Source organism: Aotus nancymaae, unplaced genomic scaffold (assembly GCF_030222135.1).
Source record: "Aotus nancymaae isolate 86718 unplaced genomic scaffold, 86718_ANA_hifiasm-v0.15.2.pri h1tg000049l, whole genome shotgun sequence".
In the NCBI taxonomy this organism is placed as follows: domain Eukaryota; kingdom Metazoa; phylum Chordata; class Mammalia; order Primates; family Aotidae; genus Aotus; species Aotus nancymaae.
The window spans coordinates 35,011,020-35,508,488 of record NW_026988463.1 but is presented as its reverse complement, the minus strand read 5'-3'; the positions used below and the strand labels follow the sequence as shown (position 1 = coordinate 35,508,488).

The window sequence follows — 497,469 nt, the reverse complement described above, 5'->3', positions numbered from 1 at the left end:
TAACCATTTATCTGTGAGATACTGCAAATATACTTTCCCAGTTTTTTGTTTTTAAATGCTACTTATGATGGTTTTTTGGCTGTGCAAAACATTTTAACATTTTTTTAAGTAAAAGGATTTTTTTTTTTTTTTTTTGAGACAGAGTCTCACTCTGGAGTGCAGTGGCACGATCTTGGCTCCTACCTCCCAGGTTCAAGCGATTCTCCTGCCTAAGCCCCCCGAGTACTGGGATTATAGGCGCTTGCCACCACACCTGGCTAATTTTTTGTATTTTTAGTAGAGACAGGGTTTCACCACCTTGGCCAGGATGGTCTTGATCTCTTGACCTCGTGGTCTGCCTGCCTCAGGCTTCCAAAGAGCTGGGATTACAGGTGTGTGCCACTGCACCTGCCCAGGATTTTTTATTTTTGAGATTTTAATTTTAATGTAGTCAAATCAATCAAGTCTTTGTTTTACTATTTCAGATTTAAAATCATAGTTAGAAAACCTTGGACTTTATATTTGATACAGTGTGAAATAGGTGTCAGCATTTATTTTTGCCCCCTTTGTATATACATTTGACGTAGCACCATTTGCTGGAGAACTCTTGTTTTCTGCATTGCTACTTTGGTTATAAATCAAGTGTCTATAAATAGGCAGCTTCTTTATGGACTCTGTTTCATGAGCCAGCCGGGGGCCCATGGAGAATCAGCTATTAAGCCAGGGACAAGGGCAGGTCAGTGGGCAGAGTGCCAGAGTGTGGGAGTCTGTCCGGGTGGTTGCTGACCAAAAACATCACTTTTGGGTTTTGTGACTCAGAAATGAGCTCAGCCTGTACACCCGCAGATGTGATGAGCCCCAGGCCAAGTCCTCTGTGGGGGTCATTAATGGCGTGTGCACGAGCATTTTCTTCTGGCATTTTTACAGAGACCGTGTGCAGCTGGACTCTCCGGAGATAGCGAACAGAAGTTCTGTTATGTGTCCTATCAGCTAATGAAGGAGGGGAGCTTGCCTTGAGTTGTGTTTTTCTGCAACCCTGTGTGTTTGATCCGTGTCTGCACCCAGTTTGGCCACCCTGACCTCTGTTGCTCCCAAATCTGAGGAACCAGTGGCTATGTGAATATGAAGTTGTTTGCTTGATCTGTTTATTTATATCTGGGCCCTGGGGTGGCCCCATGTGTTGAATAAGTGTATTCTACAGATGGTCCCTGGGTTCTGGGTGGTCAGTGGTGTGAGGAGGAACCGGACTCCAGCCTGTCCTAAGGAGCTTATGAGAAGTTTTGAGGGGACTGGTGCCTGGATGTGGGCTGTAGCGTAGGTGGAGTGTCAAGGAGGACCCTATACACGGTGAGTGGGAGAAAGCACCAGGGAGAATGTCCCCCAGCCTAGGAGGGTGACCAGGTTAAGTGACAGCAGGGATGGGGCTATCAGAATGGTGGGCTGTAAAGAGCTGGGAGGGCTAAGACCCAGGGAGGCCATCTGGATGGGGAAGGTATGAGCTGAGGCTCAGAATGGAGCACCCAGGGCACCTGGGCTGATGAGGTCTCAGTGAGCACGAGGGGCTGTGCGAAGCGATGAGCTTCAGACTCCCCAGTCGTGGGCCCTGATGTGGGGGTGTGTGTGTGAGCCGGAGCCATGGGACCAGGGCCGAGCCCACGTGCTGGACAGGCTTTGGGCCCCAGACACCCAGAGCCACCGGGAGCCTGTAGGAAAGTTGGGGAGTGGAGGGGCATGGGTTGTGTGAACAGAGCCCTACCATGCTCAGAGGAGTCAGTCAGTCGAGGTCAGGCTCCTCCCCCGACTGTGGCTGCACACGGTCCCTCATACTCTTGAGAAACCAGAGTGGACTGGAGACTATGACCCAGTTCTCATTTATTTTACCTCTTGGGTCTTCTCCAGGTTCTGTGTTTTTTTTTGTTGTTGTTGGTTTTTTTTGAGACAGTGTCTCGCTCTGTCACCCAGGCTGGAGTGTAGTGGCATGATCTTTGCTCACTGCAACCTTCACCTCCTGGGTTCAAGCAATTCTCCTGCCTCAGCCTCCCAGGTAGCTAGGATTACCAGTGTCCGCCTCCACACTCGGCTAATTTTTGTGTTTTTAGTAGAGACTGAGTTTTAGCATGTTGTCCAGGCTGGTCTCCAGCTCCTGACCTCAAATGATGTGCCTGCCTTGGCCTCCCAGAGAGCTGGGATTACAGGTGTGATCCACAGCACCCGGCCTTCTCCAGGTTCTGAATTCCCTGAAAGCAGCTGTGCTATTGCCCTGCCCTCTGGGACAGAATGTTAGGAGGAAGCGGCTAAATGCCTCCCTGATTAAAGGAAAGATGTGTATTTCCACTGGGCCACTGGGTGGGAAGGACATAGATGTCCAGGCCCATGTGTTCCACAGTGTAACATGGGGACTGCAGAGAGAGGAAGGGACATGTTTATGTCCCATGTGAGTCATGGGAACTTGGAATATAAGGGTGTGCATGTCACATTTTTTTCACGGAGGGGTGTCTTAGTCACTTCAGGCTGCTATAACAAAAATACCGTAAACTGGGTAGTTTAAACAACAAACATTTACTCCTCACAGTGCTGGAGGCAGGAGTCCAGTGTCTGCCAAGGGCCTGCCTTCTGGTTCATAGCCCTCTTCTTGCTGTGTTCTCACCTGGTGTGGAAAGGATGGGGCTGTCTCTGGGGTTTGAAAAGGGTACTAATCCCATTTACAAGGGTTCCATCCTCCTGACCTAATTACCTCTCCAAGGCCCTACCCCTAAATACCATCACATTAGGGGTTAGATTTCAACATAGGAATTTTGGGGGGATGCAAAGATTCATTCTATGTGGTGTAAGGGGCATCCCAGAGTGCCACCCCCACATCCCCAAAGCTGCTGGACCTTGCGGGTGGCAGCTGACTCTGCTGGGGCTGGTGGGACTGGTGGCTGGAGGCCTGGTTTGTTAACCCACCTCTGAGGTCTTCTGGATGCCACCTCCCTCACACCAGCCAGCCAGGTGGCCTCCAGGTAGTTTCTGTTCCATGGAGAAGAGCTGCTGCTTTCTTAACATAGGTTCCTCAAACCCATGGCATCTGGTCCCAGGTGACTCAGCATCTCATGGCTGCCTTCTCCCTGCCTGCACCCTCATCTCCACCCTGCTGCACTCTGTGGCTGAGCAGCATTGGGCACCATGGGATGTTTGTCTGCCCTGCTGCTGTGTTGTTGACTCATGAGGCCTCTTTGGAAGAGGCTTGACAGGTGAGAGAGACTGGTGTGGATCTAGTCGCCCTAATAGACCAGCCCAAACTTCTGAACATCCCAGGCTTTCCTGGTACAGTCCCCACTTGCCAACCAAGAGGAAAGCATAGCTCAGGTGGTATTCAGGCAAGAACAGGGCAATGCACACAGACTAGCCAAGTTACAAAGCACTTAATCCAGGGAGGAGCCACACGGGCAGAGTCCAGCTTGTTAGCGGGTCTGGGTTCCCCTCATGAGAACCGAGAAGGGGCTGACACCTGTTAGATGCCTGCTATGTGTCTGATGCTGGCCTGATGTGGGATGTGACTGAGTGTCTACTGCTCTCCTTTGCAGGGGGGCTGGTGATGCCTGCCCTGGAGGTAAAGAGGCTTGGACAGCGACCTTAGGCAGCCAGCTGGGGTCTGTCTGTTAAGCTAGGAGCAGGAAATAGCCTCGTTCTCTACTGGCCTGTCTGGGAAGTCTGAGCAGATTCTGTGTCTTGAATAGTATCCGAATCAGCCCTGGCATGGGGTAGCCGTGGAGGCAAGAGTGTTGGGCAGGGTGACCTGATTGAGCCAAGCTGTTATTGTACCACCTGAGGATTTTCCAGGAGAAGTGCCAGGCTCAGAGCCGGTGTCAGATACCTCTGAGAGCCTTTCTAGTTCCACAGCTCTCCCAGGATCGTGGAGTTCTGGAAGGCCTTTTCCTGGCGTGTTTGCGGTGGCATGGTGATGTGTCCATGCTGCCCGTTTGTGAGCTGAATCTCTGCAGAACTTACTTTTTTCAGAAGGAGGTTTCAGAATGCAGCGTATCACATTCCTCATCAGGACCTGCTCATTTGGCTGGGCTGGCAGGTGGCTGAGTTGGCTCCCTGAGCCGGTGTCTAACAGCTATGCCCACGGGGGCAGGCCGGGCATGTGAATCTCGCCTCCTCCCACACCCTCCGGGGAAGCAGGTTAGGAGCTGGGCCTGGTTCCCGAGCCTGGATTGGGAGTAACCGGTGGGATCTGCACCAGGTTGTCATACCCGCAGCGACAGCTGGGATTGTCGCCATGGGTGGTAATTCCCAATGACAGTTTCAGGTCAAGAGCCGGGTCCTCTGTCTCCTCTTCCATCTGGACAGAGAGCTCCTCCCCGGCTGGTTTTCTGGCTCGTTCCTCAGCTGTTTTCTGTGGCCTGCAGAGTTTGCAGCCTCAGGGGAGTGAGGAAAGCTCTGCTGTGGCCTGATTTTTGCTGGAGAAGAGAAATGTGGAAGACAGGGCAGTGGCCTTTGCAGTGGGTTCACTTTGGGCTGCTGAGATGGGCAGCATGAAGGCCGGCATCCAGAGCCCTGGCTGGCCTCTGCAGTGGACGAGATGGACCAGATTGTCGTGCCAGGGTCACCCGTGGACCTGCAGTGGTCTGAGCAGACACATGGGCTCTGCCTTATTTCCTGAAGTGGAGCCCTCAGCCTCACATGGCATCCCCCAGAAGCCAGGCAAGAGGAGGTCATATGGTTTACTGGAAAGGAGCAAAAGAGCGTGCTGTGAAATGTTGCTGGTGGGAGCGCGGGACTAGATGAGGCTTCCTGTAATTATGTTAAGTGATGCTTGTTAAAAGCTTCTTCGTGCTGTTTCCTCCCTCTGATGGGGCCTGCTTGGCACCTCGTAGGGAGCGTGGGTGGAGAGTGTCATTATCCCCATTTCATTGGTGGGAACATTGAGAGACGAAGTGAAGAGTTTCACCTGTAGTCCTTCCGGGCCCTCTGGTTATCCCAGTCATCCTGCTTTGTTTTCTGTCTTGCTTTTTTAGGGGGATGATTGAAGAAGGCCTTGGAGGTAGGGTGGGGGAAACTGGGAACAGAGGGAGCTCGATTTCATTTTCCAAATACTTAGTTTAAGAATGAGAGAGTTCCTGGCCACATAAACCGCATGCACAGATTTTCCAGGGGAAAATCCATTTGGGTTTAGACTTAGAGACTGTGCCACCTCCCGGTCTGTTCCTCAGCCTTTTGACATTTGCCCACACCTGGAACATCTTAAATTCTGGTGCAGAATACAAAATGTCAATCCCCTGCCCCAGCTCACCCCTAGTTCAGTCCACCAGGATACCTGAAGTTGGGGATCGCCCTTCTTAGCTGTGGAATTCAGGGTATGTTGGTTCTACATCCAAACCTTCAACCTTCATCTGTAAAATGAGGTAGTGAGAGCTCCCTTGCAGAGGCGTGGGGATTCGAGGCAGCACTTCTGACCCATACCTGTTGCCATTGCTGGTGTTATCCCCCTGGCCCTGACCCAGGCTGGCATCCTGGGCATATGCGCATCCACAACTCCGTAAGTCTCCCAGGAGCACTATAGATCAGGGTGACCTAGTATTAGGACAAGGGTGGGAATTGCAGACCAGTCCTCAGGACTGACCTAGGGCTAGACCCCTCCAGGGCTGGTGGGAACACAGTTGCTTCTTGTGTGTGTATGTGGCTTGGGGAGGTCTCAAACTGTTCCCTGGGCCGTCTCCTTTCCCTCAATAGAAAGAACTCAGGTTGTAGAATCATTTGAGGGCCCAGAAGGGTTCATATACACCTTGTCAATCTGTCTCCAGCATTGGACTTTTCTGGTCCTGCCCAGCTTGTTGCTTTAGTACCTCAATTTCCTTACCTGCATGGAAGTCCCCCCCACTGCCCACCTTTCAGCTTGGATGAGGGGAGGAAAGCAAAGCCCCTGAGGCCCTGTGTAGGAAGGAGAGTCCGAAGGTGCAGGGGCTGCGCTCAGGAAGGGCTGGTTGGCTGGCAGTGTTGTGTAGGACATTCAGAATGTGACTGGATTTCTATAATTTCTGACTTGTACAAGCACAAGATACTCAGGTGGCTCTGGTTTGTTGTCTAGCAGGAGAGTCTGGGGTCAATCTGTAACAATTTAGCTTCTGAGCAAGTGCCCAAGAGAGCACAGATATGCTGCGTGGCTGAAGGGGGCGAGGCCCTGGGCTGCCTCCTACTCTGACCTTGTGCGCCTTGGTGTCTGCTCTTCCCCTCTGCCACTCTGAGTCTAGAACGTGGCATGTGGACAGCTCCTCAAAGCTGGTGTCTGAGCTCCACAGTGATTTCATTCACGTAATAGTGTGCTATGGCTGCGTAATAAAGAACCACGAACTCTGTAGCTCAAATCATAGAAATGTATCATCTCACAGTTCTGAAGCCTAGAAGTATGAGATTGAGATGTTGGCTGGGTTGGATCCTTATAGGTAACAGTCTTCAAGTTCACATGACATTCTCCCAATATGCCAATCTCTCTCCAAATTCCGCCGTCCCACCCCACCCACCCCCTTTTTTTTTTTTTAAGAGACAGGATCTCCCTCTGGCTCCAGTTCCAGGCTGGAGTGCAGTGGCTCAATCATAGCTCACTATAGCCTCAGCCTCCTGGGCTCAGTGATCAATCCTCCTGCCTCAGCCTCCCAAGTAGCTGAGAACTACAGGCATGACCACCACACCTGGCTAATTTTTGTATTTTTTTTTTTTTTGTAGAGACAGGGTCTCATGTTGTCCAGGCTAGTCTCGAACTCCCTGCCTGAAGTGATTCTCCTCTCTCGCAAAGTGCTGGGATTACAGGCATGAGCCACCACGCCTGGCCACCCCTTTTTTAAAGGACACAGTCATATTGGGTTAGGACCTAACCTAATGACCTTGTTTTAACTTGGTAAAGACCCTATTTTCAAATAAGTTTAGGGGTTAGGACTTCAGCATATGAATTTGGCAGGGAACACAATTTAGCCCCTAACGCTGTACTTCTTTTCTTTTGTTTTAAATTTGAAAACCTGGCTGATCCTGTGTGTGTGTGTGTGTGTGTGTGTGTGTGTGTGTGTGTGTGTGTGTGTGTATAAATATACATAACATAAAATTGACTATGTTAGGCATTTTTAAGTGTTCAGTTCGGTGGTATTAAGTACATCCACATTGTCATACAGGGCTCACCACTGTCCGTCTTGAGAACTTTTTCATCTTCTCCAAACTGAAACTCCACTAAACACTAACTCCCTCTCCAGCACCTGACAGCCCCCATTCTACTTTCTGTCTCTGAATTTGACTACTCTAGGAACCTTATATACATGGAAGCATACAGTATTTGACTCTTTGTGTCTGGCTGATTTCACTTAGCATAATGTTCTCAAGGCTTATCCAAGTCAGCATGTCTCAGAGTTTCCTTCCTTTTTGAGTCTGAGTGATACTCCTTTACATGTATATAGCACGTTTTGGTCTTCCACTCACGCGTGAATGGACACGGGGGTTGCTGCCACCTCTTGGCCATTGTGGATGGTGCTGCTGTGAATGTGGTGAATGTGCGTCTCCTCTCCTCTCCTCTCCTGCTCCAGGCATCCTTCAGGAAGGGTAGCCCAAGACCAGGTTGGGGAATAAGGTGGTTCTCTTGCCCTCCCAGGCTTGTTGGGTGTCTGCCCGTAGCTGGGCCCTGGCCCCAGGCTCAGGGTGGTGACTGCCAGCAGGGGGAAGCCCCTCTTCCTGCCATTTTTTTCCCCTTCTTAACCCTCTGTGTTTCCTCTTTGGAGGAGCAGTGAGTGGGAGAGGAGGACCTGCAAGTGTGCAGCGGCCACAGCCCACCTCCTGGCTGAGCACCTTTGCTGACGTGGAGGGACCCCCATCAATCACTCTCAGACCTCGCTCCCCATACTACTCCCATGCCAGGGCACTGTTCCCGTGCCATCCTCTTTTGAAGGGCACTGCTCCACCTTCCCTACCTTGCCCCCTCCCACTGTCTTCCCAGGGAGTCTTCTGACCAGTTCCCTGCTGCCACATCTGCACCTCGGGGACTAGAAAGCTCAGCGTCCCCTCTACTCTTCCTCCTCTTGTCTTTGTCCTCTTAGCCAGACCCATAATCACTTTGTGTCAGTGCCCCCTGCCTGTGTTTTTCAACCAACACCAGGCCCACCTGGAGTGACCATTGCAGAAGACCCCAGCCCTGCCACACCTCCTGTGCCACACTCAGATGTGCTGCTAGAATGTCACCTGTCCCCCTGTGGGCCCTAGGCTCCCCTCTTGTTCCAGACCCAGACACCTCCTAAATCGAGCCCAGGTCCTGGGCCTGCAGCCCGAGGCTCCCCACAGAATTACCCCCTACCTCCCTCTCCTCTCACTGCCAGCCTGTATCTTCTTTCCCAGCAGTATCTCCTTTCTCAGAGATTGCTTCCAGTCCCCTTTAGCTCTTAGTGGGCTCTGGCTGGATCTAGAAACCAAAGTGACACCAGGCACATTAACAAGAGAAAAACACAGATGTCATTAGTTTTACAGGGACATGGGATTCTTCTCCAGAGTCAAGTCCAGAGAAGTGGCCAAAGCAAGATCCTTTTTAGATAACAGTAAGTTTAAGAAGTGGCAGGACAAGGGGGAACTGGCTACGGGCAGTAAACTCTGGGGAGTCACTGGAAGATACATGAGGGGAAACCTGGTGGGAGATAAGGGTGACTTTGTTAAGTATATTCATTCAGGTCCACTGCAGCCCCTAATTCCCAGTCTCAGGTGATAAGGGCTATTTTCTCTCTTGGTACAGGGAGGGCACCTCTCCCAGAGGAATTTTTATGGCTTGCCACGTACAAGAAGAAGCAGGCAGAGCCATCAGGGCTGGGTGTACGGGTTGGACTTTCTCCTCCAAGAAAGCTCAGAGATGGAAATACCTGTTTCTCGTTCTCGGTGTCTAGGGTTGCCTGGGGAGCCAAGGCGTCAGGGAGCGGGGCAGGCTCAGGCCCTTCCCGACTGACATTTTCCAGCCTATGGAAAATGGGGACAGACTGGGGAGGGTCCTTTAACAGTGTTCACAGAATGCTTCTGTGAACATTCTGGTACAAGTTTTTGTTTGAACACCAGTTTTCAGTTCTTTTGATTATACACCTAGGAAGGGAGTTGCTAGGTGGTAAGGTTATCGGTGCCGCATCTTAGAAATGCCTTCTCTTTGGAATGTGTTTGAAAGTTGACCCAGTAGGCAGGTCACATAGGTGCACCTGGGCACAGTCAAGCTCTGCCTGAGGCTCGGTTTTTCCTGTCTAAAAAATAGCAATCTAAAAGTTCATGCCCACTCAGTTGCATATTCCAGATGATACGTGGGTTTTCAGCACCATGTGTGACCTAGAGGAAGTGCCTCGTAAAGGGTGGCAGGTTATTTTTTGCCTGCTACTTTAAAGATTTGGGTCTTTTTTGCTGTTAGAGGAACTTAATTCCCTGAAGCACTGCAGGTATTCCCTGACCTTACCTGAGGTTCTGCTGCAAGAGCCAGTGTCGGAGCCCCCAAGATCCATGGCCCTTCTCGAGGGTGGAGTCTGCTCTTGGTGGGTGCATGGCAGTAGGAAGAAGGTGTCAGGCTGTGGATGAGCGTGGGGTGCAGAGGCAGCTCTGACTGTGGACTCTGCACCCTTCAGTGAGACCCGAACCTTTTCTAAACCTCTCCAGGAAGACAGTGCCTGCCTGACAGTGCCTCCAAAGGACGTGAGCTGCTGTTCGTAGAAGTCCCCACACCATGCTGCTGTGGCTTGCTTGGGACCTGGGAAAAGATGAGAGGCCCAGAGGAGGGCAGCTGCAGCCATGACAGGGTTGGGGCTCGATGCCTGCCTTTGTGAAAACCTTTCCACCACAGCTGGCCGAGCCACGGATGTTTGATTTGCGTTTACCTTTGTAAATAAATACTGCCTAGTCTCTGGCTGCCAGTGTAAACAAGGATGGAGACCACTCTGCTGATGATCGCTGTGGAGTTCCTGCCTCCTCCACCCAATTCCTCGCAGGGCCCCTTTGTTCTCCTGACTCCCGTACATGTTGATCGGAGGCCCCTTTATAGCTGCTCCCAGTGTTCTGGGTAGGGAGGGTCCAGAGCATGACCTCTGATCCGCTGAGGACTTGCTCCAGTCTCACTCTTGGGTACATTGGCAAAGGGTGGGGCAGGGGCTGGGCTCCTGGAATCCCAACCTCTGGTGGCAGCCATGCCACTGAAGGAGGATCTGGGGCCTCTCTGGGCATGTCTGGTCTGGGAGAGCCTCCCCTGCTTGGCTGCACCCAGGCATCACGTGGCTGGTGTTCCGAGCTCAGTTCTGTATGCGTTTCCTGGGAGCCCACCGTTCTGCCTTCTGCCTCTATGAATCGGACTGCTCTAGGTACCTCATATGAGTGGAATCATAACGATATTTGTCCTTCTGTGTCTGGCTTATTCCACTAAGCAGAATGTCAAGGTTTATCCATGAGATTGCATGTGTCAAAATGTCCTTCCGTTCGAAGGCTGAATGATACTCCATTGCATATATACGTTACATTGTGCTTATCCATTCGTCTGTCAATGGACATTGGGTTCTTTCTACCACTTCCTTCACGTGTTGTGATGAACATGAGTTTGCAAATATCTCTTCCCTGCTTTCAATTCTTTTGGAGGCCGGGCACAGTGGCTCGTGCCTGTAATCCCAGCACTTTGGGAGGCTAAGGCTGGTAGATCACTTGAGGTCAGGAGTTCAAGACCACCCTGGGCAACATGGTAAATCCCTGTCTATACTTAAAATACGAAAGTTAGCTGGGGATGGTGGCGCACGCTTGTTATCACAGCTACTCGGGAGGCCGAGTCAGGAGAATCACTTGAACCCGGGAGGCGGAGGTTGCAGTGAGGGAGATCCTGGCACTGCACACCAGCAGTGTCCCGGCGACAGAGTGAGACTCCATCTAAAAAAAAAAAAAAAAAGCCAGGCACGGTGGCTCATGCTTGTAATCCCAGCACTTTGGGAGGCCGAGGTGGGTGGATCACGATTTCAAAAGATTGAGGTTATTCTGGCCAACGTGGTGAAACCCCATCTCTACTGAAAATACAAAAATTAGCTGGTTGTGGTGGTGCACACCTGTGGTCCCAGCTACTTAGAGGCTGAGGCAGGAGAATTGCTTGAATCGGGGAGGCCTGGCAACAGAGCGAGACTCCGTCTCCAAAAAAAAAAAATCAGTTCTTTTGGGTATATAACTAGGAGTAGAATTGCTGGATCATATGGTAATTCTGTTTATTTTTTTGAAAGTTTTTTTTTTGAACCAATGTAGTCGAGCAGATATGACCTCAGCACCTACTTGGGCCTGGGCTGACTGGGACCTACCCAGGCATTATTCTTCTCGCTATATTATTTTTATTTTTTGGCTGCTCTTTTGTCTTTCATGAAAGAGTAGATTTGCGGAGTTCCGGGGTGGGTTGCTAAGCAAACTGCCTGGAGAGGAGAGGGTTTCAGATTTCACTAGGCCCTCCTCTTCCACACCAACCCTGGGCTGTTTGCAGTGCTCTGGGCCAGCACTGGCCTTCCTCTCCCCAACCGCACTCCTAGTCTGGTTCCTGGTTCAGGTGAGCAGCAGCCAGATTCCAAGCCCCCACCTTCTACCTTCTAGTGTTTGGGTTCTGCTTTGGATAGAGCTTTGCAGGAAGGATGGGGCTGATGAGACCACCAATTCCTCAGTCCTGCCAAGGGTGAGGAGGCCCAGAGAGGTTTTTCCACTGGGTATTCCTGGTATGGGGCCAGGGAGCCAGGCCTCCCAATGGGTTCTGGCTCTTGGGAGATGGTGGCTTATAAAATGCCAAATAATGTACTTTATCCTCAAGAGGAAAGGGCCTTGGCTGGGCATGGTGGCTCAAGCCTATAATCCTAGCACTTTGGGAGGCTGAGACAGGAGGATTGCTTGAGGCCAGAGTTTAAGATCAGCCTGGGGAATATAACAAGACTTTGTCTCAAAAAAGATTTTTTTTATTAGCTGGACCTGGTGGTGCTCCGGAGTTTGAGACCAACTTGGGCAACATAGCAAGGCCCAGTCTCTGCAGAAAGTTTTAAAAATTAGCTGGACATAGAGGCATGTGCCTGTAGTCCCAGCTACTTGGAAAGATCCCTTGAGCCCAGGAGTTTTGAGGCTGCAATGAGAAGATATGATCACAGCACTGCACTTCAGCCTGGGTGACAGCGAGACCATGTCTGAAAATAAAATAACAGGTGGGTGGTGGTGCTTTGTGTACTTCGGGGATCTCAGGTGTGAAGAACTGCTTTGTGAAAAAGCAGGTTCCTATGTGGTGGTTAGAATGGGGGGATGAGGAAATTGAGGGACTGTCCTCCCACCCCATCATTTGCCTTGGAGCAGACTGGAAGAGTCAGCAGAATGAGGGGCAGCAAGTCTGGATTGTAGGGCTCTGGGTTGGCTGAAACAGGGACTGAAGCCCTCATATGAAATGCGGCAGGGATGAGCAGGCCATCTGGAATCCAGATTTAAAAGCAGCAGCCACCCAGACGTTGATTTGAGATCTCTGCAGATGGGGAAATGACTGGGGTTTTAGCTGTCTGGAGCGTCCTAATTCCCCAGCAGAGTCTGGCCGTGAGACCTGGTCTCACTGGACGTGGGCAGGTAAACCCTCACTGGGCACTTGATTCTTGCACCAGGTTTTGGCGTGGACGTTGCTAAGCCAGCCTGTGGCTTCGCAGATGTGGAGTCGTACAGTTCGTCTGGAGCGAGCCCTGGGTCCCCGAGTCTGACCCTGAAGTTCTTGCTGGGTTGACTTGACCTTGCATGGGAGTCAGTGTAGTCACGGGCGTGGAAAGAGCTCAGATAAAAGGTGCTGCACTAGGTGAAGAGGAATGTGTTGATGTCCTAAGATCATCTTTAGATAAACAGCAAAACCCTGGGTTAAAAGCTTGTCTAACCCGCCTTATTTTGTTTTTGTTTGTTTTGTTTGAGGCTTTCTCAGTCTGAAGCAGTGGTTTTAGTTTCTTTCTCTAGTGATAAGCAGAAAAGGGGAATCAGGAAGGGGCTTTACTGGCCCAATGTAAAACAAATTGAGAACTAATGAGTGTATTGTCTCCCTTGGACACTTGGACACCCCTGCTAGAACATTTAGTAGATGCTGACAATTCTGAGCTAATGTAAAAGCCAAGTCTGTCAGATTTCATGAGAACCAACGTAAAAAAAAAAAAAAAAGCCAAGTCTGGAGGGGCCATAGAGTGGGGGACTAGGGTGAGGAAGTTGTTGAAGGAGGCCAGGGGGATGGCAGGACCTTCATCTAATAGTGACAGTAGCATTTTAGAGCTAGAGGGTCTTTATCGATTGTCTAGTTCACATGCCTGATTTTAAAAGAAGGAAGCTGAGGCAGGGGGATTGCTTGAGCCCAGGAGTTGGAGACCAGCCTAGGCACCATAGTGAATCAATGTCTCTGTTAAATTAATTAATGAAGTCAAGAAAGGCAAGGCGTGGATGGCTTCAGTGACCTGGACTAATACAGAGAGGTGGCAATGGGGAGGGTCAGAGCCTTGCTTCTGAGGGATTACACCACAGCTCACTTCCCCCACCCAAAGGCCAAAGAAACTGAGCATTGACAATCAACATAGTGATCTTGATACCTGGAGCCCACTCGATGTCCCGTGGATTAAGGAGACCATACTCCTCCATACAGCTTGTTGAAGGACTCGGTGGGTGCTCCAGGCTCTTGGAGTCTTCCTGCTTTGACTGCTATGCTCAACCCAAAACTACCCTCTTCCTGGAATTCTCCTTTGGACATGCACAGAGGCAGAACCTGGCCTTGCCTTTGCAGCCAGTAGCTGTGTGCAGTCACCTGGGACAGTGCTGCAGGTCAGCAGCTGGTATAGTGCCGGACACTGGGTTGGGGTCGCTCAGCAGGTCTCAGCCCTGACTGCCAGCTAGATTCCCCCAGGAAGCCCCTACAGCTTCGGACTCGGCAGGTCAGTGTGGATCCCGGTGAAATTGTTTTCAGAGCCCCCCAAGGTGTTGCCAATGTGGAGCTAGGGCTGGGGACACCTGTTAGAGGGCGCTGAGTCCTGTGGGACAGGAAGTGGAGAACCTGGGAGAGGGAGAGGCAGAGGCACACAGGGGAGCCGGGCCTTCGGCCGCCTGCACCCACAGCCAGTGGCAGATCACTCCAGACACATGGCTCTCCCCAACCCCGCCCCCACCACCCAAGTGGGAAGGACCAACAACAGTCCCCAGTTCAGGATTGCTGGGTCAGCCGCTCTGAATGCCTGAGTGCCGCCCTGTGCCCACCTGGCCTGGGTGTGTTTGTTGTCAGTTGTAAACTCGTGAATGAACACCAAGGTCACCTCTGCTGGTAACCTTTGGGCAGGGCTGCTTACAGGTGACTCATGTTGAGAGTGACATCACCCCATCAGGGTGAGGTCTCAGAAGTCCCATGGGCCTCAAAGGCCCCCCTTGGAAGGAGTGGAGAAGGGACCCTCACGTGTCACGGATCGGGCAACGTCCTTGCGGGTTGACATTGGTCGTGAGGAGTCCACTGGCTTAGAAAATTCAGACTTAGAACAGGCCATCAGGGAGCTCCAGATGGCTAAGGCCTTGGAAATGTGTATTGGGCTTTGTCATTCAGCCTGGGAGGAAGGGAGTGATTGTCCAGTTACTCTGTGTAACTAGTTAGTTCCAACAGGCCGGGAGCCTCTTGTAGGATAAGCCATTCTGTCCTCCTAGGGGTACTCACATTGGGGTAAGGGTGGTCTGGGATTTTGACAGACCATCTGGGAGGTGGGCTATGCCTCAGCCAGAAGGTGGGCTGGAGTGGGGGGTAGGAGAGCCTGTAGCCCCAGTTTCCTGGTTGGGATGGGAAGAGCATGATAGGACTCGCCGCTCATGGTGGCCAGGAGTTGCACCCCAGCCAGCATGTGCTCCTCACCCTGTCAGACCCCACAGGCAGATGCCCAAAGACTGTTCCTGGCAGCAAGACGGTAGCATTTTGGGTCCCCTTTTCTTTTTTCTTTTTCTGTCTTTCTTTCTTTCTTTTCTTTACTTTTTTTTTTTTTTTTTTTTGAGAAAGAGTCGTGCTCTGTCACCTAGGGTGGAGTGCAGTGGAGCAATCTCGGTTCATTGCAACTCCACCTCCCGGGTTCAAGCGATTCTCCTGCCTCAGTCTCCCAAGTAGCTGGGATTACTACAAGCACCTGCCACCACGCCCGGCTAATTTTTTGTATTTTTAGTAGAGATGGGGTTTCACCATGTTGGTCAGGCTGGTCTTGAACTCCTGACCTCAAGTGATCCACCCGCCTCGGCCTCCCAAAGTGCTGGGATTACAGGCATGAGCCACTGTGCCAGGCCAGGGGTCCCCCTTTCTGTAGCAACCCAACCCGCCTGTATGGGAGAGAACAAACTGTTTTCTCTGTACACAAGCTCAACACAGAACACTTATGTGACCAAATGCGGGGACTTTTTCCGACACCAAGCAGTTCTCTGCAGACACCAGGTGGGTGTCCTACAATTTCAACTCAGTTCTGACCCTGTCTACCTGGAGTTAGCGTCGGATCCCACAGTTAAGGGCTCAGCTCTGGAAGACTGCCCCTAACTTCGCGTGTCAGTAGCAAGTCTAGGTTGTCTGGAGTAAATTGGAGATTCTAGCAGCCCCCTTTTTGCGTTTGATCCTTTGCTGGAATGGCTTACAGAACTCGAAAATAACTTACTATATGACCGTTTTTTAATAAAAAGACACAACTCGGGAACAGCCAGACAGAAGAGGTACATAGAGCAAGGTCTGTGGGAAGGGGCGCAGAGCTTCCTGCCCTCCCCTGGCACTGCCATGTTTTCAACCCCAGAAGCTCTCCCAACCCTGTCCTTTTGGACAGCCTTCATTGTGTAGGCATGATTAACTATATCACCGGCCACTGGTGATCAACCTTCAGCTGTGGGTCTTCCCCAGAGAGTTGGGGGTGCCAACTCTCTAATCATGTGGTTGGTTCTTCTGGCAACCAGCCCCCTTCCTGAGGCCGTCCAGGAGCCCCAGCCACCTGTCATTCATTAGCATACATAAAGACATTTATTACTTTGGAGATTCCAAGGTTTTTAGGAACTGTGTGCCAGGAAAGTAGGGAGTGGGGTATGCAAAGATCAAATACATAGTTCTTATGTCACAACCCCCACCAAGGGGCAGACATGTCTCAGAAAGTCCCTTGTATTGTCTGAGGAGTGAGCCCACGTTCATCCCCCCCACCCTTGTGATCTTTGATCAGTCCGTCGTGAAGGTGACATCAGCATACCCGAGGTCCTTGTGAGATGCTTGTTGGGGACAGAGATAGTGTCAGCTGGGTACGTGCTGGGACAGGTTGGGTATGGATGCTCCCTTCTCTGTCTCTAACACAGGATGCTTCTTTGCACACGCAGATGGCTCGTTCGGAACACCACCTGGGTATGGCTGCGCTGCAGACCGGGCAGAGGAGCAGCGCCGGCACCAAGACGGGCTGCCCTACATCGATGGCTCACCCTCCTCATCGCCCCACCTTAGCAGCAAGGGCAGGGACAGCCGAGATGCGCTGGTCTCGGGAGCCCTGGAGTCCACTAAAGCGGTGAGTCCCCACGGCGCATGTGTGGCAGGTGGGCCAGGTGTGGCTCCCTGAAGCGCAGCCCCGTGCTCAGGGGTACCTAGCAGGTAGGTGGTGGAGCAGCCAATGGTTTAGAAGCCGAATGGGTCTTGAAAAACTCCTTCCTCATCTCTACATGTGGTACACAGACAGCTTGCCAGGCGTGTTGAGCCGGGAGATCGGGGGATGCTTTGGTGGAGGAGGAGGCAGCACGTGGTCTTGAGGCTGAGAACGTCAGCACCAGAGACCACCTGCATGAAACAAGCAAGACCTGTATGGTGGCCCCGGCAATGCTGCTGAGCTGGGTGGTGTCCGGGCTCGGGTCCCTTTGCTTCATGAAGTTCTCTTGCTCCCTTTTACCAAAGTGTGTGCTGAGGATGGCTCCATCCATGTGACCAGAGCCTTTCCTGTGAGTTTTCACTTGACCCTCGTTAATAATTCTTGGCCTTGCTGTCACTTTCACTTTACAAATGTGGAACTGAAGTCCTGTGGTGGATTCCCCAAGGTTGCGTGGCTAGAGAATAGTGGCACATTCAGGAGATGCTCTGCCGTGCCCACTGAGAAAGCAGTGGACCTGCCCCCACCCACCATGAGAACATAGCCTGGGGTGGCCGCAGGCTGGGTGGTGCTGGGCCAGCTCGGCCCTGCATGGAGGCCTGACTCCTCTCGCTGGTCCCACAGCTCGGGGGCTGCTTCAGCCGTGCTCTGGGCCCAGATGCACACCCCTTGCCGTTGCTGCGTGTCCGGCCACTTGACCTCTTGGGCTGAGAAAATCGCTGCCCAGGGCAGTTGCTTCTTTTTGTCTTTTTGGTCCCTGATGACAGATACCTTTCCCGTTCTGCTTAGCTTATTTCTAGATGGTTTCCACCCCGATAACAGCATAGCCTGGCACAGTGGCTCACACCTGTAATCCAAGCTACTCAGGAAGCTGAGGTGGGAAGGTTGCTTGAGTCCAGGAGTTTGAGACTGCAGTGAGCTGTGATCTTCTCACTGCACTCCAGTCTGGGCAACAAAACAAGACCCCATCTTTAAAAAATAATAATATTAATAAAAAGAATGAAAAGAAAAAATAATAATAAAATAAAAAGAGCAAGAGAGGAGTGGGCTTTACCCCATTTCTGTAAGGATGCTCCAGAAGTGTATCTTCTCACTGAGCTGCTTTTCTCTGGGGCTGATGCATTAGCTGCAGGCCCGGGACTGCAGCTTATGTATATGCTTTTGTGATTTCTGAAGGCCTTGGTGCTGGGCAGCCTTCTCGTTCTGCACCGAGAGGATGGGAGAGGAAGCCAGTGGGTAACATGTACCTGCTCCATGCAGCACACACAGGCTGCTGACTTAGGCAACTCTTCCTACCCCACGTCAAGTGTCAGCTTTTTACCGACCAGGAGGCCGAGGTTCAAAGAGGTGAAGTAACTTGCTTGGGCCGCACAGCTCCAGGGTTTGAAGCCTTCCTGATTCTTCAGTGGACACACTTTCCCTCCCTCAGCTGTCTTGTCTTTCTTGGTGCATCCCCTCTCTTGCTGCTTCGTGAGCATGGTTTGGTACAGAGAAGGACCAAGTTCAGGTAGACTAAGTGCTGAACTTGAGAAAGGCTATTTCTTTCCATCATCCTTGAGGGCTGTCTTCACCCAGCCAGTCCTTGGTGCACCTCCTGGCCCTGAAAGGAAGCTGATCTGCCCACTTGGTGCCCCTGGTTCCTGTCTAGTGGTGGGGCCTCTCACTCACACTCGGCTCTGACTTGGAGTATAATCCTCACCTTTCCGTGCGGGGCTCCTCTTCTGTGAAGCCACGATGCATCCTGGTCCCCTGGCTCCTGCTCCCTGCTTCTGCACTTAACAGCAGTTGTAGGCATTTTTCACAGTGTACGTCCTGCAGGAGGTTGCTTGTCTGTGCCTGCCAGGTCAGAGTTTCCAGTCCCAAGCACACCCCCTGGCCCAGAGCCGGTCTGAAGAGGAAGGAATTGGATTGGAGGAGAACTGTGTGTAGCTCCTTTCCAGAAACCTTCGGGTGCTCCTCCCAGTGGTTGGGACCCCAGGACGGGTGCCCTTCACTGCTGTGGAGACAAGCATAGCCTTGACTTCCTGGTTTCCCTGCCAGCCATGCAACAAGCCATGCACATGTCATCTTTCATTTTTGATCTTTAGTTTGAAGACATGGCTGTTGCTTCCTAGGACACCCCACTTCCCCCAGGGAGAATGGTGCTCTTTTTTTCTTTTTTCTTTTTTTTTCTCTTTTTTTTTTTTTGAGACAGAGTTTTGCTCTCGTTGCCCAGGTTGGAGTGCAATGGCGTGATTTCGGCTCACTGCAACCTCTGCCTCCTGGATTCAAGTGATTCTCCTGCCTCAGCCTACTGAGTAGCTGGGATTACAGGCATGCACCACCATACCTGGCTAGGTAGAGATGGGGTTTCTCTCTGCTGGTCAGGCTGGTCTCAAACTCCCAACCTCAGGTGATCCACCCACCTCAGCCTCCCAAAGTGTTGGGATTACAGGCGTGAGCCACCGCACCTGGTTGAGAGCATGGTGATCTTGAGGCCAGAGGCACCCTGATCCTAACCAGCTGGTGGGGCATGGGCATCAGCCTGCTCATCTCTCTCCTCCTGCACATCCCCACCCACCCCGCATTTGGTCCCAGATGCTGATATTGAGTCTTCTGGGCCGTGCGGCCATCAGGAAACCCTCAGGCAACTCTTTGGCAGTTCAGGGTCTCAGTGGACTCCTGTGGCACGGGTCTTCTGTGTGAATACTCATTCATGGTGTAGGCAGAGGTTGGACAGAGGCCAGGCACCCCTTGCCCAAGGTGCTGTGGGAAGGATTCACATAGGCTGGCCTATTGCGACAACCTTCAGCCCCAGGATCCTGCACAGACGTCATCCCCTCGCCCTCTCTGTGCCGTGAGGACCAGGTTTTTGGGGTGCTCGCTGGGCTGGGCTGCAGGGCAATGTCCAGCCTGTTGCATGAAAACCTGCCCTTACCCAGAGCAGAAGAGTGTCCTTTCTCCAGCAGCTGTGCTGGCTGCACACTCCCAGCCCGGAGCAGCCTGTCCCTCTCAGTCAGGATTCTGCACCCTGATCATCACTGGGCTCCCTCAGATTAGGGGGACCGGGAGGAGGATTAGAAGGGGCCTCCTTGCTCTCTGCCCTGTCCTGAAACTCAGTTCCAGCTCCCGCCCTTGTGTGAGCCTGGCAGCCAGCTGACAACGGTTTTGTTCACCTTGTTCCGTGTTGGCTTTTCCTGCTTGGTTGTCACAAGCCCAGTTGGTTTTGTGGGTTCTTTGTTGGCTTTTATTTAGCCTCAGGTTTTGTGTTTGCACCCGCCCGGAGAGGGTCGTGGTAGGAGGGCCTTCCTTCCATGTCACTGACTTCTTTTTCCAACTTCCCTTTACCTCTGGCTTCCTCCCCGCCCCAGCCTCCTTGCCTGACTGCACGGCCCTCCCTGCATTCACGTCCTTTCCCATAACTGGCACGTGCACAGCCCTGAGTTATAAATAGCCCCAGGCCTGGCCCTGCCGTTTGCTCTCTCATTTTCTCTCCATGGACTTGGCTGGTTTCTGAGCCATTCCTGTCTGATGCCACCAGCACTAGACTCTAGAAGACTCTAGAAGATTCTTAGTCTGAGGAGAAGTGCCCTCATCCTGTGTCTTGTCTCCACCCCACCCAGTCCATGGCCTGGGCCAGATGTTCCCTGAGCAGCCCCGTCCTTCAGAACAGGATGGGAGAGCTGGACCGTGTGCCTTCCTGCCTGCGCTGTTTTTCCTCCTGGCTCTCCAAACCATGTGGACAGAAGGAGACACCGTGGTCCCACCCACGCAGGCACCAGCATCTCACACTGGGTGGGGTCGTCATGGGCCCTGCTGCCCTGGCAGCTTCCCTGGGCCCTGCAGGCCCCCTGGTACTCACAGTAGCAAGATTGTCCTCAGAACATGAGCAGGACTGGCAGGCTGGGTGGGTGGGTGGCGCTGCCCCAGGGGCCTGCCATTCCCTTCACCTCTTCCCCTCTTGCGGGGCAGGGAGCAGCATGTGCACACGGTGGGAGACACCTGTACAGGCAGCCGGGGGCTGCTTTCGCCGACTCCACCATTCATGATGGGCGGGGGGGTGTCATGGGCCACCCCACCCTATGTGTACATGCACCGTGGGCAGCAGACTTGCTGCACTTTGGTGGCATTTCAGGGCACCGAGGCAGGCTCAACTGGCACACTCTCATGTGGAAACCCTGAAGGAGCCCTCATAAAAACGCTGCCAAAACTAGGACCCAGCCAGGTCTTTGAGATCCACTCATTGATTTAGTAAATGAATTTTAATTGAGCACCTAGGTGTTCTGGGCACCGTGTTAGGCAAGGAAGTTCTTAGCTCAGGCACAGCCATGGCCTGGAAGCTCCCGCCCATAGAGTCATTGCCTACCCTGCCCTGGGGGGACAAGTGTGCCTGGGACATGCTTGTCCTTTTCCTGCAGCTGCTCTCAGCCCAGATCTTGATGGCTGTCCCCTCCACACATAGGCTCATGTGTATAAATGCATATATATGCACACATATACACAGGCACCTGGGCAGGCTCACAGTTCATGCACACATTCTCACAGGTATGCACACACTTAGGAGATTCCCAGGACAAAATGGAGGCCCAGGAAGGCTTTTTAGATGGTCCCAGCAGGCAGTTGAGGCTTTGTGGTCTAAGCCCCAGGGACTCAAGTGGGGCACAGGGTAGAGCTCCCTCCCCAGCCAGTGGAGGCTCAGGGCAGGAGGACTTTTGCCTGAGACCATGGGGCAGCCCAGGCCCTAGGCCTTTCCTGTTGAACCTGCTGTCTATACCATGACTTGGCTCCCTCCTAGCGGGCCAGGGAAATAGGACAGCAGGGTTGGGTGTAGGCAGGCGCTGTGCTGGGACCCTGATTCCACATCCAAATTCTACAGATACCATGAGGCCTGAGCTGGCCTCAGTCAGATCCTTCTTGAAACCCATCAGTTTTCACTGGGGGTGATTCTGCTCCCAGGGCATACGTGGCACCATCTGGAGACATTTTTGGCTACCACAGCTTAGGGGAGAGGGTGTTACTCACATATGGTAGGTGGAGGCCAGGGATGCTGCACTGAATTTTGCAAGGCACAGGACGCCCTCCAGTCCCTGACAGAGCCCCTCCAGAATGTCAGTGGGGCTGAAGAGGAGCCTGCCCGCAGCCAGTGATTTTCTCCGAAAGTGGAAAACTGAGTGATCAGGGACCACCACCCCAGTTCCACACCCGTGAGCCCAGCAACCAGTGGAGAGGTAGGTGGGGCTGTCACAGACACAGACCCCACCCCCCCGCACATGCACGCGCGCGCGCACACACACACACACACTCACTCACTGGCACTTCTCTCTGACTGCTGGCAGAGCCGGTGGGCACAGGCAGGCAGAGGGAGCACAGCCTCAGCCCGGTGGAGCACTGAGGTTGCTGCCATGGGCATGGCCAGCCTCCAACATTGCCGATAGCCAGGGAGCAGGTGGGAGTGGCCAGGAAGTCACGCGGCAGGTTCCATGGCCTTTGGCGTCATCTTTGATGTCATGCCTTTGCTAGGGCTGCTGTAAGTGAACATCACAGACAGGGGAGTTTATTTTCTTGTAGCTCTGGAGGCCTGAAGTCCAAGGTCAAGAGGTTGGCAGGGTTGGTTTCTTCTCAGGCCCCTCTCCCGGGCTTGTCTTCTCTATGTGTCTTCACATAATGTTCCCTCCATTTGAGTCTGTGTCCTGATCTCTTCTTCTTTTACAAGTCCTGGTGGGATGCTATGGCTCATGCCTATAATCTCAGCACTCAGGGAGGCCATGGTGGAAGGATTGTTTGAGCTGAGGAGTTCAAGACCAGCCTGGGCAATGTGGCTTTTTTTTTTTTGAGTTGCAGTTTTGCTCTTATTTCTCAGGCTGGAGCGCAATGGCGTGATCTCAGCTCGCTGCAACCTCCACCTCCTGGGTTCAGCGGTTCTCCTGCCTCTGCCTCCCCAGTAGCTGGGATTACAGTTACCCGCCACCACTCCTGGCTAATTTTTGTATTTTTGGTAGAGATGGGGTTTTACCATTACAGTTACCCGCCACCACTCCTGGCTAATTTTTGTATTTTTGGTAGAGATGGGGTTTTACCATGTTGGCCAAGCTGGTGGTCTCGAACTCCTGACCTCAGGTGATCTGCCCTCCTCGGCCTCCCAAAGTGCTGGGATTACAGGTGTGAGCCACCATGCCTCCCCTCAGAAAGATTTTTTTTAAGTTAGTAGAGCATGGTCAGGGGGTGCCTGTGGTGCCAGCTACTTGGGAGGATTAGGTGCGAGGATTGCTTCAGCCTGGGCTCTGGAGGCTGCAGTAAGCTGTGACTGTGCCACAGCACTCCAGTCTGAGTGACAGAGGGAGACCTCGTCTCAAAAAAAAGAACTACACATATGGAACCTTTTGGCTTTGGTTTAGCTTAATTACCTCCTTAAAGCCCTGCCTTCAAATACAGTAACATTCTAAGGTACTGGGGGTTAAGGCTTCAACATGAATTTGGGTGGGGGGCGGGGAGATGTTATCATAACTCAGAAGGCAGTCTCCCGGGGCCATGGGCTCTGTCGCCTACATTAACATCCAACAGTGTGCCAGCTCCATTTTTTGGAGACAAAAACAGTAGAGAATCCCTGAACTTTCAGCAGGGACGCTGATGGGAAGGGTACTTTGTCATAGCCCACATGTAAGAGGGTCCCTGCCAATGATGTCAGGGTCTACAAAGCAGGGTCAGGAGACACAGGCCTTGATCCCAAGGGACGAGGTTCTTCTGGAGTAGGTGTTAACAGTCCCCGTGTTTGGGAGGGAGGTGCTGCGTAGGTCCCGTCAGTCAAAGGGTCATGTGGCAGCAGGAGTCAGAGAATCCAGGTGAGGGAGCCCCATGTGAGCAGTGGGGAGGGGAGCTTGGCTGCAGCAGGAGCCAGGTAGCCATGCCATGGGCTCCGTCGCCCCCTCGGGTCAGATTCTCCTTCTCCTTCCTTGACCGTGTCAGGCAGCTACTCCTGGGTTGCATGCAGAAGGCGTGGAGAGAGGACTGGCCCAGCCTGCTCCGCACCACACTTTCTGTTTCGTGGTCTGGCAAGACTAAAGGTGGCTCCAGGTATTGCCCCTGGGATTCTCTGTGGCCGCAACCGTGTGGCTGAGTATGTGTTGAGGGTCCGCTGCCTCCCTTTAATTCCATGTGGAGCCTTCATGGGGGTAGGGGTTTGTCCAGAGGTCAACAAGCTGACCCTCCTCTCTCAGAAGGCCCTGATGCAAGCATCCCCCTTCCACCCTTCCAGTCTGACGTCTGTCTGTTTCTCCTGCAGAGTGAGCTGGACTTGGAAAAGGGCTTGGAGATGAGAAAATGGGTCCTGTCTGGAATCCTGGCCAGCAAGGAGACCTACCTGAGCCACTTGGAGGCACTGCTGCTGGTGAGGAGGGTGTAGGAAGCTGAGCAGGGTGGGGCGGGGCAGGGTGACAGAGTTGGGGAACCTCTTTGCCCATAAGTCCCAGGTCAGCTGTCAGAGCCTGGGTGCAGCTCGCTGTCCCTGGTGTGGATACCAGTGGAAGACTGAGTTGCCAAACAAAGCTGGTTTTAAAATTGTATTTGTTATGTGATTTAAAAATAAAAGTGCATATGTCAAGTAACCGTGACTGTCTACTGTCATGCCGTGCACCTGACAGATGGCAGCCCATCTCACCTTCTAGCCCATGAAGCCTGTGAAAGCTGCTGCCACCACCTCTTAGCCGGTGCTGACGAGTCAGCAGATCGAGACCATCTTCTTCAAAGTGCCTGAGCTCTACGAGATCCACAAGTTCTATGATGGGCTCTTCCCCGGCGTGCAGCAGTGGAGCCACCAGCGGCAGGTGGGCATCTCTTCCAGAAGCTGGTGAGTGACCCAGAGCCAGTGCTGGCTACAGGCGTGTACCACCACGCCCAGCTAATTTTTTGTATTTTTACTGTGTTGGCCAGGCTGGTCTCGAACTCCCAGCCTCAAGTGATCCACCCACCTCAGCCTTCCAAAGTGCTGGGATTACAGGTGTGAGCCACCTCGCACAGCCTTTTTGAAAAAATTTATTTATATAGGTTTTGTTTGTTTGTTTTTTTTGAGACGGAATCTCCCTCTGTCGCCCAGGCTGGAGTGTAGTGGTGCAATCTCGGCTCACTAGCAGTTCTCCTGCCTCAGCCTCCTGAGTAGCTAGGATTACAGGCGAGTACCAACACGCCCAATTAATTTTTGTATTTTTAGTAGAGATGGGGTTTCATCTTTTTGGCCAGGCTGGTCTCGAACTCCTGACCTCGTGATCTGCCCGCCTCAGCCTCCCAAACTGCTGGGATGTGAGCCACTGTGCCCAGCCTTATGTAGGTACTTATAAAAAGAGACAGGGACTCACTATGTTGTCCAGGCTGGAGTGCAGTGGTTATTCACAGGCACGATTCCACTGCTAATCAGCACAGGAGTTTTGACCTCCTTTGTTTCCAGTCTTGGCTGTTTCACTTCTTAGGCAAACTGGTGGTTCCCAACTCCTGGGAGGTCACCATATTGATGCCAAACTTAGTGTGTAGTGTACTACAGCCCAGAACTGGCTGAAGCCATCCTCCAGCCTCAGCCTTCAGTGTAGCTGGGACCACAGGTACGCACACCACCACACCCTGTGTGCACACGCTTTACCTGAAGCAGATTTCCTCCACAGGGAAACAAGTCCTCTAGGGGCAGGTGTGGGCTGAGGCCAGACCCCCTCTAAGTGTGAAGAGCATGTGATTCCTTAAAAGCCCCGTCCCCAGCACTCCTGGACTACCCAGACACTCAGCTCTAGCCTCAGGCTTCTCTTTGGCTGGTGCTGGGGACTGAGTTTTCTGCTCTGAGGTGTGGCTTTCCTGTAGGCAGACCCCTCCCTCTGCTACCCTGTGCTGCAGACCCCCCCCCCCCACCCCCGCCCCGAGACTCCAGGCCAGAGCTAAGACTTGAGAAACACACAAGGCACTTACTTTGTTCCAATTCTTGCTTCTTGGGGCTCTTTCCCCTACGGCCAGAGAGCAGAAGGCTGTATTTTGATGTATGCTGCGCCCTCCATCTTTGAAGCCCCCCATTTCTCCCTGTGTGTGGCAGCAGTTTTAAAAGTAGTGGACATAACTTGGCCTGCCGCCCTCCTGAGAAAGGAAGAATCGTGGTGTTGGGGGAAGAAAAACATCCAGAGCTCTTCCTAAATAATACTCAAAATTGTTCAGAGACTTTTAAAACATGTTAATATCTGATGAACACTGGAATTTAACTTTGGAAAGTTTCTGCTGGCTTCCCTGAAGGCCTTGAACTAGGTAGCCTTCATGAGTCAGATGATGCAGCTGGAAGACTCGGGGGAGAGGCTGGGGCTGCAGTGGGAAGCTGTTCGCCGTAACCACAAGCTGAGTACTCACGTGTGCCCAACCTGGACTGGGTGTTGGGGCCTCTGCAAGAACAGATAAGCCGGGTGCCTGCCCTTGTCCCTGCAGACCAGCTCAGTAGGGTTGGCCCAGCACTGCTCCGTCAGGCTTCCTGGTTGGACAAGTCTTAGGACCAAAGGAGCTCACAGTGCCCTGCCCAACTCTGGTGCTGCCTCCAAGCCCAGGAACTCATCATCCAAGTCCAGTGGTTCAGAAAGCCAGACCCAGATGCGGCTTCTGCCACCTCCTCCTGTGGGGCTCCACGGGCTGACTTCCCCACTCCGGGTTTTGTTTCTGGCTGCAGTTTTATCAACTCAGAATTTTTATTTTTCTAATTATTTCGGACTTACAGGAGAACTATAAGAACGGGACAAAGTATAGCCTTCACCCAGATACACTGATTGTAACTTTTTGCCACATTTGCTTTATGTCTTTTTGTGCACACACAAACACACATGCACACATACACACAAGCACAGGATTTTTTTCCCCTCTGAATAACTTCATTGTGTATTTACTGTGAACAAGGACATTCTCTTCTGTAACCCACAGTACAATTTGTTAAATTCAGGAAATTTCACACTGATGAGCTACTATGATTTAATATGTAGTTCATATACATTTCCTCCAAATTAACAGTCGCATTCTTCACAGCTGTTTTCATTCTCTGATTCGGGTCCCGGTTTAAGATCATGTTACGAACTTGGTTGTCACCTCTCTTTAGTCTCCTTCAATATGCACATGTTCCTTAGACTTTGCTTGTCTTCGGTGACCTTGACTTTGTTTTTTTTGGAGGCGGAGTCTCTATCACCCAGGCTGGAGTGCAGTGGCATGATCTCGGCTCACTGCAGCCTCTGCCTCCTGGATTCAAGCAATTCTCCTGCCTCAGCCTCCCACATAGCTGGGATTACAGGTGCACGCCTCCACACCTGGCTAATTTTTGTATTTTCAGTAGAGATGAGGTTTCACTGTGTTGGCCAGGCTGGTCTCACACTCCTGACCTCAAGTGATCTGCCTGCCTCAGCGTCCCCCAGAGTGCTAGGATTATACAGGCGTGAGCTGCTGTGCCCAGCTGACCTTGACATTTTTTGAAGGGCACAGGCCCGCCCAGGTTTGCCAGTTTCCTCAGGAATAGCTTCATGTTCTGCACAATAGCACCACGGCAACGAGGCCGTGTGCTTCTCAGTGCATCAGATCCAGAGGTGTCTTTTTGATTAGTGAAAAATGTGGAAAGGAATTGCTTAGAACGTCTCACAAGCCACTTGGAAGATGTGAGCTCCTGGAGCAGGAGGGAGGAAAAGTCCTAAAAGGAGTCTTCCTCCCATAACCCCACCCAGCTGTCACTTCTTCTGAGAGGCTGTCCTGGCCCTGACCACATTCTCCAAAGCAGCCCCGTTGCTCTCGGTCCCCATCCCAGTTGTAACCATCTGCCATCACATTGCCCGTGTGTGTTCACACATGTGTTTATCAGGTGCTCTCCTGTTAGTACACCAGCTTCAGAGGGCATGCCTCGTCTGAATTATTCACCACTGTGGTGACAAGGCCTAAAGCAGGCCCTTAGTTTGGTGGGGAGATACTCAGTGACTTGCAGAGGAGGAAGGAGGGAAAGGAAGAGCTCTGGGCCTCATCACTGCACTGACAAGGAAGAACCTAGCATTGGAGGATACAAGGTTTCCTCAGTGTGGCAGGGGCTGGTGGGTGTCTTCGGGCTGTTACCCTTTCCTTGTACACTCTAAGACCCTTCACACAGCCTCCATAGGGAGCAGGGCCAGAAGATCAGATAATACCAAGGGTGCCTGGTTTATCCAGCATCCAGAATTGTCATCTGTAGAAACATAAAATTCAATATAAATGCAAATGCACGTGGAAATGAAATTAGGTTTGATGCAAAACAAACTCCAGGAGCCATGAATGCCTTGGGCTTCCAGTTTGCAATCAGCTTCAGGGGGAGTCTCCAGCCCTGACCAGTGCATCTCCTGGGTCTGCCCTTCCACTCCCCAGGCCTGGGTTTGCTGATTTTCCCTCGCTGCCCCTAAAGCTGTTGTGAGGCCCAGAGATGGCTGTGTCTGCTGTACTCACACACAGGGGAAGTTGTTGCTGAATCGAGTGTGTGTCTGAGCTGGAGGTGCAGTAAGGAGATCTGTTATAGCCTTTGGTTTAATAGAGAACAAACAAAACACCTCTCACCTTACAGCCAGTCAGTCTCTCCCCTGGCAGGTGTGCAGTGTGACACTGGGGCACCCTCATCAGGCCTGGGATGGGCTCGTGCCTGTGCAGCGGGAGGCTCTCTTCTGCAGAGGCAGCTGGACTCTGTGTGTCTTATGTGTCTGAAGGGACTGGACAGGAGTGGACACTGGGTGGGATGAGGGGTGACCTCTGTGTCCAGGATACACTCCTGCAGCCAGAATGAGAAGATGCTGCGTGCAGACACTTGTCCAGATTCACTGACAACCTCGAACTTTAGCTGCCGCTCGTGGCACCATTTCAGCGAGTGGGGTGGGAGGAATGAGTAGCTCTAAAAGGGAACTGTTACCTGCCTGGCGTCGTGAGTCACTTCTCAGCATGTCATTTTGGGAGTGGGAAGTGTGCTGGGTGCGTGGGGAGGGGAGCAGGTGGGAGGGAGCAGCACGGAAGAGCCGAGGCCCCTGGAGTTCCTGATGAGCTGTTGGAGGGAGCCCACTCCTCGGAAAGGCAGGGGAGCTGCAGCACCTGTCGACTCTCTCTTCCTTCCTCCCTGCAGGCCAGCCAGCTGGGTGTGTACCGGGCCTTTGTGGATAACTACGGAGTTGGCATGGAAATGGCAGAGAAGCGCTGTCAGGCCTATGCTCAGTTTGCAGAAATCTCTGAGGTAATGCCTTGACGCCGTTCAGCCAGGTGTGCCCTGACTCCCATCTGTACCCTCCACCTCCCTGGGAGAACAGAGTGTGCCAGATCAAGATCTGGTCGTGAACCCCAGCTGTTTCCAGATTCTGTCGGGTTTGCTGCATCAGCCCCATGCTGGGGATGCTATTGTGCTCAGACAGGAGGAGCAGCTGACAGGATGTCCTGCCTCCCCAGGGGCGAGGGCCTGATTCTGGGGGTTGGCCGGGTTCTGGGGACACTCTTTGCACCTTCTGTCTGCAGTGAGGAGTGTTTGTAGTTCTGCCCGTTAACAGCTCTCACCACAAGTGTCCTGTGGCTGACTTTGTACCTGGCACTGGAGGCATGGCCGGAGGTGACCCACTCTTCCTTTTCCGGCCCGTCACAGACTTTGAGAGCGGGAAGCATTGAGGGGCTAGTGCCGCGGGGCGAGGGCTCATGTCACCTGTGCTCTCTAGACCCATGTGAGGAGCAAAGCAGCAGGTTGGAGCTGCACTGCCTGCCCCAGGCCCCACGTTTGAGAGGCTACTGACTCCCTGCCTGCATTTAGCCCCAGGAAGCTGAAACCTCAAACCATGCAGTGTTAGCACCCTGGGCCTCGAAAGAGTCATTCAGAAACAGAGACCATGAAAGGGCCATTCAGGAGGCTGGTGGCCAAGTCAGGACCAGAACCTAGCCGCACCCCTGGTCTGCACTCTCCAGACTGGGGTTCTTCCTGCCCTTCCCCACCCTGTGTCTGCCTGGTGGCCACTCTGCGACATTTTCCTCTTCAGGGGCCTTTGCTTCTTGATGATCCCACCAACTCGCTGTAGCTTTGCCTTCTGACTTGGCTTTCCCACACCCAGCAAGGGTTCTGAGCAGAAAGTAGGGGTTCTGCATTCACACCCTACTTCTAGTGCCCATGTCTCTTTCTAACCCCGTGGTTCTCGCATGGAGCAGAATGTGAGAACCACAGGGTTAGAAAGAGACATGGGCACTAGAAGTAGGGAGTGAATGCAGTCACCCTTGCTGAGACACACCCTCAGCTGTCACCCCTGGGCTTTTGTTCTCTAGACTTTATGCCGTCGTCCTGTTCATCACAGGACGGCGTATCATGGTCCCCGCTCTGATGTTTCCAGTAGTAACAGTACCTGCCGCCCTGTTCCTCCAGAGCCCGCGGGGCACCCCGCTCCACCGGGTGCTTCTGGTAACAGGCTCTGCATGCATCCAGGGCTCCAACTTCCCTCCCTGCTGCCAGACTTCCTCTGGACCATTCAATCTGTTCTCTCTTCCTTTTTCTTTAAATAAGCAACTGTCCTCCCCAGTAGCTGGAATGGTGACACTGAATTTTCAAGTGACCTTCACAAATCAGGGACCTGAGCTTTTAAAGAGCAGGTTATAGTTAGACGGGCAAGTTCAAGTCCACCCGGACAGGTTTCTGCAGAGGAGGGAGGAGACACCATGGGATGCCACCTGGGGATCACGTGGTCCCACCAGCGATGCACCAGTGGATTCTGAGCTATGGCTGGGATGCAGGAAGTAGAATGGGGCTCACGGTCAGCCGCAAGCTGGCCCACTGTGAAGGTTTGTGGCACTTGCACCGTCAGAGCGACATGCACTTCGGTTCTCTGTGTTTCAAAAAAGATCCAGAGAAATTGGAGTCACCCAAAGAGAGCAGAGTCAAACTCAAGGAAGAGAAAGTGGCAAGCCCTATGGAAGTGGGAGGGGGTCAGTGCTCAGGCATGGGAATTTGAGGATCATCCTCAAGTACAGGAAGGAGTGGAATAGCGTCCATCTTCTCCTGGGACAGTCCTGAGAGATGGGCAGCGTCCAGTTAGATCTGCTTTCATGGAACGCCAGCTCTCCAGAGAGTAGGTAATAGGAATTAGATGAAAAGGGCTTTGGGAGTCAGGCTGGTTTGGGAGGTGCAGGGTTAAGCCAAACTCACACGTTTTCTTTTCTTTTCTTCTTTTTTTTAAGATGGGGTTTCACCATGATGGCCAGGCTGGTCTTGAACTCCTGACCTCGGGTGATCCACCCACCTCGGGCTCCCAGAGTCCTAGGATTACAGGCGTGAGCCACCGTGCCCGGCCAACTCGTACGTTTTCTTGAGTCAGGTGTTCCCGGAACTTGCAGATAACTCCCAAGCATCGCACTTTCCAAGGCACGTGGGCTGCCTCCCAGGCTCATGTGAGCCCAGCACCTGTTTTTGCAGTCTTTCATTTGGCTCTCCCACCCCCTCACACCCTTTGGGAACTGCTGAGTCGTATGTACAGAGGAACAGTCACTGCAAGGGCTGTTAAACTCTCAGGAAAGGTACCAAAGCTCATGGCAGTGTTTGGCCCCAGTGAGCTGGAAAACACTTTCTTTTGGTCTTGAGATGTTTTCTACAGCACAAGAGGTTGGCAGAGTAACCTCAGAATCTCTTCCGTCTCTGCTGCTTATGCCTTTATTCAGAAGCTTAGGACCAGGAATTAATCTCAGCTCTTTCCCAGTGGATCTGAGGCACACAGGAATCTTTTATACTGCATTTCTCCAGTGATGCGTTCAGTGCACTTGTATCAAAACATGCTAGGCTCTTCACTTACAAGCCCTGCTCTTGCCCTGGAAATCTCATTAACACCTCATTTTTTAGCAAGTACACTTGCAAATCTAGAGAGGTCGGGTGGAGGGAGAATCCAGTGTCAGTCTGCAGTGGTGGGCCTGCCCTGGCCGTCTCCAAAGGCGATTGCTCTTCCAAACTGCCAGCCCCGTGCATGCCATCTAATTACCCCAGGGAAACAGTGATGTGTGCTTAGGAGCATGCTCCTGTTGGCCTCCATTTGCAGGATTCTTATGTCAGAGGATCTCAGCCAGGCATGATTTCGTTCACAGGGGACAGGCACTTGGCAATGCCTGGAGACACTTTTGTTTGTCACAACAGTGGGAAGGCAGGTGCACTCCTGTGCCTATAGGTAGAGGCCAGGGCAGCCGCTTAGCACCCTGCAGTGTACAGGACAGCTGCTCAGAGAATCTCCAGCCCAAAATGTCAACAGTCCTTGGCTGAGAAGGCCTGTCCCACGTGGACCGCAGCCTCCAGGGCATCCTGCGTGCTCAGCTTGCCCATGGGTCCCTGCGCACCCTGTGATTTCATTATCAGCTCAGAATGCGCCTGGGTTCATTGCAGTGAGGGAAAGCCCAGATTGCTGCCAAAGGTGGAACTTTCTGCTGCATTGAAGTTAGTGGCAGCATTCTTTTTCTCCAAGGCCTTACCATGTTGAGGGTAGAGCACAGCCCCCTTCACCCTGTCTCGCTGTCCCACCGCCAAACCAGTTGGTACAGCTTATTTTATGTAAAGGGAAGATAAATCTGGAGTGCTCAAGCACAGTTTAGGTAGAATATTCAGTAAAGCCATTGGAGTGAGCCTTTTCCAAAAGGCTATTCTCTTTTTATTCATGTATAGAAATCCTCATAAAATAGAACAACCTCGGCCGGGTGACTCATGCCTGTAATCCCAGCACTTTGGGAGGCGGAGGCGGGTAGATCATCTGAGATCAGCAGTTTAAGACCTTCCTGGCCAGCATGGTGAAATCCTGTCTCTACTAAAAATACAAAAATTAGCCAGGCAGCAGTGGCTCACGCCTGTAATCCCAGCACTTTGGGAGGCTGAGACGGGTGGATCACGAAGTCAGGAGAAACCCCGTCTTTACTAAAAAGCGAAGAATTAGCCGGGCGTGGTGGCACACACGCCTTTAGTTCCAGCTACTCAGGAGGCTGAGGCAGAAGAATTGCTTAAACCTGGGAGACAGAGGCTGTAGTGAGCCGAGATCTCTAGTTGGGAGGCTGAGGCAGGAGAATCACTTGAACCCAGGAGGCGGAGGTTGTGGTAAGCCGAATTCACTCCGTTGCACTCCAGCTGGGCACCAAGAGCGAAACTAAGTCTCAAAAAAAAAAAAAAGACCAACCTCTTTTATGCTCAGTATGGTTTATCTGAGTCATCATACATAAATCTTACATTCAGAAGAGGCTCTCATTTTTGATAATTTTATTATTCTACCCAAAGTGATCCAAGGAATCTTTCTAAACATTATTATAGAGACTGTTTTTTCTGGCTCAGTTAACAAATGTATATTTAAAAGCTTATCTGGCTTCAGCTTTGTGTGTTGCCAGTGTTATTCAAGTCTTCTTAGCTGTGAAAGCAAGTATGTACCACTTAGGTGGAAGATTTATTACCATATTCTTTATAGGTATATAGAATGGTTTTGTTTTCTGAACCAATATTGGGGCTAATGTTTTGCAAAAGAATTTCTGGCCAGGCACACTGGCTCATGCCAGTAGTCCCCAGCACTTCGGGAGGCCAAGGCAGGAGGATCACTTGAGCCCAGGAGTTCGAGACCAGCCTGTGCAAAATGGCAAAACCCTGTCTCTACAAAAAATTAGCCAGGCTGGTGGTTCTTTCATGTAATCCCAGCTACTTGGGAGGCTGAGGTGGAGAAGCAACTGAGTCCAGAAAGTCGAGGCTGCAGTGAGCTCTGATCGCACCACTTGCACTCCAGCCTGAAGTAAGGCTGTCTCAAAAAAGAAAAAAAAACGTCCCTGCTGCCTCTTGATGAGAGAGGTATGCTTGGAAATAGGTTTAGATCCTGAGTGTTGGGGTTTCTGAGATAGTCTACTGACTTATATAGGATATCGCAGCAAATATTTGAAAGTAGGACTTTACTGGTTAATTTGGAAAGTGTGATCACTTTTAGATACCTGCAAATGGCTAATTCCCAAATGCCGGGATGATTATTGCTTTATCAAATGCTGAAGATAATGTACACTGTGTTATATTTAACCATTTCTGTTAGAGATCTAGGACATTCTTTTTACTAAATGAGCTAGAATGTACAAAATAATTTCAAAATAGTAATATTGAAGGAGGAAGCCTTAAATAAGGTGTGTTCTGATTTGTACATTCTGATTTGTACGTCTAAGAATTTTTCAGCTTTGCTCTAGTGACATCTAGCTTTCAAACAGTTTTATCACATGCTAAAATTCTTCAAAAGCAAATTTCTAAAGAGCTTTCTTCCAGTTAGGTTCTCAGTGTAATGCCGTTTCTTTCCACAGATTTGCTTGTAAATGTATCAGGAAGAGGCAGCCCAGAATGAAGAAAGCAAGCAGGAGTGTTGGCTTGGTGCCTAAAGTGTCTGGGATAAGTAAAACGCAAACAGCAGAAAAAATTAAACCTGAAAACAGCTCTTCAGCATCTACAGGAGGCAAACCTGTAAAACCTGGAACAGCAGCATCATTGTCAAAGGTATTCATGTGGTGATGTTTGAATACATGGTGGATTTTTGGAGGAGTGAGTTTAAATATGATGTTTAATATATTAAATGAGCATCCTTACAGGTGTGCCCTCTTCTGGTGCTGGGAACACTTGGCCTTTGAAGAGACCTTACAGTAGGGTAGACCTAATTGGTGTTTTTGGTCTGTCTTTTTGAATGAAACCAAACAATAGGCTTGTTCATGAAACAAATAATTGAGCACCTGCCTTGTGTAGGATGCTGTGATTGTGTGAACTGGAGGTACACTCTGCCTTCAGGGAGCTTGTGGAGTAAAGGATGGAGGCAAGGCACAAACATAAATAAGGAAAATACTCAGGGAGAATGTCAGATATCCAGGGAGAGCAGTAAAGCACTGTGAACAGTTTCAGGTAGGTAAATATTGTTTCTAGCCTGGGAAGGTTTTATGAAAAGAGCATGTGAGCCAAGTCTTACAGTCCTGTGACCTCCAGACAGGTCTTTTTATCTGCTATCTCCCTCACCTTCGTCACCACAAATTGCTGTTCTTCTTCTGGCAGCTGGTTCATTATTATTATTATTATTATTATCATCGTCATCACTTTTTTTAATTCCTTTTTTTTTTTTTTTTGAGATCTGTGTTGCCCAGGCTGGTCTCCTGGTTCAGTGGATCCTCCTGCCTCAGCCTCTTGAGTAGCTGGCTCTACCGGTGTGTGTCCACATGTACAACCGGAAACATGATTTGTTCAAAATCCTTTTTTCCAGGCAGGGCCCCGATAGATCATGGCTTAATTATTTTAAGAATGACCTCAGGAACAGCTGAGGAACTTCCTTATATGTGTTGAAAGATCTAACAGGAAATGCTAGTTTTTCTATTCTAAGGTTGTTGGAACTGAACCCAGACTTATTTCATTGGCTTGGAGATGCACATAGATTTTCTCCTGGCTATGACCCTGATGAATTGCTAGGTATCATCCTGTGGCCTATGTACCAGGAATAGACCCTTGCCCAGCTTCTGTTAGTCTCAGTGAACACACTGAATCATTTTGTTGGTAGCAGTGCTGCCGCTCTTTGGTGTACAATAAGCTGCGTTTTCTGACCTAACTGGTTACTCAGTTGCTGGGGCTTTCTTTGGCGTGGAGTGCCTGTGTGACTAGGTGACCTGTTATTTATGCGACTGGAAGAACAGGTTGAAATGTTGGCATTGGATATGCACTGCTACCTTCCTTCTGTGGCCTCTTCATCAGTGGCAGGCAGTGTCTTTGGAGGTTTACTATGGAATGTGCACTGAACAGGCATGTTACATCTTCGAAAGCTTGGATCTGGAATTGCTGGGAGTTTGGTCTTGGACAGTGAGTACTTTTCCACTGTAAAGCAAACCTGTACACTTGCTCTTGCCAGCACATGCCAGCTGTCCATAGCTTTGGCTTTGCTGTGTTGACAAGTTTGTTTAAGGTGTGTGTGTGTGTGTGTGTGTGTGTGTGTGTGTGTGTGTGTGTGTGTAGCAGGAAGGTCAGGGCAGAGGTAAAGCTTTTTTGGCAATACTTTTCCTGGAGTGGATTAATTGCCTTCACTTAAGAGAGGAGAAGGAAAAAGTAATGAAGTGGAGATTAAAGTAAAAAGAGACAGAAGGAAAGAAGAAAATCGTGAAAAAGAACAATGGAAACATTGAAGGGCTTTGAGACCCCACAGACTAAACTGTTATTTTATTTTTCTAATTTTCCTTATTTTACTGTGTTTCTCTGGCACATAGATACTTCTTACAACGTGAATTCCTGTAACTGTCATGAAGCATTGATGATTAACCTGGTGAATGAAGTGTTTGGCTTAATTATTGACATAGCATGTGCACACACCCATTCATTTATGGACACCCACACCTGTGTGTCTGTCACTGCACAATATTCTCATGACTCTCTTCTTGTAGTGACAGGGTACAGGATATGCATTTTTTCACCTCTCTCATTTTAAGTATTGTTTGAGGCTAAATGTAGTTGAGGGTTAAGGGAAGGACTCTTTTGATCCAGAACACTTCACTGCTGGTGCAGCTTTCATAAATACAAAACACTACTGCTGCCCGCAGTGAGTTTTGGGGACATTATTCCCACTTTTGTCAGGAGCTGTGTTATTGGGCTTTCAGGCTTTGTATACTTAATTCTCCTTTGTCACAGTCAGTGGAGAGGATTATTTTCCATGTAGAGAGGGTCTCCTGCATGCCAGCACTTTGTAGCGTTCGCTTATACTGTTGAGGTGTTCATGATTAGTTCTTTTGCATTAATATGCTATTCCATTGTACTGCTGATAATTTTTTCTAAAAATTATGAATTAATAAGCTTCAGTTAGAATTTAGGATTGATAACTCTCCATGATTATTTGTGGTCATACAGTGTAAAAGTTAGTTAACAGTATGAACAATCTACCTCTGAAACTTGAAAGGTAAAATTTGAAAACAAATCTTCAAATTTGAGAGAGAGATGCAGACTGTGAAACTTGGACTTGACCTTGAGAAGTATATGTACCTGGTTGTAGTATTTCATTATTTGTTTCTGGAATGTTTTTACCAAATTATTTGCATTTTGCAGCAGTTATAAAAAAGTAGGCTGAACATTTGTTCCTTCATCAATTTCATGTTTTTACACTTGCTGATGGGGGATGTTTATGTGTGGGAATGCACATGCCCTTACATAATTTTGTTGCAAAAATTAAAAGAAATAGGGAAAAACAGCAGAGAGCCTGCTAGTAGCTTAGGGTAAAAGGTAAGTTGGAAAATGCAGAGGTTTTTGTTTTTGTTTTTTCCTTTTTTGTTGTTGTTGAAGTAAAGCATACGTATAGCAAAGTCCACAGAGCATAGGTGTTGAGCTTAGTGAATCATCACAAAATGAAACATACCCTGCAACCACCACCTAGAAACAACATACGTGCCCCTCAGAAGCTTCCCTTGTGCCTCTGCTTAATCATTGTCCTTCCTGTCCTTCCCCAAAGTAACTACCTTTCTGACTTCTAGCACCAGGGACTAATTTTGCCAGTTTTTGATCTTTACAGGAACATAGTCATATACCATGTTGTTTTTTTATGTGTGTCTGGTTTCTTATCTGTACTGTTGCATCTAGCAGTGGTCACTTCCTTTTCGTTACTGGTTAGTAATCCATCGGATGAATATACCACAGTTTGTTCATCTCTTCTACTATTGGAAGTCTTTTGGAGTTTCTGCTCTGTGGCTAAGAGTAGTGTTGTTATGAACATTTGTATACATGTGTATTAATGCACATGTGCCCCCATTTGTGTTGGTTCTAGAACAAGGAGTGAAATTACTGAACCATAGTGTATACCTATGTTCAGCTTTAGTATTATAGATAGAAGAAAATCATTTTTTAAGGTGGTTACCAGTTTACATTCCTGGTTACTTCATATCCTCTCTTGCACTTAAATTGTTACTCCTTTTATGTTAAGCACTCAGGAATGTATAAAGGGGTGGAGGAGTGGCACTAATTTGCATCATTGCCAGTAAGATTGAATACCTTTTTATACATTATTTTTATGTGCTCAGTGGTCATTTGGATCCTTTTTTGTGAAGTGCCTGTTCAAGTCACTTGCCCATTTTTCTGTTGGCTTTTTTTTCCAACTTTTTTTTTTATTTATTGTGGAAAACTGCATATAGCATTCATCACCTTGGCCTTTTTATTTTCCATTTTATTTATTTTTATATTTTTAAGAGATGGAGTCTCACTCTGTTGCTTGCCCAGGCTGGAGTGCAGTAACATGATCCTAGTTTACTGTAGCCTTGAACTCCTGGACTCAAGCCATCTTCTGGCTTCAGCCTCCTAAATAGCTGGGGTTATAGGTGCACACCACCATACCTGGCTAATTAAAACTAATTTTTTTTTTTTTTTTTAAGAGACAGGGTCTTGCTTTGTTACCCAGGCTGGTCTCTAACTCTGTGGCCTCAAGTAATTCTCCTGTGAAGGTGAGGTTTCAGGTGTGAGCCACCGTGCCCAGCCATCTTAACCATTTTTGAGTGTGCAGTTCAGCGCCATTAAATACATTCACATCGTTGTGCAGCCATCATCACCATCCATCTCCAGAATTTTTCATCTTGCTAAACGGAGGCTCTGTACCTATTATATAACTCCCCATTCCCTCTTCTCTCCAACACCTGACAACCACCATTCTACTTTCTGTCTCTATGAATTTCACTGCTCTAGCTATCTCATATAAATGGAATCATAGGCCACTTGTTTTGTGACTGCCTTATTTAACTTGGCATCGTGTCCTCAAGGTTCATCTGTGTTGTAGCATGCGTCAGAATTCCTTCCATTTTTAAGGCTCAGTGGTATTCCATTGTATTTATATGCTGTGTTTTGTTTATCCATTTGCCTGTCAGTGAACACTTGGGTTGCTTCCACCTTTTGTCTACTACTATGAATATGAGTGGAGTGTGCAAATATCTCTTCAAGACCTCACTTTCAGTTTTTTTTTTTTTTTTTTTTTTTTGATGGAGTTTCTCTCTTGTTTCCCAGGCTGGAGTGCAATGGCGCGATCTCGGCTAACTGCAACCTCTGCCTCCTGGGTTCAGGCAATTCTCCTGCCTCAGCCTCCTGAGTAGCTGGGATTACAGGCACCAGCCACCATGCCCAGCTAATTTTTTGTATTTTTTTAGTAGAGACGGGGTTTCACCATGTTGACCAGGATGGTCTCGATCTCTTGACCTCGTGATCCACCTGCCTCGGCCTCCCAAAGTGCTGGGATTACAGGCGTGAGCCACCGCACCCGACGTTGCTTTCAGTTTTGAGGGGGTATATGTCCATAGTTGGAGTTGCTACATTATATGATAACTCCATTTTTAATTCTTTGAGGAATTAAAGAGAGCGCTTCAAGGTGCGGGTTCCCGGCTGCTGCCCATGAAGGACCGCAGGTTTGGGCTGGGCGGTGGCTGCAGCGGTAACAGGGAGTTTCAGTACTGGGCTGGGACCACAGACCCTTCATCCTGCCGGGCTGCTGGTGTCCTTTCCTGAGGCTGTGCTGTGCCTGAGGGGCATCAGATGGGCCTGAGGAGATTGGAGGAAGCTGACACTGGAGCCAGCAGGAGGCCCCAGAAAGAGAGGCTGGGAAAAGGGACAGGTATCTAAGGGGGTAACCTCAGAGTCACTTGCCGCCTTGGGTGCCAGGTTAGCAGATGTGCTGGCTGCAGAACTGGAACCAGATCCAGATACAGCGATCTGCAGACCAGGAGAGAGAGGGTCAGTGGAAACAAGGGGTCCCTGTGTGAAGGGGACAGGGAAATGCACACACGTTGGGGTTGGGGATTTCATCCTTTTGCTGCCGGGAGAGGCAGGAAAGGCGGACCGGGCACCTGCTGCAGCTGTGGCTGAGGCCCAGGGATGTGAGGGGCCTCTTTGCCCTCCATTCGGTGGGGCCCCCCACATGGGGTCCCAAGTAGAAGGGGTAAGGGCCCCTGCGGCTGCTGCAGCAGCAGCAGAAGTGCCAGGCCTTGGGCTTCTCAGGCTGCAGTCCACACTTGGAGCTGGGAAGGGGGCAGGAATCAGCGAGGTGACCTGGGCTGTGTCCCGGGAGTGTGAAGAGGTGTCAGGAAGGGGATCTTAGGAGGCGCGGCGCTTCCTCCCAGACACGGCAGGTGTAGAGGGGGCCCCTGCAGCAGATGCTAGGAGGGACACGCGGCCCAGGTACTGTTGGGACATGTGAGTCCCCGGATGTGCATCCATGCTGGGTGCTTTAGGGACAGCAGGCGGAGAAGTCGTCCCTGTTGCAGGTGAGGGCAAAGCTTGGGAAGGCCGTGGGGCTCTACAGTCTGAGACGGCCTTGGCCTCACCCTGCAGTGCACTATTAATGCGCCGGAGTGCCGCCTCCTTCTCCAGGTCCAGGTCTTCAGCAGTGACCCGGAACCCCAGCCGTAAGGGAGATGGCAGCTTCAGAGGCGCCCCTCGCCTGCGTGGCAGCAGAGGAAACTTTCTTCTACGAGGCCTAGACTCCTGAGATGTGGGGGAGCCATTCCTGGGGGCCAATTTCTCCCCTGGTGGTGCCTCTGCTGCCTTTGCACCCTGGGTGTGAATGACAGCCTGAGAGACAGCCTGAGAGTTGTCCTCACTCACTGTCTCTGAGGAACTGAGGGTCACATGGCAGTGGGATGAGTCTGGCCCCCTCCTCCTCTTTAGCCACGGGAAGCCTCCCGTGGAGCTGTAGGAGCTGGAAATGGCATTTCTTTTTGGGCCAGGGCTCATCCCAGAAGGCTGGGATGTCTTGTGACATGTGACTCCTGACACGGTCACATGGCAGTGGGTTGAGTCTGGCCCCCTCTTCCTCTTTAGCCACGGGAAGCCTCCCGTGGAGCTGTAGGAGCTGGAAATGGCATTCCTTTTGGGACAGGGGCTCATCCTGCAAGGCTGGGATCTCTGGTCCTGTCTGCCTTCTGACCTCTGGGCATGGAGGTCTCTCTGCCGAGGCCCGGGCCTGGGCACTAAGGGCAAGGGGTCTCCATTATCCGGTACGGGCCTAAATGCAGACCGTGAATCCCCGGTGCCCTCGGGGCCCCTTTGGACATGGTCAGTATTCTGTTGGACTCTGGGGTCCTCGCCCTGCTCAGGCATCGCTGCCTCACTCTCCCTTTGTGCTCTCAACATGATCTCCTCCGGACAGGAGTCTGGGCCACAGCTGGGTGTTGTGGGCCCCAAAGGGGTGACTCCCTGCTCCTGGGCCCCACAGAGAGTTTTGGGTGGAATTGGACTCTCGCTATGGTACCTGTGCATCCAAATTGAAGGCAGAGGCAGGATCGCTGGAAAACCTTCTTGAAGTTGTTTGGACACACTGCTGATTCCAAGTGTCCGGGCCCTTGTAGGATGACCTGCCACTCCACCCAGGGGCAGGAGCAAGGAGGAGATCCCACAAGCAAAGTCAACGGAGGGATGGGGAGAGCGGGCTCAAGGCAACTGAGCCCTACTGGCAGGTCCCCGACACTCGGGCCGGGACAGGGATAAGGGGCACAGAGTGCCCAGGTAGCCCCTTCTGGGAGCAGCGGGGAAATTTCCGATTCTTAAACTCTCGAGAGCCAGGCTCTGAGCGTCGTCCTCTAGCTGCCAACGCGGCTAAAGACTAAGCGAGCGGTTTCTCCTGTTGCCGGGCAACGCATCCTTCTAACGTGCGCGAGTGGGGGCGCGTGCAAAAACGGGCGCAAGTGAGAGATCCGCGCCAGAAGGGCGACCTTCACGGATTCGCGGGACAAGGTATGCGCGCCAGGCACCTGCTGACAATGCGGTGGGGGGAGAGGTGCAAACTATGCGCGCGAGGCACGGGCTGGCAACCGTGGGAAAATGGAGAGGCCGGCGCACAAGGCGCCTGCTGGCAACCGTGGGAAAATGGAGGGGCCGGCGCAAAAGGCGCCTGCTGGCAACCGTGGGAAAATCGAGGGACTGGCGCACCAGGCGCCTGCTGGCAACCGTGGGAAAATGGAGGGGCCGACGCACAAGGCGCCTGCTGGCAACCGTGGGAAAATGGAGGGCCCGGGGCGGGGCGCGCGAAATAGGTACTGGAGGGAGAGGCACGCGCACAAAGCACGCGAGACATAACCGTTAGGTGCGGCAAGGTATGCGCACAAGGCACCTGCTGGCAACGGCGGGGAGGGGTCAAGGTGTGCGCGCGAGGCACCTGCTGGCAATGGCGGGGGAGGGGGCAACGTATGCGCACAAGACGCCTGCTGGCAACGGCGGGGAGGGGGGTGAAAGTGTGCGCGCGAGGCACCTGCTGGCAATGGCGGCGGAGGGGGCAATGTATGGGCACAAAGCACCTGCTGGCCATGGCGGGGAGGGGACAAGGTGTGCGCGCGTGGCGCCCGCTGGCAATGGCGGCGGAGGGGGCGATGTACGGGCACGAGGCACCTGCTGGCACCTGCGGGACAGGGGGCGCGGTGGTAGGGTGGGGGGCAGCGCAGGTATAGGTACTGGATGAGAGGCCAGCAAAAAAGGCCCGGAACCCTAACGAACTGGCATGGCAAGACACGGGCACAAGGCACCTGCTGGCAACCGTGGGAAAATGGAGGCGCCGGCGCACAAGGCGCCTGCTGGCAACCGTGGGAAAATAAGGGGGACCGGCGCACGAGGCACCTGCTGGCAACCGCAGGAAACTGGAGGGGCCGGGGCGGGGCGCGCGAAATAGATACTGGAGGGAGAGGCACGCGCACAAAGCACGCGAGACATTAACGGTTCGGTGCGGCAAGGCATGTGCACAAGGCATCTGCTGGCAATGGCGGGGAGGGGTCAAGGTGTGTCATGATTATCATTTCCCTGTATATACACATGTATACACACATAGTATTTTTTTAGCTGTTTGATCATGAACTGTAGACATAATGCTCCTTTACTGCTTGAATATTTTAGTGCATATTTCCAGAAAAACAAGGGCATTCTTTTTTATAACCATAGTAAATTGCAAAATCAGGAAATTAACATTGATATGATGCTAGTATCTAATGTATTGCCTTTCATTAAATTTCACCACTTGCACTAATGTCAGATATAGCAAAAGAGAAAAAAAATTTGTTTTCTGGTCTAGGATCCAATCCAGGATCATGTATTGCGTTCAGTTGTTATGCTTTTCGTTTTCTTTAAATTTGGAATAGTTTCTTACTCTGTCTTTTATGACCTTGACATTTCTAAAGAGTAAAAGGCAGTTATTTGATAGAGTGTCCTCCAGATTTGGGTTTGGTAGTATGTCCTTAATGATTAGATTTGGGTTATGCATTTTAGGCAGGAATATCACAGAAGTATAGAAATACATGACTTCCATCTTTGCCGTTGTGGGGCATGTTAACTTCCTTTGGTTAGGGTAGTGAAGGCTAGATTTCTCCACTGTTAGGATACTGTGCTTCCTCTTGTAATTAATAAGTAAGTGTCTTGTCAGAGGTACTTTGAAACTTTGTAAACATGTCTATCCTCTTTTCCCCAGACTTTTCACCCTGGTTTTAGCACTTGTTGATAGTTCTTTCCCAAATCAGTTATTACTGTGATTTTTGCCACACGACAATTTTCTAATTCTGTCATTCCGTCTACATGTATTAGTTGGCATTCTGCCACAAGGAAGAGTTTTTTTCTCCTATTGTAATTCATAGATTCTTATTCAGTGGGCTGTAAATTATTAGGATCAGTTAGTTTTATGCCTAGATTATCCCTTATTTGGCCACTGGGAGCCCCTTCAGGCTGGCTCCTGTGTCCTTTTGACATTTTCCTATTACTCTTGGAGCACTTCCTTAATTTCTGGCACAATAACTTTTGTACCTTTCCAGCTCAGCCCTAGAATCAGCCATTTCTTCAAGGAGACCTTGTTCCTTTTAGTGGAGGATAGTACTTAAAATCAAGACCTAGAAGTTAGATGTGTTCATTGCTTTTGGGACAGACAGACACACAGATACACACACACACACACACACACACACACACACACACACTCTCTCTCTCTCTCTCTCTCTCTCTCTCTCTCTCTCTCCTATGTCAGTTTCTCCACCTGTTTCTCCATATATTTAAATGTATGAGTTCACACTGATACTTCCAATTCTATTGACTTAAAAGGTTCATAACAGCCTTTCCACATTCTATAATTGTAATTCATTTATCCAACACTGAAAAACCTGGCCTCTACCACCTACATTTACTTATTTTCTCCACCCTATAATATACAGAAAATAGTTTTAGAATTACCTGTACCACTGTGAGAAACAAATTTCTCAATTGAAGTTTAATATTTGCATACGCTTTGTCTTTGGCTTGAGAGTCTGAGGATTTATGGTCAAAATACTACTGTGTTGAAAAAATACTTGGGTTATGTTATTCATTTGAAATATAGTTAGGTCTGTTTGTTCCTATCCTATTCCATTTTAGGCTTCTCCTATCTTTATTTAAATTTTATTTATTTGTTTATTTTCAGCATATGAAACACTAACATGGCTCCATGAGTCAGAACCATATGAAAAGATATATATATTCAGAAAAGTGCGCCTCCCTTCCCCCGTTCTCTCTTACTGGGTACCCACCCACCGCAGAAGTTTAGTTTTTGTTTATTCTTTTCATGTTTCTTTTTGCATAAATGAGCAAATACATTTTTTTTACCTCTCCTTTCTTACGCAAAAGGTGGCAGAATACATTCTTTTGCACTCTGAATCTTTTCACTTAATGTACTCCAGAAATTTCTCTCCATACCTATTTGTAGCAGTCTTTCTTATTTTTTATTGTTGTTTAATACCTGATTGTATTCACTGAAGTGTACTGCATATGCTTTCCTGTGTATATAGGTGTGTAAGGCAGACCAGTATTTTGCAATAGGAAGCAATGCTGCAATGAATAATTCGCCTTGTGCATATGTATTTGTCTTATTGGAGGTGTATCTTAAGGTTAAATTCCTAAAAGTGAAGTTGCTGAGCAAAAGGTAAATACATGTGTAGCTTTGTTAGATATTGCATGGGTCCTTTCATAACGCTTAAGTTAAGGTGCATTCCCATCAACAACTAAGGAGGGTGCCTGTTTCCCCATATTCTTCCCAAAAGAGTGTGTTTACCAATCTGATAAGTGACAAGTGCTGCTTAATTTGCATTTCTCTCATTATGAGTTAGGTTAATCATTTTCTCTGTGTGTTTGTGTGTGTGTGTGCGCGCGCGCGTGTGTGTAAATTGTGTGATTCATTCATTTTGCTCATTTTTCTGTTTCTGGTCTTCTCCACCTCAATTTTAAAAAAGCATTCTGCACATATTAGGGACCTTAACCATTTATCTGTGAGATACTGCAAATATACTTTCCCAGTTTTTTGTTTTTAAATGCTACTTATGATGGTTTTTTGGCTGTGCAAAACATTTTAACATTTTTTTAAGTAAAAGGATTTTTTTTTTTTTTTTTTGAGACAGAGTCTCACTCTGGAGTGCAGTGGCACGATCTTGGCTCCTACCTCCCAGGTTCAAGCGATTCTCCTGCCTAAGCCCCCCGAGTACTGGGATTATAGGCGCTTGCCACCACACCTGGCTAATTTTTTGTATTTTTAGTAGAGACAGGGTTTCACCACCTTGGCCAGGATGGTCTTGATCTCTTGACCTCGTGGTCTGCCTGCCTCAGGCTTCCAAAGAGCTGGGATTACAGGTGTGTGCCACTGCACCTGCCCAGGATTTTTTATTTTTGAGATTTTAATTTTAATGTAGTCAAATCAATCAAGTCTTTGTTTTACTATTTCAGATTTAAAATCATAGTTAGAAAACCTTGGACTTTATATTTGATACAGTGTGAAATAGGTGTCAGCATTTATTTTTGCCCCCTTTGTATATACATTTGACGTAGCACCATTTGCTGGAGAACTCTTGTTTTCTGCATTGCTACTTTGGTTATAAATCAAGTGTCTATAAATAGGCAGCTTCTTTATGGACTCTGTTTCATGAGCCAGCCGGGGGCCCATGGAGAATCAGCTATTAAGCCAGGGACAAGGGCAGGTCAGTGGGCAGAGTGCCAGAGTGTGGGAGTCTGTCCGGGTGGTTGCTGACCAAAAACATCACTTTTGGGTTTTGTGACTCAGAAATGAGCTCAGCCTGTACACCCGCAGATGTGATGAGCCCCAGGCCAAGTCCTCTGTGGGGGTCATTAATGGCGTGTGCACGAGCATTTTCTTCTGGCATTTTTACAGAGACCGTGTGCAGCTGGACTCTCCGGAGATAGCGAACAGAAGTTCTGTTATGTGTCCTATCAGCTAATGAAGGAGGGGAGCTTGCCTTGAGTTGTGTTTTTCTGCAACCCTGTGTGTTTGATCCGTGTCTGCACCCAGTTTGGCCACCCTGACCTCTGTTGCTCCCAAATCTGAGGAACCAGTGGCTATGTGAATATGAAGTTGTTTGCTTGATCTGTTTATTTATATCTGGGCCCTGGGGTGGCCCCATGTGTTGAATAAGTGTATTCTACAGATGGTCCCTGGGTTCTGGGTGGTCAGTGGTGTGAGGAGGAACCGGACTCCAGCCTGTCCTAAGGAGCTTATGAGAAGTTTTGAGGGGACTGGTGCCTGGATGTGGGCTGTAGCGTAGGTGGAGTGTCAAGGAGGACCCTATACACGGTGAGTGGGAGAAAGCACCAGGGAGAATGTCCCCCAGCCTAGGAGGGTGACCAGGTTAAGTGACAGCAGGGATGGGGCTATCAGAATGGTGGGCTGTAAAGAGCTGGGAGGGCTAAGACCCAGGGAGGCCATCTGGATGGGGAAGGTATGAGCTGAGGCTCAGAATGGAGCACCCAGGGCACCTGGGCTGATGAGGTCTCAGTGAGCACGAGGGGCTGTGCGAAGCGATGAGCTTCAGACTCCCCAGTCGTGGGCCCTGATGTGGGGGTGTGTGTGTGAGCCGGAGCCATGGGACCAGGGCCGAGCCCACGTGCTGGACAGGCTTTGGGCCCCAGACACCCAGAGCCACCGGGAGCCTGTAGGAAAGTTGGGGAGTGGAGGGGCATGGGTTGTGTGAACAGAGCCCTACCATGCTCAGAGGAGTCAGTCAGTCGAGGTCAGGCTCCTCCCCCGACTGTGGCTGCACACGGTCCCTCATACTCTTGAGAAACCAGAGTGGACTGGAGACTATGACCCAGTTCTCATTTATTTTACCTCTTGGGTCTTCTCCAGGTTCTGTGTTTTTTTTTGTTGTTGTTGGTTTTTTTTGAGACAGTGTCTCGCTCTGTCACCCAGGCTGGAGTGTAGTGGCATGATCTTTGCTCACTGCAACCTTCACCTCCTGGGTTCAAGCAATTCTCCTGCCTCAGCCTCCCAGGTAGCTAGGATTACCAGTGTCCGCCTCCACACTCGGCTAATTTTTGTGTTTTTAGTAGAGACTGAGTTTTAGCATGTTGTCCAGGCTGGTCTCCAGCTCCTGACCTCAAATGATGTGCCTGCCTTGGCCTCCCAGAGAGCTGGGATTACAGGTGTGATCCACAGCACCCGGCCTTCTCCAGGTTCTGAATTCCCTGAAAGCAGCTGTGCTATTGCCCTGCCCTCTGGGACAGAATGTTAGGAGGAAGCGGCTAAATGCCTCCCTGATTAAAGGAAAGATGTGTATTTCCACTGGGCCACTGGGTGGGAAGGACATAGATGTCCAGGCCCATGTGTTCCACAGTGTAACATGGGGACTGCAGAGAGAGGAAGGGACATGTTTATGTCCCATGTGAGTCATGGGAACTTGGAATATAAGGGTGTGCATGTCACATTTTTTTCACGGAGGGGTGTCTTAGTCACTTCAGGCTGCTATAACAAAAATACCGTAAACTGGGTAGTTTAAACAACAAACATTTACTCCTCACAGTGCTGGAGGCAGGAGTCCAGTGTCTGCCAAGGGCCTGCCTTCTGGTTCATAGCCCTCTTCTTGCTGTGTTCTCACCTGGTGTGGAAAGGATGGGGCTGTCTCTGGGGTTTGAAAAGGGTACTAATCCCATTTACAAGGGTTCCATCCTCCTGACCTAATTACCTCTCCAAGGCCCTACCCCTAAATACCATCACATTAGGGGTTAGATTTCAACATAGGAATTTTGGGGGGATGCAAAGATTCATTCTATGTGGTGTAAGGGGCATCCCAGAGTGCCACCCCCACATCCCCAAAGCTGCTGGACCTTGCGGGTGGCAGCTGACTCTGCTGGGGCTGGTGGGACTGGTGGCTGGAGGCCTGGTTTGTTAACCCACCTCTGAGGTCTTCTGGATGCCACCTCCCTCACACCAGCCAGCCAGGTGGCCTCCAGGTAGTTTCTGTTCCATGGAGAAGAGCTGCTGCTTTCTTAACATAGGTTCCTCAAACCCATGGCATCTGGTCCCAGGTGACTCAGCATCTCATGGCTGCCTTCTCCCTGCCTGCACCCTCATCTCCACCCTGCTGCACTCTGTGGCTGAGCAGCATTGGGCACCATGGGATGTTTGTCTGCCCTGCTGCTGTGTTGTTGACTCATGAGGCCTCTTTGGAAGAGGCTTGACAGGTGAGAGAGACTGGTGTGGATCTAGTCGCCCTAATAGACCAGCCCAAACTTCTGAACATCCCAGGCTTTCCTGGTACAGTCCCCACTTGCCAACCAAGAGGAAAGCATAGCTCAGGTGGTATTCAGGCAAGAACAGGGCAATGCACACAGACTAGCCAAGTTACAAAGCACTTAATCCAGGGAGGAGCCACACGGGCAGAGTCCAGCTTGTTAGCGGGTCTGGGTTCCCCTCATGAGAACCGAGAAGGGGCTGACACCTGTTAGATGCCTGCTATGTGTCTGATGCTGGCCTGATGTGGGATGTGACTGAGTGTCTACTGCTCTCCTTTGCAGGGGGGCTGGTGATGCCTGCCCTGGAGGTAAAGAGGCTTGGACAGCGACCTTAGGCAGCCAGCTGGGGTCTGTCTGTTAAGCTAGGAGCAGGAAATAGCCTCGTTCTCTACTGGCCTGTCTGGGAAGTCTGAGCAGATTCTGTGTCTTGAATAGTATCCGAATCAGCCCTGGCATGGGGTAGCCGTGGAGGCAAGAGTGTTGGGCAGGGTGACCTGATTGAGCCAAGCTGTTATTGTACCACCTGAGGATTTTCCAGGAGAAGTGCCAGGCTCAGAGCCGGTGTCAGATACCTCTGAGAGCCTTTCTAGTTCCACAGCTCTCCCAGGATCGTGGAGTTCTGGAAGGCCTTTTCCTGGCGTGTTTGCGGTGGCATGGTGATGTGTCCATGCTGCCCGTTTGTGAGCTGAATCTCTGCAGAACTTACTTTTTTCAGAAGGAGGTTTCAGAATGCAGCGTATCACATTCCTCATCAGGACCTGCTCATTTGGCTGGGCTGGCAGGTGGCTGAGTTGGCTCCCTGAGCCGGTGTCTAACAGCTATGCCCACGGGGGCAGGCCGGGCATGTGAATCTCGCCTCCTCCCACACCCTCCGGGGAAGCAGGTTAGGAGCTGGGCCTGGTTCCCGAGCCTGGATTGGGAGTAACCGGTGGGATCTGCACCAGGTTGTCATACCCGCAGCGACAGCTGGGATTGTCGCCATGGGTGGTAATTCCCAATGACAGTTTCAGGTCAAGAGCCGGGTCCTCTGTCTCCTCTTCCATCTGGACAGAGAGCTCCTCCCCGGCTGGTTTTCTGGCTCGTTCCTCAGCTGTTTTCTGTGGCCTGCAGAGTTTGCAGCCTCAGGGGAGTGAGGAAAGCTCTGCTGTGGCCTGATTTTTGCTGGAGAAGAGAAATGTGGAAGACAGGGCAGTGGCCTTTGCAGTGGGTTCACTTTGGGCTGCTGAGATGGGCAGCATGAAGGCCGGCATCCAGAGCCCTGGCTGGCCTCTGCAGTGGACGAGATGGACCAGATTGTCGTGCCAGGGTCACCCGTGGACCTGCAGTGGTCTGAGCAGACACATGGGCTCTGCCTTATTTCCTGAAGTGGAGCCCTCAGCCTCACATGGCATCCCCCAGAAGCCAGGCAAGAGGAGGTCATATGGTTTACTGGAAAGGAGCAAAAGAGCGTGCTGTGAAATGTTGCTGGTGGGAGCGCGGGACTAGATGAGGCTTCCTGTAATTATGTTAAGTGATGCTTGTTAAAAGCTTCTTCGTGCTGTTTCCTCCCTCTGATGGGGCCTGCTTGGCACCTCGTAGGGAGCGTGGGTGGAGAGTGTCATTATCCCCATTTCATTGGTGGGAACATTGAGAGACGAAGTGAAGAGTTTCACCTGTAGTCCTTCCGGGCCCTCTGGTTATCCCAGTCATCCTGCTTTGTTTTCTGTCTTGCTTTTTTAGGGGGATGATTGAAGAAGGCCTTGGAGGTAGGGTGGGGGAAACTGGGAACAGAGGGAGCTCGATTTCATTTTCCAAATACTTAGTTTAAGAATGAGAGAGTTCCTGGCCACATAAACCGCATGCACAGATTTTCCAGGGGAAAATCCATTTGGGTTTAGACTTAGAGACTGTGCCACCTCCCGGTCTGTTCCTCAGCCTTTTGACATTTGCCCACACCTGGAACATCTTAAATTCTGGTGCAGAATACAAAATGTCAATCCCCTGCCCCAGCTCACCCCTAGTTCAGTCCACCAGGATACCTGAAGTTGGGGATCGCCCTTCTTAGCTGTGGAATTCAGGGTATGTTGGTTCTACATCCAAACCTTCAACCTTCATCTGTAAAATGAGGTAGTGAGAGCTCCCTTGCAGAGGCGTGGGGATTCGAGGCAGCACTTCTGACCCATACCTGTTGCCATTGCTGGTGTTATCCCCCTGGCCCTGACCCAGGCTGGCATCCTGGGCATATGCGCATCCACAACTCCGTAAGTCTCCCAGGAGCACTATAGATCAGGGTGACCTAGTATTAGGACAAGGGTGGGAATTGCAGACCAGTCCTCAGGACTGACCTAGGGCTAGACCCCTCCAGGGCTGGTGGGAACACAGTTGCTTCTTGTGTGTGTATGTGGCTTGGGGAGGTCTCAAACTGTTCCCTGGGCCGTCTCCTTTCCCTCAATAGAAAGAACTCAGGTTGTAGAATCATTTGAGGGCCCAGAAGGGTTCATATACACCTTGTCAATCTGTCTCCAGCATTGGACTTTTCTGGTCCTGCCCAGCTTGTTGCTTTAGTACCTCAATTTCCTTACCTGCATGGAAGTCCCCCCCACTGCCCACCTTTCAGCTTGGATGAGGGGAGGAAAGCAAAGCCCCTGAGGCCCTGTGTAGGAAGGAGAGTCCGAAGGTGCAGGGGCTGCGCTCAGGAAGGGCTGGTTGGCTGGCAGTGTTGTGTAGGACATTCAGAATGTGACTGGATTTCTATAATTTCTGACTTGTACAAGCACAAGATACTCAGGTGGCTCTGGTTTGTTGTCTAGCAGGAGAGTCTGGGGTCAATCTGTAACAATTTAGCTTCTGAGCAAGTGCCCAAGAGAGCACAGATATGCTGCGTGGCTGAAGGGGGCGAGGCCCTGGGCTGCCTCCTACTCTGACCTTGTGCGCCTTGGTGTCTGCTCTTCCCCTCTGCCACTCTGAGTCTAGAACGTGGCATGTGGACAGCTCCTCAAAGCTGGTGTCTGAGCTCCACAGTGATTTCATTCACGTAATAGTGTGCTATGGCTGCGTAATAAAGAACCACGAACTCTGTAGCTCAAATCATAGAAATGTATCATCTCACAGTTCTGAAGCCTAGAAGTATGAGATTGAGATGTTGGCTGGGTTGGATCCTTATAGGTAACAGTCTTCAAGTTCACATGACATTCTCCCAATATGCCAATCTCTCTCCAAATTCCGCCGTCCCACCCCACCCACCCCCATTTTTTTTTTTTAAGAGACAGGATCTCCCTCTGGCTCCAGTTCCAGGCTGGAGTGCAGTGGCTCAATCATAGCTCACTATAGCCTCAGCCTCCTGGGCTCAGTGATCAATCCTCCTGCCTCAGCCTCCCAAGTAGCTGAGAACTACAGGCATGACCACCACACCTGGCTAATTTTTGTATTTTTTTTTTTTTTGTAGAGACAGGGTCTCATGTTGTCCAGGCTAGTCTCGAACTCCCTGCCTGAAGTGATTCTCCTCTCTCGCAAAGTGCTGGGATTACAGGCATGAGCCACCACGCCTGGCCACCCCTTTTTTAAAGGACACAGTCATATTGGGTTAGGACCTAACCTAATGACCTTGTTTTAACTTGGTAAAGACCCTATTTTCAAATAAGTTTAGGGGTTAGGACTTCAGCATATGAATTTGGCAGGGAACACAATTTAGCCCCTAACGCTGTACTTCTTTTCTTTTGTTTTAAATTTGAAAACCTGGCTGATCCTGTGTGTGTGTGTGTGTGTGTGTGTGTGTGTGTGTGTGTGTGTGTGTATAAATATACATAACATAAAATTGACTATGTTAGGCATTTTTAAGTGTTCAGTTCGGTGGTATTAAGTACATCCACATTGTCATACAGGGCTCACCACTGTCCGTCTTGAGAACTTTTTCATCTTCTCCAAACTGAAACTCCACTAAACACTAACTCCCTCTCCAGCACCTGACAGCCCCCATTCTACTTTCTGTCTCTGAATTTGACTACTCTAGGAACCTTATATACATGGAAGCATACAGTATTTGACTCTTTGTGTCTGGCTGATTTCACTTAGCATAATGTTCTCAAGGCTTATCCAAGTCAGCATGTCTCAGAGTTTCCTTCCTTTTTGAGTCTGAGTGATACTCCTTTACATGTATATAGCACGTTTTGGTCTTCCACTCACGCGTGAATGGACACGGGGGTTGCTGCCACCTCTTGGCCATTGTGGATGGTGCTGCTGTGAATGTGGTGAATGTGCGTCTCCTCTCCTCTCCTCTCCTGCTCCAGGCATCCTTCAGGAAGGGTAGCCCAAGACCAGGTTGGGGAATAAGGTGGTTCTCTTGCCCTCCCAGGCTTGTTGGGTGTCTGCCCGTAGCTGGGCCCTGGCCCCAGGCTCAGGGTGGTGACTGCCAGCAGGGGGAAGCCCCTCTTCCTGCCATTTTTTTCCCCTTCTTAACCCTCTGTGTTTCCTCTTTGGAGGAGCAGTGAGTGGGAGAGGAGGACCTGCAAGTGTGCAGCGGCCACAGCCCACCTCCTGGCTGAGCACCTTTGCTGACGTGGAGGGACCCCCATCAATCACTCTCAGACCTCGCTCCCCATACTACTCCCATGCCAGGGCACTGTTCCCGTGCCATCCTCTTTTGAAGGGCACTGCTCCACCTTCCCTACCTTGCCCCCTCCCACTGTCTTCCCAGGGAGTCTTCTGACCAGTTCCCTGCTGCCACATCTGCACCTCGGGGACTAGAAAGCTCAGCGTCCCCTCTACTCTTCCTCCTCTTGTCTTTGTCCTCTTAGCCAGACCCATAATCACTTTGTGTCAGTGCCCCCTGCCTGTGTTTTTCAACCAACACCAGGCCCACCTGGAGTGACCATTGCAGAAGACCCCAGCCCTGCCACACCTCCTGTGCCACACTCAGATGTGCTGCTAGAATGTCACCTGTCCCCCTGTGGGCCCTAGGCTCCCCTCTTGTTCCAGACCCAGACACCTCCTAAATCGAGCCCAGGTCCTGGGCCTGCAGCCCGAGGCTCCCCACAGAATTACCCCCTACCTCCCTCTCCTCTCACTGCCAGCCTGTATCTTCTTTCCCAGCAGTATCTCCTTTCTCAGAGATTGCTTCCAGTCCCCTTTAGCTCTTAGTGGGCTCTGGCTGGATCTAGAAACCAAAGTGACACCAGGCACATTAACAAGAGAAAAACACAGATGTCATTAGTTTTACAGGGACATGGGATTCTTCTCCAGAGTCAAGTCCAGAGAAGTGGCCAAAGCAAGATCCTTTTTAGATAACAGTAAGTTTAAGAAGTGGCAGGACAAGGGGGAACTGGCTACGGGCAGTAAACTCTGGGGAGTCACTGGAAGATACATGAGGGGAAACCTGGTGGGAGATAAGGGTGACTTTGTTAAGTATATTCATTCAGGTCCACTGCAGCCCCTAATTCCCAGTCTCAGGTGATAAGGGCTATTTTCTCTCTTGGTACAGGGAGGGCACCTCTCCCAGAGGAATTTTTATGGCTTGCCACGTACAAGAAGAAGCAGGCAGAGCCATCAGGGCTGGGTGTACGGGTTGGACTTTCTCCTCCAAGAAAGCTCAGAGATGGAAATACCTGTTTCTCGTTCTCGGTGTCTAGGGTTGCCTGGGGAGCCAAGGCGTCAGGGAGCGGGGCAGGCTCAGGCCCTTCCCGACTGACATTTTCCAGCCTATGGAAAATGGGGACAGACTGGGGAGGGTCCTTTAACAGTGTTCACAGAATGCTTCTGTGAACATTCTGGTACAAGTTTTTGTTTGAACACCAGTTTTCAGTTCTTTTGATTATACACCTAGGAAGGGAGTTGCTAGGTGGTAAGGTTATCGGTGCCGCATCTTAGAAATGCCTTCTCTTTGGAATGTGTTTGAAAGTTGACCCAGTAGGCAGGTCACATAGGTGCACCTGGGCACAGTCAAGCTCTGCCTGAGGCTCGGTTTTTCCTGTCTAAAAAATAGCAATCTAAAAGTTCATGCCCACTCAGTTGCATATTCCAGGAGATGATAACGTGGGTTTTCAGCACCATGTGTGACCTAGAGGAAGTGCCTCGTAAAGGGTGGCAGGTTATTTTTTGCCTGCTACTTTAAAGATTTGGGTCTTTTTTGCTGTTAGAGGAACTTAATTCCCTGAAGCACTGCAGGTATTCCCTGACCTTACCTGAGGTTCTGCTGCAAGAGCCAGTGTCGGAGCCCCCAAGATCCATGGCCCTTCTCGAGGGTGGAGTCTGCTCTTGGTGGGTGCATGGCAGTAGGAAGAAGGTGTCAGGCTGTGGATGAGCGTGGGGTGCAGAGGCAGCTCTGACTGTGGACTCTGCACCCTTCAGTGAGACCCGAACCTTTTCTAAACCTCTCCAGGAAGACAGTGCCTGCCTGACAGTGCCTCCAAAGGACGTGAGCTGCTGTTCGTAGAAGTCCCCACACCATGCTGCTGTGGCTTGCTTGGGACCTGGGAAAAGATGAGAGGCCCAGAGGAGGGCAGCTGCAGCCATGACAGGGTGGGGGCTCGATGCCTGCCTTTGTGAAAACCTTTCCACCACAGCTGGCCGAGCCACGGATGTTTGATTTGCGTTTACCTTTGTAAATAAATACTGCCTAGTCTCTGGCTGCCAGTGTAAACAAGGATGGAGACCACTCTGCTGATGATCGCTGTGGAGTTCCTGCCTCCTCCACCCAATTCCTCGCAGGGCCCCTTTGTTCTCCTGACTCCCGTACATGTTGATCGGAGGCCCCTTTATAGCTAGCTGCTCCCAGTGTTCTGGGTAGGGAGGGTCCAGAGCATGACCTCTGATCCGCTGAGGACTTGCTCCAATCTCACTCTTGGGTACATTGGCAAAGGGTGGGGCAGGGGCTGGGCTCCTGGAATCCCAACCTCTGGTGGCAGCCATGCCACTGAAGGAGGATCTGGGGCCTCTCTGGGCATGTCTGGTCTGGGAGAGCCTCCCCTGCTTGGCTGCACCCAGGCATCACGTGGCTGGTGTTCCGAGCTCAGTTCTGTATGCGTTTCCTGGGAGCCCACCGTTCTGCCTTCTGCCTCTATGAATCGGACTGCTCTAGGTACCTCATATGAGTGGAATCATAACGATATTTGTCCTTCTGTGTCTGGCTTATTCCACTAAGCAGAATGTCAAGGTTTATCCATGAGATTGCATGTGTCAAAATGTCCTTCCGTTCGAAGGCTGAATGATACTCCATTGCATATATACGTTACATTGTGCTTATCCATTCGTCTGTCAATGGACATTGGGTTCTTTCTACCACTTCCTTCACGTGTTGTGATGAACATGAGTTTGCAAATATCTCTTCCCTGCTTTCAATTCTTTTGGAGGCCGGGCACAGTGGCTCATGCCTGTAATCCCAGCACTTTGGGAGGCTAAGGCTGGTAGATCACTTGAGGTCAGGAGTTCAAGACCACCCTGGGCAACATGGTAAATCCCTGTCTATACTTAAAATACGAAAGTTAGCTGGGGATGGTGGCGCACGCTTGTTATCACAGCTACTCGGGAGGCCGAGTCAGGAGAATCACTTGAACCCGGGAGGCGGAGGTTGCAGTGAGGGAGATCCTGGCACTGCACACCAGCAGTGTCCCGGCGACAGAGTGAGACTCCATCTAAAAAAAAAAAAAAAAAGCCAGGCACGGTGGCTCATGCTTGTAATCCCAGCACTTTGGGAGGCCGAGGTGGGTGGATCACGATTTCAAAAGATTGAGGTTATTCTGGCCAACGTGGTGAAACCCCATCTCTACTGAAAATACAAAAATTAGCTGGTTGTGGTGGTGCACACCTGTGGTCCCAGCTACTTAGAGGCTGAGGCAGGAGAATTGCTTGAATCGGGGAGGCCTGGCAACAGAGCGAGACTCCGTCTCCAAAAAAAAAAAATCAGTTCTTTTGGGTATATAACTAGGAGTAGAATTGCTGGATCATATGGTAATTCTGTTTATTTTTTTGAAAGTTTTTTTTTTGAACCAATGTAGTCGAGCAGATATGACCTCAGCACCTACTTGGGCCTGGGCTGACTGGGACCTACCCAGGCATTATTCTTCTCGCTATATTATTTTTATTTTTTGGCTGCTCTTTTGTCTTTCATGAAAGAGTAGATTTGCGGAGTTCCGGGGTGGGTTGCTAAGCAAACTGCCTGGAGAGGAGAGGGTTTCAGATTTCACTAGGCCCTCCTCTTCCACACCAACCCTGGGCTGTTTGCAGTGCTCTGGGCCAGCACTGGCCTTCCTCTCCCCAACCGCACTCCTAGTCTGGTTCCTGGTTCAGGTGAGCAGCAGCCAGATTCCAAGCCCCCACCTTCTACCTTCTAGTGTTTGGGTTCTGCTTTGGATAGAGCTTTGCAGGAAGGATGGGGCTGATGAGACCACCAATTCCTCAGTCCTGCCAAGGGTGAGGAGGCCCAGAGAGGTTTTTCCACTGGGTATTCCTGGTATGGGGCCAGGGAGCCAGGCCTCCCAATGGGTTCTGGCTCTTGGGAGATGGTGGCTTATAAAATGCCAAATAATGTACTTTATCCTCAAGAGGAAAGGGCCTTGGCTGGGCATGGTGGCTCAAGCCTATAATCCTAGCACTTTGGGAGGCTGAGACAGGAGGATTGCTTGAGGCCAGAGTTTAAGATCAGCCTGGGGAATATAACAAGACTTTGTCTCAAAAAAGATTTTTTTTATTAGCTGGACCTGGTGGTGCTCCGGAGTTTGAGACCAACTTGGGCAACATAGCAAGGCCCAGTCTCTGCAGAAAGTTTTAAAAATTAGCTGGACATAGAGGCATGTGCCTGTAGTCCCAGCTACTTGGAAAGATCCCTTGAGCCCAGGAGTTTTGAGGCTGCAATGAGAAGATATGATCACAGCACTGCACTTCAGCCTGGGTGACAGCGAGACCATGTCTGAAAATAAAATAACAGGTGGGTGGTGGTGCTTTGTGTACTTCGGGGATCTCAGGTGTGAAGAACTGCTTTGTGAAAAAGCAGGTTCCTATGTGGTGGTTAGAATGGGGGGATGAGGAAATTGAGGGACTGTCCTCCCACCCCATCATTTGCCTTGGAGCAGACTGGAAGAGTCAGCAGAATGAGGGGCAGCAAGTCTGGATTGTAGGGCTCTGGGTTGGCTGAAACAGGGACTGAAGCCCTCATATGAAATGCGGCAGGGATGAGCAGGCCATCTGGAATCCAGATTTAAAAGCAGCAGCCACCCAGACGTTGATTTGAGATCTCTGCAGATGGGGAAATGACTGGGGTTTTAGCTGTCTGGAGCGTCCTAATTCCCCAGCAGAGTCTGGCCGTGAGACCTGGTCTCACTGGACGTGGGCAGGTAAACCCTCACTGGGCACTTGATTCTTGCACCAGGTTTTGGCGTGGACGTTGCTAAGCCAGCCTGTGGCTTCGCAGATGTGGAGTCGTACAGTTCGTCTGGAGCGAGCCCTGGGTCCCCGAGTCTGACCCTGAAGTTCTTGCTGGGTTGACTTGACCTTGCATGGGAGTCAGTGTAGTCACGGGCGTGGAAAGAGCTCAGATAAAAGGTGCTGCACTAGGTGAAGAGGAATGTGTTGATGTCCTAAGATCATCTTTAGATAAACAGCAAAACCCTGGGTTAAAAGCTTGTCTAACCCGCCTTATTTTGTTTTTGTTTGTTTTGTTTGAGGCTTTCTCAGTCTGAAGCAGTGGTTTTAGTTTCTTTCTCTAGTGATAAGCAGAAAAGGGGAATCAGGAAGGGGCTTTACTGGCCCAATGTAAAACAAATTGAGAACTAATGAGTGTATTGTCTCCCTTGGACACTTGGACACCCCTGCTAGAACATTTAGTAGATGCTGACAATTCTGAGCTAATGTAAAAGCCAAGTCTGTCAGATTTCATGAGAACCAACGTAAAAAAAAAAAAAAAAGCCAAGTCTGGAGGGGCCATAGAGTGGGGGACTAGGGTGAGGAAGTTGTTGAAGGAGGCCAGGGGGATGGCAGGACCTTCATCTAATAGTGACAGTAGCATTTTAGAGCTAGAGGGTCTTTATCGATTGTCTAGTTCACATGCCTGATTTTAAAAGAAGGAAGCTGAGGCAGGGGGATTGCTTGAGCCCAGGAGTTGGAGACCAGCCTAGGCACCATAGTGAATCAATGTCTCTGTTAAATTAATTAATGAAGTCAAGAAAGGCAAGGCGTGGATGGCTTCAGTGACCTGGACTAATACAGAGAGGTGGCAATGGGGAGGGTCAGAGCCTTGCTTCTGAGGGATTACACCACAGCTCACTTCCCCCACCCAAAGGCCAAAGAAACTGAGCATTGACAATCAACATAGTGATCTTGATACCTGGAGCCCACTCGATGTCCCGTGGATTAAGGAGACCATACTCCTCCATACAGCTTGTTGAAGGACTCGGTGGGTGCTCCAGGCTCTTGGAGTCTTCCTGCTTTGACTGCTATGCTCAACCCAAAACTACCCTCTTCCTGGAATTCTCCTTTGGACATGCACAGAGGCAGAACCTGGCCTTGCCTTTGCAGCCAGTAGCTGTGTGCAGTCACCTGGGACAGTGCTGCAGGTCAGCAGCTGGTATAGTGCCGGACACTGGGTTGGGGTCGCTCAGCAGGTCTCAGCCCTGACTGCCAGCTAGATTCCCCCAGGAAGCCCCTACAGCTTCGGACTCGGCAGGTCAGTGTGGATCCCGGTGAAATTGTTTTCAGAGCCCCCCAAGGTGTTGCCAATGTGGAGCTAGGGCTGGGGACACCTGTTAGAGGGCGCTGAGTCCTGTGGGACAGGAAGTGGAGAACCTGGGAGAGGGAGAGGCAGAGGCACACAGGGAAGCCGGGCCTTCGGCCGCCTGCACCCACAGCCAGTGGCAGATCACTCCAGACACATGGCTCTCCCCAACCCCGCCCCCACCACCCAAGTGGGAAGGACCAACAACAGTCCCCAGTTCAGGATTGCTGGGTCAGCCGCTCTGAATGCCTGAGTGCCGCCCTGTGCCCACCTGGCCTGGGTGTGTTTGTTGTCAGTTGTAAACTCGTGAATGAACACCAAGGTCACCTCTGCTGGTAACCTTTGGGCAGGGCTGCTTACAGGTGACTCATGTTGAGAGTGACATCACCCCATCAGGGTGAGGTCTCAGAAGTCCCATGGGCCTCAAAGGCCCCCCTTGGAAGGAGTGGAGAAGGGACCCTCACGTGTCACGGATCGGGCAACGTCCTTGCGGGTTGACATTGGTCGTGAGGAGTCCACTGGCTTAGAAAATTCAGACTTAGAACAGGCCATCAGGGAGCTCCAGATGGCTAAGGCCTTGGAAATGTGTATTGGGCTTTGTCATTCAGCCTGGGAGGAAGGGAGTGATTGTCCAGTTACTCTGTGTAACTAGTTAGTTCCAACAGGCCGGGAGCCTCTTGTAGGATAAGCCATTCTGTCCTCCTAGGGGTACTCACATTGGGGTAAGGGTGGTCTGGGATTTTGACAGACCATCTGGGAGGTGGGCTATGCCTCAGCCAGAAGGTGGGCTGGAGTGGGGGGTAGGAGAGCCTGTAGCCCCAGTTTCCTGGTTGGGATGGGAAGAGCATGATAGGACTCGCCGCTCATGGTGGCCAGGAGTTGCACCCCAGCCAGCATGTGCTCCTCACCCTGTCAGACCCCACAGGCAGATGCCCAAAGACTGTTCCTGGCAGCAAGACGGTAGCATTTTGGGTCCCCTTTTCTTTTTTCTTTTTCTGTCTTTCTTTCTTTCTTTTCTTTACTTTTTTTTTTTTTTTTTTTTGAGAAAGAGTCGTGCTCTGTCACCTAGGGTGGAGTGCAGTGGAGCAATCTCGGTTCATTGCAACTCCACCTCCCGGGTTCAAGCGATTCTCCTGCCTCAGTCTCCCAAGTAGCTGGGATTACTACAAGCACCTGCCACCACGCCCGGCTAATTTTTTGTATTTTTAGTAGAGATGGGGTTTCACCATGTTGGTCAGGCTGGTCTTGAACTCCTGACCTCAAGTGATCCACCCGCCTCGGCCTCCCAAAGTGCTGGGATTACAGGCATGAGCCACTGTGCCAGGCCAGGGGTCCCCCTTTCTGTAGCAACCCAACCCGCCTGTATGGGAGAGAACAAACTGTTTTCTCTGTACACAAGCTCAACACAGAACACTTATGTGACCAAATGCGGGGACTTTTTCCGACACCAAGCAGTTCTCTGCAGACACCAGGTGGGTGTCCTACAATTTCAACTCAGTTCTGACCCTGTCTACCTGGAGTTAGCGTCGGATCCCACAGTTAAGGGCTCAGCTCTGGAAGACTGCCCCTAACTTCGCGTGTCAGTAGCAAGTCTAGGTTGTCTGGAGTAAATTGGAGATTCTAGCAGCCCCCTTTTTGCGTTTGATCCTTTGCTGGAATGGCTTACAGAACTCGAAAATAACTTACTATATGACCGTTTTTTAATAAAAAGACACAACTCGGGAACAGCCAGACAGAAGAGGTACATAGAGCAAGGTCTGTGGGAAGGGGCGCAGAGCTTCCTGCCCTCCCCTGGCACTGCCATGTTTTCAACCCCAGAAGCTCTCCCAACCCTGTCCTTTTGGACAGCCTTCATTGTGTAGGCATGATTAACTATATCACCGGCCACTGGTGATCAACCTTCAGCTGTGGGTCTTCCCCAGAGAGTTGGGGGTGCCAACTCTCTAATCATGTGGTTGGTTCTTCTGGCAACCAGCCCCCTTCCTGAGGCCGTCCAGGAGCCCCAGCCACCTGTCATTCATTAGCATACATAAAGACATTTATTACTTTGGAGATTCCAAGGTTTTTAGGAACTGTGTGCCAGGAAAGTAGGGAGTGGGGTATGCAAAGATCAAATACATAGTTCTTATGTCACAACCCCCACCAAGGGGCAGACATGTCTCAGAAAGTCCCTTGTATTGTCTGAGGAGTGAGCCCACGTTCATCCCCCCCACCCTTGTGATCTTTGATCAGTCCGTCGTGAAGGTGACATCAGCATACCCGAGGTCCTTGTGAGATGCTTGTTGGGGACAGAGATAGTGTCAGCTGGGTACGTGCTGGGACAGGTTGGGTATGGATGCTCCCTTCTCTGTCTCTAACACAGGATGCTTCTTTGCACACACAGATGGCTCGTTCGGAACACCACCTGGGTATGGCTGCGCTGCAGACCGGGCAGAGGAGCAGCGCCGGCACCAAGACGGGCTGCCCTACATCGATGGCTCACCCTCCTCATCGCCCCACCTTAGCAGCAAGGGCAGGGACAGCCGAGATGCGCTGGTCTCGGGAGCCCTGGAGTCCACTAAAGCGGTGAGTCCCCACGGCGCATGTGTGGCAGGTGGGCCAGGTGTGGCTCCCTGAAGCGCAGCCCCGTGCTCAGGGGTACCTAGCAGGTAGGTGGTGGAGCAGCCAATGGTTTGGAAGCCGAATGGGTCTTGAAAAACTCCTTCCTCATCTCTACATGTGGTACACAGACAGCTTGCCAGGCGTGTTGAGCCGGGAGATCGGGGGATGCTTTGGTGGAGGAGGAGGCAGCACGTGGTCTTGAGGCTGAGAACGTCAGCACCAGAGACCACCTGCATGAAACAAGCAAGACCTGTATGGTGGCCCCGGCAATGCTGCTGAGCTGGGTGGTGTCCGGGCTCGGGTCCCTTTGCTTCATGAAGTTCTCTTGCTCCCTTTTACCAAAGTGTGTGCTGAGGATGGCTCCATCCATGTGACCAGAGCCTTTCCTGTGAGTTTTCACTTGACCCTCGTTAATAATTCTTGGCCTTGCTGTCACTTTCACTTTACAAATGTGGAACTGAAGTCCTGTGGTGGATTCCCCAAGGTCGCGTGGCTAGAGAATAGTGGCACATTCAGGAGATGCTCTGCCGTGCCCACTGAGAAAGCAGTGGACCTGCCCCCACCCACCATGAGAACATAGCCTGGGGTGGCCGCAGGCTGGGTGGTGCTGGGCCAGCTCGGCCCTGCATGGAGGCCTGACTCCTCTCGCTGGTCCCACAGCTCGGGGGCTGCTTCAGCCGTGCTCTGGGCCCAGATGCACACCCCTTGCCGTTGCTGCGTGTCCGGCCACTTGACCTCTTGGGCTGAGAAAATCGCTGCCCAGGGCAGTTGCTTCTTTTTGTCTTTTTGGTCCCTGATGACAGATACCTTTCCCGTTCTGCTTAGCTTATTTCTAGATGGTTTCCACCCCGATAACAGCATAGCCTGGCACAGTGGCTCACACCTGTAATCCAAGCTACTCAGGAAGCTGAGGTGGGAAGGTTGCTTGAGTCCAGGAGTTTGAGACTGCAGTGAGCTGTGATCTTCTCACTGCACTCCAGTCTGGGCAACAAAACAAGACCCCATCTTTAAAAAATAATAATATTAATAAAAAGAATGAAAAGAAAAAATAATAATAAAATAAAAAGAGCAAGAGAGGAGTGGGCTTTACCCCATTTCTGTAAGGATGCTCCAGAAGTGTATCTTCTCACTGAGCTGCTTTTCTCTGGGGCTGATGCATTAGCTGCAGGCCCGGGACTGCAGCTTATGTATATGCTTTTGTGATTTCTGAAGGCCTTGGTGCTGGGCAGCCTTCTCGTTCTGCACCGAGAGGATGGGAGAGGAAGCCAGTGGGTAACATGTACCTGCTCCATGCAGCACACACAGGCTGCTGACTTAGGCAACTCTTCCTACCCCACGTCAAGTGTCAGCTTTTTACCGACCAGGAGGCCGAGGTTCAAAGAGGTGAAGTAACTTGCTTGGGCCGCACAGCTCCAGGGTTTGAAGCCTTCCTGATTCTTCAGTGGACACACTTTCCCTCCCTCAGCTGTCTTGTCTTTCTTGGTGCATCCCCTCTCTTGCTGCTTCGTGAGCATGGTTTGGTACAGAGAAGGACCAAGTTCAGGTAGACTAAGTGCTGAACTTGAGAAAGGCTATTTCTTTCCATCATCCTTGAGGGCTGTCTTCACCCAGCCAGTCCTTGGTGCACCTCCTGGCCCTGAAAGGAAGCTGATCTGCCCACTTGGTGCCCCTGGTTCCTGTCTAGTGGTGGGGCCTCTCACTCACACTCGGCTCTGACTTGGAGTATAATCCTCACCTTTCCGTGCGGGGCTCCTCTTCTGTGAAGCCACGATGCATCCTGGTCCCCTGGCTCCTGCTCCCTGCTTCTGCACTTAACAGCAGTTGTAGGCATTTTTCACAGTGTACGTCCTGCAGGAGGTTGCTTGTCTGTGCCTGCCAGGTCAGAGTTTCCAGTCCCAAGCACACCCCCTGGCCCAGAGCCGGTCTGAAGAGGAAGGAATTGGATTGGAGGAGAACTGTGTGTAGCTCCTTTCCAGAAACCTTCGGGTGCTCCTCCCAGTGGTTGGGACCCCAGGACGGGTGCCCTTCACTGCTGTGGAGACAAGCATAGCCTTGACTTCCTGGTTTCCCTGCCAGCCATGCAACAAGCCATGCACATGTCATCTTTCATTTTTGATCTTTAGTTTGAAGACATGGCTGTTGCTTCCTAGGACACCCCACTTCCCCCAGGGAGAATGGTGCTCTTTTTTTCTTTTTTCTTTTTTTTTCTCTTTTTTTTTTTTTGAGACAGAGTTTTGCTCTCGTTGCCCAGGTTGGAGTGCAATGGCGTGATTTCGGCTCACTGCAACCTCTGCCTCCTGGATTCAAGTGATTCTCCTGCCTCAGCCTACTGAGTAGCTGGGATTACAGGCATGCACCACCATACCTGGCTAGGTAGAGATGGGGTTTCTCTCTGCTGGTCAGGCTGGTCTCAAACTCCCAACCTCAGGTGATCCACCCACCTCAGCCTCCCAAAGTGTTGGGATTACAGGCGTGAGCCACCGCACCTGGTTGAGAGCATGGTGATCTTGAGGCCAGAGGCACCCTGATCCTAACCAGCTGGTGGGGCATGGGCATCAGCCTGCTCATCTCTCTCCTCCTGCACATCCCCACCCACCCCGCATTTGGTCCCAGATGCTGATATTGAGTCTTCTGGGCCGTGCGGCCATCAGGAAACCCTCAGGCAACTCTTTGGCAGTTCAGGGTCTCAGTGGACTCCTGTGGCACGGGTCTTCTGTGTGAATACTCATTCATGGTGTAGGCAGAGGTTGGACAGAGGCCAGGCACCCCTTGCCCAAGGTGCTGTGGGAAGGATTCACATAGGCTGGCCTATTGCGACAACCTTCAGCCCCAGGATCCTGCACAGACGTCATCCCCTCGCCCTCTCTGTGCCGTGAGGACCAGGTTTTTGGGGTGCTCGCTGGGCTGGGCTGCAGGGCAATGTCCAGCCTGTTGCATGAAAACCTGCCCTTACCCAGAGCAGAAGAGTGTCCTTTCTCCAGCAGCTGTGCTGGCTGCACACTCCCAGCCCGGAGCAGCCTGTCCCTCTCAGTCAGGATTCTGCACCCTGATCATCACTGGGCTCCCTCAGATTAGGGGGACCGGGAGGAGGATTAGAAGGGGCCTCCTTGCTCTCTGCCCTGTCCTGAAACTCAGTTCCAGCTCCCGCCCTTGTGTGAGCCTGGCAGCCAGCTGACAACGGTTTTGTTCACCTTGTTCCGTGTTGGCTTTTCCTGCTTGGTTGTCACAAGCCCAGTTGGTTTTGTGGGTTCTTTGTTGGCTTTTATTTAGCCTCAGGTTTTGTGTTTGCACCCGCCCGGAGAGGGTCGTGGTAGGAGGGCCTTCCTTCCATGTCACTGACTTCTTTTTCCAACTTCCCTTTACCTCTGGCTTCCTCCCCGCCCCAGCCTCCTTGCCTGACTGCACGGCCCTCCCTGCATTCACGTCCTTTCCCATAACTGGCACGTGCACAGCCCTGAGTTATAAATAGCCCCAGGCCTGGCCCTGCCGTTTGCTCTCTCATTTTCTCTCCATGGACTTGGCTGGTTTCTGAGCCATTCCTGTCTGATGCCACCAGCACTAGACTCTAGAAGACTCTAGAAGATTCTTAGTCTGAGGAGAAGTGCCCTCATCCTGTGTCTTGTCTCCACCCCACCCAGTCCATGGCCTGGGCCAGATGTTCCCTGAGCAGCCCCGTCCTTCAGAACAGGATGGGAGAGCTGGACCGTGTGCCTTCCTGCCTGCGCTGTTTTTCCTCCTGGCTCTCCAAACCATGTGGACAGAAGGAGACACCGTGGTCCCACCCACGCAGGCACCAGCATCTCACACTGGGTGGGGTCGTCATGGGCCCTGCTGCCCTGGCAGCTTCCCTGGGCCCTGCAGGCCCCCTGGTACTCACAGTAGCAAGATTGTCCTCAGAACATGAGCAGGACTGGCAGGCTGGGTGGGTGGGTGGCGCTGCCCCAGGGGCCTGCCATTCCCTTCACCTCTTCCCCTCTTGCGGGGCAGGGAGCAGCATGTGCACACGGTGGGAGACACCTGTACAGGCAGCCGGGGGCTGCTTTCGCCGACTCCACCATTCATGATGGGCGGGGGGGTGTCATGGGCCACCCCACCCTATGTGTACATGCACCGTGGGCAGCAGACTTGCTGCACTTTGGTGGCATTTCAGGGCACCGAGGCAGGCTCAACTGGCACACTCTCATGTGGAAACCCTGAAGGAGCCCTCATAAAAACGCTGCCAAAACTAGGACCCAGCCAGGTCTTTGAGATCCACTCATTGATTTAGTAAATGAATTTTAATTGAGCACCTAGGTGTTCTGGGCACCGTGTTAGGCAAGGAAGTTCTTAGCTCAGGCACAGCCATGGCCTGGAAGCTCCCGCCCATAGAGTCATTGCCTACCCTGCCCTGGGGGGACAAGTGTGCCTGGGACATGCTTGTCCTTTTCCTGCAGCTGCTCTCAGCCCAGATCTTGATGGCTGTCCCCTCCACACATAGGCTCATGTGTATAAATGCATATATATGCACACATATACACAGGCACCTGGGCAGGCTCACAGTTCATGCACACATTCTCACAGGTATGCACACACTTAGGAGATTCCCAGGACAAAATGGAGGCCCAGGAAGGCTTTTTAGATGGTCCCAGCAGGCAGTTGAGGCTTTGTGGTCTAAGCCCCAGGGACTCAAGTGGGGCACAGGGTAGAGCTCCCTCCCCAGCCAGTGGAGGCTCAGGGCAGGAGGACTTTTGCCTGAGACCATGGGGCAGCCCAGGCCCTAGGCCTTTCCTGTTGAACCTGCTGTCTATACCATGACTTGGCTCCCTCCTAGCGGGCCAGGGAAATAGGACAGCAGGGTTGGGTGTAGGCAGGCGCTGTGCTGGGACCCTGATTCCACATCCAAATTCTACAGATACCATGAGGCCTGAGCTGGCCTCAGTCAGATCCTTCTTGAAACCCATCAGTTTTCACTGGGGGTGATTCTGCTCCCAGGGCATACGTGGCACCATCTGGAGACATTTTTGGCTACCACAGCTTAGGGGAGAGGGTGTTACTCACATATGGTAGGTGGAGGCCAGGGATGCTGCACTGAATTTTGCAAGGCACAGGACGCCCTCCAGTCCCTGACAGAGCCCCTCCAGAATGTCAGTGGGGCTGAAGAGGAGCCTGCCCGCAGCCAGTGATTTTCTCCGAAAGTGGAAAACTGAGTGATCAGGGACCACCACCCCAGTTCCACACCCGTGAGCCCAGCAACCAGTGGAGAGGTAGGTGGGGCTGTCACAGACACAGACCCCACCCCCCCGCACATGCACGCGCGCGCGCACACACACACACACACTCACTCACTGGCACTTCTCTCTGACTGCTGGCAGAGCCGGTGGGCACAGGCAGGCAGAGGGAGCACAGCCTCAGCCCGGTGGAGCACTGAGGTTGCTGCCATGGGCATGGCCAGCCTCCAACATTGCCGATAGCCAGGGAGCAGGTGGGAGTGGCCAGGAAGTCACGCGGCAGGTTCCATGGCCTTTGGCGTCATCTTTGATGTCATGCCTTTGCTAGGGCTGCTGTAAGTGAACATCACAGACAGGGGAGTTTATTTTCTTGTAGCTCTGGAGGCCTGAAGTCCAAGGTCAAGAGGTTGGCAGGGTTGGTTTCTTCTCAGGCCCCTCTCCCGGGCTTGTCTTCTCTATGTGTCTTCACATAATGTTCCCTCCATTTGAGTCTGTGTCCTGATCTCTTCTTCTTTTACAAGTCCTGGTGGGATGCTATGGCTCATGCCTATAATCTCAGCACTCAGGGAGGCCATGGTGGAAGGATTGTTTGAGCTGAGGAGTTCAAGACCAGCCTGGGCAATGTGGCTTTTTTTTTTTTGAGTTGCAGTTTCGCTCTTATTTCTCAGGCTGGAGCGCAATGGCGTGATCTCAGCTCGCTGCAACCTCCACCTCCTGGGTTCAGCGGTTCTCCTGCCTCTGCCTCCCCAGTAGCTGGGATTACAGTTACCCGCCACCACTCCTGGCTAATTTTTGTATTTTTGGTAGAGATGGGGTTTTACCATTACAGTTACCCGCCACCACTCCTGGCTAATTTTTGTATTTTTGGTAGAGATGGGGTTTTACCATGTTGGCCAAGCTGGTGGTCTCGAACTCCTGACCTCAGGTGATCTGCCCTCCTCGGCCTCCCAAAGTGCTGGGATTACAGGTGTGAGCCACCATGCCTCCCCTCAGAAAGATTTTTTTTAAGTTAGTAGAGCATGGTCAGGGGGTGCCTGTGGTGCCAGCTACTTGGGAGGATTAGGTGCGAGGATTGCTTCAGCCTGGGCTCTGGAGGCTGCAGTAAGCTGTGACTGTGCCACAGCACTCCAGTCTGAGTGACAGAGGGAGACCTCGTCTCAAAAAAAAGAACTACACATATGGAACCTTTTGGCTTTGGTTTAGCTTAATTACCTCCTTAAAGCCCTGCCTTCAAATACAGTAACATTCTAAGGTACTGGGGGTTAAGGCTTCAACATGAATTTGGGTGGGGGGCGGGGAGATGTTATCATAACTCAGAAGGCAGTCTCCCGGGGCCATGGGCTCTGTCGCCTACATTAACATCCAACAGTGTGCCAGCTCCATTTTTTGGAGACAAAAACAGTAGAGAATCCCTGAACTTTCAGCAGGGACGCTGATGGGAAGGGTACTTTGTCATAGCCCACATGTAAGAGGGTCCCTGCCAATGATGTCAGGGTCTACAAAGCAGGGTCAGGAGACACAGGCCTTGATCCCAAGGGACGAGGTTCTTCTGGAGTAGGTGTTAACAGTCCCCGTGTTTGGGAGGGAGGTGCTGCGTAGGTCCCGTCAGTCAAAGGGTCATGTGGCAGCAGGAGTCAGAGAATCCAGGTGAGGGAGCCCCATGTGAGCAGTGGGGAGGGGAGCTTGGCTGCAGCAGGAGCCAGGTAGCCATGCCATGGGCTCCGTCGCCCCCTCGGGTCAGATTCTCCTTCTCCTTCCTTGACCGTGTCAGGCAGCTACTCCTGGGTTGCATGCAGAAGGCGTGGAGAGAGGACTGGCCCAGCCTGCTCCGCACCACACTTTCTGTTTCGTGGTCTGGCAAGACTAAAGGTGGCTCCAGGTATTGCCCCTGGGATTCTCTGTGGCCGCAACCGTGTGGCTGAGTATGTGTTGAGGGTCCGCTGCCTCCCTTTAATTCCATGTGGAGCCTTCATGGGGGTAGGGGTTTGTCCAGAGGTCAACAAGCTGACCCTCCTCTCTCAGAAGGCCCTGATGCAAGCATCCCCCTTCCACCCTTCCAGTCTGACGTCTGTCTGTTTCTCCTGCAGAGTGAGCTGGACTTGGAAAAGGGCTTGGAGATGAGAAAATGGGTCCTGTCTGGAATCCTGGCCAGCAAGGAGACCTACCTGAGCCACTTGGAGGCACTGCTGCTGGTGAGGAGGGTGTAGGAAGCTGAGCAGGGTGGGGCGGGGCAGGGTGACAGAGTTGGGGAACCTCTTTGCCCATAAGTCCCAGGTCAGCTGTCAGAGCCTGGGTGCAGCTCGCTGTCCCTGGTGTGGATACCAGTGGAAGACTGAGTTGCCAAACAAAGCTGGTTTTAAAATTGTATTTGTTATGTGATTTAAAAATAAAAGTGCATATGTCAAGTAACCGTGACTGTCTACTGTCATGCCGTGCACCTGACAGATGGCAGCCCATCTCACCTTCTAGCCCATGAAGCCTGTGAAAGCTGCTGCCACCACCTCTTAGCCGGTGCTGACGAGTCAGCAGATCGAGACCATCTTCTTCAAAGTGCCTGAGCTCTACGAGATCCACAAGTTCTATGATGGGCTCTTCCCCGGCGTGCAGCAGTGGAGCCACCAGCGGCAGGTGGGCATCTCTTCCAGAAGCTGGTGAGTGACCCAGAGCCAGTGCTGGCTACAGGCGTGTACCACCACGCCCAGCTAATTTTTTGTATTTTTACTGTGTTGGCCAGGCTGGTCTCGAACTCCCAGCCTCAAGTGATCCACCCACCTCAGCCTTCCAAAGTGCTGGGATTACAGGTGTGAGCCACCTCGCACAGCCTTTTTGAAAAAATTTATTTATATAGGTTTTGTTTGTTTGTTTTTTTTGAGACGGAATCTCCCTCTGTCGCCCAGGCTGGAGTGTAGTGGTGCAATCTCGGCTCACTAGCAGTTCTCCTGCCTCAGCCTCCTGAGTAGCTAGGATTACAGGCGAGTACCAACACGCCCAATTAATTTTTGTATTTTTAGTAGAGATGGGGTTTCATCTTTTTGGCCAGGCTGGTCTCGAACTCCTGACCTCGTGATCTGCCCGCCTCAGCCTCCCAAACTGCTGGGATGTGAGCCACTGTGCCCAGCCTTATGTAGGTACTTATAAAAAGAGACAGGGACTCACTATGTTGTCCAGGCTGGAGTGCAGTGGTTATTCACAGGCACGATTCCACTGCTAATCAGCACAGGAGTTTTGACCTCCTTTGTTTCCAGTCTTGGCTGTTTCACTTCTTAGGCAAACTGGTGGTTCCCAACTCCTGGGAGGTCACCATATTGATGCCAAACTTAGTGTGTAGTGTACTACAGCCCAGAACTGGCTGAAGCCATCCTCCAGCCTCAGCCTTCAGTGTAGCTGGGACCACAGGTACGCACACCACCACACCCTGTGTGCACACGCTTTACCTGAAGCAGATTTCCTCCACAGGGAAACAAGTCCTCTAGGGGCAGGTGTGGGCTGAGGCCAGACCCCCTCTAAGTGTGAAGAGCATGTGATTCCTTAAAAGCCCCGTCCCCAGCACTCCTGGACTACCCAGACACTCAGCTCTAGCCTCAGGCTTCTCTTTGGCTGGTGCTGGGGACTGAGTTTTCTGCTCTGAGGTGTGGCTTTCCTGTAGGCAGACCCCTCCCTCTGCTACCCTGTGCTGCAGACCCCCCCCCCCCACCCCCGCCCCGAGACTCCAGGCCAGAGCTAAGACTTGAGAAACACACAAGGCACTTACTTTGTTCCAATTCTTGCTTCTTGGGGCTCTTTCCCCTACGGCCAGAGAGCAGAAGGCTGTATTTTGATGTATGCTGCGCCCTCCATCTTTGAAGCCCCCCATTTCTCCCTGTGTGTGGCAGCAGTTTTAAAAGTAGTGGACATAACTTGGCCTGCCGCCCTCCTGAGAAAGGAAGAATCGTGGTGTTGGGGGAAGAAAAACATCCAGAGCTCTTCCTAAATAATACTCAAAATTGTTCAGAGACTTTTAAAACATGTTAATATCTGATGAACACTGGAATTTAACTTTGGAAAGTTTCTGCTGGCTTCCCTGAAGGCCTTGAACTAGGTAGCCTTCATGAGTCAGATGATGCAGCTGGAAGACTCGGGGGAGAGGCTGGGGCTGCAGTGGGAAGCTGTTCGCCGTAACCACAAGCTGAGTACTCACGTGTGCCCAACCTGGACTGGGTGTTGGGGCCTCTGCAAGAACAGATAAGCCGGGTGCCTGCCCTTGTCCCTGCAGACCAGCTCAGTAGGGTTGGCCCAGCACTGCTCCGTCAGGCTTCCTGGTTGGACAAGTCTTAGGACCAAAGGAGCTCACAGTGCCCTGCCCAACTCTGGTGCTGCCTCCAAGCCCAGGAACTCATCATCCAAGTCCAGTGGTTCAGAAAGCCAGACCCAGATGCGGCTTCTGCCACCTCCTCCTGTGGGGCTCCACGGGCTGACTTCCCCACTCCGGGTTTTGTTTCTGGCTGCAGTTTTATCAACTCAGAATTTTTATTTTTCTAATTATTTCGGACTTACAGGAGAACTATAAGAACGGGACAAAGTATAGCCTTCACCCAGATACACTGATTGTAACTTTTTGCCACATTTGCTTTATGTCTTTTTGTGCACACACAAACACACATGCACACATACACACAAGCACAGGATTTTTTTCCCCTCTGAATACTTCATTGTGTATTTACTGTGAACAAGGACATTCTCTTCTGTAACCCACAGTACAATTTGTTAAATTCAGGAAATTTCACACTGATGAGCTACTATGATTTAATATGTAGTTCATATACATTTCCTCCAAATTAACAGTCGCATTCTTCACAGCTGTTTTCATTCTCTGATTCGGGTCCCGGTTTAAGATCATGTTACGAACTTGGTTGTCACCTCTCTTTAGTCTCCTTCAATATGCACATGTTCCTTAGACTTTGCTTGTCTTCGGTGACCTTGACTTTGTTTTTTTTGGAGGCGGAGTCTCTATCACCCAGGCTGGAGTGCAGTGGCATGATCTCGGCTCACTGCAGCCTCTGCCTCCTGGATTCAAGCAATTCTCCTGCCTCAGCCTCCCACATAGCTGGGATTACAGGTGCACGCCTCCACACCTGGCTAATTTTTGTATTTTCAGTAGAGATGAGGTTTCACTGTGTTGGCCAGGCTGGTCTCACACTCCTGACCTCAAGTGATCTGCCTGCCTCAGCGTCCCCCAGAGTGCTAGGATTATACAGGCGTGAGCTGCTGTGCCCAGCTGACCTTGACATTTTTTGAAGGGCACAGGCCCGCCCAGGTTTGCCAGTTTCCTCAGGAATAGCTTCATGTTCTGCACAATAGCACCACGGCAACGAGGCCGTGTGCTTCTCAGTGCATCAGATCCAGAGGTGTCTTTTTGATTAGTGAAAAATGTGGAAAGGAATTGCTTAGAACGTCTCACAAGCCACTTGGAAGATGTGAGCTCCTGGAGCAGGAGGGAGGAAAAGTCCTAAAAGGAGTCTTCCTCCCATAACCCCACCCAGCTGTCACTTCTTCTGAGAGGCTGTCCTGGCCCTGACCACATTCTCCGAAGCAGCCCCGTTGCTCTCGGTCCCCATCCCAGTTGTAACCATCTGCCATCACATTGCCCGTGTGTGTTCACACATGTGTTTATCAGGTGCTCTCCTGTTAGTACACCAGCTTCAGAGGGCATGCCTCGTCTGAATTATTCACCACTGTGGTGACAAGGCCTAAAGCAGGCCCTTAGTTTGGTGGGGAGATACTCAGTGACTTGCAGAGGAGGAAGGAGGGAAAGGAAGAGCTCTGGGCCTCATCACTGCACTGACAAGGAAGAACCTAGCATTGGAGGATACAAGGTTTCCTCAGTGTGGCAGGGGCTGGTGGGTGTCTTCGGGCTGTTACCCTTTCCTTGTACACTCTAAGACCCTTCACACAGCCTCCATAGGGAGCAGGGCCAGAAGATCAGATAATACCAAGGGTGCCTGGTTTATCCAGCATCCAGAATTGTCATCTGTAGAAACATAAAATTCAATATAAATGCAAATGCACGTGGAAATGAAATTAGGTTTGATGCAAAACAAACTCCAGGAGCCATGAATGCCTTGGGCTTCCAGTTTGCAATCAGCTTCAGGGGGAGTCTCCAGCCCTGACCAGTGCATCTCCTGGGTCTGCCCTTCCACTCCCCAGGCCTGGGTTTGCTGATTTTCCCTCGCTGCCCCTAAAGCTGTTGTGAGGCCCAGAGATGGCTGTGTCTGCTGTACTCACACACAGGGGAAGTTGTTGCTGAATCGAGTGTGTGTCTGAGCTGGAGGTGCAGTAAGGAGATCTGTTATAGCCTTTGGTTTAATAGAGAACAAACAAAACACCTCTCACCTTACAGCCAGTCAGTCTCTCCCCTGGCAGGTGTGCAGTGTGACACTGGGGCACCCTCATCAGGCCTGGGATGGGCTCGTGCCTGTGCAGCGGGAGGCTCTCTTCTGCAGAGGCAGCTGGACTCTGTGTGTCTTATGTGTCTGAAGGGACTGGACAGGAGTGGACACTGGGTGGGATGAGGGGTGACCTCTGTGTCCAGGATACACTCCTGCAGCCAGAATGAGAAGATGCTGCGTGCAGACACTTGTCCAGATTCACTGACAACCTCGAACTTTAGCTGCCGCTCGTGGCACCATTTCAGCGAGTGGGGTGGGAGGAATGAGTAGCTCTAAAAGGGAACTGTTACCTGCCTGGCGTCGTGAGTCACTTCTCAGCATGTCATTTTGGGAGTGGGAAGTGTGCTGGGTGCGTGGGGAGGGGAGCAGGTGGGAGGGAGCAGCACGGAAGAGCCGAGGCCCCTGGAGTTCCTGATGAGCTGTTGGAGGGAGCCCACTCCTCGGAAAGGCAGGGGAGCTGCAGCACCTGTCGACTCTCTCTTCCTTCCTCCCTGCAGGCCAGCCAGCTGGGTGTGTACCGGGCCTTTGTGGATAACTACGGAGTTGGCATGGAAATGGCAGAGAAGCGCTGTCAGGCCTATGCTCAGTTTGCAGAAATCTCTGAGGTAATGCCTTGACGCCGTTCAGCCAGGTGTGCCCTGACTCCCATCTGTACCCTCCACCTCCCTGGGAGAACAGAGTGTGCCAGATCAAGATCTGGTCGTGAACCCCAGCTGTTTCCAGATTCTGTCGGGTTTGCTGCATCAGCCCCATGCTGGGGATGCTATTGTGCTCAGACAGGAGGAGCAGCTGACAGGATGTCCTGCCTCCCCAGGGGCGAGGGCCTGATTCTGGGGGTTGGCCGGGTTCTGGGGACACTCTTTGCACCTTCTGTCTGCAGTGAGGAGTGTTTGTAGTTCTGCCCGTTAACAGCTCTCACCACAAGTGTCCTGTGGCTGACTTTGTACCTGGCACTGGAGGCATGGCCGGAGGTGACCCACTCTTCCTTTTCCGGCCCGTCACAGACTTTGAGAGCGGGAAGCATTGAGGGGCTAGTGCCGCGGGGCGAGGGCTCATGTCACCTGTGCTCTCTAGACCCATGTGAGGAGCAAAGCAGCAGGTTGGAGCTGCACTGCCTGCCCCAGGCCCCACGTTTGAGAGGCTACTGACTCCCTGCCTGCATTTAGCCCCAGGAAGCTGAAACCTCAAACCATGCAGTGTTAGCACCCTGGGCCTCGAAAGAGTCATTCAGAAACAGAGACCATGAAAGGGCCATTCAGGAGGCTGGTGGCCAAGTCAGGACCAGAACCTAGCCGCACCCCTGGTCTGCACTCTCCAGACTGGGGTTCTTCCTGCCCTTCCCCACCCTGTGTCTGCCTGGTGGCCACTCTGCGACATTTTCCTCTTCAGGGGCCTTTGCTTCTTGATGATCCCACCAACTCGCTGTAGCTTTGCCTTCTGACTTGGCTTTCCCACACCCAGCAAGGGTTCTGAGCAGAAAGTAGGGGTTCTGCATTCACACCCTACTTCTAGTGCCCATGTCTCTTTCTAACCCCGTGGTTCTCGCATGGAGCAGAATGTGAGAACCACAGGGTTAGAAAGAGACATGGGCACTAGAAGTAGGGAGTGAATGCAGTCACCCTTGCTGAGACACACCCTCAGCTGTCACCCCTGGGCTTTTGTTCTCTAGACTTTATGCCGTCGTCCTGTTCATCACAGGACGGCGTATCATGGTCCCCGCTCTGATGTTTCCAGTAGTAACAGTACCTGCCGCCCTGTTCCTCCAGAGCCCGCGGGGCACCCCGCTCCACCGGGTGCTTCTGGTAACAGGCTCTGCATGCATCCAGGGCTCCAACTTCCCTCCCTGCTGCCAGACTTCCTCTGGACCATTCAATCTGTTCTCTCTTCCTTTTTCTTTAAATAAGCAACTGTCCTCCCCAGTAGCTGGAATGGTGACACTGAATTTTCAAGTGACCTTCACAAATCAGGGACCTGAGCTTTTAAAGAGCAGGTTATAGTTAGACGGGCAAGTTCAAGTCCACCCGGACAGGTTTCTGCAGAGGAGGGAGGAGACACCATGGGATGCCACCTGGGGATCACGTGGTCCCACCAGCGATGCACCAGTGGATTCTGAGCTATGGCTGGGATGCAGGAAGTAGAATGGGGCTCACGGTCAGCCGCAAGCTGGCCCACTGTGAAGGTTTGTGGCACTTGCACCGTCAGAGCGACATGCACTTCGGTTCTCTGTGTTTCAAAAAAGATCCAGAGAAATTGGAGTCACCCAAAGAGAGCAGAGTCAAACTCAAGGAAGAGAAAGTGGCAAGCCCTATGGAAGTGGGAGGGGGTCAGTGCTCAGGCATGGGAATTTGAGGATCATCCTCAAGTACAGGAAGGAGTGGAATAGCGTCCATCTTCTCCTGGGACAGTCCTGAGAGATGGGCAGCGTCCAGTTAGATCTGCTTTCCTGGAACGCCAGCTCTCCAGAGAGTAGGTAATAGGAATTAGATGAAAAGGGCTTTGGGAGTCAGGCTGGTTTGGGAGGTGCAGGGTTAAGCCAAACTCACACGTTTTCTTTTCTTTTCTTCTTTTTTTTAAGATGGGGTTTCACCATGATGGCCAGGCTGGTCTTGAACTCCTGACCTCGGGTGATCCACCCACCTCGGGCTCCCAGAGTCCTAGGATTACAGGCGTGAGCCACCGTGCCCGGCCAACTCGTACGTTTTCTTGAGTCAGGTGTTCCCGGAACTTGCAGATAACTCCCAAGCATCGCACTTTCCAAGGCACGTGGGCTGCCTCCCAGGCTCATGTGAGCCCAGCACCTGTTTTTGCAGTCTTTCATTTGGCTCTCCCACCCCCTCACACCCTTTGGGAACTGCTGAGTCGTATGTACAGAGGAACAGTCAGGAAAGGTACCAAAGCTCATGGCAGTGTTTGGCCCCAGTGAGCTGGAAAACACTTTCTTTTGGTCTTGAGATGTTTTCTACAGCACAAGAGGTTGGCAGAGTAACCTCAGAATCTCTTCCGTCTCTGCTGCTTATGCCTTTATTCAGAAGCTTAGGACCAGGAATTAATCTCAGCTCTTTCCCAGTGGATCTGAGGCACACAGGAATCTTTTATACTGCATTTCTCCAGTGATGCGTTCAGTGCACTTGTATCAAAACATGCTAGGCTCTTCACTTACAAGCCCTGCTCTTGCCCTGGAAATCTCATTAACACCTCATTTTTTAGCAAGTACACTTGCAAATCTAGAGAGGTCGGGTGGAGGGAGAATCCAGTGTCAGTCTGCAGTGGTGGGCCTGCCCTGGCCGTCTCCAAAGGCGATTGCTCTTCCAAACTGCCAGCCCCGTGCATGCCATCTAATTACCCCAGGGAAACAGTGATGTGTGCTTAGGAGCATGCTCCTGTTGGCCTCCATTTGCAGGATTCTTATGTCAGAGGATCTCAGCCAGGCATGATTTCGTTCACAGGGGACAGGCACTTGGCAATGCCTGGAGACACTTTTGTTTGTCACAACAGTGGGAAGGCAGGTGCACTCCTGTGCCTATAGGTAGAGGCCAGGGCAGCCGCTTAGCACCCTGCAGTGTACAGGACAGCTGCTCAGAGAATCTCCAGCCCAAAATGTCAACAGTCCTTGGCTGAGAAGGCCTGTCCCACGTGGACCGCAGCCTCCAGGGCATCCTGCGTGCTCAGCTTGCCCGTGGGTCCCTGCGCACCCTGTGATTTCATTATCAGCTCAGAATGCGCCTGGGTTCATTGCAGTGAGGGAAAGCCCAGATTGCTGCCAAAGGTGGAACTTTCTGCTGCATTGAAGTTAGTGGCAGCATTCTTTTTCTCCAAGGCCTTACCATGTTGAGGGTAGAGCACAGCCCCCTTCACCCTGTCTCGCTGTCCCACCGCCAAACCAGTTGGTACAGCTTATTTTATGTAAAGGGAAGATAAATCTGGAGTGCTCAAGCACAGTTTAGGTAGAATATTCAGTAAAGCCATTGGAGTGAGCCTTTTCCAAAAGGCTATTCTCTTTTTATTCATGTATAGAAATCCTCATAAAATAGAACAACCTCGGCCGGGTGACTCATGCCTGTAATCCCAGCACTTTGGGAGGCGGAGGCGGGTAGATCATCTGAGATCAGCAGTTTAAGACCTTCCTGGCCAGCATGGTGAAATCCTGTCTCTACTAAAAATACAAAAATTAGCCAGGCAGCAGTGGCTCACGCCTGTAATCCCAGCACTTTGGGAGGCTGAGACGGGTGGATCACGAAGTCAGGAGAAACCCCGTCTTTACTAAAAAGCGAAGAATTAGCCGGGCGTGGTGGCACACACGCCTTTAGTTCCAGCTACTCGGGAGGCTGAGGCAGAAGAATTGCTTAAACCTGGGAGACAGAGGCTGTAGTGAGCCGAGATCTCTAGTTGGGAGGCTGAGGCAGGAGAATCACTTGAACCCAGGAGGCGGAGGTTGTGGTAAGCCGAATTCACTCCGTTGCACTCCAGCTGGGCACCAAGAGCGAAACTAAGTCTCAAAAAAAAAAAAAAGACCAACCTCTTTTATGCTCAGTATGGTTTATCTGAGTCATCATACATAAATCTTACATTCAGAAGAGGCTCTCATTTTTGATAATTTTATTATTCTACCCAAAGTGATCCAAGGAATCTTTCTAAACATTATTATAGAGACTGTTTTTTCTGGCTCAGTTAACAAATGTATATTTAAAAGCTTATCTGGCTTCAGCTTTGTGTGTTGCCAGTGTTATTCAAGTCTTCTTAGCTGTGAAAGCAAGTATGTACCACTTAGGTGGAAGATTTATTACCATATTCTTTATAGGTATATAGAATGGTTTTGTTTTCTGAACCAATATTGGGGCTAATGTTTTGCAAAAGAATTTCTGGCCAGGCACACTGGCTCATGCCAGTAGTCCCCAGCACTTCGGGAGGCCAAGGCAGGAGGATCACTTGAGCCCAGGAGTTCGAGACCAGCCTGTGCAAAATGGCAAAACCCTGTCTCTACAAAAAATTAGCCAGGCTGGTGGTTCTTTCATGTAATCCCAGCTACTTGGGAGGCTGAGGTGGAGAAGCAACTGAGTCCAGAAAGTCGAGGCTGCAGTGAGCTCTGATCGCACCACTTGCACTCCAGCCTGAAGTAAGGCTGTCTCAAAAAAGAAAAAAAAACGTCCCTGCTGCCTCTTGATGAGAGAGGTATGCTTGGAAATAGGTTTAGATCCTGAGTGTTGGGGTTTCTGAGATAGTCTACTGACTTATATAGGATATCGCAGCAAATATTTGAAAGTAGGACTTTACTGGTTAATTTGGAAAGTGTGATCACTTTTAGATACCTGCAAATGGCTAATTCCCAAATGCCGGGATGATTATTGCTTTATCAAATGCTGAAGATAATGTACACTGTGTTATATTTAACCATTTCTGTTAGAGATCTAGGACATTCTTTTTACTAAATGAGCTAGAATGTACAAAATAATTTCAAAATAGTAATATTGAAGGAGGAAGCCTTAAATAAGGTGTGTTCTGATTTGTACATTCTGATTTGTACGTCTAAGAATTTTTCAGCTTTGCTCTAGTGACATCTAGCTTTCAAACAGTTTTATCACATGCTAAAATTCTTCAAAAGCAAATTTCTAAAGAGCTTTCTTCCAGTTAGGTTCTCAGTGTAATGCCGTTTCTTTCCACAGATTTGCTTGTAAATGTATCAGGAAGAGGCAGCCCAGAATGAAGAAAGCAAGCAGGAGTGTTGGCTTGGTGCCTAAAGTGTCTGGGATAAGTAAAACGCAAACAGCAGAAAAAATTAAACCTGAAAACAGCTCTTCAGCATCTACAGGAGGCAAACCTGTAAAACCTGGAACAGCAGCATCATTGTCAAAGGTATTCATGTGGTGATGTTTGAATACATGGTGGATTTTTGGAGGAGTGAGTTTAAATATGATGTTTAATATATTAAATGAGCATCCTTACAGGTGTGCCCTCTTCTGGTGCTGGGAACACTTGGCCTTTGAAGAGACCTTACAGTAGGGTAGACCTAATTGGTGTTTTTGGTCTGTCTTTTTGAATGAAACCAAACAATAGGCTTGTTCATGAAACAAATAATTGAGCACCTGCCTTGTGTAGGATGCTGTGATTGTGTGAACTGGAGGTACACTCTGCCTTCAGGGAGCTTGTGGAGTAAAGGATGGAGGCAAGGCACAAACATAAATAAGGAAAATACTCAGGGAGAATGTCAGATATCCAGGGAGAGCAGTAAAGCACTGTGAACAGTTTCAGGTAGGTAAATATTGTTTCTAGCCTGGGAAGGTTTTATGAAAAGAGCATGTGAGCCAAGTCTTACAGTCCTGTGACCTCCAGACAGGTCTTTTTATCTGCTATCTCCCTCACCTTCGTCACCACAAATTGCTGTTCTTCTTCTGGCAGCTGGTTCATTATTATTATTATTATTATTATCATCGTCATCACTTTTTTTAATTCCTTTTTTTTTTTTTTTTGAGATCTGTGTTGCCCAGGCTGGTCTCCTGGTTCAGTGGATCCTCCTGCCTCAGCCTCTTGAGTAGCTGGCTCTACCGGTGTGTGTCCACATGTACAACCGGAAACATGATTTGTTCAAAATCCTTTTTTCCAGGCAGGGCCCCGATAGATCATGGCTTAATTATTTTAAGAATGACCTCAGGAACAGCTGAGGAACTTCCTTATATGTGTTGAAAGATCTAACAGGAAATGCTAGTTTTTCTATTCTAAGGTTGTTGGAACTGAACCCAGACTTATTTCATTGGCTTGGAGATGCACATAGATTTTCTCCTGGCTATGACCCTGATGAATTGCTAGGTATCATCCTGTGGCCTATGTACCAGGAATAGACCCTTGCCCAGCTTCTGTTAGTCTCAGTGAACACACTGAATCATTTTGTTGGTAGCAGTGCTGCCGCTCTTTGGTGTACAATAAGCTGCGTTTTCTGACCTAACTGGTTACTCAGTTGCTGGGGCTTTCTTTGGCGTGGAGTGCCTGTGTGACTAGGTGACCTGTTATTTATGTGACTGGAAGAACAGGTTGAAATGTTGGCATTGGATATGCACTGCTACCTTCCTTCTGTGGCCTCTTCATCAGTGGCAGGCAGTGTCTTTGGAGGTTTACTATGGAATGTGCACTGAACAGGCATGTTACATCTTCGAAAGCTTGGATCTGGAATTGCTGGGAGTTTGGTCTTGGACAGTGAGTACTTTTCCACTGTAAAGCAAACCTGTACACTTGCTCTTGCCAGCACATGCCAGCTGTCCATAGCTTTGGCTTTGCTGTGTTGACAAGTTTGTTTAAGGTGTGTGTGTGTGTGTGTGTGTGTGTGTGTGTGTGTGTGTGTGTGTAGCAGGAAGGTCAGGGCAGAGGTAAAGCTTTTTTGGCAATACTTTTCCTGGAGTGGATTAATTGCCTTCACTTAAGAGAGGAGAAGGAAAAAGTAATGAAGTGGAGATTAAAGTAAAAAGAGACAGAAGGAAAGAAGAAAATCGTGAAAAAGAACAATGGAAACATTGAAGGGCTTTGAGACCCCACAGACTAAACTGTTATTTTATTTTTCTAATTTTCCTTATTTTACTGTGTTTCTCTGGCACATAGATACTTCTTACAACGTGAATTCCTGTAACTGTCATGAAGCATTGATGATTAACCTGGTGAATGAAGTGTTTGGCTTAATTATTGACATAGCATGTGCACACACCCATTCATTTATGGACACCCACACCTGTGTGTCTGTCACTGCACAATATTCTCATGACTCTCTTCTTGTAGTGACAGGGTACAGGATATGCATTTTTTCACCTCTCTCATTTTAAGTATTGTTTGAGGCTAAATGTAGTTGAGGGTTAAGGGAAGGACTCTTTTGATCCAGAACACTTCACTGCTGGTGCAGCTTTCATAAATACAAAACACTACTGCTGCCCGCAGTGAGTTTTGGGGACATTATTCCCACTTTTGTCAGGAGCTGTGTTATTGGGCTTTCAGGCTTTGTATACTTAATTCTCCTTTGTCACAGTCAGTGGAGAGGATTATTTTCCATGTAGAGAGGGTCTCCTGCATGCCAGCACTTTGTAGCGTTCGCTTATACTGTTGAGGTGTTCATGATTAGTTCTTTTGCATTAATATGCTATTCCATTGTACTGCTGATAATTTTTTCTAAAAATTATGAATTAATAAGCTTCAGTTAGAATTTAGGATTGATAACTCTCCATGATTATTTGTGGTCATACAGTGTAAAAGTTAGTTAACAGTATGAACAATCTACCTCTGAAACTTGAAAGGTAAAATTTGAAAACAAATCTTCAAATTTGAGAGAGAGATGCAGACTGTGAAACTTGGACTTGACCTTGAGAAGTATATGTACCTGGTTGTAGTATTTCATTATTTGTTTCTGGAATGTTTTTACCAAATTATTTGCATTTTGCAGCAGTTATAAAAAAGTAGGCTGAACATTTGTTCCTTCATCAATTTCATGTTTTTACACTTGCTGATGGGGGATGTTTATGTGTGGGAATGCACATGCCCTTACATAATTTTGTTGCAAAAATTAAAAGAAATAGGGAAAAACAGCAGAGAGCCTGCTAGTAGCTTAGGGTAAAAGGTAAGTTGGAAAATGCAGAGGTTTTTGTTTTTGTTTTTTCCTTTTTTGTTGTTGTTGAAGTAAAGCATACGTATAGCAAAGTCCACAGAGCATAGGTGTTGAGCTTAGTGAATCATCACAAAATGAAACATACCCTGCAACCACCACCTAGAAACAACATACGTGCCCCTCAGAAGCTTCCCTTGTGCCTCTGCTTAATCATTGTCCTTCCTGTCCTTCCCCAAAGTAACTACCTTTCTGACTTCTAGCACCAGGGACTAATTTTGCCAGTTTTTGATCTTTACAGGAACATAGTCATATACCATGTTGTTTTTTTATGTGTGTCTGGTTTCTTATCTGTACTGTTGCATCTAGCAGTGGTCACTTCCTTTTCGTTACTGGTTAGTAATCCATCGGATGAATATACCACAGTTTGTTCATCTCTTCTACTATTGGAAGTCTTTTGGAGTTTCTGCTCTGTGGCTAAGAGTAGTGTTGTTATGAACATTTGTATACATGTGTATTAATGCACATGTGCCCCCATTTGTGTTGGTTCTAGAACAAGGAGTGAAATTACTGAACCATAGTGTATACCTATGTTCAGCTTTAGTATTATAGATAGAAGAAAATCATTTTTTAAGGTGGTTACCAGTTTACATTCCTGGTTACTTCATATCCTCTCTTGCACTTAAATTGTTACTCCTTTTATGTTAAGCACTCAGGAATGTATAAAGGGGTGGAGGAGTGGCACTAATTTGCATCATTGCCAGTAAGATTGAATACCTTTTTATACATTATTTTTATGTGCTCAGTGGTCATTTGGATCCTTTTTTGTGAAGTGCCTGTTCAAGTCACTTGCCCATTTTTCTGTTGGCTTTTTTTTCCAACTTTTTTTTTTATTTATTGTGGAAAACTGCATATAGCATTCATCACCTTGGCCTTTTTATTTTCCATTTTATTTATTTTTATATTTTTAAGAGATGGAGTCTCACTCTGTTGCTTGCCCAGGCTGGAGTGCAGTAACATGATCCTAGTTTACTGTAGCCTTGAACTCCTGGACTCAAGCCATCTTCTGGCTTCAGCCTCCTAAATAGCTGGGGTTATAGGTGCACACCACCATACCTGGCTAATTAAAACTAATTTTTTTTTTTTTTTAAGAGACAGGGTCTTGCTTTGTTACCCAGGCTGGTCTCTAACTCTGTGGCCTCAAGTAATTCTCCTGTGAAGGTGAGGTTTCAGGTGTGAGCCACCGTGCCCAGCCATCTTAACCATTTTTGAGTGTGCAGTTCAGCGCCATTAAATACATTCACATCGTTGTGCAGCCATCATCACCATCCATCTCCAGAATTTTTCATCTTGCTAAACGGAGGCTCTGTACCTATTATATAACTCCCCATTCCCTCTTCTCTCCAACACCTGACAACCACCATTCTACTTTCTGTCTCTATGAATTTCACTGCTCTAGCTATCTCATATAAATGGAATCATAGGCCACTTGTTTTGTGACTGCCTTATTTAACTTGGCATCGTGTCCTCAAGGTTCATCTGTGTTGTAGCATGCGTCAGAATTCCTTCCATTTTTAAGGCTCAGTGGTATTCCATTGTATTTATATGCTGTGTTTTGTTTATCCATTTGCCTGTCAGTGAACACTTGGGTTGCTTCCACCTTTTGTCTACTACTATGAATATGAGTGGAGTGTGCAAATATCTCTTCAAGACCTCACTTTCAGTTTTTTTTTTTTTTTTTTTTTGATGGAGTTTCTCTCTTGTTTCCCAGGCTGGAGTGCAATGGCGCGATCTCGGCTAACTGCAACCTCTGCCTCCTGGGTTCAGGCAATTCTCCTGCCTCAGCCTCCTGAGTAGCTGGGATTACAGGCACCAGCCACCATGCCCAGCTAATTTTTTGTATTTTTTTAGTAGAGACGGGGTTTCACCATGTTGACCAGGATGGTCTCGATCTCTTGACCTCGTGATCCACCTGCCTCGGCCTCCCAAAGTGCTGGGATTACAGGCGTGAGCCACCGCACCCGACGTTGCTTTCAGTTTTGAGGGGGTATATGTCCATAGTTGGAGTTGCTACATTATATGATAACTCCATTTTTAATTCTTTGAGGAATTAAAGAGAGCGCTTCAAGGTGCGGGTTCCCGGCTGCTGCCCATGAAGGACCGCAGGTTTGGGCTGGGCGGTGGCTGCAGCGGTAACAGGGAGTTTCAGTACTGGGCTGGGACCACAGACCCTTCATCCTGCCGGGCTGCTGGTGTCCTTTCCTGAGGCTGTGCTGTGCCTGAGGGGCATCAGATGGGCCTGAGGAGATTGGAGGAAGCTGACACTGGAGCCAGCAGGAGGCCCCAGAAAGAGAGGCTGGGAAAAGGGACAGGTATCTAAGGGGGTAACCTCAGAGTCACTTGCCGCCTTGGGTGCCAGGTTAGCAGATGTGCTGGCTGCAGAACTGGAACCAGATCCAGATACAGCGATCTGCAGACCAGGAGAGAGAGGGTCAGTGGAAACAAGGGGTCCCTGTGTGAAGGGGACAGGGAAATGCACACACGTTGGGGTTGGGGATTTCATCCTTTTGCTGCCGGGAGAGGCAGGAAAGGCGGACCGGGCACCTGCTGCAGCTGTGGCTGAGGCCCAGGGATGTGAGGGGCCTCTTTGCCCTCCATTCGGTGGGGCCCCCCACATGGGGTCCCAAGTAGAAGGGGTAAGGGCCCCTGCGGCTGCTGCAGCAGCAGCAGAAGTGCCAGGCCTTGGGCTTCTCAGGCTGCAGTCCACACTTGGAGCTGGGAAGGGGGCAGGAATCAGCGAGGTGACCTGGGCTGTGTCCCGGGAGTGTGAAGAGGTGTCAGGAAGGGGATCTTAGGAGGCGCGGCGCTTCCTCCCAGACACGGCAGGTGTAGAGGGGGCCCCTGCAGCAGATGCTAGGAGGGACACGCGGCCCAGGTACTGTTGGGACATGTGAGTCCCCGGATGTGCATCCATGCTGGGTGCTTTAGGGACAGCAGGCGGAGAAGAAGTCCCTGTTGCAGGTGAGGGCAAAGCTTGGGAAGGCCGTGGGGCTCTACAGTCTGAGACGGCCTTGGCCTCACCCTGCAGTGCACTATTAATGCGCCGGAGTGCCGCCTCCTTCTCCAGGTCCAGGTCTTCAGCAGTGACCCGGAACCCCAGCCGTAAGGGAGATGGCAGCTTCAGAGGCGCCCCTCGCCTGCGTGGCAGCAGAGGAAACTTTCTTCTACGAGGCCTAGACTCCTGAGATGTGGGGGAGCCATTCCTGGGGGCCAATTTCTCCCCTGGTGGTGCCTCTGCTGCCTTTTCACCCTGGGTGTGAATGACAGCCTGAGAGACAGCCTGAGAGTTGTCCTCACTCACTGTCTCTGAGGAACTGAGGGTCACATGGCAGTGGGATGAGTCTGGCCCCCTCCTCCTCTTTAGCCACGGGAAGCCTCCCGTGGAGCTGTAGGAGCTGGAAAGGGCATTTCTTTTTGGGCCAGGGCTCATCCCAGAAGGCTGGGATGTCTTGTGACATGTGACTCCTGACACGGTCACATGGCAGTGGGATGAGTCTGGCCCCCTCTTCCTCTTTAGCCACGGGAAGCCTCCCGTGGAGCTGTAGGAGCTGGAAATGGCATTCCTTTTGGGACAGGGGCTCATCCTGCAAGGCTGGGATCTCTGGTCCTGTCTGCCTTCTGACCTCTGGGCATGGAGGTCTCTCTGCCGAGGCCCGGGCCTGGGCACTAAGGGCAAGGGGTCTCCATTATCCGGTACGGGCCTAAATGCAGACCGTGAATCCCCGGTGCCCTCGGGGCCCCTTTGGACATGGTCAGTATTCTGTTGGACTCTGGGGTCCTCGCCCTGCTCAGGCATCGCTGCCTCACTCTCCCTTTGTGCTCTCAACATGATCTCCTCCGGACAGGAGTCTGGGCCACAGCTGGGTGTTGTGGGCCCCAAAGGGGTGACTCCCTGCTCCTGGGCCCCACAGAGAGTTTTGGGTGGAATTGGACTCTCGCTATGGTACCTGTGCATCCAAATTGAAGGCAGAGGCAGGATCGCTGGAAAACCTTCTTGAAGTTGTTTGGACACACTGCTGATTCCAAGTGTCCGGGCCCTTGTAGGATGACCTGCCACTCCACCCAGGGGCAGGAGCAAGGAGGAGATCCCACAAGCAAAGTCAACGGAGGGATGGGGAGAGCGGGCTCAAGGCAACTGAGCCCTACTGGCAGGTCCCCGACACTCGGGCCGGGACAGGGATAAGGGGCACAGAGTGCCCAGGTAGCCCCTTCTGGGAGCAGCGGGGAAATTTCCGATTCTTAAACTCTCGAGAGCCAGGCTCTGAGCGTCGTCCTCTAGCTGCCAACGCGGCTAAAGACTAAGCGAGCGGTTTCTCCTGTTGCCGGGCAACGCATCCTTCTAACGTGCGCGAGTGGGGGCGCGTGCAAAAACGGGCGCAAGTGAGAGATCCGCGCCAGAAGGGCGACCTTCACGGATTCGCGGGACAAGGTATGCGCGCCAGGCACCTGCTGACAATGCGGTGGGGGGAGAGGTGCAAACTATGCGCGCGAGGCACGGGCTGGCAACCGTGGGAAAATGGAGAGGCCGGCGCACAAGGCGCCTGCTGGCAACCGTGGGAAAATGGAGGGGCCGGCGCAAAAGGCGCCTGCTGGCAACCGTGGGAAAATCGAGGGACTGGCGCACCAGGCGCCTGCTGGCAACCGTGGGAAAATGGAGGGGCCGACGCACAAGGCGCCTGCTGGCAACCGTGGGAAAATGGAGGGCCCGGGGCGGGGCGCGCGAAATAGGTACTGGAGGGAGAGGCACGCGCACAAAGCACGCGAGACATAACCGTTAGGTGCGGCAAGGTATGCGCACAAGGCACCTGCTGGCAACGGCGGGGAGGGGTCAAGGTGTGCGCGCGAGGCACCTGCTGGCAATGGCGGGGGAGGGGGCAACGTACGCGCACAAGACGCCTGCTGGCAATGGCGGGGAGGGGTGAAAGTGTGCGCGCGAGGCACCTGCTGGCAATGGCGGCGGAGGGGGCAATGTATGGGCACAAAGCACCTGCTGGCCATGGCGGGGAGGGGACAAGGTGTGCGCGCGTGGCGCCCGCTGGCAATGGCGGCGGAGGGGGCGATGTACGGGCACGAGGCACCTGCTGGCACCTGCGGGACAGGGGGCGCGGTGGTAGGGTGGGGGGCAGCGCAGGTATAGGTACTGGATGAGAGGCCAGCAAAAAAGGCCCGGAACCCTAACGAACTGGCATGGCAAGACACGGGCACAAGGCACCTGCTGGCAACCGTGGGAAAATGGAGGCGCCGGCGCACAAGGCGCCTGCTGGCAACCGTGGGAAAATAAGGGGGACCGGCGCACGAGGCACCTGCTGGCAACCGCAGGAAACTGGAGGGGCCGGGGCGGGGCGCGCGAAATAGATACTGGAGGGAGAGGCACGCGCACAAAGCACGCGAGACATTAACGGTTCGGTGCGGCAAGGCATGTGCACAAGGCATCTGCTGGCAATGGCGGGGAGGGGTCAAGGTGTGTCATGATTATCATTTCCCTGTATATACACATGTATACACACATAGTATTTTTTTAGCTGTTTGATCATGAACTGTAGACATAATGCTCCTTTACTGCTTGAATATTTTAGTGCATATTTCCAGAAAAACAAGGGCATTCTTTTTTATAACCATAGTAAATTGCAAAATCAGGAAATTAACATTGATATGATGCTAGTATCTAATGTATTGCCTTTCATTAAATTTCACCACTTGCACTAATGTCAGATATAGCAAAAGAGAAAAAAAATTTGTTTTCTGGTCTAGGATCCAATCCAGGATCATGTATTGCGTTCAGTTGTTATGCTTTTCGTTTTCTTTAAATTTGGAATAGTTTCTTACTCTGTCTTTTATGACCTTGACATTTCTAAAGAGTAAAAGGCAGTTATTTGATAGAGTGTCCTCCAGATTTGGGTTTGGTAGTATGTCCTTAATGATTAGATTTGGGTTATGCATTTTAGGCAGGAATATCACAGAAGTATAGAAATACATGACTTCCATCTTTGCCGTTGTGGGGCATGTTAACTTCCTTTGGTTAGGGTAGTGAAGGCTAGATTTCTCCACTGTTAGGATACTGTGCTTCCTCTTGTAATTAATAAGTAAGTGTCTTGTCAGAGGTACTTTGAAACTTTGTAAACATGTCTATCCTCTTTTCCCCAGACTTTTCACCCTGGTTTTAGCACTTGTTGATAGTTCTTTCCCAAATCAGTTATTACTGTGATTTTTGCCACACGACAATTTTCTAATTCTGTCATTCCGTCTACATGTATTAGTTGGCATTCTGCCACAAGGAAGAGTTTTTTTCTCCTATTGTAATTCATAGATTCTTATTCAGTGGGCTGTAAATTATTAGGATCAGTTAGTTTTATGCCTAGATTATCCCTTATTTGGCCACTGGGAGCCCCTTCAGGCTGGCTCCTGTGTCCTTTTGACATTTTCCTATTACTCTTGGAGCACTTCCTTAATTTCTGGCACAATAACTTTTGTACCTTTCCAGCTCAGCCCTAGAATCAGCCATTTCTTCAAGGAGACCTTGTTCCTTTTAGTGGAGGATAGTACTTAAAATCAAGACCTAGAAGTTAGATGTGTTCATTGCTTTTGGGACAGACAGACACACAGATACACACACACACACACACACACACACACACACACTCTCTCTCTCTCTCTCTCTCTCTCTCTCTCTCTCCTATGTCAATTTCTCCACCTGTTTCTCCATATATTTAAATGTATGAGTTCACACTGATACTTCCAATTCTATTGACTTAAAAGGTTCATAACAGCCTTTCCACATTCTATAATTGTAATTCATTTATCCAACACTGAAAAACCTGGCCTCTACCACCTACATTTACTTATTTTCTCCACCCTATAATATACAGAAAATAGTTTTAGAATTACCTGTACCACTGTGAGAAACAAATTTCTCAATTGAAGTTTAATATTTGCATACGCTTTGTCTTTGGCTTGAGAGTCTGAGGATTTATGGTCAAAATACTACTGTGTTGAAAAAATACTTGGGTTATGTTATTCATTTGAAATATAGTTAGGTCTGTTTGTTCCTATCCTATTCCATTTTAGGCTTCTCCTATCTTTATTTAAATTTTATTTATTTGTTTATTTTCAGCATATGAAACACTAACATGGCTCCATGAGTCAGAACCATATGAAAAGATATATATATTCAGAAAAGTGCGCCTCCCTTCCCCCGTTCTCTCTTACTGGGTACCCACCCACCGCAGAAGTTTAGTTTTTGTTTATTCTTTTCATGTTTCTTTTTGCATAAATGAGCAAATACATTTTTTTTACCTCTCCTTTCTTACGCAAAAGGTGGCAGAATACATTCTTTTGCACTCTGAATCTTTTCACTTAATGTACTCCAGAAATTTCTCTCCATACCTATTTGTAGCAGTCTTTCTTATTTTTTATTGTTGTTTAATACCTGATTGTATTCACTGAAGTGTACTGCATATGCTTTCCTGTGTATATAGGTGTGTAAGGCAGACCAGTATTTTGCAATAGGAAGCAATGCTGCAATGAATAATTCGCCTTGTGCATATGTATTTGTCTTATTGGAGGTGTATCTTAAGGTTAAATTCCTAAAAGTGAAGTTGCTGAGCAAAAGGTAAATACATGTGTAGCTTTGTTAGATATTGCATGGGTCCTTTCATAACGCTTAAGTTAAGGTGCATTCCCATCAACAACTAAGGAGGGTGCCTGTTTCCCCATATTCTTCCCAAAAGAGTGTGTTTACCAATCTGATAAGTGACAAGTGCTGCTTAATTTGCATTTCTCTCATTATGAGTTAGGTTAATCATTTTCTCTGTGTGTTTGTGTGTGTGTGTGCGCGCGCGCGTGTGTGTAAATTGTGTGATTCATTCATTTTGCTCATTTTTCTGTTTCTGGTCTTCTCCACCTCAATTTTAAAAAAGCATTCTGCACATATTAGGGACCTTAACCATTTATCTGTGAGATACTGCAAATATACTTTCCCAGTTTTTTGTTTTTAAATGCTACTTATGATGGTTTTTTGGCTGTGCAAAACATTTTAACATTTTTTTAAGTAAAAGGATTTTTTTTTTTTTTTTTGAGACAGAGTCTCACTCTGGAGTGCAGTGGCACGATCTTGGCTCCTACCTCCCAGGTTCAAGCGATTCTCCTGCCTAAGCCCCCCGAGTACTGGGATTATAGGCGCTTGCCACCACACCTGGCTAATTTTTTGTATTTTTAGTAGAGACAGGGTTTCACCACCTTGGCCAGGATGGTCTTGATCTCTTGACCTCGTGGTCTGCCTGCCTCAGGCTTCCAAAGAGCTGGGATTACAGGTGTGTGCCACTGCACCTGCCCAGGATTTTTTATTTTTGAGATTTTAATTTTAATGTAGTCAAATCAATCAAGTCTTTGTTTTACTATTTCAGATTTAAAATCATAGTTAGAAAACCTTGGACTTTATATTTGATACAGTGTGAAATAGGTGTCAGCATTTATTTTTGCCCCCTTTGTATATACATTTGACGTAGCACCATTTGCTGGAGAACTCTTGTTTTCTGCATTGCTACTTTGGTTATAAATCAAGTGTCTATAAATAGGCAGCTTCTTTATGGACTCTGTTTCATGAGCCAGCCGGGGGCCCATGGAGAATCAGCTATTAAGCCAGGGACAAGGGCAGGTCAGTGGGCAGAGTGCCAGAGTGTGGGAGTCTGTCCGGGTGGTTGCTGACCAAAAACATCACTTTTGGGTTTTGTGACTCAGAAATGAGCTCAGCCTGTACACCCGCAGATGTGATGAGCCCCAGGCCAAGTCCTCTGTGGGGGTCATTAATGGCGTGTGCACGAGCATTTTCTTCTGGCATTTTTACAGAGACCGTGTGCAGCTGGACTCTCCGGAGATAGCGAACAGAAGTTCTGTTATGTGTCCTATCAGCTAATGAAGGAGGGGAGCTTGCCTTGAGTTGTGTTTTTCTGCAACCCTGTGTGTTTGATCCGTGTCTGCACCCAGTTTGGCCACCCTGACCTCTGTTGCTCCCAAATCTGAGGAACCAGTGGCTATGTGAATATGAAGTTGTTTGCTTGATCTGTTTATTTATATCTGGGCCCTGGGGTGGCCCCATGTGTTGAATAAGTGTATTCTACAGATGGTCCCTGGGTTCTGGGTGGTCAGTGGTGTGAGGAGGAACCGGACTCCAGCCTGTCCTAAGGAGCTTATGAGAAGTTTTGAGGGGACTGGTGCCTGGATGTGGGCTGTAGCGTAGGTGGAGTGTCAAGGAGGACCCTATACACGGTGAGTGGGAGAAAGCACCAGGGAGAATGTCCCCCAGCCTAGGAGGGTGACCAGGTTAAGTGACAGCAGGGATGGGGCTATCAGAATGGTGGGCTGTAAAGAGCTGGGAGGGCTAAGACCCAGGGAGGCCATCTGGATGGGGAAGGTATGAGCTGAGGCTCAGAATGGAGCACCCAGGGCACCTGGGCTGATGAGGTCTCAGTGAGCACGAGGGGCTGTGCGAAGCGATGAGCTTCAGACTCCCCAGTCGTGGGCCCTGATGTGGGGGTGTGTGTGTGAGCCGGAGCCATGGGACCAGGGCCGAGCCCACGTGCTGGACAGGCTTTGGGCCCCAGACACCCAGAGCCACCGGGAGCCTGTAGGAAAGTTGGGGAGTGGAGGGGCATGGGTTGTGTGAACAGAGCCCTACCATGCTCAGAGGAGTCAGTCAGTCGAGGTCAGGCTCCTCCCCCGACTGTGGCTGCACACGGTCCCTCATACTCTTGAGAAACCAGAGTGGACTGGAGACTATGACCCAGTTCTCATTTATTTTACCTCTTGGGTCTTCTCCAGGTTCTGTGTTTTTTTTTGTTGTTGTTGGTTTTTTTTGAGACAGTGTCTCGCTCTGTCACCCAGGCTGGAGTGTAGTGGCATGATCTTTGCTCACTGCAACCTTCACCTCCTGGGTTCAAGCAATTCTCCTGCCTCAGCCTCCCAGGTAGCTAGGATTACCAGTGTCCGCCTCCACACTCGGCTAATTTTTGTGTTTTTAGTAGAGACTGAGTTTTAGCATGTTGTCCAGGCTGGTCTCCAGCTCCTGACCTCAAATGATGTGCCTGCCTTGGCCTCCCAGAGAGCTGGGATTACAGGTGTGATCCACAGCACCCGGCCTTCTCCAGGTTCTGAATTCCCTGAAAGCAGCTGTGCTATTGCCCTGCCCTCTGGGACAGAATGTTAGGAGGAAGCGGCTAAATGCCTCCCTGATTAAAGGAAAGATGTGTATTTCCACTGGGCCACTGGGTGGGAAGGACATAGATGTCCAGGCCCATGTGTTCCACAGTGTAACATGGGGACTGCAGAGAGAGGAAGGGACATGTTTATGTCCCATGTGAGTCATGGGAACTTGGAATATAAGGGTGTGCATGTCACATTTTTTTCACGGAGGGGTGTCTTAGTCACTTCAGGCTGCTATAACAAAAATACCGTAAACTGGGTAGTTTAAACAACAAACATTTACTCCTCACAGTGCTGGAGGCAGGAGTCCAGTGTCTGCCAAGGGCCTGCCTTCTGGTTCATAGCCCTCTTCTTGCTGTGTTCTCACCTGGTGTGGAAAGGATGGGGCTGTCTCTGGGGTTTGAAAAGGGTACTAATCCCATTTACAAGGGTTCCATCCTCCTGACCTAATTACCTCTCCAAGGCCCTACCCCTAAATACCATCACATTAGGGGTTAGATTTCAACATAGGAATTTTGGGGGGATGCAAAGATTCATTCTATGTGGTGTAAGGGGCATCCCAGAGTGCCACCCCCACATCCCCAAAGCTGCTGGACCTTGCGGGTGGCAGCTGACTCTGCTGGGGCTGGTGGGACTGGTGGCTGGAGGCCTGGTTTGTTAACCCACCTCTGAGGTCTTCTGGATGCCACCTCCCTCACACCAGCCAGCCAGGTGGCCTCCAGGTAGTTTCTGTTCCATGGAGAAGAGCTGCTGCTTTCTTAACATAGGTTCCTCAAACCCATGGCATCTGGTCCCAGGTGACTCAGCATCTCATGGCTGCCTTCTCCCTGCCTGCACCCTCATCTCCACCCTGCTGCACTCTGTGGCTGAGCAGCATTGGGCACCATGGGATGTTTGTCTGCCCTGCTGCTGTGTTGTTGACTCATGAGGCCTCTTTGGAAGAGGCTTGACAGGTGAGAGAGACTGGTGTGGATCTAGTCGCCCTAATAGACCAGCCCAAACTTCTGAACATCCCAGGCTTTCCTGGTACAGTCCCCACTTGCCAACCAAGAGGAAAGCATAGCTCAGGTGGTATTCAGGCAAGAACAGGGCAATGCACACAGACTAGCCAAGTTACAAAGCACTTAATCCAGGGAGGAGCCACACGGGCAGAGTCCAGCTTGTTAGCGGGTCTGGGTTCCCCTCATGAGAACCGAGAAGGGGCTGACACCTGTTAGATGCCTGCTATGTGTCTGATGCTGGCCTGATGTGGGATGTGACTGAGTGTCTACTGCTCTCCTTTGCAGGGGGGCTGGTGATGCCTGCCCTGGAGGTAAAGAGGCTTGGACAGCGACCTTAGGCAGCCAGCTGGGGTCTGTCTGTTAAGCTAGGAGCAGGAAATAGCCTCGTTCTCTACTGGCCTGTCTGGGAAGTCTGAGCAGATTCTGTGTCTTGAATAGTATCCGAATCAGCCCTGGCATGGGGTAGCCGTGGAGGCAAGAGTGTTGGGCAGGGTGACCTGATTGAGCCAAGCTGTTATTGTACCACCTGAGGATTTTCCAGGAGAAGTGCCAGGCTCAGAGCCGGTGTCAGATACCTCTGAGAGCCTTTCTAGTTCCACAGCTCTCCCAGGATCGTGGAGTTCTGGAAGGCCTTTTCCTGGCGTGTTTGCGGTGGCATGGTGATGTGTCCATGCTGCCCGTTTGTGAGCTGAATCTCTGCAGAACTTACTTTTTTCAGAAGGAGGTTTCAGAATGCAGCGTATCACATTCCTCATCAGGACCTGCTCATTTGGCTGGGCTGGCAGGTGGCTGAGTTGGCTCCCTGAGCCGGTGTCTAACAGCTATGCCCACGGGGGCAGGCCGGGCATGTGAATCTCGCCTCCTCCCACACCCTCCGGGGAAGCAGGTTAGGAGCTGGGCCTGGTTCCCGAGCCTGGATTGGGAGTAACCGGTGGGATCTGCACCAGGTTGTCATACCCGCAGCGACAGCTGGGATTGTCGCCATGGGTGGTAATTCCCAATGACAGTTTCAGGTCAAGAGCCGGGTCCTCTGTCTCCTCTTCCATCTGGACAGAGAGCTCCTCCCCGGCTGGTTTTCTGGCTCGTTCCTCAGCTGTTTTCTGTGGCCTGCAGAGTTTGCAGCCTCAGGGGAGTGAGGAAAGCTCTGCTGTGGCCTGATTTTTGCTGGAGAAGAGAAATGTGGAAGACAGGGCAGTGGCCTTTGCAGTGGGTTCACTTTGGGCTGCTGAGATGGGCAGCATGAAGGCCGGCATCCAGAGCCCTGGCTGGCCTCTGCAGTGGACGAGATGGACCAGATTGTCGTGCCAGGGTCACCCGTGGACCTGCAGTGGTCTGAGCAGACACATGGGCTCTGCCTTATTTCCTGAAGTGGAGCCCTCAGCCTCACATGGCATCCCCCAGAAGCCAGGCAAGAGGAGGTCATATGGTTTACTGGAAAGGAGCAAAAGAGCGTGCTGTGAAATGTTGCTGGTGGGAGCGCGGGACTAGATGAGGCTTCCTGTAATTATGTTAAGTGATGCTTGTTAAAAGCTTCTTCGTGCTGTTTCCTCCCTCTGATGGGGCCTGCTTGGCACCTCGTAGGGAGCGTGGGTGGAGAGTGTCATTATCCCCATTTCATTGGTGGGAACATTGAGAGACGAAGTGAAGAGTTTCACCTGTAGTCCTTCCGGGCCCTCTGGTTATCCCAGTCATCCTGCTTTGTTTTCTGTCTTGCTTTTTTAGGGGGATGATTGAAGAAGGCCTTGGAGGTAGGGTGGGGGAAACTGGGAACAGAGGGAGCTCGATTTCATTTTCCAAATACTTAGTTTAAGAATGAGAGAGTTCCTGGCCACATAAACCGCATGCACAGATTTTCCAGGGGAAAATCCATTTGGGTTTAGACTTAGAGACTGTGCCACCTCCCGGTCTGTTCCTCAGCCTTTTGACATTTGCCCACACCTGGAACATCTTAAATTCTGGTGCAGAATACAAAATGTCAATCCCCTGCCCCAGCTCACCCCTAGTTCAGTCCACCAGGATACCTGAAGTTGGGGATCGCCCTTCTTAGCTGTGGAATTCAGGGTATGTTGGTTCTACATCCAAACCTTCAACCTTCATCTGTAAAATGAGGTAGTGAGAGCTCCCTTGCAGAGGCGTGGGGATTCGAGGCAGCACTTCTGACCCATACCTGTTGCCATTGCTGGTGTTATCCCCCTGGCCCTGACCCAGGCTGGCATCCTGGGCATATGCGCATCCACAACTCCGTAAGTCTCCCAGGAGCACTATAGATCAGGGTGACCTAGTATTAGGACAAGGGTGGGAATTGCAGACCAGTCCTCAGGACTGACCTAGGGCTAGACCCCTCCAGGGCTGGTGGGAACACAGTTGCTTCTTGTGTGTGTATGTGGCTTGGGGAGGTCTCAAACTGTTCCCTGGGCCGTCTCCTTTCCCTCAATAGAAAGAACTCAGGTTGTAGAATCATTTGAGGGCCCAGAAGGGTTCATATACACCTTGTCAATCTGTCTCCAGCATTGGACTTTTCTGGTCCTGCCCAGCTTGTTGCTTTAGTACCTCAATTTCCTTACCTGCATGGAAGTCCCCCCCACTGCCCACCTTTCAGCTTGGATGAGGGGAGGAAAGCAAAGCCCCTGAGGCCCTGTGTAGGAAGGAGAGTCCGAAGGTGCAGGGGCTGCGCTCAGGAAGGGCTGGTTGGCTGGCAGTGTTGTGTAGGACATTCAGAATGTGACTGGATTTCTATAATTTCTGACTTGTACAAGCACAAGATACTCAGGTGGCTCTGGTTTGTTGTCTAGCAGGAGAGTCTGGGGTCAATCTGTAACAATTTAGCTTCTGAGCAAGTGCCCAAGAGAGCACAGATATGCTGCGTGGCTGAAGGGGGCGAGGCCCTGGGCTGCCTCCTACTCTGACCTTGTGCGCCTTGGTGTCTGCTCTTCCCCTCTGCCACTCTGAGTCTAGAACGTGGCATGTGGACAGCTCCTCAAAGCTGGTGTCTGAGCTCCACAGTGATTTCATTCACGTAATAGTGTGCTATGGCTGCGTAATAAAGAACCACGAACTCTGTAGCTCAAATCATAGAAATGTATCATCTCACAGTTCTGAAGCCTAGAAGTATGAGATTGAGATGTTGGCTGGGTTGGATCCTTATAGGTAACAGTCTTCAAGTTCACATGACATTCTCCCAATATGCCAATCTCTCTCCAAATTCCGCCGTCCCACCCCACCCACCCCCATTTTTTTTTTTTAAGAGACAGGATCTCCCTCTGGCTCCAGTTCCAGGCTGGAGTGCAGTGGCTCAATCATAGCTCACTATAGCCTCAGCCTCCTGGGCTCAGTGATCAATCCTCCTGCCTCAGCCTCCCAAGTAGCTGAGAACTACAGGCATGACCACCACACCTGGCTAATTTTTGTATTTTTTTTTTTTTTGTAGAGACAGGGTCTCATGTTGTCCAGGCTAGTCTCGAACTCCCTGCCTGAAGTGATTCTCCTCTCTCGCAAAGTGCTGGGATTACAGGCATGAGCCACCACGCCTGGCCACCCCTTTTTTAAAGGACACAGTCATATTGGGTTAGGACCTAACCTAATGACCTTGTTTTAACTTGGTAAAGACCCTATTTTCAAATAAGTTTAGGGGTTAGGACTTCAGCATATGAATTTGGCAGGGAACACAATTTAGCCCCTAACGCTGTACTTCTTTTCTTTTGTTTTAAATTTGAAAACCTGGCTGATCCTGTGTGTGTGTGTGTGTGTGTGTGTGTGTGTGTGTGTGTGTGTGTGTATAAATATACATAACATAAAATTGACTATGTTAGGCATTTTTAAGTGTTCAGTTCGGTGGTATTAAGTACATCCACATTGTCATACAGGGCTCACCACTGTCCGTCTTGAGAACTTTTTCATCTTCTCCAAACTGAAACTCCACTAAACACTAACTCCCTCTCCAGCACCTGACAGCCCCCATTCTACTTTCTGTCTCTGAATTTGACTACTCTAGGAACCTTATATACATGGAAGCATACAGTATTTGACTCTTTGTGTCTGGCTGATTTCACTTAGCATAATGTTCTCAAGGCTTATCCAAGTCAGCATGTCTCAGAGTTTCCTTCCTTTTTGAGTCTGAGTGATACTCCTTTACATGTATATAGCACGTTTTGGTCTTCCACTCACGCGTGAATGGACACGGGGGTTGCTGCCACCTCTTGGCCATTGTGGATGGTGCTGCTGTGAATGTGGTGAATGTGCGTCTCCTCTCCTCTCCTCTCCTGCTCCAGGCATCCTTCAGGAAGGGTAGCCCAAGACCAGGTTGGGGAATAAGGTGGTTCTCTTGCCCTCCCAGGCTTGTTGGGTGTCTGCCCGTAGCTGGGCCCTGGCCCCAGGCTCAGGGTGGTGACTGCCAGCAGGGGGAAGCCCCTCTTCCTGCCATTTTTTTCCCCTTCTTAACCCTCTGTGTTTCCTCTTTGGAGGAGCAGTGAGTGGGAGAGGAGGACCTGCAAGTGTGCAGCGGCCACAGCCCACCTCCTGGCTGAGCACCTTTGCTGACGTGGAGGGACCCCCATCAATCACTCTCAGACCTCGCTCCCCATACTACTCCCATGCCAGGGCACTGTTCCCGTGCCATCCTCTTTTGAAGGGCACTGCTCCACCTTCCCTACCTTGCCCCCTCCCACTGTCTTCCCAGGGAGTCTTCTGACCAGTTCCCTGCTGCCACATCTGCACCTCGGGGACTAGAAAGCTCAGCGTCCCCTCTACTCTTCCTCCTCTTGTCTTTGTCCTCTTAGCCAGACCCATAATCACTTTGTGTCAGTGCCCCCTGCCTGTGTTTTTCAACCAACACCAGGCCCACCTGGAGTGACCATTGCAGAAGACCCCAGCCCTGCCACACCTCCTGTGCCACACTCAGATGTGCTGCTAGAATGTCACCTGTCCCCCTGTGGGCCCTAGGCTCCCCTCTTGTTCCAGACCCAGACACCTCCTAAATCGAGCCCAGGTCCTGGGCCTGCAGCCCGAGGCTCCCCACAGAATTACCCCCTACCTCCCTCTCCTCTCACTGCCAGCCTGTATCTTCTTTCCCAGCAGTATCTCCTTTCTCAGAGATTGCTTCCAGTCCCCTTTAGCTCTTAGTGGGCTCTGGCTGGATCTAGAAACCAAAGTGACACCAGGCACATTAACAAGAGAAAAACACAGATGTCATTAGTTTTACAGGGACATGGGATTCTTCTCCAGAGTCAAGTCCAGAGAAGTGGCCAAAGCAAGATCCTTTTTAGATAACAGTAAGTTTAAGAAGTGGCAGGACAAGGGGGAACTGGCTACGGGCAGTAAACTCTGGGGAGTCACTGGAAGATACATGAGGGGAAACCTGGTGGGAGATAAGGGTGACTTTGTTAAGTATATTCATTCAGGTCCACTGCAGCCCCTAATTCCCAGTCTCAGGTGATAAGGGCTATTTTCTCTCTTGGTACAGGGAGGGCACCTCTCCCAGAGGAATTTTTATGGCTTGCCACATACAAGAAGAAGCAGGCAGAGCCATCAGGGCTGGGTGTACGGGTTGGACTTTCTCCTCCAAGAAAGCTCAGAGATGGAAATACCTGTTTCTCGTTCTCGGTGTCTAGGGTTGCCTGGGGAGCCAAGGCGTCAGGGAGCGGGGCAGGCTCAGGCCCTTCCCGACTGACATTTTCCAGCCTATGGAAAATGGGGACAGACTGGGGAGGGTCCTTTAACAGTGTTCACAGAATGCTTCTGTGAACATTCTGGTACAAGTTTTTGTTTGAACACCAGTTTTCAGTTCTTTTGATTATACACCTAGGAAGGGAGTTGCTAGGTGGTAAGGTTATCGGTGCCGCATCTTAGAAATGCCTTCTCTTTGGAATGTGTTTGAAAGTTGACCCAGTAGGCAGGTCACATAGGTGCACCTGGGCACAGTCAAGCTCTGCCTGAGGCTCGGTTTTTCCTGTCTAAAAAATAGCAATCTAAAAGTTCATGCCCACTCAGTTGCATATTCCAGGAGATGATACGTGGGTTTTCAGCACCATGTGTGACCTAGAGGAAGTGCCTCGTAAAGGGTGGCAGGTTATTTTTTGCCTGCTACTTTAAAGATTTGGGTCTTTTTTGCTGTTAGAGGAACTTAATTCCCTGAAGCACTGCAGGTATTCCCTGACCTTACCTGAGGTTCTGCTGCAAGAGCCAGTGTCGGAGCCCCCAAGATCCATGGCCCTTCTCGAGGGTGGAGTCTGCTCTTGGTGGGTGCATGGCAGTAGGAAGAAGGTGTCAGGCTGTGGATGAGCGTGGGGTGCAGAGGCAGCTCTGACTGTGGACTCTGCACCCTTCAGTGAGACCCGAACCTTTTCTAAACCTCTCCAGGAAGACAGTGCCTGCCTGACAGTGCCTCCAAAGGACGTGAGCTGCTGTTCGTAGAAGTCCCCACACCATGCTGCTGTGGCTTGCTTGGGACCTGGGAAAAGATGAGAGGCCCAGAGGAGGGCAGCTGCAGCCATGACAGGGTGGGGGCTCGATGCCTGCCTTTGTGAAAACCTTTCCACCACAGCTGGCCGAGCCACGGATGTTTGATTTGCGTTTACCTTTGTAAATAAATACTGCCTAGTCTCTGGCTGCCAGTGTAAACAAGGATGGAGACCACTCTGCTGATGATCGCTGTGGAGTTCCTGCCTCCTCCACCCAATTCCTCGCAGGGCCCCTTTGTTCTCCTGACTCCCGTACATGTTGATTGGAGGCCCCTTTATAGCTAGCTGCTCCCAGTGTTCTGGGTAGGGAGGGTCCAGAGCATGACCTCTGATCCGCTGAGGACTTGCTCCAATCTCACTCTTGGGTACATTGGCAAAGGGTGGGGCAGGGGCTGGGCTCCTGGAATCCCAACCTCTGGTGGCAGCCATGCCACTGAAGGAGGATCTGGGGCCTCTCTGGGCATGTCTGGTCTGGGAGAGCCTCCCCTGCTTGGCTGCACCCAGGCATCACGTGGCTGGTGTTCCGAGCTCAGTTCTGTATGCGTTTCCTGGGAGCCCACCGTTCTGCCTTCTGCCTCTATGAATCGGACTGCTCTAGGTACCTCATATGAGTGGAATCATAACGATATTTGTCCTTCTGTGTCTGGCTTATTCCACTAAGCAGAATGTCAAGGTTTATCCATGAGATTGCATGTGTCAAAATGTCCTTCCGTTCGAAGGCTGAATGATACTCCATTGCATATATACGTTACATTGTGCTTATCCATTCGTCTGTCAATGGACATTGGGTTCTTTCTACCACTTCCTTCACGTGTTGTGATGAACATGAGTTTGCAAATATCTCTTCCCTGCTTTCAATTCTTTTGGAGGCCGGGCACAGTGGCTCATGCCTGTAATCCCAGCACTTTGGGAGGCTAAGGCTGGTAGATCACTTGAGGTCAGGAGTTCAAGACCACCCTGGGCAACATGGTAAATCCCTGTCTATACTTAAAATACGAAAGTTAGCTGGGGATGGTGGCGCACGCTTGTTATCACAGCTACTCGGGAGGCCGAGTCAGGAGAATCACTTGAACCCGGGAGGCGGAGGTTGCAGTGAGGGAGATCCTGGCACTGCACACCAGCAGTGTCCCGGCGACAGAGTGAGACTCCATCTAAAAAAAAAAAAAAAAGCCAGGCACGGTGGCTCATGCTTGTAATCCCAGCACTTTGGGAGGCCGAGGTGGGTGGATCACGATTTCAAAAGATTGAGGTTATTCTGGCCAACGTGGTGAAACCCCATCTCTACTGAAAATACAAAAATTAGCTGGTTGTGGTGGTGCACACCTGTGGTCCCAGCTACTTAGAGGCTGAGGCAGGAGAATTGCTTGAATCGGGGAGGCCTGGCAACAGAGCGAGACTCCGTCTCCAAAAAAAAAAAATCAGTTCTTTTGGGTATATAACTAGGAGTAGAATTGCTGGATCATATGGTAATTCTGTTTATTTTTTTGAAAGTTTTTTTTTTGAACCAATGTAGTCGAGCAGATATGACCTCAGCACCTACTTGGGCCTGGGCTGACTGGGACCTACCCAGGCATTATTCTTCTCGCTATATTATTTTTATTTTTTGGCTGCTCTTTTGTCTTTCATGAAAGAGTAGATTTGCGGAGTTCCGGGGTGGGTTGCTAAGCAAACTGCCTGGAGAGGAGAGGGTTTCAGATTTCACTAGGCCCTCCTCTTCCACACCAACCCTGGGCTGTTTGCAGTGCTCTGGGCCAGCACTGGCCTTCCTCTCCCCAACCGCACTCCTAGTCTGGTTCCTGGTTCAGGTGAGCAGCAGCCAGATTCCAAGCCCCCACCTTCTACCTTCTAGTGTTTGGGTTCTGCTTTGGATAGAGCTTTGCAGGAAGGATGGGGCTGATGAGACCACCAATTCCTCAGTCCTGCCAAGGGTGAGGAGGCCCAGAGAGGTTTTTCCACTGGGTATTCCTGGTATGGGGCCAGGGAGCCAGGCCTCCCAATGGGTTCTGGCTCTTGGGAGATGGTGGCTTATAAAATGCCAAATAATGTACTTTATCCTCAAGAGGAAAGGGCCTTGGCTGGGCATGGTGGCTCAAGCCTATAATCCTAGCACTTTGGGAGGCTGAGACAGGAGGATTGCTTGAGGCCAGAGTTTAAGATCAGCCTGGGGAATATAACAAGACTTTGTCTCAAAAAAGATTTTTTTTATTAGCTGGACCTGGTGGTGCTCCGGAGTTTGAGACCAACTTGGGCAACATAGCAAGGCCCAGTCTCTGCAGAAAGTTTTAAAAATTAGCTGGACATAGAGGCATGTGCCTGTAGTCCCAGCTACTTGGAAAGATCCCTTGAGCCCAGGAGTTTTGAGGCTGCAATGAGAAGATATGATCACAGCACTGCACTTCAGCCTGGGTGACAGCGAGACCATGTCTGAAAATAAAATAACAGGTGGGTGGTGGTGCTTTGTGTACTTCGGGGATCTCAGGTGTGAAGAACTGCTTTGTGAAAAAGCAGGTTCCTATGTGGTGGTTAGAATGGGGGGATGAGGAAATTGAGGGACTGTCCTCCCACCCCATCATTTGCCTTGGAGCAGACTGGAAGAGTCAGCAGAATGAGGGGCAGCAAGTCTGGATTGTAGGGCTCTGGGTTGGCTGAAACAGGGACTGAAGCCCTCATATGAAATGCGGCAGGGATGAGCAGGCCATCTGGAATCCAGATTTAAAAGCAGCAGCCACCCAGACGTTGATTTGAGATCTCTGCAGATGGGGAAATGACTGGGGTTTTAGCTGTCTGGAGCGTCCTAATTCCCCAGCAGAGTCTGGCCGTGAGACCTGGTCTCACTGGACGTGGGCAGGTAAACCCTCACTGGGCACTTGATTCTTGCACCAGGTTTTGGCGTGGACGTTGCTAAGCCAGCCTGTGGCTTCGCAGATGTGGAGTCGTACAGTTCGTCTGGAGCGAGCCCTGGGTCCCCGAGTCTGACCCTGAAGTTCTTGCTGGGTTGACTTGACCTTGCATGGGAGTCAGTGTAGTCACGGGCGTGGAAAGAGCTCAGATAAAAGGTGCTGCACTAGGTGAAGAGGAATGTGTTGATGTCCTAAGATCATCTTTAGATAAACAGCAAAACCCTGGGTTAAAAGCTTGTCTAACCCGCCTTATTTTGTTTTTGTTTGTTTTGTTTGAGGCTTTCTCAGTCTGAAGCAGTGGTTTTAGTTTCTTTCTCTAGTGATAAGCAGAAAAGGGGAATCAGGAAGGGGCTTTACTGGCCCAATGTAAAACAAATTGAGAACTAATGAGTGTATTGTCTCCCTTGGACACTTGGACACCCCTGCTAGAACATTTAGTAGATGCTGACAATTCTGAGCTAATGTAAAAGCCAAGTCTGTCAGATTTCATGAGAACCAACGTAAAAAAAAAAAAAAAAGCCAAGTCTGGAGGGGCCATAGAGTGGGGGACTAGGGTGAGGAAGTTGTTGAAGGAGGCCAGGGGGATGGCAGGACCTTCATCTAATAGTGACAGTAGCATTTTAGAGCTAGAGGGTCTTTATCGATTGTCTAGTTCACATGCCTGATTTTAAAAGAAGGAAGCTGAGGCAGGGGGATTGCTTGAGCCCAGGAGTTGGAGACCAGCCTAGGCACCATAGTGAATCAATGTCTCTGTTAAATTAATTAATGAAGTCAAGAAAGGCAAGGCGTGGATGGCTTCAGTGACCTGGACTAATACAGAGAGGTGGCAATGGGGAGGGTCAGAGCCTTGCTTCTGAGGGATTACACCACAGCTCACTTCCCCCACCCAAAGGCCAAAGAAACTGAGCATTGACAATCAACATAGTGATCTTGATACCTGGAGCCCACTCGATGTCCCGTGGATTAAGGAGACCATACTCCTCCATACAGCTTGTTGAAGGACTCGGTGGGTGCTCCAGGCTCTTGGAGTCTTCCTGCTTTGACTGCTATGCTCAACCCAAAACTACCCTCTTCCTGGAATTCTCCTTTGGACATGCACAGAGGCAGAACCTGGCCTTGCCTTTGCAGCCAGTAGCTGTGTGCAGTCACCTGGGACAGTGCTGCAGGTCAGCAGCTGGTATAGTGCCGGACACTGGGTTGGGGTCGCTCAGCAGGTCTCAGCCCTGACTGCCAGCTAGATTCCCCCAGGAAGCCCCTACAGCTTCGGACTCGGCAGGTCAGTGTGGATCCCGGTGAAATTGTTTTCAGAGCCCCCCAAGGTGTTGCCAATGTGGAGCTAGGGCTGGGGACACCTGTTAGAGGGCGCTGAGTCCTGTGGGACAGGAAGTGGAGAACCTGGGAGAGGGAGAGGCAGAGGCACACAGGGGAGCCGGGCCTTCGGCCGCCTGCACCCACAGCCAGTGGCAGATCACTCCAGACACATGGCTCTCCCCAACCCCGCCCCCACCACCCAAGTGGGAAGGACCAACAACAGTCCCCAGTTCAGGATTGCTGGGTCAGCCGCTCTGAATGCCTGAGTGCCGCCCTGTGCCCACCTGGCCTGGGTGTGTTTGTTGTCAGTTGTAAACTCGTGAATGAACACCAAGGTCACCTCTGCTGGTAACCTTTGGGCAGGGCTGCTTACAGGTGACTCATGTTGAGAGTGACATCACCCCATCAGGGTGAGGTCTCAGAAGTCCCATGGGCCTCAAAGGCCCCCCTTGGAAGGAGTGGAGAAGGGACCCTCACGTGTCACGGATCGGGCAACGTCCTTGCGGGTTGACTTTGGTCGTGAGGAGTCCACTGGCTTAGAAAATTCAGACTTAGAACAGGCCATCAGGGAGCTCCAGATGGCTAAGGCCTTGGAAATGTGTATTGGGCTTTGTCATTCAGCCTGGGAGGAAGGGAGTGATTGTCCAGTTACTCTGTGTAACTAGTTAGTTCCAACAGGCCGGGAGCCTCTTGTAGGATAAGCCATTCTGTCCTCCTAGGGGTACTCACATTGGGGTAAGGGTGGTCTGGGATTTTGACAGACCATCTGGGAGGTGGGCTATGCCTCAGCCAGAAGGTGGGCTGGAGTGGGGGGTAGGAGAGCCTGTAGCCCCAGTTTCCTGGTTGGGATGGGAAGAGCATGATAGGACTCGCCGCTCATGGTGGCCAGGAGTTGCACCCCAGCCAGCATGTGCTCCTCACCCTGTCAGACCCCACAGGCAGATGCCCAAAGACTGTTCCTGGCAGCAAGACGGTAGCATTTTGGGTCCCCTTTTCTTTTTTCTTTTTCTGTCTTTCTTTCTTTCTTTTCTTTACTTTTTTTTTTTTTTTTTTTTGAGAAAGAGTCGTGCTCTGTCACCTAGGGTGGAGTGCAGTGGAGCAATCTCGGTTCATTGCAACTCCACCTCCCGGGTTCAAGCGATTCTCCTGCCTCAGTCTCCCAAGTAGCTGGGATTACTACAAGCACCTGCCACCACGCCCGGCTAATTTTTTGTATTTTTAGTAGAGATGGGGTTTCACCATGTTGGTCAGGCTGGTCTTGAACTCCTGACCTCAAGTGATCCACCCGCCTCGGCCTCCCAAAGTGCTGGGATTACAGGCATGAGCCACTGTGCCAGGCCAGGGGTCCCCCTTTCTGTAGCAACCCAACCCGCCTGTATGGGAGAGAACAAACTGTTTTCTCTGTACACAAGCTCAACACAGAACACTTATGTGACCAAATGCGGGGACTTTTTCCGACACCAAGCAGTTCTCTGCAGACACCAGGTGGGTGTCCTACAATTTCAACTCAGTTCTGACCCTGTCTACCTGGAGTTAGCGTCGGATCCCACAGTTAAGGGCTCAGCTCTGGAAGACTGCCCCTAACTTCGCGTGTCAGTAGCAAGTCTAGGTTGTCTGGAGTAAATTGGAGATTCTAGCAGCCCCCTTTTTGCGTTTGATCCTTTGCTGGAATGGCTTACAGAACTCGAAAATAACTTACTATATGACCGTTTTTTAATAAAAAGACACAACTCGGGAACAGCCAGACAGAAGAGGTACATAGAGCAAGGTCTGTGGGAAGGGGCGCAGAGCTTCCTGCCCTCCCCTGGCACTGCCATGTTTTCAACCCCAGAAGCTCTCCCAACCCTGTCCTTTTGGACAGCCTTCATTGTGTAGGCATGATTAACTATATCACCGGCCACTGGTGATCAACCTTCAGCTGTGGGTCTTCCCCAGAGAGTTGGGGGTGCCAACTCTCTAATCATGTGGTTGGTTCTTCTGGCAACCAGCCCCCTTCCTGAGGCCGTCCAGGAGCCCCAGCCACCTGTCATTCATTAGCATACATAAAGACATTTATTACTTTGGAGATTCCAAGGTTTTTAGGAACTGTGTGCCAGGAAAGTAGGGAGTGGGGTATGCAAAGATCAAATACATAGTTCTTATGTCACAACCCCCACCAAGGGGCAGACATGTCTCAGAAAGTCCCTTGTATTGTCTGAGGAGTGAGCCCACGTTCATCCCCCCCACCCTTGTGATCTTTGATCAGTCCGTCGTGAAGGTGACATCAGCATACCCGAGGTCCTTGTGAGATGCTTGTTGGGGACAGAGATAGTGTCAGCTGGGTACGTGCTGGGACAGGTTGGGTATGGATGCTCCCTTCTCTGTCTCTAACACAGGATGCTTCTTTGCACACGCAGATGGCTCGTTCGGAACACCACCTGGGTATGGCTGCGCTGCAGACCGGGCAGAGGAGCAGCGCCGGCACCAAGACGGGCTGCCCTACATCGATGGCTCACCCTCCTCATCGCCCCACCTTAGCAGCAAGGGCAGGGACAGCCGAGATGCGCTGGTCTCGGGAGCCCTGGAGTCCACTAAAGCGGTGAGTCCCCACGGCGCATGTGTGGCAGGTGGGCCAGGTGTGGCTCCCTGAAGCGCAGCCCCGTGCTCAGGGGTACCTAGCAGGTAGGTGGTGGAGCAGCCAATGGTTTAGAAGCCGAATGGGTCTTGAAAAACTCCTTCCTCATCTCTACATGTGGTACACAGACAGCTTGCCAGGCGTGTTGAGCCGGGAGATCGGGGGATGCTTTGGTGGAGGAGGAGGCAGCACGTGGTCTTGAGGCTGAGAACGTCAGCACCAGAGACCACCTGCATGAAACAAGCAAGACCTGTATGGTGGCCCCGGCAATGCTGCTGAGCTGGGTGGTGTCCGGGCTCGGGTCCCTTTGCTTCATGAAGTTCTCTTGCTCCCTTTTACCAAAGTGTGTGCTGAGGATGGCTCCATCCATGTGACCAGAGCCTTTCCTGTGAGTTTTCACTTGACCCTCGTTAATAATTCTTGGCCTTGCTGTCACTTTCACTTTACAAATGTGGAACTGAAGTCCTGTGGTGGATTCCCCAAGGTTGCGTGGCTAGAGAATAGTGGCACATTCAGGAGATGCTCTGCCGTGCCCACTGAGAAAGCAGTGGACCTGCCCCCACCCACCATGAGAACATAGCCTGGGGTGGCCGCAGGCTGGGTGGTGCTGGGCCAGCTCGGCCCTGCATGGAGGCCTGACTCCTCTCGCTGGTCCCACAGCTCGGGGGCTGCTTCAGCCGTGCTCTGGGCCCAGATGCACACCCCTTGCCGTTGCTGCGTGTCCGGCCACTTGACCTCTTGGGCTGAGAAAATCGCTGCCCAGGGCAGTTGCTTCTTTTTGTCTTTTTGGTCCCTGATGACAGATACCTTTCCCGTTCTGCTTAGCTTATTTCTAGATGGTTTCCACCCCGATAACAGCATAGCCTGGCACAGTGGCTCACACCTGTAATCCAAGCTACTCAGGAAGCTGAGGTGGGAAGGTTGCTTGAGTCCAGGAGTTTGAGACTGCAGTGAGCTGTGATCTTCTCACTGCACTCCAGTCTGGGCAACAAAACAAGACCCCATCTTTAAAAAATAATAATATTAATAAAAAGAATGAAAAGAAAAAATAATAATAAAATAAAAAGAGCAAGAGAGGAGTGGGCTTTACCCCATTTCTGTAAGGATGCTCCAGAAGTGTATCTTCTCACTGAGCTGCTTTTCTCTGGGGCTGATGCATTAGCTGCAGGCCCGGGACTGCAGCTTATGTATATGCTTTTGTGATTTCTGAAGGCCTTGGTGCTGGGCAGCCTTCTCGTTCTGCACCGAGAGGATGGGAGAGGAAGCCAGTGGGTAACATGTACCTGCTCCATGCAGCACACACAGGCTGCTGACTTAGGCAACTCTTCCTACCCCACGTCAAGTGTCAGCTTTTTACCGACCAGGAGGCCGAGGTTCAAAGAGGTGAAGTAACTTGCTTGGGCCGCACAGCTCCAGGGTTTGAAGCCTTCCTGATTCTTCAGTGGACACACTTTCCCTCCCTCAGCTGTCTTGTCTTTCTTGGTGCATCCCCTCTCTTGCTGCTTCGTGAGCATGGTTTGGTACAGAGAAGGACCAAGTTCAGGTAGACTAAGTGCTGAACTTGAGAAAGGCTATTTCTTTCCATCATCCTTGAGGGCTGTCTTCACCCAGCCAGTCCTTGGTGCACCTCCTGGCCCTGAAAGGAAGCTGATCTGCCCACTTGGTGCCCCTGGTTCCTGTCTAGTGGTGGGGCCTCTCACTCACACTCGGCTCTGACTTGGAGTATAATCCTCACCTTTCCGTGCGGGGCTCCTCTTCTGTGAAGCCACGATGCATCCTGGTCCCCTGGCTCCTGCTCCCTGCTTCTGCACTTAACAGCAGTTGTAGGCATTTTTCACAGTGTACGTCCTGCAGGAGGTTGCTTGTCTGTGCCTGCCAGGTCAGAGTTTCCAGTCCCAAGCACACCCCCTGGCCCAGAGCCGGTCTGAAGAGGAAGGAATTGGATTGGAGGAGAACTGTGTGTAGCTCCTTTCCAGAAACCTTCGGGTGCTCCTCCCAGTGGTTGGGACCCCAGGACGGGTGCCCTTCACTGCTGTGGAGACAAGCATAGCCTTGACTTCCTGGTTTCCCTGCCAGCCATGCAACAAGCCATGCACATGTCATCTTTCATTTTTGATCTTTAGTTTGAAGACATGGCTGTTGCTTCCTAGGACACCCCACTTCCCCCAGGGAGAATGGTGCTCTTTTTTTCTTTTTTCTTTTTTTTTCTCTTTTTTTTTTTTTGAGACAGAGTTTTGCTCTCGTTGCCCAGGTTGGAGTGCAATGGCGTGATTTCGGCTCACTGCAACCTCTGCCTCCTGGATTCAAGTGATTCTCCTGCCTCAGCCTACTGAGTAGCTGGGATTACAGGCATGCACCACCATACCTGGCTAGGTAGAGATGGGGTTTCTCTCTGCTGGTCAGGCTGGTCTCAAACTCCCAACCTCAGGTGATCCACCCACCTCAGCCTCCCAAAGTGTTGGGATTACAGGCGTGAGCCACCGCACCTGGTTGAGAGCATGGTGATCTTGAGGCCAGAGGCACCCTGATCCTAACCAGCTGGTGGGGCATGGGCATCAGCCTGCTCATCTCTCTCCTCCTGCACATCCCCACCCACCCCGCATTTGGTCCCAGATGCTGATATTGAGTCTTCTGGGCCGTGCGGCCATCAGGAAACCCTCAGGCAACTCTTTGGCAGTTCAGGGTCTCAGTGGACTCCTGTGGCACGGGTCTTCTGTGTGAATACTCATTCATGGTGTAGGCAGAGGTTGGACAGAGGCCAGGCACCCCTTGCCCAAGGTGCTGTGGGAAGGATTCACATAGGCTGGCCTATTGCGACAACCTTCAGCCCCAGGATCCTGCACAGACGTCATCCCCTCGCCCTCTCTGTGCCGTGAGGACCAGGTTTTTGGGGTGCTCGCTGGGCTGGGCTGCAGGGCAATGTCCAGCCTGTTGCATGAAAACCTGCCCTTACCCAGAGCAGAAGAGTGTCCTTTCTCCAGCAGCTGTGCTGGCTGCACACTCCCAGCCCGGAGCAGCCTGTCCCTCTCAGTCAGGATTCTGCACCCTGATCATCACTGGGCTCCCTCAGATTAGGGGGACCGGGAGGAGGATTAGAAGGGGCCTCCTTGCTCTCTGCCCTGTCCTGAAACTCAGTTCCAGCTCCCGCCCTTGTGTGAGCCTGGCAGCCAGCTGACAACGGTTTTGTTCACCTTGTTCCGTGTTGGCTTTTCCTGCTTGGTTGTCACAAGCCCAGTTGGTTTTGTGGGTTCTTTGTTGGCTTTTATTTAGCCTCAGGTTTTGTGTTTGCACCCGCCCGGAGAGGGTCGTGGTAGGAGGGCCTTCCTTCCATGTCACTGACTTCTTTTTCCAACTTCCCTTTACCTCTGGCTTCCTCCCCGCCCCAGCCTCCTTGCCTGACTGCACGGCCCTCCCTGCATTCACGTCCTTTCCCATAACTGGCACGTGCACAGCCCTGAGTTATAAATAGCCCCAGGCCTGGCCCTGCCGTTTGCTCTCTCATTTTCTCTCCATGGACTTGGCTGGTTTCTGAGCCATTCCTGTCTGATGCCACCAGCACTAGACTCTAGAAGACTCTAGAAGATTCTTAGTCTGAGGAGAAGTGCCCTCATCCTGTGTCTTGTCTCCACCCCACCCAGTCCATGGCCTGGGCCAGATGTTCCCTGAGCAGCCCCGTCCTTCAGAACAGGATGGGAGAGCTGGACCGTGTGCCTTCCTGCCTGCGCTGTTTTTCCTCCTGGCTCTCCAAACCATGTGGACAGAAGGAGACACCGTGGTCCCACCCACGCAGGCACCAGCATCTCACACTGGGTGGGGTCGTCATGGGCCCTGCTGCCCTGGCAGCTTCCCTGGGCCCTGCAGGCCCCCTGGTACTCACAGTAGCAAGATTGTCCTCAGAACATGAGCAGGACTGGCAGGCTGGGTGGGTGGGTGGCGCTGCCCCAGGGGCCTGCCATTCCCTTCACCTCTTCCCCTCTTGCGGGGCAGGGAGCAGCATGTGCACACGGTGGGAGACACCTGTACAGGCAGCCGGGGGCTGCTTTCGCCGACTCCACCATTCATGATGGGCGGGGGGGTGTCATGGGCCACCCCACCCTATGTGTACATGCACCGTGGGCAGCAGACTTGCTGCACTTTGGTGGCATTTCAGGGCACCGAGGCAGGCTCAACTGGCACACTCTCATGTGGAAACCCTGAAGGAGCCCTCATAAAAACGCTGCCAAAACTAGGACCCAGCCAGGTCTTTGAGATCCACTCATTGATTTAGTAAATGAATTTTAATTGAGCACCTAGGTGTTCTGGGCACCGTGTTAGGCAAGGAAGTTCTTAGCTCAGGCACAGCCATGGCCTGGAAGCTCCCGCCCATAGAGTCATTGCCTACCCTGCCCTGGGGGGACAAGTGTGCCTGGGACATGCTTGTCCTTTTCCTGCAGCTGCTCTCAGCCCAGATCTTGATGGCTGTCCCCTCCACACATAGGCTCATGTGTATAAATGCATATATATGCACACATATACACAGGCACCTGGGCAGGCTCACAGTTCATGCACACATTCTCACAGGTATGCACACACTTAGGAGATTCCCAGGACAAAATGGAGGCCCAGGAAGGCTTTTTAGATGGTCCCAGCAGGCAGTTGAGGCTTTGTGGTCTAAGCCCCAGGGACTCAAGTGGGGCACAGGGTAGAGCTCCCTCCCCAGCCAGTGGAGGCTCAGGGCAGGAGGACTTTTGCCTGAGACCATGGGGCAGCCCAGGCCCTAGGCCTTTCCTGTTGAACCTGCTGTCTATACCATGACTTGGCTCCCTCCTAGCGGGCCAGGGAAATAGGACAGCAGGGTTGGGTGTAGGCAGGCGCTGTGCTGGGACCCTGATTCCACATCCAAATTCTACAGATACCATGAGGCCTGAGCTGGCCTCAGTCAGATCCTTCTTGAAACCCATCAGTTTTCACTGGGGGTGATTCTGCTCCCAGGGCATACGTGGCACCATCTGGAGACATTTTTGGCTACCACAGCTTAGGGGAGAGGGTGTTACTCACATATGGTAGGTGGAGGCCAGGGATGCTGCACTGAATTTTGCAAGGCACAGGACGCCCTCCAGTCCCTGACAGAGCCCCTCCAGAATGTCAGTGGGGCTGAAGAGGAGCCTGCCCGCAGCCAGTGATTTTCTCCGAAAGTGGAAAACTGAGTGATCAGGGACCACCACCCCAGTTCCACACCCGTGAGCCCAGCAACCAGTGGAGAGGTAGGTGGGGCTGTCACAGACACAGACCCCACCCCCCCGCACATGCACGCGCGCGCGCACACACACACACACACTCACTCACTGGCACTTCTCTCTGACTGCTGGCAGAGCCGGTGGGCACAGGCAGGCAGAGGGAGCACAGCCTCAGCCCGGTGGAGCACTGAGGTTGCTGCCATGGGCATGGCCAGCCTCCAACATTGCCGATAGCCAGGGAGCAGGTGGGAGTGGCCAGGAAGTCACGCGGCAGGTTCCATGGCCTTTGGCGTCATCTTTGATGTCATGCCTTTGCTAGGGCTGCTGTAAGTGAACATCACAGACAGGGGAGTTTATTTTCTTGTAGCTCTGGAGGCCTGAAGTCCAAGGTCAAGAGGTTGGCAGGGTTGGTTTCTTCTCAGGCCCCTCTCCCGGGCTTGTCTTCTCTATGTGTCTTCACATAATGTTCCCTCCATTTGAGTCTGTGTCCTGATCTCTTCTTCTTTTACAAGTCCTGGTGGGATGCTATGGCTCATGCCTATAATCTCAGCACTCAGGGAGGCCATGGTGGAAGGATTGTTTGAGCTGAGGAGTTCAAGACCAGCCTGGGCAATGTGGCTTTTTTTTTTTTGAGTTGCAGTTTCGCTCTTATTTCTCAGGCTGGAGCGCAATGGCGTGATCTCAGCTCGCTGCAACCTCCACCTCCTGGGTTCAGCGGTTCTCCTGCCTCTGCCTCCCCAGTAGCTGGGATTACAGTTACCCGCCACCACTCCTGGCTAATTTTTGTATTTTTGGTAGAGATGGGGTTTTACCATTACAGTTACCCGCCACCACTCCTGGCTAATTTTTGTATTTTTGGTAGAGATGGGGTTTTACCATGTTGGCCAAGCTGGTGGTCTCGAACTCCTGACCTCAGGTGATCTGCCCTCCTCGGCCTCCCAAAGTGCTGGGATTACAGGTGTGAGCCACCATGCCTCCCCTCAGAAAGATTTTTTTTAAGTTAGTAGAGCATGGTCAGGGGGTGCCTGTGGTGCCAGCTACTTGGGAGGATTAGGTGCGAGGATTGCTTCAGCCTGGGCTCTGGAGGCTGCAGTAAGCTGTGACTGTGCCACAGCACTCCAGTCTGAGTGACAGAGGGAGACCTCGTCTCAAAAAAAAGAACTACACATATGGAACCTTTTGGCTTTGGTTTAGCTTAATTACCTCCTTAAAGCCCTGCCTTCAAATACAGTAACATTCTAAGGTACTGGGGGTTAAGGCTTCAACATGAATTTGGGTGGGGGGCGGGGAGATGTTATCATAACTCAGAAGGCAGTCTCCCGGGGCCATGGGCTCTGTCGCCTACATTAACATCCAACAGTGTGCCAGCTCCATTTTTTGGAGACAAAAACAGTAGAGAATCCCTGAACTTTCAGCAGGGACGCTGATGGGAAGGGTACTTTGTCATAGCCCACATGTAAGAGGGTCCCTGCCAATGATGTCAGGGTCTACAAAGCAGGGTCAGGAGACACAGGCCTTGATCCCAAGGGACGAGGTTCTTCTGGAGTAGGTGTTAACAGTCCCCGTGTTTGGGAGGGAGGTGCTGCGTAGGTCCCGTCAGTCAAAGGGTCATGTGGCAGCAGGAGTCAGAGAATCCAGGTGAGGGAGCCCCATGTGAGCAGTGGGGAGGGGAGCTTGGCTGCAGCAGGAGCCAGGTAGCCATGCCATGGGCTCCGTCGCCCCCTCGGGTCAGATTCTCCTTCTCCTTCCTTGACCGTGTCAGGCAGCTACTCCTGGGTTGCATGCAGAAGGCGTGGAGAGAGGACTGGCCCAGCCTGCTCCGCACCACACTTTCTGTTTCGTGGTCTGGCAAGACTAAAGGTGGCTCCAGGTATTGCCCCTGGGATTCTCTGTGGCCGCAACCGTGTGGCTGAGTATGTGTTGAGGGTCCGCTGCCTCCCTTTAATTCCATGTGGAGCCTTCATGGGGGTAGGGGTTTGTCCAGAGGTCAACAAGCTGACCCTCCTCTCTCAGAAGGCCCTGATGCAAGCATCCCCCTTCCACCCTTCCAGTCTGACGTCTGTCTGTTTCTCCTGCAGAGTGAGCTGGACTTGGAAAAGGGCTTGGAGATGAGAAAATGGGTCCTGTCTGGAATCCTGGCCAGCAAGGAGACCTACCTGAGCCACTTGGAGGCACTGCTGCTGGTGAGGAGGGTGTAGGAAGCTGAGCAGGGTGGGGCGGGGCAGGGTGACAGAGTTGGGGAACCTCTTTGCCCATAAGTCCCAGGTCAGCTGTCAGAGCCTGGGTGCAGCTCGCTGTCCCTGGTGTGGATACCAGTGGAAGACTGAGTTGCCAAACAAAGCTGGTTTTAAAATTGTATTTGTTATGTGATTTAAAAATAAAAGTGCATATGTCAAGTAACCGTGACTGTCTACTGTCATGCCGTGCACCTGACAGATGGCAGCCCATCTCACCTTCTAGCCCATGAAGCCTGTGAAAGCTGCTGCCACCACCTCTTAGCCGGTGCTGACGAGTCAGCAGATCGAGACCATCTTCTTCAAAGTGCCTGAGCTCTACGAGATCCACAAGTTCTATGATGGGCTCTTCCCCGGCGTGCAGCAGTGGAGCCACCAGCGGCAGGTGGGCATCTCTTCCAGAAGCTGGTGAGTGACCCAGAGCCAGTGCTGGCTACAGGCGTGTACCACCACGCCCAGCTAATTTTTTGTATTTTTACTGTGTTGGCCAGGCTGGTCTCGAACTCCCAGCCTCAAGTGATCCACCCACCTCAGCCTTCCAAAGTGCTGGGATTACAGGTGTGAGCCACCTCGCACAGCCTTTTTGAAAAAATTTATTTATATAGGTTTTGTTTGTTTGTTTTTTTTGAGACGGAATCTCCCTCTGTCGCCCAGGCTGGAGTGTAGTGGTGCAATCTCGGCTCACTAGCAGTTCTCCTGCCTCAGCCTCCTGAGTAGCTAGGATTACAGGCGAGTACCAACACGCCCAATTAATTTTTGTATTTTTAGTAGAGATGGGGTTTCATCTTTTTGGCCAGGCTGGTCTCGAACTCCTGACCTCGTGATCTGCCCGCCTCAGCCTCCCAAACTGCTGGGATGTGAGCCACTGTGCCCAGCCTTATGTAGGTACTTATAAAAAGAGACAGGGACTCACTATGTTGTCCAGGCTGGAGTGCAGTGGTTATTCACAGGCACGATTCCACTGCTAATCAGCACAGGAGTTTTGACCTCCTTTGTTTCCAGTCTTGGCTGTTTCACTTCTTAGGCAAACTGGTGGTTCCCAACTCCTGGGAGGTCACCATATTGATGCCAAACTTAGTGTGTAGTGTACTACAGCCCAGAACTGGCTGAAGCCATCCTCCAGCCTCAGCCTTCAGTGTAGCTGGGACCACAGGTACGCACACCACCACACCCTGTGTGCACACGCTTTACCTGAAGCAGATTTCCTCCACAGGGAAACAAGTCCTCTAGGGGCAGGTGTGGGCTGAGGCCAGACCCCCTCTAAGTGTGAAGAGCATGTGATTCCTTAAAAGCCCCGTCCCCAGCACTCCTGGACTACCCAGACACTCAGCTCTAGCCTCAGGCTTCTCTTTGGCTGGTGCTGGGGACTGAGTTTTCTGCTCTGAGGTGTGGCTTTCCTGTAGGCAGACCCCTCCCTCTGCTACCCTGTGCTGCAGACCCCCCCCCCCCCACCCCCGCCCCGAGACTCCAGGCCAGAGCTAAGACTTGAGAAACACACAAGGCACTTACTTTGTTCCAATTCTTGCTTCTTGGGGCTCTTTCCCCTACGGCCAGAGAGCAGAAGGCTGTATTTTGATGTATGCTGCGCCCTCCATCTTTGAAGCCCCCCATTTCTCCCTGTGTGTGGCAGCAGTTTTAAAAGTAGTGGACATAACTTGGCCTGCCGCCCTCCTGAGAAAGGAAGAATCGTGGTGTTGGGGGAAGAAAAACATCCAGAGCTCTTCCTAAATAATACTCAAAATTGTTCAGAGACTTTTAAAACATGTTAATATCTGATGAACACTGGAATTTAACTTTGGAAAGTTTCTGCTGGCTTCCCTGAAGGCCTTGAACTAGGTAGCCTTCATGAGTCAGATGATGCAGCTGGAAGACTCGGGGGAGAGGCTGGGGCTGCAGTGGGAAGCTGTTCGCCGTAACCACAAGCTGAGTACTCACGTGTGCCCAACCTGGACTGGGTGTTGGGGCCTCTGCAAGAACAGATAAGCCGGGTGCCTGCCCTTGTCCCTGCAGACCAGCTCAGTAGGGTTGGCCCAGCACTGCTCCGTCAGGCTTCCTGGTTGGACAAGTCTTAGGACCAAAGGAGCTCACAGTGCCCTGCCCAACTCTGGTGCTGCCTCCAAGCCCAGGAACTCATCATCCAAGTCCAGTGGTTCAGAAAGCCAGACCCAGATGCGGCTTCTGCCACCTCCTCCTGTGGGGCTCCACGGGCTGACTTCCCCACTCCGGGTTTTGTTTCTGGCTGCAGTTTTATCAACTCAGAATTTTTATTTTTCTAATTATTTCGGACTTACAGGAGAACTATAAGAACGGGACAAAGTATAGCCTTCACCCAGATACACTGATTGTAACTTTTTGCCACATTTGCTTTATGTCTTTTTGTGCACACACAAACACACATGCACACATACACACAAGCACAGGATTTTTTTCCCCTCTGAATAACTTCATTGTGTATTTACTGTGAACAAGGACATTCTCTTCTGTAACCCACAGTACAATTTGTTAAATTCAGGAAATTTCACACTGATGAGCTACTATGATTTAATATGTAGTTCATATACATTTCCTCCAAATTAACAGTCGCATTCTTCACAGCTGTTTTCATTCTCTGATTCGGGTCCCGGTTTAAGATCATGTTACGAACTTGGTTGTCACCTCTCTTTAGTCTCCTTCAATATGCACATGTTCCTTAGACTTTGCTTGTCTTCGGTGACCTTGACTTTGTTTTTTTTGGAGGCGGAGTCTCTATCACCCAGGCTGGAGTGCAGTGGCATGATCTCGGCTCACTGCAGCCTCTGCCTCCTGGATTCAAGCAATTCTCCTGCCTCAGCCTCCCACATAGCTGGGATTACAGGTGCACGCCTCCACACCTGGCTAATTTTTGTATTTTCAGTAGAGATGAGGTTTCACTGTGTTGGCCAGGCTGGTCTCACACTCCTGACCTCAAGTGATCTGCCTGCCTCAGCGTCCCCCAGAGTGCTAGGATTATACAGGCGTGAGCTGCTGTGCCCAGCTGACCTTGACATTTTTTGAAGGGCACAGGCCCGCCCAGGTTTGCCAGTTTCCTCAGGAATAGCTTCATGTTCTGCACAATAGCACCACGGCAACGAGGCCGTGTGCTTCTCAGTGCATCAGATCCAGAGGTGTCTTTTTGATTAGTGAAAAATGTGGAAAGGAATTGCTTAGAACGTCTCACAAGCCACTTGGAAGATGTGAGCTCCTGGAGCAGGAGGGAGGAAAAGTCCTAAAAGGAGTCTTCCTCCCATAACCCCACCCAGCTGTCACTTCTTCTGAGAGGCTGTCCTGGCCCTGACCACATTCTCCAAAGCAGCCCCGTTGCTCTCGGTCCCCATCCCAGTTGTAACCATCTGCCATCACATTGCCCGTGTGTGTTCACACATGTGTTTATCAGGTGCTCTCCTGTTAGTACACCAGCTTCAGAGGGCATGCCTCGTCTGAATTATTCACCACTGTGGTGACAAGGCCTAAAGCAGGCCCTTAGTTTGGTGGGGAGATACTCAGTGACTTGCAGAGGAGGAAGGAGGGAAAGGAAGAGCTCTGGGCCTCATCACTGCACTGACAAGGAAGAACCTAGCATTGGAGGATACAAGGTTTCCTCAGTGTGGCAGGGGCTGGTGGGTGTCTTCGGGCTGTTACCCTTTCCTTGTACACTCTAAGACCCTTCACACAGCCTCCATAGGGAGCAGGGCCAGAAGATCAGATAATACCAAGGGTGCCTGGTTTATCCAGCATCCAGAATTGTCAGCTGTAGAAACATAAAATTCAATATAAATGCAAATGCACGTGGAAATGAAATTAGGTTTGATGCAAAACAAACTCCAGGAGCCATGAATGCCTTGGGCTTCCAGTTTGCAATCAGCTTCAGGGGGAGTCTCCAGCCCTGACCAGTGCATCTCCTGGGTCTGCCCTTCCACTCCCCAGGCCTGGGTTTGCTGATTTTCCCTCGCTGCCCCTAAAGCTGTTGTGAGGCCCAGAGATGGCTGTGTCTGCTGTACTCACACACAGGGGAAGTTGTTGCTGAATCGAGTGTGTGTCTGAGCTGGAGGTGCAGTAAGGAGATCTGTTATAGCCTTTGGTTTAATAGAGAACAAACAAAACACCTCTCACCTTACAGCCAGTCAGTCTCTCCCCTGGCAGGTGTGCAGTGTGACACTGGGGCACCCTCATCAGGCCTGGGATGGGCTCGTGCCTGTGCAGCGGGAGGCTCTCTTCTGCAGAGGCAGCTGGACTCTGTGTGTCTTATGTGTCTGAAGGGACTGGACAGGAGTGGACACTGGGTGGGATGAGGGGTGACCTCTGTGTCCAGGATACACTCCTGCAGCCAGAATGAGAAGATGCTGCGTGCAGACACTTGTCCAGATTCACTGACAACCTCGAACTTTAGCTGCCGCTCGTGGCACCATTTCAGCGAGTGGGGTGGGAGGAATGAGTAGCTCTAAAAGGGAACTGTTACCTGCCTGGCGTCGTGAGTCACTTCTCAGCATGTCATTTTGGGAGTGGGAAGTGTGCTGGGTGCGTGGGGAGGGGAGCAGGTGGGAGGGAGCAGCACGGAAGAGCCGAGGCCCCTGGAGTTCCTGATGAGCTGTTGGAGGGAGCCCACTCCTCGGAAAGGCAGGGGAGCTGCAGCACCTGTCGACTCTCTCTTCCTTCCTCCCTGCAGGCCAGCCAGCTGGGTGTGTACCGGGCCTTTGTGGATAACTACGGAGTTGGCATGGAAATGGCAGAGAAGCGCTGTCAGGCCTATGCTCAGTTTGCAGAAATCTCTGAGGTAATGCCTTGACGCCGTTCAGCCAGGTGTGCCCTGACTCCCATCTGTACCCTCCACCTCCCTGGGAGAACAGAGTGTGCCAGATCAAGATCTGGTCGTGAACCCCAGCTGTTTCCAGATTCTGTCGGGTTTGCTGCATCAGCCCCATGCTGGGGATGCTATTGTGCTCAGACAGGAGGAGCAGCTGACAGGATGTCCTGCCTCCCCAGGGGCGAGGGCCTGATTCTGGGGGTTGGCCGGGTTCTGGGGACACTCTTTGCACCTTCTGTCTGCAGTGAGGAGTGTTTGTAGTTCTGCCCGTTAACAGCTCTCACCACAAGTGTCCTGTGGCTGACTTTGTACCTGGCACTGGAGGCATGGCCGGAGGTGACCCACTCTTCCTTTTCCGGCCCGTCACAGACTTTGAGAGCGGGAAGCATTGAGGGGCTAGTGCCGCGGGGCGAGGGCTCATGTCACCTGTGCTCTCTAGACCCATGTGAGGAGCAAAGCAGCAGGTTGGAGCTGCACTGCCTGCCCCAGGCCCCACGTTTGAGAGGCTACTGACTCCCTGCCTGCATTTAGCCCCAGGAAGCTGAAACCTCAAACCATGCAGTGTTAGCACCCTGGGCCTCGAAAGAGTCATTCAGAAACAGAGACCATGAAAGGGCCATTCAGGAGGCTGGTGGCCAAGTCAGGACCAGAACCTAGCCGCACCCCTGGTCTGCACTCTCCAGACTGGGGTTCTTCCTGCCCTTCCCCACCCTGTGTCTGCCTGGTGGCCACTCTGCGACATTTTCCTCTTCAGGGGCCTTTGCTTCTTGATGATCCCACCAACTCGCTGTAGCTTTGCCTTCTGACTTGGCTTTCCCACACCCAGCAAGGGTTCTGAGCAGAAAGTAGGGGTTCTGCATTCACACCCTACTTCTAGTGCCCATGTCTCTTTCTAACCCCGTGGTTCTCGCATGGAGCAGAATGTGAGAACCACAGGGTTAGAAAGAGACATGGGCACTAGAAGTAGGGAGTGAATGCAGTCACCCTTGCTGAGACACACCCTCAGCTGTCACCCCTGGGCTTTTGTTCTCTAGACTTTATGCCGTCGTCCTGTTCATCACAGGACGGCGTATCATGGTCCCCGCTCTGATGTTTCCAGTAGTAACAGTACCTGCCGCCCTGTTCCTCCAGAGCCCGCGGGGCACCCCGCTCCACCGGGTGCTTCTGGTAACAGGCTCTGCATGCATCCAGGGCTCCAACTTCCCTCCCTGCTGCCAGACTTCCTCTGGACCATTCAATCTGTTCTCTCTTCCTTTTTCTTTAAATAAGCAACTGTCCTCCCCAGTAGCTGGAATGGTGACACTGAATTTTCAAGTGACCTTCACAAATCAGGGACCTGAGCTTTTAAAGAGCAGGTTATAGTTAGACGGGCAAGTTCAAGTCCACCCGGACAGGTTTCTGCAGAGGAGGGAGGAGACACCATGGGATGCCACCTGGGGATCACGTGGTCCCACCAGCGATGCACCAGTGGATTCTGAGCTATGGCTGGGATGCAGGAAGTAGAATGGGGCTCACGGTCAGCCGCAAGCTGGCCCACTGTGAAGGTTTGTGGCACTTGCACCGTCAGAGCGACATGCACTTCGGTTCTCTGTGTTTCAAAAAAGATCCAGAGAAATTGGAGTCACCCAAAGAGAGCAGAGTCAAACTCAAGGAAGAGAAAGTGGCAAGCCCTATGGAAGTGGGAGGGGGTCAGTGCTCAGGCATGGGAATTTGAGGATCATCCTCAAGTACAGGAAGGAGTGGAATAGCGTCCATCTTCTCCTGGGACAGTCCTGAGAGATGGGCAGCGTCCAGTTAGATCTGCTTTCCTGGAACGCCAGCTCTCCAGAGAGTAGGTAATAGGAATTAGATGAAAAGGGCTTTGGGAGTCAGGCTGGTTTGGGAGGTGCAGGGTTAAGCCAAACTCACACGTTTTCTTTTCTTTTCTTCTTTTTTTTAAGATGGGGTTTCACCATGATGGCCAGGCTGGTCTTGAACTCCTGACCTCGGGTGATCCACCCACCTCGGGCTCCCAGAGTCCTAGGATTACAGGCGTGAGCCACCGTGCCCGGCCAACTCGTACGTTTTCTTGAGTCAGGTGTTCCCGGAACTTGCAGATAACTCCCAAGCATCGCACTTTCCAAGGCACGTGGGCTGCCTCCCAGGCTCATGTGAGCCCAGCACCTGTTTTTGCAGTCTTTCATTTGGCTCTCCCACCCCCTCACACCCTTTGGGAACTGCTGAGTCGTATGTACAGAGGAACAGTCAGGAAAGGTACCAAAGCTCATGGCAGTGTTTGGCCCCAGTGAGCTGGAAAACACTTTCTTTTGGTCTTGAGATGTTTTCTACAGCACAAGAGGTTGGCAGAGTAACCTCAGAATCTCTTCCGTCTCTGCTGCTTATGCCTTTATTCAGAAGCTTAGGACCAGGAATTAATCTCAGCTCTTTCCCAGTGGATCTGAGGCACACAGGAATCTTTTATACTGCATTTCTCCAGTGATGCGTTCAGTGCACTTGTATCAAAACATGCTAGGCTCTTCACTTACAAGCCCTGCTCTTGCCCTGGAAATCTCATTAACACCTCATTTTTTAGCAAGTACACTTGCAAATCTAGAGAGGTCGGGTGGAGGGAGAATCCAGTGTCAGTCTGCAGTGGTGGGCCTGCCCTGGCCGTCTCCAAAGGCGATTGCTCTTCCAAACTGCCAGCCCCGTGCATGCCATCTAATTACCCCAGGGAAACAGTGATGTGTGCTTAGGAGCATGCTCCTGTTGGCCTCCATTTGCAGGATTCTTATGTCAGAGGATCTCAGCCAGGCATGATTTCGTTCACAGGGGACAGGCACTTGGCAATGCCTGGAGACACTTTTGTTTGTCACAACAGTGGGAAGGCAGGTGCACTCCTGTGCCTATAGGTAGAGGCCAGGGCAGCCGCTTAGCACCCTGCAGTGTACAGGACAGCTGCTCAGAGAATCTCCAGCCCAAAATGTCAACAGTCCTTGGCTGAGAAGGCCTGTCCCACGTGGACCACAGCCTCCAGGGCATCCTGCGTGCTCAGCTTGCCCGTGGGTCCCTGCGCACCCTGTGATTTCATTATCAGCTCAGAATGCGCCTGGGTTCATTGCAGTGAGGGAAAGCCCAGATTGCTGCCAAAGGTGGAACTTTCTGCTGCATTGAAGTTAGTGGCAGCATTCTTTTTCTCCAAGGCCTTACCATGTTGAGGGTAGAGCACAGCCCCCTTCACCCTGTCTCGCTGTCCCACCGCCAAACCAGTTGGTACAGCTTATTTTATGTAAAGGGAAGATAAATCTGGAGTGCTCAAGCACAGTTTAGGTAGAATATTCAGTAAAGCCATTGGAGTGAGCCTTTTCCAAAAGGCTATTCTCTTTTTATTCATGTATAGAAATCCTCATAAAATAGAACAACCTCGGCCGGGTGACTCATGCCTGTAATCCCAGCACTTTGGGAGGCGGAGGCGGGTAGATCATCTGAGATCAGCAGTTTAAGACCTTCCTGGCCAGCATGGTGAAATCCTGTCTCTACTAAAAATACAAAAATTAGCCAGGCAGCAGTGGCTCACGCCTGTAATCCCAGCACTTTGGGAGGCTGAGACGGGTGGATCACGAAGTCAGGAGAAACCCCGTCTTTACTAAAAAGCGAAGAATTAGCCGGGCGTGGTGGCACACACGCCTTTAGTTCCAGCTACTCGGGAGGCTGAGGCAGAAGAATTGCTTAAACCTGGGAGACAGAGGCTGTAGTGAGCCGAGATCTCTAGTTGGGAGGCTGAGGCAGGAGAATCACTTGAACCCAGGAGGCGGAGGTTGTGGTAAGCCGAATTCACTCCGTTGCACTCCAGCTGGGCACCAAGAGCGAAACTAAGTCTCAAAAAAAAAAAAAAGACCAACCTCTTTTATGCTCAGTATGGTTTATCTGAGTCATCATACATAAATCTTACATTCAGAAGAGGCTCTCATTTTTGATAATTTTATTATTCTACCCAAAGTGATCCAAGGAATCTTTCTAAACATTATTATAGAGACTGTTTTTTCTGGCTCAGTTAACAAATGTATATTTAAAAGCTTATCTGGCTTCAGCTTTGTGTGTTGCCAGTGTTATTCAAGTCTTCTTAGCTGTGAAAGCAAGTATGTACCACTTAGGTGGAAGATTTATTACCATATTCTTTATAGGTATATAGAATGGTTTTGTTTTCTGAACCAATATTGGGGCTAATGTTTTGCAAAAGAATTTCTGGCCAGGCACACTGGCTCATGCCAGTAGTCCCCAGCACTTCGGGAGGCCAAGGCAGGAGGATCACTTGAGCCCAGGAGTTCGAGACCAGCCTGTGCAAAATGGCAAAACCCTGTCTCTACAAAAAATTAGCCAGGCTGGTGGTTCTTTCATGTAATCCCAGCTACTTGGGAGGCTGAGGTGGAGAAGCAACTGAGTCCAGAAAGTCGAGGCTGCAGTGAGCTCTGATCGCACCACTTGCACTCCAGCCTGAAGTAAGGCTGTCTCAAAAAAGAAAAAAAAACGTCCCTGCTGCCTCTTGATGAGAGAGGTATGCTTGGAAATAGGTTTAGATCCTGAGTGTTGGGGTTTCTGAGATAGTCTACTGACTTATATAGGATATCGCAGCAAATATTTGAAAGTAGGACTTTACTGGTTAATTTGGAAAGTGTGATCACTTTTAGATACCTGCAAATGGCTAATTCCCAAATGCCGGGATGATTATTGCTTTATCAAATGCTGAAGATAATGTACACTGTGTTATATTTAACCATTTCTGTTAGAGATCTAGGACATTCTTTTTACTAAATGAGCTAGAATGTACAAAATAATTTCAAAATAGTAATATTGAAGGAGGAAGCCTTAAATAAGGTGTGTTCTGATTTGTACATTCTGATTTGTACGTCTAAGAATTTTTCAGCTTTGCTCTAGTGACATCTAGCTTTCAAACAGTTTTATCACATGCTAAAATTCTTCAAAAGCAAATTTCTAAAGAGCTTTCTTCCAGTTAGGTTCTCAGTGTAATGCCGTTTCTTTCCACAGATTTGCTTGTAAATGTATCAGGAAGAGGCAGCCCAGAATGAAGAAAGCAAGCAGGAGTGTTGGCTTGGTGCCTAAAGTGTCTGGGATAAGTAAAACGCAAACAGCAGAAAAAATTAAACCTGAAAACAGCTCTTCAGCATCTACAGGAGGCAAACCTGTAAAACCTGGAACAGCAGCATCATTGTCAAAGGTATTCATGTGGTGATGTTTGAATACATGGTGGATTTTTGGAGGAGTGAGTTTAAATATGATGTTTAATATATTAAATGAGCATCCTTACAGGTGTGCCCTCTTCTGGTGCTGGGAACACTTGGCCTTTGAAGAGACCTTACAGTAGGGTAGACCTAATTGGTGTTTTTGGTCTGTCTTTTTGAATGAAACCAAACAATAGGCTTGTTCATGAAACAAATAATTGAGCACCTGCCTTGTGTAGGATGCTGTGATTGTGTGAACTGGAGGTACACTCTGCCTTCAGGGAGCTTGTGGAGTAAAGGATGGAGGCAAGGCACAAACATAAATAAGGAAAATACTCAGGGAGAATGTCAGATATCCAGGGAGAGCAGTAAAGCACTGTGAACAGTTTCAGGTAGGTAAATATTGTTTCTAGCCTGGGAAGGTTTTATGAAAAGAGCATGTGAGCCAAGTCTTACAGTCCTGTGACCTCCAGACAGGTCTTTTTATCTGCTATCTCCCTCACCTTCGTCACCACAAATTGCTGTTCTTCTTCTGGCAGCTGGTTCATTATTATTATTATTATTATTATCATCGTCATCACTTTTTTTAATTCCTTTTTTTTTTTTTTTTGAGATCTGTGTTGCCCAGGCTGGTCTCCTGGTTCAGTGGATCCTCCTGCCTCAGCCTCTTGAGTAGCTGGCTCTACCGGTGTGTGTCCACATGTACAACCGGAAACATGATTTGTTCAAAATCCTTTTTTCCAGGCAGGGCCCCGATAGATCATGGCTTAATTATTTTAAGAATGACCTCAGGAACAGCTGAGGAACTTCCTTATATGTGTTGAAAGATCTAACAGGAAATGCTAGTTTTTCTATTCTAAGGTTGTTGGAACTGAACCCAGACTTATTTCATTGGCTTGGAGATGCACATAGATTTTCTCCTGGCTATGACCCTGATGAATTGCTAGGTATCATCCTGTGGCCTATGTACCAGGAATAGACCCTTGCCCAGCTTCTGTTAGTCTCAGTGAACACACTGAATCATTTTGTTGGTAGCAGTGCTGCCGCTCTTTGGTGTACAATAAGCTGCGTTTTCTGACCTAACTGGTTACTCAGTTGCTGGGGCTTTCTTTGGCGTGGAGTGCCTGTGTGACTAGGTGACCTGTTATTTATGCGACTGGAAGAACAGGTTGAAATGTTGGCATTGGATATGCACTGCTACCTTCCTTCTGTGGCCTCTTCATCAGTGGCAGGCAGTGTCTTTGGAGGTTTACTATGGAATGTGCACTGAACAGGCATGTTACATCTTCGAAAGCTTGGATCTGGAATTGCTGGGAGTTTGGTCTTGGACAGTGAGTACTTTTCCACTGTAAAGCAAACCTGTACACTTGCTCTTGCCAGCACATGCCAGCTGTCCATAGCTTTGGCTTTGCTGTGTTGACAAGTTTGTTTAAGAGGTGTGTGTGTGTGTGTGTGTGTGTGTGTGTGTGTAGCAGGAAGGTCAGGGCAGAGGTAAAGCTTTTTTGGCAATACTTTTCCTGGAGTGGATTAATTGCCTTCACTTAAGAGAGGAGAAGGAAAAAGTAATGAAGTGGAGATTAAAGTAAAAAGAGACAGAAGGAAAGAAGAAAATCGTGAAAAAGAACAATGGAAACATTGAAGGGCTTTGAGACCCCACAGACTAAACTGTTATTTTATTTTTCTAATTTTCCTTATTTTACTGTGTTTCTCTGGCACATAGATACTTCTTACAACGTGAATTCCTGTAACTGTCATGAAGCATTGATGATTAACCTGGTGAATGAAGTGTTTGGCTTAATTATTGACATAGCATGTGCACACACCCATTCATTTATGGACACCCACACCTGTGTGTCTGTCACTGCACAATATTCTCATGACTCTCTTCTTGTAGTGACAGGGTACAGGATATGCATTTTTTCACCTCTCTCATTTTAAGTATTGTTTGAGGCTAAATGTAGTTGAGGGTTAAGGGAAGGACTCTTTTGATCCAGAACACTTCACTGCTGGTGCAGCTTTCATAAATACAAAACACTACTGCTGCCCGCAGTGAGTTTTGGGGACATTATTCCCACTTTTGTCAGGAGCTGTGTTATTGGGCTTTCAGGCTTTGTATACTTAATTCTCCTTTGTCACAGTCAGTGGAGAGGATTATTTTCCATGTAGAGAGGGTCTCCTGCATGCCAGCACTTTGTAGCGTTCGCTTATACTGTTGAGGTGTTCATGATTAGTTCTTTTGCATTAATATGCTATTCCATTGTACTGCTGATAATTTTTTCTAAAAATTATGAATTAATAAGCTTCAGTTAGAATTTAGGATTGATAACTCTCCATGATTATTTGTGGTCATACAGTGTAAAAGTTAGTTAACAGTATGAACAATCTACCTCTGAAACTTGAAAGGTAAAATTTGAAAACAAATCTTCAAATTTGAGAGAGAGATGCAGACTGTGAAACTTGGACTTGACCTTGAGAAGTATATGTACCTGGTTGTAGTATTTCATTATTTGTTTCTGGAATGTTTTTACCAAATTATTTGCATTTTGCAGCAGTTATAAAAAAGTAGGCTGAACATTTGTTCCTTCATCAATTTCATGTTTTTACACTTGCTGATGGGGGATGTTTATGTGTGGGAATGCACATGCCCTTACATAATTTTGTTGCAAAAATTAAAAGAAATAGGGAAAAACAGCAGAGAGCCTGCTAGTAGCTTAGGGTAAAAGGTAAGTTGGAAAATGCAGAGGTTTTTGTTTTTGTTTTTTCCTTTTTTGTTGTTGTTGAAGTAAAGCATACGTATAGCAAAGTCCACAGAGCATAGGTGTTGAGCTTAGTGAATCATCACAAAATGAAACATACCCTGCAACCACCACCTAGAAACAACATACGTGCCCCTCAGAAGCTTCCCTTGTGCCTCTGCTTAATCATTGTCCTTCCTGTCCTTCCCCAAAGTAACTACCTTTCTGACTTCTAGCACCAGGGACTAATTTTGCCAGTTTTTGATCTTTACAGGAACATAGTCATATACCATGTTGTTTTTTTATGTGTGTCTGGTTTCTTATCTGTACTGTTGCATCTAGCAGTGGTCACTTCCTTTTCGTTACTGGTTAGTAATCCATCGGATGAATATACCACAGTTTGTTCATCTCTTCTACTATTGGAAGTCTTTTGGAGTTTCTGCTCTGTGGCTAAGAGTAGTGTTGTTATGAACATTTGTATACATGTGTATTAATGCACATGTGCCCCCATTTGTGTTGGTTCTAGAACAAGGAGTGAAATTACTGAACCATAGTGTATACCTATGTTCAGCTTTAGTATTATAGATAGAAGAAAATCATTTTTTAAGGTGGTTACCAGTTTACATTCCTGGTTACTTCATATCCTCTCTTGCACTTAAATTGTTACTCCTTTTATGTTAAGCACTCAGGAATGTATAAAGGGGTGGAGGAGTGGCACTAATTTGCATCATTGCCAGTAAGATTGAATACCTTTTTATACATTATTTTTATGTGCTCAGTGGTCATTTGGATCCTTTTTTGTGAAGTGCCTGTTCAAGTCACTTGCCCATTTTTCTGTTGGCTTTTTTTTCCAACTTTTTTTTTTATTTATTGTGGAAAACTGCATATAGCATTCATCACCTTGGCCTTTTTATTTTCCATTTTATTTATTTTTATATTTTTAAGAGATGGAGTCTCACTCTGTTGCTTGCCCAGGCTGGAGTGCAGTAACATGATCCTAGTTTACTGTAGCCTTGAACTCCTGGACTCAAGCCATCTTCTGGCTTCAGCCTCCTAAATAGCTGGGGTTATAGGTGCACACCACCATACCTGGCTAATTAAAACTAATTTTTTTTTTTTTTTAAGAGACAGGGTCTTGCTTTGTTACCCAGGCTGGTCTCTAACTCTGTGGCCTCAAGTAATTCTCCTGTGAAGGTGAGGTTTCAGGTGTGAGCCACCGTGCCCAGCCATCTTAACCATTTTTGAGTGTGCAGTTCAGCGCCATTAAATACATTCACATCGTTGTGCAGCCATCATCACCATCCATCTCCAGAATTTTTCATCTTGCTAAACGGAGGCTCTGTACCTATTATATAACTCCCCATTCCCTCTTCTCTCCAACACCTGACAACCACCATTCTACTTTCTGTCTCTATGAATTTCACTGCTCTAGCTATCTCATATAAATGGAATCATAGGCCACTTGTTTTGTGACTGCCTTATTTAACTTGGCATCATGTCCTCAAGGTTCATCTGTGTTGTAGCATGCGTCAGAATTCCTTCCATTTTTAAGGCTCAGTGGTATTCCATTGTATTTATATGCTGTGTTTTGTTTATCCATTTGCCTGTCAGTGAACACTTGGGTTGCTTCCACCTTTTGTCTACTACTATGAATATGAGTGGAGTGTGCAAATATCTCTTCAAGACCTCACTTTCAGTTTTTTTTTTTTTTTTTTTTTTGATGGAGTTTCTCTCTTGTTTCCCAGGCTGGAGTGCAATGGCGCGATCTCGGCTAACTGCAACCTCTGCCTCCTGGGTTCAGGCAATTCTCCTGCCTCAGCCTCCTGAGTAGCTGGGATTACAGGCACCAGCCACCATGCCCAGCTAATTTTTTGTATTTTTTTAGTAGAGACGGGGTTTCACCATGTTGACCAGGATGGTCTCGATCTCTTGACCTCGTGATCCACCTGCCTCGGCCTCCCAAAGTGCTGGGATTACAGGCGTGAGCCACCGCACCCGACGTTGCTTTCAGTTTTGAGGGGGTATATGTCCATAGTTGGAGTTGCTACATTATATGATAACTCCATTTTTAATTCTTTGAGGAATTAAAGAGAGCGCTTCAAGGTGCGGGTTCCCGGCTGCTGCCCATGAAGGACCGCAGGTTTGGGCTGGGCGGTGGCTGCAGCGGTAACAGGGAGTTTCAGTACTGGGCTGGGACCACAGACCCTTCATCCTGCCGGGCTGCTGGTGTCCTTTCCTGAGGCTGTGCTGTGCCTGAGGGGCATCAGATGGGCCTGAGGAGATTGGAGGAAGCTGACACTGGAGCCAGCAGGAGGCCCCAGAAAGAGAGGCTGGGAAAAGGGACAGGTATCTAAGGGGGTAACCTCAGAGTCACTTGCCGCCTTGGGTGCCAGGTTAGCAGATGTGCTGGCTGCAGAACTGGAACCAGATCCAGATACAGCGATCTGCAGACCAGGAGAGAGAGGGTCAGTGGAAACAAGGGGTCCCTGTGTGAAGGGGACAGGGAAATGCACACACGTTGGGGTTGGGGATTTCATCCTTTTGCTGCCGGGAGAGGCAGGAAAGGCGGACCGGGCACCTGCTGCAGCTGTGGCTGAGGCCCAGGGATGTGAGGGGCCTCTTTGCCCTCCATTCGGTGGGGCCCCCCACATGGGGTCCCAAGTAGAAGGGGTAAGGGCCCCTGCGGCTGCTGCAGCAGCAGCAGAAGTGCCAGGCCTTGGGCTTCTCAGGCTGCAGTCCACACTTGGAGCTGGGAAGGGGGCAGGAATCAGCGAGGTGACCTGGGCTGTGTCCCGGGAGTGTGAAGAGGTGTCAGGAAGGGGATCTTAGGAGGCGCGGCGCTTCCTCCCAGACACGGCAGGTGTAGAGGGGGCCCCTGCAGCAGATGCTAGGAGGGACACGCGGCCCAGGTACTGTTGGGACATGTGAGTCCCCGGATGTGCATCCATGCTGGGTGCTTTAGGGACAGCAGGCGGAGAAGAAGTCCCTGTTGCAGGTGAGGGCAAAGCTTGGGAAGGCCGTGGGGCTCTACAGTCTGAGACGGCCTTGGCCTCACCCTGCAGTGCACTATTAATGCGCCGGAGTGCCGCCTCCTTCTCCAGGTCCAGGTCTTCAGCAGTGACCCGGAACCCCAGCCGTAAGGGAGATGGCAGCTTCAGAGGCGCCCCTCGCCTGCGTGGCAGCAGAGGAAACTTTCTTCTACGAGGCCTAGACTCCTGAGATGTGGGGGAGCCATTCCTGGGGGCCAATTTCTCCCCTGGTGGTGCCTCTGCTGCCTTTTCACCCTGGGTGTGAATGACAGCCTGAGAGACAGCCTGAGAGTTGTCCTCACTCACTGTCTCTGAGGAACTGAGGGTCACATGGCAGTGGGATGAGTCTGGCCCCCTCCTCCTCTTTAGCCACGGGAAGCCTCCCGTGGAGCTGTAGGAGCTGGAAAGGGCATTTCTTTTTGGGCCAGGGCTCATCCCAGAAGGCTGGGATGTCTTGTGACATGTGACTCCTGACACGGTCACATGGCAGTGGGATGAGTCTGGCCCCCTCTTCCTCTTTAGCCACGGGAAGCCTCCCGTGGAGCTGTAGGAGCTGGAAATGGCATTCCTTTTGGGACAGGGGCTCATCCTGCAAGGCTGGGATCTCTGGTCCTGTCTGCCTTCTGACCTCTGGGCATGGAGGTCTCTCTGCCGAGGCCCGGGCCTGGGCACTAAGGGCAAGGGGTCTCCATTATCCGGTACGGGCCTAAATGCAGACCGTGAATCCCCGGTGCCCTCGGGGCCCCTTTGGACATGGTCAGTATTCTGTTGGACTCTGGGGTCCTCGCCCTGCTCAGGCATCGCTGCCTCACTCTCCCTTTGTGCTCTCAACATGATCTCCTCCGGACAGGAGTCTGGGCCACAGCTGGGTGTTGTGGGCCCCAAAGGGGTGACTCCCTGCTCCTGGGCCCCACAGAGAGTTTTGGGTGGAATTGGACTCTCGCTATGGTACCTGTGCATCCAAATTGAAGGCAGAGGCAGGATCGCTGGAAAACCTTCTTGAAGTTGTTTGGACACACTGCTGATTCCAAGTGTCCGGGCCCTTGTAGGATGACCTGCCACTCCACCCAGGGGCAGGAGCAAGGAGGAGATCCCACAAGCAAAGTCAACGGAGGGATGGGGAGAGCGGGCTCAAGGCAACTGAGCCCTACTGGCAGGTCCCCGACACTCGGGCCGGGACAGGGATAAGGGGCACAGAGTGCCCAGGTAGCCCCTTCTGGGAGCAGCGGGGAAATTTCCGATTCTTAAACTCTCGAGAGCCAGGCTCTGAGCGTCGTCCTCTAGCTGCCAACGCGGCTAAAGACTAAGCGAGCGGTTTCTCCTGTTGCCGGGCAACGCATCCTTCTAACGTGCGCGAGTGGGGGCGCGTGCAAAAACGGGCGCAAGTGAGAGATCCGCGCCAGAAGGGCGACCTTCACGGATTCGCGGGACAAGGTATGCGCGCCAGGCACCTGCTGACAATGCGGTGGGGGGAGAGGTGCAAACTATGCGCGCGAGGCACGGGCTGGCAACCGTGGGAAAATGGAGAGGCCGGCGCACAAGGCGCCTGCTGGCAACCGTGGGAAAATGGAGGGGCCGGCGCAAAAGGCGCCTGCTGGCAACCGTGGGAAAATCGAGGGACTGGCGCACCAGGCGCCTGCTGGCAACCGTGGGAAAATGGAGGGGCCGACGCACAAGGCGCCTGCTGGCAACCGTGGGAAAATGGAGGGCCCGGGGCGGGGCGCGCGAAATAGGTACTGGAGGGAGAGGCACGCGCACAAAGCACGCGAGACATAACCGTTAGGTGCGGCAAGGTATGCGCACAAGGCACCTGCTGGCAACGGCGGGGAGGGGTCAAGGTGTGCGCGCGAGGCACCTGCTGGCAATGGCGGGGGAGGGGGCAACGTACGCGCACAAGACGCCTGCTGGCAATGGCGGGGAGGGGTGAAAGTGTGCGCGCGAGGCACCTGCTGGCAATGGCGGCGGAGGGGGCAATGTATGGGCACAAAGCACCTGCTGGCCATGGCGGGGAGGGGACAAGGTGTGCGCGCGTGGCGCCCGCTGGCAATGGCGGCGGAGGGGGCGATGTACGGGCACGAGGCACCTGCTGGCAACTGCGGGACAGGGGGCGCGGTGGTAGGGTGGGGGGCAGCGCAGGTATAGGTACTGGATGAGAGGCCAGCAAAAAAGGCCCGGAACCCTAACGAACTGGCATGGCAAGACACGGGCACAAGGCACCTGCTGGCAACCGTGGGAAAATGGAGGCGCCGGCGCACAAGGCGCCTGCTGGCAACCGTGGGAAAATAAGGGGGACCGGCGCACGAGGCACCTGCTGGCAACCGCAGGAAACTGGAGGGGCCGGGGCGGGGCGCGCGAAATAGATACTGGAGGGAGAGGCACGCGCACAAAGCACGCGAGACATTAACGGTTCGGTGCGGCAAGGCATGTGCACAAGGCATCTGCTGGCAATGGCGGGGAGGGGTCAAGGTGTGTCATGATTATCATTTCCCTGTATATACACATGTATACACACATAGTATTTTTTTAGCTGTTTGATCATGAACTGTAGACATAATGCTCCTTTACTGCTTGAATATTTTAGTGCATATTTCCAGAAAAACAAGGGCATTCTTTTTTATAACCATAGTAAATTGCAAAATCAGGAAATTAACATTGATATGATGCTAGTATCTAATGTATTGCCTTTCATTAAATTTCACCACTTGCACTAATGTCAGATATAGCAAAAGAGAAAAAAAATTTGTTTTCTGGTCTAGGATCCAATCCAGGATCATGTATTGCGTTCAGTTGTTATGCTTTTCGTTTTCTTTAAATTTGGAATAGTTTCTTACTCTGTCTTTTATGACCTTGACATTTCTAAAGAGTAAAAGGCAGTTATTTGATAGAGTGTCCTCCAGATTTGGGTTTGGTAGTATGTCCTTAATGATTAGATTTGGGTTATGCATTTTAGGCAGGAATATCACAGAAGTATAGAAATACATGACTTCCATCTTTGCCGTTGTGGGGCATGTTAACTTCCTTTGGTTAGGGTAGTGAAGGCTAGATTTCTCCACTGTTAGGATACTGTGCTTCCTCTTGTAATTAATAAGTAAGTGTCTTGTCAGAGGTACTTTGAAACTTTGTAAACATGTCTATCCTCTTTTCCCCAGACTTTTCACCCTGGTTTTAGCACTTGTTGATAGTTCTTTCCCAAATCAGTTATTACTGTGATTTTTGCCACACGACAATTTTCTAATTCTGTCATTCCGTCTACATGTATTAGTTGGCATTCTGCCACAAGGAAGAGTTTTTTTCTCCTATTGTAATTCATAGATTCTTATTCAGTGGGCTGTAAATTATTAGGATCAGTTAGTTTTATGCCTAGATTATCCCTTATTTGGCCACTGGGAGCCCCTTCAGGCTGGCTCCTGTGTCCTTTTGACATTTTCCTATTACTCTTGGAGCACTTCCTTAATTTCTGGCACAATAACTTTTGTACCTTTCCAGCTCAGCCCTAGAATCAGCCATTTCTTCAAGGAGACCTTGTTCCTTTTAGTGGAGGATAGTACTTAAAATCAAGACCTAGAAGTTAGATGTGTTCATTGCTTTTGGGACAGACAGACACACAGATACACACACACACACACACACACACACACTCTCTCTCTCTCTCTCTCTCTCTCTCTCTCTCTTTCTCTCCTATGTCAATTTCTCCACCTGTTTCTCCATATATTTAAATGTATGAGTTCACACTGATACTTCCAATTCTATTGACTTAAAAGGTTCATAACAGCCTTTCCACATTCTATAATTGTAATTCATTTATCCAACACTGAAAAACCTGGCCTCTACCACCTACATTTACTTATTTTCTCCACCCTATAATATACAGAAAATAGTTTTAGAATTACCTGTACCACTGTGAGAAACAAATTTCTCAATTGAAGTTTAATATTTGCATACGCTTTGTCTTTGGCTTGAGAGTCTGAGGATTTATGGTCAAAATACTACTGTGTTGAAAAAATACTTGGGTTATGTTATTCATTTGAAATATAGTTAGGTCTGTTTGTTCCTATCCTATTCCATTTTAGGCTTCTCCTATCTTTATTTAAATTTTATTTATTTGTTTATTTTCAGCATATGAAACACTAACATGGCTCCATGAGTCAGAACCATATGAAAAGATATATATATTCAGAAAAGTGCGCCTCCCTTCCCCCGTTCTCTCTTACTGGGTACCCACCCACCGCAGAAGTTTAGTTTTTGTTTATTCTTTTCATGTTTCTTTTTGCATAAATGAGCAAATACATTTTTTTTACCTCTCCTTTCTTACGCAAAAGGTGGCAGAATACATTCTTTTGCACTCTGAATCTTTTCACTTAATGTACTCCAGAAATTTCTCTCCATACCTATTTGTAGCAGTCTTTCTTATTTTTTATTGTTGTTTAATACCTGATTGTATTCACTGAAGTGTACTGCATATGCTTTCCTGTGTATATAGGTGTGTAAGGCAGACCAGTATTTTGCAATAGGAAGCAATGCTGCAATGAATAATTCGCCTTGTGCATATGTATTTGTCTTATTGGAGGTGTATCTTAAGGTTAAATTCCTAAAAGTGAAGTTGCTGAGCAAAAGGTAAATACATGTGTAGCTTTGTTAGATATTGCATGGGTCCTTTCATAACGCTTAAGTTAAGGTGCATTCCCATCAACAACTAAGGAGGGTGCCTGTTTCCCCATATTCTTCCCAAAAGAGTGTGTTTACCAATCTGATAAGTGACAAGTGCTGCTTAATTTGCATTTCTCTCATTATGAGTTAGGTTAATCATTTTCTCTGTGTGTTTGTGTGTGTGTGTGCGCGCGCGCGTGTGTGTAAATTGTGTGATTCATTCATTTTGCTCATTTTTCTGTTTCTGGTCTTCTCCACCTCAATTTTAAAAAAGCATTCTGCACATATTAGGGACCTTAACCATTTATCTGTGAGATACTGCAAATATACTTTCCCAGTTTTTTGTTTTTAAATGCTACTTATGATGGTTTTTTGGCTGTGCAAAACATTTTAACATTTTTTTAAGTAAAAGGATTTTTTTTTTTTTTTTTTGAGACAGAGTCTCACTCTGGAGTGCAGTGGCACGATCTTGGCTCCTACCTCCCAGGTTCAAGCGATTCTCCTGCCTAAGCCCCCCGAGTACTGGGATTATAGGCGCTTGCCACCACACCTGGCTAATTTTTTGTATTTTTAGTAGAGACAGGGTTTCACCACCTTGGCCAGGATGGTCTTGATCTCTTGACCTCGTGGTCTGCCTGCCTCAGGCTTCCAAAGAGCTGGGATTACAGGTGTGTGCCACTGCACCTGCCCAGGATTTTTTATTTTTGAGATTTTAATTTTAATGTAGTCAAATCAATCAAGTCTTTGTTTTACTATTTCAGATTTAAAATCATAGTTAGAAAACCTTGGACTTTATATTTGATACAGTGTGAAATAGGTGTCAGCATTTATTTTTGCCCCCTTTGTATATACATTTGACGTAGCACCATTTGCTGGAGAACTCTTGTTTTCTGCATTGCTACTTTGGTTATAAATCAAGTGTCTATAAATAGGCAGCTTCTTTATGGACTCTGTTTCATGAGCCAGCCGGGGGCCCATGGAGAATCAGCTATTAAGCCAGGGACAAGGGCAGGTCAGTGGGCAGAGTGCCAGAGTGTGGGAGTCTGTCCGGGTGGTTGCTGACCAAAAACATCACTTTTGGGTTTTGTGACTCAGAAATGAGCTCAGCCTGTACACCCGCAGATGTGATGAGCCCCAGGCCAAGTCCTCTGTGGGGGTCATTAATGGCGTGTGCACGAGCATTTTCTTCTGGCATTTTTACAGAGACCGTGTGCAGCTGGACTCTCCGGAGATAGCGAACAGAAGTTCTGTTATGTGTCCTATCAGCTAATGAAGGAGGGGAGCTTGCCTTGAGTTGTGTTTTTCTGCAACCCTGTGTGTTTGATCCGTGTCTGCACCCAGTTTGGCCACCCTGACCTCTGTTGCTCCCAAATCTGAGGAACCAGTGGCTATGTGAATATGAAGTTGTTTGCTTGATCTGTTTATTTATATCTGGGCCCTGGGGTGGCCCCATGTGTTGAATAAGTGTATTCTACAGATGGTCCCTGGGTTCTGGGTGGTCAGTGGTGTGAGGAGGAACCGGACTCCAGCCTGTCCTAAGGAGCTTATGAGAAGTTTTGAGGGGACTGGTGCCTGGATGTGGGCTGTAGCGTAGGTGGAGTGTCAAGGAGGACCCTATACACGGTGAGTGGGAGAAAGCACCAGGGAGAATGTCCCCCAGCCTAGGAGGGTGACCAGGTTAAGTGACAGCAGGGATGGGGCTATCAGAATGGTGGGCTGTAAAGAGCTGGGAGGGCTAAGACCCAGGGAGGCCATCTGGATGGGGAAGGTATGAGCTGAGGCTCAGAATGGAGCACCCAGGGCACCTGGGCTGATGAGGTCTCAGTGAGCACGAGGGGCTGTGCGAAGCGATGAGCTTCAGACTCCCCAGTCGTGGGCCCTGATGTGGGGGTGTGTGTGTGAGCCGGAGCCATGGGACCAGGGCCGAGCCCACGTGCTGGACAGGCTTTGGGCCCCAGACACCCAGAGCCACCGGGAGCCTGTAGGAAAGTTGGGGAGTGGAGGGGCATGGGTTGTGTGAACAGAGCCCTACCATGCTCAGAGGAGTCAGTCAGTCGAGGTCAGGCTCCTCCCCCGACTGTGGCTGCACACGGTCCCTCATACTCTTGAGAAACCAGAGTGGACTGGAGACTATGACCCAGTTCTCATTTATTTTACCTCTTGGGTCTTCTCCAGGTTCTGTGTTTTTTTTTGTTGTTGTTGGTTTTTTTTGAGACAGTGTCTCGCTCTGTCACCCAGGCTGGAGTGTAGTGGCATGATCTTTGCTCACTGCAACCTTCACCTCCTGGGTTCAAGCAATTCTCCTGCCTCAGCCTCCCAGGTAGCTAGGATTACCAGTGTCCGCCTCCACACTCGGCTAATTTTTGTGTTTTTAGTAGAGACTGAGTTTTAGCATGTTGTCCAGGCTGGTCTCCAGCTCCTGACCTCAAATGATGTGCCTGCCTTGGCCTCCCAGAGAGCTGGGATTACAGGTGTGATCCACAGCACCCGGCCTTCTCCAGGTTCTGAATTCCCTGAAAGCAGCTGTGCTATTGCCCTGCCCTCTGGGACAGAATGTTAGGAGGAAGCGGCTAAATGCCTCCCTGATTAAAGGAAAGATGTGTATTTCCACTGGGCCACTGGGTGGGAAGGACATAGATGTCCAGGCCCATGTGTTCCACAGTGTAACATGGGGACTGCAGAGAGAGGAAGGGACATGTTTATGTCCCATGTGAGTCATGGGAACTTGGAATATAAGGGTGTGCATGTCACATTTTTTTCACGGAGGGGTGTCTTAGTCACTTCAGGCTGCTATAACAAAAATACCGTAAACTGGGTAGTTTAAACAACAAACATTTACTCCTCACAGTGCTGGAGGCAGGAGTCCAGTGTCTGCCAAGGGCCTGCCTTCTGGTTCATAGCCCTCTTCTTGCTGTGTTCTCACCTGGTGTGGAAAGGATGGGGCTGTCTCTGGGGTTTGAAAAGGGTACTAATCCCATTTACAAGGGTTCCATCCTCCTGACCTAATTACCTCTCCAAGGCCCTACCCCTAAATACCATCACATTAGGGGTTAGATTTCAACATAGGAATTTTGGGGGGATGCAAAGATTCATTCTATGTGGTGTAAGGGGCATCCCAGAGTGCCACCCCCACATCCCCAAAGCTGCTGGACCTTGCGGGTGGCAGCTGACTCTGCTGGGGCTGGTGGGACTGGTGGCTGGAGGCCTGGTTTGTTAACCCACCTCTGAGGTCTTCTGGATGCCACCTCCCTCACACCAGCCAGCCAGGTGGCCTCCAGGTAGTTTCTGTTCCATGGAGAAGAGCTGCTGCTTTCTTAACATAGGTTCCTCAAACCCATGGCATCTGGTCCCAGGTGACTCAGCATCTCATGGCTGCCTTCTCCCTGCCTGCACCCTCATCTCCACCCTGCTGCACTCTGTGGCTGAGCAGCATTGGGCACCATGGGATGTTTGTCTGCCCTGCTGCTGTGTTGTTGACTCATGAGGCCTCTTTGGAAGAGGCTTGACAGGTGAGAGAGACTGGTGTGGATCTAGTCGCCCTAATAGACCAGCCCAAACTTCTGAACATCCCAGGCTTTCCTGGTACAGTCCCCACTTGCCAACCAAGAGGAAAGCATAGCTCAGGTGGTATTCAGGCAAGAACAGGGCAATGCACACAGACTAGCCAAGTTACAAAGCACTTAATCCAGGGAGGAGCCACACGGGCAGAGTCCAGCTTGTTAGCGGGTCTGGGTTCCCCTCATGAGAACCGAGAAGGGGCTGACACCTGTTAGATGCCTGCTATGTGTCTGATGCTGGCCTGATGTGGGATGTGACTGAGTGTCTACTGCTCTCCTTTGCAGGGGGGCTGGTGATGCCTGCCCTGGAGGTAAAGAGGCTTGGACAGCGACCTTAGGCAGCCAGCTGGGGTCTGTCTGTTAAGCTAGGAGCAGGAAATAGCCTCGTTCTCTACTGGCCTGTCTGGGAAGTCTGAGCAGATTCTGTGTCTTGAATAGTATCCGAATCAGCCCTGGCATGGGGTAGCCGTGGAGGCAAGAGTGTTGGGCAGGGTGACCTGATTGAGCCAAGCTGTTATTGTACCACCTGAGGATTTTCCAGGAGAAGTGCCAGGCTCAGAGCCGGTGTCAGATACCTCTGAGAGCCTTTCTAGTTCCACAGCTCTCCCAGGATCGTGGAGTTCTGGAAGGCCTTTTCCTGGCGTGTTTGCGGTGGCATGGTGATGTGTCCATGCTGCCCGTTTGTGAGCTGAATCTCTGCAGAACTTACTTTTTTCAGAAGGAGGTTTCAGAATGCAGCGTATCACATTCCTCATCAGGACCTGCTCATTTGGCTGGGCTGGCAGGTGGCTGAGTTGGCTCCCTGAGCCGGTGTCTAACAGCTATGCCCACGGGGGCAGGCCGGGCATGTGAATCTCGCCTCCTCCCACACCCTCCGGGGAAGCAGGTTAGGAGCTGGGCCTGGTTCCCGAGCCTGGATTGGGAGTAACCGGTGGGATCTGCACCAGGTTGTCATACCCGCAGCGACAGCTGGGATTGTCGCCATGGGTGGTAATTCCCAATGACAGTTTCAGGTCAAGAGCCGGGTCCTCTGTCTCCTCTTCCATCTGGACAGAGAGCTCCTCCCCGGCTGGTTTTCTGGCTCGTTCCTCAGCTGTTTTCTGTGGCCTGCAGAGTTTGCAGCCTCAGGGGAGTGAGGAAAGCTCTGCTGTGGCCTGATTTTTGCTGGAGAAGAGAAATGTGGAAGACAGGGCAGTGGCCTTTGCAGTGGGTTCACTTTGGGCTGCTGAGATGGGCAGCATGAAGGCCGGCATCCAGAGCCCTGGCTGGCCTCTGCAGTGGACGAGATGGACCAGATTGTCGTGCCAGGGTCACCCGTGGACCTGCAGTGGTCTGAGCAGACACATGGGCTCTGCCTTATTTCCTGAAGTGGAGCCCTCAGCCTCACATGGCATCCCCCAGAAGCCAGGCAAGAGGAGGTCATATGGTTTACTGGAAAGGAGCAAAAGAGCGTGCTGTGAAATGTTGCTGGTGGGAGCGCGGGACTAGATGAGGCTTCCTGTAATTATGTTAAGTGATGCTTGTTAAAAGCTTCTTCGTGCTGTTTCCTCCCTCTGATGGGGCCTGCTTGGCACCTCGTAGGGAGCGTGGGTGGAGAGTGTCATTATCCCCATTTCATTGGTGGGAACATTGAGAGACGAAGTGAAGAGTTTCACCTGTAGTCCTTCCGGGCCCTCTGGTTATCCCAGTCATCCTGCTTTGTTTTCTGTCTTGCTTTTTTAGGGGGATGATTGAAGAAGGCCTTGGAGGTAGGGTGGGGGAAACTGGGAACAGAGGGAGCTCGATTTCATTTTCCAAATACTTAGTTTAAGAATGAGAGAGTTCCTGGCCACATAAACCGCATGCACAGATTTTCCAGGGGAAAATCCATTTGGGTTTAGACTTAGAGACTGTGCCACCTCCCGGTCTGTTCCTCAGCCTTTTGACATTTGCCCACACCTGGAACATCTTAAATTCTGGTGCAGAATACAAAATGTCAATCCCCTGCCCCAGCTCACCCCTAGTTCAGTCCACCAGGATACCTGAAGTTGGGGATCGCCCTTCTTAGCTGTGGAATTCAGGGTATGTTGGTTCTACATCCAAACCTTCAACCTTCATCTGTAAAATGAGGTAGTGAGAGCTCCCTTGCAGAGGCGTGGGGATTCGAGGCAGCACTTCTGACCCATACCTGTTGCCATTGCTGGTGTTATCCCCCTGGCCCTGACCCAGGCTGGCATCCTGGGCATATGCGCATCCACAACTCCGTAAGTCTCCCAGGAGCACTATAGATCAGGGTGACCTAGTATTAGGACAAGGGTGGGAATTGCAGACCAGTCCTCAGGACTGACCTAGGGCTAGACCCCTCCAGGGCTGGTGGGAACACAGTTGCTTCTTGTGTGTGTATGTGGCTTGGGGAGGTCTCAAACTGTTCCCTGGGCCGTCTCCTTTCCCTCAATAGAAAGAACTCAGGTTGTAGAATCATTTGAGGGCCCAGAAGGGTTCATATACACCTTGTCAGTCTGTCTCCAGCATTGGACTTTTCTGGTCCTGCCCAGCTTGTTGCTTTAGTACCTCAATTTCCTTACCTGCATGGAAGTCCCCCCGACTGCCCACCTTTCAGCTTGGATGAGGGGAGGAAAGCAAAGCCCCTGAGGCCCTGTGTAGGAAGGAGAGTCCGAAGGTGCAGGGGCTGCGCTCAGGAAGGGCTGGTTGGCTGGCAGTGTTGTGTAGGACATTCAGAATGTGACTGGATTTCTATAATTTCTGACTTGTACAAGCACAAGATACTCAGGTGGCTCTGGTTTGTTGTCTAGCAGGAGAGTCTGGGGTCAATCTGTAACAATTTAGCTTCTGAGCAAGTGCCCAAGAGAGCACAGATATGCTGCGTGGCTGAAGGGGGCGAGGCCCTGGGCTGCCTCCTACTCTGACCTTGTGCGCCTTGGTGTCTGCTCTTCCCCTCTGCCACTCTGAGTCTAGAACGTGGCATGTGGACAGCTCCTCAAAGCTGGTGTCTGAGCTCCACAGTGATTTCATTCACGTAATAGTGTGCTATGGCTGCGTAATAAAGAACCACGAACTCTGTAGCTCAAATCATAGAAATGTATCATCTCACAGTTCTGAAGCCTAGAAGTATGAGATTGAGATGTTGGCTGGGTTGGATCCTTATAGGTAACAGTCTTCAAGTTCACATGACATTCTCCCAATATGCCAATCTCTCTCCAAATTCCGCCGTCCCACCCCACCCACCCCCATTTTTTTTTTTTAAGAGACAGGATCTCCCTCTGGCTCCAGTTCCAGGCTGGAGTGCAGTGGCTCAATCATAGCTCACTATAGCCTCAGCCTCCTGGGCTCAGTGATCAATCCTCCTGCCTCAGCCTCCCAAGTAGCTGAGAACTACAGGCATGACCACCACACCTGGCTAATTTTTGTATTTTTTTTTTTTTTGTAGAGACAGGGTCTCATGTTGTCCAGGCTAGTCTCGAACTCCCTGCCTGAAGTGATTCTCCTCTCTCGCAAAGTGCTGGGATTACAGGCATGAGCCACCACGCCTGGCCACCCCTTTTTTAAAGGACACAGTCATATTGGGTTAGGACCTAACCTAATGACCTTGTTTTAACTTGGTAAAGACCCTATTTTCAAATAAGTTTAGGGGTTAGGACTTCAGCATATGAATTTGGCAGGGAACACAATTTAGCCCCTAACGCTGTACTTCTTTTCTTTTGTTTTAAATTTGAAAACCTGGCTGATCCTGTGTGTGTGTGTGTGTGTGTGTGTGTGTGTGTGTGTGTGTGTATAAATATACATAACATAAAATTGACTATGTTAGGCATTTTTAAGTGTTCAGTTCGGTGGTATTAAGTACATCCACATTGTCATACAGGGCTCACCACTGTCCGTCTTGAGAACTTTTTCATCTTCTCCAAACTGAAACTCCACTAAACACTAACTCCCTCTCCAGCACCTGACAGCCCCCATTCTACTTTCTGTCTCTGAATTTGACTACTCTAGGAACCTTATATACATGGAAGCATACAGTATTTGACTCTTTGTGTCTGGCTGATTTCACTTAGCATAATGTTCTCAAGGCTTATCCAAGTCAGCATGTCTCAGAGTTTCCTTCCTTTTTGAGTCTGAGTGATACTCCTTTACATGTATATAGCACGTTTTGGTCTTCCACTCACGCGTGAATGGACACGGGGGTTGCTGCCACCTCTTGGCCATTGTGGATGGTGCTGCTGTGAATGTGGTGAATGTGCGTCTCCTCTCCTCTCCTCTCCTGCTCCAGGCATCCTTCAGGAAGGGTAGCCCAAGACCAGGTTGGGGAATAAGGTGGTTCTCTTGCCCTCCCAGGCTTGTTGGGTGTCTGCCCGTAGCTGGGCCCTGGCCCCAGGCTCAGGGTGGTGACTGCCAGCAGGGGGAAGCCCCTCTTCCTGCCATTTTTTTCCCCTTCTTAACCCTCTGTGTTTCCTCTTTGGAGGAGCAGTGAGTGGGAGAGGAGGACCTGCAAGTGTGCAGCGGCCACAGCCCACCTCCTGGCTGAGCACCTTTGCTGACGTGGAGGGACCCCCATCAATCACTCTCAGACCTCGCTCCCCATACTACTCCCATGCCAGGGCACTGTTCCCGTGCCATCCTCTTTTGAAGGGCACTGCTCCACCTTCCCTACCTTGCCCCCTCCCACTGTCTTCCCAGGGAGTCTTCTGACCAGTTCCCTGCTGCCACATCTGCACCTCGGGGACTAGAAAGCTCAGCGTCCCCTCTACTCTTCCTCCTCTTGTCTTTGTCCTCTTAGCCAGACCCATGATCACTTTGTGTCAGTGCCCCCTGCCTGTGTTTTTCAACCAACACCAGGCCCACCTGGAGTGACCATTGCAGAAGACCCCAGCCCTGCCACACCTCCTGTGCCACACTCAGATGTGCTGCTAGAATGTCACCTGTCCCCCTGTGGGCCCTAGGCTCCCCTCTTGTTCCAGACCCAGACACCTCCTAAATCGAGCCCAGGTCCTGGGCCTGCAGCCCGAGGCTCCCCACAGAATTACCCCCTACCTCCCTCTCCTCTCACTGCCAGCCTGTATCTTCTTTCCCAGCAGTATCTCCTTTCTCAGAGATTGCTTCCAGTCCCCTTTAGCTCTTAGTGGGCTCTGGCTGGATCTAGAAACCAAAGTGACACCAGGCACATTAACAAGAGAAAAACACAGATGTCATTAGTTTTACAGGGACATGGGATTCTTCTCCAGAGTCAAGTCCAGAGAAGTGGCCAAAGCAAGATCCTTTTTAGATAACAGTAAGTTTAAGAAGTGGCAGGACAAGGGGGAACTGGCTACGGGCAGTAAACTCTGGGGAGTCACTGGAAGATACATGAGGGGAAACCTGGTGGGAGATAAGGGTGACTTTGTTAAGTATATTCATTCAGGTCCACTGCAGCCCCTAATTCCCAGTCTCAGGTGATAAGGGCTATTTTCTCTCTTGGTACAGGGAGGGCACCTCTCCCAGAGGAATTTTTATGGCTTGCCACGTACAAGAAGAAGCAGGCAGAGCCATCAGGGCTGGGTGTACGGGTTGGACTTTCTCCTCCAAGAAAGCTCAGAGATGGAAATACCTGTTTCTCGTTCTCGGTGTCTAGGGTTGCCTGGGGAGCCAAGGCGTCAGGGAGCGGGGCAGGCTCAGGCCCTTCCCGACTGACATTTTCCAGCCTATGGAAAATGGGGACAGACTGGGGAGGGTCCTTTAACAGTGTTCACAGAATGCTTCTGTGAACATTCTGGTACAAGTTTTTGTTTGAACACCAGTTTTCAGTTCTTTTGATTATACACCTAGGAAGGGAGTTGCTAGGTGGTAAGGTTATCGGTGCCGCATCTTAGAAATGCCTTCTCTTTGGAATGTGTTTGAAAGTTGACCCAGTAGGCAGGTCACATAGGTGCACCTGGGCACAGTCAAGCTCTGCCTGAGGCTCGGTTTTTCCTGTCTAAAAAATAGCAATCTAAAAGTTCATGCCCACTCAGTTGCATATTCCAGGAGATGATACGTGGGTTTTCAGCACCATGTGTGACCTAGAGGAAGTGCCTCGTAAAGGGTGGCAGGTTATTTTTTGCCTGCTACTTTAAAGATTTGGGTCTTTTTTGCTGTTAGAGGAACTTAATTCCCTGAAGCACTGCAGGTATTCCCTGACCTTACCTGAGGTTCTGCTGCAAGAGCCAGTGTCGGAGCCCCCAAGATCCATGGCCCTTCTCGAGGGTGGAGTCTGCTCTTGGTGGGTGCATGGCAGTAGGAAGAAGGTGTCAGGCTGTGGATGAGCGTGGGGTGCAGAGGCAGCTCTGACTGTGGACTCTGCACCCTTCAGTGAGACCCGAACCTTTTCTAAACCTCTCCAGGAAGACAGTGCCTGCCTGACAGTGCCTCCAAAGGACGTGAGCTGCTGTTCGTAGAAGTCCCCACACCATGCTGCTGTGGCTTGCTTGGGACCTGGGAAAAGATGAGAGGCCCAGAGGAGGGCAGCTGCAGCCATGACAGGGTGGGGGCTCGATGCCTGCCTTTGTGAAAACCTTTCCACCACAGCTGGCCGAGCCACGGATGTTTGATTTGCGTTTACCTTTGTAAATAAATACTGCCTAGTCTCTGGCTGCCAGTGTAAACAAGGATGGAGACCACTCTGCTGATGATCGCTGTGGAGTTCCTGCCTCCTCCACCCAATTCCTCGCAGGGCCCCTTTGTTCTCCTGACTCCCGTACATGTTGATCGGAGGCCCCTTTATAGCTAGCTGCTCCCAGTGTTCTGGGTAGGGAGGGTCCAGAGCATGACCTCTGATCCGCTGAGGACTTGCTCCAATCTCACTCTTGGGTACATTGGCAAAGGGTGGGGCAGGGGCTGGGCTCCTGGAATCCCAACCTCTGGTGGCAGCCATGCCACTGAAGGAGGATCTGGGGCCTCTCTGGGCATGTCTGGTCTGGGAGAGCCTCCCCTGCTTGGCTGCACCCAGGCATCACGTGGCTGGTGTTCCGAGCTCAGTTCTGTATGCGTTTCCTGGGAGCCCACCGTTCTGCCTTCTGCCTCTATGAATCGGACTGCTCTAGGTACCTCATATGAGTGGAATCATAACGATATTTGTCCTTCTGTGTCTGGCTTATTCCACTAAGCAGAATGTCAAGGTTTATCCATGAGATTGCATGTGTCAAAATGTCCTTCCGTTCGAAGGCTGAATGATACTCCATTGCATATATACGTTACATTGTGCTTATCCATTCGTCTGTCAATGGACATTGGGTTCTTTCTACCACTTCCTTCACGTGTTGTGATGAACATGAGTTTGCAAATATCTCTTCCCTGCTTTCAATTCTTTTGGAGGCCGGGCACAGTGGCTCGTGCCTGTAATCCCAGCACTTTGGGAGGCTAAGGCTGGTAGATCACTTGAGGTCAGGAGTTCAAGACCACCCTGGGCAACATGGTAAATCCCTGTCTATACTTAAAATACGAAAGTTAGCTGGGGATGGTGGCGCACGCTTGTTATCACAGCTACTCGGGAGGCCGAGTCAGGAGAATCACTTGAACCCGGGAGGCGGAGGTTGCAGTGAGGGAGATCCTGGCACTGCACACCAGCAGTGTCCCGGCGACAGAGTGAGACTCCATCTAAAAAAAAAAAAAAAAAGCCAGGCACGGTGGCTCATGCTTGTAATCCCAGCACTTTGGGAGGCCGAGGTGGGTGGATCACGATTTCAAAAGATTGAGGTTATTCTGGCCAACGTGGTGAAACCCCATCTCTACTGAAAATACAAAAATTAGCTGGTTGTGGTGGTGCACACCTGTGGTCCCAGCTACTTAGAGGCTGAGGCAGGAGAATTGCTTGAATCGGGGAGGCCTGGCAACAGAGCGAGACTCCGTCTCCAAAAAAAAAAAATCAGTTCTTTTGGGTATATAACTAGGAGTAGAATTGCTGGATCATATGGTAATTCTGTTTATTTTTTTGAAAGTTTTTTTTTTGAACCAATGTAGTCGAGCAGATATGACCTCAGCACCTACTTGGGCCTGGGCTGACTGGGACCTACCCAGGCATTATTCTTCTCGCTATATTATTTTTATTTTTTGGCTGCTCTTTTGTCTTTCATGAAAGAGTAGATTTGCGGAGTTCCGGGGTGGGTTGCTAAGCAAACTGCCTGGAGAGGAGAGGGTTTCAGATTTCACTAGGCCCTCCTCTTCCACACCAACCCTGGGCTGTTTGCAGTGCTCTGGGCCAGCACTGGCCTTCCTCTCCCCAACCGCACTCCTAGTCTGGTTCCTGGTTCAGGTGAGCAGCAGCCAGATTCCAAGCCCCCACCTTCTACCTTCTAGTGTTTGGGTTCTGCTTTGGATAGAGCTTTGCAGGAAGGATGGGGCTGATGAGACCACCAATTCCTCAGTCCTGCCAAGGGTGAGGAGGCCCAGAGAGGTTTTTCCACTGGGTATTCCTGGTATGGGGCCAGGGAGCCAGGCCTCCCAATGGGTTCTGGCTCTTGGGAGATGGTGGCTTATAAAATGCCAAATAATGTACTTTATCCTCAAGAGGAAAGGGCCTTGGCTGGGCATGGTGGCTCAAGCCTATAATCCTAGCACTTTGGGAGGCTGAGACAGGAGGATTGCTTGAGGCCAGAGTTTAAGATCAGCCTGGGGAATATAACAAGACTTTGTCTCAAAAAAGATTTTTTTTATTAGCTGGACCTGGTGGTGCTCCGGAGTTTGAGACCAACTTGGGCAACATAGCAAGGCCCAGTCTCTGCAGAAAGTTTTAAAAATTAGCTGGACATAGAGGCATGTGCCTGTAGTCCCAGCTACTTGGAAAGATCCCTTGAGCCCAGGAGTTTTGAGGCTGCAATGAGAAGATATGATCACAGCACTGCACTTCAGCCTGGGTGACAGCGAGACCATGTCTGAAAATAAAATAACAGGTGGGTGGTGGTGCTTTGTGTACTTCGGGGATCTCAGGTGTGAAGAACTGCTTTGTGAAAAAGCAGGTTCCTATGTGGTGGTTAGAATGGGGGGATGAGGAAATTGAGGGACTGTCCTCCCACCCCATCATTTGCCTTGGAGCAGACTGGAAGAGTCAGCAGAATGAGGGGCAGCAAGTCTGGATTGTAGGGCTCTGGGTTGGCTGAAACAGGGACTGAAGCCCTCATATGAAATGCGGCAGGGATGAGCAGGCCATCTGGAATCCAGATTTAAAAGCAGCAGCCACCCAGACGTTGATTTGAGATCTCTGCAGATGGGGAAATGACTGGGGTTTTAGCTGTCTGGAGCATCCTAATTCCCCAGCAGAGTCTGGCCGTGAGACCTGGTCTCACTGGACGTGGGCAGGTAAACCCTCACTGGGCACTTGATTCTTGCACCAGGTTTTGGCGTGGACGTTGCTAAGCCAGCCTGTGGCTTCGCAGATGTGGAGTCGTACAGTTCGTCTGGAGCGAGCCCTGGGTCCCCGAGTCTGATCCTGAAGTTCTTGCTGGGTTGACTTGACCTTGCATGGGAGTCAGTGTAGTCACGGGCGTGGAAAGAGCTCAGATAAAAGGTGCTGCACTAGGTGAAGAGGAATGTGTTGATGTCCTAAGATCATCTTTAGATAAACAGCAAAACCCTGGGTTAAAAGCTTGTCTAACCCGCCTTATTTTGTTTTTGTTTGTTTTGTTTGAGGCTTTCTCAGTCTGAAGCAGTGGTTTTAGTTTCTTTCTCTAGTGATAAGCAGAAAAGGGGAATCAGGAAGGGGCTTTATTGGCCCAATGTAAAACAAATTGAGAACTAATGAGTGTATTGTCTCCCTTGGACACTTGGACACCCCTGCTAGAACATTTAGTAGATGCTGACAATTCTGAGCTAATGTAAAAGCCAAGTCTGTCAGATTTCATGAGAACCAACGTAAAAAAAAAAAAAAAAAGTCAAGTCTGGAGGGGCCATAGAGTGGGGGACTAGGGTGAGGAAGTTGTTGAAGGAGGCCAGGGGGATGGCAGGACCTTCATCTAATAGTGACAGTAGCATTTTAGAGCTAGAGGGTCTTTATCGATTGTCTAGTTCACATGCCTGATTTTAAAAGAAGGAAGCTGAGGCAGGGGGATTGCTTGAGCCCAGGAGTTGGAGACCAGCCTAGGCACCATAGTGAATCAATGTCTCTGTTAAATTAATTAATGAAGTCAAGAAAGGCAAGGCGTGGATGGCTTCAGTGACCTGGACTAATACAGAGAGGTGGCAATGGGGAGGGTCAGAGCCTTGCTTCTGAGGGATTACACCACAGCTCACTTCCCCCACCCAAAGGCCAAAGAAACTGAGCATTGACAATCAACATAGTGATCTTGATACCTGGAGCCCACTCGATGTCCCGTGGATTAAGGAGACCATACTCCTCCATACAGCTTGTTGAAGGACTCGGTGGGTGCTCCAGGCTCTTGGAGTCTTCCTGCTTTGACTGCTATGCTCAACCCAAAACTACCCTCTTCCTGGAATTCTCCTTTGGACATGCACAGAGGCAGAACCTGGCCTTGCCTTTGCAGCCAGTAGCTGTGTGCAGTCACCTGGGACAGTGCTGCAGGTCAGCAGCTGGTATAGTGCCGGACACTGGGTTGGGGTCGCTCAGCAGGTCTCAGCCCTGACTGCCAGCTAGATTCCCCCAGGAAGCCCCTACAGCTTCGGACTCGGCAGGTCAGTGTGGATCCCGGTGAAATTGTTTTCAGAGCCCCCCAAGGTGTTGCCAATGTGGAGCTAGGGCTGGGGACACCTGTTAGAGGGCGCTGAGTCCTGTGGGACAGGAAGTGGAGAACCTGGGAGAGGGAGAGGCAGAGGCACACAGGGAAGCCGGGCCTTCGGCCGCCTGCACCCACAGCCAGTGGCAGATCACTCCAGACACATGGCTCTCCCCAACCCCGCCCCCACCACCCAAGTGGGAAGGACCAACAACAGTCCCCAGTTCAGGATTGCTGGGTCAGCCGCTCTGAATGCCTGAGTGCCGCCCTGTGCCCACCTGGCCTGGGTGTGTTTGTTGTCAGTTGTAAACTCGTGAATGAACACCAAGGTCACCTCTGCTGGTAACCTTTGGGCAGGGCTGCTTACAGGTGACTCATGTTGAGAGTGACATCACCCCATCAGGGTGAGGTCTCAGAAGTCCCATGGGCCTCAAAGGCCCCCCTTGGAAGGAGTGGAGAAGGGACCCTCACGTGTCACGGATCGGGCAACGTCCTTGCGGGTTGACATTGGTCGTGAGGAGTCCACTGGCTTAGAAAATTCAGACTTAGAACAGGCCATCAGGGAGCTCCAGATGGCTAAGGCCTTGGAAATGTGTATTGGGCTTTGTCATTCAGCCTGGGAGGAAGGGAGTGATTGTCCAGTTACTCTGTGTAACTAGTTAGTTCCAACAGGACGGGAGCCTCTTGTAGGATAAGCCATTCTGTCCTCCTAGGGGTACTCACATTGGGGTAAGGGTGGTCTGGGATTTTGACAGACCATCTGGGAGGTGGGCTATGCCTCAGCCAGAAGGTGGGCTGGAGTGGGGGGTAGGAGAGCCTGTAGCCCCAGTTTCCTGGTTGGGATGGGAAGAGCATGATAGGACTCGCCGCTCATGGTGGCCAGGAGTTGCACCCCAGCCAGCATGTGCTCCTCACCCTGTCAGACCCCACAGGCAGATGCCCAAAGACTGTTCCTGGCAGCAAGACGGTAGCATTTTGGGTCCCCTTTTCTTTTTTCTTTTTCTGTCTTTCTTTCTTTCTTTTCTTTACTTTTTTTTTTTTTTTTTTTTGAGAAAGAGTCGTGCTCTGTCACCTAGGGTGGAGTGCAGTGGAGCAATCTCGGTTCATTGCAACTCCACCTCCCGGGTTCAAGCGATTCTCCTGCCTCAGTCTCCCAAGTAGCTGGGATTACTACAAGCACCTGCCACCACGCCCGGCTAATTTTTTGTATTTTTAGTAGAGATGGGGTTTCACCATGTTGGTCAGGCTGGTCTTGAACTCCTGACCTCAAGTGATCCACCCGCCTCGGCCTCCCAAAGTGCTGGGATTACAGGCATGAGCCACTGTGCCAGGCCAGGGGTCCCCCTTTCTGTAGCAACCCAACCCGCCTGTATGGGAGAGAACAAACTGTTTTCTCTGTACACAAGCTCAACACAGAACACTTATGTGACCAAATGCGGGGACTTTTTCCGACACCAAGCAGTTCTCTGCAGACACCAGGTGGGTGTCCTACAATTTCAACTCAGTTCTGACCCTGTCTACCTGGAGTTAGCGTCGGATCCCACAGTTAAGGGCTCAGCTCTGGAAGACTGCCCCTAACTTCGCGTGTCAGTAGCAAGTCTAGGTTGTCTGGAGTAAATTGGAGATTCTAGCAGCCCCCTTTTTGCGTTTGATCCTTTGCTGGAATGGCTTACAGAACTCGAAAATAACTTACTATATGACCGTTTTTTAATAAAAAGACACAACTCGGGAACAGCCAGACAGAAGAGGTACATAGAGCAAGGTCTGTGGGAAGGGGCGCAGAGCTTCCTGCCCTCCCCTGGCACTGCCATGTTTTCAACCCCAGAAGCTCTCCCAACCCTGTCCTTTTGGACAGCCTTCATTGTGTAGGCATGATTAACTATATCACCGGCCACTGGTGATCAACCTTCAGCTGTGGGTCTTCCCCAGAGAGTTGGGGGTGCCAACTCTCTAATCATGTGGTTGGTTCTTCTGGCAACCAGCCCCCTTCCTGAGGCCGTCCAGGAGCCCCAGCCACCTGTCATTCATTAGCATACATAAAGACATTTATTACTTTGGAGATTCCAAGGTTTTTAGGAACTGTGTGCCAGGAAAGTAGGGAGTGGGGTATGCAAAGATCAAATACATAGTTCTTATGTCACAACCCCCACCAAGGGGCAGACATGTCTCAGAAAGTCCCTTGTATTGTCTGAGGAGTGAGCCCACGTTCATCCCCCCCACCCTTGTGATCTTTGATCAGTCCGTCGTGAAGGTGACATCAGCATACCCGAGGTCCTTGTGAGATGCTTGTTGGGGACAGAGATAGTGTCAGCTGGGTACGTGCTGGGACAGGTTGGGTATGGATGCTCCCTTCTCTGTCTCTAACACAGGATGCTTCTTTGCACACGCAGATGGCTCGTTCGGAACACCACCTGGGTATGGCTGCGCTGCAGACCGGGCAGAGGAGCAGCGCCGGCACCAAGACGGGCTGCCCTACATCGATGGCTCACCCTCCTCATCGCCCCACCTTAGCAGCAAGGGCAGGGACAGCCGAGATGCGCTGGTCTCGGGAGCCCTGGAGTCCACTAAAGCGGTGAGTCCCCACGGCGCATGTGTGGCAGGTGGGCCAGGTGTGGCTCCCTGAAGCGCAGCCCCGTGCTCAGGGGTACCTAGCAGGTAGGTGGTGGAGCAGCCAATGGTTTGGAAGCCGAATGGGTCTTGAAAAACTCCTTCCTCATCTCTACATGTGGTACACAGACAGCTTGCCAGGCGTGTTGAGCCGGGAGATCGGGGGATGCTTTGGTGGAGGAGGAGGCAGCACGTGGTCTTGAGGCTGAGAACGTCAGCACCAGAGACCACCTGCATGAAACAAGCAAGACCTGTATGGTGGCCCCGGCAATGCTGCTGAGCTGGGTGGTGTCCGGGCTCGGGTCCCTTTGCTTCATGAAGTTCTCTTGCTCCCTTTTACCAAAGTGTGTGCTGAGGATGGCTCCATCCATGTGACCAGAGCCTTTCCTGTGAGTTTTCACTTGACCCTCGTTAATAATTCTTGGCCTTGCTGTCACTTTCACTTTACAAATGTGGAACTGAAGTCCTGTGGTGGATTCCCCAAGGTTGCGTGGCTAGAGAATAGTGGCACATTCAGGAGATGCTCTGCCGTGCCCACTGAGAAAGCAGTGGACCTGCCCCCACCCACCATGAGAACATAGCCTGGGGTGGCCGCAGGCTGGGTGGTGCTGGGCCAGCTCGGCCCTGCATGGAGGCCTGACTCCTCTCGCTGGTCCCACAGCTCGGGGGCTGCTTCAGCCGTGCTCTGGGCCCAGATGCACACCCCTTGCCGTTGCTGCGTGTCCGGCCACTTGACCTCTTGGGCTGAGAAAATCGCTGCCCAGGGCAGTTGCTTCTTTTTGTCTTTTTGGTCCCTGATGACAGATACCTTTCCCGTTCTGCTTAGCTTATTTCTAGATGGTTTCCACCCCGATAACAGCATAGCCTGGCACAGTGGCTCACACCTGTAATCCAAGCTACTCAGGAAGCTGAGGTGGGAAGGTTGCTTGAGTCCAGGAGTTTGAGACTGCAGTGAGCTGTGATCTTCTCACTGCACTCCAGTCTGGGCAACAAAACAAGACCCCATCTTTAAAAAATAATAATATTAATAAAAAGAATGAAAAGAAAAAATAATAATAAAATAAAAAGAGCAAGAGAGGAGTGGGCTTTACCCCATTTCTGTAAGGATGCTCCAGAAGTGTATCTTCTCACTGAGCTGCTTTTCTCTGGGGCTGATGCATTAGCTGCAGGCCCGGGACTGCAGCTTATGTATATGCTTTTGTGATTTCTGAAGGCCTTGGTGCTGGGCAGCCTTCTCGTTCTGCACCGAGAGGATGGGAGAGGAAGCCAGTGGGTAACATGTACCTGCTCCATGCAGCACACACAGGCTGCTGACTTAGGCAACTCTTCCTACCCCACGTCAAGTGTCAGCTTTTTACCGACCAGGAGGCCGAGGTTCAAAGAGGTGAAGTAACTTGCTTGGGCCGCACAGCTCCAGGGTTTGAAGCCTTCCTGATTCTTCAGTGGACACACTTTCCCTCCCTCAGCTGTCTTGTCTTTCTTGGTGCATCCCCTCTCTTGCTGCTTCGTGAGCATGGTTTGGTACAGAGAAGGACCAAGTTCAGGTAGACTAAGTGCTGAACTTGAGAAAGGCTATTTCTTTCCATCATCCTTGAGGGCTGTCTTCACCCAGCCAGTCCTTGGTGCACCTCCTGGCCCTGAAAGGAAGCTGATCTGCCCACTTGGTGCCCCTGGTTCCTGTCTAGTGGTGGGGCCTCTCACTCACACTCGGCTCTGACTTGGAGTATAATCCTCACCTTTCCGTGCGGGGCTCCTCTTCTGTGAAGCCACGATGCATCCTGGTCCCCTGGCTCCTGCTCCCTGCTTCTGCACTTAACAGCAGTTGTAGGCATTTTTCACAGTGTACGTCCTGCAGGAGGTTGCTTGTCTGTGCCTGCCAGGTCAGAGTTTCCAGTCCCAAGCACACCCCCTGGCCCAGAGCCGGTCTGAAGAGGAAGGAATTGGATTGGAGGAGAACTGTGTGTAGCTCCTTTCCAGAAACCTTCGGGTGCTCCTCCCAGTGGTTGGGACCCCAGGACGGGTGCCCTTCACTGCTGTGGAGACAAGCATAGCCTTGACTTCCTGGTTTCCCTGCCAGCCATGCAACAAGCCATGCACATGTCATCTTTCATTTTTGATCTTTAGTTTGAAGACATGGCTGTTGCTTCCTAGGACACCCCACTTCCCCCAGGGAGAATGGTGCTCTTTTTTTCTTTTTTCTTTTTTTTTCTCTTTTTTTTTTTTTGAGACAGAGTTTTGCTCTCGTTGCCCAGGTTGGAGTGCAATGGCGTGATTTCGGCTCACTGCAACCTCTGCCTCCTGGATTCAAGTGATTCTCCTGCCTCAGCCTACTGAGTAGCTGGGATTACAGGCATGCACCACCATACCTGGCTAGGTAGAGATGGGGTTTCTCTCTGCTGGTCAGGCTGGTCTCAAACTCCCAACCTCAGGTGATCCACCCACCTCAGCCTCCCAAAGTGTTGGGATTACAGGCGTGAGCCACCGCACCTGGTTGAGAGCATGGTGATCTTGAGGCCAGAGGCACCCTGATCCTAACCAGCTGGTGGGGCATGGGCATCAGCCTGCTCATCTCTCTCCTCCTGCACATCCCCACCCACCCCGCATTTGGTCCCAGATGCTGATATTGAGTCTTCTGGGCCGTGCGGCCATCAGGAAACCCTCAGGCAACTCTTTGGCAGTTCAGGGTCTCAGTGGACTCCTGTGGCACGGGTCTTCTGTGTGAATACTCATTCATGGTGTAGGCAGAGGTTGGACAGAGGCCAGGCACCCCTTGCCCAAGGTGCTGTGGGAAGGATTCACATAGGCTGGCCTATTGCGACAACCTTCAGCCCCAGGATCCTGCACAGACGTCATCCCCTCGCCCTCTCTGTGCCGTGAGGACCAGGTTTTTGGGGTGCTCGCTGGGCTGGGCTGCAGGGCAATGTCCAGCCTGTTGCATGAAAACCTGCCCTTACCCAGAGCAGAAGAGTGTCCTTTCTCCAGCAGCTGTGCTGGCTGCACACTCCCAGCCCGGAGCAGCCTGTCCCTCTCAGTCAGGATTCTGCACCCTGATCATCACTGGGCTCCCTCAGATTAGGGGGACCGGGAGGAGGATTAGAAGGGGCCTCCTTGCTCTCTGCCCTGTCCTGAAACTCAGTTCCAGCTCCCGCCCTTGTGTGAGCCTGGCAGCCAGCTGACAACGGTTTTGTTCACCTTGTTCCGTGTTGGCTTTTCCTGCTTGGTTGTCACAAGCCCAGTTGGTTTTGTGGGTTCTTTGTTGGCTTTTATTTAGCCTCAGGTTTTGTGTTTGCACCCGCCCGGAGAGGGTCGTGGTAGGAGGGCCTTCCTTCCATGTCACTGACTTCTTTTTCCAACTTCCCTTTACCTCTGGCTTCCTCCCCGCCCCAGCCTCCTTGCCTGACTGCACGGCCCTCCCTGCATTCACGTCCTTTCCCATAACTGGCACGTGCACAGCCCTGAGTTATAAATAGCCCCAGGCCTGGCCCTGCCGTTTGCTCTCTCATTTTCTCTCCATGGACTTGGCTGGTTTCTGAGCCATTCCTGTCTGATGCCACCAGCACTAGACTCTAGAAGACTCTAGAAGATTCTTAGTCTGAGGAGAAGTGCCCTCATCCTGTGTCTTGTCTCCACCCCACCCAGTCCATGGCCTGGGCCAGATGTTCCCTGAGCAGCCCCGTCCTTCAGAACAGGATGGGAGAGCTGGACCGTGTGCCTTCCTGCCTGCGCTGTTTTTCCTCCTGGCTCTCCAAACCATGTGGACAGAAGGAGACACCGTGGTCCCACCCACGCAGGCACCAGCATCTCACACTGGGTGGGGTCGTCATGGGCCCTGCTGCCCTGGCAGCTTCCCTGGGCCCTGCAGGCCCCCTGGTACTCACAGTAGCAAGATTGTCCTCAGAACATGAGCAGGACTGGCAGGCTGGGTGGGTGGGTGGCGCTGCCCCAGGGGCCTGCCATTCCCTTCACCTCTTCCCCTCTTGCGGGGCAGGGAGCAGCATGTGCACACGGTGGGAGACACCTGTACAGGCAGCCGGGGGCTGCTTTCGCCGACTCCACCATTCATGATGGGCGGGGGGGTGTCATGGGCCACCCCACCCTATGTGTACATGCACCGTGGGCAGCAGACTTGCTGCACTTTGGTGGCATTTCAGGGCACCGAGGCAGGCTCAACTGGCACACTCTCATGTGGAAACCCTGAAGGAGCCCTCATAAAAACGCTGCCAAAACTAGGACCCAGCCAGGTCTTTGAGATCCACTCATTGATTTAGTAAATGAATTTTAATTGAGCACCTAGGTGTTCTGGGCACCGTGTTAGGCAAGGAAGTTCTTAGCTCAGGCACAGCCATGGCCTGGAAGCTCCCGCCCATAGAGTCATTGCCTACCCTGCCCTGGGGGGACAAGTGTGCCTGGGACATGCTTGTCCTTTTCCTGCAGCTGCTCTCAGCCCAGATCTTGATGGCTGTCCCCTCCACACATAGGCTCATGTGTATAAATGCATATATATGCACACATATACACAGGCACCTGGGCAGGCTCACAGTTCATGCACACATTCTCACAGGTATGCACACACTTAGGAGATTCCCAGGACAAAATGGAGGCCCAGGAAGGCTTTTTAGATGGTCCCAGCAGGCAGTTGAGGCTTTGTGGTCTAAGCCCCAGGGACTCAAGTGGGGCACAGGGTAGAGCTCCCTCCCCAGCCAGTGGAGGCTCAGGGCAGGAGGACTTTTGCCTGAGACCATGGGGCAGCCCAGGCCCTAGGCCTTTCCTGTTGAACCTGCTGTCTATACCATGACTTGGCTCCCTCCTAGCGGGCCAGGGAAATAGGACAGCAGGGTTGGGTGTAGGCAGGCGCTGTGCTGGGACCCTGATTCCACATCCAAATTCTACAGATACCATGAGGCCTGAGCTGGCCTCAGTCAGATCCTTCTTGAAACCCATCAGTTTTCACTGGGGGTGATTCTGCTCCCAGGGCATACGTGGCACCATCTGGAGACATTTTTGGCTACCACAGCTTAGGGGAGAGGGTGTTACTCACATATGGTAGGTGGAGGCCAGGGATGCTGCACTGAATTTTGCAAGGCACAGGACGCCCTCCAGTCCCTGACAGAGCCCCTCCAGAATGTCAGTGGGGCTGAAGAGGAGCCTGCCCGCAGCCAGTGATTTTCTCCGAAAGTGGAAAACTGAGTGATCAGGGACCACCACCCCAGTTCCACACCCGTGAGCCCAGCAACCAGTGGAGAGGTAGGTGGGGCTGTCACAGACACAGACCCCACCCCCCCGCACATGCACGCGCGCGCGCACACACACACACACACTCACTCACTGGCACTTCTCTCTGACTGCTGGCAGAGCCGGTGGGCACAGGCAGGCAGAGGGAGCACAGCCTCAGCCCGGTGGAGCACTGAGGTTGCTGCCATGGGCATGGCCAGCCTCCAACATTGCCGATAGCCAGGGAGCAGGTGGGAGTGGCCAGGAAGTCACGCGGCAGGTTCCATGGCCTTTGGCGTCATCTTTGATGTCATGCCTTTGCTAGGGCTGCTGTAAGTGAACATCACAGACAGGGGAGTTTATTTTCTTGTAGCTCTGGAGGCCTGAAGTCCAAGGTCAAGAGGTTGGCAGGGTTGGTTTCTTCTCAGGCCCCTCTCCCGGGCTTGTCTTCTCTATGTGTCTTCACATAATGTTCCCTCCATTTGAGTCTGTGTCCTGATCTCTTCTTCTTTTACAAGTCCTGGTGGGATGCTATGGCTCATGCCTATAATCTCAGCACTCAGGGAGGCCATGGTGGAAGGATTGTTTGAGCTGAGGAGTTCAAGACCAGCCTGGGCAATGTGGCTTTTTTTTTTTTGAGTTGCAGTTTCGCTCTTATTTCTCAGGCTGGAGCGCAATGGCGTGATCTCAGCTCGCTGCAACCTCCACCTCCTGGGTTCAGCGGTTCTCCTGCCTCTGCCTCCCCAGTAGCTGGGATTACAGTTACCCGCCACCACTCCTGGCTAATTTTTGTATTTTTGGTAGAGATGGGGTTTTACCATTACAGTTACCCGCCACCACTCCTGGCTAATTTTTGTATTTTTGGTAGAGATGGGGTTTTACCATGTTGGCCAAGCTGGTGGTCTCGAACTCCTGACCTCAGGTGATCTGCCCTCCTCGGCCTCCCAAAGTGCTGGGATTACAGGTGTGAGCCACCATGCCTCCCCTCAGAAAGATTTTTTTTAAGTTAGTAGAGCATGGTCAGGGGGTGCCTGTGGTGCCAGCTACTTGGGAGGATTAGGTGCGAGGATTGCTTCAGCCTGGGCTCTGGAGGCTGCAGTAAGCTGTGACTGTGCCACAGCACTCCAGTCTGAGTGACAGAGGGAGACCTCGTCTCAAAAAAAAGAACTACACATATGGAACCTTTTGGCTTTGGTTTAGCTTAATTACCTCCTTAAAGCCCTGCCTTCAAATACAGTAACATTCTAAGGTACTGGGGGTTAAGGCTTCAACATGAATTTGGGTGGGGGGCGGGGAGATGTTATCATAACTCAGAAGGCAGTCTCCCGGGGCCATGGGCTCTGTCGCCTACATTAACATCCAACAGTGTGCCAGCTCCATTTTTTGGAGACAAAAACAGTAGAGAATCCCTGAACTTTCAGCAGGGACGCTGATGGGAAGGGTACTTTGTCATAGCCCACATGTAAGAGGGTCCCTGCCAATGATGTCAGGGTCTACAAAGCAGGGTCAGGAGACACAGGCCTTGATCCCAAGGGACGAGGTTCTTCTGGAGTAGGTGTTAACAGTCCCCGTGTTTGGGAGGGAGGTGCTGCGTAGGTCCCGTCAGTCAAAGGGTCATGTGGCAGCAGGAGTCAGAGAATCCAGGTGAGGGAGCCCCATGTGAGCAGTGGGGAGGGGAGCTTGGCTGCAGCAGGAGCCAGGTAGCCATGCCATGGGCTCCGTCGCCCCCTCGGGTCAGATTCTCCTTCTCCTTCCTTGACCGTGTCAGGCAGCTACTCCTGGGTTGCATGCAGAAGGCGTGGAGAGAGGACTGGCCCAGCCTGCTCCGCACCACACTTTCTGTTTCGTGGTCTGGCAAGACTAAAGGTGGCTCCAGGTATTGCCCCTGGGATTCTCTGTGGCCGCAACCGTGTGGCTGAGTATGTGTTGAGGGTCCGCTGCCTCCCTTTAATTCCATGTGGAGCCTTCATGGGGGTAGGGGTTTGTCCAGAGGTCAACAAGCTGACCCTCCTCTCTCAGAAGGCCCTGATGCAAGCATCCCCCTTCCACCCTTCCAGTCTGACGTCTGTCTGTTTCTCCTGCAGAGTGAGCTGGACTTGGAAAAGGGCTTGGAGATGAGAAAATGGGTCCTGTCTGGAATCCTGGCCAGCAAGGAGACCTACCTGAGCCACTTGGAGGCACTGCTGCTGGTGAGGAGGGTGTAGGAAGCTGAGCAGGGTGGGGCGGGGCAGGGTGACAGAGTTGGGGAACCTCTTTGCCCATAAGTCCCAGGTCAGCTGTCAGAGCCTGGGTGCAGCTCGCTGTCCCTGGTGTGGATACCAGTGGAAGACTGAGTTGCCAAACAAAGCTGGTTTTAAAATTGTATTTGTTATGTGATTTAAAAATAAAAGTGCATATGTCAAGTAACCGTGACTGTCTACTGTCATGCCGTGCACCTGACAGATGGCAGCCCATCTCACCTTCTAGCCCATGAAGCCTGTGAAAGCTGCTGCCACCACCTCTTAGCCGGTGCTGACGAGTCAGCAGATCGAGACCATCTTCTTCAAAGTGCCTGAGCTCTACGAGATCCACAAGTTCTATGATGGGCTCTTCCCCGGCGTGCAGCAGTGGAGCCACCAGCGGCAGGTGGGCATCTCTTCCAGAAGCTGGTGAGTGACCCAGAGCCAGTGCTGGCTACAGGCGTGTACCACCACGCCCAGCTAATTTTTTGTATTTTTACTGTGTTGGCCAGGCTGGTCTCGAACTCCCAGCCTCAAGTGATCCACCCACCTCAGCCTTCCAAAGTGCTGGGATTACAGGTGTGAGCCACCTCGCACAGCCTTTTTGAAAAAATTTATTTATATAGGTTTTGTTTGTTTGTTTTTTTTGAGACGGAATCTCCCTCTGTCGCCCAGGCTGGAGTGTAGTGGTGCAATCTCGGCTCACTAGCAGTTCTCCTGCCTCAGCCTCCTGAGTAGCTAGGATTACAGGCGAGTACCAACACGCCCAATTAATTTTTGTATTTTTAGTAGAGATGGGGTTTCATCTTTTTGGCCAGGCTGGTCTCGAACTCCTGACCTCGTGATCTGCCCGCCTCAGCCTCCCAAACTGCTGGGATGTGAGCCACTGTGCCCAGCCTTATGTAGGTACTTATAAAAAGAGACAGGGACTCACTATGTTGTCCAGGCTGGAGTGCAGTGGTTATTCACAGGCACGATTCCACTGCTAATCAGCACAGGAGTTTTGACCTCCTTTGTTTCCAGTCTTGGCTGTTTCACTTCTTAGGCAAACTGGTGGTTCCCAACTCCTGGGAGGTCACCATATTGATGCCAAACTTAGTGTGTAGTGTACTACAGCCCAGAACTGGCTGAAGCCATCCTCCAGCCTCAGCCTTCAGTGTAGCTGGGACCACAGGTACGCACACCACCACACCCTGTGTGCACACGCTTTACCTGAAGCAGATTTCCTCCACAGGGAAACAAGTCCTCTAGGGGCAGGTGTGGGCTGAGGCCAGACCCCCTCTAAGTGTGAAGAGCATGTGATTCCTTAAAAGCCCCGTCCCCAGCACTCCTGGACTACCCAGACACTCAGCTCTAGCCTCAGGCTTCTCTTTGGCTGGTGCTGGGGACTGAGTTTTCTGCTCTGAGGTGTGGCTTTCCTGTAGGCAGACCCCTCCCTCTGCTACCCTGTGCTGCAGACCCCCCCCCCCCACCCCCGCCCCGAGACTCCAGGCCAGAGCTAAGACTTGAGAAACACACAAGGCACTTACTTTGTTCCAATTCTTGCTTCTTGGGGCTCTTTCCCCTACGGCCAGAGAGCAGAAGGCTGTATTTTGATGTATGCTGCGCCCTCCATCTTTGAAGCCCCCCATTTCTCCCTGTGTGTGGCAGCAGTTTTAAAAGTAGTGGACATAACTTGGCCTGCCGCCCTCCTGAGAAAGGAAGAATCGTGGTGTTGGGGGAAGAAAAACATCCAGAGCTCTTCCTAAATAATACTCAAAATTGTTCAGAGACTTTTAAAACATGTTAATATCTGATGAACACTGGAATTTAACTTTGGAAAGTTTCTGCTGGCTTCCCTGAAGGCCTTGAACTAGGTAGCCTTCATGAGTCAGATGATGCAGCTGGAAGACTCGGGGGAGAGGCTGGGGCTGCAGTGGGAAGCTGTTCGCCGTAACCACAAGCTGAGTACTCACGTGTGCCCAACCTGGACTGGGTGTTGGGGCCTCTGCAAGAACAGATAAGCCGGGTGCCTGCCCTTGTCCCTGCAGACCAGCTCAGTAGGGTTGGCCCAGCACTGCTCCGTCAGGCTTCCTGGTTGGACAAGTCTTAGGACCAAAGGAGCTCACAGTGCCCTGCCCAACTCTGGTGCTGCCTCCAAGCCCAGGAACTCATCATCCAAGTCCAGTGGTTCAGAAAGCCAGACCCAGATGCGGCTTCTGCCACCTCCTCCTGTGGGGCTCCACGGGCTGACTTCCCCACTCCGGGTTTTGTTTCTGGCTGCAGTTTTATCAACTCAGAATTTTTATTTTTCTAATTATTTCGGACTTACAGGAGAACTATAAGAACGGGACAAAGTATAGCCTTCACCCAGATACACTGATTGTAACTTTTTGCCACATTTGCTTTATGTCTTTTTGTGCACACACAAACACACATGCACACATACACACAAGCACAGGATTTTTTTCCCCTCTGAATACTTCATTGTGTATTTACTGTGAACAAGGACATTCTCTTCTGTAACCCACAGTACAATTTGTTAAATTCAGGAAATTTCACACTGATGAGCTACTATGATTTAATATGTAGTTCATATACATTTCCTCCAAATTAACAGTCGCATTCTTCACAGCTGTTTTCATTCTCTGATTCGGGTCCCGGTTTAAGATCATGTTACGAACTTGGTTGTCACCTCTCTTTAGTCTCCTTCAATATGCACATGTTCCTTAGACTTTGCTTGTCTTCGGTGACCTTGACTTTGTTTTTTTTGGAGGCGGAGTCTCTATCACCCAGGCTGGAGTGCAGTGGCATGATCTCGGCTCACTGCAGCCTCTGCCTCCTGGATTCAAGCAATTCTCCTGCCTCAGCCTCCCACATAGCTGGGATTACAGGTGCACGCCTCCACACCTGGCTAATTTTTGTATTTTCAGTAGAGATGAGGTTTCACTGTGTTGGCCAGGCTGGTCTCACACTCCTGACCTCAAGTGATCTGCCTGCCTCAGCGTCCCCCAGAGTGCTAGGATTATACAGGCGTGAGCTGCTGTGCCCAGCTGACCTTGACATTTTTTGAAGGGCACAGGCCCGCCCAGGTTTGCCAGTTTCCTCAGGAATAGCTTCATGTTCTGCACAATAGCACCACGGCAACGAGGCCGTGTGCTTCTCAGTGCATCAGATCCAGAGGTGTCTTTTTGATTAGTGAAAAATGTGGAAAGGAATTGCTTAGAACGTCTCACAAGCCACTTGGAAGATGTGAGCTCCTGGAGCAGGAGGGAGGAAAAGTCCTAAAAGGAGTCTTCCTCCCATAACCCCACCCAGCTGTCACTTCTTCTGAGAGGCTGTCCTGGCCCTGACCACATTCTCCGAAGCAGCCCCGTTGCTCTCGGTCCCCATCCCAGTTGTAACCATCTGCCATCACATTGCCCGTGTGTGTTCACACATGTGTTTATCAGGTGCTCTCCTGTTAGTACACCAGCTTCAGAGGGCATGCCTCGTCTGAATTATTCACCACTGTGGTGACAAGGCCTAAAGCAGGCCCTTAGTTTGGTGGGGAGATACTCAGTGACTTGCAGAGGAGGAAGGAGGGAAAGGAAGAGCTCTGGGCCTCATCACTGCACTGACAAGGAAGAACCTAGCATTGGAGGATACAAGGTTTCCTCAGTGTGGCAGGGGCTGGTGGGTGTCTTCGGGCTGTTACCCTTTCCTTGTACACTCTAAGACCCTTCACACAGCCTCCATAGGGAGCAAGGCCAGAAGATCAGATAATACCAAGGGTGCCTGGTTTATCCAGCATCCAGAATTGTCAGCTGTAGAAACATAAAATTCAATATAAATGCAAATGCACGTGGAAATGAAATTAGGTTTGATGCAAAACAAACTCCAGGAGCCATGAATGCCTTGGGCTTCCAGTTTGCAATCAGCTTCAGGGGGAGTCTCCAGCCCTGACCAGTGCATCTCCTGGGTCTGCCCTTCCACTCCCCAGGCCTGGGTTTGCTGATTTTCCCTCGCTGCCCCTAAAGCTGTTGTGAGGCCCAGAGATGGCTGTGTCTGCTGTACTCACACACAGGGGAAGTTGTTGCTGAATCGAGTGTGTGTCTGAGCTGGAGGTGCAGTAAGGAGATCTGTTATAGCCTTTGGTTTAATAGAGAACAAACAAAACACCTCTCACCTTACAGCCAGTCAGTCTCTCCCCTGGCAGGTGTGCAGTGTGACACTGGGGCACCCTCATCAGGCCTGGGATGGGCTCGTGCCTGTGCAGCGGGAGGCTCTCTTCTGCAGAGGCAGCTGGACTCTGTGTGTCTTATGTGTCTGAAGGGACTGGACAGGAGTGGACACTGGGTGGGATGAGGGGTGACCTCTGTGTCCAGGATACACTCCTGCAGCCAGAATGAGAAGATGCTGCGTGCAGACACTTGTCCAGATTCACTGACAACCTCGAACTTTAGCTGCCGCTCGTGGCACCATTTCAGCGAGTGGGGTGGGAGGAATGAGTAGCTCTAAAAGGGAACTGTTACCTGCCTGGCGTCGTGAGTCACTTCTCAGCATGTCATTTTGGGAGTGGGAAGTGTGCTGGGTGCGTGGGGAGGGGAGCAGGTGGGAGGGAGCAGCACGGAAGAGCCGAGGCCCCTGGAGTTCCTGATGAGCTGTTGGAGGGAGCCCACTCCTCGGAAAGGCAGGGGAGCTGCAGCACCTGTCGACTCTCTCTTCCTTCCTCCCTGCAGGCCAGCCAGCTGGGTGTGTACCGGGCCTTTGTGGATAACTACGGAGTTGGCATGGAAATGGCAGAGAAGCGCTGTCAGGCCTATGCTCAGTTTGCAGAAATCTCTGAGGTAATGCCTTGACGCCGTTCAGCCAGGTGTGCCCTGACTCCCATCTGTACCCTCCACCTCCCTGGGAGAACAGAGTGTGCCAGATCAAGATCTGGTCGTGAACCCCAGCTGTTTCCAGATTCTGTCGGGTTTGCTGCATCAGCCCCATGCTGGGGATGCTATTGTGCTCAGACAGGAGGAGCAGCTGACAGGATGTCCTGCCTCCCCAGGGGCGAGGGCCTGATTCTGGGGGTTGGCCGGGTTCTGGGGACACTCTTTGCACCTTCTGTCTGCAGTGAGGAGTGTTTGTAGTTCTGCCCGTTAACAGCTCTCACCACAAGTGTCCTGTGGCTGACTTTGTACCTGGCACTGGAGGCATGGCCGGAGGTGACCCACTCTTCCTTTTCCGGCCCGTCACAGACTTTGAGAGCGGGAAGCATTGAGGGGCTAGTGCCGCGGGGCGAGGGCTCATGTCACCTGTGCTCTCTAGACCCATGTGAGGAGCAAAGCAGCAGGTTGGAGCTGCACTGCCTGCCCCAGGCCCCACGTTTGAGAGGCTACTGACTCCCTGCCTGCATTTAGCCCCAGGAAGCTGAAACCTCAAACCATGCAGTGTTAGCACCCTGGGCCTCGAAAGAGTCATTCAGAAACAGAGACCATGAAAGGGCCATTCAGGAGGCTGGTGGCCAAGTCAGGACCAGAACCTAGCCGCACCCCTGGTCTGCACTCTCCAGACTGGGGTTCTTCCTGCCCTTCCCCACCCTGTGTCTGCCTGGTGGCCACTCTGCGACATTTTCCTCTTCAGGGGCCTTTGCTTCTTGATGATCCCACCAACTCGCTGTAGCTTTGCCTTCTGACTTGGCTTTCCCACACCCAGCAAGGGTTCTGAGCAGAAAGTAGGGGTTCTGCATTCACACCCTACTTCTAGTGCCCATGTCTCTTTCTAACCCCGTGGTTCTCGCATGGAGCAGAATGTGAGAACCACAGGGTTAGAAAGAGACATGGGCACTAGAAGTAGGGAGTGAATGCAGTCACCCTTGCTGAGACACACCCTCAGCTGTCACCCCTGGGCTTTTGTTCTCTAGACTTTATGCCGTCGTCCTGTTCATCACAGGACGGCGTATCATGGTCCCCGCTCTGATGTTTCCAGTAGTAACAGTACCTGCCGCCCTGTTCCTCCAGAGCCCGCGGGGCACCCCGCTCCACCGGGTGCTTCTGGTAACAGGCTCTGCATGCATCCAGGGCTCCAACTTCCCTCCCTGCTGCCAGACTTCCTCTGGACCATTCAATCTGTTCTCTCTTCCTTTTTCTTTAAATAAGCAACTGTCCTCCCCAGTAGCTGGAATGGTGACACTGAATTTTCAAGTGACCTTCACAAATCAGGGACCTGAGCTTTTAAAGAGCAGGTTATAGTTAGACGGGCAAGTTCAAGTCCACCCGGACAGGTTTCTGCAGAGGAGGGAGGAGACACCATGGGATGCCACCTGGGGATCACGTGGTCCCACCAGCGATGCACCAGTGGATTCTGAGCTATGGCTGGGATGCAGGAAGTAGAATGGGGCTCACGGTCAGCCGCAAGCTGGCCCACTGTGAAGGTTTGTGGCACTTGCACCGTCAGAGCGACATGCACTTCGGTTCTCTGTGTTTCAAAAAAGATCCAGAGAAATTGGAGTCACCCAAAGAGAGCAGAGTCAAACTCAAGGAAGAGAAAGTGGCAAGCCCTATGGAAGTGGGAGGGGGTCAGTGCTCAGGCATGGGAATTTGAGGATCATCCTCAAGTACAGGAAGGAGTGGAATAGCGTCCATCTTCTCCTGGGACAGTCCTGAGAGATGGGCAGCGTCCAGTTAGATCTGCTTTCCTGGAACGCCAGCTCTCCAGAGAGTAGGTAATAGGAATTAGATGAAAAGGGCTTTGGGAGTCAGGCTGGTTTGGGAGGTGCAGGGTTAAGCCAAACTCACACGTTTTCTTTTCTTTTCTTCTTTTTTTTAAGATGGGGTTTCACCATGATGGCCAGGCTGGTCTTGAACTCCTGACCTCGGGTGATCCACCCACCTCGGGCTCCCAGAGTCCTAGGATTACAGGCGTGAGCCACCGTGCCCGGCCAACTCGTACGTTTTCTTGAGTCAGGTGTTCCCGGAACTTGCAGATAACTCCCAAGCATCGCACTTTCCAAGGCACGTGGGCTGCCTCCCAGGCTCATGTGAGCCCAGCACCTGTTTTTGCAGTCTTTCATTTGGCTCTCCCACCCCCTCACACCCTTTGGGAACTGCTGAGTCGTATGTACAGAGGAACAGTCACTGCAAGGGCTGTTAAACTCTCAGGAAAGGTACCAAAGCTCATGGCAGTGTTTGGCCCCAGTGAGCTGGAAAACACTTTCTTTTGGTCTTGAGATGTTTTCTACAGCACAAGAGGTTGGCAGAGTAACCTCAGAATCTCTTCCGTCTCTGCTGCTTATGCCTTTATTCAGAAGCTTAGGACCAGGAATTAATCTCAGCTCTTTCCCAGTGGATCTGAGGCACACAGGAATCTTTTATACTGCATTTCTCCAGTGATGCGTTCAGTGCACTTGTATCAAAACATGCTAGGCTCTTCACTTACAAGCCCTGCTCTTGCCCTGGAAATCTCATTAACACCTCATTTTTTAGCAAGTACACTTGCAAATCTAGAGAGGTCGGGTGGAGGGAGAATCCAGTGTCAGTCTGCAGTGGTGGGCCTGCCCTGGCCGTCTCCAAAGGCGATTGCTCTTCCAAACTGCCAGCCCCGTGCATGCCATCTAATTACCCCAGGGAAACAGTGATGTGTGCTTAGGAGCATGCTCCTGTTGGCCTCCATTTGCAGGATTCTTATGTCAGAGGATCTCAGCCAGGCATGATTTCGTTCACAGGGGACAGGCACTTGGCAATGCCTGGAGACACTTTTGTTTGTCACAACAGTGGGAAGGCAGGTGCACTCCTGTGCCTATAGGTAGAGGCCAGGGCAGCCGCTTAGCACCCTGCAGTGTACAGGACAGCTGCTCAGAGAATCTCCAGCCCAAAATGTCAACAGTCCTTGGCTGAGAAGGCCTGTCCCACGTGGACCGCAGCCTCCAGGGCATCCTGCGTGCTCAGCTTGCCCGTGGGTCCCTGCGCACCCTGTGATTTCATTATCAGCTCAGAATGCGCCTGGGTTCATTGCAGTGAGGGAAAGCCCAGATTGCTGCCAAAGGTGGAACTTTCTGCTGCATTGAAGCTGCTTCTGCTATCTGTGTGAACATGTGCTTTTCTCTCTGCAGAACCTGAGAGCCAGAAGCAACAAAGATGCCAAGGATCCTACGACCAAGAACTCTCTGGAAAGTGAGTTCTGCATGCTGGGGCCTCTGTGTGCCTTTGTAGGGGTGCTGCTGCCCTTAGAGGTGGCGGTGTGGAAAAGCAGACACAGTGCCCACTTGGGTCGCCCCTGGGCGCCTTCCCTGTTCTACTCTTAAAATAGAGTGGGGACGGGGGAAAAACAGCTCAGGGAGGGCCGGGAAGGACACGGTCAGGACCAGTTTGCCAACAACAGTAGCAACAAGGTGCTGCTTGGCCGGGCGCGGTGGCTCAAGCCTGTAATCCCAGCACTTTGGGAGGCCGAGGCGGGTGGATCACGAGGTCAAGAGATCGAGACCATCCTGGTCAATATTGTGAAACCCCGTCTGTACTAATACAAAAAAATTAGCTGGGCATGGTGGCGCGTGCCTGTAATCCCAGCTACTCAAGAGGCTGAGGCAGGAGAATTGCCTGAACCCAGGAGGCGGAGGTTGCGGTGAGCCGAGATCGGGCCATTGCACTCCAGCCTGGGTAACGAGAGCGAAACTCCTTCTCAAAAAAAAAAAAAAAAAAGGTGCTGCTTAAATTGACTTAAATGTCATCGTGTTCTCCTCAGTGGCCTTGTAAGGAGGACTTTTTTTTTTTTGAATTGGATTTTTGCTCTTGTGGCCCAGGCTGGAGTGCAGTGGCACAATCTCAGTTCACTGCAACCTCCACCTCCGGGTTCAAGTGATTCTCCTGCTTCGGCTTCTGTAGCTGGGATTACAGGCATACGCCACCACACCCAGCTAATTTTTGTGTTTTTAATAGAGATGGGGTTTCCCTATATTGTTCAGGCTGGTCTTGAACTCCTGACCTCAAGTGATCGGCCTGCCGTGACCTCCCAAAGTGCTGGGATTACAAGCGTGAGCTACTGCACCCGGCTGTAAAGAGGATTTTATTTTCGGTTTTTGCCAGTGACAAGTTTAGTCATGAAGTAACCTGTGCAGGGCACAGGTTCTAAGTGGCTGGGCGGGGACTGAGTCCAGAGTTGCTGGGAAAGTGGTATCAGGAGTTATCACTCAGTTCTTTCTTTCAGTTGTTAGGGTGTTGTGAATAGTTACAATTACAAAGAAAAGCCCCCAGAGCTTTGTGCTGGGAGCCTCAGTTTCCCCACCTGCAAAATGAAAGTAGCGATGTGTGCCTTACGCTGGTCGCGGGAGTGTCGTGAGGAAACACACCTGGCATGTCTCAGAACACACCTAAGCGTCCATGCCTGAGATGGGCCACACTCACTGTCGTCACGGAGAAGCACAGGCGGCTGAGGTCGGCCAGGGGGCTGCTCCCATTGCAGTGGGGCTCGTGTGCCTCTGGAGTCCAGGTGTCCTCAGGCAGGTCACCAGAGAACCTGTCAAACCAAAAGTTGTTTCGGCATCTGAATAGGTTCCTGCCTGTCTTGGAGTCAGACATCTGAAACGTCCCGGGATTGATGGTAAGGGCAGCCAAGAGGTCTGCTCTCAGTGTGCCCCCTGGGCTGGAGAGCAGGTCTCCCTCCAGAGTTGGGGCCCTTCCTAGCCCATACTTGCCAGGGTGGGCTCCCTGACCCCAGGAGTGGCAATGCTGAGCCTTTTTAGTTGTTGTCACTGAGCCAGCCTTGCAGGCCCGGGTCTGACGAGCTGCTCTGAACTCCACGTGCAATGAATGTCGAGGGCTTAAAGCTCAAAGTGTTCCAGGCGGGTGCTGTAGCCTTGCCCTTGTCACTGCACAGAGGGGAGATGGAGCCTGTGGAGGCTGGGGCAGCCCCCTCCCCACTCACCCTTGCACTGAGGGCATTCAGGCAGCTAGTGTGCGTCTGCACGTGTGGCCTCTCTCACCACTCCTCTCTCTCCTCAGCTCTGCTCTACAAGCCTGTGGACCATGTGACGAGGAGCACACTGGTCCTCCATGTGAGTCATAGCACCCTTCCTGACTGGGACCAAAACTGCCCCCTAGGGCGCATGCAGCACCAGTGCTCTGTAGGGCGCACGCAGCACCAGGGCTCTGTAGGGCGCACGCAGCACCAGGGCTCTGTAGGGCGCATGCAGCGCCAGTGTTCTGCAGCATTTCTTTTGGTTGTCATAGCTGCAGCTGAGGGGGCGCTGCTGACATCTAATGGGTAGAGGCCTGGGGTGGTGTTGGACATTCTGTAGTGCAAGGGACAGCTCTCTCTTGCCTCCCAACAAAGAATTACTCCATGCAAATGTCAGCCAGTGCTGAGGTCGAGAAACCCTACCCTAGAGCCTTACAGAGGAGCCCCTCTTGGCCGTGTGTATGCGGCTGGGTTTGCTGGAGCACATCCAGAACCTGCTTGCGGGATGTTGCTCACACAAGTGCGGCCCAGGTGAGAGATTCCTGCACAGCCCGGCCCAAGTGAGAGAGGCGGTGCTGACACGAGGCAGTGGTGACACGAGGCAGTGGTGACAGCGCGGGAGCTAGCACTCTGGGCTCCGTCTGCACCTCGTGTCTGCACTTTGCACATAGTGGCGGGTGCCAAGGCCCCTCTGTGTCTAACTCGTCTGTCTTCCCGGGGCAGGACTTGCTGAAGCACACTCCTACCAGCCATCCCGACCACCCCTTGCTGCAGGACACCCTCCGCATCTCACAGAACTTCCTATCCAGCATCAATGAGATCACACCCCGACGGCAGTCCGTGACGGTGAAGAAGGGGGAGGTGAGTGTGGCGGGGGATGGCTTGGGTTTGCCCAGCCTGCTGAGCTGGAGGCAGGCAGGGCACCCTTGATCTGAGGCCTAGAGCCCCTCCTGGTCCTCGGCAGACCTTGCCTTTTGGGATTGGTGAACTTGGCAGCACACCCAGTCCTGTGTGGAAGGTGTTGGGGTGCAGTTGCAGGGGTGACTTGCACGCACCATGCCCTCCAGGTGGCGTCCGTCACCGTGCCTCGCTCAGCCACCTTTTTCCTTCTCTGTCATGGTGGGTTATGTCCAGGGAACCCTTTTTTATCCCCCCACACTCTTGCCAGCTTAGGGTCCCCAGCCAAGGAGACCTGTGTGAAGGAGGTGAGTAGGAAGGTGGCATTTTGTCTGCCTGGAATCCTCCTACTTCCTCCTGAGTGCTTTCATTAAAAAACAGTTAAGATCGGATTTAAGGATTTGAGAGGGGGAAGAAAGAGGGGTTCACAGTTTGTGTCTGTGACGTGAGACTTCACATCTGCCTCCAGGAAGGCGCTCCTTCTTCCCCGCCGTCACTGACGTACTCTGTGTGCACGTCATCAGTGGGCAGGCATGGCCTGTGTCTGTGCCGCTCTGAGCCTTCCTGGGTGGGGCCTGGCACATAGCGAGGCAGGTGCTTTCCCAGGCGGGCAGCAGCTACTGAGAACAGCTGAGGCCTGCAAGCCGGGCAGCCGGTGTCCAGTGGGAACAGCTTTTGTCAGAGGCAGCACTGAGGCGAGGGGAGCCGACCCATGGCCTAAGGGGTCTCATGCAGGGACAGGAACTGTCTGGCCCAGGCAGGACACAGGCTGGGCATGAACCGACTGTAGTTGCCTCTGAGAACCACCTCCTCCTCTTTCTTCTGGTTTATGTGCGAGGTGGTTGGCAGTGTGCCAGGGACATAGGCCCTGTCCTCAGAGTACCCCCAGGATGGATCTATCCAGCACATGGGTTTTTTTTTTTCCTTTTACTGCCCTGAGCCATCAGGCAGGCAGCTTTCAGCCTCGTCCACCACACACTTATTTGGGAATGGTACCCTGAGTGCCCAGAGTCTTGACCTTGAGTGAGGGGCTTGGTCAAGTTTCTCCTGGTGGGCCTGGCCCAAGAAGGGCATGGAGAAGGAGGGAGCTGTCCTCTCCATTCCACTCTTCAGGCTTGTCCAAGCCCTGGAGCTAGGCAGACACAGGGTCCATGCCAGCGTCATGAGGACCGACCCACTGGGTGGCCTAGAGCTTCTCCCAGCTGGGCCCATTCCTCGTCTTTGCAGCAGGATGGGAACATGGCCCCACCTCATTGGGCACCTGGGCTCTCAAATGGACATGATTTAGCGGCAGTCCTGGCCATCCGTGATGGCTCCTTGGCAGTCTGAGCTCATTGAAGGCAGAAGTGGGTCCCTGGCGCCTTCCAGGGGAGGTGTTGAGCAGTGCAGGTGTTCCCCAGCTGATCAGCCCATGGCTGGGGCCTGGGAGAGGTAGGGGATCAGACGTTGCTTCTTGAAGCATCAGCGGGGCCCTGTCCCTGGTTCTCTTCCCTGGCTCAGGGCCACAGAAGGAGAGCAAGCCTGTGACAAACCCGTGGGCAGCCGCACAGATCTAAGTGGATGTTGGATTTGCTTCTCCTAACCCTCCATCTGCTGGGTGGCTTCCTCCCGGGCTTGCTCTTCCCTCCTGAGACGCCTGCTCTTTCCCTTTTGATATTCTTCTATGAGCACTCTGACCTCCTGGGAGGTGAGTGTGGGGTCCTTTTTACCATGACTTCTCCTGTGCCGAGTCTGCTCCCTGCATCTCCAGCTGCCATTTATCATTGCTAGAGAGAAGGAAGGACCTTCTCACCACTCAGATCATTGGAATCCACTGCCTTGGGGAATTGAGGAAAATGGTGATGTTGCCTAGAAATTGGCAGCCAGGCCCTTGTTCCTGCATAGGTCCGCATTGCGGCCTCCTTCCACGATGACTCATGGCCAGGTCTCGGGACCACCAAGGAGGAAGTGTAATTTAAGAAGGGCTGGGAGCTTCACAAAGGGAGGGGCCTGGATCTGCATCCTCTTCAGCACCTCGCCCTGGTGGAGGGGCATTTGCTCATTGAGGAGGGGTCACCTGGGTGCCTCAACTGCAAAGCAAGGTGGAGGACTAACGACGCTAGGAAACATCACTGTGAGTCTGACCAGCACCCCCTTGTTTAGGGCTTTCTATCTGAGGCCCGTCAAGGGAGGTGGCTTGATAGTGGCTAAGCCAGGATGATAGACAGATGCCTTGCTGTGCCCCGCCCCTGCCATTCCTGAGGCAGATGCTGCTAATCAGTTGGCCACTCCAAACCTGGACGTCCTCCTCAGTATCCCCTGGCACTGCCCAGCGAGTTTGCAGTCCTTTATGCAGAAAGAAGGATGCCAGATGGGCAAAGCCCTGCCAGGTTCCACTCTCCCTTACTGCTTACCAGTGTACTGATTTGGGGACACCCTTTTGCTTCCCTGGGTGTCCCTGCTCTCTGAGGGCAATGATACATGGTCCGTGGCCCCTCCACTGGGTGTTGAGACTGAACAGGTTTCACAGCCTTCGAGGGACTTTATGGAATTCAGGGGTGGTGACCTGCCTGCATGGCGCCATCTGTGTCAGAGGTGACAGGAGAGCTCCCCTGACGTCACCAGCCAGGAAAGAGGGGCAGGAGCTGCAGGCTGCTTCCTCTTAGAATTTGCAGCCAGGGCGGGGCCTGAGCTTTTCTCTTCTGCGCATCTCTCACTTTGGTACATGACACGGAGTGTCAAGTTCCCAAAGGGAGAAAGAAACTGTGCCTCATAACAACTCTGTGGGATCAGAGGCGATCTCCCGTTTACAGATGAGGAAACTGCAACTCAGAGAGGTTGAGTGTCTTGCCCACAGTCACACAGCCACTAAGTAGCTAAGCCAGGATGCAAGTGAGGCCAGGGGTCCCCTGTGTGCACCTCGGGTGTGTTACTCTTTGGTTCCCTTCCTCCTTTGTGAGCCGATAGGACATGTCCATGCCTCCTCTTGTCCCTGCAATACCTGGAGGTAGGAAGAGTCACAAGGAGGAGGAGATGTCCCTTTCAGCTCTGCATACCACCCCATCCCCTGCCGCTCCTGCTGGGAGTATGTCAAGGGGGTGGAGCTGTTTCTGGCTTCCCTGGCATTTGGTGTCAAGAGGAAAGCTGCCTCTGTCGGCCTGGGTCACTGCTGGGCCTCCTGGGAGGTGGCCCATTGCTACCTGCTCAGCCTGGGCAAGTCTGACATCGAGGAGAGGCACGGGTGTGAGCCCTGATCAAGGTCAGCTGCCCCAGCCCCCCACTGTGGCTCCTGTAATCTCATCACCCTTTTCAGCTACATCCCACGGCTCTAGGGCTGTGTTCTTTGGGCAAGAGTGACTTTGGGCTACATTCCTGGTGGCCCTCTGATGCTGAATGGTGGCCGGCAGATGCCCCGTCTTCCCAGTGTCCTGGCCCAAGCACATCTGGGGGCCATGAGCCGCAGGTGCTGCCCAGGAGAACGCCCTCCTCAGCCTCCCCAAAATAACCGGATCAAAGGATCCTGCAGGCACTGTTTCTTTCCAGGCCTGGGTTCTGAGGGCTGGTGGGTGACGCTCATTTGTTTAGCTGAATTAACTTCACAGTTAGATCACCGATCCTCACTGCTGGCTGACTCCCCACGTGGTTGCCTGTCCGTCTCCTTGGAGCCTTGCACCATGCGCTGCTCAGCACCCCCTCGGCTCAGGCTCAGAAACGTAGTGGATGATCCAGTTGGGATGTTTTGTTTCCCAAGAGCCAGCCAGGCACTGACCTCCAATACCCATTCTCTGCCTAGGATCCCAGAGGCCCCTCCGTAGGAAGAACGCAGGCAGCAGTCCAAACAGGAGCTGCAGAAAGGCTTTGTAGCAGGGAGGCACCACCGGTGCAGGCTGGAGGCTGAGAGGTGGTGAGGCTCAGGCAGAGGAGAACCAAGGTCTTTTAATCAGTTGATGATTAATGAGTTGGAGAACAGGCTGGGTGTAGTGGCTCGCGCCTGTAATCCCAGCACTTTCGGAGGCCAAGGCAGGTGGATCACTTAAGGTCAGGAGTTCGAGACCAGCCTGGCCAACATGGTGAAACCCCGTCTCCACTAAAAATACAAAAATTAGCCTGTCATGGTGGCACATGCCTGTAATCCCAGCTACTCGGGAGGCTGAGGCAGGAGAATTGCTTGAACCTGGGAGGCAGAGGTTGCAGTGAGCAGAGATCTGCCGTTGCACTCTGCACTCCAGCCTGGGCAACAGATCGAAACTCCGTCTCAAAAAATAAAAAAATAAATGGCTGGAGAACAGTTGGAGAGACCAGACCCTGTTGGCATAGTTTGCAAGGGGTGCTATGGAGAGGGAGGTGCCCAGCCCACGGGTGAAGACAGGATGGGTGGGGTTCTCAGCTCCACTGGACACCAGACAGAAGCTGCAAGGGCAAGGCTAGTGCCCACGTCGAGGGCTAGGCCTTTCTGGGCCCTTCATAAACATTTGCAAACAAAACTTGGGTTCTCAGCTTGTCTGGGCCAAGTTCTAATTCCTTCCTGGAGTGTGGGCATGTTGCTTACCTCTGAGCTGCTCCTTTTCCAGGAAGTGGTGGAGCTGGAGCCTGCTGCATGGGAGGGTTCTGTGGATTGAGAGGAGATGTTTTACGTCACGCTCTTTTCACACCTTCTTGGCACCCAGAAAGAGCTCAGCAAACATTAGCTGCCACCAGCCACCCTGACTGTGGCTCTCAGCCGGCATAGTTCTTCCCAGGCCCCGCCCTACCCTCCTCCTGGTACAGTGTCTCTTGGGGCATAGGAAACTCTGGGCCAGCTTGGCCATGGGAGGGTTTCTTGGGGACCAGAGAGTAGAGATTTGCTCTGCAAGGAGGGCAGGTCGAGAGCAGGTGAGAGGGAGGGAAGGGCGAGGAGGACCCTTGGCCTCATTTTCGGCTGCAGTGTGTATTGGGCTGCCTGGCGACTCTCATTGCTCCTGGTCCCACTACCGAACCACTGGAGCCTGCTATATCCCTGCATAGACAGGGTCACTGACAGGCAGTGTCAGCCAGGTTTCCAGGGGTGCGCACTTTGCTCTGGGGGCACAGTAGTGAAGGCTGTGGCTCCTCCAGGGCCCCCCACCAGCCAGCAGCTGACAGCTCCCCCTTGGTCTTCACCTGGGTCCTGTTCTGTCTCCACTTCCTTAGCTGCTACATGGGGTTCTTTGGCAACTTTTCCTGGTTCCACCAGTCAAGGCGCTGCTGATTTGTTGATGATAAAACTGCAGTTCTTGTACCTGGGGCAGTGTTCCAGCATCTCCGTGGAACCATGGTCTCTGGTTCCTGGGGCATGTTGTAGTCGGTTTGAGCTGCTTTGTTAAGTACGGACTTCTGGGAGGCCCACACACAGACCTTTACCTCTCACACTTTTGGAGGCTGGAGATCCAGGGCCAGGGTGCCAGCATGGTCAGATTCTAATGAGGACAGTGAGAAGCATGACCGCCCTTCCATTGTGCCCTCACATGGCCTGCCTGGAATTAGACATGGAGAGAGAAAAGGACCTCTCTTTCTTCCTCTTCTAATCCCATCACATAGGTTCCACCCTCATGACGTTCCTTACCTCTCAAAGTCCCCACCTCCAGATACCATTCCACAGGAGTTAGGGCATCAGTGTGAATTTTGAGCGGGGGCAGAAACTTTCAGCCCTAACAGTGTGCTTCTTCCTTCCAGACTGGCCATCCCAGGAAGGCCCTGGATAGGCTGTGCCCTGGGCGGTGGGTGATGCTGCACTGGTGACAGCTGGAGGAGGTGGCTGGCCAGAGGGACGTCCCCTTAGGAAGGAGGTGCCCCTCCTCATGCCCACAGGCCTGACACGACCCCCTCCTCAGAAGACAGAGGGCACACATGTGACCTCACAGGACCTCAGTTTCCTTGTCTGTAGAAATGGAGGTGATGGTGCCTGCCTTGTAGAGTCCTCACGAGGATTGAGTGGTATGATTCACGGGAAGCTGTGACTGTCACGCTCCCACCTGCAGAGGGCATGGCAAAGGGTGACAGCCCCGTGTGAGGCCCTGCAGGTCGCAGTTTAATTTAATCCTCAGAACATGCGACTAGACCAGTCTTTCTCACCCCATCATGTTTAAGGAAACAGAGGCTCCAAGAAATGGAGGAGTATAGCCAACATCATCGTCACAGAGAAGAAGGGTGGGCTCAGAAGAAGGATGGGCTTGGGATAGTGAAGGTTCAGGCTGCCCTTGCTTTCTGGGGGCTCCTGGGGGGATGATGATTTCAGTCGTTGAAGAAGGCAGTTGGCATTTCTTCCAGCTGATGTTACCCACCTGGGATGTGGGGAGGGGGCTCCCCAAAGGAAGTGTTGCCCTGCCAGTGGGGGCCTGCTCTCCCACTGCCCCGCCCTGCAGCACACACAGAGATGACGCCCACACGGGGTTACTTACACCAGGATACACACAGGCCTGACACACACAGGGACATACCCTCACACAGGAACACACACACAGAAACATGGAGACGCACACAGTGACACACACAGGCACACATACCTCCCCAGGCCACAGACCCGTGTGGGGTTCCATGCACAAGGACACACAGGCACTCACACGAGAGTGAATACACCCGGAGACGTGGAGACGCACACAGGGACACACAGAGAGGCAGACACAGAACACATGGGATCTTCCAATGCGCCCTTTTCACACACAGGCCCCCATGGCCTGGCTAGCCAGCTCTCCAAACCATGGTGCCGTCCCAGGTCCCAGTGAGGCCCCAGCCCTCTCTGTCCCCCCGCTCCAGCTGGGGGCGTTTGCCCTGGAGAGACGCTGAGCCATAGGGACAGTGGTTTCCAGCCACGTGGCCTTATGCTGGCTTTGGGATGCAGTCAGGACTGTGGCCCTGGCCCACCTTTGCCATGTGCCCTGGAGGATGTGACTCCGATGGACTGTGTGGAGAAGCCTGGGCTGATTTCAAGACTGAGCATCCTGTACTCTGGGCTGGGGACCAGGCTGCTGAGCACTTCTGAGAGGGATGTCTCCTGGGCAGGCAGTGACCTATGCCACATGGCCTCCCAGCTCCGTGCTGGTGCTGTGTGGGCTGGGAGGGCAGGGGCTGGGTGATGGGGACTGCAGAGCAGGGCCTGAGATGCTGCGACATGCTGGGGTGCCTACGGATTAGGGTTTCTCTCAGGTGAGAGCTGCACAGGTGGGTGGGGGTTTGGAGGCTGTGGTGGCATCAAAAGAGTAGCCCAGAATCATCTGAATCCACTGTCCAAGCCTCCTGGGCCTGCAGTCCACACCCCAGAGGGGCCACGTCCTCCCCACAGTCAGGCCTGGGTCCTCTCAGTGTGGCAGGCCGGCATGTGGGTGCTACAGGCGTCCAGTGTGACACTCAGTGGCCTTGCTGAAGGCCGAGGGTGCCCCTGAGGTGGGCTGTGGGGAACCTGTGCTGGAGAGGCAGCTGCATTTCTGGCACACAGGCAGAGTGGGCCGGGTCTGCGGCTTCTGAGCTAAGCATGGGGCACCCTTTGCTGGTGATGGCGAGAAGCTCAGCGCCTTTGTATGAAGAGGGTTGCTGGCCGTCCAGCCCCATCAGTGCCCCACAGGGAAGGTGCCTGAGACCCCTCTTCCTTGGCAGGGAGGCCCTTTCTTGTGTCCCTGCCAAGCAGACATCCTGCAGTCCTTCCCTAAGGACCTCAGCGTCCTAGGATCCTACCCAGACCTGGTCCCCGCTGCAGACCCAGCAGTGGGGATTACCCGGCTTCAGCGCTCCAGCTCTGCCTGACGTTTCTCCAGGTGCACATGCTGTTTCTTGCTTCCTGTGGGTGCCATCACCAGGCGGCCGTCTGCCCTCGGCAGGCGGGGTGTGGGTGAGTGCCTATGAGTCACGGCCTTGGCACGCCGGCAACCTTCCTAGCCTTCCACTTAGGCGCACCAGAGGCCCCTGCATAAGTCGTCGTTCCCCCTCACCAGAGCCAACTGGCTGTCGTGAGCCAAGCTGCTTATGATGGTGACATGCAGCTTCCACCCCTGAGAGTGTCGGAGGCCTGGCCCAGACTGTACATGCTAATGGGGAGCTCTGCTGCCTCCGGCCCCAGAGTGCGGGAGAGTTCAGAGAGACAGAGGCTCCCTGAGAAGAACCTCAGGCTGCAGGTGACAGCAGGGTGAGGCGCCTGGTCTGGCCCCAGAACCAGCCTGGCTCACCCAGAGCACAGGACCTCATCACTTCTCGAGATGGGGACAGGTGCAGTTCTTGTGGGGAGACACTGAATTTTCACACCCTCTGTTGTCTGTGACTCCCCTGCAGACCTCTGGCTCTCAGCACAGGGCGGGGTCCTCCCTGTGAGCCTTCCCTGAGACCAGGGGGGCTGGGTGCCCGCTAAACACTTGGTCTTTCTCCCATGAGGTTGTGGGCTCCTGAGTGTAGAGACCTGTGAATGTTGCCGCTTGCTCTCTGCTGCCTGGGACAGAGTGTGGGCCTCGCTGAAGCTCAGTTTTCTCATTAAGGACCTGCCTCCAGGCTGTTGCAGGGATTGGATCAAATAATTCAGGCGATGTCCTCATGCGGTGCTCTGGTCCCGGCATGGGAAAGGCTGCTGCGACAGCCTCTCATCCTGTCCCCATGCCCTCCGCACAGTGCCCAACCCTGTGAGGTACCAGGCAGGGGGTCTTAACCTAGACATGCCCATTCAGCAGCCTCTCGAGCGAGAAGGACCAACCCTTGCCTTTCAGATACAGACCAAGAGGCAGAAAGACGCGTGGCTTATTAGGAGCCTGTGCCCCTGTCCTGCACTCCCCACCTGCGCTCCACTTTAACCCTGCTCTCAGGCTGCGGGTATCCAGGCAGGTGTCAGAGGTGTGGCCCCTGCACACCGGGGACCCTGCCCATCCTGTCTAGTTGGGAGGACTAGGAGTTCCAGGCATGGGGCCCCCAGTTCCTGCTGCCCTCAGAACCAGGCCCAACCCTTTGCCGTGACCTCGAGGGCTGCCACTTCCAGAGTGCACTGGGCCCATCTCCACCCACAGACCACACTAAACCTCCAGCACCAAGCTCTTCCCACCACAGGGCCTGTGCCTGACATGGTCCCTCTACAGAAATACTTGCTCCTGGCATGGCTGGCTTCTTGCCAGTTCTAGACCTCCACCTGCCACCCCAGAGAGGCACTGGCTGCCCTGTTTAAAGCGGGTCCTCCCATCACCCATCTTCACAGAAAACTGTTTGCTTGGCTCTGTGCCCCTACAGACCCACAGCCGTTACCTCCCTCCTCCCTCCTCCCCCATCCTCCCACCCTCTTCCAAAGGCTGAGCACACAGGAGGGATTGGGAAATTTGTTGAACAGAGAAGTTCAACTTACTTCAAAAAGAAGTTCATCTTACTTCAAAAAGTAAGTCCTGATCTGTCAGCAGGACTGTGGGATGAACAAAACATTCTGCAAAGTGAATGTGAGGGTCAGATGTGGAAGGAGTGAAATCTTCCCGGAGAGAACGTCTCTGGGTCAACCTGCTCCTGCTGGGCTGGGAGGGCCAAACACGCCCCACCCATCACCCCAGGCTGGCCCTGACCCCAGCCTTCCCTGTGCCCGCAGCACCGGCAGCTGCTGAAGGACAGCTTCATGGTGGAGCTGGTGGAGGGGGCCCGCAAGCTGTGCCATGTCTTCCTCTTCACTGACCTGCTTCTCTGCACCAAGCTCAAGAAGCAGAGCGGAGGGTGAGTAACGATGTGGTCCCATCCCGGCGGTGACCCCGTCCGTGCTCATGCTCCAGGGCGTGGAGGGTCCGTCATGGCGGAGGCCACCTGTGATGTAGCTAGGTGCTCTTTTTACATTCCATTGCTCCTTGGGCACAATGCCAGGCTCCAGGTTAAAGACTGTCACTAGCAGGAGACGTCATGGGGCATCCTGGGGACCAGCTTTGACTTCTGTAGTGAGGGGTAAACCAGACCATGACTTCCAGGACCATTGCAGAAAGGCCACCTCAGGACCATTTGAGGTCAGGGGCTGCAGGCAGTGCTGGGTGGTGGCTTCTGAGTTATTCTCGGCGTAGCCCTGCACACACTCCCCTCCTCCCTCCAAGGATTGGGTTCACCCAGATCACACCAGGTTGGAGTGGAGCAAAGAAGGCCACACTGGGAAGACCAGCACAGGCTCTTCCCCATATCCTGCCCTGCTGAGTGGGTTTAATCAGTCAACTCAGAGGAGAGCCTTAGTTCCCCCATCTGTCAGGTGAGGGGATGACGCCCAGCTTTATCTACAGTCATTGAAACTCTTAGAGCCCTGGGGGTGGACTTCAGTCCTGTCCTGTCGTTGTGCAGCCTTAATGTACTCCCCACATGAGCCCTCCACCTTAGGTTCAGCATAGAATAAGATGCATCTAGACTCCTGAGATGCCTGGGGCCTGGGGTCACGTGTTCAGAATGTCTGTTCCCAGGAATCACTGAGGCTGGGGCCGGGGCCACCAGCGCCTGCCAGTGGCTTCATCCCAGTCGGTTACATGGAACACGTGCTGGGTTTAGGTCGGGTAAACCATGCGTGGTCAGGAACACGGGCTCTTGGGTTCTTGACAGCAGTGACATCAGCCGTGGAAGGTAGTTGGTGCATGTCAGTGTTCTTCTCTTCCCCACCCCCAGCAAAACCCAGCAGTACGACTGCAAATGGTACATTCTGCTCACGGATCTGAGCTTCCAGATGGTAGACGAATCGGAGGCAGTGCCCAACATCCCCCTGGTGCCGGACGAGGAGCTGGACGCTCTGAAGATCAAGATCTCCCAGATCAAGAGTGACATTCAGAGAGAGAAGGTGCGTGGCGGGGGGCAGGTGGGGGAAGCAAGGGCCGGGCTCCGTGTGGTCTTATTGGGCAGCAGCCCCCACACATGGCCAGTGGGTGCTCTCTCTGTCAGGCCTCTGAGCCCCAGGTCTGGTCTCTGGGACATATATGAGTTCTCAGGTCTTAGAGGACTGGGCATCTGGGCACAGCTAGGTGCCCGATTGTTCTGAGAACACCCAGCTTAATGCGGAGCACCATACCAGAGGGGCTGCCAACCCGACCTTCCAGAAAAACAAAGGGAACTGGCCATGGTCTCTACAGTGCCTTTCATGGGATACTTCTTATACCTGGTGGATGGCCACATGCTTAGTTATCTCATCTGTGACCAGGGGTCCCTCATGAGGGAAACTTGTTTACACTGGCAAGTTTAAACTGTGTCCAGTTTATGCCTGCCTGGCCATTGCTGTGGCACTGGGAGCCTGATCTTCTGTTTTCGCCAGCATTCCTAGGAAAACCTGACCTAGGAAAACACCGCCTAGCTTTTCGGAAACACACCACCACCATGGGAAACTAGGTCTGAGATTTTTTACCTACAGGTTTTGGACAAGGAGGTGCCATGAGGAGGGAGGGCAGTCCTCTGTCCCTGGGTCACACGAGGCACAAGTGAAGAGTCAGAGAGATAGAGACAGCACGCATGACAGCTAACAGTATTTCTAAGGGAACAGGGTGTGGACACTTTTAAGTTCACAGGCAAATGCCTGGATGGTCCTTTTAAGGAAGCAGCAGGAATGCAGGAGCTCAGTCAGCCAGGCGGGAGAGAGGCTTCTGGGTTCTCACCTCTGGCCACTGGCTTGAGTTCAAGTGTGTGGTCTCCTGATGCCCAGGCAGCGTCCTTTGCTGTGTGGTTCCATTTTGCGGTTGAAGTACCAAGTCACCGGAGAAAGTCACAGCCAGATGCTGGAGGGCTTGGAATGGTTCAGGATGCGGGGCCTAGGGGAGGGGCTGGTTGTCCCCTGTTCAGCTACCCTGATGGGGGCCAGGCCCAGGTGGGGGTGCCACCCCTCCAGGTGTTTGGGACTACAGGCACTTAGTTTTCTCCAGAGATGTTTGAAGACTGTAAAAATGGTGAGGACAGCCCCTCAATCTGGTTAGCTAGGCCAGAGGAGGTGGGTGGCAAAAAGTTTGGGTCTGGGCCCAGGGATGCCCAGGTAGGGTGGACACAGCGGGACAGGAGTCCTCAGCCCTTGTCCAGCTGCCCAGCCTGCTGCACCCAAACCCAGCACACTTAGGAGCACAGGGGAGCTTCAAGACTGGGGTGAACATTGTATTGTTCATCCTTGTGGGACCGTGACCTCCGTGGTAGGCTGTCCCCATGCAGAGTAGGAGCCAGTGCCATGCCCTGAGGGCAACTGAGGCCTGTTGAGTGTGACTGTTGCACTCTCCATGTTCAGCTCTTTGGGGGATGGTATGGGGCCCTATCTGGTGACGGGCAGCACATTTTCTCCCCAGGGATAGTGGCTTCTAGAGGGATCCACTCAGCTCAGCATAGCAAGGGCTCACCTGTCCAGGTTCTGTTGAGAGTTGTCTGCCCTTCTGCTGGGACCTCCACAAATATGCCCAGGGGGCCCAATGTGGAAATCTAACTGGATTAGGAAGTGGGTGAGGGACCCTCTAGGTCGCAACAGCCCCCTGGACATTGTCTGAATTGGGGAGAAAATGAAAGGCAGGGTTGTTTGTAAGTCTCTTCTCTCCACCCTTTTGAGAGGAAAGACCTCGTTCCTCCAGGAAAGGTCCCAAGCATGTACCGCAGCGTGTACTGTGCCTTGACCCTGTAAAAAGGCTGTTTTGTCCTCCAAAGGCCACCACCAGCAGCAGTCTGGGGCCCTGGACTGTGCTGAGTGGAGACACGAGATTCTCGCTCTCTGCAGGCTGAACACCGCTGGTGGTGGGGATGGATGGAGCGGGAGTGAGTTGTATGGGGCGCTGGAATGGGAAGGTGAGGTTGTGGTATCTCCCCGCAGAGGGCAAACAAGGGCAGCAAGGCCACGGAGAGGCTGAATAAGAAGCTGTCAGAGCAGGAGTCGCTGCTGCTGCTCATGTCTCCCAGCATGGCCTTCAGGGTGCACAGCCATAACGGCAAGGTGAGCGCCCGCCATGCTGGCCCCACCTGCTCTTCTGGCCTGGGATGGGCTCTTGACTGTCTAATGGCAGCGCATTTTCACTTGGATGCACCCCGCCCCGAGAGGCTTGTCCAGCATGGTGCATGCAAGCACAGTCATTTCTTTTTCTGGGGTTTTGGGCCATAGCCCTCAGGTTGAGTGGCAGCTGGCTCAGCTCCCACAGCTGGGAGTGGGCTGGGTGTCCAAGGAGGGTATAAGACAGGGCGCCTAGCAGGTTTGTGCAGACCTGGTCCTTGGTATAGGGATGCTGTCCCGGGGCCTTGAGGGCCAGAGATGCACCTTCTGTCCTGAGTCTGGCTCCTGGTGCCATCTGTAGCCTGGGCCTCTCCTTCCAGGGGCATGACACGCACCTGTCAACGTGCAGAATGGCTTGTTTTCTAGGCTGGCCAGGAGAGGCAGCTGGTGGGCTCTGCAGAAGCCTCATCTCTGGGCTAGTGTGGGGCTTGTGGGTTGAATGCAGGAGGTCAGGTCTAGATCAACCTTCACCTCTGCTGTTCCCACCTGGTCACCTCCATGTCCCTTAGCTGTGCCCCTCTGCTGGCATCACACCCTGACACGCGCAGTTCAGGCGAGAGCTTGTGTCAGAGGTGCTGTGACACCCAGCTGGCAAGAAGGGCAGGGAGTGCCAGAAGCGACATGCCGGGCTGTGAGCACACCTGGCCACTGGGCTACAGCCAGCTGGAGGTGTGGGTTGCATGCTCCAAGGTGCCCCAGGCCGGCCGGGCATTCGCAGAGCCAGGGTGGAGATAACTGGGTTTGTTCTTCTCGCCCACCCGAGAGTTACACGTTCCTGATCTCTGACTATGAGCGTGCAGAGTGGAGGGAGAACATCGGGAGCAGCAGAAGAAGTGTGAGTGTCCTCTGTCCTGAGAGGGCTGGGCTTCGAAACACCAGAGCCAGGCTGGCAGCTCCTGTGGTTTGAAACCTTTTTTGTTTTGAGGGGTTTTATCAAGTGAAGTGTTAGGTGGAGGGCTCATTTAGAAAACAAGTTGGAGACAGCCATCCCCATAGGCCTCCCAGCCGTCTTGTCTCTGTGCTCCTGACCATCTGATGGCGCCGCGTTTTCACTTGGACACACCCCGCACCTATCCTGCCCCCATCCCCTGGGCATTCATTTCCCCAGCCTGCTGCACATACACCCCACCCCCGGCCTGCCCCTTAGGCCTTTCCAGAACCCTGCCACCACCCCATTTTCTTGGCCGCCTCCATTTCCCCTCATCTGCCCCATGCTCCCCCAGGCCTTCCCTGCCCCAGTAGGTGCTGATACTAAAGGGGCCCTTGGCTGGGCCCACTTGGGTAGCCACACTGTGCTGGCCCCACTGCCCTGTCCACATGGCCCAGCTGCCTGCTGTCAGCACAGGGATGCTCCCTTCCTCTGGGGCAGCCCCTTCTCTGGGCACTTCCCTCTGTCAGGGTGCTCCTTCCTTCTGTCCTGTGTTTGGCAGGGGCCGGGGGGGTGGGAAGGCACACCCAGTTTCCTCCTTGGAGGTTTGGGATTCATGTGCCATCCTTACCTAGATGTTCCCAGTGGCACTCTGTACACCACTGTCCCTCTTGCAGGGGGAGCTGGGCTGAGCACCATATCCAGGTAGCCTGGTCCTCCCACAGCTGTGGGCCATTACTTGCAAAGCATCATTTTTCACAGGGATGCTGGGCAGGAGCTCTGTACACCTCTAACCTGGCCTGACCTCCCATCCCCTCAGGCTCATCCGTCTCACCTATACAGAGCCACGTCTCAGCCCTCATTGCCCCCGTGGTCTGGGGCAATGAGGAGCTCCGAGCAGCCCTGCCAGTGCTTCTGGCCCCAGGTTTCCTGTCATAACATGGGAGCCCCAGCCATTTCTAGAGAGGCAGCATCTGTTCCCCATTCAGCATTATGCCCAGAAATAAGCCCCTTTTCCTCACCCAGTGGAGAAATGGGGTCAGAGCTGTGGCTGCTGTCTGTCTGGGGAGACCTCACAGGGAGGTGCTATCCGACCAGCCGCTTATTCTCAGACCTGCCTTGTGGCTGAGCATAGGTAGTGCGTGACATGTGTGTTTGTGAGTCTCACGCCAACACTCCTCCAGGCCTGGGCCTTCCAGAGCCACACCTTGCTCTGCTGCCGGACCAGCACTGCACTTGGGTGCCAAGTGCCCTCTCCTGAGCCTCCAAGTCCTGGCACTAGTTCTTGCCATGCCCCTTCCCCAGGATGTGGTGTGGGTCCAGGGGGTGGGGCCGGAGGGCCAAGGAGCGCACTGACCAATTGGTTTACCTCTCTTCCAACCTCCCAGGTTTCAAAAGCTTCTCCCTGACATCCATGGAGCCGCAGGTGCTGACCAACTCGTGTGCCAAACTGCAGATGGTCCACAGCATTCCACTGACCAACAACAAGGAAGGTGTGTCCGTCCTCCTGTGCACAGGGCACCTGCAGGGAGGGCAGGCAGCTGGCCCGGGGGCTGACCCCCACTTTTCCTGTTAGCACTTTTGTTGGGACTAATGGACTTTGGTTCGGAAGGAAGAGGTGTGCTTGTTAGGGCCTCTTGTCTCCTCCCAGGAGTGAATGAGATGGGTTAGGAGCGGTTTCTCCCTGAGTAGCTGCTGCTGGGTGGTTGAGGAGACGCTCGGTTAATCACGTTCCTAGTCACGAGGCCTACAGCAGACGCTCCTCCGATGTTCCAAGCCTTGATCCGGCCCCACTCCCATCCTCCCAGCCCTCCCTCCTCCAGCTACTTGCTGGTTGGCACTTTGGGTCAAGCCAAGTTTTGCGTTCACTGTTGCACGTATACTCAGTCACACACACAGCACATGCTATGCACACCTGTCCACACACACCTCATCCATGTCCACATCATCCCGACCCCTTCTGCTGTCTTTGGAACATGATTACACTTTGGGTCCCTGGTTTGCCTGTGTCGTGAACCCAACTGGACCCTGAGATCCCCAAGACAGAAATCATGATGGGTATGTTTTTGGCCCGTGACACTGGCTTGCCTTGTGCTAGGCGGATGGCAGCTACGCCGTGTCTCCGGGATGGTTGATTCTGAAGCAGAGTTAGCCTGTCACCTGCCTCCCTTTCCCGGTACAACAGACGCTCACCTCTTTGGTCTCTTGTACAGATGATGAGTGTCCAGGGCTCTATGGGTTTCTGAATGTCATCGTCCACTCAGCCACTGGATTTAAGCAGAGTTCACGTAAGTACTGGTGTGAGGAGGAAGGTTCCACGGATTGAGCCAGGTTCTCCACCCAGGAAGGACTAATCAGCCAGGGTGTGGGGAAGCAGGGAGGTTGTTCAAATCACCACGGGACACCTTTGATCACTGGCCGCGGTGGAGCGTTGGTGCTGGTTGATGCCTTCTGGGTGTGGAATTGTTTTTCCTGGAGTGGCCTTTGCCGTCTCCTGAGTCTGTCTCAGATCCTGGGAGCTGGTGAGCTGACCCTTGCAGGTGGATCGTGTGATCACAGGGGTTTGACGAGGAGTTTGACAGGCAGCAGCTGGAGTGTCCAGGAGTCTTGGGTCCAAGCCAGGAGGGCAGTCAGCAGTACACTTTCACCCCACAGCAGAGCAGATTTGGCTGCTCTGTCAAGCTGGATGAATAATATTCCTTTTTCTTCTATTTTTCTGAGATGAGGTCTCGTCCTGTCACCCAGGCTGGAGTGCAACAGTGCTATCTCGGCTCACTGCAACCTCCACCTCCCAGGTTCAAGCAACTCTGCCTCAGCCTGCCAAGTAGCTGGGATTACAGGCACGTGCCACCACACCTGGCTAATTTTTTGTATCTTTAGTAGAGATGAGGTTTCAGCATGCTGGCCAGGCTTGGTCTTGAACTCCTGACCTTGTGATCCACCTGCCTCAGACTCCCAAAGTGCTGGGATTACAGGCGTGGGCCATTGTGCCAGGCCCCCAATACTCTTTTTTACCTTGCCCTCTAAGTGGGGTTCTCCCCCAGCTGCTGGAGCCCTCAGAACAGTGAAGACCTGGTAACACATCAGTTACACTATATAAGTTTCTAGAGGCCAGGAGCAGTGGCTTATGCCTGTAATCCCAGCACTTTGGGAGGCTGAGGCAGGTGGATCACTTGAGCTCAGGAATTTGAGACCAGCCTGACCCAACATGGTGAAATCCTGTGTCTATTAAAAATACAAAGATAGCTAGGTGAGGTGGTGGGCACTTGTAATCCCAGCTACTTGAGAGGCTGAGACGGGATAATCACTTGAACCCACAAGGCGGAGGTTATAGTGAACCAAGATTGTGCCACTGCATTCCAGCTTGGGTGACAGAGCAAGACTCCATCTCAAAAAAAAAAAGTTTCTAGAAACAGCAAAATGTGGAGACAGAAAGCTTACCAGTGATTGTTGAGGGATGGGGTTGGGAGAAGGAACTTACTGCCGATGAACCCAAGGGGACGTTTTAGCTGAGAGCAGTGTCGTGAAAAGATTGTGCTGCTGTTTGTGCTTGTGTTTAAATTTGCTAAAAATCCTCAAACCTTACACTTGGAATGACTGAATTATATGACGTGCAGATTACACCTCCATAGCGTTGTAACACACATAATCTTTCCCCTGGTCCCCGTCTCTGGTGGCCTCATAAACGCTGGTGTTTCCCTCATGGGCCTTCCTCCATCCCTGCCTCTCCTCCCAGGTCCTGTCTGTGAGCAGTGCAGGATGACACCGTACGCTGCCCTGCGATCCCAGGCTTGTCTCTCCTTGCCTCTCTGTTACCTTTCTTTCTGTCCCTTCAATGTCCCATGCACTCAACCTTGCCTTCCCAAACCAAACCTATTATTCATGGCCCCCAAACTTGTTCCTCTTATGTCCTGTTCCTTTGAGGGGCACCACCATCCACCCCTGTGGCCACACCAGAAACTGCGGTCCACTTTCCCTCTGTTAAATGCCGTTCTCCATCAGTGAGGCTTCTTGATCGTCTCTGGCTGCCTGGCCAGGCCCTGGCTGTGGCCTCCTCCCTGGTTGTAGCTCTGGATGTCACTGCAGAAAGGGTCCCCACCACCAGGCCTCTCCATCCTCCTTCTCAGGTGGTTTTTCTTTTTTTCTTTCTTTTTTTTTTTTTGAGACAGAGTTTCGCTCTTAATACGCAGGCTGGAGTACAACGGCACTATCTCTCCTCACCACAACCTCCACCTCCTGGTTTCAAGTGATTTCTCTTGCCTCAGCCTCCCGAGTAGCTGAGATTACGGACACGCACCACCACACCCAGCTAATTTTGTATTTTTAGTAGAGATGGGGTTTCTCCCTGTTGGTCAGACTGGCCTCAAACTCGCAACCGCAGGTGATCTGCCTGCCTTGGCCTCCCAAAGTGCCGGGATTACAGATGTGAGCCACTCAGGTGGTTTTTCTAAAATACAAACCCCACCCTGCCACTTACTGCCCACAGCCCAGCCCCACTCTCCCCAGCCTCGTCTCCCTCCCTTCTTCCTGCACCCCACGGCTTTCCCAGCACCGAGCTGCTTCCTATGCTCCACAGTGGCCTAGGATGCCCTTTGCCATCACTCTTTGCCCAATAATACTTAGAGCGGGGTCTGCTCTGATTGTAGGAGTTTCCCATATCCCCCAGGATGGCTGGCCTCTGCCGTGGCGTCACTATGGCTCACATCCCCTGTGTAACGATGGCATGTACGCCTCTCTGTCCCCACCAGTGCAGGGCCCTTCTCATTGTAGGGGCTTTAGCTGTGGTTTGTGGACTGACTGCGTGAATGAATGTTGTGGGAGGTCCCGTTTCCCAGCTGCACTCAGGGGAATTTTACAGATCAGGCAGGAGTGTCGCATGAGGTGCTGGTGTTCATGCCAGAACCCCATTTGGTGTTTTATTTTTAAAAAGAAAGTTAAAACCTTTTTTTTTTTTTTTTTTTTTCCGGATTCTTCAAATAACACCTGCTCTTATAGACCATGTGGGTGATGTGGAAAAGAGCTGCCACCTTCTCCATGTCCCTTTCTTCCCACAGAACTGTACTGCACCCTGGAGGTGGATTCCTTTGGGTATTTTGTGAATAAAGCAAAGACGCGCGTCTATAGGGACATAGCTGAGCCAAACTGGAACGAGGTGAGGAGCTGATTCTACAAGGGCCCAGCCTGCCAGCCGGTCACAGGATGTTGTCCACTGGAGAGAATCTAAACCTTCAGGGGCTCCCTGAGGGCTTCCCCCAAAGGCAATGCTGCTGAATTCCAGAAATCTCTTGGAATTCAGGGCCAGGAGGTGACGTGTCTAAGAGATTTTATCTCCGTGTTCCTAACAATCTTACCCACCCCCGTCATCAAAAGAAGCAGTCTAGGCCGGGCGCGGTGGCTCAAGCCTGTAATCCCAGCACTTTGGGAGGCCGAGGCGGGTGGATCACGAGGTCAAGAGATCGAGACCATCCTGGTCAACATGGTGAAACCCCGTCTCTACTAACACAAAAAATTAGCTGGGCATGGTGGCGCGTGCCTGTAATCCCAGCTACTCAGGAGGCTGAGCCAGGAGAATTGCCTGAACCCAGGAGGCGGAGGTTGTGGTGAGCCGAGATCGCGCCATTGCACTCCAGCCTGGGTAACGAGCGAAACTCCGTCTCAAAAAAAAAAAAAAAAAAAAAAAGAAGCAGTCTATTTTGCTCAAGAAGTGTTTTCAGGGCCGGGAGGTGAGGAGTCTAAGAGATTGTATCTCCCTGTTCCTAAGAATCTTACCCACCCCTATCATGAAAAGAAGCAGCCTATTTTGCTGGAGGTGTTTGTTTGGAAAGAGACTTGAAAGGGCTTTTTGTCTGCCTTTGTTATCGCTTACGTTTACTTGGTAGTTTCCATAGTGTTTTTCCACAGAAGTTGGAGTGAGCTCCCATGACCCTCTTGGCTTCCGGAAGCCTGGGCTCTGCTGGTAGGGCTGGGACAGGTACTGCAGGGTCCTGCTTGTTTGTCTCGGAGTGTTGGGTTTATATTGTGTGTCGCTGTGCCTTCCTCCACCTTGGAGAGCTGCTGTATGAGTCACTTAGCCATTTGGCCCTGCCCTTCTGGGAGTGGGGGAAAGATTGCAGCGAGGCCAGTATTGACTAAGTCCCCAGATCCATAAGAGGTGCCATTTCCCAGCTTCTGCAGCAGCTGTGACCTCGACGGTCTCATTCTTGATGGTGCAGGTAGAGACAGCTGGGCCTGCAGAGCTGCCTCCCACCCCGTCTCCTGCAGAGGAGGAAGCCTGGAGCCCCCAGGCTGCTTGGTCTACATGGGTCATGAGGCTGGTGGAGTGAACAGTGGGGCTGGAACCCAGGTCTCTTTTCTCAGTATCCACTACTCTTTGATCAGTTTAGATATGTTGTTGAATAGTATAAGGGCACAGGAGCTCAGTAAAATTACCTAGTTGTTGTAGCTCTGGACATCCCTGCGAAAGGGCTGAGCGGCAGCTATGGTGTGCGGGGGATAAGAGCCACATGGGATCCGTCGAAGAAGCCTTTGCAGAGAGCAAGAGGACCATGGCCCAGCAGAGACAAGAGAGGGGTGCCAGGCGGTGTGTAAAAGGTTCAGGTGCCAGGCAGTGACGGGAGCTCCAGGGAGGTGTGAAGGTGTGAGGGTTAGATTGCAGCAGGTCACCTCCACCACCCTCACTGTCCATGAAGGTCTGGGCTTGGGGACACTTACATATTCCTGGCACACACACACACACACTCACACCCATTCAGGTTCAGAAATACCTGCTGCTTTCTTCTCTCCTCACCCTCCTCTATTTCCCCACCAAGAACCCATGTGGGCGCACACCTCGGTGTGAAGTGCAGATTCACCAATGGCACCATCAGGGTGACGGAGTAGAGAGTTAACACCACACACCCACGGCAGACAACTTGAAAGCCAGGGGAGCAGTTTTTCCTCCAAGTCACTCCCTCTCCCTCCCGTATCATCCCCAAGGATCACTCTGTTTCCTTTTAGAGTTCATTTTTTAAGAGCAGTTAAGGTTCACAGCAAAATGGAGCAGAAAGAACAAAGAGTTCCCGTATACCCCTGCCCCCCACTTCAGTTATGGACATCCCACACCAGAGTGGGGTATTCGTTACAGTTGATGAGCCCACAGTGAACCATCATTATCACCCAGAATTCATAGTTGACATTAGGTAGAGTTCATTCTTGGTTTTACACATTTTATGGGTTTTGACAAATGTAGAATGATGTGTATCCACCATGATATCTTACAGAATAGTCTCACCACCATAAAAGTGAACCCACATCGATAGATCATTATAATCCAGAGTCCATAGAAATATCTTTTTTGTTCTTGCTTTTTGAGGGAGAGTCTCCAACTGTTACCCAGGCTGCAGTGCAATGGCATGATCTTGGCTCACAGCAGTCTCCACCTTCCAGGCTCAAGCAGTGCTCCCATCCCAGCCTCCCAAATAGTTGTGACTACAGGCACGTGCCACCATGCTTGGCTAATTTTTTTGAATTTTTTTTTTTAAATAGAGACAAGGTCTCACTATATTGCCCAGGCAGGTCTCATGGGCTCAGGTGATCCTCCTGCCTTGGCCTCCCAAAGTGCTGATATTACAGGTGAGGTTTCAATTTTTTAAAGCTCCCCGCAGTGCTCAAACTCTCCCTTTCCAGAGAAAGCACACCCTTTCCTCATCCCTCATGTTATCCTCTCCTGCCTCTGCTTAGGGTTCACTCTTGGGGAAAGTGCCACTTGAGAGATTCCTTTTTGTATGGGGCTTGTAACTGACTGGTCCCTGCCCACGGACGCTGCTTCTCAGGGTGAGGTCCCTGACACCTGGAGTGTGGCCTCTGAAAACCTTCAGGGCAGGATGCAGCATGATAATCTGTGACCACATAACCCCTCGCGGGAGACATCCTGCCACGCTTTGCTATTCCGTGCCACTCTGGCGTACATTTCAGATCCTTGGGAAATGTTCACCAGTAGGAGCTAGAAGGGTAGTTAAGGAGGGGTCACCCCCCAGATGTGCCTGTGGTGAGCCTTCTTGCTTAGCGGGTGCAGGAAGGAGGCCCAGGTGCACGCACCTGTGAGGTAGGCGCAGCTGGCTGGGCTCCTTGACCTGCTCCAGAGCTCATTATTTTCTAGCCACTTCACTGTGTTTTGTTCACTTCTTTCTGGTTTAGTCTTGAGAGGTGTATCTGTCCAGGAATTTATCCATTTCTTCTAGATTTTCTAGTTTATTTGTGTAGAGGTGTTTATAGTATTCTCTGATGGTAGTCTGTATTTCTATGGGATCAGTGGTGATATCCTTTTTATCACTTTTTATTGTCTATTAGATTTTATTGTCCATAGCCAGGTGGCTATGGCCTCTAGGGTCCCTTGCAATGGATATGCCGCCCATCCTCAGCCCCTCTTTAGGCCTGGTGCTGTGCTCAGCACCGTCTGTGTGTGTGTGTGTGTGTGTGTGTGTGTGTACGTGCACATCCACGTGAATGTGTGCAGACATCATGAGGTGTGGTCCCTGCTCTTAGGCAGCTTGCCTTGTGGCTAAAAAGCATCCCCCGAAGCAAGGGATGAAAACACAAGCCCACATGCAGTGGCCCTGTATGGAGTGAGATGGTGGCTCCCTGACCTGGCTTCACTCCAGAACTACCTGGGGTTTCTAATTATGCAAATCCTAGGTCCCACCCAGATTATGAGTCTAGTTCTCTGCACGTGGAGACTGGGAAGGTGTATTTTTAACAAGACCGCCCCCCGCTCACCCAAGGTACCGCTCATTCACCCAGCCCAGCCGGTGATCTTGGCATACCCAGGAATGCTGATAGAGCTTGTGCTCCCTGTAAAGCAGGAGACAAAGCCTTCATGAATGGTGCATGTGTGGGAGGGGCAGAGGGAGGAGGGGGTGCTGTCCCCCAGGCAGCAGGGCTCTGGGAGCAGTGGGGCCCTGGGCCCCAGGGTGTCTGGCAGGCACCCTTCTTACTCTACCTCTCTCAGTCTTTGATGGAGATGCTGGCTGCAGTTGGGCTTTGCCTCTGACTAAGGTGGGGAGAAGTGGCGGGTATGGGCTGAAGCGTTGTGGGGCCTCTGAACAGACCCAGGGCCTCTGCCGATCATGGCTCCCATCAGGACCTGAACTCCCGCCATCTTGTATGTGTTCTCAGGGTGTGAGCCTCCCCAGTCCCACCAAACCCTGTGCTCTTCTTCCCTGTTCCCACAGCACATGGGACCTCATCAGAACATGGACCTTGCTCTGCCTTGTATTGGTTCCTGGGTCTGTGTCTTTCTACTCCTAGCTGACCGTGTCCTCCAAGACAGCAGAGGGCCACATTCTGTGCCCTGGAATTATGCCTAGCTTATGGTAGATGACACTGATGCATTTTGAGTGGGACTAATCATCGCTTCAGGCATCATGTAAAAGGTAATCAAGGGAAGCCAACATGCCCAATTACCTACTCAAAGAACAGGAGCACCGTGTAAGTACCCAGGGCTCTGGACACCCTCCTCAATCCCTGCTGCAGTGTGCTCCCCTTGGGCAAGAATCAGGAGGAGAATTGTGTGGACTCAGAGGTCCTGGGGACCCCATTACTGCTATGCACACTTGCACGAGGCCAACATTATTATGACGTCCTACATTGCTTTTGTTGAATGGATACCTGGGAGCAGTGGATTTGAAGAGAGGCTTTTCTTCCAGGACTGCAGGCTGACAGAAACCTCATGAAACAGGTAAGACCCTATGTGTCAGGCACATGACATGGGATGCCACTTAAAATTTTCCTCATAGGTCTGAGAGACACATGTTATCCCTGCATAGCAGATGAGGAAAGCAGTAAATGGCCAAGTAGGTACAGGGGGACACTAAAGCACAAGTGTGCAGGGTGCTTCCTGGAGGCAGCAAACAGTTCTGGAAGAAACACACACTCCAGCCAGCAGCTCAGTGCACCTTCCCTCTGGTTAGCAGCGTGTGGGGCTGTCACACCACCTCCTGCACATTCTTTGGTGTCAATATCAACCCAGAGCTCTTCCCTGACTTTTAAAAATGGTTTCCTAGTTTTTCCAGCCACTTCCTTTTGCACTTGGTCACTACATTTAAGTAAATAAAGACCTTAAAAATCTAAATGATGGTGGCTGGCTGATGAGAACTTCGAGAAACATACACAAGTCTCAAGACCCAAATTGATCAAGCGAAAGAAAGGCTATCAAAGACTGAAGAGCAACTTAATGAAATAAAGTGTGAAGACAAGATTAGAGAAAAAGGAATGAAAAGGAACAAACAAAACCTCCAAGAAATATGGGACTATGTGAAAAGATCAAACCTACATTTGATTGGTATACCTGAAAGTGACAGGGAGAATGGAACCAAGTCGGAAAACACATTTCAGGATATTATCCAGGAGAACTTCCCCAACCTAGAAAGACAGGGCAACATTCAAATTTAGAAAATACAGAGAACACAACAAAGATACTCCTCGAGAAGAGCAACCCCAGGACACATAATCATCAGATTCACCAAGATTGAAATGAAGAAAAAGATGTTAAGGGCAGCCAGAGGAAACAGTTGGGTTACCCACAAAGGGAAGCCCATCAGACTAACAGCAGACATCTCTGCAGAAACCCTACAAGCCAGAAGAGAGTGGGGGCCAATACTCAACATTTAAAAAAAAAAAAAAAAGAATTTTCAACCCAGAATTTTACATCCAGCCAAACAAAGCTTCATAAGTGAAGGAGAAATAAAATCCTTTACAGACAAATAGATGCTGAGAGATTCTGTTACCACCAGGCCTGTCTTACAAGAGCTCAAGGAAGCACTACATATGAAGAGGAAAACCTGGTACCAGCCACTGCAAAAACACCAAAATATAAAGACTGATGATACTATGAAGAAACTGCATCAACTAATGTGCAAAATAACCAGCTAGCATCATAATGACAGGACCAAATTCACACATAACAATATTAACCTTAAATGTAAATGGGCTAAATGCCCCAATTAAAAGACACAGACGAAAATTGTATAGAGTCAAGACCCTTCATTGTGCTGTATTCAGGAAACCCATCTCATGTGCAAAGACACATATAGGCTCAAAATAAAGCGATGGAGGAATACTTACCAAGCAAATTGAAAGAAAAACAAAAGCAGAGGTTGCAATCCGAGTCTCTGATAAAATAGACTTTAAACCAACAAAGATCAAAAAAGACAAAAAAGGGCATTACATAATGGTAAAGGATCAATGCTACAAGAGCTAACTATCCTAAATATATATGCACCCAGTAAAGGAGCACCCAGATTCATAAAGCAACTTCTTAAGAGATGTATGAAGAGACTTAGACTCCCACACAATAATAGAGCCTTTATCTTAGAGACCTACAAAGAGATTTAGACTCCTACACAATAATAGTGGGAGACTTTAACACCCCACTGTCAATATCAGATTAATGAGAATGAAAATTAACAAGGATATTCAGGACTTGAACTCAGCTCTGCACCAAGCATCCTAATAGACATCTACAGAACTCTCCACCCCAAATCAACAGAATATACATACTTCTCAGCAATTCTAATTTGAATACATCAATTCTAAAATTGACCATATAATTTTAAGTAAAACACACCTCAGCAAATGCAAAAGAACAAAAATCAGACAAATAGTCTCTCAGACCACAGTGCAATCAAATTAGATCTCAGGATTAAGAGACTCACTGAAAACTGCACAACTACATGGACACTGAACAACCTGCTCCTGAATTACTACTGGATAAATAATGAAATGAAAGCAGAAATAAAGATGTTCTTTGAAACCAATGAGAACAAAGATACAATATACCAGAACCTGTGGGATACAGCTAAAACAAAGGAAAATTTATAGCACTAAATGCCCACCGGAGAAAGTGTGAAAAATCTAAAATCAATACCCTAACATCACAATTAAAAGAACTAGAAAAGCAGGAGCAAACAAATTCAAAAGCTAGCAGAAGACAAGAAATAACTAAGATTAGAGCAGAACTGAAAGAGATGGAGACATGAAAAACCCTTCAAAAAATCAATGAATCCAGGAGCTGGCTTTTTGAAAAGATTAACAAAAGAGCTAGACCACTAGCCAGACTACTAAAGAAGAAAAAAGAGAAGAATCTAATAGACAATAAAAAATGATAAAAAGGATATCACCACTGATCCCGTAGAAATACAGACTACCATCAGAGAATACTATAAACACCTCTACACAAATAAACTAGAAAATCTAGAAGAAATGGATAAATTCCTGGACAGATACACCTCTCAAGACTAAACCAGAAAGAAGTAGAATCCCTGAATAGACCAATCACAAGTTCTGAAATTGAGACAGTAATTAACAGCCTACCAACCAAAAAATGCCCAGGACCAGATGGATTCATAGCCGAATTCTACCAGAGGTGCAAAGAGGAGCTAGTACAATTTCTTCTGAAAATATTCCAAACAACAGAAAAAGAGGGACTCCTCCCTAACTCATTTTATGAGGCCAGCATCATCCTGATACCAAAACCTGGCAGAGACACAACAAAAAAAGAAAATTTCAGGCCAATATCCCTGATGAACATCAATGTGAAAATCTTCAACAAAATACTGGCAAACTGAATCCAGCAGCACATCAAAAAGCTTATCCACCATAATCAAGTCAGCTTCATCCGTGAGATGCAAGGCTGGTTCAACATGCACAAATCAATAATTGTAATCCATCACATAAACAGAACCAATGACAAAAACCACATGATTATCTCAGTAGATGTAGAAAAGGCCTTCAATAAAATTCAACACCATTTCATGCTAAAAACTCTAAATAAACTGGGTACTGATGGAACGTATCTCAGAATAATAAGAGCTACTTAGGACAAAGCCACAGCCAATACCATACTGAATGGGCAAAAGCTAGAAGCATTCCTTTTGGAAATTGGTACAAGACCAGAGTGCACTCTCTCACCACTCCTATTCAATATGGTATTGGAAGTTCTGGCCAGGGCAATCAGGCAAAAGAAATAAATGAAGTGTATTCAAATAGGAAGAGAGGAAGTCAAATAGTCTCTCTTTGGAGATAACATGATTGTATATTTAGAAAACCCCATCGTCACAGCCCAAAAACTCCTTAAGTTGATAAGCAACTTCAGCAAAGTCTCAGGATACAAAATCAATGTGCAAAAATCACAAGCATTCCTATACACCAATAATAGCCAAATCATGAGTGAACTCCCATTCACAATTGCTACAAAGAATAAAATACCTAGGAATACAACTTAGAAGGGACGTGAAGGAGCTCTTCAAGGGGAACTACGAACCACTGCTCAAAGAAATAAGAAACAGAGTTAAAAGGAAGAATCGATATTGTGGAAATGGCCATACTGCCCAAAGTAATTTACAGATTCAATGCTATTCCCATCAAGCTACCATTGACTTTCTTCATATTAGAAAAACTACTTAAAATGTCATATAGAACCAAGAAAGGGCCCGTATAGCCAAGACAATCTTAAGCAAAAAGAACAAAGCAGGAGGCATTATGCTACCTCACTTCAAGCTATACTACGAGGGTACAGTAACCAAAACAGCATGATACTGGTACCAAAACAGATATATAGACCAATAAAACAGAACAGAGGCCTCAGAAATAATACCACACATCTACAACCATCTAATCTTTGACAACCCTGACAAAAACAAGCAACAGGGAAAGGATTCCCTATTTAAATGGTGTTGGGAAAACTAGCCATATGTAGAAAACTAAAACTGGACCCCTTTCTTACACTGTATACAAAAATTAACTCGAGACGGATTAAAGACTTAAACCTAAAACCATAAAAACCCTAGAAGAAAATCTAGGCAATACCATTCAGGACATAGGCATGGGCAAAGTCTTCATGACTGAAACACCAAAAGCAATGGCAACAAAAGCCAAAATTGACAAATGGGATATAATTAAACTAAAGAGCTTCTGCACAGCAAAAGAAACTATCATCAGAGTGAACAGGCAACCTATAGAATGGGAGAAAATTTTTGCTCTCTATCCATCTGACAAAGGGCGAATATCCAGACTCTACAAGGAACTTAAACAAATTTACAACAAAAAAGAACCCCATCACAAACTGGGTGAAGGATATGAACAGACACTTCTCAAAAGAAGACATTTACTTGGCGAACAAACATGAAAAAAAGCTTATCATCACTGGTCATTAGAGAAGTGCAAATCAAAACCATGATGAGATAGCTTCTCATGCCAGTTAGAATGACGATCATTAAAAAGTCAGAAAACAACAGATGCTAGAGAGGATGTAGAAAAATAGGAATGCTTTTACACTGTTGGTGAAAGCGTAAATTAGTTCAACCATTGTGGAAGACAGTGTGGTGATTCCTCAGGGATCTAGAACCAGAAATATCATTTGACCCAGCAATCCCATCACTGAGCATATACCCAAAGGATTACAAATCATTCTGCTATAAAGACACATGCACACATAGGTTTATTGCAGCACTATTCACAATAGCAAAGACTTGGAACCAACCCAAATGCCCATGAATGATAGACTGGATAAAGAAAATGTGGCACATATACACCATGGAATACTATGCCGCCATAAAAAAGGATGAGTGCATGTCCTTTGCAGCGACATGGATGAAGCTGGAAACTGTCATTCTCAGCAAACTAACACTGGAACACAAAACCAAATACTGCATGTTCTCACTCATAAGTGGGAGTTGAGCAATGAGAACACATGGACACAGGGAGAGAACATCATCCACCAGGGCCTGTTGGAGGGTGGGGGGCTAGAGGAGGGATAGCATTAGAAGAAATACATAATGTAGATGATGGGTTGATGGGTGCAGCAAAGCACCATGGCACGTGTATACCTATATAACGAACCTGCACATTCTGTACATGTATCCCAGAACTTAAAGTATAATAAAAATAAATTAATTAAAATAAATTATAGTGCGGAGTAGAAAAAAATCAAAATAATGTCCCTAAAAGAAGTACAAAAGTAAGAAAAAAAAAAACCCCAAATTCGAAGGAAATAAATAACACAGTTCAGAGCAGAAATAAATAAAATATCAATGAAACAAAACTTTGGTTTTTGAAAAGATAACAAAATTGACAATCCTTTAGCTAGATTAACCAAAAAATGAGTGAAGATTTAAATAAAATCAGAGACAAAAAGGAGACATTACAACTGATAAGACAAAAATTTAAAGGACCATCAGAGATTATTATGAGCAACAATAGCCAAAAATTGGAAAATCTAGAAGACATGGATTAATTCCTACACAAATATAACCTAGCAAGGTTGAATCATGAAGCAATAGAAAACCTGAACAGACCAACAAGTCACAAGATAGAGGCAGTAATAAAGAAACTCCCATCAAAGAAAAACCCAAGACATGATGGCTTCTTCAGATGTCTACCAAACATCTGAAGAACTAACACCAATTCTTCTCAAACTATTCCAAAATATTGAGGACGATGGAATACATCTAAACTCATCCTATAAAGCACGATCTTGATAGCAAAAACAGACAAAGATACAACAAAAAAGCAAACATCCCTGATGTTTATAACAATATATTATGAAGATAATTCATGACGATCAAGTGAGATTCATCTCAGGGATACAAGGAGGGTTCAACATATACAAAGGAATAAACATGATACACCACAATAATAGATTCAAAAACAAAAAGCATAAGCTCATTTCAAAATATGACAAAAAGTTATAAAATGCTACAAACTTGCACAATAAAAACTCTCAACAAACTACGTATAGAAGGAACATACCTCAAAACAATAAAGGCTTTATATGTAAAACCCACAGCTACCATCATACTGAACAGGGAAAAATTAAAAGCCTTTCTGCTAAAATCTGTAACAAGACAAGAATGTCCACTTTCACACTGTTATTCAACATGGTACTAGAAGTCCTAGCCAGAGCAATGAGAAAGGAGAAACAAAGAGCATCCAAATTGAAAAGGAAGAAGTAAAATTGTCCATGTTTGCAGAAAATATAATCTTATGTTTAGGAAAACTTAAAAGACCATGCCAAAAGGCTGTTGGAACTGATAAATGAATTCAGCAAAATTGGAGGATACAAAATCGATGTATAAAAATCAGTAGTATTTCTATATGCTGTCAATAGCAAACCGTCTAAAAAATAAATTAAGAAAGCAATCCTATTTACAGTAGCTACAAAAAAATACTTAGAAATAACCTTAAAGTGAAAGATCTCAACAATGAAACTATAAAATATTTGTTAAAGAAATTAAAAAGGACAGGAAAATGGAACAACATCCCATGTTCATCATTGCAAACATCAATACTGTTAAAATGTCCTTACTACCTAAAGAAATCTGCAGAGTCAATGTCTATCAAAATATCATTCTGTATTCTCTAAAGAAATAGAAACAAAAATTCCATTTCTATGAAACCACACAAGAATCAGAACAGCCAAGGCAACCCTGAGCAAAAAGAACAAAACTGGAGGTATCATATTACCTGACTTCAAAATATATTACAAAGCTATAAACAAAACAGCATGGCACTGGCTTAAAAATGGACACACAGAGCAATGGAACAGAATACAGATCCCAGAAATAAATACATGCATTTACAGTCAACTCATTTTCAACAAAGATGCCAAGAATATACATTGGGAAAAGAATAGTCTCTTCAATAAATGGTGCTAGGAAAAATAAATGTCCATATGAATGTCTGAATGAAACTAAAGCCCCATTTCTCACCCTATACAAAAATCAACTCAAAATTGATTAAACATGTAAATGGAAGACCTGAAACCATGAAACATCTAGAAGAAAACATAGAGAAAACACTTCAAAACATTAGTCTAGTTAAAACATTCTTGCATAAGACCTTAAATGCGTAGGTAATCAAAGCAAAAGCTGACAAATGGGATTATATCAAGCTAAAAAGCAAATGCACAGCAAAGGAAAAAATTAACAAAGTAAAGAGACAATCTACAGAATAGGAGAATGTATTTTCAAACTCTTCATCCAATAAGAAATCTATAGTCAGAATATATAAGGAACTCAAATAACTCAATGGACTGAAAAAAAAAAATCAAATAATCAGATTACAAAATGGACAAAAGGTCTGGACAGACATTTCTCCAAAGAAGACATACAAATGGCAAACAGGTAAATGAAAAAATTATTAACATCACTAATCATTAGGAAAATGCAAATCAAAACTACAATGAGATATCATTTCCCCTATTAAAATGGCTATTATCAAAAAGATAATAACAAATGCTGGCAAAGGCATGGAGAAATGGGAATGCTGTATATACTCTTCGTAGGAATGTAAATTAGCACAGCCACTATGCAAAACAGTATGGAGGTTCCTCAAAATACTAAAACTAGAATGACCATATGATCTAGCAATCTCACTGCTGGGTATATGTCCAACATTTGTATTATCTGGAGGTTCACATCTGTGTCTTCTGATTAGAACTGGTTAAATTCTGCTGGCTCTCCATAAGCTGAGAAATTGTGAATTACATCCTGACTGTTGTGCATGTTGTGTTGTGTGTAGACTGTGGGTTGCCATTGTGTTGTGTGTAGACTGTGGGTTGCCATAATCCTTGGGAGAATGTTGATGTTTCAGTTTCTGCAGGAAATCAACCTGTTTAGGTTGAGACTGCAAGTTCTGTCTCTCCTGTGTGTGGTAGTTCCAAGCTGCGCTCACTTCATAGAGCTTTTTTACACTGGTTTGGGTCTTTCCACACGTGTAGCTCAAGGTGAACATAAGACTTGGGTGGTTTCATGCTCAGAATTAGCAGATCCCTTCTCCAGCTCACTCTGCTCTGGAATCCTTTCCAGCTCCATTGGGCTCCTTTCTGGTTCCTCTACCACACCCTGCGACCTTTCATTTACATCCAGAGTCTTTCGGTAATTGTACTTTGGATGTGTCCAGTTAATATATTTATTTTTAAAGTCTCTGTAGGCTAGCTCCAAAGTCTGGGTCTATTCTGGTCTGTTTCTATGTACTGAGTTCTCTAAACTGTGGGTCAACTTTAACATTTGCTCATACTGCTAGCAGTTTTTCATCGTACACTGAATATCTGGGATCTGTTCCAGGAAAGGCCATGGAAATTTGATCTCAGTTCTTTGAAGAGTCAAATGTCTTCCAGTTCCTGCCAGAGTTTTGACTGCTCATCAGTGCCTTCAAACAGTTGTTTTCTAACATCCCAATTTCTAACTCTTCAGTAGCTTTAATGATGCAAGCTACCCCATGACCATCAGGAACAGTATCGTCTTTCTGGACTTAAGAAAGCTTCCTTCCTATTTTCCATCTCCCCTTGGAATTTGGCAAACAGTGTTTGAACTTTTCTGTAGAAACTACTATGAGATATTGTTCATTGCCCTCTCACTACCTCATCCACACAAGCAAAACAAAGACAGAGGATGGCACAGCATGGCCAAGGGTCGGTGGCAGTGCTGTTCCCAAGCTGTAGACAGTTCTTTCTCCTCCACTGTGCCATCTCACTACAGCACACGACCATCAAACACTGATCATCTGCTGATGTAGACTTACTATGTGCCCTGGCTGTGTCCTCAGTATCTTAACACAGAAATCCACAACATAACATCCAGAACATCTTAACACAGGAATCCATAACAAGAGGCACGCATCCCCAAATGCTAGGAGAGAGAACATGAAAAACTGCTGTGGTGATACAGAGAAGAAATCAACTCCTGCTGGAAAGGCTAACAGGAATTTCACAGAGAAGGGAAGAATGCAGAGAGTGGACCCTCACTGCTCATGCAGGTGGAGGTATTTACCTGTCTTTCTCCTTTTGCTTCAGCTGTGTCATGGGAGTGCAGCTGGTGGTGGCTGTTAACATAACAAGCCTTCCACATAAAATGCGGTCTGCAGACGAGCTGCACTGGCACCATCAGACTGTGTCAGCAAGCCAGGACCACAGGACCCACCCCGGGTACACTGATGAAAACAAGCATCTCAGCAAGCTCCCCGGGTGTTCCACATGCATGTGAAAGTATTAAGGACACTAACAGGAAGCACTGCATCTTTCACAAGAATGATGACTGTGAGACCTCAGTTCTCTCTGCTCAGGCATTCATACATGCAGTAGAGGAAAAGGGGCACGGGAAGAACCACAGGTAACATGGACTGGGCATCTGCCACCATGCACTTCATGTGTGTTCCGTCACCTTACACTCATCAGTTGTTTCCGTTCTGAAGATAAGGAAGTTGAAGGCCAAAGAGGTTAAATTAGTGGCCAAAGATTACAAGAAAAGTGGCGGAACCTGAATTTGGCTGATGCCAAGCCTGTGCCATGCTTTCCACTGCACTGTACTGCCTATCCCTGGTCTGGGACTCAGGAGAGGCAGGTACTGCTGTGGTTCTGCCACTAACTAGTTCAGTGACCTTGGTTAATTCATTCTATCTTTCTAGAACACAGATCTTCATGTATCAGTTGACGGAAATGGAACTGCTGAAAGTTTACAAACGAAGGAATCATGTTGCTTCAGGAAAGTGGGTGGTGGAGGCAGCCTTCAGACTGAGTGTAGGAGCCTCTGCTGTGTGACAGAAAAAGGATTAGGAAACCAGGGGAGAAACAAAGTGTGGGGCAAAGAGCCCAGGACAGATGTGAGGACACCTGGGTTCTAATCCTGCCTCTACCATTTGATAGCTGTGGGCCTCAGGTGCTTCACCTATAAAATGGAGAAAAATGATCTTTCTGGCTCTCTCTCATATGTTTGAATGGTTCAAGTGATATTATGTATGAAAATATTTTCACAGATGTCATGAAGTGATCTATTAACATAGCCATTTCTGTCTGCCTTCATTTTCACAGCATGATGTAGGTATTTCTAAACTAACCAAGGAACGTGACTGTGATCTGTGTGCCGTGGTAGCAATGGAGCACCAGCTCTGGCCAAGCCCATCCCCTCTGCACATTTGCCTGCTCCCACACTGGGAATAACACGTGATAAAACTGGTGCAGGCTCTGCCCCTGTGAGAGAGCCAGTGGTGTCAGAGAAGCAGAGGTCATGGCTACAGAGCATGGAGTCCCTGTGAAACCATCTGTGGTGATGGACATGCTGCCTATCTGTGCTAGTCACTTCGGTGGCTACTGAACACTTGACTTGTGGCTACTATAACTGAGAAACTGAACTCAAAATTTCATTTAACTTTAAATAGCCACGACTGCAGCTACTATGGAGCAGCACAGCCTACAATTCAACTGAGCCATGCATCTGGGCATCACTCTTAAGGTTTCATAGCTGTCCTCTTAAGGCCAACACATAAACCAACTTTGTGATTGCAGTTCTGAAACTCTAGCCTCTAATGCTTTTTTCCCCCAATCAAACAAAATTTTCATGGCCTTTCACAGTCCGACCTGTTTCCTGCTTTCCTACACCCACAACCAAGGTACATGGCTGTGTTCATCCCTGCTGCTGTGGCTGCTCAGCCCCCTAGCATAGATCCTTGTAGGCCTTGTAGGTTCTGTTGAGGAGTATGGACAGGTCCTGGCAAGCAAGCCCGATGAACAGTGTGCTCAGCTTGGGGTACAGCAAAGTACCACCTGTCCATGTAACCTCTCTTTCTTGCCAACACCACAGGAGAGTCTGAGATGCCATGGAAGGACAGGCGGGAGAGCTGGGGTTCAGTCTTGGGGGACAACTCCAGCTACATTTGTGCAGGGCCTCCAAGAATGCAGCTTCAGTTGGCAAGCCTCACTTCACCCAGCCAGCCTTAGCTTTGAGGGAGGCCATGACAGAGGAGCCACTGTGGAGGAGGCAGGTGTCGGCACTCACCACTGCAGAGGCTGTCTTGCCTGGGGGCTGGGACCACAGTGCTGGACCGTGGGGAGCCACACTGTCTGGAAGTGGAGTAGTCATGGCCCAGGGCACAATGAGACCTCCAGGCTGCTCCAGGTCAGGAAAGAGGCAGAGCATCGGCTCCTCAACCAGGATGGCCAGGAGGCCCCATCCCTCCTCTGGGAGGATAAAGGGGGCGGGCATGTGAGAGGGAGAGTGCTGATGCTGGATTAGCTCCTCTGTCTTCATGTGTTTCTGTCTCTAGCAGAAACATAGACCCTTTCTCCTCCACTGGAAAAGCATTCATGTTGCAGGTCTTTTGGAGCTACAAGGCCATTGATTCTGTTAGCAGACATCCCACTCACCAGGAGACCTGCATGGGATCTCATCTTGGAGTGCACATAGCTGTCAGTGGAGCCACCTTCCCAGAGCCCTCCCAGATGTTTCTGTTGCTCACTGGCAAAACTTGTCCTGCCCAGCATCAGAAACAGCTGGAGAGGAGCAGACACTCCCGGGGAATTAGCCAGCTGAGGCTTCTGCCTCAGGCCATGAGGTGGCACAGCCAGAAATAGGCCAGATGGCAGGGGGCAGAAAGAGAACTCTGCCCCCACTGATATGATTTGAAGAACCCTTAGAAAGCCACCATCAACACCACCCAAACATGACCCCACTAGTGATCACATCATTTGAAATTACACCTGTAGACCTTCATTTCTTTTGAACAAGAATTTATGCTGTTGGGATTTTTGATTGCTGACAGTATGTTTTTATTTAATCTGCAAACACAGACTAAAAACTGTCTATGTACCTGGCCTCTATTAGGTAAATGCTTGGGCCGTGGAGGTAACAGCATCAGTCACAGTTCTCAAAAGCCAATGGGCTGGACAAGGAAGTGCCTATGATGGGACCATGCTTATAATGGAAACAAGGGCCAAGTGCTGTGACACCCAGAAGAAAGCCAGTCCACGGAGTTTCAGAGAGAACATGATATTTGAGCAGGGTCTTAAAGTCTGCATGTGAGTTTGAGTAGAAGTGAAATCCATTTAGAAGGAACAGCATAAGCCAAAGCAAAGAATCCTTTTCCCACTCACCTTTTATCCCTGTCATTTTCCCCCTTATCAAACTTCCTTTCCATGACTCTATTATAATCATACCCTTGCTTCTCTCTCCATTCCTCTTATTTATCTGGCAAAACCACAGCCCCTGGCTGAGCCTAATGCTTTGCCTACTCCACCTGTTCCCATTCAGCTGTGCACAGCTGGAGAGAATCACATAACCATGCTGCCTGGCCTCATTTTAACTTCAAGGGGCCCTGATGTGACCCAGTGTCCTACCATGTTTATCTAGTTCAGGGCTTTCTCCTGCTGTTTGGCAAAATTTCTGAACTTCTCTCCCTTTAAACTTCCAACACCCTATTTCTTTGTTTCTTATTCCAAAATAAAATATAAGCAATCCAAAGAGAATCTGCACCTGCTTCGCCCCCACACCCACCAACCTGCCTGTGCCTGTAGCCCTGGACCTTGTCACTGGGGAACACAGAGAGTTTATCCATTCTAAGCCCAATCTTCTTGCATTTGTGAACACCCTCTTGCTCACAAAGGGACATCACTTCAACAGTCCTCCACCTCTACTAGGATCGTTCCCATCAGGACACCAACTTCTCCCATCTTAGAAAAAAAATTAAAAGTTTGGCTTCAGCCTGCATTCTCTTCCAACCATGGCCCAGTTTTTCTACCCTCTTTACCTTAAAACTGTGAAGAGTTTCCCAGCTGCTAATCTTCATTTCCTCTTCTCCTATTTGTTTTGTGAAATCACTCTAATTGGGCTCCCCTTCTGCAGCACCAAAATGACTCATGGAAGGTCCCAAACACTTCAACGTTGCTACATCAACTCCTGAGCCTCTTAGCCTCCCAGCACAACCCATACCCAACAAGCCTTGGATTGAAAAAGATTGAAGATTGAGGCATAGCCACACAGGATAGAGCTGAGGAACATAAAAATAAGTGCTACTTATTTATAGTCACCTGAAGTCTTGCCCAGGCTGCTGCTTTCAGATTCTGTTTGTGCATGGTGCAGGTGCATGTATATACAAGTAGTGTGAGCACAGCAAGGGTACTGATAGTACTCTAACTGGTGTTTACTCTCATATTGTAGGGTTTTTATGCTACTGCATTCTTTGATTTTGTGTAAATTATGCAACTGTATTTCCATATATTAAGTTTATGTATTGACCTTAAACTCTGTGATCTTGCTATATTCACCTAGTTCTGGTAGGGCTTTTTTTATTGCATTTTAGATTTTGGGGTACATGTGAAGAACATGCAAGATTATTGCATAGGTCCATACATGGCATGTGATCTGCTGCCTTCCTCCCCATCACCTATATCTAGCATTTCTCCCCATGCTCTCTCTCCCCAACTCCCCATTCCCCGCTCCCTCCTATTTCCCCCCGACAGACCCCAGTGTGTGATGCTCCCCTCCCTGTGTCCATGTGTTCTCATTGTTCAACACCCGCCTATGAGTGAGAACATGTGGTGTTTGATTTTCTGTTCTTTTGTCAGTTTGCTGAGAATGATGGTTTCCAAGTTCATCCATGTCCCTACAAAGGACACGAACTCATCATTTTTTATGGCTGCATAGTATTCCATGGTGTATATGTGCCACATTTTCCCCATCCAGTCTATCATCGATGGGCATTTGGGTTGTTTCCAGTCTTTGTTATTGTAAACAGTGCTGCAATGAACATTTAGGTGCATGTGTCCTTATAGCAGAACGATTTATAATCCTTTGGATATATACCCAGTAATGAGATTGCTGGGTCAAATGGAATTTCTATTTCTAGGTCCTTGAGGAATTGCCACACTGTCTTCCACAATGGTTGAAGTAATTTACACTCCCACCAACAGTATAAAACTGTTCCTATTTCTCCACATCTTCTCCTGCATCTGTTGTCTCCAGATTTTTTAATGATCGCCATTCTAACTGGCGTGAGATGGTATCTCAATGTAGTTTTGATTTGCATTTCTCTAATGATACGGTAGGGCTTTTTGAAGCAGATTTCTTAGAAGTTCCTATGTATGCAATCATGTCTTTTGAGAATAAAGACAATTTTACTTCCTCTTTTACAATCTGTATGCCTTTCATTTCTTTTTAATGCTTGTTACACTGACTAGACCCTTTGGTACAACACCGCATAAAAGTCATACACACAGACATCCTTGCTTTGTCATGATCTTAGGGCAAAACGTTCAGTATTTTATGATTTAGAATGATGTTAGCTGTAGGTTTTTCATAGACACAGCTAATTTTCTATGGTTTGTTGAAATTTGGTCACATACTCTTTTGCATCTGTTCGATGATCAGGTGATTTTTCTTCTTTATTCTCTTAATGTGATAAATTTGACTGGCCTGTTTTCCAATGTTAAGCCAACTTTGCATTCATCCTATAAACACCTTGGTCATAAAGTGGCAGAACCAGACTTCAAGCCCAGCAACCTGGTTTCACGGGCTCTGCTTGTTCTCTCACCAGTATCGCTCTACGTGTAGAATTTGGGCTGAGGGTAGAGGAGAGAAAATAGTGATGAAGATGGCTCTGCAAAGATAGTTGGGCCGATAATGGAATACAGTTTCCCAAATCTGTAAGCAGATCCTTGAAAGCTGTGGATTGCTCAGCTCGTCTTCATCCACCCAACAGTTTCTTCCAGTGCCTGTAATTTACTGAAAATTCTTCTGCATCCATGTTGTGTATCAATATCATTACACTCCCTAGAAGCACACTGCTGAAGTATTTCCTTTAGCATTTCCAATATTATGGGTTGTCTGGCAATATATTGTCTTAGTTTGTTGTTGTTGTTGTTGTTGATCTGATGCTCTGAGAGTGTCTTTGCTTTGCCTTCATATTTTAAAACAGAATTTTTCACTGGACAGAGAATCTAGGATGATGGCACCACAGACTGTGTCATGGCCTGTGTTCTCCATGTCTTCATTTCCTCACCTGAGAAATGAGAACAGTACTGTGCCTATGCTATCAGGTTGTTCTAAGGCTATGAAGTGACTCAGATAAAAGCCTTGGTACTGTGCCTCACACCTAGCAGGTATCCAATAAACTCTTAAAAACAAATGCATGCCTACAGTGATGAGATTCTGTTAGACAGACTCTATAGGATAAAAGCCACAGCTCTTGGTCTCCAAGAGCCTGAAATATTTCTTTTGGCATTTCTTACATTGTATGCTTTCTGATAACAACCCTTCTTAGCTTTTTAAAAAATATGACAATGTTTTCATAGTGTCTTCATTTAAAAAGAAAATTGCACTGGGTGTAGAATCTCAGATGACGGTTTTCTTCCTCCAGAGCTGTTGACACATCAGTGTGCTGTCTTCTGGCCTCCACTGTTTCTGATCAAAGCTGGCTGTCATTCTGGTACAGTGTGTATTACCCCTCTGGCTGCTCTTTTCTTTTTCTTTTTGAGATGGCGTCTCGCTCTGTTGCCCAGGCTGGAGTGCAATGGTGCAATCTTGGCTCACTGCAGCCTCCACCTTCCAGACTCAAGTGATTCTCCTACCTTGTTTTCCTTACCATTGTCTTTAGCAGTCTGATTATGATGAGCTTAGGTAAATTCTCCTTTGTGTTTATCCTGCTTGGAATTAGCTGAATTTCGAGAAGCTGTGGGCTACTGTGTATGACCAAATTTGGTGAAACTTCAGCTAAAATTTCTTCAAATATTTTTTCACTCCTCTCCCTCATCTTCCTTCTGGAACTTCAGTTATACATATGTTCAATTTCTTGATACAATCTCACAAAGTGTCTATTCATTTTTCAATTCATTTTTTCAAGCACGATAAATAGCATGAAATAATAGAAATATACCCAAGTATGTCAGTAATTATATGTCAAAATATGGCACTAATGACAGCGGTTTGGGGGAGACTGCTAGATGAACTGGGCAAGGAAAGTCTCTCGAGGTAGTGACATTTTATAATAGCAATCACTTCTACAGAGCTTTACTACACACTAAGTACCATTCTAAGTGCTAAATATGTGTGTATATACACATGTGAATTTATTTAATCCTCACAACAACCTAGTTAAATAGATATTATGACTCTAATGCACAGTTTAAGAATTGGGATGCAGAGAAGTAACTTGCTCAAAGTCACAGAGCCAGTGAGTAGTAGTGCCAAAATTTGAAGCCAGAGCACATACTCTCAATCACCTTACAACACTGCTTGCAAATACCAGCTACTAGAAGAATGAGAAGGAGTCAGGCATGTGAAAGAGGTGGGGGAAGCTGCTGTGTCCCAGGAAGAGGGCACTGCAAGTGCAAAGGCCCTAAGTGGGGAAGAACTTGGCCCTTTCCAAAGAGAGAAAGGGCCACTGTGGCTGAATGACAGTGAGAGATGGGAGAGTGTGGCACAGGAGATTTGGAAGGTAGCATGTGCTACACCAAGCAGTTTATTTGATGGCTCACTCTACCTCTGGGACTGAGCTCAATGCCTTGTATCAACCTTACACTATACAATTTCTTAATACAATAGTCACCTGTGACATATTATTTGCAGCCCACATTTTGTAGAAAGTGAAATTTAATTCACTAAGTAAATTTGCCTATGATACACAGCCATTAGGTAGAGCCAGGATTCAAACCAGGTGAAACTGCCTGCAGAATTCAGGCCACAACCACATACGACATCAGGTCAAGCTAAATACAATCATTTGTCCAAGAGTCCTCTCCACCTCCCTAGAGAAGCACCTGGCTATGAACAGAAGATGCACTCAGGTTTCTAAGAGACTTTTCTGACTAAGGTGACTGTGAAGGAAATGCTTTGTGCTATGGGACCTCAGATCAGGATTACATTGTTTCTGAACTCGGCTTTCTTTGTCCCAGAAAGCCAGAGTTTCTTGTCGGTTTCTTCCTTTGTCTAACTCATGGTTCTAAAACTGCATCTGTATTTCAGAATCATGTCAATATTTAATACTTACTGTGTCTTTGGTCTTTTGGAGTTGCCAGCTGTCTCGTGGATGTCCTACCTGGATTTGCTCCTGTGATGTTTGCTCATGCCCCGCTTTCCATCTGGGCCAGGCACAGTGGACACAGATGCCATCTGCCCTACAGAGCAGGTGTCACAGCAGTGGAACTGTCATGTGGGTGCGAGGCTCCCGCCCTACGTGAGGCTGTGGAGGCTGCAAAGCCTGCCATGGGTCCCCCCCATTTTGGCCCACTCCCTGACGTGCAGGTTGACGGCGCTCAGGGCAATAGGGTCCCCAGCCCCGGAATCAACTCCCTGGGTCTCAGAACGCAAACCACACAAACCTGGACCCTGTCCCTCGCTGGCAGGAGGTTAGCAGGGCGTCGCCTTCGCATGCACAGTAGAGAAGCCGCCTCCACCCGCAGTTCCTCCCGCAGACCCAGCCGCCTCCCCCACGCCCCTCCCGGAGCCCCCAGACCCTCAGCGGTGCTCCCAGCCCCAGCTGCATCTCCCGCGCTCACGAAACTCCTCAATTTTCTCCTCGGGGGGCGACTTCCTTAGCCGGCCGCTGCACAGCACATGGCCACCTTCCATGTTGCCACTGGCAGGGTCCCTTCTGGGTCACGGGGCCTAAGATAGAGATGCCGGGTCAGGCGGCCACAGCTTCCGGGAGGGCAAGGGCGAAGGCGGGGAAATGGGGGCCGTAGCTCACGGTAAGGGTGGGGAAGACGGGGCAAGAGGGCGCAGCTGGAGGTAAGGTGTGGGGGGCTTGCGGCTCCTTGGGACTGTGGGGTGGAGGGCGCAGCTCTGCGGGCGGTTGGAGTCAGAGGCCCAGCTCATGGGGTGGGCAGGACCCGGGCGCAGGCGTGCAGGGGAGGGCAGGTTTCGGGTTCCTGCTGGGCTTTGAGTTCTGGTTCTAGCTCGCTTTGAGTTCCGGTTCTAGCTGGCTTTGAGTTCCAGTTCGGGCTTCAGCCTTTGGTTCCGGTTCTAACTTGGAGGGGAGTTTGGGATTAGTTTAGAGGAGGGCTCTGATTCAGGGTTGGGGATTGTGGTGGGGATTTGCACCCTGGGTCAGCCTGGGTGCATCTCATGGGGACCACCGGGGCGGGGGACATGGGCTGGGTGGCTTCTTGGGAGAGGGGAGACAGGGAGCGCAGCTGGTGGGAAGGACAAGAGTGAGGGACGCAGCTCATTCAGGGGGCCACAGCAGAGTCCCAGGTCCTTTGTGCCAGGTGAGGAGAGGCACTGGTAGAATTCAGGTTCCTGCTGGGGTTTGAGGTCCACTTTCGGATTTGGCCCATGGTTCAGCTTCTGACTTGAGGTGGGGTTTGGGGTTAAGGTTCAGGCTAGGGCTTGAGTTCCAAGTTGCAGTTTGGGGCTGGGGTTAGGTTTTAGAGTGAGGGTTTTGGCCTGTTTCTGTTGTGTATGTTTGTGAATGTATTGGCATGTCTCCGTGTGCACATGTACTTATGTCAGTGTATTTGTGTGCACTTGTCAGTGTGTGCATGCATGAGTGTGTTCATGTGTGAATGTTCATTGAGTGTGACACCAAGAGCCAAACCCTTCCTCCCCTTTCCGCTCCACTGTCTTATTCCGATGGGGTGGGCTTTACAAGTCCCTTCCCTGGGCCAGCTGGAGGTTCTCGTGTTGCCTGGGGAGAGAAGAGGTCGAAGATGAGGGCAGAAATACCCAGACTAACATGTCTTTTTTACAGAGTTATTTTGAAGATTAAACAGGCTAGTCAGTCAAGCACCTAGTACAACATTTGAAGCCCAAAGGCAGAGTGTGAGCCCCTGGTGGTGGTGGCAGTGGCAGGGGCAGGAGGAGAAGCAGGAGGTGGTGGGGAAGAGACACTTGGGACTGGAGCTCAGGGCTCTTCAGGGAGAGGAGCTTCCAGATCCCAGAGAAGGGGCAAGACAGATGTGAGTCCCCTGGAGGCTCAAAAGGAAGGGCCAGGCTTCCCTGCCACAGCAGGCTCTGCGGCCTCCTCCTCTCCTTTCCACCTCAGGAGGGAGGGAAAAAGGTGAGAAGGTACTGCAGAGGAGGCAGGATGGCCAGTGGAGGGGGACCTTGGGCACTTTTTCCCAGGGCTGTGTCCTGTGGCTGCCCCAAGGGCTTCCCTGAACAAAGACTCCTGCTCTCTCACTGAGAGCCAGGGTGGGTCCCCTGCCCCTCACCATGAAGTTCGATGAGTATTGGAGAGTCGGTGCAGGGCCAAGAGGCTGCAGCCCAACTGCTAATCCCTGCTGCACTCACTCATCAAGAAGGATCACCAGCTGCCTGATGGTGAGCATGGAGGAGGTGTGAGTGGGCCAGACTAGTGCCAAGCAGCATACCAGAATTGAAACATGAAGAAATACAAAACCTGAAGAGACCAATAACAAATAATGAGATCAAAGCTGTAATAAAAAGCCTCCCAGTAAAGAAAAGCCCAATATGCTATGGCTTCACTACTGAATTCTAACAAACATTTAAAGAACTAACACCGATTCTACTGAAACTATTCCACAAAAATAGAGGTGGGGGATTACTTTGAAACTCATTCTATAAGGCCAGAATTACCTTTTACCAAACAAAGACACTTTAAAAAAGAAAACTACAGGCCAATATCTCCAATTAATATTGATGCAAAAATCCTCAACAAAATACTAGCAAACCTTTAAGCAATACATTAAAAAGATTTTTCTTCATGACCATGTGTGATTTATCTCAGGGATGCAGGGATGGTTGTAAAAAATCAATCTAGAGAGAGACATCCAAGATGGCTGACCACTAGCAGCTCGGGATTGTAGCTCCCAGTGAAAGTGCAGAGAACGAGAGGACGCCACACTTTCAGACGAATTTTTGTTGCTCACGGACCAGGAGATTCCCAGCGGAGGAGCCCCACAGGTCGCCAGCATGACTCTTGTGGCCGGCGCAGCGGTTTTGCTGGCGCCTCAGTGCAGCAGTTCTTGGTGCAGAGTGAGCGGGACTGGGTCCCCTTTTGGCCGATTCCCGGGCAGAAAAGCACCATCAATCTTAACACCACTGTTTTGGCCGGCGCAGTGGATTGCTCAGATTTCAGCGCTGGGAATCAACAAGTTGGACGTCCACTCAGAAACCTAATTTGAAAGTCATAAATCACAAAGACAACAGGTGGATAAATTTACAATGATGGGAAGAAACCAGCATAAAAAGGCTGAGAATACCCAAAATCAGAATGCCTCTCCCTCTACAGGGGATCACAGTTCCTCATCAGCAATGGAACAAGCCCTGATGGAGAATGAGTGCGTTCCATTAACAGAAGTAGGCTTCAGAAGGTGGATGATAAGAAACTTCTGTGAATTAAAAGAACTTGTTCTAACCCAATGCAAAAAAACTAAGAACTTTGAAAAAAGGTTTGACGAAATGCTAACGAGAATAGACAATTTGGAGAGGAATATAGGCGAATTAATGGAGCTGAAAAACACAACACGAGAACTTCGCGAAGTATGCACAAGTTTTAACAGTCGAATTGATCAAGCAGAAGAAAGGATATCAGAGTTCGAAGACCAACTTAACGAAATAAAACGAGAAGTCAAGATTAGAGAAAAAAGGATAAAAAAGAATGAGCAAAGTCTCCAAGAAATATGGGACTATGTGAAAAGACCTAATCTACGTTTGATAGGTGTACCTGAATGTGACGAAGAGAATGAATCCAAGTTGGAAAATACTCTTCAGGGATTATTCAGGAAAACTTTCCCAACATAGTAAGACAGGACAATATTCAACTTCAGGTAATACAGAGAACACCACAAAGATATTCCTTAAGAAGACCAACCCCAAGGCACATAATCATCAGATTCCTTAGGGTTGAAATGAAGGAGAAAATACTAAGAGCAGCCAGAGAGAAAGGTCAGGTTACCCACAAAGAGAAGCCTATCAGACTTACAGCAGATCTCTCAGCAGAAACCCTACAAGCCAGAAAAGAGTGGGGGCCAATATTCAACATCCTTAAAGAAAAGAACTTTCAACCCAGAATTTCATATCCAGCCAAACAGCTTCAAAAGTGAAGGAAAAATAAAATCTTTTGCAAACAAGCAAGTACTTAAGAGATTTCACCATCACCAGGCCTGCTTTGCAGAAGCTTCTGAAAGAAGCACTATACATATAAAGGAACAGCCAGTATCAGCCTTTCCAAAAATATATCCAGCTAGCATCAAATGGCAGTGTTAAACTTGTATATATTATTAACTGGATAAAAAGCCAAAACCCATCGGTACGCTGTATCCAGACCCATCTCACATGCAACGATACACAAAGACTCAAAACAAAGGGACAGAGGAAGATTTACCAACCAAATGGAGAGCAAACATAAATAAATAAATAAAAAGCAGGAGTTGCAATTCTCACGTCTGATAAAATAGACTTTAAAGCAACAAAGATCAAAAGAGGCAAAGAAGGACATTACATAATGGTAAAAGGATCAATGCAACAAGAAGAGCTAACGATCCTATATATACACGTACCCAATACAGGAGCACCCAGATACATAAAGTAAGTTCTTAATGACTTATAAAGAGATTTTACCCTCCCACACAATAATAGTGGGAGACTGTAACATCACATTGTCAATATTAGACTGATCAACAAGATAGAAAATTAACAAGGACATCCAGGACTTGAACTCAGACCCGGAACAAGTAAACTTAATAAACATTTATAGAACTCTCCACTTCAAATACACAAAACATACATTTTTATCAGTACCACATCACACCTATTCCAAAAGTGACTACATAATTGGAAGTAAATCACTCCTCAATAATTGCATAGCATTTCATAGGTTTAAATGAAATATTGGTTGGCTGTTTGTTATTTTCTTCCCTTATTCCTTCCTGTCTCCATTGTTAAGCACAACTATTGGCATAAAAGAGGTTTTCAGTTCCCATTTTTAGACTGCATTCTAGCCTGGGCAATAAAGCAATACTCCCGTTCTCTCTCCCTCTTTCTCTCCCTTTTTCTTCCTCCTTTTTTTTTTTTCTCTCTTTCTTTCTTCCTTTTTTTTCCTTCAAAAAAAAAAAAAAGAAATCAATCTATACAGTAAATCACACCAATAGAATGAAGGACAAAGATTATATAATAATTTACATAAATGCTGAAAAAGCATTTGATAAAATTCAACATCTCATCATGATTAAAAACCCTCAAAAACTGAGTACAGAAAGAACATTATTAACATAATAAAAGCCATATATGACATACCCACAACTAGTATCATACTGAATATGGAAACACTGAAATCCCCTTCTCTAAGATCTGGAACATGAGCAGGATCAAAAGTGAGCGGTCTGGGGCTCACGAGGACTTGCCCATTCCATATGTGGAGAAGCTTGGAGCTGGGGGAGTTCAATGAGCTTCTGCTGTTGCCTTCACCATCAGGTTCAGCTGACTCCTTTGTTGGTGGGGGTAGGGGATCCTGATTTTTCTGAGACTAATATTGGGGACCAGAAATTGATGACAGAAAAACTAAGTTCTGCCGAAATATTTTAAAAGATTTGAGCTAAGTAAAATCATAAATCAATACATGGAAGATATATATTGGTTTGTCTTAAAAAAGGGGGGTACATCTTGAAGCTGGGGCTTATAAGTCATAGATGGGTTTAGGAATTCTTTAGTGGGCAATTGCTTGCAAAAGTTAAGTTTCTGGGGTTTTTTTTTTTTTTGAGATGGAGTTTCGCTCGTTACCCAGGCTGGAGTGCAATGGCTCAATCTCGGCTCACCACAACCTCTGCCTCCTGGGTTCAGGCAATTCTCCTGCCTCAGCCTCCCAAGTAGCTGGAACTACAGGCACGCGCCACCATGCCCAGGTAATTTTTTTGTATTTTTAGTAGAGACGGGGTTTCATCATTGTAAGGTTTGTTCTTGGGTTCTTGCCGCGTTTAAAATGAAGAAACTGAGGCCAGCATGAAAATAATCCAATGCGAAGGAATTTATTTAGGCTCCCGGGTGAAGTTCTGCGGTCCGGACAGGAGGGGCCGGAGAAGTCGCAGGGACTCCTCTCAGGCAGGGGGTTTTATAGGGAGTGGAGGCGTCTGATTGGTTGTGCCCAAGGTAAGTGGGACAAAATGGAGGGGAGTAGGGCCCAGATGAAACAAAATGGCAGGGAGTGGGGCTCAGATAGGACAAAATAGGCAGGGAATGGGGCCCAGATGGGACAAAATAGTATCAGGTAGGTCCTGGCGGGACTTTTTTCCTAGGCTCCCAGGGCGGGGGGAGGTGTGTCCGAGCTCCTGGAGAGGGAAGGGGGTGTGTCCGAGCCCCCTGCGAGGCAACCGGCCTTACAATCATGTTGACCAGGATGGTCTCGATCTCTTAACCTCGTGATCCACCCACCTCAGCCTCCCAAAGTGCTGGGATTATAGGCGTGAGCCACTGCGCCCAGCCTGCAAAAGTTAAGTTTTGTTTAGAAACTTGGAGTCGACAGAAAGTAATGTTCAAGTTATAAGGGGGTCTGGTATCTGTCATGTGATGTCATACCAGAGTCAGGTTGGAAAGTAAGTCACAATATTTTAGGTCCAAAAGACCAGTTTAGCAAGATTTTATGATTTGTAGAAGTGACTTTCCTGAGACCCCTTATGAAGAAATTTGAGCAAGAAAAAAGGACAGCGTTCACTCTTCACACCTAAATATCCCCCTTTTTTTTTCATGCACACGTGAGGATCACGTGTTGTAATATTGTATGAAACTATCCCATTTTGGGGTGTTTATTTCTTCTTGCCCTAGAGTTCAAACCAGCTCTGTCTTAAAATAGTCTTATTACTTTTATGGCTCAGGGTCTGACATCTTCCAAGATAAATTTAGGTAAGAGCTGCTGTGGTTCCTTAAGCTCTATGAGGTGGACAGAGCTGTCATTGAAACAATAGATGCTGGAGAGATTTTGGGGACTGCTGCGGGGCTACATTCTCAGAAGAAAATGGAGTCTTCTAAGATCATGGAGAAAAATGTCTGGAAGTAAAAGTGAAACTTTTATATGATGTTAAGAAATTATTTTTATTTTATTAGGAGTCATATTTTCATTTTTTCTTTATTTGTCAAATTTAGGTACAAAATTTCTACAGAGTTAACAACGTGAATTTTTATGTTTACTTTAAATTTTTACCCAAAAAACTGGAGTTAATAGTTGAAAATGAAAGATAAAATAATGATGCCTGAAGCCCTGTGATGGGGACTTATGATGCGTTTTATTAATTTCTAGGATATTAAGATTAAAGATTTTTAATTTCCATCAATTTTAAATAAATAAAAATTTTTAATGAAAACTTTCAAACACTGAACATTATCTATGTTGTGTAATCAAAAAAGGCATATATCTTCTCACAAGTAGTAATAAATTTGGGGGTTTGGTATTAGATTTGGGTATTGAAATTGGTCATGAATGAGTGCTGAAAGTACAGCTTTAGCATTGGCAATAGGCTACCTCCGGGAAGCATTTGGGCCCAGAGAAGTGGATCCACCCTCTGAATCTGAAATTGAGGGCCATTGAAAAACCTCCCCCCTCCTCCCTGCGACCCCTTCCTCCACTGGAGGTCCTAAGCTTGCATGGTGATGAAAAGGTTATCAGGGTGGTAGAACTGGATCCTGGTCTGAACCCAGAAGATGATCTGGCCCAGTAGATGGAAGATGTGGAGTTTTAGGAAGAAGAGGAGGAAGGGTGCAGTGAGGAGAGCTGGGTTCTGGAACCCCAGGAAGGGGTGGTCGGGTTGGCTACATGGAGAACCCCAGCGATTGCAAGGTCACCTTTGCATTGCACTCGGTATCTGTCTTTTTGGTGAGCCTGGACCCCCAAGACCACCACCTTGGCAGCAACAGGGGTGAAGATGACAGGAGACTCAGGGATGGGAAGCTGCTCTTTGAATATGCAGGCCACAAAGACTCTGTGACTTGTGCTGGCTTCAGCCAAGTCTCCACCCTTGTGGCCACAGAAGCCATGAGTGGCCTCTTGAAAGTGTGGCATGTGGACACCGAGGAGGTGTGGTCCTTTGAAGTCAAAGACCTGAAGTGGACACAGTAGTACCCTCTAGAACTTGTCTGACTGGTGTGCATGGCCGATGGCAACATCTGGATGTGGGAAGTCCCAAATGGTGATTGCAAGACCTTCTGGGGCCCCGAGTGCACAGCCAATTGTGGCTATATGAAAAGACTAAACCTACGATTGATTGGTGTACCTGACAGTGATGGGGAAAATAACCAGCTAGATTCATGATGACAGGATCAAATTCACACATAACAATATTACCCTTAAATGTAAATGGGCTGAATGCCCCAATTAAGAGACACAGACGCAAATTTGATAAAGAGTCAAGACCCATCAGTGCTGTATTCAGGAGACCCATTTCACATGCAGACACACATATACTCAAAATAAAGGGATGAAGGAATATTTGCCAAGCAAATGGAAAGGAAAAAAAAAAAAAAAAAGCAAAGCAGGCATTGCAATCCCAGTCTCTGATAAAACAGACTTTAAATTTTTAAAAAATTGTTTGTTTAGTTAATTTTTTGATGCAGGGTCTCACTCTGTCATCCAGGCTAGAGTGCAGTGGCACGACCACAGCTCACTGCAGTCTCAGCCTCCCAGCTCAGGTAATGCTCCCACCTCAGCCTCCCAAGTAGCTAGGACTACAGACATGTACCACTATGCCCAGCTAATTTTTTTTTTTTTTTTTTTGAGACAAATTCTCGCTCTGTTGCCCAGGCTGGAGTGCAATGGCACGATCTCAGCTCACTGCAATCTCTGCCTCCCGGGTTCAAGTGATCCTTCTGCCTCAGCCTCCTGAGTACCTGTAACTACAGGCATGCACCACCACACCCGGCTAATATTTATATTTTTAGTAGAGATAGGGCTGGTCTCAAACTCCTGACCTCATGATCTGCCTGCCTTGGCCTCCTACAGTGCTAGGATTACAGGCGTGAGCCACCATGCCCGGCTCCTAATCTTTGTAGTTTTTGTAGCAATGGGGTTTCACTGTGCTGCCCAGGCTGGTCTCCAACTCCTGGGCCCAAGTGATCCACCTGCCCCAGCTACCCAAAGTGCTAGGATTACAGGTGTGAGCCATCATGCTCAACCTCAATTCTTCTGGATACACATATAGGAGTGAAACTGCTGGGGCATATGGCAACTCTGGTTAACATTTTGAGAACCCAGTAAACTGACTGTCATAGCAGCTCCACCATTACATTCCCACGATCCCTGCACAAGGATTCCAATTTCTCCACATCCTCATCAACATTTGTCATTCCTCCACCAAAGCCCAGGTAAGGAGCAGAAAGAGGGAGTCCTTGGGAACTGCAGAAAAACTATCCTTTGGGAAAAAGCAGTAAATTATATTAAAAAGAAAACCTTTTCACTGTCCTCTTTTTTCACTGTAGCCATACTAGTCAATGAGAAGTGGTATCTCACTGTGACACTGATAAGCATCTTCCTAATGACTAATGATGTTGAGCATCTTTTCCTGTTATTGGCCATTTGCATGTTTTCTTTGGAGAAATGGCTATTCCAGTCTTGTGCTCCCTTTTTTTTTTTTAAGACAGAGTCTCGCTCTGTCACCCAGGCTGGAGTGCAATGGTGCAATCTCAGCTCACTGGAACCTCTGCCTCCCAGGTTCAAGTGATTCTCCTGCCTGAGCCTCCGGAGTAGCTGGGATTACAGGCACCTGCCACTACACCCAGCTAATTTTGTATTTTCAGTAGAGATGGGGTTTTACCAGGTTGGCCAGGGTGGTCTTGAGCTCCTCACCTCAGGTGATCCACCCATCTCAGCCTCCCAAAGTGCTGAGATTACAGGTGTAAGAGCCAGTGCACCCGGCCATGTCCATTTTTTAATGGGGTTGGGTTGTGTTTTTTGTTGAGTTTATTTGCAAATATTTTATCCCATTGTAGGCTGGCTTTTCACTCTCTTCATTTCAGGTAATAATGTTCTAAAATTGACGTGGTGATGGTTGCACAACTATGAATATACAAAAATCCATTGAATCAGATGCTTTAAATGGTTGGATTATATGTCATTTGAGTTATCTCAGTAGAAGGGCTAAAAAAGTTAGCAGGGCATGGTGGTGCATGTTTGTAATCCCAGCTACTTGTACTTGAGAGGCTGAGACAAGACGATCACATAATCCCAAGAGTTTGAGGCTATCGTGTGCTATAATCACGCCACTGCACTGTAGCCTGGGTGACAGAACAAAACCCTATCTAAAAAAATTTTTAAAAGACAATTTGGAGGCCAGGAGCAGTGGCTCATGCTTGAAATCTCAGCACTTTGGAAGGCCAAGGCGGGCAGATCACCGGAGGTCAGGAGTTCAAGGAGGAACCAGCCTGGCCAACATGGTGAAACCTCATCTCTACTAAAAATACAATAATTACCCGGGTGTGGTAGTGGGCACCTGTACTCCCAGCTACTTGAGAGGCTGAGGCAGGAGAATCACTTGAACCCAGGAGGCAGAGATTGCACTGAGCCAAGGTCACGCCATTGCACTCCAGCCTGGCGACAGAGCGAGACTCAATCTCAGAAAACACACAGACACACACACACACACACACACACACACACACACACACGTCATCATACAGCTACCCCACAGTTGATGGTATCATTTCCTAGCTGTTGGGCCTTTGAGTGTTTTTTTTCTGATTGCTCGCTGTTCTTTTTTTTCTTTTTTTTTTTTTTGAGACAGACTCTTGCCCTGTTACCCAGAGTGCAGTGACGCAATCTCAGCTCACTGCAACCTCTGTCTCCCGAGTTCAAGTGATTCTTATGTCTAAGCCTCCCAAGTAGCTGGGACCACAGGTGCATGCCATCACACCCAGCTGATTTTTATTTTTATTTTTCTCTTTTTATTTTTTTGAGACAGAGTTTCACTCTTGTTGCCCAGGCTGGAGTACAATGGCATGATCTCGGCTCACTGCAATCTCCACCTCCTAGGTTCAAGCGATTCTCCTCAGCCTTCCGAGTAGCTGGGATTATAAGCGCATGCCACCATGCCTGGCTAATTTTTCTATTTTTAGTAGCAACAGGGTTTCATCACATTGGTCAGGCTGCTCTCAAACTCCTGACTTCAGGTGATCCACCCACCTGGGCCTCCCAAAGTGCTGGAATTACAGGCATGAGCCACCGCACCTGGCCTAATTTTTGTATTTTTAGTAGAGGGGGGTTTGCCATGTTGGCCAGGCTGGTCTCAAACTCCTAATCTCAAGCAATCCACCTGCCTCGGTCTCCCAAAGTGCTGGAATTACAGGCATGAGCCACTGTGCCCAGCCTGATTTCTCACTGTTGTAAACACTAGGAAAGGGGTTCGGCTTTTCCTGCACCCCTGTTTAGAGTCATTCCTGGAAGAGGAAAGGACATTATAATGAAAATTTTTTCCAGTACTCTCCCTAAGTACTGCCCCTTCCCTTGGGTTAGAGCCAGGATGGTGTCTGGCCCCGGGGAGGCGCAGAGGCATGCTTACCAGGGGAAGCCAGGGCAACGGAGCTTGAGCGTGCTGTTTCCAGCCACATATGAGAAATGGAAGCCTCCGGAGTTGAGAACCAAAGAAGTCAGATGAACCATGTGGCTGCAGGACAGGGTAGAGAGGGGATGTCAGCCCCAGGCCCCTCCACACCTCATGTGTAGTTCTGCAGCATGGACACAGGCACTGCCTACGAAGAGCCCACCTCTCAGCCCAAACCCCTCCCCTGTAAAATGAGAATAAGCACTCAGGATGGTTGTGAGGATTAACTAACAGATTGAGAAGAAATGGTGGCCAAGCGTAGCACATGGGACACTCCCAAAATGCTTTTTCATTCCCCTCAAGCCCAGAGTAAATCCCTTCCACCTCTTTGGGTTTGATGACAGGCCATTCCAATTTAATTTCACTTCAGATCTGGAAATGTCCAAATTCTCTACCTGGAGGATAGAAAGGAAATCTCAGGATAAGTTTGGGGGCCTCACTTGAAGAAACGTACCTTATAGAAGAGCCATGAGAATGACGTGGCTTTCATTCACTCAGCAGATACATTGGAACCATCTCTTGGGCCCACCCTGAGTTTGGTTAGGGGTACAGGAGATGGGAACTAAGGAACTAACCCAGCCTAGGGGATGGAGGACTGCCTGGAGGAGAAGGCCAGACCTGAATGAGTCACCCAGGCTAAGTGGGGAGTCAGGAGGTGCAGGCAGTTAGGAAGTACACTGCAGGCAGAGGGTAGCATGGGGAGCCATGCCCATGGGGAGAGGCAGGAGTGGGGCTGGAGATGTGGGAGGGGTCCCCTGGTTTTCCACCTGTCCTTTGGGAGCCCCAGGATCCTGTCTGGTGCACCTGGGGCTGCCTCGCTCACCTAAATCCAAGAAGGTGGAGCCTCTTGGTGACTTGAACCCCTTCCCAATGCCTTAACCAGAGCAAACCCCATTTATCTGCTTTTCCGCCAAAACCCTGTCTGTAAAGAGGGTTCTGCTGCTTAAAAGCAGAGAGCTGAGAGCCACGGCTACAGGCCCACGAGAGCCACTGGATCGTTCTGAGCAGGGGGCACCCAGGACTGCTTGGAGTAGGGGAGGCTCTCACTGACCGACGTGCAGAGCAGCGGAGGGAGGGGACCAAAGACCCTCGGCAGAGTGATGACGGGGTGACGGGGTCGCCACGGAGACCACAGTGGTGGCAGTGGCAGAGGTGGCAGCGGGGTTGGTAGCAAGCACAGGCAGGTCAACTGGTCCTCTAAGAGGATGGGTTCTGCTTTCTTCTGTGTTGGCTTCCTTCCCCTCTTCTTGAGGTCTGCAACATGCCCAGGCTGGAGTACAATGGCACCATCTCGGCTCACTGCAACCTCTGCCTGCTGGGATTACAGGTGCCCAGCACCACACCTGTTCAAGACTGAAAATAAAGCTTGTTTATTTCCAAGTCGTGTGCTTTGATCCCCACTATCAGTGGTCCCTTCCCAGCCCCTGCTGTGTGCAGGGACCTGCCTAGGCAGCCAAGTCTGCTCATCCCGGGACCTGGCAGCTGCCCTGGAAAAGAAGTGTTGGCAGAGCCGCGCCCACCCTCTCCTGCTGACTCTTCCTTCACCCAAGAACCAGGAAGACATGAAGTTCCCCAAAGTCTCCACGAAGAGCCTGGAGGTGGGAGGGCTTTCCTGGTCCCCTGGCTGGGCCAGAGCTGCCTTTGAAACACAGGATCACTCCAGGTCTCCTGCTCAGACTGCACGCTCCTGGGGGCAAGACGCCATCCTCTCCTACCCTGACAACACTGCTGACGGGGGGTCTGGCCAAGCTCACCTTCCTTCCTGGAGGGCCATCTCCAGAGTGCTGTGGCCACACCCGTGCCACCCCTCCCACCACAGCAGGAGCTGCAGCTGTGTCCATTGTCAGGTTGGCCAGCTTAGTGCCCACCCTCACCTGGCAGCACAGTCCTTTCAGTCCCACAGCCCCGCTTCCTTGGCATTAATCTCAACCGCTTCCTACCTCAGAAAGCAGAAACTTTGCCAGGAAGCTGGGGGATCAACCAGGCCAAGGAGTGGGACAGTGTGTCAAACAAGGAGAGCTGAGGTCCAGGATGTACAGGGCCAGACTGGACATTGCTGGCCCCAAGGCTGACAGCATCCTGGACAGGACAGTGGGCCCAGATTCATGGAGAAGGGGACACAGTGATGAACAACTGACAAACACAGGAATAATAAATTTATTATAACAATCACAGATGGTGGGGTAGTGCACATAAAAAGGGGGGGACCTCTTCTCACCAGAGGGCTGCTGGCCAGTGCCCAGAGTGGCAGGCAACACAGGGAGGCACTACCTGCATGGCCCCGGCCCACTGACGGGCCCGCTCTCTCTGGGTGGCACAGTGTGTGGTGCAGTGTGTGGTGCTCTGAGAATGCAGGTCCTGAGGGTCTCGCTCTTCATCCTTCGTAGTGGGGACACGGCCCTCACGTGAGCGGCACAGGGGTGCTGGCAACAGGATCCCCGACGTCCCTGCTCCCGGGGTGCCCACAGTGCTCAGCAGGAATGCCATGAGGGCTGAGGCCCAGCTGGTGGCAGGGAGCCGTCAGCACCCATGGGCCAGCCCTCCCTCCAAAAGGCAGCCTGTTGCCCTGGACTTGGAGGCTTCCCCAGGGGTGTGCCCCACTTGCCAAAAGCAGTGTAGCCTAAACTCAAAACTGACCAGAGAATCCCATGTGTGTTTTAAGGGTTTCCCATGTCCTCTGTGTTCTCCTATAGAAACAAGTAGGGGTGTGTCTAGCACACACAAGATGCTCTAAGAACACCGAGTGCACCCTCACGCTGCTGCGATGGACCTGGAACCTGGACCCTGGACAGGCCACAGTGAGAGCAACCCAAGGATCGCATCTGGCTCCCTAGAAGAAGTCACGTGGAGGGCCTTCTCTGAGAAGTCAGCCAACGCCCCCCAAGCAGCCCGCTCCACTGCTCCCATCTCAGTTCTGTACAGGTGTGGGATTTTGTTTTGCAGGTCCCCAAGGCAGAAGATAAAAGCAGGAAAGCTAACCTAACCCCAGGCTCTCTAAGGAAGCCAACGCCTAGAAGTGTCTGAGAGGAGGCGTGTGTCCTTGCCCCCAATGAGGCCACAGGCCATCCCTGCAGTGTTGGCTAGGCAGCCGAGAGGCAGGCCTGGTGGACACTCTGGGCCCAGGTGTTGAGCAAGGCGGTGACCGAGTGCTTGTCCGGGAGCTGCAGCAGCCTGGAGGTCATGCAGCGGTGCACCGACTGGAGGAAGGGGTTGGCATCTGCAACAGAACAGCAGGCGTGAGCCTAAGGTGGCCAACGCTGCACCCACACCCCGCACACCCAGCAATGCTCTGGGAAAGGGCAGCCCCAGCCTTGGGCCGAAGCACAGGGAGGTGATGTCCTGCACACTGCCCGGCCTTCAGGCTCTCCTCCCAGAGCCTCATTGTCAGTGAAGAACTGAATCCCAACAGGATCTAGAGCCCAAGGCTCTGTCTCTAACAACCCTGAGGGCCCAGCCTGGCTCTGCTGTGTGCCACCTCTGGGCTCAGGGAGACTGCCCCCTGCCACCGTGGTTCTCTCTGGAGCCACAATACCCAGATGGGGCCCTGTAAGCCCAAGCTACTGGTGGGATCCGTGAGCCCCACCAAGCTCCCCAGTGGCCTGTGGGAAGAGCAGGGTCTGTCCTTGAGCTGTGGGCTTACTCACCCCTTACCCACTGTACATGACCACCCTAGACAGCTGACCTGACACAAGATGAAGGGGTTGAAGGGACACAGTGGGAGCAGAGACCTTCTTTCTCAGATGACCACTGGATAACCCGCTCCTGTCCGTACAGGGGGAGCCAAAGGACGGGAGAGAGGGGCTTGAGCTAGGGAGGGGCAGGAGTGCAGAGGCTGTCCATGCTGCACTGGAGGCCTGGTTTTCCACAATGACCCCTGCCTGCCCTGGGCCTCCAGACAGCTCCTCTGGGTCTACCCACCGTATTGCCACTGCCGGTCGATCCACAGCGGGCTTTGGGCAGGATAGTCAGCAGGCACACTGAGCTCCAGTGGTGGCACACTCGGGAGGTCTTTGTCATCTGCAACACAGAAGGCTGTATCTGTGACCTGGACAAGCCCCGGCCTGCCCTGCCTCACAGCCCTGCTCTGGAACAGGACTTTTCATTCTGGTGAGGCTTGTGGCAAAGCCTGGAGTTCTCTCTGACTCTCAGATTTCCAAACGTGAAGCCTGGAGTGCCCTGTGTAGATGGGTATCCGGAGGTCCTGCCTACCACCTCCCTAAGGGCCCCAGGCAAGCAGAGCCACATGTGTGTTGAGGAGGTGAGAGTATGTGGGCTCCAGCAGCAGGGACTGAGGCATGGCCAGGCTATCTGGGACCCAGTGTGTGTGAGGACACAGTGGACAGCCTGGCGGGACATGAACACAGGGTGGGTTCTGGGCACTGTGCCCTCTGGCTCTGATGGCAGAGCCCTGGGGCTGTGGTCAAGGCTTGCTCTCCCATGCCAGCCCCGGCCCCCCTGGACACTCACCCAGCTTGCAGATCAGGTGGACAGTGCCATTGTTGCTGCAGTGAGAAGGGTCCAGGTTTACCAAGAACTTGGGATCCAGCCTGGCTACCTCACCCTGGAGCACGCTCGGGATGCTCTGCCGCTCATCATCCTCAAGCCTCCGCTTTCGGGTGCACACCATCGGGGCCCTGGGGGAGGCGGCATGGTGACCACACTGGGCATACGCGGCCCAGGGCTGGCCACCCTCCGCAAAGCCCAGCCCAGCTGGACGTACGTGATGGGTGGGCCGTGAATGGCAGTCATGGCTGGAACGAACGTGCGGTACAGGGAATGGTTGAAGACGGGTGAGCGGATGTTGGCCAGGACGGCATCCAGGAGCGGCTGGCATAGGTACTGCTGTTTGGTTGGTGGCACCGGGGGTGGTGGGGGAGTGGGCTGGAGGCAGGATGGGCACGGTCAGTAGCCCAGGACCTGAGGGTTCCCCATTTAGGGGGCTTCCCACCCCAGCACCATCATCACTCACAGCCAGATTCCCAAGGCCTCTCTCACAGCCTCCACCCTTGTGCAGACAATGTTGGCTAATCCTGGGAATAATCCCCTACCCCCACAGCCTGTCCTCCCCAGATTCCCTGCCCCCTCTGCACCAGGTGGAAGAGGCACCCACAGGGGCCATAGACAGAGGGTGACTTATCCCACATTCTGACCCAGCACAGCAGACCTGGCCTGGAAGCCTGGTGGGCAGGGTCCAAGGTCAGGCCCAGCCCCCACCCAGCCACCCTGATCTTGAAGGCCCCTCCCAGTGGCGCTCCCAGAAGCTCTTGGGGGAGCCCTGGTTCCCCCAGGGGTGCCTGGCAGCACACTCACCACTGCCATGTCATTCTTGAGTTTCTCCAGGGCAATCTCACACTTTTGCAAGGTCTTCAGGGGACACCTGCAGAGAGAGGGGACTTGGGCTGACCTCTGTGCTGGAAGGGTGGGAGAAATGGCAGCTCTCAGGCTTGGATCTGGGATCCCGACCGCTGCCACTGGGCCTTGGCGATCAGAAACCTCTGCAGGAGCTCCCACCAGCTGACCAGCTGTTCCCAGACCCAGAGTCTAAGGCAGGCAGCCCTCACCTCCCCCGGAGCTACTTGTCTCTGGTTAGCAGGGTGAGGCCATGGGTCAAGAGAAGGGACAGTGGCCAGGCCTCTGACCAGGCTGGGAAGGCCTCATTCTCATCTAAGCCAGTCCCTGCCCTGCTCGGCCCTATAACCCTAACAAGGATCAACTCACAAAGGCTTGGAGGACCACCGAATAGTGACTGGCATTCTATCCAGACAAGCAGAACAAAGAGACCGTTCTAGACGGGGTAGGGGAGAGCCAGAGTTGAGATGAGAGGGAGGTATATGCCAATGCCCATGCTGTTCTGAGGTGCTGGCCAAGCTCTGATCCTCACAGCAGGCCATGGCCGGCGGGCCTGCCTTCCACCTGCTTCTTACCAGCACCGTCTTGTTTCATTTTCATGACAACACACATGGGCTACAAATGGGGTAACTGAGATGCAGTCACCTGCCCATGGTCACTGGCAAGTCAGAGGCAGAAGTCCAGGGCAGGCTCAGGCCCACCATGGCCAGCTAATGGTCAGGCCATTACAAGCTGGGCCCCTGGCTGCTGGCTGGATGAGGTCTGGCTGTGATGGCCCAGTATGAGGACCGCAGCAGCAGCCAGGAGTAGGGCAAAGGCTGGGCACCAGCAAAGATGAAGCCTGGGCTTGAAGCCCCAGCACACACCAGACTGGGGCCTTGGAGGCCTCTGGCAAGGGCCCAAAGAGCTGCCTGGTGCCCTTGCTAAACCCACATCATTACCAAGTATCCATCCATGGCTGGGCCACCCATGACCCTGTGGACCCTCCAGGGGCTGTGGGCAAAGCTTACCGCTTCGAAGGGTCTGTCAGAATGTCCAGAAGGCTCTTCATCTTACTCAGGTCCTTTTTTCTGTCTGGGACAGAATAGGGTACACTAAGACGCAAGCCCGACGTATCCCCAGGGTGCCCCTGCCCCGGCCACAGCCCACCTTCGTTCTTGTCGATCTTGTTGATCATGCGGCGCAGGGGCTCGATGTACTTGGAAAGCTGCTTCAGCTTGTCCAGGTACTGCTGCTCCTCAGCCTGGCTGGAGCCAGCTGGGCTCATGACAGAGCTGGGGTTCACTGCAGGACACAGGCGGGTGAGGCCACAGCCCTCGACCCTCAGGTGGGGAGCTTGAGCTCTGAGGGCCCCAAAACTCGCACACCTGGTACAGGCTGAGGCCTCGTAAAGGTGAGGAGTGATCTCAGCACCTCAACCTGCCAGGCCGAGTACAGGTCACATGATGGGGCCATAGACCCCAGGCCCAACTTACCAGGTGTGTTTAAAGGTCCAGGTGAGGGAACGCTGAAGTTCTGTGGGGTCCGTGCTGTCACTGGGCTCTGGGAGGGCTGCGGTGAGGGGCTGGGCAGGAAGCTACTGGGGGACGGGGCAGGGCCGGAGCTGCAGCCAAGTGAAACATGTGAGCTGGATCCAGGCAGGGCAGCCTCAAAGGGCCAGGCAGGGAGGGCACCCCAGGCCAGGCCTACCTGACATTGGAGTTGGGCTGTGAGCCAGGCTGGCCAGGCTGTGGGGACGGCTGAGGGGGAGGGGGCATCGACTGCGGGGTCTGCACCTGCTGGCCCGGCGATGGCGAGGACAGCATGGGGAGGCTGCTCTGGCTGACCTGGAAGTGGAGGGGCTCAGCCAGTGCGATACCACACGCCCACCCACCTCCACACCACCTGCCCACTGCACACACAGGCCCGTCCTCCCGCACAGCCCCACCACACACCTGTGTCTTCATCCAGATGCCACCTGGACAAACACACAAGCACACTCCCCCAGTCTGGCACACAGCATGAAGTGACCAAGAGGTTGGCAGGGGGACCCAGGCAGGGAAGCCCTTGCTCCTTGACCAGGGGCCCACAAGGACATAGGCTTTGGGGCTGTGACGTGGGAGTGTGAGGAAAAGGGCAGTCTGGGAGGCAAAACCCTTGGCCTGGCCTTCCCTGCCATGCCTGCCTGTCCTATGACACGCTGCTCTGTGGGTTGGTGAGGACCCTGCTCTGCTGACCAGCGGGACCGTCTTCCCGCATGCTTCCATGAGCCCCTGCAGTCCCCAGGCTGACTGAACCAAGGAAAAGCCCAGAGGCCATGGCCATCTGTTGTGGTTAAACATGCAGCTGCAGGGCTGGTCCCACGCTGTGTCCCACCTGGACCTGCTTAATTGGAGCAAGGTGGACTAGGGAGTCACCCACACACCTATGGTGGCACTTGCATCAGCCCACACGAGCGCACCTAGGAGAGGTGAGCTACTCAGTGTCAAAGACACCCGGGTCCAGAGCCTGGTTCTGCCATGCAGGTGCGCACCTGAGTCCTCTGAGGCCCTGTGTGTCTGCAGAGCAAGGCTGCTGCTCTGCTCCCCTGGCCTTGCTGGGCCTGACACAAATAAGATTGACCACCCCAGTGTCCACACCAGGGACACCACTGTCTTCATCTGTAAACTCTAGGGATGAAACCACACCACTCAGGCACCAGAGACAAGCATGTGTGAAACACCCACACCCTCCTGGGGTGGAGCACAGATCATGGCTTTGACGGGGAGGGTAGCTGTCTGCCAGCCCTGGGTGTTTGTCCTCCCCTAGAGGGACTCTCAACAGGGGGCTGCCTTGCCCAGTGCCGGTAATGGTGGCATGAAGTCCCAACCCCTTGCCACACTGAGGGTACCCTGAAGGCCCTGCTAGCTTCAGAGGCCCCCAAGGGCCCCTGGTGGCACTTCCCACACCCTGGTCAACCCCCTGCCTGCCAAGCATCCCCTTATAACCTGCTTCCTAGGAGCCCAGCCCCTGGACCGTCCATTTCTGTAGACCAACTCAGTCCTTCTCCAGGGGCACTCTGAACACGAAAGCCTGCCTGGGGCCATGTCTCACACCACCCCAAGCACCTCTGCCACAGTACTGTGAGTACTGGGATAGGACTGCTACTTTCTCAGCTCCTCAAATTGGGGCCCAGGCCCAGAGCCCACAAACAGAATGCCCTCCTCACCACCCCACCAGGCAGCGGAAGGCAGGGTGGCACTGCCCTTGCAGCACCACCTGGACCAAGCTCCTGGAGTGAAATGCTCTGTCTTGCCTGTTCCATGGAGTGTGCCTGACAGCGCTGCACAGGATGCTGGGTGCAGGCTGCTCCTGAGCCACGTGTACTGGGACACCAAGGGGTGGAGGGCTAAGGCACAGGGCGTGACCAGAGCAGGGCACTTTCAGCACAGCTGGGTCAGAGGTCCCTATCCAAAGCCACTGGCCCAGTGGGTCATCAACTGACGGAATGAACTGTTCCCACTGCTTTGTGGTCAAGACACCCCTGCCTGGGAGAGGAGGGGCAGAGTGCAGGAGCACCCAGCCTTGGCCTGCCAGGCCTCTGCCGAGTGAAGCAAAATGGCTTGCAGTGATTGTCGCTGAGGTTAGCAAGGTCAGAAACGGGAACTGGTGTTACTTCATTTGCTAAACGCTGAGTTGAACAAGTACAGCAGGTTTCTCACACCCAAGTACTGTGCATTCACGGTGCTGGGGTGCACAGAACCCTGGCTGAAGGGGAGTGAGGGAATATCCCTGACACTAGAACACACGTTCTAGACTCATCCAGGTGTCAACAAAATCCCAAGCCCAGAAAATTCCATAGAGAACCACAGACGGCACTGGGGAGTGGGAAGCAAAGACTCTGGGGCCCCATGCCCAGCCCAACCATGTGGAGCATGGCCCACGCTGTGGTGGGGTCCCTCCTAAAGCCCCCAGCAGCCCCGTCACCGCTTTCCCTTTCCCTGAACCGTGCCTGACTTGCTGCTGCTCTCTCCCTGCACCACAGAAAGCTGTCTCACAAGCTCACCCCTCTTCCTGCTTGCAGGCCAGGGCCCCTCCCCTGGCCTCTCCCTGACCACCTGTTCCAGAGAGGCGCCTGTGCTTGAGCAGGTGCCCCTTCTAGAAGATGGTCAGCTCTTGTCTACCACCTAAAGTTCGGTGCTTCTCTGAGGAGCGAGGCAGCTGCAGGCTGGGCAGAGGCCAGAGCAGGGAAGGCAACCACACAGCCCTCACTGCCACCCGAGAGTTCTCATCTGCTCTTGAACCTCAGGAAGCCCAGCATCCACTCAGGGCCCGAAGCAGCAGTCTCATCAGCCACACCCTCAGGGCCCCCAGGCACCCACCCAGCACTTAGGTCTATCTCAGCTCTTCAGCTGCCCCAGCAGCCAGCAGAGCCCTGAGGATGGGAGGCAGGGAGACTTCTAGTGGGAAGAAAAACAAAGGGCACCGTTTCATTTCCAAGACCATGAGAGCAGGAAACCAGGTCCTGTGCCCAGGTGTCAATGGAGGGCAGTCCAAGTCCAGCATCTGGGATGAGAAGCAGTTCCTCAGACTCATCTGAAGACAGAACTGGCTCAACGGAGGCAGAGAGGCAAGAAAGAAACTTCCAGCCCTTGGGCTCGTGTCAGGTCTGGGATTGGAGCAGGGAAGGAGAACGCAACAGTGCCTCTCCAGTCAAAGGATGAGCCCCGAGCGGGGAAGGCGCCGCCTGCTTACACCTGCCAAGGGAGCATTGTGGCATGGGCTATGCCACCCCCAGACACCGTGCTGGGCACTGTGGTCCAGCATGCACCCAGCACAGAATTCTGCTTGGATCTGGTAGCCTGAGTCCGTGAGGCGTGCCCACTGTAACAGGAAGATGCAGTCACGGGCTGTCAGGACCGGGGAGGGAGCCTGGGCCCTGCGAGCCCTCTGGAGAAGAGCCCATGGGGCATGTACGTTCCCACTCTTTCAGCTCCATCTGTTTTCTTGGACCCAATTTGCTGCCACAAGGAAAGAACAAGAGCAGATGGGCAGTGTGGACACCAGACTGCATCCTGTTGACTGCTGAGGGCAGGTGGCTGGGGAGGACAGTGGCCATAGGACCACCACCTGGACACACCGTAGTCAGTAGGTTCTGGCTCCTGAGAGCTCAGATGGGACACAGTGGGGCAACTCCTGGTGAAGACAACGGATACGTTCCTGGAATAAGCTCTCTCTTCTCGAAAGGGACTGGATTGAAAGATACTAACACAAAAGCAGCAGCACACCTCTGCAGCTAGCTGGTGTGGGCACGTCAATGCCTTTGGTTCACGGGACCCAGCATGCCTCACATCCCCAAGGCTGGGCCACAGCCAGGTGTGGGGGGCTGTGCCAGGGAGCCTGGTGTTCTGGCCCATCATAGAGGGCTGGCCTGGGGGAGAGCCCTCTGCAGGAAAGGCCAGGACTAGAGAGGGCTGCAGAGCAGCCGCCTGGGCAGTAGTGAGGTCTCCACTCTAGGGTGTCCCTCCATTGGCTTTTCTTGCTCCCTAAACTCCTGCCAGAATTTCCTTTCTTACAGCTGACAAGCATGAACAAAGGTGCTTTAAAAAAAAAAAAAAAAAAAAAAAAAAAAGAACAAGACTGGGCGCGGTGGCTCACGCCTATAATTCCAGCACTTTGAAAGGCCAAAGTGGGTAAACCATTTGAGGTCAGGAGTTCGAGACCAGCCTGGTCAACGTGGTGAAACCCCATCTCTACTAAAAATACAAAAATCAGCCAGGCATGATGGCAGGCACTTGTAGTCCTAGCTGTTCGGGAGGCTGAGGCAGGAGAATCGCCTGAAGCCAGGAGGCAGAGATTGCAGTCAGCCAAGATCGCACCATTGCACTTCAGCCTGGGGGACAGGAGCAAGACCATCTCAAACAAACAAACGAACAAAAAAGAACAAAACCAGAACCTTGCCCCAGTTTTGCGCCTTCCTTCCTCTTTCCAGAAATCCTGTGGCTTTGGTCTACTGCCAGGACAAGGAATACTTTCTAAATACTGCCTCATTTGTCCTCAGTGAACCAACCCCAAAGGTTCAGGGGTATGCTCTTCACTGCCAGCGTAAACGGGCAGAACCTGGTGACTAAATCTGTGTGCAGTTAGCTGGCATCTTCCCATGACAGCGCTCTCACTCCCCGACATGGTGCAATGAGGACAAACCAGGATTCTCCATGGCATTTATTCCAAGGCACTAACTTTTTCAGCTTTATCATATATGTCTCTATCCTTCTTCTGCTCCCTCTAACCTCCTTGCCTTTGGGGGTTGGAAGCTTCTAGAGAGAGACCTATTAGCTGGCATAACTCAGGGCAAACTTAATCTAAGGGGCCAGGGAAGGCTGGGGAGAAAGAGACTGAGTGGGTTTGGGAACCGGTGGGAAGGAGGGAGGGGCTTCCTGTGAAAAGCCCAGGTGGAAGCGACAGCAGTTGGGTGTGGGGAGTGGGCAGTGCACAAGAGCATAGGCAAGCCAAGGCCCAGGACAGAGCCTGGCCTTGTAGGGGGGTCGGGGGAGCCCACCCAGGAGTGCCCAGCAAACCCAAAGGAGGCAGGTCATCAGCTCAGCAGGAAGGGGAGTGAGGAGTTTCCAGAAGAATCCTGCTGAGAGGCCAGGGGGAAGGGTTTCATTTGAGCCCTCAATCCTGACTTGGTGGCTCCCTGGGGGCACTCTCAGTCTGTAGAAGGGGCTATATGCTCGAACTACAACCTGCTGCAACGAGAAACAGTGAGGCTCTGTATACAGAGCTTAGCTCAAGGCCTGGCATGTATCACATACTGAGAACATTGGGGACGTTTTGTGTTTATAAAATCAGTCCTACATGCTGCTACTAAAGTCATTCCTCCACATACATGCCAACCTTACTCTGTGAACCCAGTGGATACTGAGCCAGAGGCTATGAGAAAGGAGGAAAAGCAGTTCTAGCAGACAGAGCGCAGAACCCAAAGGGGTCTGGTCAAGGAGACACCAGCAGCATGTGAGCAGGTCATGGAGCTCACAGCCTCTAGGCCATAAGGAACTGCACCCTGGCCTCTACACACACTGGCCTCCTTTCCACCACAGCCACACAACCTACTTCCTTACCCCCAACTTCTGCTCCTCTGGAAAGCTCACCAAAGCCTTTCTACCAGCAGATTCTAGGAACTTCCACCTCCCGCAAATCAAAAACTACCAAAAGGGAGGTCCCTACCAAAGAACGTAAATTCCAGTCAGTAACTATGTAAATGGCACATCTGGGGTAACCCAACGGGTTGGTTAGTATGCAGGAGAGGGCAAACTGAACGTGCCCTGAATGGGGGCCCAGGCCACTCTCTTGGCAGTGTGAGGTGTGTGGCACCAGGCTTGGGGCCACACGGACCAAAGGTCATCCTGGCTCAGCCTCCACTTCTTCCTCTGTAGAACAGAGCTGCAGAGGCGCCACTGCACAAGCCATGGTGGTGACAATGCCTGCACATGGGCATTCAGGGATAGGCAGGGACCATGTCTGCTAGGATTATAGAAGCATTTCCCCTAAAACAGAAACTGAATTGTAAAGTTCTTTTGGCAAATTTGAGGTTTTCAGAACAAAGCCGCTAAAATGGAAAGCCTGTATGATTAGAAAACTTCAGCATCATTTTATTCTCAGAATCTTAGCACAGTGCCTGGCACACAGAATACATATGATAACTATTTGTTAAACAAATGACTATACCATGGAGTAATTCCAAATTTCATATGATAAAGAGAGCCAGGAATTCATATCCCTGAAAAGCATAATGTACACAGAAGTCTACCTCTACCTAGAAAGGGGATATGTGTTAAAAATTACACACTCTACACCGCAAACTCTACAACAGCATGGCCCAATGCCACTTTGGCCACAATAGTCACGTTCTGGAGTCTGTGCTGTCCACTGCGGCAGCCACTAGCTTCCCTGTGGGCAAATAAGGGCTTGAAATGTATTTGGTGGGACTAAGGAACTACATTTTTCATTTTACTTAATTTTAGCTGATTTTTAGAGTTTTGTTTTCAATACACACACACACACACACACACACACACACATTTTTTTTTTAAATTAGAGATAGTGTGTCGCTACGTGAACCAGGCTGGTCTCAAACTCCTGGCCTCTAGTGATCCTTCCATCTCGGCCTCCTGAGATGTTGGAATTACAGGCGTGAGCCCCCGTGCCCAGCCTAATTTTAGTTAATTTAAATGTAAATAGCCACACATGCTTAGTGGCTACACTATTAGATAGCATAGCTCTAAAAAGCAAAACTTTTGCTTTAGCTTCTGTTTTATATTTTTACCATGAAAATGCCTTGCAGCCTAACTATTTTAAGCTGAAAAGATCCAGATATTTATTCACATCCTCTCGAGAAGCACAAGATGGGCTTGGCTTCCTTTAAGAAAAAAAGTGACTATGGGTTTGGCACTCTGAAAGCCACCATCAAAGGAAGTGACCAGCGATGATAATGACAGGTGTGCTTTACAAAGGCGCTCAGAGGACGCCCCGAGCTCCCAGCCATGCCCTGGGCGCGGCCCCGTAAATACCTGTGCCATGGGCTGTCTGCCCAAAGGGATGGAGCTTGACGGGATGGCGGACACAGCAGTGGTGGGCGGGAACCGGGCTCTTACGTGCATCCCACCTTGGGCCAAGGCTTCCGTGATCATCTTTGAGGACAGAGGGACAACAGACAAGGTGATCGCAACAAAGAAACTCAGCGCCTGGGCAGGTGGAGAGGGCGTGTGTAGCCTCTGCAAGAAGGAGCACCAGGGCGAGGGACCCTTGGGCAGCTCAGGGCAGCCTGGAAAGGCAGGCCGCCCACATGTTCAAGCCCACAGCACCTCCAGGTCTGTCTGGGCATTGGGAATCTAGAAGAGTTGCCAAGAATGCTGCTTCCAGACCTTTCTATTCTACTGGCTGCTCTCCTACACTGGTGTCCTTAACACACCTCTGAACACACACTGCTAACAGAGCAGAATCCTACAGCCCACAGAACCATCAGAGCCAGAACTTGAGGGCCTGGGCTAGTGTTTCTGGGAGACCAGGCTCCTGGGGACAGATGTTGAAAGAGTATATTCCACCAAAGCTTGTGATGAGAACACTTGACTGCCACTGAACCATGAGTTCAGGTAAGCTTGTTCACGGCATCCTTCCTTCTCAGTGGCACGTCTCTTACAGCCTGAACCCAAACCATCTTCATCTCCTCCAGGCCTCTCTGAGGCTGCTGGTCCTAGTATCTATTGAAGAACTGGTTTTAATAAAAATGGGCAAAGGTGAGCAAGAGAAGCCTGAGGGACTCTTTGGCGGGCCTCCTCCCTGATGAGGAAGTTCACCTCCACAGGGATGAGAGTCAGGAACTCCAGCGTGAGCCAGGACCATTTCCCTCATCAGTGCACACCTCTCGAACTACAAAGGCAGCAGGGCAGCGGAGCACTGTTGTGGACCCAGGCCCGACCACTCTTGCTCTGGGCTCTGATTTGGGGATAGGGCCTGAGTCTCGTCCCTGAAAAGCAGGGCCTGCAGGCTCTTAGGATGGTTACAAACTAAACAAAACATGCCAGGCTCAGAAAGAAAGCAGGACTGATCCATGGAAAAACAACACATCTCATGGTGGGAGGCTGTGTGCTGGGTCCCAAGCTCCAGGAGGTGCTGTCAGCCTTCTGCGCAGGCAGCGACAGGTGGCAGTAACAGCAATGGGTGCCAGCTGGAAAGTGGCTGTAGGGAACCATGGCCTCACACGCGTGGCCCACACTCACAACCATGGGCACACACAGGAGGCACCAGAAGCCGGGAGTGACACGGCATAGCAGATGCCAACCAGAACCTCACTCATTCCTGCAGCCAGAGCAACAAATGAACTTCCTGGGGGTGAGAAACATAAAGAAGCAATCCCAATGGGATAAAAGTCTATTTACCACTACCTGCAGCACTTCGGAGGAGCCCTTCTGAGAGTGCAGCAGTGCTCAACAGCACTTGTTCCACAAGGGAGAAAGGCCTGGAAGTAAGTCAGATTGTATGAGAGAAGCAAACTTTTTTCCAGGAAGAGAAAAACAAAAAAAACACAAGGTATGCAAAGCTTAAGTCTAATATACTGCTGACTGATGTTCTTGTTACTGAGAACTCCTGATAAGGAAAGCCCAATTTCTTTCAATTACAAATGCCAACACAAATGGATCAGATGAGTGAGGCAGCTACCACCCAGGACTCACTGTTAAGTGATGACATTTCACTACTTCCTAACACCCATAGAGGAATCCAAAAAAACCTCTCCCCCACCCCCAGGTCTGACTCTCCCCACTGTAGCTGCTGTGCAGAAGGGTCCACAGAAAAGAGAGAGGGTCCTCCAGGTTGGCCAAGGCTCCAGTAGGGCAGCTGTGAATCAGTAATGCCACATTCATAATGGGAGTCTGGATGATAATTCTTTGTGACTTGTAAATTAGAGCTCTGTTTCACATACTACAAGAATAGAAGTTTAAACAACAAAAGTATACAGACCGTTTGAAAATGAGATGCACAACCAAGCACAGTGGCTCACGCCTGTAATTCCTGCACTTTGGGAGGCCAAAGTGGACACATCTCTTGAGGCCAAGAACTCGAGAACAGCCTAGCCAACATGACGAAACACTGTCTCTACTAAAAATACAAATATTAGCCAGGTGTGGTGGTGCATACCTGTAATCCCAGCTACTTGGGAAGCTAAGGCAGGAGAAACACTCGAACCCAGGAGGTGAAGGTTGCAGTGAGCCAAGATCACACCACTGCATTCCAGCCTGGGCAACAGAGCAAGGCTCCATCTCAAAAAAAAAAAAAAGAAAAAGAAAAAAAAAGAAAAAAGAAAATGAGATGCATTCTGTCCTGCTTTTTGCTTTATTAAAGAGATAGGAGTCTTGCTCTGTCTCCCAGGCTGGAGTACAATGCTGTCATCAAGGCTCACTGCATCCTCAAACCTCTGGGCTTGTGTGATCCTCCCACTTCAGCCTCCCGAGTAGCTGGGACTATAGACATGCACTACTGTGCCCAGCTAACTTTTTATTTTTTTGTAAAGACAGGGTCTCACTGTGTTGCCCAGGATAGTTTTGAACTCCTGTGTCTCAAGTGATCCTCTCACCTTGGCTTCCCAAAGTGTTGGGATTACAGGCATGAGCCACTATGCCTGGCCTGTCTTGGTTTTATAAGAGAAAAAGAGAAGTCTGCTGTGTCCTGCTAAATCTCCTTGTGAGTGACATCATCCTTCTCACCTACATAAATAACACTGGAAAGAGAACCAGGTGTGCACACCACAGGCTGAGCAATTTTTCTAGAATACTCAGTCCCAGGCTACCATTTAGCACACCCCATCACCACAGCACTGCAAGGGCCTGACAGGGCACCTCTCTTCAGCTATCAGAGAGCAGACCTGAGAGTCAGGGCATGGAAGGCTGCCTGCATTGGGGCCCCCAATCCCAGAATTTCATTCATGAACTCTGAGGCCTGTTTCTGCAGCACACAGCAGCTCACACAAAGCTGCAATGCGTGGTCACCACATCCTGATGTTCACTGTGTGAGCACCACAAGGTGTGAGCACCACGAGGGGAGCTCCAATCTGCATCTGTGACCTTCTCGTTAGATGGCAGCTGATCAGAGCAGAAGGCCCTCAAAGTGAACCAGTCACTCACCTCTGATCAGCTTCAGGAGTAATCTAGGAACAATCTAGGACATCAAGATATGCGTCACTGGTAATAACAAAAAATCAGAAATTATCTCAAGATCCAAGAACAAGATAGTAATTGAGGATGGCAGGAGACATTCCAGAGGAGTATGACAGAGTCCCTTGGCGTCAACCAGGGCTTGCTAATTAGAGGAGGAAGGACATTTCATTCCATGTTGACGTGGAAGATGCTGCACAAAACCTCAGGATAGCATGGCCTTGACTATGGGAAAGAACCAGAAAGGACACCAGACCTTCTCTCTCATGGAATGGTTCTCTTACTTCTATTTCTCTCTACTTTCTGGCTTCTACAGTTACCACACATACTTTTAAGGTTTTTGGATCAGAGTATGATAGCCTTACCTGGTCACTGCCAATTTAAATTTCAAAGGAAGATCATGAATCCAGATAGTCCCTCAGAGGGCTTGCTGTGCCCAACACCCCCCGTCTCCCAGCAGGGGGCGCTGCTATTGCTGGAACAATGCAGTGAGGGCGCCCAATCAGCCCCCAAGAAACTGCTTCCTTGCAACAAGGCCAAGATCAAGCCCTGAGAGAAAACCAGCAGAATGCGGGTTACAGAATCTCAAGGTGCCACATCTGGACTGAGAAGTACCTCGTAGATACACCCTACCCACTGCTGGACTTCGAGAACCTACAAGGCTCCTCTGCCACCCAGCACTTGGGAATTCCCTGCATGGCAGCACATGGTGCCACAGGGCAGGTAGGCAACGCTCTTTAAAACACCAAACTCACTCTGCAGCTAACCACAGTGGTGACCACTCTCCATTCTCCTTCCTGTGCCAGCCAGGCAGGGACCTCTACTTGAAACAAGGGGTAGAGAAACCGGCAGGAAGACCAGCGCCCCGAAGACAGGCTCAGCATGGGCCATGAGCACACACAGCCAACTCCTGCTTCTGGAAGGTGATGGGATGCCAGCAAGACTGCATGGAGGGCACTTTCTTGAGCTAGAAGCCTAATGAACATACCAGCTGGGCCTGCACCAGCTGAAAACATTGGCTGTTCCATGGATGCTCACTTTCCAAATACCAAGAAATGAAAGAAAAGCAAAGTTCGGCTGGGCACGGTGGCTCACGCCTGTAATCCCAACACTTTGGGAGGCTGAGGCAGGTGGATCACTTGAAGTCAGGAGTTTAAGACCAGACTTCCCCATCTCTACTAAAAATACAAAAAAAACAAAAACAAACAAACAAAAAAACATAAAATAAGCTGGGTGTAGTGGCATGCCTGTAGTTCTAGCTACTTGGAAGGCTAAGGCAGGAGAATTGCTTGAACCCAGGAGATGGAGGTTGGCTCGGGTTATACCACTGCACTCCAGCCATTCTAGCCTAGGTGACAGAGCAAGACTCTGAAGAAAGAAAGAAAGAAAAAAGAAAAGAAAAGGTGAGTTCTAGGCTGGGCATGATGGCTCACACCTGTAATACCAGAACTCTGAGAGGTTGAGGCAGTCGGATTACTTGAGGTCAGGAGTTCAAGACCAGCCTGGCCAACAGGGTCAAACCCCATCTCTACTAAAAATACAAAAATTGGGCCAGGCATGGTGGCTCACACCTGTAATCCCAGCACTTTGGGAGGCCGAGGCGGGTGGATCACAAGGTCAAAAGATCGAGACCATCCTGGTCAACATGGTAAAACCCCATCTCTACGAAAAATACAAAAAATTAGCTGGGCATGGTGGCGCGTGCCTGTAATCCCAGCTACTCAGGAGGCTGAGGCAGGAGAATTGCCTGAACACAGGAGACGGAGGTTGTGGTGAGCCGAGATCGCGCCATTGCACTCCAGCCTGGGTAACAAGAGCGAAACTCCATCTCAAAAAAAAAAATTAGCCAGGTGTGGTGGTATGCGTCTGCAGTCCCAGCTATTTGGGAGCCTGAGGCACATGAATTGCCTGAACTCAAGAGGCAGAGGTTGCAGTGAGCCAAGATCATGCAACTGCAATCCAGCCTGGGTGACAGAGTGAGATTCTGTCTCAAAAAAAAGAGCAGCTCTCACTTTCCTGCTGGGCTTGACCTGCGGTATAGAAGTTTCCATGAAGTGAGGTCCTGAACAGGGGAACGACAGTCCAAAGAGGCAAAGGCAGCAGCTTCCAATGGCTGGGCAGTCACTATGTGCCACCACTAAGATGGCTCTGAACACACACCACATCCTTCCTCTGCATGAGAGACCAGGACAAAGGAGCCCCCCAGGAAGCCTGAAGACATGCCGAGACACAGGGAGATGGCAGAGACCTCCAACCTCATCACACAAGGTGGTCAGCCTGCCTCAGCTGTAAGTAAACATGAGTTTTGTGGTGTGTTTCACACAAGGCTCCATTTAAGTAAGAAGGTGACATGCGGACCCTGGGCCCAAGTCATTTGGTGCCATGCCGAGGTAGGATGCAATCTCAGCTACAGCCAAACACCTCAGATTCCCCCCTCAGGTGGCTTCCCAGGGACCTGAAAGAAGCAGCAGGCACCAGGAATGACATTACGGAGCAACCCCCGGGTGTGAGATGCAGCCTGCCACGCAGCACTGCGCACCCAGGCACTGCACCCAGCAGGCCTGCAGAAAATCATAAGACCAGGTGTGTGGCTGGCACCCTTAAGATGACAGCGAAGTGTAGGCGTACTGCCAGCTGTGGGCTGAAACTCAGCCACAGTCTTACCACATCAACTAGCACATTCTGATTCTTTCTAAAGCCAACACCCCATCCAAGTCAGGATCAACAGTGTTTCCACCACCATGTGGAAACAGGAAGAACTGAAGCCCCAGACTGTACGTCTCCCCGCCTAAGTGGCAGCAAGGAGAGGCAGGGCTATTCAAGAAGGTACAGAAATCCTGGGCCTCCAATCCAGGACCCTAGGAGGCCAGGTGAGCCAGTCTGCATTCACTAACACTTGACACACAGAGACACGTTCCACACGCGTGACACACCAGCAGGCTCAGCAACATGAGAGCGGCACGCTTCTCACCACACGGCGCTGGAGTCCCTGAGTGCAGGTGAGCACCAGGATGCCCTCTCCCAAACTCCTGCTGCATATGGCTCCCATCTGCTTCGGAGCGTCTAGAAAGCTGTCCTCCACCCTAGTCTGCTCTGTACTGAGACTCTCAAATGGAAGGTGAGAGGTGAAGATGAAACTGCAGCCTTCTACTCTCTGACACACATTCCCAGAGTCACTCAGAGTGGCAAGGAAGAAGGATGATGAAGGAGGCCCAAGCAAAGCTAGAAACAACATGCACTATGCAGCTGGTGGGTCCCAGACATGACCAAGCACACACAGCTGGCCACCCCAAGGACTCTAGGGGTGTCTCACAGAGTGCAAGGGGGAGAGAAGCCCCTGCTTTACCAACTTAGCCCCAGCACCTAATCAAACCAGGACCCTCACTGTAGCACACCATGCACAGGTGACCATGCACCTGCTGGTGACTATGGAGCCCACAGCCCCCAGACCCTCACCTGGACTCCGGGAGCCACCATCTGGGCAGTCTGAGCTGTCTGTACCGCTGTCTGCTGCTGCACCTGGGGCTGCACCTGGGGCTGCTGCACCACCATTGGAGCTCGGACCTTGTGGGAGGAAGAGAGAATGTGATTTGGAACCATCTGAGGCAGAGAACAGAGCCCGCTCCTCCTGTGGGAGCTTAGGAAATGGAGCCTTTCTTGAGATAGGGAATGGGACTTTCATGACTTCATGTGCTGTGATGTCACCTCACTGGCCATTTAGGATCCCATAAGCTCAAATCCAACTCTGGCAAGAGGCAGCACAGCCCTCCCACTGGTATGTCTCCACATACCCCTCAGCACCAGCTATCACCACAAGCAGTGACAGTTTCCAATGCAGAGCTTACAGCCTAGCCTGCCCATCCTCTGGGCCAAGAATACTGAAGGTCCCCAAGAGCCTCACTCAGCCTGATTCCTTGAAGTAAAGCAGAGTCACCGGCCGGCCAGCAGAAGGAAGGGCCTAGTGGCTCCTGTCTGTATTCTCAGCATTTTGGAAGGCCAAGGCCAGCAGATCGCTTGAGCCCAGGAGATTGAGACCAACCTGGGCAACATGGCCAAACCTGAGCTCTACAAAATATACAAAAATTTGGCTGGGTGTGGGGATGCACGCCTATAGCCCTAGCTACTTGGGAGGCTGAGGTAGGAGGATCACTTGAGCAAGGGAGGTCTGATCACATCAGTGCACTCCAGCCTGGACAACAGAGAGAGACCCTGTCTCAAAAAAAAAAGAAGGGGGGGCAAGCTTGGGCAAAAGGGGCAACTGTGAATACACTGCATGGAGGGGACTCCAGAGGGACAGGCCTGCACCATCATGCAGAGGGCTCCTCCTTAAACATCTCCAAGCCAACAGGGCAAACTCCGCCAGGGCACACCCCACCATGCAGCACCCAAGGGTTCCAGTCTGCACAGTCCCAGGGGTGTTCGCTCCCAGGTAACAGATTAGTGACCATATCTGCTCCTCACAACTCTCCTAGACTTCCAGCCTGCCTCTGTGAGGCCTCCTGTTCACCCCTACACTTGGCTCAGGCCCCACTCCACACAATGAATCACAAGTAGAAAAGGCCCCAAAAACCAAGTGAGCCAAAGAGTTGTCCAAAAGACCCCTTGGTACAGCTCTCTCCATCCTGGTGATAATACTCTGTCCTCTGTGCCAGTGTCACTGACTAGACTGGCTTTGTGCAGAGATACAAAATGAGACTGGGAATAACAGTCTTTTATGTTAATACTCCCCTCAAAAACATAGTAATGAATTTTGTTCTCCTGAGACTTGGCAGAGTGTAGAGAAAAAAAAGATATTTGCTTAGACTGTAACTCTGAACAGTTGGCAAACCACCAGACACCGATAGAGCCAGCACATCCTTCCACGTGGTGCCCATCAGTCAAATCACCCATACCCTGAAAGGCCCCACAGCACTACTGCAATCAGCCACGCTGCTTGGAATGTGACTTGCTGCCTCAGCAGCAGCAGCAACCTGTATGGGTTGCAGATGCAGCTCTTGGAACATGAAACACAAAACACATGCTCCCCTGCTGAGCCATACTAGAGTTGGCAGGGCTGGCAAGGGGTGGGGCCGCCGGAAGTCTCAGCACTTGAATAATAGGACATGCTGTCTCTAGCCAAAGAGCGTAGAAACTGCTGCTGACAGAGCCATGAGCTGCAGGCCACAGGTACTCACAAATTTCAGTGGTGGCTGGGTATACAACATTTGTCCAGGGAGAGCTTGTGCCTGCGATACCAAAGGCTGGGTCTGTGACTGTGGCGGGAGTTGTGATGGTTGGTTCTGAGCAACTGGAGGCTGCTGGGGCTGTGGCGGTGGCTGGTGGTGCTGTGGGTGATGCATCTGCTGCAGCTGCTGGGGCAGGGCCTGGGAGGGCGGAGGCTGTGGCTGCTGCATCGGTGGCTGCTGAATTGGTGGCTGGGCCTGCAAAGCCTGTTGCTGCTGCTGCTGCTGCTGCTGCTGCTGCTGCTGCTGCTGCTGTTGCTGGAGCTGCAGCTGTGCCATTCGCTGCAGCTGCTGTTGCTGTTGCTGTATCTAGAGATAGAACAAGCAGCACTCAGTTATCACTCACCCACCTCTGGGACACCAGCTCCTCCCTGTGCCAGCCTGGGCCCCAGGAAGCACAGGTAGGCAACTGTACAGCCATCAAGAAGGCCTTCCTGGACGGGCGCAGTGGCTCATGCCTATAATCTCAGCACTTTGGGAGGCCAAGGCAGGTGGATCACAAGGTCAGGAGTTTGAGACCAGCCTGACCAACATGGTGAAACCCCGTCTCTACTAAAAATACAAAAATTAGCCAGGCATGGTGGCACAGGCCTGTAATCCCAGCTACTCAGGAGGCTGAGGCAGGAGAATCGCTTGAACCTGAGAGATGCAGTTTGAGTGATCTGAGATTGCACCACTGCACTCCAGCCTGGGTGACAGAGTAAGACTCCATCTCAAAAAAAAAAAAAAAAAAAAAGGCCTTCCTGGGCTGACTTTTCACTCACATGGGGAGGGGCACACCTCCCACAGAAAGGCTCTGGGCCTCCAAGGCCAACACCAGCTGCCTTCCTGACACCAAGGAGGCATCAAGTGTGTGCCTGGGCTCTGGTCACTACAGGCTGGCTACCATTCCCCTAGGATGGTTCAAAGGAAGTATCTAGAAGCTTCAGCAAAAGGTGACAATTAATGGCAGCTCCATGGAAGCTAGGATAAAAGCTGGGGCAAAATGCAGATTTCTGAAGCCTCTGCAATGGTGCTTGCTTTGCCCCTAGAGGTCAGTGGTATGAGCCTGATGGTGACGGTCAAGGTCTGCTTGTCAGGATGAGAAGGAAAAGTGTGGCTGCAGATGCACTGTCAGCTCTGGGACAGGAGCCCCAAGATCCAGAAAAGCCCAACAAGCTGAGGCCTGAAGGGGTGGAGGGTTGTGGGGGCCCTTTGAGGCTTTCCTTTCCCAGCCAAGACCTGCTGTGAGGACAGACGTTTAACACATCTAGACTCTCACTGGAAACCATGGGAAGCTGAACAGCTTCTGAGAAGCAGTGTTGCCAACATGACATCACCATTATCCCATGGAACACCAGCTGGAGGTCAACTAACACTGAGCCCAGACCCCAAGACAGAGAGGAAAACAAGAGGCGCATGTGTCCTCAGCGAAAATGGCCCACACTGGCTCAAGCAGTCCCAAACCTCAGAGTGTTTGTCTCCCTTCTTGCTTCAGCTCACTCTTGTCTGAATCCCTTGCAGCCCCTGAAGCACACAGGAGGCCCACAGCCAGATGCCCGAAGCTGGAATGGAAGGGATCGATCGCAGAACCTTCCTAGTGAGTCAGGGCCTGTTTCTCCCGCCTGTTCCAGACTTTTCAAGAAGCCCATGAAAAAGGGCAGGCACACATGTGTCAAGAGGACCCTCAGCTGGCTCCAGGCACTGCACCCAGCACCATGGCTGATGCCAGCCCAGGGCTCACACTGCAGGGGGAGGCCAAGAGCAGGAACAGGGGACTTGGTACCTGTTGCTGATTTTGATGATGCAATTTAATTAGATGCTGCTGCTGTTGCTGCTGCTGCTGGAGCTGCTGCTGCTGTTGCTGCACTACTGCTTGGAACTGCTGCTGCATGGCACTCTGCTGAACCTGGAACTGCTGCTGTTGCTGCTGCTGCTGCAGCGCCGCCTGCTGCTGGAACTGCTGCTGTTGCTGCTGCTGCTGCTGCTGCAGCGCCACCTGCTGGAGCTGCAGCTGGGCTGAGAAAAGACCAGAGTCGCCAGTCAGTCCAAGCCGCAGAACCTCCGCCACAGGGCTGCACAGAAGGGGACAAAACAGCCAGCAAAGGCCCCACTGCCATGGCTGCCGCTGGAATCTGAATGTTCCACTTACCACAGACAGAAAGAGAAAATACGAAGTAGCATTTGTGTTGATTTTGGAATTTCCTATCTGAGTTACTCTATAATAACCAAAGAGAAAAGAAAAGGGACAATTAAGTCTTTTGGATAGATAAGAAGCCTAGACTGTGGCAACCAGTAATCTCTCTGTCTCTATGGATTGGCCACTTCTGGACTGTTTGTATAAATGACATCGGACATGTGCTCTTTTGTGACGTTTCTTTAGCATAACATTTATAAGTTCACCCATGTTGTGGCATGAATCAACTTTTCTGTGTTATTTTTATCACCAAATAATATTCTACTACATCAATTTCCCATGTTTTATTTATCCATTCATCAGCTGATGAACATCTGGGCTGCTTCTACTTTGTGGTTATTATGAAAACTACTCATGTGAACAGTCAATTACAAGATTTTCTGGGATGAGGTTTCTTTTGGGGTGAACACAAAAAATGTTCTAAAATTATGATGGCTGCACAACTCTGAATTACACTAAAACCTACCAAGTGGAGCACTTCAGATGGGTGAACTCTATGCTAATGAGAATTATGTCTCAATAAAGCTTTATCAAATACAAAAAGATCCTTTGTATACTTTGCCCAGTTTCCTCTAATGATAACATTCTACAAAATTATAAGGTATCATAACCACTATGTATGCTCACTTGTGTGGGTGTGTGTACTAAGTTCTAGACAATTTTATCACCTGAGTGGGTTCAGTCACCACCACAGTCAGTACACTGCACAGCCCCACACTGCAAGGATCCCTTGTGTTGCCACCTTTCTCAGGAACCCTGACCCACACTCTCGAAACCAGCGTAGCAGCCTTCATTTCCAAAATTTTGTCATTTCAAAATTATATATATTTAAAAAATGGAACCATACAATATGAAACTTCTTTTTGGGATTGGCTTTTTACATTCACCATACAGGTTGTAGTTCCAGCAATAGTTCCTTCCTTGTATTGCCAGGGTATTCCATGGTACAAGCACCTCACAGTGGTACAAGCACCTCACCTTCAACCATTCAAGTTGAAGGACATCTGGATAAATGCAGATTTGGGCTACTACAAATAAAGCTGCTGTGAAAATTTGTGCATGGGTTTGTTTGTGGGTTTTGTTTGTGTTTTGGTGTTTTTGTTTTTGTTTTTTGAGATGGAGTTTTGCTCTTCTTGCCCAGCATGGAGTGCAGTGGCACGATCTCGGCTCACTACAACCTCCACCTCCCGGGTTCAAGCGATTCTCCTGCCTCAGCCTCCTGAGTAGCTGGGAATACAGAGAGTCCCACCACCCATGCCTGGCTAATTTTGTATTTTTAGTAGAGACAGGGTTTCTCCATATTGGTCACGCTGCTCTCGAACCCCTGACCTCAGGTGATCCACCCACCTCTGCCTCCCAAAGTACTGGGATTACAGGCGTGAGCCACCACGCCAAGCCTTGTGCGTGGGTTTTTATGCAAGGTTTTCATTTCTCTAGGAAAAATACCCAAGAGCGTAACTGCCAAGTTGCATATTTCATTTTGGAAGAAGGTAAAATCACTTTACATTCTTACCAGCAATATATGAGTGATTCAGTTTCTCTGTCACCAATATTTGAGGCTATCACTATTCATCTTAGCAATTCTGATGGGTGTAAGATTTTTTTTTTTTTTTTTTTTGAGATGGGGTCTCACTCTGTTACCCAGGCTGGACTACAGTGGTACCATTGTGGCTCACTGCATCCTTGACCTCCTGGGCTGGAGTGACCCTCCTCCCTCAGCCTCATAAGTAATCATAATATAAGTAATCATAATAAATGTGAGTGGACTAAACTTTTGTCTTTCCTTTTTTCTAAGCTTCCTTGTGTTTACTGCATTTTTGTTGGATGATTGAACTTTGTATTAGCTGGATCTCTGCATTGTATTTTTCCTATTGATTTTAAATTTCATGAATTATTTCCATTGTTTTAGCAATAATTTTTCAATTTTATCGTGCATATTTAAAGTATAAACATTATCAATATTTTAGCATTTCCCAAATTTATTACTTTTTAAAGTAGGTTTTACATGTACACAACAGACCTGATATTCACGCTATATCTCCCTGCTGACTTCCATTTATTTCATTTTTTGTTGATGTTACTCTTCACAGCAGACATTCTATTAAGAGGCTGGATAGATTTGAGGTTAGGAATACAGCCTCCGAGCTAGGCTCCCTGAACTCAAAACCTCAATTCTGTCACTGCTCATTGCCTCAGTTTTCCCTATTAGAAAAGACAATAATAGTATCCACTCCACACACTGGACTAAGAATTAAGTAATCTATTATGTAAGTAAAACACTCAAAATAGTGCTTGGGGTTGGGTGCAGTGGCTCATGCCTGTAATCCCAGTACTTTAAAAAGCCGAGGCAGCGGATGGCCTGTGCTCAAAAATTTGAGACCAGCCTGGGCAACAAGAGGAGACCCTAGCTCTAATAATAATAATAATAATAATAGTAATAGAAATAAAAATAGTGCTTGAAATGTGACAAGTCTGTATGGAGGTTAGCTTGAGCATTATTATTTTACAGAGGTAAATTTTTATTTACACCAGAGATTTTCAACCTTTTCACTACTGACATTTGACCCAGATGATTCTATGTTGCAGGGGCTGACCCGTACTTGTAAGACGGTTAGCAGCCTCTCTGGCCTCCACCCATTATGCACCAGCAGCACCCCCACAGTAGTGACATCCCAAAATGTCTCCAGACATTGTCAAATATCCCTGTGGTGCAACATCATCCTGGGTGAGAATCACTGGTTTAGATTTACACACATTTACTATCATCTGTGCTCAACACTTTTTTCCCATTTTATACCTTGTATCACCTGAGGGAAGAGAGGCTAAACAAAAGAATGTATCTAGGAGTGCAAAAGGCTTATTGGAAAAAGGTGAAATAAAAGGATATATCCTTTCTTTTAGTGAAGGTCTCTAAGACTAGGTTTATCTAAAAACGACTTGCTTTTCACATCCCTGAAAGAGTCTTGCTGGCATACAAATGTGACTGGCAGCTGTATTCTCAATGCTTTAACAATATTCTATCATCTTTCTGACTCCATTGCTGAGTGTACTTACTGCTCCTTTGCAGGAACTGGCTATTTCTAAGATATTCTTCTGGACTTTGGTGTTCTACAGTCTCACAGCAGATGAGATGGTTAACTTGCTTGGTGCCAGCTGGGCTTTTCTCAGTAGTTATCCCCTCACATACTGTTTTCTTTCATTCTCTCTATTTGGTCCTTTTGGGGCTTTGCTTGGATGCCGATTAGAATTTCTGATCTTATCCTCATTTCTTACTCTTGCTTTCACATTTTCCATGTGCTCTTCTCTGTACTACATTCTAGGTAATTTCTTCAAATGTAGTTTCTATTACACAAATTCTTTCTTCAGCTGTATCTAATGGGCTGTTTATTCCTCCACTTTCTTTATTCAGTAATTATATTTCTCATTTCTACAGCTTTCATTTGGTTCCATTTCAAATCTGTTGCATCACTGATCATGCTTTTTCATTTGAAATTCTGCTCTTTTTTGTTTTCTATTTTTTCAGAGATGGAGTCTCGCTCTGTCCCCCAGGCTAGAGTGCAGTGATGCAATCATAGCTCAACACAGCCTCAAACTCCTGGCCTCAAGCAATCCTCTGCCTCAGTCTCCCGAGTAGCCAGAACTGTAGTTGCAGGCCACTGTGCCCAGCTCTCCACTCTCCACTTTATTTCTTTATATACCCCATGGCCCGTATCTAACAGCTCCTGTATGTGTGGTCATTGAGCATGCCTACATCTGTCTATTATTCCTGTTCTCCTTCATGGTGTCTCTCCTTCCCTTCATGCCTGGTGATCTTTGTGTGCTCACTGCTTGACCTTAATGTGCAACTGACACAGGCCTTACACTGGGGACATGTTCCTCCAATCTGGACCTGCTTCTGGGGCATCTGATGGGTGATACAAGACCTAGCATAAATCCTGGCTGACTAGAGGAATCCTAAGCTTACTTTCCCCAACCTTGCAACAACAAAGGCTCAAGAGGACAAAGCCTCCCCCCGCGCTGCAGGACAGCAATCCAAAGTGCACCGTAACCAAGACCTAGCTATCTAGGCGGAGGACGTGTCCTCAGCACCCAGTCCATCACACAGTTGGCAGTAAAAATAAAATTATTTTTAGTCGGCTTTACGTGCACATGATATAAAACTCATTGAGAAACAAAAATGCAGAGTGAAAAGCTTTGCTTCCAACCCTGCACTGCAGCCCCAGCCATAGGAACAGCCAGCAGTTTCAGCCTTTTCAGACTAACCTAGGTCACCTGAAGACTATCACAATGCCCCCTGGACTGCCCTTTGAGAGCCCCTGGCAAAACCTGACATAGGCTCTGCCCTCTTGGTGGCATTGGATGAAGACCTGAAAGGGCCTTAATCATGCAGTTGTCTTTGGGAAAGGTGTCAGGGAGGGATATCAAATGCCCATCAGGGTTGACAACACCACTTGTTTCACGGAGACAAGGGAGGCAAGTGGTGAAGGGCAGTGAGAAAGCGTCTCTGACAAAGGTGGTATAGCAAGATGCGGAAGTAGAGAACCCACTGTTTCACCTAGTGCCACACAGAAGACCAGGCCCTTTGGAAGCTAAAAACAGGATGTGGGCCAAGGTGAGACTAGGGAGGATGTGGGCAGGATACCAAGCTTCACCGCTGAACTTCTCACAAAGAACTGGTTTAAGACAGTCTCTGGAGTGGAATGACAAGGCAACTCATGTGAGCATTCTAAACTCATACATTTAAAAACAATTACTTATTATCAAATATTAGCTTATGATAAAAATAAATGGACCCAGTACACAAGAGTAGAACGTGACAAGGAACAAGAGCCAGTACTTCTGTGGGTCATCCCTAAGCCCAGCTGGTGTACATATCCGATGTGCTAAGACAGGAGAGGTGAATGAAAGTTTGGGACGAAGAACCAGGTGGATTATTCTAGGATGGGGAAACCAGCATGTGCTGAGAGTTAGACAACAGGAAGTAAGAGGAGAATTCAAGTATGAGAAGGGAAAGTGGCTGGGGATGGAAAAAGATTCTAGAGCAGGAGTGGGTAGAAATTAGGATGTCTGTGGCCTCAGAGAAAAGGAAACCCGACACAGGATGGGATAGGAGTGTGAGGATGGGCTTAGGCAGCAGCTTCCATCCCAGTTCTTGGCCTGGGGTACAACTCCGGTTCTCATTAGCTGCTGCGCTGACAAAGCAGAGGGGGTGATGCTGCCCTCTTCATAGGGTTATCATGAGGGATGTGTGACAAAAATATGCCGAAGCACCAAAGCTTGTACACAGATATCCACAGCAGCTTTATTTGTGTAAGAGTAGCCAAAATCAGCAAACAATCCAAATGTCCTTCAAGGATGAATGAATAAGCAAACTGTGGAAAATCCGTTCCACAGAATACTACTTAGTGATGAAAAGGAATGAATTACTGATAAAAACTGGGTGGATCTCAAGGGTATGAGGCTGAGTTTAAAAAGCCAATCTCGAAAAGCCACATATGGTACAATTCCATTTACATAACGTTCATAAAGGCACAGCACTACAGAGATACAAGACAAATCAGCAGTTGTCAGGGCTTAGGGCTGGAGGGAGGGCATGATTTCCAAGAGGTAACACAAGAGAGTTGGTTGGTGGTAATGGAATGGCTCTGAATGCCAATTGTGGTGATGGTTACTTGATTTGACCTGTGATAAAATCTCACAGACCTACATATACACGTATGTGCAGCCCAAGAATGAGTATAAAAACTGATGAAGTCGGCCAGGTGTGATGGCTCACGCCTGTAATCCCAGCACTTTGGGAGGCCAAGGTGGGTGCATCACCTGAGGTGAGGAGTTCAACACCAGCCTGGCCAACATGGTGAAACCCCATCTCTACTAAAAACACAAAATAAGCTGGGTGTGGTGGCAGGCGCCCAGTTTCAGGTACTCAATCAAGGAGGCTGAAGCAGGAGAACCACTTGAACCCGGGAGGTAGAGGTTGCAATGAGCCAGTATCACGCCACTGCACTCCAGTAGGCAACAAGGGTGAAACTCCATCTCAAAAAAAAACAAACAAACAACTGATGAAATCCAAGTTAAGACTCTGAGATGATTGCACTGCCCCAATATTAATTTCTTGGTTTTGACAATGTTCTATGTAAGATATTATTGGGGAGAGCTGGGTAAAGGGCATGTGGGAACTCTGTGCTATTCCACAACTTCCTGTGACTCCTAAACTATTTTAAAAATGAAAGGTTAAATAAAAGGGAAAAAAACACTAAAGCACTTTGTAGTGGGCACAGCACACTCCAAGAAATGTTGATGGGACTCAAAGATACAATAAGATAGGTCCTGAGGGTGGGCACACTTTGGGAGGCCAAGATGGGCAGATCGCTTGAGCCCAGGAGTTCAAGACTAGCCTGGGCAACATGGTAAAGTCCCATCTCCACAAAAAATACAAAATATTAGCTGGGCGCAGGGCTGTGAGCCTGTAGTCCCAGCTACTTGGGAGGCCGCGGTGTAAGGATCACATAAACCCAGGATGTCGAGGCTGCAGTGAGCTGTGATTGTGCCACTGCACTCCAGCCTGGCCCACAGAGCGAGATTCCATCTCAAAAGACAGGTCCTGGAGGTTCTTTGCCTCCCCTTGAGAGCAGCTTTGGTTCACCTATAACATCTGATCACAGCCCAATTCCCCACCAGGATAGCCACGTGGAGAGGACACAATATGTCCTTCACAGGAGGGGAGCCTGAGGATGATATGGCTGCAAGCCATGCCCAGGGTGACCAAGGGGCAAGGGCAGACTAGAAGAGATGGTGCCCAGAGCTCAGACAAACAGTGGAATTGTGGGTGCTGGCACTCAGCCCTGCCTTGTGGCTGAGAACCCCAGGAAACACACTGTATCTATATCAGCCACAAAACACAAACCCTTGTATGGAGTGTCAGGCCATCCCCACCCTCTTGCCCAAGGCTAGGAGGAGGGCCCAGGATCACTTAACCCCTCTGGGAGCTCAAGGAAGACTGGAAGCCTTTTCTCTCCACATACAACAAAGATTAAAAAAAAATTTGGAGTTTCTTCATGCTTTTCTTGATACCATCATAAGCACAGGAACAAAATGTATTGTTGCTTGCAAGAAAGTGGCAAATCCTCCAGGAAGCATGGTACTCACTCTGTGGAGTTGCCGTAGACACGACAGCCATGTTGTGAGGGGCCATCCCCGAGGTCCCAGGGGGCGGCTGCCCCGAGAGAGACATTGGCTGTCCCATGGCACTAAGGCCACCCATCCCGCCCAGAGACTGTCCCGGGCCCCGAGGAGGCATGCCAATTCCGGCGGCTCCCGCGGCAGGTCCGCCAGTCAGGCTCTGGAGTGCGTTCATAGGATCTGTGGGAACACAAGGGCAGAGCTTCTCAGGAAAGGGCCTACTGGACTGGCGATGGCTCAAAGGGTGTGAGGCTCACAGAGCACAGATCTCTCCTACCTACAGGCTCAATCCCTTCACGGCCCCAAGCAATAAGAGACTAGACTCCTGGAGACTCCCAAATGCGAGTGACAAGAAGGCCAGGTGTGTTGGTCACTGCTCCAGACAGTGAGCTCCTGAAGAACAAGGAGCATGTCCCACACCTCTAGCCTGGCCTGGACCAGGGTCCTAATATTAAGAGACAAATGACCTCTCTGATGCCTGCAGGTACACTAAAGATGGGCTGAGGCCTTGAGGGCAGGTGGCAACCCCTGCCCCTCCTGGCTGTCCAGGCCTCCTGCTAGGTGAGCATACAAAGTACCATGGGCCTTTCTACATAGCAAGCGAAAACACAGCGGCCAGGGGACGCTATTCCAGGGATGGCGCAAGTCCATAGGCATACATAGCTCCACTCCTGCTGTTGCAGAGTCCAACTGAGCCTGGGCCCCTGTGTGCAGGGTCACCATGCCAGAACACCTGAGGGGTCCACAGAGCACTGAGGAGAAAGGTGCCAAGCCCACAAGGTCAGCAACTCAGTGAGCAATGCCACAGCCAAGGACAAGGATACCATTGTCACAACAGTATGGACTTAATAGCAAAGGCCAGCGACTTTGCTGGGTACACAGACAGGTCTGGCCTAGCAGGACCACAATGTCACACAACTGGGTGGTGCCTAGGATCCCATGCTCTAATGCCAAGGGCCCCAGATGTTCTGGCCACATGCCCTTGATCCTACTCAGCCCCAGCTGGCCAAGAATTCCTGTCCTGGCTGAGAGGTAAGACCCACATAGTCAGAGACAGCTGGCATTTACAGCTCTACTGCCTATGGCAGGGCAGAGTGTTCGGCCTGTGAGGCCAGTGCACTCCCTTCCCGATGGCAGAATGCAGTCGGCCAGCCTGGATCTGTTAAACCCCTTCCCTGGCAGCTTAGTCAGCAGAGACCAAGGCTGAATTGACAGAATTCCCCTTGTGTGACAAACCCTGAAATTTAAAAATATGGATTTCTAAACTATTTTTTTTTCAGGCTGTAGTACAGTAGCGCGATCTCTGCTCACTGCAACCTCCACCTCCCGGGTTCAAGCGATTCTCGTGCTTCAGCCTCCTAAGTAGCTGGGACTACAAGCGCGTGCCACCACATCCAGCTCAATTTTGTTATTTTTAGTAGAGATGGGGTTTTACTATGTTGGCCAGGCTGGTCTCAAACTCCTGACCTCAAGTGATCTGCCCGCCTGAGCCTCCCAAAGTGTTTGGATTACAGGCATGAGCCACAGCAGCCAGCCAGATTTCTAAATTTACAAAGAAATTTTGTAACTCAAAAAAGTGAATTCACAGCATTTTCTCAGAAATGCTACTACAATTACTATACAGAAAACAGCATAATAGTTCTCTACCAGAGAGAGAGTTCAACACTTTCAGATAATGTCTTAATAGCTTTGTAAGTGTTTATCTTTTTGCTGGGCAAAGGCAGCATTTGTGTCAAACAGGATGGGGAGGCATCATGTGACTTCACAGTCTGCAGGAAGACGAAGGCTGGAGAGGTCAGGGCACAGCTGGTCAGGCTCCTCCCTCCAGAGTTATCTCCGCAAGCATTCTCCTCTAGTGACAGGTTAACCCAGGCACATGAGGCATGCACTATGTCATTCTTGCCACCTCAAATCCAAAGTTGGGAGGAACTTTAACTCAAAAGGGAAAACTCTTACCACTGACGGAAGCTTGAGATTTCTTGTTATCTATATGAAAACACAAACAAAAAAACCAAAGTAAACAAAGTTTTATATAACCACATTATTTCCATGGGTAGGTCAGTTCTGTAGACATTTGCCCAAGTCTCAATCACTACGGAGCTCCTAGTACTCCCCGCTACCATGGGAAGGGTTTCTATTCTTGGCCCCACAAGGGACCTGGGGGCAGAGGGTACAGAGTAGCTCTAGGGTCAACCTGGGACCTTAGGGAACTGCCCCCAATGCTGAGGCACTCTGGGGCTGGGGACTCTGGGCCTACTATGGCTTTCCTTTATTCCAGGTCTACAGTCTCAGCTCAGCCTTGAGCAAACAAATAATAAGAACACTATAGGAACCCCAGTGGGGCTGGAGTGGTGGTGTTGAGACCCAACACTGCCTCCCTTTGCAGCCCACTCTGGTGAGGCAGTGTCTCTCTTACCTAGATGAGGAAACCAAGGCTGTCCATGGCCAGCTGGAAACCAGTCCAGCTGACCCCAGTGCCCAATGAAGAACTTCCGTAGCAGCCATGGGGGCCTGAACCTCCTGCTCGGCTCCTCCCCATAAGCCCGTGAGCCCCACAGGACTGCATGTGCCAACCAGGCCACTGTCCCCGAAAGCAGAACATGGGGAATCTTTGCCAGTGCATCTGGGCTAGATAATCTGGGCAGCTCATTGTCCTCCTACACATCCCAACACCTTCCCAACACCACAGAGAAGGTGAGATCAGTGAAATTCACCTTGCTGGTCATTCTGGTGAAAAGTTAGTGTCAAAAGAAGGAAAACCTACCAGGCTCTGGGGTGCTCAATGTCTCCCTTTGTCCCAGCAACAGACACTGAAGGTACAGCTGCCTGTCCCTAACCCACAGGGGAATGGCAATGAGACTCGTCAGGCACGTGCTCCGAGGACAGGCCGGTGTCAAGAGAAGTCTGCCTCCAGTGGTTATGCAGCGGCAGTGGGCTGGAGCCATTATTGGCTGAAAGCCAGCAGCTGCTGGCCCGTTTCCGTCAAAAGCTGTGGCCATTCAAGAATACTGGGTGTCCACATGCTTCCACATAACACATGCAAGCACCAAGACCCTGGCCCTAGGATGCGATGACAACTCACTTCTGCAGAGCAGGGGCCACTGCCTCGCTGACAACCACACTGGGCCCTCTGAATCAGAGGAGGCACAATGTGAGGTGAAGGGGCCCTCATCATAGCAGGGAGCCAGGGTGCAGACTCAGGAGGTCCTCCTCAGAAGCTTTTAGTCTGGAGGGAACATATGTCTAAGTGTCTCTGGCCTCCATGGGTCAATGAAATCAACTTTTAGGGAAGAGAGTTTCTGTTCCAGGGTAAACTGCTTATTTAAGAATTTCCCAGAAGTAAAAACAACAGCCCTATGAAAAGGGAGATTAAGTGGGCAAGTGAAAAAGCAACCCCGTTTAGACCACTTTGAGGACAGCATTTCCATTATGTCAGAATCAGCATTTTTGAGGCCAAGGCTCTGGGAGGATAGGGGATCTGGAATCAAATGCAAGACAATGAAGAACTTCCCAGAAGCAAGTGAGGTGACACAGACATTCTGACTCAGGCGCCATGGCCTGCCCAGAAAGCTCCACCGAGGCAGCAGCAGGGCTGGCCTCTCACAGCGATCTCAACAACCCAGAAAAGCGAAATCTTACTTACGAATGTCTCGAAAATGGATAATGAGCCTGGCCACGAGAGAAAGGTATTCGTCCTAAAAGTAAAAACAGGAAGCAGTTTAATCCCAGATGAAGAAGTGCAGCCATCGGACTCCCCATTCCCGCCCCTTTGCCTGCTGGCGTCGAGCTGAAGTCCATCCTGCAAGGCAGACTCAGACACTTGGCCTCCTCTGGAATCCACCTCTTGGAAGAGAGCCATCAGTGCTCAGCTAGGCTGGCCAAAAACAGGCACAAAGAAACAAGAAGGGGACAAAGAGCCTCCAACGGTCACTTCTCTCCCCTGACCTAAAGGCACTCAGCTGAGAGAGCTGGGAGCCATCTCGAGTGCCCTCTTTTCATCACAAAGGGGACAGGCAGGTTGGGGGAACAAGGTGCTGGCCTAAGGGCACAAGGCCTGTCAGAGGTAGCCACGGGCGGGCCATTGTGTCTTTGTACTATCTGTACAGAAAGTTTTCATTTCTCAGCCCAGCCTGTTGCTGTCTTTTCACTGATGACATAGTATCTGCTGCAAATCTAGATGGAACTCCCCTGGCTGTGCTTTCCAGGAGAATTTATGTTCATCTCTGTTTATGCACGGGCAAGGGAGCGTGTGGAAGCCACTCACAGGTAAGGTGAAGGCCACTGCCTGCTGAGGCACCCTCCTCTGTGCAGGCTCCTGTGTTTCTGGCATTGCCTGGCAGGGCCTGCCTTCCAACCATTGTCCTCTTTGGCCCCAAGGACACTCACTCTCAGGTGTTCCAGGGAAATCACTACTGTGAGTTAGTCTTTTGATCAATACTGGGATGTCTGAGGTAAAGTCTTATTTCAGAGAAGCATCCTTGCCCTCTGCTGAAGTGCACATCCTTCTGACAGGGCAGCCTGGAAGGGACAAAGCCCCGGCTCCCTGCTCTGCTCACCCAACCTTCCTCCTGAGTCACTGTGACACTCAGAATCCATCCACTACACTCCGAAGACAGCAGGGCAGAGGGAAAGCTGATGAAAAGTGGTCTCAGATGAGTGTAAAACTGTAAGGACACTTACGCAATCTTTATCATCCCACATCTATCTCCAAACTCTACCCTACTTCTTTTTTTCGGCTCAGGGAATTAGCACAGGACAACATAAAGAGGAAAGGCCCAGGGGACAGCAGAAGCTGGGATAAGCAGCGAGGCCTGGCCAGAGCAAAAGGACACCAAGGCGGTTCTGTCAACACACCCAGCTTCTGGCTGCCCCCATCGATTTCTAATAGGAAAGACATGTGTGTGTGAAGGGGTCCCATAGGCAGCCTGTCCCTGAAGGACAGTGGTATGAGGATGGGGGCAATGGAGGTGTGGGAACCTGAGGAACTCAGGAACAGAAGCGAGGTGACCAGGTATGAGGGTAGGCGGGCCTGGGGGCCAGCCAGGTCGACATCTCACAACTCCTAAGGCCCTGGACCATTTCTTAGGTCTGCGATACTTTAAATGAATTTGTTGAGTTTTCTCTACATCCATAAAAGGTAAAACAAGGGGAAGTAGGTTTCAAAAGCAACAAGATACTTCTACTTAGACATAAGACACTTAAACAGGACTCAGGAGCATGTCCCCAAAGCCCTTCTGCATAAAACCAGGGCTGAGCAAGACCCACTGTCAGCCTAGCACCTGGAACCCAGTGGGCAGGCATCACCACCCTGCAGGGCCCAGCACCACTCCTGACCCACAGTAGGGACAGCCACTGCCATCTATTCCAACTCTGCTATGGCTCTCGAGACTAGTGTAAGGAGACTTGGTGGGGAGCAGGGAGGGAGGGGACGCCTGATGTGAGAAACAAGCACAGGAAGCTGTCATGCTGCCAGTCAAGGAGGTGTCTTGTGGGCAATGATACTTCCTACATTCCTCCAAAGGTGGGTTTATCTAAGAACATCTAGGGGCTGAACACTGTGGGTCAGCCACAACAGCTTCTTTCCAGGGAAGAAAGCCCTGGATCTGAAAACTGTGCCTCTGATCCCCCTGGCTGGGCTCTTTTACTCTTGACTCCTCAGCACCCACCCCCACCCCAATCCAGATAGACAGATTATTATGTTCCTTTATGCTCCAAAGCACACCAACTCCCCTAGAACTGCTGAAGAAAAAGGGTTAAGGTGTTGGGAACTTCCCTTATCTTCACTCAGTCTGCTCTAGCTCCCCTGCTGGCTATCAAAATATAAGTGTCCAGCTGCACCTGAGGCTGAGTATTACAAACCATAAACAATGAACACTGTGACAGTAACAGCTAGCACTTGGCACTTCATGGTGCCAGGCACAGGAGTCAACAATTCACATGCATTATTGCCTTGATTCCTCCCAACCACCCAAAGGCAGGCACTACTAACACACCCAGTTTACTTATGAGAAAACAGAAACATTAAAAAGCTTCATAGAGGCCAATTGTGGAGGCTCACATCTATTATTCCAACACTTTGGAAAGCCAAGGCAGGAGGGTCTTGAGGCCAGGAGTTTAAGACCAGCCTGGGCAACACAGTGAGACCCCATCTCTACAAACAAAATAGAAACATTAGCCTGGTGTGGTGGCACATGCCTGTGGTCCCAGAGTGGGAGGCTGAGGCATGAGCCTGGGAGGTCAACACTGCAATGAACTGTGACCACTCCACTGCACTCCAGCCTAGGCGACAGAGTGAGACCCCATCTCAAAAAGTTAAAAGCTTCATGGAATTTCCACACTTGCTTGACATGTGAAAATCTTGTACAAGGGCCTCACAAAACATTGTGGAGTGAACACAAGGAAGGAGACAGGAGAGAAAAACACTCCATGCTGCATACACTGCAATGACATACACCTTTTATATAAGACCTGGGGAATCTAAACACACATATTTGCTTAGATCTGCCAAGAGAAACACTGGAAAGATACACCAAAATTGAAAATCAACAACCCAACAAGTATTAGGAACTGGGCTGGAAATGTTCCCTCTCTAAACCCACAGTGTTCCCTCTCTAAACTGACAGTGTTATGGGTTTTCACTTGAGAAGCACGTAAATCTTTTACTATTGAGAAGATAAAGCCAAATCAGGCCACGCACAGTGGCTCACACCTGTAATCCCAGTACTTTGGGAGGCCAAGACAGGAGGATCACCTGAGGACAGGAGCTCGAGACCAGCCTGGCCAACATGATGAAACTCCATCTCTACTAAAACTACAAAAAAATTAGCCAGGCATGGTGGCAGATGCCTGTAGTCCCAGCTACTTGGGAGGCTGAGGCAGGAGAATTGTTTGAACTCGGGAGATGGAGGTTGCAGTGAGCCGTGATCGCGCCACTGCACTCCAGCCTGGGCAACAAGAGCAAAAACTCAGTCTTAAGAAAAAAAAGTCAAAGCCAGGCACAGTGGCACAATCCTATAATCCCAGCTACTTGGAAGGATAAGGTAGGAGGACTGCTTGCACCCATGAGTTCAAGATCTGCCTGTGCAACTCAGGGGCAACACAGTGAATTATTTTCTTTCTCTTAAATAAATAAATAAATATTTTGAGACGGGGTGTTACTCTCGCCCAGGCTGGAGTGCAGTGGCGTGATCACAGCTCACTGCAATTTCAACCTCCTGGGCTCAAGTGAGCCTCACAACCTCAGCCTCCTGAGCAGCTGGGACTATATGGATGCACCACCATGCCCAGCTAATTTTTTGTATTTTTTGTAGAGACGCAGTTTTGCTATGTTGCCTAGGTTTGTCTTTTGCTCAGTCCTCAACCTCCAAAAGTACTGAGATTACAGGTGTGAGTTGCTGTATCACTGTAGCCAGCCTAAAATATTTTTCTAGCCGGACGCAGTGGCTTATGCCTATAATCCCAGCACTTTGGGAGGCCGAGGCAGGTGGATCACAAGGTCAAGAGATTGAGACTATCCTGGTCAACATGGTGAAATCTCGTCTCTACTAAAAATACAAAAATTAGCTGGGCATGGTGGCACACGCCTGTAGTCCCAGCTACTTGGGAGGCTGAGGCAGGAGTATTGCTTGAACCCAGGAGGTGGAGGTTGCAGTGAGCCGAGATGGCGCCATTGCACTCCAGCCTGGGTAACATGAGCGAAACTCCGTCTCAAAAAAAAAAAAAAAGAAAAAGAAAAAGAAAAAAAATTTTTCTAAAATGAAAAGTGGACCAAATCAAAAGAAAAAGTACAAGTCCTAAAACTTCAAAATAAAACAAATGAGCTGAATATCAAGTTGGTGGCAGAATCATATAGGGAAAATAAATATTTTGAGAGGCTTCTTAAAAAAAATGAAACAACAAAATATTCTCAATGGAAGGACAAACGGAACCTCAATGTATCAGTTTTAAGGAAATGTCAATTATAAGGACAAACAGAACTTCAAGGTAATCTTAAATTTTCAGTCTACCTTTCGTTATTGGTGGGAATGTAAACTGTTTATGCTGAAACAATTTGAAAGTAAAGCAAGCAAGTATGCTAAAAATATTAGAGACCAAGATATTATAGTAACAGAAAAGATACATGTTTAAAATGAAAGAAGTAAAAGCCCTATACATAAGGTTAAATTTGAATCAGAAATATTAGTGTAAAATTATGGGTTTTTGTTGTTGCTGTTATTTCAAAAACATGTTTTTTTCTTAGTTCTGTTCACTAAAAGGCCCAAAGCAATGAACAGACCAGTGCCCACATGGCATGCTCCAAATTCTACTTTACCAGCAGGGCTCACTCCCTAGAGGAGCAGCCAATCTGGGCCTAAATGCCAGCAGGCTACGAAAAACTAAAGAGGTTGTGTGAGGACTTCAAGAGACACAGGAGCTCCTGCTAGACGACGATGGGACCATATAAGCATCAAAATGAATGGCAGCAATGGACCAGAACACCCCAGATACACAGCCCTAAATGCCACTCAAAGAGAACCTATCTGTGGCCCCTGGGGGGACTCCTGAGACTGGAAAGCTCAGAAAAACAGCATTCCTGGAGGTCTTGAACACATAGGGTTTCAAACAATCATCTAGCTGTGGCTGACAAAAGAAAATCTTTCTTGACCAAAAAACCATCGATGTAACAAATGTGGGAGAAAAGCCAGAACCAGTCTGCAATTCCTAATTAAATGACGGAACCATCGGATGGTAATAGGAGCTTTACCAGTGTCAGGCTGTTGTTGCTCTCCAAACCTCCAAACTGTGGTCTTTTGGGAATATCAAGATACCCAGAAATACAAATGCAAGGCAACACTCTGGATGTATTCTTGCTAAGAGACCACGGCACCCTCTGCACTTTGATTTAGCACCGAGTTCACAAGAAGGAAGGGGCAGGCAGGATGAATCAGGAGCTTGGGGGGCATCAGAGCCCATGGGGAGGGCCGCAGGACATCTGGGCTGCTCCTTCACCAGGCCAGGAGGGGCCAAGGGGAGAAAAGACCCATGTTTGGATCCTGATTCAAAGAAGTCAACTATTAGGAAAAAAGTGTTGAAACTTGAAGGAGGCCTTCCCATTGATGACAATAGTGACTTCATGTGATGGTTATGTGGGGCCCTAGCAAAGGCCAGTATGGAGACCCTTAGCAGAGATACAACTCTGAGGGTAAGGCTGTGCCCTCAGTACTTTAGGAGGAACACAGAGACAGCCAAGGGAAAAGTCCCCAAACCACAGTAACTGCTGACTCTGGGTTAGAGAAATATGACACCTCTGTGCTTTCATGTCTGAGTTTTCCTAAGAGATTTTAAAATACCATCAAATTCCAGAAACAGTGCTTTCATGCCATTATCCACAGCCCCCTGGGACCTTGGTCCCAGCCCACAGGACACGTCATCAGAAACCAAGCAGGGATGAGGCAGCCCCAGCAGTGCCCTCCACCCAAGGAAATCACGCTGCCCTGACCTGGCCACCAAGGAAAAAACAGATCTGTTATCAATCATTTTCACTAGTTCTATTAAAAATATATGTAATAGGTTGGCTGAGATACAATTCACTCATTTAAAGCATGCCATTCAATGGTTTTTGGTACTACATTCAGAGTTGTGCAGCATTACCAAAATCAATTTCAGAACATTTTCTTTTTTTTTAGGCAGAGTCTCAGTCTGTCACCCAGACTGGACTGCAGTGATGCCATCTTGCATCACTGCAAACTCTGCCTCCTGGGTTCAAGTGATTCTCCTGCCTCACACTCCCAAGTAGCTGGGACTACAAGTATGCGCCACCATGCCCAGCTTTTGTATTTTTAGTAGAGGCAGTATTTCACCATGTTGGCCAGGCTGGTCTCAAACTCCTGACCTCAAGTGATCTGCCAGCCTCAGCCTCCAAAGTGTTGGGATTACAGGTGTGAGTCACCATGCACGGACCAATTTTGGAACATTTTCATCACTCCAAATGAAAATTCCATTTCACCCACAGCACCCTTAGCCCTTGGCAATCACTAATCAACTTCCTATCCGTAGCAGGCTAAATAACAGTCCTTAAAGAAATCAGGTCCTATTCCCTGGAACCTGTAAATGTTCCCTTATTTGGGAAAAGGTTCTTTGCAGATGTGATTAAGTTAAAGATCTTGAGATGGAGGGTTATCCTGGGTTATGCAGGTGGGCCCTAAGTGCAACTGCATGTATTCTCACAAGAGGGAAGCAGAAGGAAAGTTCACATACACAGAGAAGGCGATGTGAAGATGGAACACACCGAGAGAATTTATTTACCTTGTAATGCTGGCCTTGAAAACTGGAATGATACAGCCACAAGCCAAAGAGTACCAGCAGTGACCAAAAGCTGAAAGATGCCAGGAATAGGTTCCTCTCCTATAGCCTCCCTGCTGCCACTGTGATTTTTGCCCATGGTACCGACTTTGAACTTCTGGCCTTGTGAACTGTGAGATTAGATATCTGTTCTTTTAAGCCACCAAGTTTGTAGTAACTTCTTATAACAGCCACAGGAAACATACAAATTTTGTCACCAAGAGTGGGGTGCCTAAATATGTGGCAGTCACTTTGGAACTGGATAATAGAGGCTGGTAGAATTGTGAGAAGCATGACAAAAAAGGCCTAGGTATCCTTGAACAGGCTATGTGTAGAGATGTGGATGTTAAAGACTCTGTCACCCAGACTCTGCCTTAAAGGAAATGAGGAACCTGTTACACAAAGTCTGCGTTATCTTTAAGAATACATATACTATCAAAAACAGAATGTTGGTAGAAACACGAACATTAGAGGTGATTCTAAGGACACAGAGGAAACAAAGAACATGTTACTGGAAACTACAGCAAAGGTGATCTTTGTTATATAATGGCAAAATGTTTAGCTGGATTGTGTCCCATAGCTGTGTGGAAGGCAGAATCATAAGTGATGAGCTTGCACATTTAGCTGAGCAGACTTCCAATCAAAGCATTCAAGACTCAGCTTGGGCCAAGCGCGGTGACTTATGCCTGTAATCGCAGCACTTTGGGAGGCTGAGGTGGGCCAATCACCTGAGGTCAGGAGTTCAAGACCAATATAGTACAACCCCGTCTTTACTAAAAATACAAAAATTAGCCAGGCGTGGTGGTGGGTTCCTGTAATTTCAGCTACTTGGGAGGCTGAGGCAGGAGAATCGCTTAAACCCAGTAGGTGGAGGTTGCAGTTAACCGAGATCACATTACTGCACTCCAGTCTAGGTGACAGAGTGAGTCTCAGGAAAAAAAAAAAAAAAACCTCAGCTTGGTTTCTTCTTGCTGCTTGCAGTAAAATGCAAGAGGAGGCCAGGCGCAATGGCTCATGCCTGTAATCCCAGCACTTTGGGAGCCAAGGCGGCCGGATCACTTGAGGTCAGGAGTTTGAAACCAGCCTGGCCAATACGGTGAAACCTGTCTCTGCTAAAAATACAAAAATTAGTTAGGTGTGGTGGTGGGTGCCTGTAATCCCAGCCACCTGGGAGGCTGAGGCAGGAGAATCACTTAAACCCAGGAGGTGGAGGTTGCAGTGAGCTGAGATCACGCCACTGCACTCCAGCCTGGTCAATAGAGTGAGACTTCGTCTCAAAAAAAAAAAAAAAAAAAAAGCAAGAGGAAAGAAATAAAAATTAAGGGGATAATAAAAGGTAAAAAGAATTTTTAAAATACAAAAAAAACAAAAAGAGATAAATTGAGGGAAGAACTGTTAGGCAGAAGGGAACCTAGACTTCATAATTTGGGAAATTCTCAGGCTATTTAGATTGGAAAAAACCAAAATGCTAAAACTAGGAGATTCACTGTTAGGAAAGTATGTTCTGTAGAAAACGCCAAGGGTGTGGCATGTCTTGCAAATGTTTCTAGTGCGAAAGAGATTAAACACGGGACTCATGAGTCCCCTCAATCATCTCACAGAAGTGCAGAAGAGAGACAAAATTAGGAAAGATCTGTAGAGAAACCTCATCTAATGCTATGAATTCCAACATACATGCAGAAGTTCCACAGGATTTTGAGAATGTTCTACCAGCAGAAACACTGCCAGCTTGGAGTAGAAAGTTTACAGACTAGACAAAATCAAAGAACTCCCAAAACTGTAGAGGCAGGAACAGGCTGCCTCAAATTAGTCAGCCTCAAGCATGTGCTGCCCTTTAAGAAAGTGAGGGCAGAGCCATGGACCCACAGTTAGGAGCCTCCAACCTTATGGTAACTTGTTATGGCAGCCATGGGAAACTAATACACTGTCTCTATAGATCTGCCTATTCTCTGGACACTTCGTAAAAATGCAACATGTCATCCTTTGTGACTGCTTCATTTCATTTATGTAATGTTTTTAAGCTTCATACATGTTGTAGCATATATCAGCCCTTCGTTCCTTCATATGGCCACGTGATATTCCATTGTATGGACATTCTACATTCTGTTTATCCATTTATCAGCTGGTAGACATTTGAGTTGTTTCCGCTTTTGGCTACTTATGATGTTATAATGATGCTATAAACATTTGTGTATATGTGTTTGTGTGGACATGTTTTCTTTTCTCTTGGGTATATACCTAAGAGCAGAATTTCTAGGTCATATGGTAACTCTACATTCAACTTTTTGAGGCTTTGTCATACTGTTTTCCACAGCAGCTGTACCATTTCACATTCTCTCCAGCAATGTATGAGAATTCCAATTTCTCTGCCAGGTGCGGCGGCTTATGCTTGTAATCCCAGCACTTTGGGGAGCCAAGATGGGTGCACCACCTGAGGTCAGGAGTTTGAGACCAGCCTGGTCAACATGATAAGATGATAAAACCCTGTCTTGGCTGGGCGTGGTGGCTCATGCCTGTAATCCAAGCACTTTGGAGGCCAAGGCGGGCGGATCACTTGAGGTTGGGAGTTCAAGACCAGCCTGACCAATATGGTGAAACCCCGTCTTAAAAAAAAAAAAAAACAAAAAAAAACCCTGTCTCTACTAAAAATACGAAAATTAGCCAGGTGTGGTGTTGTGTGCCTGTAGTTCCAGCTACTCGGGAGGCTGGGGCAGGAAAATCACTGGAAGCTGGGAAGTGGAGGCTGTAGTGAGCCGAGATTGTGCCACTGCACTCTAGCTTGGACGTCAGAGCGAGACTCCATCTCAAAAAAAAAAAAAAAGAGAGAATTCCATTTTCTCTACATCTTTGTCAGCATTTATTATTGTCTACCTTTTTTTAAATCACGACCATTATAATGGGAATGAAGTGGCATCTCACTGTGTTTTTTATTTGCAATCCTCTCCCCTAATGACTAGTGATGTTGAACATTTTTTCATGTGCTTGTTGGCCATTTGTATCTCTTCTTTGGAGATACATTTATTCAACTACTTTGCCTATTTTTTAGTTGCCTTTTTTTTTTCTTTTAGTGTTGTTGAGTTATAGGAGTTCTTTATGTATTCTGGATATTAAACCCTCATATATGGTTTGCAAATATTTTCTCCCACTCCATGTGTTGTTTTTCTCTTTTTTGGCAGTGTCCTATGATGTACAAGTTTTTTATTTTGACGAAGTCAAATTTATCTACGTTTTTTGTAGCTTGTGCTTTTTTGGCATCATATCTAAGAAACCATTACCTAATCCAAGGTCATGAAGATGTATGCCTCTGCTTTCTTATAAGATATTTATAGTTTTAGCTTGTAAATTTAGATTTTTGACCCATTTTGAGTTTTTAAAAAAATTTTTGAGAGAGAGAGTCACTCTGTCACCCAGGCTGGAGCACATTGGGACAGTCAATGCTCACTGTAATCTCAAACTCCAGGGCTCAAGTGATCCTCCACCCTCATGCTGTCAATTAGGCAGAACCACAGGTACATGCCACCATGCCTGGCTGGTGTTTTTTATTTTGAGTTAATTTTTGTATAGGGTGTGAAGTTGAGTCTCAACCTCAATATTTTGTATGTGGTTATCCAGTTGTCCTAGCAACTACTAACTATGATTTAGGTAATTCAAAATTTTATTTTTATATATAAAATATTTTTAATATTAAAATGAATAACAGAACACATGTCAATAGCCCCCTTATCCAGCTTAAATTTAAAAGTAAAAAAGGAAGCATGCAAGCTTGCTCTCCCCACGTCATTCCTTTGACTTGCCCTGCACTTCACTTTCTCCACAGGTAAACTGAAGGAAATGTCACAAGAACTAGACAGTGTTTGTAAAGTACATAGCTCTCAGTGCCTTAATATATGCATAATATGGCTACTGAAAACCAAACCATTAGAATTTAAAATTAGGCTTATGAACAAGTATGTTTACTAAGTATGAGGCAGGAGACTTGAAGGTAACACATTTTTTTTTTCAGACAGAGTTTCGCTCTTGTTGCTCAGGCTGGAGTGCAATGGCACGATTTTGGATCACTACAACCTCTGCCTCCAGGGTTCAAGCAATTCTCCTGCCTCAGCCTCCCAAGTAGCGGAGATTACAGGCGCCCAACACCATACCCAGCTAATTTTTGTATTTTTAGTAGAGACGGGGTTTTGCCATGTTGGCCTCGAACTCCTGACCTCAGGTGATCTGCCCGTCTCGGCCTCCCAAAGTGCTGGAATTACAGGCATGAGCCACTGAGCCCAGCCGATGGTCACACATTTAGATAGAGTAGAGCAAAGGAGCACCACCTAATGGTAAAAAATGACACTCGACCCTCATTCTGAACCAGCTGCACGCAGCATAACTCAGGTCTTTCTAGCAGACATCAATAGTTATTACATCACCTGTTCAAATCTTTTTTTTTTTTTTCTTTTTTTTTTTCAGATGGAATCTCACTCTGTCGCCCAGGCTGGAATGCAGTGACGTGATCTCGGCTCACCGCAACCTCCATCTCTTGGGTTCAAGCAATTACCGTGCCTCAGCCTCCAGAATAGCTGGGAGTACAGGTGCACACCATCACACCTAGCTAATTTTTGTATTTTTAGTAGAGACGAGCTTTCACCGTCTTGGCCAGACTGGTCTCAAACTCGTGAATTCAAGTGATCCACCCACGTTGGCCTCCTGAAGTGCTGGGATTACAGGCATTAGCCACTGCACCCAGCCACATGTTGTACAAACCATGCTCTCCTCAGCTCTAAGATTAAGTACTGAATGCTGGGGCCAGTAATTGTCCTTGATTAATAGGTATAGCAGAAGATGTATTCAGATTTGGTGAAAAACCTGATCCTAGGCTTGTGAGGTCCCTTAGAAAGGCTGAAGCAGGCCGGGCACAGTGGCTCAAGCCTGTAATCCCAGTACTTTGGGAGGCCGAGGCGGGAAGATCATGAGGTCAGGAGTGGTGAAACCACGTCTCTACTAAAAATACAAAAATTAGCCAGGTATGCTGTTGGGCGCCTGTAATCCCAGCTACTCGGGACGCTGAGGCAGGAGAATAGTGTGACCCCAAGATGCACGGGTTGCAGTGAACCCAGACAGCACCATTGCCCTCAAGACCCGGTGACAGTGCGAGACTCCATCTCAAAAGAAAAAAAAAGAAAGGCTGACGCAGCCAGGCCCAGCAGCTCATGCCTACAATCAATCCCAGCACTCTGGGAGGCCAAGGAGGGAGGATTGCTTGAGGCCAGGAGTTTGAGACCAGACTAGACAACACAGTGAGACCCTGTCTCTACAAAAAAAGTTTTTTTGTTTTTTTTTTTTTTGAGATGGAGTCTCACTCCGTCACCCGGGCTGGAGTGCAGTAGTGCGCTCTTGGCTCACTGCAAACTCTGCCTCCCGGGTTCAAGCCATTTTCCTGCTTTGGCTTCCTGAGTAGCTGGGATTACAGGCTCGCGCCACCACGCCTGGCTAATTTTTGTATTTTCAGTAGAGACAAGGTTTCACCATGTTAATCAGACTGGTCTTAAACTCCTAATCTCAGGTGATCCACCCAAAGTGGATCTCAGCCTCCCAAACTGCTGGGATTATAGGCGTGACCCACCATGCCCAGCCAAAAAATTTTAAATATAATTAGTCAAGCTTTGAGTCACATATTTTATGAAAAAAAATAGTTTTTAAAAAATTAGGCAGGCATTGTGTTGCATACCTCCCAGGTACTTGGGAGGTTGGGGTGGGAAGAGCACTTGAACCCAGAAGTTTGAGGCTTTAGTAAGCTATCATCACACCACTGTACTCCAGCAGCCTGCATGACAGACCAACACCCTGACTCAAAAAGAAAAAGAAAAAACGCTGAAGGTACGAAAGTACCTTCATTAATCAGAGGCATGTTAGCATCTTTGTCCTCTCTTGCTCTCCTAGGGAACACAGTTGGAGCTATCTTTTTGCCCCTTGATTCTAGCTGATTGGTTGTTCAGCCCAGGCCCTCCTCTCTGATAAATCCCAATGTGGCTTCCCAGTTCTGCTGCTCTCTCAAACTCCCTAGTCCCTGAGTTTCACCTTAGCTCCTCAGAAAGGGTTTAGCTCTATACCAACCATTTCTAAACTGCAAACCAAAGACATGTACTACTTTTACTTAATACTATGTTAAATGCAAAATAGGTGACAGGTGTTTAATTCTTAGCAGGCCAATAAGCAAATGTCCAGAAATGCATCCAGTTCCAGTAAACATATCTCCACACTGCCCCTGTAGGTACTGACACAGAGGTGCCAGGACCCCTGACTATCTTCTCATTCAATGGGTGCTAAATCTTCCTGAACTTTCCTTCAGGAGGATGGCTGGAGTGTTTGGAGATGCTATTATCACTATCACCCACCATCCTGAGACATAGCTAATTTTGTATCCCTCAGCCTCCCTTAGACAGAGAGTAGTCCCACCCATAGAAATTAAAGTGTTAAGGAATTAAAGTGGGTGTTTGGGGGTCTTTTGCTTTGACAGATGGGAGTCAGTAAGAGATGTGGCTAAGAGTATAGGCTCTGACGTCAGCCAAATGACATCCTGAGCAAAATGATGAGTATCTGTGTGCCTTAGTTTCCTTGCCTGTAAACAGGAAAGAGTGGTACTGTAGTTGAGTAAGGATCAAATGAGTTCACATGCATGAAGCATGCAGAACAGGGCCTTGCAAGCAGACATCACTATAGAGTGCACAAATGGGGTCTGGCTGTAAGACCTGGAGCCAACGACAGGATTTTAACTTGGGGTGCTAATACCCACATTGAAGGTATGAGCTCACTCCAGACAATTAAGTGAATTCCTTTAGACAAGTACACGCAAGGCTTTACTTGCCTTAGGGTATACACTAGATAGCCTGAGGTGCCCATTAGTGGCCTGGTTTCCTTTGGGATGGGCACTTCTGGACTCAGAAGTCTGCCAGGATTGCAATGGAGACCTTCCATGACCCACAACCTCTCAGACTCTCTTGGGGTCTGGAAACACAGAGAAACTCCTCCCTATCCTATTTCCTGCTCAGAAGTCCCACCTTTTACACTCCTTCACAGTTGTTACAACAGGTCTCAGGCAGCAGGGGCAGGTAATAAGGATCCCCAGGCTGCCGTCTGACCTGAAGAGTCCTACTATAGTCCACCTGCCGAGACGGTCCTCACAACACTGGCTGGCACTGCCTCCATGTAGAGTTTGAGCAGTAAGTAAAAAGATGGCCACCAGACAATATCCAAGTAAGATGTCTGTCCCTGTAAAAACAACGCAGGAAAATTCCAACAGTTCTTATATATATTTGTCTTCTAATTAGTCAGAGCTTCTGCCTAGAGTTAGAGATTTAGAACTAGCTTGATAACAGGAAATGGACTAAAATCATTAAGGCACAGTGTGTGGGCTGCAGTAAATTCAGGGGCCAAGGCAGAACAAGCTGTCATGGGGAGGGGCAGTTGTTCTGCTGGATGCCTCCTTTTAGGGAAGGCTTAATCCTCAGGTGGTGGGAAGGTCTCTGTGGTAGCTAGTCTCCATGGTGTTCCCAAAATAATCAATGGCCTGCCTGCACCTATAGGCTGCTGCTCTTATCAAAAGGTAGAGGCCATTTACTCTCCCCTGAACTTGCACAGGCCTTGGGACTTACTGTTTCCAAGTGATGTTCTAGGAGCTGTGAGGACTAGCAGCTTCCACTTCTTCTTCCTCTTGGAAGTCAGCTGCCATGCTGTAAGGAAGTCCAGCTATGCTGCTAAACATGCCACGTGGAGGCTATGTAAGAAAAACTGATGTGCAGCCACCTGAGTGAAGCCTTTATGGCTCTGCCAGCGAGGCTGGGGTGTGGGCAGAAAGCAGTCACATGAAGGGTCACAAGTGAGACTGGGAGAACGGCCCAGTCAGGCAATCCCAACTGCCCCAACTGCTGACCCACAGATTCAGAAAAAAAATAAATAAATCACTGCTTTAAGCCACTATGTTGTAGAGTGGTTTGTTATGAAGTAATAGATAACAAACAATGCTGAACCAAGAAGTCTGCATTTCAAAATCTGAAAGAGTTCAATAACTATTCAATAAAGTTCAAAATGAACCTTATAAAAGTTCATTTAATTATAAGAAAATACAAACTGGCCAGGTGCAGTGGCTCATGCCTATAATTCCAGCATGTTGGGAGGCCGAATGGGTGGATTGCTTGAGGTCAGGAGTTCAAGACCAGCCTGACCAACATGGTAAAATCCTGTTTCTACTAAAAATACAAAAAATTAGCTGGCTGTGGTGGCAGCCTCCCAAGTAGCTAGGACTGCAGGCACAGGCCACCATGCCCAGCTAATTTTTTGTTTTTTTTTTTGAGACAAAGTCTTGCTCTTTCAGTAGGCGCCAGGCTGGAGTGCAGTGGCGCAATCTTGGCTCACTGCAACCTCTGCCTCCTGGCTTCAAGCAATTCTCCGGCCTCAGCCTCCCGAGTAGCTGGGACTACAGGCGCAGGCCACCAGGCCCAGCTAATTTTTTGTATTTTTAGTAGAGACGGAGTTTCACCATGTTGACCAGGATGGTCTCGATCTCTTGACCTCGTGATCCCCCTGCCTCGGCCTCCCAAAGTGCTGGGATTATAGGCATGAGCCACCACACCCAGCCCAATTTTTTGTATTTTAATAGAGAAGGGGTTTCATCATGTTGGCCAGGATGATCCTGATCTCCTGACCTCGTGATCCACCCGCATTGGCCTCCCAAAGTGCTGAGATTACAGACATGAGCCACTGCACTGGGCAATTTTCTTTTTCTTTTTTTTGAGACAGAGTCTTGCTCTTGTTGCCCAGGCTGGAATACAGTGACATGATCTTGGCTCACCGCAACCGCCACCTCCCAGGTTCAAGCAATTCTCCTGCCACCACTTTTTGTATTTTTAGTAGAGACGGAGTTTTACTACATTGGTGAGGCTCGTCTGGAACTCCTTACAGAGCAAGACTCCATCTCAAAAACAGAAAAATCGCTGGTCTTAAACGCCTAACAGAGCAAGATTCCGTCTCAACAGAGTCTCGCTCTTGTTGCCAGGCTGGAATGCAGTGGTGCAATCTCAGCTCACTGCAACCTCTGCCTCCCAGGTTCAAACAATTCTCCTGCCTCAGTCTCCTGAGTAGCTGGGATTACAGGCATGCGCCACCACACCTGGCTAATTTTTTGTTTATAGTAGAGACCAGGTTTCTCCATGTTGGTCAGGCTGGTCTAGAACTCCCAAACTCAGGTGATCCACCCACCTTGGCCTCCCAAAGTGCTGGGATTACAGGTGTAAGCCACTGTGCCTGGCCAAAAATTGTTAATTTATTTTTAAAAATAGAGTTGGCTGGGCATGGTGACTCACGCCTGTAATCCCAACACTTTGGGAAGCTGAAGTGAGTGGACTGCCTAAGGTCAGGAGTTCACAGCCTGGCTAACATGGTGAAACCCCTATCTATTAAAAACAAAAAAATTGGCCAGGCATCATAGCACATGCCTGTAGTCTCAGCTACTTGGGAGGCTAAGGCAGGAGAATCATTTGAAGCCAGGAGGCAGAGGCTGTGGTGAGCCAAGATCATGACATTGCACTCCAGCCTAGGCAACAAAGCAAGACTCCATCTCAAAAAAAAAAAAAAAATAGAGTCAGGGTCTCACTGTGTTGCCCAGACTGGTCTTAAACTCATGGACTCAAGCAATCCACCTGCCTTGGCCTCCTAAAGTGCTGGGATTACAGGTGTGAGCCACTGCACCTGGCCAGATATTGTTAAATTTTTAAATTAAAAATCCCCCAAAATAGGCCAGGTACAGCAGCTCACACCTGTAATCCCAGCACTTTGGGAGGTCAAGGCAGGCCAGTTGTTTGAGGCCAGGAGATAGAGACCAGCCTGGTCAACATGGTGAAACCTCATCTTTACTAAAAATACAAAAATTAGCCAGGTGTGGTGGTGCAGGCCTGTAATCCCAGGTATTTGGAAGGCTGGGTCAGAAGAATCGCTTGAACCTGGGAGACAGAGGTTGCAGTGGGCCAAGATCATGCTACTGCACTCCAGCCTGGGCAACAGAGCAACTCTGTCTCAATTAAAAAAAAAAATCACAAATTATATATCTAATAAGAGACTTATATCCAAACACATAAAGAACTATTACAACTCAACATAAAAAGACTAACAACCCAACTTAAAAATGGACAAAGGATCTGGATACACATTACTCCAAAGAAAATATATAAATGGCCAAAAAGCACATGAAAAAGATGCTCAACATCATTAGTCACTACGCAAGTGCAACTCAAAACAATGAGACACCACTTTACACCCATTGCAATGGCTACAATTAAAATAAACAATAACAAGTATTGGAGAGGATGAGGAGAAATTGGAACCTCATTTAAGCTGCTGGTGAGAATTTAAAATAGTGCAGTTGCTTTGGGAAATATCTGGCAATTCCTCAAAAGGTTAAATACAGAGGCACGATACGACCCAGAAATTCTACCCCTAGGTGTGTACACAAGAGATATGAAAACACAGTCCACACAAAAACTTTACATAAACTATTGTTCTGCTTATTCATAATAACGAAAAAGTAGAAACAATGTAAATGTCCACCAACTAATGAATGGCTATAAAAAATGTGATATGACCATCCAGAAATGGAATATTTGATAAAAAGGAATAAAGTTGGCCAGGCGTGGTGGCTCAAGACTGTAATCCCAGTACTTTGGGAGGCCAAGGTGGGTGGATCACTTGAGGTCAGGAGTTCTAGAGCAGCCTGGCCAACATGGCCCCAAACCATGACAAAACCCCATCTCTCCTAAAAATACAAAAACTAGCCAGGCATGGTAGTACACACCTGTAATCCCAGCTACTAGGGAGGCTGAGGCAGGAGAATTGCTTGGAGGTTGCAGTGAGCCAAGATTGCACCACTGCACTCCAGCCTGGGTGACAGAGCGATACTCAGTCTCAAAAAAAAAAAAGAATAAAGTATATAGCAAACATGGTTCATGGACCTTGAACCTTGAAAATATTATGCTAAGTGAAACAAGCCAGCTACAAAATCAAATATATATTATGCAATTGTATTTATATGGAAAATTCTGAATAGGTAAATCTACAGCAGTAGAAAGTGTAAGTGGTAGCTGAGGGTTGAAGGAAAAGTGTGACTGCTAACGGGTATGAAGTTTCTTTAAAAAATATTGAAGCTGGACACAGTGGCTCATACTTGTAATCCCAGCACTTTGAGAGGCCAAGGCAGGAGGATAACTTGAGATCAGGAGTTCAAGACCAGTCTGGGCAACACAGTGGGACCCTGTCCATACAAAAAAATAAAATTAGCTGGGTGTGGTGGAACGCACCTGTAGTCCCAGCTACTCAGAAGGCTGAGAAAGGACGATAGCTTAAGCCGAGGAGGTTGAGGCTGCAGTGGGCTAAGATCACGCCACTGCACTCCAGCCTGGGTACAGAATGAGACCCAGTCTCAAAAAAACAAAAAAGTTCTTGTAATCCCAGCACTTTGGGAGGTCAAGGCGGGGGGATCATGAGGTCAAGAGATCGAGACCATCCTGGTCAACATGGTGAAACCCCGTCTCTACTAAAAATACAAAAAATCAGTTGGGCATGGTGGTGCATGCCTGTAATCCCAGCTACTCAGGAGGCTGAGGCAGGAGAATTGCCGGAACCCAGGAGGCGGAGGTTGCGGCGAGCCGAGATCGCGCCATTGCACTCCAGCCTGGGTAATAAGAGGGAAACTCCGTCTCAAAAAAAACCAAAAAACAAAAAAGTTCTAAAATTAGGCCAGGTTTGGTGGCTCACATCTGTGACCCCAGCACTTTGGGAAGCCTAGGCAAGAAGACTGCATGAGGCTGACAGTCTGAAAACAGCCTTGGCAACATAGTGAAGCCACACCTCTTTTTATTTATTTATTTCTGTTGCAAAATTAGATTTTGGTGATGGTTGCACAACTCTGAATATCCTAAAGATCACTGAAATGTAAACCTTAAAGGGTGAATTCTATAAAGCTTTTAAAGAAAAAGAAAAAGCTTACCATATGTATCCATAATACAGAGCCCACTCTATCCCACCTCAGTGCCTGTGCTCTTGCAGCTCTGCCTTGCACACACATGTGCACACAAGTACATGTGTTTTGTTCATTTCTAGTAAAACGGTTCTGTCCCAGGGAGCACACAAAGATGAAGGGAGGTGGTCACATAAAGCCCTCGGTGCAGTGTCTGGCCCAGGGAGACAGCACATGTAGTGGAAATCCTCCTCCACTCCACCTGAGACGAGTTCTAGATAAGTATCACCTTCTTCACTTAGCAAAAGGGGAAAGGAATGCTTCTGGGCCCAGGCCTCAGGGCCTTGTGGGGCTTAGGTAAGGACCCCTAGGAGGGGCTGAGGACAAACCCGGTTCTTGCTCATGGCACTGATCTTTTCAACAGGAGCAGCTGGGGGCCTGAGCAAGCTCCCGGTAGGATTCATGGGGGCTCACCACAGATGGAAGATGTCGGCAGTGCAGTCTGGGGCCAGAGGTTGGGCTTGCATCCCAAGTGCCCTCCCTGTACCATGGACATACAGGAGGACCCAGACTGCTGCAGGCAAAGCCAACTGTGCCTGTGATCAATCAATGAGCAACCATCCCACTCCTACTCCCTAGGACACCCCACAGAGGGATTCCAGAGTCTGAGACTCTCCTCTCCAAGCCTCTCTGCCAGAGGGGCTCCACTCACTAGGGCCTTACCCGGGTCTTGGCCTTCAGGAACACATGGCTCTCCATTTCCTTGCTGGATTTACTGTGTGCCACGCCAGCTTTCCTCATGGCATCCTCGCTGAAACACAAAAGGAGAAGAGACGTTTGCACACACCAGTGAGTCCACCGCTGCGGGGTCGTGGCCAACAGGCCCTTCATAGCAGCTATCCCCGGTGACAAGGTGCCATCCCCAGCACACCAGCCTGGCTGAGGTCCAGGAGAGGCATAAAGGAAGGGGCACTCAACAGAAAGCAATGACAGGCCGCTGGGTGAGGGAGAAAGCAAGCAGGTGATCAGAAAAAAGGGACAGGAAAGGTGGTCACCATGAAGCTAAGAGAGCCCTGACACGAAAGGGTAGGGGGCCAGCCCCTAGGGATGACTCACAACCAGTTCAGGATCAAGTACGCATTAGACTACTGGGTGGCCAGCTGGCCTCTATTTTCTGCTCTCTGAGTGGTAGGACCATGGTAGGACCCTGGTTCCAGATTCGATTTCTCCCCTGTAAAATGAAGGGGGTCATATGAAGTTATCTGTCAGTCCCTCCCAAAGCAAGGGTCTGTCCCTGTGTGAGACAATGCAGGTCCTACATGTGAGATCAGAGACAAGCCCCAACTTCAACAACTTCTAGCTAGAAGCAAGAGGAGAAAGACCAAATAAATGTGAAAAATATCTTTAAAAACTCATTTACCAACAATTTTGTACGAAGAGATAGAATCTGTGAAGGGTTTTTTCATCACACTGCTGCTCCACAGGGATAAAGAGCCATGTACATCAGTTAAGCTGGAGCCCCTGTGAATGCAGCACACACTGCTCCCCCTGCCCCCCACACTCACACATGGAAAGACAAGAACAAATGTGCATCTGTTAGAAAGGCCCGGCCTGTGGCTCCCAGGGGCAGGCTGCCCTGGTCTGCTCGGCCTCCCACAAGGGGTTTGCTGATAAAGAAACAAGCAAGCATGTCAGCGCTCTGGGGCCTTTCCTCTAGGTGAATTGAATAGGCCCAGTCCAGCTCGTGCTAGAAAGCATTCTGACGACTCCAAATAGCAACAAGCCAATCTCATGAAACTGAAGGAATGTGCACAGTGGGGCTGCAGCAATATGTGATTCTTAAAGCCATCACAGAAAGGAGGCTTAATGCTGAAGAGGTCCACACAACTGTCTTAATGTAAAAAGGAAAACAAAATGACATTGACCTATCACCCTGCTAGATCCAAAAAGCACTCTTGGGCCCCATGCAGTGGCTCATGCCTGTAATCCCAACACTTTGGGAGGCTGAGGCGGGCAGATCACTTGAGGTCAGGAATTTGAGACCAGCCTGGCCAACATGGCGAAACCCAGTCTCCACTAAAAAGTACAAAACTTAGCCAGGCGTAGTAGCAGGCGCCTGGGGCCTGTAATCCCAGCTACTCAGGAGGCTGAGTCAGGAGAATCGCTTGAACCTGGGAGGTGGAGGTTGCAGTGAGCTGAGATCGAGCCACTGTACTTCAGCCTGGGCGACAAGCGTGAAACTCTGTCCCAAAAAAACAAAAAAAACCACTCTTGGGCCGTGTGTGGTAGCTCATACCTATAATCCCAGCACTCTGGGAGGCTGAGGGGGGTGGATCACCTGAGATCAGGAGTTTGAGACCAGCCTGGCTAACGTGGTAAAGCACCGTCTCTACTAAAAATACAAAAATTAGTCAGGGGTGGTGGTGGGCATCTGTGGTCCCAGCTACTCAAGAGGCTGAGGCAGGAGAATTGCTTGAACCTGGGAGGTGGAGATTGCAGTGAGCCAAGATGGCACCATTGCACTCCAGCCTGGGCGACAGAATGAGATTACGTCTCAAAAAAAAACCACTCTTGCTTGGAGTTCCTAACTTACTGTCTGCTTCCTGAAGCCTGAACTGAGGCTAGAAGGCAGTAAGGGGTTCCTCTCACAAGATATCCAGGGGTGAAACAGAAAAATAAGGGGAAAGGTCACCAGGGCCACAAAAGATAAGAGACTTAACAATTCAGGAGGCTAACGAGAACCAGCTCACGCACAGTGCAGGGTGAGAGTTCTGGGGAAGAAAGGAATGGGTGGGCTGGGAGGACCCCGTGCGCATGCTCTGAGGCTGGCGCACAGAGGCTGAGATGACAGCTGCTAGGCCCCAAGAAGTCAGTGAGCATTTATGATAGAAGTGGCTACACAGGCCTGTTATCTGAAGGTTGCCTCACCTGTGCCCCTCCCCTTCAAGAGCATACCTGTTCTTCCCACCTTCCTTTTTTTCTTTTGTTTTTGAGACAAATTGTTGCTCTGTCACAGGTACAGCACAGTGGCACAAACACAGCTCACTGCAGCTTCAAACTTCTGGGCTCAAGTATCCTCCCATCTCAGCCTCCCAAATAACTGGAACTACAGGCATGTGCCACCACACCTGGCTAACTTATTTTTTACTTTTTTTGTAGAGATAGGGTCTTGCTTTGTTGCCCAGTTTGGCCTCAAACTCCTGGCCTTAAATGATCCTCCCACCTTGGCCTCCCAAAGCACTGGGATCAATAGGGAGACCGAGGGGAGAGCAGTAGAAACAGCAGGGGAGCACTTGCAGGCCAAGCGGGATGGAGGCTGGCTGTGTGAGGAGTAGGGAGGCTGTGGGTGGCAGATATGACCAGGAGTCAGAGAGGAAGAGGGGTGCAGAAGAGTCTGGGAGTGACACTCAGTTATATGGATGGGCTCTGTGCCCAACAGCAGCGATCATTGAGGGCAAAGCCAGGCTTAATACAAAAGCAGTCCTTTTGAGCTGCTACTGGCCATTTTCGAGAGTGTCAGCCAACTGGCAGGACGCAGACAGACACTGTCTTGGTGCAGCAGAGACATCTGGCACACAGTCAGAGAGACAAGATCTAGAAACACAGCTTAGTGCAACAGCTTTGAGGTGGTGGGATGACCAGGTTGAAGAAACGTACTTGGTGAGCCAAAGGCAGGGTGGCACCATACACCAGGGGATGTGCTGGCAGACAAGCCCTGTCCTGTCCTGGGTAACATCACAGATGATGTGGACACTGTGGGCACCAACTGTCAGTGACTCAGAGCCTAAGGAGCATGGACCAAGCTGGAGGCCAGAAACAGTCAAGTCTTGACAGGCCAACACCAGGAAACCAAGTTGGGGTAAACGTCCAGTTCCACATGAGCTTCAGAGGGTCAGAGTGGGGCCGAGGAGCAAGGTGCTCCTCCGGCAAGGCTGGGGCTCTAAACAGCAGCACTGTATCATGTCATTCCCATGTCCCCTCCATAGCATCCACCCAGGGAGGCCAAGCAGGTTTGGTGGCTGCTAACAGACATCTTGTGCAGTTTTCAGTTCTGTGAACCATATTTTTGAAAAAGGCTTTGCTCCTGTCTCTAGTTTGAAGATCATGTGCCACAAAACAGAGACAAAGTGAAAAACAACCCAAGCACCCTGCAGCTAATCCCCCACACTTGCCCGCAGATGCCTGCCATTTCCTCTCCAGCCGGCCTGGCACTTTTCAGAGGCATCTCCTGCCAGGGCACTGACTCCACAAGGGCACCCATTTCACCCTCGTGCTAAGATCAAGTCCCTTCCTTCCTCCCTCAGACCTAAAAACGCCTGCTACAGGAGGCTGCAGGCAGCACTCAGGCCCAGCTTCAGAACAACACCGGCTGCTCCCAAAGCCCCCTTCTGATCTCCCTGAGCTGGGCTCTGCTGCCATCCTCAGAATGCCCTCTTGAGCAGCCAGACCTGACAGGCCACTCCTCAGTCTCTGTCTCCTAAAAAGAAAACCCTTCGAGCCACTGTCATACGAAGGAAAACAACAGTACAAGGAGACAGTCCCAAACATAGAGCAAGGAGTACAGCTTCAGACGAAAAACAGAGAACCAACCTGTCATGGTGAGCTCTGCCCCCACATAAGCAAGCCTGGAAGACGAGGGCCTGTCCAGCCAGGGGAGGGGAGGGAGCAGACTGATGTCAGCTCACAAGGGAAGACCCTTGATAACTATCCTGCCAGTCTCATCCAACATAAGCAAAAGGCTCATAAACAGTATGGGCCTATGAAGTGGCCACCAAAGAACCCAAGGCTGCCTGGGTGGTGCTCACACTAGCTGAGGAAGGGGGCTGGGGGCTACTCCCTGGTTGCAGCCAGCCAAACCTCTGAACAAAAGGACTGTCACCTGCTTAGAGCACACAGTCCCTTGCTGTGACCTGGGCTCCAATGCTCTGTCTTGGGCCGTGGTCTAGCTGGTTGCCATAACTGTGTCTGTGCATCCAGTCAGGGTTCAACTGGTATCTACTTTAGACTGAAGCCTCCCAAGGGACCAATACATTATTACAGGCCCTCAGAGCTCCCCTACCAATAGGAGTGAGGATGTCCCTACTGTCCAGAACTGTCCCCAGAACACAATGTGTCTTAATGGCATTGCCTGACCCTGGCTGAGTATTCAGCAGGAATACACCAGGAAAAGCTCTTGGTGTCTTCATCTCCCAGCACCAAGGTCCCATGACAAAACCCTGGGAACTCCCTTCACTTTCTGACTACCACCTCTAATTTCCCAAAGTTCAAATCTTTACCCCAACTCCCACTGCATCTGTGGTTAATTCCTCCCAACAGGTCTCTGTCTCCAGTTCCCATCCCTACCCCCACGCCCTCACCAGCTCTCCAGGTCACATGACTGCCAGTGAGCTACTGCCAGTGAGCGTGGGAAGCAACCCGGGCTATACCCCAGCTTGCTTTGAGCCTCGCTCCTCACCAGCAGGGCACGCAGCCTGTCCAGGAGCTGCTGAGGCACCTGCTCTGCACCTCCCCCACACACTCTCCCCAGGACCTCGGGGCGATGACCTGCTGCCTCGCACATTGTCTGACAATCCCATCAGGTCTACTAGGGCCTCCCATCCTGCTCCCACCCAGGCACCCCTGCCGTCTGCTGCACAGAAACCCTGTATCCGCCTCATTCATGTCTGTGGCACCTCCTGGAGGAATTTCTGGTTCCTGTGTGCCAGCCCCACTATACTATGAACACCCTGAGAGCAGAGACCACGGCATCCACTTTTGTGTGCAGCAGGCAGTCATCACTGCTAGGCAAAATAACTGGCTCCTTTTAACACAAGGAGTGGTACCGTCAGGCATTTTGATGGGACACGATGTGCAGAATGGAGAATCAGCGTGGCAGCCATAAGGGAAACCAGGTCTCAAAAAGCGCATCCAGGCAGTGAAGGCCTGGGCGCCTGGGGGAAAGGCTTGTGCTGTGGCAGGCAGCTGGGCCTGGCAGGAAGCACAGGGGAGGAGGGGCCTGGGCTCAAATTCCAACCTGGCCACTCACCAGCTCTGGGTCTGGGGAGAGGCATTCCCTCCCCCAAAGCATGGCCTCTTCATAAAGGAGGCTCTGAGGGGCTGTGGCCAGGATGAAGATGCACAGAGAGGGCCAGGCAGTGAGGACAGGCCGTTGGCCTAGTCTGCAGGGCTACTGTCCATCATGGGCCCGTTGTTCTTCACTTCCTTCCTGTCCCAAATTGGGAAGCTCAATCAATGGAGTCCAGTTCCAGTCCTTGTGATCTGAATGAGACTAAGATAAAGCCAAAAAGTGGCAAACCGAGCATCCTAGGGAAGGAGCATCAAACTCAAAGCCTGCTAAGGCCAGCAAGGCCTGAGGCAAGCTGCCCCAGTCTGCCCTCAACCCACCCGGCAGTGCCTCCCTATCCTTCCTTTGCACAGAGGGTAGGGACAGTGCCGACCTCACAGGTGGCCCTGAGGATGATAGCAGTTAATATTATAAGTCACTGGACATACAAGAAGTGCTAGGTATGCCTTAAAGAAATAAGTCAGGCAGGCCAGGCACAGTGGCTCACGCCTGTAATCCCAGCACTCTGGGAGGCCGAGGCAGGCAGATCACCTTAAGTCAGGAGTTCAACACCAGCCTGGCCAACCTAGTGAAACCCTGTCTGTACTAAAAAAAATACAAAAATTAGCCAGATGTGATGGTGGGCGCCTATAATTTCAGCTACTTGGGAGGCTGAGGCAGGAGAATCGCTTGAATGGAGGCAGAGGTTGCAATGAGCCAAGATCGCAACACTGCACTCCAGCCTGGGCTACAGACAGAGCAAGACAGATGGACGGAAGGAAGGAAGGAAGGAAGGAAGGAAATAAGTCAGGGAAGGAAGGAAGGAAGGTAGGAAGGAAATAAGTCAGGCAACAACAACTTGCCCAAATGTGCAGTAGGACAGGATCCCAAAACACCTCCATCATGTGTTGAGGTTACTGTTGCCCCCTCCCCAGCAGATGATGGAGCAGTGAGCATGTGCAGCTCCCTCAGGCAGAGTCATCCTCCCACTGAAGCTCTGAGTCATCTGCAGTGTACCCCTGAGGCCAACTCCACAGCCAGCAGGAAGGATGTTAACACAGGCATGTTGATGAGGCATGAACTGGCCTCCCCAACCCCGCTCTGCTCCTCTCTGTGCCCTGACCCTTCCACACCCACTCTGGTTACCACCAAGGCCCATCTCCCCTCTCAATGAGGCCTCTCCCCTGACCCCACCCCCTTTACCACTGTTCCCTCTGCCACACTGCCATGCCCCCTTCCCTGCTCTAACTACTTTCCCATTGCTGAATGAAGATATGAATTTCCAGGACAGCCAACTCCTCTGTCCTCCTGTTGGTGTCTAAAGCAGGAAGGTACATTCCTCCCTGGGTCACAGACTCACCCTCCTGACCTCAGCGGGCAGGACGATTCCTCCCAGCCATTTATGGGACAGATTTATACTCTGCTCAAAGGAAACTTCTGTGAATTTCTTCTAATTTTGAGAAACACACCTATCAATCAAGTGAACACTCATAGAGCAGAATAAATTTTTGGCAGCTCCGCTTCACCCCACCGAAGAAGCCTCCTGTTAAATTGCTGCCTGTGTGAGCAGTCCGCTTGCCCACCTGGGACAGGAGCCCACAGCTTGAATGTGGGACCCTTTATCCTATGTGTTTAAAAACCTAAATCATAGAGGAGCAGAAGACAACAGAAGGAGTTATACAATATCAGGATAATGACAGTTTCCTAAGCATGTCACCAGAAGCAGACACCATAAAGAAAAAAAGATTTTCCCATATTAAAAAAAAAAAATTCAGGACAGGCATGGTGGCTCATGCCTGTAATCCCAGCATTCTGGAGGTGGAGGTGGGTAGATCACTTGAGGTCAGGAGTTCGAGACCAGCCTGGCCAATATGGTAGAACCCTGACTCTCCTAAAAATACAAAAAATTAGCTGGGCATGATGGTGAGCACCTGTAATCCCAGCAGGAGAATCACTTGAACCTGGAAGCAGAGGTTGCAGTGAGCCGAGATCACGCCACTGCACTCCAGCCTGGGCAACAAGAGCGAAACTCAAAAAACTATAGATATAAATATAAAAATTAGCTGGGTGTGCTGATGCGTGGCTGTAATCCCAGCTACTCAGGAAGCTGAGGCAAGAGAATCACTTGAACTGGGAGGCAGAGGTTGCAGTGAGCTGAGATAGCGCCACTGCACTCCAGTATGGGTAAGAGTAAGACTGTGTCTCAAAAATAAATAAAAATAAAAGATAAAATAAAAATAAAACAGATATGAACCTCCAAGTTGGAATGAGAGACCAAACCTGCACATCTAATTCCCTTCTATCCTAAAACCTGACTAAAACCACAGAAAAAAACAAGAAGAATGGAAATGGTGGCCTTAACAGCCTTTCAGAAGCTGGAAAGCTGATGGCCCAGTGGTAATGTGCACAGCGAGATGACCAAGAAAGCAGAGTCCTAAGTGACAGTGAGGAGAGGGGAGCCCACCCAGTGATGGCCCTAGATCTTTGCCAGTTTGTGGCCGGGCTGCAACAAATGCTCTGGGACAGAGGGTGAAAGCCATCCCTGTATTCCCCCATACCCCAACTTCACACTGTGGGTAGCTACTCCCACACCAGGTGACCAAAGGAGGTTTACTCTCTGGAAAAGCATTAAATGGAGTTACTGGACTAGGGGCCAAGGCACCCAATTGAAAAGGCATGGGTAGGACGTTGAGAGAGGTGGGCTGCGTGGTTATCTGTGCTCTGGTCTAAGTGACTAGATAGATGCACTCTAACTACCAAGACCCACTGGCCCATCAGCCTCCTCCATCCCAGTGAGCAGTAGGCTGGCAGCCAGGCCTTCACGTGCAGCCCGGTAACTGGAAGACCATGCTTTAGGGCAGGGTCCCCAACCCCTGGGCTGCAGACCAGTATAGGTCCGTGGCCTGTTAGGAACCAGGCCTCACAGCAGTAGGTGAGCAGAGGATAAGTGAACATCACAGCTTGAGCTCCACTGCTTATGAGATCAGTGGTGGCATCAGGTTCTCATAGGAGCACAAACCCCAATATGAACTGTGCATGTGAAGGATCCAGGTTGTGCATTCCTTATTAGAATCTAATGTCTCATGATTTGAGGTAAACCAATTTCATCCTGAAACCAGCCCCATCCACTGGTCTGTGGAAAAATTGTCTTTGTGAAACCAGTCCCTGGTGCCAAAAAGGTTGGGGACCACTGCTCTGGAGGAAGGACTCAGAACCTGCAGCCAGATGAGCCTTCAGTGAAGTTCGCAGTTGACAAGCTCCACGTGATGGAAGAGACCCCTAGGCTTTGGAGAGCCCCTCTCAGAGTGAGCAACCAGCCAAGGGCAGCCAGACACCCTAACATGGCCAATAAAGACCCTGGTAGAAAAGAATAATTTAGAAGTAAAGCAACTCAGAAAGAACAAGGAAATGTAGAATTTATTAGGCCAGATGCAGTGGTTCACACCTGTAATCTCAGTACTTTCAGAGGCTGAGGTGAGAGGATGACTTGAGGTCAGGAGTTTGAGACCAGCCTGGGCAACATCACAAGATCCCATCTCCACAAAAAATAAAAATATTAAGCAGGAGTGGTGGTGTGTGCTTGCAGTCCCAGTTACTTGGGAGGCTAAGGTGGGATGATCACTTGAGCACAGGAGTCTGAGGCTGCAGTGAGCCATGAACACATCACCGTATTCTAGCCTGGGCAATAAAGTGAGAATTTATCTTAAAAAAAAAAAAAAAGTAAATTTTATTATAATACATAGAGATACTATACAACATTGTATCCATTTGACAGGAAAAGGTGCTATAAAAAGGGAAAAGTCAAGATTACAAAAAAGGAAAAAAAGGAGTTCTTGGAAATAAAAGCATATTAGCAGTTAAAGGTCAAAGACAAAATTGAGGAAATCACTTAGAAAGCAGAGCTAACAGATAAAGAGATAGGAAACAGGAGATAAACAATAAAATTAAAGGCCCAAAGAGTGAACATTAAACACTCCAGCACAGGAAGTGTAGGGAGTGAGATTCCCCTAAAATGACTCAAAGGAACTTCCCGTGTAGAGTAGAACTTGAGTTTGGGGATCAAGGCAAGTCACTGTGAGGCTCAGAGCCAGCACCTCAGGAGAAAGAAGCACATTGCCAGCACAAGGGCAGTGTAGTATGGAACGTCCTTTTAAATTCCCCCAGGAAGCATGTCCCACCAAGGAACCTAGATGCACCCAAACTGGCATGGTCTCCAGGAAGTTAATTAATTCCCAGGAGTCCCTTCTCAGGAAGCTAGCAGAATAAGGGAATAAATCACAAAGGATGAGACACGGATATAGGAAACAAGGGACCTGACAAAGGAGGACAACAGTCCCAGTCTGAACAGACAAGCAACAGACAAGCATGCTGAGGGCTGTCACACCACGCCTGCAGCCACTGCCCAGAGGGTTCCAGAAGGGAGGTCCAAGAGGATCACCGCCCACCTCCTTTGGGAGGCCAAGGTGGGTGGATTACTTGAGGCCATGGGTTCGAACTGGAATTGAAAGCCCAGTAGCACTGAGCCTGAGGATAACTGTACTGAGAGGCAACTGGAAAATAAAGGAAGAATAGAAATAGATACACAGAAAATGGCACAACGTTCAAAAGGCAATTCTTTCCTAGGAAAAAAAAAAAAAACACAAGCAATTGCAGTACACCACTATGCTCAGCTCTGAGTTTAGTTTGTGTAGGGTGAAAACATAAACATTCATTACTGATTTATGCAGAAAGTAAAATACTGGAAGAATGAGGGAGGAGAAGCAGAGATAATGGCGATGGAAGGGAGCTACAGAGCAAGTCAACAGATAATTTGTAAAACGGCGAGTTGCAAGAGCAGCATGCGCCTATTACCTAGAATCAGAGGTAGATGCCGTAAGAAAGCTCAGATGCAAAGGCAGGTGCTAACTCTGGGGAGAACTGGCAGAGTAGGAACCATTGTAGTTTCTCGTCTTTTATATGCGTGTATTATACTGATAAAATTTAAAGTACTTAAAAATTAAATTAAGTCACCCAGAGTCCAGGAGTTCAAGACCAGCCTGGGCAATATAATGAAACCCCATCTCTACAAAAAAAAAAAAAATTTGGCTGAGCACGGTGGCTGATGCCTGTAGTCCCAGCACTTTGGTAGGCAAAGGCAGGTAGATCATGAGGTCAGGAGTTTGAGACCAACCTGACTAACACAGTGAAATCCCGTCTCTCCTAAAAATACAAAAATTAGCCAGGCATGGTGGCACATGCCTGTAGTCCCAGCAACACAGGGGCTGAGGTGGGAGGATTGCTTGAGCCCAGGAGGCAGAGGCTGCAGTAAGCTGAGATCGCACCACTGCACTCCAGCCTGGGTAAGGGGAGTAAAACCCCGTCTCAAAAGAAAAACTAAAAATAAATGACAAAATGCACATAAAGAGTGTAGTAGGGAAATACTCAATGAACAATAGCTATTAAGAAAGGTCACAGCCGGGCGTGGTGGCTCACGCCTGTAATTCCAGGACTTTGGGAGGCCGAGGTGGGTGGATCACAAAGTCAGTTCAAGACCAGCCTGGCCAACATGGTGAAACACCGTCTCTACTAAAACTATACAAAAAATTAGCCAGGCATGGTGGTGCACACCTGTAATCCCAGCTACTCGAGAGGATGAGGCAGGAGAATCGCTTGAACCTGGGAGGCGGAAGTTGCAGTAAGCCGAGATTGCACCAATGTACTCCAGGCTGAGCGACAGGGCAAGACTCCTCCGTCAAGAAAGAAAGAAAGAAAGAATAAAAAGAAAAGAAAAGAAAAGAAAAGGAAAGGAAAGAAGGAAGGAAGGAAGGAAAGAAAGAAAGAAAGGGTCACGTGGCCAGGCATGATGGTATACACCTGTAATCCCAGCTGAAATAGAGGCTGCCACAGGAGAATCACTTGAACTCGGGAGGCAGAGGTTGTGGTGGGCTGACATTGTGCCATTGCACTCCAGCCTGGGCAACAAGAGCGAAACTCCGTCTCAAAAAAAAAAAAAAAGGTCACATATGTTCGGCTGGGCTCAATGGCTCACATCTGTAATCCCAATACTTTGGGAGGCTAAGGTGGGCGGATCACTTGAAAAGCCAGGAGTTCAAGACCAGCCTGGCCAACATGGTGAAACCCCATTTCCACTAAAAATACAAAAAATAATCTGGGTGTGGTGGCCCATACCTGTGAGAAAGAGCAAAACTATGTCTTAAAAAAAAAAAAGCAATGTTCACCTTTCTATTTTTTTGTTTTTGAGACAGGCTCTCTCCATCGCCCAGAAAGGAGTATGGTGGTGCAATCATAGCTCACTGTGGTCTCCAACTCCTGGGCTTAAGCAATCCTCCCTTCTCAGCCTCTCGAGTAGCTGGGACTATAGGCCGAGCTAATTAAAAAAAAAAAAAAAGTTTATTGTTTTTTGAGTTTTTTTTTTTGAGATGGAGTCTCACTCTGTCACCAGGCTGGAGTGCAGTGGTGTGATCTTGGCTCACTGCAACCTCTGCCTCCTGGGTTCAAGTGATTCTCCTGCCTCAGCTTCCTGAGTAGCTGGAACTACAGGTGTGTGCCACCATGCCCAGTTAATTTTTGTATTTTAATAGAGACGGGGTTTCACTATGTTGGCCGGGATGGTCTTGATCTCTTGGCCTCATGATCCACCTGCCTTGGCCTTCCAAAGTGCTGGGATTATAGAAATAAGCCACCACGCCTGGCCTAAAATTATTTTTTATAGAGACAGGATCTCACTATGTTGCCCAAGCTAGTCTTGAACTCCTGCCATCAAGTGATTCTCCCACCTTGGCCTCCCAAAGTGCTAGATTATAGGCGTAAGCCACTGCACCCAGACCACCTTTCTAAACCTTCCTGTCTCAGTCAACACAGGAATAGGAAGCTTCTCCTCCATTAGCAATTTGGACCCCCAGGAGCATCTCAAAAAACTGCCACATATTCCTTCTGCAAGGGTCCCCATAGAGTATAGATGGAGTTGGAAGAGACCTCAGGGTGAGTGAGGCCAACAGCGCAGGCAAAGCAGTTCCTCCCACCCCCACCCCACTCCCACCCCACCAACCTGAGAGGCATCTTCTGGCTGCAGGTCAAATGCCTCACCACACTCCCAGCCAGAAAAGCCCCTTCCCTGTCCTCTACCAGTGCAGGGCTTGTTCTCATCCAGTCTTCTGATCTTCACTAGGTCACTAGGCAGCTAGAGAAAGGCATCCCACACTGCCCTTGGACTTCTTCCAATCCTGCAGCCAATTTACTGACCCAGTGCCCAGGTAGTTTCATCTCTAAGCAGGAAATGATGAGACACTGATTGTTTAGTCAGCAATGTAACCAAAGCAAATACCTGGACCCTCCATCTCTCAGGTAGCTGGGAGCACATTTGCCAAATTGTATCCCAAACAGACTGCAACTTTTTCCTTTACTGAAACTTCTATATTCTGGTTCTTTGACTTTTTTAAAGAAACATAAAAGTGTTTTTTAACAAGATAATAATATAGACTTCAGAATTTAACTCTCCACCCACATGTAGGAATGGGTATTTTGATCTTACAGAAAGAAAATCTCGAATCATACCAATAAAGGAGACATGAAACACTCTACAACCCTCTGGGCTGCTTGATGACACTTTCTTACCTCTATTCTCAAGATCTCTCAACTCCCGTAAACAAGATCAATGTAAGAACCTGCAGAAAAGCCTGCTGCCCTTCAAACTGTGTGCTGTTGTCTAAGCTACTTCAGAATACACAAGCTTCCTTCATGTACTCCAGTCTGTTGGTTCGACTTCTAAAGAACCAGCAGAGGGGCTGGGCGCAGTGGTTCATGCTTGTAATCTCAGCACTTTGGGAGGCCAAGGTGGGCGGATCACGAGATCAAGAGATTGAGACCACCCTGGCCAACATAGTGAAACCCTGTCTCTACTAAAAATACAAAACTTAGCTGGGTATGGTGGCGCATGCCTGTAGTCCCAGCTACCCAGGAGGCTGAGGCAGGAGAATCACTTGAACCCAGGAGGCAGAGGTTGCAGTGAGCCAAGATTGCACCACTGCACTCCAGCCTGGTGACAAAGCGAGACTCATCTCAAAAAGAAAGAACCAGCAGAGCTGGAAAGGCCTCGAGATCTCTGTCCTGGTGCCGGCCTAAGGCTCCCTCAGGTCTAGCCTGAAAGTGTCTCACTCACCACCAGGCAAGCATGTGGCAAGGATGAGATCCACCAACCCAAATGCTGATCTCACATGTCTCTGTGGTATTTGGTAGAAGTGGGGAAGCTCGATCTTTTAGAGATATGCACTCAAGTACTCATAGTTGAAATCATCTGGTATCTGGGATGTGATTTAAAATAGTCCAGGAGCGGGTAAGGAAGGGTAGGTGAAGCAACACTGGCCATATGTTGCTAACTCTCAAAGTACTTGGGAGACCATTTTTCTATTATCTCTACTTCTGGGAACACTTGAAAAAGTCCATAATGAACTTTTTTTTTTTTAAAAAAAGGAAGTCAAATGCTTCTCAAGCCTGCGGAATGACTGTAAATGATCCACACCTCATGTGAACCTGGGCTGTGAGCATGCAGGTCCGAGCCAGACTCCATCTGGGGAGAGAACACAACCTCAGCCGTGGGAAACCCGTAACTCAAAACTGAACTCACAGTCACAGCTTAGCTTCACTTTAAAAATACATGTGTATGGCAGGGCGCAGTAGCTCACATCTCTAATCCCAACACATTGAGAGGCCGAGGTGGGGGGATCACAAGGTCAGGAGTTTTAAACTAACCTGGCCAACACAGTGAAACCTCATCTACCAAAAATATAAAAAATTAGCTGGGCATGGTGCCAGACACCCGTAATCCCAGCTACTTGGGAGGCTGAGGCAGGAGAACTGCTTGAACCTGGGAGGCTTCGGAGGTTGCAGTAAGCCGAGATGGCACCATTGTACTCCAGCACATTACCAGACTCCATATCAAAAAAAAAAAAAAAATTACATGTGTATATACATTTATATATTTAAAATGCATACATATCAAGCTATAAGCACACACAGGACTGGTGGATATATATCAATATGTCAATAACAACCAGCTCTGGACAAAGAGTATTGAAAACACCTTCCTGTTTTTCAGTCCTCTACAATGTTATCTGGAATGGAATGAAGTACTATACCCACAAGTCCTGAAGGAGGGAGAGACAAGACTGGGGCTGCTATGACTAGAAGCTGATGGGGTTCCACCATCCCCCATCTTCTCATCCCACAGTCTTTTTTCTCATCTGCTCTGCCCACCACAGCCCTGCTCTGGGGTTCCCTGCTCTGCCCCTTCTGCCATCCCACCTAGGCAGACGGGTTTCATCTAGCCTCCAGGACGGCCCACCCACTTGCTCCCGCAGCAGGCTGCTCTTCCAGGTTTGCTTCCCCCATCTCCCACTGGCTGTTGGAAATTTCACCCCCACCCACTCCCCACATCATCACCTTACACCCAGCCCTCAGATTAGTAGAGAGGCTGAGGCAGAACTGGTGGACTGCATACCAGTGTCTACCTCCTCCCTTCCTCCTGCAAGCTCGTATATGCACACACACGGAAACGAGCATACACACATGGAATCACCAAATCCTACCACTTATTTCCTTACGGGCTCCCTCCCTCCTAGATCATCTTTTCCATTCCTTTTTTCTTTTTTTAATCATCCTTTCCATTCCTACTGTCACCGTACCCAGTAAATTTGAGTGTGTATTCAAAATCAACAAGAGTGCTTGTTATAAAGGCAGGTTCCTTGACAATGCCAGGTGTTAGCAAGGATGTCTAGCAAGTTTGAACTCCCTCACACTGCCAGTGAGAATGTAAACTGGTACCACTTGGGAAGTGTTCAGCAGAATACACTAAGAGACACATCCCCTGACTCAGCCCTCTATTTAACTTCTAGGTGCACAGCCCAGAGAATGAAGTGCATATTTTTACCAGAAGACATGACCAAAGCCATTCCTGGCATTGCCTTCATGTAGCCAACACCTGGAACTAACCCCAAAGTTTATTACGCACAAAACAAAAAAGTAATCTGGAACAGAGTCTTGCATGGAATAATGCATGTCATAAATAAGAAGAGGCTGAGCACAGTGGCTCACACCTATAATCCCAGTACTTTGGGAGGCCGAGGTAGGTGGATCACCTGAAGTCAGGAGTTCAAGACCAGCCTGGCCACATGAAGAAACCCAGTCTCTACTAAAAATACAAAAATTAGCCAGGCATGGTGGTGTATGTCTGTAGTCCCAGCTAATCTGGAGACTGAGGCAGGAGAATCAGTTGAACCCCAGAGGCAGAGGCTGCAATGAGCTGAGATCGAGCCACTGTACTCCAGCCTAGGTAAGAAAGAGACATTCCCTCTCAAAAAAAAAAAAAAAAAAAAAAAAAAAACAGAACAACTGCTGCCTGTGAGGATAAATTTCACACGACACACAACAACTATACAGCGGCGGGGCATGGTGGTTCATGCTTGTAATCCCAGCATTCTGGGAGGCTGAAGCAGGTGGATTGCTTGACCTCAGGAGTTCAAGACCAGCCTGGGCAATATGGCAAAACCCCATCTCTACAAAAAACACAAAAATTAGCAGGGCTTGGTGGTGAGCATCTGCAATACTAGTTACTTGGGAGGCTGAGGTGGGAAGATTACTTGAGCCCAGGAGGTCGAGACTGCACTGAGCCAAGACTGTACCACTGCACTCTACCCTGGGCAACAGGGCAAGACCCTGTCTCAAAAAAAAAGAGGGCACAGAGTGTGAGTGCACAGGATTCTAAATGTCTCCCTGGCCATGAAAGTCAGAAGAGTGGTGCACAGTCTGCCCTGGCTGGGTGCAGATCTGGGGAGTGTGAACAGTCCTCTGGTGGCACACTCAAGATTGGAGGTGTGTGTGTCGTTCACTGTGATAGATATTATATCTCAATGTAAATACCCCGTCAAATAAGGGAGAGCTCTGAGCCCTGCACCTCAGGACCCTGCTCTGTCCCTTGGTTGGCCTGAATGCCTACTACAGAGCACTTGGCAGGGACTTCTCCCTCACATGAATCAAAGCAGATTGACAGCACTGGCAGGACCTATGGTGATCCATCAGGGCTTCTGAGGACAAACCCTGAGTTCTACTTCACACCAGGGGCTCTATCTAATACAGGGCAGCCAGATCACTTCCTCAAAGGTCATGTCTGATGAGGAGGACAGAAAGGAAGCTTGGAAACAGCAAAGAGCAGAAGTAAAGGGCAGTGGGGATGTGGGATGAGTCATTTTTTAACCTATAAGCACTGCCTTCACCCAGCCTCCAGAGCCCACCAACATAGGAAGGAGCAAGGGGTATGCAGGCTGGGAAGAACAGAAGCTCCAGGGGTGGGGCCTTGCTGGTCCCCTGTCTTTGGCCCAGATGTCCCTCACTCTCCTTCAACCCTCCAGCTCACATTTCACTCTTATGTGAGCCCCCCTCCCCCAGATTCATAGGCACAGAGCTCAGAGAAGCTGCTGGGGCCAAGGGTTAAAAGGGAACAAATCCTGCCAAAGTAAAGGGCTAGTTAAAAAAAAAAAATCAAATTAAAAAGACAGAAACGAATAAAAGGAAACAGAGTCCAGAAGGAGAAGGCCCCCAGGGAGTATGGGAAAATGGAACAAGCGAGAACGAGCTCGTGAATCCCAGGGAAGGGGTTGCCTGAGTGCTTTTATTGTCCTTGCAACTCTCTGTACATTTGAAATAGTCTCAAAATAAAAAGTTCAGGCCAGGCATAGTGACTCATGCCTGTAATCCCACCACTTTGGAAGGCCAAGGCAGGCAGATTACCTGAGGTCAGAAGTTTGAGACCAGCTTGGTCAGCATGGTAAAACCCCATCTCTAATAAAAATACAAAACTTAGCCAGGTGTGGTGGCACAAGTCAGTAATCCCAGCTACTCAGGAGGTTGAAGCTCGAGAATCTCTTGAACTCGGAAGGTGGAAGTTGCAGTGAGCCAAGGTTGCAGTGAGCCCAGGTCACGTCACTGCACTCCAGCCTGAGTGACAGAGTGAGACCCTGTCAAATAAATAAATTCCTCAAAAAGAAAGAAAGAAAATCAACCATCACAAGCTGTGAAGGGAAAAAAAGAAGCTCAAAATGAGAAGTTCAGGGTTTAGGCAGCAGTGATGGCCAAAACCATGGCAGACTTTAATTAAAGCCAGCACTGCTTTCCACAACCCTACATATAATTATTATGTACTTCGTCTAGGCCAAGATACTGTGCTAAGAACTACAAGAGACAATATAGAGCTATGCATCCAGGTCCCACACTCAAGGAATTTCTAATGCTGTTAGCAAGGCAAAAAATAATTAATCTGTTCAGTTCATGTCAGGATGCACTCAATGAGGGCTTTGGAACCACCATGGGCTGGCTGAGCTAGCCATCAGGGGTCATCTGGAGGGGATGAAGTCAAGGTCAAAGCTTCACCAGGGAAGAGGGTCACAGAGACAGAGGGAGAGCAAGCCACTACAGCATCCAGCCAGGGCATGGTGTGGCACAAAGCTCCGTGGCACAAAGCTCTGTGCCAACATGAAGGAAGCTTACTCGGAAGGACAGTGACAAACTGAGAGGGAAAGGGCCTCAAGCTCCCTTGCAGGGATGGAAAAGATGGAACTGTCCTGGCAATTCTGGTCTGGCACTGAGGGCCCAGGTGAGGGAGGGCAACTTTCCTCAATACAGAGCACACAGTGACTTTCCACCTCAGACAGCTAGCTATGGCCACCTCGCTTACAGACAGGTCCACCCTATTTAAAGATTTCTGATGACAAAAGGAATGTGTATTCATTCTTGACAAAAATACACACAGGTATACATGTAGTGAAAATTACAAAGAAAATTAAAATCATGGCCGGGCATGATGGGTCATGCCTATAATCCCAGCACTTTGGGAGGCTGAGGTGGGTGGATCACTTGGGGCCAGGAGTTCAAGACCAGCCTGGCCAACATAGTGAAACACTGTCTCTACTAAAATTATAAAAATTATCCAGGTATGGTGGCACAGGCATGGCGCCCACCTGTAATCCCAGCTACTCGGGAGGCTGAGGCAGAGAATCACTTGAACCTGGGGAGTGGAGGTTGCAATGAGACAAGATTGCTCTACTGCATGCCAGCCTGGGCAACAGAGAGAGACTCCATCTCATAAAAAAAAAAAAAAAAATTAAAATCATTCATACTAGTTAAAGTCATCTGTTTAACAAAACTCAGCCTGTACCACGCATCCTACTTTGTAACTAGCGCTTGTCATGTTGACGCATTATGGCAGTCTCTTACGTCAACGTTAACAGCAGCACAGAGCCCATCACCTGCAGCTACAACTCTAACCAAGCTCCCACTGTTGGTCTGTTTCATGCATCCCACTCTTGAGATGATGATGTAGCAATGAGGATCCTCATCAGGCTTTGAACACTCTCCTGATTGTGACCTTAAAGGAAATGGACATTTTAAGGTACTGGGATAAACAGTATTGCCAAAAGGCCTTCCAGAAAAAAAAAAAAAATCTAATTTTAGTCCTACCAAGCTGAGCTGGCTGGTTGCCTGCATCTTCCTGTGGTGTTTCTGCCATCTCTACCTGAAGTGAATGCCCTCTCAAGACAGCCCCTATCACCACAGCAGATGAATGGGTTTACAGTAGTGCTCAGGAAACTGTCACTGGATAGACCCAGGAATCCCCCTGCTACAGTACTCCTGAGAGGCAGGAAATGGCAGATTCAAGTTCCTTTCCTGAGGAGTTCAGACTAGGAGGAGATAAGCCTTCAAACCACCCAAGTGCAACCTGGAAACTCCTCACCAAGACTGTGAGAAGAGCAGGGGGTTGGGGACAGCAGAAGGCCTAGTCTCCTTGGAGAAGGGCTGCACTACTCAGCCACGGGAAGGAAGGGTCTTTTAGGCAAGGCAAAAAACTAGACGCAGAGCAGGGAGCAAAAACTGATATTGAGGATCCACAGCCAGCTTGGTATGATGGAACACACAGGTCAACAAACTGGCAGGCAGGTGCAGACACTGCAGGAAGGATCAAGACTGAGAACAGAATCCACAGACAGTACACAGCCACTAAAATACTCTGGGCATCGAAATAACTGAGGAAGGCCAGGCATAATGACTCATGCCTATAATCCAACACTTTGGGAGGCAAAGGCAGAAGGATCACTTGAGGTCAGGAGTTCAAGACCAGCCGGGGCAACACACCAAGACCCAGTCTCTACCAAAAAAAAAGAAAATTAGCTAGGTGTGGTGGTGCCCACCAGTAGTCCCAGCTACTTAGGAAGCTAAGGCAGGAAGATCACTTAAGCCCAGGAGTTGGAGGCTGCAGTGAGCTATGATGGTAACGCTGCACTTCAGCCTGGGCAACGGAGCAAGACCTTACCTCAAAAAATAATAATAATTGTGTGGAAGTCAAGTACATAAGACAAGAGTTGATAATCACTGAGGCAGAGTGGTGGGTATATGGACATAGGGGTCTTTATTCTACTTGGTTTTATGATTTAAATTTTTCATTTTGAATTTTTAAAAATTCATTAAAATGTCTTAAAATGTTTTCCCTCCAGATATTTAACAGAAATTACTGTCCCAAGGAATGCTTTAAAGGGGGCTAGCACCCCACAGCTCTGCCATGACAGTTGCAGGGAGATAATCATGTGGTCATGGTCCTTCCTACCTCAGGATGCCTAGCATGGGTCCTTGACTGGCCACAGCCACAAACAGCAGTAACATCACAAACAGCATCGCAAACAGCAGTAACAGCTGGAAGACCTCTGGTCAGGATGAATGTCAGGGCCTGCAGATGTGATAGGCACATGGGGTCACTTACAAAAGGGAGTCGTTGGGGCTGGAGGCTAAGGTCTCGGGGATACTGCCTGTCAGAGGCCAAAGATCAAGAGGCTTGCTGGCTGGCTCTTCCTCTACTATTAGGGTCCAATGACCCATGGGGAACTGTTAAAGTTATAAAGGAGTCACCAGTATCAGGTCCCTCTACCGGTTCTCTCACTGCATTTGGGTTGGGTTAACTTCAAGCTGCTCCTCTCGCTCCCCTGCTCCCAAAAGCCTGCAACCTCTCTTTCCAAAATTAAAAGATGGTTTGAGCTGGGCATGGTGGCTCATGCCTGTAATCCCAGCACTTTGCGAGGCCGAGGTGGGTGGATCACTTGAGGTCAGGAGTTCAAGACCAGCCTAGCCAACATGGTGAAACCCCGTCTCTACTAAAAACACAAAAGATTAGTTGGGCAGGGTGGTGGGTGCCTGTAATCCCAACTGCTTGGAAGACTGAGGCAGGAGAATCACTTGAACCTGGGAGACAGAGGTGGCAGTGAACCGAGATCGTGCCATTACACTCCAGCCTGGGCAACAAGAGTGAAACTCCATCTCAAAAAAGGAAAAAAAAAGTGGTTTGTCTGTCTTGTCCTGTTGTGGTTCAGCAACCATTCATTTATTTATTTATTTTTAATTTCTTTTTTTGAGACGGAGTCTCGCGCTGTTGCTCGGGCTGGAGTGAAGTGGCATGATTGATTCACTGCGATCTTCACCTCCCAGGTTCAAGCGATTCTCCTGCCTCAGCCTCCCAAGTAGCTGGGACTACAGGTGCACACAACTATGCCTGGCTAATAATTTTTTTTTTTTGAGACAGAGTGTTGTTGCTCTGTCACCCAGGCTGGAGTACAATGGCACAGTCTCGGCTCACTGTAACCTCTGCCTCTCGGGTTCAAGCGATTCTCCTGCCTCAGACTCCCAAGTAGCTGAGAATACAGGCACCTGTCACCACACCCGGCTAATTTTTGTATTTTTAGTAGAGATGGGGTTTCATTATGTTGGCCAGGCTGGTCTGGAACTCCTGATCTCAAGTGATCCACCCATCTCGGCCTCCCAAAGTGCGGAGATTACAGTCATGAGCCAACACGCCCAGCCAGCATTTATTTATAACAAGCCAGCCCGCAGGCCACTTTTGGCCCAGGAAGGATTGGAATATGGCCCAACACAAAGTTGTAAACCTCTTTTTTTTTTTGAGACAGGGTCTCACTTTATCACCTAGGTCAGGAGTACAGTGGCATTATCTAAGCTCACTGCAGCCCTGACCTCCAGGATTCAAGTGATCCTCCTACCTCAGTCTCCCAAGGGGCTGGAGGCATGTGCCACCTCGCCCTACTAATTAAAAAAAATTTTTTTTTTTTGAGATGGAATCTTGCTCTGTTGCCTAGGTTGGAGTGCAATGGTGCAATCTCGGCTCACTGCAACCTCCGCCTCCCGGGTTCAAGCAATTCTCCTGCCTCAGCCTTCCGAGTAGCTCTGACTACAGGCACCCACCACCATGCCTGGCTAACTTTTGTATTTTTAGTAGAGACGGGGTTTCACCACATTGGCCAGGCCAGTCTCAAACTCCTGACCTTGTGATCCACCTGCCTCAGCTTCCCAAAGTGCTGGGATTACAGGCATGAGCCACCACACCTGGCTCTTTTTTTTTTTGAAACAGACTCTCCCTCTGCCACCCAGGCTGTAGTGCAGTGGCGCAAACTCGGCTCACTGCAACTTCCGTCTCCCAGGTTCAAGCGATTCTCCTGCCTCAACCTCCTGAGTAGCTGGGATTACAGGTGCCCACCCCACGCTCAGTTAATTTTTGTATTTTTAGTAGAGACCAGGTTTCACCATGTTGGCCAGGCTGGTCTTGAACTCCTGACCTCAGGTGATCTGCCCACCTCGCCCTCCCAAACTGCTAGGATTACAGGCGTGAGCCACCACGCCCAGCCTAAAAATTTTTTTTTATAGAGCCAGGGCTTCAATTCACCATGTTGCCCAGGGTGATCTCAAATTCCTGAGCTCGAGCAATCTGCCCACCTCAGCCTCCCAAAGTGCTAGAATTACAGGTGTGAGCCACTGCGCCCAGCCTCGGTAAACTTTATTATGAGATTTTTTTTGTGTGATTTCTTTTTTTAGCTCATCAGCTATTGTTAGTGCTAATGTATCTTATGTGTGGCCCAAAACAATTCTTCTTCTTCCTATGTGGCCCAGAGAAACCAAAAGATTGGACACCCCGATTTACAACATACAGAATAACTATAACCAGAAGTGGCCTCTCCTCTAGGCCTCATTTTCCTTGTCTTATAAATGGGAGTAACAAGTGCATCTACTAACAAAGCAAGCATGAAAAGGGGATGAGTCAGCATCTGTCAACTCCTTCCACAGGGCTTGGCACAGCATGACTGCCGCATGTCAGCTGCTATTGAGAAAGCCCTGAACTTCTGAGCAGATGATTGAGGGCTCAAGTCCTCTCAGGTCACTGTCACGACTGGCCTAGAGGCTCAACAATCACCTCCTATTTGCCCATCAGGAGTAGCCCTATGGGGCAATGGGGCTATGAATGTGAACAGAGGGACAGACAGGGCCCCTAGCCTCAAGGGATGGACATTCTAGCAATTGGTTACACACAGACACCTGTAAGCCAGCGCAGTCATTTAGGCGACAACCAGGCTATGAAGCTAGAAAACAAGGACCAGAACTTTACCAGGAGAGCACAAAGCTGTGAGTAGGAAAAGCCACAGAGAAAGCTCAGCCAAGGCTGACTCACTGGCTTCTGCCTATGGCAAGGACCATGACTCACAGGCAGGATCTGGGCTTAAAGTTTAAGGGCACTCCCCATCCTTCTGAAGGCCTCTCCAGACTCTTGAAGTTGCTGTTTGGTTGTATGTTTTGTTCCTCATGTTGTCTTACTTGGAGCTCATGTCTCTCTGGCGGCTTCACTAGAAATGGCTGACCTCCCAGCCCCAGCTCTACTCCATGCTCCCCCTGAGTCCCTTCTGGCACTTCACTAGATACCAGACTGTCCTTCCCCACCTGTGTCACCTCCTCTCTGTATTGTTTTGCCCAGTGGGCATCTATTTATTTCATCTCTACATGTGCAATCTGCTGTACAGAGAGGTGGAAGGGATACAAGTCTCAAGAGTAAGACAACAGAAAAATCAAAAAGAATTAAAATAGCTAATGAAGTCCTTTCATTCATTCGCAGCTTAAATATTTTCTACAAACCTGTATGACAGGGGCAGCACTAGTCATTACAGATACAGGCTTGTTCTCTGAGAGCCTACAGCCCATAGACAGGCTCAACATTAACCCCGCAATCCCATGAAGAAGGTCCAAGCTCCAGAAAGGCCAGTTAATTTGTTCAAAGGGTGAATTATCCTGGAGTTTCCGCAGGGAAAGTAGATGTTCATTGAAGAGTCAACAACACGGTGGCTCACACCTATAATCCCAGCCCTTTGGGAGGCCAAGGCAGGTGGATCGCTTGAGCCCAGGAGATCAAGACTAGCCTGAGCAACACGGTGAAACCCTGTCTCTACAAAAAGTACAAAAATTAGCTGGGTCTGGTGGCATGCATCTGCAGTACCAGCTTCTTGGGAAAGCTGAGGTGGGAGGATGGATTAAGCTCCAGAGGCAGAGGTTGCAGTGAGCCAAGATCATGCCACTGCACACCAGCCTGGGTGACACAGCAAGATTCTGTCTTTAAAAAAAAAAGCCATGGCCGGGCGCGGTGGCTCAAGCCTGTAATCCCAGCACTTTGGGAGGCCGAGGCGGGTGGATCACGAGGTCAAGAGATCGAGACCATCCTGGTCAACATGGTGAAACCCAGTCTCTACTAAAAATACAAAAAATTAGCTGGGCATAGTGGCGCGTGTCTGTAATCCCAGCTACTCAGGAGGCTGAGGCAGGAGAATTGCCTGAACCCAGGAGGCAGAGGTTGCAGTGAGCCAAGATCATGCCATTGCACTCCAGCCTGGGTAACAAGAGCGAAACTCCATCTCAAAAAAAAAAAAAAAAGCCAACATGAACATACTAACAATTTCCCAACTACCCTCCCACAGGCTCCTATAAGTGTCATCAATTTTCCTAATCAGTGTTGAGGTATCACCTTCACTCTCCAAGACTATAGAATCTCCTATTCCTGCAACAGCACAGGAGGTGGTGGCAGCGAGCTCACCACTGAGTCCCAAGACCTCTGAAAGGCTTGTAGAGGTCTCTTCATTTTTCTCTTCCACCACACCTGTGAAACAGATTGGCCACCTACCATTTCAGAGATGAGGAATACGATTAAGAAAGGCTAGGCCGGACATGGTGGCTCAAGCCTGTAATCCTAGCACTTTGGAAAGCGGAGGTGGGTGGATCACCTGAGGTCAGGAGTTGGAGAACAGCCTGACCAACATGGAGAAACTCCATCTCTACTAAAATACAAAATTAGCCAGGCATGGTGGCACATGCCTGTAATCCCAGCTACTCGGGAGGAGTCTTGAGTAGAGATGCCCAATTCTAGTTTCCACGGCTACTCTCAGGGGAGAATAGAACTAAGAGAAGGGAGGGCAGGAGAAGGTTGGAGAAACTTTTGCTTCTGAGGCTGTAATTTTGGGGTATTGTTTTCTGAGCCCTAACACAGCAAAAGATTTTTTTGTATTTTTGTATAATTTTTGTGTTTTAGTAGAAATTAATTTTTGTATTTTAGTAGAAACAGGGTTTCACCATGTTGGCCAGGATGGTCTCAGTCACCCGACCTCATGATCCACCCACCTGGGCCTCCCAAAGTGCTGGGATTACAGGCATGAGCCACCACGCCCGGCCTCATTCGTTCTGTTTTTGGAGACAGGGTCTCGCTCTGTGGCCCAAGTTGGAGTGCAGTGGTGTGATCATAGCTCACTGCAGCCTCAACCTCCCAGGCTCAAACGATTCCCCCCACCTCAGCCTCTGGAGTAGCTGGGACTACAGGTGCATGCCACCACACCTAGCTAATTTTTATATTTTTTTATGTTGTCTAGGCTGGTCTCGAACTCCTGGACTCAAGTAATCCCGGATCTCAACCTTCTACAGTGCTGGGATTACAGGTGTGAGCGGCAGTGCCTGGCCAAGATACTTCCTCTATCCCTTCACCAACTATAAATTACTTGGGTACAAAGCATTTCCTAAAATGGCCAAGTCTAAACAACAGTGTAAAAACAGAGGAGCAAGTTAAGAGTTAGATATGTCCAGAATTCTAATGCAAATTGATTTTTAAAGCAAATCTTTTCTTAACCCTGTGAGCACAATAAATCAAGTCACCAAGAATCACAACTTTCAAAGTAAACCCTGGAGTGAACCCTAGAGAGAAAACAAATCTGAGAACTTCGAACACCCACATCACACACCCACATCACCTCGAGAAGGCAACCTTTGAAAATGCTCCTCCCGGCTGTGGTAGGAGAATGCCCCTCTTGTGTCTAATCCCTAGAACCTGTGAGTATGCTACATTATATGGCAAAATGAATTCTGCAGATGTAATTTAAATTACAAACTTTAAAATAAAGAGATTATCCTGGCTTCTTCAAGTGCATTATTTGGAGCCCTGAAAAGCAGGATAGTTTCTCTAGCTGAAATCAGAGAGATGTGGCAGAAGAACTGGCCCTGGCTGGAGGGACACACACAGAAAGCATGAGAAGGAATAGGGGGAGCTTCTGGGGACAAAGACTGATTACTGGCTAACAGCCAGTAAGGAAAGAGGGCACCTCAGTCCTACAAGCACAAGGAACTGAATACATCCAATAGCATAAATGGGCTTGCAAGCAGGTTCCACCCCAGGGTCTCCGGTAAGAAATGCACCCTGCCAACGTCTTGATCTCAGCCTTGTTAGGCCCTAAACAGAGGATCTCTGACCTACAGAAACTATCAGATGAAAAATGTGTGTTGATTTTTGGGTTTTTTTTTTTTTTTTTTTTTTTTTGGTTTGAAACGGAGTCTCACTCTGTCATCAGGCTGGAGTACAGTGGCATGATCTGGGCTCATTGCAACCTCCGCCTCCCAGGTTCAAGTGATTCTCCTGCCTCAGCCTCCTAAGTAGCTAGGATTACAGGAGCCTGCCACCACTCTCGGCTAATTATTGTATTTTTAGTAGAGACGGGCTTTCACCATGTTGGCCAGGATGGTCTGGATCTCTTGACCTCGTGATCTGCCCACCTCAGCCTCCCAAAGTGCTGGGATTACAGGCATAAGCCACCTCCCTGGCCAAATGTGTGTTGTTTTAAGACGCCAAACTTGTGGTAATTTGTTAGAGCAGCAATAAGGAAATAGACAACAGTAATCTCCAGAAAAAAAAAAAAAGACTCAATTCACCTGGAAGCAAAATAAAGCTAAGTTATAAAATATCCAGTCACTCTCAACACCCATAAAATCTTCAATCACCCTCTCAGCCCTCTAACACTTCCCCTGCCCCCATTTTCTTTGATGACAACTCACCCTTCCAGTTCTTAAATTCTGGGCTTTCCCAAAGAACACTTGCCCTGGGGGCTTTTTTGCAGAAACCCTGAAGTGAGTTATCTCTCCAGATTTCACCTCTAGATAACTGTAGTGCATCAGTAAAACACTGTTCACTGATTGTGCAACATCCCCAGAAATATCCCAAGGCTATTCTTCCCAAAGCCCAGAGCTAATAACTACAGTCCCTACTCCTTCCACTGTACTGTAAGGCTTCCCGGCATTCAGCCTGGCTTCCTTCCTTCCACAATGCTTTACCACTCCACACCCAATCCCCCTCCATCCAGTTAGTCATCAAGAATTGTCTACATCCCCCTTCCTCTGGAATCTGTCTTCCTCTTTCAGTTTCTACCACTATCTAATGCTGGCCTTTATAATCTCCCGCCTGACTAGATCATTCCACAACCATTTTATGGAGCAATGTGGCAGGCAGTGAGCTAGTACTCAGAATACAATGATGGGCCGGGCGCGGTGGCTCACGCCTGTAATCCCAGCACTTTGGGAGGCCGAGGCGGGTGGATCACGAGGTCAAGAGATTGAGACCATCCTGGTCAACATGGTGAAACCCCATTTCTACTAAAAATACAAAAAATTAGCTGGGCATGGTGGCGCGTGCCTGTAATCCCAGCTACTCAGGAGGCTGAGGCAGGAGAATTGCCTGAACCCAGGAGGCGGAGGTTGCGGGGAGCCGAGATCACGCCATTGCACTCCAGCCTGGGTAACAAGAGCGAAACTCCGTCTCAAAAAAAAAAAAAAAAGAGAGAGAGAGAATACAAGGATGAAAAAGGACAGGTTCCCCACTCCCTCCAAATGTTCAAACTCTCTTAATGGCTTAATTGGTCTCTCTTCTCTGTCCTTTATCTATCTCCAGGGACTCTGGGGATATTTCCAACACTTCCATTTCACTACCTCAAAGAATGCCACATGTGAAACACAGGCTCAACTCCTTGGCACAACCTTCCCCCCCCCCCCCCCGCCAATAAAGTGCTAGTACCTGTTCACCCTCATTCCATTATCTCCTGAGCTCCCTTACTCCTGAAGCTCCAGAACTCTCAGCCTACAAGGTCCTCCCTCCACACAGTAAATGCTCGTGTTTCCTGATTCCTCAGCTTGGAATGGTGTCTATTCACATTCCTACTTGTCTTTCTAGGACTCAATTTATTCTCACCTACTCACTAGACTGCCCCTGGTCTGTTCAAGTTAACCACCGCTTCGCAAGAAGCCCCTGCAGTATACACATTACAGACTGACAAGACTGCACAATGACTGTTCCTTTACTGACAATGCCATCCCTCAGGAAGGGGCTGTGTCTCAGGCAAATCTGTATCGAGCACGACACGCCAGTAAGCTCAGTTAAAAACTGCTAATATAAACAAGCAGTCGGTGCTAAGGGGCTGGAGTTCCTCTGGGCGGGGCCCCTGATCCCAGCTCTTCACTCCCTCCTCCAGAAACGATGATCGCTTCCTGACAGGCTTCCTGCCATCCTTTGGCAAAGTCCACATTCCTTGTCGGGGGGGGGTCACCCTTAGATCCTCCGTCCCACCCCAGACAGCCCAAACAACTACCTTCCCAATCTCATCTTCCATCCACCCTCCTCTCATCACTTTCTCTCACTATTGATGCGCTTTTCTGGAAGAGAAACCGTGAAGCACCCAGCCCTGCTAAACTCACTACAGGCGGCTGCCTCTCTCCCTTTCCTTATTCAGTGAGGTTCAAAAAGCGGAGGAAAGTCTGCATCCAAAGCACACAAATGACGAATGAGAAAGCTCAGGGCGATGATTCATAACCCAGGGCTCGTTGGTTTGCAGAGCTCGGCCCCAGCAAAGTTAACGAGCAGTCCATGTCGGGAACAGAGGGAACAGACAGCGGAGCCCTGTGCCTTGGGACCCACGCGGGTCCCCGGCGCCTTCTGTCTCCCGGCGCCCTAAGTCTCTGATGGGTCCGACCCTGGCCTTGCCCGCCACGCGAAGGAGGAAGGCCCGGCAATCGGCCCCCTGTCCCGACCACTACTCACATTTGACTGACCAACTTCTGCCGGAAGGCGGTGCTCCGCCAGTCGGTCTCCTGCCCTGAAACGTCCATGCCTGTCCCCCAGCTCCCGCCGCCCGTATCCCTCTTCGCCGCCACCGCCGCCGCCTCAGCCACAGTGCCAGGCCCAAACCCGGAAGCCGTCCGCGGCGCCTCGGCGGCGCCGGAAGTGAAAGGGGGTTGTGGGAAATGGAGTCGCGCGCACAGGCCTGTGGAAAATGGAGTTCCCCGCGGAAGGCCAGGCTGTCTCAGTTCTGTCTGGCTGTGAGCCACACGACCCTCTTCCAGTGCAGCTGGCGGACAGGGCAGGTGCTCCCGCAGCAGGCTGCGCCTGACCGACTGCATTTTCTGCGACCCTAGATCCAGACCCCATCCGGGATGCCAAGCCAAGCTGCCAGCTATCTATAGTAATGCTAGGAAGAGAGTGTTTATCAAATATGTGTGGATACCTACTGTGTGCCAGGTGCTGTGCCAGTGCAACGTGATCTGGGCTCTGCTTTCCTGCGACTGCTTGCTAGCGCCACATCCGAAGAGTGACCAGATGGACTCTCATCACCACTTCGCTATTTGATTTTTTGAATCTCACATCCCACCAATGACTGCATTTTGGGGTTGGGGGTGTGAGGACCCTAAACCACGTTTATTAATTTTTGGACATGGGCTTTCCCCTTTGACCAGCAGCCATATCCGCTTCATGGAGATCTCAGCCTAGCTGGTTGCTGGAGGCCAAATGTTAGACAAACTTGATAGATGAAGGTGAGCAAACTGAAAGTGGGATGAGGGGTTATGGAGGCCTGAGAATACTTTTAGGAATGTAAAGGTTCTGTCTCATCGGAACTATGGGGCCTTCATCTGTTCCCCTGGGGAGGCACATGAGGTGAGGAAAATCTGGAGCCCAAGTGGTCCACAAGCACCAGATGGACACTGACCAATATGGGCCTGAGAGAGAGTGGACTGGCATCTACTGAAGCCTAAGTGCCAGGTCTCTACTAGGCAGTGTAAACCCCTTGTTACTGTGACCCAGACAGGAGGTTAATGGTGGTAGGGACTGGGTGGGAGAGGACAGAGTGACCAGGTTCCTCAAAGGGGCCTCTCTTGACAACAGGGTTTCAGGTCTTGTGTTCATGTGAGAGCTGTTCACGCTTTCAAACATTTTCTGCTCTAATACTCCCAAAATTATTATTACTATTATTTGAGATGGAGTTCTTGTTCCCCAGGCTGGAGTGCAATGGTGTGATCACGGCTCACTGCAACCTCCACCTCCCTGGTTCAAGCTATTCTCCTGCCTCAGCCTCCTGAATAGCACACCAGCTAATTTTTGTATTTTTAGTAGAGATGGGGTTTCACCACGTTGGTCACGCTGGTCTCAAACTCCTGACCTCAGGTGATTCACCAGCCTTGGCCTCCCAAAGTGTTGGGATTATAGGAATGAGCCACTGCGCCAGGCCCCAAAGTGTTGTTGTTATTATTATTATTATTATTATTATTAGCCAGGTGTGGCGGTGCATGCCTGTAATCCCAGCTACTCAGGAGGCTGAGATGGGAGGACTGCTTGAGCCTAGGAGTTCAAAGCTACAGAGAGCTATGATTGTGTCACTGCATTCCAGCCTGGGAAACAGAGCAAGACCTTGACTCTAAACAATAAATAAAAGTGAAAAAATAGGCCAGGTGAGGTGGCTCATGCCTGTAACCCCAACACTCTGGGAGGCTGAGGCAGGTGGATGACTTGAGGTCAGGAGTTCGAGACCAACTTGGCCAACATGGTGAAACCCCATCTCTACTTAAAGTACAAAAATTAGCCACCATGCATGGTGGTGGGCACCTATAATCCCAGCTACTCAGGAGGCTGAGGCAGGAGAATCGCTTGAACCCAGGAGGTGGAGGTTGTAGTGAGCTGAGATCATGCCATTGCACTGCAGCCTGGGCAACAAGAGTGAAACTCTGTCTCAAAAAAAAAAAAAAGAAAAGAGAACATGTAAATAGGATCCTTAGGATAACTCTCCCCTTCTGTACTGTGGTTGATGGAGCCACGGACACATAATTCACAAACACAGACAGAGAGGCCCAGAACTTTGCCAAGAGTTTGTCATCACAATAAAATTGAGTGACTACTGCCTTTGATATTTTCCCCAAAGCTCTTTTTCTACTTGTCCCTGCATTGGGTTGATGGTACCAAGGGCAGCGATCCCTGGTGAGAGTCTGGATAGGTGACCTGGAAAGGTAGACCAGGGAAAGTGGGAAGCCACGGGTAACTTGATCCTGAAGTGGACTTGCCCTCTCTTGACAACATAGACCCTCCTAGGATCCCCAGTCTGAATGTTGATGGTTTAGATCTCTAGGAATAAATGATGGAGGAAGCCGAGGGTATGCAGAGGCCAGACCTGCACCCCACACTATGTTCTGGGGATCCTTATCTCTGGAAAGATCCTCACCCCTCATGTGGCTGGCATGTCTCTAGCCTGTGGGTTCCTTCAGGCCACCATGCCAACACTGGTCCCACTCAATGGCCACATATTTCCTGGACACCATTCTGGGCTCTGCAGGAGGTAGGAGCTGGAAGCTTCCCAGACAGATCAAGCTTCCCCCCAGAAAGCTTAGCACAAGCCTTTTGAGCCTGTGGCTGTCTCCCTACAGCCTCACCTGGGGACTCTTCCGATCTCCCTCCTTGCTTTGGCACTCTGTCCTTGGGAGGTGGTGACCTGGCCCGGCTTTCATCCTAGCACCAGCCAGATGTAACTCCTCTGTGTGTTTGGCCTGGAGCCAATCACTTATGTATGTGGAGGCAGGGAATGGTTATTGTTTCTAAAAGCCATACATGGTAGAAATTGTAGAAGGCACCAAACATTATGAATCCCATCATCCAGAGACAGCATTGTCAATATTTTGGTAAATTTTCTTGTGCTCTCTGTTCGTTTAAAAACTGTAATGGGGGGCCGGGCGCGGAGGCTCACGCCTGCAATCCCAGCACTTTGGGACGCCAAGGTGGGCAGATCATGAGGTTAAGAGATCGATATCATCCTGGCCAACATGGTGAAACCCCATCCGTACTAAAAAATACAAAACTTAGCTGGGCATGGTGGCGCATGCCTGCAGTCCCAGATACTTGGGAGGCTGAGGCAAGAGAATCACTTGAACCTGGGAGGCAGAGGTTGCAGTGAGCCAAGATTGCACCACTGCACTCCAGCCTAGCAACAGACCGAGACTCCATCTCAAAAAAAAAAAAAAAAAAAGAAAGAAGAAAAAAAAAACTGTAATGGGGGACAAGCACAGTGATGCATGCATGCTTGTAATCCTAGCACTTTGGGAGGCCAAGATGGGCGGATCACTTGAGGTCAGGAGTTCCAGAGTAGCCTGGGCAACATGGTGAAACCCCATCTCTACTAAAAATACAAAAATTAGCCAGGCATGGTGCATGGTGGTGGGGGCCTATAATCCCACCTACTCAGGAGGCTGAGGTTGCAGTGAGCTAAGATTGTCACTGCACTCCCGCCTGGGCAACAGAGCAAGACTCTGTCTCAAAAAAAAAAAAAAAAAAACTGTAATGAATCATGCTATAGATGCCATTTGGATCCTGTGTTGAAAACCTAATGTTAGAGCTGAAGCATTTTCTTAAGTATTAATTTATTATTAACCAAAATTTTCATTAAAATTTAATTATAATTTTTATTATAGAATTACATCACAGGCAAATCTATATACAACCAAGTGTATCAGATTTAAAAGACAATTTTAAGGTCTGGGGGGCGTGGTGGCTCACTCCTGTAATCCTAGCACTTTGGGAGGCTGAAGTGGGTAGATCACCTGAGGTCAGGAGTTTGAGACCAGCCTGGTCAAATGGTGAAACCCCATCTCTACTAAAAATACAAAAATTAGCCAGGTGTGGGGGCGTGGGCCTGTAGTGGCAGGATAATTGCTTGAACCCGCAAGGTGGAGGTTGCAGTGAGCCAAGATCACACCAGTGCACTCCAGCCTGGGTGACAGAGGGAGACTCTGTTTCAAAAGAAAAAAACCAAGAAAAGACAATTTTATTACCAGTATCCTATGCCATATCTACGAGATCTCTCACATCTTGCTCATTCCACTACTGTTGGACATGTAAGTTGACGGTGTCATCTTGCTGCACAGTTTCAGAAATTGTCCTGAATCCAGACTTTAGAAATGCATCCTGGGGCCAGATGCAGTGGCTTATGCCTGTAATCCTAGCACTTTGGGAGGCTCAGGTGGGCAGGTCACTTGAGGTCAGGAGTTCAAAGCAGCCTGGCCAACATGGCCAAACCCCATCTCTACTAAAAATACAAAAATTAGCTGGGTATGGTGGCATATGCTTGTAATCCCAGCTACTCAGGAGGTTGAGGTGGGAGGATCACTTGAACCCGGGAGGGGGAGGCTGCAGTGAGCTGAGATCGAGCCACTGCACCCAAGCCTGGGTGACAGTGTGAGACTCTGTCTCCAAAAAAAAAAAAAAGAAATGCATACTGAGTCTGTCTATCCACAGGTGCTCATATGGTTTGGCTGTGTCCACACTGAAATCTCAACTTGATTTTTATTTCCTAGAATTCCCAAGTGTTGTGGGAGGGACCCGGGGAGGTAATTGAGTCATGGCAGCAGGTCTTTCTCATTCTATTCTAGTGATAGTAAATAAGTCTCATGAGATCTGATCGGGTCATCAGGGGTTTCCTCTTTTGCTTCTTCCTCATTTTCTCTGGCCCTTGCCGTGTAAGAAGTGCCTTTCACCTCCCGCCATGATTCTGAGGCATTCTCAGCCATGTGGAACTGTAAGTCCAATTAAGCCTCTTTTTCTTCCCAGTCTCGGGTATGTCTTTATCAGCAGCATGAAAACAGACTAATACAGGTGCCGTCATGGCAGATGCTGCTTGCCAGTCAGGTGCTCCTGTACTCCGGTCTCACCATCCTGTCCCAGTGACGCATGCACATGGAAGTGCTCATCCAGGTGGGATATGAGCCTCTTCCTCCAATAGGATGAAATATTTTGGAGTGGCAAGCATGTCAGCTTTCTGGTTTTCTTTGTTATGCTCTGCACATTGCCAGCATTGATGGGAGGCATGGGTTGTTCACAAGCTTCACTCCAGGATTGTGTTTGGGGGTCCTTGGAACTGTGGTCCATAGTAAAGTTTTACAGCATTACCAGGAGTGTAACAAGGGCGAGGAGATAGGACCTGGATATGAACAGAAAGAAGTCTTGTTTTCCTTTGATCAAATTCTCAAGGGAAGAGCTCAAGAGATTATCAGTTGTTCTGCTGCTGCCCTCATCACATCCCTTCCATGTGCTCACTCTGAGATCTATGGCACAATTCACTGGCAGAGAATCCAAGTTCTGTGGACTTTGTGACACCATATTAACCATCTATCAGGAAGAGGGCATCCTAGGATTCTTCCTGGGTCCTGTTCCTCACCTCCTAGGTGACATCATTTCTTTGTGGCTGTGTGACTCACTAGCCTACCTTGTTGATACCTATGCAATGGACAGTGTGGTTTCCCTTTCACTGTATTTTTTAATTTATTTTTTTTCCTTTTTTTTTTTTCTTTTTGAGACGGAGTTTCACTCTTGTTACCCAGGCTGGAGTGGAATGGCGCGATCTTGGCTCACCGCAACCTCTGCCTCCTGGGTTCAAACAATTCTCCTGCCTCAGCCTCCTGAGTAGCTGGGACTACAGGCGCGCGCCACCATGCCCAGCTAATTTTTGTATTTTTAGTAGAGACGGGGTTTCACCTTGTTGACCAGGATGGTCTCGATCTCTTGACCTCGTGATCCACCCGCCTCGGCCTCCCAAAGTGCTGGGATTACAGGCGTGAGCCACCACGCCCGGCCCCTCTTTTTTTTTTCTAAAGACTAGTCAAGTGCAGTAGTGAGAAGGGGGGAAAGAGTAGAACAAGGAGTTCGATCTGTAACTGACTGTGAACAATCGAGATAACTCACTACCTTCAGGCCAGCCTATTGTATTTTTTCTGAGACAGAGTCTCGCTCTGTCGCCCAGGCTGGATTGCAGGGGTGCGACCTCAGTTCACTGCATTCAAGCAATTCTCTGCCTCGGCCTCCTGAGTAGCTGGGATTACAGGCGCCCTCCACTACACCTAATTTTTGCATTTTTAGTAGAGACAGTGTGTCACCCTCTTGGCCAGGCTGGTCTTGAACTCCTGACTACGTCATCCATCCACCTTGGCCTCCCAAAATGGTAGGATTATAGGCAGGAGTCCACTGCACCTGGCTGCCTATGGGGTTTCTACCATTAATGAAATGAAGAGTTACTCTCAAGCTGTCACAGATTTTTTTTTTTTTTTTGGAGACAGAGTCTGGCTCTGTTGCCCAGCCTGGAGTGCAATGGCATGATCTCGGCTCACTGCAACCTCTGCCTCCCGGGTTCAAGCAATTCTCCTGCCTCAGCCTTCCAAGTAGCTGGGATTACAGGCCTGTGACACCACACCTTGCTAATTTTTTGTATTTTTACTAGAGACGGGGTTTCACCATGTTGGCCAGCCTGGTCTGGAATTCCTGACCTCAGGTGATCCACCCGCCTCGGCTTCCCACCTGCTGGGATTACAGGTGTGAGCCACCATGCCTGGCCTACAGGACTTTTTTCTGCCAGTTTTTTTTTTTTTTTTTTTTTTTTTTTTTAACCAGTTTGTTGACGTATCCCTTTGTGCTTGTCTCCAATCTTACAGCTGTCAACAACTGTGGTCTTGCTGGTGGATGCCCTCCTTACTCCCCATTATGCACTTCTTGGATAGATTGCTGGGGCATGCTACAAAGAAAGGGAAATATGAGCCTAGGAAACAGCTTGTTTTTCCACAGACAAACCCTTTGGGAAAAGAAGACTTATTGTTGTGATCTGAGAAAGTTAATTTTAAGATGTGGGGCAGGGACTGTGACATTTCTATAGTTTGAGATGCACAGGATTATGGGAGAGAATGTTGATATTTAATCTTGGAGAAAAAAATAGAAATGCATCCTGGGTCTCAGGGACAAACATATTAAGGCTCTTACATTTCATATAATTTCACACATTACAAATATTACAGGATAAATTTTTTTTGAGACAGAGTTTCACTCTTGTTGCCCAGGTTGGAGGGCAATGGCATGATCTCGGCTCACCGAGGTCTCTGCCTCCTGGGTTCAAGCGATTCTCCTGCCTCAGTCTCCTGAGTAGCTGGGATTACAAGCATGTGCCACCACGCCCAGTTACTTTTATAGTTTTAATAGAGAGGCAGTTTCTCCATGTTGGTCAGGCTGGTCTCCAACTCCCGACCTCAGGTGATCTGCCCACCTTGGCCTCCCTGCTGGGATTACAGTCAAGAGCCACTGCACCCAGCCTATAGGATAATTTTCAAAAATAGGTTAAAAACTCAGGAGGCTGAGGTGAGAGGATCCCTTGAGCTCAGGAGTTGGAGGCTACAGTGAGCCATGAGTTGGCCACCACACTCCAACCTGTGTGACAAACAATCAGACCCTGTCTGAGAAAAAAAAAATCAAAAATTGGTAAAAACATAACTCTTAGACTAATACTAACTCATGTTAAAAAACAACAACAACAACAAAGTTTCAGCTGGGCCACATAGCAAGACCTTGTCTCTACAAAAAAATAAAATTAGCCAGGTGTGGTGGCACACATCTGTAGTCCCAGCTACTTGGGAGGCTGAGGTGGGAAGATCACTTGACCCCAGGAAGTTGAAGCTGCAATGAGCCGAGATCACCCCTGCACTCCAGCCTCAGTGACAAAGCAAGACCCTGTCTCAATAAAAAAAAATAAAAGTTCCTCCCTTTTTTTTTTTTTTTTTTTTAACTTCTACACATCAAGCAATTCATGTTTGTTTGTTTTGAGAAGAAGTCTTACTCTCACCAAGCTGGAGTGCAATGGTATAATCTTGGCTCACTGCAACCTCCACCTCCCGGGTTCAGGTGATTCTTCTGCCTCAGCTTCCCAAGTAATTAGGATTATAGGCGAACACCACCATACTCAGCTAATTTTTTGTGTTTTTAGTAGAGATGGGATTTCACCATGTCGGCCAGGCTGGTCTCAAACTCCTGACCTCAAATGATCCACCTGCCTCAGCCTCCCAAAGTGCTGGGATTACAGGCATGGGCCACCACACCCAGCCATGTTTCGCTCGTTACCCAGGCTGGAGTGCAATGGCACGATCTCGGATCACCGCAACCTCCACTTCCTGGGTTCAGGCAATTCTCTTGCCTCAGCCTCCTGAGTAGCTGGGATTACAGGCACACGCCATCATGCCCAGCTAATTTTTTGTATTGTTAGTAGAGACGGGGTTTCACCATGTTGACCAGGACGGTCTCGATCTCTTGACCTCGTGATCCACCCGCCTCGGCCTCCCAAAGTGCTGGGATTACAGGCGTGAGCCACCGTGCCCGGCCTGATTCTTTTATTTTTTCTCTCTTTTTTTTTTTTCCTTTTTTTTTTTTTGAGACAGAGTTTTGCTCTTCTTACCCAGGCTGGAGTACAATGGCGTGATCTCGGCTCACCGCAACCTCCGCCTCCTGGGTTCAGGTAATTCTCCTGCTTCAGCCTCCTGAGTAGCTGGGATTACAGGCACGCGCCACCATGCCCAGCTAATTTTTTGTATTGTTAGTAGAGACGGGGTTTCACCATGTTGACCAGGATGGTCTCGATCTCTTGACCTTGTGATCCACCCGCCTCAGTCTCCCAAAGTGCTGGGATTACAGGCGTGAGCCACCGCGCCTGGCCTATTTTTTCTCTTTTTTTTTTGAGACCTAGTCTCACTCTCTCGCCCAGGCTGGAGTGCAGTGGCGCGATCTCAGCTCACTGCAACCTCCACCTCCTGGGTTCAAGCCATTCTCCCACCTCAGCCTCCCAAGCAGCTGGAACCACAGGTGCCCACCACAATGCCCAGCTAATATTTTGTATTTTTGGTAGAGACAGGGTTTCACCATGTCAGCCAGTATGGTCTTGATCTCCTGACCTCGTGATCTGCCGGCCTCAGCCTCCCAAAGTGCTGGGATTACAGGCGTGAGTCACCATGGCTGGCCCGTGATTCATTTTTTTTGAGACTAAGTCTCATTGTTACCCAGGCTGGAGTGCAGTGGCGCGATCTCAGCTCACTGCAACCACCACCTGGGATTACAGGCATGCACCACTAATTTTTGTATTTTTAGTAGAGACAGGGTTTCACCATGTTGGCCAGGCTGGTCTCGAACTCCTGACCTCAGGTGCTCTACCAACCTCGGCCTCCCAAACTGTTGAAACAGTTTTAATCTGTTGCCCAGGCTGGAGTGTGTGGCGTGACCTCGGTTCACTGCAACCTCTGCCTCCCAGGTTCAAGCGATCCTCCTGCCTCAGCCTCCTGAGTAGTTGGGATTACAGGCGCCTGCCATCACGCCTGGCTAATTTTTGTATTTTTAGTAGAGACGAAGTTTCACCATGTTGGCCAGGCCGGTCTAGAACTCCTGATCTCAGGTGATCCACCCACCTTGGCCTCCCAAAGTGCTGAGAGTACAGGCCTGAGCCACCAAGCCCAACCCGTAATTCATTTTTATTGCATATTTTACTCTTAGGTTGGATTGATGGTTTTATTATCTTTCCCATTTAGTAGAGATAACATAAACTTGTTTGACTAGTCCATCCATTTTAAAACTAGCTTTCGGCTGGGCGTGGCGGCTCATGCCAGTAATCCCAGTACTTTGGGAGGCTGAGGCAGGTGGATCATGAGGTCAAGAGATCGAAACCATCCTGGCCCAACATGGTGAAACCCTGCCTCTTCTAAAAATGCAAAAATTAGCCTGGCGTAGTGGCAGGCGCCTGTAGTCCCAGCTGCTCGGGAGGGTGAAGCAGGAGAATCACTTGAACCCAGAAGGTGGAGGTTACAGTGAACTGAGATCACACAACTGCACTCCCACCTGGCGACAGAGCAAGACACCATCAAAAAGAAGAAAGAGAGAGAGAGAGAAGGAAGAAAAGAAAGGAAAGAAGAAAGAAAGAAAGAAAGAAAGAAAGAAAGAAAGAGAAAAAGTTTTACTTAATAAAGAATATCAGATCATGTAAACTAAAAAGTATTTAGATGTTTCTATATTTCTTGAAATTTGGTAATATTTAACTTGTATGAATGCTCATTTACCTCCCTCTAAGACCAGTAATACCTTTTTTTTTGTGTGAGATGGAGTCTCGCTCTGTCGCCCAGGCTGGAGTGCAGTGGTGCGATCTCGACTCACTGCAGCCTCCACCTCCCAGGTTCAAGCGATTCTCCTGCCTCAGCCTCCTGAGTAGCTGGGATTACAGGCCCGCCCCACCATGCCTGGCTAATTTTTGTATTTTTAGTAGAGATAGGGTTTCACCATGTTGGTCAGGCTGGTCTCAAACTCCTGACCTTTTGATCCACCCACCTCCGCCTCCCAAAGTGCTGGGACTACAGGCGTGAGCCACTGCGCCAGGCCGAACAGTAATACTTTTATGACACCATAGACAAAAGAGACATACTCAAAAGAGGGTACAATTTGAATAGAACTCCTTTAAAGGATTTAAAAATTTCAGTTACTGCTGGCCGGGTTCAGTGGCTCACATCTGTAACTCCAGCATTTTGGGAGGCCAAGGCGGGTGGATCACAAGGTCAAGAGATTGAGACCATCCTAGCCAACATGTTGAAACCTGGTCTCTACTAAAAATACAAAAATTAGCTAGGCATGGTGGAGAGAGCCTGTAGCCCCAGCTACTAGGGAGGCTGAGACAGGAGAATCACTTGAACCTGGGAGGTGGAGGTTGCAGTGAGCTGAGATCGTGCCGCTGCACTCCAGCCTGAGTGACATTTCGATACTCTGTCTCAAAAACAAAAAAAAAATTCAGTTAGTAATACTGCATATGGAGATAGAAAAAATATAACTTACCTATAATATTCAAACATACCTACATATATACAAATATAAACAAATAAACATACAAACACAAAGATCTTGTCTTTTCTTTTTTGTTTTTTTTGAGATGGAGACTCACTTTGTTGCCCAGGCTAGATGGAGTGCAGTGGTGTGATCTTGGCTCACTACAACCTCCATCTCCCAGGTTAAAGCGATTCTCCTGCCTCAGCCTTCCTAGTAGCTGGGATTACAGGTACGTGCTGCCTGGCTCATTTTTGTATTTTTAGTAGAGATGGGGTTTCACCATGTTGGCCAGGCTGGTCTCGAACCGTTGACCTCATGATCCGCCCACCTCAGCCTCCCAAAGTGCTGGGATTACAGGTGCGAGCCACCACGCCCAGCCTCAAACACAAAGATCTTATAGCTTTCATTTCAAAATGGTAGTCACGAGTCAGTAAAACACATTAATACAAACTCACTGGTTTCTATTTATATTTTTATCAAAATTGTGTTTCTGACAAAAATGGGACAAATTAAAGCTACCCGTTCTCATGGCTAAAGCTTTAACTCACACTTATGGAAAAGAATTTTAAACAGTTTTCATTTGCCCAGTTTCCAAATAGTTCATTTTTTCTTTTTTTTTGAGACGGAGTTTCGATCTTGTTACCCAGGCTGGACTGCAATGGCGTGATCTCGGCGCACCGCAACCTCCGCCTCCTGGGTTCAGGCAATTCTCCTGCCTCAGCCTCCTGAGTAGCTGGGATTACAGGCATGTGCCACCATGCCCAGCTAATTTTTTGTATTGTTAGTAGAGACGGGGTTTCACCATGTTGACCAGGATGGTCTCGATCTCTTGACCTCATGATCCACCTGCCTCAGCCTCCCAAAGTGCTGGGATTACAGGCGTGAGCCACCGCGCCCAGCCCTCATTTTTTCTCTTTCTATCTTCAGGTGGTTGTTATTGTAGGATTTGGAGTCCCTTTAGGGCTGGGGGCCTTAACGTTTAAGTGACTGAAGGGTTGAATTAGAAAAAGTTCTGGCAGGGTTGATGGAGGGCCAGAATGGCCTAAAAGGGGACATACCAAAGGAATCAAGGAAATTGGAGGAAATATCGAAGGTGGCAAAAGGAGGAAGCGGGAGCAGAAGCAAATGGAAAGGAGAAATCTTAGAGAGGCATGTTTGGGGAGACTGCAAGTTTCCCAAAGAAGCCAATGAAGTTGTCCGTTATCCTTAGCAATCATGGCAATGCAGAAAGGAAGCAGAGGGCAGAGCCGGTAGAGGGCAGGGGCTCCAGAAGAGTGGCTTCAGGTGACCCAGAAGACCCCATGGGAGAAGCAGGATCCAATAGAATATCAGCTTCCAATTATGCCATCTTCTGATCACAGAGCCGTTAAAAAAAAAAAAAAACAAACTTTCAAATATCTCATCAGTTTCAGCCAGAACAGATAGTACATATTCCTGGCAGTACTAAACACTCCTCCCTACCAGCACACTGCCCATCCAGTACTTTTCTTCTTGTAAACCAAAGGTACCTTCCAAGTAACTCAGAACCAAAACCAATAAGCATTTTATGACTTAACCATGGACAAAAGAGATATCCTCAAGGCTGAGCACAGTGGCTCATGCCTCTAATCTCAGCACTCCGGGAAGTCAAGGTGGGAGGATCACCTGAGGCCAAGAGTTCCTGACTAGCCTGGGTGAGACTCTGTCTCTTAAAAAAGAGAGACAGAGAGAGAGAGAGAGAGAGAGAAAGAGACATCCTCCAAAGAGGGTACACAAAGATTCAGCACTCTCAAATCCAGACCACTAGCAAAGACAGTCAAAAGAAAGCAGGCACTGTTGTTGACACAGGTGACAAGGATGTCATCTACAGAACACAGTCACATCTCCACTCATGGACTGGCTCATCTATGATACCAATGACTGTTGAGACAACAAAAATCCCCTTATGGACTAGGCCCACTTATTACAAACTCCTCTGTTATGGTTAGAAAAAGAGAAGGTTCAGAACTTTCTCTTTGGCTGGGTGTGGTCCCACATGCCAGTAATCTTAGCACTTTGGCAGGCTAAGGCAGGCAGACTGAGGCAGGAGTTCCCGACCAACCTGGGTGAGACCCTGTCTCTTAAAAAAAAAAAAGAAAAGACCATCAGCCAGGTGCAGTGGTTCATGCCTGTAATCCCAGCACACTTTGGGAGGCCGAGGCGGGCAGATCAAAAGGTCAGGAGTTCAAGACCAGCCTGAGCAACATGGTGAAACCCCGTCTCTACTAAAAAAATACAAAAAATTAGCCTGGGATGGTGGCATGTGCCTATAATTCCAGCTACTCAGGAGGCTGAGGGAGGAGAATTGCTTGAACCCAGGAGGCAGACGTTGCAGTGAGCCAAGATCGCACCACTCTACTCCAGCCTGGGTGACAGAGGCCTCCTTGTCACCTGTGTCAAAAACAGTGCCTGCTTTCTTTGCAGGCTTTGAAGCCTTTCTTTGTATGCTTCCTCCTACAACGACTTTCCGGAGGAGGGGACCCCTCTACTGTGTAACAGAAGAGGACTTTGGGAGTAAGAAAAGCATTCCAGGAAGGGAGACAGTGTCAGGAATCCTGTGGAGGCGAGATTCTCCCATTTGGAATCTCTGCCTCTGGAGGCCAGTCCCGGTCTCCTGATCCTTGTCTGGGACCCTCAGTTATCTCTGGACTCAGCCAGGACAGCAATTATCTTTCTCTATTTTCTTCCTTTAACATTTCCCTTCCACATTTCTTTTTAACTATGAGCCATCTCCAGCCACATCCTCCCCGCATCACTCCTCACCCTTCACGGTCCCTCTCAAAACCACAGTGTGGGACACTCCAACCTGATCCCATCTATCAGGAGGCTCTGTGGCTCCAAGCTCTGGACACAGCCATTAGGGATACGCCTCGGAGGATGGGACCCGCTCGGAGGTGAGGTGGAGAAAAATGAATGCCAAGAGCCCCGCACGGACCTCCGGAACCAGGCCTTAAGACTGGGAATTAGATTATTGCAAAATCTCAGGAACGCGCACACAAACTAGCACCCGTTCACGGCGGCGGTGTTCAGCGATTCTCCCCAACGTCCCGCAGGGGGCGCGCCACCGCCAGCGGCACCGACTTCCTCAGAGAGATACGCGCAGACCGCGGAGGGAGCGGGGAGGGAGGGAATGAGTGCGTGATGAAGGAAACGAGTTAAGGAGGGGAGGAGGAAGTAGGAAGCAGGGAATGAAAGAGGGAGGGAGGGACTGAGGCAGGGAGGGGAGAACGAGATGTGAAGGAGAGAGGGAAAGGGAATGAGGGAGGGAGGGAATGGGGGAGTGAGACAGGGAGGGAGATATTGAGTGAAGGAGGGAGGAAGGGAATGGCGGGATGAGACAGAAAGGGAGGAAATGAGAGGGAGGGAGGGGAGAGTGAAGGAGGGATTGAGGAAAGGGGAGGGAGGAAATGAGGAGGGAGACTGTGACGAAGGGCAACAGGGAGTGACCCGGGGCATGAGGGCAGGACCGAGGCAAGGGAAGAGTCGATGGATTCAGACGCCGCGACCCTCGGCAAATTCACTTATTCCTTGGTTTGTCTCCGCCGGGTGCCAGGTGCCGCGCTAGTGTGGGGACTCATCGCAGAGCGCCGGATGAGACCCGCCCCGGCGCTGCTACCGCGCCCGGCAGGGCACCGACGGGCCCGCCCTGCGCCTGCGCGGTGCTCCCACGTGACGGCCGAGGCCCTGCCCCACAGGCGCCACACGCCCCGCCTGCCGCCTGCCGCCTGCAGCCTTCTGCCTCCCGCCTCCCGCCTCCCTCCTGCTGCGAGTGCGGCCTCGGCTGGCGGCGGCACCAGGTCAGCTGCAAGGCGTGGGCCGGGCGGGCCGTGCGGCGGCGGCGGCGGCGAACGCCAGCGGCGGGCGGCACGCAGGCACCGCTGGGCCGGGGGCAAGCTAGCGGCGCGGACTCCGGGGGCCGCGGGGCGGGGTCGGGGAGGGCGCGGGCCGGAGGCACGGGGGCGGCGACCTGAGGCAAGCCAGCGGCCTGACGTGGCGGGGACGCGGCTGGCGGGATCCCCGGGCGCGTGGAGGCCGGGATCGGGGGCCAAGGTGCGAGGCCTCTTTCGCCAGGTTGCGGACGCGCCGGCCTCTTTGCCCCCGCGCGGCCCTGTTGTCCGCGGCCAGTCCGAGCGCGGCCTTCCCGACCACGACCCTCCGCGCTGCGCAGGCGGCCCTGCAACAGGCGGGCGACTCGGGGCCCGGCCTAACGAGTCTCAGTTCCTTCGGCCGGGACCGGGGACTGTAGGAGCCCAGCCTCGCCATCTCGCCCGGTTTCCTGAGAGGAGCCGGAGATCGCACTGTTAGTGCAAAATCACCGGAGTGCGAAACGTCGGCCGCCAGTTCTGACCATTTTAGATCCGGCGCGGGCCGAGCCGAGTGGATCTGGGGTGGGCAGCGGGGCGCCTCCACCTAATGCCTGGGCTCCTCTCTGGGCGCCCTCGCTCCGGGCCTGGGTGCGCCGAGGGCCTCGGAGTCGGCTCTCTGGGAAATTCTTCATGAGCGCACCCTTTGGAAGGCTCCCCCGCTGGGAATAAGGACCCACTCCCTCTCCTCTACCCGAGCCGTCCCCTTTGCCTTTGTGGTCGACCTTGCTTCATGCTCCCAAGGATTGAGTTTCTTTGAGGGGACACTGCTCATTCGGGGGCCCCACAGAGGACTCAGGGTATTTACTCAGTAAAATGTACCGAGTCGAAAGTTCCTCTAAAATGATTGTGACTTTGCCATCCATGACTTCATAAAAATTCATTTTATGACCTTCACTTTGTACCTATGTGGGGCATAAAGCTTCCTTTCTGCTCCCCACTAAAACTTCGAACAGCAGAAACAGAGGGAACTTGCTTTTGATGACTAGAATTGGGGATATGCCGCTGGGGAAGAGCTTCGGGCTAGCGTAACGCTGTGTCAAATGAAAATGGGGTCTGGCCGGGCGCGGTGGCTCACACCTGTCTGTAATGCCAGCACTTTGGGAGGCCTAGGTGGGCGAATCACTTGAGGTCACGAGTTCGAGACCAGCCTGACCAGCCTGACCAACATGTTTAAACCCCGTCTCTACTAAAGATACAAAAGTTAGGTGGGTGTGGTGGCGCGCCTGTAATCTCAGCTACTCGGGTGACTGAGATAGGAGAATCCCTTGAACCTGGTAGGCGGAGGTTGCAGTGGGCTAAGATCGCGCCACTGCAGTCCAGCCTGGAAGACAGAGGGAAACTCCATCTCAAAAAAAAAAAAAAGAGAGAGAGAGAAAGAAAAAAGACAATGGGGCTTGGGCGTGGTGGCTCATGCCTGGAACCCCAGAGCTTTTGGAGACGGAGATGGGTGGATTGCTTGAGCCCAGGAATTCGAGACCAGCCTGGGCAACATAGGTAGGGAGACCCCATCTCTACAAAACATACAAAAAATTAGCCTGGCGTGGCAACTAGCACCTGTAGTCACAGCCACCCAGGAGGCGGAGGTGGGAGGATCGCTTGAACCCAGGAGATGAAGGCTGCGGTGAGCCAAGACCCCACCACTGGACTGCAAGCTAGACCATATAGTGAAACCCCTTCTTTACAAAGAAAATTTGAAAAAGTAGCTGGGCACAATGGTGAGGTGTAGTTCTAGCTACTGAAGAAGCTGAGATGGGAGGATTACTTCAACCTGGGAGCTTGAGGCTACAATGAACCTCAGGCCATCTCAGTCCAGATAGCTGGGACTACAGGTGTATACCACCATGCCTTAATTGTTAATTTTTTTGTGGAGAAGGGGTCTTGCTATGTTGCCCAGGGTGGTCTTGAACTCCACCTACCTTGACCTCCTGTGGCACTGGTAGTACAGGCATGAGCCACCATGCCCAGCTAATTTTTGTATTTTTTAGTAGTAGAGACAGGGTTTCACCATGTTGGCCAGTCTGGTCTTGAACTCCTGACCTTGTGATCCACCCGCCTCAGCCTCCCAAAGTGCTAGGATTACAAGTGTGAGCCACCACGCCCGGCTCCCCCCACCTTTTTTTTTTTGAGACAGAGTCTTGCTCTGTCTCAAGGGCTAGAGTGCAGTGGTGCGATCTCAGCTCACTGCAACCTCTGCCTCCCTGGTTCAAGTGATTCTCCTGCCTTGGCCTCCGGAGTAGCTGGGATTACAAGTGCATGCCACCACGCCGACGAGTATTTTTAGTAGAGATGGGGTTTTGTCGTGTTGGCCAGGCTGGTCTTGAACTCCTGACCTCAGGTGATCCAACTGCTTCGGCCTCACAAAGTGTTGGGATTACAGCACTGTGCTTGGGCTACTTTGCACAGGTATGTATATTTTTTGAGCCAGAGTCTTGCACAGTCACCCAGGCTGAAGTGCAGTGGTGTGATCTCCGCTCACTGCAACCTGCATCTGCCTCTCAGTTTCAGGCGATTCTCCTGCCTCAGCCTCCCTCCCAAGTAGCTGGGATTACAGGCATGCACCACCATGCCTGGCTAATTTTGTATTTTTTGTAGAGACAGGGTTTCTCCGTGTTGGTCAGGCTGGTCTCGAACTCCCAACCTCAGGTGATCTGCCTCCAAAGTGCTGGGAGTACAGGTGTGAGCCATTGTGCCCAGCCAACATAGTGAAACCCCATCTCTACTAAAAATACTATTTTTAGTAGAGATGGGGTTTCACTCTGTTGGCCAGGTTGGTCTTGAACTGCTGACCTGGTGATCTGCTCACCTTGGCCTCCCAAAGTGCTGGGATTGCAGGCGTGAGCCATTGCACCTGGCCACTTTGCACATTTTAACTGTTGCCTAGCTTTCTGTCGAATCACTGTGCCATGACATCTATTCTCCTGAGGTTGGACATTTTGGTGATGGCCAGTGCTTGCTGTATATATGTGGTTTTAAATGTTGCACTCTGTGCTGTTCTCCTTCACAGCAGAGAATTGGTTCATTTTTTTGGCATGTCCCCCTTAAGCCCTAGCTGAGTTTCTTAAATTGTGCTTGGTAAATGTGCTTTGCCTGCCCGTAGAAGATGTCTTTTTGTTTGACTATACTTGTTCTTGCAGTAGGTGTTTAGGGAGTAGCTGCTATTTATCCTTTCCCAAGAGAGCAGAGGCACTACTGTGCTCACAGAAGGTGAGGATCTACCTGGGGGCTTCATGTCTGTTGGGGTAGTCAGTTGTGGAGGTCACCCTCAGAGGAGACCCTCTTGACTCTGTGGCGGTCATGGTGGTGATGAAGCTGAGGCGTGGATATATGAGACAAGTGCGCAGAGTCTGTCATTAGCAAGTGGTGGAGCCAGCCATGGGGGCTTTTGAGGTATTTGTGAGATAAAGCCTCAGCCCTCAAGAAGCCGGAATCTCCTTGTGGTGGATAAATAGGCAGGTTTGAGTGGTGGGGCATATTCATCATGTTCTCTGTACAACGATAGAGGGAGAAGTGATTGAGCTAGACCTTGACCAATATGGGACTAAGAGAAACAGAATGGCCTAAAGGGGTGACTAAAGGTGTTCAGGGGATGACAGGTATCCCTTTTGGACTAAGGACTGCTGATGTGGCTGAGTAGGTAAGGCTTGAAAGAGAGCAGCCTGGGGAGGATGAGGCAAGAGATAGGGAAACTGGTTGGGGCATCATTGTTGTGGTCTGACCCAGAGTTGCGGCTCTGGAGGAGTAGAGGGTGTCTGAGATGGAGGAGAGGCGAAGGAATCGGAACTAGGGTGTTCATAGGGCACGTGGGTTAAAAAGGAAAAAAATATCATTGAGACATTGAGATTTCCAACATTGAAATGGTAGCTGTACCAATAACAAAACTAGACAAGTTGGAGGGCTACTAGCTAGACTAGGCACTGAGCTGGAGGTGAAACTGAGAATGCAAACCCTTGGGAAAGAAGCGTGGGCTGGAGCAGGGTGTGTGAGATGAAAGGGAGGAGTCAGAAAAGGAAGAATTATCATAGGGCAGAGTTTCCAGGCAAAAGAGAATCGTAAGAGGTGGTCACGGGGGATATACCTTGGCTCTGGCCATCTCTGGGGCCTTGGTAAGAAAGATTAGCCAGCCCAGGGAGGGGGAAAGGAATGAGTGGATGGGTGGGTAGAGGTCCCAGGTCCAGGAGGCAAACTGAGGAGCAGACACAGATAACTGAGTATGTTTGAGGGGAAACAGTAGGGCATCCAGGGAGTGGGTTAGGGGGTGACCTTGAGCCTCAGTAGTGAAGGAGACCTATTCTTTTTGGTAAGTTTTATATTAGCATCTATTTTTTTTGTTCCCATTCACCTAACACACTTACTGTTTTTCATAATTTCTTTTTTGAGACGGAGTTTCACTCTTGTTGCCCAAGCCAGAGTGCAATGGCGTGATCTCAGCTCACTGCAACCTCTGCCTCCCAGGTTCAAGGGATTCTCCTGCCTCAGTCTCCTGAGTAGCTGGGATTACAGGCGCGCGCCACCACACTTGGCTGATTTTGTATTTTCTGTGGAGATGGGATTCTCCATATTGGTCAGGCTGGCCTTGAACCCCTGACCTCAGGTGATCTGCCCACCTTGGCCTCCCAAAGTGCTGGGATTACAGGGGTGAGCCACCATCCCTGGCCATTTTTTGTTTTAAAAATATATGATCATGGGCCACACATTGACGTTTCAGTCAGTGACACACTGGACCACATGAAGGATGATGGTCCCATATTTTTACTATACCTTGTCTATGTTGACATGCACAAATACTATTGTGTTACAATTGCCTATAGTATTCAGTACTGTGATATTGTGCAATATATATTTGGTCTTGTCTCATTTCTTGGCATACAATTTCTAAAATCTTTGGATTTTAAAAAGGCATCCAAAGTGATGCCTTTTTGTATGCTGGTCAGCAACCCCTATGTAGCTTCAGGATGGGGGCTGGTCACAGGAAAGGCCAAGGCAGGTTAAGAGGGTTGGGACTTTCAGCCTCACCTCTCAACCTCTGGAGAGGGGAGAGGGACTGAAGATTAAGTTCCTCACCAATGGCCAGTGATTTAATCAATCATGCCTACATAATGAAGCTTCCATAAAAATTCAAAATGACTGGGTTTGGAAAACTTCTGGATAGTTGAATGCATGGAGACTTCTAAAGGGTGGTGTTCCTGGAGAGGGCCTGGAGTCTCTGCACCACTTCCCACGTGCTTGGCCCCATGCGTCTCTTCATCTGTGTCTTTTGTAATACCCTTTATAACAAACCAGTAAGCATAAGTATTTTCCCGAGTTCTGTGAGTTGCTCTAACAAATTAATTGAACCCAAGAAGGGGGTCGTGGGAGCCCTAATGTATAGCCTGTTGGTCAGAAGCACAGGTGAAACAACCTGTGGGATCTGACACTGTCACCAGTTAGATAGTTTTAGAGCTGAATTGGAGCAGGGGTCCCCAACCCCCACGCCTCAGACCTGTACCAGTCTGTGGCTGGTTAGGAACCAGGCCGCACAGCAGGAGGTGACTGGAGGGTGAGCCAGCCTTACCTCCTGAGCTCCGCCTCCTGTCAGATCAGTGGTGGCATCAGATTCTCACACGAGCACAAACCCTATTGTGAACCGTGCATGTGAGGGGTCCAGATTGTGCATTCCTTATGAGAATCTAACTAATGCCTGATAATCTGAGGTGAAACAGTTTCATCCCAAAACCATTCCCCCACCCCTGGGAAAAATTCTCTTCTACAAAACTGGTCCCTAGTGCCAAAAAGCTTGGGGACTGGTGAATTAGAGGACACCCAGTTGGTATCCGGCAGAATTGATTGCTTGCTTGTTGGTGGGGAAAAACTCTCACACATTTGGTTAAAAGTCTTCTGTATTGGTTGTTGTGTTAGGAGAGGAAAAACAGTTTGTGGTTTTTTCGTTCAGAACTACAGTAACATGCTGTACAAGTATGTAGCATGGGAGCAATTCGCTCTACCTTATGGCCTAGGTGTAGAGTAGTTTCTACCATCTAGATTTGTATAGATGTACCCTGTGATATTCATACAATGAGGAAATTGCCTCCAGCAATGCATGTCTCAGAATGTATCCCCAACGTTAAGTGATGCATGACTGGAGGTAATTGGAGAATAAACATATTTTAGGGAGAGGAAGGAATGAAGTGAGGTGAAGAAGACAGATGTTCATATCTTGTAGCTGACTGTACTGTACCTACAGAGCCTACAGCTTGGCCATGCCTTGCAGTGTGGAACTAGCCACTCCCTGACCTGAGCTGCTGGCTGTCTACAGTCGCTTTTGGTTGGTGCATGGCAAAAATGCATTTGCAGTAGGTTTGTTTTACTGGTTAGGTTTCTGAGGCACCTATTCAAATCAGTTTGCAGTTTTTGAGTGTACTGACTCAATTATTAGGAGGTAACCTTTAATTTAGAAGGCAGTGCAGATGAATTTAAATGCATCAGGTTCAATCAAAGTTACTGAGCTTGACTCTCAGAATCTCAGTAAAAGGAAGTAGGCCCTGGAAATATCACCCCTTGGCACCCACCTCCCAGACTCCTGGCTCTGTCTCCCGACCCTACTCAGGTCTTGCCATTTTTATGCAACCATTACTATGGGAAGAACCTAATTTTATTCATTCTCAATGGGAGGGAAGAAGAACTCTTGAGAACCTGGCGTGTGCTTATGCTTTATATTTATTGTTTTACCAATTTTAGAATACCCCAATGGGATGGGTACTTTTATTTCTCTTTTTACAGTTGGGGAACTCCAGGCTCAGGTTGGTTATGTTGTAAGTCTCTGTGAAGTGGGGCTCCAACCCAGGTCAGTCTGTTTCCCCAAACCCTTCTGTTCGACTTTGATGCTGAAGAACATAAAATGGGATGAAGGGTCTTGGGCAGGATGGGACACAGGTCATCAGGAAGAAGGCCATCAGGAAGTTGGACCAGAGGTGGGAGGGGAGAGGGAATTAGGGGATTTGGGATCAGAGGGAAAACAAATGAGCTTGAGGGAGGCACAGGAGCAAGGGGAGCCACAGAGCTAGCCAGTCCGTATGTGGTGGGGCTGATGCCTACCTGCTCACCCCGTCCCCTTTCTGTTTTGTCAGCTGACAGGCCGCAGTGGTAAGGGATCTTGTGGCTGTCAGGATGGCGGAGGAGCAGGAGTTCACCCAGCTCTGCAAGTTGCCTGCACAGCCCTCCCACCCACACTGCGTGAACAACACCTACCGAAGTGCACAGCACTCCCAGGCCCTGCTCCGAGGGCTGCTAGCTCTCCGGGACAGCGGGATCCTCTTCGATGTTGTGCTGGTGGTAGAGGGCAGACACATCGAGGCCCATCGCATCCTGCTGGCTGCGTCCTGCGATTACTTCAGGTGAGTTCACTAGAATTGTTTGTTAGAATAATAACACAGATAATCCTGGCTCTGCTGGTAAAGGTACTGGTGGTGACAGCGGCTGGTCTCCTGCTCACCTCAGAGCCTCCTCCACTCCTTGTGGTGATGACTTAGTCAACAAGTATGAGAGGCTGAAGGGGTCTTAGAGTTCATTTTTCTTTCAGCCATCCAGTCTCTTGGGTTTGGCTTGGCTTCTTTCTTGCTCTCTCTCTCTCTCTCTCACTCTCTCTCTCTCTCTTTCTTCTCCTCTCCTCTCCTCTCCCCCTCCTCTCATGTCTCCTCTCCTCTAGTCTCCCCTCCCTTCCCTTCTCCCATTCCTCTCCCCTTTCCTCTCCTTTTATCTTTCCTTTCCCTCTTCTCTTCTCTCTACTCTTCTTTCCTTCCTCTCCTCTTTCCTCTCTTCTTTCCTCTCCCCTTTCCTTTCCTCTTCGCTTTCCCCTTTCCTTTCTCCTTTCCTTCCCCTTTCTTTCCTTCTCCCATCCCATCCCATCCCATCCCCTCCCCTCCCCTCCCTTCCCCTGCCCTGCTCTGCCCTACACTGCCCTGCCCTGCCCTGCTCTCCCCTGCCCTGCCCTGCCCTGCTGTCCCCTCCCCTTCCCAAATGCTTGGCTGTATTTTTAATACTGCATTTTGTAAAATGAATTTTTTGCTGCAAGTGCAATGTCTTGGTGTAAAACAGGTTTTCTTTCTGTATTACTCTGGCTTCCATTCCTACTCCCAACATTTTCATTTTGGAAATTTTCAAATCTATGGAAAATTCTAAAGAATAGTATAATGAATAGCCAAATACCAATTTTTTTTTCTTTTTTTGAGATGAAGGCTCGCTCTTGTCCCCCAGGCTGGAGTGCAATGGCATGATCTCCGCTCACTGCAGCCTCCGCCTCCCAGGTTGAAGTCATTCTCTTGCCTCAGCCTCCCAAGGAGCTGGGATTACAGGCACCTGCCACCACGCTGAGCTAATTTTTGTATTTTTAGTAGAGACGGGGTTTTGCCATGTTGGCCAGGCTAGTCTCGAGCTCCTGACCTCAGGTGATATGCCTGCCTTGGCCTCTCAAAGTTCTGGGATTACAGGCATGAGCCACCATGCTTGGCCTACCAACTGTTAACACTTTGCTATATTTCCTTTCTTTATACACACTCACTTTTCTTTTTCTTTTTCTTTGTTTTTGAGATGGAGTCTTGCTCTGTTGTCCAGGCTGGAGTGTAGTGGCGTGATCTTGGCTCACTGCAGCCTCTGCCTCCGCCTAGACAGGAGTTTAAGAGATTCCCCTGTCTCAGCCTCCCGAATAATTTGGGACTACAGGTGCACATCACCATGCCCAGCTAATTTTGTATTTTTAGTAGAGATGGGGTTTCGCCCTGTTGGCCAGGCTGGTCTCAATCTCCTGACCTCAGGTGATCTGCCTGCCTCGGCCTTTTGAAGTGCTGGGATTATAGGTGTAAGCCACTGTGCCCAGCCTACGCTTACCTTTTCTTAAGACATGATGCTTTATCCTGAAGTCTTTCAGTACCACCACTTCTCATAATGCCAGCTAGAAGGTTGGAAGGTCCACATAAGCCCTTTCACTTCTCTGGCACCCTGTGGGTGCTAAAGCCCAAGTCTGGGTAATTATTGCTGTCCATGCATTATCTGCATAGCCGCGTGATGTTTATAGTCAACTCCTTCCCTAGGCATCCATTTTCTGGCTAACGCCTCTCATCCGTCAGGTGTTAGCCTCTGGCCCTCCTACTGAGCTCTGTGGCCCCTCTGGGGTTTCTTATGACTTCCATTGTGACCCCATCCCAACACTTGGCACAGTGTGAGAAACCTCTGGCTTATCTGTCTTGTCCACTGGGCTGTAATCTGTCTCTTATCCCTAGCGTCTAATGTGGTTTTCACATATTCAAACAATACTTGTGACTTAAATGAATACATTTCTGTGCACAGATAGCAGATCAGTACACTGTTTCCCCCATTGTCTGCACTGCTCTGCACTTGAGGAGGTGGGTGTCACCACCCTTATTTCACATATGTGGCATGAGGCTGAGAAGGATTGAGGGCCACTCATGGTCCCCAGCAAGGTTGTCATGGGACTCCAAGCCTGAGGTGTTCCATTCTAGCTCCGATTCTGTTTGATCATTTTGTCTTCAAGGCTTGGTTGTAGTTCTCTCTCACTCTCTCTCTTTCCCTCTCTCTCTTTTTTAAGTTAGGAACTGTCAAGCAAAATATGTATGGTTTAAGTGCCTTCTGTCTCCAGAAAGAGTTTTTAAAGAATGTGACCCAGTAGTGGCTTGGTGCAGATGTGTCCAGAGGCAGCAGAGTTCTTTCAGTTCACCAGGGAAATTCAGCTGAGACCTTTAATAAGCATTAAGATAAAATACAGGACAGTAGGTAGGGGAGGGGAGCTAAGGGCCCACTGCAGGGGGCTTAGGACCTGTGCAGGAGAGAATGGCCTGAGGCTGCGAAGCCTATGGGATCCCCTGGACTCACCCTCTCAGCCCCTCTTGAGCCCAGGACATTTGGACTGCAGTGTGCCATGACAATGGGGTGTCCACACTCAATTTGGCATCAAAATGATCACCTTCCTGGTGCAGGGTTGCCTAAAGAGGGGTGAACCGGCCCAGGTTGAAAATGGACCAGGTCAAAACTCCAATGCTGATGAGTAGCGAGATCATGTCACTGCACTGCAGCTTGAACATCATAGTAAGAGCCTGTCTCTCAAAAACAAAAACCAAAAAACTTTTCTGGGCAGAGTGGCTCACACCTGTAACCCCAGCACTTTGGGAGGCTGAGGTGGGCTGATCACCGCAGTCCCAGAGTTCGAGATTAGCCTAAGCAACATGGCAAAACCCTAACTCTACAAAAAATACAAAAATTAGCTGGGCATGGTGGTATACACCTGTAGTCCCCACTACTTGGAAGGCTGAGGTGAGAGAATTTCTTGAGCCCAGAGGTCGAGGCTGCAGTGAGCCAAGCCAAGATGGTGCCACTGTAGTCCAGCTTGGGCGACAGAGTGAGAGACTCTGTTTCCAAAAAAAAAAAAACAACCTTTTGAAGAGATGGAAAAGGATACCCAGCACCTGCCCTCCTAGCTCCCTGCCCCTCATCCCATGGTAACCAGTTTTTAAATATTCCTATGTATCCATACATTTTTCTTTTTTCTTTTTTTTTTCTTTTTCTTTTCCCTTGCCTGTGTAAACAAAGTATCCATACATTTTTTTAAAAAATAAATACTAGTCCACAACTCTGAAACCCAAAAAGCTCTGACATTTAACATTGAAAATCTTTTTTTCTGACTACAATGACCCAGAAGAGACAAAATTGAATATTTTTATTTTTTATTTATTTTAAATTTTTAAATTTTTATTTATTTTTTTGAGATAGAGTCTCTCTCTGTCACCCAGGCTGGAGTGTAATGACATGATCTCGACTCACTACAACCTCTGCCTCCTGCGTTCAAGCAATTCTCTTGCCTCATCCTCCTGAGCAGATGGGACTACAGGCGTGTGCCACCATGCCCAGCTAATTTTTGGATTTTTAGTAGAGATGGGGTTTCACCATGTTGGCTAGGCTGGTCTCGAACTCCTGACCTTGTGATCCATCCACCTCGGTCTCCCAAAGTGCTGGGATTACGGATGTGAGCCACTGCGCCTGGCCCTTTTTTATGTATTATTTTACTTTTTTGAGACGGAGTCTCACTCTGTCATCTAGGCTGGAGTGCAGTGGTACGATCCTGGGTCACTGCAACCTCTACTTCCCCGGTTCAAACGATTCTTCCACCTCAACTTCCTGAGTAGCTGGGACTACAGGTGCATGCCATCACGCCTGGCTGATTTTTGTAATTTTTGATAGAGACAGGCTTTTCACTATGTTGGCCAGGCTGGTCTTGAACTTCTGACCTCAAGTGATCCACCCACCTCGGCCTCCCAAAGTGCTGGGATTATAGGCGTAAGTCACTGCGCCTAGCCTATTTTTATGTATTATTATTATTTTTTAGACTAGTCAAGTGCAGTAGTGAGAAGAGGGGAAAGAGAAGAACAAGGATCTGTTACTGACACTGAACAATCAACTGAGATAACCACTTTTGGACCAGCCAAACATCTTAAAAAATCAACTGAGATAACTACCTTAGGACCAGCCAAACATCTTAAAAAATGTTTGGCGTAAATTCATTAAACCACAGAACCCACCCCAAACTCAATTATTTTCTAGGCTAATTGTGTGTGTGTGTGTGTGTATTTTTTTATTTTTTTTTGAGACAGTCTCACTCTGTCACCCAGGCTGGAGTGCAGTGGTGCTGTATTGGCTCACTGCAACCTCCACCTCCCAGGTTGAAGCAGTTCTCTGCCTCAGCCTCCTGAGTAATTGGAATTACAGGCACCTGCCACCACGCCCAGCTAATTTTTGTATTTTTATTAGAGACAGGGTTTCACTGTCTTGGCCAGGCTGGTCTTTAACTCCTGACCTGACCTCGTGATCCACCCGCCTCGGCCTCCCAAAGTGCTGGGATTATAGATGTGAGCCACCGAGCCTGGCATCTTTTTTTTTTTTTTGAGACAGTGTCTTGCTCTGTCACCCAGGCTGCAGTGCAGTGGTGCGATCTCTACCTACTGCAACCTCCACCTCCTGGGTTCAAGTAATTCTCCTGCCTCAGCCTCCCGAGTAGCTAGGACTACAGGTGGGCGCCACCACACCCGGCTAATTTTTGTATTTTTAGTAGAGACGGGGTTTCGTCATGTTGGTCAGTCTGGTCTTAAACTCCTGACTTCAGGTGATCCGCCTGCCTTGGCATTCCAAATTGCTGGGATTACAGATGTTAGCCACCGTGCCTGACCCAGAACTTTATCTTACAAATCTGAAACTCTGTACCCACTAAACCACAATTCCTTTTTCTCCTTTACATCTAGGCCCTGGCCGTTACATTCTACTTTCTGTCTCTATGAATTAAGCTATTCTAAGTAGAATTATACAGCATTAGCTCTTTTATGACTTGCTTATTTCATTTTATCATGTTTTTAAGCTTCATTTGTGTTACAACATGTGACATGATTTCTTCTTTTTTTTTTTTTTTTTTTTTGAGACGGAGTTTCGCTCTTGATACCCAGGCTGGAGTGCAATGGCGCGATCTCGGCTCACCGCAACCTCCGCCTCCTGGGTTCAGGCAATTCTCCTGCCTCAGCCTCCTGAGTAGCTGGGATTACAGGCACGCGCCACCATGCCCAGCTAATTTTTTGTATTAGTAGAGACGGGGTTTCACCATGTTGACCAGGATGGTCTCGATCTCTTGACCTCGTGATCCACCCGCCTCGGCCTCCCAAAGTGCTGGGATTACAGGCTTGAGCCACCGCGCCCGGCCTGATTTCTTCATTTTTAAGGCTGAATAGTGTGCCATTGTATGGATATACCACATTTTGTTTATCCGTTCACCTATCAGTGGATATTTGGTTTGCTTCTATCTCTCAGCTGTTGTGAATAATGCTGCTATGAACATGGGTGTGCAAATATCTGAGACTATGCTTTTAGTTCTTTTTCTTTTTCAGAAGTGGGATTGCTGTGTCATTCTATTGATAATTTCCTGAGGAACATAGCAGTTGCACCATTTTGCATTCTCACCAACAGTGCACAAGGGTTATAGTTTCTCCACATCCTTGCTAAAATTTGTTATTTTCTGTTTTTTTTGTTTGTTTGTTTTGTTTTTTGAGACAGGATTTCACTTTGTCACCCGGGCTAGAGTTTGGGGGCACCATCGTGGCTCACTGCAGCCTCCACTTTCTGGGCTCAAGCAATGCTTCTGTCTCAGCCTCCCAAGTAGCTGGGACTATAGGCATGCACCACCATGCCTGGCCAGTTTTTTAAAAACATTATTTGTAGATAAAGGATCTTACTATGTTTCCCAGGCTGGTCTGAAACTCCTGGACTCAAGCAGTTCTCCTACCTCAGCCTCCCAAAGTGCTAGAATTGTGGACATGGGATTATAGATGTGAACCATCATGCCTGGCCTACTTTTTTTTTTTTTGAGACAAAGTCTCACTCTGTGTTGCATGGTGGTGCATGCCTATAGGCTGAGACAGAAGCATCACTTGAGCCTAGGAGGTTGAGGCTGCAGTGAGCCAAAAATGAATGTTTAAAGAATTATATTTGGTAAAATTTTTGGTAAAAAAGAAAATAAAAAGGAGTGGCTATATATTTTATTTTTCTTTTCGGCTCTTTTTTCTCTGATTTTTATGTTGAAAGGTTAAATCCTACAGAAAAGTTGAAAGCAAACATCCGTACCCTTAGCTTAAATTCATCAGTTAACATGTTGCATATTTACATCAGAGTAAGTTATAGCTATCATGACAATTTATCTCTAACAACTTCAGTTCACCTCTCTAAGGATGAGGAGATTCACTGACATGCCTATAATACTATCATAATCTAAGAAAATTTATAATTGAGCCACGTGTCATGGCGAGCACCTTTAGTCCCAGCTACTTGGGATGCTGAGGTGGGAGGATCACTTGAGCACAGGAGTTTAAGTCCAGCCTGAGCAACGTAGCAAGACCCTGTCTCTAAAAAAATTAAAATGAAGGCCAGGTGTGGTGGCCTGTAATCCCAGCACTTTGGGAGGCCAAGGCAGGCAGATCGCCTGAAGTTGGGAGTTCGAGACCAGCCTGACCAACGTGAGGAAACACTGTCTCTACTAAAATTATAAAAAATTAGCCAGGCATGGTGGTGCATGCCTGTAGTCCTCCTACCTCAACGTCCCAAAGGATTATAAGATTATTTTTTCTTTTCTTTTTTTTTTTGTGAGATGGAGTCTTGCTCTGTCACTCAGGCTGGAGTGCAATGGCTGATCTCAGCTCACCACAACCTGTGCCTCCCGGGTTCAAGTGGTTCTCCTGCCTCAGCCTCCCAAATAGCTGGGACTACAGGCATGTGCCATCATGCCCAGCTAATTTTTTGTATTTTTAGTAGAGATAGGGTTTCACTGTGTTAGCTAGGATGGTCTTGATCTGCTGACTTTGTGATCCGCCCATCTCAGCCTCCCACAGTGCTGCGATTACAGGCATGAGCCACCATGCCTGGCCTAGTTTTTTTCTTTTTTTTTGAGACAGAGTCTCACTCTGTCACCCAGGCTGGAGTGCAGTGGCACGATCTCAGCTCACTGCAGCCTCCACCTCCTGGGTTCAAGTGATTCTCCTGTCTCAGCCTCCTGAGTAGCTGGGACTACAGGCACGTGCCACTACACCTAGCTAATTTTGTATTTTTAGTAGAGATGGGGTTTCACCATGTTGGCCAGGCTAGTCTTGAACTCCTGACCTCAGGTGATCTGCCCACCTTGGCCTCCCAAAGTGCTGGTATTACAGGTGTGAGCTACTGTGCCCAGCCCCTTCTTTCTTAATAAAAATCTGTGTCAATCCAAGCACCCCACACCCTGCTCATGGCGTGAGGTGCTTGAAATATTGCCATCTTCACTGCTGCCAATGTAGTTCCAGAGGTGCCAGCAGAAGAACCAGGCAGAAGTGCAAGCACTAGCACAGTCCTGAAAGTCTAGGAGAGCCAGCCAGACCTCTACAAAGAGCATGGGAAAGTGCCCCAAGGGCTTGGCCATGCATGGAGTAAAATGTCTGGGAATAAATGTAACAAATATGTGCCAGGTCTATAGGAAGATGACTTGTAAGACCTCCAAATAGACCCAGAGGATGACTGGACAGATAAAAAGGTTCACTGTGCCCATTATAAAAATGCCGTTTCTCTCTACATTAACCTAGATGTTTAACATACCCCCCCAAAATACCAAGAGGGTTTATTTGGGGCAATTACAGAAACTTGATTCTAAAAATCAAATGTAAAAAGCAATCAGTGGCCAGGAAATTGTTGAAAACAAAAGTAATGAGACTATCACTGCCCTATGTGATAAATATGGCCTCAAAAATTAGAGACCAGGCACGGTGACTCACACCTGTAATCCTAGCACTTTGGGAGGCCAAGGCAGGGGGATCACGAGGTCAGGAGTTCAAGACCATCCTGGCCAACTTGTGAAACCCCATCTCTACTAAAAATACAAAAATTAGCTGGGCATGGTGGCATGTGCCTGTAGTCCCAGCTACTCAGGAGGCTGAGGCAGGAGAATTGCTTGAACCCCGGCAGTGGAGCTAGTGAGGTGCAGTGAGCGGAGATCACGTTACTGCACTCCACCTTGGGCAGTAGAGTGAGACTTCATCTCAAAAAAAAAAATTAGAGGAAGGAGGCAAGATGACAGAGTTGCCATCTAGAAGGTTGGACCCTTGCTTTGTACCTTATGCCAAAATAAATTCCAGGTGGATCAACAGTTTTAAATAGGAAAGATTCAGCAATAAAAACACTAAAGGAAAATATGGGGAAATGTTTTCTGAATAATATCAGAAGGAAAAAGCCTTTCTAAGTTTGACACAAAACTCAGAGGCAAGTAAATGATAAATTTGACAACACTGAAAACGAAGATAGGCTGGTCCGAAGGCAGCAAGTTACCTCAGTTGATTATTCACAGTAACTGATGCATGTTCTACTCTTTCTGCTTCTCACTACTGCACTTGACTACACTTAAAAAAAGACAAATTTCTGCATGACAAAAAAGCAATACAAAATCAAAAGTGGGGAAATTCCTCATTAAAAAAAGGGCAGATTTTTTCAAATTGATAAGACAGAGTCTAATAGAAAACTGACTAAGAATCTGAACTGCTCAGAAAGAAAATGGAAATGACTCTTTAACATGTGAGATTTTATTTATTTATTTATTTATTTTCTTTTTGAGACGGAGTTTCGCTCTTGTCACCCAGGCTGGAGTGCAATGGCGCGATCTCGGCTCACTGCAACCTCCACCTCCTGGGTTCAAGCAATTCTCCTATCTCAGCCTCCTGAGTAGCTGGGATTACAGGCACGCGCCACCATGCCCAGCTAATTTTTTGTATTTTTAGTAGAGACGGGGTTTCACCATGTTGACCAGGATGGTCTCGATCTGTTGACCTCGTGATCCACCCACCTCGGCCTCCCAAAGTGCTGGGATTACAGGCGTGAGCCACCGCGCCCGGCCCAACATGTGAGATTTTTTTATACCTTATGTGATAAGGTTTCTCCCTCCTGTGGAGGTGACTTTGAGCTAGTGTCTTCCTGGGTTGTGGGTAGGGGATTGCAGGCACCAGGCCCTGCTATTAAGAATGATGTAAAAAGAGCAACTTGAAATTCTATCAAAGTATAAATGTATGTAAACCTTTTGACCCAGCAGCTTTATTTGTGGGACTTATTCCTGGCATATGCATACTCAGGATGTTGTAAGGGTGATGCTGTCCATCATGTGAAATAAATGGAAATTACAAGTAACCTACATGTAGTCCTGTCGGAATGGGTTAAAGAAGTGAGACAGCCTTTGCAAAAAGTGAGGCAGTCCTGTGTACATGGGCATGGATCAGTGTCCAAGCTATATTAGTAAGTAAAAACCAAGTGAGATGTGGAGTATGACTGCCCTGGGGATAGTGCAGCCCTGGGAGGGTGGCTGACTGATGTCTGGGAGCAGAGGCAAGGGGACTTTCACAACTTATGTTGTATTTTAAAATCTGGTACCATGTATATGTATTATTTACTCAAAAAAATGTAAAAACAGCTTCTCTTATCATCTTCATGTTGCTGACTGTCATATTTAAACTTCCGCCCCAGTTGCTGGCCTCTTACCTCCAAACACCTAATCAGTGTCAACACTTGGAGGTCTCACAGGTATCTCACACTGACCATGCCATGAAGCCATGAAGGGACTCCCAGCTGTCCAGATTTTCCTCCATCAGTAAAGGGTCCTCATCTGCCCAGCAGAGGGCCTTGAGTCTTCCCAGGTCCTCCTAGATGCAGCCTATTAGTAGGTTCTCTGTACCACATCCCAGGGTAGTCTCAGCTACTGCTTTCTAGCCTCAGTGCCCTCCCCAGGGCCACGGTCACCCTTGGCCTCCAGGCCCACGGGAATCTCAGGCCTAATTGGTCTTCCAGGGGCCCCTCATCCAGCACCTGGATCTGAAAGCCAGTCAGCTCAGATCACTCTACAGGTAAATTCCTCAAGAGCATCCCATCATGTTCAGATTTCAATATGGACTGTACCTCCCCTAGATGTAGAGGGACCTGGCTCCAAGGCCTGCCTGTCCATCCCTCCTCCTGCTCACTTCCTCCTTATCTTGGGTGCCTTGCATGCCAAGGTCTGCCTTGCCCCAGAACTTGTGCACCTGTCTCCTCCACCTGGAACTCCCTCCCCTGGCTGGCCATGCCCTCTCAGCTTATCCTTAGGTATCAGTTCCTCAGATGGGGCTGTCCCTGCCCCTTCTCATCATTCCACCTACCCCTCTTGTAACCAGTGACTCCCAGGTCAGATGCTCTGCTAGATTCCTTCTTAGCTTTTATACATATATAGAGAGACAGAGAGAGGGAGAGAGAGAATGTATGCATGCGCCAGAGAGAGAAAGAGAGACAGAGAGTCTTGCTGTGACACCCAGGCTGGGGCACAGTGGTGTGATCTTGGCTCACTGCAACCTCTGCCTCCTGGGTTTGAGCAATTCTCCTGCCCCAGCCTCCAAAGTAGCTGGGATTACAGGCACTCGCCACCATGCCCAGCTAATTTAAAAAATTTTTAACATAGATGAGGTTTCCCTATGTTGGCCAGGCTGGTCTTAAACTCCTTACTTCAAGTGATCCTCGGCCTCCTAAAGTGCTGGGATTACAGGCATGAGCCACTGCACCCGTTCCCTTCTTAGCATTTTCACAACCTAAAATACCTTGTTCCATTTTTTTTCTTCTTTATTATTTGTTATCCTCTGCTAGCATTAAACTTGTGCTTAGGAATCTTATGTTTGTTTCTTATTGATATTTTTACCTTTTTTTTTTTTTGCTAATTAAAACATTGCTTTTATAGATACAGGGTCTCACTTTGTTGACCAGCCTGGTCTGGACTTCCTGGGCTTAAGTGACCCTCCCACCTCAGCTCCAAGTATCTGGGACTACAGGCACATAGCATCATACCTCGCTAATTTTTGTAATTTTTTTTTGAGACTGAATCTCGCTCCTGTTGCCCAGGCTGGCAATGGCGCAATCTTGGCTCACTGTAACCTCTGCCTCCTGGGTTCAAGTGATTCTCCTGCCTCAGCGTCCCAGGTAGCTGGGATTACAGGTGTCCGCCACCACACCCGACTAAAAGTAGAGACAGGGTTTCACCATGTTGGTCAGGCTGGTCTCCAATTCCTGACCTCAGGTGATCTGCCTGCTTCAGCCTCTCAGAGTGCTGGGATTACAGACATGAGCCTCCGTGTCTGGCCAATTTTTGTAATTTTTGTAGAGATAGGGTTTCACCATGTTTCCTAGGCTGGTCTTGAAGTTCTAGGCTCAAGGGATCTACCTGCCTCGGCTTTCTAGAGGATTGGGTTTAGAGGCGTGAGGCACCATGCCTAGCTATTTTACCAGTTTACTTCACCATAACTCCTTCTGCTCTTTGTTTGTTTGTTATTTTTTTTGAGACAGTCTTGCTTTGTTGCCCAGTCTGGAGTACAGTGGCGCAATGTTGGCTCACGGCAACCTCCACCACCCAGGTTCAAGCAGTTCTTGTGCTACAGCCACCCAAGTAGCTGGGACTACAGATCTGCACAATCACTCCTGGCTAATTTTTGTATTTTTAGTAGAGATGCGGTTTCACCATGTGGCCCAGGTTGATCTTGAACTGCTGACCTCAGGTGATTTCCCTGCCTTGGCTTCCCAAAGTGCTGGGATTACAGGTGTGCGCCACCATGCGTGGCCTCCTTCTGCTCTTTGAATACTTGGCATTTGGTAGGAACTCCATAAATATACATTGAATGAAGTGACTTTTACTAGTTTCCCAGTAATTCATTGCTTTGAAATGTGATCTGGAGTTGCTACTGCTCCAATCCAGGAACTGCACTGATGAACACAGCAGAAGCACGCTGGGTGTGGGCCTCCCCTCCCGAGACTCACATGGGACTCCTTGGGCCCATGAAAAGAGAAACAGGACAATTTCCAGGATGTCTGCCCAGACTTGGTCAGGATCCTTTTGTGGGATAGCTCACGCATGTATACAGTTGACTCAGAGCACAGAGTGGGTCAGCCCACTCCCAGGGCCCCGCCACCAGCACCAGGTTCTTCTCTGAATGCTGTCACTCTTGGTAACCTGGGCTTGAGTCCTGGTTTGTGTAACTCCACTTTCTTGTTTCTTCACTTTGCAGAGGAATGTTTGCTGGGGGATTGAAGGAAATGGAGCAGGAAGAGGTCCTGATCCACGGCGTGTCCTACAATGCTATGTGCCAAATCCTACATTTCATATACACCTCTGAGCTGGAGCTCAGCCTAAACAATGTGCAAGAGACACTGGTGGCTGCCTGCCAGCTTCAGGTGAGGCATGTCTCGTCTAGCAAGGCAGACCCACACCCAGGTGGGGTTCCCTGAGATGCCCACGATGCCTTCCGGGCACTAGTATTGGCTTGAAGGTGGGTCAGGAATATGAGGAGACCAAGCAGTGAAGAAGGCCAGAAGTGGGGAAGACTCTGGAGTCATGCGCTGGATCTAAAGCAGAGCTGCTCTGGACAGCCCAGGCATAGGCGTGTGTTTCGCCTTTGCCCTCTTGTCTATTGCTGGTTGTTTCCCCTCTACTTAAGTCTTCTTGTCATTGAACGCATCCTGTACCTAAGCAGCTAGGCTGACCCAAGGCTGCATGTGGACGTCCTGTGTGCTTTGGGATCTGGCAATGTGGAGCATCCACCAGCATTGCTACCAAGGCCCTTCCTGCCTGTCCCTGCACTGGGCCACTTCAGTCTCTTGAAAGTGTTTCCGTTTTGTTATTGAGCTTTATCTTTCTATCTATTTATCTGTCTGTCTGTCCGTCTTATCTGTCTGTCTATCTATCTATCTATCTATCTATCTATCTGTCTATCTATCTACTCATTCAGGTTATTGGAGACAAGCTCCCTCTTTATCACCCAGGCTAGAGTGCAGTGGAATGATCACAGCTCACTACAGCTTCAACTTCCTGGGCTCCAGCAATCCTTCTGCCTCAGTCTCCTAAGTAGCTAGGACTACAGGCATGCGCCACCACACCTGGCTAATTTTAAAATTTTGTTGTAGAGATAGGGGCTTGCTTTGTTGCTTAGGCTAGTCTCGAACCCCTGGACTCAAGTGTCCTTCCACCTCGGCCTTCCAAAGTGTTGGGATTACAGATGTGAGCCACTGTGCCTGGCCTATTTATTATTATTATTATTATTATTTTTGAGATAGTTTTGCTGTTGTTGCGCAATGGCACGATCTCAGCTCACTGCAACCTCCACTTCCTGGGTTCAAGTGAATCTCCTGCCTCAGCCTCCCAAGGAGTTGGGATTACAGGCATGCACAACCATGCCCGGCTAATTTTGTATTTTTTGTAGAGATCGGGTTTCTCCACGTTGGTCACGCTGGTCTTGAACTCCTGACCTCAGGTGATCTGCCCACCTTGGCCTCCCAAAGTGCTAGGATTACAGGCGTGAGCTACCTCCCCTGGCCTATTTTTTTTTTTTTTTTTAAGACAGGGCCTCACTCTGTTACCCAGGCTGTAATGCAATGGCATGATCACAGTTCCACCTCCTAGGCTTAAGTGATCCTCCTGCCTCAGCCTTCTGAGTAGCTGGGACTACAGATGCGTGCCACTATGCCTAGCTGGTGTGTGTGTGTGTGTGTGTGTGTGTGTGTGTGTGTGTATATAAATAAGTTATAGGGATGGGGTCTTGTTATGTTGCCCAGGCTGGTCTTAAATTCCTGGCCTCAGGTGATACTCCCACCTTGGCTTCCCAAAGTTCTGGGATTACAGGTCTGAGCCACTGTGCCCAACTTTTTATTGAACTTCAAGTACTTGTTTTCATAAAGAATTCAAAAAGTTTTCTGAGGCTTTGACAGTGCGACTTATGTTTTGGAAGATTATTCTCAGTAGTGTGGGTGCAGTTACACAGGACTGGGCCTGCAGGTACCTTTGAGCTATCAATCAGAGGCCTGATATGAGTTGAGAGTCATCTCTTCCCACAGTTCTTAAAAGTGAAACAAAATGCTACGCCAAGTTCATCATTCTGACCTTTCTTCCCATGAGAGCAGGTTTGGCACAACTAAAAAAAACTCAAGTCTTAGGAAAACCAACTGTGCGACAGGGCCCTGGCAGCTTCCCTGTTCCCTATTCCCTGTTCCCTGTTCTCAGATTGGTAGGTAGGACCTGGATGCTGGATTCGTTAATCTGAGTATGACTGACTTGTCTCACCATACCTGCATGGTGGGTAGATGCATTTGGCTTTTACAACAAAATAATTTCCCCTTGTTCTTCTGCTAAAGAGATCTCTTCTGTCATTGTTGCTTTGGGAACCCTCATCCAGTTCTCTGCCCTGGCAGCAGTTAACTCCTGATTCAGCTGCCTCTGAAACATCTTCCCCAGCATGGCTCAAGTCCAGCCATCCATCTCCTCCTCCACACCTGCCACTCTCCCGGAGCTCCCCTGCCAGTCCCCCTGCTCTGTGTGTTATGTGACCATCCTGTCAGTTCCCTGGGCTCAATCTCCGTGGCTCCTTAAGCCCATCCACCTTCTTCATTCCCTGTGTTCAAGTAAGGACAGGTCATCCTTCTCGGTATTGCTTGTAGCCATCTCTGTTCTGTGTTTCCATTTCCTTCCCCTTTGCCTGGCCTCCATCTCTACGTTTCCGCCATTTCCTTATTCTCCCTGCAGCAACCACACACACTGAAACCAGATCATCCTCACACCACCACTTTCCCTCTCTCACCAGTCAGCTTGGAGACCTGTAGTCTCTCTGTTGGTTTGGCCAGTGCTCCCTACAGCCCTGGGTCATCTTCCCCAGTGCCTCAGAGACCATCTCAGGGGCAGCAGCCTAGCTTTGTTTTTTTAACGTATCAGGCTTCTGAGCCAGGCTTGGTGGTTCATGCCTGTAATCCCAACACTTTTGGAGGCCAAGGTGAGAGGATCGCTGACGCCAGGAGTTTGAGACTAGCCTGGGCAACAAAGTGAGACCCCATTTCTATGGAAGCATTTTAAAAATAACCAGACATGGTGGCGTGTACCTATAGTTCCAGCTACTTGGGAGGCTGAGGTGAGAGGATCAAGAGCCCAGGAGGTGGAGGCTGTAGTAAGCTGTGATCACACTACTACATTCCAGCTTATCTCTAAAAAAAATCCGGCTTCTATGCAGTATTGTTTTAAAGCAGATTTTACTTGGCATAACCATGTCAAATCTATAGACCTATAGGATCATTTATGTTCACATATCTAGTGACTTTTGGGGGCTTCCCCAATGTGTTGTACTCTGCACTAGGCCTGGGACCAGACTCTTCACAGTGTCCCCAGAGGCCTCAGTCTGATTTCTAGTAACACTATCCTATTGGGTTACCCCAAGAAAATGCAGTCCCTTCTGGGGCTCCTACATGGCCTGAGCCCAGGCTGGTTCCTCTGTGAGATTCCACTGAGCAGAAAGCTCACTGCTCTAAAAACAGGACCAAAAGGAGAGACAGCAGGGTCCTCTCAAGGAGCTGCTACCCAGGCTTGTTCAGGGCTGTTTATGTTCACATTCTGCCCAAAACCTGGTCTTCAGGACCCTGCCCCATGACAAATCAGAACTTTAAGAAAACCTAGTATTTTGGGAAGAAGAGGCAAAGCAGAAGTACAGGCAAAGGGAGAAAGCAGCAGGTCAAGTGAAGATGGTCGGGACCTAGCAGAGCACCATGGGACACCTCATGTAGGGGACATACCTGCCCGACAGTTGGTAGGTCCCATTCAGTCTTTAGCACGTCACCTTGCAAGCAATATTAGATGTCTTTTGAATTTTGAAAAAGTTATTTTTAGTGATTATTGATAAGCTTTAAATAGCAAGAGAATTATTCCATGTGTAATGGTTAATTTACTGATGATTCTGCATAAGCCAGGTATTCCCATTTTTAGAGAAACTGATCAACTGCACTGAACCCATGGGCAGGAATTGGTAGCAGGGGAGTTCCCATTTCCCCGCAGTGTCCTGAAATGGAGCCGGTTTGGGAATCCAAAGAAAAAAGCATCAGACAACCAGGGTGATCAGGCCAAAGCATTTATTAGGAGGAGTTATGTACAGAGTGGTGCAGCATGTCCTCAAGACAGACCAGGAAAAAGAGAGGCTTTACCCAGGCTCGCCCACAGAATGGGTCAGGATATGGAGTTTCTATGAGGGTTTAAGGGATTTGTCTCAGGGTTGGAGTCAGTTTTTCTTTCAGTGTTTTGGGTAACAACCTTGATGCCTTTATCAGTGCCTGGGAATGTTCAAGGACCAGGTTTGGGTTCAAGCCTGCTGGGAAAACCTGCAGCTGGCTGGGTGACAGAGAGGTCAAGGTACTCTGTCAGTTTTCAATCTGGACATGGTAAAAAAGGAGGTGGGCACTGGGGGCCCCACCAAAACTCTAAAATCATGCTTCCTAAAGAATTTATCAACACCTAGTTTGTTCTCCCAGTTTTCCATAGGGCCCTTCCCTTTGTCTCCTATTCTAACAAGCTTTGGCTGTTTGTTCACAGAGTAGCCTTTAACAGCCCTCTGGTCGTGGCCTTGTTCCCAACTCCCTCCAGTGCCATTCTCTCTCTTGCTGTCCTTTTAAACCGCTAGTGCTTCCCCATGGTTAGGGAAGGGTTGATGTGGCTACCTGGGAGCCTCTGCACTCACTGGAGCCAAGTGGGTCTTGACCCAGCGCAGGACCTCAAGAACAGGGATCGCTTGAGTCCAGAAGTTTGAGACTTCAGTGAGCTATGATCTTGCCATGGCACTCCAGCCTGGGTGACAGAGCAAGACTGTCTCAAATTTTAAAAAGAAAAAAGAAAAAGAATTCTGAGTCATGTTCCTGAGTGGGTGCTGGTCGGGTGTCTGAGAGGCTCTGAGCACTTCTGGAGAACCAGGGTGGATGTTCTGACAGGGGGAAAAAGCTGGTTATGTTTTTGGTCCCAACATTTTTGGAGAGGCAGGCTCTTCTACAGAGTCCTAGGGTAAGGATGAGGGTGGTCTTAGGTCCTTTCCAAACCATGGATACATGACAGTGACCATTTGTGCTGCTTCCTGCTTTTCTGAAGAGCTAGTACTTTTGATCTAGGAGGGAATTGACATATATCAAGGGTCCACTCCTATGTGCTCTCTCATTTTCCTCATGTTGCTCTCCACTTTAGTGATCCTGTTTTATAGATGAAGAAACTGAGGCTTAGAGAGGTTGAAAACATGCTGTACAGGAGGCTGAGGCAGGATAATTGTTTGAACCCAGGAGGCAGAGGTTGCAGTGAGCAGAGATCGCGCCACTGCACCCCATCCTGGGCAACAAGAGCGAAACTCCTCTCAAAAAAAAACAAAACAAAAAAACATGCTATATATCCTGTCACCTGGTACATTTCCAAACCAGGATTTAAACCCAGTCTGCAGTAAGCCCCAGTCTGCAGTGTGTCAGGAAAGGTAGAGGACAATTAAGGAGGGCTTCTCGTCCACTTTGCCTGCCCCACAAGGGCCCGTATTTCTGCTATCATTCTGTCTCCCACCTTCAGATGCTTTTCCCAGCCCAGACTTGAATGGGTGTCATTCTCTCTGCAGATCCCAGAAATTATCCATTTCTGCTGTGATTTCCTCATGTCCTGGGTGGACGAAGAGAACATTCTCGATGTCTACCGGCTGGCAGAGCTGTTTGACTTGAGCCGCCTGACTGAGCAACTGGACACCTACATCCTCAAAAACTTTGTAGCCTTCTCTCGGACTGACAAGTACCGCCAGCTTCCATTGGAGAAGGTCTACTCCCTCCTCAGCAGCAATCGCCTGGAGGTCTCCTGTGAGACCGAGGTATATGAGGGGGCCCTTATATACCATTATAGCCTGGAGCAGGTACAGGCTGACCAGATCTCGCTGCACGAGCCCCCAAAGCTCCTTGAGACAGTGCGGTTTCCGCTGATGGAAGCTGAGGTCCTGCAGCGGCTGCATGACAAGCTGGACCCCAGCCCATTGAGGGACACAGTCTCCAGCGCCCTCATGTACCACCGGAACGAGAGCCTACAGCCCAGTCTGCAGAGCCCACAAACAGAGTTGCGGTCGGACTTCCAGTGCGTTGTGGGCTTCGGGGGCATTCACTCCACACCATCCACTGTCCTCAGTGACCAGGCCAAGTATCTAAACCCCTTACTGGGAGAGTGGAAGCACTTCACTGCCTCCCTGGCCCCCCGCATGTCCAACCAGGGCATTGCGGTGCTCAACAACTTCGTATACTTGATTGGAGGGGACAACAATGTCCAAGGATTTCGAGCAGAGTCCCGATGCTGGAGGTAGGACAGAGTGCTGGCTGGTCCCTTTGTCTTCAGGTGATGTGAGGGTGTGGAAGTCATGGGCTGAAAGAGCTGGTCAGGTTCCCTCCAGCGTTTCACATGAGCATCACTTGTCATTGTGGAATGAAGTCTGGGTGAATTCAGAGGTGGACAGCAGTGAGATAAGGGAAGGGGGCATTCGGATTGGCTTCTTTCCTGCGTGTCCCCTACTCCTCAGAAACCCATTCACCTTGTACCCCTGCTCGGCCTCTTCAGAGTGGGCTAGGTTGTGAGTGCATTGTGCAGGAGGAGAGGGGAGGGGAGCCCACAGCAGGAAAGGCTGGGATGAGAGGACCTGGGAGCAGGGCCAGCTGGGCAACTGCGCCCTCCGTCGTTCTCTGAGCTTTGATGCATATTTCGGTTTCCTATCACCAGTCTGCTTTGCTCTTTCTTCTCTCTTACCTGCTCGCTAATGGTGGAACAGGCTTCCTGCTGCTGTGCCTGAGCAGCACACAGTCTTCAGCCCAGGGGAGCGGTAAAGGCCAACAAGCATCACTGAGCCTCATGCTACATTTCCACTCCACCCTGTGGTCAGCCACGCACTTGGCATAATTTCTCCTGGGAGGAGGCAGGTTTCCCAAGAGAGGGTTTTGTGGACTGCTGTGATCTGTAGGATGCACCTGGCTCTATCAGTCACTTAGGCTGTGATCTCACAGACTTATTTCTGGGCGGAGCAAGGGACAGTGGGTCAAGTCCACAAGCCTTAGCTACCATTAGATTTCCAGAGACCCCTCCATCTTACCTTGGTGCATGTGAGAAATCTCCCCACGCTTCATGCTTAAAGATGGTGCTGTAGAGAGAGAGACTGCTCTGCAACTACTTCCAGCAGCCATGAACTAGATTCTGACTGACTTCATATTCATGTTTCTGTTTTCTGGGGACAGGGCAGGGTAGGGTCTGGCCTGGCCATGCCACTTGGAATCAAGCGTGGTAATCCTGGCCAAGGAGGAGAAGGCCATTTCTTGGCCACCTCTGCACTCCTGGCCCCAGGAAGTGATCATCTTTGTTAAGCTGCTGAGGCTCAGAGGTTGGCAGTAACATTGTGGTTAAATATGAGAAAGGGCAGGTTTCAGAAAAAAGGAAACAGCTACCTTCATTTCCTCCCTAAACATATGTTCCCCAGTGGGTGTGGCCACACCAGATTCAGACTTCCCTCTGGCCAAACCTTAAACCTTCTGTTTTAGGGGATTCAGTTTCCCATTCGGGAGACCAAGGCCAGACCACCCTGCTGAGAGCAACCTGTAGACCTGCAAAGTCAGTCTCTCCAGAGTGTTTTGGCCTCTGGCCCTTAGCAGAAGGTAGAGGCAACTGTGTGCCCAGTAGTGACGCTGGATGTTTCCACAGAGCTGTCCCTGACGTGGTGACAGCTAGGGATTCTGCCTGCCCCTGTCCTCTGTCCACCTGCTATATGGGCCATTGATCTCACTTTGACTTACAGTACAAGTCTGAATTTCCCCTTGTGCATGGGTGTTTGTGAGACTAAAGCTGAACTCTGGGTAATACTAATATTAGCCTCTGTAATCAATAACCAGTCTCAAACTCCTGTCTGAGAGTATGATCACAGTGGCAGGTGGGGTTGGCAAGACCTGCCTTGAGGGAGCAGGTGCCCACAGAGTGGTGGTGGTGGGAAGGACCACAGCCCTGCTGGTTAACCCAGGGGTGTATCATCTCTGCAGAACGAAGGCTTCATTAATCTTCCAGTGGACTCAGAACTTCCAGATGAATCTCTTAATTTGAATATTCTTTTTTTTTTTTTTGAGACAGGGTTTCACCATGTTGGTCAGACTGGTCTCAAACTCCTGACTTCAGGTAATCCACCCGCCTCGGCCTCCCGAAGTGCTGGGATTACAGGCGTGAGCCACTGTGCCCGGCCTTAATTTGAATATTCTTTTTTTTTTTTTTTTTTTTTTTGATACAGAGTTTCGCTCTTGTTACCCAGGCTGGAGTGCAATGGCGCAATCTCGGCTCACTGCAACCTCCGCCTCCGGGGTTGAGGCAATTCTCCTGCCTCAGCCTCCTGAGTAGCTGGGATTACAGGCACACACCACCATGCCCAGCTAATTTTTTGCATTTTAGTAGAGACAGGGTTTCACCATGTTGACCAGGATGGTCTCGATCTCTTGACCTTGTGATCCACCCGCCTCGGCCTCCCAAAGTGCTGGGATTACAGGCGTGAGCCACCGCGCCCGGCCCTAATTTGAATATTCTAAGAGTTTGGTTCTTTCTCTGCTTTCTCATCTCATCAGCCTTAGAACTGGTGAATTCAAAAAGCTTCAGGCTTTTAGAATATAAGGAAACAAGATTTTGTAGCAAATAAGGCTTTACATTTTAAGGAGTTATTACTTATCAGGTTATATCTTAAAGCATTGATACAGAAACTGCATATTAAAAAACCTTACCTTTCTTGGAGCAAATGGTATTTGCCTCCAAGATACCACTTTTTCTCTTTCATTCTTTCTTTCTTTGTATCTGTATTATCCACATCATTCTTTGTACCGTTCCCATAGCCATAGCCCTGTGGATTACTGAACACTAACTACGTGGTATACCTGGTAGTAGCTGATTACATGTTGCTATGTGCCCTAACACTACTTAAAGTAACAATTAAGGCTATGTGAAGTTCATGCCAATAATCCCAGCACTTTGGGAGGCTGAGGCAGCAGGATTGCTTGAGCCCAGAAGTTTAAAATCAGCCTGGGCAACAAACTGAGACCCCGTCTCTACCAAAAAAAAAAAGAAAAAATAATTTAACTAGGCCTGCAGTCCTGGCTACTCGGAAGGCTGAGGCAGGAGGATTGCTTGAGCCCAGGAGTGTAAGACTTCCATGAACTATGATCTATGATCATGCACCTGTACCGTAGCCTGGGCAACAGAGTAACACCTTGTCTCTAAAAAATTTTTTTTTAATAATGTGATTTTTCTTTTTCTTTCTTTTTTTTTTTTTTAAATGTGGATTCTCACTCTGTCACCAGGCTGGAGTACAGTGGTGCGATCTCTGCTCATTGCAATCACTGCCTCCCGGGTTCAAGCAGTTCTCCTGCCTTAGCCTCCCAAGGAACTGGGACTACAGGTGCACACCACCACGCCCAGCTAATTTTTTGTATTTTTAGTAAAGACGGGGTTTCACCATGTTGGTCAGGCTGGTCTCAAACTCCTGACCTTGTGATCTGCCCGCTTTGGCCTCCCAAAATGCTGGGATAACAGCCATGAGCAACCATGCCCAAACAATAATGTGATTTTTCTTTGGGCATTTTCATGGCTGCTAACATTTTAGAGTACATTTAATTTTTTTTTTTTTTTTTTTTGAGATTGCGTCTAGCTCTGTTGCCTAGGCTGGAGTGCAGTGGCATGATCTCAGCTCTTTGCAACCTCTGCCTTCTGGGTTCCAGTGATTCTCCTGCCTCAGCCTCTCGAGTACTTGGGATTACAGGCGTGAGCCACCGTGCCCAGCTAATTTTATATTTTTAGTAGAGACAGGGTTTCACCATGTTGACCAGGCTGGTCTCGAACTCCTGACTTCAGGTGATCCACCTGCCTCGACTTCCCAAGGTGCTGGGATTATAGCCATGAGCTGCCATGCCTGGTCAGTACATTTAATTTTAAAAATGGTTTAATAGACATTAAAACATTAATAGCCATGAAAATGCTTAAGTCATGGAAATTTAGAAGAAAAACAGTCTACTGAATTTAACAAGAATTCCAGAATATTTTTGTACCAACTCTAGGATTCATCTCTGAGTTTACAATAGGATGATATAAATCTGAGTTAAAGTGACTCTCCTGACTCAGCGGAGGGTGGGCGCTGCCAAGGGCTCCTGCTGCCGGCGGGTTTCCGCGGAGTGCCGCCCGGCTCCGCGCTGCCGCCGCCGCCGCCACCGCCGTGGCCCATGGGCAGAGTCGGCCGGGCAGGCCGGCATTAAACTGAGGAAAAGATGTCCCTGTACGATGACCTAGGAGTGGAGACCAGTGACTCAAAAACAGAAGGCTGGTCCAAAAACTTCAAACTTCTGCAGTCTCAGCTTCAGGTGAAGAAGGCAGCTCTCACTCAGGCAAAGAGCCAAAGGACAAAACAAAGTACGGTTCTTGCCCCAGTCATTGACCTAAAACGAGGTGGTTCCTCAGATGACCGGCAAATTGTGGACACTCCACCGCATGTAGCAGCTGGGCTGAAGGATCCTGTTCCCAGTGGGTTTTCTGCAGGGGAAGTTCTGATTCCCTTAGCTGACGAATATGATCCTATGTTTCCTAATGATTATGAGAAAGTAGTGAAGCGCCAAAGAGAGGAACGACAGAGACAGCGGGAGCTGGAACGACAAAAGAAAATAGAAGAAAGGGAAAAAAGGCGTAAAGACAGACATGAAGCAAGTGGGTTTTCAAGGAGACCAGATCCAGATTCTGATGAAGATGAAGATTATGAACGAGAGAGGAGGAAAAGAAGTATGGGCGGAGCTGCCATTGCCCCACCCACTTCTCTGGTAGAGAAAGAAAGAATTACCCCGAGATTTTCCTTATGAAGAGGACTCAAGACCTCGATCACAGTCTTCCAAAGCTGCCATTCCTCCCCCCGTGTATGAAGAACAAGACAGACCGAGATCTCCAACTGGGCCTAGCAACTCCTTCCTCGCTAACATGGGGGGCATGGTGGCGCACAAGATCATGCAGAAGTATGGCTTCCGGGAGGGCCAGGGTCTGGGGAAGCATGAGCAGGGGCTGAGCACCGCCTTGTCGGTGGAGAAGACCAGCAAGCGTGGCGGCAAGATCATCGTGGGCGATGCCACAGAGAAAGATGCATCCAAGAAGTCAGATTCAAATCCACTGACTGAGATACTTAAGTGTCCTACTAAAGTGGTCCTCCTAAGGAACATGGTTGGTGCGGGAGAGGTGGATGAAGACTTGGAAGTTGAAACCAAGGAAGAATGTGAAAAATATGGCAAAGTTGGAAAATGTGTGATATTTGAAATTCCTGGTGCACCTGATGATGGAGCAGTACGGATGTTTTTAGAATTTGAGAGAGTTGAATCAGCAATTAAAGCGGTTGTTGACTTGAATGGGAGGTATTTTGGTGGACGGGTGGTAAAAGCATGTTTCTACAATTTGGACAAATTCAGGGTCTTGGATTTGGCAGAGCAAGTTTGATTTTAAGAACTAGAGCACGAGTCATCGCCAGTGATTCTTAAACGAACTGCAGCTGAGAAAAGAAGGAAAAAGGTCACAGCCTGCATGGCTGTTGCATACCAAGACTCTTGGAAGGACTTCTAAGATATATGTTGATTGATCCCTTTTTTATTTTGTGGTTTTTAAATATAGTATAAAAATCCTTTAAAAAAACAAAAAAGTGACTCTCCTAGTCAGTTTGAGCTGCTAAAACAAATGCTATAGATGGAGTGACTTAAACAACAAATCTCTGTTTCTCACTGTCTGGACACTGGAAAGTCCAAGGTCATGGTGTTGGCCAGTTCAGTCCTGGTAAGTGCCCTTTCTGGCTATGTTCTCACATGGTGGAGAGAAGAGCTGTAGTCTTGGGCACTAAGCCCATCATGGGGCTCCACCCTCATGACCTGATCACCTCCCAAAGGCCATGCCTCCCAGTACCATCACGTCGGGGTTTAGGCTTTCAACGTAGGGATTTTTGGGGAATCTAAACATCTAGTCCATAGCAATAACTAAAATTATTTATATCATTATATGAAAAAGTAAAGCTTATTTTTATTAGAAAAATATTACTTGAGGACTTACAAGTCCCTTATATTAATTATAAGTGGAAAATTAATAAAGAGGAAGACGTGGGATACAGGACACAGCAGGAAATAAATCAGTGGAATTTTGGCTGTGTCTAAATTGTTGACATATGGTGTCACTGTGTATGTCTTTAAATCTGAAGCCACAAATCCACATGAACTCAGCTTAAAAAGCTGTGAGGACAATAGACTAGAAGCAACAAGCAGGAGCATCTGGAGGGCCGTGTCTCACTCTGGTTGCAGACACTTGGGGTACAGATGTTGATTGAGCCAGACTGAACACCAGAGAGGAGAGACTTGTACATAAAGGAGCATGGCACACAGAAAAGGCAGTAAATGGCACCATCCCAGCCACTTGACGGGACCTCTGTGAGTGCTGCACCCCAAGTCTGGACTGCTAGTCCCCAGCCAGACCTTCTCCTGGCTTGTGCCTCAGGTCGTGCAGCTATCAGACCCTACCTTCTCAGGAGGCCTTTCCTGATCGCTGGAAGGGAGCTCTGCCCTCCCCAGGCCTCGCTGACCAGCAGGTCACTCATCTCCTTACCTCACTTTCTTTCCTTCACAGTGTCTGTCATTATATCAAGCCTTTATTTGCCCTCATTTGCCCTGGTTAGCCTGTTTCCATTCTGCAGGGGAAGGCAGGGCCCTTGCCTCTCTTTAGGCTCCCTCTGGATGTAGTGCTGAGCACTGTACTCCATCCACAGTGCAGGGGCTGTGAATGTTGGTCGAGTGAATGTTGATTCATTGCTGGTAATCTTATTCCTCTGTTTAGTTCATTCAGCAGACAGTGCATGATCTGCCCTGAGCCAGAGGCTACACTGAGGTCTAGGAATACAGAAATGAACCCTGTTCCATTAGAACCCCCAAGTTAACAAGGACCCTTTTTATGCTCATCCTTTGTGATTCCTCTTGATAGCTTTTCTAGGCAGGTGATATCACCTCATTGGACAGGTGCAGAACTGAGTGAACCCCAAGAGATTAAAACTGATGTCCAGGCACACCCAGCTAGACAAGGCAGAGCCCAGGATTCACACCAGGTCAGTGAGACCCAGGTGCATGTTCCTTCTGTTGGCTCTGCCTCCTGAGGCTCCTGTTTGCTGCATTCCTTGTTGGCATGGAGGGCCTGGCCACGCTGCAGGGGCTGCAGGAAGCAGCTGCAGAGCACAGCTAACTTGTGCTCTGGAGCAAAAGATGAAACTGATCGTTTCACTGACCAGCATAGGGCACAGGCCAGAGAACACTTTGGTTAGTCTCTTGTAAACCAGTTGAAGTTAGACTTGTTCTCTTTGGAAGTGGTCTTCTTCTGGAGAAATAAAAACACTTGTCTGAAAGGCTATAACTATCTGCAGACTGTTGGGCAAGGAGGCTTCAGATACTGGCTTTGGGCTCACTTGAGTCCTGGCCCCTTGTGGCTCTGTGATCATCTCTTCCACATTGTAGGCCATGCTCCCTGTGGGTGCTTAGTCCAGGAGCCCTACTTGGGTTCTGGCCAGACTCCTGCACTACAACCTGCCCACCCTCATGGGCCTGCTGCAACCAGCCCCATGCCTTTTCTCCCAAGGGGGTCCCTGGAATCTCACACACCCTGCCCTTACAGAGCCCACCGTCCAGGGTGGGAGTTAACACTTCCACTTTCCCAGAGACGGAGACCTTGAGGAGTGGAGGGGAGGTTAGGAAACTCGGGGCTGGCAGCATGGTGGGAGGAGGTGAAAGTGGGGTGACCGGAGCCTGGCACATGCTGCTGTTGACAAAGCTGAAGGTATGATGGGTGCTGTGTGCAGGGTATTCCTGAGCAGACCACTCCTGATTGAGTGCTGGGCGAAGTTCAAGGCTGGGAGGCTGGTAAGGGGGCTGATGCATCCATCTAGTCAAGAGGCTGTATTTGGAGGCCCTCTGAGTGGGAGCAAGGTCGATGAGGTGAGGCAAGTGAGATGAAAGTGGCCGTACAAACAGCCATTGAGGCTGAGGCAGGAGGATCGCCCAAGTCCAGGAGTTCAGGACCAGCCTGGATAATATAGTGAGACCTTGTCTCTACAAAAAAAAAAAAAAAAAAAAAAAAAAGTAGCTGGTGTAGTTGTGGGTGCCTGTAGTCTCAGCTACTCAGGAGACTGAGGTGATAGGATCACTTAAGCACAGGCAGTTGAGGTTACAGTGGGCTATGATTGTGTCACTGCCACTGCATTTCAGCCTGGAGGACAGAAAGACCTTGTCTCAAAAAAAAAAAAAAAAAAACCAGCCATCGGACAGCCCAGGTGGACAGTTAGGTGGAAACACAGGAGGCTCCTGGCCACTCCTTCCATGCTATGTGTAGGGGAGCACCTGTGCTCAGGTGTGTAATAGCCTGCTAGCCTGGTTGTAGATTGGTGTGCACTGGTATGTGGGGCAGTTAGGGGAGGGTTCAGGCTGAGCTGAGGCAAAGAAGAAACGGGGCTAGAACAAGAGGTACAAGCCTGTGGGGCAGCCTCCCTGCCTAGTCAGTGCTGTGCTTTCATGTCTCGGCACAGGTATGACCCACGGCACAACCGCTGGTTCCAGATCCAGTCCCTGCAGCAGGAGCACGCCGACCTGTCTGTGTGTGTTGTAGGCAGGTACATCTACGCTGTGGCGGGCCGCGACTACCACAATGACCTGAATGCTGTGGAGCGCTATGACCCTGCCACCAACTCCTGGGCCTATGTGGCCCCGCTCAAGAGGGAGGTAAGGAAGCTCTACAAGAGCGGGCTTCTCCTGCCTAATTTCCTTCCCCAGGATGTGCAAAGAGTGAGAGGCCCAGGTGTCAAGGCCTGTCCCAGGTCAGGGAACCAGGCTCAGTCAGCAGTATCCATGCCCCTCCAGAGACCCTGCATTGAATGCACTGATGGGGGGCCCATGAGGTTCAACCAGCCCACCTAGGGAGAAGGTTCATCAATGATCCAGACCCCATTGCCCAGAATTGCACCCCGCTTGTGAGTCTCACATGCTGAGACCTTGTCACACCACCTTGGCCCTGGGAAGCTGCTTTAGCCTTGCGGTTCAAGTGTGGGTAGAACATTTGCTCTTTGCACAGCTGAGACGAGCTGGGACACTTCCAAAGATGTTAAACAGGAAAAGGTCCCGAGAGAGGTTAGGGCTTTCAGTAGCACAGCTCACTGGCAATCCTCGGAATTCTTCCCTCTCAGCCCCCTGAAGGGTGGGGCCTTCCAGAGCCAAAAAACTTTTGAGGTTTTATTTTTATATTAAATCCTATGTTTGAATATTGGGACAATTTGAAAGAAAAAAAATCATGTGCATCATATATATATGCTACCTTGGTTTATTTTAATTTGAAGATGTTTAGAATTATGTTCATTGTGGAAAAGTGATGCTTTAGGGAGGTGCCTCTCTTTTATCTTATGGCTTTGGGGTACTCGGGCCTGGTGTAAGAACCAAACCCAAAGAACCATCCCAGGGAAGGAAGAGGCCTTGCTGGCCCCCTACCTCCTAGGTCTCAGCCTCTGAGAACAGGGTACGTATCCTGCTAGTACTGGCTTAGCATTTGTGGAGCACCTGCTATGGGCCAGGTGCACCTTTAGGGATTCCCGAGCACCTCAGAGGCAGAGGAGGGTATGGAGGGCAGGTTCTGCCTATGCGGCCTCGGGAAGTTTAGCAAGAACTCTGGCTTTTGTAAGCCTCTTTCCAGTATCGCTCATGACCCCCACAATCCCCCTAGGGACTTAGATTTTGACTTCAGGGGGTCAGGGCTAGTGTCTCCCCAATGGATCCAGCTCTTCTTCATCCAGGTCATTCACACAGCCCACACAGATTTTTCTCTTGGGCAGCTGTGAGCTGCAAGCTATGGCCTGCTCCTTGCTCTCAGCTTCTTTGGGGAGAAGGAAACCTCTTTGGAGGGACACTCTGAACCCCCATCTTGGAGAAAAAAGCAGATTTTTCGTGGAGAAGATCAAGAGGCTCTTGAGACCAAGGAGATAAGAAGGGCTCTTGGATTCTATTCAGGAAGGGTGTTGGGGGAAGCCTCCTAGGTGGGTGTTGTGGGAGGGGCTTAGCAGTTTCTTTGTCCATGGCAGCTGGGGAAGCAGCAGTTCTCCAGCTTGGCCACAGAGGGGCAGCCTTAGCTTTCAACCAGCTGTGTCCTGGCTGCTAGTATTCCTTCCTTCATGCACACATTCATTCCTCAACTACTAAGCGCCATGTACCAAGTCCTGGGAATCCAGTGGTGAGAAGAAATGAGAAAGATTTCCACTCCATGGTGTTTACAGCCTTGTAGGAGAAACCACTTTTAACCACCAAACAAATCAATAAAGTGGTTACAATTACGGTAAGTGAAATGAAGAGGGGGCTTAACTGAAGGATTTCCAGGGAGGGGGCTCTGGTAGGATGAATCTAGAGGGAGGGACTGTTTGGGGACTGTCTGTCTGAGGAGATGTCAATTAGACCTGCCATTTACAAAGGAAGGAAATTAACTGGGAATGTTTCCTCAATTCCTGTCTTCTCGGTTAAAAGAATTTAAGCAAGAGACATGCAGCATACAGATACCAATGTAAGGCAGTTTATTGCAAAAGTGGGGCTGGGCGCAGTGGTTGGGCCCGGCGCAGTGCCTCATGCCTGTAATCCCAGCACTTTGAGAGGCCAAGGCGGGTGGATCACCTGAGGTCAGGAGTTGAAGACCAGTCTGACCAACATGGAGAAACCCCATCTCTACTAAAAATACAAAATTAGCCGGGCGTGGTGGCACATACCTGTAATCCCAGCTACTCAATAGGCTGAGGGAGGAGAAGCACTTCAACCCAGGAGGTGGAGTTTGCAGTGAGCCAAGATCATGCCATTGCACTCCAGCCTGGGCAACAAAAGCGAAACTGTATCTCAAACAAACAAACAAACAAAGCAAAATGGAAGGTACATTCTCAAGGCCAAGTCAGAGCAGGCTGCTCGAGAATGAGATTGCCCCAACTGGCACTGAGAAACCTCCCTTATGGGAGTGTCTTACATGATTATTCATAAATGGGTGGGAAGAGGTGTTACTCATAAACCTGTTTTGGGTGGTCTTCTAGCAGCACATGTGCTGTGGCTGTATATGCTAATGCATATATCCCATGTCTCATTAGCGTCTTAAACCTCCACCCAGGGAGTGTTTTTACTCTTACAATGAATAAAAGGTTACTTTCGAAGCAGGCAAAACTGGGACAAACTATACAACACATGCTGCCTAGGGTGGAAAGTCCGTTGTGGGGTTAACTACTAGAGCTGGATAAACTCAACTGAAAGAGGGGTTGGGGCTTTTGAAACCCCTGGTTTGGTTAACATGTCTCAAAGGTCATAGTTTTTTCTGGGCATGTTAGGGGCTGAGGCTGGCCTGGAGTCCACTTCCCTGTTCATATCTAACCATCTGCCTAGTCTAACAGAAGCACCTTCCAGGGCAGGAGAGGGGCTCACAACTTTTCCTGAGCAGGAGAGGAAGTGTGGGGTATGCTTATAGAAGAAGAAAGTCTGAGGATCAAGAGCAGAGCAAGCGAGGCTGGCTCTGGGTTGTCACATGGTGTGGGCCAAAAGCAGCAGTAGCCTCTGGTGGCACACAGCTGTGGAGCTGGAGGGAGATGTAAGGGTTCAGAGTGTAGTGTGCAGGTAAACTGATCAGGATTGCTGATGGATGTTGGGGATGAAAAAGGATAGATCGTGTTGGCAGGGGGTGGTGGCTCACGCCTGTAATCCCAACACTTTGGAGGTGGGCAGATCACCTGAAGTCAGGAGTTCAAGACCAGCCTGGCCAATGGGGTGAAACCGCATCTCTACTAAAAATACAAAAATTAGCTAGGCGTAGTGGCTGATACCTGTAGTCCCAGCTACTCAGGAGGCTGAGACAGGAGAATTGCTTGAAACCAGGAGACAGAGGTTGCAGTGAGCCAAGATCATTCCACCACACTCCAGCCTGGGCTACAGGGCAAGACTCTGTCTCAAAACAAACAACCCCACAGGATTGGTATGCTGAATATTATAAAAAGCTGATGAAAGAAGTAAACGATACGAATAGATGGAGAGACATACCAAGTTCATGGACTGGAAGACTCAAATAGTAAAAATGTCAGTTTTTTCCCAACCCAATTAATACATATATTAATACAGTATTCCTTATATTGATATAGTATTAATACAGGAATACTAGTATTCCTATCAAAATTCCAGGAAGGTTTTTGTACTGTTAAGGGAAAATGAAAATGGAAGCTGAGGTTTGGATATACCCCTTGGCCAACTGCCTATAGCCATGTAACTGAAACTTAAGCTTTCCTCCCTCTGTGTGATAACATTGCAAAGAAAGCTTATGCAGCTCCACATGCACAGTAGGGAACAATATACTTCCTCATTCATGCTTGGTACATTGTGCTGTAACTGCTATGAATTGAGGCTTCATACCACTTCCAGTTTGGGGTTTCCTGGTTCATGAACTCTTCTTTTAAATACACAATAAGGTTTTTTAAAATTTTTAATTTGTTTATTTTTTGAGACAGAGTCTTGCTCTGTCACCGATGCTGGAGTGCAATGGCATGATCCCGGATCACTGCAACCTCTGCCTCCCCGGTTCAAGTGATTTTCCTGCCTCAGCCTCCCAAGTAGCTGGGATTACAGGTGAGCCCCACCACGCCTGGCTAATTTTATATTTTTAGTATCAACAGGGTTTCACCATGTTGCCCAGGCTGTTCTTGAACCCATGGTCTCAAGTGATCTGCCTGCCTGCTTACTAAAGTGCAGGGATTACAGGTGTGAACCATCACACCCAGCCTAAAATTTTTTTTATTGCTGGGCGCAGTGGCTCACATCTGTAATCCCAGCACTTTGGGAGGCTGAGGAGCGTGTATCATTTAAGGTTAGGAAGTCAAGACCAGCCAGGCCAACATGGTGAAACCCTGTCTCTACTAAAAATGCAAATATTAGCTGGGTGTGGTGGCACACACCTATAATCCAGCTGCTTGGGAGGCTGAGGCACAAGAATCACTTGAAGCCAGGAGGAAGAGGTTGCAGTGAGCCAAGATTGTGTCACTGCACTCCAGCCTGGGCAACAGAGTGAGACTCTGTCTCAAGAAATAATAAAAAAATAAATTTAAAAATGTATTTTTTTAAATTTATTTGCTTTTACTTGTGACAGTAGATATACATGAGATTGTTCTGAAATTTATATGTAAAGACAAAGGAACTAGAATAGCCCAAATAATTTTGAAAAAGAACAGTAAAATGGGAGGAATCTGCCCAATGTCAAGATTACTACATAGCTACAGTAATCAAGGTCATGGTATCGATAGAGCAGTAGACACATAGATCAGTGGAACAGGGTGGAAAACCCACAGATGCAGGTAAATATACCCAGTCGTGTTATGCATGATTTTCGAAAAAGGTGCAGAAGCAATTGAGTGGAGAAAAGATATCTTTCAGCAAATAGTACTGGAGCAATTAGACATCCATCGGCAAAAATATGAACATCAACCCAAGGCTCATTCCATGTACCAAAATTAATTCAAAACGGTTTATGGATTTAAATGTAAAAATTTTCTAGAAAAGAAAATTTTTTAAGATCTAGGTTGAGGCAAGGAATTCTTAGATGTGACCCCAAAAGCATGCACCATAAAAAGAAAAATTGATAAGCTGGACTTCATCAAAATTAAAAAATATTTGCAAACCACCTATCTGACAAAGGACTAGTAGCAAATAAATACATGCATAAACAACTCTTAAAACTCAGTAAAATACTGCAAATAACCCCATTAGAAAGAGGGCAAAAGAGCTGAAGAAACTTCACTGAAGACGATATGCAGATGGCAAATAAGCATATAGGGAGATATGTAACATTATTAGCTATTAGGGAAATGTAAATTATTATTTTATTTATTTGTATTTTTTTTTCTTGAAATGGAGCCTCACTCACCCAGGCTGGAGTGCAGTGGTGCGAGCTTGGCTCACTGCTACCTCTGCCTCCTGGGTTCAAGCGGTTCTCCTGTCTCTGCCTCCCAAGTAGCTGAGACTACAGGCACGTGCCACCACACCTGGCTAATTTTTGTATTTTTAGTAGAGACAGGGTTTCATCATGTTGGCCAGGCTGCTCTCAAAGTCCTGACTTCAGGTTATCCACCCGCCTCAGCCTCCCAAAGTGCTGGGATTACAGGCGTGAGCCACTGCGTCCGGCCCGGGAAATGTAAATTAAAGCCACAGTGAGAGAACTACCTCATGATGGCTAAAATAAAAAGCAGTGACAAGACGAAATACTGGTTGGTGACTGTGCAGGGAAACTATGCTCATGCATTGCTGATGGGAATGTGAGATGGTATAGCCGCTCTGGAAAACACGTCTGGCAGTTTCTTCCAACTATCATGTGACCCAGCAGTTACCATCCTGGGTATTTATCCCAGAGAAATGAAAAGTACTCTGTACACGTTAGCTGGTCATGGTGACACGTGCCTGTAATCCCAGCTACTCAGGAGGCTGAGGCAAGAGGATTGCTTGAACCTGGGAGGCAGAGGTTGCAGTGAGTCAAGATTGTGCCACTATACTCCAGCACGGGCAATAGATCAAGACCCTGTTTCCAAAAATAACAAAAATTACCTGTACATGAATGTTAATAGTAACTTTATTAGTAATAGGCAGAAACTGGAAACAGATGTTTTCAACAGTGAGTGGTTAAACAAGCCATCGTACATACACATGGAATACTACTCAGCAATAAAAAGGGAACTATTGGTGCATATTCAATACCCATTATCTGAAATTTTGAATCTTTGCATTACAGTTAACTGGTTCAGCATTCCTTGTCCAAAAGTCTGAAATGCTTCCAACAAACATTTCCTTTGAGTGCCATGTTTGTGTTAAAAAAGTCTCAGATTTTGGATGTACTCAACCTGTACATGCAACAACCTGGCGGAACCTGGGTTTGGTAGAAAGCCAGTGTCGAAAGGTTGTATACTGATTTAATTCAGCCAACACCCTTGAAGTTACAAAAATTGTAGAAATAGAGAAGAGATTGGTGGTTTCCTGGGTTAAAGGAGGGGATTAGGGTAAGGGAAGTGAGTGAGTGTCACCCTAAAGTGTGGCCCCTTGGGATCCTGGTGGTGATAGAACAGTTCTGTGGCTGTGTTCATGTCAGCATCCTGGTGACACTGATACAGTAACACAGGCTCTTACCGTTGGGGAAAGAAGGCACATGCGACCTCGGTATTATTACTTCCGACTACTTGTTACTCTACACTTATTTCAGAATGCAAAGTTTAATTAAAAAGAAAAACCTCCCAGACCCCTACCAGTGATAGGAGAAAACCCAAACCAAACCCTTGGTGTGTGTTCTTCCTTCCCACTGCTCTATTCATCTCTCTAGCCTCTTGTTTTGCCACCCGCATAGCCTCGGTGTTACTGACCTGCCTGGTGGCATAGCTCTGGAGCCTCCACACCCTGAGGGTCTCCTCTACCCTCAAAACACTTAGAGCCTTGCCTTGGGGCCTTCTGTTGGCCTGCTGGGTGTGAGTGGGTGGGTTCTGAAAGTGGTAGGGGTAGGGTGAGGAGTGCCCATGATGGGGGCAGGCTGCGCCCTATGGAGATAGCCCACCAGAGGGAGAGTAAAAAACCCACAAAATGTTCAGGACCAGAATCAAGACCTGTGTGTATTTTCCTCGCCATGTCATGAGTCAGTAGATGTTATTTCCAAACAGATTTTGAAAGCAGGCTCAGCAGGCCAGGAGGATTGCATGGCCAGTGGGAGTAGGGGAGGGGTGGAGGCCACTGAGGGCTGGTCAGCAGTCCTCAGTGTTCTGGGGCTTCTCCCAGACTGACTTGAAAAACATGATTTTATTTTCTTGGAGTTTCCCCATGTAGGTGTTAACTTTAGGGGCAAAGGAAAGACAAAGGTTACATTTGATCTCTGAGTCTATAGATACATCCCCTATTGGGAAGAGGTTAGAGGTCAGTGACCAGGACAGTACGTCCAGTGAGAATCAAGGGAACATTGTCGTCTGCATGTGAGGAGGAACTGAGAAGTGGTGAGGCCTCACAGCATTATCAGGCAGGTGTGGAGTGGTGAGTGGCCTTGACAGAGTCCACCCAGTCACCTTTCCTCACTGCTATCTCACGCCAGTTCTGGTGGCTCCACACAGGTGTATGCTCACGCTGGTGCGACGCTGGAAGGGAAGATGTATATCACCTGCGGCCGCAGAGGGGAGGACTACCTGAAAGAAACACACTGCTATGATCCAGGCAGCAACACTTGGCACACACTGGCTGATGGGCCTGTGCGGCGCGCCTGGCACGGCATGGCGACCCTCCTCAACAAGCTGTATGTGATCGGGGGCAGCAACAACGATGCTGGCTACAGGAGGGATGTGCACCAAGTGAGTGGGGCCTGGGGCTGTCCGCACCCATCATCGTTCCCAACCCTCTCAGTTGCTGTGGATGGAAAATGTAATTGCAATATGTGCCTTTTTAAAATAGACTATTTTTTAGAGCAGTTATAGGTTTACAGCAAAATTAAGTGGAAGGTACAGTTTCCATACACCCCTTTTTCCCCCATACACTTATAGCCTCCCCACTGCAGATCTCTCACTGCAGAGGGGTGGATGTATCACAGTTGTTGAGACTGCATCACTCTTGGCACATTCTGTAAGTTTGGACAACTGTCACCATGACAGTATCATACACATTTCTACCTTTTCTTATTATACTTAAAAACTTTTAGGCCGGATGTGGTGGCACATGCCTGTAATCCCAGCAGTTTGGGAGGTAGAGGCGAGAGGATCACTTGAACTCAGGAGTTTGAGACTAGCCTAGCCAACATGGTGGAACCCCATTTCTACAAAATACAAAAATTAGCCAGGTGTGGTGGCGCATGCCTGTAATCTCAGCTACTTGGGAGGCTGAGGTTGGAGGATGGCTTGAGCCCAGGACAGAGGTTACAATAAGCTGAGATCATGCCACTGCATTCCAGCCTGGGCTTTAGGCCGAGGCATGATGACACAAACCTGTAGTCCCAGTTACTCAGGAGGCTGAGGTGGGAGGATTGTTTAAGCCCAGCAGTTGGAGCCTGCATTGAGCTATGATCACACCACTGATCCCCAGCCTAGGTGACAGAATGAGACCCTGTCTCTATTAAAAAAAGAACAAACTTTTATTATAAAGTTAATATAACCACATTGCAGGAACTTTAAAAAATAGAGAAGGGTGTCTGGGCGCAGTGGCTCACGCCTGTAATCTCAACACTTTGGGAGGCCGAGGTAGGTGGATCACAAGATCTGGAGTTTGAGACCAGCCTGGCCAAGATGGTGAAACCTTGTCTCTACCAAAAATATAAAAATTAGCCAGATGTAGTGGCAGGTACCTGTAATCCTAGCTACTCTGGAGGCTGAGGCAGGAGAATTGCTGAAATCTGGGAGGTGAAGGTTGCAGTAAGCCAAGATGACGCCATTGCACTCTAGCTTGGGCGACAGAGCAAGACTTTGTCTCAAAAAAAAAGAGAAGAATGAGGAAAAACATTCATAATCAGGCCCCTGCAGCACTACTATTCAGTATGACCATTTTCAGTATTGACCATGTATGCACTGCACCCAGCTCAGAATGGGATGCTCTTTTTTGATAATAGTCAAAGAGCATCCCATTCTGAGCTGGGTGCAGTGGCTGACGCCTGTAATTCCCATACTTTGGGAAGCTGAGGCAGGTGGATGGCTTGAGCCCAGGAGTCGATACCAGCCTGGGCAACATGATGAAACCCTGTCTCTACTAAAAACACACACACAAAAAAAATTAGCCAGGCATGGTGGCTTGCACTATGGTCCCAGCTACTCGGGAGGCTGAGGGAGAATCACCTGAGCCCAGGAGGTAGAGGCTGCAATGAACTGTGATGGTGCCACAGCATTCCAGCCTGGGCAACAAAGCAAGATCCTGTCTCAAAACAAAGAAACAACAAAAAGAACATCCCATTCTGCTTCTCAGTGAATTTTGTTCTGGGCATTTTCCAGTTTCACACTCAATCTTCATAATCCCTCTGTGTCTAAATTTTAACTTTTCCAAATAACGTGACAAGTAATAGTTGCTTTGTTGAGCTTTTCAGGTATTTTGGATTATTTCCTTAGGTTCATGCAACAGTTCTCAAAGTGTGATTCTTAGACTAACAGAGTCTGCATCACCTGGGAACGCTGTGTCAGGAAGCACCTCAGACCCACTGATTCAGAAGCCCTGAAGATGGGGCTTGGTGATCTGATTTTAAAAGGCCCTCTGCTTGTGAGATCCTCTGGGCCAGCATATTAGTTTTCTATTGCTGCAGTAACCTATCACGACAAACTTAGCAACTTAAGATAAATTTATTCTGCATTCATAAGTGCTCTGACATGGGCTTTGCCAGGCTAAAACCAGGGTGTGGTCAGGGCATCTTTCCTTTGTGGAGGCCTTAGGGGGAATCTGCCTCCTTGCTCACTCAGGTGGTTAGCAGAATTCAGTCCCTGACAGTTGTAGTCCCATTTCCTTTTGAGCTGTCAGCTGAGGGCCTTGTTGGCTTCTAGAGGTCCCCATTCTTCCTGGCTTAGGGGTGCTACATCTTCAAAGCCAGCAATGGCAGGTGAGTCCTCCTCACTTCTCAGCTCTCTTGTCTGGCTTTACCTTTCCATTTTGTTTTTCTTTTTTTTGAGGTGGAGTCTCACTCTGTTACCCAGGCTAGCGGGTAGTTGTGCAATGTCGGTTCACTGCAACCTCCGCCTCCCAGATTCAAGTGATTCTCTTGCCTTAGCCTCCTGAGTAGCTGGGATAACAGGTGTTTAACACCACACCTAGCTAATTTTTGTATTTTTAGTAGAGACGGTTTCACCATGTTGGCCAGGCTGGTCTCAAACTCCTGACCTCAGGTGATCCTGCCTCAGCCTTCTAAAGTGCTGGATTATAGGCGTGAGCCACCACACCCTGGTGTCCCCTTCTACTATTAAGGGCTCATGCAATTGGATGGGTCCACCTGGAAAACCCAGGAAAACTGCCCTATCTCAGGGTCTGTACTCTTAATCCCTTTTTTTTTTCATTCCGTATTTTTGCACCCTTGACCCTATCTGCAAAGTCCCTTTGGCCACTTAAGGTAGCATATTCTGGAGATTAGGATTAGATGTCTTTGGGGGCCATTATTCTGCCCACTGTAGTGAGAGAACAAAAAACAGCTAATCAGTCAAGAAGATAAGGTTTTTATGGCTCTTAATACTTATTGTCAAAATCCTTTTCTGGTATATCAGATAGATACATAGTAGTATGGCTTTACCACACCCTCACCAGCATTGAGTTTTATGATTTTTCTTCTCTGCAGTGGTTGCTAGTTAACAGTTGAAAAATTTGTCTCTGATATTTTGATTTTGCTTTTTTTTTTTTTTTTTTTTTAAGAAGAGCTCTCACCATGTTGGTCAGTCTGGTCTTGAACTCCCGACCTCAGATGATCCGCCCACCTTGGCCTCCAAAGTGCTTGGATTACAGGCGTGAGCCACCATGCCCGGCCTTTTTTTTTTTTTTTTTTTTTCTTGAGATACTCTCACTCTGTCGCCCAGGCTGGAGTGCAATGGGGCAATGTTGGCTCACTGTAACCTCCATCTCCCAGGTTTAAGCAATTCTCCTGCCTCAGCCTCCTGAGTAGCTGGGATTACAGGTGCGAGCCACCATGCCCAGCACATTTTTGTATTTTTAGCAGAGACAGGGTTTCACTGTGTTGGTCAGGCGGGTCTCAAACTCCTGACCTTGTGATCCACCCGCCTAGGCCTCCCAAAGTGCTGGGATTACAGGCATGAGTCACCACACCCAGCTGCATATCTTGAATTACTAGTAGGTTGAACATTTTTCCATGTCTTTGTTTACTGTTTTGGACAATTTCAAAGACAAGAGAATGTTGATGTTGATGATTACTCTGAAAAGAATTACTTCTACCTTCTGTCTCCTCTCCCTGTCCTGCTGCCTGTGTTGAGTGCTTTAAGGGAAGTTGAAGACATTTCAGTGGAGTCCACGTCTCTCAGGCAGCTTCCGTTTCCTGGAGGGGAGACAAACAGTGCCCTTAGAACATGGGGAATGACCACATGCTGATGGGGGCACAGCCACATACTTAGGGGCAGAGCCACGTTGTTGTTCAATGAAATAAAGCAGTGAATACCCAGCTTAGGGCCAGGCGGCCTGGAGGAAGGGCTGTGCCCAAGCAAAGCCAGAGGAAACATGATCGTTCTAGAGAGGGTCCAGAAGACAGTCTCTTGTAGACTTGGCCATCCCTGGGTGAGAGAGCAGTGGCCCAGCCCATGGGCAGGGTGTTTCAAAACTGGCCCTTTGCCATCCTTCCAGGGGACCCGGCCTGTTAGAGTGGTAGGTAACTGTGGCCACCTTGGTCAGTGGTTTGTGGGGGAGCTGGCAGCCTTGTCCTAGCAGGTGCTAGGCTTTACTCTGGCCTTGGCTTTGCAGGTGGCCTGCTACAGCTGCACGTCTGGACAGTGGTCATCTGTCTGCCCACTCCCTGCTGGGCACGGTGAACCTGGCATTGCTGTGCTGGACAACAGGATCTATGTGCTAGGTGGCCGCTCACACAACCGCGGCAGCCGCACGGGTTATGTGCACATTTATGACATGGAAAAGGACTGCTGGGAGGAGGGGCCTCAGCTGGACAACTCCATCTCAGGTCTGGCGGCCTGTGTGCTCACCCTGCCCCGCTCCCTGCTCCTCGAGCCGCCTCACGGGACCCCTGACCGCAGCCAGGCTGATCCGGACTTTGCCTCTGAGGTGATGAGTGTGTCTGACTGGGAGGAGTTTGACAACTCCAGTGAGGACTAGGTTCCCTGTGCTTGGTGTGAGAGGGAAGGGAGGCTGGGGCTGCAGGGCAGTGAAACCCACGCAGCCTAGGCCAGAGCACTTTACTCCAGGGCAGGGCCCCTGCCCCTGTCAGCTGCAGCTTGAGGGCCCTGCCCTCGTTCTTCACACCAGCCCCTTGGCCAGCCTGCTGCAGGCGTCTCAGGGCCAGGCAGATCCCAGGCTGTGGATTATGTCACAGCAGAGAAATGCTCCTGAAAGGCTTTGGTCTTCCTCAGTGAGCCCTGGGGGGCTTGACCTCTCCTCCCTGCCTGGATCAGTCCCTTCTCCAAAGGGACCTGGGACCTGGTAGCCTGGGCGGGGGCGCTGAGGCACGTGGCAGCCCTTTTTCTGTGAATGGGGTGGGGCTGTGGGAGCAACCAGGGTTGGAGGATGAGAGAGTTCCTGAGGAACAGAGGAGCAGAGATGCATCAGCTTGCCTGGGACTGGCTCTGTGATAAAAAGACCCCTCCCACTGGGTTTTCAGACCCCATGTTGTTGATCAGTGAAATAAAGCATCTTACAGAAGGTGTTAACTGTTTTCCTGCAGCCACAGCCTCAGTTCCTTTCCACAGTGCATCCAAGCTGCATCACCAGGAAGCATGGCTTCTGGTGTCAGAGCTGCCATCCGGGAGAGGCCGTGGAAGCCCACACCAGAAGCCAGGTGGCACTGAAGACCCTGCCTGAGAGGGAAGCACAGTAAACTCCACAAGCTAACAGGGCAGTCAGTAGGAAAGCTGGAACTCGTGCTGGTCTGGTGACAGGTGGTCGTGCAGCCCACTTGAGCATCTTCTCTGGTGTGGAACTTGTCTCCCAACCAGGGCAGCACGCAGAGTTTCAGTCCAGCTAGTTCGGAGTCTCTCAGCCTGAGGGTCAGGGAACAGGAGCCTCAGCGCCTGGGAGGGGAGCAGCATCACGGGGTGCAGGGGGGCGGCCCCTCTGGCCTGTGCCCAGCTCCTCCCAACCTCCTGAAGCCGAGTGTGCTGGGGAGGGGAGCTGCATGTGCTACAGGTTTGACAGGTAACCCTTAGGCACCCAGTCTTAAGGACCACACTGGCACAGCAGCTGAGACTTCCACTGTTCACCTGTCCTGGTGCTTTTCTTGCCCTCTTGAGACTGCCAGGCTTAGCCTGCACTCTGTGTGGATGGGCTGTGCATTCATATCAACCTCTCCACAGGGCTGCACCACACAAAACTTTCTTCCACTCAGATGCCCTCAAAGGGTCTGTACCTGCAAACTCCTACTATGGGCCTTGTGCCCAGAGCCATCCTGCAGACAGCTGTAACTTGCCAAGGCCCCATTTCTCCCAGTTGACTGGGCAGAACATGGGGACAGCCATGTGTTCTCTATGGCATCTTGTCCCAGAAGAGAAGGGGACAGTGTGTGCTCCTTGACAGGAGGAGAGGGGATGGGAGGGGGGCCTTGGGCTCTCCTAAATGGATGCCCCAAGGATTCTTTAGGGTGGAGATGAAGCCCTCAGAGTTGTCCTGTGCCCCCAGGGCTGTGCGTGTATGTGAGACCTGAAGACCTTCCTCACTGTCTTGGGCCCTGAGTACCCCTGAGGAAACAACATTGCCTTGGGGTGGCAAACCCAGTGTTGAGCCCCAGTGGGGCAGGATGTCTACACACTCCAGTGTCATCTCCCCTTTCCCGAGGGTGAGGCGCAAGAGCATGGACTCAGAGTAGGGACCCCACTCTGTAGGTCTCAGACCCAGCACTTTCCGTGTCTCTGCTACTACCTGGCATCCCAGGGCAGTAGCTCCTGCAGACTTCAGAGGTTTCTGGAAAGGAGGAGCACCAGACGCTCCACCATTCTCCAATGTGTCCTGACACCACGATGGCTGGCACCATCTCCTCACCCAAGCCACCAGCCACAGCCACAGGTTTGCAGGAGGCCTCTGGTCTGCAGGGGCAGGAAGGACTCACTGAGGTCGTGCTCGGCCTGGGGAGGGGTGGAGAGCGCCTTGGAGTTGGGCACAGCCTGGCCCTGCCACTGTCAGTCTTAGGGCCTGGCTGGGCTTTTTTTTTTTTTTAAATAGAGATGGGGTTTCACCATGTTGGCCAGGCTGGTCTTGAACTCCTGACCTCAGGTGATCCGCACACCTCAGCTTCCCAAAGTGCTGAGATTACAGGCCTTTTTTTTTTTTTTTTTCTGGCTGGGCTTCTAAGGGCTATACCTCATACCCCTGAGCTGAGGCAGCCCAACTTGTGCTCTCCAGTGTGGCTAGGCACTTGGGCCCTGCTTGCATACAAAACCCTCCGCCTTTAAGGTCCACTTCCCTCTGGCAGCCATCCTAGCCAAAGCCAGCAGGCCAGGGCTCCAGGCTCCAGCAGTTTGCCTGTGTGGTGGTGAATTGTCTGTGGGTTCCTTCTACATCCTGATGCCACGTGGATGATCCTTCTTTCCTCCCATACTTCTCAGTCCTCCCTTAGGGGTGCAGTGGTGGCTGAGACGAGTGAGGGCTCTGCCCATGATATGCAAAGTTGCCATCCACTGGAAGGGACATATGCATGGGGCTGTGGGTGTGAGTGAGGGGAGGCTGGGGATGATCTTTGTCCTGAGAGCAGCAGTGGACAGCTACATGAGATTAGAAAGAATACTCAGTGGCATACAGATGGGTGGGCAGAGATCTGAGACATTTAGGAGGTCCTGGGGGCTTCAGGGGGCAGCATCCAGGCAGTGCTCTTCCTGAACGGAGGTGGCACATGGGGGTGGGGAGCAGGTCTGGGGGAAGGAGAAAGGTGATGGAATTTGAGATGCCTGTTTGTGACCTCCATCCAATTGAGGTGAGTGTCCCCTCCAGCCCAGGGGGTCAGTGCCTCTGAAGCCAGGAGCTGGGCTGGGACAGACTCTGCAGCCGCTGGTACCTCTGCTGGCCTCTACTGGGAGCAGCAATCTGGATCCTCCATGGGAGGGACCCCAGCACTGGGAGGGCCCTGTTCAGGTAAGGGCTGTGCCCAGGCTGAGCTGACGAGAAGTGGTTGGCTCGTTTACTTGTCCCCAAGTAGTGTTTGCATTTGATGCCCACACTGGCTCCACTTCTCTTCCAACTCATCCCACCTCCCTCCTGCACCAGCATGGCTGAATGAGGGGCCTGCCCCTCCCCATCGCACTGTCTGCCTGTGCCAGCCTGGTGATGCCCCCCTCCAAGTCCCCTGCTTCAAGCCCCCTCCTCCAGCACCACCCTTCCTGGCTATCTGGCCACACCTGGACAGTCTACCTGCCCTTCCTCCTCAGTGAGCCTGTGGCCACATGTGGCCTGCTCCCCAAAGAATGCAGATGCCCTCTTTCTGCTCATGCCTTCTGCCAGCTCTCAGGTCCCCAGAAGACACATCCTCACTGGGACCTGGCTACACACAGGACATTTGTGCCCAACCTCCCAGCTCCTTGGGCCTGAGAGTGGTTCTGCCCCAGTTGCCCCTGGTAGACACCCTACTGCTTCCCAGTCCAAGTCCAGCTTCCCGGCTGGCTCCCTAGGACCTGTCCCTCTCTTGCTCCCTTCCCACACCTTCCCTCTGTTCTGTGCTGTCACCGACCTTGCCTGACGCAGGAGTGGGAACTCTGCGTCAACCTCAGAGGCCCCAACCTCTCAGGCCCCAACCTCTCCTGGAGGTCCAACAGCCTTCTCCAGCAGAATCTACCACCCAGGCTCCACCAGCCCCCTTCACTCCTCAATGAGGAGGACTGCAGGGTTTCCACCCCGGGGGTCTCCTTCTGTCTTTATCTCCACTTCCTACGGCAGCCCACAGCCAGGTCATTCTACCTCTTCTGCATCTCTCCCATCCGTCCCTACGGAGACCCCTTCCCTCCAGGCTTCGGGTCCGGACCGAGTTAACACAGGCCTCAAGCATCCTGCTTAGTCCGCCCTTTGGGCGCTTTGAGTGCGCCTGAGTGCGCAGGGGGAGCTGACCGCACATCCCAGCACTACAAGGGCTTCGCGGTGGGGTGCCGTGGAGTCCGCTTTCGGCCTCGACTTGGGCCGTCGGCGAGCCCCACTCCCTTGGCCCCTTTCCGAGGCGCTAGGGGCGGGGTTGGGCTTGCAGAGTAGCGTCCGTGTCCCCCACCCGCCTTGCCGTCCCGGGCCTGGCTACGCAGTGGGCGCGCAGGGACGGCTGCTTCAGTAGACGTCTAGGGAGCAGAGGGAAAGGCGCGGGAACCGGGGATTCCTCGGGCGGCCCTCACCTCCCTCAGCGCTCGGCGGGCCTCCTCCAAGTTCGCCCCCAAGTTTGCGAGCGGCCGCATGGGGGCGGGGGCTGCGCGGAGGGGCGGGGGCGAGGCCGGAGGGTGGGGTCTGGCGCGCGGGGCGGGCGCTGCCGCCTGGCCGGCCGCGGCTGGCCCGGGATCAGGGAGCCGATGTGGAATTTCCTGCCCGGCCCGGCGCCCCTCCTGCCGCCCCCCGCCCGGCCTCGCACTCCGCTTCCGGCCGCTCTCGCCGCGGCCGCACCCGCGCCCGCGCCCGCCCCGCGCCTGCCCCGCGCCACATGGAGGGCGCAGGGCCCCGGGCAGCCGGGCCGGCGCGGCGCCGGGGAGCCGGGGGGCCGCCGTCACCACTGCTGCTGCTGCTGCTGCTGCTCTGGCTGCTGCCCGACCCCGCGGCGCCCCAGGAACTGAACCCTCGCGGCCGCAACGTGTGCCGCGCTCCCGGGTAGGAGCCGGCCTGGCTGGGGGAGGGGGCTGAGAGGGACGCTCGGGGCAGTGGAGTGACGGTGCCTGGCATTGGGAGGGGTCCTCGGGATCTCCCTACGCCAAGAGTGGGCCCCTTTGGCTCCCTCACCGACACGTCCAGGCCCAGCTTCGGCCATGGGCCACGACAGAGCATCCGAGGATACCCTGGAGGAGAAGTCACCTGAGGGGAGGACCTGTGCGGTGGTCACCCAGGGGATGACACGCGTTGTCCGAGATGTCAGGGAAGACCTGGAAAAAGGGACCCTTGGCTGAGTTGTGAAGGCCACGGGGAAAAGCCGGGGAAGGGCATTCAAGCAAAAGGAACAGCATATGCAAAAGCCCCGCACTAGTGCGACTGGAGCCGGGAGTGTGAGGAGAAAGGTCGGGGAAAAAGGAGAGGTGCTAGCGGGGAGGTGGGAGCCGGGGAGGTCCTGGAGCAAGCCAGCCTTGGAAAGACAGATTCGTGTCTTAGGACGGGCTCAGGTTGGGAGGGTGGTGACCGAGGCAAGCGTCGAGGAACCGGCGTTTAAAGTGGACCAGAAGCGGGAGGCGGAAGCACTATGACAGGCACAGGGTACGGGAGGATGTGGGAACCCTGGCGACAATCAGTGGGGATACTGGATGCAAGAAGGGGCCGCGCAAAGCTGGGGCGCCGGCTGGGGAAGCCAGTGTGGGACAGGCAGGGGACAGGCCCGGCCGGTGGGGGGCAAACCCGGGAGCTTGCACGGAGGGTAGAGAACCGAGGCCGGACGCCAGGAATTGGGAGCTAGGGTCGGGAGAGCCGGTGGCCTGGCCAAAGGCCACGGCAAGGTCAAGGGGATCTCCACGCAGGGGCGAGGAGCGGGCGTGTGGGGGCGCCTTGGCACAGACTGGGGGCGCCGCACGGACTGGCAGCTGTAGAGGCGGCCGCCAGGCTCCGGGCTGAGTCGCGTCGGGGCGCTTGGGCCGCGGAGCCGGGGCAAGCCGAGTCCAGGGGCTCGGCGCCTCAGACAAGGGGCTGCGAGGGGGCCGCGCTGGGTTTCCGAACTCTGGTCCCGAGGCGCGCAGACCCCTCCCCGTTGCTAGCCCCGCCTCCGGGGCGGGGGCCGGCCTGGCCCGCCATCTGCTTCGCATCGATGCCGCCGCCGCCGACTCCCGGGCCTCCCCGGCCCCAGGAATGCAGCGGCGGCGGCGGCGGCGGCGGGCGGTGGCGGCGGGCGGGGCGGTGCCTGGAGAGGGGGAGGGCGCGATCGCCGCGGGCTCTGTCTACTCACTCCAGCTCTCCTTCCCTGGCGGTCCCGGGTCCAGGGATAGGGGTCGGGTGGCAGGCTCTAGCTGTCCGGAGCCTGAGAGTCCTTTGCTCCTCTCCCTTGTCTGCAGACCTCCCAGGAGGCGCCTGCTCAAGGAACCGAGAGCCCGGATTTGGGTTCCGATCCTGGTGCCACCCCTACCCAGCTGTGTGGATTTGGGCAAGTCGTTTAACTTCTCTGGGCCTGTCTCCACTTCTGTAAAGTAGAATTACTGATCACACACACACACACACCCCGTGGGGCTAAGTGGGGATCGTTGTGGTCATGGGTGGCAAGGGTTGATAGCCACTCTGAGCACTGCCCACCTGGGATCTGGGCCATGTCTTTGTTGCCCTCCCACGCCTTGCAAGGCTTCCATCAGCTCTTCCCTTTCCTGGGAGACAAGGGGATGCCAAGAGGATAGTGCAGAGCCGGTAAAAATCCCATGCGCCTACCGTGTACTAGGCCTGTGTTGGTGTAGGGAGACAGTGGTGGAGACTGTGACCCTGTAGCAGAGGAGACATGCAGTCCAGAAAAGCAAGTGTGTCTAGACATCTAGCAAGAGCTGGGAGGTGTTGAGCTGGGGAGTGCTGTATCCTTTAGAGTGGTCTGTGGAGACCCATTGAGAAGATGATGAGTGACCACAGGCCTCCAGGAGAGCACGGAGGCCCTGTGGGTGTCTGGGGCAAGTTTCCCAAGGCAGAGGGCCTGTGGAAGTACAGGAAGGATTCGGGGGCTGGGCAGAGTCCAGGAGGGGCTGGCGGAGGAGTTGCCAGAGAGTGAGGGTAGGTAGGCCACTGTGGGCTGTCACTGCTTTGAAGATTTGGGCTTTTTTCCTGAGGGCCAAGGGACCCTTTGGGGGCTTTGCACAGAGGAAGGTGGGATCTGACCAAAATTGGCTGCAAGGTGGCAAACACTTCACACCCTGGGGGGCAGAGGGTGGAAGCTGGGGCCAGTTACAAAAAGCCAGGGAGATGGAGGGTGGCTCTCACAAGGCTGTGACAGGGAAATGGGAAGTGATCCCATTTTAGATGTTGTTTGGAAGCTAGAACTCAGCGTTTTTGTTTTTTTTTTCTCAATGGATCTGGTGTGGGCAAGAAAGAGGAGTCAGAGATGCCTCTCCAGGTGTTAGCCTCCCAGCCTGAAAGGACGGGTAGGGGTTACCTGAGACAGGGAATGCTCAGGGCACACGGAGTTCAAGAATTCAGGTTTGGGCTGGTTGAGTATGAGACCCATGAGGTCTCCCTCTGGTGACATCGTCTAGTGGGCAGTTGGATTTGCGAGTCTGGCATTGACGGGGAGAGCCCTGCTGGAGGGTCCAAGGTGTTGTCAGTGTTCAGTGAGCTTCCGAGGGAGCTAGTGTGGACGGAAGAGAGATCTGAGGACGGGGACAGAAACCAGAGTAATGGTGTCCATTGGGGCAGGAGGAGGGCTGGGTAGGTTTGGTGTTTCAAGGGTACGGCAGGCAGAGAAGCCTTTCTGCCTGGATTTGGGGGAGAACAGGGACAGGTGTGGGCCCCATGAGCCAACTTGAAGATGTGAGAACTCACGGTGGGTTTGAATCACAGAAGAAATATTGATCTATGAGGGAGAAGCCTACAGCCTGTCTTGCTTGCTGAGGGGCCTCAGCCCAGCCTATTGCCTGCTCCTCAGGGTCTTGCCAACTTACAGAGCAAGCGTGGGAGCGGCCCTGCAGCAGGCCATCTTCCCCACCTGTCTGTAAGATCTTCAGAGAGTGGGCTTGCCACCACCACCTGGCCTTTTCTACCAGCCCTTCCAAGAAGGAAAGCCTCTTGTTCTCAGTGAACCCAAATGGGCTCTGTCTTGCTGGTGAGTATTAGCTCTGCTGGGGTTAGGCCTAGGATGACCGAGTGCACTCAGAGGCACTGCAGCCTGGCCTCAGGATTCCTCGTGCTTAGTACGTGCCATAGGTCTTGGTGGTTTCTCTCTCTTTCTCTCTCTCACCTATCTCTAGCTCTAGCTCTCTTTTGAGACAGGGTTTCGCTCTGTTGCCCAGACTGGAGAGCAGTGGTGCCATCACAGCTCACTGCAGCCTCAAACTGCTTGGGCCCAAGTGATCCTCCTCTTGCCTCAGCTTCTTGAGTAGCTGGGACTACAGGTACATGCCACCATGCCTGGCTTAGAACATCTTGGCTCGCTTATCTTCCTGCCAAACCCATGGGCCCTACTTTATAGCTAAGGAGCCTGAAGCTCAGAGAAGTTAAGCTCCGTGCCTGAGGTCACACAGCAAGTGACAAACCCAGACATCAAACCCAGCTGAGTGTGGCCCTAAAACTAGGCTCCTAGCCACAGAGCCTCATGTCCAGGGCAGAAGGGGGTTAGTGCTTCCAGGTAAATTCCAGCAGGCCACCTGACAAGGCTCCCCACAGGAGGGACACCTGCAGAGGCTCTCCATCTAGTGACCATGGTTCAGAAGCAGATGCAAGTGGATGGGTGATGGCCAGCAGACCTGGGTCTCTGTGCATATGGGCACCTTGGTGCCCCCTGGGTCAGGGCTGGGTGGGTGGAGACAGTGGGAGCAGGGGCCAGGAAAAGCCAGGCCTTTGTATTCCTGTCTCTGGTTTCCAGTTTTGTTTGTGGAAAATACATTGGACCGATTCCCCAAAGTTTGGGATTTCATGGTCCTGTTCACCAGGTCCCATCTTTGGCCTGAAGGAGAACCAAGCCTTGTTCAGGAGGAGGGGCATCGAGGCCTCAGTGCTCTATGTAGGGGGTGGAATTCTGTCTAGCTGGGGAATGGCTGGGGCATCCTCTGCAGCCTGGGCAGGAGCATGCCAGGTGCGTACTACTCTGAAATGTGTGGTGTGGGCCAGTCTAGCCCATCCTGCTAGGGTCTTCAGGCTTCCTCCCAAACTCCTCCCACCACCACATCCTGGTTCTAGATTCAGATACTGAATCCAAGCCTGAAGCATGCTCTATTTGTCTAAAGTGTGAATGGCTGTTACATGCCTTTAGGATTGAGGTGAAGTTCTGGGTGGGCTGGGACCCTAGGAACCTGCAGCCTTGGTGGCTCTTCCTTCTCAGCCTCCTCTGGCCTTGAATATAACCCCAGCTCATTCCCTCTGAACCCTCTCCAGTCATCCATCACAGCTTCGCTCAGGGAGGGCTTCCAAACCTTTGTGCCCACATACCCCATCCACCCAGGGTTTTAGAGGTTGTGCTCTCCTCAAGTGATTCGGTTAGAAAGGACTGTCTACTCTGTAAAGCCAAATCAAATGGAACAAGAGGAAGGCAATCAGCATAAACAGGCCTGGCAAGGTGGCTCACACCCATAATCTCAGCACTTTGGGAGGCCAAGGCAGGTGGATCACTTGAGGTCAGGGGTTCGAGACCAGCCTGGCCAACATGGAGAAACCCCATCTCTAATAAAAATACAAAAATTAGCTGGGTGTGGTGGCGAGTGAGTGTAGCCCCAGCTTCTTGGGAGGCTGAGGCAGGAGAATCGCTTGAACCTGGGAGGCAGATGTTGCAGTGAGCTGAGATCGTGCCGCTGCACTCCACCCTGGGCGACAGAGCAGGACTGTTTCAAAAACGACAACAAAAGCATAAACAGATGCTCTGGTAGTTCCTTCCTCCACCCTGGTGCCCTGAGCCCTGGTCCCATAGTTTGACTTTCTTCCTGCACATGGAGGGCTCCCAGTGTGCCTTCTCCTTCCCTAGTAGCTGGGTGGGCCTCACTTGACCTCCCTCCAGAAGGCAAGTGGTCACCTCTGCCAAGTGGTCACCTCACTGCCTACACACCACTCCTCACCTGCTGCCCAGAGGCTGCCCCTCCCCACTGGAGCTCGGCCCTAACTGGGCATCCAGGTGTGTCCCTGTGACCCAGACAGTTCTGGTGCTGTCCTTGTCATGTCACATCATGTCACCTCTGGATCTGTGACACCCATTAGGCCGGGCCCTCCACTTGGAGGGATGCCCTAGACCCCCATGTTTGAGCAGGTCCTGAGACCCAGGGTCATCTCCCTGGCCATTACCTCACTGCTGTCCTTCCTGGGACTCCAGGGCGACTTCTCAGGCCTAGTGGCAGAGAAGGCTGAGAAGGAAGAGCCACCGAGGCTGCAGGTTCCTAGTGGCTGTGGGAGGAAGGCACAAAGGAGTTAGGTGAGATGGGGCAGGAGTTCTGGGCTGGAAAGTTCTTGGAGGTCAGGTCTGTTTGTGGCAATCCTCCACCGCCAGACGACATTGCCTGGCAGGGCCTCAGTAACCAACCCTCTAGGTCAGAAGCGCAACCGCAGAGGCAGGGAGGCTGTGTGGAGGCTGTCGAGAAGCCCTGAGCTGAGCTGGCTCAGGTAGGGGCGTCGGGCTCAGATGTCCTCCCTCTACTCACAGCTCCCAGGTGCCCACGTGCTGCGCTGGCTGGAGACAGCAGGGGGACGAGTGTGGGATTGGTGAGTGGGTCATCCCGGGGACCTGAGGCGGGGGCGGGGGCGGGGGCGGGGCTAGGACGTGCAGCAGCTCTGGCCCGTCTCCTCTACAGCGGTGTGTGAAGGCAACTCAACGTGCTCGGAGAATGAGGTGTGCGTGCGGCCTGGCGAGTGCCGCTGTCGGCACGGCTACTTCGGTGCCAACTGCGACACCAGTGAGCGTGGGGTCGGGCAGGTACTGGGCGGTGGGGCGGAATCCTGGAGAGGTGGGGCGGAGGCCGGGGTGGGGCGGGGTCGGATCCGCCCTCGGGGCGGTCTCCCGACATGGAGGCTGGAGTGCGGGACTCGGGCAGGTTCCGGCTGGCTGAGGGTGCCTACTCAAGCACCGGGCCTTCCACCCCCTCCGCTCCTCCCCTGCAGAGTGCCCGCGCCAGTTCTGGGGCCCCGACTGCAAGGAGCTGTGTAGCTGCCACCCACACGGGCAGTGCGAGGACGTGACAGGCCAGTGTACTTGTCACGCGCGGCGCTGGGGCGCGCGCTGCGAGCATGCGTGCCAGTGCCAGCACGGCACGTGCCACCCGCGGAGCGGCGCGTGCCGCTGCGAGCCCGGCTGGTGGGGCGCTCAGTGCGCCAGCGCGTGCTACTGCAGCGCCACGTCGCGCTGCGACCCACAGACTGGCGCCTGCCTGTGCCACGCGGGCTGGTGGGGCCGCAGCTGCAACAACCAGTGCGCCTGCAACTCGTCTCCCTGCGAGCAGCAGAGCGGCCGCTGTCAGTGCCGCGAGCGTACGTTCGGCGCGCGCTGCGATCGCTACTGCCAGTGCTTCCGCGGCCGCTGCCACCCTGTGGACGGCACGTGTGCCTGCGAGCCAGGCTACCGCGGCAAGTACTGTCGCGAGCCGTGCCCCGCCGGCTTCTACGGCTTGGGCTGTCGCCGCCGGTAAGCGCGGTCTCTCGGCCACGGAGGGAGGAGGGGGGAAGGGGGGCCGCCGATGGGGGCGGGGGTGAGGTGGGTCCCAGCCTTCCCTAGCCTCCGACCCCTCCCCCAGGTGTGGCCAGTGCAAGGGTCAGCAGCCGTGCACCGTGGCCGAGGGCCGCTGCCTGACGTGCGAGCCTGGCTGGAACGGAACCAAGTGCGACCAGCCTTGCGCCACCGGTTTCTATGGCGAGGGCTGCAGCCACCGCTGTCCGCCGTGCCGCGACGGGCATGCCTGTAACCACGTCACGGGCAAGTGTACGCGCTGCAACGCGGGCTGGATCGGCGACCGGTGAGCAGCCCTGCCTGCGTCGGCCCAGACACGCAGTCCCTGGCCCTGCCTCCCCTACGAAGGCCCTCTGCCCAGGGCACTGTGGTCCGTTTGCCTCCCTTTCTGTGACGCCTCCTTCCCTCTTTCCAAGGTGCGAGACCAAGTGTAGCAATGGCACTTATGGCGAGGACTGCGCCTTCGTGTGCGCCGACTGCGGCAGCGGCCACTGCGACTTCCAGTCGGGGCGCTGCCTATGCAGCCCTGGCGTCCACGGGCCCCAGTGAGTGCCCCGGGACTGTGAGGGGGTTGGGGGCTTCTACCCACCACAGAGTGGGGTCCAGGCAGACACCAGGGGCCGACGAGGTGGCCTCTCCACCCTAGGCTAGGTTATCACCTCAGCCTTGGTCCCTTACCCCCGCTAAGGGGTGACAGTAGGCTCTTTGGAGGCAGTTTCTTGCCTGGGTGTGGGGGAGCCCACGTTCAGGGCAGGATCTGGTGACCAGTCCAACCTGTGGTCAGTGGGCTCTTGAGGTGACCCCGAGTTGGCATAGAAGGACCAAGGACGTCCATTTACAGCCACAGGTCTAGTTCGGCAGCCCCTTTTCCCACCCACACAAGTCAGCCCCAGAAGTGGGCGCTGCGGTGCGGCCACCATGGGTCCCATCCCCCAGGCCCCCCCACTGGTTGTGCAATATTCTTTTCCAAAACGTCCACCACCCAGTGTGTGCCACAGGCGGGGCTGGGCTTCAAGCCCTAGACGATGAATGGAACTAGAGAGACGGGCTCTGGGACACTGGACCCTGGGCCCTGGCCACGGGTGAGGAGCGACAGTAGGGGGTATCCTGGGGGTCGGCTGCGGCCTGCCACGACCCCATGTTCTGGCAGCTGTAACGTGACTTGCCCGCCCGGACTCCACGGCGTGGACTGTGCTCAGGCCTGCAGCTGCCACGAGGACTCGTGCGACCCGGTCACTGGTGCCTGCCACCTAGGTAAGTGGATGAGGGGTGTCCCGTCAAGGAATGCAGGGGGTGCCAGAAATCGCGCTGACCCCACAACCCCCTACAGAGACCAACCAGCGCAAGGGCGTGATGGGCGCGGGCGCGCTGCTAGTCCTGCTCGTCTGCCTGCTGCTCTCGCTGCTCGGCTGCTGCTGTGCTTGCCGCGGCAAGGACCCTGCGCGCAGGTGAGGCCAGATACTGTTCCGCTTTCGCCTGGGTTCAGTCTGCACCCTCTCGGGGCCACTGAACCCAGACCCTGTCCTTCCTCGCCCTCCGCCCCGGAGGTGGCCCCGCCCCTTCGTGGCTAGGCTCCGGCCGAGATCTAATTGTCCCTGGACCCCGCCCCAGACGTGGCCCCGCCCCTCTGTGCTCAGCTTGGGCCGAGATCTAATCGTCCCTGGGCCCCGCCTCGGCCCTGGCCCCGCCCCTTCGCTCAGACCCCGCCCCCACAGGGAGCTCTCGCTTGGGAGGAAGAAAGCGCCGCACAGACTGTGCGGACGCTTCAGTCGCATCAGCATGAAGCTGCCCCGGATCCCGCTCCGCAGGCAGAAATTACCCAAAGTCGTAGGTAAGGATGACGGCGCGGGGTCTCTGGGAGAAACACCTCTCGACGCAGGAAGCTGCTGGGAAACGGGTGTGAGGGAGTCCAGATCTCAGTGAGGAAATGGGGGACCTTGAATGTTGACGTGCGTGGGCGCGGGGAGGTGCGACCAGAGGGAAGGAAAGGGGTGTTGCTGAGGCCGAGGCCGGGTAGGAAGGCAGGAGTCCTAGGTGTGCAGGCAGATGAGGGCGTGTATGAGAAGCGTTGGCCCTGAGAGTGATCGCATCAGGGGAGTGCGGACATCTGGACCCTGCAGGCTCCCCTAGTCTGTAGGAGAATGCTGCATATCTGGGGCAGAGCTGCAGGGGAATGCGTGGGCACGTAAGCCTGTGAGTGCCTTGCCCCACGGAGAGGACCCGCCCTCCTGCCTGCATCCCCAGCAGTACCCAGAGCTCCTCCTGGAAAGTGGGCAGACTGGTCCCCACCCACCAACAGGGTGGGGGGTGTATGCTGCTTTTCTATATGCTTACACCTCGGTGGACCCTCTCTTTCTCTTTCCCACTTGTTTCTAAAGATGGAGGGGAAGGGGGCTCAGACTCTTGGGAGATGAGGGAAACAGCTGAGAAAACTTCCTGGCCCACCTAGCAGCATGATCTGTGGACACAGGTGTGGGGAGTGGACCCCACATCCCTCTGTGGAATGGAGGCCAGGCCAGCCAGCTTCTGGGGCCCCCTGTTGTGGGGTCTGCATCTCTGGAGGCCAGACCTGGGATGCAGCTTGCTGAGATGGGCTGAGCCAAAGGGCAGCCCTGCCACTGCACATTTGGGCTCAGAAGTGCTCCAAGGCTCCCTGGGTCCCACAAAGCAGGGCATAAAACAGGGCTTGGAGGCCTTGGTGGCCTGTCCCAGCCAGGTGTCTTCTCCAGCCCCATCTCCCATCTTTCTGGCCTTTCCCCAACACATCAGCCCAAACTTTTCCAGCTCCCTGGCTGCACACACTTGCCTTGCACCTTAACACATGTGCCCACGTCTCTTTTCTGGGTTCACTGCTACCCATTCTCCAGTCCTGGCCCAGTGTTACTCTACCTGTTGAGTTGCCTGTGCCCCCTTGCAGTCCAAGGGTAGGGCTGGTCTTGGTCACTCAACATTTGTGACAGCAGGGGCTAATGAGGGCATAGGCTGGGGCAGGGTGGACCCCTGGCAGCTCTGTGTCATCCTTCCTCAGTGGCCCACCACGACCTGGATAACACACTCAACTGCAGCTTCCTGGAGCCACCCTCAGGGCTGGAGCAGCCCTCGCCATCCTGGTCCTCTCGAGCCTCCTTCTCCTCGTTTGACACCACTGACGAAGGCCCTGTGTACTGTGTACCCCATGAGGGTGAGTAAGGCCCTGCTTGGCATCACTCCAGCCCAGTGAAATGTTCCCATGGAAAAGCTCTCTGCACTCTGGACGGGACACAGGAGAGGGGCAGGCAGCATGGAGAGGAAGGGCATGGCCATGCTGATACCTGAGGGTTGGCCACAGAGCTGAGACCACAGAGCTGGACTCTGTGCTGTTCAATGCCAGAGTAGGGTGTGGGGAGATGGGTGAGCCACAGCCTAGGGTTGCTTCTAGGGGAAAGTAGGCAGAGAGAAGTTTCTGGGCTTAGGTAGAGGGTGGCAGAGGAGACATGAGGAAGGAATCCTCAGAGTATGTGGGTGCACCTTCAAACTTCACCTGCAGCCTTGGATCCACAGATAGCAGAAAGGAGCCTAACTGGCTGGGATTCTGCCTCGTCTCCTCCCTTGACCATGCATGCCCCCAGATGCCCTGGGCAGGTGACCAACTTGGAGCCTCGGAAGCCTTTTTTTTTTTTTTTTTCTTTTTTTTTGAGAGGGAGTCTTGCTCTGTCATTCAGGCTGAAGTACAATGGTGAGATCGCCATTCACTGCAACCTCCACCTCCTGGGTTCAAGCAATTCTTCTGCCTCAGCCTCCCGAGTAGCTGGGATTACAGGTGCCTACCACCATGCCCAGCTAATATTTGTATTTTTGTAGAGACGGGGTTTCACCATGTTGGCCAGGCTGGTCTCAAACTCCATACCTCAGGTAATCCCGCCTGGGCCTCTCAAAGTGCTAGGATTACAGGCATGAGCCACCTCGCCCGGCCAGAAGCCTTGTCTCTTAAAGGATAATGGACCCCCGCCCTTGGGGATGTTCCAGCATCAAATTCAATGATGCAGGCTCCCAAGGCTGGAGGGTTGTCGGGGCAGGGCTGCCAGGCCAGGCCAGGCCAAGGTTGGGCTTCAGTCCGGGAATGGGCCTATCACTCCCCAGCAGTCAGCTACACAGCCTGAGGCTCTGAACTACATGTGTGGTTGGTGCTCTGTGCCAGGCACGTCTGGATGCCAGTGTGACACAGCGCCAAGAGTGTGGGTAGAGGAGGGAAGGTGAAGGTTTGCGTTTGGATGTTGGAGCCCCTAAAGCTATTCCTGAAGGCTGCGACCGCCCCGCTCTTCCCTTGCCAGAGGCACCAGCGGAGAGCCGGGACCCCGAAGTCCCCACCGTCTCTGCCGAGGCGCCGGCGCCGTCCCCTATGCCCTTGACCGCTCCAGCTTCCGCCGAGGAGGCGATGCCCCTCCCCGCGTCCTCCGACAGCGAGCGGTCGGCGTCCAGCGTGGAGGGGCCCGGCGGGGCTCTGTACGCGCGCGTGGCCCGACGCGAGGCCCGGCCGGCCCGGGCCCGGGGCGAGGTTGGGGGCCTGTCGCTGTCGCCATCGCCCGAGCGCAGGAAACCGCCGCCACCTGACCCCGCCACCAAGCCTAAGGTGTCCTGGATCCACAGCAAGCACAGCGCCGCTGCAGCTGGCTGTGCGCCCTCACCACCGCCGCCCGGCCCAGAGGCCGCGCCCAGCCCTAGCAAGAGGAAACGGACGCCCAGCGACAAATCGGCGCAGCCGGTCGAGCACGGCAGCCCCCGGACCCGTGACCCGACGCCGCGGCCCCCAGGGCTGGTCGAGGAGGCGACGGCCCTGGCTGCGCCCTCGCCGCCCAGGGCCCGAGCGCGGGGCCGCGGCCCCAGCCTCTTGGAGCCCACGGACGCCAGCGGTTCCCCGCGAAGTGCGCCCGAGGCTGCCTCCATGCTAGCAGCGGAGCTGCGCGGCAAGACTCGCAGCCTGGGCCGCGCCGAGGGGGCACTGGGCGCGCAGGGCCCCCGGGAGAAGCCGGCGCCTCCGCAGAAAGCCAAGCGCTCGGTGCTGCAAGCCTCGCCCGCCCGCGCGCCCCCAGCGGCCGAAACCCTGGGGCCTGAGAAGGCGGCGACCGACGCGCCCGCGCCCGAGATCCCCCGGAAGAAGACCCCCATCCAAAAGCCGCCGCGCAAGAAGAGCAGGGAGGCGGCGGGCGAGCGGGGCAGGGCGGGCGCGCCCACCCTGTAGCAGGCTCTCCCCCAGCTTCGCCTCGCAGCCTGCCACTCCGCGCTCGGCGCCGCCCCGCACTTCCCACGCGCTTGGTCACGGGCGGCCTCCTATTGGCCGAGCACCGGGTGCTTAGCGGAGGTTGCGTCTCATTGGCTCAGGTCCCGCAGCCTCTCCTGGACTGGAGCAGTGCGCTCAGGCGGGAAGGGACCGTCCCGTTAGTTGAGGCCTGACAGGCGCTTAGTGGGCGACTCCCTCCCCATTGGCTGGGTTATGGAGTGCTCCGACCAGCCCGCGTCTCACTGGCCTACGATGGGAGAGTTCCGCCTAAAGACTGCCTCTTACTGGCCACCACTAGAGCACTTGGTTGGGGCTGCCTTCTCATTGGCTCAGGCCAGAAGCACTTCTGCTCGGGCTGCCTCTCCTTGGCTAGGGCCTGGCGTCTCTGGCTGGAGGCTCCCTCCCTTGGCCGTAGCAATACCGCCCAGGGCTACTTCCAGTGGCGGGGCTCCCGGGCATCTGGTTGACCCCAGCCTGGGGAGGAGGGCTGGTCTCCGCTCCTCAGGGGCTTAGTCCGTCCCACCCGCTTCCCTTCCCTGGCACCCCGAGCCCTGGCCCCTCAGCTGTCAGCTGGTTTTGATGGCCTCCCACTGCCCCACACACTGCGGGACCTTCAGGGGCGACTCCAGTAGCCTGAGAAGATGTATTTATAGGCCCCCAGCAGGGCTGCTCCCACCCTGGCCGGTGCCCCAGGATGGGCTCCTCCCGGCGGGGGCTTGGCCAAAGCTTTCTTAATAAAGTGCCTTTCCCCTCGTGCTCGGATCACTTCCTGTTTGCGGGCTTCGAGCAAGGATGCCCCCCGAAGTAACTTCATGTTACGGCCTGTCCTGCAGTCACCCCCACCCCTCACCTCAGCAGGGAGCCCTGGAGCCCAGGCGTGGGTCTCCCAGAACCAGGGTGGAAGTGGGCTGCGTCGGCCTGCCCATGCTTCATTTGTTTATCAAGTTTATGCGGCCCCACTCCGGCCTACGCCATCCTGGACTGGTCACCGGGAAGAAGGCTCGGCGGGGGTGGATCAGGCAGATTCCCCGACTGAAGGACAGGCCGTGGGCCTGCCTCCGATCCAAGCCTTTTCCCCTGGCAGCTGCTGTTAAACTTGGGCCTCACAACTGTTGGTGGCAGCTTGCTGGGGGTTCAGAGGCTCAGGCCAGGGGGGCGCGGGCGCTGACTCCAGCGTGTCTCTTCCAGCACAAACAAGCCGGTCTCCTGCTGCACAGAGCCCTGTTGTCTGCCTCAACGGGTTCCTTGTCCTCAGCCGGAAACTCTCCTGCCTGCCAGCCCCGCCTGCTGCTCCAGGAGGTTGAGGGAGATGGAGGGAGCGCCCGGCGCCCCTAAGCCAGCTCCTGCTGCCTGGCCATCTGTCTGTGACCATCTGTGCCGCAAGGCCTCGCTGCTCCTGACCGGCCTACCCTGAGCAGGTTCATCCTCCTGGGCAGGCCTCCTGAGTGACCTTCCTAAGCCGCAGACCCTCACCTTCCATGGCCTCTGCCGTCCCCACACTAAGTTCCCCCCGCTCCTCCCTATCTGGGCTCCTCCCGCCTCCTGCCTCTGCCCTGTGGGCCTCTTCTGATCTGCATCTCCTCATTTTTTGGTGCCCAGCTCAAAGTCTTTCCCTGCTGCCAGGATCTTCCGATCACCCTGCAGCCGCCGCACAGCACTCATCCGTGTCACCTGGCAGCTTGGGGCTCTTGTCCTGGCCACAGTCTCATCCTCTGGCCTGGTACCCCACTGAAGTCAACTTTGGTCACCTATCTCAGAGGGCTCAGCTCTCTGAGTGGAGACTGTGTCCTGCTCCGGGTCAGCCATCTAGAGCAGCTGGCAGGACACAGGCAGCATTGGAATGTGGGATCCCTGCCTCTGGGCCACACTGCTTCCTTGGAGCCAGCTGGGCACCCTCCCAGCCATGGCCCTGTGGCTGGAAAGCCTCTGCTCCGTTTGGGCACCACGCCATGCGGGCTGCTGGGGTTGAGGCCAAGAGGGTAGATGTCCAGCTGGGCTCAGCAAGGACAGGGCAATGCCTGCATATGGGTGAGGGGTGGGCAGTGCAGGGTCTCAGGCCACAGTCTTGCTTAGGCAGTGCCCACCCCCAGAACCGTTAGGATGCGACACCACTGTTCCCTGAACCCCCGAGCCCTCAGCTCTTGCTATTCCTCCTCCTCCAGCCTGGACCAGCATGATTTGGAGAGACCAGGGCTGTCCCAGTGACCAGGCCTTTCTGGGGGCCTCTCCTCACTCTTCCCTGGGAACCCCTCTAGGCATCAAAGACTCTACCTGTGGGTGCCTCACAAGCAGGGACTTCCCCTGCCCACCTACCGCCAGCCATCCCCTGCCTGCCCTGCCCCCAGGAGTGTCCCAGTGGCTGCTGGGAAGGGAGCTGCTGGGACCCCTCCAGCCTCCTGCCTCCTACCACCCGCTCCTCCCCGCCCCCTCGGGGCTCACAGCAGTGCCAGCTCCCAGGGCAGGCGCCACAAAAGGAACCGCGGCTGCTGGAACCTCTGTTGCCATGGGGATGGGGACCACAGGACCCACATCTGGTAGCGATTGAGGAGGAAAAATTATGAGTCGTGGAAAACGCAAATATTTTTTGTAGCACAAAGCACAAAGAAGTGGGAGGAATGTGGGGACCCTGGCCAGCCTGATTTCAAGCAGACGCGGCCCATGGCACACAGAGGCCTGCAGATACTCACCCTGCGCCGCACGCACGCTCCTCTAGACACAGAAACACCAACACAGACACACAGCCCGAAATGCAGACATGCACATACAAGCCGGCAAAACCCCAGAAACAGAGACGGCACACACACTGCAACACGCACCCACACGGTGCTGGGCCCAAAGGAACACAGCCACTCGCCTGCCAACACACACACGACATTCCACTAGACAGAAATACTCACTCGCCAACACACATACGACCCACCGCTCACAGAAACACAGAGACAGACACACTGCAACACACACACAGCCAGCCCACACTACTATGGAGGACACTCGCCCCGCAACACGTACACAAAAATGGAAAACAAGACTCATTCTGCAACCTACAGCATGTACCACCAGACACAGAAACACTGAGACAGAGACTCCTAGCAGCACACACACACCATAGTCCGCAAAGAAACCACAAGACAGCCGGGCGTGGTGGCTCACGCCTGTAATCCCAGCACTTTGGGAGGCTGAGGCGGGTGGATCACGAGGTCAAGAGATCGAGACCATCCTGGTCGACATGGTGAAACCCCGTCTCTACTAAAAATACAAAAAATCAGCTGGACACGGTGGCGTGTGCCTGTAATCCCAGCTACTCAGGAGGCTGAGGCAGGAGAATTGCCTGAACCCAGGAGGCGGAGGTTGCGGTGAGCCAAGATCGCGCCATTGCACTCCAGCCTGGGTAACAAGAGCGAAACTCCGTCTCAAAAAAAAAAAAAAGAAGAAGAAACCACAAGACAGACACAACCCTGCAACACACACTTCACCAAAGTCAGAAACAGATGTATATCATACAAAACACACGTGTGGCCAGGCATGGTGGCTCATGCCTGTAATCCCAGCACTTTGGAAGGCTGAGGTGGGCGACTTGAGGTCAGGGGTTCAAGACCAGACTAGCGGCCGGGCACGGTGGCTCAAGTCTGTAATCCCAGCACTTTGGGAGGCCAAGGCGGGCAGATCACGAGGTCAAGAGATCGAGACCATCCCGGCCAAAATGGTGAAACCCCATCTCTACTAAAAATACAAAAATTAGCTGGGCATGGTGGCGTGCGCCTGTAGTCCCAGCTACTCGGGAGGCTGAGACAGGAGAATTGCTTGAACCCAAGAGTCAGAGGTTGCAGTGAGCTGAGATCGCACCACTGCACTCCAGCCTGATGCCTGGAGATAGAGTGAGACTCTGTCTAAAAAAAAAAAAAAAGACCAGCCTAGCCAACATGGTGAAACCTGGTCTCTACTAAAAATAGAAAAAATTAGCTGGGCATAGCGGCAGGAACCTGTAATCTCAGCCACTCAGGAGGCTGAGGCAGGAGAATCTCTGGTACCCAGGAGGCAGAGATTGCAGTGAGCTGAGATCACACCACTACACTCCAGCATAGGAGATAGAGTGAGACTTCGTCTCAAACACAAAAAACACCCACGCACACCACCTGACACACTCAGACACTGAGACAAACACATTCACTGCACCACACGCAAACACACAATCTGTGACACACCGACAAAAGAGACACTTATCCTGCAGACACACATCTTTCACCAGAGACACGGAAACATGAGAGAAACACATTAAACACGCTCAGCAAACACGGCACCTGCAGCACACAGCTCAGTACCACACAGAAATGCAGACACAGGCCCGCGCCCTGCACCCACCACACTCACAGAACACACCTCATCCTTCAGACACACACACACCCTCTGACACACAGAAACACCGAGAGGCCCTCACTCTGCAACCACAGACACCTTCCACCAGACACACAGAAACAGCAACTTACACAACCTGCAACACGCACATGTGCCACCAGAGCTGACTGGATACTGAGACACGTGCCCGTCACCTGACACACAGAAGTGCACCCATTCTACAGGTGGACGGCATACACAGCACCCATGCCCTGCTAAGCACAGAGGCGGGCACCCACCCTAAAATGCAGGCACCATGCTAGAAACAGATCATGAAGCCCAGCGTGGTGGACCACACCTGTCATCCCCACACTCTGGGAAGCCAAGGCAGGAGGCACACTTGAGCACAGGAGTTTGGCTCATATTTGTGGTTTTCCACCCTGCAAATACACACACAGACACACCACCAGGCACACAGAAACACCAAGACAGGCACACACAGTGGGAACACATCCACTCCTCCACGCACCGGAATGCCAAGGCTGCTGGCAGTACTGAAATTCATCTCAGCCCTGGGCTCCAGGGAAACGGTGCTCACTGATAAATTGCCCCTTCCTTTGTGTTCTGAGAGATGGTGAGCCTGGAAGGAGCACTTTGTCCTCATGCATTCCAAGACCTCACCTCTAGCCTTCTGCGTGGGTCTCTTATTTACCAGGCCCCTCCTTCCTCATTGGTGAATTTTCTGCCCATTGCAGTAGCCTGAATAAAGTCATCTCCTTACGTGTCTTGTGCATCCCCCTGCGGTCTTTGCGCCCTGACATGGCACGGGTTGGACTTACCTTTCCATCCCTGATGACTGCAACCAGGTGGTGACCTCTCTCCGAGACCCGCAAGCTGCCCCTGACTGGAAGGGACCTTCAGTGAGTTCAAACCTGGTCGTGTGCTCCTGGCTTTTGTCCGTTGGTAGCATAGTGACAATTTTATTTTGATTCTTTCTATTTCATGGTCTGACCATTTGGTGATCTCTTTAAACAGATTGATGGTTTATAGAGGTCTTGTATCTGTTGGGTGAGAGACGACAGTTTGTGGTTTCAGTCTTTTCTGGGCCGGGCGCAGTGGCTCATGCCTGTAATACCAGCATTTTGGGAGACCGAGGAGGGCAGATCACCTGAGGTCAGGAGTTCAAAACTAGCCTGGCCAACATGATGAAACCCCATCTTAAAAAAAAAAGAGAGAGTCTTTTCTGTTTGTTTATTTGTTTATTTGAGTTTAGTTAAAAATTAGGGCTGATATTGGTGACTCACACCTATAATCCCCGTGCTTTGGGAGGCTGAGGTGAAAGGATCACTTGAGGCTTAGAATTCAAAACCAGCCTGGACAACATAGCAATCCCCCATCTCTTAAAAATAATCAAAAATTTATCCAGGCATGGTGGTGGTGTGCACCTGTAGTCCCAGCTACTCTAGAGGACGAGGTGGGAGGATCCCTTGAGCTAGGAGTTTGAGATGCACCACTGTACTCCAGCCTGGGTGACAGAATGAGACCCTGTCTCTAAAACAATCCAAGAATTTGTACCCAGTGGGAAGATGGTTTGGAGATGTGGTCAGCCACGTACATGGGCGGAGTTGTGTTTTCATGAAGGCTTCATTTAGGTGGGTTGGATTGGCTGTCATATGCATGGGTAAGCGACACACCCAACAGTTAGTATGCTTGAAAACTGGCCTGTTCCTCGGGTAGGGCTTACATGCAGATGACTGGTAAAGCCTCCTGAGAGGGCTGTGGGATCAGGGCTAGGGTTAGGAGGGCAGAGGTTAGGGCTAGGGTTAGGAGGGCTGCCTGCAAGAGTCGAAAACAAGTTAGTGAATCTGTAGTGGTTGGGCTGCCAGGGAGGAAGAGGAGGAGTGGGAAGGGCGGGAGGAAGCCCTATGACAGGGGTACAGCAGGTCGACCAGGCTGGAGCGCAGTGGCTATTCCGAGGCGCGATGTCCATACTGACGCGCTCCATTTCCCACGGGGGCAGGCTTGCGCCTCCATAGGTGGCCTAGTGGCAGAGGCCACGATACTGACGCTGGCTTCTGTGCGGACCTGGATCGGCACAGCGCACTACAGCGCAGAACTCCGGGTCACGCGATTCTCCTGCCTCAGCCTCCGGAGCAGCTGGGATCGCAGGCAAGCGGGGCGCCGGCCCTTGGAACTCAGAACCGCCCTTAGGACTGACTACCTCGGGTACCTGGCAGCCAGCGGCGAGGGGGGACATGGGATCGTGCTGCCATCTGGTGGCTAGATCGGTAGTCGCTTCTTTTTCTTTTTCTTTCTTTCTTTTTTTTTTTTTTTTTTTGAGGCACGGCCTCACTCTGGCCCAAGCTGGACTGCAGTCACTCAACAATGGCTTATTGCAGCTTCCACCTCCCTGGCTCAAAACAATGGCTCATTGCAGCTTCCATCCTCCCACCTCAAAGTGCTGAGATTACAGGTGTGAGCAACAGGCCGGTAGCACCTTTTTTTTTTTTTTTTTTTTTCTTTTTTGAGACAGAGTCTTGCTCTGTCGTCCAGGCTGGAGTGCAGTGGCACATTTCTCGGCTCACTGTAACCTCTATGTCCTGGTTTCAAGAAATTCCCTGCCTCAGCTCTCTGAGTAGCTGGGATTACAGGCGCCTACCACCGCGCCCAGCTAATTTTTTTTGGTATTTTTAGTAGAGGTGGGGTTTTGCCATGTTTGCCAGGCTGGTCTTGAGCTCCTGACCTCAGATGATCCACTCACCTTGGCCTCCCAAAGTGCTGGGATTACAGGCTGAGCCACCACGCCCAGCTTTTTTTTTTTTTTTTGAGACGGAGTCTCACTCTATTGCCCAGGTTGGAGTGTAGTGGCACGATCTTTGCTGACTGCAACCTCCACCTCCCAGGTTCAAGCGATTCTCCTGCCTGAGCCTCCTCAGTAGCTGGGATCACAGGCATGTGCCACCACACCCGGCTAATTTTTGTGCTTTTAGTAGAGACAGGGTTTCACCATCTTGGCAGGCTGGTCTTGAACTGCTGACCTCTAGTGATCTGCCTGCCTCCGGCTCTGAAAGTGCTGGGATTACAGGCATGAGCCACTGTGCCCGGCCAGTAGCATCTTTGAAGAGCCTAAACAAGTGTGGGTAACAGCCTGGGGCAACTTCAGCCCAGTTCTTTTTGTGCTGCCCAGTTGGGCCTGCTACAGGGATGTGGTGTCCCAGGCACAGATTATCCCCTCAAAGTAGGCATAGCCAGGTGAGGAAAGCTAGAAATCAACCGTAAATACTATGCAGTTCCATATATGTGGAGTATCTAGAGGAGTCAAATTCGTAGAGACAGGCCAGGCGTGGTGGCTCACGCCTGTAATCTCAGCATTTTGGGAGGCCAAGGCTAGTGGATCACCTGAGGTCAGTAGTTCGAGACCAGCCTGGCCAACATGGTGAGACCCCCATCTCTACCAAAAATACAAAAATTAGCTGGACGTGGTGGTGCGCACCTGTAATCCCAGCTACTTGGGAGGCTGAGGGAGGAGAATCACTTGGACCCAGGAGATGGAGGTTGTAGTGAACCGAGATTGCGCCACTGTCATGCCACTGCACTCCAGCCTGGGTGGTAAGTGAAACTTTGTCTCAAAGAAAACAAACAAGCAAACAAAAACCACAAAAAATTAGCTGGGAGTAGTGATATGTGCCTGTAGTCCCAGCTACTTGGGAGGCTGAGGTAGAAGAATCACTTGAACCTGGGAGGCACAGGTTGCAGTGAGCTGAGATCATGCCACTGCACTTAGGGCTGGTACATAGAGCAAGACTCCATCTCAAAAAAAAAAAAAAAAGAAAAGAAAAAACAATTGTAGAAACAGAAGATGGGACCTTGGTTGCCAGGGGCTGGGAGGGATGAGAATCAGTGTTTAATGGGGACAGAGTTTCAGTTTTGGGTGATGAAAAGATTCTAGAAATAGATGGCAGTGAATGTACTTAATGCCACTGAACTGTACACTTAAAAATGACTAAAATAGTGCTCACTTTGGCAGCACATATACTAAAATTGGAACAATACAGACAAGATTCAGACAGCCCCTGACCAAGGATGACATGCAAATTCGTGAAGCATTCCATATTTTGAAATAGATCTATAGACCAATGGAACAGAATGGGAACCTCAGAAATAACACCACACGTCTACAACCATCTGATCTTTGACAAAGCTGACAAAAGCAAGCACTGGAAAAATGATTCCCTATTTAAATAAATAGTGCTGGGAAAACCGGCTAGCCGCATGCAGAAAACAGAAACCGGACCCCTTCCTTACACCTTATACAAAAAGTAACTCAAAGTGGATTAAAGACTTAAATGTAAAAGCCCAAACCATAAAAATTCTGGAAGAAAACCTAGGCAATACCATTCAGGACATAGGCATGGGCAAAGACTTCATGACTAAAACACCAAATACAATTGCAACAAAAGCCAAAATTGACAAAAGAGATCTAATCAAACTAAAAGAGCTTCTGCACAGCAAAAGAAACTACCATCAGCGTGAACAGGCAACCTACAGAGTAGGAGAAAATTTTTGCAATCTACCCATCTGACAAAGGTCCAATATCCAGAATCTACAAGGAACTTAAACAAATTTACAAGAAAAAAACAACCCCATCAAAAAGTGGGCAAAGGATATGAACAGACACTTATCAAAAGAAGACATGTATTCGGCCAACAAACATATGAAAAAAAGCTCATTACTGTTGGTCATTAGAGAAATGCAAATCAAAACCATAGCATCTCACTGTGGCGATTATTAAAAAATCAGGAAACAACAGATGCTGGCGAGGCTAAGGAGAAATAGGAACACTTTTACACTGTTGGTGGGAGGGTAAATTAGTTCAACCATTGTGGAAGACAGTGTGGCGATTCCTCAAGGATCTAGAACCAAACACCATTTGACCCAGCAATCCCATTACTAGGTACATACCTAAAGGATGGTAAATCATTCTACTATAAAGACACATGCACACGTATGCTTACTGCAGCACTATTTACACTAGCAAAGACTTGGAACCAACCTAAATGCCCATCAGTGATAGACTGGATAAAGAAACTGTGGCACATATACACCATGGGAATTCTAGTGGGTTTTTTGTCTCAACACTGTAAATATTTCACTCCACTCCTTCTGTTTTCATGATTTTTGTGAAGAAGTCTAATGGAAGTCTTATCCTTGCCTTTTCATCCTCTGGCTTCTTTCAGGATTTTTTTCTTCATCTTGATTTTTTTTTGTAGTTCGAAAATATACCAGCCGGGTACAGTGGCTCATGCCTGCAATCCCAGCACTTTCGGAGGCCAAGGCGGGCGGATTACCTGAGGTCAGGAGTTTGAGACCAGCCTGGCCAACATGGCGAAACCCCGTATCTACTTAAAAAAAAAATACAAAAATTAGCCAAGCGTGCTTGTGGGCACCTGTAATTCCAGCTACTTGGGAGGCTGAGGCAGGAGAATCACTTGAATCGGGACGGCAGATGTTGCAGTGAACCAAGATTGCGCCACTGCACTCCAGCCTGGGTGACAGAGTGAGACTCGGTCTCGAAAAAAAAAAAAAAGAAAATATACCCAAGTGTAGGCTTTTTGGCCTTTATTCTTCTTTGGAGTTCTCTGAGCTTCCTGGATGGCAGCCTGTATCCCTGGGCTGTGACCTTCACAAACATTTCTCAGTTTTTTTTTTCACCTTAGGTGGGGCAGGACGGTTAGAGGGGGCTGGAGTTGGGCATTTCCCTCTTCCCAGGTTGCTAGGCTCTGATGAAATCCGAGTAGGTCAAAATTTAATAAAAGAGTTTATACTGAGGGGAGGCCATGTCAAGAGCAGAATGCTCTAGGTATGTTTCATTTCTTTTTCTTTTTCTTTTTTTCGTTTGCCATGCCCTTAGATAGCATGGGTATATTTCAAAATGGCTACCATTCTCCTTCTGCTGGAAGCACAAAGTGATTTTCTCCAATCTTCATTGTGAAAACCTGGTAGAGCTCATGGAGGTAAGATCACAAAACTGTGGGCTCCCCTAACAGGCCAGTGCCACCACACCCGGCTATTTTTTGTATTTTTAGTAGAGGTGGGGTTTTGCCATGTTGGCCAGGCTAGTCTCAAACTCCTGACCTCAAGTGATCTGCCTGCCTTGGCCTCCCAAAGTGCTGGGATTACAGGCGTGAGCCATCGCACCCGGCCTCCTTGGGGTTTTTAATCTTAGATCTGGCCAGAGGTGTAATTACGGTGTAGGTGTTGGTCCCAGCACTGGTGGCCGTGGAGGTTCCTGCTCATGGGTCTGCACTCCTGGAATTTGTGGTTCTCTCTGTATCTCCAACTTGGGATGTGACACTTTGCTTTGCCGCCTCAATTCTCTGAGAGATCCAAGAGGAGTTGTTGATTTTCAGCTTGCTCAGATTTTTACTTGTTAGGACGGAGTGATGATTTTGAAGCTCCTTCAATGCCAGTGCAGGGCCACTTTTCACATGCACCGTGCCAGTGAACACCAGAGGTGTTTTTCTCCAACCCTGAGCATCAGGATGTTTGTTCTGACAAAGGCATGAGAGGCAGCAGCTATAGAAGCATTTAAGCCTCGTGGAGTCCCAGTGAGCCATCTGCTCTTAGGAGTACTAGGTATGTCACATGGCTTTCCTTTTAAAACACGAATCCTAGCTGTTCAGGATGGTCTCCTGTTATGTCCTGACCAATATGCTTACTGGAAACATTACTTCTTGCTTCCCCTGCAAAACACTAAGTCTAGGGTGATAGCCCTCAAGAGGTTTTTGGTTTATATCCCTAAGCTACCACTGCATGCCTGTGCGACCCGCCCTCCATCGAAACTCTGGACACTAAGGCTTGGGTGAGCCTCTCTAGTTAGCAGCACTTTGCTTGTGTTGCCACACATTGTTGCTGGAAGAATTGTGTCCCCATGCAGCTCCATGAGGAGGGGACACTTGGAAGCTTATGCCTGGTTTCCTCTGGACTTTGACCCGCCTTTTCCCTCTGCTGATTTTAATCTGTATCTTTCTCTGTAACAAACCATAACTGTTCTGAGTCCTATGAGTCCTTCTAGCGAATTGTCAAGCTTGAAGGTGGTCTTTGGGGACCCTGACACAACATCATAACTCGATGGGGTAAGTGTGAGCCGGAGCAGCAGTTCTCATGGATCCTCTGAAATGCTGCGGCAGAGCAACATGCAAAAGAGTGCCTCTGCTCCCAGCTGTGGTGTGGGACTACCAAAGCCAGAAAGGTAGGAATTGCCATGAGGTCGTGCCCTCATACTATTAGAAACAGACAGTATCCCTGAGGAGGTCCCATAACCACCCCAAAAGCAATTCTTTTAAAAAATTAATTAATTAGTTTTTTTTTTTTTTTTTTTTTTTTTGAGACGGAGTTTCGCTCTTGTTACCCAGGCTGGAGTGCAATGGCGCAATCTCGGCTCACCGCAACCTCCGCCTCCTGGGTTCAGGCAATTCTCCTGCCTCAGCCTCCTGAGTAGCTGGAATTACAGGCACGCGTCACCATGCCCAGCTAATTTTTTGTATTTTTAGTAGAGACGGGGTTTCACCATATTGACCAGGATGGTCTCGATCTCTTGACCTCGTGATCCACCCGCCTCGGCCTCCCAAAGTGCTGGGATTACAGGCGTGAGCCACCGCACCCGGCCCTTAATTAGTTTTTAAACCTTGCTCTGTTATCTAGGCTGGAGTGCAGTGGCGTGATCAAAGCTCACTGTAGCCTTGAACTCCTGGGCTTAGAGTCAATTAAGAAACTACAATAGGCTGAGTGCGGTGGCTCATGCCTGTAATCCCAGCACTTTGGGAGGCCAAGGCGGGTGGATCATGAGGTCAAGAGATTGAGACCATCCTGGCCAACATGGTGAAACTCTGTCTCTACTAAAAATACAACAAATTAGCCGGGTGTGGTGGTGCATACCTGTAGTCTCAGCTACTCGGGAGGCTGAGGTAGGAGAATTGCTTGAAACCGGAAAACGGAAGTTGCAGTGAGCCAGGATCGTGCCACTGCACTCCAGCCTGGCGACAGAATGGGACTTGGTCTCAAAAAAAAAATAAAAAGAAGCTACAACAATATAATAGGTCTAAAGGAACAGTGAGAAATACAATTCAAGAGTGATTTAAAAGTTAAATGTAAAATATAGAATCAAAAAAGGAGTTAAGGAAGAGGCTCTCTAAGTGCCAGTGAAAAGTACAATGAAACAAAATCTAATAGACCTTATTACACAGAATTAGAGAACCTCTGTGCATTGGCCGGGTACAGTGGCTCATGTCCGTAATCTCAGCACTTTGGGAGGCCAAGGTGGGTGGATCACCTGAGGTCAGAAGTTTGAGACCAGCCTGGCCAACATGGTGAAACCCTGCCTCTACTAAAAATACACAAATTAGCCAGGCATGGTGGTGCATGCCTGTACTCACAGCTACTGAGGAGGCTGAGGCTGGAGAATCACTTGAACCTGGAGGCGGAAGCTACAGTGAGCCAAGATTGCACCATTGCACTCCAGCCTTGGCAATAGAGCGAGACTCTGTCTCAAAAAAAAAAAAAAAAAAAAAAAAACGAAAAATCTCTGCGCATTAAAAATGCTGTAACGAAGACAGAAAATGTACATGCCGAAGGGATATATGTGTGTGTCTGTATATATGTGTGTGTTTGTGCATCTGTGTATGTGTGTTTAAGCATCTGCATGTTTGTATGTGTGTGTTGTGTATGAAATAAACCAAAGAGAACAGTGGACGAAAGACAGAAACAGACCACACATATGAAAAGAAACAAAAATGGCCAACAAGCAGGGACAAAGAACATTCTTAAAACCTCAAAATGGCAAATACAAAAATGAAAGCAGGAATGACCCCATGCTGGCCAGGAGGTGGTGACAGAGGCATGTCAGAGCTGATGAGAACAGCTCCCAGTAGGTCCACCAGATCAGATTCCACCCAGAAACACCAACGAGCTTTGATGTTCATAACCTTCACCTGGTAATTGCACTTCTCAGAATTTACTCAGAGGAGTACAAATGGGCACAGAGGCTTGTGTTAAATAATTATTTATAGGCAACAATCTCGATGTTCAATAGTAAGGGAACAGATAAATGAAGATGCAGCTGTAAGATAGAAAATGATGTGGCCAATTGTGTCTGGAAATATTTTATAACATGGAAAATGCTTATCATAAAATGTTAACTGGAAAAGGATAAAAAAATATGTAGAGTATGAATCTATTTTTTTTTTTCTGAGATGGAGTTTAGCTCTTGTTGCCCAGCCTGGAGTACAATGGTGCAATGTAGGTTCACTGCAACCTCTGCCTCCTGGGTTCAAGCAATTCTCTTGCCTCAGCCATCCAAGTAGCTGGGATTACAGGCGCGTGCCACCACGCCCAGCTAATTTTTGTATTTTTAGTAGAGATAGGGTTTCACCATGCTGGCCAGGCTGGTCTCGAACTCCTGACCTCAGGTGATCTGCCCGTCTCAGTCTCCCGAAGTGCTGGGATTTATAGGCATGAGCCACAGCATCTGGCCTAATTTTCTTTTAAAAGAATAAAGATATGTATACATTAATAGAGAAAAACTGGAAGAAAATGTGTCTGAATGTTAATAGTACTTATCTCCAGGTAATGATCCTTGAACTGATTCTGAAGGTCTTTGTTTGAAACAGGGTCTTGCTCTGTCTCCCAGGCTGGAGTGCAGTGGTGTGATTATGGCTCAATATAGCCTTGACCTCCTGGGCTCAGGCAATCCTCCCACCTGAGCCTCCAGAGTAGCTGTGACTATGGGCAAACACCACCATGCCCAGCTAATTTTTTTTTTTTTTGTAGAGATGGGGTCTTCCTGTGTTACCCAGGGTAGTCTTGAATTCCTGGGCTCAAGTGATCTTGCCTTGGCCTCTCAAAGTACAGGCATGAGCCACTGAGCTGGAACCTGAGGGTCATTTTTATTCTTATGATTTTGCGATTTTAAAAAATTTTCTCCAATATACATGTACTATTCATAATCAGGGGAAGAGTTTATATGTACATAAAAGAAAAACATCAAGACTCCAATATAAAGAGGGACAAAGCGCATATTCAAATAGTTTTCAAAAAGAAAGATCAATAGGCTGGGTGCAGTGGCTCATGCCTGTAATCCCAACACTCTGAGAGGCTGAGGTGGGAGGATCACTTGAGACCAAGAGTTCAATACCAGCCTGGGCAACACAGCGAGACCAACCCCTCCCCCACCCAAAACAAATTTAGCTGGGCATGGTGGTGCACATCTGTAGTCCCAAAGTCCCACCCACTCAGGAGGCTGAAGTGGGAGGATCACCTGAGCCAGGGAGTTTGAGTTTTCAGTGAGCTGTGATCACACCACTGCACCATGGAAATAACTTCAACGTCCATCAAGAGTATGTAATAGCAGGCCGGGCGCGGTGGCTCAAGCCTGTAATCCCAGCACTTTGGGAGGCCGAGGCGGGTGGATCACGAGGTCGAGAGATCGAGACCATCCTGGTCAACATGGTGAAACCCCGTCTCTACTAATACAAAAAAATTAGCTGGGCACGGTGGCACGTGCCTGTAATCCCAGCTACTCAGGAGGCTGAGGCAGGAGAATTGCCTGAACCCAGGAGGCGGAGGTTGCGGTGAGCCGAGATCGCGCCATTGCACTCCAGCCTGGGTAACAAGAGCGAGACTCCGTCTCAAAAAAAAAAAAAAAAAAAAAAAAAGAGTATGTAATAGCCCAGACAGAACACTGTGCCTGTTTAGAAGTATGACAAGGACAGTTCAGATGCTTGAAAAAATCTGCTACGAAGCTAAAGGCGGAAACAAGATAAAAAACTATAGATATGCTATGTTTAAAATAATGCAAAATTCTATATGAACAATGCAGAGAATAATGTATCAAAGTGCAAAATGCAGCTTTATTAAGAATTATGGGCATTTTATTTTTTGTAAGTCCACATTTTCTGAAGTGTGGTTATTTTGCCTGCATAATTTAAAAAGCATACTGAAAGCATCTTATAAATGATAGTACTCTGTACAAATGTAAAGTTTTATCATCAAGAGGGCAGCTTATTCTTGCTTAGGACTAAGTAGAAATAACAGTCATTCAAGATTAACTCTGTCTTCCTGTCTCTGAAGACTGTCAGGACAGGGAGAGCCACCTTTTCCAGGGTGTGTACCACACCTCCATGTGGGACCACCATGGAGCCCCCCTCTCTGGGCTCCAGCTCCCCTTCTCTGGTGGGTGCTGGGGCTTCTGTGACCTGGGCTGGTGACTGGTGCTACATGGTAAGACGCCCTACAGGGTAGCCTCACCAGCCCAGGGTGGCCCTGCCCAGCCCTGGCCAGTGAAGGGGAGCTTCCAGACACATCTATCCCGATGTTGTGCCCATCCTCCCTGGATGCCCTGGGCACTGCCTGAGAGCTCTCAATTTCTCACCAGGCGCTAGATGGCAAGAGGTAATGTTGGCATGTTAGGACCTGGCTACACTGATGCTGGGCCGTGCTGTGATAGCTGTGGGAATGCCCCTGACGGCACTGTCACTAACACACAGCTCTGCAGTACAGCTATTTATATGAGGTAAGTCCAGGAAATTTGCTTTTTCCAAATGCCCACCACCCAAGATTATCCTCCTCTCTAGCAATATAATAATGTTCACTGGGAAGTAATGCTATTCACAATTCTAGTTTATCATTATTCTGAAAATAATAGTTTATGGAGGAAACTCCTGACTGAAGCCACATCAGGAGCCCATCCGAGAATACAACAATTGACATACCTCCTTTTTATTTCACACAGGGTCTTGCTTTGTCACCCAGGCTACAGTGCGGTGGTGTGAATCTTGGCCCACTGCAGCCTCGACCTCCTAGGCTCAAGTGATCCTCCCACTTCAGCCTCCTGAGTAGGTGGGACCACAGAAACATGCCACCACATCAGGCTAATTTTTGCATTTTTTGTAGAGACCGAGTCTCATCATGCCGTCCAGGCTGATCCTGGACTCTTGGGCTCAAGCGATCCCCTTGCCTCCCAAAGTGTTGAAATTACAGGTGTGAGCCATGGCACAGAACGATATCCCTTCCTTTCATGGGCAAGAAAGACCTTTCCCTTGTCAACAACTTCCAGGCCCATCAAGGAAAACAGGTGGCAGGACTAGCTCAAATGGCTCTCTACTCTCTTCCTGCAGTGTGGTCCATCAGGGGATGCGACTGACTTTAAACGAGGCACCTGGCATGCAGACCTGATTGGGGTGATAAGGCAAGGCTCCCACACCTGGAGGAAGGTGGTCTGGATCTAGGCAGGATCAGGGTGCTTTTTTAGTTGGGTAGCTTAGAAAGTGGCGACTGACACCAAAACACATCATGTTAGTTTCGAGGTTTGCTCCCCAGGGGGAAATTCCTGCCAACTCGGGGGGGAACCACGCACAACAGCTTTGCCACATCCAGGGCGTTGATGGGGTCCACGTCCCTCAGCCCAGCATTCCCTGCACCCAGCAGGCTGCCAGGCACGTAGTATGTGCTGAGCAAGTGTTTGTTGAACTGGATGGCCAAGGGCTTCCCCTCGCTGTGCAGCCTCTGGTGCTCAGTGAGGTGCGAGCTCCAGTTGAACATCTCCCCACATTCTTCACACTTAAACGACTTCTCCCCTGAGTGGATCTTCTGATGTTTAATGAGACAGTGGTTCTGGCTGAAGGCTCTGCCGCACTCACCGCACTTGTAGGGCTTCTCGCCGGTGTGGATGCGCTGGTGCACGATGAGGGACGAGTGGCAGCTGAAGGCCTTCCAACACTGGCTGCAATCGAAGGGCTTCTCGCCCGTGTGGATGCGCCGGTGCACGATGAGGTAGGCGTGGGAGCTGAAGGCTTTGCCGCATTCGTTGCACTTGAAGGGCTTCTCGCCGCTGTGGATGCGCCGGTGCACCAGCAGGTACGCGTGGCAGCTGAAGCCCTTCCCGCAGTCGGCGCACTTGAAGGGCTTCTCGCCCGTGTGCGTCCTCTGGTGGAGGGTGAGGCGCGAGCGGCTGTTGAAGGCCTTCTCGCAGTCGCTGCACTTGAACGGCTTGTCCCCGCTGTGGATCTTCTCGTGTACAGTGAGGGATGAGTGGCAGGTGAAGGCCTTGCCGCAGGAGCCGCACTGGTAGGGCTTCTCGCCCGTGTGGATGCGGTGGTGGCGCGTGAGGTGCGTGCGCTGGTTGAAGGCCTTGCCGCACTCGCCGCAGCGGTAGGGCTTCTCGCCGGTGTGCACCCGCAGGTGCATGCTGAGCAGTGAGCTGCAGCTGAAGGCCTTCTCGCAGGCGCTGCACTTGTAGGGCCGCTCGCCCGTGTGGATGCGCTGGTGCACGTTGAGGGACGAGTGGCAGCTGAAGGCCTTCCCGCACTCGCTGCAGAAGAAGGGCTTCTCACCCGTGTGGATGCGCCGGTGTTCCAGGAGGTTGGTGCTCCAGGTGAAGGCCTTGCCACACTCTTCGCACTTGTAAGCCTTCTCCCGGCTGTGCCAGCGCTGGTGCAGCGTGAGGGAGGAGCTCTGGCGGAACGCCTTCCCGCACTCGCCGCACAGGAACTCGCCTTCCCCGGCGCCTGCCCCGCGCTGCCGGCGCGCCGCGGGGAACTTTTCCGGCTCACTTGGCGTGGAGGCATTTTCCCCTGCACACAGTCTCGCGGGGGCCTTGGTTCCACACTCAGTGGCCTGGACGTCCTTGTGTGTGTCCAGAGAGTGCTCCCCCTCGGGAACGCGCTGCTGGGCAAAGAGGGCACATCTGAGGGGGAATTCCTCTATAGGGACGTCCCAGACGCTGGCAGGTGCGGGCGCCCAGGGCGCAGCCTGACTCCTCTGCAGAGCACAGGCCTGGCGACCCCATGCCTGCGCCCCGCCCAGGGGCCACTCCAAGATGGGCTCCTGGGCCGGTTCTTCTTTGCACATGCCCTGCTGTTGAGAGGGCACCTCCTTCATCTCCCATTCTGTAAGATATTGAAAATGATTTTCTGTGAGCAAGCAGAAACCTGGCCTGGAATTCAGATTTGAGAACTGACCTGGAGATGCAGATAAGCCTAGAAAAGAGAGGAGAGGCCACCAGGGCCAAGGCTGGAAGGCGCAGGCAGAGAGAAGGGAGAGCCCAGGATGAGATGCGCAAGCAAGATTGGGAAGAAGGGAGAGGAAGAAAACGGAGGGAGCCACAGACAGCAAAGACCAGGAGAGGCGGAGAAGCCACGGGAATCCCTGAAAGAGCAGCTACAAGCACCAAGGGAGCTGAGACGGGGGAAGCTCAGGGAGCCAGTGATCAGAATTCCACTCATTGAGCCGGGCTGACCGACTGCTGTGTGTCAATACCATGGCAGGCAGGTGCTGGCAACACACAGAGTAAATACAAGTTTTTAAAAATGAATTAAAAAATTGTCTGTGGTGCCAAAAGGAAAAAATGACCCCCCACACCCCAGCGCTTCCCTTTAAAACCCTGGGAATTGCAAATGCTTTCTCTGTCTCCAGATGCTGCAAATCTTTCCAGAAGCAAAATGAGCCTAGTCCAAGAGTCCAGTCCTAGGTGTAACTTCCTGCTTGTCAAAAACATACAAGAGGCTGGGCGCAGTGGCTCATGCCTGTAATCCCAGCACTTTGGGAGGTCGAGGTGGGCAGATCACTTGAGCCCTGATCAAGACCAGTCTGGGCAACATAGTGAGACCCGTCTCTACAAAAAATATAAAAATTAGCCAGGAATGATGGCACATGCCTATAGTCCCAGCTACTGAGGAGGCTGAGGTGGGAGGATCACCCAAGCCTGGGGAGGTTGAGGCTGCGAGCTATGATCATGCCACTGCACCCCAGCCTGGGAAATAGAGGGAGAACCAGTCTCAAAAAAAAAAGCAAAAAGTTGTATTCTTCCTTTAGGTGAAGACAGTTGCCCTGTGTGCTGGGTTGGATCTGTCTCCTCTGTCAAAGGGGGAGGTTTCTTTCTCTGCTGCACACCACATCTGATTAAACCTGTATTAAATAAGAAGGCTTTTTTTCTTTTCTATCTCTATAGCAAGGTTTTCTGAGCGGGCAGATTTTATCTCTAATTCTGTCCTCCTTAGTCTTAAAAGGGAATAGTCTAGTGCAGTGGGCAGAGCTGCATGGTGGTGCTGCCTGTGGCCCCAACCCATCCGGAGGGGCAGGGCAAGCGGAACTGGCCGTGATGCATATGGAAGGTAGCCGGGGGAGAGGGAACAGCACATACAGAGGTTCAGAGGTGAGACAGTAAGATGAAGACAAGACATGCAGAGGCAGGAAGGCTGAGAGGTGACCCTGGAAGGGTGGATGCGTTCAAGGTGATCAGATGCCTGATTCAGATGGAAGAAAGGCCTTTTGCACAGGGGATGACGTGATCATAATGGTGTCTTGGAGTGGGGGTGGAGCAGGGGTTGGGGACAGGGTCTCACTCTGTTGTCCAGGCTGCAGTACAGGGGTGCAATCATGGCTCACTGCAGCCTCCAACTCCTGGGCTCAAGTGATCCTCCCACCTTGGCCTCTCAAAGTGCTGGGATTAGATGTGTGAGCCCCTGTGCCTGGCATAACGGTTTGTCTTGAAGGTGGCTTTGGTGGTGTGTAAGGAGGAGTTAGGGAGGCAGGTTAGGGAGGCCATCTGAATAAAAAAGTCGTTTTGGCAGCAATCAGGGCCAACAACACACCAGGGCACATTCATCTAAGAGATAGTGTACAATCAGTAAACATCACACAAGGACGCTCACCACGCCATAGCAGTGCAGAAGCCAGAGTCCGGAGTGCATGCTGGGCTTCCAAGGTACATAAGGCTTGCTTTCCTTTCATTTCTTTTTCTTTCTTTCTGTCTTTCCTTCCTTCTTTCTTTCTTTTTCTTTCTTTCTTTCTTCCTTTTTCTTCTTTCTTTCTCCTTTCCCTTTCTCTTCTTTCCCTCTCCTTTCTTTCCCTCTTTCTCTTGTCTTTCTCTCTCTCTTTCCCTCTCTCCTTCCTTCCTTCTTTTTCTCTCTCTCTCTTTCTTTTTTTCTTTGAGACGGAGTTTAGCTCTGTCACCCAGACTAGAGTGCAATGGTGCGATCATGGCTCACTGTAACCTCTGCCTCCTAGGTTCAAGCGATTCTCCCGCCTCAGCCTCCAGAGTAGCTGGGATTACAGGTGCCCACCACCACACCTCACTAATTTTTGTATTTTTAGTAGAGACAGGGTTTCGCCACGTTGGGCAGGCTGTTCTCCAACTCCTGACTGCAAGTGATCCACCTGCCTTGGCCTCCCATAGTGCTGGGATTACAGGTGTGAGTCACCATGCCAGCTGTGTGCAGCTTTAGAAAAGTCTATCCACGTACAGAGGAACAGCCCAGAGGAAACAGTGACATGATCAGTTACCAGAGAACAGTTATCTCTGGGTGGAAAGATTATGCGGGGATTTTAATAACATTTCAGCCTCATTTTCAGTATATTTATATACGAATCAAACAAAAATATGAAGGTTTTTTTTTTTTTTTTTTTTGAGACGGAGTTTCGCTCTCGTTACCCAGGCTGGAGTGCAATGGCGTGATCTCAGCTCACCACAACCTCCGCCTCCTGGGTTCAGGCAATTCTCCTGCCTCAGCCTCCTGAGTAGCTGGGATTACAGGCACGCGCCACCATGCCCAGCTAATTTTTTGTATTTTTAGTAGAGACGGGGTTTTACCATGTTGACCAGGATGGTCTCGATCTCTTGACCTCGTGATCCACCTGCCTCGGCCTCAAAGTGCTGGGATTACAGGCGTGAGCCACCGCGTCCGGCCAAAAATATGAAGTTTTTAAAACTTATAATTTTGGTAAAGAGGAATTTTTAAAAACTTGTAATTTTGGCAAGTATCAGAGGCTGGGGTAAGAAATAAAGACCAGGAAGCTGGAGCTGCAGCTGCTGTTGCAGGTTGGGGCTGGGTGGTGTGTGGGAGTGGAACGGGGACAGAGGAGGGGCTGTCTTCCCTGACCCTCATGCTCTGCACTCCACAGCTTGTCAGCTGCCTTTCCCACAGAAAGCTGTTTCTCAAGCTTTCCAGACAACTGATGTGCTCAGCAGTCACTGTCCACTAAATTAAGCAGAAATTATTTAATTCACTTATTCATCAATCAACTCAGAAGAGTAGTCTACAAAAAGAATGTTGGAGAAGAATAAAAGACCACATTCTGCTCAGGACCCACCCTGGTCCCCTTTCCCTCATGGAGGGCTGCCATCTTGGCCGCAGCCTCGAAGCCCTCACTGACGTTGACCCTGACCCCGATACTGGCTTTGATGCTGACACTGACCTGACGTTGATGCTGGCCCTGGCCCTGGCCCTGACCCTGATGCTGATGCTGATACTGACACTAATGCTGGCCCTGGCCCTGACGCTGATGCTGATTCTGGTGCTGATACTGGCCCTGACCCTGACACTGATGCTGACGCTCACCCTGATTGTGATGCTGACACTGACACTGATGCTGACCCTAATGCCGATGTTGACTCTGATGCTGACCCTGGCCCTGATGCTGACACTGACCAGCACCAGCTGCCCCTCCCCTGGCAGCCCCCTGCCCCCAATGCCACACTCCCCCGACTGCCAGTCAATGCCACTGGCTCAATCTTTCTATTTCTGCCTCCCTACCCCCATCAGCAGGTATCCATTTAGTCCCAATGGCCGGGTTTGTCCCCTGTTATATCCCAGAACATGTCCTAGCACACAGGCGGTGCTCAGTATGTGCTGAAAGGAGGCAGGCAGGAGGGTCTGGCAGGGGCCCTGAGATGGGAACATGGAGCTAGGGTGAACTGACGGGGAAAGAGGAGCGGCAGGAGGAGGTGCGCAAGGGGGCCGGGGTACCCTTCCACCTGTGCCTCTGCTCACCTGGACAGGGCCCTCCAGGGACGTCCCTCTGCACGCACCATGGCTCCTCGCCTCGTTCCAGATGGGAGATCACGTCTGGCTTGTGCAGTGGAGGCCCTGCTCCTAAGGAGAAAGCATGGCTGGGCATGCTGTGGCTCTCCAGGCCCAGTTGACCTTATAGGACGTCCTCTAACAAGGACAAGGCCTGTGACATAGACACCCTCTCTGGGAACAGGAGGCCCTCTGGGCCAAAAGTGGTGAGGGGTCTCAGACTGGAACCCAATTCCCAGTGCACACTCCGAAGATCCCACATGTGCTGATGTCCTTACTTAATTGCTTGAGGACCATTCCAGAGCCAGCTGGGCTCCAGGGTCCCACCTTCTTCTCTTCTTTCCCTATCCCCACCCCAGGACCAGGGGAAATGCCAAGCGAGGATGCTGTCAGATCCCACACTGTCCCCTGACGACTTCTGGCATGGCCGAGGCCCCTGGCCATGAGTGCCCCAAGGCACAGGCCTTGTTTCCCACTCCATGACATGTCTGGCACCAGGACCAGGACTGAAGGGATCCTCCTTAATATCTACCATACAGAAGAAGGCTGACAGCAGATGCCCAGCCTGGGGGGCAGGTGGGGTGGGGTGGGGGAATCATACCTAGGGCAAGAAGGTTCTGGTAGTTCTCCAACATCACATCCCAGTACAATGCCCTCTGAGGGGAGTCTAGCTGACCCCACTCCTCCTGGGTGAAGTCCACAGCCACATCCTTGAAACTCACTGATTCCTGAAATGACATAGAGGTTCTCACTCACCCAGGACTGATTCTGTGTCCATGGTTCCAAGGGAGCCAGAGATTGATTAAGGACCCTATGAGTAAAGGGTTAACCTCAGGTGATCTTCTCCCACACATAGAAGGTTGTGTTATAGACACTGACATGACTGAATTTGGGGCAGGGGGGGGGCTGGGAATTGGCATGCATCCCCCTACCGCCTTCTAGAATGGGAAAGCTGGTCTGAATAGATACCACTGGGCCATGGCAACTTGAGATGGGGCCTGGGGGGCAGGGATGTACATAGCTGCTGCATCAGGCTCTAAGTCCTGGGTGGGATGCTATGCTTTCTGGGGTCAAGAATTTCAAACTTAAAAACTTGAATAAATATTAATAGTACAAAAATCCCAGCAACTCTATTCAAAACTCACTAATGCAAAAGGATCTGAACCCAGACTAGAAACTGTTAATTACACTCTAAGGACAGAAACCTTGTATATATCAGGAAGTTCTGTGACCCAAGGGACTGAGGGAGGCTACCTGCAGTCCTCACCTGACTGCCTTCCCATCCTTCCTGCCTGCTCCCCTTGGGCCTGGGCATCCTGGCCACCAACCAACTCCAGACTTGCTTTGATCCTTGAAAGGATCAAATAGATGTCAAGTAATTTCACTGCATCCCAGAACGCATCCCAGAAACACTTAAGGAATTCCAAAAACCTACTCAACAACGTAAAATGCACAATGTCCAGCATCCAATCAAATAACTAAAAGGTAACAAATATTAATGAAATCAGAATTAAGAGTATATGTATTAGAACAGTATGTGTTTACCTCAGAAGAAGGCATTAAGGGAGAAAAAGAAAAACAAAAAAGACATAAGACATAGAAAACTAATAGCAAGGCCGGGCACAGTGGCTCATGCCTGTAATCCCTGAAAATCAATGAAACAAAAAAATAGTTCTTTGAAAAGATTAATAAAATTGGTAATTAAACATATATTTACTATATGACTCAGCAGTTTCACACCTAGGTATTTATGCAAGAGAAATTAAAACACACAGCCATACATGTACTCACATATTTACAGCAGGTTTACTGTAACAGCAAAGGCCTATGAACAACCTACATGTCCATGACCTGGTGACTGGATAATCAGACTGGAATATCCATCCAGTGGAGTAACAGGCTGAATTGTATACCCCCCACCTCAAATTCTTTTTTTTTATTCTTTTTCATTTATTTATTCATTTTTTTATTGCATTTTAGATTTTGGGGTACATGTGAAGAACATGCAAGATTGTTGCATAGGTACACACATGGCAGTGTGATGTGCTGCCTTCCTCCCCATCACCTATATCTGGCCAAATTCTTATGTCTCAACCCTCAGTAACTCTGAGCAAAGTACTTTTTTTTTTTTAAACAGGGTCTCACTCTGTCATCCAGGCTGGAGTGCAGCAGTGGTACAGTCTCAGCTCCCTGCAACCTCTGCCTCTGGGGTTCAAGAGATTCTACTGCCTTAGCCTCCTGAGTAGCTGGGACAAAAGGTGTGCACCACCATGCCTGGCTAATTTTTGTATTTTCAGTAGTGACAGGGTTTTACCATGTTGGCCAGGCTGGTCTTGAACTCCTGACCTCAGGTGATCCACCCACCTCAGCCTCCCAAAATGCTGGGATTACAGGCATGAGCCACTGCACCTGGCCTGGAGAGAGGTTCTTTAAAGAAGTAAGTAAGTTAAAATGAATTCATTACAGTGGGCTCTAATCCAGTAAAACTGGTATCCTCATAAGAAGAGGAAATTTGGACACAGACATAGAGGAGGTAAGACCATGCGAAGATTCAGGAAAAGTTGGCCATCATCTACAAGCCAAGGAGAGAAGCCTCAGAAGAAATCAACCCTGCTGACACCTTGATCTGTCTTCTTGCCTCCTGAACTGTGAGAAAATCCATTTCTGTTGTTTAAGCCCTCCTGCCGTACTTTGTTATGGCAGCCCTAGCAGACTAATATAAATGGAATCTCACTCAGCAATAAAAAGGAACAAACTAGTGATTCACACAAGAACATGGATAAACTCAAAAACACATGCTAAGTGAAATAAAGCAGAGACAAAAGACCACATAGTATAGATTCCATATGAAATCCTTAAAGAGGAAAAATTATAGCCAAACTACAGTGGTGACCAAGGGGAGAGGGGAGAGGACTGAATGCACAGGGGCATGAGGACATTTTTGGGTGATGGAAATGTCCACTGATGGAAATGTCCCATATCATGATTGTGGTGCTGGTTACACAACTGTATATGTTTCCCAACCTCATCAAACTGTATACTTAAAATTGAGCAACTGCACTATATATAAATTACACCTCAATAAAACCTGACCCCCCAAAACACTGGATTTCAGATGAGGAGGTAGAGATGAGGACAAATGTGAGAACACACTCAAACATGATGGATGACAATAGACGAGGGAAGGAGAAAATGGGCTGAAACAAAGCTGCAAGCTGGGCCTGGGGGCACACACCTTGGTCCCAACTACTCAGGAGGCTGAGGTGGGAGATTTGCTTGAGCCCAGGAGTTGGAGGCTGGAGTGAGCTATGATCCTGCCACTGCATTTCAATCTGGGCAACAAAGCAAGACTCCATCTCAAAAAAAAAGAAAGAAAAGAAAAAAGAAAAACAAAAAATAGCTCCAGAGGCATCAGATACAGTGCTGGCCAGTGGGCTGTCAGAGATTACATGGCTTCAGCGTGGAGAGCATCAACCAGCAAGAGTAGGGGAGGGTCTGAGGCCCACACAGGCCTTTTTGGTGGGTATTTCTGGCCCACTGGGAGAAGCCCATGTCCAGTGTGTCTTCATTCTGCAGGAAAGGGAATAAGAAGCCCAGAGAGCCAGGTTCGGTGGCTCCTATAATCCCAGCACTTTGGGAGGCTGAGGCAGGCAGATCACAAGGTCAGGAGATTGAGACCATCCTGGCCAACATGGTGAAACTCTGTCTCTACTAAAACACACACACACACAAAATTAGCTGGGGGTGTTGGTGCAGGCTTGTAGTCCCAGCTACTTGGGAGGCTGAGGCAGGGGAATCGCTTGAACCTGGGAGGTGGAGGTTGCAGTAAGCCAAGATAGCGCCACTGCACTCCAGCCTGTGACAGGAAGCGACTCTGACTCGGAAAAAAAAAAAAAAAGCCCAGAGAGTATGTGTGGGAATCAGATAGATGCTGATGTGGAAATGACACTAGCAGAGAAGTCAGAACAGAGCACACAAGATGTCCCAGGAGAAAGAAAAACTTGAACTGTGAGTGTGAATGAGAATGTCAAGAGAAAATGCCAAAGGTGATATGTGCTCAGGAGAGTCAACTGGTTATTCACAGATCTAACAAGCTAATATTTTAGGAATAGGAATAATATATGCACAAAAAGGGCCCTACCACCTTAAGGTAGCTGCACAGACACACACATCCATACATGCACATGCATTTTTTTTTTTTTTTTGAGACAGAATCTCACTCTGTCACCCAGCCTGGAGTGCAGTGGCATGATCTCAGCTCACCGCAACCTCCACCTCCCAGGTTCAAGCGATTCTCCTGCCTCAGCCTCCTGAGTAGCCGGGATTACAGGCAAGTGCTACCTCGCCCAGCTAATTTTTTTTTTGTAATTTTTAGTAGAGATGGGGTTTCATCATCTTGGCCAGGCTGGTCTTGAACTCCTGACCTTATGATCTACCCACCTCGGCCTCCCAAAGTGCTGGGATTACAGGTGTGAGCCACCGTGCCTGGCACATGCACACACATTTTTTTTGGCTGAACATTTGAAGGCAAGTTGCAGACGTCATGGTGTTTCACCCTACAGTCTTTAGCTTGTATCTCCTGTGAATATTCTCTTATATAATCACAGTACTATTATCGCACCCAAGAAATTTACTATCGATACAATATGACCTAAGATACAGCCCACTTTTAAATGTCCTCAATTGTCCCAAACTCCCCTTTATCACTTTTTTTTTAAATCTATACCCTAATCAAGGAAGATGTGTTGCATTTGACTGTCAAGTTTCTTGAGAAGTATAAAGCATTGGGACACACTACAGAAGTGAGGCACATCTCACAATAGCATTTTACGGCTGTTTCTAGCTGTCTGTAATCAGCCATCACCTCTTTTGAGTGGCAGACTGACAAAATCACAAAATGCTAAAAAAAAAAAAAAAATCAAAAGACCCCTCATCCCTCCAGATCTTTCACTCCACTGTACTCTTTGTCAACTGCATGCTTCTAACTACTACCTACCGTGGGGTGGGGTGGTTGACGCAGAAAAACACAATGAGGAACAGAGCCCACAGTCTGTACATTGAGGGATCTGGGTCCCATTTGGTTGCAGAAGTGCCCAGGGCCAATTCCTTACTGAGCCCTCAGATTCTCTAAATCTCCAGGTCTCTCCATGAAGGCCCCATGCCAGGGGCCGGGTACAGAGGAAACGACACAGGGATGTGTCTCTTACTGTCATTCTTAACCCAGTGCTGCAATCCAGCCCTTCCTCAGCTGCTCCAGTGCCCCTGCCTGATTCCATCCCAGTAAACTCCCCAAATAAGAACCAACGATGCAAACACCCTGCACCAACCCCTGGCCAGAACGTGTACAGGCAATGCCACCCCATATGAGCCGCCACCTGCTTTTTCAGGTTCCACTAAAACCACTCCTCAGAGCTCTCAGCACAGCACTGGGCAGAGAGATCCCAGCAACTGGCCCACCAAATCAGGCTGGAAGAGCCATTCGATAGAGTTCATCTTCAGGGCACACCTGGGGCAACATCTGGACTTTTCAATTGGAGCTGTTCCCACTGCCCAAAGCTTCCCGCGGACTGGCCAGCAGGCACACGGGTGAAGGTCTGTGGAAGGCTAACGATCTAGGGCTGGGGAGGGAATGTGCCAACCCTCTTCATAAAGAAGGACGAACACACAACCACTCACCTTGGACCTGGCTTCCGGAAGACCCCAACCCGATATATCCTCGGGATTCTCTTTCAGGGAAAAAGCAGGATCCTGAGAGGAAAGAACTGGGGAAGGAGAAATGAGGCAAGGCATGGCTGCCAGGTTCACAGCTGAGCTTAAAGCCCACCTGTCGTGGCACAAGTGAGAATCAGAGAGGAGGCAGAACCTGCCAGCCAGGCCGGGTGGGGAACAAGCCCCAAAGTTGGGGAACGAGCACCAGCTGATACAGCATCAAGGGATAATTCTGCCTGTGTCTCAGACACTCCAATTCATGAAGAAAAGAGCTGCTATTCCTCCCATCAAGCACGTCTCAGTGGGAACAAATGGTTGGGCACGGGAAAGAAAGAAGCAGGAGGCCAGGCGCAGTGGCTCACACCTGTAATCCCAGTACTTGGGAGGCCGAGGCGGGTGGATCGCTTGAGCTCAAGATAAGCCTGGGCAACATGGCGAAAGCCCGTCTCTACTAAAAATACAAAAATTAGCTGGGCGTGGTGGCGCGCGCCTGAAATCCCAGTAACTCGGGAGGCTGAGGCGGGAGAATCACTTGAACCCGGGAGACGGAGGTTGCAGCGAGCCGAGATCAAGCCATTGCACTCCAGCCTGGGCGACACAGTGAGACACCATATTTAAAAAAAAAAAAAAAAAAAAAAAAGGCCGGGCGCGGTGGCTCACGCCTGTAATCCCAGCACTTTGGGAGGCCGAGGCGGGCGGATCACGAGGTCAAGAGCTCGAGACCATCCTGGCCAACACACTGAAACCCCATCTCTACTAAAATATAAAAATTAGCTCGGCGTGGTGGTGCGCGTCTGTAGTCCCAGCTACCCGGGAGGCTGAGGCAGGAGAACTGCTTGAACCCAGGGAGGTGGAGGTTGCAGTGAGCCGACATCGAGCCACTGCAGTCTAGCCTGGCGCCTGGCGACAGAGCGAGACTCTGTCTCAAAAAAAAAAAGATGATGGATGCTTCTGGGAAACTGGCCTGACCTGAGTGTCAATATCCTCAAGTGCAAATCCACAGACACGCTGACTACAAGAGCGAAGCTGTACCTGTCTTCTTGGACTCCGGGGCAGGGGTCTCCATGGCCCCCACGGCAGTCTCCCAGTGAGGAGTGGGCAGCTCTGTAACCTCCCGGACCCGGGGCAGGCCCAAAGGAGCGAGTCCTTTCCTGGGGCGAGGCCTGCAGCGGAGCCTCGCGGGGCGGCCACGCGCGCGCACAGCTGCACGATCACACGCACGGAGGCCCCTCCCTGCGCCTGGCTGAGGTGGGGCTCAGGCCGGCTCCGCAGACACCCACTCCCCACACCGGGCTCAGCCCCATGCCCGGACCACGCACGCCCTGGCACACCCCTGCCACACGCTCCTCTGGGCGAACCCGTGCCCGGAGACCAGGGCCAGGCCTAAAGTTCCGCGGCCCGGAGCCATCGGACGCGGAGTGGCCAGCGGAGAGGTCCCGAGGCAGACAGACACCGCCGACGGTCTGACGGACGGGCGAGTAAGCGGACTGGACTGCCACAAAAGGACGGCGACTACCACAAAGAGCAGCCAGCGGCCGCCGCGAAAAAGTGCGCCTGCGCGGAACGGGCGCGAACTACACCTCCCGGGAGACTTTGCGCCGCGCAAGCGTTGCACTCCGTTTCCCAGAGGGTGGCCGGGGATGTGCTTGCGTCCGGACGCAGACGAGTATGTAGCACAGCCTTCTGGGAAATATAGTTCCCGGGCCCGCAGCCGGGAGCTCGGGCACCCACTAGCTCTGGCACCCGCTATGCTCTTGCAGGCAAACGTCGCTGTGTATCTTGATGTGCGGACCAGTGCAGGACTGCTGCATAGGTGTCTAATTGAGAAGATATTAGGAGGGCGGTGCCCAGGGACTAGGAATTATCCTGTCAGTTCGTCCATGTCTCCAAATGGAGTTCGTCCACGTCTCCCACATCTGTCTGCAGGAAAGATTCAAGCCCTGGCTCTGGGGGTGGTGGTCCTGGCCTCGAGGGGTTTTCCAGAGGCCCTCCCCCCACTCCTCCTTCTGGAGCCACACATCGGAGGCTCACGGGCGGGGTCTCCAGAGTTGGGAGAGCCCTGTCCACAGTTCACCCTCAGGGCGGGAAAGGAAGGTCTGGGTGGCGGCCCAGTCTTGGCACAGGGCTCTGCCATGAACACAGTGATGACGCCAGCGACAGGAACAGCGAATATGTACTGAGTACCAACCACACGCCAGGCCTACTTCAAGAACCTGACGTACATTTTCTGGCAGAATGCTCACAGCAACCCAGGGAGGTTTGCTAACTATTATTATCCCATTTGGGAGATGAAGAAGTTGTGGTACAGGTGGGTGGGGTCACGTGTCCCAAGTCACACAGCCAGGAGTAGGAGTCCAGCACCGAAGTGTATTGCCACATTCCTACCGAGAGGTGGTCTGGGGTGGGGCAGGCTGGTGCACACTCCAAACCCTTCAGCCTCCCACCTTGACCGCAGCTTAGGCTTGGCCACAGGCTCTCGCTTGACACCTGTGTCCACTGCCCACATCAGCACAGCTGTGCCCGGACCTCCCCTGGCCAGTGCAGCGCCCATGTTTGATTTCGTTTTGAGTCCGGGTCTCACTCTGTCGACCAGGCTGGAGTGCAGTTGCACAATCACGGTTCACTTCAGCCTCAACCTCTTGGGCTCAAACTATCCTCCCAACTCAGCCTCCCGAGTAGCTGGGTCTACAGACATGCACCACCACGCCGGGTTAATTGTATTCAGCGTCCCTTTTTTTTTTGAGACTGAGTCTCACTCTGTTGCCAGGCGCCAGGCTGGAGTGCAGTGGCGCAATCTCGGCTCACTGCAATTTCCGCCTCCTGGGTTCAAGCAATTCTCCTGCCTCAGCCTCCCGAGTAGCTGGGACTACAGGCGCGCACCACCACGCCCAGCTAATTTTTGTATTTTTCAGTAGAGACGGGGTTTCACCATGTTGGTCAGGAAGGTCTCGACCTCTTGACCTTGCGATCTGCCCACCTCGGCCTCCCAAAGTGTTGGGATTACAGGCGTGAGCCACTGCGCCCGGCTCAGCTCCCGTGACAGGAGCCTTGGTGGGATGTGGAACTGTTGATTACATAGTGTATGAGTCCTTTTCTACATGTGTAAGTTTGTGTATGTTTGTTTCTCTGTGTATCTTACAGGTGTAGGTGTTTGTCTGCTCTTGCCTCACATTTCTTACGTGTTTCTGTCTGGGTGTACCTCTGGGAAACAAGTGTGTACATGCACCTGTGCACAGGTGACTGTACATATGAGGGTGTATATGGCCACTGTCTCAACAGTTCTGGAGTCTGGGTGTGTGTTTGTGTGCAGGCTTATGTACATGAGACAGGAATGTGTACATGGGAGTGGAACTTGTGTGCATGGTGTGCTTGCTGATGAGTCTAATGTGATTATTTTTTGGCATCTGGGTATTGACTAATAGGTTGGGTCTGAGTCTTTCTGTGTAAGTGCGCATGTGTACCTGTGTGCCTCACTGTATTTACACAGGTCTGAATGTATGACTGGCGTATCTGTGCATGTGACCCTCTGCATGTTCATCTCTATAGACTGGATGTTGGCAGTTTCATCTATGTCTGGTTGCCTGAGTGTGTTCTGTGTGATAGTGAGTAGATGCCTTATGCAGGTGACTATGGACGGCGTCTTGTTCAGGTGAATCTGTAAACCTGTGTGTGTGTGCTTCTCCCAGAATTCTAGTTTGTGTGAGATGGTATGCACCTTTCTTCGTTTGTGGGGCTGCAGACCTCGCAGGTCTAGTTGTGGTTGTGTGCGTTAGTTTGGTCGTGTGTGCTTGCATATGTTCTTCTGTATTCCACTGTGTGTTGACTCGCAGGGATCAACAGCGTCAGCATGTGCATCTTTGTGTACATGTGTATGTCACTGTGGGCCTCATGGATCCTCTGTGTCTGTAGGAACGCCAATGTGAGCCCAGAGATTGTACATTGAGTGCTCTGTCACTGGCGTCTCTGCCCAAGTACAAAGGCTGTAGGGACAGGGATGTGTCCAGACTGAAGGGAAGAGTGGAAGGGAGGATGCTGTCATTACTGCTGCTGACTATAGACTTCTGGGGCTAGGAAAGGCATCTATAGCAAGACCATTTAGCCTAAGATTCTCACTTACATAAGGAGAAGTCCCAGGTCATTTCTGATTCCTAGTTCTCTGATTCCTCAATTCTCAAAGGATGACCAGCAGGGATGTGCGAATGACCAGTGAAATATGGATATATTTATGCTTTCTTTTCCCCCTGAGATGGAGTCTCCCTCTGTCACCCAGGCTGGAGTGCAGTGGGGTGATTTCGGCTCACTGCAACCTCCGCCTCCCAGGTTCAAGCAATTCTCCTGCCTCAGCCTCCCGAGTAGCTGGGACTACAGGTGCCTGCCACCACGCCCAGCTAATTTTTGTATTTTTGGTAGAGATGGAGTTTCACTATGTTGGCCAGGCTAGTCTTGAACTCCTGACCTCATGTGATCTGCCCACCTCAGCCTCCCAAAATCCTGGGATTATAGGTATGAGCCACCATGCCCAGCCTATATATGCGATTTTAAAAGCAAAAAACGTTTTTAAAGTGGAAGATTTTATTTTATTTTATTTTGAGACAGATTCTCGCTCTGTTGCCCAGGCTGGAGTGCAGTGGCACAATCTTAGCTCACTGCAACCTCTGCCTCCCAGGTTCAAGCGATTCTCCTGCCTCAGCCTCTTGAGTAGCTGGGATTACAGGCGCGTGCCACCACGTCCAGCTAATTTTTGTATTTGTAGTAGAGAAGGGGTTTCACCATGTTGGTCAGGCTGGTCTCAAACTCCTGACCTCATGATCTCCCCACCTCGGCCTCTCAAAGTGCTGGGATTACAGGCATCAGCCACTGTGCCTGGCTGGAAGATTTTATTTTTGTATGGTTTTTGTTTGTTTGTTTTTTAGATGGAGTCTCACTCTGTCGCCCAGGCTGAAGTGCAGTGGTGTGATCTTGGCTCACTGCAACCTCTGCCTCCTGGGTTCAAGTGATTCTCCTGCCTCAGCCTCCTGAGTAGCTGGGACTATAGGCGAACACCACCATGCCTAGATAATTTTTTTTTTTTTTGTATTTTTGGTAGAGACGGGGTTTCACTGTGTTGGCCAGGCTGGTCTCGAACTCCTGAGCTCAGGTGATCTGCCTGCCTTAGCCTCCCAAAGTGCTGGGATTACAGGTGTGAGCCACCGTGCCTGGCCTAAAGTAGAAGATATTAAAGACCAAAACACAGTAATGTCTTACTACGTTAAATACTTGGTGTTACAACTGAAAAAATATTTTATTTGTATTTATTTATTTACTTACTTAATTAGAGACAGTGTCTTGCTTTGTGGCCCAGGCTGGAGTGCAGTGGTGCAATCTTGGCTCACTGCAACCTCGGTCTTCCTGGCTCAAGCAATCCTCCCACCTTAGCCTCCAGAGTAGCTGGAACCACAGGGGCATTCCACCATGCCCAGCATGTAGCACACTCTTCTGGGAAATGTAGAGATGGGGTTTTACCACGTTGGTCAGGCTGGTCTCGAACTCCTGACCTCATGATCCGCCCACCTTAGCCTTTTGTTATTTTTTCTAGAGACAAGGTTTCACTATGTTGGCCAGGCTAGTGTCAAACTCCTGAGTTCAAGAGATCTGTCTGTGTTGGCTTCCCAAAGTGCTGGGGTTACAGGCATGAGCTACAGCACCCGGCCTGAGAAAATATTTTTCATACCTGTTCCAGCCCTGAGACAGTGGCTCACATCTGTAATCCCAACACTTTGGGAGACCCAAGTGGATGGATTGCCTGAGCTCAAGAGTTTGAGATCGGCCTGGGCAACATGGTGAAACCCCGTCTCTACTAAAAATACAAAAATTAGCCGGGCACGATGCTGTATGCCTGTAATCCCAGCTACTCAGGAGACTGAGGTGGGAGGACGGCTTGAACCCAGCAGTAGAGGCTGCAGTGAGCCATGATTGTGCCACTGCACTCCAGCCTGGGGAACAGAGCAAGATCCTGTGTCAAACAAACAAACAAACAAACAAACAAACAAACACCTGTTCCAATAATCACAACGTGGTTTGTATCAGACAAACTATCTTGCCAATAATGATTCAAAACTTGCACAGAGAAATAGATCTCAGGAAGAAAGCAGTAGTTTTAATGGGCTGATGATACAGAGGTCAGAGTTTGGGGCCTCTAAAGCGTTTCTAAGTTGAAAGGCAAAGTCCAGGAACAGAGACAGTTCCTGTAACTTAACCCCAAATTCTCGGGGTAAGCCTGAGAATTTGAATAAAAACCTCTTTCAAATCCTTGGATGCTTCCTAATGGTATAAGATTCCAAGAAACCCAAGAGAAAGCATTAACAGGAAATGAAAAAGCTCAGTGGAGATTTCCAAAGAATTTGGCATTCGAATCCCACCAAGGGCTCTCTTAAATATTCATGCTTTCCACTGGATCCCCCTAAAGGTTCATGCTAGCATTAAGGACTATAGGTCAAAGCTGAGGGTTTCACCCTAGGAGGAAAGGCAAAACTAAAATAGACCTATGTTAAAAAGCCTAAAATGACTCTTCCACAGGATCAAGGTGAGCAATTTGGCTAGGCGCGGTGGTTTGCACCTGTAAACCCAGCACTCTGGGAGGCCAAGGTGGGAGGATCCCTTGAGCCCAGGAGTTTGAGACCAGCCTGGGCAACGTGGCAGAATGCTGTCTGTACACAAAATGCACAAATTAGCTGGGAGTGGTGGCATGCACCTGTAGTCCCAGCTACTGGTGGTAAAGGTGGGAGGCTCATTTGAGCCCAGCAGGGGGAGGTTGGAGGTTGCAGTGAGCCGTGATCATATCATGCCACTACACTGGGTGACAGAGCAAGACCCTGTCTCAAAAAAAAAAAAAAAAAAAAAAAAGCCAGGCGCGGTGGCTTACGCCTATAATCCCAGCACTTTGGGAGGCCGAGGTGGGTGGATCACAAGGTCAAGAGATCGAGACCATCCTGGTCAACATGGTAAAACCCCGTCTCTACTAAAAATACAAAAATTAGCTGGGCATAGTGGCGCACACCTGTAGTCCCAGCTACTCCGGAGGCTGAGGCAGGAGAATTGCTTGAGCCCAGGAGGTGGAGGTTGTGGTGAGCCGAGATCTCGCCATTGCAGCCTGGGTAACAAGAGCGAAACTCTGTCTCAAAAAAAAAAAAAAAAAAAAAAAACAAACTCAAGTCTCTTTAGAGGATGATAACAGAACACAATTTCTTCAAAGCATCATTCACAATGGCCAATAGGAATATAAAAAATTACCAGATATGCAAAAAACAGAAAAGTATGACCCATAATTAAGACAAAAAGTACTATATGGGCAAACCCACACATTGCTTAGATGATGGAATGAGCAAAGTATTTAACACTACCATTGTAAATATATTAAAGAATTTATAAGAGAAGAAAGGCAAACAAGTGAATGAATGGGGAATCTCAGCAGAGAAATGGCCTTAAAAAGAACCAAATTGTCCTTTGTATGGACATGGATGAATCTGGAAACCATCATTCTCAGCAAACTGACAAGAACAGAAAAGCAAACACCGTATGTTCTCACTCATAGGCAGGTGTTGAACAATGAGAACACATGGACACAGGGAGGGGAGCATCACACACTGGGGTCTGTTGGGGGAGAATAGGGGAGAGACAGCAAGGATAGGGAGGTTGGGGAGGGATAACAGGGGGATAAATGCCAGATATAGGTGACAGGGGGATGGAGGCAGCAAACCACATTGCCACGTATGCACCTATGTAATGATCCTGCATGTTTTGCACATGTACCCCAGAACCTACAGTGCAAAAAAATATATATATATTAAAAAAAAGAACCAAGTTGAAAAATCCATTAATGAAAATAGATCAGTCAAAATTATCCAAAATGAAACACACAGATAAAAATATGAAGTGAGAATAAAAGAAAAAAAAGATACGGGACACATCTGTAGAAAAAAGAAAGAAGGAAAGAACAAACCTGTTTGACACCAGCCTGGCCAACATGGCGAAACCCCATCTCTACTAAAACATACAAAAATTAGTTGGGCGTGGTGGTGGGTGCCTGTAATCCCAGCTACTCGGGATGCTGAGGCAGGAGAATCCCTTGAACCCGGGAGGCGGAGGCTGCAGTCAGCCGAGATTGTGCCATTGCACTCCAGCCTGGGCGACAAGAGTGCAAAACTCTGTCTAGAGAAATAAAAAAAGAAAGAAAGAACAAACCTTTTGAGATTTGTAGGACGACATCACATGGTTTAACAGTGGGTCTGGTTTTTTGTTCCTCGGAGCCCCTTACACTCTTCACATTATTAAGGGCCCCAAAGGACTTTTGCTTATGTGAGTTATTTCCAAATAGATAAATATAGATATTTGCTGCATTCAAAATTAATGTTGAGGAATTTTATACACATTTAATAATTCATTAAAACAAGAGTAAGCCCAATACATGTTGTTACTTTCTCACGGTTGCTGTAACAAAGGACCACAAACTGACTGGCTCAAGCAACACATTTATTGTCTGATAGTTCTGGAGGCTAGAAGTCTGAGATGAAGGTGTCAGCAGGGCTGGTTCTGAGGGTTATGAGGAAGAATCTGCTCCACGACTGCCCCATAGATGCTGGTGATTTGATGGCAATCTGGACTCCCTTGGCTTGTAGAAGCATAACCCCGATTTCTGCCTTCATCTTCACGTGATGTTCTTCCTGTATCTGTCTCCAGATTTTTCCTCTTTGCAAAGATATGAGTCATACTGGATTAGAGCCCACTCTAATGAGATTAACCTATTACCTCTGTAGAGACCCCATCTTCAAGTAAGCTCACATTTTAACATACTGAATGTTAGGACATAAACGTTGTGAATTTTTAGGGGACACACAATCCTTAACATGTGTTAAAATAAATGCTTTTTAGTTTAAAAACTATATTTTCCACCAAAGATGTAGTGAGAAGCACAAGTTTTGCAAATGTAATTAAATGAAGCCTGCTGGATTCTCATATCTCTTCACCATGCACCCTGTTGTGATATCATGTATAATGCAGATTCTGGAAACTATTTGACACTCATCAGAGTATTCTCATAAAAATACATATTTTTGCCTGTAATCCCAGCACTTTGGGAGGCTGAGGTGGGTGGATCACTTGAGGCCAGGAGTTCGAGACCAGCTTGGCCAACAAAGTGAAACCCCATCTCTATTAAAAAACAAACAAACAAAAAAAAACCACCATATTTTTTAACCTATGGACCACACTGGATATAATTTTTTTCCTTCCTGAAGCTTAAAAAAGACATCAATTGTGAGATCCATTAAACTCAGTGAACCCCAGGAAGAGTAAAACCAAAGAAGATTACATCACGTCAAAGTACTGAAAACGAAGACACATTCCATTCAAGGTGTCAATCAAAACAACAGTCGGATGGCTAACTTCTCTTCAGAAACAATGGCAAAACAAAGACAATGAAAGGAATAAACAAAGCCTCCAAGAAATATGAGATGACGTGAAAAGACCAAACCTACAATTGACTGGTGTACCTGAAAGTGACGAAGAGAATGGAACGAAGTTGGAAAACACACTTCAGAATATTATCTAGGAGAACTTCCCCAACTTAGCAAGACAGGCTAACATTCAAATTCAGGGAATACAGAGAATACCACTAAGATTCTTGCTGGGAACAGGCCTTAAAAGAAACTGGCCACAAACAAAATATCTATAGCACTGTAACATACTCATGATGGCGGTGACACACATTGCTGGAGGTTGTTGGTTTACTGGAGTGAGGGAAAGAAATACCTGACCCGTCCAGGGCGGAAGACCACTTAAAGGCGTTCCAGAACACTGCTAAAGCAGGGTTAAGAGGAAAATTTCTGGCACTACATGCCCATGTCAGAAAGCTGGAAAGATCTGAAATTGACACCCTAACATCACCAATTAAAAGAACTAGAGAAACAACAGCAAACAAATTAAAAAACTAGCACAAGACAAGAAACACAAGAAATAACTAAGAGCAGAACTGAAGGAGCTAGAGACACAAAAAATCCTTAAAAAAAAAATCAATGAATCTAGGAGCTGTTTTTTTGAAAAGACTAAGAAAATAGATAGACTGCTAGCTAGACTAATAAAAAAGAAAAGAGAGAAGAATCAAATAGAAACAATAAGATATGATAGTCCGGGCACAGTGGCTCACACCTGTAATTCCAGCACTTTGGGAGGCCAAGATGGGTGGATCACTTGAGGTCAGGAGTTTGAGACCAGCCTGGCCAATATAGTGAAACCTCATCTCTATGAAAAATACAAAAAAATAACTGGGCATGGTGGCATGCACCTGTAATTTCGGCTACTCAGGAGGCTGAGGCAGGAGAATCTCTTGAACCCAGGAGACAGAGGTTGCAGTGAGCTGAGATCACACTACTGCACTCCAGCCTGGGTGACACGGAGAGACTGTCTCAGAAAAAAAAAAAAAAAAAAAAAAAAGATAAAGCAGATATCATCCCTGATCCCACAGAAATACAAACTACCATCAGAGAATACTATAAACACCTCTCCGAAAATAACTAGAAAATCTAGAAGAAATGGATAAATTTCTGGATACTTACACCCTCCTAAGACTAAACCAGGAAGAAGTCGAATCCCTGAATAGACCAGTAACAAGGTCTGAAATTGAGGCAGTAATTAATAGCCTACCAACCAAAAAAAAAAAAAAAAAAAAAAAAAAAAAAAGCCCAGGACCAGATGGATCCACAGCCAAATTCTACCAGAGGTACAAAGAGGAGCTGACACCATTCCTTCTGAAACGATTCCAAACAATAGAAAATGGGAGACTCATCATCTTGATACCAAAACCTGGCAGAGACACAATAACAACAACCAAAAAAGAAAAGAAAAGAAAAAAAGTAAATTTCAGGCCAACATCCCTGATGAACATTGATGCAAAAATCCTGAAAAAATACTGGCAAACTGAATCCAGCAGCACATCAAAAAGCTTATCCACCACAATTAAGTTGGCTTCATCCCTGGGATTTAAGGTTGGTTCAACATACTCAAATCAATAAATGTAATCCATCACATAAACAAAACCAATGACAAAAACCACATGATTATGACAATAGATGCAGAAAAGGCCTTCAATAAAATTTAACATCCCTTCATGCTAAAAACTCTCAATAAACTAGGTATTAATGGAACATGTCTCAAAGTAACATGACAAACCTATAACCAATATCATATTAAATGGGCAAAAACTGGAAGCATTCCCTTTGAAAACCGGCACAAGACAAGGATGCCCTCTCTCACCACTCCTATTCAGCATAGTATTGGAAGTTCTGGCCAGAGCAATCAGGAAAGAGAAAGAAAAATAGAGGGTATTCAAATAGGAAGAGAGGAAGTCAAATTGTCTCTGTTTGCAGATGACATGATTGTACATTTAGAAAACCCCATCGTCTCAGCCCAAAAACTCCTTAAGCTGATGAGCAACTTCAGCAATGTCTCAGTATATAAAATTAATGTACAAAATCACAAGCCTTCCTAAACACCAATAATAGACAAGCAGAGAGCCAAATCATGAGTGAACTCCCATTCACAATTGCTACAAACAGAATAAAATACCTAGGAATACAACTTACCAGGGATGTGAAGGATCTCCTCAAGGAGAACCACAAACCACTGCTCAAGGAAATAAGAGAGGACACAAACAAATGGGAAAATATTTCATGCTCATGGATAGGAAGAATCAATATTGTGAAAATGGCCATACTGCCCAAAGTAATTTATAGATTCAATGCTATATCCATCAAGCTATCGTGGATTTTCTTTGCAGAATTCGAAAAAAACGACTTTCAATTTCATTTGGAACCAAAAAAGAGCCCGTATAGCCAAGACAATCCTAAGCAAAAAGAACAAAGCTGGAGGCATCATGCTACCTGACTTCAAACTATACTACAAGTCTATAGTAACCAAAACAGCATGGTACTAGTACGAAAACAGATATATAGACCAATGGAACAGAACAGAAACCTTAGAAATAACACCACACATCCACAGCCATTTGATCTTTGACAAAGCTGACAAAAACTAGCACTGGGGAAAGGATTCCCTATTACCTATAAATGTTGCTGGGAAAACTGGCTAGCCACATGCAGAAAACAGAAACTGGACCCCTTCCTTACACCTTATATAAAAATTAAATGTAAAACTTAAAACCATAAAAATGCTAGAAGAAAACTTAGGCAATACCACTCAGGACATAGGCATGAGTAAAAACTTCATGACTAAAACTCCAAAAGCAATTGCAACAAAAGCCAAAATTGACAAATGGGATCTAATCAAACTAAAGAGCTTCTGTACAGTAAAAGAAACTATCATCAAAGTGAACAGGCAACCTACAAAGTGGGAGAAAATTTTTGCAATCTATCCATTTGACAAAGGTCCAATATCCAGAATCTACGAGAAACTTAAACATATTTACAAGAAAAAAACAACTCCATCAAAAAGTGGGCAAAGGATATGAACAGACACTTCTCAAAAGAAGACACGTATGCGACCTACAAACATAAAAAGGCTCTCATCATCAGTGGTCACTAGAGATATGCAAATCAAAACCGCAATGAGATACCATCTCACGCCAGTTAAAACGGCGATTTTCTGAAAGAAAAGACAAAACGGGGAACAAGACTTCTCCAAAACGCAGCAGCTTAAAGAGCATAACAGCCAACATAAAAACCACATAAATCACTATCACTTTTTTTAAAACTTCAGATGATTCAGTCTCCGCAGAGACTACCAAAAATTGCCAACACCGACTATATTTCAAGTCATCATGGCGGGGTATCTACATGTGGGCTTTAAATGCATGTGGGTTTCTTGTGGTTGAACATCTCGGGTCAAAGATTCAGATTTTGGAAACGGTAAAAACATTCGCTTTGGATGCTAAGGAATCTTATGCAAATCAAACTGACGTCACAGGTTGACTGGGTTGAGACTCGAATTTTGAGCGAGGAGAGTGAGCGGTGGGAAAGTGAACCGCAGGGCGCAGAGGGACGAACAGCTGTGCTCCACGCTGCAGAAACAGCGCAACAGCAACTTCGACTTACAAACGCAAAGTGCTTTTCTGGTAAGTGATGGGGCAACTAGGCAGTATGTTGGTTGCTACGCTTTCTGTCTCATAAACTGAATAGAACCTGTTTGTTAATACTGGAATATGCAGTCTCCGTAGAGAAAAATGACAGTGCCAACTATATTCCAAGTCGTCGCCGCGGGGTATTGGGAAGAGTTTTCAATTAGCAATAATTGCGTCTCGGATAAACCTCATTGGCTATGATACTGCCACTGCACAAAGCTACAAAGGTGATTATTAAAAAGTCAGGAAATAACAGATGCTGGTGAGGCTGTGGAGAAATAGGAATGCTTTTATGCTGTTGGTGGTAGTACAAATTAGTTCAACCATTGTGGAAGACAGTGTGGTGATTCCTCAAGGATCTAGAACCAGAAATACCATTTGACCCAGCAATCTCATTACTGGGTATATACCCAAAAGATTATAAATCATTCTACTATAAAGACATATGTACACATATGTTTACTGCAGCACTATTTACAATAGCAAAGACTTGGAACCAACCCAAATGCCCATCAATGATAGACTGGATAAAGAAAATCTGGCACATATCCACCATGGAATACTATGCACCCATAAAAAAGAATGAGTTCATGTCCTTGCAAAGGACATGGAAGCTGGAAGACATTCTCAGCGAACTAACACAGGAACAGAAAACCAAACACCGCATGTTCTCACTCATAAGTGCGAGTCGAACAATGAGAACATATGGACACAGGGAGGGCAACATCACACACTGGGGCCTGTCGTAGGGTGCGAGGCAAGGGAAGAGAGAGCATGAGGACAAATACCTAATGCATGTGGGGTTTAAAACCTAGATGATAAGGGCCAGGAGCAATGGCTTACTCCTGTAATCCCAGCACTTTGGGAGACCAAGGTGGGTGGATCACGGTCAGGAGTTTGACACCATCCTGGCCAACATAGTGAAACCCCGTCTCTACTAAAAATACACAAATTAGCTAGGCATGGTGGTGCATGCCTGTAGTACCAGCTACTTGGGAGGCTGAGGCAGGAGAATCGCTTGAAACCAGGAGGTGGAGGTTGCAATGAGCCGAGATAGCCCCATTGCACTCCAGCCTGGTGACAGAGCAAGACTCCATCTCAAAAAAACAAAAACAAACAAACAAAAAAACTAGATGACGGATTGATAGGTGCAGCAAACCACCATGGCACATATATAACTATGTAACAAAACTGTATGTTCTGCACATGTATCCCAGAACTTAAAGCAAACTAAAAAAAAAATGTTTTTTGAGATAGAGTCTTGCTCTGTCACTTAGGCTGGAGTGCAGTGGCACAATCTCGGCTCACTGCAACCTCTGCCTCCTGGGTTGAAGCAATTTTCCTGCCTCAGCCTCCTGAGTAGCTGGGATTACAGGTGCATACCACCATGCCTGGCTAATTTTTGTATTTTTAGTAGAGATGGGGTTTCACCATGTTGGTCAGGCTGGTCTCGAACTCTTGACCTCATGATTCACCTGCCTCGGCCTCCCAAAGTGCTGGGATTACAGGTGTGAGCTACCGCGCCCGGCCCTAAAATTTTTTTTTTAAAAAGAGTCAGTTAATCCTGAGGACATTAGAATCCTACATGTATAGAGATTGGAAATACATTAAGCAAAAACTGACATAAGTAAAAGAAGAAATAGAGAAATCTGCAAATATATTTGGAAGGGATTTGAACAATTCTCTCCTAGTAATTAATAAAATTAACAGACCAAAAAAGTAAGAATCAGAAGAATTAAACAATAGTATTAATCAACTTGACCTAATTAATATGCAGAGTAATATACTTTTTTTTTTTTTTTTAAGATGGGATTTAACCATGATGGCCAGGCTGGTCTTGAACTCCTGACCTCAGGTGATCACCCCCCTCGGCCTCCCAAAGTGCTAGGATTACAGGCGTGAGCCACCGTGCCCAGCCAGAGTAATATACTTAACAATTGTAGAATACTCTTTTTTTTTTTTTTTTTTTTGAGACAGGGTCTCATTCTGTTGCCCAGGCTGGAATGCAGTGGTGTGGTGACCACTCATCACAGCCTTGACCTCCCCAGGCCCAGGTGATCCTCCCACCTTGGCCTACTGAGTAGCTGGGACTACAGGAACATGCCACCATGACTGGATAATTTATCTATCTATCTATCTATCTATCTATCTATCTATCTATCTATTTATTGAGATGGAGTTTCACTCTTGCTGCCCAGGCTGGAGTGCAATGGCACAATCTCAGCTCACCGTAACCTCTGCCTCCCACATTCAAGTGATTCTCCTGCCTCAGCCTCACAAGTACTTGGGTTACAGTCACGTGCCACCACACCTGGCTAATTTCATATTTTCAGTAGAGACAGGGTTTCTCCATGTTGGTCAGGCTGGTCTCAAAATCCTGACCTCAGGTGATCCACCCACTTCGGCTTCCCAAAGTGCTGGGATTACAGATGTGAGCCACTGCGCCCAGCCAATTTTTAAAATTTTTCATAGAGATGGAGTTTTGTCATGTTGCCCAGGTTGGTCTTGAACACCTGGACTCAGGCGATCCATCCACCTCAGCCTCCCAAAGTGCTGAGATTATAGGTGTGAGCCACCATACCCAGCCACAAAATACACATTCTTTTCAAACAAATATGGGACATACATCAAGATAGACTAGATGATGCCAGTTAAAACAATTTCATAAACTCAAAAGGACTTAACCACTTAACAGAATACTTTCTAGACCATGAAATTAAATTAGAAATAAAAAACAAGTAATATAGCTAAAGCTTCTCCAAATACTTGGGAATTAACCAACACACTTATAAATAACCATATGTTGACCCTGCATGGTAACTCACACCTGTAATGCCAGCACTTTGGGAGGCCGAGGCGGGCAGATCACCTGAGGTCAGTAGTTCAAGACCAACGTGGCCAACATGGTGAAACCCCATATCTACTAAAAAATACAGAAATTAGCCAGGCGTAGTGGTGGGCACCTGTAATCCCAGCTACTCAGGAGGCGGAGGCAGGGAGAATTGCTTGAACCCGGGAGGTGGAGGTTATAGTGAGCTGAGATTGGGCCACTGCACTCCAGCCTGAGTGACAGAGACAGACTCTGTCTCAAAAAAAAAAAAAATAATAAATAAATAAAATAATTAAAATAAATAACCATGTGTCAAAAAGAAACCACAAGAGATATCAGAATATATTTTAAACTAAATAATAATACAAATACATATCAAAACTCATGGGATGCAGCTAAAACAGTGCATAGAGGAAAATTTATAGGTTTACATTCATATATTAGAAAATATGTTTAAAAGCATAATTTAAGTTGCTAAATAAAAATAACAAAAAATTAAACTTGAAAAGTAGAGGAGAAAAAATATTTAAGAGCAAAAATTAATAAAATAGAGAACAGATAAATAAGGAAAATCAACAAAGCCAAAAGTTGAATTTTTAAAAACATAAATAAAATGGACAACCCCCTTGTGAAACTGATCAAAAAAGGAGCAAAAACTTAAATTATAAATATAAGAAACAGGAGGAGAGATACCTACAATTATTACTGACATTAAAAGCATATTAAGGGGCCTGGCATAGTGCCTTATCCCTGTAATCCCAGCAATTTAGGAAGCCAAGGTGGGTGGATCACTTGAGGTCAGGAGTTCAAGACCAGCCTGGCCAATGTGGTAAAACCTTGTCTCTACTAAAAATATAAAATTTAGCCAGACCTGGTGGAGTGCACCTGTGGTCCCAGCTACTTGGGAGGCTGAGGTACAAGAGTTGCGTGGACCCAGGTGGTGGAGGTTGCAGTGAGCTGAGATCATTCTATTGGACTCCAGCCTGGGTGACTGAACAAGACTGTGTCTTAAAACATATATATATATATTAAGGCAGTAAAGTTAACCAATTGCCCAGACAATTCAATGAAAATAAAGCTTACTAAATTGACACAAAAAAGGAAAAGAAAATTGAAACAGCCCTATATCTAAAAAAAAGTAAGACTATAATTTAAAACTTTTCAAAAAAAATTTCCATTCCCAGATAATAAATTTTGTTAAGCATTTAAGAAAAAAAAAACCAATTTTATCACAAAATTAGCCTATAAAATAAAGTGTGGCTGGCCAGGATCGCTCACACCTGTAATCCCAGCACTTTGGGAGGCTGAAGCTGGAGGATCGCTTGAGGCCAGGAGTTTGAGATGAGCCTAAGCAACATGCAAGACCCCATTTCTACAAAAAATATAATAAAAACATTAGCCAGGCATGGTGGCATGTGCCTCTAGTCACAGCTACTTGGGAGGGTGAGGCAGGAGAATCCATTCAGCCTAGAAGTTTGAGGTTGCAGTGAGCCACGATCATGCCCCTGTATTTCAGCCTGGGCAACAGAGTGAGATTCTGTCCCAAAAAATAAATGAATAAATAAATAAAATAAAATAAAAAGCAAAGGACCAAATATAGTTGGGAAAATATGGAAGAAGAATAAAGGTGAATGAGTTATACTATCTGATTAAGAGACTGACTATATTAAAATATACTATTAGGCTGGGCGCAGTGGCTCACACCTGTAATCCCAGCACTTTGGAAGGCAAAGTGGGCGGTTCACAAGGTTAGGAGTTTGAGAACAGCCTGGCCAACATAGCGAAACCCTGTCTCTACTAAAAACACAAAAATTAGCCAGGCATGGTGGCGCACACCTGTAGTCCCAGTTACTTGGGAGGCTGAGGTAGGAGAATCGCTTGAACCCAGGAGGCAGAGGTTGTGGTGAGACCAGATGGCACCACTGCACTCAAGCCTGGGCAACAGACTGAGACTCTGTTTAAAAAAAAAATTAGATATACTATTTTATAGTATAACAGAATACAATTAATAATAACTTAATTGTACATTTAAAAATAACTAAAATAGGCCAGGTGCAGTGGCTCACGCCTGTAATCCCAGCACTTTGAGAAGCTGAGGTGGGCGGATCATCTGAGGTCAGGAGTTTGAGATCGGCCTGGCCAACGTGGTGAAACCCCGTCTCTACTAAAAATACAAAAATTAGCCGGGAATGCAGTGTGTGCCTGTAATCCCAGCTACTCAGGAGGCTGAGGCAGTAGAACTCGCTTGAATCCAGAAAGCGGAGGTTGCAGTGAGTTGATACTGCTCCGTTGCACTCCAGCCCGGGCAATAAGAGTGAAACTCCATCTCAAATATAATAAATAAATAAAAATAAAAATAACTAAAAGAGGGCAAATGCGGTGGCTCACCCCTGTAATCCCGACACTTTGGGAGGCCAAGGTGGGTATATAATTTGAGGTCAGGAGTTTGAGACCAGCCTGGCCAACATGGTGAAACCACATCTCTAATTAAAAAAAAAAAAAAAAAAAATTAACTAGGCCTGGTGGTACCTGCCTGTAATTCCAGCTAGTCGGGAGGCTGAGGCAGGAGAATTGTTTGAACCTAGGAGGCATAGGTTGCAATGAGCTGAGATAGTGCCACTGCATGCCAGCCTGGGTGACAGAGCAAGACTCCATCTCAAAAAACCAACCAAACAAACAAAAAACTAAAATAGTGTAATTCGACTGTTGTAACATGAAGGATAAATGATTGAGGGTGAATACCCTACTCTCCATGATGTGATTATTCCACATTGCATTTTTGTATCAAAATATCTCATGTACTCCATAAATATATACACCTACTATGTATCAACAAAAATTAAAAATAAAAATCAGGCTGGGCATGGCGGTGGCTCACACCTGTAATCCCAGCACTTTGGGAGGCTGAGGCAGGTAGATCAGTTGAGGCCAGGAGTTCATGTATGGTACCAGCATGGTACACATTATTTTGACTAGTATATTGCCCTAATTTACCAATTTTATATATTTAGAAATCTGTATACACTATAGAATGTGGACATATTCATTACAGTTGATTATATACATTCACAGAATTCAGCCAGGCTTTGCAGGCCTGTTGCGGACTAAGCTGTGTTCTTTCCAGATTCACATATTGAAGCCGTAACACCCAATGTGACTGTACTTGAAGACAGGGCATTTAAAGATGTAATTAAGGATGGGCAGGGTGGTTCATGCCGTAATCCAAGCACTTTGGGAGGCCGAGGCAGGTGGATCTCTTGAGTCCAGGAGTTCGAAACCAGCCTGGCCAACATGGTGAAACCCTGTCTCTACTAAAATTACAAAAATCAGCCGGGCATGGTGGCACATTCCTGTAATCCCAGCTACTCGGGAGGCTGAGGCAGGAGACCTGCTTGAACTCAGAAGACAGAGGTTGCAGTGAGCTGCACTGCACTTCAGCCTGGGTGACAGAGCAAGGCCCTGTCTCAAAAAAAAAAAAAAAAAAAGAAAAAGATGTAATTGAGGTTCAACAAGGTCATAAGGGTTGGGCCCTAATCTGATAATGCTGGTGTCCTTATCTGATGAGGAAGAGACACCAGGGTTGCTTCCACACATATGAAAGGCCATATAAGGACACAGTAAGAAGATGGTCATCTGCAAGCTGAGGAGAGAGATTTCAGGAGAAAGCAAACCTTCAGCACCTTGATCTTGAAGTTCCAGCTGCCAGAACTGTGAAAAAATAAATTACAATTCTTTAAGCCATCTAGTCTGTGGTATTTTGTAATAGCAGCCCACCAAGCTAATACAAGGCCACACAATCTCTGTCACAACTACTCAGTTCTGCCTTTGTAGAGAAAAGCTGCCATAGCTAACACACAGATGGTCTCCTACTTATAATAGTTTGACTTAATAATGGATTTATTGGAATTTAACTCCATTATGAGTTGAGGGGCATCACAGATAGGGCTCCAATTTTTACTGTAGGCATATCACTTTTGCAATAGTATAAATTCAAAAAATTGCCAGTCAAACCATCAGAAGTTGGGGATCATTTCTACTGTGTTGCCAGAACAACATGATTTTTGCCATCATATATTTTCCCATTATATATTTTACCAGTATATAAAATTGGTAAATGCATTTTTGACTTACAGTATTTTTGATTTATGATGTTTGAAAAGATGTAACACCATTGTAAATTGAGAAGTATCTGTATAAATGAATGAATATGACTGTGTTCCAATAAAACTTTATTTACAAGATAGGTGTCAGGTTGGATTTTATGGTTATGGGTCATAGTTTGCTGACCTTTGATCTACAGTATTTAAAGCTATGTATATATAAAGTGGGGCACTGGATTTGAAATGTGAGCCTCACATCCTCTTATATAATTCATAGATTCATTAGATATTATTAATACCCCTATTCTAGAAATGCAAAATGATGTATATAAAAAGATCTAACTTTCATGAATGACTTTGTGTTTAAAAAATTTTATGTATAAAGTTCTCCTTTGTATTTTCTTTGCCTCTTAGGTAGAGATAATATTACAATAAAACTTTTCATACATTTATTACTTTCACAGTTTACTTCATGATGAACATATTAATATTAAAGTCATAACATTATTTTCTACAATTATGTTTATATTCATCTATTTATTAATTTATTAATGTTGAAGAATGCCTGTGCTTATGCTGAAATATTTCCCATATAAAATATATTTGTTTAATAATAATATAGTATGAATTCCTTTTTTTGTAAATTCTAGGAAATACAATTCAGAATTCTTTTTTTTTTTTTTTAAGAGACAGGGTCTTGTTCTATTGCCCAGGCTGGAGTAGAGTAGTGTGATCGTAGCTTACTGCAGCCTTGACCTCCTGGGCTCAAGTGATCCTCCCACATCAGCCTCCTGAGTAGCTAGAATTACAGGCATACACCACCACTCCTGGATAATTTTTTTAAATTTTTAGTAGAGATGAGGTTTTGCTATGTTGCCCAGGCTGGTTTCAAACACCTGTGTTCATGCAATCCTCCTGCCTTGGCCTCCAAAAGATTACAGGTATGAACCACTGTGCCCAGCCTAGTCTGAATTTCTTTGTGTTTAGCACATCATTAAGGTTTTTGTCTTGTTTTGTTTTGTTTTTGAGATGGAGTCTTACTCTGTCACCCAGGCTGGAGTGCCATGGCACGATCTCAGCTCCACCTCCTGGGTTCAAGCGATTCTCCTGCCTCAGCCTCCTGAGTAGCTGGGATTACAGATGCACACCACCATGCCTGGCTAATTTTTGTATTTTTAGTAGAGATAGGGTTTCACCATGTTGGTCAGGCTGGTCTCGAACTGATCTCGTGGTCTGCCCACCTTGGCCTCCCAAAGTGCTGGAATTATAGGCATTAGTCACCATGCTTGGCTTAAGGTTTCTTTTATGAATCCTTTGATGTTGAGCAAGGTATGAATTTACATTGAAGGCCTTTCCACAGTCCATGCACTGATAGGGCTTTTCTCCAGTATGCATCCTTTGATGTTGAATCAGGTGTGCACTCTGACCAAAGGTTTTCCCACACTCATTACATTTTTAGAGTTTCTCTTGAGGTTGAGTTCTCTGATGTTGATTGAGATGTGTACTTCTGCTGAAAGATTTGTCACATTTTCTGCATTTATAAGTTTTATCTCCAGTATGAATTACCTGGTGTTGAGTAAGGCATGTATTCCATCAGAAAGCCTTCCTACATTCATTACATTCAAAGGGTTTTTATCCAGTATGAATCCTTTTATACTGAATAAAGGATGATCTATGGCTATAGGCTTTGCTACATTCAGTACATTCATAGGGCTTCTCTCCAGTATGTGTTCTCAGATATAAAGTAAGTTGAATACTCTGGGTAAAGGCTTTTCCACATTCTTTACATTCAAGGTATTTTTCCCCAGTATGAATCCTCTTATGGTGCATTAGGGATGAACTAGGACTATAGATTTTACCAAATTCAACACATTCATATGGTTTCTCTCCAGAATGAGTTCTTATATTACAAGTAAGTTGAATGAATGCTCTGAATAAAGGCTTTGCCACATTGATTACATTCATAGGGTTTCTCCCTACTATGAGTTTTCCAATTCAGAGAAAGACATCAACTTTGCTTAAAGGCCTTCCCATACTGATGACATTCATAAGGTCTCTCCTGTATGAATCCTCTGATATTGTGTGAGGCATGTACTTTGGCTGAAGGCATTCCCACATTCACCACACTCAGCACTTTTCTCCAGTATGAGTTCTCTGATGTAGAATAAGGGATGAGTCCCAGCTGAATGATTTTCCACAGATATTACATTCATAGAATCTTTCAACTGTGTGACATCTTTCATGTTGTGTAAGGTGTGTTCCCCTGCTGACAGACTTCTCAAAATGTTTGCATTTTGAGAAACTAGGGAAAGGCTTTTCCCTAGTACCAAACTTTTCCTATCTAATAATAATGTCCAGGTTATCTCCAGCATGAGCATGCTGGTGTTAAGATCTGAGCCACAGCTAAAGTATTTCCCACATTTGTCACATTTGTATGGTTTCTTTTTTTCCCCCAGGTAGATTCTCTGATGATTACTTAGATCTAGGTTATGTGAAAAGCAACTGTCATCACTGTCATCTTTTGGCACCATTTTCCCTGAAGAAAATTTGTTTTCAGTATCAATAGATAGCAGTCTAAACTTTTCTTCAAATCCATTACATTAGTGAATGGTCCTGAGTCAGCCCTTTCTTCTGGGTAAATGCTATTTGCTCTAGATGACTCTCTAAACACTCAAAAGATGCTGTGACTTGTCTTGTGGAGTAATGGATTCTATCCTTTTCACCTTTGGTGATTATAATTCCTTGGGAACAATCTTTAAAAATTACTTGCTTCATATTTGACTCTATAGTTCCAGGTCTGGTCTCCTGGTCTGAAAAAAATTACTTGATCATTTACAAAAACAAAGCCCATATAACATGTTACTATTACTTTTATATTTTGATTTCTCAGACAGAGTTATGTAGCTTTGACTGATTTTGAATGTCATGCAAGCTAGGGGCCACTGCAAGGAAGACATAAACAGGGAGAGAGAAGAGGTTTAGAAGTGTTGAAAATGAAGTAAATGAGGACTTCCCTCATGAAATGACTGATGGGTGAAAACTGGGCCCTTGAGAATGGACAAGGGAACAGTGTTAAGGGGAATCATAGCAATAATTACCAGGCAAGAAAAGGGGCATAACCCAGATTCCCCACATGCCTGGGTCACAGTGAAATGTCACCAATAATTCCTTAGCACACGACTTGTTTCTCTGTGTGTTCTTGTAAATTTTCACAATGACTTTCCTGAAACAGCAAGTCACCAGGTTTGTAAAGACAGTCCCAGTCCACCCACTCTGCTGCCATCAGCAGTCACTGCTGCAGATACTGCTGAATTGACTAGAGGGACAATCCATACCTCATAAAGTCATCAAGTGATAGGCAGAATGGACACATGCAGAATCTGACATGGGGAAGGCGGCATGTGAGGAAGGCAGGAAACTGAGGAGCACGTGTGAATGGAGGAGTGATTACAGAAATCTTGCTGAGACTGAATGCTGCAGGAAGCAGAGAATCACAGTGTGGGTTCCGCCAAGTGGTGGTCATGGTTACAATGAAGTTTTTAGTGTATCTGACTAATGATGGCATTCAAGATGGCTTATGAGAAGAGAGGAGTAATGGAGAGTTCTGTCCGAGTGCCCATGATGACTCAGGCTGACACAGGGCAGTAGTGCACAAGTGATTCTATCAGAATTGACAGAGACAGAATCTATGGGTGCTGAGGGACATGGAAGGTCAGATGACTAATGGATTTTGAGGCTGAATAGGAAGTGAGAGCTGGCAACACAAGTGGAGATATGAGTGCAAAGGAGGAGTCTGGGTGCTGGGAGGCAGAGCAGAGAGACTGAGTGCTGGGAGGCAGGGGAACTGGTGGTGCAGTGAGCCTTCTGCACTGGCAGCCATTGGACCTGGTGCCTGCTCCAAGAGGTGAGAGTAAACAGAGAAGAGCAGAAGATGACAGAATTGGGATATGGAGGCATACAAATCTAGGTGTAGTATCAAGGAAACCAACAGGAGAGAGGACATGAGGAAGGAAAGAAGCACAGTTAATTCAGAAAAACAAGGATTTCAAACCATCTTTGGATTGTAGTAGACAGATGGTATCTGCCATGGGATCATCTGTGTAGAACAAAGCATACAAAAGAGGCTGACAGTCCTAGCAACACTGGAAGGAATGAGAGAGAGAAATAGGTGAAAGCTGCACAATGAGCAACGGAGGGGTGTTCTTTAGAGAGGGAGGAAATGCTGGCAGTACAGACAATGCATGTACACCTGAGAGAATGGAGGTGAGGAAGCACAGCCTAGGAGAGGTGGCATGATGGAGGATAAGAACAAAAGTAGCAGTCATGCTGCCGAGCAACACAAGGAGCAAGGGAAGTTTCACACACAGCAAGCGGCACTAGGGGTGAAGCTGGGCAGCTGCCTGTTCAAGTCCAGCCCTGATTTCCCAGTGGGACAAGGCTCTGAGGACAGCATCATAGGAACCACCAGCTTGCTGCTCAGCCTTGTGCATGAGCTCTCAGGACCCCTTTGCCTGTTCACATAGGGAGGGGCTGGGGCTCCTGGGAATTGTCCTCCACACCATCCAGGACGATAAACCTTCCTCCAAATGGGAGATTACATCAGGCTTGCAGTTCTGGAACCCTGTTTGGGAAAGGTAAGAGGCTTAGGTGTGGTGCTCAGGACAGGTGTGAACCCAGGGCCCTGCCTGTGTTGTTTCCTGACACTCAGAGCCTGTACAGCATGAATGACAGGAATTTGTGGGAAAGCCATAAAAATTCCACAAACCTGTGTGTCCCATGAGGCAGGAAACTATGACCTCTGAATCTCAAAACAAAGCTCCATTGTCAAAGGCCCCAGGTCCTCTGGATTCAAGGCTGGATAGTTGCAGAAGAGCACCCACAGCCCTCTTTCTCCAGCACCCATTAGCAGTGCAGGGCCCTCAGGTGTGTGAGGATATGCACATGTAACTCTGCCAAGTCCAAAACCTCTTTCAGAGTCTGTTGCATCTTTTAAAATTATTCATATTTTCCTCAAAATCTATAATGCATCTGTGTTTATTTTATTTAAAAATAAACACTTGCCAGCTAAATTTCTTTACTTCTGTTCTCCGTATCAGCTCTGCAGACACCACAGCTACCATGTGCCCCACAGCCACATCCTAGAACATCACCACTTCCTGCGACGTGACACACAACAGTGGTAGGCAGCGGGAAGGCCATACATGGCACATCGCAGAGTGTCACCAAGGCTGTCTCCACAATAAGAGAAGGGCACATTCACAGAAACCAGAGATATATATCACACTGGAAAAAAAGCACAAGCAGCGTTCTCATTCAAGCAAGAACAAGATGGTGATGCTGAGTTCTACTACTCTAATATTCTCCTAGAATTTCATGTGAATGCATTAAGACAACCCAACAGAGTACAGCTGGGTAAGCACCAATTGTAAGGACCCGAGACAAGATGTCAAAGTGAATAACGTAAATAACAAAGGAATACGTGGGGTATGCATTTATTCAGCGATATGGGCTGAATTGCACCCCTCCCCTAAATTCATGTGTTGAAGCCCTATCCCCTAATACAACTGTATTTGGAGACAGGGTCTTTAGGAGGTAATTAGATTAAATGAGGTCAGAAGGGTGGGATCCTAATCCATGATGACTGATGTCGTTATTAGAGGAGGAAGAGACACCAGAAATCTCATTCTCTCCATGCGTGCAGATAGAAGAGTCCACACAAGGAAACAGTGAGAATGTAGCCTTCTCCAAGCCAGGAGGAGATGCCTCAGGAGAAACTCTCCTGATAGCACTTCGATCTGCGACTTCCAACCTCCAGAATTGAGAAAAGATGCATATGTGTTGTTTAAACCATGCAGTCTGTGGGATATTGTTATGGCAGCTCCAACAAACTAATAAATTCAGAGTTCAAACATACAAACCATATATAGTTTAGGATACATGTGGTAACACTACAAAGAAAAGCAAGAAAAAAATTCCAATCATTTCTGATTAGAGATTACATTTGAAGCAGAAAGAGGAATGAGAATGCCCCATTCTTCAGGTAGACACGGAGCAGTTCACCTTATGATTATTTCACATTACATGTATGTTATAAATATTATTTAGTATCTATATAACATGTAATAGAATTACTAGAAAGAGAAGTGGGGCCAGGCATGGTGGCTCACGCCTGTAATCCTACCACTTTGGGAGGCTGAGGCAGGCAGATCACTTAAGCCCAGGAGTTCAAAACCAGCATGAGTGACATGGCAAAACCCTGTCTCTATTAAAAATAAAAAAAATAGCCAGGTGTGATGGTGTGTGCCTGTAGTCCCACACACTTGGGAGTCTGAGGTGGGAGGATCCCTTCAGCCCAGGTGGTAGAGGTTGCAGTGAGCTCCAGCCTGGGTGACAGAGTGACACTCTGTTTCATAAATAAATAAATAGAAATGTGATGTAACAATAGAAATGACAAAATACAAATTTATTTATTTCAAATCAATTATTAAGGTAAATTTTTTTTTTTTTTTTTTTTTTTTTGAGACAGAGTTTCGCTCTTGTTACCCAGGCTGGAGTGCAATGGCACGATCTCGGCTCACCGCAACCTCTGCCTCCTGGGTTCAGGCAATTCTCCTGCCTCAGCCCCCTGAGTAGCTGGGATTACAGGCACGCGCCACCATGCCCAGCTAATTTTTTGTATGAGTAGAGACGGGGTTTCACCATGTTGACCAGGATGGTCTCGGCCTCTTGACCTCGTGATCCACCCGCCTTGGCCTCTCAAAGTGCTGGGATTACAGTCTTGAGTCACCGCGCCCAGCCTATTAAGGTAAATTTAATCCCAAACTAAATCTTTGAGAAATGTTTGGCAGATTTAAGAGAGAATTTCTAAAATATCATGAAAAACAAACCAGGTTAATACCACCAGGTCAAGAAAGGATGGAAAACTGAGAACACTCTGACCCATATAAACAAAGAGAGAGGCTGGGCATGGTGGCTCAGGCCTGTAATCCCAGCAGTTTGGGAGGATGGGGTAGGACGATTCCTTGAGCCCAGGAGTTTGACACCAGCCTGAGGAAACATAGGGAGACACCCTCTTTACCACACACACACACAAAAAAAAAAAAGAAAAAAAATTAGCCAGGCATGGTGACACATACCTGTAGCCCCAGCCACTTGGGAGACTGAGGTGAAACGATCACCCAGGTGGTCAAGGCTGCAGAGAGCTATGATTGTGCTACCAGACTCCAGCCTGGGTGAAAGCCTGTCTCTAAAAAACCAAAACAAACAAACAAACAAACAAAAACTAATCAATCGAGCATAAAAGGTAGACTCCCACCCACATCTTATAAAACCTTATGTTTTACTTTTTTGAGGCAGGGTCTCACTCTGTTGCCCAGGCTTGATCAATGTTGACTGCAGCCTCAACCTCCTAGGTCTGTTAGAAGAGGTCACGAATTGCAGTAAGCAGTAACTCAATAAACATCTCTTTCTACAGTTACACATGGTATTTCTAAGCCACCTAGTGAAAATAAAAATCCTCTTCATGAGACTCTCTGTGGTACACAGCATCTTCACAATATTTCCATTTTGTGCTTTTCTACTGCTACTTCTGTGGATGGGAAAGTTCTGCTTTTAACAGTTAGAAGTAAAATGTCTCCCACAGCCAGATTTTAGTCCCAATATTGTCCCATCAGTAGGAAAATGGCCATTCGGTTCCTATGTTCCTTTAAGGGACCTGTTCTGTCTCTGATTAAGACAGTTCTTAATTAGCAAGGGGATTTTAAGTCCAGAAGTTAACCAGGACAATTTTTTCCATGGTAAATGTTTTAGCACGGGCCATAACAGCAGGATACAGAGTTCAATCTAGCATGCCCCCTCCCTTTAAGGGGCCTTGGCCAATTACATGGTTTTTCTTGAGATCTGGAAGGCACACAGGCCACACAAGTCTAGGAGGTCAAAGGAAAATAAAAGGCAGAGAACTAAGTATGCCTGGGGAAAGCATGCCTAAGACCCCAGAGTTTAGTTTCTCTGGTGCCACAGCTTGGAGGGCCATGCCTGCAGTCATGAGCGGCACTTTTAAATAGGTGCTGGGGATCCAGGAACTACAGAGAGAAGACAGTTGGGGGATGCCCCCCTACTGCTTTCTTCTCCATCCTGGATCACATATCAAAACGAAAGAGACTAAAAGGATGGTTTTATTCTCACTTCTCTTTCTAAATGGGATCATCTTTAACATGCACTCCCCCAGAGCGTATTTTAAAGAACTGGGACTCATTCGACCCTGAAACTTTGAAGAAAAAGTGGCTTATTTTCTTTTGCAAAAGGGCATGGCCTTTTTACTAGACCTTTACAAGCACTGTAATGTCAACCCAACTCTTTTAGCAACCATACCAGGCAGGCCCAGGGAAAACAGTTCCCCAAAATTAAAAAAGTCACTTTCAGGGAAATCATCTGAGAATCCCCCTTATTTGTGGCCCCTTCAAGTTCCCTTCTCATTGCAGGATCTTAGGTAAGTAAAGGGAGACTTAAGCTGATTTTCTGACGACCCTGATACATATATAGAAGCTTTCCAAAATTTAACTCAGGTATCTGAACTCTCATGGAGGAATGTTAGGTTGCTCCTAAGCCAAACCCTAACTGTAGCTAAAGCAGGCAGCTCTGCAAGCAGAAGAGAATTTTGGAGATGAGCAATATGTCTCTGATAGCAGGCCAAAAGGCAAAAAGAAAATATGGAAGGCAAAGAAATAGGGGAAACAGCATTCTCAATAAGAAGAGAGGCAATACCTCAACCCTAATTGGAACTCCTTCCTATGGTGTTTTTCCTTCTTTTGTGGTTTAAAATGGTTTCTATCTCTTTTATAATGTTCTTCCAACCTGTGAAAAGTTAATTTTCCAGACCTTAAAATGCTTGGCACAGGGTTGAGCTAGGGGGAAAGGAACTCAGAAGCCTGATATGCTGGTAAAAGGATAAAAGTTTCTTACCAGTTGGGCTTATGGCTTCTCTCTCCCTGTGCAAAATGGTAAAAGGGATAAGGATTATCGTTTATATTCTGTGTACATTTATAATTAATGAAAAAGAATTTGTGAGGTTGGTCTTAAGTGGTAGACAAGATGGTGTGCTTTACATGTCTTTCTGTATGCTTCTGTCAAAGAAAGGGTATCTTAGGTCAGGAGGCAGGCCCCATAATCCTGCTGGTTAAGCCAGCCCAACAAAACGGTCAGTAACAAACTTGGCTACAGGCCTCCATCTTGTTTCATGTCCTTGAAAACTTGACCTGTAACCACATGACAATACTTTGTTTTAGTCTCTGCCATTTTACAATGGTGGTTGTCTTCCTGTGCTAAGTAGTTCCTGGGTGAGGGCCACAAAATCAGATAAGCCAGTTCGTCAATCTGGGTTGTGCCAGTTGATCCATCAAGGGCAGGGTTTACAAAATATCATAAGTAGTTATCTTGAGAGCAGTTTAGAGAGCATCAAAATCTCGTAGCCTCCAGCTGCATGACTCCTAAGCCATGGTTTCTAATTTTTTTTTTTTTTTTTTTTTGAGACAAAGTCTCACTCTTGTCCCTCAGGCTGGAGTGCAATGGCATGATCTCGGCTGACTGCAACCTCCGCCTCCTGGGTTCAGGCCATTCTCCTGCCTCAGCCTCCCAAGGAGCTGGGATTACAGGCACCTCCACCACACCCGGCTAATTTTTGCATTTTTAGTAGAGATGGGGTTTCACCACGTTAGCCAGGCTGATCTCGAACTCCTGACTTCAGATGATCTGCCCACTTTAGCCTCCAAAAGTGCTGGGATTACAGGTGTAAGCCACTGCACTTGGCCCATGGTTTCTAATCTGATGGCCAGTTTCTTGGTCTGGTCCCCAGGCAAGAGGGAAGTATATCTTTACAAGGGGCTGTTACCAGCTTTGTTTCAAACTATAAACTGTAAACCAGGCTCCTCCCAAAGTTGGTTCAGCCTACGTCCAGGAATGGACAAGGACAGCTTGGGGGGTAGAAAAAAACGAAGCTGTTTGGGTTGGATCTCTTTCACTGTCTCAGTCATAATTTTGCAATGACAGTTTCAAAAGCTGCCTATCCCTCCTTTGAAAATACCTTGAACACTCCTGGTTAAGTAATAACCCAATTAAGAGAGGCCTGAGAGAGCTGCCTAACCCCTTGTACTATGTGAGGACAGTGAGAAGTTGCCATCTATGAGAAAGGAGGCACTCAGCAGACCAGGACCTTAAGCTGGGACTTCTCAGCCTTCATAACCGTGAGAAATAAACTTAAATTGTTTATAAGCTACTCACTTATGATATTTTCTTACAGCACCCTGAATGGACTAAGATACCTTTGCAGAGTTTATTCTGCACCCTGTTGGTGTAATAAGTATTAACAATGGGAATAACAACTTGTGAGTCCAGTGAGTCTTTCTAGAGAAACGCTGGGCCTGAGGGTGGTAGTGGGATCCCTGATACAGCAAGCCACAGACTACAAGGAAGTAATGCAGATTTCCTTGTAGAAAATAATGCAAACATAATACAAATAGGCATATGAGTATAACATATACAGAACAGACACATGATAAAGATTTTTTTTTTTTTTTTTTTGAGACGGAGTTTTGATCTTGTTACCCAGGCTGGAGTGCAATGGCGCGATCTCGGCTCACCGCAACCTCTGCCTCCTGGGTTCAGGCAATTCTCCTGCCTCAGCCTCCTGAGTAGCTGGGATTACAGGCACGCACCACCATGCCCAGCTAATTTTTTGTATTTTTAGTAGAGACGGGGTTTCACCATGTTGACCAGGATGGTCTCGATCTCTTGACCTCGTGATCCACCTGCCTCGGCCTCCCAAAGTGCTGGGATTACAGGCGTGAGCCACCGCGCCTGGCCCCGATAAAGATCTTACATGCAGAACATATAAAGCACCTTTATTTTTATTTTTATTTTTTTTGAGACGGAGTTTCGCAATCTTGTTACCCAGGCTGGAGTGCAATAGCGCGATCTCGGCTCACCGCAATCTCCGCCTCCTGGGTTCAGGCAATTCTCCTGCCTCAGCCTCCTGAGTAGCTGGGATTACAGGCATGCGCCACCATGCCCAGCTAATTTTTTTTGTATTAGTAGAGACCGGGTTTCACCATGTTGACCAGGATGGTCTCGATCTCTTGATCTCGTGATCCACCCACCTCGGCCTCCCAAAGTGCTGGGATTACAGGCTTGAGCCACCGCGCCCGGCCTAAAGCACCTTTAAAGCTCAAATGCAAGAATACAAAGAGCCCAATAAAAAATAGACAAAGAACTTAACCAAATCTTCACAAAAGAAAATACAGACATAAAAAATAAGATGCTCATCCAGGAACAGTGGCTCACACCTGTAATCACAGCACTTTGGGAGGTTGAGGTGGAGGATTACTTGAGTTCAGGAGTTCAAGACCAGCCTGGGTAATATAGCAAGACCCCATCTCTACTAAAAATCAAAACAATTAGCTGGGTGGTTTGGTGGTGCACACCTGTAGTCCCAGCTACTCAGGAGGCTGAATAGGAGAATCACTTGAGCCTGGGTGGCCAAGGCTGCAGTGAGCCATGGTTATACCAGGGCACTCCAGCCTGGGTGACACATCAAGACTCTGTCTCAAAAAAAAAAAGAGATAGATGGTCATCATCATCAGGAAAATCCAAGTTAAAAACACAATGAGATACTGCCACACACAATTACAAGGGCTAAAACTTGAGTGACAATATAAAGTGTTGACAAATTTCTGGAGCAAATATTTCTCACACATTGTTGGTGGCGGTGTAAAATGAATCGGCCACTTTGGAAGTTTCAGAGTTTTTTATAAATTTAAACATACTGCTACTTAACTTGTAAAGTTAAACCTCATGACTGAGCAGAACTACTAGGTGTTTATCCAAGGCAAATGAAAATACATATCCACAAAAAGGCCTATACAGAAATGATAAATATCTTATATCCATATTTATTCATAAGAGCTAAAAACTAGAACCAATTCAAATGCCTGTCAACAGGTGAATGAATAAGCAAACTGTGATAGGTTGATTCAAGGAATACCACTCGATAAAACTCAACATACTACTAACATGCATACCCTATGGATGGCCAGGGATATCTGAATGAAGAAAAACCAGACACAAGAGTATATATACTAGGTTTGAATTATATAAGGTTGTAAACAAGTTCTATGGTATAGAAATCAGACCAATGGTTGCTTGCAGTGAGGAATAGCAGGAACTGACAACAGAGGCATGAAGGAAGTTTTGGGGGTGTTAAAATGTTCCCTGCCTTGATCGGGGTGGTAGTTACACAGATCAATACACTGGTCAAAACCCATGAAACTGTACACTCAAAATGTGAATTTTACTGTAGCTAAATTTTACCTTAATGAACTTAATTGAAAAGAAAACCAGCTCCACACCAGCTCCTACAAGCCAGCATCTTTGGTTCCCTTCCAACCTCCAGGCCTCACTGCCCATCTCCTGTACCTCTTCCTCGAACCCTGTCCTCCCCGCTACTCTCACTCTCTACTGAAACAGCCTTTGGGCACAGTTCCTTTAGGCCTCTACCTTTAGGCCTCTACCCTTCCCTGAGATGTTGGCAACTCCAAAATTCTTCCTCTATTCTGTAACGCTCCCTGGTGCTCTGAATCTGGGGTGGCCTGAATTTCTTTCTCTGGATGTCATCCAAGCCAACATCTGACTCATTACACTTCACCCACATCATCCAAACAACGTGTGTCCTTGTCTGGGAATGCACCAACTCCATCTGGCAAGCTGTGTAGCCAGAAATGGGAGACTCCAAGGTCAGGCCTTCAGCCTCTACTCCTCAGCCCAAGTCCTACACACTCATCACTCCAAACCCCTTTGACCTATCACCTCCCCAACTGCCACAGCCTTCTCCCTCCTGGGACTACAGGAATGGGCCACCATACCCAGCTACTTAAAAAAAATTTTTTTGTAGAGATGTGGTTTTGCTATGCTGCCCAGCCAGGTTAGTCTTGAAGTCCTGGGCTCAAGTGATCCCCTGGCCTCGGCCTCCCAAAGTGTTGAGATTACAGGTATGAGCCACAGCATCTGGCCAAGAATTTCCTTCCTCTGTAAAGATGAATATTTCATTGCATATATACACCACATTTTCTTTATTCATCTCCTGGTAGACTTCACCTCTTAGCTGTTGTGAATGCTGCTGCTTAGAACATGAGTATACAAATATCTCTTGGAGATCTTTATCTTTATTTTTTAAAGATGGGGTTTCACCATGTTGGTCAGTCTGGTCTTGAACTGCCGACCTCAGGTGATCCACCTGCCTTGGCCTCCAAAGTGCTTGGATTACAGGCGTGAGCCACCGCGCCCGGCCCGGATATCTTTCTTTCAATTGTTTTGGGTATATATCCAGTAGTGGGATTGCTGGAGCATGTGGTAATTTATGTTTTTGGTTTTTTTTTGAGGAATTACCATACTGTTTCCCACAGTGAAGGCAGCATTTACATTCCCACCAGCCGTGCACAGGTTCCAATGTCTCCACATCTTCTATACACTTGTTATCTTCTATGTTTTAATAACAGGCATCCTTATGTAAAGTGATCTTTAAACAACTTTGACTGTGAAATACAAACACAGGATAGGGCAAAAACCTTACCTGGAACAGACAATTGAAAAGAGAACATTCAGGGAGTCACCACACAGATTAAGAAATAAACATTCCTGGCATCCCAGAAGTACCCTCTGCCTCTGCCCTATCCCAGGAAACCATTTCTTTCTTTCTTTTTTTCTTTTTTCTTTTTCTTTTTTTTTTAAGACGGAGTCTTGCTCTGTTGCCCAGGCTGGAGTGGCCGATTTTGGCTCACCGCAACCTCTGCCTCAGTGCCCAAGTGATTCTCCTGCCTCAGCCTCCCGAGTAGTTGAGATTACAGGCATACGTCACCACACCAGGCTAATTTTTGTATATTTAGTAGAGATGGGGTTTCAGAATGTTGGCTAAGCTGGTCTCGAACTCTTGATCTCAAGTGATCCACCCCTGGGGAACCATTTCTATCACAACCCCTCTCCTTCATTGGCCCACATCCCCCAGGCCTTTAGAGGAATAGTAATTCCTCTGGCTATTACAGTCATAATTTTCTTGTTTATCCTTACAGTTTTATGTTTTTTTTTGTTTTTGTTTTTTGTATCGCAAAACAATAGAACTCATTTTTGCCAGTTTCTGAACTTTGCAAGTTGAATCACCCTGTATGGATTGTGTGTATTTCTCTTTTTGTTCAACACTGTGTAGGTAAGACTCATCCCTGTTCTCACAGCTCTCATCCGTGCATTTTTAGTGTAGAATTTCATAGCAGAAAGATTCCCTTTCAGTCTCTTCAAATACAAATGCACAGACACAGAGCGAAACTGTACCTGTCTTCTCTGGCTCCGGGGCAGGGGTCTCCACGGGCGCCACGGCAGCCTCCCCGGGAGGAGTAGGCAGTTCTGCAGTCTCCCGGACCCGGGGCAGGCCCAAAGGAGCAACTCCTGCTCCTGGGGCTCTGGGTCCTGCAGCGGAGCCTCGCGGGGCGGCCACGCTCGCACAGCTGCACGGTCACACCCACGGAGGCCCCTCCCTGCGCCCGGCTGAAGTGGGTCTCAGGCCGGCTCCGCAGACACCCACTCCCCACACCGGGCTCAGTCCCATGCCCCGCGAACGCACGCCCCGGCACACCCCCGCCACACGCTCCTCGGGGCGAACCCGCGCTCAGGGACCAGGGCCAGGCCTAAAGTTCCGCGGCCCGGAGCCATCGGACGCGGAGTGGCCAGCGGAGAGGTCCAGAGGGGGACAGAGACCGCCGACGGTCTGACTGACGGGCGAGTAAGCGGACGGGACTTCCACAAAAGGACGGCGACTACCACAAAGAGCAGCCTGCAGCCGACGCAGAAATGTACACGGCCGCAAAGTGATCGCGAACCACACCTCCCGGAGCCTTTGCGCCGCGCAGGCGTCGGACTCCATTTCCCAGAGGGCGCCCGGGCCCGTGTTTGCGTCCCGACGCCGACGAGTATGTAGCTCGGCCTTCTGGGAAATGTAGTTCAGGAGCCGGCAACCGTGAGCTCCAGTCCCACCAAGCTTCTTGCTGCAGTCGGCGCTCTGTATCTCTATGTGCCGGCCAGTGCGGGGCCGCTGTAGGGGTGTCTAATTGCGAGGTTTGTGGGGGGGGGGTGGGCGATGCCCAGGAACTAGGTAGGAATTACCCTGTCAGTTCGTCCACGTCTCCAGGTGGGATCGGGTGGGCTGCAGCCCAAGGCCCACCGCCCACATGTAGCCCCTTTTGGATCCAGACACCTGAGGCCCACGGGAAAGGCCCCCAGAGTTGGGAGAGCCCTAGTGCTGCTCTCAGACAGTCTCCGTAATTCTGACCACAGTCCCCGCTAAGGCGGCAGAGCAGGAGCAGCCCAGTATTGGCACAGTGTTCTAACTACCGCCGCTTCTTCGCTTTAACCCAGGTTCAGCTTTGGCCACAAACTCTGCCCAGCCACGCATCATCACCACCAGAGCTCTGCCTGGGCCTCCCTGCTCTGCAGGCCTGCCTCTGGCACAGCCCCAGTTATTCCTGAATCTTGGTTTTCACACCCTTATGTAGCACCTCCCATGCTGAATAAGGCTGACCGGTGTAGTAAAAAGAATGTTGTGGTCCCCTCCCCTCCCTCTCCCCTCCCTTCCCCCCTCTCTCTCCTCCCTTCCCCTCCCCTCCCTCCCCTCTTCCCTCTCCTCCCCTCCCCCTCCCTCCCCCTCTCCCCCCCTCCCCCTCCCTCCCCCTCTCCCCTCTCCTCCCCTCCCCCTCCCTCCCCCTCTCTCCCCTCTCCTCCCCTCTCTCCTCTCCTCTCTTCTCTCTTCTTTCTCTTCTCTTTTCTCTTCTCTTCTTCTCTCCTTTTCCTTTTCTAAAATCTAGACAAGGTCTCTCTCTGTTGCCCAGGCTGAAGTGCAGTGGTGCCATCATGGCTCAAGTGATCCACCCACCTCACCTCCCCTCTTTGGCTAATTTTTTTTTTTTTTTGTAGAGACGGGATTTCCCAGGCTGGTTTCAAACTCTTGAGCTCAAGCGATATGCCCACCTCAGCCTCCCAAAATGGGATTACAGGCGTGAGTCACCGTGCCCGACCAAGTGGTTCCTTTTATGGGTGGCAGTGAGTGCAGAGAGAGTGCCATGAAGGCATCGGGTACACTAAGAGAGTACAAGGTGGTGAGTCACTGCCTGCCTACCCTCAGATGCCACACGCTGCCCCTTTACCCCATGTGAATCTTTGTACCTAATCATGTCATTGCCAAGTACTGCTTCTGGAACTTTGTATCTCAGATAGAGAGGAAGAAACAGCCTTCAGGAGAAATTGTCTACTGTGAGTAGGTGTTTGAGGAATGCCTACTGCAGGTGAAGAACTTTGGCATCTGGCTTTGCTACCACTCAGATATTTATTAAGAAAGTTAAAAAAAAAAGAAGGTTGGGCACGGTGGCACTTTGGGAGGCTGAAGCAGGTGGATCACTTGAGGTCAGGAGTTCAGTATCAGCCTGGCCAACATAGTGAAACCCCTGTCTCTACTAAAAATACAAAAATTAGCCCTGAGTGGTGGCCAGTGCCTGTAATCCCAGCTACTCAAGAGTCTGAGGCAGGAGAATCACTTGAACCCAGGAGGCGGAGGTTGCAGTGAATTGAGACTGAGCCATTGCACTCCAGCCTAGGCGACAGAGCAAGACTCCCATCTCAACAAAACAAAACAAAACCAAACCCAAAAGAATGGCTACTCCCTAGGCAGAGTAGTGGCATGGGCTGTTCAACTGAGTATACTTATAGTTATTTCTTGATTATATGCTAAACAAGGGGTGGATTATTCATGAGTTTGCCAAGAATGGGGCAGGGATTTCCCTGAACTGAGGGTTCCTCCCCTTTTTAGGTCATATAGGGTAACTTCCTGACATTGCCATGGCATTTGTAAGCTGTCATGGCACTGGTGGGAATGACTTTTAGCATGTTGATGTATTATGATTAGTGTATAATGAGCAGTGAGGACGACCAGTGGTCACTTTTGTCACCATCTTGGTTTTGGTGGGTTTTGTCGAGCTTCTTTACCGGATCCTATTTTATCAGCAGGTCTTTGTGTACCTTGTGATACCAGTCCTGCCAACCTATCGCATCCTGTGACTAAGAATGTTTGATCTGGGAAGGCAGCCCAGAAGGTCTCAGCCTTATTTTACCCAGACCCTATTCAAGATGGAGTTGCTCTGGTTCAAAGCTTCTGACATGGATGTAACCAATGATGGTTACAGAACTCTGAATATACTAAAACTCATTGAATTTTACTCTAAGTGAATGAATTGCATGGTATGTTAATTATTATTTTCCTTTTTTTTTTTTGTAGTGATAGGGGTCTGACAATGTTGGCCAGGCTGCTCTCAAACTCCTGGCCTCAATGATCCTCCCTAAATGCTGAGATTATAGGCATGAACCACTGTGCCCAGCCCTTGGTATGTTAATTATATCTCCATAAATACTTTAATTTTTAAAAAAGATGAAATTATAAAATTATTTAAGCCCTCAGAAAGATCTAAGGTGGTGCCTCAGTGAGCCATTCAAATCAAAGAGCTTTTTTGAGACTTTTTAAAAAGAAAGTATTTATTTTGTTGTTTTCTTACCATCCCTATAATCCCAAATCTCTGAGACTTAAGTGTGTTCTCCCTTGATCAAGTCTGCATAAGCCCAAGGTTGAGAGGGGTTTATTTCAAAGATCTGTGGGTGTGAATTTTTGTCTAATGGAGTGAACCTTAATAAAATTCACAGGAGACCCAAACTGATTTTAAAAGAATTGCACTGCCTTCACCTTTACTATGAGGGTGTGTTTTCCTGATGGTACCCTAGATTTGGTCTGAGGCCCTTTCTCCCTTTCTTCCTTTGAGACCCATTTGCTGGCTGCAAATGCTGGTATAGACCCTTATATCACCTTGAAAACCAGGTCATTCTTTAGCACTTCGTCTACCTCCTATCTTTGTTTTTGGGCAGCTAGAAAATACCAGGTGGCACCTTCCACACTACCTGTAAATCTCCTCATCCAAATATATAAGTTCATTAGGTAAATTTGCTACTTTCTACTTTACCAAATTAGTTTTGCTACACTCTCTACCACTCCATAATAAAGTTTCCTTTTCCTCCAGCTTCCAAACATATTCTTTGCTCTCCTTCAAGCTCTGACTGGCAGCCTTTTCAAGGTCCATCATGTTTCTGTCCACTGCTTAGTCCCCAACTCAATGTCACATGTTTTAGATTTTTGTTATGGCAGCATTCCACCTGCAGATACAAAATCCTGTTCTGGCTATTGGTGCTTCATAACATTCAACTCTAAACTTCTTGGGGTACAATAACCAATGAAAAGCGTTCACACATTCTGTGGGTAGGAAGTTTGAACAAGGCATGGCAGGACTAGCTTGTCAGCTTGTGTCTGTCCATGACTACTGCAACCTCAAATAAATGGAGGCTGGAATTATCTGGAGGTTTCTTCAATCACAGATGTGAAGCCTGGGCAGGGATCACTTGAGGTCTGGGCATAGCTAAAATTGCAAACTTGAGAACTTATACCTGGCCTCTCCATTGGCTTGTGCTTCTTATGGCATGAGAGGAAGCAACTGAAAGGAAGTATCTGCAGAAGAGAGCCTGCAATGAGAACCAAGTAGGGCTGTGTGTGGTGGCTCACACCTGTAATCTCAGCCCTTAGGGAAGCCAAGGCAGGAGGATTACTTAAGGCCATGAGTTTGAGACCAGCCTAGGCAACATATGAAACCCTACCTCTACAAAATAAAAATTTAAAAATTAGCCAGGCATGGTGGCATTGCTTGTAGTCCCAGCTATTTGGAGGCTGAGGTGGGAGGATCACGTGAGCCCATGAATTTGAGGTTACATTGAGCTATGATCACACCACTGCACTCCAGCCTGGGTGACAAAGGGTGAACTTGTCTAAAAAACTAAAAATAGGCTGGGCACAGTGGCTCATACCTGTAATCCCAGCACTTTGAGAGGCCAAGGTGGGTGGATCATCTGAGGTCAGGAGTTCGAGACCAGCCTGGTCAACATGGCAAACCTCCGTCTCTACTAAAAATACAAAAATTAGCGAGGCATGGTGGCGAGGACCTGTAATCCAGCTACACAAGAGGCTGAGAAAAGAGAATTGCTTGAACCCAGGAGGCAGAGGTTGCAGTGAGCCAAGATTGTGCCATTGCACTCCAGCCTGGAAGATAAGAGCGAAACTCCGTCTCAAGAAAAAAAAAAAAAACAACTAAAAATAAAATGTAAGAGAACTATGTGGGAGATGTACACCTTAGTATGACTCAGTCTCTGAAGTCACATAACATCCCTTCTTTGATCCATTGAACCCCACCAGATGCAAATGGAGAGGATAGGGACTGAATCTCTCACTGGGAAGAGGGTCAAAGAATTTGCAGCCATTCTTTCACCTTAACATGGGGTGGAATCTAAACACCTTCCTGTTGAATCTGGGATGGCCCTGTGACCTGCTTTGATCAACAAAATGTTTTGTTATTTGAGACAGAGTCTCACCCTGTTGCTCAGGCTGGAGTGCAATGGCACGATCTTGGCTCACTGCAACCTCCGTCTCCTGGGTTCAAGCTATTCTTCTGCCTTGGCCTCCTGAGTAGCTGAAATTACAGGAACAAGCAACCACGCCTGGCTAATACTTGTATTTTTAGTGGAGACAGGGTTTTACCATGTTGGCCAGGCTGTCGTGAACTCCTTACCTCAAGTGATCCACCCACCTCAGCCTCCCAAAGTGCTGGGGTTACAGGCGTGAGCCACTGTGCCTGGTCAACAGAATGTTTTGCTATAAAAGAGTCCAGGTACACTGCTGTAGAGAAAAGCCACATATAAATAGACCAGTGGAGAGGCCAGAAAGGAGAACTAAGGGTTCCAGTATATAGTCAGACAGCAGCCTCCAGCATGTGAATTAGCTAATCCTGGACCTTCCCTCCCTTCTTGGCCGCTAGCTGAATGCAAATGCATGAGTGGATGCAGCTGATGCTGCAGGGAGCTGAGACAAACCATCCCTGCTGAGTCCTGCTCAAATTTCTGACTGACAGATTCAGAAGTGAAGAAAATGCTATCTGTTTTCAGCCACAACGTTTTGGGGTGGATGGTTATGCTGCGAAATACTGCAGCATCATTTGATGTTCTCATCTCAAGAAATTGAGAGGCATGTTTGGGGAGACTGCAAGTTTTCCAAAGAAGCCAATGAAGTTGTCCATTATCCTTGGCAATCATGGCAATGCAGAAAGGAAGCAGAGGGGCAGAGCCGGTAGGGGGCAGGGGCTCCAGAAGAGTGGCTTCAGGTGACCCAGAAGACCCCATGGGAGAAGCAGGATCCAATAGAATATCAGCTTCCAATTATGCCATCTTCTGATCATAGAGCCATTAAAAAAAAAAAAAAGAAAACTTTCAAATATCTCATCAGTTTTCAGCCAGAACAGATAGTACATATTCCTGGCAGTACTAAACACTCCTCCCTACCAGCACACTGCCCATCCAGTACTTTTCTTCTTGTAAACCAAAGGTACCTTCCAAGTAACTCAGAACCAAAACCAATAAGCATTTTATGACTTAACCATGGACAAAAGAGATATCCTCAAGGCTGAGCACAGTGGCTCATGCCTCTAATCTCAGCACTCCAGGAAGTCAAGGTGGGAGGATCACCTGAGGCCAGGAGTTCCTGACCAGCCTGGGCGAGACTCTGTCTCTTAAAAAAGACAGAGAGAAAGAGAGAGACATCCTCCAAAGAGGGTACACAAAGATTCAGCACTCTCAAATCCAGACCACTAGCAAAGACAGTCAAAAGAAAGCAGGCACTGTTGTTGACACAGGTGACAAGGATGTCATCTACAGAACACAGTCACATCTCCACTCATGGACTGGCTCATCTATGATACCAATGACTGTTGAGACAACAAAAACCCCCTTATGGACTGGGCCCACTTATTACAAACTCCTCTGTTATGGTTAGAAAAAGAGAAGGTTCAGAACTTTCTCTTTGGCTGGGTGTGGTCCCACAGGCTAGTAATCTTAGCACTTTGGCAGGCTAAGGCAGGCAGACTGAGGCAGGAGTTCCCGACCAACCTGGGTGAGACCCTGTCTCTTAAAAAAAAAAAAAAAAAAGACCAGCCAGGTGCAGTGGCTCATGCCTGTAATCCCAACACTTTGGGAGGCCGAGGCGGGCAGATCAAAAGGTCAGGAGTTCAAGACCAGCCTGAGCAACATGGCGAAATCCCGTCTCTACTAAAAAAATACAAAAAATAAGCCTGGGATGGTGGCATGTGCCTGTAATTCCAGCTACTCAGGAGGCTGAGGGAGGAGAATTGCTTGAACCCAGGAGGCAGACGTTGCAGTGAGCCAAGATCGCACCACTCTACTCCAGCCTGGGTGACAGAGGCCTCCTTGTCACCTGTGTCAACAACAGTGCCTGCTTTCTTTGCAGGCTTTGAAGCCTTTCTTTGTAGGCTTCCTCCTACAACGGCTTTCCGGAGGAGGGGACCCCTCTACTGTGTAACAGAAGAGGACTTTGGGAGTAAGAAAAGCATTCCAGGAAGGGAGACAGTGTCAGGAATCCTGTGGAGGCGAGATTCTCCCATTTGGAATCTCTGCCTCTGGAGGCCAGTCCCGGTCTCCTGATCCTTGTCTGGGACCCTCAGTTATCTCTGGACTCAGCCAGGACAGCAATTACCTTTCTCTGTTTTCTTCCTTTTACATTTCCCTTCCACATTTCTTTTTAACTATGAGCCATCTCCAGCCACATCCTCCCCGCATCACTCCTCACCCTTCACGGTCCCTCTCAAAACCACAGTGGGACACTCCAACCTGATCCCATCTATCAGGAGGCTCTGTGGCTCCAAGCTCCGGACACAGCCATTAGGGATACGCCTCGGAGGATGGGACCCGCTCGGAGGTGAGGTGGAGAAAAATGAATGCCAAGAGCCCCGCACGGACCTCCGGAACCAGGCCTTAAGACTGGGAATTAGATTTATTGAAAAATCTCAGGAACGCGCACATAAACTAGCACCCGTTCACGGCGGCGGTGTTCAGCGATTCTCCCCAACGTCCCGCAGGGGGCGCGCCACCGCCAGCGGCACCGACTTCCTCAGAGAGATACGCGCAGACCGCGGAGGGAGCGGGGAGGGAGGGAATGAGTGCGTGATGAAGGAAACGAGTTAAGGAGGGGAGGACGAAGCAGGAAACGGGGAATGAAAGAGGGAGGGAGGGAGGGACTCAGGCAGGGAGGGGAGAACGAGAAGTGAAGGAGAGAGGGAAGGGGAATGAGGGAGGGAGGGAATGGGGCAGTGAGACAGGGAGGGAGATACTGAGTGAAGGAGGGAGGAAGGGAATGGCGGGATGAGACAGAGAGGGAGGAAATGAGAGGGAGGGAGGGGAGAGTGAAGGAGGGATTGAGGAAAGGTGAGGGAGGAAATGAGGAGGGAGAGAGACCGTGAGGAAGGTCAACAGGGAGTGACCCGGGGCATGAGGGCAGGACCGAGGCAAGGGAAGAGTCGATGGATTCAGACGCCGCGACCCTCGGCAAATTCACTTATTCCTTGGTTTGTCTCCGCCGGGTGCCAGGTGCCGCGCTAGTGTGGGGACTCATCGCAGAGCGCCGGATGAGAGCCGCCCCGGCGCTGCTACCCCGCCCGGCAGGGCACCGACGGGCCCGCCCTGCGCCTGCGCGGTGCTCCCACGTGACGGCCGAGGCCCTGCCCCACAGGCGCCACACGCCCCGCCTGCCGCCTGCCGCCTGCCGCCTGCAGCCTTCTGCCTCCCGCCTCCCGCCTCCCGCCTCCCGCCTCCCTCCTGCTGCGAGTGCGGCCTCGGCTGGCGGCGGCACCAGGTCAGCTGCAAGGCGTGGGCCGGGCGGGCCGTGCGGCGGCGGCGGCGGCGGCGGCGGCGGCGGCGGCGAACGCCAGCGGCGGGCGGCACGCAGGCACCGCTGGGCCGGGGGCAAGCTAGCGGCGCGGACTCCGGGGGCCGCGGGGCGGGGTCGGGGAGGGCGCGGGCCGGAGGCACGGGGGCGGCGACCTGAGGCAAGCCAGCGGCCTGACGTGGCGGGGACGCGGCTGGCGGGATCCCCGGGCGCGTGGAGGCCGGGATCGGGGGCCAAGGTGCGAGGCCTCTTTCGCCAGGTTGCGGACGCGCCGGCCTCTTTGCCCCCGCGCGGCCCTGTTGTCCGCGGCCAGTCCGAGCGCGGCCTTCCCGACCACGACCCTCCGCGCTGCGCAGGCGGCCCTGCAACAGGCGGGCGACTCGGGGCCCGGCCTAACGAGTCTCAGTTCCTTCGGCCGGGACCGGGGACTGTAGGAGCCCAGCCTCGCCATCTCGCCCGGTTTCCTGAGAGGAGCCGGAGATCGCACTGTTAGTGCAAAATCACCGGAGTGCGAAACGTCGGCCGCCAGTTCTGACCATTTTAGATCCGGCGCGGGCCGAGCCGAGTGGATCTGGGGCGGACAGCGGGGCGCCTCCACCTAATGCCTGGGCTCCTCTCTGGGCGCCCTCGCTCCGGGCCTGGGTGCGCCGAGGGCCTCGGAGTCGGCTCTCTGGGAAATTCTTCATGAGCGCACCCTTTGGAAGACTCCCCCGCTGGGAATAAAGACCCACTCCCTCTCCTCTACCCGAGCCGCCCCCTTTGCCTCTGTGGTCGACCTTGCTTCATGCTCCCAAGGATTGAGTTTCTTTGAGGGGACACTGCTCATTCGGGGGCCCCACAGAGGACTCAGGATATTTACTCAGTAAAATGTACCGAGTCGAAAGTTCCTCTAAAATGATTTTGACTTTGCCATCCATGACTTCATAAAAATTCATTTTATGACCTTCACTTTGTACCTATGTGGGGCATAAAGCTTCCTTTCTGCTCCCCACTAAAACTTGGAACAGCAGAAACAGAGGGAACTTGCTTTTGATGACTAGAATTGGGGATATGCCGCTGGGGAAGAGCTTCGGGCTAGCTTAACGCTGTGTCAAATGAAAATGGGGTCTGGCCGGGCGCGGTGGCTCACACCTGTCTGTAATGCCAGCACTTTGGGAGGCCTAGGCGGGCGAATCACTTGAGGTCACGAGTTCGAGACCAGCCTGACCAACATGTTTAAACCCCGTCTTTACTAAAGATACAAAAGTTAGGTGGGTGTGGTGGCGCGCCTGTAATCTCAGCTACTCGGGTGACTGAGATAGGAGCTTCCCTTGAACCTGGTAGGCGGAGGTTGCAGTGAGCCAAGATCGCGCCACTGCAGTCCAGCCTAGGAGACAGAGGGAAACTCCATCCGAAAAAAAAAAGAGAAAAAAGACAGTGGGCCCTAGGCGTGGTGGCTCATGCCTGGAACCCCAGAGCTTTTGGAGACGGAGATGGGTGGATTGCTTGAGCCCAGGAATTCGAGACCAGCCTGGGCAACATAGGTAGGGAGACCCCATCTCTACAAAACATACAAAAAATTAGCCTGGCGTGGCAACTAGCACCTGTAGTCACAGCCACCCAGGAGGCGGAGGTGGGAGGATCGCTTGAACCCAGGAGATGAAGGCTGCGGTGAGCCAAGACCCCACCACTGGACTGCAAGCTAGACCATATAGTGAAACCCCTTCTTTACAAAGAAAATTTGAAAAAGTAGCTGGGCACAATGGTGAGGTGTAGTTCTAGCTACTGAAGAAGCTGAGATGGGAGGATTACTTCAACCTGGGAGCTTGAGGCTACAGTGAACCTCAGGCCATCTCAGTCCAGATAGCTGGGACTACAGGTGTATACCACCATGCCTTAATTGTTAATTTTTTTGTGGAGAAGGGGTCTTGCTATGTTGCCCAGGGTGGTCTTGAACTCCACCTACCTTGACCTCCTGTGGCACTGGTAGTACAGGCATGAGCCACCATGCCCAGCTAATTTTTGTATTTTTTAGTAGTAGAGACGGGGTTTCACCATGTTGGCCAGTCTGGTCTTGAACTCCTGACCTTGTGATCCACCCGCCTCAGCCTCCCAAAGTGCTAGGATTACAAGTGTGAGCCACCACGCCCGGCTCCCCCCACCTTTTTTTTTTTGAGACAGAGTCTTGCTCTGTCTCAAGGGCTAGAGTGCAGTGGTGCGATCTCAGCTCACTGCAACCTCTGCCTCCCTGGTTCAAGTGATTCTCCTGCCTTGGCCTCCGGAGTAGCTGGGATTACAAGTGCATGCCACCACGCCGACGAGTATTTTTAGTAGAGATGGGGTTTTGTCGTGTTGGCCAGGCTGGTCTTGAACTCCTGACCTCAGGTGATCCAACTGCTTCGGCCTCACAAAGTGTTGGGATTACAGCACTGTGCTTGGGCTACTTTGCACAGGTATGTATATTTTTTTGAGCCAGAGTCTTGCACAGTCACCCAGGCTGAAGTGCAGTGGTGTGATCTCCACTCACTGCAACCTCCATCTGCCTCTCAGTTTCAGGCGATTCTCCTGCCTCAGCCTCCCTCCCAAGTAGCTGGGATTACAGGCATGCACCACCATGCCTGGCTAATTTTGTATTTTTTGTAGAGACAGGGTTTCTCCGTGTTGGTCAGGCTGGTCTCGAACTCCCAACCTCAGGTGATCTGCCTCCAAAGTGCTGGGAGTACAGGTGTGAGCCATTGTGCCCAGCCAACATAGTGAAACCCCATCTCTACTAAAAATACTATTTTTAGTAGAGATGGGGTTTCACTCTGTTGGCCAGGTTGGTCTTGAACTGCTGACCTGGTGATCTGCTCACCTTGGCCTCCCAAAGTGCTGGGATTGCAGGCGTGAGCCATTGCACCTGGCCACTTTGCACATTTTAACTGTTGCCTAGCTTTCTGTCGAATCACTGTGCCATGACATCTATTCTCCTGAGGTTGGACATTTTGGTGATGGCCAGTGCTTGCTGTATATATGTGGTTTTAAATGTTGCACTCTGTGCTGTTCTCCTTCACAGCAGAGAATTGGTTCATTTTTTTGGCATGTCCCCCTTAAGCCCTAGCTGAGTTTCTTAAATTGTGCTTGGTAAATGTGCTTTGCCTGCCCGTAGAAGATGTCTTTTTGTTTGACTATACTTGTTCTTGCAGTAGGTGTTTAGGGAGTAGCTGCTATTTATCCTTTCCCAAGAGAGCAGAGGCACTACTGTGCTCACAGAAGGTGAGGATCTACCTGGGGGCTTCATGTCTGTTGGGGTAGTCAGTTGTGGAGGTCACCCTCAGAGGAGACCCTCTTGACTCTGTGGCGGTCATGGTGGTGATGAAGCTGAGGCGTGGATATATGAGACAAGTGCGCAGAGTCTGTCATTAGCAAGTGGTGGAGCCAGCCATGGGGGCTTTTGAGGTATTTGTGAGATAAAGCCTCAGCCCTCAAGAAGCCGGAATCTCCTTGTGGTGGATAAATAGGCAGGTTTGAGTGGTGGGGCATATTCATCATGTTCTCTGTACAACGATAGAGGGAGAAGTGATTGAGCTAGACCTTGACCAATATGGGACTAAGAGAAACAGAATGGCCTAAAGGGGTGACTAAAGGTGTTCAGGGGATGACAGGTATCCCTTTTGGACTAAGGACTGCTGATGTGGCTGAGTAGGTAAGGCTTGAAAGAGAGCAGCCTGGGGAGGATGAGGCAAGAGATAGGGAAACTGGTTGGGGCATCATTGTTGTGGTCTGACCCAGAGTTGCGGCTCTGGAGGAGTAGAGGGTGTCTGAGATGGAGGAGAGGCGAAGGAATCGGAACTAGGGTGTTCATAGGGCACGTGGGTTAAAAAGGAAAAAAATATCATTGAGACATTGAGATTTCCAACATTGAAATGGTAGCTGTACCAATAACAAAACTAGACAAGTTGGAGGGCTACTAGCTAGACTAGGCACTGAGCTGGAGGTGAAACTGAGAATGCAAACCCTTGGGAAAGAAGCGTGGGCTGGAGCAGGGTGTGTGAGATGAAAGGGAGGGGTCAGAAAAGGAAGAATTATCATAGGGCAGAGTTTCCAGGCAAAAGAGAATCGTAAGAGGTGGTCACGGGGGATACACCTTGGCTCTGGCCATCTCTGGGGCCTTGGTAAGAAAGATTAGCCAGCCCAGGGAGGGGGAAAGGAATGAGTGGATGGGTGGGTAGAGGTCCCAGGTCCAGGAGGCAAACTGAGGAGCAGACACAGATAACTGAGTATGTTTGAGGGGAAACAGTAGGGCATCCAGGGAGTGGGTTAGGGGGTGACCTTGAGCCTCAGTAGTGAAGGAGACCTATTCTTTTTGGTAAGTTTTATATTAGCATCTATTTTTTTTGTTCCCATTCACCTAACACACTTACTGTTTTTCATAATTTCTTTTTTGAGACGGAGTTTCACTCTTGTTGCCCAAGCCAGAGTGCAATGGCGTGATCTCAGCTCACTGCAACCTCTGCCTCCCAGGTTCAAGGGAGTCTCCTGCCTCAGTCTCCTGAGTAGCTGGGATTAGAGGCGCGCGCCATCACACTTGGCTGATTTTGTATTTTCTGTGGAGATGGGATTCTCCATATTGGTCAGGCTGGCCTTGAACCCCTGACCTCAGGTGATCTGCCCACCTTGGCCTCCCAAAGTGCTGGGATTACAGGGGTGAGCCACCATCCCTGGCCATTTTTTGTTTTAAAAATATATGATCATGGGCCACACATTGACGTTTCAGTCAGTGACACACTGGACCACATGAAGGATGATGGTCCCATATTTTTACTATACCTTGTCTATGTTGACATGCACAAATACTATTGTGTTACAATTGCCTATAGTATTCAGTACTGTGATATTGTGCAATATATATTTGGTCTTGTCTCATTTCTTGGCATACAATTTCTAAAATCTTTGGATTTTAAAAAGGCATCCAAAGTGATGCCTTTTTGTATGCTGGTCAGCAACCCCTATGTAGCTTCAGGATGGGGGCTGGTCACAGGAAAGGCCAAGGCAGGTTAAGAGGGTTGGGACTTTCAGCCTCACCTCTCAACCTCTGGAGAGGGGAGAGGGACTGAAGATTAAGTTCCTCACCAATGGCCAGTGATTTAATCAATCATGCCTACATAATGAAGCTTCCATAAAAATTCAAAATGACTGGGTTTGGAAAACTTCTGGATAGTTGAATGCATGGAGACTTCTAAAGGGTGGTGTTCCTGGAGAGGGCCTGGAGTCTCTGCACCACTTCCCACGTGCTTGGCCCCATGCGTCTCTTCATCTGTGTCTTTTGTAATACCCTTTATAACAAACCAGTAAGCATAAGTATTTTCCCGAGTTCTGTGAGTTGCTCTAACAAATTAATTGAACCCAAGAAGGGGGTCGTGGGAGCCCTAATGTATAGCCTGTTGGTCAGAAGCACAGGTGAAACAACCTGTGGGATCTGACACTGTCACCAGTTAGATAGTTTTAGAGCTGAATTGGAGCAGGGGTCCCCAACCCCCACGCCTCAGACCTGTACCAGTCTGTGGCTGGTTAGGAACCAGGCCGCACAGCAGGAGGTGACTGGAGGGTGAGCCAGCCTTACCTCCTGAGCTCCGCCTCCTGTCAGATCAGTGGTGGCATCAGATTCTCACACGAGCACAAACCCTATTGTGAACCGTGCATGTGAGGGGTCCAGATTGTGCATTCCTTATGAGAATCTAACTAATGCCTGATAATCTGAGGTGAAACAGTTTCATCCCAAAACCATTCCCCCACCCCTGGGAAAAATTCTCTTCTACAAAACTGGTCCCTAGTGCCAAAAAGCTTGGGGACTGGTGAATTAGAGGACACCCAGTTGGTATCCGGCAGAATTGATTGCTTGCTTGTTGGTGGGGAAAAACTCTCACACATTTGGTTAAAAGTCTTCTGTATTGGTTGTTGTGTTAGGAGAGGAAAAACAGTTTGTGGTTTTTTCGTTCAGAACTACAGTAACATGCTGTACAAGTATGTAGCATGGGAGCAATTCGCTCTACCTTATGGCCTAGGTGTAGAGTAGTTTCTACCATCTAGATTTGTATAGATGTACCCTGTGATATTCATACAATGAGGAAATTGCCTCCAGCAATGCATGTCTCAGAATGTATCCCCAACGTTAAGTGATGCATGACTGGAGGTAATTGGAGAATAAACATATTTTAGGGAGAGGAAGGAATGAAGTGAGGTGAAGAAGACAGATGTTCATATCTTGTAGCTGACTGTACTGTACCTACAGAGCCTACAGCTTGGCCATGCCTTGCAGTGTGGAACTAGCCACTCCCTGACCTGAGCTGCTGGCTGTCTACAGTCGCTTTTGGTTGGTGCATGGCAAAAATGCATTTGCAGTAGGTTTGTTTTACTGGTTAGGTTTCTGAGGCACCTATTCAAATCAGTTTGCAGTTTTTGAGTGTACTGACTCAATTATTAGGAGGTAACCTTTAATTTAGAAGGCAGTGCAGATGAATTTAAATGCATCAGGTTCAATCAAAGTTACTGAGCTTGACTCTCAGAATCTCAGTAAAAGGAAGTAGGCCCTGGAAATATCACCCCTTGGCACCCACCTCCCAGACTCCTGGCTCTGTCTCCCGACCCTACTCAGGTCTTGCCATTTTTATGCAACCATTACTATGGGGAAGAACCTAATTTTATTCATTCTCAATGGGAGGGAAGAAGAACTCTTGAGAACCTGGCGTGTGCTTATGCTTTATATTTATTGTTTTACCAATTTTAGAATACCCCAATGGGATGGGTACTTTTATTTCTCTTTTTACAGTTGGGGAACTCCAGGCTCAGGTTGGTTATGTTGTAAGTCTCTGTGAAGTGGGGCTCCAACCCAGGTCAGTCTGTTTCCCCAAACCCTTCTGTTCGACTTTGATGCTGAAGAACATAAAATGGGATGAAGGGTCTTGGGCAGGATGGGACACAGGTCATCAGGAAGAAGGCCATCAGGAAGTTGGACCAGAGGTGGGAGGGGAGAGGGAATTAGGGGATTTGGGATCAGAGGGAAAACAAATGAGCTTGAGGGAGGCACAGGAGCAAGGGGAGCCACAGAGCTAGCCAGTCCGTATGTGGTGGGCTGATGCCTACCTGCTCACCCCGTCCCCTTTCTGTTTTGTCAGCTGACAGGCCGCAGTGGTAAGGGATCTTGTGGCTGTCAGGATGGCGGAGGAGCAGGAGTTCACCCAGCTCTGCAAGTTGCCTGCACAGCCCTCCCACCCACACTGCGTGAACAACACCTACCGAAGTGCACAGCACTCCCAGGCCCTGCTCCGAGGGCTGCTAGCTCTCCGGGACAGCGGGATCCTCTTCGATGTTGTGCTGGTGGTAGAGGGCAGACACATCGAGGCCCATCGCATCCTGCTGGCTGCGTCCTGCGATTACTTCAGGTGAGTTCACTAGAATTGTTTGTTAGAATAATAACACAGATAATCCTGGCTCTGCTGGTAAAGGTACTGGTGGTGACAGCGGCTGGTCTCCTGCTCACCTCAGAGCCTCCTCCACTCCTTGTGGTGATGACTTAGTCAACAAGTATGAGAGGCTGAAGGGGTCTTAGAGTTCATTTTTCTTTCAGCCATCCAGTCTCTTGGGTTTGGCTTGGCTTCTTTCTTGCTCTCTCTCTCTCTCTCTCTCTCGCTCTCTCTCTCTCTCTTTCTTCTCCTCTCCTCTCCTCTCCCCCTCCTCTCACGTCTCCTCTCCTCTAGTCTCCCCTCCCTTCCCTTCTCCCATTCCTCTCCCCTTTCCTCTCCTTTTATCTTTCCTTTCCCTCTTCTCTTCTCTCTACTCTTCTTTCCTTCCTCTCCTCTTTCCTCTCTTCTTTCCTCTCCCCTTTCCTTTCCTCTTCGCTTTCCCCTTTCCTTTCTCCTTTCCTTCCCCTTTCTTTCCTTCTCCCATCCCATCCCATCCCATCCCCTCCCCTCCCCTCCCTTCCCCTGCCCTGCTCTGCCCTACACTGCCCTGCCCTGCCCTGCTCTCCCCTGCCCTGCCCTGCCCTGCTGTCCCCTCCCCTTCCCAAATGCTTGGCTGTATTTTTAATACTGCATTTTGTAAAATGAATTTTTTGCTGCAAGTGCAATGTCTTGGTGTAAAACAGGTTTTCTTTCTGTATTACTCTGGCTTCCATTCCTACTCCCAACATTTTCATTTTGGAAATTTTCAAATCTATGGAAAATTCTAAAGAATAGTATAATGAATAGCCAAATACCAATTTTTTTTTCTTTTTTTGAGATGAAGGCTCGCTCTTGTCCCCCAGGCTGGAGTGCAATGGCATGATCTCCGCTCACTGCAGCCTCCGCCTCCCAGGTTGAAGTCATTCTCTTGCCTCAGCCTCCCAAGGAGCTGGGATTACAGGCACCTGCCACCACGCTGAGCTAATTTTTGTATTTTTAGTAGAGACGGGGTTTTGCCATGTTGGCCAGGCTAGTCTCGAGCTCCTGACCTCAGGTGATATGCCTGCCTTGGCCTCTCAAAGTTCTGGGATTACAGGCATGAGCCACCATGCTTGGCCTACCAACTGTTAACACTTTGCTATATTTCCTTTCTTTATACACACTCACTTTTCTTTTTCTTTTTCTTTGTTTTTGAGATGGAGTCTTGCTCTGTTGTCCAGGCTGGAGTGTAGTGGCGTGATCTTGGCTCACTGCAGCCTCTGCCTCCGCCTAGACAGGAGTTTAAGAGATTCCCCTGTCTCAGCCTCCCGAATAATTTGGGACTACAGGTGCACATCACCATGCCCAGCTAATTTTGTATTTTTAGTAGAGATGGGGTTTCGCCCTGTTGGCCAGGCTGGTCTCAATCTCCTGACCTCAGGTGATCTGCCTGCCTCGGCCTTTTGAAGTGCTGGGATTATAGGTGTAAGCCACTGTGCCCAGCCTACGCTTACCTTTTCTTAAGACATGATGCTTTATCCTGAAGTCTTTCAGTACCACCACTTCTCATAATGCCAGCTAGAAGGTTGGAAGGTCCACATAAGCCCTTTCACTTCTCTGGCACCCTGTGGGTGCTAAAGCCCAAGTCTGGGTAATTATTGCTGTCCATGCATTATCTGCATAGCCGCGTGATGTTTATAGTCAACTCCTTCCCTAGGCATCCATTTTCTGGCTAACGCCTCTCATCCGTCAGGTGTTAGCCTCTGGCCCTCCTACTGAGCTCTGTGGCCCCTCTGGGGTTTCTTATGACTTCCATTGTGACCCCATCCCAACACTTGGCACAGTGTGAGAAACCTCTGGCTTATCTGTCTTGTCCACTGGGCTGTAATCTGTCTCTTATCCCTAGCGTCTAATGTGGTTTTCACATATTCAAACAATACTTGTGGCTTAAATGAATACATTTCTGTGCACAGATAGCAGATCAGTACACTGTTTCCCCCATTGTCTGCACTGCTCTGCACTTGAGGAGGTGGGTGTCACCACCCTTATTTCACATATGTGGCATGAGGCTGAGAAGGATTGAGGGCCACTCATGGTCCCCAGCAAGGTTGTCATGGGACTCCAAGCCTGAGGTGTTCCATTCTAGCTCCGATTCTGTTTGATCATTTTGCCTTCAAGGCTTGGTTGTAGTTCTCTCTCACTCTCTCTCTTTCCCTCTCTCTCTTTTTTAAGTTAGGAACTGTCAAGCAAAATATGTATGGTTTAAGTGCCTTCTGTCTCCAGAAAGAGTTTTTAAAGAATGTGACCCAGTAGTGGCTTGGTGCAGATGTGTCCAGAGGCAGCAGAGTTCTTTCAGTTCACCAGGGAAATTCAGCTGAGACCTTTAATAAGCATTAAGATAAAATACAGGACAGTAGGTAGGGGAGGGGAGCTAAGGGCCCACTGCAGGGGGCTTAGGACCTGTGCAGGAGAGAATGGCCTGAGGCTGCGAAGCCTATGGGATCCCCTGGACTCACCCTCTCAGCCCCTCTTGAGCCCAGGACATTTGGACTGCAGTGTGCCATGACAATGGGGTGTCCACACTCAATTTGGCATCAAAATGATCACCTTCCTGGTGCAGGGTTGCCTAAAGAGGGGTGAACCGGCCCAGGTTGAAAATGGACCAGGTCAAAACTCCAATGCTGATGAGTAGCGAGATCATGTCACTGCACTGCAGCTTGAACATCATAGTAAGAGCCTGTCTCTCAAAAACAAAAACCAAAAAACTTTTCTGGGCAGAGTGGCTCACACCTGTAACCCCAGCACTTTGGGAGGCTGAGGTGGGCTGATCACCGCAGTCCCAGAGTTCGAGATTAGCCTAAGCAACATGGCAAAACCCTAACTCTACAAAAAATACAAAAATTAGCTGGGCATGGTGGTATACACCTGTAGTCCCCACTACTTGGAAGGCTGAGGTGAGAGAATTTCTTGAGCCCAGAGGTCGAGGCTGCAGTGAGCCAAGCCAAGATGGTGCCACTGTAGTCCAGCTTGGGCGACAGAGTGAGAGACTCTGTTTCCAAAAAAAAAAAAACAACCTTTTGAAGAGATGGAAAAGGATACCCAGCACCTGCCCTCCTAGCTCCCTGCCCCTCATCCCATGGTAACCAGTTTTTAAATATTCCTATGTATCCATACATTTTTCTTTTTTCTTTTTTTTTTCTTTTTCTTTTCCCTTGCCTGTGTAAACAAAGTATCCATACATTTTTTTAAAAAATAAATACTAGTCCACAACTCTGAAACCCAAAAAGCTCTGACATTTAACATTGAAAATCTTTTTTTCTGACTACAATGACCCAGAAGAGACAAAATTGAATATTTTTATTTTTTATTTATTTTAAATTTTTAAATTTTTATTTATTTTTTTGAGATAGAGTCTCTCTCTGTCACCCAGGCTGGAGTGTAATGACATGATCTCGACTCACTACAACCTCTGCCTCCTGCGTTCAAGCAATTCTCTTGCCTCATCCTCCTGAGCAGATGGGACTACAGGCGTGTGCCACCATGCCCAGCTAATTTTTGGATTTTTAGTAGAGATGGGGTTTCACCATGTTGGCTAGGCTGGTCTCGAACTCCTGACCTTGTGATCCATCCACCTCGGTCTCCCAAAGTGCTGGGATTACGGATGTGAGCCACTGCGCCTGGCCCTTTTTTATGTATTATTTTACTTTTTTGAGACGGAGTCTCACTCTGTCATCTAGGCTGGAGTGCAGTGGTACGATCCTGGGTCACTGCAACCTCTACTTCCCCGGTTCAAACGATTCTTCCACCTCAACTTCCTGAGTAGCTGGGACTACAGGTGCATGCCATCACGCCTGGCTGATTTTTGTAATTTTTGATAGAGACAGGCTTTTCACTATGTTGGCCAGGCTGGTCTTGAACTTCTGACCTCAAGTGATCCACCCACCTCGGCCTCCCAAAGTGCTGGGATTATAGGCGTAAGTCACTGCGCCTAGCCTATTTTTATGTATTATTATTATTTTTTAGACTAGTCAAGTGCAGTAGTGAGAAGAGGGGAAAGAGAAGAACAAGGATCTGTTACTGACACTGAACAATCAACTGAGATAACCACTTTTGGACCAGCCAAACATCTTAAAAAATCAACTGAGATAACTACCTTAGGACCAGCCAAACATCTTAAAAAATGTTTGGCGTAAATTCATTAAACCACAGAACCCACCCCAAACTCAATTATTTTCTAGGCTAATTGTGTGTGTGTGTGTGTGTATTTTTTTATTTTTTTTTGAGACAGTCTCACTCTGTCACCCAGGCTGGAGTGCAGTGGTGCTGTATTGGCTCACTGCAACCTCCACCTCCCAGGTTGAAGCAGTTCTCTGCCTCAGCCTCCTGAGTAATTGGAATTACAGGCACCTGCCACCACGCCCAGCTAATTTTTGTATTTTTATTAGAGACAGGGTTTCACTGTCTTGGCCAGGCTGGTCTTTAACTCCTGACCTGACCTCGTGATCCACCCGCCTCGGCCTCCCAAAGTGCTGGGATTATAGATGTGAGCCACCGAGCCTGGCATCTTTTTTTTTTTTTTGAGACAGTGTCTTGCTCTGTCACCCAGGCTGCAGTGCAGTGGTGCGATCTCTACCTACTGCAACCTCCACCTCCTGGGTTCAAGTAATTCTCCTGCCTCAGCCTCCCGAGTAGCTAGGACTACAGGTGGGCGCCACCACACCCGGCTAATTTTTGTATTTTTAGTAGAGACGGGGTTTCGTCATGTTGGTCAGTCTGGTCTTAAACTCCTGACTTCAGGTGATCCGCCTGCCTTGGCATTCCAAATTGCTGGGATTACAGATGTTAGCCACCGTGCCTGACCCAGAACTTTATCTTACAAATCTGAAACTCTGTACCCACTAAACCACAATTCCTTTTTCTCCTTTACATCTAGGCCCTGGCCGTTACATTCTACTTTCTGTCTCTATGAATTAAGCTATTCTAAGTAGAATTATACAGCATTAGCTCTTTTATGACTTGCTTATTTCATTTTATCATGTTTTTAAGCTTCATTTGTGTTACAACATGTGACATGATTTCTTCTTTTTTTTTTTTTTTTTTTTTGAGACGGAGTTTCGCTCTTGATACCCAGGCTGGAGTGCAATGGCGCGATCTCGGCTCACCGCAACCTCCGCCTCCTGGGTTCAGGCAATTCTCCTGCCTCAGCCTCCTGAGTAGCTGGGATTACAGGCATGCGCCACCATGCCCAGCTAATTTTTTGTATTAGTAGAGACGGGGTTTCACCATGTTGACCAGGATGGTCTCGATCTCTTGACCTCGTGATCCACCCGCCTCGGCCTCCCAAAGTGCTGGGATTACAGGCTTGAGCCACCGCGCCCGGCCTGATTTCTTCATTTTTAAGGCTGAATAGTGTGCCATTGTATGGATATACCACATTTTGTTTATCCGTTCACCTATCAGTGGATATTTGGTTTGCTTCTATCTCTCAGCTGTTGTGAATAATGCTGCTATGAACATGGGTGTGCAAATATCTGAGACTATGCTTTTAGTTCTTTTTCTTTTTCAGAAGTGGGATTGCTGTGTCATTCTATTGATAATTTCCTGAGGAACATAGCAGTTGCACCATTTTGCATTCTCACCAACAGTGCACAAGGGTTATAGTTTCTCCACATCCTTGCTAAAATTTGTTATTTTCTGTTTTTTTTGTTTGTTTGTTTTGTTTTTTGAGACAGGATTTCACTTTGTCACCCGGGCTAGAGTTTGGGGGCACCATCGTGGCTCACTGCAGCCTCCACTTTCTGGGCTCAAGCAATGCTTCTGTCTCAGCCTCCCAAGTAGCTGGGACTATAGGCATGCACCACCATGCCTGGCCAGTTTTTTAAAAACATTATTTGTAGATAAAGGATCTTACTATGTTTCCCAGGCTGGTCTGAAACTCCTGGACTCAAGCAGTTCTCCTACCTCAGCCTCCCAAAGTGCTAGAATTGTGGACATGGGATTATAGATGTGAACCATCATGCCTGGCCTACTTTTTTTTTTTTTGAGACAAAGTCTCACTCTGTGTTGCATGGTGGTGCATGCCTATAGGCTGAGACAGAAGCATCACTTGAGCCTAGGAGGTTGAGGCTGCAGTGAGCCAAAAATGAATGTTTAAAGAATTATATTTGGTAAAATTTTTGGTAAAAAAGAAAATAAAAAGGAGTGGCTATATATTTTATTTTTCTTTTCGGCTCTTTTTTCTCTGATTTTTATGTTGAAAGGTTAAATCCTACAGAAAAGTTGAAAGCAAACATCCGTACCCTTAGCTTAAATTCATCAGTTAACATGTTGCATATTTACATCAGAGTAAGTTATAGCTATCATGACAATTTATCTCTAACAACTTCAGTTCACCTCTCTAAGGATGAGGAGATTCACTGACATGCCTATAATACTATCATAATCTAAGAAAATTTATAATTGAGCCACGTGTCATGGCGAGCACCTTTAGTCCCAGCTACTTGGGATGCTGAGGTGGGAGGATCACTTGAGCACAGGAGTTTAAGTCCAGCCTGAGCAACGTAGCAAGACCCTGTCTCTAAAAAAATTAAAATGAAGGCCAGGTGTGGTGGCCTGTAATCCCAGCACTTTGGGAGGCCAAGGCAGGCAGATCGCCTGAAGTTGGGAGTTCGAGACCAGCCTGACCAACGTGAGGAAACACTGTCTCTACTAAAATTATAAAAAATTAGCCAGGCATGGTGGTGCATGCCTGTAGTCCTCCTACCTCAACGTCCCAAAGGATTATAAGATTATTTTTTCTTTTCTTTTTTTTTTTGTGAGATGGAGTCTTGCTCTGTCACTCAGGCTGGAGTGCAATGGCTGATCTCAGCTCACCACAACCTGTGCCTCCCGGGTTCAAGTGGTTCTCCTGCCTCAGCCTCCCAAATAGCTGGGACTACAGGCATGTGCCATCATGCCCAGCTAATTTTTTGTATTTTTAGTAGAGATAGGGTTTCACTGTGTTAGCTAGGATGGTCTTGATCTGCTGACTTTGTGATCCGCCCATCTCAGCCTCCCACAGTGCTGCGATTACAGGCATGAGCCACCATGCCTGGCCTAGTTTTTTTCTTTTTTTTTGAGACAGAGTCTCACTCTGTCACCCAGGCTGGAGTGCAGTGGCACGATCTCAGCTCACTGCAGCCTCCACCTCCTGGGTTCAAGTGATTCTCCTGTCTCAGCCTCCTGAGTAGCTGGGACTACAGGCACGTGCCACTACACCTAGCTAATTTTGTATTTTTAGTAGAGATGGGGTTTCACCATGTTGGCCAGGCTAGTCTTGAACTCCTGACCTCAGGTGATCTGCCCACCTTGGCCTCCCAAAGTGCTGGTATTACAGGTGTGAGCTACTGTGCCCAGCCCCTTCTTTCTTAATAAAAATCTGTGTCAATCCAAGCACCCCACACCCTGCTCATGGCGTGAGGTGCTTGAAATATTGCCATCTTCACTGCTGCCAATGTAGTTCCAGAGGTGCCAGCAGAAGAACCAGGCAGAAGTGCAAGCACTAGCACAGTCCTGAAAGTCTAGGAGAGCCAGCCAGACCTCTACAAAGAGCATGGGAAAGTGCCCCAAGGGCTTGGCCATGCATGGAGTAAAATGTCTGGGAATAAATGTAACAAATATGTGCCAGGTCTATAGGAAGATGACTTGTAAGACCTCCAAATAGACCCAGAGGATGACTGGACAGATAAAAAGGTTCACTGTGCCCATTATAAAAATGCCGTTTCTCTCTACATTAACCTAGATGTTTAACATACCCCCCCAAAATACCAAGAGGGTTTATTTGGGGCAATTACAGAAACTTGATTCTAAAAATCAAATGTAAAAAGCAATCAGTGGCCAGGAAATTGTTGAAAACAAAAGTAATGAGACTATCACTGCCCTATGTGATAAATATGGCCTCAAAAATTAGAGACCAGGCACGGTGACTCACACCTGTAATCCTAGCACTTTGGGAGGCCAAGGCAGGGGGATCACGAGGTCAGGAGTTCAAGACCATCCTGGCCAACTTGTGAAACCCCATCTCTACTAAAAATACAAAAATTAGCTGGGCATGGTGGCATGTGCCTGTAGTCCCAGCTACTCAGGAGGCTGAGGCAGGAGAATTGCTTGAACCCCGGCAGTGGAGCTAGTGAGGTGCAGTGAGCGGAGATCACGTTACTGCACTCCACCTTGGGCAGTAGAGTGAGACTTCATCTCAAAAAAAAAAATTAGAGGAAGGAGGCAAGATGACAGAGTTGCCATCTAGAAGGTTGGACCCTTGCTTTGTACCTTATGCCAAAATAAATTCCAGGTGGATCAACAGTTTTAAATAGGAAAGATTCAGCAATAAAAACACTAAAGGAAAATATGGGGAAATGTTTTCTGAATAATATCAGAAGGAAAAAGCCTTTCTAAGTTTGACACAAAACTCAGAGGCAAGTAAATGATAAATTTGACAACACTGAAAACGAAGATAGGCTGGTCCGAAGGCAGCAAGTTACCTCAGTTGATTATTCACAGTAACTGATGCATGTTCTACTCTTTCTGCTTCTCACTACTGCACTTGACTACACTTAAAAAAAGACAAATTTCTGCATGACAAAAAAGCAATACAAAATCAAAAGTGGGGAAATTCCTCATTAAAAAAAGGGCAGATTTTTTCAAATTGATAAGACAGAGTCTAATAGAAAACTGACTAAGAATCTGAACTGCTCAGAAAGAAAATGGAAATGACTCTTTAACATGTGAGATTTTATTTATTTATTTATTTATTTTCTTTTTGAGACGGAGTTTCGCTCTTGTCACCCAGGCTGGAGTGCAATGGCGCGATCTCGGCTCACTGCAACCTCCACCTCCTGGGTTCAAGCAATTCTCCTATCTCAGCCTCCTGAGTAGCTGGGATTACAGGCACGCGCCACCATGCCCAGCTAATTTTTTGTATTTTTAGTAGAGACGGGGTTTCACCATGTTGACCAGGATGGTCTCGATCTGTTGACCTCGTGATCCACCCACCTCGGCCTCCCAAAGTGCTGGGATTACAGGCGTGAGCCACCGCGCCCGGCCCAACATGTGAGATTTTTTTATACCTTATGTGATAAGGTTTCTCCCTCCTGTGGAGGTGACTTTGAGCTAGTGTCTTCCTGGGTTGTGGGTAGGGGATTGCAGGCACCAGGCCCTGCTATTAAGAATGATGTAAAAAGAGCAACTTGAAATTCTATCAAAGTATAAATGTATGTAAACCTTTTGACCCAGCAGCTTTATTTGTGGGACTTATTCCTGGCATATGCATACTCAGGATGTTGTAAGGGTGATGCTGTCCATCATGTGAAATAAATGGAAATTACAAGTAACCTACATGTAGTCCTGTCGGAATGGGTTAAAGAAGTGAGACAGCCTTTGCAAAAAGTGAGGCAGTCCTGTGTACATGGGCATGGATCAGTGTCCAAGCTATATTAGTAAGTAAAAACCAAGTGAGATGTGGAGTATGACTGCCCTGGGGATAGTGCAGCCCTGGGAGGGTGGCTGACTGATGTCTGGGAGCAGAGGCAAGGGGACTTTCACAACTTATGTTGTATTTTAAAATCTGGTACCATGTATATGTATTATTTACTCAAAAAAATGTAAAAACAGCTTCTCTTATCATCTTCATGTTGCTGACTGTCATATTTAAACTTCCGCCCCAGTTGCTGGCCTCTTACCTCCAAACACCTAATCAGTGTCAACACTTGGAGGTCTCACAGGTATCTCACACTGACCATGCCATGAAGCCATGAAGGGACTCCCAGCTGTCCAGATTTTCCTCCATCAGTAAAGGGTCCTCATCTGCCCAGCAGAGGGCCTTGAGTCTTCCCAGGTCCTCCTAGATGCAGCCTATTAGTAGGTTCTCTGTACCACATCCCAGGGTAGTCTCAGCTACTGCTTTCTAGCCTCAGTGCCCTCCCCAGGGCCACGGTCACCCTTGGCCTCCAGGCCCACGGGAATCTCAGGCCTAATTGGTCTTCCAGGGGCCCCTCATCCAGCACCTGGATCTGAAAGCCAGTCAGCTCAGATCACTCTACAGGTAAATTCCTCAAGAGCATCCCATCATGTTCAGATTTCAATATGGACTGTACCTCCCCTAGATGTAGAGGGACCTGGCTCCAAGGCCTGCCTGTCCATCCCTCCTCCTGCTCACTTCCTCCTTATCTTGGGTGCCTTGCATGCCAAGGTCTGCCTTGCCCCAGAACTTGTGCACCTGTCTCCTCCACCTGGAACTCCCTCCCCTGGCTGGCCATGCCCTCTCAGCTTATCCTTAGGTATCAGTTCCTCAGATGGGGCTGTCCCTGCCCCTTCTCATCATTCCACCTACCCCTCTTGTAACCAGTGACTCCCAGGTCAGATGCTCTGCTAGATTCCTTCTTAGCTTTTATACATATATAGAGAGACAGAGAGAGGGAGAGAGAGAATGTATGCATGCGCCAGAGAGAGAAAGAGAGACAGAGAGTCTTGCTGTGACACCCAGGCTGGGGCACAGTGGTGTGATCTTGGCTCACTGCAACCTCTGCCTCCTGGGTTTGAGCAATTCTCCTGCCCCAGCCTCCAAAGTAGCTGGGATTACAGGCACTCGCCACCATGCCCAGCTAATTTAAAAAATTTTTAACATAGATGAGGTTTCCCTATGTTGGCCAGGCTGGTCTTAAACTCCTTACTTCAAGTGATCCTCGGCCTCCTAAAGTGCTGGGATTACAGGCATGAGCCACTGCACCCGTTCCCTTCTTAGCATTTTCACAACCTAAAATACCTTGTTCCATTTTTTTTCTTCTTTATTATTTGTTATCCTCTGCTAGCATTAAACTTGTGCTTAGGAATCTTATGTTTGTTTCTTATTGATATTTTTACCTTTTTTTTTTTTTGCTAATTAAAACATTGCTTTTATAGATACAGGGTCTCACTTTGTTGACCAGCCTGGTCTGGACTTCCTGGGCTTAAGTGACCCTCCCACCTCAGCTCCAAGTATCTGGGACTACAGGCACATAGCATCATACCTCGCTAATTTTTGTAATTTTTTTTTGAGACTGAATCTCGCTCCTGTTGCCCAGGCTGGCAATGGCGCAATCTTGGCTCACTGTAACCTCTGCCTCCTGGGTTCAAGTGATTCTCCTGCCTCAGCGTCCCAGGTAGCTGGGATTACAGGTGTCCGCCACCACACCCGACTAAAAGTAGAGACAGGGTTTCACCATGTTGGTCAGGCTGGTCTCCAATTCCTGACCTCAGGTGATCTGCCTGCTTCAGCCTCTCAGAGTGCTGGGATTACAGACATGAGCCTCCGTGTCTGGCCAATTTTTGTAATTTTTGTAGAGATAGGGTTTCACCATGTTTCCTAGGCTGGTCTTGAAGTTCTAGGCTCAAGGGATCTACCTGCCTCGGCTTTCTAGAGGATTGGGTTTAGAGGCGTGAGGCACCATGCCTAGCTATTTTACCAGTTTACTTCACCATAACTCCTTCTGCTCTTTGTTTGTTTGTTATTTTTTTTGAGACAGTCTTGCTTTGTTGCCCAGTCTGGAGTACAGTGGCGCAATGTTGGCTCACGGCAACCTCCACCACCCAGGTTCAAGCAGTTCTTGTGCTACAGCCACCCAAGTAGCTGGGACTACAGATCTGCACAATCACTCCTGGCTAATTTTTGTATTTTTAGTAGAGATGCGGTTTCACCATGTGGCCCAGGTTGATCTTGAACTGCTGACCTCAGGTGATTTCCCTGCCTTGGCTTCCCAAAGTGCTGGGATTACAGGTGTGCGCCACCATGCGTGGCCTCCTTCTGCTCTTTGAATACTTGGCATTTGGTAGGAACTCCATAAATATACATTGAATGAAGTGACTTTTACTAGTTTCCCAGTAATTCATTGCTTTGAAATGTGATCTGGAGTTGCTACTGCTCCAATCCAGGAACTGCACTGATGAACACAGCAGAAGCACGCTGGGTGTGGGCCTCCCCTCCCGAGACTCACATGGGACTCCTTGGGCCCATGAAAAGAGAAACAGGACAATTTCCAGGATGTCTGCCCAGACTTGGTCAGGATCCTTTTGTGGGATAGCTCACGCATGTATACAGTTGACTCAGAGCACAGAGTGGGTCAGCCCACTCCCAGGGCCCCGCCACCAGCACCAGGTTCTTCTCTGAATGCTGTCACTCTTGGTAACCTGGGCTTGAGTCCTGGTTTGTGTAACTCCACTTTCTTGTTTCTTCACTTTGCAGAGGAATGTTTGCTGGGGGATTGAAGGAAATGGAGCAGGAAGAGGTCCTGATCCACGGCGTGTCCTACAATGCTATGTGCCAAATCCTACATTTCATATACACCTCTGAGCTGGAGCTCAGCCTAAACAATGTGCAAGAGACACTGGTGGCTGCCTGCCAGCTTCAGGTGAGGCATGTCTCGTCTAGCAAGGCAGACCCACACCCAGGTGGGGTTCCCTGAGATGCCCACGATGCCTTCCGGGCACTAGTATTGGCTTGAAGTTGGGTCAGGAATATGAGGAGACCAAGCAGTGAAGAAGGCCAGAAGTGGGGAAGACTCTGGAGTCATGCGCTGGATCTAAAGCAGAGCTGCTCTGGACAGCCCAGGCATAGGCGTGTGTTTCGCCTTTGCCCTCTTGTCTATTGCTGGTTGTTTCCCCTCTACTTAAGTCTTCTTGTCATTGAACGCATCCTGTACCTAAGCAGCTAGGCTGACCCAAGGCTGCATGTGGACGTCCTGTGTGCTTTGGGATCTGGCAATGTGGAGCATCCACCAGCATTGCTACCAAGGCCCTTCCTGCCTGTCCCTGCACTGGGCCACTTCAGTCTCTTGAAAGTGTTTCCGTTTTGTTATTGAGCTTTATCTTTCTATCTATTTATCTGTCTGTCTGTCCGTCTTATCTGTCTGTCTATCTATCTATCTATCTATCTATCTATCTGTCTATCTATCTACTCATTCAGGTTATTGGAGACAAGCTCCCTCTTTATCACCCAGGCTAGAGTGCAGTGGAATGATCACAGCTCACTACAGCTTCAACTTCCTGGGCTCCAGCAATCCTTCTGCCTCAGTCTCCTAAGTAGCTAGGACTACAGGCATGCGCCACCACACCTGGCTAATTTTAAAATTTTGTTGTAGAGATAGGGGCTTGCTTTGTTGCTTAGGCTAGTCTCGAACCCCTGGACTCAAGTGTCCTTCCACCTCGGCCTTCCAAAGTGTTGGGATTACAGATGTGAGCCACTGTGCCTGGCCTATTTATTATTATTATTATTATTATTTTTGAGATAGTTTTGCTGTTGTTGCGCAATGGCACGATCTCAGCTCACTGCAACCTCCACTTCCTGGGTTCAAGTGAATCTCCTGCCTCAGCCTCCCAAGGAGTTGGGATTACAGGCATGCACAACCATGCCCGGCTAATTTTGTATTTTTTGTAGAGATCGGGTTTCTCCACGTTGGTCACGCTGGTCTTGAACTCCTGACCTCAGGTGATCTGCCCACCTTGGCCTCCCAAAGTGCTAGGATTACAGGCGTGAGCTACCTCCCCTGGCCTATTTTTTTTTTTTTTTTAAGACAGGGCCTCACTCTGTTACCCAGGCTGTAATGCAATGGCATGATCACAGTTCCACCTCCTAGGCTTAAGTGATCCTCCTGCCTCAGCCTTCTGAGTAGCTGGGACTACAGATGCGTGCCACTATGCCTAGCTGGTGTGTGTGTGTGTGTGTGTGTGTGTGTGTGTATATAAATAAGTTATAGGGATGGGGTCTTGTTATGTTGCCCAGGCTGGTCTTAAATTCCTGGCCTCAGGTGATACTCCCACCTTGGCTTCCCAAAGTTCTGGGATTACAGGTCTGAGCCACTGTGCCCAACTTTTTATTGAACTTCAAGTACTTGTTTTCATAAAGAATTCAAAAAGTTTTCTGAGGCTTTGACAGTGCGACTTATGTTTTGGAAGATTATTCTCAGTAGTGTGGGTGCAGTTACACAGGACTGGGCCTGCAGGTACCTTTGAGCTATCAATCAGAGGCCTGATATGAGTTGAGAGTCATCTCTTCCCACAGTTCTTAAAAGTGAAACAAAATGCTACGCCAAGTTCATCATTCTGACCTTTCTTCCCATGAGAGCAGGTTTGGCACAACTAAAAAAAACTCAAGTCTTAGGAAAACCAACTGTGCGACAGGGCCCTGGCAGCTTCCCTGTTCCCTATTCCCTGTTCCCTGTTCTCAGATTGGTAGGTAGGACCTGGATGCTGGATTCGTTAATCTGAGTATGACTGACTTGTCTCACCATACCTGCATGGTGGGTAGATGCATTTGGCTTTTACAACAAAATAATTTCCCCTTGTTCTTCTGCTAAAGAGATCTCTTCTGTCATTGTTGCTTTGGGAACCCTCATCCAGTTCTCTGCCCTGGCAGCAGTTAACTCCTGATTCAGCTGCCTCTGAAACATCTTCCCCAGCATGGCTCAAGTCCAGCCATCCATCTCCTCCTCCACACCTGCCACTCTCCCGGAGCTCCCCTGCCAGTCCCCCTGCTCTGTGTGTTATGTGACCATCCTGTCAGTTCCCTGGGCTCAATCTCCGTGGCTCCTTAAGCCCATCCACCTTCTTCATTCCCTGTGTTCAAGTAAGGACAGGTCATCCTTCTCGGTATTGCTTGTAGCCATCTCTGTTCTGTGTTTCCATTTCCTTCCCCTTTGCCTGGCCTCCATCTCTACGTTTCCGCCATTTCCTTATTCTCCCTGCAGCAACCACACACACTGAAACCAGATCATCCTCACACCACCACTTTCCCTCTCTCACCAGTCAGCTTGGAGACCTGTAGTCTCTCTGTTGGTTTGGCCAGTGCTCCCTACAGCCCTGGGTCATCTTCCCCAGTGCCTCAGAGACCATCTCAGGGGCAGCAGCCTAGCTTTGTTTTTTTAACGTATCAGGCTTCTGAGCCAGGCTTGGTGGTTCATGCCTGTAATCCCAACACTTTTGGAGGCCAAGGTGAGAGGATCGCTGACGCCAGGAGTTTGAGACTAGCCTGGGCAACAAAGTGAGACCCCATTTCTATGGAAGCATTTTAAAAATAACCAGACATGGTGGCGTGTACCTATAGTTCCAGCTACTTGGGAGGCTGAGGTGAGAGGATCAAGAGCCCAGGAGGTGGAGGCTGTAGTAAGCTGTGATCACACTACTACATTCCAGCTTATCTCTAAAAAAAATCCGGCTTCTATGCAGTATTGTTTTAAAGCAGATTTTACTTGGCATAACCATGTCAAATCTATAGACCTATAGGATCATTTATGTTCACATATCTAGTGACTTTTGGGGGCTTCCCCAATGTGTTGTACTCTGCACTAGGCCTGGGACCAGACTCTTCACAGTGTCCCCAGAGGCCTCAGTCTGATTTCTAGTAACACTATCCTATTGGGTTACCCCAAGAAAATGCAGTCCCTTCTGGGGCTCCTACATGGCCTGAGCCCAGGCTGGTTCCTCTGTGAGATTCCACTGAGCAGAAAGCTCACTGCTCTAAAAACAGGACCAAAAGGAGAGACAGCAGGGTCCTCTCAAGGAGCTGCTACCCAGGCTTGTTCAGGGCTGTTTATGTTCACATTCTGCCCAAAACCTGGTCTTCAGGACCCTGCCCCATGACAAATCAGAACTTTAAGAAAACCTAGTATTTTGGGAAGAAGAGGCAAAGCAGAAGTACAGGCAAAGGGAGAAAGCAGCAGGTCAAGTGAAGATGGTCGGGACCTAGCAGAGCACCATGGGACACCTCATGTAGGGGACATACCTGCCCGACAGTTGGTAGGTCCCATTCAGTCTTTAGCACGTCACCTTGCAAGCAATATTAGATGTCTTTTGAATTTTGAAAAAGTTATTTTTAGTGATTATTGATAAGCTTTAAATAGCAAGAGAATTATTCCATGTGTAATGGTTAATTTACTGATGATTCTGCATAAGCCAGGTATTCCCATTTTTAGAGAAACTGATCAACTGCACTGAACCCATGGGCAGGAATTGGTAGCAGGGGAGTTCCCATTTCCCCGCAGTGTCCTGAAATGGAGCCGGTTTGGGAATCCAAAGAAAAAAGCATCAGACAACCAGGGTGATCAGGCCAAAGCATTTATTAGGAGGAGTTATGTACAGAGTGGTGCAGCATGTCCTCAAGACAGACCAGGAAAAAGAGAGGCTTTACCCAGGCTCGCCCACAGAATGGGTCAGGATATGGAGTTTCTATGAGGGTTTAAGGGATTTGTCTCAGGGTTGGAGTCAGTTTTTCTTTCAGTGTTTTGGGTAACAACCTTGATGCCTTTATCAGTGCCTGGGAATGTTCAAGGACCAGGTTTGGGTTCAAGCCTGCTGGGAAAACCTGCAGCTGGCTGGGTGACAGAGAGGTCAAGGTACTCTGTCAGTTTTCAATCTGGACATGGTAAAAAAGGAGGTGGGCACTGGGGGCCCCACCAAAACTCTAAAATCATGCTTCCTAAAGAATTTATCAACACCTAGTTTGTTCTCCCAGTTTTCCATAGGGCCCTTCCCTTTGTCTCCTATTCTAACAAGCTTTGGCTGTTTGTTCACAGAGTAGCCTTTAACAGCCCTCTGGTCGTGGCCTTGTTCCCAACTCCCTCCAGTGCCATTCTCTCTCTTGCTGTCCTTTTAAACCGCTAGTGCTTCCCCATGGTTAGGGAAGGGTTGATGTGGCTACCTGGGAGCCTCTGCACTCACTGGAGCCAAGTGGGTCTTGACCCAGCGCAGGACCTCAAGAACAGGGATCGCTTGAGTCCAGAAGTTTGAGACTTCAGTGAGCTATGATCTTGCCATGGCACTCCAGCCTGGGTGACAGAGCAAGACTGTCTCAAATTTTAAAAAGAAAAAAGAAAAAGAATTCTGAGTCATGTTCCTGAGTGGGTGCTGGTCGGGTGTCTGAGAGGCTCTGAGCACTTCTGGAGAACCAGGGTGGATGTTCTGACAGGGGGAAAAAGCTGGTTATGTTTTTGGTCCCAACATTTTTGGAGAGGCAGGCTCTTCTACAGAGTCCTAGGGTAAGGATGAGGGTGGTCTTAGGTCCTTTCCAAACCATGGATACATGACAGTGACCATTTGTGCTGCTTCCTGCTTTTCTGAAGAGCTAGTACTTTTGATCTAGGAGGGAATTGACATATATCAAGGGTCCACTCCTATGTGCTCTCTCATTTTCCTCATGTTGCTCTCCACTTTAGTGATCCTGTTTTATAGATGAAGAAACTGAGGCTTAGAGAGGTTGAAAACATGCTGTACAGGAGGCTGAGGCAGGATAATTGTTTGAACCCAGGAGGCAGAGGTTGCAGTGAGCAGAGATCGCGCCACTGCACCCCATCCTGGGCAACAAGAGCGAAACTCCTCTCAAAAAAAAACAAAACAAAAAAACATGCTATATATCCTGTCACCTGGTACATTTCCAAACCAGGATTTAAACCCAGTCTGCAGTAAGCCCCAGTCTGCAGTGTGTCAGGAAAGGTAGAGGACAATTAAGGAGGGCTTCTCGTCCACTTTGCCTGCCCCACAAGGGCCCGTATTTCTGCTATCATTCTGTCTCCCACCTTCAGATGCTTTTCCCAGCCCAGACTTGAATGGGTGTCATTCTCTCTGCAGATCCCAGAAATTATCCATTTCTGCTGTGATTTCCTCATGTCCTGGGTGGACGAAGAGAACATTCTCGATGTCTACCGGCTGGCAGAGCTGTTTGACTTGAGCCGCCTGACTGAGCAACTGGACACCTACATCCTCAAAAACTTTGTAGCCTTCTCTCGGACTGACAAGTACCGCCAGCTTCCATTGGAGAAGGTCTACTCCCTCCTCAGCAGCAATCGCCTGGAGGTCTCCTGTGAGACCGAGGTATATGAGGGGGCCCTTATATACCATTATAGCCTGGAGCAGGTACAGGCTGACCAGATCTCGCTGCACGAGCCCCCAAAGCTCCTTGAGACAGTGCGGTTTCCGCTGATGGAAGCTGAGGTCCTGCAGCGGCTGCATGACAAGCTGGACCCCAGCCCATTGAGGGACACAGTCTCCAGCGCCCTCATGTACCACCGGAACGAGAGCCTACAGCCCAGTCTGCAGAGCCCACAAACAGAGTTGCGGTCGGACTTCCAGTGCGTTGTGGGCTTCGGGGGCATTCACTCCACACCATCCACTGTCCTCAGTGACCAGGCCAAGTATCTAAACCCCTTACTGGGAGAGTGGAAGCACTTCACTGCCTCCCTGGCCCCCCGCATGTCCAACCAGGGCATTGCGGTGCTCAACAACTTCGTATACTTGATTGGAGGGGACAACAATGTCCAAGGATTTCGAGCAGAGTCCCGATGCTGGAGGTAGGACAGAGTGCTGGCTGGTCCCTTTGTCTTCAGGTGATGTGAGGGTGTGGAAGTCATGGGCTGAAAGAGCTGGTCAGGTTCCCTCCAGCGTTTCACATGAGCATCACTTGTCATTGTGGAATGAAGTCTGGGTGAATTCAGAGGTGGACAGCAGTGAGATAAGGGAAGGGGGCATTCGGATTGGCTTCTTTCCTGCGTGTCCCCTACTCCTCAGAAACCCATTCACCTTGTACCCCTGCTCGGCCTCTTCAGAGTGGGCTAGGTTGTGAGTGCATTGTGCAGGAGGAGAGGGGAGGGGAGCCCACAGCAGGAAAGGCTGGGATGAGAGGACCTGGGAGCAGGGCCAGCTGGGCAACTGCGCCCTCCGTCGTTCTCTGAGCTTTGATGCATATTTCGGTTTCCTATCACCAGTCTGCTTTGCTCTTTCTTCTCTCTTACCTGCTCGCTAATGGTGGAACAGGCTTCCTGCTGCTGTGCCTGAGCAGCACACAGTCTTCAGCCCAGGGGAGCGGTAAAGGCCAACAAGCATCACTGAGCCTCATGCTACATTTCCACTCCACCCTGCGGTCAGCCACGCACTTGGCATAATTTCTCCTGGGAGGAGGCAGGTTTCCCAAGAGAGGGTTTTGTGGACTGCTGTGATCTGTAGGATGCACCTGGCTCTATCAGTCACTTAGGCTGTGATCTCACAGACTTATTTCTGGGCGGAGCAAGGGACAGTGGGTCAAGTCCACAAGCCTTAGCTACCATTAGATTTCCAGAGACCCCTCCATCTTACCTTGGTGCATGTGAGAAATCTCCCCACGCTTCATGCTTAAAGATGGTGCTGTAGAGAGAGAGACTGCTCTGCAACTACTTCCAGCAGCCATGAACTAGATTCTGACTGACTTCATATTCATGTTTCTGTTTTCTGGGGACAGGGCAGGGTAGGGTCTGGCCTGGCCATGCCACTTGGAATCAAGCGTGGTAATCCTGGCCAAGGAGGAGAAGGCCATTTCTTGGCCACCTCTGCACTCCTGGCCCCAGGAAGTGATCATCTTTGTTAAGCTGCTGAGGCTCAGAGGTTGGCAGTAACATTGTGGTTAAATATGAGAAAGGGCAGGTTTCAGAAAAAAGGAAACAGCTACCTTCATTTCCTCCCTAAACATATGTTCCCCAGTGGGTGTGGCCACACCAGATTCAGACTTCCCTCTGGCCAAACCTTAAACCTTCTGTTTTAGGGGATTCAGTTTCCCATTCGGGAGACCAAGGCCAGACCACCCTGCTGAGAGCAACCTGTAGACCTGCAAAGTCAGTCTCTCCAGAGTGTTTTGGCCTCTGGCCCTTAGCAGAAGGTAGAGGCAACTGTGTGCCCAGTAGTGACGCTGGATGTTTCCACAGAGCTGTCCCTGACGTGGTGACAGCTAGGGATTCTGCCTGCCCCTGTCCTCTGTCCACCTGCTATATGGGCCATTGATCTCACTTTGACTTACAGTACAAGTCTGAATTTCCCCTTGTGCATGGGTGTTTGTGAGACTAAAGCTGAACTCTGGGTAATACTAATATTAGCCTCTGTAATCAATAACCAGTCTCAAACTCCTGTCTGAGAGTATGATCACAGTGGCAGGTGGGGTTGGCAAGACCTGCCTTGAGGGAGCAGGTGCCCACAGAGTGGTGGTGGTGGGAAGGACCACAGCCCTGCTGGTTAACCCAGGGGTGTATCATCTCTGCAGAACGAAGGCTTCATTAATCTTCCAGTGGACTCAGAACTTCCAGATGAATCTCTTAATTTGAATATTCTTTTTTTTTTTTTTGAGACAGGGTTTCACCATGTTGGTCAGACTGGTCTCAAACTCCTGACTTCAGGTAATCCACCCGCCTCGGCCTCCCGAAGTGCTGGGATTACAGGCGTGAGCCACTGTGCCCGGCCTTAATTTGAATATTCTTTTTTTTTTTTTTTTTTTTTTTGATACAGAGTTTCGCTCTTGTTACCCAGGCTGGAGTGCAATGGCGCAATCTCGGCTCACTGCAACCTCCGCCTCCGGGGTTGAGGCAATTCTCCTGCCTCAGCCTCCTGAGTAGCTGGGATTACAGGCACACACCACCATGCCCAGCTAATTTTTTGCATTTTAGTAGAGACAGGGTTTCACCATGTTGACCAGGATGGTCTCGATCTCTTGACCTTGTGATCCACCCGCCTCGGCCTCCCAAAGTGCTGGGATTACAGGCGTGAGCCACCGCGCCCGGCCCTAATTTGAATATTCTAAGAGTTTGGTTCTTTCTCTGCTTTCTCATCTCATCAGCCTTAGAACTGGTGAATTCAAAAAGCTTCAGGCTTTTAGAATATAAGGAAACAAGATTTTGTAGCAAATAAGGCTTTACATTTTAAGGAGTTATTACTTATCAGGTTATATCTTAAAGCATTGATACAGAAACTGCATATTAAAAAACCTTACCTTTCTTGGAGCAAATGGTATTTGCCTCCAAGATACCACTTTTTCTCTTTCATTCTTTCTTTCTTTGTATCTGTATTATCCACATCATTCTTTGTACCGTTCCCATAGCCATAGCCCTGTGGATTACTGAACACTAACTACGTGGTATACCTGGTAGTAGCTGATTACATGTTGCTATGTGCCCTAACACTACTTAAAGTAACAATTAAGGCTATGTGAAGTTCATGCCAATAATCCCAGCACTTTGGGAGGCTGAGGCAGCAGGATTGCTTGAGCCCAGAAGTTTAAAATCAGCCTGGGCAACAAACTGAGACCCCGTCTCTACCAAAAAAAAAAAGAAAAAATAATTTAACTAGGCCTGCAGTCCTGGCTACTCGGAAGGCTGAGGCAGGAGGATTGCTTGAGCCCAGGAGTGTAAGACTTCCATGAACTATGATCTATGATCATGCACCTGTACCGTAGCCTGGGCAACAGAGTAACACCTTGTCTCTAAAAAATTTTTTTTTAATAATGTGATTTTTCTTTTTCTTTCTTTTTTTTTTTTTTAAATGTGGATTCTCACTCTGTCACCAGGCTGGAGTACAGTGGTGCGATCTCTGCTCATTGCAATCACTGCCTCCCGGGTTCAAGCAGTTCTCCTGCCTTAGCCTCCCAAGGAACTGGGACTACAGGTGCACACCACCACGCCCAGCTAATTTTTTGTATTTTTAGTAAAGACGGGGTTTCACCATGTTGGTCAGGCTGGTCTCAAACTCCTGACCTTGTGATCTGCCCGCTTTGGCCTCCCAAAATGCTGGGATAACAGCCATGAGCAACCATGCCCAAACAATAATGTGATTTTTCTTTGGGCATTTTCATGGCTGCTAACATTTTAGAGTACATTTAATTTTTTTTTTTTTTTTTTTTGAGATTGCGTCTAGCTCTGTTGCCTAGGCTGGAGTGCAGTGGCATGATCTCAGCTCTTTGCAACCTCTGCCTTCTGGGTTCCAGTGATTCTCCTGCCTCAGCCTCTCGAGTACTTGGGATTACAGGCGTGAGCCACCGTGCCCAGCTAATTTTATATTTTTAGTAGAGACAGGGTTTCACCATGTTGACCAGGCTGGTCTCGAACTCCTGACTTCAGGTGATCCACCTGCCTCGACTTCCCAAGGTGCTGGGATTATAGCCATGAGCTGCCATGCCTGGTCAGTACATTTAATTTTAAAAATGGTTTAATAGACATTAAAACATTAATAGCCATGAAAATGCTTAAGTCATGGAAATTTAGAAGAAAAACAGTCTACTGAATTTAACAAGAATTCCAGAATATTTTTGTACCAACTCTAGGATTCATCTCTGAGTTTACAATAGGATGATATAAATCTGAGTTAAAGTGACTCTCCTGACTCAGCGGAGGGTGGGCGCTGCCAAGGGCTCCTGCTGCCGGCGGGTTTCCGCGGAGTGCCGCCCGGCTCCGCGCTGCCGCCGCCGCCGCCACCGCCGTGGCCCATGGGCAGAGTCGGCCGGGCAGGCCGGCATTAAACTGAGGAAAAGATGTCCCTGTACGATGACCTAGGAGTGGAGACCAGTGACTCAAAAACAGAAGGCTGGTCCAAAAACTTCAAACTTCTGCAGTCTCAGCTTCAGGTGAAGAAGGCAGCTCTCACTCAGGCAAAGAGCCAAAGGACAAAACAAAGTACGGTTCTTGCCCCAGTCATTGACCTAAAACGAGGTGGTTCCTCAGATGACCGGCAAATTGTGGACACTCCACCGCATGTAGCAGCTGGGCTGAAGGATCCTGTTCCCAGTGGGTTTTCTGCAGGGGAAGTTCTGATTCCCTTAGCTGACGAATATGATCCTATGTTTCCTAATGATTATGAGAAAGTAGTGAAGCGCCAAAGAGAGGAACGACAGAGACAGCGGGAGCTGGAACGACAAAAGAAAATAGAAGAAAGGGAAAAAAGGCGTAAAGACAGACATGAAGCAAGTGGGTTTTCAAGGAGACCAGATCCAGATTCTGATGAAGATGAAGATTATGAACGAGAGAGGAGGAAAAGAAGTATGGGCGGAGCTGCCATTGCCCCACCCACTTCTCTGGTAGAGAAAGAAAGAATTACCCCGAGATTTTCCTTATGAAGAGGACTCAAGACCTCGATCACAGTCTTCCAAAGCTGCCATTCCTCCCCCCGTGTATGAAGAACAAGACAGACCGAGATCTCCAACTGGGCCTAGCAACTCCTTCCTCGCTAACATGGGGGGCATGGTGGCGCACAAGATCATGCAGAAGTATGGCTTCCGGGAGGGCCAGGGTCTGGGGAAGCATGAGCAGGGGCTGAGCACCGCCTTGTCGGTGGAGAAGACCAGCAAGCGTGGCGGCAAGATCATCGTGGGCGATGCCACAGAGAAAGATGCATCCAAGAAGTCAGATTCAAATCCACTGACTGAGATACTTAAGTGTCCTACTAAAGTGGTCCTCCTAAGGAACATGGTTGGTGCGGGAGAGGTGGATGAAGACTTGGAAGTTGAAACCAAGGAAGAATGTGAAAAATATGGCAAAGTTGGAAAATGTGTGATATTTGAAATTCCTGGTGCACCTGATGATGGAGCAGTACGGATGTTTTTAGAATTTGAGAGAGTTGAATCAGCAATTAAAGCGGTTGTTGACTTGAATGGGAGGTATTTTGGTGGACGGGTGGTAAAAGCATGTTTCTACAATTTGGACAAATTCAGGGTCTTGGATTTGGCAGAGCAAGTTTGATTTTAAGAACTAGAGCACGAGTCATCGCCAGTGATTCTTAAACGAACTGCAGCTGAGAAAAGAAGGAAAAAGGTCACAGCCTGCATGGCTGTTGCATACCAAGACTCTTGGAAGGACTTCTAAGATATATGTTGATTGATCCCTTTTTTATTTTGTGGTTTTTAAATATAGTATAAAAATCCTTTAAAAAAACAAAAAAGTGACTCTCCTAGTCAGTTTGAGCTGCTAAAACAAATGCTATAGATGGAGTGACTTAAACAACAAATCTCTGTTTCTCACTGTCTGGACACTGGAAAGTCCAAGGTCATGGTGTTGGCCAGTTCAGTCCTGGTAAGTGCCCTTTCTGGCTATGTTCTCACATGGTGGAGAGAAGAGCTGTAGTCTTGGGCACTAAGCCCATCATGGGGCTCCACCCTCATGACCTGATCACCTCCCAAAGGCCATGCCTCCCAGTACCATCACGTCGGGGTTTAGGCTTTCAACGTAGGGATTTTTGGGGAATCTAAACATCTAGTCCATAGCAATAACTAAAATTATTTATATCATTATATGAAAAAGTAAAGCTTATTTTTATTAGAAAAATATTACTTGAGGACTTACAAGTCCCTTATATTAATTATAAGTGGAAAATTAATAAAGAGGAAGACGTGGGATACAGGACACAGCAGGAAATAAATCAGTGGAATTTTGGCTGTGTCTAAATTGTTGACATATGGTGTCACTGTGTATGTCTTTAAATCTGAAGCCACAAATCCACATGAACTCAGCTTAAAAAGCTGTGAGGACAATAGACTAGAAGCAACAAGCAGGAGCATCTGGAGGGCCGTGTCTCACTCTGGTTGCAGACACTTGGGGTACAGATGTTGATTGAGCCAGACTGAACACCAGAGAGGAGAGACTTGTACATAAAGGAGCATGGCACACAGAAAAGGCAGTAAATGGCACCATCCCAGCCACTTGACGGGACCTCTGTGAGTGCTGCACCCCAAGTCTGGACTGCTAGTCCCCAGCCAGACCTTCTCCTGGCTTGTGCCTCAGGTCGTGCAGCTATCAGACCCTACCTTCTCAGGAGGCCTTTCCTGATCGCTGGAAGGGAGCTCTGCCCTCCCCAGGCCTCGCTGACCAGCAGGTCACTCATCTCCTTACCTCACTTTCTTTCCTTCACAGTGTCTGTCATTATATCAAGCCTTTATTTGCCCTCATTTGCCCTGGTTAGCCTGTTTCCATTCTGCAGGGGAAGGCAGGGCCCTTGCCTCTCTTTAGGCTCCCTCTGGATGTAGTGCTGAGCACTGTACTCCATCCACAGTGCAGGGGCTGTGAATGTTGGTCGAGTGAATGTTGATTCATTGCTGGTAATCTTATTCCTCTGTTTAGTTCATTCAGCAGACAGTGCATGATCTGCCCTGAGCCAGAGGCTACACTGAGGTCTAGGAATACAGAAATGAACCCTGTTCCATTAGAACCCCCAAGTTAACAAGGACCCTTTTTATGCTCATCCTTTGTGATTCCTCTTGATAGCTTTTCTAGGCAGGTGATATCACCTCATTGGACAGGTGCAGAACTGAGTGAACCCCAAGAGATTAAAACTGATGTCCAGGCACACCCAGCTAGACAAGGCAGAGCCCAGGATTCACACCAGGTCAGTGAGACCCAGGTGCATGTTCCTTCTGTTGGCTCTGCCTCCTGAGGCTCCTGTTTGCTGCATTCCTTGTTGGCATGGAGGGCCTGGCCACGCTGCAGGGGCTGCAGGAAGCAGCTGCAGAGCACAGCTAACTTGTGCTCTGGAGCAAAAGATGAAACTGATCGTTTCACTGACCAGCATAGGGCACAGGCCAGAGAACACTTTGGTTAGTCTCTTGTAAACCAGTTGAAGTTAGACTTGTTCTCTTTGGAAGTGGTCTTCTTCTGGAGAAATAAAAACACTTGTCTGAAAGGCTATAACTATCTGCAGACTGTTGGGCAAGGAGGCTTCAGATACTGGCTTTGGGCTCACTTGAGTCCTGGCCCCTTGTGGCTCTGTGATCATCTCTTCCACATTGTAGGCCATGCTCCCTGTGGGTGCTTAGTCCAGGAGCCCTACTTGGGTTCTGGCCAGACTCCTGCACTACAACCTGCCCACCCTCATGGGCCTGCTGCAACCAGCCCCATGCCTTTTCTCCCAAGGGGGTCCCTGGAATCTCACACACCCTGCCCTTACAGAGCCCACCGTCCAGGGTGGGAGTTAACACTTCCACTTTCCCAGAGACGGAGACCTTGAGGAGTGGAGGGGAGGTTAGGAAACTCGGGGCTGGCAGCATGGTGGGAGGAGGTGAAAGTGGGGTGACCGGAGCCTGGCACATGCTGCTGTTGACAAAGCTGAAGGTATGATGGGTGCTGTGTGCAGGGTATTCCTGAGCAGACCACTCCTGATTGAGTGCTGGGCGAAGTTCAAGGCTGGGAGGCTGGTAAGGGGGCTGATGCATCCATCTAGTCAAGAGGCTGTATTTGGAGGCCCTCTGAGTGGGAGCAAGGTCGATGAGGTGAGGCAAGTGAGATGAAAGTGGCCGTACAAACAGCCATTGAGGCTGAGGCAGGAGGATCGCCCAAGTCCAGGAGTTCAGGACCAGCCTGGATAATATAGTGAGACCTTGTCTCTACAAAAAAAAAAAAAAAAAAAAAAAAAAAAAGTAGCTGGTGTAGTTGTGGGTGCCTGTAGTCTCAGCTACTCAGGAGACTGAGGTGATAGGATCACTTAAGCACAGGCAGTTGAGGTTACAGTGGGCTATGATTGTGTCACTGCCACTGCATTTCAGCCTGGAGGACAGAAAGACCTTGTCTCAAAAAAAAAAAAAAAAAAAAAACCAGCCATCGGACAGCCCAGGTGGACAGTTAGGTGGAAACACAGGAGGCTCCTGGCCACTCCTTCCATGCTATGTGTAGGGGAGCACCTGTGCTCAGGTGTGTAATAGCCTGCTAGCCTGGTTGTAGATTGGTGTGCACTGGTATGTGGGGCAGTTAGGGGAGGGTTCAGGCTGAGCTGAGGCAAAGAAGAAACGGGGCTAGAACAAGAGGTACAAGCCTGTGGGGCAGCCTCCCTGCCTAGTCAGTGCTGTGCTTTCATGTCTCGGCACAGGTATGACCCACGGCACAACCGCTGGTTCCAGATCCAGTCCCTGCAGCAGGAGCACGCCGACCTGTCTGTGTGTGTTGTAGGCAGGTACATCTACGCTGTGGCGGGCCGCGACTACCACAATGACCTGAATGCTGTGGAGCGCTATGACCCTGCCACCAACTCCTGGGCCTATGTGGCCCCGCTCAAGAGGGAGGTAAGGAAGCTCTACAAGAGCGGGCTTCTCCTGCCTAATTTCCTTCCCCAGGATGTGCAAAGAGTGAGAGGCCCAGGTGTCAAGGCCTGTCCCAGGTCAGGGAACCAGGCTCAGTCAGCAGTATCCATGCCCCTCCAGAGACCCTGCATTGAATGCACTGATGGGGGGCCCATGAGGTTCAGCCAGCCCACCTAGGGAGAAGGTTCATCAATGATCCAGACCCCATTGCCCAGAATTGCACCCCGCTTGTGAGTCTCACATGCTGAGACCTTGTCACACCACCTTGGCCCTGGGAAGCTGCTTTAGCGTTGCGGTTCAAGTGTGGGTAGAACATTTGCTCTTTGCACAGCTGAGATGAGCTGGGACACTTCCAAAGATGTTAAACAGGAAAAGGTCCCGAGAGAGGTTAGGGCTTTCAGTAGCACAGCTCACTGGCAATCCTCGGAATTCTTCCCTCTCAGCCCCCTGAAGGGTGGGGCCTTCCAGAGCCAAAAAACTTTTGAGGTTTTATTTTTATATTAAATCCTATGTTTGAATATTGGGACAATTTGAAAGAAAAAAAATCATGTGCATCATATATATATGCTACCTTGGTTTATTTTAATTTGAAGATGTTTAGAATTATGTTCATTGTGGAAAAGTGATGCTTTAGGGAGGTGCCTCTCTTTTATCTTATGGCTTTGGGGTACTCGGGCCTGGTGTAAGAACCAAACCCAAAGAACCATCCCAGGGAAGGAAGAGGCCTTGCTGGCCCCCTACCTCCTAGGTCTCAGCCTCTGAGAACAGGGTACGTATCCTGCTAGTACTGGCTTAGCATTTGTGGAGCACCTGCTATGGGCCAGGTGCACCTTTAGGGATTCCCGAGCACCCCAGAGGCAGAGGAGGGTATGGAGGGCAGGTTCTGCCTATGCGGCCTCGGGAAGTTTAGCAAGAACTCTGGCTTTTGTAAGCCTCTTTCCAGTATCGCTCATGACCCCCACAATCCCCCTAGGGACTTAGATTTTGACTTCAGGGGGTCAGGGCTAGTGTCTCCCCAATGGATCCAGCTCTTCTTCATCCAGGTCATTCACACAGCCCACACAGATTTTTCTCTTGGGCAGCTGTGAGCTGCAAGCTATGGCCTGCTCCTTGCTCTCAGCTTCTTTGGGGAGAAGGAAGCCTCTTTGGAGGGACACTCTGAACCCCCATCTTGGAGAAAAAAGCAGATTTTTCGTGGAGAAGATCAAGAGGCTCTTGAGACCAAGGAGATAAGAAGGGCTCTTGGATTCTATTCAGGAAGGGTGTTGGGGGAAGCCTCCTAGGTGGGTGTTGTGGGAGGGGCTTAGCAGTTTCTTTGTCCATGGCAGCTGGGGAAGCAGCAGTTCTCCAGCTTGGCCACAGAGGGGCAGCCTTAGCTTTCAACCAGCTGTGTCCTGGCTGCTAGTATTCCTTCCTTCATGCACACATTCATTCCTCAACTACTAAGCGCCATGTACCAAGTCCTGGGAATCCAGTGGTGAGAAGAAATGAGAAAGATTTCCACTCCATGGTGTTTACAGCCTTGTAGGAGAAACCACTTTTAACCACCAAACAAATCAATAAAGTGGTTACAATTACGGTAAGTGAAATGAAGAGGGGGCTTAACTGAAGGATTTCCAGGGAGGGGGCTCTGGTAGGATGAATCTAGAGGGAGGGACTGTTTGGGGACTGTCTGAGGAGATGTCAATTAGACCTGCCATTTACAAAAGGAGGAAATATTACTGGGAATGTGTTCTCAATTCTTGTCTTCTCGGTTAAAAGAATTTATGCAAGAGACATGCAGCATACAGATACGAATGTAAGGCAGTTTATTGCAAAAGTGGGGCTGGGCACGGTGGTTGAGCCTGGCACAGTGGCTCATGCCTGTAATCCCAGCACTTTGGGAGGCCAAGGCGGGCAGATCACCTGAGGTCAGGAGTTGAAGACCAGTCTGACCAACATGGAGAAACCCCATCTCTACTAAAAATACAAAATTAGCCGGGCGTGGTGGCACATACCTGTAATCCCAGCTACTCAGTAGGCTGAGGGAGGAGAAGCACTTCAATGCAGGAGGTGGAGTTTGCAGTGAGCCAAGATCATGCCATTGCACTCCAACCTGGGCAACAAAAGCGAAACTGTATCTCAGAAAAACAAACAAAAACAAAAAAAGCAAAATGGAAGGTACATTCTCAAGGCCAAGTCAGAGCAGGCTGCTCGAGAATGAGATTGCCCCAACTGGCACTGAGAAACCTCCCTTATGGGAGTGTCTTACATGATTATTCATAAATGGGTGGGAAGAGGTGTTACTCATAAACCTGTTTTGGGTGGTCTTCTAGCAGCACATGTGCTGTGGCTGTATATGCTAATGCATATATCCCATGTCTCATTAGCGTCTTAAACCTCCACCTAGGGAATGTGTTTTTACTCTTACAATGAACAAAAGGTTACTTTCGGGGCATGTTAGGGGCTGAGGCTGGCCTGGAGTCCACTTCCCTGTTCATATCTAACCATCTGCCTAGTCTAACAGAAGGAGCTTCCAGGGCAGGAGAGGGGCTCACAGCTTTTCCTGAGCAGGAGAGGAAGTGTGGGATATGCTTATAGAAGAAGAAAGTCTGAGGATCAAAAGCAGAGCAAGCAAGGCTGGCTCTGGGTTGTCACATGGTGTGGGCCAAAAGCAGCAGTAGCCTCTGGTGGCACACAGCTGTGGAGCTGGAGGGAGATGTAAGGGTTCAGAGTGTAGTGTGCAGGTAAACTGATCAGGATTGCTGATGGATCAGATGTTGGGGATGAAAAAGGATAGATCGTGTTGGCAGGGCGTAGTGGCTCATGCCTGTAATCCCAACACTTTGGGAGGTGGGCAGATAATCTGAAGTCAGGAGTTCAAGACCAGCCTGGCCAATGTGGTGAAACCACATCGCTACTAAAAATACAAAAATTATCTAGGTGTACTGGCTGATACCTGTAGTCCCAGCTACTCAGGAGGCTGAGACAGGAGAATTGCTTGAAACCAGGAGACAGAGGTTGCAGTGAGCCAAGATCATTCCACCACACTCCAGCCTGGGCTACAGGGCAAGACTCTGTCTCAAAACAAACAAACCCCACAGGATTGGTATGCTGAATATTATAAAAAGCTGATGAAAGTAGTAAAAGATACAAATAGATGGAGAGACATACCAAGTTCATGGATTGGAAGACTCAAATAGTAAAAATGTCAGTTTTTTCCCAACCCAATTAATACATATATTAATACAGTATTCCTTATATTGATATAGTATTAATACAGGAGTACTAGTATTCCTATCAAAATTCCAGGAAGGTTTTTGTACTGTTAAGGGAAAATGAAAATGGAAGCTGAGGTTTGGATATACCCCTTGGCCAACTGCCTATAGCCATGTAACTGAAACTTAAGCTTTCCTCCCTCTATGTGATAACATTGCAAAGAAAGCTTATGCAGCTCCACATGCACAGTAGGGAACAATATACTTCCTCATTCATGCTTGGTACATTGTGCTGTAACTGATATGAATTGAGGCTTCATACCACTTCCAGTTTGGGGTTTCCTGGTTCATGAACTCTTCTTTTAAATACACAATAAGGTTTTTTAAAATTTTTAATTTGTTTATTTTTTGAGACAGAGTCTTGCTCTGTCACCGATGCTGGAGTGCAATGGCATGATCCCGGATCACTGCAACCTCTGCCTCCCCGGTTCAAGTGATTTTCCTGCCTCAGCCTCCCAAGTAGCTGGGATTACAGGTGAGCCCCACCACGCCTGGCTAATTTTATATTTTTAGTATCAACAGGGTTTCACCATGTTGCCCAGGCTGTTCTTGAACCCATGGTCTCAAGTGATCTGCCTGCCTGCTTACTAAAGTGCAGGGATTACAGGTGTGAACCATCATACCCAGCCTAAAATTTTTTTTATTGCTGGGCACAGTGGCTCACATCTGTAATCCCAGCACTTTGGGAGGCTGAGGAGCGTGTATCACTTAAGGTTAGGAAGTCAAGACCAGCCAGGCCAACATGGTGAAACCCTGTCTCTACTAAAAATGCAAATATTAGCTGGGTGTGGTGGCACACACCTATAATCCAGCTGCTTGGGAGGCTGAGGCACAAGAATCACTTGAAGCCAGGAGGAAGAGGTTGCAATGAGCCAAGATTGTGCCACTGCACTCCAGCCTGGTCAACAGAGTGAGACTGTCTCAAAAAATAATAAAAAAATAAATTTAAAAATGTATTTTTTTAAATTTTTATTTGATTTTACTTGTGACAGTAGATATACATGAGATTATTCTGAAATTTATATATAAAGACAAAGGAACTAGAATAGCCCAAATAGTTTTGAAAAAGACAGTAAAATGGGAGGAATATGCCCAATGTGAAGATTACTACATAGCTACAGTAATCAAGGTTGTGGTATCGATAGAGCTATAGACACATAGATCAGTGGAACAGGGTGGAAAACCCACAGACGCAGGTAAATATACCCAGTCATGTTATGCATGATTTTGGAAAAAGGTGCAGAAGCAATTGAGTGAAGAAAAGATATCTTTCAGCAAATAGTACTGGAGCAATTAGACATCCATCGGCAAAAATATGAACATCAACCCAAGGCTCATTCCATGTACCATTTAGTAGAGACAGGGTTTCATCATGTTGGCCAGGCTGCTCTCAAAGTCCTGACTTCAGGTGATCCGCCCACCTCAGCCTCCCAAAGTGCTGGGATTACAGGCGTGAGCCACTGCGTCCGGCCCGGGAAATGTAAATTAAAGCCACAGTGAGAGAACTACCTCATGATGTCTAAAATAAAAAGCAGTGACAAGACGAAATACTGGTTGGTGACTGTGCAGGGAAACTATGCTCATGCATTGCTGATGGGAATGTGAAATGGTATAGCCGCTCTGGAAAACACGTCTGGCAGTTTCTTCCAACTATCATGTGACCCAGCAGTTACCATCCTGGGTATTTATCCCAGAGAAATGAAAAGTACTCTGTACACGTTAGCTGGGCATGGTGACACGTGCCTGTAATCCCAGCTACTCAGAAGGCTGAGGCACGAGAATTGCTTGGAAAGACAAAGGTTACATTTGATCTCTGAGTCTATAGTAAATATCTTCTATTGGGAAGAGGTTAGAGGTCAGTGACCAGGACAGTATGTCCAGTGAGAATTGAGGGAACTTTCTTGTCTGCATGTGAGGAGGAACTGAGAAGTGGTGAGGCCTCACAGCATTGTCAGGCAGGTGTGGAGTGGTGAGTGGCCTTGACAGAGTCCACCCAGTCACCTTTCCTCACTACTATCTCACGCCAGTTCTGGTGGCTCCACACAGGTGTATGCTCACGCTGGTGCGACACTAGAGGGGAAGATGTATATCACCTGCGGCCAGAGAGGGGAGGACTACCTGAAAGAAACACACTGCTACGATCCAGGCAGCAACTCATATGGGAATTTGGGGGCCCTCCTCAGCCTTTTTAAGCTTCCTTCTTATATGAGCCGCCGACTGGGCGATAAAGTGGGTGGCTAGGTCTGTAGCTGCTGCTAAGGAGGCCAGATCCAGCTGGGAATGGAGTATAATAGCATTAGTCAAGTGGTCAAGGAAGGCGGCTGGGTTTTTCATCGGGTCCCTGAGTTATTGCCCTTAACGTATTGTAATTGAATACCTTTTGGGCTGCGCTTTGCATACCCGCCAGAAGGCAGTGTAGCATTTGGTCTTGGCGGCAGCGGCCATCTCGACCATCCTAATAATCCCAATTAGGGTCGGCCTCGGGGACCGCTGCCGCGCCTACTGGCATCTGCTTGTTAGATGTACCTGATTAGTGTGTTCCCGAGCTGTTGCAAAAATCCGGTCACACTCATCTGGGGTAAGGGTGGAGGATAGGATTACAAACGTGTCATTTCAGGTTAAATCATATGCCTGAGTAAGGTAACAGAATTCTTTGGTGTAAGCAGTAGGATTGGTGGAGAAAGATCCTAGGCGTTTCTCAATGGCTGACAGATCAGAGAGGGAGAAGGGAACGTGCACTTGGACAATGCCCTCTGCTCCGGCCACCTCGCGGAGGGGGCAAAGGAGGGAGGCCTCATTAGGAGCACTGTGCGAGCGGGTATGTGCACAAACAGAAGAGGATAGCTTGGAATCAGGAGGTGGAGGAGCCGGGGGGGACTGAGGTTGTCATAAGGCGGCGGAGGATTATTGGGTCGGGCCAGCAGAAAGGAGAGCTCCTCAGGCGCATTGGTGTCAGAAAAGGAAGAGGAGGAGAGTGGAGGGGCTAAGGACGAAGAAGAGGTTTCTTTGGCTAGGAGTACTTGAGCAGTGGTACAAGATGAACAGAGAGTGGGACAGGAACAAAGATACCAGAAAGCCAGCACGTATGGGATTTCTGGCCATTTACTGTTCTTTTTACAATAATTATCCAAGTCCATTAGGACATTAAAGTCGAATGTGCCTTCCGGAGGCCACTTGGACTGGTTGTCTAGAGGGTACTGTGGCCAGGCTACAGTGGAGAGGGAGACCAGCCTTTTCTTTTTTATGGAAAGCCCTAGTTTGGGTAGATTCTGAACTAGGCATCCTAATGGCGACTTGGGGTCTATGCGGGAGTTCTGGTTCCCCACAGTTGGCTTTTATGGGGTAGTCAGAGGGAAGGAAGGGATGGGAGCAGGTATTACACTCACCACAGGCAGAAGGATTCTTTCCTGAAGGAGGTGGTTGTGGGAATTTTGAGGCAGCAATGGGTATTAAAAGGGAGAGAATGGAGAGAGGCAGAGCTGAAGGTATTTGAAAATTGGAAGGCACAATAAAGACAGTATTACACAGAAGACTGACAGACAAAGCGTGGGTGCCCCCTAGATGGGAGACCAGTCTGATGCCTTCCCGGCCACGTCCCTGGAGGGATATTTCAGAGGCATCTTGGCTAAGGTGTACCCGTATAATCCCCGGGCCCAGTAACCTCACGATGGAAGTCTGAGTAGAACAGCTCTGAGATGAATCACCGTTATGCCTTATGACGTCCCCGTGGAACCATGGGTTGAGGCCCACAAAAGCCCCGTAGCTGTTAGGCCATGGGACTACACATAAACTCACTCACTCACATCGGGATTAGGAAAAGAGAGAAAGACAGATTTAAAGGTAAAAAGCGGCCGCCATTTCTGGAGTGGGACGCGGCCGCCATCTTAAGGGCATGGCACAGCTGCCATTTTGAGAGAGAGAGAGAGATAGAGCTAAGAGCGGGAAGCGGCCGCCATCTTAAGGGTGGGGGACGGCCGCCATTTTGAGAGGGAGAGAGAAAGAAAGAAAAAGAGAGGCAGAGAGAAAGAGAAAGATCTGAAAATACACTTTCTTTCTTAACAGGAGCCTTTTATGCCAAATGGGCTAGTTCAAAATAAAGAATTTGGTATAAGCCGGGAGGTTTGGCTCTGCCCTGAGGCAGGGCTGCTTAAATGGGGCTTCTGAGTACCTATACCTTGGTTGCTGGTGAGGGTTCAGGAAACTGGGGACGTCTCCCTCAAATTCCTGACCCAAAAAATCCCTCACGGGGAGAGAACAAGAGTGTAGGGGATGTCTCCTCTTACACTCAGGTCATAAACTGAGTCGCTGGAGTAACGGACCCACAATGAAAAGCTGAGGTCACGGACCCACGGCAGAAAGCTGGGGTCACAGACCCATGACAGTCGGAGTCCTGGACTTCTGCTGGAATCCCTGACGCTGCGCAGCGGTTTTTGGACAGGGACTCCCTGAAAGGAGCAGGTGGTGTAGGAGGAAAAGGAAGTGTTATCCTGTGGTGAAACGGCACCTCCCCGGTCCAGCTTTGAGTGGAGGAGTCAGTATTCCCCAGGAGGGGTCTTACAACTCCTAAGGTTTGTTCTCGCTGAGTATAAAGTAAAGAAACTGAGGCCAGCACAAGAAGATCCAATGTGATGGAATTTATTCAGGCTCCCGGGTGAGGTTCTGGGGTCCGACAGGAGGGGCTGGAGAAGTCGAGCAGACTCCTCGTCGACATGGGTTTTTATACGGAGTGATACAGCTCGATTGGTTGTGGAATAATAGGACTGCTATTGGGTAAGTTACAAGCCTTTACCTAGGACTTGGCTTGTTGTTGGTTGCAATTACTCGGCTGCTATTGGTTGTTAAGACTTGGCTGCTATTGGCTATTAAGACTCAGCTGCTATTGGTTGTTAAGACTCGGCTGCTATTGGTTGTTAAGGCTTGACAGCTATTGGTTGTTAAGAGACTGTTACAACACCTCGTTTGTATACTGGGCTCTTAAAGGGAAGGCCAGGCTGTGCAAGCATGGGAGAAGGGTGTGGGGGACGGGCATGATGGCACATCTGCCGGTGGTCTCTTGACCTGGAAGAGAGTGCAAGTACCTGGAAGAGACAGTGTGCGGAAGAAAAGAGAGACAGATAGACGGGGTCTGGAGGACTGAATAGGCTATGCCTAAAACAGCAATTTATTTTATGCACACGGTCTCATTATATATCTTGCAGCCTGCAGTGGCTGACGTTAAGTCATACTGTGGAGATAACAAAGGAGAACAAAAAGTGACAACACTGAAAGCCTGGAGTTCAAGATAAAACTAGTAAAAGGAGAAACATAAAATCAGCTGTCATAAAGATTAATCCAAAAGTCATATGACAAACAAGTGACATTTTCCTACATATTTGATAATCAAAAACACAAAAACTGAGTCAAACCAAGTTATAAATCTTAAGGGTAACAATTTCAAAATGACCTCTGGATAATCACAAGATTCAGTAAATGCTTAGTAACAAAGTCATAAAACTAGCCCAGAACAGGAACTTCTAGAAACACAATGTCTAGCAAAACCACATGGTCTTTACCCAGCCATAACATTAGGTCAGTGAACCAGAGATAAACTTCTGCAAAACAAACCTCTTTCAGCTCCTCCTTTCCCTTAGCTTGACTGCCTCCAGGCGGGGGAGAAACGTGTCTGGGCTCAAACTCCATTATGGCGGAGACACTGTTAGCGGTCTCTACACTGGAGTGATCCCCACAGAAGGGAACATGCCTGAGTATGTCTGAGCTTGCCCGAGCTTGTCCTGGCTTGTCTGGGCTTTTGAAAAAGAAGGGGGGTTGTGTGTCCCAGCTCCCGGTAAGGCAACCGGCCTTATAATCAGAAGTCAAATATGAACAGAGATCCCAGCCTTGCAGAATGAGCCACTGCCCACAAAGAAATGCCATTTCCAGCTCCTACGTCTCCACAGGAGGCTTCCCCTGGCTAAAGAGGAGGAGGGGGCCAGCCTCATCCCACTGCCATGTGACCGTGTCAGAACTCAGATATGACAAGAAATCCCAGCCTTCTGGGAGGAGCCCTGGCCCAAAAAGACATCCCATTTCCAGCTCCTACAGCTCCACGGGAGGCTTCCTATGGCTAAAGACGAGGCGGCGGCCAGACTCATCCCACTGCCATGTGACCCTCAGTTCCTCAGAGACAGTGAGTGAGGACAACTCTCAGGCTGTCTCTCAGGCTGTCATTCACACCCAGGGTGAAAAGGCAGCAGATGCACCACCAGGGGAGAAACTGGCCTCCCTGAAGGTTGCCCTTCTGGTCCGGATCTTTCACTTGCGCCCGGTTTTGCAGGCGCCCCCACTCGCGCAGGTTTGAACGACACCGTTACCCGGCAATGGGAGAAGCTGCTCGCTTAGTCTTTAGCAGAGTTGGCAGCTAGAAGACCACGCTCAGATATCGGCTCTCAGGAGTTCAAGCATCCAAAAGTTCCCCACTGCTCCGACAAGGGACTACCTGGGCACTCTGTGTGCCTTAACCGTGTCCCGGCCCGAGTGCCGAGGACATGCCAGAATCCCTCAGTTCACTTTGCTTGTGGGATCTCCTCCTTGCTCCTGCCCCTGGGTGGAGTGGCAGGTCATCCTACAAGTGCCCGGACACTTGGAATCAGCACTGTGTCAAAACAACTTCAAGATCCTGCCTGTTTGCAATTTGGATGCACAGGTACTACAGCAAGCTTCCAGTTCTACAGAAAAACTGTGTGTGGGGCCCAGGAGCAAGGAATCACCCCTTTGGGTTCCACAACACCCAGCTGTGGCCCAGACTCCTATCCAGATTAGATCATGTTGAGAGCCCAAAGGGAGAGCGAGGCAGCGAAGCCTGAGCAGGACAAGGACCCGAGTTAAAGAGAATCCTGACCATGTGAAAAGGGGCCCTGAAGGCACCAGGGATGCACGGTCGGCATTTAGGCCCCTACGGGATAACGGAGAGCCCTTGCCCTTGGTGCCCAGGCCCGGGCCTCTACAGAGAGACCTCCATGCCCAGAATTCAGAAGTCACAGATGACCAGAGATCCCAGCCTTGCAGAATGAGCCACTGCCCACAAAGAAATGCCATTTCCAGCTCCTACGTCTCCACAGGAGGCTTCCCCTGGCTAAAGAGGAGGAGGGGGCCAGCCTCATCCCACTGCCATGTGACCGTGTCAGAACTCAGATATGACAAGAAATCCCAGCCTTCTGGGAGGAGCCCTGGCCCAAAAAGACATCCCATTTCCAGCTCCTACAGCTCCACGGGAGGCTTCCTGTGGCTAAAGACGAGGAGGCGGCCAGACTC

General features: G+C 49.7%; 6 protein-coding genes, 5 long non-coding RNA genes, 2 other non-coding genes and 5 pseudogenes across 26 annotated transcripts in view; 9 read left to right on the top strand and 9 right to left on the bottom strand.

The window, feature by feature from the left end:
- The first annotated feature begins 10,923 nt into the window (after positions 1-10,923).
- Positions 10,924-208,410, top strand: LOC105708091 (breakpoint cluster region protein-like; annotated as a pseudogene).
- On the bottom strand, positions 17,560-25,788 carry LOC135269088 (uncharacterized). The gene is made up of 2 exons (XR_010337421.1): positions 25,497-25,788; positions 17,560-18,570 (listed from the first exon to the last, which is right to left on the bottom strand). It is a non-coding gene; the product is annotated as an uncharacterized LOC135269088 (long non-coding RNA).
- Positions 62,346-70,574, bottom strand: LOC135269090 (uncharacterized). Its single transcript, XR_010337423.1, has 2 exons — positions 70,283-70,574; positions 62,346-63,356 (listed from the first exon to the last, which is right to left on the bottom strand). It is a non-coding gene; the product is annotated as an uncharacterized LOC135269090 (long non-coding RNA).
- Positions 107,088-115,317, bottom strand: LOC135269087 (uncharacterized). Its single transcript, XR_010337420.1, has 2 exons — positions 115,026-115,317; positions 107,088-108,098 (listed from the first exon to the last, which is right to left on the bottom strand). It is a non-coding gene; the product is annotated as an uncharacterized LOC135269087 (long non-coding RNA).
- Positions 151,822-160,050, bottom strand: LOC135269089 (uncharacterized). Its single transcript, XR_010337422.1, has 2 exons — positions 159,759-160,050; positions 151,822-152,832 (listed from the first exon to the last, which is right to left on the bottom strand). It is a non-coding gene; the product is annotated as an uncharacterized LOC135269089 (long non-coding RNA).
- A 1,859-nt stretch (positions 208,411-210,269) lies between the features above and the next one.
- On the top strand, positions 210,270-218,233 carry LOC105708090 (angio-associated migratory cell protein-like; annotated as a pseudogene).
- On the bottom strand, positions 214,538-304,428 carry MED15 (mediator complex subunit 15). 7 transcript variants are annotated; one of them, XM_064362848.1, is made up of 19 exons: positions 304,284-304,371; positions 295,671-295,790; positions 275,704-275,791; positions 256,318-256,369; positions 254,631-254,660; positions 252,642-252,854; positions 245,082-245,314; positions 243,269-243,625; positions 241,551-241,658; positions 234,957-235,076; positions 228,118-228,254; positions 227,904-228,031; positions 227,578-227,712; positions 227,439-227,502; positions 226,390-226,456; positions 225,800-225,960; positions 225,547-225,713; positions 224,998-225,096; positions 214,538-224,296 (listed from the first exon to the last, which is right to left on the bottom strand). In XM_064362848.1, exons 2-19 carry the CDS (start codon positions 295,736-295,738, stop codon positions 224,160-224,162), a joined length of 2,364 nt encoding a protein of 787 aa, XP_064218918.1. In that variant the 5' UTR covers positions 295,739-295,790; positions 304,284-304,371; the 3' UTR covers positions 214,538-224,159. The 7 variants fall into 7 exon arrangements, with proteins under 7 accessions (XP_064218918.1, XP_012294676.2, XP_012294678.2 ...); XM_012439253.2 differs by lacking the exon at positions 295,671-295,790 and having other exon boundaries at positions 304,284-304,428; XM_012439255.2 differs by lacking the exons at positions 234,957-235,076; positions 295,671-295,790 and having other exon boundaries at positions 304,284-304,428.
- Positions 304,350-318,335, top strand: LOC105726756 (mitochondrial carrier homolog 2-like; annotated as a pseudogene).
- Positions 318,336-318,921: 586 nt separating this feature from the next.
- Positions 318,922-365,843, top strand: KLHL22 (kelch like family member 22). 3 transcript variants are annotated; one of them, XM_064362846.1, is made up of 7 exons: positions 318,922-318,973; positions 326,146-326,412; positions 338,641-338,806; positions 344,023-344,741; positions 353,023-353,215; positions 360,619-360,852; positions 364,922-365,843. In XM_064362846.1, the coding sequence occupies exons 2-7, from the start codon at positions 326,186-326,188 to the stop codon at positions 365,285-365,287; spliced, it is 1,905 nt and encodes a 634-aa protein (XP_064218916.1). In that variant the 5' UTR covers positions 318,922-318,973; positions 326,146-326,185; the 3' UTR covers positions 365,288-365,843. The 3 variants fall into 3 exon arrangements, with proteins under 3 accessions (XP_064218916.1, XP_064218917.1, XP_064218915.1); XM_064362847.1 differs by lacking the exon at positions 318,922-318,973 and adding an exon at positions 321,768-322,246; XM_064362845.1 differs by lacking the exon at positions 318,922-318,973 and adding an exon at positions 321,768-323,339.
- LOC105730701 (splicing factor 45-like) lies at positions 348,678-350,051 on the top strand (annotated as a pseudogene).
- Positions 365,844-369,714: 3,871 nt separating the features above from the next.
- SCARF2 (scavenger receptor class F member 2) lies at positions 369,715-382,616 on the top strand. Of its 2 annotated transcripts, none has more exons than XM_012439250.3 (11): positions 369,715-369,949; positions 375,588-375,646; positions 375,736-375,837; positions 376,043-376,562; positions 376,672-376,890; positions 377,021-377,149; positions 377,755-377,858; positions 377,935-378,052; positions 378,320-378,435; positions 379,633-379,785; positions 380,915-382,616. In XM_012439250.3, exons 1-11 carry the CDS (start codon positions 369,786-369,788, stop codon positions 381,820-381,822), a joined length of 2,592 nt encoding a protein of 863 aa, XP_012294673.3. In that variant the 5' UTR covers positions 369,715-369,785; the 3' UTR covers positions 381,823-382,616. The 2 variants fall into 2 exon arrangements, with proteins under 2 accessions (XP_012294673.3, XP_064218914.1); XM_064362844.1 differs by having other exon boundaries at positions 378,305-378,435.
- Positions 382,617-390,204: 7,588 nt separating this feature from the next.
- Positions 390,205-390,311, top strand: LOC135269200 (U6 spliceosomal RNA). The gene has a single exon (XR_010337491.1). It is a non-coding gene; the product is annotated as a U6 spliceosomal RNA (small nuclear RNA).
- A 6,769-nt stretch (positions 390,312-397,080) lies between these two features.
- Positions 397,081-410,857, bottom strand: ZNF74 (zinc finger protein 74). Its single transcript, XM_012439259.2, has 5 exons — positions 410,790-410,857; positions 409,725-409,810; positions 404,650-404,776; positions 404,019-404,120; positions 397,081-400,136 (listed from the first exon to the last, which is right to left on the bottom strand). The coding sequence occupies exons 1-5, from the start codon at positions 410,821-410,823 to the stop codon at positions 398,545-398,547; spliced, it is 1,941 nt and encodes a 646-aa protein (XP_012294682.1). The 5' UTR covers positions 410,824-410,857; the 3' UTR covers positions 397,081-398,544.
- A 7,391-nt stretch (positions 410,858-418,248) lies between these two features.
- LOC135269086 (uncharacterized) lies at positions 418,249-430,887 on the bottom strand. The gene is made up of 2 exons (XR_010337419.1): positions 429,367-430,887; positions 418,249-418,481 (listed from the first exon to the last, which is right to left on the bottom strand). It is a non-coding gene; the product is annotated as an uncharacterized LOC135269086 (long non-coding RNA).
- On the bottom strand, positions 422,953-423,086 carry LOC135269180 (U4 spliceosomal RNA). Its single transcript, XR_010337474.1, has one exon. It is a non-coding gene; the product is annotated as a U4 spliceosomal RNA (small nuclear RNA).
- A 21,726-nt stretch (positions 430,888-452,613) lies between the features above and the next one.
- LOC110568941 (kelch-like protein 22) overlaps positions 452,614-497,469 on the top strand; it is a 50,117-nt gene continuing 5,261 nt past the window's right edge. The window contains exons 1-5 of one of the 5 annotated variants that reach the window (XM_064362840.1): positions 452,614-452,665; positions 459,832-460,098; positions 472,331-472,496; positions 477,706-478,424; positions 486,712-492,313. In XM_064362840.1, the coding sequence (XP_064218910.1) occupies positions 459,872-460,098; positions 472,331-472,496; positions 477,706-478,424; positions 486,712-487,099 (1,500 nt within the window). In that variant the 5' untranslated portion in view covers positions 452,614-452,665; positions 459,832-459,871 and the 3' untranslated portion in view covers positions 487,100-492,313. Of the gene's footprint in view, positions 452,666-453,273; positions 460,099-472,330; positions 472,497-477,705; positions 478,425-486,711 lie in introns of those variants that run through there. The other 4 variants (XM_064362838.1, XM_064362841.1, XM_064362839.1 and 1 more) reach the window with 4 other exon arrangements.
- On the top strand, positions 482,361-483,734 carry LOC110568940 (splicing factor 45-like; annotated as a pseudogene).
- The window catches only part of LOC110568942 (breakpoint cluster region protein-like), a 135,739-nt gene continuing 133,068 nt past the window's right edge, over positions 494,799-497,469 (bottom strand). The window contains 1 exon segment of the mRNA XM_064362843.1: positions 494,799-497,469. This exon segment is cut by the window's right edge and continues 3,577 nt beyond it. The gene's annotated coding sequence lies outside the window, so the exon portion shown is untranslated.

Coding starts and splice junctions, on each gene's coding strand:
- MED15 (XM_012439253.2), bottom strand. CDS start 304,351: ATGGACGTTTCAGGGCAGGAGACCGACTGGCGGAGCACCGCCTTCCGG. Junction 252,855..254,630: donor ATCTCAAGCTTCCGTCAGTG/GTAAGAGTTTTC, acceptor GTGTTCCCACAG/ATCCTATGAACGCACTCCAG. Junction 225,961..226,389: donor TCAAGAATGACATGGCAGTG/GTGAGTGTGCTG, acceptor TCCTGCCTCCAG/CCCACTCCCCCACCACCCCC.
- SCARF2 (XM_064362844.1), top strand. CDS start 369,786: ATGGAGGGCGCAGGGCCCCGGGCAGCCGGGCCGGCGCGGCGCCGGGGA. Junction 375,838..376,042: donor CGGTGCCAACTGCGACACCA/GTGAGCGTGGGG, acceptor CCTCCCCTGCAG/AGTGCCCGCGCCAGTTCTGG. Junction 376,563..376,671: donor GGCTTGGGCTGTCGCCGCCG/GTAAGCGCGGTC, acceptor CCCCTCCCCCAG/GTGTGGCCAGTGCAAGGGTC.
- KLHL22 (XM_064362846.1), top strand. CDS start 326,186: ATGGCGGAGGAGCAGGAGTTCACCCAGCTCTGCAAGTTGCCTGCACAG. Junction 338,807..344,022: donor TGGCTGCCTGCCAGCTTCAG/GTGAGGCATGTC, acceptor TTCTCTCTGCAG/ATCCCAGAAATTATCCATTT. Junction 360,853..364,921: donor ACAGGAGGGATGTGCACCAA/GTGAGTGGGGCC, acceptor TTGGCTTTGCAG/GTGGCCTGCTACAGCTGCAC.
- ZNF74 (XM_012439259.2), bottom strand. CDS start 410,823: ATGGAGACCCCTGCCCCGGAGTCCAAGAAGACAG. Junction 404,121..404,649: donor CCAGAACCTTCTTGCCCTAG/GTATGATTCCCC, acceptor CTTTCTCCTTAG/GAGCAGGGCCTCCACTGCAC. Junction 400,137..404,018: donor CCCTGGAGGGCCCTGTCCAG/GTGAGCAGAGGC, acceptor AATATCTTACAG/AATGGGAGATGAAGGAGGTG.